General features: G+C 33.5%; 6 protein-coding genes and 10 non-coding genes across 22 annotated transcripts in view; 3 read left to right on the top strand and 13 right to left on the bottom strand.

The window, feature by feature from the left end:
* Positions 1-8054: 8054 nt before the first annotated feature.
* On the bottom strand, positions 8055-46197 carry LOC129224553 (SEC14-like protein 4). The gene is made up of 13 exons (XM_054859029.1): positions 46075-46197; positions 40261-40336; positions 37092-37167; positions 28714-28757; positions 27254-27316; positions 25822-25915; positions 24242-24336; positions 21974-22052; positions 21113-21193; positions 16760-16846; positions 15912-16018; positions 12243-12555; positions 8055-8690 (listed from the first exon to the last, which is right to left on the bottom strand). The coding sequence occupies exons 2-13, from the start codon at positions 40309-40311 to the stop codon at positions 8587-8589; spliced, it is 1194 nt and encodes a 397-aa protein (XP_054715004.1). The 5' UTR covers positions 40312-40336; positions 46075-46197; the 3' UTR covers positions 8055-8586.
* Positions 46198-51930: 5733 nt separating this feature from the next.
* On the bottom strand, positions 51931-116971 carry LOC129224428 (SEC14-like protein 2). 4 transcript variants are annotated; one of them, XM_054858878.1, is made up of 13 exons: positions 116899-116971; positions 97105-97182; positions 93021-93096; positions 90069-90112; positions 88739-88801; positions 86350-86443; positions 85517-85611; positions 83234-83312; positions 78645-78725; positions 73803-73889; positions 67311-67417; positions 54114-54426; positions 51931-52138 (listed from the first exon to the last, which is right to left on the bottom strand). In XM_054858878.1, exons 2-13 carry the CDS (start codon positions 97153-97155, stop codon positions 52032-52034), a joined length of 1197 nt encoding a protein of 398 aa, XP_054714853.1. In that variant the 5' UTR covers positions 97156-97182; positions 116899-116971; the 3' UTR covers positions 51931-52031. The 4 variants fall into 4 exon arrangements, with proteins under 4 accessions (XP_054714853.1, XP_054714852.1, XP_054714856.1 ...); XM_054858877.1 differs by lacking the exon at positions 116899-116971 and adding an exon at positions 106987-107086; XM_054858881.1 differs by lacking the exon at positions 116899-116971 and adding an exon at positions 106987-107086 and having other exon boundaries at positions 54144-54426.
* A 7760-nt stretch (positions 116972-124731) lies between these two features.
* LOC129224698 (SEC14-like protein 3) lies at positions 124732-171245 on the bottom strand. Of its 2 annotated transcripts, none has more exons than XM_054859244.1 (13): positions 171034-171245; positions 163738-163805; positions 161695-161770; positions 154045-154088; positions 153880-153942; positions 150071-150164; positions 147809-147903; positions 136650-136728; positions 131526-131606; positions 131175-131261; positions 130962-131068; positions 126868-127180; positions 124732-124868 (listed from the first exon to the last, which is right to left on the bottom strand). In XM_054859244.1, exons 2-13 carry the CDS (start codon positions 163786-163788, stop codon positions 124762-124764), a joined length of 1197 nt encoding a protein of 398 aa, XP_054715219.1. In that variant the 5' UTR covers positions 163789-163805; positions 171034-171245; the 3' UTR covers positions 124732-124761. The 2 variants fall into 2 exon arrangements, with proteins under 2 accessions (XP_054715219.1, XP_054715220.1); XM_054859245.1 differs by lacking the exon at positions 171034-171245 and adding an exon at positions 166594-166680.
* Positions 171246-172131: 886 nt separating this feature from the next.
* On the bottom strand, positions 172132-297849 carry LOC129225191 (SEC14-like protein 2). The gene is made up of 13 exons (XM_054859759.1): positions 297840-297849; positions 215837-215903; positions 210154-210229; positions 205477-205520; positions 203506-203565; positions 200406-200499; positions 194017-194111; positions 190782-190860; positions 189739-189819; positions 189570-189656; positions 186261-186367; positions 177345-177654; positions 172132-175704 (listed from the first exon to the last, which is right to left on the bottom strand). Exons 2-13 carry the CDS (start codon positions 215885-215887, stop codon positions 175604-175606), a joined length of 1185 nt encoding a protein of 394 aa, XP_054715734.1. The 5' UTR covers positions 215888-215903; positions 297840-297849; the 3' UTR covers positions 172132-175603.
* LOC129225190 (SEC14-like protein 2) lies at positions 286797-373739 on the top strand. 3 transcript variants are annotated; one of them, XM_054859758.1, is made up of 13 exons: positions 286797-287005; positions 331645-331722; positions 352469-352544; positions 355579-355622; positions 358312-358374; positions 360619-360712; positions 362160-362254; positions 362928-363006; positions 367328-367408; positions 367634-367720; positions 369215-369321; positions 372185-372491; positions 373331-373739. In XM_054859758.1, the coding sequence occupies exons 2-13, from the start codon at positions 331660-331662 to the stop codon at positions 373420-373422; spliced, it is 1188 nt and encodes a 395-aa protein (XP_054715733.1). In that variant the 5' UTR covers positions 286797-287005; positions 331645-331659; the 3' UTR covers positions 373423-373739. The 3 variants fall into 3 exon arrangements, with proteins under 3 accessions (XP_054715733.1, XP_054715732.1, XP_054715731.1); XM_054859757.1 differs by having other exon boundaries at positions 286798-287001; XM_054859756.1 differs by lacking the exon at positions 286797-287005 and having other exon boundaries at positions 331555-331722.
* A 47307-nt stretch (positions 373740-421046) lies between these two features.
* LOC129225102 (murinoglobulin-1-like) overlaps positions 421047-508569 on the top strand; it is a 146313-nt gene continuing 58790 nt past the window's right edge. The window contains exons 1-11 of the mRNA XM_054859661.1: positions 421047-421169; positions 456437-456541; positions 462873-463045; positions 463129-463320; positions 465012-465064; positions 469484-469556; positions 498788-498901; positions 500087-500171; positions 502034-502139; positions 505510-505618; positions 506163-506275. Coding sequence (XP_054715636.1) covers positions 456468-456541; positions 462873-463045; positions 463129-463320; positions 465012-465064; positions 469484-469556; positions 498788-498901; positions 500087-500171; positions 502034-502139; positions 505510-505618; positions 506163-506275 — 1092 coding nt within the window. The 5' untranslated portion in view covers positions 421047-421169; positions 456437-456467. The remainder of the gene's footprint in view (positions 421170-456436; positions 456542-462872; positions 463046-463128; positions 463321-465011; positions 465065-469483; positions 469557-498787; positions 498902-500086; positions 500172-502033; positions 502140-505509; positions 505619-506162; positions 506276-508569) is intronic.
* Trnaq-uug (transfer RNA glutamine (anticodon UUG)) lies at positions 472555-472626 on the bottom strand. The gene has a single exon. It is a non-coding gene; the product is annotated as a tRNA-Gln (tRNA).
* On the bottom strand, positions 473040-473111 carry Trnaq-uug (transfer RNA glutamine (anticodon UUG)). Its single transcript has one exon. It is a non-coding gene; the product is annotated as a tRNA-Gln (tRNA).
* Positions 480902-480973, bottom strand: Trnaq-uug (transfer RNA glutamine (anticodon UUG)). Its single transcript has one exon. It is a non-coding gene; the product is annotated as a tRNA-Gln (tRNA).
* On the bottom strand, positions 482151-482222 carry Trnaq-uug (transfer RNA glutamine (anticodon UUG)). Its single transcript has one exon. It is a non-coding gene; the product is annotated as a tRNA-Gln (tRNA).
* Positions 488560-488631, bottom strand: Trnaq-uug (transfer RNA glutamine (anticodon UUG)). Its single transcript has one exon. It is a non-coding gene; the product is annotated as a tRNA-Gln (tRNA).
* Positions 491100-491171, bottom strand: Trnaq-uug (transfer RNA glutamine (anticodon UUG)). Its single transcript has one exon. It is a non-coding gene; the product is annotated as a tRNA-Gln (tRNA).
* Trnaq-uug (transfer RNA glutamine (anticodon UUG)) lies at positions 491947-492018 on the bottom strand. Its single transcript has one exon. It is a non-coding gene; the product is annotated as a tRNA-Gln (tRNA).
* Positions 492530-492601, bottom strand: Trnaq-uug (transfer RNA glutamine (anticodon UUG)). Its single transcript has one exon. It is a non-coding gene; the product is annotated as a tRNA-Gln (tRNA).
* Positions 495635-495706, bottom strand: Trnaq-uug (transfer RNA glutamine (anticodon UUG)). The gene has a single exon. It is a non-coding gene; the product is annotated as a tRNA-Gln (tRNA).
* Positions 498190-498261, top strand: Trnaq-uug (transfer RNA glutamine (anticodon UUG)). The gene has a single exon. It is a non-coding gene; the product is annotated as a tRNA-Gln (tRNA).

Below are 508569 nucleotides of genomic sequence, written 5' to 3'. Positions count from 1 at the left end.
ACAAAGCTTTTTTTTTTCTTTGTAAAAGTTTATGTTGTGTCAAAATACTGAAAATAAAGAACATGTCTATAGCTATAGCATTTATTGTTTTACACATCTTTGATCAATTCCTATTTAGATATTTCTTCTTGTTTTTTCTTTCATAAATTTAGCAAAGAAATTTTGTTTGACAACCTCCTGTAGTAAACAGTTAGAATTAAAAAAATTCTAGTTTACCGAAATTATAACATACTAGCGGTTTCCGTACGGTCTTCCTGTGGTAGAAAATTAAGAAGTCATTTGGTTCGCTCGTATATTTACATGTAACTTCTGTTATGCGTTCAGTAATAGTTTTTCCTGATCTCTATATGCAGGGTGTTCGAAAAGTCCTTGACACATTTGAAAAATTCATAAAAAACCAACAAATCGTCGTATGAATTTGCGGTTTGCACCATAATACTTCACAGGTTCAAGAGTTTTTATGGCATCAAAAAAGAAAAGAAAAAAAATGGTGGGGGGGGGGAGGGAAGAAGAAGAAAAACAGCATTTCGCAGTCAGGGTGTCAGTAACTTTTAAATCGTTTTTGTTGACATGGGAAAACGCAAAAAGGAATGAAAATTACTAAACGAAGAATTACAAGCATAGCATATACTGAAACCCAGGCTGCGAAATGCCTTTTTTCTTCCTCTTTTTTTCCCCTTTTCATTTTTTTTTTTCGATGACATAAAAATTTTTGAACCTGTGAAGTATTATGGTACAAACCGCAAATTCATACGACAATTTATTGGTTTTCTATGAATTTTTTTAATGTGTCAAAGATTTTTCAGACACCCTGTATATTCAGCAGAATTGAAAATTTGTCACTTACGACTATTAGTTTCTGAGTCTCTATTTCTTAAACGACTAAGTCTTTGCGAGAAAAATTCAAAAGAAAAACAATCAGGATTACACTCATGTAGGATAGACCAGGGCACGTTACGCATTGGGTACGTTTACGCAGTGCTTTTTTTTTTTTTTTTTTTCAAAACGAGTTATAAATGAAGAGCCAACAATCATACCAAATTGATGCTACTCCCTAGCAAATATTCTCACAAGTTTTTGAGCATCAGTCGAGCTTCGGTTTAACATGTGGATAGAAAAATCTGTTTTCTACCGAACAGAGTAAATTTTGTGTTGAACGTTTTGAAGCTTATTGTGAATAAATAATACTTTGTTAAAAACTAATAAATATATAAAAAATAGCAGAATTTTATCATTTTTTTTCTGAGAATTGTACTTATATGGACAGAAAAGTTATTAAATTTTGTTGCATCTTAAAAATAAATCCAAACTTGCTGACGGGGCACGTTTACGCATTTTCATTGGGGCACATTTACGCACGTTCTTACTGTGTGTCTTACTACTCTGTCTTACTTCTAAACGGGCCCCGGACGCTTTTTTCGCTTTGTTAATGTCTCAAACCTTTAGTATTTTCAGGTTATTTAGTTTTGAAAATCATCATTCATTTTTAATTAAATAACAGATTCGTATCTTATAGTTTACAATCATATAATGCTTGTTCAGCTTTAACTTTATACGCTATTCAACCTGTAATAGATTTTCTTTATTTTCAAGATGGTAAGAACTTTCGTTCAAAACACTAACAGAACCACGTTAGATGCCAAAATAATGAAAAGGCTTATCGACAATCCAAGTATTTCTCCCACTAGGCCTTCTACATCGTCACATATGGACTACCCCAACTGAGACCATTTAAAAAAGTAATACCAGAGCTTAGAAACTAGGAATGGTTTGTTTGCATCCTTTTTTTTCCTAACTGATACTCCGATTAAAGAAGCCCTCAGACAAGAACAGTTAGAAGCTAAAAAAAAAAAAAAAAAAAAAAAAAAAAATATGGGTAGAGCCAAAAAAAAAAAAAGGGAGAAATTGCTTCAAAATTTAGAAATTTCTATTGAAACAGAAATAGAAGACATTAAAGAAAAATGTATGGAACCAAAACCTGCGACAGGGAATAAGTTAGTACACTCTGTACTAACTTATTCCCTGTACTTTTCTTTTTACTCTGTAAAAAGAAAATTTATGAACAATTCTGTTTCCGAAGTAAAAAGTTGTGCTTGAATCTATTGTTTGAAAGTGCACAACCAATCGAAAAAAAGGAAAAGACAGGGTTCAATGTCTTAAATGTCAAAACGCAGTCGCATGAAAAGTATGCGAAAAGAAATAATTCTTGTTAGTAAAATCTATCAGTGATGAAGAAGATGACTAAATAGTTTCTGTTTTTAATCAGCAATAAGCCCTATGATTTTAGTGTTTCCTATAGAACGTTCTTCAATTAATTATTTGTGATTTTCTAATTTTAAAAGTATTTTAAGAAAAATAAAACATTTAAGGGATCTAAGGACCCTTAACCTTCAAAGTTTTGAATTTTCTGGAAAAAATATATGTTATGCATAATTTGATTCTGAACAATTTGATACCTTATTTATTACCAAACGTAAAAACTTTTCAAGTTATCGTGAAGATGCGTAAACTTTCCCCACAGATATTTTTGTTTACAGCAGCTGTTTAAGCCTCTTTTTCTCAACAGTTTCTCGTTTTGAGCTCATGATATCTTAGAAAGTTTCATATGTATTTCTGTAAAACTTTTCATGCATGTTTGTCTGGTTTATTTTTATGATCTGAACTTAAATTTTAACTAAAAATAAAAGTTAATACTAAAAAAAATACTATCCGGTCAACCCTACGCTTATTACTGAGTTTGTCGCATTATTTTTTCGACTGCATATGTTTCGAGGTATCTCTAAATTGGAGTCACATGCTCACCATTCACGCCGTCACCTCTTCGATTTTACTACCAATGAAAGTTGAGAGATTACTTTTTCGGGACAAAATTTGTATGATTTTTAGATTTGTAAAACTCAAAAAATATTGTGATGTGTTTTAAATTTTTATTTATTAGAACAGCTCGGTTATAGGAAAATATACTGTTTGATATTAATCGGACTTCCTCAGACATTGGCATTTAGATGTTTTTCAAGCCCGATTGACAGATGTTTTTTCCATGTTAGCATCGGACGCCGATGCTGACGACTAAATTTTTGAACCATCGACGCCGATGCATTAGTCGAGTCACACTAACTACATCATGATTGTTGAGACTCGTAAACTTGTTTCGTAATATTAATTAATTTTAGTACTGAAAACAGAGAAATGAATCACTATCATATATCGATGCTGCCATTATTCACGTAAAATTTCGTTTCATTCCAACAAGTCTTTCATAGTTCGTACTTTTTTTTTGTCAAGGAACGTATTCTCACGAAAATGTTTCCAAAATCACTACAAGCTTCCTGACTGCAAACATCCCATATTGTTAAAAACAGCGTTGCTGTTGAACCACGGCCCCGTTGGCCAGCAGTGCTAGACCAGGTCCATAATATCGTGCCCCTTCAAATAATCCAACACCGTTAAAGGATTTGAATCCCACAATATAAAAATACAATAATTTTTTAATAGGTGTTTCACCTTCAGCTTAGATATGGGCTCAATTCGATTGAATGTTCCCTAAACAAGAGCAAATTGCAGATTCTGGATAATGTAGCTTTGCTAGACCAAAGAAGGGCAAATTGCAGATTCTGGGCATTGTAGCTTTACAAGAACTGTACATAAGCCGCTCGGTGTTAGTTATATATGCTGCCTTAGCTTCGGCTGTATTTTGCTTCAGAAAGTTTCCTGGTATTCCCAATAATAAATAGGAAGTTGTAAAGCTATTGCTATAAACATATCTCAGTTTTCACTTTCTCCTCAAGTTTTCTCCGAATGTAAGCTTTCTGCTTATTTATTTTAGAAACATGCATTTGTAGGGACGGTTTTTGAATTTCTCAGAAAGATTCAAGGTTAATATCAGGAAGGTTACTGGTTTTTTGCAGCAAACTTATGTGTTTTTGTGAGATATACTGCTGGCAGAAATTAAACACATTAACTCCCCATTATTTTCCAGGAATATTTCAGATTTTCTTTCTTTCTTTCTTTCTTTCTTTTTTTTTTTTTTTTTTTTTTTTGCAGTGTAGGGAGATAACACAATAAATTACCGAACCAACAGCACGCGCGGTTGAACTACAACCATAAACGTAACTGCATCAAGATTGGCTACTGGTAATTCCAAGTAAGTCCCATGGTGCTTTTTAACTTTATCTCTCTGAAGAAAAACAAGTATATTAATCTTTTTAAAGTATAAAAGAACTTAAACCAAACATCCATAATTAGCATCTGTTATTCATGTCAAGTAAGGTACGGAGAAGAGTTTGAGAAAAAAAATTAAAATTATCATAATTTGTAAAAATTGCAAACTTATCACTTTGTATCAAGATTATTCTGTAAAAGATTAAAAACAATTGCCAAATTAGGTAGTTTTTCTCGTAAAATTTCCTCATTGAAAGAAAAGAGTCAAATCATTTTTAAACGGCATTTCAAATGTGATTACAACACTTAAAGATTATTTATACAATTAGAATGCTTTTGTAAATTTTGAAAAGGTCAAACTCATGATTTTTTTTGACATTTAGAGCGTGTTAGTTTCTTTTTTTTACCATTAAAATTCGCAAGTCTTTTTTGTCTTTTTTTTACTATTGAATTAGTAGAAAAGTCCTCTAAGGGTCCTGTCTCTAATAAAAAATAACAAGATGTTTCACAAATTTAATACATGTAAAATTTTATTTTACACGAAAAAATTTAACCATTCACGATTTTTTTTCAAATTTTAAACTTATTAATATATTTATTTACAAATCAAAGAAAGATATTAGTTTCAATGCTTCATTGATTCCTGGTTTAAAAAAAGCATAATGGGTACCGACTTAAGTATTCATCACTATCTTGGTGAATTTTCCTCTCATTTCAAAATAATTTCTTTCGACTGTTTCTGAAAAAATGCTTAAAAAGCATCTGAAGGCTTTTCCCTGAGTTCTCTTCAGAGGTTGCAGCTCATTTCTCTTTTTTTTTTTCACCAATTTTTGCAAAATGGTAACTGCAAGGAAATGAATGAAAACGGGGGGGGGGGGGGGAATTGATTTCAGAGTAGGAGAGATTATTGAGTTATTGAACTCTATATATTATTTTTATTTTTATCAACAATTTTCCGTAAAAAAACATTATTGTTTTCAGTTGACCTAGAGGGTAGAGATTGACAATGCCGAGCAACAGTCAAAAAGAATTATCGACATAACCTTGATTCTTGACTGATTTTGATATCAGATTTTATGACGTATTCTAAGTCCTTCCATTTGATTGTGGGAATGTTGCTGAATCAGAAGCATAAATTCAAGTTTTTTTTAGTGGTAGTTATGAGTGAGTTTTAAGGTGAAATTACCGAGAATAGCCATATGGCAGGTCGTTTGAGTTTATTTTGCGATAAGCTAAAATACGGATCATTTTGAGAATAAATGTGCGGAAAATGTATCAAACTGCTGGACAGGAGTCAAAAGAAATTCATAAAACTGTTCAGAAAAATGTGTTTCATTGTTAAAGAAACCTCACATCACAAAGTTCTAATTTTATGACCATTAGGCCATAATCTCACTTCACTAGGTCCAGTGTGCAAATTACTTCACTGCGGGTGAATCAGCGCTTTAGTTCACTGGGAATGAACTAAGGCGCTTTGAAGAGATTTAGATCGAATGAACACATTCGTCACACATTGTTTCATTTACATTATGTAGTGTAGCAAATTGCAAACATAGAGTTAAGATTAGCAGCACAATAACTGTTTCTTACTCTTTGGTTCAGAACATTTGTGTTGAAAGGTCGCCAATCTGAAAACAGCAAGTACATGCATTTATTTTACTTATTATTTTTCCCCAATCATCTCCTTATTTCGTAGTTTGAATCTTTCTCTAATAGTTTTTTTTTTAGCATGATTTGCTACTTGTCGGTTAAAGTGCTTGCTTTGCAAAGCTCGCCAAGAGACATTTACGTCACCAAATCAAATGAAAACAAAGCAATTTTGTTAAATTTCAAGAGAAATTGCTTTTTTTTGCACTAAAAACTCAGGTTAGTGACTTGATTCAGTATAATTTCAGTTCTCAGTCTTTAGTTCTCAGTTTCAATTCAGATGTATTCAGTACAATTACTACACAAAAAATTCATGTTGGTGACAACTTTTCAATACAGTTTTGATTGAACTAAATAAATTCTTGAAATAATTTCCTTTGGAATCTTTTAGAAACAATTACTCCGAGTGAACTAATTGTCACACTTAGTTCGAACAAATATCTCCTTGGGTAGTTTTTTACGGGACTTCTAATGGTATAAAAACAAAATAATACAAAATTTCCTTCTTGTAGAACAGATTAGATGTAGAAAGATTCTTATTTATGCAATTTTAAGCCTTTAAAATAACATTTCAAGAATTTTGGAATGTTTTAAAATCATTTTTTTTAAATTGTCAACCGATTCTAAACCATATTCAAAATTTCATATCTTTTGCTCAGATCTGGGCACCTTTTTACCGCTAAAGGATACAGTTAAATTGCGCAGTATAATGGAGGCCTCATCTTCTATACATACATATAATAAAATAAGATGTTTGTTTGTGTGTGTGTGTGTGTGTGTTTGTGGCGCGCATCCCGGGAAAACGGTAAGGCCTAGAAAGATGAAATTTAGTATACAGATGCAGTTTTTGCCGAAGATGTGCACCTCGGACTTCGATTTTTGATATTTTAATTAGAAAAAAAGTTATTTAATGTTTTATGTGTTTTTTTGCATTTTTTAGTACTTTTCACCTCACAGACCCTGAACCAATCGCACCACACAAATATTTTTTGTACTATAGTGTAGGAAATTTAATTTTAAATATGATGAATGAAAAAATTTTGAAGATAGAGCAATTTTTCTATTTTTTATAAATTTTTGAAAAAACCTTTAATTTGCATTTTTTTCTTGGTTTAGTTTTTTTCGAAACCCATCCTGCAGAAAGTATTGAACCCTCAATTCTAAATTTTTAGTTGGTAATAGTTAAAACATTTCACCCCACTCAGAAGAAAAAAGTTTTTAAAAATACGCAATAGTTTTTTTTTAACAATTTTTTTAATGCAGAACGCAACGCGAGCTCTTCGCTTGCCGACTGAGTTCCGAACTTACCGCATCACGTGATCCAACTGAAATCGTTTGCCTTCTCTTCACCTTTTTTTTTTATAGTTTTTTTATCTTTTTGCAAGCGCTACTTTTTGCATACTATGGGGGAACATAGAGCTTTTTTTTTTTTGCGGGCAATATTAATTAAATAAGCCCGCGGTTTTTGGCACGATCTCTGTTTCCGTTACGGATTGACGGTTAGGTTAGGTAGATGCAGAGATAGATAGAGATTGAGAGGACAAAAAATGTTTTTTTCGAATTAATACTTATATAAATAAAAAAAGATTGTTAATTACTGGTCAGAGGTAGATATGCATAGATCGTATAGATAGATAGACAAATATAGAGATCGATATAGTAGATGGACAGCAAGAAGGAGACATGCCCGTCATTTAAGGAACTTCAACGGGGTGTCAATGCCCCCCCCCCACACACACCATGACTTTGAAAAAACAATGCTTTCACATAAAAGTGGAAGTGCTTTTTGTTATTTTTCGACAAATTTTGCATGAAGAATACACCGTTTGTGTCTCCCCTCCCCCTCCTTTAAAAATATTCCAAACGACGGAACTGGAGATAGATCTAGAAGATATTTTATTCAAATTACTAATGATATAGATAGATAGAGATTGATTGATACCACGACGATATTTATTTAAGCAGCCGCCGAAGGCGGCAACATTGGTGTAAAAGGGCGAATGATAATATTAATATATAGAGAAAAACATTAATAATACCGTCGCTAAATTGTCTAAGCAGCCGCCGAAGGCGGCAATCCTGGCGCAAAAAGGCGGACCAGCTGGTCGCCGTAGGCGGCTAGTTTGTTAATAAACAAACTCTAATTTTGTAATTACTATAGTTTATACAGTTGCATCACTCTATTGCGCCGTATAAAAAATAATTTAAACTAATAAGTAAATTATTTATTATTTCAAATAAGAAAATACTATGAAATACATTTTTGTATGTAGACGAGTTAAACAACTTTTTATATTTTATTTAAGAAAGAACTACGTGCTTAAATACCATTTGAAATGAAAATAATTGAGTAAAAATACTTTTAAATATTTCTAAGCATTTGCATTTTCTTAGAAAGTTATTAATTAGAAAAATAAGGATGTTAAATTAGAAAAAAAACCAGTAATATAAAGCAATAATACGTAAAGTAATTTTAAAGTCCAATAAAAAATTAGTGTGATCGTTTTTTTGACTTTTGTTTGAAATTAATTGAACATTCTCACTTTATGCCGACAACTGACTACAGTTTGACACGGAAAAAAATTCGAACTATTTTACATATAATAATTTTGAACTTGATTTTCAAACTAATGCTATCTGAGTAGTTGAACCTTTGTATAAAATAGTAAAATACAAGTGCTAGCTTTTATTAAGACCGCATTTTCTCCACCTCTGCAATAGCTGATCGGGAAGTTAGTAAAATCTAGGTAAAATTGATGCTGTATTTCAAAATTCAAATTAAAACTGAATCTTCTGTCCAACTTCAGGATTCTTTACAGAGAGCTTAAAATATATTTCTTTGGATCTAAGCCAGCTGTAGGTATTGTCAAACAATATGATATCTGAAAAAGAAAAACATTCGAAAATTTCAGTTTCAATCATAATTGTCTCGTATTTCAAAATATTGCTATTTTGAAAAAAAAAAAAAAAGGCCTATATTATAAACAAGATGAAGTTTATTATCCAACGGTTTTTTGTTACCTTTTACATAGATAGATTAACATTTTCACTCAAATTTTAGCCTGAATTGTGATTTTACTCATCTCCTAATGAATGTTAAGTATTTTTTTTCTGCCTGTCCTCACGGATGTGTGGACGGCTGAATATAGAATGTATGGAAAATAAATCTTGAGGATTAACAAGTTAATTAACACAACTTTCTTGTAACGTATGATGTACGTATGCATCTCACATAAGTAAAAAAGGTACACCGTAGAAGGTTGAAATTTCGCATGTAGAGTCTGCATGGGGTCTTGTTGTGTACCTCCCTCAAACGGCAGAATTTTTTTTTTTTTTTGCATATCATTCACTCTATGGAGTATTTTGATCTCAAATTTTGGATAACAGTTAAAATTCTCTTCGAAATTGTATCTTATTAGAATATCATATGGTTCCAGATCATATTTTTCATCGAATATTAAGTTCATAACTCATTTAAAAAATTTCATTTTTTATATAGTAAATAACATTTTTATTGTTTGGTTGGTTCATTCTTTGATATAAAAAAAAAACAATCGTTACCGTACCCAAGATGGTTTTGCTATTTGTACAAAAGTATCAAGAATCTTTTTAATATTACCAACAAACAAAACAAATTTTACTATTCAAAATTACATGGTGGTGCTTCACAAATATGTGATAAAAAGGGGGGATTTCTCATAGAATTTTTTTTAAGTTGATTCATATTTTAATATAAAGACGACCCCTTAACAACAATTAAATACTTAATTTTTTAAAATGCATTATTTCTGAAAAACAGAAAAAATAAATAAATAAATAAATAAAAGGAAAAAACATCTTATACTTGTCTCGAGTGTCAATAATCTTCGAATACGAACGACTATTTTGTTTTTATTTTATTCTTTCTTCTCTACGACTGTACTGCAATTCCTGCAAATGCAACATGATTCACAGACTGTATTTCGTCCTCGTCTGAGGATCAATCATCTCTAGGGACCGCAACTGAAAGGAAGGTGACAAACCGAATTACGAAGCTAAATATATTTCCATACTGGCTGCTATTTTTTTTTTCACAAAAGTCAGAACTTTTGTTGGGATTCAGGAAACTTATACGCAAATATAGTTGTTTTCACAGGAAACTGGTGTGAACCTCGTGAAATCTCGAAACATTGCCCGGTAATAATGAGGCGTTTCAGAATGTTCTCACAATGTGGCTACATGTATTCCTTGTTTGCTTGCCAATGAATTTCATTGGAAATGCTGGGAAATGGTTTTAGATTGTCCGTGGATAAATATCAAGAAAACTTGATCAAGTGATTTCTGTCATAGAATTGAAATAAAGTCAAGAAAGTTTTTTAGTTGACTTCTGTGTTGGAAATGTCCCTCTAGCCACTTTAAATTGCAATATATTGTTAGTATTTACTCCCGTATAAGAAGAACCTTGAACTGAATTTGATAGCGTTATTATCCTCCGATTAATTAAAATCCGCCATAAAACTTTGACTATGAATAGACAAGCTGGAAAACTACAGTGCCCATTTTATTTCAGCTGATCCTATCTTACTATTACGTGGCACAAGCATAAAAAAGTTACTTCGTAAAATAAAACGAGCTGATTTGTGTATCACATGGCTTCCTTTTACTCCAATTTAATATCATTTCCCGATTACTGGCAATTTTAATGTGATTCAATTGTTAATATCACCAACAGTGGCCAAATTAAAACAGATTTAAAAAAAATCGCCAAATTTGTCGCAAAGTTGGCGTCAAAACTTGGCGGCCAAAAGCTGGCGAAATATCGCCAAGTGTCCGCCAAATTATAACACCACCTGAATTTACATCGAAATTAACAATGATTCCCCCCCCCAAAAAAAGGAGTAAAAGACCCCTTTAGAAACACTCGAATGCAACCAAAAAGGGAGATGTACAACTAGACCCCACTAGGAGTCTGCGTACCAAATTTCAACTTTCTAGGACATAGCATTCTTGAGTTATGCGACATACATACGCACATACGCACATACATACATACGTACATACAGACGTCACGAGAAAATTCGTTGTAATTAACACGGGAATCGTCATTATGGATATTTCGCGTGTCTATACGTTCTTAGGCACTCATCTACGTGTGATCGAGTCGAGAAAAAAACTCAATATTCATTTGTGTGTGAGTAAAATGGAAATTAAGGTCGATTCTTAAGTGAAAATTTTTTCGCGAATACAATACTTCCTTTTTTGTAAAAGGAAGTAACAATTTGGGCTTTTCAGTACATTTTATCCTCTATAGGCAAGCTTTGGTTTTTATTGATGTAGGAAAAAGTCTCCTAGTTTTCCTGGATTATACTAATTAATTCTCTTAGTTTTTAACAAGTAATGATCATTTAGCACATCAGAGCACAGGACTAGGTGATTATCTCTATTTACGAGAAAATACAGGATTGTAGAAGAGTATTTTGCAACAAGACTACACGTAGCTCAATAAAGGTTACCTCAAGAGATGCGTAAAGGTTTTTACTTCTGTTTCAGATAGCTCAAAAAATGTTGTTTTAAATTTTGCGAAAAACCTTTTTTTTTTTTTTTCATTTTAGCACTACACTAAAAAAATTCCGGAACGTTACTGAGTATTTTCGTGTTTCGTTTCAGGATTTTAATGGTTTTATCTACTTCCTGGAAAAATCAAGTATCATTACCAAAACGTTTCCTGAATTGCTACAAGTTGCAAGAATGCAGATGTTGTGAAAAATATTTTTAGCTCCCAGTTAAAAGATTAACTGAGCGTATTTATGAAGTTTATCGGGTTCAGCTCGATTGAGGCCTGCCCAGACTGATAAAGTTCTGAAAGGGAGCGAATAATTCCATGGACTATGTAACTTTGCCAGAATTGCAGGCGAGTAACATTCTTGATACTTGCTTGCAATTTTGTCTTAGCTTTGGTCATGCTTGCAATACTACTGTTGGAACTTTCTTGATAAATTAGGAAAGTTGCAAGCTATTACATTTTTTTCTTCTTTAGTTTACACTAAAGTTCCAGAGACACGACTGGCTTAGCGGGAAGATTTCTAAATTTTTCAGGAAGATTTACTAAATTTTAGTGGAAAATATTTCTGGTTTTTGCAAGATATGTTACAGGCAGAAATTGTGCACATCAGCTGCCCATTTTTTTCCAGGAACGTTTCTGAATCGTTTTTACTGTGCATATGGGACTACTCGTCGGCTGATGTTCAGTGGCGGATTTGCCATAATGGCAAATATTGCAACTGCGAGGGTCCCCATAACCCCGCTGGGGTAACAAAAATACACATGGTAAATGTTTTAAATAGTTCCGTCACTGACAAAGGGACTAATTCCAGATATGTAGAAGACGAGAATAGGATGAAAAACACATTTTGTGAAAAAATGTTTGAATACAGTAGTGTTATTCAAATACGTACATTTGCCAGCCTTTTCACATTTATACATTCCAGTCTCAGCATATTCATCAGTGTCTATCCTTTGAATGGGGACTAGTTCTGTCATCTTTTCTCCTTCGGAATCCATTTCCTGCAAGAAGAGGCCAAAACCGACATCACGGGCTTTTGTTTCGAATTCCCATTCTAGGAAGGATTCAGGTTCTTCGACTATGATTGTTTCTTCGTGGTAAGAAGCTCTTGGCAACACAATTCTTTTCGCTTCTTCTGCATCGGCCAGCGATCGTATACTCTTGTGTATATAATATTTCTCTGGTACTTTGCCACCATGATTTATCTGGAAAAAAATGTATAGTTCAATATTAGAAGGGTAATTCCCAAAGTAGGAGACTCTTTCAAGAAATAAATAAATAAAAGATCATAAAATAATATTGCTATTGTTGCTTTATGGTAGCCTTGTGCAAATAGACAGTTTTCTACTCTTTGTATACGTATACAAAGGAAAAGCATTTCACGGGCAGGTATTGGTGCAAAAAGTTTAAACAGATGAAAATTTTCAACATCCTAATGGTGTCGTTTCCAAAATTTTAAAAGTATTTTTTCTGAAAGATCATGTTTAAAAACATAGAATCTGACCACTTTTTAAATAATTTGTTTAAAATTAATATTTTAAAAAAAATACTTAAATCGGAGCGCTTTCATTGCTTATGGCTTCTGTCGATGACATCACAAATGATGCAATGCCATTCTGTGTTGCCATTCACAGTGCAAAATATGTAATTCACATCATTACTCACGTGTAATGGCAAAGATATTGTTGATAGCAAGCGTAGAGCGCAACATTTAATACGCTTCTTGATTATCATAACGTGGAAACGTGGTAGAAAGATGCGACAAAGTGCATCATTTGTGACGTCATCAAGACCACGCCTTGTTTGAAAAATCGGACATTTTAAAAAATTATTTAAAAAAAAAACTGTTGGGAAAATGAAAGTACTTTCTGACTCCATGTTATTTTTTTGCTTATTCTATCCATTTCAATGACTAAAAGTTGTACTTTTGACTGAAGAAGACCACCCCATTATCGAAGCAAGCCTGTCGAAAACTCGCCAAGCTTCTGACACCGTAAAATATTTGTTTATTCTGTTATAAGAAACTTTTTTTTTTTGAAGAAAAGGCACTAGAAAGCAGATGTTCGGTAAAAAATGCAAATTTTATCCGAAAACAACAAAAACTACGCCCACTTATATGCAAAAACAATGTGCAAATTTTTCAAAGCCGGGGGGGGGGGGGGGAATAGAGCACTCTGACTTTCCTAAATGACGGGTTTATATTCTATCCAGGGAAAAAAACACAAGGAGTATCTAAAATAAATTTGTGTCTGTTAAGTTTTATAGTAGTTCTTTTTTCAGGAGATCGAACTATTTCCAAGAGATTCTATTACTCTCAGGGAGTCTGAAATCAACTTTAGCACATTTATATTTATTGCAGGCGATATAGTTTTATAAAGTGGCCGATTTTAATGTTATGCCGCGAATTTCACAAAGACGGACCTAATGCAACAGGTATTTTATTTTGTGTAAGTAGTATTTTATGTAAAACAGCCACTTACATAAGAATATTCTTCCTAAGCTTCGGCTCACGAACATGAGAGATAGCATCATAAATGACTTCGAAAACAATAACACAATGAAGCGCGTGTTCTTTAACATATTCAGCACTCAATTGAAACGAGAGTTAAGGTGGCACTAAAAACTAAGTGGACATGACATACGCAGCAGTTATAACAGAGCCTGGCAAATATAATATCGGGTCCTTGGCAGTGTGAGAGTTAAAAATGTTTATACCTATTTTTAAGCCCCCGGTCTAAAAAAGAAGCGAATTATACGTTTGATGTGTCGGTGTATCTGTGTGTCTGTCTGAGACATCGTAGCTCCTAAACAAATGAACCGATTTTGGCAATTACTTTTTTGTTTGAAAGGAGGCTCGTTCGAGAGTTACCTTTGCTAGTTCTAGTCTTATAGGAGTTTAATTCATAAATATATTAATAAAATTAGCAATTTTTGTCTTTTAGGTACTAAAAACGTGCCTAATGGTTGTACGTGCGAGTAGGGTTAGGTACCTAAACGCGTACCTAACCCCACTCGCACGTTTGTTTAAAATATGATATTAGTAAGCTATCAAAAAACGAAACTTTTTGAGTCTGATGGAATTTGCTTGAGAATTTCAACTAGATAAAACTTGAAACACAACCTTTTAAAGCAGGCTCTAAATTTAATTCCATGCCTAATTCATACGAATGGTATGAATTAGGCAACTGAACTTTTAACTGAATGGTGAAATCAGTTTAAGAAAAAAAATTATATTTGCTATTTACTACTTGCTAAAAAATAAAATGCCTATACTAAGAAAGGTTTTTAAACGGATTTTCAACTTTCTCTCTTGATTATGTCTTTGCGACTATCAAATTTTAGTAGTTGTTACGATTATTTTTCTCTTTCAGTGTTTCCCATGTCATCTAGAAAAAAATTAAATGTATTTAAATTTTGTATATGTTCTGACCTATGAGATTCATTGGAATATAGGGTCGGCAACTTAGACTTGGGGTTTCTTTTTTTTTAATTTTAATTCAGTATTAGTTCTTGTTAAAGAGCAAATGGTTTTATGTTGTGTAAAATAAGAATAAAATAATAGTTTAAAAAACTAAAAAAAAAACACGCTTTCGTAGCAAATGAACCAAAAAGTGAAAAACAATCTTTGGATGATAGTAGTTGACCAATCACTTAATTTTAATGTAATACAAAAAAGCGTGGGGTGCTGTCTATTTACATTTTTGCTTGGACAACAAATGAAGAAATTCAAGAGAACTGATAAGAAGCACCCCACGCTTTTTTGTATTACATTAAAATTAAGCGATTGGTCAACTACTATCATCCAAAGATTATTTTTCACTTTTTAGTTCATTTGCTACGAAAGCGTGCTTTTTTAGTTTTTTAAACTATTATTTTATTTTTCTGTTTTTTAGTCTTATGTTGGAGAATTATCAGGCGATGAAATTATTTATAAAACGAGTGCGAGGTAATTTCTTAAAGTTAAGACAAGGGCATCTCGATGGGAAGCTACTGTGAGTCACCGATGTATGTTTGCGGAAATCATATTTATATTACTTTGAAAATATTAGATGCATTTGAATAAAAGTTTTGTTCAACAATGAATTTCCAATTGAAGGCTCACCAAAATTTTGGCATGAGTTTCGTTAAAAACAATTATATTTCATGTTCTAATTACCTTGGAACATGGGAACAAATTTTGTCTGATGCAGAAAAATTAAAGGTTTTTGTAGATATTTTTAAATACTTTTTGCGATCATTTTTTAATGTATTTTTTTAAATTTTTCCTTTTTCACATTGTTGGATTTATGCCAAAAAATTGAGTAAAATTGGAGGAAACTAACAATTAAAAGAGTTAATTAATTAATTTGATTATAGAATATTGCATTGTCATCGGGTCTGAGGTCGCGTGCCAAATTTCAAAAGAATCCGATCGCAGGAAGTGGGCGAAATTTGAGCTGCAAGATTCCGTTACAAGATACATACATACATATATACATACATACATACATACATACATACAGGTGAAGCTAATAAAAGCATGTTAAAAATAGTTTCACGCAGGTGTACCAATTCTACTTACAAATGTTTTGCACAGGGGGTTGCCATCAGGATCTGTCTTCTTCCCTCCCAGAAAAGCAGGAAGCACTTCACCATCGATACATTTCAATAACTCTTCTTTCCATCCATCTAATCAGAGTTAGAAAACTCCTGTTAGTTGTGGTTTTGTTAAACGATCTACAATTTGTTTCTCAAATAGAAAATTTTGACTTTTTGGGCTAAATAAGTTCGCGTGAAGCAATGAAATTAGAGCAATATTCCCTTCGCCTTTGCCTATGTACATTGTGCAAAGTCATGCACCGATAAAGAAAATTCCTTTGAAAAAAATACTCAAGATTGAATCATTTTTCCTTCCTTACATTTTGATACTTATTTGAACGAGTTTTAGTCATCAACGTTGATGCATTTCTAGTGCTCACTTTTCGCAGTTTTCAGAAGTTTTAGACGATTTCCAACTTCGCGTCTGGTACTAGCGTAACAAAAATTTACTTTTTGGGGTGGGGTGAGGGTTCGGTCATTACAGAGCTTGTATGGTTATAAATTGCCATATTAGGATTGGAAAAAATATTTTTAAACTGAAGGCTTGGGTATTGACATTCAAAACTCCCTTTCTTGTGCCTCTAGGAGTTTTTTCCCTCACAGACGCCATTTTCAGTTTTCGGTGCTAGAGCCACCTAAATGCCTTTTGGTGTCTGTACCTTGTTGTTCCAAGACGAGAAAAGCTTAGAGATAATGATCAAAACAAAAATCTATATGGCGAAAATGTTTCGGTGTGATACACTGGTCTACATCTTTAATGAGATTGTACTGCATGTTTTTATGCATCAGAACACAATTTTTATTTCAACTCTTTATTATAAAAGAGCTTACCTTGCCCGAAAATATGCACTTTCTTCAGAATAGAGGAAGCTATACAAGATTTTACGATGGCGAATCCAACGGAAAAAAACATGGATGCTGTAAATAGAGGGAAAAAAATCAATGATAACAAAAAAATTAAAAAATTGAGAATTCCAAAAAATGCAATTTTTCATCATGACCCTGTTATACAAGAGAGAGTTATAGAATTCTCAATTGCTAAATTAAACACATTATAAGGATTGAACATATTTCCTTTTTATCAGATTTCTCATGATAAACATGATTTAGCAGCTCATTATCAACTCAAAAATGTAATGGTTTAGGCAGAAACATAACTTCCCAAAGTAGTGCTTGCAAAGCAATGAAAACCACAGATTTTGGATAATTTCATGCTTTTATCTAATGTGAAAGAGACCTAAGTACGTTGCGAACTCCCAGCACACATAAAGTACAGGTTTGGAACAATTTTATTCGGAAAAAGTGTTCCAGATGCCTGAATGTGTATCAAAATGTACTCCGAATTTGTTCCACTTTCAAGAAAGAGTACTGATATGTATTCCGAATCCATTCTGTTTTAAAGAACTTGTTCCGGAAAGTGTACGGAATGGTGTTCTGCTCAGGTTATTTGTTATAATTTTAAAACTTGGGAAAACGATTGAAAGTAGATTGAGAGAACATCTGGGCACAGTTGGGAAATCATCATTTTCTTTGTTCTTACAACTGGAAGGGGAGTATACCGTAACAGGGGAAAAAAACATTTACTACTTTTATTTTTTATTAATTATTCTTGTAAAAAAAGAATGATAACTCCTTCTGTGGAATGCATAACGTTTTTTAAGCAGCTTTTTTTTATTAAACTATCAGTAAAAAAAAAAAAATCTTTTAATATAATGATGATAGAAATCGTGTAACAATTCATCGTTACTACTTGACTTCACGAATGCCTGTGTAAAGGGTGAAATTTGATGATTAGCTCTAAGTTTGTAAGGACCTTTTTGTTATAAAGCAGTTATTTCGAGGGAACAAGATAATGTATCCATTTATTAAATCTTTGGTCAAGTTTATGCTTATAAAAATGGCAATTTGATTTAATTTAATTTTGCTGCTCTGATGTTCAAACCCTGTAACCAAATCGTTACACTGTGTGTAACATTACCCCTCCCCCCAGCGAATAAATTACAAAAAAAAAGAACTTTTACTACAACATACAAGACCAATAAGTAAGGTCTCTAACCGTGTGGTGTCGCTCTTAGTAGATAAAGAGACTTGATTGTGCATGCGTTCGGTAGTAGTGTAATATCCCTGCGTAGTTTCAGTTCAGTGTTGAAAAACTGTAAATTGAGGAATCCCAATTCATAGGCGCATGGGGGGTAAGCAGTTTACAGTTCCATCAGCAAAAAACTTGCTATCTTTTGGAATGCATGTGGTGTGCTCTACGTGGAATTTCTGACTCAAGAATTGAAGGTGATTTGCCCAACATTAAGGCAGAGTGTTGTACTTTGTGACACTTTTCATATTTTAATTTTTAACGTCAATTATTTGAATCAAATTCAAAATCTAAAAACCACAATAAAATACCCCAACATACTTCTATGCAATATATTTTTTTAAATTTAGACAGTTTGAAAATAAAATGTTGCCAGATATTTAAAATAAAAGTTCCAAGCTTTCCCACGGTACAACATCCTATTGCACCTTGGGACACATTCGATCGTACTATGGGAAAGCTCATGATTCACGACAAGCCATATACTTAAACCTATTTTGCACCAGAAAATTAAAAAAAAAAAACAATTTTTTTTCACGACAGTGAATTAAAGCATGAATAAATAATAATGAAATATGAAATATTATCTAACATCAAATGTGTTTAAAAGACAACATAAGATTAGAACATTGTTCCATGTTCCTAAACATATCTTACTTATTAAGAACCATGCATATGTTGTACCTGGAACGTGTTCTAAGGTACAAAATGTTTGGCTGTTCCAAGGTACATTCAACACGTAGTTTAAGAAAAACCAAAATAATGGTCAATCTAGATGCACTACCATTATTTTCTCATAAGCAAAATATTTAAAGTACTTCTCTTTTGTAGCAAAATAAAATTCAGTTGATTAGTTTTACAAATGCAAAGACAGAAAATGAAATGAAAATGAAGAAAATATTTACTTTAGCCTCATGAAATTTTCTTTCTCTCATAAAATCGTCAATTTTACTCTTTTGTTGCTGATTTTTACTATGGCACCATTGAATGGTGAAGGTTACTATTAGACATTGCTGTTAAACTAGATTCTTAGAAAGTCCCAAGGTACAAACGTCGCAAGGAACAACACTCTCCCCTACGATCACTCAAGCAACGCATCCACCGAATCAGACCGGAAAGACGTCTTTCTTTTGCATCACGATAATGCAAGACCGCATTTTCGTGCACAAACACAAGACGTCATGGAAAGAATGAAATTCACAGTAGTTTCACAACCACCTTTTATCCCAGATTTTGCACCTTTTGTCTTTTGGTTGCTCTCAAAATTGAAGGAGACAATGAAAGACGGACGCCAAAATTCAGGCAGCCGTGCGCAAATGGATTATGGATGCATACCCAACCGGACTCTTTCTTCACGGACGGAATGAGGATGTGGACAGAACGATTGAACAAATGTGTTGCTGTTAATGGTGACCATGTTGAAAAATAATTTTAATATAGGCAAGAGAGAAATAAATTTCCTTCATCTTAATGTCTTTGTTGTTATTTTATCTTGTCGGAGACTTATTTTGTGCTGTTGGAGACCTTACTTATCAATCATCCTACGTATATACTTACTTTTTTTTTTTTTTTGTCAAAAAAATGATATTTTATCAGGTTTACCGAAAAAAAAACTCGTGCTTTCAGGGGTTCAAATGGTAACCAACTGAAATTGGGATTTAAACCGTAACATGTTTACGAAACATATTTATAACCTTGCTAGCAAATTTAGATTAGCAACTTTGTAAAATCTACGACAAATGTCACATATTTAATGCTCTAAATGCTTTATGAAAAACTATTCATTAAATAATATAATTAGTTTTGCATTATCATACGCAAAAAGGGGAGGTGTGACATCGATGAAAAAAATATCGATGTTGTAAAACGTCAATGTTTCGAAACATCGAACCTTTTTATGTATATTTCTACACGCTATTCTCAAGTAAATGATTTAATGCTATAATTAAACTCACAACTTGTATTTATTAATTTTCCAGCTAAGACGTTTGAGCTCAATAAAAACTTAACGATAATAATGAAAAAGTGTCATTAGCATTTCAAAATAAGCACATTAGGTAACATAAAGTTATAGTTGTTTTATTATTCATGCGAATCAATTTGATAAGCTTTTAATATTTTTCAAACTAGATACAGAAACACGCACAAATGAAATAAAGCAATAAATGGTTGAGCTAGCATGCTTATCCAACGAAATTACATGGAAGAATTGTACAAATTATACATTTTTAGTGCAAAATGTATTATGTCGATTTTAAATGTGTACCAATAACAAAATAGTTAGTATTTAAATCGATGGTTAAAACGTTGAGATAACAGATCTTAAAGTCTGCTGAAATTTTAAGAAAAGCTCTAAATTAAAGACTTGACGAGAATTTAGAGATGCAAATATCTTAGCGACAATTTCACCGTATGCATGTGGTAAGGATCGTTGTCTCCCATTACTCAACGAAATTCGCTAAGTTGGCGACTTTTCTTAAAACTTTTGCAGAATTTAAGACCTTATAGTTCTATAACGGAGACACAAGGGCATACAATTTATGTACGCAGAAACACTTGAAATGCTACTATTTTTTTGAGCAATCACGATTGCTTATTGTTCTTATTTGACTGTTTTGGCGTCCTATCATTTTATTTTCCCACCAGCACCCTCTGCCAGCACCACCGTCGCGTCGACCGGCCTCACGATGCTGCTCCTCTTGAGAAAACCGTCTCCAGGTTGCGTCCTTATCCTACACTTACACGCATACACACACACGCCTATACACACATACACACACTCATGCCTGCGCACAGACACAAACACACACTCCTACACACACACACACGAACGCCTAGACACACACGCGCGTACACACACAGCACTGCATACACAACACGCACACACATGCATACATACACACACACACACGCACCCATACACATGCGCCTACACAAACACACACGCGCATTCATACACACACACGCACGCGATTGCGAAAAACATAATTTGAATTCAAGATGCCAAAAATTCAAATTAATTTTTTTTTTAAATTCTTACACTGTCTTATGGTTTCCTTGTAAGGAGTATTTTTAAATGAAAACTTTTTTGTTACCATTTATAGCAAACGCTGCTTTCAGGCGCTCTGGGTAGTTATCCTGATAAATTTTAAATGCTGCCATTGCATTTTCAATGCCTGAAAAAAAAGTGATTATCATTAATGATGTTTAATTTTAAAAACGATTTTTATAGTAAAGACAAATGCAAAATGATCTTTCAACAACACAATAGCAAAGTTTTCAAAATAAAGCAGATATTTTTTCTAAGAACTTGAATTCCATGTTTTAGAGATAGGACACAGATATTTATTTTAATATTTTAATCGTTAGAGTTTTAATCGTTTTGTTAATACTTTTCTCTTACGTAAAATGTAAAAATAAACATGTAATTATTAAGCACATTTATCATTGAATCAGCATACCTGATGATGGATAAAAGTATTATAGCATTTTATTTTCAGCATCTAATGATTTAAATTGATGAAAATAAAATTTTCACTTTAACCAACACTTTAATTCCTAGTTCATGAAAATCCAGTTCATTTTCAATAGGCCCGATATACAATGGGTGCCAGTATTGTAATATTACAATTTTTTTTAACGTTTTATTTAAATTCTAAACGCAACAAGTTACACATAAAATCAAACAAATATGAAATTAAAAACAGTGGAAACCCGACTTTACGTCATCCGAATCTACTTTTCTCCCGTATTTCATGCTTTTTCCATTTTTTTCGCATACGAATTATGTTAATTTTTCCCGGATTGTAAGTTTGTTATGTATGTATTTCCTGCAGTTAGCTTTCTCCCGGGAAGTGAACAGCTCTCAAAATATCACGAATTGTTTGAGAAAATACGAGTATCAATGTAAAAGTTTTATCGGAATAAATGAATAATAAAATAAAATATGTACTTACATTTTCTGTCGGTTGATTGAGCAAAAGACAAATTTTCGAAATCGTATATGTAGACACACTTGCTTACGTTTCTACCTAACTTAAAAAAAGATGAACTTTAGGAAAAAATAATGCATATAATGTAATTAATATTTGTTTTATTTTATAAGGACAGTTGCATCTAACGAGATATCTTCTTCAGCTTGTACAATGAGTGCGCCACAAAAATTAGCCAATTTTCTGCAGTACGATTATGTATTTATATATGCTCATTATTGCCACCCCTCCAATTAAATAGAGAGAGAAAAAAGGTCATGCACAAACGCAGGATAATAAAACGTTAAATTTCTGTGAGTTCAAATTTCTGTCAAACAACTAAATTCAGTTCTCCAAATCCCAAGCTTTAAAATTATGTTTTTATGCTAACGTTTGATTTCATTCTGAAATTTTAAAACACTTATTTTTCCTTGTGTTTACAGTTTCAAGACGAATTTGAAACAGAGCAATATTGCTTCCCAACCCCATCCGAACTGGTATTAATAGAATTTTTCATGCTCACGTCTTTAAAATGCTGAATCCTTCCATTTATTCATTGTTTATTTCTTGTTTTCTGCTATTTTGCTGCATTTTAAAAGTTTCTTTCTTTCCTTCTTCCTTTTTTTCAAAAAATTTAGTCTTTTGATGTTTTAGTCAATGCAGCACATATATTTAATGCTTTTCAATTTGTATTTACTGTTAAAATACTATTTGTTGGAATAAAAGAAATATGCTACATGACAAATTCAGCGATTTGTTTATGTTAACACCAGGGGTTCGCAACATGGGTGACAAGCCTCTGTAGGGGCCACAGAAGAGTTTCAAGGAAAGCGTGAATCTTTTCTAAGAAATAATTTAAAAAGTCAAACTAAATATAATTTACTCAATTTGGAAGTTTATGAGCAGTTTTCGAGATTATCACCGTGTGATGCCCATATCTCTGTGAATCTGTAGGTGCAGCATTAGCAGACATAAATTCAAAATATTAAATAAGGAAGGGCATTAAAAGCGAGCTGACTCACGTTCTTTCAAATTACGAGCTAATATTAAACGAGCTGATGTGTGAATCACATGACTTCCTTTCACTCCAATCTAATGTCATTTCCCCATTACTGGCAATTTAATGTGATTCAATACTCTCTAAATATCACCAACAGTGGCCAAATTAAAACAGATTTTAAAAAAAGTCGCCAAATTTGTCGCCAAGTTGGCGACAAAACTTGGCGACCAAGAGACTGGCGATTGATCGACAACCGCCAAATAAAAACACCATTTGAGTTTATATCGAAATTAACAATGATTTCCCCCCAAAAAGGGGCAAAAGACCCCTTTAGAAACACCCGAATGCAACCAGAAGGGAAGTGCACAACTAGACCACGCTAGGAGTCTACGTACCAAATTTCAACTTTCTAGGTCTTACCGTTCTTGAGTTATGCGACATACATACGCACATCCTCATATACTCACATACATACATACCTACATACAGACGTCACGAGAAAATTCGTTGTAATTAACTCGGGAATCGTCACTATGGATATTTTGCGCATCTATACGTTCTTAGGCACTTATCCACGTGTGGTCGAGTCGAAAAAAAAAACTCAATATTCATTCGGGGGTGAGTAAAATGGGAATTAAGGTCGATTTTTGAGTGAAAATTTTTTTCGCGAATACAATACTTTCTTTTTTGTAAAAGGAAGTAAAGATTTGTTGAAAGCAAACAGTGATAATCCTCCGATTGATGCTGTGAAAGTGTGTGGTAAAACATGTCAAATTCACCCAGATCTTACATTACGTCAAATGTATTTGCATTTGGTTCTTCGATTTCATGTGTTTCATAACAATGTGTTCAATTAAAGTTATGTCTAGAAATATTGTTTACTTGCGAAATTATGGATACTTTAAATTAATAAATAGTTTTAGCAATCCCAACTAGCTTTAGTTTCAAATTTTGATTGTACTCTTGTATTTACCAAATATGGAGGTATATTTAGGGGGGGGGGGGGTAAGCTTGCATCAGTGTTCAAAGACAAAGCCTGAAAGATGGGAAAACCCCTGATATACACTAACACTAAAAGTTCCTCATTACTGTTCTTAGCATTCGTTTTAGTTCATAATACGGATTTTAACCTGCAAGTAGAATCACAAGAAATAACAATTTGCGAATACCTGTGGTACTTTTGGTGTTTGATGAGCAAAAATTAAGCTATTTTATTTCTGAATAAAGTACTTGTAATAAATTTAAATACTTACAATTTTGCTTTGATTTTCAAGAGAGGCCAAGTCATTTTCCATCAAATAGATGATGTATCGTTCGAAATCTACGTATTTCATAGACATACATACACCTTAAAGAAAATTTTAAAAAAAGTCAAATATTCGGGAAACATTTGACTTGGGAGACATTTTACAGTTCCTTTCGAAAATGTTAGTTAAAAGACACTCATTATTTCAGAAATAAAATACGAATATGTATCTAGAAAAAATCAGTAACTTCCAAGAAAACTTAAAAATGTTCACAGCAATAGCTAAGTATCTTCTTGACTTACTAAGGAGGCTCCTGGGGCAAATATTTCAGTGTTTCAAACAAATGACCAAATACCATATGAGGCAGTGAGAAGCAAAGGGATGCAAGTGTCAAAATGAAAAATTTGGAGAAAACCAGTACAAATGGTAGGTGAACCTCTCCTCTGTCTTGGGGCAAGAGATGGTACTAGTGGCCCTGGTAGGTGCTGTTATACAACATGATTTAGAAAACTGTTTCAATGAAAGCCTACCTAGGAACACAATTTTAAACGCGTTTTACTCGAAACGTGAAAATGTCCACTTACATCCCTTCGCTTCTCACTACCTTATACATGCCTACACTTCTTACAAAGTTGCAACATAATGAGACTGCATTTTGTCATTTTATGAGCTCAATTCTGTCTGGAAGAGCCCATAACTGAGTTAAATGCGAAAGCCCTAATAATGAAGCCGATAATACCTGCCTACTGGTAGCTAAAAGCGCTCTTAACTGCAGTGAAAAGTCTGCATTCGTGAAACTTGTAACGATTCAGTACTCCTTTGGAAAATATACTTGGTTTTCACAGAAAGCCTGCGGAAACCCGCGAAACTTCGGAACATTGCCCAGAAATTACCTGCGACGGTTCGGATTTTTTTTACGGTGCATAAATTAATAGGTTTTCAATAGGTCAATTAATAGGTCAGAGCTTTAATTTTACCAACAGTATTTTAATCCAAATGAATACTCAGGCAATCCTTACAGGCCGCATACTCATACTACATGGACTTTTGAGTATTTCCTATACTATATGGATCAGGCTCATTGGTATAGGCGTTGCAAGAATGTCAATGCCTAACCACTACGCCGCACTGCTGGTTAACTGAAAATAAATAATAAGCGATGTAAAAATTCAGCGTGTAGCAGCAAAAGTAGACTTTTTTTTTCGCAAATGCGTTTTATCCCCTTTTTTTTATATTACAATACTTAGATAAGCCAATGATTCGAGACAGAGTTTCTATAGTCCCCTAAATGGTTTAAACAAAGCAGGAAAAGTTATTGTAACTTATATCTTTTTATAGAGAGAGATATGTGAGATTATCCTAATTATTTTGGGTGAGATACCAACTTTTGCAGCCATAGGATTCAAATAAATGTTTCATGTAATTTATGTTTTGTGAAGTTTGGGGAATGTTTTGCTTGTTTGTTTATAACTGAAGTTTAATCTTCCCTTAAGAGTTGCACCTTTTTTTTACTTTTTGTTTTTTTGTTATTGGCTTTGAAAAAATAATAATATTGTAGAATCCATAAACTATTCTTTGTTTCTTACCTTTCATGTCTATTTTTCCGTAAGGTATGTATCGTACAATGCAGCCTTCTTTATCAAATCCTACAAAACTAGCGCTGAGATATTTATGAAAAACCTGGTGGAGGAAATATTAAATTAAAAAAGTGAAGAAAAATAAATAAATAAGCAAGTGCGATTGAAAATTTTACATAAAATCAAAAGTTAGATTGTTTAATACTATTTAAGTGAGCGTTTCTACATTTTATTCTTAACGTTTTCATAGTTGTTGATGAATACATGTTATATACAGTTAATAAGTTTCCCCTAGCCGTCCGCCTTGTCTAGTGATCAGAGAAGTCTTGATGCAATGGGGAGGTCCTGGGTTCGAATCCCAGCACTGTACTTTCTCTCTCCTTTCTTTGTATAAATGTGTTGTGTTGTGAATTGTTACCTGCTCTATGTACGGGTCCTTATGGCATTTGTGCACTGCGGCAGTCGGATTTCACACCAAATTACGCTACAGTTGGTAAATAGAAGCAGCGCACCCCAAATTGCCAGCCCTAGCTGGCATAAGACACCAGCAACAAGTTTTCCCTGCCGACTATGGACAGAGGTGTGTATGAAAGTCGATTAGTTATAAGAAGACATGAAAGATACGACACATCTTTATTTGCCAACATGAGTACCAAGCACGTTGAAACATTTGTCATACCGCTTGATAAGCTTTAAAAATAAATAAATAAATAAAAAACAACAGGAAACCATCAGGGCTTTGCATACGGACGAAGCGTTGACAGACGACACAGTAGGTGTCACAGCGGCCTGGCCTTCTCAGATCTGACGGTCTGATGCTGTATGACAATGAGTGACGGCACTTGCCCACACAAAACCATAGTAAAACCTTTGGTTGGAGGGATCTACACTATTCTCCATTCAGTACTGATCTCGCACCAAGTGATTTCCATCTGTTTCCGGCTTTGAAGAAAAATTTCGCCGGAATTCGCTTTGCTGTAGTCAAACAAGTCGTTAAACGCTTCTTCCGTATTCAAAGCCCTGAGGTTTTCTGGAGGGTTTTGAAGCTTATTGAGTGGTATGACAAATGTCTCAATGTTCTTAGTTCTTATGTGGAAAAATAAATTTGTCTTATCTTCAATATCATTCAATTTTTTACTTTCATAAACAACTCTAACCACAGGCAGCCGGGAAAACTAATTTTTCAACTCTCCGTCGTATAGACGTAGTGTTCCATTATCTTTTGGTAAAATGGACTATCGTCCACAGCTCGTTCATTATTTTTTTTCAAGACCCTCTATGACATAATCTACATAAATATGTATTGTCTTTAACAACTAATTATAATAATTTCTAGCTATTTCTTAGCTAGAAAAGAAGGAAAATGAAAGCTCCAATTTTACAAAGAGAGGAAATATTATTCCAAAAGCAACAGTTCTAAAAATAAAACTATTTTGCTCACCTCATTCGGCTTGTAGTACCTAAGAAGTGTATCAACTTTTTTTTCTTCTCGCCATTCCAAGTGCTGTTGTTTTTAATGCAAAATCATTAAATACATTCATTAGAATCATACATATTTTTCAAAAAAAATATTTAAAAGAAATATTCGTTCTTCAGAAATTATATAGAACCTTTGCAACAGAAACATAAGAAAATAATAGGTATATGTTTCACTTTCTAGATCAGTGGTTCCCAACTTTTTGAATGCTGAGAGCCATTTTGCCAGTCAAGCAAATCGCGACACTTCCATGTATTGCTTATATATCTATCTATCTATCTATCTATCTGTCTATCTATCTATCTATCTATCTATCTATCTATCTATCTATCTATCTATCTATCTATCTATCTATCTATCTATCTATCTATCTATATATATATATATATATATATATATATATATATATATATATAAGGGTGACGGTGTTTCTTTGTTTGCTTCTTTCTTTGCGCCCAATGACCAGGAATCTTATAGCACAAACCCTGAAACTTGAAACTTGGTACAAAATTCGAACTTACATTGGGGTCTGCACCCCGAAGTCGGAATTTTTAATTTCGAATTAGTTTTATTTTAATAATTTTTTAAGCTAACATTTCACATACTTTGCCCCCTCCCCTCCCCAATATCATATGTCGTTGGAATAGGGTTTTTTTTTCTGAACAAGATGATGTTTGTTCCATTTCTCTCAATCAATTAGAACAGGAGATAAAAGCGATTCTAATTAGCCAATTTTCAAGGCTCATCTCTATCCGAAACTACATTGCATCTCTGTTAACATGTGTAGAATAACCTTATTTTCTGAACTCAATTAAAGAGCATTGAACTATCGAAGGAAATAAATACGTCGAGTTACTGTGATGGTCGAGTTATCGAGATCCTACCTCGATGCAGAACATTACCATTTGCAAAACATTACCATTATTCAAGATTATGAACCAATAATTACTCCAGTTGTGAATGTAATGTGATTTTTCTGTTTTTCACAAATAATATAATTTTAGCTATTTTGAAGGTAATTACTACTAGCCCCTCTTTTTTAATACGCTTTTATTAGCTTCACCTGTATGTATGTATTTATATATATATATGTAACGGAATCTTGCAACTCAATTTTCACCCACTTCCTGCGATGGAAGGACAACAGTTTTCTCGTCTTTTACCGCACTAAGAAAATTTTCGCTAGTTCATTGTTGTACTAAGATTGTGTTCACCTAATTTTATTGTGTACCAAAGTACTTTTGAGTGAAATGTTAAGAAAGATATAAGTGTAACAATGCTTTGATATCGGACAATGTTTGAAGTATAGGACATATTTTGTAGAATGTGAATTTTTTAAGTTTTCTGTTTGTCTGGTAAAATTTATTTAATTGACTCATTTTTATAAATATGTTCACTTTTTTATGTTTTTAGCTCTGATTTACCTTTTTAAGCATCTCTTCTGCCCTGTCAACGTTAAAATCCCGAGCTGAAATAAAGAGAGAGAAAGAGATTAAAACTTCATTACTGTAATTTTTAAAGGAACATTTTACGTGATCTAGTTTTATTACACATGCGTAAATAGGATAACATCTCCTACAAGAAAGCCCTTTGACTGGTTACGTCACGTGATAGCAAGAGGCTGACGGAGAGAAAAGTTCGCGATGAAGATCGCTTTAATTAATGTCTGTTAAAAAGCTAGAGCAATTATTTTGAGACCAGTAGTTCACCAAACATATTAGCGCATATCAAGGGAGAAATCAAAAGCTTCTTTTCAAGTTAGGGATCTTTCATTCTCTTTTTATTCCCTCGAAAGATACACACACGTTTCAGCGAAAAATTATGCTGTCAAATAACTTACACAGATTTCAAGAATGAAAAATAAAGTGTGTTAAAAAAACTAACAAATATTGCATTCTTTTTTTTTAAAAAATTTCTAAAGAACTGAGACACTGATATACAGTGGCTCCCAAAAGTGTTCGTACACCTACGACTTTCAATGAAATAGGCCATTATCCATTGGTTAGAATTAATATTTCGGAATAGGTATTTTATTATAAGATCTATGATCTATTTTTAACAAAACTACATGAAAATTTTTAATAAAACATTAAAACAGAATTTTTAAAAAATCAAAAACCAAAAATTGCCGGAAATTTTATCTCACAAAAGTCTTCGTACACTTTGAAAAAATGTCAAAAAATTAGTAAATAATCTAACTTTTTACAAAGTTATTATTTAGCAGAATATCATGCAGTATCAACAACAGCTTTTAAACGTATGGGAATAGATTTCATTGTTTTTTTCTTTCTTTTTTTGTGTGATTTCTGAGTAAGTGTTCAGACGCACTTCGAGTCTTACTGTTTCTAGTTTGCTTTTCGTTTAATGGTGTATTTTCGTAATTCAGCTACCAGATATCTCCAAATATGTTCCATTAAGTTTAAATCTGGCGATTGAGGAGATATTTCTAAGCTTAAGGACAATTTTTGGGGCACCAAACGCAAACGCGTGCTTCTTGTCGTTATCTTGATAAAAAAAACGAAGTGTTTCCGATTACCAAATTTTGGGCTAATAGTTTAAAATTGTTTTTTAAAATATTTAAATAAACAGAATGACTCATTATTTCATCAAAAAATTCCAAATTTCCAAGTCCTGATGCTGTAATGCACCCTTACACTATAACACCTTCACTGTCCTGATTAACTGATCAAACTAAGTTCCTAAGATTAAATTCCTCATTTTTTCTTCTATTTACAATTATAAAACAATTTAACCCAAAGTGTTGAATTTATTTTCATCTATAAGTAAGACGTTGTTCCAAAACGTTTTCAGCTTATTTATCATTGATATTACGACGGAAAGCGTAAGCTTACTGTTTTTCGCACGAACAAGAAAATTTCTGCGGGATGAGGTCCCATTTAATCCAGCTAATCAGAGAACTTGGCGAACAATTTTAGGTGAAAATTAAACGTAAAATGTTTCATTCAATTCTGCAGAAACTTTTTCAGCACTCAAATGTGTATTTTTCATAATTGTTTTAACTGTAAACCTCCGATCACGCATTGTTAACTTTGCCAGTTGACCTTTTCTTACCTTGTTTTCGACCCGATTCCTTTCTTTGAAGCATTTTATCAAGCACTTTACTATAGAATGGAATAAATTAACTAATTTAGACAAATTTTAAACCAATTAACCGCTACTGTGGGGAAAAAATTCAACTTTCGAATGGTGTTTGTGGTTCTTTTCGAATACCAGCCATTTTAAAGTAATAAGCAAAATATTAAGGAATAAATACACAAAAAGTTAAATCCAAATGACATTTAAGAGTCAACACAATGCAAAAATAATAAAAAAACGACATGTGATAACTTTAATAATGAATTTATTCGAAAATATTTCAGTGTACGATGACTTTTGTGGCGTATCTTTTCTCTTTCTCTTCGTTTTTTGACAAATTTCAAAAATAAAATCTGCAAATATTTTGAAAAAAACTACTGGGTTTTATTCAGAATGGCATAGGAATGGTGTGAAAAAAAATTGGACTTCATATTCCAATTCAGTTTTGCGTTATTTTGGTTTTACTACAAAATTTCAAGGTGTACGAACACTTTTGGGAGCCACTGTATGGGGAAAACAATTTGTCGTTTCTGAAATGATACATTATAGATTACATTTCTTAAAATTTTTTTCGTTAATTTATAATTATTTGAACTTATTTTTAGAAGAACAATTATCGTAACTTAGGTCCAAACAACATGGTAAAAATTTTACCATATTCTAAGAGTACGTTATACTTTAGATAATGTAATTATCTAAAACATATAATACTCTAAGAATATTCTATTTTAGTTCAGTATATGTATAAGTTGAGCAACTAAGAAAAAACGTGCAGAATGACAAGATTAAAGTAAATCAAATTTTTAATGCATTGTATCATATCCGATTGATTTAAAAAGACTCTTAGTCGAGTCAAAAAAAAAAAAAAAAAAAAAAAAAGCATGTCTTACAGTAAAAACACACAAAAATTAAAAATATGTTTTACATTACAAACATAATCAAATAAATATCTGCTATTTGCACTCAACTATATACGAGTTTATGCGATAAAACTGGTATGCTAGAATTATATAAATTTTAAAACGAAGTAAATATCCAATCCACTATAATATTAAAATCTGTTCGCGTCCGTCTGTCTGTCTGTCTGTCTGAAGATCGATCTTCTCGAGAATCGCTGCTAATAAAAAGTCAAACGAGATACCAATCAATTCGAAATTTTCCAAAGAAAACAATAGGACCAATCCCGTAATTGTGAGACTTCAATTAGCGGAGATATTAATTAAAACGTTAATTAACATAACATTATTCATGAATTTTTATTTCTTTCCTGTTGCCATTTTGCATATGGGTGAGCAAGTAAAGTTCTAATAATTGTTTTAAAAGAGATTTTTTTGGCTGCTGTCCAAATCTTAAAACAACGTTTCCATCTAGAATTTCATTTTAAATTAGTTTAAAATTGGTTGCTCTATTCGGACAGAACCTTTATTTTATCGTCTGTCCTTTTTTTATTTTTTACATTCAATGTTCTTAACTCTTTTCAGCATATGAAAATTGTTTCTTTAGCTATGTTTATTGATTGTAGTGTAAGTTTATCATTCACGGGCCTCATATTTGGTACATTTAGGATGTGCGACTAATTATGTTTATTTTGTTGGACATTTTCCCGTCCCATGGGTGAGTTTACGATTATAATTACTCTCTTTTTCCTTCCTATTTCTATTTTTGAAATACAGTTTGTATCGTTAAAAGAACATGTTAAATTAAGATTGTTTGGATTTATTTAAGTGAAAGTGAGTTGAACAAAAAATATTGTTTTTAAGGATTTTAACTAAAGCTAAATTCGAATCTGATGACTTGGTATTAAATTAATGCTTATTGGTAATTATTAAGTCTTGGTGCTTTAGTTTCACGTAATCAACCAAAAAGTGTGTGTCATTTTATGTAAAAAGTTATTGTAATTGTACATAAATATTTCAGATATAGTCTATCAGATGTAACTCATTTTAACGTGAGCACAGATTATAGTTGATAATGCAAATATTTTCATCTTTTGTGCTAATTGAAAATACTCATAACTTTTATCATTGATAACTATGATTAACGTTAAAGGGATTTTTGCCAAAAATATGCTCTACTGGTGTTTTGCAAACCTTGCACTAGAAGTATTTATTTACTCCTTAGCGCTTTAGAAACTGATGTCAGAGTAATACAAAAACATCAATTTCACATCTCTTTCATTTTTTAAGTAGCCCGTGCAACGCCGGGAATGCAGCTTGTATAATATTAAAATCTGTTCGCGTCCGTCTGTCAGTCTGAAGATCGATCTTCTCGCGAACTGCTGCGAATCGAGAGTCAAAAGAGATACCGATCAATTCGAAATTTTCCAAAGAAATCAATAGGACCAATCTCGTAATTGTGCGACTTTAATTCGCAACTCCAGCGCTCGAATACGCTACCTTGCGGTGATTTACAAAACTGCCGAAAAAACTAAAACATTGCCACATTGCGTTCCACTTGTGTCTGTTGACGTAAACACAGGCAGTTTGTTCTGAGTATTTATTAACGCAATCGATGTGTCTTAAATTGTTTTCAGCTACAGAAATTGTTTCGTCCCTTAGTAGTATTCTCGAGCTTCTCAAAATAATGTTAGTTTTCTTATTTCCTTCTGAAACATGAGTTGATTGAGAAATGGTGAAAGCGTTAACACAAGAAAACTCTAGATTAACAAACTTGGATAACGTTATACCAGGTAAAATTTTTTATTGTTTTGTGTGAATTTGTAAGAATATGAGTTCTTTTTTAATCTTAAATTAATCTAACTAACCATATTTAACAGCAGCATTTAGTTGGAATGGACAGTATGCAAAATATTTTCTTGAATATATTATCGTAGAACAAAATGAAAAACGTTTAACCGAGAAAGAATTTACTTTATTGCTTTTATTCTCAGCTGAAAGGTTTCGGCAAATTTGTTTAGGGTTATAGTTTTAGTATTGTGCGAGCAGAGTACCCTTGGCGAGATTCCGCATGTTAGTTAAACCATTTTTAATTTTTATCATGAGTAGAATAAAATGGTAGAAAGATTACAGAATTCGATAAGTAAAAAGAAATCATGGTAGATCAAACTAAAAAGAAAACTACCACCATATATCCGCGAGAATTTCGTTGATGATTTCAACAGCATGACAAAAAAATAAATCATAACTCAGAAATTGGAAATATCGAAACAGAAAAATTTTAAATTAAACGATTCGGGAATTCGAGAGAAGTAACTTAACTAGAAATGCAAAACAATAAGCGCTTGCCAAGCAAGGCAAAGAAGTGTCATCTTCTTTTGATAATAATTCGTAATGTCATATTAAATTTTCTAGCATTAGTTGTTATTCTTTTCAGGCTACAATTATTATTCAGTTTTATCAAGAATTGATAAATATTGAATTCAACATCGTGGAAATGGCTGCTTAGAGCTACGAACTACGCAGTTTGCTTTAATATTTGACGTTTAGTAATGCTTCTTGAATTCTCATTTCTTTCTACATGGGCCAGAATATCAACAAGACTTAGAAAACTAATTTAAAAAGAATGAAGCGAAAAAATCATGCATACGAACAAAATTTACTAGGCCTATTAGCATTTTCTCCGTTACCACGTGCGTTTGTTTTACCTTTTTCGTCCGCCATTAGAAAGTGGCTACAGTGCCCCCTATAGTTTGTTGGAGTTGCGAATTAGCGGAGATATTAATTAAAACGTTAATTAACATAACGTTATTGAGGAATTTTTATTTCTCTCCTATTGCCATTTTGCATATGGGTGAGCAAATAAAGTTCTAATAATTGTTTTAAAAGAGATTTTTTTGGCTGCTGTCCAAATCTTAAAACAACGTTTCCATCTAGAATTTCATTTTAAATTACTTTAAAATTGGTTGCTTTATTCGGACAAAACCTTTATTTTATCGTCTGTCCTTTTTTTATTTTTTACATTCAACGTTCTTAACTCTTTTCAGCATATGAAAGTTGTTTCTTTAGCTATGTTTATTGGTTGTAGTGTAAGCTTATCATTCACCGGCCGCATATTTTGGTACATTTAGGATGTACGACTAATAATGTTTATTTTGTTGGACTTTTTCCCGTCACATGGGTGAGTTTTCGAATTGAATTTACTCTATTTTTCCTTCCTGTTTCTTTTTTGAAATACAGTTTATATCGTTAAAAGAACATGTTAAATTAAGATTGTTTGGATTTCTTTAAGTGAAACAGAGTTGAACAAAAAAGATTGTTTTTAAGGATTTTAACTAAAACCAAATTGGAATCTGATGACTTGGTATTAAATTAATGCTTATTGATATTTATTAAGTGTTGGTGCTTTAGTTTCACGTAATCAACCAAAAAGTGTGTGTCATTTTATGTAAAAAGCTGATTGTAATTCTACATAAATATTTCATATATAGTCTATCAAATGTAATTCATTTTAACGTGAAGACAGATTATAGTTGATAATGCATATATTTTCATCTTTTGTGCTAATTGAAAATGCTCATAACTTTTATCATTGATAACTATGATTAACGTTAAAGAGATTTTTGCCAAAAATGTGCTTTACTGGTGTTTTGCGAACCTTGCATTACGCGTATTTATTTACTCCTTAGCGCTTTAGAAACTCATGTCAGAGAAATACAAAAACATCAATTAGACATCTCTTTCATTTTTTAAGTAGCCCGTTGCAACGCCGGGATCGCAGCTAGTAAATGATAAAATTAGATTTTATCTATTTAGGGATCGATATTTGAACATAAAAACCTACGATAATACTTTCGTTAAATATTCCCATCTACTATCGTTGAATAATTTACGCACTTTGTAATGCAGTTTCTACTCCAAAAAAAGCGTTCTAAAATATTCATAATTGAATATGAAATGTTTTCAGCATAAAAATGAAAATGTACATGGGAAGTATGTAAATAATACATCACTATCTGCAACAATTAGTTATCAAAAGAATTATTACGACAAAAAATGCAATATTTAAAATTTTTAAGTGGAACATTTTTTTTTGTTGCTTTTAGTCTTTCGGCGACATTCATTAACAACTTTATGCAATGTAGAAATTCTGTAAATATATCTTTCAATGTACAATTGCAATTTGCGAGAAAGAACGAATTATTGACAGCTTGAAAAAAAAATCGTTCTCACTTGCAATTATTTTTAATATATCGTAATCGCAACTCCAATAAACTATAGGGGACGCTGCAGCCACTGTCTGATGGCGGATGAAAAAGGTAAAACAAACGCATACCGTAACTTATAACTTGCTTTGACGCTTAGTGAATGACAGTAATTTTTCATCGTGTTTGTGGGAAGGTTTCTTTTCTATTCTTTTGAAATTACATTACATCATAAACTCTCCGAAGCCTGTAATTTACCCCAAAGAAAACACATGGAATGGAATGTTTTACCTTTTTTCTCAGTGTTGTTAATCACCACAAGGTAGCGTATTCGAGCTCCGGAATTGCGAATTTATCTGTATCTTTAATAAATTTTTATATTCATCATACAAAAATTGCAACAAATACTTTTATTTTAGAAACATCTCTTAATAATTAACGAAAATAATCTATATAATCTTATTATAATCTATATTTGCTGGAATAAAGTTATTTAATCGATTGTGGTTTATTAAAATTCTTCAAAGATTTTTTTTTCTATTTTTCTTCATAGAGTTACTAAGAGACCTAGTTTAACTGTAAAGTGAGACTGAATTCGCGAATTGAACTCCGATGCAAACTGACATAAGTGGGAAGAAATGGCTCAGATTTGAAACTTGGTGCGAGATTGGCTGACCGACGGCAAATTTTTACTGAAAAGATGGCGAGAATTGTCGTTATCGCGGGCAAGACAAACGCAACACCAGGAATCTTAAAGAGAGAGCACTAGTTTTTTTTTTTTTTTTTTTTGCCTTTGTGACTTGTGCAACGACAAGTGTGGTCAGTATTTCGAGCTCTTGCTGTGAGAAATTCACAAACAATAAATCTGACTATGCACTTTGGTATTGATCAATCGCTTTCCAAATACTGTTGTAGGTTCAAATTTAAAAATTAAAATATTTATCTTTTCTTCCTCTCAGAGTGAAATAACGACCCGATATAGACATTGGTCATATGGATGGGTCCTATCACCCCTCTTAAAAACAACACCCCTCTTGTAAAAACAATTTAGAATCACCCTGCATGGTAAAAACAATAACCTAGAATTCATCTGTGACATCCTTAGAGTAGGAACTCGTAAATGGAGGGAGCTGGTAAAATAATTGGCTTAGAAAAGGCTTGGCAAAGATCTCAAGTCACATGACTTAACAAAGATGAATGGGTGACACGTTTTATGTGAAACTGGGGGAAGAAACCTGTTTTCTTCCAATGATTCGCTTTGAAATCTATCATGTGACTTGGTGTTTTTGCTTCACGAATGAAAGTTTTCACTCCGTCCATTTTATCCCTTTTCGAGGTGAAATGTAGCAAATTTAATACTGAGCCACTGTAGTTGACCCCTGATTTAGTATGTTATACGTTCGTCCTGTCGGAACAGTGACCAAAAACAAAAAACAAAAAAAAAAAAAAAAGAAAGAAAGGAAGAAAGAAAGGAATTTTGAACTATTGATAAATGAACGGATAACATTTCTTAATAAAACTTTTTGAAGCTTCTCTTTGTTGGTTTTAATTAATTCATTTCAATTTTACAAATCAATATTCATTTACTTAAATGTGAGATCTTACCTTTTAAAAACCTATAAAACATCATTTTATCTTCATACTTATCAGTTCCAATATTTTCTTTGAAGCGCCTTCTCAGCTTCATAGAATATAATGTAAAAAAGAGAAAAACACATTAAAATGTGAAAGTAAAAATATCACCTAATAAAATTTAGCCTTGTTTGAAATAAAGAGCCTTAACAACTTATAACCCATTATAAGAAAATTTACCTTTCTTCTATATCATACAATTCGCAATGTTTATTTCTGTTTAATGAAATTGATGCAGCCCTGTAAAAAAATTCCGAAACTTTTCGATATTTCACAGGTTGCTACCAACTTTCTGTGAAATTTAAGTATCTTTGTCAAAAAAGTTTCCAGAATTATTACAAGTTGCACGAATGAAGACTTCTCCTTGTTGTGAAAAGCTAGTTTTGTAGCTAGTTTGTAACTACCAGTTTAAAGATTAAATGAGGGTATTCATTAAGTGTTTCGGCTTCAGATCATCTATGGCCTGCTCAGACTGACTAAGCTCCCAAAGAGGGAGAATAAGTCTCTGGAATACGCAGTTTTGTAACAATTGCAGGCAAGTGAGATGCCTGGTACTTACTTGCATTTCTGTTTTCGAGTTGGCTCTGGTTGCAATAATATCTTAGAGCTTCCTTGGTAAATCAGAAAGGTGCCACGCTATTGTTTAAAATCTACTTAAAGTTTCTGCTAAGGTTCTGGAAACTTTACCGGCTTTAACCAGTTAGGTTTATGTATTTTAGAAAGATTCAAGGATAATTTGAGGAAGGGTTCGGACTATTAGCGGAAAAGTTCTCGTTTTTTGCGAGATATGTTACTGGAAAAAATTGGGTTCATTAGCTGCCCATTATTTTGCAGGAACGTTTTGGAATTGTTTTTACTGTGAGTTAGTTAGAAAGTTAAACTAAGTTGTTTATTAGCTTCAGAACAAAAAAAAGGCTGCATTAAAATAAGATGAAATAATTTGCCCGACGGTATTTATTTAGATTTAACCTTTATTTAGATTCTGCTAATTGCTCTTGCAGGGGAATTAGGTCTCCGGAACATTACATTTTCTTCGGTCCACTAACATCGCATTTGCATATCAGACGTAATCATAGCTTTTCACTCAATAAAAACATATTAGTCGCCTTTTCACAACATCATACCCACATTAGACTTAACTCGATTTTCAGTCTCTTGACTAATGAAGGCTTCACGTTTCAAGGCGTTGACTAATACACATATGTTTTCTATTTTCAATAGTTAATATCGTTTAAATTTAGTTTTTTGTCTGCACTTTAACACGTCATCTTTTGTAAAGCATTAACTCTCTAGTGTCGTTTATGTTTTATTGTATCAGTGTAAAGCTTTTATGCATTGGTTTTGTCTACTTTATTACATATATTGATGTTATATTACCAAAATTTTTGTCAAGAGCAAATCAAAATTGTAACTGATAATAATGTATTTTTTTATGTATTTAAATAAAGTTCCTCAGAGACCCACTTGCTCAGATTTATCTGAGCATTTAAAACCGATAAAAAGAGCAATTGGTAGAGGCGGGTAGTCTATGAGGGTGTCAAGTGTCAAGGTATTTCTTGAGATGTAGTTTTTATCAAATTTCTAATTTAGAAGGATAATTTGCCAGAAGATATTCCTTTAGATGTAGTTTTTATTAAATTTCTAATTTATATAAGGATTAAAAGAAATATTTCTTTCATTTAAATGAGTTATTACTTTTAAATACTTTTTCTCTGAATGTCGTTACTGATGATTTCATGATTTTGTTTGAGCATTTTTTCATTTGAGATGTTCGGACGCTGTGCTTTCAATGAACAACATTTACTTACAAAGCATTCCCTCCTGAAATCAGTTCCATATCAGTCTGAAAAAAAAAATCCAGGGTCACATTCTTAAGCGATGCCCCACTTTGTAAGGAATCTACTACCAGTATACCAGCAAACACCGTTTGCATTCTACTGTATTCTTGATTTATGAGATTGGTGGCATACTTTTATGCTATTGCTGGTGGAAGAGTCCTTACAAAATGAGATGTTGCTTAAGAGTGTGTGAACCCTGGGTTTTTAAAACTAATTTGACTCTGATTTAAGGAGGAAATGTTTGATAAGTAAATGTTGATGAAAGCAAAGCACCTTGTAATCTCTGGAACTGTTACATAAAATCATAAACGCAACAGTTTCGGAATTCAGTACAAAGATATGAAGCTGCTTCATAATAATTCAAGAATATGCAAAATCAGAATGAATATTTGGTCGTAAATGATTCAAGCAAAAATAATAAGAGCTTCATTCAAAACTTGCACATTTTATCGTAACTTACCTAATTATATATCGTTTTACTTTCAGATTACAAATTAAAAAATTATTTTTTAAAACATACTAGTGGCTCCGCCCTGTGCTCGTTCACGTTCACCAACCCCCGAAGATTGCTTTGCAATCTTATTTGGTTAGTGAAGATTTCATTAGTCTCTTATAGAATCCAATTAAAATAAACGTTGCAATTAGAACAAAATGAGAATCCTGCTCCTCCTCCTTCTAAAAAGTAGCAGCAGCTTTCAAGTTGAATAAACCATAAGCTTTAACTGCACAGGTAGAAGTTGTTTTTCTCCGTGATTCGATATATGAAAGGCTAATCATATGAAACTGTAAACAATGACTGTTTGTTACACATATGCATGTATATATATGTTACCGTTAAAGTATATAATGCAGTTATTTTATAGAATACCTAGTTATTCCATGAAATAACTTATCGTGTCCGTTAAAGTGTGATTTATGTTATTAGTTTGACACTTTAACTACTTATTCTATGAAATAACAAGGTATTCTATAAATTAACTAATTTGAGACAGTGAAAATGAAAAAGAAGCAATTTATCTAATTTATGCAGCGTATAAATGGTATTTATGGAAACGTTTAGACAGTATAGAACGTATGGATATAGATTATTTTACACTTTAACGGGCTGCAGATCGTTATCTATAAAACAAGTAGTTAAACCATGAACTACAAGAGAGTTTTACACTTTAACGAGCACCATCAGTTATTCTTTGAAATAACTAGGTATTCTGTAAAATAACGGATTTCATACTTTAACGGTAACATATATAAAGTATATTGGTGTAAATATGTTTTGTATTAAGACATATTTTTGAAATGCTTACTTCTTCTATAACTTCACTCTCTTTAACGGAAAACTCAAGTTCAGGTACCATTTCTAGGCTTTATAACTAATTGATGCTGAAACAAAAGAAATGAGTGATGAATCTGTAAAAAAATACAATTGAAGGGCTTGGGGCAAGAATGTGATATGCCACATGATGTAACTTTTTCAGTACGCCAAATTCCAATTTATAAAAAAAATTTCAGAATTTTTCAAAGGCATTATGTTCCGTTTTAACGTGCAAGACCTTTATTTTCGCAATCGTTACTCCTATATGTATACTTCCAATTTCAAAAATATTCAAAATCAGACGCAGAGTTAAAATATTAAAAGTTTGAAGCAAAATAAAAAGTCAAAAAATACAAACTTTAACTTTTTATACGGGCCCTAGGTCCCCTAACTAATATTTAGAGAAATAATCTCCATTAAAAACTATTACTGACACAAAATACTTGACATTTGTGCGATCGAAACTCAAGGAGATATTCCAGTTAAAAGTTTTAAGGGACCATATAGAAGATGTGATAGGAACTTATCGCCCTTTCAGAAGAGTGAAAGGTTGTTGAAGTAAAAAAACAAAGTATTTATATTTTTTATTGCCATTCAAAACTTCATGCAAATGTTATGTCATGATACGCAAAAACACACTACAAAACCTCGAACAATTTGAAAAACTACACTGTATGCACACATATAATTTTAAACAATTGTTAACCGCAATATTTTCCCCCAAAAGGTGCATTTGACGGCGAGTGAAAAGTGGTGTAAGTCACAAAACTCTGCGTTTCATATCTCGGTGAACATTGGTCCTACTAATTTCAAACTTTTTGTGTTGGAATTGTTTTTCAATGGATATTATTTCCATAAGCATAAGCTAGGGGACCTGGGGCCCGTATAAAAAGTTAAATTTTGTATTTTTTTACTCATTTTTATTTTTACTTCAAACTTTCAATATCCTAACTCTGCATCTGATTTTGAACATTTTTGCAATTGGAAGTATACATCTAGAACTAACGGTTGCGAAAATAGAGGTTTTGCAGGATAAAACGGAACATCCTGTATATTCTGCAGTACTAAATCCAGATATGTTTTTCTCCAAATGACATAATCCGTTGTTATGTTTATTTCTATTTTAGTTTTGAGAAACAAAAGTTTTGGTCGAAAAGTCCCTCCTTGGGGGGGTGGCTTGTCACTATTCTGCCCCAAATTCAATTACACTATTGTTTATTTTTATGGATAGGAAAATAAGAGACTATAGGAAACAGATGAATATTTTTAGCTATAATCATGAAAGAGAATTTGAATTAGAGAAAAAAAACTAAGGATTTAGTTATTCTATTTTATTGTTGGAAACTAATTTGAAATCTAGGTATCTAATTCATTCATAAATATAACTATGTTTTGCTATTATACGTAACCTCCTTACCATGCTTTTCAATGTAGCTGTCGTATTCAATTTTGTTGAAAAAGAAGATAAAATCCAGGTATCTAGCTCATTTGTTAATATCACAATGTTTTGAACTTGTGTATAACCTCTTTAACATGTTTTTCAATGTACTGATAGTATTCAATTTTGTTGAAAACGAGTGCGAAATCCATGGTTCAACTCAATTCTTACTATTTTCTAGTTTTAAAATATATAGAGTAAGTCGCGCAATCTCGCCCTATCTAAGCAAAAACTTTTCTAAAAAAAAGTTATGTAAACGGAAAAGTAAAAATAATGCCTCCGGCCTCTCTTAAAGTAAGTGCAAATGATGTGATAATTTATCAACACAAAAATTTACGAATTAAATTTTTATTACAAAAAAAAAAAAACGAAATCGCAGTTTTGGGGTATATTACCTAGACAATCAGACATCTTGCCCCACTACATCAGTTTAATTCCCCCACTTGAGGTGACATCATCAAACTTGTTACAATAAGCAAAAAAAAAAAAATCAATAGTTAACTAAGATAATGCAATTCAATACACGCAACGCAATAATAATACGAATAAATATAATACGTGCAACGCAATAATTGACATGCATAAATAAAATGCATTTTAATGCATTTTATTTATGCGTAATAATGTTTGTAACACATAACAGTTTCAGAAACCGGGAAAAGATAGCTGCTGTGATTTTTAACATATATTTCGACACTTTTAAAAATATCTTTCTCAATTACTGATTTTTTTCAATTTACTAAGCATTTGTGGTAAACGCGAAACATACAAAATCAAATTTCATTAAGTTACAAAAAGTAACATAATGCAATCAGCTGTTGGTAAACTAGAAACTTATTGACAACTTTTTAGAAACAAATTTAAATAAGACCCTTTCAGAAATAAAATCAACCGTAAATACCATCGCCACAAAGGAAAATGGAAATAATGTATTTTTGATTCTTCTGTAAAAGTTTTAAAACTGTGTAATGGGTGATTTTTAAATACATCAACACATTAGGTTTGATACAATTGGAAATTTTTTGTTGTTATAGACATTAAAACTTTCAATTATTTACAATTTGCAGCTTTCTAACCAGGTGATTATTTGTGAGCTCATTTCCTTAGAATTTAAACATTCCAAAAAACTTCTTGGCATTTCACCGTTTTTCCCATGAGTGTTACCTTTATAAACCATTCTGTAATTTCTTTTCTAAAAAAAAATAATCTAACTAATCTTAATTAAACTAGCTTGAATACTCAGTTTTAAGTCAAAATGGTACAAATATTTATTTATTTAAGAAATTTTAAGTATTTGTAAAAATGTTTTTCGCATGAGTGTTACTTTGTTTCTTAAAGGAAAGGTAAAAGTTTATTAAAAAAACATATTAAATTAAACATTAAATGCTTTCAGGGCAATTATCATGAATAGCTAAAAAATTTCAATATTAAAACCAATTTTTAAAGATTCAAGAAAAATTTTATTAAAACAAATGCTAAATTTTAGCTCACTCATGAGACGCGGTAACACTCATTAGAGATGGACTCTTTATGGTATTTATTGTAGAGTTTTGGCAGTAATTCTTCAAAAAATGTGTAGTTATTTGAATATCATATTTTGAGAATTAGAATCTGTCCTAAACAACGCACACTAATTTCATTTTTGCAAACATTAGTTTTGTGTTGATGTTCATTCTTCAATTTTCAATGAAAGTATATTTATATATATGTGTGAAAAAAATACATCTATTTGATAAAGGTATGAATTAGAGGCAATAAAATATCTATAACTATGGATCTACTCATTATTTAGGTTTCTTTTATGATGAGTGTTACTCCCTTCTCATGGATGTTACCTGTTAAAAGTAACACTCATGAGAATTATAAAAGAATTCTTCGCTGGAATAAATTATATTGGTGTTTTTGAAAACATAATTAGATCTCTTGTTCCCTTTACAAAAAATACATTTCTGCCTAATTCTATATTTCTAGACTTAAAAAAAAAAATGTTACAAAATAAATGGCTAACACTCAGGAGGTTTGATTCACATACTCTACACATTGAATTGTACATTTCAATATACAACATATAAGGAAAAAATCTATCCATTTTTAGGCTTACACATTCTAAGAAGAAACAAATAGGGCTTCCTTCTTACTGCTGCTAACAACCATAAAGAATTTTTTTGCACATAAAAAGTATTTAGTTCCCTGGGGTAACTCTCATGAGTTGCACTTAAGGACACAAGCTGCACTGAAATTTTGAAATTTTAAACTGTTGGATGAGCAGTTCAGTAATATCTATTTCAGCTGTATGTAACTAACAAATATTACTTCGTCCTTCAATGCACAAAAAGTGCGAAAACTGCTTGAAAGCGTACAAAAAAGATTTAGGAAATGTGATATTTTTTAGTCAGAACAGGGAAATCCATTGCTAGCTAACTAAAGTAATAGTAGATAAAGCTCATTAATCTACGATCATGAAAAAAAGCACTGAATGCAATGAATCAAGCATAAAACAATGCCTTACTACATGCTTTTGCAATGGCAAAAAATAACTTTATCAATATAAAATAAAGGTAATTCTCGTATTTATTTCAACACAAGTAAATAATATTAAATGTGGGGCACATTACCTTGTCGAGTCATCAGTAAAATCTATAATCAGGTGGGGCGTATAACTATTTTGGCAATATTAATCTCCCCACCTCCTCCTGTTCAACCAGCAAGCCAATATGGCTGCAATCAACGATAAGATCCTTCTTTATAGTATTGTCTTACTGTAAAAACATATAATTTAACAGAATATTAGAACGATAGTTACTTAATAAAAGTTTTTAAAAGTACCTACTTAGATCAAGAGTTAAATAGTGATTCTCTTAGCTTTCACTTTTTTATAACGCTGTAATTACCCCAAAAGTTTACTGATAATGGCTGTAGTGCATGCAAGAAACTTCTTTATACACACGCACTCTGTTTCTGAAATCGTGAAATACAGTTAATGGGGCTTTTTGTCTGACGGGGCATAATACGCTGATTTACTCTATGACCTCTTCAACATGTTGTTCAATATAATTCAATAAACATTTGTATCCGAAAAAGTAATTTCATAATTTAAGGTTGTCCTCTCGGCAAATTTCTGTAATATAGTACTTCATTAGTTCGTTGTAACTCGACGTGTTAAAATTTGTAATAGAATCGCTTTCTTCTTATGTTTTAAACTCATTTCATGTTTTCTTCAATGATGATTTAGTTTGAAATATAACGTGGTGAATATTTAGAATAAATAAGAAAATAGTGCTTATTTTAAAAAGAGAGTCCCACTTTTTTTTAACCGCTGGAAACGGAAATATAGCACATAAAAAGAAGAAAAATGTATGAGATAGAAAATAACAAGACGGAATTTTACTTTCAGTATTCTGAACAAAAAAATCGAAAGTGTGTGTAAACACTTTGAAATTTTGACTCTAATAGTTTAATTTTTGGAAAAAATACTTTCACTTTCACTCGTAAAAAATTTAAACAAAATTAAAAAAGAGGATCATTTTCATGAGTGAAAACGTAAGAAAACATTGCGCGGACGTATGTAAATGATTTAATCTGTAAGTATGCATACAGTATTATGTACAGTATTACATGTGTTTGCAAAACAAGTACTTTCATGCTGACAGCAATTAAGAATAATAATAATAACTTTGCTTCTATTGGATACTAGGAAAAGTACTCTGTTGCGCTAACTTTTCTCAATATAATTTTATTTTTGAAGTAGTTTTCCGTTTTTAAGCAAATCAAATCTTCATATTCTGTAGATCTAAACATAGCCCGGACGAGATATTTATGTTAATTTATTTATTTTCTGTTTATTACTTAGTTATTTATTTAAGTTAATTAATTTATTTATTAATATTTTTGGAAGTTAAGTTATTATGTAATTTTTAAACCATCAGTTAGAACTGAGAGATTTAATTTTAAAAAAAATCCTCAAAAAATACTTTTAATATTCAGAAACACACAAATGCTCTCATTTTTTTTATCTTAATTACAACTGAAAATCATTTAAAATACCAATTGAACTTTCTCTCTTACTTAAAGTTGAAACCAAACGTTGAAAGCATGAATTTTAAAAGTTAGAACATATTTATAAACTTTTCAACCATATACTAATCAAATTTTCTCTCTTACTTAAGATTGAAACCAAACATTAAAAACGTGAATTTTAAAAGTTAGAACATATAAATACTCTTTGCAATTTAATACTCTAATCAGGTTTTCTCTCTTACTTAAAATAAAAATTGGAGCATTAAAAGCATGAATTTTAAAATTCAGAACATATAACAGCCCTTGAACTTTTCTTAAACTATAATTTTAAAAAGTAACTTAAAAACTTACCTCCTTAATTTAAATCGAATGCATACGGTTATTGTAAAATGTATTTTATATAAAACATCGGTAAGTAAAGTGGAAGAATCTACCTTTTCGTAGTGCAGATGAAATATAAGGCATAAATAAATGTATAAAATTAATGCTAGAAGAATGAAACAAAAAGTGGAAAGCGTATTTTTTCAAGGAAACTGATGCATTATCTGGTACTTAATTCGTATGAATGACATAATTGTCATAATTATCGAGGAGATTTTAATCTGTGTTTTGTTTCCCTCGTCCTGAACATTGCAGTTAAAGACTAGAAATCTGAACTAGTAAAATCAGGAAATATATCATTACAATTATCTTCTCTAATAAAGCATGCCAGAGAAAACAATCAAATTGTTTACGAGCATATTGTCTTATGTCATCAGTTGTGTGTGTGTGTGTGTGTGTGTATGTGTGTTTTTTATTTTTATTATTATTTTTTATATTTTTTTTAAGGATTCCGTGAGTAATTTCCTATACATTGAACATTACGAGGAATTTGCGTTGCTCTTGAATTTCGTAAGTGACCTTTACATTTGTAATTATCATTAATGAGAGAAATTTCAATTAGTAGAGGAAAGTGATGGCTAAAAGCTTGAAATGATTATCGTTCATTAGTCTTATTAGGATTGTGTAATGTAAAATGATAAATTTATTTTAATAGTTCAAGGTTTGAGCGTCAATTAACTAACAAGAGTCCCCAAAACTCATTATTATTGTGTTTTTAATATGAAGTGTTATCGTACAGCAGTAATCATGGTTTAAAATTTACCACATTGATTGAAAAAGACTGCACCACAGCAAAAGCGTTTACGATTAAATAGAAATGCATAAGTACAGAGTTAATTTGTATAAATAATTTTAACATAAAATCTGTACCTCAAAGCCAGACTAATGAAAGTCACATTATCACTACACTGCAGGAGAGTATAAACATGTGTGTCTGGTGTATATAAAGGTTGGCGCTTAGGCTCTCATAAGACTGATAAATAATGATAAGGGAAAAAAAAAAGAAATAAAATTACGTTTTATGGCTCAATGTGAAGTAAGATCATATATACAAAGCAGTTACGATGTGGAAATCCCCCTTTTTTTTAACAGAAATACTGCAGGGTCTGGCATATTAACCTCCCGTGTTTAGAGACAGCGTTTATCATCGAGCAAATTTCGTCACATGCTGATCGTCCCAACGCCATTTTTGGTTTTTCATTACGCTGATTAATTTCCACAAGACAAAAACGGGTAGATTCTTTTGAAAGTTTTAACGTTTGCTCACTTTAACTTTAACCTTGATCACTATGTTGTTTTAAATTATCATAATATCAAGAGTATGCCTTCAAATTACTACATCTAAAATTTCAGCTTAATTGTTTTAGCGGATAAGCCGCAGCGCTACGTATGTAGGAAAACTACTTATTGAGCACCTTGTATAATTACTAAATATTATATTTATAATTCGTGTTTAATGATTATGTTTTAATATTTAGGCTTATTCTAACACCTACGGTGACTAGAATCTGGTCCTGCGGTGGCTCACATAGTGATTACGTCATATCTGTTTGGAGTCTGTGGAGCTTGGCAAAAAAACGCTTAGATATTGTTAACTTGGCATCACTTTTTGTAAATTATTTTAGCGTCAAGTTTGGCGAGAAATTGTTAAATTTCGCCGTTTGGTGACATTTGGCTACTTTTTGAACTTTATTTGTCCGGATCCACGGGAAGAGGCGATTGGGGCGATCGCCCCCCCCCCCAAAAAAAAAGTTTTGTAAATTGGAAAATTTTCCGGGAAAAGGTCAAAAATCAACTACAACTGTATGTTTACGACTTTAATTCCAAACTTTCCAGGGGAGAGTTCTTCAACACCTTCTCTCCAATGTCATCGAAGATCGGCTAAATTTTGAGTTTTTAAAGCTTTAATTTCGAAAATATCGGCGGAATCAGAAACTTTTTCGAAAATGTCGTTAATGAGGGACTTCAATTACGTCTTTAGAACTTCAATTCTGAAAAAACTCCGGGGGAGAACCCCCGATCCCGAGCCCTTCTCCTAACATCAATGATGATCCACTAACATAACGTTTTTGAAGCTTCAATATTGAAAATTTGAGGGATAGTTTCTGACCCCATCTTTTTTAACAACAATACTAAAGATGGCCTTTGGCCAACCATCGCATTGCAAGGCTCCAATTTCGATTAATTTCCGATGGAAAGCTCCAAACCCCGTTCCTTCCCCTACATCATAAAAGATGGCTTACGACTGCGCTTTCAGGACTTCAATTTAAAAAAATTTCTGGAGAGCAGCCCCCATGTCCTTTTTTCCTCATCTTTCAGCATCATTCAAAAATCGTCTAAAATTGCGTTTTTGAATCTCCTACAGCGAAAAGTTTCGAAGGAAAAGTTCTGAAGCCCATGTCTTCTGCTACATTATCAAAGGTGGCCTACAATAGCGTTTTTAGGATTTAAATTCCGAAATTTTTTGCGGGGAAAGCCCCAGAACCCCCCAGTTTTCAGCATCATTAAAGATATCTAAAACTGCGTTTTTGAAGCTCTAATATCAAATAACGACTGTGGGAGAGTTCCTGAATCTTATCCTTTTTCTTCAAGAAACCAAAGATAGCAAGCTATTGTTTTTTCGAAAATATACCCTTAATTTTCAAAACTTTTCCGGAGGGAAAACTCTAAGCCTCCCTTTTTCTCACCAAATGGTCTAAATCTTCTTCGAATGAAAAATGAGATATGGGATTTTGGGTGGTTCCTTTATCTTGTTGTCCAGTAGTTAGAGAGATAGTATTAAATTAATATCTTGATCTTGATGCTGCAACATTTCTTTAATAAGGGTAAATGTGCAATTGTGAACCTAAATGGCTACTGAAAGTAGTTCACGAGTCCTTAAACGAATCAAAAGTTGAAGGATTTAATTTGGATAATGGATCCAGAATACAGTAGGCGCCGCTTAATGTGATCACTTTGGGACAAATACAATTTGATAACAATAACCGACTGATAACAATAACCTAAAAGAATCCAGGAGACACAAAATAATGATTTTTTTCCAATTAAGGTGCATTTATTTTGGCAACTTCAAATTAAAATCACAATGACTCAACTGAACACAGTTTTAAATTATAAATTATTAAATTAACAGAATGGAAATATCTGAATTATAAAAAGTTAAAGCTAAATTATGCAATTTTTAATCACATAGTAATAGGTGAAGTAAAATATGACCGTTTTCCCTGATATTCGTAAACCAGTTTCAAAACACATTCAGCTTTTCTATGTTTTCCATCATGGTTTTGCTTGTTGTTTAAATTTTAATTTAACTTCGCTTTGTTTTGAATCTCGACACAATTCTTTAATAGTTTACAAAGTAATGGCAATAATGGAAGTCCTAGATCAGTGCCTGCAACATGTCCAGTGACTGATTTTTTTTAGGTGCAAAAGAAAGTTTTCTTAGGGGGAGTCTATGGTCACTAGGGGCGAACGTTCTGTAGCTTCATTTCTAGAAAAAATTTGAACTGCTATTGAAAACTACAAAATGCTACACAGAACGTTAGTCTCGTCAGGGTTTGCCTATGTATTTCTGTTAATTGAGGAACAAAAACGGGGAAAAATTGAAAGTTTATGAAAAAGTGATAACAATAAACGAAGACGCTGATTTCAATATCTGACTTTTTTAACGTGTGTTAACATACAAGTGTTCCGGGACTTCGTGATTCTGATAACATTAAGTGAATGATAACATTAACCGTGATCACATTAAGCGGCGCTTACTGTATTTTTTTCTTTCATTTTTTTATTCTTAGTACTCGAAACATTTAACTCTCATTCAAACTCTTTGAACAATTTTCATTATTCGAAAAAAAAAAAAACATCATGCTTCACTTTTAAACTTTTAAAAAAATTTATTTTCATCATTCAACCCCCCCCCCCCATAATGTATTACTCAATTGCCCCTCCCAACAGGAGCGTCTGGATCCGCGACTGCATACAGTCGGATTTTAATAATATAGATTTCAGTTTTTACTGTGTTTAAAATGTGGTCAATCACTGGCTGACACTGGTCAATTACTGGAGATAAGTGGTCAATTATTGGCAAAATCTCCTTTTTTGACTATTATTGGAAATAATTTGAAAAATAGTTACTAAAACAGAAAAATGATTAGCAATCGTTAATCCTGATAAATTTATTGAATCGTAGAAAGATTTAATTTTTTTCCCTGCTTCTTTTTCTGTGAAATTAAGTAGAACTTGTAGGAACTCCCATCAAATGGTCAATTACTGGCGAATCAGCCTATGTGGTTTTAAGTGGACTTTTTTTTTTTTTTTGTCTGTTCAAACTATTTTAAACTGTGGAAAACCAAAAGCTACACTGCGCCCTATTTTGGGGCTTGAGCATACTGAGCTGAAGACGTAACGCTTAATTAAAACAAAGAGTATATTTTGACACTGTTAGCTAAAAATATTTCTTTTACTATAGTGATCTGCACTCATGTAACTTGTAGCAGTTAGAATACTTGTTTTTCATAGGAAACTAGCAGAAACTCGTGAAAGCTCGGAAAGTTGACAGAAAATTAAATGCGACCTTTCTGAATTTTCATACAGTGAATAATTTTCACATAGTTTTCAGTGAATAATGTCACTAATTTATGAACGAAACTACCCTCTTCAACATTATTTTACTATACTGTACAGTGCTGGCCAAATTATTAGACTAAAGAGTTTTTTTTGTACATTATTTGTACTAAAATACTATTTATTTTACTGTTAAAGTACAGTACAAACTTTACATTGATTATTACGTTATTTTAGCATAATTTAATGCTTGCGGGTGGCAGCACTGTCTGCTTTGTTTATGTTCTTTGTTTATCTACCTACCAAGAACATAACCTCAATCAGCTTAAACAGTTCACTAGTTCTTTTTATTAGTGTGTTCTGTTACATTTAAAGTTAGTTTTAGGTAATTAGTGAGTATGTGTATTTGTGAGTATATATAATAGTGCGTATAAACAACTTTTTACCTCCTTTTTAAAAAAGTTAAGAAATGGTGTAAACCTTGTGAAAAGTATGCCAAAAAGACTCAAATGCTCATCAAGAACAAGGGAATGCATACTAAATATTCAGTAAGTTACCGCCCATTAGCCAGGGCTATAGCAGAAATACGTGAAATACTCCGCCAGCTCAGTCATTTCCAGCCGAGGACTGCAGTTTCGTGCTTATTAGCACTCATCAGCCCGGCATAGGAAAGTGACTGAGCTGGAGATGGAAAACCTCTTAACGAAGCCAAGGGTGCGAAACAAACTGGTAGCTAATATAGAAATGACTGAGCTGGCGGTGTATTTCACGTGTTTCTGCTTTAGCCCTGGCTAATGGGCGGTAATTTACTGAATATACCTTGCCTCGCGTTCAATCTTCGAGTTGAACCGAACCATTGCTTCGGTCACTCGTCTGGTCTGCTTATTCCATATTAGCTTCCAGTTTGTTTGGCACTCTTGGCTTCCTTAAGAGGTTTTCCATCTCCAGCTCAGTCACGTTCCTATGCCGGGCTGATGAGTGCTAATAAGCACGAAACTGCAGTCCTTGGCTGGAAATGACTGAGCTGGCGGTGTATTTCACGTAAATATTAGATAATTATTTCACTGTTCGTTAATGTGCCCATAGTTATGTAATCAATAAAGAATTTGTTTTTAAAACAGTCTTAGTCTATTAATTTGGCTAGCACTGTACTTAAATAATTCAACTGTAGCTAAATTTTCATCCGATAAGTATCCAAACAGCGTAGTTCTGGTGTTAAACTAATAACATACAATTTGTAACACTTTGACATATAACTTAGCACTCACGAATTTTATTGAAACTTAAATAGTCTGATTAAATATATGAATGACACTCAAAAATATAATGCTACTTTTCAATAAAAGTATAAATTTGTGGTGCATTCAAACGTTCTCAGTCTTCTTTTCATCATTTGGACGTATTACGTTGATCTTGAAAAATATTTCTTTCGATCTCATCCAACTGTAGGTGTTGTCGAAGACCATGACATCTGAAAAAATATATAGTAGGTATTCAATAAATAAAACTATACAAATTCCATTAATCTAAAAATATATAACTTACATAATTTTTTGAATTATTTTTTTTTATTCTTAGAAGCAAGCACAGTCATTGCGTTAATAGTCACACAAAAGAACTATTTTTCAAGATAAGTTTCGAAATTGGCTTTATGAAGCGTGCGATGTGAAATTGTAACGTTGGTGAATTTTTTGTCAAGTCAACTATTTAAACAATGCTTCGTAGTTATTAAGTAAGTAAGACATTTTTTTTCTTCATAAGAAAAAACTTCATTTTGGTAAAACTGCTTATTTTTATTATTATTTATTTTCAAATCGTAACCTGCATTAATATACATACAATAAGAGTTTCATTACTCTTTTAGTATATCTTTGACGCTTTTTAAATACTTATGATAAAATGTAGCACAACAGATACACTAGGATTGAATATCTGCTAGGATTTATGTACCTTAAAAACCCTTATAGCACAACGTGTCACTGCAAAATTACAAAGACGTCATTGAGAGTCTCAAACGTCACAGTCACGCATTGACGGAATTGTGTTGTTTCGTAGGAGTCAAATTTATAGCATGTTACATTGGGTTTCAATGTGACGTAGCAGCAACAATTGTTTTGTGACCTTGAAGTTGTCAGTGCTATCTTTGTGACGCCACCGCAAACTACCACTCGTAAGTCATTGTGAACTACTCAGCAAAATGGATTGTTGATATGAAAGTTTTACAAAGAGGTAGGATTAGTGTTACTTTAAATTGAAAAATTTTACTATTTTTTACTCCAAGTGATCTCAAGTAGACCTCAAGTAGATCTCAAGTGACAAGAAGCATCATATATTCACATGTGCTCACATTTGCTCTGCTTTCCATAACGTAGATTAAAACAGTAGGTTATAGCACTTTGAAGATTTACATCAGTGATCTTACTTTGATATAAAGACCGCTCCAAAGAGATATATCAACTGGCAAGCGATAGTGAAGAACTGTGTAGAAAACCTTTTTTTTTCCTTTATAATGGGACTGCGTTAGGCGCCTTACCCTTTTTCATTTTTAGTGTGATTCCTTGATATGGCACCCAGTCTTTTGCGTGCCACCATACAGGCCCAGATGTCAATGGTACACTGAATTTCGATACTCAGTTTCCCCCAGACGAAGGCACATGAACTGACTCTCTTCGATTCGAAAAACTGAATGGGAGCTAACGTTTTCTTCTTCTCGAAATTCTACGAACTTACCACCGCATTTCAGAACCTGAGACCAAGGCGCAGAAGGCCAAAGCCTTCTGCGCCTTAGTATATACTTAAGTTTTACTTAAGTATTACTAACTTAAGTACTTACTTAAGTTTTATTATACTTAGTATATACTTAACAAGTATATACTTACCACCACGCCACTCAGTCGCCTATGTGTGAGAAAAACATCCGAGTAAATAATATTTGATTACAACACTGCTTAAACTACCGAGTAGCTTACGGCATTTTTTAGAGTGAAACTTCGTAGCGCCTCAAGAGTGCCATTTTGCTTCCTATGGCAGCCCTATGGCACTCTTATAGGTACTATTTGCTTCCATATGGCAACTTGTGGCACCCTTGGAGATACCACAGAGTTCCGTACGGCACTCTTAAGCCATAGGGAGTTAAATGACACCCTTAAGGCGGTGCCTGTGATGCTACTACGTTTGACATTAAAATTTGCAGATGCAGATGCACCCGCAGATTTAACAGCGAATGACATCGGTTTTTACTGCTGATGAGTGTTTTCTTTCTTAGAGTATAAATCAATTCGAGTATAAATCAATTTATAGGTTATTGGTTTCTTTTTACCTTAAAGTTTTAAGTAGCAATATATATATTTCTTCTCGTACTATTTAAGTAACCACATTAAGAATAAACTAACGAGATAGGTTTTACATTTGCCTCGTATGTCATAAAACTCAAGTCACTTGCTTACATTTTCCAGATTCTTGACACTTGTACATACCAGCTTCTGCATACTCCTCCGTGTCAATTCGCTGAAGAGGGACGATTTCTTTTACTTTTTCTTCACCAGAAACATAGTCGTGCAAAAACAGTCCGAAACCTATGTCTCGAATTTTAGTTTCGAACTCCCATTCGATAAGGGACCCGGGTTCTTGAACTAGAATATTTTCTTCGTGGAAAGCGGCTCTAGATAATACAACTTTCTTTGTACCAGGCGCATTAGCCAAAGATCGTTTGCTCTTGTGGATGTAGTAGCTCTCTGGAATAATTCCACCTTGGTGAATCTGCAAAAAACCAACAGAATATTTGAGGCAAGAAGGTTTTATTGAACTGAGACGATATATATAGATACAAGCAGGGGCGGATACAGACAACCATTTTAGATGGAAGGAATAATGCTAGATATTGCAACCCCAGCCTCTCTCTCATGAACAAACCTACGCACAGTGGGGAGCCTAATGTTAATTTTGGACATTGGGCGGAAAATTAAACCATTTAGTTATGCATTTTTACTGTTGTATTGATAAACTAAGAACATATTCCCACTAATCTTACTAGTTTTTAACATTATTATCCGAAGATAATACCTTGAATTCGAAGAATTAACTAGCTACTTCGCTAAAAGACAATTTAGTAAACAGTAGATAACTTGTTTAAGAACTGTTCAAATTTAATAGTGTGATGTGCTGGGCTTTATGCACTCCTAATAAATAAGAAAAACACCCAAAAACGTTTCTTAGAAAATACGAAAATTTTGGAGATAATTTTCAAAGTATTTTGAATGTATTTTTTAATTACGAAAATCGCTAACAAACGCTAACAAAACTATTACATCCCAAGCATTGTAGAGAGTTTCAGCTTTCATAATCCTGTTTCAGTTTTTGCCTAAACCTGCCTATTCAAAAGATATTGAAAATTAAAGATAAGTATATATTTTACTACGAGGACGACGAAACGAATACGAAATGAACGTTGCACGAAATGTATTATTTACGTTGGTTTTTTTCACTTTAATCAAGTAAACATGTTTACAGTTTTCAGTTTGTTTACTTTTTATTGCAAATTATTTCAATTAAATACTTCGAGGAATCAGTTTCATTGTGTCATTTGTCGACTGTGGGACAAAATCATATGAGATGCTTAGAAGCATGGTTTCGTTTGCTTATTTCGGGGACTACAAAAATTGGTACTATTTTGAGTTATAAGTGACAGCAGACGAAAAAGACACAATAATCTTCCAAAAATACTTCTCATAAATTGTATGTACACAATAACAAACACATCACAAAATGAGTAAAAAATGAAAACAAGGAGCAGGCATATTTTGAAAAGATCAAAATATTATACATGTACATCAAGAAAAGTGTTTTTCTTCAAAAAGCAAACGTTTGTCCTTAATAAACATCTAATTTCCTTTATGACATTCTATATTAGGAGAATTTACAGCAAGCTGTTTACTTTTTAGAGCATTAAAAGCTATTTACTTTTGATTTTAGTCCAGCAAGTTGTCTAACAAACAATAGTAAACACTTTTTAATTTAAATATCCATTTAATACTTCACCAGATTTATCCAAAATAAATTCTGAAGGAATTATCATGCCTAAAAATTTCATCTTTTATTCTGAAGTATCATCGTCAGAATCCCCGAGTTCAGCTGTCCAATATCCGAAAGTAATCAGTGACGCTTTGGATTTTTTTTCGTGTATGCCAAGTTGTAAAAAGTCATTAAAAAAATAATTTAAACTATCGTCTGTTATTAAACAGCCATAAACGAAAAAAATAGAACATTGTGATTAAAAATGATTTTAACTTTAATTTTTAATCTATCATCTGCTCATGCTTCATTTAATGATATTTTCTAAATAGGTCTTGGCATTAGTTAGAGTTGTTGTTTATGTTCTAAAGGTTTCGCTTATCAATTATTGCTATTCGGTGATCTATAAATAAGTTTTTTTGTGCAGTCTAAAGTTTTGTACTTAACAATGTAATTCTACGATGGCTCTAGTGTATACGAATTCTAGTGTACGCTCGCTTTGGTAAGCAAACTTGAATGATATCGGTGCGTGACCCCATAGACTTGCTGGTGAAAGATGAGTTTCAAAACCAACCGTGACCTTTTTATTTTTTTAAAGACAAATTCTATTCCTTTTACCGATTACGACCTGGCTCTGGAAAAATGGATTGACACTCTTGGTTCTGAGATTACAAATACGACAAAGACGAAATTAAGAGATAAATTGAGAAAATGGTGCAACTATTTATCAACGAACTTCGTCAAATAGAACTTTGGAACCGTATCTCAGGAACAATGAACAGTTGCTGAATATGGATTTGTCTTTTTTGGAAGAATTCATTTATGAACTTGTGCCTTGTTCATCAACAGGTATTTCTCCTCCATTACGCTTGAAATCGTTTGAACATTTGACCGATCGACAAAAACGCAGAAAAACTGAACATTTAAGAAACTGTTCTGACGAAATGTTTAATTTTGTCTTAAACAAAAAGCTCAGGTCTGACGACGAGGCAGTATATATTTTTAATTTTATCCAAAACCATCCCGAGCATATTAAAATAAAAGAATTTTGTGAAAATCTCTCTAAACCTAATAATATTCCTGGTTACAATAAAAAAATATTAGCCATGTATGCAACTGCTAAACTTACGAGGTTTCAATATGATGCTCTCAGAAAAAATGCAAAAGATTTGGGCAGGAACATTTATCCGAGTTATAAAAAAATTCAAATTACTAAAAAAGAGTGCTATCCTGATAATGTAAAAGTTACAGATTCCGGAGTTAACGTAGGTTTACAAAATTTATTAGATCATACTTCTTCCCGATTCATAAAATTGTTATCTGATAAAATTGAAAAAAGCTCCCCTCAGAACCTCACTATGATAGTAAAATGGGGATGTGACGGTGCTTCCAACCAGTCGCCGTACAAACAATCTTCTAGCACTGAAATAGATGACTCAAACGATATTTATTATTAGTGTAGCCCCCTTAAAATTATTAAGAAAGATGAAGATATAGTGGTTTGGATCAATGAAAAGCCTTCTTCTACTAGATTTTGTCGACCAATAAGCTTCGAATTTGCAAAGGAAACGAAAGAAACGGCGACAAATTTCGTAGAAAAAGTGCAATCGCAAGTAGATACCCTTCAGCCATACATACTCGTATATCAAGATCATGTTATTACCATAAATTATGAATTGCATTTAACTATGGTGGATGGCAAAATTTGCAACTACTTAACGGAAACTACTTCCTCGATGCGTTGTTATATTTGCGACGCGTTACCTAAAGAAATGAATAATTTAAGTGTGGTGAACAAAAAAGTAACTAAAGAAAACCATTTTCGTTTTGGTTTATCACCCCTGCATTGTTGGATACGTTGTTTTGAATGCCTCATACACATTGCTTATAGGCTTGACTTCAAGGAGTGGAGGGCGAAGTCACCTGTCCACAAAGAATTGTTACAGCAAAGAAAGGCAAGAATACAAAACGACTTTAAATCTAAGCTGGGGTTGATGGTAGATTATGTAAAACAAGGCCATGGAACATCCAACGACGGAAATACGTCACGAAAGTTCTTTGCGAATGCAGAATTATCAGCTTCCATAACCGGAATAAATCTTGACATGATAAAACGATTTTGCAAGTTATTTCATCTGGATTCACGATTAAATTTAAAAAATTTGAAATATATACGAAAGAGGCAGCTTTGATGTATGTGAATTTATATGGTTGGTATTTTTTGCCCGTTGCAGTGCATAAATTACTTATACACGGACCCGAAATAGCTAAGTATGCTATAGTACCAATCGGTCATCTCTCCGAAGACGCTCAAGAGACAAACCATAAGTATTTTCGATCGTATAGGGAATTGCATTCAAGGAAAACGTCCAGAATAGATAACAATAGATATGTTTTTAATAATTTATTAATCAATTCTGATCCTCTTATCTCAAATTTGCGTCCAAAGATTTGCAGTTTGCACCACGAAATGTCACAACAAGTGAAGAATTTGCTTGAAGATGATGGAATGGAAATTGGCTAAAATACTGTTACATATTTCTTTAAAAATTGTTTTTAAATGTTAATTAAATATTTTATTTTGCACTAATGACTTAGTATTTGATTATCTTTACATTTTAAATAACAAAATATTATCACATTTTTAAGTAGAAATTGGTTTTACTGAAATGTCCAAGCTCTCCATACATTTGCCCCACTGTGCTACGGCTCTGGTTCGAGCAATGTCTGAAAAAACTTCCATGTCAGTAAAAAGTAGAGAATTGACCAGGAATAAGCCCCTTTTTGGGCATATACGTTACAAAATATAGTTTCATAAACAACACTTTAAAAACGATTCAGAAACGTTCCCGGAAAATAACAGGCAGCTGATGTGCCCAATTTCTGTCAGTAACATATCTCGCAAAAACCAGGAACGTTTGCGCTAAAATTGAGTAAACTTCCTGAAAAATCCAAATATCTTCCCGTTTAAAGCCAGTCGTGTCTCTGGAACTTCAGAGTAATCTTAGTTAGGGATACTATAACAGCTTGGCACCTTCCCGATTTATCAATACAGTTCTAAAGGAAAGTATGGCAAACATAGCCAAAGTTAAGCCAGAATTGCAAATTAGTATCAAGCATCTCACTTGATTGCAATTCTTGCAAAGCTACATAGCCCATAGTTATTTGCTTCCTTTGGGAGTCAAATCAACATGGACGAGCCGTAATCGAACTGAAGCCGATACATTTTATAAGTACTGCCAGTTAATCTTTATACTGGGATCTAAAAATATTTTTTCTTGAATAGAGATAAGTCCGCATTCGGACAACTTGTAGCAATTCAGGAAACTTTTTGACTACGATTTTTGATATTTCCAGGGATTGGATAAAAACCATTGAATTCCCAAAACGTTGCACGGAAAACTCAGTAACGTTTCGGAATTTTTTTACAGTGAAAGAAACGAAGTAGTACTTCAAACATTTACTTTCAAAAATACTTTATGAATTGAAAATACTACTAAAATTGCTTAAAATTGCTTGCATTTTATTCATCAAGTGTTTGAACACAATGTCGACGGATACTATTTTCGATGGTTTAAGGGGATCATGACCCCATGATTATCCCATTGTATCCCTCACTGGATACAGGGAGATTCAGAACAGCTTTTACAAATTAAAAGGGTTGACAGTAGACGTTTGAGGTTGAGGGGAGGTGTATGGGATTGACATCAAGGCGACCAATTGTTATTTAGGGACATTGGGCTGCATTCCACTTTAAAAGGCAGAACAAAGGTATATTGGAATTCCGACCCAAACTTACAACAGTGTTGGTGAAGAAAATGAATGATATCAAAAGTTTCAAAATCATGTTTTTTGATTAGTGCAAAACTTACAGCAAGTGGTCAAAATGCCACCCACGCGTGTGGTTTCACTAGTGACACAAGAGATATAATTGTTTTTGTAAAGCACAGCGTTTGCCCTGATTGTCTTTCTTTGATACCAACCGCACTTTTAAAACAAATCAGGACCGTTCCTGGAAAATAATGGGCAGCACAGCTAATGCGACCAATTTGCGCCTGTAAAATATCTTGCAAAAAAAAAAAAAAAAAAAAACTGGAACGTTTTCACAAAAACTCACTAACCTCCCTGAAATTATTCTGGAATCATTCTGAAGAATTCAGAAATCTCCCCAGTTAAATCAAACATGTCTTGGGAACCTTCAGGGAAACTTAAGTAGATTTAAATTAACCACTTGACGCCTTACTGATTTACCAATAAAGTTCCAAAAGCATTATTGCAACCATGGCCAAAGCTAAGAGAGAATTTCAAGGAAGAACCAAGCATCTTATTTGCTTGAAATTCGAGCAAAGCTTTGTAATCCAGAAACTAATTGAGGCAGTAAGAAGCAAAAGGATGTGAGTGGACATTTTCAAGTTTTATGTAGGGGAGACAGGGGACACTTGATCCCTGGGGATGCATGATCCCACAGCCAAAAATGTACCAAAATCATTCAGTAGAGTTTTGAAACCTGACAATTATGTTAAAGTTATACTTGTACATAAAAACTGGAAAAATTTTGTTTTTTTCAGCTATTTTGTTTTAGCTCAAGAAATGGTTGTCTAAATGTGTCAAGGGGAACTTTTTGTTAGAAAAGCATTCTGAAGTTTACATTAAACGTTAGATACAACTTTTTAAAAAATCGAAGTGTAATGTTGAAATATAGACAGTCTTTAATGATTGAGACCCATTTTTAGTAATTTGCCACTGATTGTTAATAATTGAACAAGTATGTTTGTAAAAATCGCATATTAGAGATACTTGATCCCTTCGTTTAGAGGGATACATGATCCCAGGGATCAAGTATCCATATGACAATATAAACACAATGAAAACAATATAACTGCTGTTTACTTAGTTGACATTAACTTTAAACATTAAAAACTTCCACTATAATATTAAAATCTGTTCGCGTCCGTCTGTCTGTCTGTCTGTCTGTCTGAAGATCGATCTTCTCGAGAACCACTGCGAATCGGGAGTCAAACGAGATACCGTTCAATTCGAAATTTTCCAAAGAAAACAATAGGACCAATCTCATAATTGTACTACTTTAACTAGCGGAGATATTAATTAAAACGTTAATTAACATAACGCTATTCAGGAATTTTTATTTCTTTCCTGTTGCCATTTTGCATATGGGTGAGCAAATAAAATTCTAATAACTGTGTCAAAAGAGATTTTTTTGGCTGCTGTCCAAATCTTAAAACAACGTTTCCATCTAGAATTTCATTTTTAATTAGTTTAAAATTGGTTGCTCTATTCGGATATTTATCGTCTGTCCTTTCTTATTTTTAGCCTACTTTCCCAGTCAAAGTCAGAAAAAGAAGAAAAAAGCATTGAAAGAAGGCTTAATGCATCTTAAAAATATCCCGAAAAACAAAAAAAAAAGTTAAAAATAAATAAAATAATTAAATAAATATCGAAAAATTAAAAATTGGAAAGTAGGGTATTGAGATGGGGAAAAATGTCTGTCGGTCTGTCTGTCGGTCTGTCTGTCGGTCTGTCTGTCTGTCGGTCTGTCTGTCTGTCCCCCCCCTAATAACTTTTGAATGAATAGTCCGATTCGAACAAACTTTTTTTTTGTTCGAAAGATCTCGGCAAGGACACCTCATTCCCATATTTCGCTTTTTGGTTTGAACTATTTTCTGTTCAATTTTGAACAGTTCAAATCCCTTAACATTAGCGCCTACGGGGAAACTGAAAGTCAATGTAGATTCCGTACTTGAAGGCGGATTTACTTCAAACAAATTTTGTTGGAAATAGCTCTTGACGCCGAACTCCAGACTCCGACTCCGAGAATTTAGGGGCACCTGAATCCGAATCCGACTCCTGTGCCCGACAATTAATCGGACTCCGACTCCGACTTCGACTATGACTTCCTAGCTTTGGCAAAAATTTATACACGGACAAATGACTGACTCCGATTCTTGGATATTCGACTCCGACTCCTTCATCCCAAAATTAGATTGACTCCGACTCCGGCGCTATGGTTTTCACTGTGAAATAATTATTGTTGATGCGATTTGTTTTTATTTTAACGCTAAAGTTTTTATTTCGGTATTCAGTTTTCGGTGAATAAACTCGAAGTCATTTATGTTTCTACATAAAGATACGCGCAGACGATTTTTTTTTTTTTTTTGACAATGAAAAGTATTTCTTTACGTTGACATTTTATTGTTTTTATTTATCTTGATAAGTGCATTAATTCATTTAAAAAATTATTTTTGGCAACAGGGGAAAAAGAAACGATTTTTTTTTTTTTTTTTTTTTGATAGGATGTATTTATTTTAATGAGCTTATTAACTTTTATTATTTTTTTTTCGTTTTGAAAGCTGTTGAAGATTTTTTTTAAATGGAAAAAAGTGTATTAGCTGCTTTGTTTAAAAGTTGCTGCTATTTTATTTGTTCGTTTTGTTTTTTTTTTTTCTTTTTTTTACGCATCTAATTTTTTTTGATGAGTGAGGAATATTTTATTCCTAGAAAGTAGCTTAAAATATTAGAAAAATATGTTTGAAAGAATTTGCGATTTTAGCTATTTTGAGAACATTGATCAGGTACTAGAAAGTAGTATGGGTATACGGGAAAGTAGGCTCGTCTAGTTCTAGACAGAACTTCTTGTTTCACATTCAACATTCTTAACTCTTTTCAGCGTATGAAAAATGTTTCTTTAGTAATGTTTATTGATTGAAGTGTAAGTTTATCATTCACCGGCCTCATATTTGGGTACATTTAGGATGTGCGACTAATTATGTTTATTTTGTTGGACTTTTTTCCGTCACATGGGTGAGTTTTCGAATTGTAATAAATCTCTCTTTCCTTCCTGTTTCGATTTTTGAAATACAGTTTGTATCGTTAAAAGAACACGTTAAATTAAGATTGTTTGGATTTCTTTAAGTGAAACAGAGTTGAACAAAAAAAATTGTTTTTAAGGATTTTAACTAAAGCTTAATTGGAATCTGATGGCTTGATATTAAATTAATGCTTATTGGTATTTAATAAGTCTTGGTGCTTTAGTTTCACGTAATCAACAAAAAAGTGTGTGTCATTTTATGTAAAAAGCTGATTGTAATTGTACTTAAATATTTCAGATATATTCTATCAGATTTAATTCAGTTTAAAGTGACCAGAGATTATAGTTGATAATGCATATATTTTCATCTTTTGTGCTAATTGAAAATACTCATAACTTGTATCATTGATAACTATGATTAACGTTAAAGAGAATTTTGACAAAAATATGCTCTACTGGTGTTTTACAAACCTTGCATTACGCGTATTTATTTACTTCTTAGCGCTTTAGAAACTGATGTCAGAGTAATACAAAAACATCAATTGGACATCTCTTTCATTTTTTTAAGTAGCCCGTGCAACGCCGGGCACGCAGGCTAGTCCACTATAATATTAAAATCTGTTCACGTCCGTCTGTCTGTCTGTCTGAAGATCGATCTTCTCGAGAACCGCTGCGTATCGAGAGTCAAACGAGATACTGATCAATTCGAAATTTTCCAAAGAAAACAATAGGACCAATCTCGTAATTGTGCGACTTTAAATAGCGGAGATATTAATTAAAACGTTAATTAACATAACGTTATTCAGGAATTTTTATTTCCTTCCTGTTGCCATGTTGCATATGCGTGAGCAAGTAAAATTCTAATAATTGTTTTAAAAGAGATTTTTTTGGCTGCTGTCTAAATCTTAAAACTACGTTTCCATCTAGAATTTCATTTTAAATTATTTTCAAATTGGTTGCCTATTCGGACATATCCTTTATTTTATCGTCTGTATTTTTTTTTTTTTTTTTACATTCAACGTTCTTAACTCTTTTCAGCATATGAAAGTTGTTTCTTTAGCTATGTTTATTGATTGTAGTGTAAGTTTATCATTCACCGGCCTCATATTTTGGTACACTTAAGATGTGCGAATAATTAGGTTTATTTTGTTGGACTTTTTCCCGTCACATGGGTGAGTTTTCGAATTGTAATAACTCTCTTTTTCCTTCCTGTTTCTATTTTTGAAACACAGTTTTTATCGTTAAAAGAACATGTTAAATTAAGATTGTTTGGATTTCTTTGTGAAACAGAGTTGAACAAAAAAAAAAAAAATGTTTTTAAGGATTTTAACTAAAGCTAAATTGGAATCTGATGACTTGGTATTAAATTAATGCTTATTGGTAGTTATTTAGTCTTGGTGCTTCAGTTTCACGTAATCAACCAAAAAGTATGTGTCATTCTATGTAAAAAGCTGATTGTAATTGTACATAAATAATTCAGATATAGTCTATCAGATGTAATTCATTTTAACGTGAGCACTGATTATAGTTGATAATGCATATATTTTCATCTTTTGTGCTAATTGAAAATACTCATAACTTGTATCATTGATAACTATGATTAACGTTAAAGAGAATTTTGACAAAAATATGCTCTACTGGTGTTTTACAAACCTTGCATTACGCGTATTTATTTACTTCTTAGCGCTTTAGAAACTGATGTCAGAGTAATACAAAAACATCAATTGGACATCTCTTTCATTTTTTTAAGTAGCCCGTGCAACGCCGGGCACGCAGGCTAGTCCACTATAATATTAAAATCTGTTCACGTCCGTCTGTCTGTCTGTCTGAAGATCGATCTTCTCGAGAACCGCTGCGTATCGAGAGTCAAACGAGATACTGATCAATTCGAAATTTTCCAAAGAAAACAATAGGACCAATCTCGTAATTGTGCGACTTTAAATAGCGGAGATATTAATTAAAACGTTAATTAACATAACGTTATTCAGGAATTTTTATTTCCTTCCTGTTGCCATGTTGCATATGCGTGAGCAAGTAAAATTCTAATAATTGTTTTAAAAGAGATTTTTTTGGCTGCTGTCTAAATCTTAAAACTACGTTTCCATCTAGAATTTCATTTTAAATTATTTTCAAATTGGTTGCCTATTCGGACATATCCTTTATTTTATCGTCTGTATTTTTTTTTTTTTTTTACATTCAACGTTCTTAACTCTTTTCAGCATATGAAAGTTGTTTCTTTAGCTATGTTTATTGATTGTAGTGTAAGTTTATCATTCACCGGCCTCATATTTTGGTACACTTAAGATGTGCGAATAATTAGGTTTATTTTGTTGGACTTTTTCCCGTCACATGGGTGAGTTTTCGAATTGTAATAACTCTCTTTTTCCTTCCTGTTTCTATTTTTGAAACACAGTTTTTATCGTTAAAAGAACATGTTAAATTAAGATTGTTTGGATTTCTTTGTGAAACAGAGTTGAACAAAAAAAAAAAAAAATGTTTTTAAGGATTTTAACTAAAGCTAAATTGGAATCTGATGACTTGGTATTAAATTAATGCTTATTGGTAGTTATTTAGTCTTGGTGCTTCAGTTTCACGTAATCAACCAAAAAGTATGTGTCATTCTATGTAAAAAGCTGATTGTAATTGTACATAAATAATTCAGATATAGTCTATCAGATGTAATTCATTTTAACGTGAGCACGGATTATAGTTGATAATGCATATATTTTCATCTTTTGTGCTAATTGAAAGTACTCATAACTTGTATCATTGATAACTATGATTAACGTCAAAGAGATTTTTGACAAAAATCTGCTCTACTGGTGTTTTGCAAACCTTGCATTACGCGTATTTATTTACTCCTTAGCGCTTTAGAAACTGAGGTCAGAGTAATACAAAAACATCAATTGGACATCTCTTTCGCTTTTTAAGTAGCCCGTGCAACGCCGGACACGCAGCTAATGTTAATATAATAAAATTTATCATATAAGTTCTAGATTTGAACAATAACTGCAGTAAATAAGCTAAACAATTAAAATATCAGTTCGCACTTGTAAACCACATAACACCTCAAACATATAAACATAAACTCACTCTACTAATGACTTGTGTTCTGATCAGCCAAACGAGCTTGAACAAGTTGAAATAGATGTCAAATTTCTTTTGAATGAAAAAAATGATTTTGCTATACGTGAAATACACAGCCAGCTCAGTCATTTCCAGCCGAGGACTGCAGTTTCGTGCTTATTAGCACTCATCAGCCCGGCATAGTAAAGTGACTGAGCTGGAGATGGAAAACCTCTTAAGGAAGCCAAGAGTGCGAAACAAACTGGTAGCTAATATAGAATTAGCAGATGGCAATTTACTGAATATAGATTTTGCTATAGTTGGATTTTCAAAAAAAGGGGGGGGGGGTTGTCCATTATGTAGACCCATTAGCGGATAGATTGCGAAGTTGTGTTTCTAGAGTTTGAAATGAGTTTTCTAAAGCGAAAAGGTAATATGCTTAGTTAATCTATTTTTCCTGAAAGAATGACAAAATGTGTTAAGCTGCACACATCCAGTTGGGTTGAGCGAAACTTTGCGAACTACAAAAAAAAAACAAAAAAAAAAACGAATTGTTTGCATTTGACTTTTTAGGTTTTGAAAACATACTCTAGGCTTTCTTTTCTTTTCCATGAGTACAGCGATACTTACATTTTTCTTCCTTCTTTTTAAAAATTAATTCAATTAATAGAACTCTTAATTTTATTATTGCAAAGAGAAGACGCAAAGAATTTGATTTTTGTGCTTGTCATCCTTTTGTTGTTGTTGTAATTTTAGCTTCATTACGCTACTTTAAAAGAATTGTTACTTTATTTATAAAATATATTGTTCACAACTGTATTCGAGAATAAGTAACTGATCAAAAGCATAAGTTCATTGAAGGTGTGTACATTTTTTTTTTTACAAATGAGGTAGTGAGAAGCAAAGGGATGCAAGTGGCAAAATCAAAAATTTGGAGATAACCAGTACAAATGGCAGGTGAACTCTTCCTCTGTCTTGGGGCAAAAGATAGTACTAGTAGCCCTGGTAGGTGCTGCTATATAGCATGATTTAGAAAAAAAATCAATGAAAACCTACCTAGGACGTAATCTCTAAATGCGTTTTACTCAAAACTTGAAAATGTCCACTTACATCCCTTTGCTTCTCACTGCTTCAAATGTCCTAGTGGAGTTTAAAACAATGTTATTTTGTACATTATTTTAATCTAATAAAGAAAATTAGAAATAGTGTTATTTTTCAGAAATATGATGCAGAAAACTAAAATCCATAAATAAATTGCTGGTCTAATGAAAATTCTATGTATTTTCTCAGTGGGATCAAGTATCCCTCATGGCTGGATCATGTTTCCCTTGATGTGAGCATACATGATCCCTTTATGAAATTATTGAAAAAAAATATTTTACCACTAATTATCTGTTTAATTTCAACTAAAAAAAAATACTGTCAGCTAGAGGAAAAAATTATCTTTGTTCACGTACTTAAAAAAAATAAATAAAACTGATTATTTGCAGCAAAGAAAAAAATTGAAAACTAAAGTGGTGTCCCCAGTCTCCCCTAAAATGTTAAGGCCTTAGGTAGGCTTTCATTGAATTTGTGTTTCTGAATCAGGCTGTTTTGCAGTACCTACAAGTAAAATCTTTTTAGAGGTTCCAGCTTTGGAGGAAGTTTACTCTGTATGTAAGGATGCTAAAAGCTTTCTACATATTCTCCTGGTATAGTAAGGTAAAAAAATATATATACAATATATATGTATAAATCTTACAAATGTTTTGCAATTGGGGTTGCCGTCTGGATCAGTCCTTTTGCCTCCTAGAAAGGCAGGTAGCTGTTCTGCGTCGATGCGGTTTAAAAGTTCTTCCTTCCACCCATCTACAAAAAATAAATATTTTAATAAACTTATGAAGAAATGTGAAACCCTCTAACAGTAAAAAATTGTTATCCCAAGAACTAAACAAACTTTAGCAATTTGTTTAGTAAAAATTCTAAAGCAAAGTTGCTCTATGTGCAAATTAAGCATACGGTACGGTTTTGCATTCTGTAACTCATAGTTAGATGAAAAATAATCGTTATATTTTCAACTTCAAAACTTTCCATTGGCTTATTATTCTAGTATTTTTTTAAATCCTGTTTAGATAAATCAACATTCTTTTAAAATAAACAGTAAGTTTCAAGTACGTCGATAGTTGACATTAATTGAAATCGCTTGGGTATCGGCACCAGTTAACTCAACTTTCGTAGCCGTTTAATGTATTTAGACTTTTTAAAATATTTTTCTCTCATGCAACTACATCTCATCTAACGTTTGGTAGCTTCTGGATCTTCTGCATTAGTTAATTCTATTTTTATTTGCTCAATTTTTGAAAAAAGATCCGACTCCCAGTAACAGACATTAAAAATTCTCTTGAAACCCAGTAACAAATAGGATGAGGAAAGGATGAATAATAGACAGAAATCCTCTTTTCTCTTCAAAAGTTCTTTATTTTTAGATCTAAAATATTATTAAATTCAAATGCAGATGAAACACCGGCAGACCTCGTGGTGGCTGCTCATAACCTTCCACCACTGCCTTGTGAATACCAGCTGGCTCATAAAATTCACTCTGATAACAGTAGATGGTTGCACCGTATTCATGGGTCGCAGCAGCATCAGTTTTGCCCGCCTAAAATTCTTATTATTTAAATCCAAACTTAAGACTGTGTTATTGGACCCTTGTCAAGGGCCCCCATAGGGGGGGGGCAAGAGGAGGCTCAAGCCCCCCTTAAAGATTGGAACTTTTTAGCTTTTAGTACTTTTTTCTTTGCAAAAATGTTAAAATATTTCCTCTCCAGCCATTAATGGATATTATATTAAAAATGACAAACTTTAATAACTCTAATCTGTACTGAAATCGGTTTCTATGGGGAAAATATCCTGCTAAACTATGGGGAAAATATCTGAGCCCCCGTTAAAATTTTGCATATGGACGCCCTTGACCCTTGTCTGTTACTGGTGCTATTACCCTACACACTGTTGACTGTAACAACGATTCAAAAACGTTCCTGGAAAATAATGGGCAGCTGATATGCCCAATTTCTTACAGTATATATCATACAAAAACCAAGAACGTTTTCCGCTAAAATTCAATAAACTTCCTAAATATATAAAAATCTTTCCGTTTAAAGACAGTCATGTCTCTGGTGAATTTTAGAGTAATCTTAAGCAGGTAGAAGAAAATAGCTTGGCACCTTCCTGAATTTTCAAGGAAGTTCCATTTGCAGTATCGCAAACATGGCCAAGGCTAAGACAGAATTTCACTCGCTGCAACTCTTGCAAAGCTATGTAGTCCGTTGGCTGTTTTGCGCCCTTTGGATGCATAATTCGTCTGGGCGGCCCGCAATCAAACTAGAGCCGATACACTTTATAAATTCGCTCAGTCAATTTTTAAACTGGGAGCTAAAGATATTTTTCACAGCAGTGAGAAGTCTGCCTTCTTGAGACTTGTAGCAATTCAGGAAACTTTTTGACGTTGATACTTGGTTTTTCCATAAAGTGGATAAAAACTATTAATATCCCGAAACGTTACACAGATAAACTCAGTAGCGTTTCGAATTTTTTTTTACAGTGTAAGAAAAATCCTCCACTGAATATTTTCGGGCAATATTACGGAATATCACTGATTTTCACACGTTTCTTGAGAAAAAGAAACTTGTATGCTAGTGAAATAGGTTCCTGAGTCGCGACAAGTTTCATTAATGCAGAATTCTCTCCCCCCTCCCTTCTGTCGTAAAATTATTCATAGTTAGGACCATGGAATTTCCCTGGGTTAAAAGGCATTTTATTCCCTGTTATAATCAACATAGCAAGTCTGTGTGTATCGCTATAAAATGAAATATTTTTCAGGAATCAGAATAATAATGAAGATACAAACGAAGGATTCAAGAGACGTTACCATGGCAACAAAACAAAACGTTAGTAACTTGAATGGAAGAGACATTTTGACAACTCGAAATAAAACACTTGTTTACTTTTTTTTCCAATTTAGATAGAAGCTTGGATCTCCGACCGTTGGTCAGGTTAGATGTGGGGTTTAACAAATTGCTCTTTAGAGTGCTTTCAAACAAAACTGGAACAATTTGTTTTTGTTCTTTTGTTTTATTGAATGTTTTAATGGAGAAATTAGAGTCTGGAATTGAAAGAAACCTTGAAATAATCGAGTTAAAGAAGCAAATAACTTCAACCGTCATTACGCTTGCGATGTTTTTCTGCATTTAAATCAGGGAAGGGGGCCATTGTAGACAGCGCCACATTTTTAGAAGGTGCCAAGGGCTCCTACAGGAGGCGTGTGAGTCTCTGAAGTCGCACAATTCATCTCCATTAATTGGTGTCGGTAGCAAACTTTTTCTTCCTCAAATTACGAAAAAAATCGAAATACAGAAAAAAAAAAAAAAAAATTCAACGCACTACAAAAATAATATGTAAGTTGTATTGCATTTCTTTGAAATGTGTTTTATTTTTTAATTTTTGAGCGTTACACCTTATTTTGGATTCCCATCTAAATATTACGTTCAGACAAAAATAGCATCGAATAAATAACATTTTCTCATTCTGCACACTCCTTGTGTTTGCATTAGTCCTGCAGTTTGTCATAGTGTTATTATTGAGCAATCACGAATAGCTTAATATCCTCACTTTAACAAAACTGATGCTGCTCTGATTTTTCATATTACTATGAAGACAATCGTTTTTTATTTTTATATAGAGAGCAAAATTTTTTTCGTCATAGTTACAAATCCTCTGCGGTTTGATTTTATTCATATTTATTTCAGGCCTTAACTCAAGCAAACTTTATATTTTAAAAAAAGTTTTTTTTTTTTGTAAAATTATGTTTTTTTTTTAAGTTAAAAAACGCCTATATAGGTTAACTTAAACAGAAAAACGTCATCCAATCGTCTTTAATATTTCCAGATTCCTAAAACCCATCATTTAAGTTTGATAAGAAATTAAAATACATAACGTTACACGCTGTAAATAATCTTTATGCTTAGTGTACTGGTGGATATCGGTCATAAAATCTTAATTTTTATTACCACATCCTAATTACCATTTCTCTTTTTTGGGATATGCATATGCCTCGTGCTACATATTATAAAAAGTCAACAGTACCACCACGGGTGCAAATTTCTGGACCATTTCCGTTTCATTTGAATAAACAAGAAACGAAACCCAACGAGTAAGGTCCTATCGCAATTCGTGATTGCGAACTATATAATTTTTTCGCAATCACGAATTTCCACGAATTTGTCCGCTGTGTCACGGAAACTCACAACTTTTAGGCAGGGTTTTGGATCACTACAAAATAAAATGCTTTTTAGAAATTGAAATAAAAAAGAAAGAAAGAAACGAAGGATTTGAAAATTGTTACCTACCCAAATAGTGCCTGAAGTGCAGCGAAGCCTTGAAAAATTCAGGTTTTTAACGCAAATAATTCCCACCATAATTAAGTTAGAGAATTGAAAAAAAAAATGCATAGGGAGAAGAAAAATCTACCCTTTCCAATGATATACTATAATGTTAATATGAGCGGGTAATTTTTCACCGCCATATTCGGGAATTTATGTGAGACGCCTTTTGGAGACTTCATTTCATAGTATGTAGAGGTGATTTTTTTTTTTTTTTGATTAATTATCTTTTATTAATGCCTTAACATTTTTATTAGCTAATTAATTTGAAGCTAATCATCATGCTTTAATAATTGTAGTTTTAACTGACATAGTACTAATTAATATAATTAACAGCTAAAGCTTCTGATTTAGTACTCCCCCATTTTTAAAGTTCATTCCGCCTTGGACCCCCCCCCCCCCCCCCCCAACAAAGTTCTTGCTACTTGCTTGCGGCCCTGATCATCTATTTTAAAAATAGTAACAAAACTTGCTTTATGCTGTGAGTGCTATGTAATTCTTCTTCATTCCCTTTTTAATATGGGACCCTACAAACCACTCCTCTTGTTAATATTACCAAAGATTGTCGACAAACTGCGTTTTAAAAAAGAACTTGTAAAAGTTTCCAGAGGGGAGGATCCTCCACCTCTCCTTTTCGCAAACATCGTTCAAGATCAGCATAAATTTTGTTTTAAGCGTTTAAGTTCCAATATGTTTCCGGTTGAGGAACTCCTCCCTCCCTAACATCATTGAAGGTCTTCAAAAACTACGTTTTTGGAGCTCAATTTCGAAAAATTGATGGTCTTCTGAAATCTACTCATGAATCATGGATTGCCTATATTTGCGATTCGATAAAATGTTGGGAGTAGACCTCACAATCTCTTTAACCCCTAACCTTATACCAAAGATAGTCTAGAATGCGTTTTTAAGTCTATAAATTAGAAAATTTTCTGGGATGGGCCTTGTAATCTCTCCTCCCCTTAACATCACCAAAAATCGTCTAAAACAGAATTTCTAGAGCTACAATTTCAAACAATTTCCTGGGGAGCGCTCCAAACCTCTTCTCCCCAACATTATAAAAGATAATTAGAATGCATCTTTAAGACTGCAAATTAGAAAAATTTCTTGGTGCGGGCCTTCAAATCTCTCCTCCACGAAACATCACGAAAAGATCGTATTAAACTGCGTTTTTAGCACTACAATTGCAAAAAAAAAAAAGAAAAAAGAAAATCCGCGGAGAACTCCTGAATTTCCTTCTTCTGGACATTATTAGACATAATGTTTGCGTTTTTAAGGTTTCAATTTTGGAAAATGGCCGAGGGGAGGGGGTCGCTCCCGAGCGCTTAATATTATGAAAGACAGCATGCATTTCAAAGATTACAAATCAGAAGAACTTCCTGGGATGGGCCCTCAAATCTCTCCTCCCTCTTACATCATCAAAAAGATCGTCTAAAACTGCATTCTTAAAGCTACAATTTCGAAAAATAGACAAGTGAGCGCCACCAAACCTCTTCTCCCCTAACATTACCAAAGATCGCCTGAAACGCGTTTACGGTTAGGTTCATATCGGCTTCTTCTTAAATCAGAAGTCCTATAGAGTCACCCCAGAATAAACAGTAGTTACAGAAATACAACCTTGAGGCAACGATATACACATATTTGTTGAAAAAAGGGGGAATTTATTCGGAATGATATAGCCTTCATGATAAACTTGAGTCGCCTAGTAAAAATTTCTTAAAAAATGCTCTGATTCCCATACCTACCAAATAGACCACATAAAATGGACCGATTCTCCGAGAAATCGGTCGAGCCATTTCGGAGGAGTTCAAGCACTAACACCTTGACAGGAGATTTTTATGTATTAGATGTAGAGATTTAATCAATATTTTATCTAATCTTTTGATACAGGGTGTTCTGAAAAAGACTGACTATTTTCATACATTTGTAACAGGAGAACGGTTAATGATAAAAAACAAATTCTTGCAGAAAATTCATGTGGTGGGTGCTAAATTTTTCCCCTCAGAGTTCTAAATTTTAGTTCAAAAATGTTTCAATAGATGGCGCTGCACATAGCAAGCCGGTAAGTCAAAAAAGAAGAATTGAAATTCACCGTTTTTCCTCCGATTGCTACATGGGATTACAGTCAACGATTGTTTGAAAATATTGTTTTGCTCTTTTGTTCATTATTTTCGAAAAATTATGATGTAGTTTCTTATAATTTTTTCTGGATTTATGGGCTTACTATCTGCAGCGCTATCTATTGGAAAATTTTTCAACTAAAATTTGGAACTCAGGGGGAAAAAAATTACAATTTTTCTGCAAGAATTATTTTTTTTTATCATTAACCGTTTTCCTGTTATAAATTTTTAAAAACGGTCAGTATTTTTCAGGACACCATGTATACGTCCGTTACTGAGGCACACCAACAAAAAGGATCAAGCATATTTGGAGTATAGTGCAGCTCTGGTTAGTTGAGCTGTGACCTTGACTATGCTTACCTGTTTTAGGGGAGTTTAGTGAAAAATAGACGTGTTATTGGCTCGGATTCTAATTAGAATATTTTTGAAAAGCTACAAAGAAAGTTTCTCAACTCAACTTAGCGCCAATTACCCCTCCCTATTTTCCGAAACAGAGGTAAACATTGTCTGAGTCGGAGCTCAACTTCTCAGAGCCTCACAATATTCGGAGCTTCTTTCAGACAGCAACTGATAAGTCTGTAAAAATAGAATCATCCAATAGCAATTTACCCAGAGTTCTAGAATAGCATGGATTTTAGAATGTTTTTAGAAATATTTACACATATGCGTATGTGGTTATAAATTAAGACTATTCCTTACCAGTTCCAAAGACATGAACTTTTTCTACAACTGTTCCAGCTAGGCACGGTTTTATAATTGAGAACGCAAACTGAAAGTACATGGATGCTGCAAAACAGATTGCATTCGAAGTAAAAACATGATCAATATTACAAAATAAAGCACATTTTTAAATTAATTAAACTGTTTCATATTAAAAGAAATCAACATTTTAACAACCATAAATGCTTACAGAGCAATAAATGAGGTATATTTCACTTTTCAAGGAGTTAATCCTTTAACCATACTAACTCTGCCAGTTTTGAAAAATCCTGATACTTTTGATTTTAAAAGATTGAGACTTTATTTCAGTTTATAAGAAACTCTATCTCGAAAATTACGCGTTAAGCAAGTAGTTTCCAATGAAATATCGAAAAAATAAATAAATAAATAAATAAGAGGATTTCCGATTTTTTTTTTACAAAGTGTTACACACTTAGTAAAAAAAAAACACCTTGTTGCAACATCGCTGTTTTATTGACCGTGGATATTTGGGTCAGTGAAGTTCGGAATGGGAGTTGCTAAACTGCGAGCCAAAGCTCTAATGTGACAAGTGTGGATTTTTTTTACAATGAAGACAAAATAATGTCAAAGATTTATTTTAATGCTGCTTGGGTAAATGTGTAATATAGAAGTTCAGTGTTTTATAGCAGGTTATTACATTAAATACGATATATGAGGCAGCGAGAAGCAAAGGGATGTAAGTGATTGATTTAAAATTTTGAGAAAAAAGCGCTTAAAGTTCCGATCCCAGGTAGAATTTCATTGCTTTTTTTTTCTTCTAAATCATGCTGCATAGCAGCACCTACCAGGGCTACTAGCAAGCTATCTCTTGCTCCACTACAGAAGAGAGGTTCCCGTACCGTCTGTATCGGTTATCTCCAAAATTTTAAATTTGGCAATTACATCCTCTTGCATCTCACTGCTTCATATGATCACAGTTCTATAAAAAAATGAAAGTTCAATCATCATATATATATATATATATATATATATATATATATATATATATATATATATATATATATATATATATATATATATATATATATATATATATATATATATATATATAATAGCCGATGATCGAGTTACGCGCGAGTTTCAACAATGAAACTCGCGCCACGGCTTGATAATTTGATAATATGTTATGGTAATTTTTAACAGGCAGGGAAAGGTTTTATTGTGACTAGGCTGAACTCGATCCTGTAACTAAACTGTTTTACTGGTAAGACTGCTTCATTTCAGGGGAATGAAGAAATGAAAAAATTGTGAACAATGAATAACTGTCTACTGGAGTTTAGGGTTAATCCACTGGAGTTAGGGTTAAAATTTCACCTATCAAAATATCACCAAACATGCAATTGCTTCGTTTAAATGTAGAAGAGTAGAAGCAATTTTCCCCCGTCATATCTCGACGGGCAATTTCCTTGCAGAATAATAATAGTGAAAATGTGAAAGACAAGTGTCTACCAGTTGTTTAACTTCACACTTATTATTTAAAACACAGAACCTACCAACTTAGAATTCGCTTATAGATGCACCAAGCGGAAATAAATTAAAGTTTTTAGCATAAAAAGCTGAAAACTGATGTACAGTCATAGAAAAAAAAAAACGAAACGCTCATTTGTATTCGAAGACTACTGACACTAGAGACACGTGTAAGGTGTTATTTTTTCAGAAATAATGTGTTCTACATAATTATGTTAATAAACTGTTGTTAATTTAAATCGTTCTCGCAAGCCAAAGATCAGATTTCAAAATTTATTCTTCTTTTTTAATTGACATTGAAAAATATGGAAAAAAAAAGAGAAAGTTTCCTAAAAATTGTTATCAACTACTGGATGCTTATTTTATTAAAGTGTTTCAGAAACCATTTTCTGAATATTCGGCTCCAACTTTGTGCCATTGAAACTAATTGCGTTTTCTGATTTTTTACTTTCAGCAGTCAACGGGTCACACGGTTCAGCTTCGCGGGCTGAATAAATCGCGGCCCGCGTAATCACTGCATTACACGCAAGGTTCAGCTATCCTATCCGACGACTGCTCTGATACATCACACCAGTGAGCATAATAGCCCTGAAGTTAGGTCGATCAAGCAATGAAGCAGATCTCATGTCATTGAAGCTGAGAATGCCAACAAACTGGTGGGTAAAGGAAATTTATCTTGCCAGAGAAAGACCGGAAACATACAGCAGAGAAATATACTTTACCTACCAGTTTGTTCTTGCTCTCCGCTTCAATGAGAAGATTTCTGCTCCCAGCACGATTAATTTCGAATATAGAGTGCAAAGTTCATAGCAAGGATGAAATTGAAGCCTCTGGAAAGACTAACTTGGTTGTAGGTCAGTTGCGTGTAGAGTTACCGTAGGTGTGACAGTCTAGTATTTGATTAAAAAAAAAAAAAAAGAAGTTGTTCACTTGCAAGTATATGGCGCAAAACAAGACCATATAATGCTAAGTTTTCTTTGCATGTGCAAAGTTACAACATCCGAGAAATGTCAAGAAGTCGGGATTCGTTTCAGCTTGGTTTAAGCTAAAATAACTTTTGTCTTTTTAAATTACGGGTTGGATCCATCTCGAATCTCGTTGTTAGAAATAGCATTGGGAAATTACTTACCTAAATTGCTTTTAAAATTTGCATAAAGATTAAACATAATCATTTGAAACATATTTTCAGATACTTACATAGTTGTAATTGAAAAGAATTGAAAAGAACGCGAAAACGAATAAGAAAAACTAACAGTATTAAATTTAGTCAAGTTTATCGTAAATTTTAAAACAAAGGGCTAGTAATAAAAATCCAACACTAACCTCTGCTGCTCAAGAATGATGTTAATACTGGAAAAGTACCGTCGCTCGGAAAAAAATTGCAACTAGCTATAAATCTAAAAAAATAACAAAAAAAAAACAAAAAAAACACACAAACACAAATGTTTTTTTTTTTTTTTTTTTCCAAAAATAACACGCAAGGGACCGAATTATTTGAAGATGAAGGACTTCTAGACAATTAAGGGAGGTGTATTGCGCATTGTTAACAGTACCACTGACCCGCGTAAATTCACAAATAGTATTCTAAATTATTGGAAAGTTGACCACTAAATGAGTTTTAGGTTTAGAGAGAATTCAATAGATGCATTATGGTTTTTACTATTACTGACTTTTTATTATGACAATTGTTCCCTCATTTTACATTAGTGCACAGTGCGTTTTCACAAATAATACAATTTTTCTACAAAATTATGAAATGTGGCAACGAAACAATATGTTTTCAAGCATTTTTAGAGAAATTTTAAATATCGGTATTAATACCGGTATTCTGGTATCAAGTTTTCAAAGTACCAAATACCGGTATTGAATTTTTGGTCCGGTATTGCAATCCTTAGGTATAGCACATATATTACACCTGTCATTATATACAGGAGTGAAGCTCTGATTATAGCCGCAAAAGACAATATCGATTCTTGAGAAGTTTCCCAAAACAAGGCACTACGAATAATTTCCGGTGCTGTCAAAACGACACCTACTCTAGCCATGCGAAACTGTACCGGTAACGCCCCCATTGCCACAGAAATGAAGGAACAAGCAATATGTTCGTATATTAAACTAATCTCTTCAAATAGAGTGCACTGGACAAACTATACTTTCCATGTATCACAAAAAACTCAGACGTCTCCAATTGATGCCTACAGCGGGCTTTTGCGAGACATGTATCCAGATTACCTTATAAAGAGCGGTGACTTGGTTAACCTCCTCTACTTCACAGACATCGAGAGCCATTTACAGATTAACAATCAAGATAAAAGGGACATCCCGGACACCATTCTAAGAGCAAACGCACTGTGTACGCTCTATGAGCAAGGAATGGCTGAAAGTTTTCACTGACGGCTCACTTTGGCAAAACAAAGCTGGCGCTGTTTTTAATAGTAATCTTTTCTCTGTCTGAGAACCCGTTGGTTCTCACAAAGCAAACTATGTTGCAGAGATTTACGCCATTTCCTCGAGCTTCATAATCTTCAATCTAGATTAAACGACTTTTCCAAAGTTGGTAATCCTGGTTGTTCCCAGAGCAGCTATCCAGGCTGTTACAAAGATCCAAATCACCGAATCAAATATCATCTCAGAAGTGGAAAAGAATGCGATTCTTCTAAGAGCTGCAAATAAGACCATTATCTCCCAGTGGGTTCCTTCACACGTAGACATCCATGGAAACGAAAAGGCAGATTCCCTGGTCAAGCTAGGTTCTCTAGATTGCCAAGTGAACGGTCCTATTCTTAGTGAGTCACTTACTCGTTTCTGAAAAATCCAAATTCAAGATCAACTTACGGCCGTAAACAATGCCAACTCGAACCTTGGGCCGAAATTCAAGAGATCTGGCGGACTTACAGTTATAAACCTCGAGCGGAAGCTGTGGCCCTTTTTAGGCTCTCTACAGGCCATGATTGCCTGGCTGAGCACCTCCACAAGAAAGGTATTTTAGCCTCAAAAAAAATGAAATACCAGCGTTTATTCAAACATGAGAAATGAAGATTTTTATAACCATTAATAGCATTTACGTCTTTCATGCGTTCTAGGGCAGATTTTTTCAGTAAATAAGAATACCTCATTATACAAAATGAATTTTGATACTATACGAAATACCAGTGTTCATTCAAACATGAGAAATTAAGATTTTTATTACTATTAATAGCAATTTTGTCTTTCAAGTGCTCTAGAAGGTAGTTATTCTGATACAATAAGAAGTAACTCATGCAAAATGAATTGCGATACGATACGAAATATTTTAGTAAGCATTCAAAAATGAGAAATGAAGATATTTATTACCATTAATAGCAAACACGGCTTTCAAGCGCTCCGGATAGTTGTTCTGATACGAAATGAAGTACCTTATCAGATCCTGTATGGCTGAAAAAAATATTTTGAGATTTATTTTGAGTATACGTATATACAAGAACGTTGTTATTAAAGTAAGATTTTCTTTTAAATTAAATTACTTTCTTAGTACACAATTAAACCACATATTTCCATTTAAATAACAACAAGATTTTAGACAAAAGAGGTACCTTTGTTGGTTGTAAAACACTGTCTTATAAAATAAATTTTATAAGAGCTAACTGAAGCAATAAAAGATAATTATGTGTGTGTAAAATTTATAACAAAAAGGGTATATCTTATTATCTGTGATTGGTTGCTAAAAACGTGGTCAGGTTTAAGTTGACGTAAGATTTTTTGGGAGGAAATTAACTGGAAATAAATTAAAAATTTTAGAATTGCTGCATTGAAACCATGATATCAAGGAGATTGTCATGAAGTTGAATAACTATATCTATGTGCTTGAAAATTAAAAATAAGAAATTACAACATATAAATTGCACAAACTTGTAGATTACTGCTGTGTGTTTCGGGGTTTCAAGGAAGCAAGGAACCTCTTTTTCCTGAAAAGAAGTGAGCTTTTGGACAAAAAGACATACGACAAAAGTAAAATGCTTTTTGTCTTTGTAAACACACGACTATCTTTAATCATTTTCATTTGATTGACGCTAAGTTTTGGTAATGTTTTAATGAAAATATTTTCAATGTTGCTATGGTTACAAAAGTGTAAGACAGTTGGACAAGAGAGGAAAGCATTTAAAGAAAAAAATGATTATTTATTTTAAATCCGCAATGCGATTCCCAACTCAAGAGCTTGAATACGTTACCTTGCGGTGCTTAACAATACTACCGAAAAAGGTAACAGTCCATTCGACATGTTTTCTTTGGGGTAAATTACAGGCTTCACACAGTTTATGGAGTAATATAATTTCAGAAGAATAGAAAGAAAGCTTCCCACAGACACGATAAAAAATTACTGTCATTCATAAAGCTTCAAAGCAAGTTATAAGTTATGGCATTTGTTTATTTTACCTTTTTCATCGCCATTAGACAGTGGCTGCAGTGCCTCCTATACTTTATTGGGTTGCGAATACCCCGTGGTCTACTTTGACACTTAGTGAGTGCATACTTTTTAAAAATTTATAATACATTAAAAATATTCTAGCAAAAAAAGTAGGATGTGAGAAAAAAATCCCAAAGAATGTTTAGTTTTTTTCCCCCCAAATGATTTTTTTTTTCTCCCCTTCTTTTCTACCATTTTCACAGAAAACACTTTAAAGGCATAAAATCGTATCCAATATGCTCCCGTCTCATCTACTCTAAGTAAATATTTAAAGCTATTAAACAACATTGAAAGTTTTATTAAAATAAAAAAGTAAAGCATGAGGAACAAACGTGGAATAAATACTGTAACGTTATTCTAAACATTATTTCTTAAAAATGGTACACAGTTAAAATATCTATACATATAAAAAAAAATAAGATGTTTGTGTGTGTGTGTGTGTGGCGCGCTTCCCGGGAAAACGGTAAGGCCTAGAAAGATGAAATTTGGTACACAGGTATTGTGTTTGCCGAAGATGTGCACCTCGGGCTTCGATTTTTGATATTTTAATTAGAAAAAAAGTTATTTAATGTTTTTTGCGTTTTTTTGCACTTTTTAGTACTTTTTACCTCACAGACCCCGAACCAATTGCACCACACAAATATTTTTTGTACTATAGTGTAGGAAATTTAATTTTAAATATGATGAATGAAAAAAATTTGAAGACAGGGCAATTTTTGTATTTTTTACGAATTTTTGAAAAAACATTTAATTTGCAGTTTTTCCTGGGGTTTATTTTTTTCTAATATCATCCTGCGAGAAGTATCAAAGCCTCATTTCTAAAATTTAAGTTGGTAATAGTAACACCATTTCGCCCACCTCAGAAGAAAAAAGTTTTTAAAAATAAGCAATAGTTTTTTTTTTTTTTACAATTTTTTTAATGCTGAACACATCATGTCTTTCCACGCATCGGTCGAAAAAAGGTTCTTCATTCCTTTATGCCTCTGACGTCACTACTTGGATTTCGATTCGATATTTACGACAACGGAATCTTAATCGCAAAAAATGTTATTATTTTTTTTTTTTACGATGACCACGTTTTTTCCGGCAGCGCTTGCTTTATTTCTTTCCTTTTTTTTTTGTTTTATTTAGGGACTAGCCGCTTGCGGCGACCAGCTGGTTCGCCTTCTTACGCCATTCACCTTTCTATGCAAGCAGCCACCTACGGCGGCTGTTTGGCTAACTTGTCATTTACCTTTTTACTTCAAGTTTGTCGCCCTCGGCGGCTGTTTAAACAAATTTGGCTGCAGTATTAATCAATCCATCTCTATCTTTTTTTTGTGCCATTCACATTTTTACGCCAAGATTGCTGCCTTCGGCGGCTATCTACCTTTACGATCAATCTCTAAATTTTCTTTTACATCTGTATTTAGTTTAACCTCCCCGCTCATTTCCTAATAAAAACAAAGATCACTCAAAAAACCGCTTTTTTTATTTAAGTAGAACAAAAAAAAAAAAAAAAAATGGTTATCTCCAAAACTTCCCGTAGTGTGCAAAAAGTAACAAAGTACTGTAAGTGACAAAGAAAAAAAAATCTCGCTGTTTTTATTGAATTAAATGCGCACAACTATGAAATGTAACGCAATATCGAAACAGCAAAACGTCCAGCTTGGGGGGGGGGGAGGGGAGATGGAAAATGAAATAAATGCATTCCCTAAATTAAACAAAAAAAAAAAAAAAAAAAGAAAGAAAGAAAGCAAGCGCTGCCGGAAAAACACGTGGTCATCACGTCATAAAATGTAGAAGTAAGCTATATAGTAAAAAAAAAAGATTAACATTGTTTGCGATTAAGATTCCGTCGTAAATATCGAATCGAAATTCAAGTAGTGACGTCAGAAGCATAGAAGATTGAAGAATGCTTTTTTCGACCGATGCGTAGAAAGATATGATGTGTTCAGCATTAAAAAAATTATAAAAAAAAAAACTATTGCGTATTTTTAAGAAATTTTTTCTTTTGAAGAGGGCGAAATGTTTTTACTATTACCAACTTAAATTTTAGAAATGAGGCTTTGATACTTCTCGCAGGATGATATTAGAAAAATTTAAAACCCAGGAAAAAATGCAAATTGAAGGTTTTTTCAAAAATTCATAAAAAATACAAAAATTGCTCTATCTTCAAAATTTTTTCATTCATCATATTTAAAATTAAATTTCCAACACTATAATACAAAAACATTTGTGTGGTGCGATTGGTTCGGGGTCTGTGAGGTAAAAAGTACTAAAAAGTGCAAAAAAAAAAAACACATAAAATATTAAATAACTTTTTTTCTAATTAAAATATCAAAAATCGAAGCACGAGGTGCACTTCTTCGGCAGAAGCTGTACCTGTATACCAAATTTCATCTTTCTAGGCCTTACCGCTTTCCCGGAAAGCACGCCACACACACGCACACACACACAAACATCTTATTATATGTATAGATAGATTAAATTTCTGCCACTATAGTACAAAAACATTTGTGTGGTGCGATTGGTTTGGGGTCTGTGAGATAAAAAATACTAAAAGGTGCAAAAAAACACGTAAAATATTAAATAACTTTTTTTCTAATCAAAATATCAAAAATCGAAGCCCGAGGTGCACTTCTTCGGCAGAAACTGTACCTGTATACCAAATTTCATCTTTCTAGGTCTTACCGTTTTCCCGGAAAGCGCGCCACACACACACACACAAACATCTTATTTTATTATATGTATAGATTGCATTTTTTTTCCATCCCCCACCCCCAAGCTGGACGTTTTGCTGTATCTATATTACGTTACAATTTATAGTTGTGCGCATTTAATTCAATAAAAGCAGCGAGATTCTTTTTTCTTTGTCAAACGCTACTTTTTGCACACTGCGGGGAGTTTTGGAGAAAACTTTGTTTTGCTCTACTTAAATAAAAAAGCGGTTTTTTGAGTGATCTTTGTTTTTACAAGGAAACGGGCGGGGAGGTTAAAGTAAATAGAGATGGATAAGGAAATTTAGAGATAGATCGTAATGGTAGATAGCCGCCGAAAGCGGCAATCTTGGCGTAAAAATGTGAAAGGCACTAAAAAAGATAGAAATGGATTAATTAATACTGCTGCAAAATTTATTGCGGCAAACTTAAAGTAAAAAGGTAAAGGACAGGTTAGCCAAACAGCCGCCGTAGGTGACTGCTTAGAAAGGCGAATGGCGTTAGAAGGCGAACCAGCTGGTCGCCGCAGGCGGCTAGTTTGATATAAAGTCATTGAATCGAAAAAAGTATGATGCAAAAAAAAAATATTAAAAATATTAGTAACTGACTCAAAAAGAAAAAAAAGAAACGAAGAAGAATAAAATACAGGATATGGTATTCCAGAATTTTTCTCCCAGAGATTATTGAACCTGAAAATGACGCAGTGTTTTCATATCTCCATTTTTAAAAAGAAAAATCTTAAGTCCTGAAAATATAAATACAAAAAATGCGGTTTTTACCTCTTCTATTAGAAACTTGACCAAATGTTATCCCTTCATAATCGTGTATGTAAATACATTTGTCCACTCTTCTGCCAAGCTGTAAATGGAGTATATAATTATTGATAAATAAATATAAATTGTTTAAAGAATTTTTGTACATCTAATTATTTATTTTTTTTTTCATTTTTAAAACACTTTTAATGAAGTTGATTTATAAATCATAGTTCGTTTATTTTTTAAAGATTTCAATAAAATCATGTTTAACTAAAAGTAATAAGGTAAAAAATAAACGTAACTTTATTTGTTTATCGAAACATTTAGTAAACTTTTTGGCTAATTTGACAATATATATATTATGGTCAGTCAATAAATAACGACGAGACAGTGGCTATAAACCAGATTTTATTCGACATTCTTCAAAAACTCTGACCGAAATTTTTTGAACACATATCCCTCTGGGAAATCAGTCGCGTAATTCCGTGCTCATAAAAGTCTCTTGGCTGCTGCTGGAACCAATGACGCACGCACTCCTTTACTTCATCGTCCAAATGAAATCGTTGTCCCCGAAGTGCCTTCTTGAGTGTCCCAATGTGTGGGATCACATGGGGACAGATCTGGACCAGAAGGGGGTGGTTCAAGATTTCCCACTTAAATTTTCGTAAAAGTTCTTTTTTTTTTTTTTTTGCATTATCTGTCTGTGTTCTAGTGTTGTTGTGCAACAGGGTGACAGCACGTGAAAGTTTACCGGGACCACACAAAAGTGCGGCTCAAATTATGAAAAGAATTTCTTATGATTATCTAGCTTTCAATCGTAACTTTTGAGCGTTGAAACATGCATATTTTTCTTATTGGGAAAGTTTGGTTTGAAATGAGTAGAACTGCACTTTTCTTCGTTTGTGGTGTCATTTACTTGGAATTTTTGAAAACTACTGAAATACTTAAATTGTCCTTTCTGACCCAGAAAAGTGCTTTTGTTCTTTAGAGTGATTTATGAAAATTGCTTAGTATTTAAAAAAAAAAAGGTATATTATTATTTTCAATGTAAATGTACGAGGGCAAATCAAAAAGTATTTGCGCCTATTTTTTATTCACCAAAAACAGGCACATACAGGTATTACAAATATACGCCATGTACTACGTTCCTTATATTCTTTCTCCACATAGTCACTACACCGGTTCAGACATTTGTCCCATCGCAGCACTAAATTAGAGATCCTCCTGTGTTAAATTTTTCCGGCTGCCTGTGGAGCCACCGTCAGACCGCGTTCTTGGCTTCTTTGTCACATGTGAATCTCTGTCCTGCCAGAAACTTCTTCAAATGAATGAAAATGTGAAAATCACTAAGGCAAGGTCCGGACTGTAGATGCCCCTGTGAATTGCTGTGGGCTTTTGCCTGTTGCTCCATACAAAACGAATAACACTTCAAGGTACGGTTCAAGGAACTGTCACTGTTGGGAATGTATATGTTTGCTTTGTATTCACAGCCTTATTTTGGCTAAAAAAAAATAGGTGCAAAGATTTTTTGATTTGTCCTCGTATTTTAGTGGTAGAATAATGATACTATCACGAAACTTCACCTTATTTTTTCATATAAATGCTCCATACTAAAAGGAAAAGAATCTATATACGTGTCTAAAACTTTAAGCAGTCGGCACTAAAATATTATCCTTGTTCCTCTCTAGGTTTTTTTTTTGTTCACTCCATTTAATTAAAGACATTAAAATATTAAAGTTTTCCCAAACTAATTATGTTTCAAACACACTCGTGATAAAGATTTTCATATGTTTATTTACTTAGTCCCGTTATCTATTAAGCATAGATGAGAGCAATGACAGTGAATACAATTCATGCTTGCTTCAGAGGCCTTGATTAAAAAATTTCATTACTGTTGCAAATCAACAAAATTTGAAACAATAGGTTTTATATTTAGGTATTTAATGGGGAAATGACATGAAATTTGCTGTTTTCTATCCTAACCGGAACAAGTATTTTTCATTAGAATTTTAATTTTTTAGCGTTAAGTTGAACCTTAAGATTATGCAAATCATTTAGTGAAATCCCGAAGTCTCTAAGTAGTCTAGTTGCTGAGATATAAGCAAAAGCAGGCCTCAGATTTTTCCGTGACAATCAGGCCACGTATAATAAAAGTGCTTAAAAAGGAGATTATTTTTAGTTTCAGATGCTATGAATAAGTCACAACACAGGTCACAGTTCTACGACAACCAAATCGCTGTCATCCTGTGCGATCAAATAATTAGGGTGGGGGGTGAGCTAAAAATATTCAATTTTTATTATACTTACAGCTTTACTTTGTTTCTCTAGCAAGGCCATATCGGTTTCCATAAGATGATTAAAATCTCGTGCAAAATCAGCGTATTTCATTGAAAGACAAAGTCCTTTATAAAAGAAAAAATAATAAATAACAAAAAAAAAAAGAAAGAAAGAAATTTGAATTCTGACATTTTGAATTCAAATTATGTGTTTCGCAATCACGAGTTGCGACCACTCTGAGGTTGCGACAGGGCCCTAAAATGTTTCTAGAAACGGCTTCTGTCCCCCCAAGCCTGCCCTTCCTCCTGGGCAGTTACGTGCGTATAGCTCTGTCTGCAGGCATGTATGTGTTGGGGCGTGCGTGCGTGTGTAGGCTTGTGTGTGCACATAGACGTGTGTGTATGTGTGTAAAGGCACGTGTGGGTGTGTAAGCATGTATATGTGTATGTGTATGAGTATGCGTGGGTGTAGGACATGGACGCCCCCGCCCAGGAGAAGCAGATTCAGGGAGCATCAGAGGAGTCGCTCCTGCAGAGCCCACTGGTCCAAGCTGAAAAAGGAACCTAATATCAAGGACGGTCAAATAAAAACAATTAGCAGTCGTAATTGCTAAAAAAGTTACATTTTGGCTGTTATTTGAAAAATTCAGCTTAAAATGTCCCATTTTTGAATTCCTGCTCTCGAGCACAAATACTTCTCACAGGTCAGCTAGTTCATTGATAACACTAACGCTATACCACCACCAATTTTAATACTGCTACTAACAATAACAACAATGATAATGATAATGATATAATGATAATGATAAAAATTATTGTTATAGTACATAATTAAGAAAAAACAATATGTAACGCAAAAATCACCTTTAACGTCTGCTTTTCCGACAGACAAATATCTTACAATACATCCTTCTTTGTCGTATCCTATGAAACTGATTGGAAGAAATTTTTGAAAAACCTAAAAATATCAATACAAGTGATAAGACACACAGAAATATTGCAGAACATCAAACTAGATTCATTTTGAAAAAAGGTTTTCAGTACTGGTGAATATAAAAGCGGTACAGTTATCGAAGAAGAAAACAAAGAAAAAAGAAACACTATTTATTTTGGCTACTATACGTGCTAGGAATTAAAGAAAGGTGTCGCGCGACATGGATTAAATATTGTTTAAAACTGGGTGCATAATAATAAAATTTAAATAGGAAAATAAGAATCATGTGAGTCACAAAAATTTATCTCAAGTAATATGTTACATCAATACGTTTTTACATTTTTCATCCAAAATGTAACAAGAAGATGAATTTGACAAATTTTGGCAACTCCCCCCTCCTGCATCCTCCTAATTGTTAGACCTTTTAAAAGTCAAGAATTGTAACGACTCTTTTCCAAATTTTCAAGGTTTTCAAGCACTTGAAAATGAAATTAATTTTATCAAGTAGTTTTCATTTTTTAGGAACAAATCATGCAATTTTTTCGGAAGTTGGGAACCCCAAACAAAGTTGACCCTAAGCTATAGCTTGTTTGGCTTAAAAGTAAATCCAATCCTGGTTCTATGCGAAGTTCTGACAGCTGAGGTCCCTTGAATTCACACCTTGCGATTTTTTCTTGTGGGGCTATGTGGATGATGAAAAATAAAAAGACATTCGTCATCAAATGCTGAGTGAGTTGGACCATCATCTAAGTGTAATACATGCAACATGAGGGGGGCATATTAGACATCTGTAAACTTCCATGTATGCATATATTATAATATATACATGCATGGAATATATGTATATATTATAATATATACATTAGGATGGTTCAAAAAAACTTTTTTTTTCATTTAGAGTGCAGGACACTCTCTAATTTTTTTTCGACTTACTAATAGTATTATGCTGTAAAAGTTTTAGCTTCTTACTCAAATTTTAAGATGGCGCTCAATGACCCTCAATTTAACATTAGCCGTAGCATAGAAAATGTGACAAATTTAAAAACATTTAATTTCCCCCAACTGTTTTTTTTTATAAATAATAATTTTAATGCAATGTATATGCATATTACTCGTGTATATTATTATATGTAAAATTGTTTTTTTCAATTCAATGTATTTTTTAACCCTCCCCTCTCCATACTGATGAAAATTTTGGGAGGGGGTGTTGAGCACCCTCTTTCAGTTGAATTAGGAAGCTATAATCCTTCCAGTATATTGCTATCCTATAGCCTAAAAATATTGAGGGGTGTCCTGGTATCTAGGAGAAACTTTTTTTTACATGTATTTTTTAACCACCCTCATATACTTACATTGAATTTATATAGCTACATGTAATTTAGAGGATTTAAGAGCTTGAATAATGCAGGAAATGTAACGATCTGAAATGTGTATAAACGTGAACCGTTTTCTGATTCAATCATCGCTTTGTTCCAAGATCAACTTATGACTAAAGACCCCGAGAGATGTACTTAGCACAATGCTAGTGCACTGTAAAAAAGATTCAGAAGTGTTCCTTGAAAATCACGGGCAGCTGACGTGCCCAATTTCTACCAGTAACATATCTTGCAAAAACTAAGAACGTTTACCGCTAAAATTCAGTAACCTTCCTGATATTATCATGGAAGCCTCCTGAAAAATTCAGAAATCCTCCCGTTTAAAGCCATTCGTGTCTCTAGAAAATTAAAGTAAGATAAGGAAGGTATAATATAATAGCTTGGCACCTTCCTGATTTATAAAGGAAGTTCCAAAAGCAGCATCGCGAACATGGTCAAAGCTATGACAGAATTGCTAGTAAGTATCAAGAATTTTACTCACCCTGCAATTCTTCCAAAACTCCATAGTCCATGGACACATTCACCCCATTTGGAACCTTAAGCAGTATAGACGGACGGTAATAAAATTGAATCTGATACACTTTATAAATAAGCTCAATTAATCTTTAAACTGGGAGCTAAAAATATTTTTCACAACTGTGTAACAATTCAGGAAATTTTTTGAAAATGATACTTGATATTTTTTTGGGAGTGGATAAAACCATTAAAATCTCGTAACGTAACATGGAAATACTCAGTAACGTTTCGGAATTTTCTTACAGTGCAGGTTAAAAAATTTAAGAGCAAAATTCCTGTCAGCAAAAACTTTTTAACCCCCAGACATTTTTTCAAACATCGACATGATTCAAGTCACACTACTAATACGCTGAAGCCTCAGGACTATCATGGCTAATATCAGACGTCCTGCATACATTTTGCCATCCAATTACTTCATTATACATACCTCACTTGGTTTGTGGTCTTTGAGAATTGTGTCAATTCCATTTTCCGTTCGCCAATTCAAGTGCTAAAAAGAAAAATGAAAACTTTTGAAAGAAAACTATACATATTTCTGAAATTTTATAACATGAGAAATTAAAGAGATTTGAAGAATTGCTCTTAAAATTCGACAATGCTCTCTCAAAAAAAAAAAAAAATAAATAAATAAATAAATAAATAAAATAAAATTCCACAATCCCCGTAGTATGATTTTAAGGGGAAATATTTCAAGGTAGTTAAGGTAGATGTAGGTGGGGGACTCGGACCTCTATGTTTACTTTTCACTCGTCAAGTTTATATTTACTAGTTTTACTTAGTTTCGTTACTTAGTATCCATTACAAAACTTTGATAGTTGAATTGTATATAAGTATGATTTTCTGGAGAAACTGATCTATTTCATGATCCAAAGTTTGAATTTTATCTATTTTGCATGAAATTTTTTTAGTATGTAAGTTTAAATGTGCCCTTTTTAAAATTATTGCATTTAAGTAAACAAACAATTTACATATTCAGTAAATTACCGCCCATTAGCCAGGGCTGAAGCAGAAATACATGAATGCCTTGCCTTCAATCTTCGAGTTGAACCGAACCATTGTTTCGGTCACTCGTCTGGTCTGTGCTATTTTATAATAGCTACCAGTTTGTTTGGCACTCTTGGCTTCCTTAAGAGGTTTTTCCATCTCCAGCCCAATCACTTACCTACGCCGGGCAGATGAGTGCTAATAAGCAAAAAAATGCAGTCCTCGGCTGGAAATGACTGAGCTGGCGGTGTATTTCATGTAAACAATTTCCATGCTTGCATGAACTTATGTTACTTCGTGGTAGCTCTAATTGGGGGGGAAAATCTCTAGTCCAATCTTTGAGAGGTTCTACTGTGTTAGTATTTAACAAACTTTCCTTTTTATAAACAAGAAAATCGCCCGTCAAGGTATGACGGATGAAAATTGCTTGTCTTCTACATTTTAAAGAAGCAATTGCCTGTGTTGGTAATATTTTGATAGCTGAAATTTTGACCCTAACTCCAGTGGATTAATCCTAAACTACAGTAGATAGCGTTCTTAGTTGACCGCTTTTTCGTTTCTTCATTCCCCTGAAATGACAGTCTTATCAGTAAAACAGTTAAGTTAAGGGATCGAGTTCAGCCTTGTCACAATAAAGCCTTTCTCTGCATGTTAAACATTAGATACACATATTATCAAACTATCATGCCATAGCCCGAGTTTCATTGTTGAAACACACACGTTACTCGATCATCGGCTATTATATACATGAGGATAATTAAAAAAATACTTGCGTTTCTAAGCATGATCTCTGCATTATCAATATTGAAGTCTCGGGCTGAAATATATAAAAAAAAGGATGATTTATTGATGATACCTCAAAATTAAAAGACATAAATATTAAAAGAGTATTATTTTTGTCAAACCTTCTTGTTACGGCGACGACGAACACCTAGAACCACGGTTTTGGTACATTGTGATAAAAATCCGAAAAGTTCCTGAAAAATAATGGGCAGCAAGTTTTCTGCTTTTTTTTTCTCTCTTTTCCAGATCTGACAAAAGTTTCACGTTAAAATCAGTAACTTTTCTAAAATGTACATTGAGAATCTTCCTAGAGTTCTAAAACCTTCCTGATAAAGGCCAGTCTAATTTCTAGAAATAATTGGATGTTTTTAAGAAAACTTGCTCATAATACAAATTTGGCATCTTCCTGATTTACCAGGAAGACTTCTTGAAAATTCAAGCAAATATGACCGAATGTAGAACAAATTTGCAAGAAAATGCCGAATCGCTTCTTTGTCTGTAATTCTTGAAAAGCTACAATACCCAGTGACGACATTTCACCCTCATTTAGGCCTCTGTCTCTAGAAGGGCTATCAAGGCGAAACACACAATAAGGAAGATAAGTAAATCTTTGCAATAGTATATGAAAATATTCTAAATATTCTTCGGCAGGGAGCATTCCTGCAACTTGTAGCAATTCAGAAAACGTTTCGCCAAAATACTTGTTTTTCACAGGAAACTGGCGGAAATCTGTGAAATTCCGGAACGTTACTTGAAAATAATCTGTGACCTTTTAGAATTTTCTTACAGCCTAAGAACCATTACAGGCTATGATTGTCTCCAACAGCCAATTCAAATTTTTTTTCAGACACCTAGACCGCTGAGTGAAGGCGTTATGGTTGAAGAAGGCCTCGATTAGGGGTTTGGGTATATCAAACAGAGATTTAGAAGGTGGGCAAACGTGACCGTCAGATACGGCTTAACCTCTGTTAAAGTAGGGATGCCCATTTCAAACCCCCTCTCCAATACCACACTATAAAAACGATTCAGAAACGTTCCTGGGAAAAATGGGCAGCTGATATGCCCAATTTCTTCCAGTAACAAATCTTGCAAAAACCAGGAACGTTTTCCGCTAAAATTTAGTACATTTTCCTGAAATTATCCTGGTAGCTTCCTGAAAAATTTAGAAATCTTCCCGTTAAGCCATTCGTGTCTCTGGAACTTTAGAGTAAACTTAGGCATATTGTAATAGCTTGCCGCCTTCCTGAATTAACTAAGAGAGTTCCAAAAGCAGTATTGCAAGCATGTCCAAAGCTAAGACTTAATTTCCAGCAAGTATCAAGAATGTTACTCGCATGCAATTCTTGCAAAGCTGCGCAGTCCATAGACCTGTTTGCTCCCTTTAGAAGGTTATCAATCTGGATGGACCGCAATCGTACCAAAACCGATACACTTTATAAATACACTCAGTTAACCTTTGAACTAGAAGCTAAAAATATTTTTCACAACAATGAGAGGTTTGTATTCGTGCGACTTGTAGCAATTCAGAAAACGTTTTGGCGATAGTACTTGATTTTTCCTGGAAGTGTTTTTTTAAACCATTAAAATCTCGAAACGTTACACGGAAATACTCAGTAACATTTCGGAATATTTTTACAGTGCACGATAACTCCCTCAAGAACGAGAGCCTCCACCCCAAAAAAAGTAAATAATGCCACTGAAAGCATCCCCCCTAAAACTTTAAATGGCTATGCCCCCCCCCTTTGATGGGCACTCCTGGTTAAAGACACTGCCATTGGTTGCACAAAAAAAAAAAAAAACAACTTCATTGGGTACAACACGTCCCTCAACTTTTCGGTAATCTCCACATAATATAAAATGAAGTCACCAAAAAGCGTCTGTTTGTGCAAACGCGCAAAGCTCGAGAACTATCCTGCCGATTTCGCTGAAATTTTCACAGTATCTATCTTTTGGCACCGGAAAGGTTTGCAAAGTTTGTTAAAAAATCGACGAGTAATTCTTTTTCTATTCCAATTTAGGCCCAATTTTACATTAATTCTCGAATATGGGTGTGAAAAATTACTTGCACATATTCATATTACATATCGTTTGAAAGGGTAGAATTTTCCGCGTTCTACGCAATATGTTTCAAAGCTCTAACTTAAGTGCGGCGGGAGTTATTTGCGTTTTTCGCTCGCTTTCTTTTAGGCTTAGCTGAAATTTAGGTACTACTTTCTTCATTAAATCTATCATTAAAAAGTGAAGGAATTGTCTCACAGTTTTCTTTTTGACACCATTGGAAAAAGTGATATTTTTTACTCCTGATCCATCTTGACCTATGGTCGAAAAACTAAGCTTTCATTTCAAAGGGAAAAAAGTTACAAGTCTTTTTAAATAAAGTTCAAAACATCTCATTTTCATTCAAATTGTTAATCATTTTCTTTCGCATTTTAATTTTTTAAACTTAATTTATTTTGTGTTTTCATGGTTACGCTTTTTAAAGCCATCTTTCTCGATTTAATTTCTTAAAACTATTTTAATGTCTGTCGTCATTGTTTGGGAGCGAAATTTTGCTGGATTTTTTTCCCTTTATTTAAGCCTGATTGCTGAATATACGTCGTTTGACACAATTTTTATTTTTAAGGTAGACCGGGCAAAGTCGGGCGACGCAGCTAGTTACCAATAAGTCGAGGAACAGCGCTAGCAAGAAGCGGTCTTATTCATAAAATTCCTGAGGTAAATTGTTGAGGGTATTCTGAATTATTGTAATTAGTTAATGAAATTTTGTTTTCTGTGATTTCGAAAGAGTAGATTAAATTTAAAAGGTTGCTTCATCATTCAAAGACCTTATCATTTTAGAGTATTGTTTAGAATTTACTAGAATAAATGAATAATTTAACGTTCTTTCAATTTCTTTACGAGAGTGAAATAGTTAAAAATCTAAGTAAAAGAGGGAACATTACCTTTTAGGAACCTATAAAACATCATTTTGTCATCATACATTTCAGTTCTTACATCGTCTTTCAGTCGTCTTCTCAGCTATGTTAAACAAGAAAAACTTTTAAGAAAAAAAAGTGTTGTAAAAATATTATCAATGAACAAAAATTTGTAATAATATTAGAAATCTCAACATTCTGAGTAAAAACATTGCTAGAAAGATTTCAGAGATTATCTTGATGAGAGGTTTGAATAGTAATTTAGCTCATACAAGCCATTGGTTAACAGCTAAAAAAGTGTCAAGAGGCCTTTAGAGCATGACATCCAATAGAGATGGCATAGGGTTACTTTCCCCCTGCCAACATGAAACAGGTTATTGATTTCTGTCAGATGCCATGCCAACCGCTCCACTGAATTTCAATGGAGTTAGAATAGTATTAATAGTAGTTAGTTTTGGCTATTGCGAAGACCTGCCACGTGATAAAGAAAGTGAGTTCGTCGCCAAAAGGTTCGTTGTCTAAACCCCTTACCCCTTACATGTATGGTTACATGTAATGTCCTTACATGTATGATTGCTCAAGTTTCAGATTATTTTTACTTTCTTATTAACTGGAAATAGTCTTAAACTCGAGTTCGCGAATCAACACGCAGACGATCAGGTAATCCCAATGTTTTGCATATTATAACTGTGCATTTGTATAGGGAACATACATGTTTACACACACACACACACACACACACACACACACACATGTTTTCAGCTTTATTTATATGGATTAAAATTTCGGAGTTCTTCCTTTCGCAACATTGTTAAATTGGACCACTAACAGTTCTCTCTGTTAATGAACGACCCAAAAACCATTGCTTTAGTTTTTAAAAAAATAGTAATAAATATTTTTTTTTTTTGGGGGGGGGGGTGATGATGCACTTTTTTAAAGCGTATATTTCGTGACTGACAAATTCATTATTAGAGTCTTATAAGACCGAAACAGATCCATTTAGATTGCTTAATATCAAGTTTATTAAAAACGAGCTGATGTGTGTGCAATGTACATTCATGGCCGCACTTGATTCGCTTACGCTGACGGTACATCATATGACTTCCTTCAACGCGAATTTAATAATAATAATGCCTTGAAGTAAGCAAGAAAACACTTTAAATATTTTCACTCCTAGTTTGTCGCTAACCTTCCCAATAACGGCAATTGTAACGTCATTTAATAGTTCACTCTCAAAAAAAAAAAAAAAAAAAAAAAAAAACAATAGGCCAAATTGAAACCAGATTCTGAACATACTTTCTCACCAACTTGACGATGTATCGCCAAGTTGGCTACCAAGCTTGGCAACCAAAAACTTGGTGATATATTGCCAAGTGTTTGCCAAATCATAACATCACCTGAGTTCGCATTGAAATTAACTCTGATTTCCCTCCTAAAAGGCGTAAAATACCCTTTTTCAACATCAAAATGCAATCAAAAGGAAAGGTGCACAACTGGAACCTACTAGGAGTCTACATAACGAATTTCAACTTTCTACAGCACACTGTTTTTGAGTTATGCGAGATACATACGCACATACATATACACATACACACAGACGTCACGAGAACATTCTTGGTAATTAATTCTGAGATGGTTAAAATGGATGTTTTGGGCGTCCATACGCTTTCAGGTACATATGCACGTGCTGCCGGGCCGAAAAAACAACTCAACTCTCAATCGGGGGTGAGCAAACTGGAAATTTAGGCTGATATTTGAGTGAAATTTTTGTCGTGAATACAATACTTCCTTCACTATGTAAAAAGAAGTAAAAAGAAGTAATTTTTTTTTCAAGTGGGTTTGAAACCATCACATTAAACTTGCATAAATTTTGCCATAACAACTTAAATATTTTTCACAACAGCGTTTCTCTCGTTCTCCCTCCCCCTCTACCGTCAACTACAGCACTGCTTGCAAAATAGCACAGTAACATCAAATTTTCAGAATTTCTCTCCAAACATACGCATTGTCTAAAGCCTGAATTCTGCTAATTTGAAGCCCGGACAAAATCAATCTCAATTAATGAAACAGCCATAGTTTGAGTCTTTTGAAAGAGGAGGTTTTGTAAGGCGTATATATAAAGTTCATTTCCATCAAGTAAACAATTTTATACACTGCTCGACATTGAAAGTGCAACACCAAGAAGGAGTGGTCAGAAAGTGATGAAATTTGGAAAAAAGACAGACAGCAAGGAATTATAAATGATCTTAATTTCAAAATGATAGGCAGAATACAGAGCGAGAACGGCGTCGGCTCAGTAGGATGTAGGACCTTCGCGGACAGCGATACACGAAGAAACACGTCTAGGCATAGAGTCAGTAAAGGTGCGGATGACGTCCAGAGGGATGGCTCTCCATTCCTTTTCAACCATTTGCCACAGTTCGTCTTTTGAACGAGGCAGGGACAAAGTCTGCAAACGGCGTCCAATCACATCCCACACATGTTCGATTGGTGAAAGGTCAGAAGAGTATGGTGGCCAGAGAAGCATCTGTGTGCCTTGGAGAACATGTTGGCAGATGCGAGCACTGTGTGGTCGAGCGTTATCCTGCTGAAAAATTGCATTAGGTAGCCCTTGAAGGAAAGGGAATGCCACCGGCCGCAGCACATTATCCAAGTATCGTTGGGCCGTCATAGTGCCCTGAATACGAACTAGAGGTGATATGGAATTGTACACAATTGCACCCCAAACCATTATGCCACGTTGTCGTGCGGTGGGACGTTCCACAGTTATTGCCGGATTAGATCTGTCACCACGTCGACGCCACACACGTATGCGGCGACTATCACTGGATAAACAGAAGCGGGATTCATCTGAGAGCACGACATTTCGCCATTCTGTTATCCACGTCGCTCTAGTCCGGCACCATACTAAACGTTGCTGTCTGTGTTGGGGGGTCAATGGCAGTCTTCTTAGCGGACGCTGTGATTGCGACCAAACGACGGGAAATGGTTCTAGTTGACACGGGAACATTCAGGGCATCTTGCACCTTCTGCAGAATCGAGGAACAAGTGACTTGTGGGTCTGCTACAGCTTGTCGGTGGATGCGTAGATCCACACGTTCTGCCGTCACTCCTGCTGCCTCTGCACTCCTCAATCTTGCCACATTTCGTTGTTCCTACCATCTTCGGCACAGCCGATGCACCGTGCTCGCATCCATGTGAGTATCAGCTGCGATTTGACGTTCGGACTAACCTCCCCTTCTCAGTCCGATCACCATACCCCTCGTAAAATCGTCTATCTGCTGGAAGTGCCTTCGTTGATGGCGGCCTGGCATTCTACCGTGTTACACGTATCCTCCAAGACAAAAACTTTCTTCGATAATTCTCCAGTCAGAAATAACAACACGAATATTGCCCATTCTGCAAGTTCTTTCCCTTATATCTTACTTCACGTGCGTCAGAGAGCTGCGCATTTCACATCATTTACATAACTCAGTAATGTACATCTACTCTAAAATTTGCATAAATTTCTGAACACTACTTCTTGGTGTTGCATTTTCAATGTCGATCAGTGTATATCCTATACAGTTTTAAGCACCATTTACTTAGATGGGCCGTAAAAAGCTATATGGGCACATACATGTTAACATTATTTTATTAATCGAAACATTTTATGCGTACACAATTTTTCACTGTATATTATTAAAGATACTCTAAATTTTAGAGCAACTGTTAGAATTAATTTGTCTCAATGGGAATGTGTGAAGAGAATCTTCGCAGTCACAACATAAATAGGGTAAGTGCACTTACCCCATTTATATCATTCTACAGAAGTTGGCCACAATGACATTAAAAGTAAATAGCTAACTTAAAATCAAGTATGACGTCTACTGGATTGTAGGCTAGTATCAAAAACAGCTCGATTTTAGGATTAAAATGTTATTTCGGAAAGAGTTAATTCGAATACAGTTAGGAAAGTACAGAAGATTGAAGAATTGTTAATTTTTACTCGTTGACGGTGTTGTACACTTTTTTTTTTTAATTTTATTAAGCTTATGATACTGGTAGATAGGAAATACTAGAGATAAAAAAAAACAAATTAATAATTACAAAATGAATTATAAGTACTTACTTCTTCAACACTTTCGTTTTCCTCATTTGTAAATTCCGGATTCGCAGGCATAATTATTAGTTCTCACAAATAATGGAACTGAAATGTAAGAAAACGAATACAGACTACTCGTGTAGCAAAAATATAAAGGTCAAAAGTCTAAAGAATACCAGTTTTACCCATAGACTAATAAGAATAGACCGAGCTATGGCTACCCTTTTACTGCTCATAAATCAAACCATGTGACTGGTGGATATCCTAGCAACAGCGGGCGTTGATCGTAGCAAACGATCAACGCCCGCGAGAAATAAAATAAATAGAATTAATGGAACACGGAAGAATGATCTTTTATGGAGTCCGATTTGTAAATTTGTTATTTTAAGTTGTAAATATTTTGTTAATATAGTGAGATTTTCGTTTAGATAGTACTGTGCTTTTTTTTAGTCAATTTCAATAACTCTCTAAGCAATTAAAGATGCAAGCGCCCAAAACGAATTGGCAACCGGTAAGATTTTTACCTACAATTTCAATTTAGGATACCGATTAGCACATTTTTGCTTTAACGCAAAACGTTTACGCCAATGCTGACGTAGCAGTTCCGAATGAAATAAAAGTTACTGAAAACTGTGATCAAAAACTAAATACTAATGTCAAAATAATGCATAACTAAAAGAAAAACAGTTCAATCTCTGCACCTGGAAAAAAATTATAATGCAAACACATTACGTCTTAAAATATATGTCGAGTGCCAAACTATAGATAATGTTGCCATCTAGCAATCATGCTGCCAAAGTTTTCGCCAAGCCTCCCACCAGTCACATGATGTATCCATAAACCAATTTTTTCATCAGCAAGTCTGGGAAAGCTCGGTCTACTTTTATTATTCGTCTATGGTTTTACTCAAAATGTAATACTAATTTTGGAAAGTAAAATTTCGCCAGCACTTACAACACAAGAAAAAAAAGGCTTCGCGCGTACATGTTCAGCAATTTAGCTCTGGTGCCGCGTGCCGCCCCACCCACTCGTGACCAAGTGTTTTTGAAGGGCTGAATGGATCAAAAGTATTCAGAACTACAGTTGTAAGTGTCTAGTTTACTAGCACTTCTGTTGCGATAAGTTATTATTGTTATTATTGAGTAGCTACGGATTGCTTATTGTTCTCACTTGACGGAAGTTGATTGTCCTATTATTTTCTTTCTTTTTCTTATTGATATTAAGTTTCTTCTTCTCTCGCTTTGATTCAAAGAAATTTTTTGACAAATGGAGCACAAAAGTATGCTCACACGGTGAAAAGTTCCTAATGAATGCTGGATGGGAAACTTACGTACAATTTTGTTTATTCCAAGTAATGATAATTTCTCCAACATTTGCTATAAAATGTAAAAAATTTTCCAAAAAGTAAATTGAGTCGTCAAGAAGAAATCCATTTTATTCAACTTCTACAGAAAATATTTGTTAATAATCATTTTTGCCTCCATTAATCTTTCTTAGAATAGAATGAACTAATAAATTTTGCCAACAAACGATAACAAACAAAATCAAGGATTGCCATTAAAGAAATTACAGGATAAAAATTCGGAACTCCAGAGCTCGAATACGTTACCTTGCGGTGGTCAACAATACTACCAAAAAGGTAAAACATTCAGTTCTACATGATTTCGTTGGGGTAAATTACAGGCTTCAGACAGTTTGTGGTGTAATGTACTTTCAGAGTAATAGAAAAGAAAGCTTACCACAAACACGATTAAAGATTACTGTCACTAATTTAGCTTCAAAGCAAGTTACGGCATTTGTTTGTTTTACTTTTTTCATCCGCCATTAGACAGCCGCTGCAGCGCTCCCTATAGTTAATTGGGGTTGCGAATATAAATAAATTTTGAACAATCAAAGCTGCAAACGATAAACGTTAGTTGGTTCCATCGAAGTGTTCGGGTATGTTCGAGTAAAGTAACCGGTTAACCGCGGTTAACTGGTGGTTCCCCAGGCGCATTCTAATACAGCTACCAGTTGATGAAAACTAATGAAAATGTGACGTCAGCAATCACTGAAGTTAGAGCCGCTATATACAGGGTGTTCCATTTTAACCTGCAAGATCTTTATTTTTGAAACCGTTAGTCCTAGATATATATTTCCAGTAGCAAAAATGTTTAAAATCAGATGCATTGTTAAGACATCAAAAATTTGAAGTGAAAATAAAAATGCGTCAAAAAATACAAAATTTAACTTTTTATCCGAACCCCAGGTCCCCTAACTTATGTTCAGGGAAATAATCTCCATTCAAAAATAATTCCAGCACAAAAAGTTTGAAATTAGTACGACCAATATTCACCGAGATATGAAACGCAGCGTTTTGTGACTTACACCACTTTTCACTCGCCGTCAATAATACCTTTTGGGGGAAAATATAGCGGTTAACAAGTGTTTAAAATTATGTGTGCATAGAGTGTGGGTTTTCAAATTGTTCGAGGCTTTGTAGAGTGTTTTCGCGTATCACGGCATAACATTTGCATGTATCATGTAAATACCCAAGCATCTCGATGATTGGGTTTATCACTAGATCTATTTCAAACAAATCTAAAGAAGTTCTTCTGCCCTTATATAGAAGTTTAGTAAGACCACATTTGGAGTATGCTGTTCAGTTTTCGTTCTCCTTATTTTAAGAAAGGTATTAATGTATTGGAAAGGGTTCAAAGGCGGGCTACAAGGCTAATGAATGGACTTTCTCAGTTAGACTATGATTCCAGGCTTAGAAGGTTAAAAATGTACAGTCTTGAGCAAAGAAGAGACCGAGGGGACATGATTCAGTTGTTTAAATTTATTAAAATGAAAGATGTTACGGGGCTGAAGTTTAGCACTGAAAACAGGACAAGGGGTCATTGTTTTAAGCTATTTAAATCCCAGGCTGTTCTTACCTCTAGGTAAGATTATCTTTTTTCTATTAGCTGGTTTCTTGCGGTTGGCTCTAGTCTGCAACGCAACACAACCATTTAACTACAACAAAAGTGGACTGTATAACTTTTATTATGATTAATTTCATACACTTGAGAGCAGCATTCTTTCAGCCTCTCTGACCTTAAACTCCCTGAATTGGTTGCAGCCAGAGGTTTTTAACTAAACATAGGTGGCGCTTTAACATACCGGGCCACGTTGAAACATATATGGTTTCAAAAATTATATGATAAACTACAGAAAAAAAACAATTGAGAACTAACTACTATCAAGTATACATTACTGGCAACAAATATGAAATACACATTATTAAAGTTTGTAGAATAATAAAACAGATGTAAAGAAGTCTTTTTACAAAACATAATTATTTACCAATCCGTTAGTAACAGTCACCTAAAGTTCATCAGTCCATATTAGGAAAAACTGCTAATTTATGAATTGGTCGGCGAAAAAATCCAGTATCGGTCTTTATGTTAACAACTCGCACATTCTGATCCGAACCACGGAAAACTTCCATCACTCTACCTAACCTCCACCTTAAAGGAGGAACGTTGTCCTCTTTAATTAAAACTAAATCATTTACTTTAATATTTGGTTGTTCTCGTACCCATTTGGATCGCTGTTGCAACGCGGAAACATATTCATTTAACCATCGTTTCCAGAAACTCTGAAAAATCTGTTGAGTTAATTTCCAGCGATAAGAAGGGGGAATTTTTTCGTTGAGAAGATTTTCTTCTGGTATTGAAGAAAGCGATGTACCAACCAAGAAATGCCCAGGAGTAAGAGCAGACATTTCGGATGGATCCTCTGACAAAGGGCTCAACGGTCGGGAATTTAAACAAGGTTCAACTTGTGTCGTTAGCGTTGAAAATTCTTCCAAAGTCAATTTTTGGTCTCCTATTGTACGTTTTAGGAGAGATTTAGCGGATTTGACAGCTGCCTCCCAAATTCCTCCAAAATGAGGGGCGGAAGGTGGATTAAAGTTCCATTTAATTCCCTCGTTGGCGAAATAATTATGAACGGGTTCTTCCTTCTGGAGAAGTGCAATAACTCTATTCAATTCTTTATTTGCAGCTACAAAATTTGACCCACAATCCGAAAATACCTCACTTGGTTTTCCTCGTCTCGCCACAAATCGTTTTAGTGCAGCTATAAAACAGTCTGCAGATAAGTTGCCAACAATTTCAATGTGCACAGCCTTTACGGCTAAACACACAAAAATACAAATGTAAACTTTTAAGGTTCTAACCCAGCGGCCAGATCGCGGTTTTACTAGAAAGGGTCCTGCAAAGTCTAGACCGGTTTTTGAAAACACTCGTGATGGCATTACTCTAGCACGCGGCAAATCAGCCATCACCTGGTGTGCTGTTTTTCCCTTGAGTTTGAAACACTTAATGCATTTCCAAATTTCCTTTTTAATGGCCGACTTAGCGTTAATTATCCAAAACTCCTTACGTATAACAGATAACAAAAGAATAGTACCCGCATGTAAATATGTTTCATGATAGGAGCGAATGATAATGGTAGTTAAGTGGTGATTCTTTGGCAGGAGAATGGAATGTTTTCTTTCATTTGAAAAAGGAGCATTTTCCAGTCTACCACCAACACGTATTACACCATCTTCATTTATAAATGGCTTTAAGGAAAGTAATTTACTATTGGCAGGAAGTGGTTTTTTATTCTCCAAATGAAGATACTCAGTGGAAAACTCTTGCTTTTGAACTATCTTCACCAAAATATTTCTAGCGGCTTTCATTTCATCACTAGTCAGATAGCCAATGTTTCGATTTTTGGGATATCGAGCATTTTTAATGAAACGTAGGCACCATGCTATCATGCGGCGTAATTTAACATATGATGAAACTTTAACAATTATTGGAAAATCAACAGACGATGTTCCATATAAACACGAAGCCTTTTTTCGCTCTTCTTTTAGAGCGTCCGTTGACAATGGTACTTCTACATGTGGAATTTCCTCGTGTCTAAGCCAAGGAGGACCAGACCACCATAATTCAAACTTAAGCAGTTCAGAGGGTAAAAGTCCTCTACTTGCACAGTCTGCTGGATTTTGGTCTGAAGGAATCCAGCGGCAGTGTTGAATAGGAAGGATCCCTTGTATTTCAGAAACCCGGTTAGCAACAAATATTTGCCAACGTGACGGCTCAGATCTTAACCATGCTAAAACGATTGTGGAATCTGTGAAGGCGTGTATTGCATCAATTTGAATATGTAATGACGAAAGAACGATTTGTAGTAAATGCACTAACAACACAGCTGAGCAAAGTTCAAGGCGCGGAATCGATATTGTTTTCAATGGTGAAACACGAGTCTTCGATGTCAACAGGCTAACTTGATGACTGGACGTATCGGAAGATTTTAAGTAAATTACTGCAGCGTATGCCTTCTCAGAGGCATCACAAAAACAATACAGTTCAATATTAGACGCTTCGTGCAAAAGAACTCTTCGAGGCACAGTTACAGGTTCAAGTTGAGAAATATCGTTGCTATAGTTAATCCATCGCTCCTTAAGCTCCGGAGGCACAGGATCATCCCACGATAACTGACATTTCCACAAATCTTGAATCAAAATTTTTGCAGTTATAATAAATGGCGACAACCACCCAAGGGGGTCGAAGATGCTTGACACACTAGACAAAACAGATCTTTTTGTAGGGAAGGCTCTGTGCTTATCCGAAAAATCAATGTTATACGTAAAGTCGTCGAGCGTTGGGTTCCATCTCAATCCCAATACTTTAATAAATTTAGAATCGGCGGTACTAGAAGAACATGCGGACAAGCCCTCTGATTTGCGTAGTCTTTCCAACACAAACGAATTGTTAGTACACCACTTGTGCAATTTAAATTGTCCTCTTCTAAGGAGATCATTCAGTTCATGGATAAGATCAATCGCCTCCTCTTGCGTTTTAGCGCCAAACAGGCAGTCATCAACGTAAAAATTATGCATGATTAGATCAACTGCCTTTGGAAATCTCGCTGCCTCATCAATTGCCAGCTGTTTAAGTACTCGCGTAGCCAAATAGCTAGCAGATGCGGTACCATACGTGACAGTACACAACCTATAAGTCGAAATTGGTTTAGTGGGGTCATCCCTCCACAGAATTTTTTGAAAATCTCTATCTGCATCATGAATCTCTATCTGGCGATACATTTTTTGGAAATCACTTGTAATTGCAATGTTATGACATCTAAACCTCAATAAAATAGCGAAAAGATCGTCCTGCACCTTTGGACCATTCATAAGCGTATCATTTAATGATACACCAGATGCAGTTTTTGCACTAGCATTAAAAACAACTCTTAATTTTGTGGTGGAACTAGACTCATTAATTACATGATGGTGCGGAATACAATAATGAGCATTTTCTTTACATACCGTATTGTCGATTTCCATATGCCCAAGATCGAGATACTCTGTCATGAACTTTTTGTATTGCAAATAAATGTCAGGCATTTTTAGAAGTCTTTTTTCTAGACTATGAAACATTTTAAATGCGGTGGCCTTGGAGTTACCTAACAGTTTTCTATTAGGTTTAAACGGAAGTCTAACAGAATACCTTCCTTCTTTATTGCGCGTATAATTTTCTAAGAAATGCGTTTCACAAAGCCTTTCTTCCCTTGTAAGCGATTGTGTTGACGGAATTTGTTCTAATTCCCAAAACGACTTAACTAGCTCATCTGTACTAACACTTAAACTATTAACAGAACTAGATTCTAAGTCACAACAGCTGAGCGTTGTAGCTCCTGCGATTATCCACCCTAATCTAGAACATACTGCGAACGGAAGATTTTCACCCCGTTTTATTACCTCTCCGTTTACAAGCGAAAAAAATACATTTACCCCAAATAGAATGTCTATGCTTTCTTTCTTAAAATAAGAGGGATCTGCTAACAATAAATCCTTATACTCATTGAAACATTTCACAGGCGTAGTTGAATTGGGCAATTCCCCACAAATTTTATCAATGACGTAAGCGGAGGTTACTATCTTAAATTCAGTGTCAAAATGCGAGGAAAATACTAACTCGACTGCTCCATTGCTTAGCGTATTATAACTTCCTAAACAGGAAACTGAAATTTGAGCAGGGTTAATTTTCAATCCCAATTGCTTGGCACATTCTTTCCTAATGAAATTTTTTTCTGATCCCGTATCCAGCAAACATTTACAACTTATCCACTCATTTTTAGAACTTCTAATCTTAATTACAGCAGTGCATAAAAGAACAGATGAATTGCTATTATTCATACTAGTTCCCAATTGATTACCATATGAATTATTTGCACGTACTATAGACGTAACTTCATTTTTGCGATTTAAATCTAAACTCGTTTCTACTGAACAAGGAATAAATTCTTTAGCACTTACAGAAGGAAACCTAGGTATCGACCTATTTTCATTGTCTTGATGTAACATACTGTGGTGCCTCTTCCCACATTTGAAACAAGTATTACCGCTTTTACATTTTCTAATTAGATGCACATTAGAGAGGCAATTAAAACACAGTTTATTTTGTTTTACGAAATCAAATCTTTGCGGTACGGATAGACTGCGAAATTTTACACTTTGATAAGTAATGATTATCTTTACAATATGAACATACAGAAACCGCAACCAAAGCGTTAACTTTAGAGTTTGTGGGCTTTTGAACTTTACCGACTGAACCCTTACTGTTTTGAATTGTTCTAGCGTAACTTTTTAGAAACTCTATTAAATCCCTAAGTTTCGGAATTTCAGAATTCTTTGACTGGCGTTCCCACCATAATTTAGTGGAAGTATCTAATTTTTGTAATATTAAATACAACATTAAGGTATCCCCAAATTTATCAACCGATTGACCCAGCGTTTCTAATGAACGAATTATTTCATTGACATTATCTACTAAAGTCAACAAAGCAGAAGCGGATTCATTTTGAATGCTTTGAAGATCCAAAAAGCGTTTAATGTGAGCAAAAGTTTGCTCTCTTGTATTTGAGTATCGTTCATCTAACAAATTATACGCAATTTTAAAATTACTATCAGATATTGGAATAGAATTTACAATTTTCGCAGCATCACCTCTTAACGAGGTTTTTAAATATTGAAGCTTTTGAGCATCAGATAGAGATTCATTTTTCGTTACTGTTGCATTAAAAAGATCTTTAAACGTTAGCCAGTCGATAATATTGCCACTGAAATTGGGCAAGGAAAGTTTCGGCAGCTTTATTGTTTCACTTCCGTAATTTGTTTTATCTGCGCTACTTAAACTGGAGACGTTTAACTCTGGTTTCTTCTGCTTGTTCAGTTTTTTCTCAGCACGAAATTTAATTAGTATTGCTTTTTCGTTATACGCAAAAACACTTTCTAACTCGCTATCTAATTCTTCAAGATTTTCAATTAGCGCTTCAACCTTACAGTCAATATCTTTCAATTCAGCCTCTTTTTGCTTTAACAGTTCTAAATTTTCAGATATTTCCTCAAAGTTAACGTCTTGTTCTTTTAGATTGCCTTCAATTTTCTTTACGTAATTTGTCACTGCTCTTCTTACGATAGAACGTTTTGCTTTAACGCGTGTCAACTCAATTTCATTTTCCTTCGCGTCTTTAGACATTTTCTGGTTATTTAGCAGTCACTAATTTCAAACTTGAAATTGCTACTCACCTCCTTTCATGTAAAGGCTTCGAATCGTAATGCGTAAGTTATTTCACTTCATGCGTCTTCAACTTGCGTTACATTTCTTCACGAGCCATTCTTTTTAATCTCCGGCTCGACGGACCATGTTCTTACCTCTAGGTAAGATTATCTTTTTTCTATTAGCTGGTTTCTTGCGGTTGGCTCTAGTCTGCAACGCAACACAACCATTTAACTACAACAAAAGTGGACTGTATAACTTTTATTATGATTAATTTCATACACTTGAGAGCAGCATTCTTTCAGCCGCTCTGACCTTAAACTCCCTGAATTGGTTGCAGCCAGAGGTTTTTAACTAAACATAGGTGGCGCTTTAACACAGGCTAACATGGATATTAGGAAAAATTATTATTATAGCAGGGTAGTGGAACCTTGGAACAGCTTATCGGAAGAGGTGGTAATGAGCAAGGGAGTAGATAGTTTTAAGAGGGCCATTGATCTTCATTGAGGACTAATTAATTGACTAGGACCAGTCTAGCTGGGCCCAGAGCCTGTTGCTGGACGTCACTTTTGTATTTGTATTTGTGTTTTTGAATAGCAATAAAAAATATGAATACCTTGTTTTTCTTACTTTGACGACCTGTCATTCTTCTGAAAGGGCGATAAGTTCCAATTTCATCTTTTGTATGGACCCTTAAAACTTGAAACTTGAATATCTCTTTGAGTTTTGGTCGCACAAATGTCAAGTTTTTTGTATCAGTAATAGTTTTCAATGGAAATTATTTCTCTAAATATTAGTTATGGGACCTGAGCCCGTATACAAAGTTAAATTTTGTATTTTTTGACTCATTTTTATTTTTGCTTCAAACTTTCAATATCTTAACTCTGCATATGGTTTTGAACATTTTTGCAATTGGAAGTATACATCTAGGACTAACGGTTGCGAAAATAAAGGTCTTTCAAGTTAAAACGGAACACCCTGTTTTCAGGCCGATGCATCAGCTTAAGTTTAGGCATTTTGGATCGGAGTTTTCATCGCTGCGCTACTAGTGCAATCACAGCAAAGTTTTGGGTATTGCCAAAAATAATATTTTATTTAATAAACAATTTACGTGTGCGGCTAATAATCGATCGCAGTGAACAATCACCAAACACGATCACTTGCCAGAAAAGGCAACCACTCAAACACGCGCCCGCCCGATCCAAAATGGTTGATATAAAACTGCAACCTACCAGTGCAACCAGTTACTCTATTGGAACATACCCGTGAACTGGAAAAAAAATACATATATGGTTACATAAACACTAAAAAAAATCGGTGTACTTACTTTTATATTTGCTAAAACCAGATTATTCATTCTTTCGGATAATTAGCACTCTCTACAATTCAACACAAACTGGAATATCCATTGCTGTTAAACGCAAGTAAGGATTTGAGGAAGTAAAAGTATTTCGCAGATAAGATTATTTGAATATTCTTCGGAATCCGCAACAGATCAGGCGACTGTTTTATTTACACAGTTGGACACAATTGGCTTTTCTGCATAATACAGCTTCTATCATGACTGTTTGCCTGGTGTGTCTTCTTCCAAGAAAATAAGTGGGATGGATATATTTGGTTTTTGATTTCATTTGAATTGATAATAAGCCTAACCAGTACTTTTACGAATGAGAGACTGCGTCAAAAGTACACCTTACATCTGTGTTTACACACATTGTTTCAGATGTATAGTTCAGCTTTGGTTAATTGAGTTATGACCTTGACAATTTTTACCTCTTTTTCGGGTAAAAAGAAAGGGTATTTGTTGCTGAGTTGGGTTAATTTCGCAGTATTTATGCTAAACTATCCAAACTCAAATGAGCTCCAATAACATATTTAGTTTCTAATCAACTCCCCAAGAAAAGAGGTAAACATTGTCAAGGTCATAGCTCAACTAAGCAGAGCTACACTATATTGCATATATTGTTTTAGAAAAATGAATAAACTATTATTCGTTTTAAAGGCATTTAGACAAGTCAATAACTTTAGTACAGAACAGTGATTCTCAAGCGCTGCGCTGGTGCTGCGAACCCGGAACCAGACCACGGAAAAATTTCACCGGTCTTTAAAGACATGTCGCTGTTTTGCCAAAATAACAAATAAATCTAACAAAATAATAAACAATTAAGTTAAAAATTAAACAATAAAAAAAATGAAATAAAAGTAAAGCATATTTTATACGAGATTTGTTTTATTGATTTTATGATTACTTATTATAATCCTATGTGATTTTTTCCGAAGGTTTATTGACACACATATTAATCAATGAAAAATATGAGATAGCATTTAATAAACCAACCCCTAACTTACGGCATCGACGTGAAAAATATCGTACGAAAGGTGAAAACTTTTATTTCGGTTGACTTGCTAGCGAAAATTCGCACCGAGATTACAGCAGCATTAAAAAAAAAAAAAAAAAAAAAAAAAAAAAAAAAAAAAAAAAAAAAAAAAAAAAAAAGTGGGGGGAAAAGGAGCAAAAGTGGGGGAAATGTGCCAAAAAATTCAGCCTTGTTCTAGAAATGCTACTGTTCTGACTGGTAATATTAAGATTTTATTTGGCTGTTTTTACTTACAGTTGAATGTGACCACCCTGTAAGAAAAGAAAGGGTAAAAGAGATGATTGTATAGGTGTCCGAAAAGTGCTTGATACATTTAAGAATTCATAAAGAAACAACTACTTGTTGTATGAATATGCGGTTTGTGCCATAATTATTTTACACGGTAAAGATTTTTTTGTGGTATTGTTAAAAAAAAAAGAAAAAATAAAAATAAAAGAAACAATAACAATAAAAAAAAAAGTGTCGTATTCGCAACTCCAGACCTCGAATACACTACCTTGCGGTGATTAATAACACTAAAGAAAAAGGTAAAACATTTCATTCCACGTGTTTTCTTTGGGGTAAATTACAGGCTTCAGAGTGCTTATGGTGTAATGTAACTTCAAAAGAATAGAAAAGACACAAACACGAAGAAAAATTTCTGTCATTCACTAATCGTCAAAGCAAGTTTTAAGTTACGGGATTTGTTTGTTTTACCTTTTTCATCCGCCATTAGACAGTGGCTGCAGCGTCCCTATAGTTTATTGGAGTTGCGAATTGTCCCAGTAAGAAAAAATGCCACGTGAGGTGTTTGATCATTTGATTAAACAGAAATTGATATTTTTTATTACCAGAGTTTGCAGTTGAATGTGTCGTTTGTGGACATGGAATGAAGTTGAGTACCGTTTACATGCACTGTAAAAACAATTAGAAACGTTTATGGAAAATAATGGGCAGCTAATATGCCCAATTTGTGGCAGTAACATTTCTTTGATAAAAACAGCATGTTTTCTGCTAAAATTCAGTAAACTTTCTGAAATTATCCTGGAATGTTGTTGAAGATTTCCGAAATCTTCCCGGTCAAAGCCAGTCATGTCTCTGGAACCTTCAGAGACTTAGAACTTTTTAGGTAGGTTTATAATAGTGGCCTTGGCACGAGACCCACGTGATAACAGGCCAGACAACTCCTTTCCCCCCCGCTTTGTTACGCCACCAGACGTCGATCTATGAACTTGGCGCGAAACTTTGAAAGCAGTGCGTTTTACCAGTAAACAGTAGTGCTCTGGCTGAAATAGATGAAATAGGAAATATGTAACTTTGGATGCATATTTTTGAATACAATATTGTTGGATTTATCTCATCCTTTCCACGTATCGGAATGTAGAAGCAATTTAAAAATATATATATATATATATATATATATATATATATATATATATATATATATATATATATATATATATATATATATATTATATATATATATATATATATTATATATATATATATTTATATATATATATATATATATATATTTATATATATATATATATATATATATATATATATATATATATATATATATATATAATATAAGTATCTGCTGAGTGAAAGTGAGTCAGCGATTTCCGCTTCCGAACAATCTGCATGCGAAGAAAAAAGTTGGGCTCCTCATGGAATAAATTTTAAAGTTCGGAGGTAAGTACTTTTCTCAGATAAACAAATTTACATTTTATGCTTTTCAGTTCATGCAGTTAAGGTTACTTAATTTTTCCTCTATTACACAAACAATTGTCAGTTTCCTTTCTGATATCTTTGTCTGTAATTTGTAATTTCAGCGTACTGCTTTAATATTTGAAATGGTTAACTTGCAACTTTTTTTTTCTTTATTTTTTCAACCTTGTGCACGCATTTATTCGAAATGAATTTTCCAAGATGACAATATACATATGTCAAAATTTTCTGCGAATATACTTGTTGCTATCAGAAGCAACGTAACTTGGTGTTGATATTCAGTTAATATGTATGTAAACAAGTTTATTGAAACAGGCTTTTAACTGAACTAATCTTATATTTTCGGTTTCGATTAAATTGTTTCATAAGCTAGCATGTGTTATTTTGATCAAAAAACATTCCTTGATGGGCTTCCGTAGTTCTGAGGTAGAAGATTAGCTTTGAACGCCGGAGGTCGTGGGTTCGATACTCAAACATTTCCCCCCAACTACGCCCCTGCAATGTAATTCAAACAAGCTGGTTCTGTGCGTAAATTTAAAAAAATATATGTTTTTTTTCCACTGTTGTCTTTAAGTTTTATGATATTTATGCGCAAACTGTGGTTGAGTTAAAGTTATTCATAATTTCAGAGCTTACGAAAGATTACTTTTGAGCAGTGGATACGCAACGTGTTTTTGCCAAATGCTCTATGCTTGTTTGTTTATGCTTAAAAAGGGCAAAATGTCTTGAACTAAATATTTTTTGAACTCCTTGGGTTTTCTGTTAATAAGCTTTCAGGAACTCTGAAACTGTAACATAAATTGAATTAAGGGGCTGTCCATAAAGTATGTTGCAAAATTTTGAACAAATGCCCCCCCCCCTCCTGTTACACGTAACGCTGTTCAACATGAGCATATTGTTATAAACAACGCGTGATGTCATACTTCTTGTTATCCCCTCCCTTCCCCCTGTCACAAAACTGTCACACTGTATTCCTAAAAGAGCATACTCAGCAAAATGTTGATCTAAATTTAATATATATGAGGTTTTAAGTATTGAAGAATGTTGCTAAAATTGTCATTCTATGAAAAGTTTTTTGAAAAAGGTTACTTTGTCATCAATTAATGCTTTTTAAAATAATTTTTCAAAAGCCTAAAATGATGAACGATTGAAGCCCCTTCCCCCCCACACACAAGAATCATTAGCAGCAGAAAAAGCTTAAAATGAAAAAGTAGCGAAATTCCAAAAAAAAAAAAAAAAAAAAAGTCTGCTTAGATATTGAATACATGTTTTTGATGTACAACATACAGTATTCATGATGTTGTATAATTCCTTCTTTAATTAACGTTTTTCAAGTTGAATTCCTGTGTAATTTTTCGAGAGTGCACACCGATGGGGGGGGGGGGGGCGGAATCATAGTCTCATAGTAATGGTAGCTTTTCAACGACTATAGTTAAATAACTGTGCCCTTGAAATTTTAAGGGAGATGGGGGAGATGTTTTTGGGGTATTTTTCTTGAAGTTTTCATAATTGAAGGGGGTAGAGCCAAGGGCGCCCATATAGGGGGGCAAGGGGGGGGGGCTTGAGAACCCCCTTTGAAATTAGAACTTCCTTGCTTTTAGTATAATTTTTTTTTTTTTTGCAAAATGTAAAAGCATTTCTTCTCCAGCCATTAATGAATAAGTTATTAAAAATGTCACATTTTAATGACTTTAATGTGTCCTGAAATCAGTTTCCACGGGGAAAATATCCACCTAAATCACGGGGGAAATATTTGAGCCCCCCTTTGCAACTTTGCAAATGGGCGCCCATGGGTAGGGCAGTGTTTACTTCGGGGGATGGCACCCAAGCATTCATGTCTTTTTAAAAGCATAAATTTGCTCAGCTAACATTAATAATCTGATATTATGTACTTTAATTTGATGTTATGTCTTTGAAACATATTGCAGTCATGTTTCCCATTTACTTAAGTAAAAATGTTTATTTATTTTTTAAAATTTCATTTACGTCTTATTCAAATACAATGGTAAAATTATTTTTTGTGTTGATGTAATTGTAAAATGAAAGTTCATTTATTTATTTGAATACTTCTTAAGAGTTAATGTTTCAATACAATATACAAGTAGTTAAAATGCGATTAGTTTAAAAAAAAATTCAAATGAAAAATAAAACTGTGTTTATTTATCACTTCGTTTTAACATGATTGTAAAATAAAATCGTGTTTAGTTATTTGAATATTTTGTAAGACTTATGTTTTTATGTAAAATACTATGAATTAAGCTCAGTGTATTTTTTAGTGTATGATTATCGGTTCCTTTTTATGTTTTCAAATGAAAAAGTAGATTTTTTAATGCTACTAAAATAATAGAAGACAATAATAAATAAACCAAATAGTTTAATTAAACCAAAATACTAATCGAAGTGCTCACTTCCCAATATCATTGCGGATCGACGAACGATGACGTCATTTGCTAGTTGAATGGCCTTCCTAAGGCTCCTATATAAGGGGAGCTGACTTATCCGACATTTTGGTTCCAAAATTATCGGGCGAAAAAAATAAACATTTGTACAAAAGCCTCATTGCAGAAAACTGGTGTCCAAACTTTAGGTGTGTTGCCCGATTGATGTTTGATTATTTTATTCTGTGGATGAATACAATTTAATTAATACAAATTAAAAACAAATAAGGTATGAAAATGAGGTTTATTACCGTAAACATTTCCCGATACATTTTAGCTGAATTTGTAAACGAAGTTATCTTTCAAAATTTACCTAAAGTGACATTTTACTCAACTTATCATCAATTATTTTACGACTTAGCAACCAGCGAATATTATGACGTATTTATAAATACTAGAAACGAGGTTGGATCCAATTCTGTCTTGGAACCAAAATGTCGGATAAGTCAGCCTGTCTTTTTCAAGGGGCTCTAGGCCTTCCTATCTCGAAGGCCTCGCTTGGCACCTTTCTGATTTACCAATAAAGTTAAAAGAAGCATCATTGCTCCCGTGGCCCTAGCTAAGTCAGAATTGTAAGTAATGACCTAGCAGCTCAATTGCCTGCAAATCTTCACAAAAAGCTACGGAATCCAGAGACTCATTCGCTCGCATTGGATGTTAGTCAACCTGCACGGGGCGTAATCGAACAAAACCCGACGCACTTAATAAATGCGCTAAGTTAATCTTTAAACTGGAAGCTAAAAATATTTTCCGCAATAGTGAGAATTCTGCATCAGTGCAACTTGTAGCGACTCAGGAAACGTTTTGACAATTAAAAATACTTAATTTTCACAGGAAATTGATGAAAATCTATGAACTCCCGAAGCGTTCCATGGAAGCAGTTGGTGTCGTTTTGGATTTTTTTTTTTTTTACAAATGTGCGAATGATAAATCTTTTCTCATATTTATTTCTTCTTCTTCTTCTTGTTTTTTTGTAAATGTTATTTACGGACGTTTTGTTGAAATTTATTATCGATCAAATAGCCTTTTTTTTCTACTCATTAATTATTCTATCAACGACTTCTTTTAAGTAAATTAATTACATTTTTTTTGGCTGTATGTTTGACTCAATATTACGGTGAACATTTCCAACTGAACAAATAATTTACTTTCCGAGAATTGTTTTATACAGTGTGGTAGCGGTTCCCAACTTTTTTTTGCCTTGCGAGCCCCTTGCAAATCTGTACGAGTTTGGCAAACCCCTTGTGCATTAAGTAATAAGTGACACTCCCCCCCCCCCCTTCCACCACACAGACGCAGTAAACTTTTGGAAGATTTTTTTCAGTGTGAGAAAAAAAAAACTAACAATTGCAAAATATAGAAGTAAAGACATTGCTACAAGCTAAAATTATAGCTAAAAAAAATATTGCAAAACAAATTCAACGGAATAAATCCTGTGATAATTCTTTGAGTTTCAACCCACTAATGGGATGATTGAGGAGCAAAGAATTTCAAAGTTTAGCTCAAATGTCTTGTCTGACAGTTTAAGTCTTGCATTAGGTTCAGCATTTAATATCCTTCTGCATTCATCTTTATGTGTTGAAATTCACTTTTCTCCTTGCGCAGAAGGGGTAATACAACTTAAAGTGTCTGTTTCTGATACAACAGTACATTTATTTAGAGCAGTAAATCAATCCATTAAAAAATAATCTTTAAAAATATATTTTAGAGAAAATGTCGCAGATTAGCTAAATGCTTACAGTAAAATCAGAAAGTTTTCTAAACTTAAATCTTCTTTTAAAGGGTTGCGAATCTACTTGTTTGATAAGGATACGTACTGTGTACATTAATCGTTTGAGTGCAGAAGAATTTTCTTGTCCTTATGCAAAATGAAACGAAATAAAATGCATTTTTTTTTTAAATCTCATTTTATTTTTGAAAAATAATGAAAACGTCCACAATACCAACAAAAATATTTTTATGCTTACTTATTACAAGAGCTTTTCGCAAATTTCATAAGTCCTTTTTTTTATACAGCACAAATTAAGTTCATTTTTTTTACTTCCTTAAAATATTAAACGACGCACCTCACAAAGTCGCAAGCTGCACCCTGGAACTTTTGCTAACATTTTTTTTTTCTTTTTCACACTCTTTCATAAATAAAGTTCTAAGTACATTGTAGTCTTAGGTAACGAGAAAATTATAGCAACAAACAGCTACGTCATTGCACTTATTGTGTCACTCTCATTTTAGGCAAAGCACAATCGCGATAACTCTTCGTCGAATGGTAAAGAAACTAAACATAGATAATTAACTAAATATGTTTCAAAAACTCACATATGCTCCATATAATGTTTCCATCAAGTTTGATAGAATTTTCCAATAAAACGGAGAGAACAGAAGTATTTAAATGCTACCACTTAAACACATTGCGTTCAAAAGTTGAACTTTTTTAACACGGGCTTAATTCTATCATGTTCAACGAAAACAGTAAAAACTATGCCTTGTAAAGACAGACTTAATTCTTTAAATTTACAAAATAGAATGTCAGCAAGTGTGCAAACATTTGCAGTATCCAGGGAGTATCAAATGTGCAAGAGACAAAGGACGAATTAATGAATGATGAACTAAAAACACTTGAACAGACTTAACTTGACTTTATCTCAAACAAACATGTTAAATTTTCGCCATTACAATATTATTTTCGCGAACTCGCTTTGCACATCTTGCGAACCCTCAGGGTTTCGCGAACCACCGGTTGGTAAACGATGCAGTATGGTATAAATTTCATGCGTTCCTAATTTGTAGAGTTGTTTTCGTATGATATTTAATATGAATCAAAAATAAAACTTATGCAAAACTTTAGCTTTTATGAACATGGAGTAAACAACCATAGGACACAGGAATTCGGAACAAAAGAAAAAATAGGAAAAAGAACTTCTAAACTCATTGCAGAATTTTGATTTATAGTTGAATTGTTGTTTAAATTACGGAAAAAAAGACATTAGTTTAAGTATGGTAAATCTTAAAAAATATTTACGAGAATAGATGCATACATTTCAATTTTTTTTCTCTTTATTATGCATTACTTTAGAGTAAAGTCTGTTGCCCCTATATTTCACCCCTCATTTCAAAAGTATTGGCCCCCTTCAGGCTCAGGCCCGGGCCAAAAGGTGTCTCTTCTCCCCCCCCTCCCCTGTGCACGCCCCTGAGTAGAGCATTCCGAGGTGGATGCCCATTAGCTCAGTTGGTAAAAGCGTCCTGCTGAAAACGTAAAGGCGATGGGATCGTTCCTTCCTTAAGTCAGATCATGTAGTTTTCGGAGGATTAATTTTCCTCAGTTAAATTCTGATCGAAATTTCCATAATTGTAATTTATTTGTGGCAGGTTTTTAAATCAGTTTTATTGCATTGAAATCTGGAAAAAAAAACATTTCTTTTAACACTAGCTGCATCTCTCAGCCTTTGCACGGTCTACTTCTAAAATAAAGGTTATGTCAAGTGAGCATGTTCAATAAACCGGTTTAAATGAAAGGAAAAAAAAATTTCCTCGGAGTATTTCTAACAGTCCTCAAAAATGCTCAGTAGAATCTCGACATTTGTCTCTAAAAATCCTTACTTGAGTGAGCACAACAGTCTATAAAATCCTTATTAGAGTATGAACAACAGTCCCTAAAAGTTCGCATTAGAACAAGGACAATAGTTCCACAAACTCTCAATAAGAGCAAGAAACACGCTCCCTCAATTTCAATATTAGGAAAAGGACATACGTATCTAAAGTCCCAGTTAGAGTAAGGGTTACAGTTTTGCATAAGGAAAAGAGTTCCCCCACCCTCACCCCTTCCCTCGGAATCAGATAAAATTTCAACAAAACATCCATATTCTTTTTTCAGAACCCCTACAGAATTGGAACAACTGCTTCAAAACATTCCTTTTGAATAAGTTCTCCAAAAGTCCTCATTCGAATATTGACGTAAGTCCCTCAAAATGCACTTTAGCATCAACCATTTTGAACGAAATTAATGGCAAAACTAAAAGCCCCGAATTCTTTTAACTGAAACAATAAAAGTCTCCTTTATTAATACGGTTAAAATTCTTAATTATCGTCTGCCGGCAGAGGCAAAAAAATAAATAAGTAAATAAAAATAAAAGCAAAAAAAAACATTTAAATGGGGAAAAAAATTTCAATTTCTCCATTACAGGAAAAGTCTCAAAGCAAAAGCAATAATTTCATTTGTTCAGCCTCAAGCAAAAAATAGCCAACAGATATTTCTTCTCAATGATATCTTCAGGTTAATTAAAATTGAGAACACGCATACGATAAGTTTCCAATTTAAAATAGATTTTGACTGACATAAAAATACTTATAACTATTTTCCTGGTTAATTTAGGTGTTTGCAGTTTCCTAATCTATAGGAAGAAAATCTTCTAAAGGGGCACTTTTACGAAATTTCCATTGGAACTTAAATCGAGACGATATAACATTTTTTTTTGGGGGGGGGGGGGGGACGAAAGAGTCGTTTTAAAACCATTTTTGGGACCTAAACTTAAATTCCGGTAGGCATTTTCACATTTATTACATTAGTAAAAATAAGGATTGCCCAATATCAATAAAATTGGCGAAATAATGGAAGAATTAAATTGTTAGCCAAAGGGGAGCTATTGGTAAATGAACAAATAAAATATCTGTTAGAGGTATTTTATCGTCCTTATTTCAACGAATATTACTTACGTAACTTGATGTCCAGAAGTTATAAAAATGCACACCAGAGTGATGAGAGGAAAATGAATGTACGCGAACTTTGCAAAAACAAATCAGAGAAAAAATACAGTCAGGAAATCGTTTGAAAAGTTTTTAAACCGATGAGACCATTACAATTATTGATGGCATTGTTTTAATTGCGATAAGAGAAGGTCTTTTATTTTTTCACTTTTTATTAGCGAATTCTTTCCTGATTCCTCTTGTTGCAATTGGGGATCCAGAAATTTAAGAAAAGAATATTATTTTTAATATGTTTGTGGAAGCTTTTCTTTATAGTACTTTTATTCTCCCGCATATAATTCAAGAACAATAGAAAACCGTTTACCAAGAAATTAGAGATTAACTGATGGAGATAACCGTACCGAAACACAAAGGATTCCGAATCGCTGCTTGTTCATTTGTTCCATGTAATAACTACTTTATCGACGCAACCTCCTTATAGGCCAGTGCCAATAATGTTTGCGACCAAAAAAATTTAGAACAGGATAAAACGAGATCGGAAGGTAAGAAAATCTAATAACATTAATAGGAAAAATAAATTACGGACGAGCTGAGTTCGGGAAGGGGGGTGTAGAGGGGGTTGAAGGGGGGGGGAAACAGTTTATCACGATTTCCGGAAAAACTAAGAAAAAACTAAATTCCAAAGTTGTTGGTAATACAAAGATCTACAACTTTTGTGTTTGCACTTTTTTTTACATAACCTCAAAATTTATGCGAAAAATTTAAAAAACCGACTTTTTGGTTTTTTAGTTTTATCTCCCACAAAAAAAAAATTTTCTCACTAAATTTAATGAAAAGTTACCTTATTATGTCCCAAATACAATAATTTTCTGGATTTAAAAGATTTTTTTTTTTCTCCTTTTTTTGATTCAGTAGTAAAAAAGCATCAGAATTTTCAATCAAAAAATCTCACGTCAAAATATCTGATTTTTTTAAAAAATCGGAGCAAGATTTTTTTATTGGAATCTCTACTTTTTAATGGCATAAAAAACAATATAGAAACTATTCCCAAAAAATGAAGAAAATAAAAAAAAAACTCGAATTTGAAAAAAAAAAACATCACTATGTAAAATTTTAAGCTATTTATTAAAATTTCACTTTAATTACACAAAAAGGTATATAACATTTATTTCGTTTAAAAAATACTTCATTCATTTTAACAAAATGCTTTATTATCTTGTTATTTATCAATATTTAATCGTTAATTATAATCACATCCTTTACTTATCCATTAGTTTTCGTTTCTTTGATGGCTTTTCTTCATCGTTATGCTCAACTATTTTTCTTGATTCCAGTAGATCTTCGAAATTTTCTAGACCATCATCATCTTCGTCTCCAATATTTTTTCAAGTCTGCATTAGTTCTTCATCCCCAATTTCATCTAAATCATTAACTTTCTCGTTGGTTTTTACTTCCACATTGGCTCATTTTTCAGAACCGTGACAATTTGAACATAGACTGCAGTCACCGTTTAATGGTGGATGAGAAGGATAAAACAAACGCATGCTGTAGCTTGATTTTTAATTATTGTAGTATATTTTTATTTTCAGTTTGTGTCAATGTAACATGGGAAATTTCATTTTTTGTGTAATTAAAGTGCAAATTTTAATAAATAGCTTAAAATTTTACATAGTGATGATTTTTGTTTTCAAATTCCAGTTTTTTTGATTTTCTTCATTTTTTGCGAAAAGTTTCCATAGTATATTGTTTTTTATACCATTAAAAAGTAGAGATTCCAACAAAAAAAACTTGCTCCGTTTTTTTAAAAAATCAGATATTTTGACGTGAGATTTTTTGATTGAAAATTCTGATGCTTTTTTACTACTGAATCAAAATAAGGAGAAAAAATAAATATTTTAAATCCAAAAAATTACAGTGTATTTGGGACATACTAAAGTAACTTTTCATTAAATTTAGAGAATTTTTTTTTTGTGGGATATAAAAATAAAAAACCAAAAAGCCGGTTTTTTGAATTTTTCGCATAAATTTTGAGGTTATGTAAAAAAAGTGCAAATGCAAAAGTTGTAGATCTTTTTATTACCAACAACTTTGTAATTTAGTTTTTTTTCGATAGGACTCTTAGTTTTTCCGGAAATCGTGATAAACCGTTTCCCCTCCCCTTAAACCCCCTTACATCCCCCTTCCCGAACCCCGAACTCAGTTCGCCCGTAATTTATTTTTCCTATTAATTTTATTAGATTTTCTTACCTTTCGAACTGGTTTTATCCTGTTCTAAATTTTTTCGACTTTTTACCATTTTCAAAGCTGTTGGCACTGGCCTAATAAGACAAAGCATAAATTCAAAGCAGAATAGAAGGATCAACCATCGAGGCCCATTCCTTTTTGATCTGTCAAGGAACCCCGTAAAATTTGAATGGGCCTCGACTGCTGATTTTTCTATTCTGCTTTTGAATTTATGATTTGTCTTATGGTGTGTATCGATTATAAAACTATTTTAATGGTGTAGTTATTCAGTAGTACTTAATGACATTCTAAACTACTGGGCTTACATTTTTTTTTTCTTTTTAGCTTTTTTTTTGGTTTTTACACAGTCGAGTTTTTTGTTTTTATTTAATAATTGTTTTTTTATTTTACTATTTTTAGTTAGTTTTCTTTGACTTAGTTATTAGGATTATAAGACGGTAAATTTTTTAATCTCGTCATTTCATTGAAAGAGTTCATATCGTGAGAATTGTTAAGTAACTTGCGGTGGTCTAAACTACTAATTGTTTAGTCACACTGGAGATCAAACTCGGCTTAAAGCTACGTATGCTTGACCTTTAGCAAAAATGCGGAAACTTAAGACAATCACAGCAGTAAAAACAGCTTGTCACGATGGCGCGAGCTCGAAAACGTCGTCAGTCAAATCTTTCTCCCAAAACTAAAAAAGCCCGTCATGAAAGTACACGTCGCGAAACTGAGTCCCCTGAATCACAACAAAAACAAATGCAACATATTATAGAGGAAAATAGAATTAATAGACTTAGTGAACAAATCTTCAGGCAGCAAAAACTCTACCTGGATCATGAAAATTGGTCAAGGCGTTTAGCCTCTATATTGCTACATAGGAACAAACACACATACATACATAGGCTTGAAAACGCATTACCCTCCGTTTGTCGCGCACGCGCAGTCGGGTTAAAATAGCTTCTGAAGCATCACTGCACCATAAAGAGGAGATAAAATGGAGGGAGTGAAGACAAGTGAAGCCAAAAAGTGATTCGTGAAGCCAAGACTCAAAGACACGTTTCTTTCGCTTGTTTCACGCAAAACGTGCCAACCATTCGTCGTTGTTGAGTCACGTGACTTAGGGTCAGCTTCTGCTATAAGCCAATGAGTGAACTTGCTCCCTCCATTTATATTTTCTGCTCTTTGCTCATGGCAGAGTTGCAATCAAGAACAAAGCAACTCCCTTGCATGTAATACTTGTCTAAGCGAAGGAGCAGCTAACCAGTGACTTATTCGATTCCGTTGGGAGCTTAGACACTCTGGAACGGACCGTAATTGAACTAAAGAGGACATGCTTAAAAAATACACTTAGTTAATCTTTTAAACTGGTAGCTAAAAATATTTTTTACTTCAGTGAGGAGTCTGCATTCGTGTAACTTGAAACAATACAGGAAACTTTTTCGCAGATACTTGATTTTACGAGGAAATATATGAAAACCCGTAAAATCCCACAAATTCCACGGAAATAATCAGTAACATTTCGGATTGTTTTTAACAACGTACTGCATCCTAGTTACTATTTCTTTTTTTATGGATATGCCTCGTATTACCTAATCTAAAAAATCCTCAGTCATATTTTGACGGGTGCGATTTTTCATCCCATTCCATCTATAAAACACAAGAAACGCATTGATTAGGATCCTATCGCAGTTTGGGATCGCGAAAAAAACAATTTGAATTCAATGCATCAAAATTTAAATGAATGCCTGGGGCTAGATTTTTTTTAAAAATTTTTTTTAAATAGTGTTTTTTATTTCAGTTCGTATGGAAAGAGTGTTTGTTAGCTTTTTATTAGAGCTTCTACATCTAGTGAAACTGTTGAAATTAAAAAAAGTCAGGTATGTCAAATGTTGCCCCTTGGACAATTTATTCTACACTGGGGTAATTGCTGATTCTATTCCTGTGTTATTGAAAATGTGAGCGGAAAAAGAAAACGAACACGTAATTTCAGTTATTTAAGGTGACAGTGAATATGTATCGAACTCTATACAAATATTAAGAATCCTGGGAAGTGTGGGGGAAAAAAACAGTCATAAATCGGATTCAAAAATATTTGGAAATTTTAAATAGCTGAGTTTTTTTCTTCTTGCCATTGAAATCAACTATAGTTGAGGCAAACTTAACCTAGCAGCTTCGTGATGTTCTGAATAGGATCTGCGCTGCCTTCAGAATGCTGCTAGATTAAGTTTTCTCCAATTATAGTCTGCAGCCTAACTAAGACTTGTTAGTTTTTTTCATATAACTTATTCGTTATAAATTACTGTTGCATAGCTATTTTAAAAATGCATTATCTCAAAAAAAGTACCAGGTAATCATTAATTTCTTCAGAAATGATAAAGAAAAGCTCCAATCCTAGGGTAATTTCTTAGTATTGAAAATTTTGTATGATTTTTACTGTTTTAATTTTTAAGGAAAGAAGGTTGAACATGACATGTCTCATGAGTAATTAAACGTTCACCAAAACTAAAACTTCTGCATTGAACAGTTTTTCACAGAATAGATGATTGCAATTTTTGATCAGAAGTTGTTACGGGCATCCTGCTTTTTATAGTTGCATTCTAACGTTTGAGGGGTACGAAGGGGGGAAACCCCGTCTGTCAAAAAAAGCTTAGTTAGAGAAAAAAATCATTTGTATGTTTGACTGACAGGATTTTCCCCTACGCTGTAAAAACAATTCAGAAACGTTCCTGGAAAATAATGGGCAGCTGACGTGCCCGATTTCTGTCCGTAACATATCTTTCAAAAAACAGGAACCTTTTCCGCTAAATGTCAGTAACTTTTCTGAATGGGGTTGTTTCCTTTAGACAAAAGTACTACTTTTATTCACTGAAATTGATGGAATAAGCGAAAAAAAAAAAAAAATAACAAGGATACAGAAAATACTTTTATTTTCCCAACAATTATTTTTTAATTAATTTTTAACATGTCCGATTTTTCAAACAAGGCGTGGTCTTGATGACGTCACAAGTGATGCACTTTAGAAGATCTTTCTACCGCGTTTCCACGTTATGATAATCAAGGAGCGAATTAAATATTGCGCGCTACTCTTGCTATCAACCATATCGTTGCCAATTCCCGTGAGTAAAAATGCGAACTAAATATTTTGCTCTGTGAATGGCAACATTGAATGGTATTTCATCGTTTGTGATGTCATCGGCAGAAGCGTAAACAATGAAAGCGCACCGATTAAAGTATTTTTTTTTTAATATTGAACTTAAGCAAATTATTTAAAAAAATGGTCAGATTCTATGTTTTTAAGCATGCTCTTTCAGAAAAAAAAAACTTTTAAAATTTTGGAAACGACTCCATTGCCCTTAAAACTTTCTGAAGAATTATGAAATCTACCCAGTTAAAGTCAGTCATTTCATGTCTCGGAAACCTTCAAGAAAAATTAGATAGGTTTAGTGTAACGGATAAGAACCTTCGTGATTTACCAAGAAAGTTCCAGAAGCATTATTGCAACCATGGCCTCGGCTAAGACAGAACTGCAAGTAAGTTCCAAGCATCTCCCTTGCCTTGTAAAGTGTCCGCTATCCACTGAATTATTCACTCTTAATGGGAGAGAAAGCTCCAGAAGCATTTTTGCAACCATGGCCTCAGCTAAGACAGAATTGCAAGTAAACTCCAAGCATCTCCCTTGCTTGCAAAGCTGCCGCTATCCTGTGCCTTATTCACTCTTATTTGGAGCTTAGTTAATCGGGACGGGTCGTAATCAAATCAAAGCCGATACACCTAATAAACACGCTCAGTCAATCTTTCACTGTCAAAAAATTCCGAAACGTTACTATTTATTTCCGTGGAACGTTTCCGCATTTCACAGGTTTTCACCTATATCCCCGTAAAATCAAGTATCCTCGCAAAAAAATTTCCTGAATTACTACAAGTTGCACGAATGCGGATTTTTCACTGTTGTGAAAAATATTTTTAGCTGCCCGTTTAAAGATTGAATGAGCGTGTTTATTAAGTGTATCGGCTTACGTCCGATTAGAGGTTCTCCAGATTGACTAAGCTCTCAGTGAGAGCGAACAAGACACTGGTTAGCTGAGATTTACTTGGTTCTTACTTGCAATTCTCGTATAGCTTTGGCCGTTTTTGCTCTCATGCTTCTGGAGCTTTTTTGGTATTTTAGGAAGCTGCTAATTAGTTACAATAAACCTATCGATTTTTGCAAGAAGGTTCCCTAGACATGGCTGTCTTTAACATGGGAGATTTCTCGATTCTTCAGAAAATTTCAAGGTTAATTTCAGAAAGGTTACTGACTTTTAGCGGAAAACGTTTCTGATTTTTCCAAGATATGTTACTGGTAGAAATTGGGCAGATCAGCTGCCTGTTATTTTCCAGGAACGTTTCTGAATCGGTTTTACAGTGTTAAATTGGTAGCTAAATATTTTTCACATGAGTTAAAGTCTGCATTCGTGCAACTTGTAGAAATTCAGGAAACATTTTTTGCAAAGAAACTTAATTTTACAAGGATATCGATGAAAATCTATGAAATCCCGAAACATTCCACGGAAATAATCAGTGACGTTTCGGAATATTTTTACTGTGCAGTATCCCCAGTTTCAAACAAGTATTTCAGTTGAATTTTTGGGCTTTGCGCAAAAGATGCTAGACTATTCGAAAGGTATATTTAGCAACCACTAAATTACATCATTATTCCGTTTCCTTGAAAAAAACTGACTTACAGGATTTTTTCCTGGAGTCTCCATTTAATTATCACAAACATCACCGCTTGCAACACCAAATTTTCCTTAGTTCACTGTAAAAACGATTCAGAAACGTTCCTGGAAAATAACTGGCAGCTGATGTGTTCCATTTCTACCAGTAACATATCTCGCAAAAACCAGGAACGTTTTCGCTAAAATTCAATAATCTTTCTGAAAAATCTAAATTTCTTCCCGTTTAAAGCCAGTCGTGTCTCTGGAACTTAAGAGTAATTTTAATTAGGGATAATATAACAATTTGACACCGTCCTGATTTATCAATACAGTTCTAAAAGCAGTATTGCAAACATGGCCAAAGCTAAGATAGAATTGCGAATAAGTTTCAAGCATCTCACTTGGTTGAAATTCCTGGTTGAAATTCCTGCAAAGCTACATAGCCCATACTTATTTGCTCTCTTTGGATGTTAAATGAGCATGGATGTGCCGTAATCGAACTGAAGCCGATACACCTTATAAATACTCTCAGTTAATCTTTATACTGGGAGCTAAAAATAGTTTTTTTCGATAGAGAGAAGTCCGCATTCGGACAGCTTGCAACAATTCAGGAAACTGTTTGACAATGATACTTGATATTTCCAGGAAGTGGAAAAAAACCATTGAATTCCCGAAACGTTGCACGGAAATACTCAGTAACGTTTCGGAATTTTTTCAGTGTTGTGATTTTTGCTACTAATTAGTTTTTCTCTTGAAATCGAAACCTTGTATTCTGCCATGCACGTACTTAAAATTTTGTTATCTTTTATCCAGTAAAGTGGTCTTTGCAGGATTTCTGATTCCGCACTTTATTTTATACACAATATATATATTTTTTACTGACGAATATTATAACACATTTCCATATTCAAACAAAAGTCAATGATTCTTTTCAAAAATCGATGATTCAAATGTTCGCAACATTCCTTTCATCATTTGGACGTATTACGGTGATCCGGAAAAACAGTTCTTTTGATCTCATCCAACTGTAAGTATTATCAAAAACTATGACATCTGGAAAAAAAATGTTTAGTTAAAAAGTCAGCAGTATCACATAAAACATTCTGAACACAAAGTATATGATATAAAAATACATTTTTTCCCAACAAGCTCAGTCATTTTTTCAGAGGTTTCTTATTTATTTTGAAGAATGGCTTGTTTCTTTTTGTCAAAATTTTTAATTCTGATTGAATTGGCTTTCTAACCAGAATCGTCAAAACATAGTTTTTTACATAGCATATATGTATACATAATATTTATACACCGGGTGATCCAAAAGTCAGGACCAATTTTAAAAATCAATAATTCGAAAACGAATAAAGATAAAACGATGTGGTTTGACTTAAAGGGATGGGAAAGAAGTCGGGTTTTGTTTGGCAACGAACCAAAAACAGTTCTGTCGGCATCCTACAAATAACGCTGTCGGATATCAGATGTAGTATCATGCAAAGCAACAAACGATATAAAAATAAGCAACGGCAGCAGGAAATGGTAGTGGAAGCTGATATGCATCGAAATACTGTCCATAGTTAGAAAGTACGTTTAGTTAAACTGTGTTATAAGAACTATGGACAAATAAAAAGCTAACATGCCATCTGTTGGTCAAAAACAGAACCATTATTGTTTCGTTACCACACAAAACCCGGCTTTTTTTTAATTCGTTCTGTGCAAACCGCATCTCTTTATCATCATTCGTTTTCAAATTATTGATTTTTAAAGTTGGTCCTGACTTTTGGATCACCCTGTATGTATATATGTATGTATAAATAAATAAACAAATATATATATATATATATATATATATATATATATATATATATATATATATATATATATATATATATATATATATATATATATATATATATATATATATATATATATACATTTTCTCCGCACGTGACAACTCTTATATTTCATTAAAAAATAATAATTTTAAAGACAGTGGAGAAAATTTTGTTCCTGAAGGAATCAAACGTACGTGTTTGACGTCTTAAGCAAAAAATTTTGTTAATTTTCTGCTAGAATTATTATTTTTTATGAAGTATAGGAGCTGTCTCGTGGGGGACAAAATAGCGACTTTTTCTTGGAATGTCTCCTTGTACTTCCTTTTACGAAGTAAAGGAAGTATTGTATTCACGAAAAAAATTCTACCCGAAAATATGCCTTTATTTCCATTTTGCTCGATCCCGAATGAATATTAAGTTTCTTTTTCAATTTGACCACACGTGGATGTGTGCTTAAGAACGTATAAACATCCATTTTGACTATCCCCGAATTAATTACAACGCGTTTTCTCGTGACGTCTGTTTGTTGGTATGTATGTGTGTATGTGTGTACGTATTTCGCATAACTCAAAAACGGTATGTCCTAGATTGTTGAAATTCGGTACGTAGACTCCTAGTGGGGTCTAGTTGTGCACCTACTTTTTTGGTTGCAATAGGATGTTCCAAAGGGGGTGTTTTAGTCTTTTTCCTGGGGAAATCATTATTAATTTCAATGCAAACTCAAATAAAGTCATAATTTGTCAAACACTTGGCAATATAGCGCCAAGATTTTGATCGCCAAATTTTATCACCATTTTGTCGACAAACTTGACGGTTTTTTTTAAAATATGGTTTAACTTTGGCCACTATTGGCAATATTTAGAGAGTTAACCATTGAATCACATTAAAATGTAAAATATTGGGTAAATTAATCTGTATTAAACGTTTTTTTGCTTCGGTTCGCAACAAACTTAGGGTAAAAATATTTAAAGTATTTCTTTGCTTACTCTAAGGCATTATTATCATTAAATTTGCGTAAAAGGAAGTCATGTGATTCACACATCAGCTCGTTTATGTTTGTTTTTGCCTGCTAAGCGCGAATACATAAACTAAATTCTTGTAACACGTATCATTTTAAAGTTATGCTGAATTTAATTTCCATTATTGAATAGAGAGTCCCTGATGGAGAATTTCAATTAGAAATTTTTTCAGCTTCGAAAATTATACCATTTGTATCTTTTGCTTACATTTTCCAGACTCTTCACACCTGTAAAGTCCTGTTTCCGCGAACTCTTTCGTGTTGATTCTGTGAATGGGAACGATTTCAACCATTTTGTTTTCCCCAGAAATGTTTTCTTGCCGGAAGATTCCGAAACCAATATCATGAATTTTCGTTTCAAATTCCCATTCAATAAAGGATCCGGGTTCTTCGACTAGGATTGTTTCTTCGTGTGAAGACTTTCTAGATAGCACTGTTTTCTTAGCACTAGTAATAAATGCCAAAGATCTTCTCCTCTTGTTGATGTAGTAGCGCTCTGGAACTATTCCACCATGATTTATCTACATGAAACAAAAAGATTACTTACAGAAAATAAATTGTCATTTTAAGTCATATGGCTCACCATTAAGATCACACTATATTGGGGAGCTGACTCATTCATTCGCCATTTTGGCTCCAAATCTGTACTCGTGAAACCGCTAATGAAATACATAGATTATGTATTAGAGCAAGAGCTCGTAAACACAAGACCAACGTCATAGTATAAAGACCCAAAATTTTTCTCTTTACGCAAATCACATCAGGTAAGAAAAGTTCGCGATTATTTAGGCTTTTTTTTTTTGCTGTTTTTGGCATGTAAAGCGACGTCGCATCATATATTTAACTTTTCTATTAAGCTCATAAAAAATTTTAAAACTAAGATTTGGTAAGGGATAAAAAAAACTGGGCTCAACTTTGGTTTTTAGAACACGCAGCTAGTTCTCGAAGTAGAAAAAATTTTGTATTTTTTTCTTTTCTTTTTTTCGAACTGTGTTTTTAAAATATGTATATTATGTTAATAAAGTTGTACTGTGTAATTCTTGGTCAGAAACTTGACTTGTAGGGCTTTTTAGCTAAGGTAAGTCGATATATAAATAGATTGTATGTATAGTATAGGTCAGAGCATTATTTATTTATTTATTTATTTATTTTTATTTTTTGTTTATTTTTTTATTCTTATTTTTTTTTTTTTTTTTTGCCAGTCGCTATAGCGTGGAAAAGTTGCGATTGGTAAAGAATGAAAGAAAAAGTAATAGTAAAAATTGAATAATAGCTTCCGATCGCGCAGCAAGCCTGAATATTCCAAAAAATGCCGAATTTCACCGTTTCTTTGTGATTTTTTACTTTTCAAAAACGCTTCTTTTTACGCTTCAAAATTATCTTTAATGCTGTTGGACAAAAAAGTTCAACGGGCACTACAATATAAGAAAAATAATTGATTTTTAACACGCTTTAAATAACTTCACCTGTATGTATGTATGTATGAATCTTGTTACGGAATCTTGCAACTCAAATTTCACCCACTTCTTGCAATCGGATTATTTTGAAATTTGGCACGCTACCTCAGACCCAACGACAATGCAATATTCTATAACCAAATTAATTAATCAACTATTAAATATTAGTTTCTTCCAATTTAAATCAATATTTTGGCATAAATCAAACAAAGAAAAAAAGAAAAATTAAAGAAGAAAAGAAGAAAAGTTAAAAAGAATATTAAAAAATGCTCGCAGAAATTATTTTAAAATATCTATAAAAACCTTTGGATTTTCTACATCAGACAAAATTTGTTCCAATGTTCCAAGGTAATTAGAAGGTGAGTCATAATTGTTTTTCACTAATTTCATGCCAAAATTTAGGTGAGGCATCAATTGGCAGTTCATTGGTGATCAGGTCATTGCTGAACATTACTTTTATTAAAATGTATCTCAAATTTTCAAAGTAATATAAATAGGATTTCCGCACTACACATGCATACATCGATGACCGAGATGGATATGCTGGATTAGACAATTATTCGACAGGCTATTTATCGGCGCAGTTGAATGTTTGGGAGTTCGAGAGACCGCGTTTCGAATGCTGCCCGAGACCTTTAGTTGCTTTTTTGGGGGGAAATTTCATGACTAAAATATTTTGAATTATGATGAAATGAATATTTTTTGTATAACATGTTAAACCAAACAGAAATAAAAGAAGAAAAACAAAAATTAGTTTAAAAAAACTAAAAAAAAAAAAAAAAAAACACGCTTTTGTGGCAAATGAAGAAAAAAGTAAAAAATAATCTTTGGATGATAAGTATATAAAGTAATTGACCAAACACTTAATTTTAATGCAATACAAAACAGCGTGAAAAATACAAAAAAGTGTAGGTAATACAAAAAAAGCGTGGGTATCATTTGTGTTGAATTTCTTTCATTTGTTGTCCTTGCAAAAATGTATATAGACAGCACCCCACGGTTTTTTTATTACACTAAAATTAAGTGCTTGGTCAATTACTTTATATACTTATCATCCAAAGATTATTTTTTACTTTTTAGTTCATTTTGCTACAAAAGAGCAAAATGAACTTTTTTTTTTTTTTTTTTTTTTTTAACTATTATTTTTTTCGCTTACAGATCACCTTTGTATTCTCAAAATCGATTTAACGAAAGTTGCAATTTTTTCGCATTTCTCATAAATTTAAAACCCTTGGACCTGAGCTTGCTGGTCCGTGTTTATCACGCCCTGACAGAACTACTGTTATAGAACCATAGTTGCAAATCCTAAGAAAATAACAAATGTTTAAAAAATTAAGCAAAATGTAAAAAATTGCATTTTAGTTAAATGCATTGGGAAATCTAAAGATAATCTTTAAATAGAGAAACTAATTATTTCAATGGTATAGTAATATCCACAGCAACTTTCTTGTTCTATAGCAGTGGTGTCCAATCTACGGCCAGTGAGTCACATGTGGCCTGCAAAGCTGTTCTGTGTGAACCATTGGTTTGGTGCGTTATAAATCGAAAGTCTCGATTTTTCAGTGTCGCAAATTTGGAGCCAAATATTCATACATGCGTCACTGAAAAACAGATGTAAACTTCGCATTAATTGAATAAGCATCAAATAATGATACAAATAACGCTTTGTTAGTAGTTTTTTATCTTTTTCCATATTTTCCCATGTTATTTAGGAAAAAATTAAATATTTTAAAAACGTATATGCATTCTGGATGGTCCATTAGGATCTTTTAAATATGAAGTTCATCCCGCACATAAAAAAAAGTTGAGCACCATTGTTCAATAGCATCACTGTAAAAACGATTCAGAAACGTTCCTGGAAAAAAACAGGCAGCTGATGTGCCCAATTTCTGCCAGGAACATATCTCGCAAAAACCAGGAACGTTTTCCGCTAAAATTCAGTAATCTTCCTGAAAAGTCCAGATATCTTCCCGTTTAAAGCCAGTCGTGTCTCTGGAACTTCAGAGTAATCTTAGTTAGGGATAATATAGCAGCTTGGTACTTTCCTGATTTATCAGTACAGTTCTAAAAGCAGTATTGCAAACATGGCCAAAGCTAAGCCAGAACTGCAAATCAGTATCAAGCATCTCACTTGATTGCAATTCTTAGCAAAACTACGTAGCCCATACTTATTCGCTCCCTGTGGGTGTTAAATCAGCATGAATGAACCGTAATCGAACTGAAGTCGATACGCCCTATAAATACTCTCAGTCAATCTTTATACTGGGATATAAAAATAATTTTTTTTCAAGAGAGAAGTCCGCATTCGGACAACTTGCAGCAATTCAGGAAACTTTTTAACAATGAAACTTGGTATTTCCGGGAAGTGGATAAAAACCATTGAATTCCCGAAACGTTGCACGGAAATACTCAGTAACGTTTCGGATTTTTTTTTTTTTTTACAGTGATTAAAAAACCATTGAAGTAATTATTTTAAAAAATCAAAGAAATTAATAAATCTTTCATTTTTTCGAAATTTTAGGCAGATTGCAGGATTGGAAGATAGTATCCGATTTCAACATGTGTTTTTATTTTTTGCTCCTTCATCAATCGTAACTTTTCCGTCTTATAGCATTAAAAATTAATAACAATAATAATAAAAAAATACATCGAAGAAAAGTTTTTAAAAAATCAAAAAAACGGTGAAAATTTCCATTTTTTCTAATCTTCAGGCTCGTTGTTTGATCTGGACCTATTTTTCGATTTTATTTATTTACTTTTTTTAATTCTTCATCAATCGCAAGTTTTCCGTGCTATAGCGACTCAAATACTTTTTTCCCCCACTCAACCCTAATGTTTTGCTTACAAATGTTTTGCAGTCTGGATTGCCGTCTGGATCTGTCTTCTTGCCGCCCAGAAAAGCAGGTAACTGTTCTGCATCGATGCATTTTAAAAGTTCTTCCTGCCAGCCGTCTAAAAGGAAATAATAATGTTTTAAACACATTTTACTACTCTAGATGTTTTTGAAAAAAAGTTCTTAAATACCCAAATATGGTTGTGATTGAAAAAGTTTTCTTACCTGCCCCAAAGACCTTCACTTTTTCAATAACTGTACCAGCTAAACAAGTTTTTACAATCGAGAAACCCCATTGAAAATATTTCGATGCTGAAAAAAAAAAAGAAAAAAAATGCAATTAGAGGAATAAAGCAAGCCATAAAAATAAAATACGTGCCTTCTTTTTTTTTTTTTTTTTGCTTCAAGTGAAATGTATTCTATATTTTGAAGCAAACCACGTAAGCATTCGTCTGTAAACTTTGTCGATAAGACACTATGAATAAATGCAGGGAATTTCATGGAAAAGTTGAGGATAGAAATAGCGGTGGGATCTTGTACTATAATACAAAGTAATGATATAATTTGATTTATTACCATTAATACCAATTACCGCTTTCAAGCGTTCCGGGTAGTTATCCTGGTACGTTCTGCAAAATGACATCACATCTTCTATGACTGAAAAAAAAAAAGAGAAGAAAAAAATAATAATTTGAATTTTGACATTTTGAATTCAAAGTATGTCTTTCGCAATCACGAGTGTGTGTGTGTGTGTGTGTATGTAGGAGTGTATGCTTGTGTCTGTGTGCAGGCATGAGTGGATGTGGATGTGTGTATGTATGTGGAGGTGTGTGTATGCATGCGTGTGTGTGAGGGATATAGACGCAACCTGGAGACGGTTTTCGCTAGAGGAGCAGCATCGGGAGGCCAGTCGACGGTGGTGCTGCAGAGGGAGGCCGGGGGGGGGGGGTAAAAATAAAAAAATCATAGGAACGCCATCCAAAGGCCAAATGAGAACAATAAGCAATGTAATTTTGCTCAAAATTCAAAAAATTAATAAAAAATTCAAAATTTTAAAATCTTTAACCTTTTTTGGTTGTTGAAATTTTTTTAAAGCAATTTTTTTTGCTACACGATCAAAATTATCATCTCTAAAAATCTGTGCATTCATTTGCTTACATACAGGGTGATTGTAATTAAAGTTCCACTTTCAAAACGCTGTAAAAATAAAACCACTGATCAGAATGACCTCAAATTTCAACGGAATATTATCGAAGAAGTGGGAAAACGTATGGCAAAAGATAAATAAATAGTTGGAATTTTTAGCAATAGATGACGCTGCAAGTGTCAGAATACGTAAATCAAAACACCTGTCATGCGCCCGGCTCATTGAAGTTGTTATAAAAATGCCAAACACACGTTCTTTTCTTCATTTCGCATCTGAGAAGTTCACTATGACTGTCTCAATGAAAGACCTGGCCGTCCCAATCACCTGATCTTAACCCGTGTGACTTCTGGATATGGGGCTATCTGAAAGCTGTTATGTTCAGTGCTCCGATTGCTGAGCTGAAGGTATGCATTGCGCAACACATTCTAAACGTGACCCCGGAAACACTTCAATCAGTCGTGGAACATGCTGTTTCTCGATTTTAACTTGTTACAGAAAACGGGGTACATTATATTGAACATCTTTTGCGCCAGTCTCACGAAAATTAAAGACCGATTTGATTTTTACTGATGCTTTTTATGCGGTGTTCGCTGTTCGGCCTCAGGACAATTAAAAACCGATTTTTCGCATCCGATGTAATATGACCTTTCCGTGTTGAATGGGCTTACTTAACTAACAGTATCACACCAATACCCTCGTGCACGCTGAGTAGTACAGTGTTTTAACGTATGACACATGTAATGTAACGTAACATGTAATAAGATGTATAATTTACACCTTAGGTAATATTTTATGATTTATTTGTCATTTGTAGTCAACCACTATTAAATTATGATGCTTACAGCGCCATCTATTGCTAAAAATTTCAACTATTTAATTTTCTTCTGCCATCAAACTCCCACCTTCTTTGATAATATTCCATTGAAGTTTGACATCATTCTGACCAGTGGTTTTATTTTTACAGCGTTTTGAAAGTGGAACTTTAATTATAATCACCCTGTATTTATTTAAAAACTTTCTGTGATTAATTATGTAAAAAATCGTAATTTTTCTTTGAATTCATTCTATAGGTATAACATGCTCTAAACATTTAAGTTTTTTATAAAATGCTCATCCAATGCACAGTTTTGTCAAATAAATTAAACTGACTGCAAAAAGTATTACTTTAAAGTTTTATCTTTAATTAAAAAAATCCTTAGGGATTCTAATGACATAAAATCGCAAAGAAAAAAAAATCATCGAGAAAAGGCAATTAAAAGTTTTTCTTTTGCATAGGAACACATAGCGAACATTACCTAAAAACACTTATAACTTTTTAAATATTTAAACTAAAGCATTGAAACCTTTTCCCTGTGTTTGAAATAATTTTTAGTTTTGAAATAAGCAATAATTTTTTTTGATCGTTTGATCATTTTTGAGGTACTGTAAACATTTAAATTTTGATAAGGGACTATATACAAAGTAAAATGAATACTAACTGAATTTTCAAGTACGAAAATTCATTTTTTTACTTCATAAATGAGTTTCTGAGACTAAAAGCAGCAAGAGTACAAACTTTCATTGCATTCCGACGAGTAGAGTAAAAGATACTAGCGAAAACAATTCAAGGACCGCCACCGCATGCAGAATGGTCCTTTCACGATCAAAAATTACCGATTCATGGAATCAAAGTTCACTAACATCCAATTATCTTTTTCAGAGGAAATAGCAGAAGCTATTCACTTTCATACTCAAATTAATTACAATTTTTGGGTTTTGTGAAAGATATCTATTTTCTCCCGACTTTGGAAAACCTAATATTACAGTTGCAAATTTAAAAAAAGAGCAAAAACTTCAATATTCTAGCATTTTGCTTAAAACTTATCACGAAATATAATTACCTACACAAACTAGCGCAGTCAGAATTCTTCTGTGTCGAGGAGGTGGGGGGGGGGGGGAGATAACGAAGTCCTTACATGTATATAAACTTCTGTATTTGGATCGGTAATAATGCTAGAACCATGATATTTGGAGGAGGTTTTGTCCCTCCAATGTGTGACACTGTTATACGGCCTGTGACTTTTTGTAACTTTCTCAGCATGAAATCAAGAGTGCATTTACTGCGTATCTGGATCACTTGTTTAGTTTTTTTCGAGAAACATAAGCTGCGATCCTAAAGGATATCTGCATTAGGAATTGCTAGGAGCTGTGTGTGTGTGCGAGTTAACTTTTTTTATAATACTAATAATATTTTACATACGATATAAGTTTGATGAGTTAATTAGTCTAAGAATTGCATGCATTCCATTTTCTCTTTGACCTAGTCACTAAACTTCTTTCGACCAGGAATGTTTAATTTTTAAAAGAACTCTTTCACAAAAGTGCAATGTTAAAAGTGATTGCATTCTGCTTTTTACTAATTTTCATTTTTCTTTACATTGAAATCAAGTTCACTGTTTCAGTTTGAAAATATTATACGGACCCTCAAACGGAAGAAAAAAATGATATTTTGGCATATCATGAAAACTACTGAATATTTTGAGCTCAAATTTTGAATACCCGTATAAAATTTCTTCTAGATTGTTTTCCCATTTAAATATAATATGGTTCCAGATCATTTTTTTTTTTGAATATTTATTTCAAAATTCATAAAAAATCAAAATTTCCCCTTTGATATAGTAAAAGACGTTCTTATTGTTGGGTTGGTTCATACTTTGATATAAAAACACAATGTATGCTGTACCCAAAACGGTTTATGTATTATACGCAAAAGTACAAAAAATCTTTTTAACATTACAACATGGTTTTTTTTCTCAATTTAATTGCATAGCAACGGCTGGAGCAAACTAAACAAAATTCAGTATACAAAGTTAATGATGATGCTGATCGCCAATATGTGACAAAAAAGGGGAGTTCTCATAGAAAATGTTAAAGTTGATGCACGTTTTTTGGAACATGAAGAGGACTCTTTAACAATAATTAAGTAGCTTAACCATGTAGAGTGCACAATTTCTGGAAAAATAAAACCTTTCGCGTATATTTAGTGTCAATAGTCTTCGAATACGAATGAGTGTTTCGTTTTTTCGCTCGATGACTGTGCATACATAAACGGACAATAACGTTATACATACAATGTAATCACAAAAAGATTTTCACAAACAAAAGTTCAACATGAGTTAGTCTTTAATCTTTAGCACTAAAGAGCTAAAAAGACATTATACGCAGTATTATTAAATCAATATAATTTGGAGTTTAAATACCTATATGTATTAAACAATATTATGTAATTAAAAATAAAATAACAAAAGCACAATATACACACGAGTAGTAAATGTATCACAGGAAAACAAAAATTTGATTATATGTGGTGACCTTCACAGGAATTAGTTCCTGAAGAGAGGAAGTGCAACCTTTGGCTTTGGAGAAGCTCAGAATAAGACTCCTAATCACATGGTTCAACTACGAACTAAAAAAAAAAAAAAAAAAAAAAAAAACTTCAAAACCTAAATGCCAAGAAAATTCACTTTTGATATCTGAGGGTCATTAACGGCATAAATCACAACGTAGATAGAAATATACGTTCAGAAAACAGGTATTCTTTAAGGAATCTACGTTCAGCATCCACTGATGCTGTTTCTAGAATATTGATTAAAAATTCGGTATCTTTACTAATAATTAAGCTTAAAATTCGTGTCTCTGGATGTCAGGATCTCTGTTACACGCATAGCGCCATAATCGTTCGGCCATTTTTCATGAAGTTTAGCACAACATTAGTTCGCAGCATAGGGGTGAGCACCTCGAAGCGACTTTTCGAAAATACGATTTTGTTCTTTTTCTATTCCAATTTTCAGTCCATTTTATCGAGCGAATCACCATAACATGGACGAGTAAATTACCATAACATGGACGAGTAAATTACCATAACATGGACGAGTAAATTACCATAACATGGATACGTAAATTACCATAACATAGACGAGAAAATTACCATAATGTGGACGAGCAAATTAACATAGCATATTGATGAAATTCATCACCTATTATTTGTAAATATACAGTCGAACCAAATGATTTTTAAATATTTCTACTACAGGCAAAGCCGTGCGGGTTCCGCTAGTTGGTAATAAAAGACAAATCTACCTATAACTGATCAACTGATCATAACAAGTCATTTCATTACCATTTTTGAGAGAATTTCCCGCATCTTAAAATTAACATAAGCAAGTCCTATTGCAGTCTGATTTCGGTTAGAGTGTATCGCAAGGTTTACTATGAGCCTAAATATCCGTTGTCTTAAAAAATAAATATTTATAAATTATTATTAAGTTTTTAAAATTTAAATCAGTGAAGACTAGCTGAGTTATAGATAAGATTAACCAAAGAATGATTAGATTATAAGAAAGAGAGAAAAATGGAATGCATAGAACTCAAAGAAGCAGTACTGATATTTTGTTAAAAATCTGGTGATTATAAAAATCAGTGACGAAACACTTAATTAATTTGCATCCCCATATTCGAAACCTCGGTTTACTAAAATCAATAAATAGAAAAGTAAAAAAAGATATATTTCTTACTCTTTCTGTTGGAAACTTGAGCGAAAGTCAGTCCTTCATAATTATGTATGTAAACACATTTATCCACTCTTCTTCCAAGCTGAAAGAAGAAGGGAGGAAAAACACATTATTTACTTATAAAATATGTGACTAGAATGAAAATGATATGGGAGACATTTTGGGCAGGCTATTAAGATGACCTCAAATTCTGGCGAACAGTTGGCAAATTAGTTACATCTATGAAACCAGCAGATTGACATAGTTAATTTTAGAGATTTACAGAGATTTGGTATATTTATCTGCAAGGGTGGTCTTACAGTTTGCAGTCTAAGTTTAATTAACCTTTTCCCCCCTTCAATTTAAGGGGGTCCGAAACACAAAAATCGATATATTTTGCAATTTTTTAAAAAATATTTTAAAACATTTTCCGTCTTTTTCTGCTTAAAAGGACGTTTGAATCTTGTTTTTATCTTAATTAGAACAAAAGATACAATAACTTTTGTTGCATGCATTTAACTTATATTATATTTAACTTTAAAACTTTAAACAAGTTTCATGACACGTCCATGATGCAGTTTTTCCCGATGTTTTGCATTCAAAATGTTTTAAGTCAAGGACGATAAAGATAAAGTAATAAAATTTGCAGCATATCTTTTTCCAACAGTTTAGTTTAATTTTTATTCGGCGAATTTGAAAAAAAAAAAAAACATTACTGTAAAAAATATGATTGAAAAAAAAAAGTATCTTCGAAATTTTCGGAAAAAAAAAAAACTTAAATACTTTTTAATTTTTATTAGATAAATATTTTTTTTAATCGCCGAATAAAAACTAAAGCTTAGACATTTGTACTTAATTTCCCGAAAACAATTTAAAAATTGACAAAGGATATTTTGAATTTAGGCGATTTTAAGCAATCCAATTATTAAAAAATTAAATCAAATTTAAAAAAAAAAATAAATATTTATATTAACACCCCCTTAATAATATTATGTTTTGTTCTGAATATGTAATAAGTTGTTTATCCACGTAAACGCAATTCGGGTGGTTACACTGTAAAAAAAAATTGCAACGTTCCTCGAAAATAATCGTCAACTAATGAGCCTAACCGATGCCTGTAACGTAACTAATAAAAAACAGTAAACATTCATTTTAACAGTCAGTAACCTTACTGAAATTAACCTGGAATTTTCTTCTTTAGAATCCTTCCCCATAATATCCAGTAACGTTTTTCAAATACATCAGGAACATTCAGAGAAAACTTAGGCACCATCGGACTAGCTTGGCACCATCCTGATTTACCAGGAAAGCTCTTTAAGCAAATAGATAACACCTTATTTGCGAACTATTGCATCCAAAGACACCAGTTCGCCCTTATTTTGAGCTCAGTCAATCTTGGCGGGACATAATGGCGCTGAATGTGAAACCCACTCAATTAAGGCACTGATTATATTTTGACAATGGTAGCTCAAAATATTTTGCACAACAGTGAGAGATCAGCAATCATGCAACTTGTAGTTATTTACTCTGATTTTTGGTTTTCGATTTATATAAATTCGTGCAAACCGCTTTTTAAAGAATATTTTTTTAATTTACTTTCTCTATCATAATGTATTCGTTTTACTTCAGGTTGCCAAAAACAGTGAAGAATAATACAACTATAAAGTAAAAATACTTCCACATTTTATTTAAAGCAAAAAGTGAGTAAATAAAATGTTTATAAATTAAAAAAAATAATTTCAATGCTGAACTTAAGCAAGCATATATCTGTGGTCGTTAAAATTTTTTTTTCGATACACTTGTTAAAAATAGCTTTTAAAGTCGAGCATGCATACCAGCAATATTTTAAAAAGAACAATGTTAAATATAAGCTATTATGTTCTAAATTTTAAAAAATTAAACTTAAAAAAAATTTAAAAGCGGAAAAACTTTAATACATTTTTTTTTAACTTCTAAAGACTATTTACACAAACTTGATGCACTTAAAAGTATTAAAAAAAATAGGTTCTTCACTACAACACCCAAACATTACAATTAATCTTAATATAGTTATATTTAGGTTAATTCTAAAGCAGCCAATAAAACTTAAAGTAAAAATTTGTTGAAAGAAAAAGAAATATAGGCGGTGCAGTAAAAACGATTCGTGCAAAATTTTATACGACCTATTTCTCCTCACAAATTTCTAATCTCTATTTATTGGCTGCTTCAGAATTAACCAAAATGTAACGACCTTAAGTTTAACTGCAATTTTTGAGTGTTGTACAAGAATCCATATATTTATCATATTTTTAAGTGCGATCCAAGTAAAAAGAAATATGTAGTCTTAGGAATATTAAAAAAAAAAAAAAACATTTTTTATATTATATTTTTAATTTTTTTGACGCTTTGAAATTTATTTAAGGTGATTTATTTTGAAATTTAAAACTCATTTACCTGTTGCCTATCCGTATTTTAAAGGAAAAAAATGGTATTCACTTTCGTTTAATATAAATGTATTGCGCATAAAGTGAGAGTAGCTCACATTTACCATTAATCTTATCTAAATACTAGAAAATCATCCGTCAAAGTATGACAGGTGAAAATTGCTTCAACACTTGAACGAAGCAGTTGCCCGTTTAATGATATTTTTAAAGTTGAAATTTTAACCCATACTCCAGTGGATGAACCCTAAACTCTAGTAGATAGCGTTCATTGTTGACCACTTTTTCATTTCTTCATTCGCCTAAAGCGATAGTTTTACCAGTAAAACAGTTAAGATACCGGATCCATTGCAGCCTCGTCAAAATAAAGTGTTTCCAAAAAATATTATCAAATTATCATGTCGTGGAGCGAGTTTCATTGTTGATGACGTCATGAACGTTACTCGATCATTCGCTATTACAGGGGAAGGTTGCCGTCAATCAGTGTTGGGCATTAATCAATTATTTTTTCAATTGCCTTGTTAATGGATTAAAAAATAATTGCAATTAAATTAATTGCAATTAATTTTTTAAATTGTTTTATGAAACAATTAAAACTAATAATTAACTTAATGTATCAATAGGTACAGCACAGGGTACAGAGTCTAAAGAATTATTCAATTTTCGTATTTCATTATTCGTATTTCGTCTAGGCAAGCTTTTCCACACGTAGTTTGTGTTTTAATTAAGTGTTTTAAGTTTGTGTAAATCATTGTTTTAGTTTAACCCATTAACAGGGGAGGTGAGAAAGAAGGACATAACAGGGGACGTGAGGTCTCAGAGACCGCTCTGTTTTAATTTTTTTTTTTTTTTAAATCATGTACTAATTAAGATACATTTCTGAAAATTCTCTCAGATGTTATTTAAACATTTATTAGTAAAAAAATTGGAAAAAAAATGTTTTTGAATTTTTAATTTAAATATACCTTTTCTGAGGAAATTTCCATAAGATTTTTTGAGAAAATTCATATGCTGCAGTAAATAATTTATTGCTCGTAATAAAGTTACTGTTGAGCATAGATCTTTTATTAATTACTAACATGTGTATTTAAAGAGATAATATGGTAACTGTCCAGCGTTCACATTCCAGGTAGACCTGAAGCCTGTACAGTAAATTGTACAAAACTAGTATTTTTTTAAGAGTTAGTTTCAATTAAAATTCACAAAACCTTTGACAATTATTAATTGTAGCAAACTACAATTGACAATTAATTAATTGTTAACTGTAGTAAACTACAATTAACAATTAATTAATCGTTAATTGTAATTTCCCACAACTACAATTGATCAATTGTTAGTTGTTGTGGTTACGATTACCAATTAATCAATTGTTAATCTTTAATTGCTCATGCAATTAAATTTGCCCAACTCTGCCGTCAACGAACCACATAACAGTTTTCGATTTTTTTAGAAAGGAAATCCAACTAAAATTTTAGTTTAATTATAGGAACAATTTCTCAGTATATATCTCCTTTAATAATAACATTCATTTTCATGATAAATCTACTTAATAAAAAATGAAAATTAAAAATAAATGTTTTAGCATGTGGTCCATTCATGGCAACCGGTTGTTATGGATGGATCATCGAGTTTCCATCGATGGACCACATTCTCAAATTAAAAAACCAGTGTGCGTAACTTACAAATATTTATAACGGGCAATCAATAAACACTACAAATAACAATAAGTTATAGAAAAAGAGAGTTATTTTCTAAAATGGTTTATTTTCGGATAAGATAAACATAAAAAATCCTCAGCACTCACATAGCACACAGCTGTTGTCATCACACCTCGATCACCACTTGACATTTTCCCAAACTGTGCAGTTTTATTAAATCCATTTTGAAAATTTCGTTCGACGCAAGATTGCACTCGCTCTCTAAAATGTCAAAGAATTTATTGAGCATTTTATTACTGAAACCAGAAGCTTAAGTCTCAAACTATCAGAGAATATAGTACTAACAGACTTTTTGTCTTAATTAAATCTGTGGGACATGATTCTTTAAAGGCCAATTCTTCCAATTTTTCCGAAATAATTCCAAACACGTCTTCTCCAGTTTTAAAATATGATTCACTAATTATATTCCTACTTCGGAGGGCTTATCTCCTAATTTCTAATAAGTGAATAATATAACAGCAAAACGGTTTTTATCTTCTATGCGAGAGTTTAAAGTTGCTTTCAGGGCTTTATATTGTCGGCAGGCTTCTTAAAGAGCCATACCACCATTTCTATAAGCTACCGTAGCATGTTACATGCTCTCACAGTTCCACTGGCCATATTTTACTGATTTTTGCATTTTCCTGGAGTAACAGAAGTATTTGAAACTGTACTATTATGCTTTAAATTTTTAATCAGTTTTATAAAAAAATTATCATTATACTTATTTTAAAACAATTGAGCAATTTTTAAAGGTAATTGAGCTGAAGACACAACAATATTTGCGATTTTCCGTGAATGAACCACTTTGTCAGGTGGTCCATTCGTGAAAACATCTAGCGGTCCGATGATAGCAACTCCGTCATTTTGAATATTCTTATAGATGTTACCGCTGTGACGAATCATGACGAAACATGAAATATGGGGAATTGTACTTGGAAAAGCACTCTTTTGAGTCAATGTTCACGTTTAATTGATCAGTGATATTGAAAGCATGTTATAACAAAATGAAAATCTCAATAATTAGTACGATAATGCTAGAAATCTTATCTGCCCGATTAACAATACGATAAAGTAATTTTAGCTACTTGACGAATCAGCAGTAGAATTTTTTCAAACAAGGAAAGGTTCTAAAATTGATTACGTGTCTGCACAAACTGTGGTACGGGAAATATCTTCGTGGTCTAGTCATGGAACCGGTACATTGACGGCAACCATCCCCTATATATGAGGATTGCTACTTTGTATGCTCGAATTAAAAAGCAATTTTGAACAAGTTTGTGGGAAAAAAAACTTTTAAAAATACCCACAGATACATGCTTGCTTAAGTTTTAGCCTTGAAATTAATTTGTGAAATTTATTACAAATTCATTTTAACCATTGTTTTTGGCAGCAATTGAAAATCGGAAGTAAAACTCGAAAACGCAGGCATTCTGTCAGAGAAAGTAACTTAAGAAATAGGCTTTTATAAAGATGGAAAGATCTTTTGACAGTGTTTAGTTTTCGCGCTAATTTTAGGCATGAAAATGTTTTGAATAAGCATTCAGCATAGAATGATAAAAAATCAGGCCTCTTACAATGTGAGGTTTTGGCAGCTGATTCGATACATTAAAGTTTGTATTCATGAATTCGGTGCGCTGTTTCATTCAAAGTTAAATATTTTCGTTCTTCTCGTACCTCTATAGGGTCATTCCATGTCAAGTGATCCAAAGTTTTTTCCCTCACCTTTTTGTATTTCTTTGAAATTTGGCTCATCGATTGTACCCTTCAAGGTAATCAAAAGTCCAAATTTTTAGATTTTTATCTCTATTATTTTTTTATTTATGACACTTTGATTTTTCGAGAAACCCTCTTTTTTTCATGGATGCTTGAACATAAAATGGACGATAACTCAGCACCAAATATAGATAAAAAGATTTGGTAAAAAGCATTTTAAAGTACATTAGTTGCTGTTTAATGGGATATGCAACATGACTAATTTCAAAAAAATTTTAATTTAAAAAAAAATGAAATTTAAATTTTAATTTTAAATTTTTCAGAAAAGGTATAATGAATTTTTTTAAAAAAAATCTCAAAAATTTGTGTGTATTTTATCTTTATTTGTGCAAAGTTTCAAGTTGGGACCTCAATGGGATCATATTTTTATGTATTTTTAAATAAAATTTGACTTATGAAATAATGACATTTTTCAGATTCTAACTAGTTAAATATGGCGTTCTCTTACTGGGGATGATTTAGTAAGTGGTGATTGATCATGACTATGCTTGAAGTGAGCTGACATGAATTTGTAGATTAGTACCCCCCCCCCCCCTCTAAGCCACACAACCACGTTTCATCTTTTTTTTTTTTTTTTCAAAACTGTATTCAAAAAAAAAAAAAAAAAAGCTGGCATGTAAGAGTTATAATCATAATAAACTGGGACGCACGCTGCTAAACATCAGTAGTGACTAAGGCTTATAAATGGGGGGGGGGGTCATAAAAACTAAAAGTCTGAAAAACTTTAACAGACAAATAGAAAAACTCATTTGCAGCTTTTTTTTTCTTTCGGAAAGTGGGACGGTAGAGGGGAGGGGACAATCTGGAATGAAGTTTAACAACATGGAAGGTTATGCTCAAACTAGCAAAATTTGTTTGATCTATAACTGCTTGAAATATATGTATAAATAGATCTCGCTGCATTGCTCTCCTTTACAACTGAAATTAAAAAGAAAACCTTAAAGAAAAGAAAAAAAAAACCAGCTGCACTCCAAATGTTGTAGAAAGACAGTTTTATGCGGACAGACATATGATCTGATACTTAGATTTTTAGTTCAGTGTCAGAAGAATGGAACAACACGGGGGAAACACTCCTATTTTGCTATGATCTTGGGACAAACTATTTCTTTCGTGCCTCCAAAATTGAAAATTGGTGCAGGGGTAGGGGATGAAATGAATCATAACTCCTTATCAGATAGTGAATTAATCAAGTACACTTTGTGAAGTAAGGATTGAAAAAGAAACACTTGGTCTGAAAAAAAAAAGCATCAGGTGAGGCATGACTAATATAGTGTTAATCGTTGGTGTGGGAGTGGGGGGTGGGGGTATTGTACTTTGTTTTGATTTAAAGAAGAAAATGTACCAGCTTTTAATATGTTTTCTATTCATTTTGTTTTATTTTATTCATTTATTTATTTTTAACATTTTGAAAATAGTTTTGAAAAAAAAAAGTAAATAATAATAAAAGTGGTGGTTCGGGGGGGGGGGGGGGGGTCTTGCTTTAAAGAAGAACATTTACCAACTTTTAATAAGTTTACTATTCATTTTGGTTATTTATTTATTTATTTATTTTTACATTTTGAAAAGTTTTGAAAAAAAAAAAAAAAAGATAAAAAGTGGTTGTGTGGCTTAGGGGGGGGGGATACTAATTTACAAATTCATGTCAGCTCACTTCAAGCATAGTCATGATCAATCACCACTTACTAGATCATCCCCAGTAAGAGAACGCCATATTTAACTAGTTAGAATCTGAAAAATGTCATTATTTCATAAGTCAAATTTTATTTAAAAATTCATAAAAATATGATCCCATTGAGATCCCAACTTGAAACTTTGCACAAATGAAGATAAAATACACACAAATTTTCGAGAATTTTTTTAAAAAAAATTCATTATACCTTTTCTGAGAAATTTAAATTTAAAATTTAAATTTCATTTTTTGAAAATTAAAATTTTTTTGAAATTAGTCATGTTGCATATCCCATTAGACAGCAACTAATGTACTTTAAAATGCTTTTTACCAAATCTTTTTATCTATATTTGGTGCTGAGTTATCGTCCATTTTATGTTCAAGCATCCATGAAAAAAAGAGGGTTTTTCGAAAAATCAAAGTGTCATAAATAAAAAAAAATAGAGATAAAAATCTAAAAATTTGGACTTTTGATTACCTCGAAGGGTACAATCGATGAGCCAAATTTCAAAGAAATACAAAATGGTGAGGGAAAAAAATTCCCAAATTTTGGATCACTTGACATGGAATGACCCTATAGTTCTTTCACCACCATAAGAAAAAAAAAAGGTTAGAAAAATAAAACGTATTTTGTTTCAGCCAACCGCTTCTAAGTAAGAAAACAAGCATTATTGAACTACTAACCAATGGACAAACTGCTGAAAGGTGAAAGTTCGGAAGCTCATTTTTTAAGCTGGGTGCACGAGGGTGTTTCAAAAAGTAAGGTAAGAAGCTCATGTATACATAAATATCTTGTACATAAATTATATTACGTGATCTATTACAAGTTTATAAACTTTTAATAGTTAAAAATGTTAAGTGGTGTGCTATGCACATCTTCATTTGATACAGAAACCCCTCGTTACATAGCGTAATTTGGGCGACAATAAAAAAACGCACACACCCCAAAACGCGATACAGTGAAACTGTGTATAGCGATACTGTCTATAACGATACTGTCTATAACGATAACCTGCCTATTACGATATTCTTTTTAGGTCTCAACAGTATCGTTGTAGACAGGTTTTACTGTATAACCAAGATCATGAAAATCAACGATTCATTTAACGTGCAGATAAGTTACAAATGAGGTAGTGTGAAGCAAATTGATGTAAATGGACATTTTAATGTTTTTAGTAATAGTTTACGTCTTAAGTAGGCTTTCATCGAAACCTTTTTCTAAATTATGCTATATTTAAGCACCTACCAGGGTTACCAGTACTATCTTTGAACCCAAAACAAAGGGGAGATTCGTCTACCATTTGCACTGGTTATCTCCGAATTTTTAATTTTGGCACTTACACCCCTTTGCTTCTCAGTGCCTTAATGGGGTCGTTTCCAAAATTTTAAAAGCATTTTTTTTCGGAAAGAACATGTTTAAAAACATAGAATCTGACCATTTTTAAATGATTTCTTTAAGTTTAATATTTTTAAAAAATTACTTAAATCGGTGCTCTTTCATCGTTTAACGCTTCTGCCGATGACATCAAAAATGACGAAATGCCATTGTGTGTTGCCATTCAAGATCCAAAATATTTAATTCGCATCTTTACTCACTGTATTGGTAGCGAGCGCAGAGCGCAATTTTAATTTTCTGCTTGGGGCCTCAGTCTCCGAGCGGTCTGAGTGACTGCTTAACATTGGCACACTTGAGGCGGTAGGTTCGACTCCCACCCTCACTCCGGTTGTATTTTCCCTTCTTTGTGATGTAAATTCTTTCATGTGTTGTTTATATGTGTAATAAAAGTATATCATGCGCAAGGGAGGCAAAACACTCAGATTGTAGTCCTCATCAAAATAAACCTGTGCAATTAAGCACTTAAAGAAAGAAAGAAGATGAATTCGCTGCTTGATTATCATAGGTTGCATTCGACGAGCTCGACCGAGAGCGACCGGTTAGTTAATCACGTGACAGCTAATGATCACGTGCTCCAATCAACCAATCAACTGCTTAGAATGGCAACCGCCGTGGTAACCGGTTGATCATAGAACGCTTCGGTTAGTAACCAGTTACTTACCGGTCGACCGGTGAGTTTCGTCGAACGCAACCATAATGTGGAAACGTAGTAAAACGATGCGGCAAAGTTCATCATTTGTGACGTCATAAAGACCACGCCTTGTTTGAAAAATCGGACATTTAAAAAATTAATTTAAACAAAAACTGTTGGGAAAATGAAAGTATTTTCTGGGTCCATGCTTTTTTTTGCTCATTTTATCCATTTCAAGGACTAAAAGTAGTACTTTTGACTGAAGGAAACCACCCCATTATACATACAAAAGTATTCGTTTGTTATCACAGTAAGATCAGCATTTTTATTGACACAACAGAAGAAAATTAGTCCACCAATTGCTTTTGTTAAGATTTCAAAAAATGAATTATAATGTTTTAATTCTTTTGCTGAGATAAAACTTAAGTTGCTGCAAAATTTAGATAAATTGAAAACATACTAGTTCTTTTCTTCATTACTTCAAAAAAGATGACATTTATTTTAATAAGAAATACAATATTTTTACTTCATTGTTCCAAAACGTATAGCAGGGTTTTATTTACTTTTACTTTTTTGGGAGACAGAGAAAATGCGCGATATATCCGAACGAGCGATATAACGAGGCGCGATATAACGAGGGATTTGCTGCATTGCTTCGTACATTTAAGCTTGGAGGAACTCTGCTCTGTATTTTACACTTGTTAAAAATATACAAAAGCTGCATCTGAGTCTTGTTTAGGAAGTAAGTATCTTTCATTTTGAAGTGTTTGTGCAGTGGTACCCAAATCACTGCCTGCCGGACATATGCGGCCCGCGAAGTTTTTTTGGGTTGTCCTTTGTATTTCTCAATGTTAGAAAACGAAAGCCACCCACAATGCCGCAAATTTGGAGCAAAATAGCCAGGAATCGGTGTTTGGAGAAAATATAGAATTAATGAAACATGAGTCAAGTAATGATGACAACAGTTCTTGGTTTGCAATTCTCTTTCTTTTCTCACTTTTTTCCGAGTTATTGAGATTTTTTTGAGCAATCACATTGTTTATTGTTCTCACTTGACGGTTTTGATATCCTTTGATTTTATTTTCCAACCGCCTCCCTCTGCAGCACCACCTCCGACCTGCCTCACGATGCTGCTCCTCTAACGAAAACCGTCTTCAGGTTGCGTCCATATCCTACACTTACACACATACATACACGCACCCACACACACACATACTTACACACACATGCCTGCACACGGACACAAACACGCACGTGATTGCGAAAAACATATTTTGAATTCCAGATATCAAAATTCAAATTAATTTTTAATTTTTTTAAAAAATTTATATGCACCCAGGCCCTTGAGAATCATTTCAACATGATGTGTGTACCTCGGGGAAAAATTGCCGGGGGAAAAATGAAGCCAAAGCTAAGGCAAAACTACAAGGATATACCGACATCCTGGTTATGAAGTCCAGAGACAGCAGTTTCATCCTTGTTATGGACTCATCAGTTCAGAATAGTCGATAACCGAGCTGGAGGCAGATGTCCTCTAATTGAAGCTGAGAAACCCTATGAGATATTGTATTGCTTGTACATACAATTAACTTACCTTTCTAGTTTGGTCTTTGAGTAATGCGATATCGCACTCTATATCATGAAGAAGCCTTCTTTCAAGATCAGTATACTTCGCTGAGAGGTATAATCCTACATAAAAATATAAAGTGCTTTTATTTGGAGATAATTATGTACCACGATGAATTAGTATAATACTGGTATTTATAAACACAGTTGAAATCCTTTTGCCAGCTTCTAAGAACTATTATTATTATTATTATTGTTTTTGTTATCATTATTATTATTATTATTATTATTATTATTATTATTATTATTAATGTTATTATTTCATAATTAATATGGTTATCATCATCATCATCATTCATGTCATTGTCATCATCATCATTATTATTAATATCGCCATCCTCATCATCATTATCATAATAATAATAATTATTATTATTATTATTAATTATTATTCTTATTATTTTCATTATTATCATTATTATTATTATAATTATTGCTTTTATAATTTTCATCATTACCATTACTATTATTATAATTATTACCATTGTCATTGTCATTATTTTTTTGTTATTATTGTCATCATTATAATTATTATTAGCCTTATCATTGTCATTACTATTATTATTATTATTATTATTATTATTATTATTATTATTATTATTATTATTGTCATCATTATAATTATTATTACCATAGCTAGCAGATCCGTACGAAGCATTCGCATGGTATATTGACCGAGATACAGATCTCAAAAGCTCACGAACTAATTGAAATAATGACTGAAAAATGCGCAATCTTCACATTTATGTGTGCTTAGTAGTTGCACGAAGTTTTAACAAGTTATCTGTATTCCACAAAAAGTTAATCAAATATTCCATTTTCGTTAATCAAGCGGGAAGTAAAAACATTCCTTCGCAACAATAAAATTATGAAACGTTAAAGATTATTGATAGGTAACGTTTCGGGATTTCACTTGTTGTTTGTGGAAAACAAGTTAATTTAGGGGAAAAGTTCCAGAGTTGCTACAAGTTTCATGGGTACAGACTTCTCACTGTTGCTAAAAACATTTTTATCTACCAATGTGAAGATATACGCAGCTTCTGTAATAGGTGTTTCACAAGTTCTACCTCTAGCGCGATGCACGATCCCGATCTGTATCAGCAAGCGACCTGCTCTCGCATCCCCCCCCCCTCAAGCTACGAAAAGTAACTGAGGCGTCATCTATTCACCAAAATAAATTTCCCACCAGTACTCAAGTTAAAATGCTCTGGATGTCCACCTCAAAATTAATCATATATCGGTTCATTTACGGCCCTTTCCAGAATGACTGAGCACCAATAGAGGGCGAAATAAATTATCTGGATATTCGCGTTGAGCAAGATTGCGGACAAAAAGAATGCCCAATACTTGCTGGCTTTGGCTTCCGCCATATTTGCTTTTACAATTTTGATGATAAATCAGGACCTGCCAAGCTATTAATATAAGTTATAAACATATCTGAGTTTCTTGGGAGGTTCCGGATGTATTCCAGAAATGTAACTGGATTTTATTGGGAATGTTTCTGAATTTGACAGAAAGATTTCAGATTAATTTCAAGAAGGGTAGTGACTTTTTGAAGAAAACTTCCCCGTTTTTTTTGCTAGGTATGCTAAGCTATATTTCCATCAACTCCAGATGATCCTAATTCAAATTGTAAACTATCATCAGATATTGTTTCCTTGATTCGGATTCTACTTTTCCTGGAACATAAGTTGTCTGTGAAGATTAAGCGACAACATGAATAAAAAAATTCTATTAGAGAATTCCATCTGTTTCAAAAAAATAAAGTTAATTTTTCAAACTCAGTCATGAATATACTCCAGATGAATTCTGCCGAAGGTAAATGAAAGGCACTAACTGCAAGTTTTTCATTTTTCTTCTTTACTTTTTCACTTTTGTCATCTTCTGTACGTTAGCTTTATTGTACAAGCTTGCTTATTTGGTATCCGCTGAAAAAAAGGGAGAAAGAACATCTATATTTCCAACATTTCCCTATCGTTAATATTGAATCCAAAACTAGTTTCATAAAATATCTCGAAAACTCATTACTGGAAATACTGTCCATTGCTGAATTGTGAGAGTATTGCTATGTAACAGTCTTTACTGTTTTATCGTAATGGAAAAATTGTGTTTCCCGAAAAACTATCACAACTAGTTGATTAACCATGGATCAATACAAAGGATAAATTGAACAATAATGTAATAACTACAGTTACTGTTATTAATAACTACGCATCTTTTATCAACCTACCTTTAACGTCGACCGTTCCTACTTCCAGATATCTTACAACACATCCTTCTTTGTCATATCCTACAAAACTTAAAGGGAAATATTTTTCCATAACCTAAAAGCAACAGATAGCGGTTAAGACATGTTAAAATATTTCACTACAGAAAAAATTACGAGGCATTTCAAAAAGAAAATAATAATAATAATAATAATAAATAATAATAATAATAATAATTTGAATTTTGAAATTAGGAATTCAAATTATGTTTTTCGAAATCAGGAGCTGCCACAGGAACCTACACATTGGAATTATTGTTCCTAGAAACGGCTTTGTTCCCCCAAGCCTGTTCCTCCTCTTGGGCGGTTACGCGTGAATAGTTGTGTATGGTGTACGCTTGTGTGAATGCACGTTGGCGTGTATGTGTGTAAAGGCATGTGTGTGAGTGTGTATGTGTGTTAGCGTGTATGTGAATGAGCGTGCGTGTGTTAGGACATGGATGCCACCAACCAGGAGAAGCGGATTGCTCAAAACTGCAGGAGCCGCGCCTGTAGAGGACGGTGGTGTTGAAAAACTAACTACAACGCCAAGGACGGTAAAATGAAAACAATTAGCAATCGTGATTGCTCGAAAAAAAAGAGAGTAATCTTTCGATTTGATAAATAAAGTGGAGTACGGCGGAAGAGAGGAACTAAGCAATGTCATGTGATACAGGAAAAAAAATACATATGGCGAAACTTTTCAGAAACTATTTAACATGGTAGCAGAAGCAGAGCGACGATATGACGCCCATGCAGGGGAGTATTTAAGTCAAGTTACTTTGTAAAGTAAAAGTGTATATTATTTAGTTAACTCTCAGTTTTAGCTTGTTGGCATTATCAAATGGAATTTTTATTTATATTTTTTAAAATTGAAGTTAATCAATAAAATTGTTATTTTAACTGAAAGTAAATCTATGCTGCATATTTTTTACATTATTACACGTATTCGTCGGTATTGTATTCGGCTGAATTTCCATATTCATTTCGAACATCCAAAATTGGAAGACAAGGGGTGCAGGATATGTGACGTTTGACAAAATTACTATCTGTTGACACCCTACTGTCTGCAGGCGCGAATTCAGAGGGGGTCATGGATGTCATGACCACCTATAATATTTGCCCCAGCCCCCCTTTATGCCCAAAACGACACCTGCGATCCTCTTTCTGAAAATGACCTCCTCAAAAACGAGAAGCTTGGTCCGCGTCTTTGACTGTCTTCTGGTACTTTATTTGATTTGCCAGTAGTTGTTAGAAACATTAATAGAACAACGAATTGCTCATGTTACTCTTCGTATATGCACCTGTTAGTTGTTGCCTGTATAACAAATTTAAAAAAAAAATGAAATCAAGTTCATCTAAAAAGGAAGTATGTACATGACTGGACACCTGCACAGTGAACAGCTGGTTTACTTTTAAACTTAGATGGCTTTAAAACTAAGAAGTCACCGTCGACTGCCATTAACATAAATTACACACTGATACGAAAAACCATCGGAAAAATCCATGTAGGGGGGACTGGGGACAATTGATCCCTAGGGATACATGATCCCATAGCCAAAAATGTACAAAAATCACCAAAAGTAGAGATTTGAAACCTGACGATTATATTAAAGTTGTACTTGCACATAAATACTGGCAACATTTTTTTTCAGCCATTTTGTTTTAGCTCAAGAAATGATCGTCTGAATGTGTCAAGGGAAACTTTTTTTAGAAAAGCATTCCGAAGTTTACATTATCCGTTAAATACAACTTTTAAAAAATTCCGAAGTATAATGTTAAAATATAAACAGTCTTAAATAATGGAGACATATTTTTAGTAAATTGCCACTGATTGTCAATAATAGAACAAGTATGTTTCTAAAAATCGCATATTAGGGATACTTGATCCTTTCGTTTAGAGGGATACATGATCCCAGGGATCAAGTCTCCATATGACAATATAAACACAATGAAAACAATATAAATGTTGTTTACTTAGTTGACATTAACTTTTTAATATTCAAAACCATGTTAACATAATAAAATGTATCATAGTATGAGTGATGGATTTAATCAATCACTGCAGCAAATATGCTAAATAGTTAAATAATTAGTTCGCACTTTTAACATGCAGAACACCTCAAATATCTAAACATAAATTAACTCTATTGATAAATTATGTTCTGATCAGCAAAATGAGCTTGAACAAACTGAAATAGATGTCAAATCTTTGTTTAAAAAAAAAAAAATTATTTTACTATAGTTAGATTTACAACAAAAAAGTGAGCTGCCCATTATGTAGACCCATTAGCGGATAGAATGCTAAGTTGGATTTCTAGGGTTTGAAATAAGTTTTCTTAAGCGAAAAGATAACATGCTTAATCAATCTATTTTTCCTGAAAAATTGACAAAAGTGTAATAAATGAGAATGAATGTGCTAAGTTGCATGCATCCAGATCGGTTGAGCTGAACTTAAAGAACTACAACAAACGAATTGGTTGCATTTGACTTTTCAGGTTTTGAAAACATATAAGATAGGCTTTTCTTTTATAAGTACACTGATAGTTACATTTTTCTTCCCTCTTTTTTTAAAAATAAATTCAATTGAAAAAACTTTTGATTTTTTATTATTGCAAGACAAGATCTTTGCAAATAAGATGATTTTCGAGCTTGTCATCCTATTTTTTTTATTTGTTGTAATTTTAGCTTTTTTACGCTACTTTAAAAAAATTGTTAATTTTATTTATAAAATATACTATTTTTTGTTCACAGCTGTATTGGATAATAAGTAACTGATCAAAAGCATCATAAGTTCATGAAAGTTGTGTACATTTTTTTTACGAATGTATAGTGAAATTTGAAACTATGTTATTTTGTGTTCACATTATCATAATTTAATAAAGGAAAATAGAATTGGTGTTATTTTTTTGAGAAACATTATGTAGAAAACCAAAATCCATAGATAAATAGCCGATCTAATGAAAAGTCTATCTATTTTCTAAGCTTGATCAAGTTTCCCACATGAAGGGAACATGTGTCCCTTGATTTGGGGATACATGATCCCTTTATGAAATTTTTGAAAAAAATTATTTTACCAAAACTATCTGTTTAGTTTCAACTAAAAAAAATATTGTCAGATAGAGGAAAAAATTTCCTTTGTTCACGAATTTTTTTTTAAACTCATAATTTTCAGCAGAGAAAAAAAATCGAAAACTTAAGTGGGGATCAAGAGTCCTCAGTCTCCCGTATATTTTTGTACGTGTATCCGTTTACATTTACGTATTATGAAATAACAAACCAACCACGTTCCAAAGCTTTTACCAAATTATTTACTGATCTAATTATGTTGTTATTTTCACTCATTGTATCTCTTGCTAGCTCATGTATTACTTTTCTTACAGGGGCATCCCGAACTCAAATTTTTTAGGAGAGCGGAAATATTTAATTTCATAATGAAACTCAAAATTTTGTCCAATGATGAAATACCTTATACACAGATGAAATACAATATGAACACGCAAGTGCATCCAATGAAAAGGGATACCGGGAAGCTAAAAATTGCAATTTTGCAATTAACTAAAAACTTACCTAATCGGCAGATAAAATATCCGAGTTAGGAAAATTTTGGTGGGTCACAGGGACTTCCGGTGACCTCCCATCGGGGTGCCCCTGTTTACTTATACTTTTTTTAAATATTTACAGTAGCAAAATGTACAAACGTAGCTTCAGTGCATTAACTACAATTTCTATTTATAGCACAGGAAAAGTAAATTAAAAAAAAAAAAAAAAAAAGAATAAATGCGAACACCTACTTCATTTGCTTTGTAATCCTTGAGAAATGTGTCCATCTGATTTTCTTTTCGCCATTTTAAATTCTGAAAAATTATTTGAAAGCTTACAAATCTAGCTTAGAAATTTAAAACATTGAAAATTGTATAAAATCTGTGTTTATAGTAAATTGTACATCTGACATTTACCTTTCTAAGCATGGCCTCTGCATGATTAATGTTGAAATTCCGGGCTAAAGTAGAAAAAATCTATAATTAAATACTGGATGGAAAAGTACGAATACATTTGGGATGCTGTCAGAGTTTATAACATAGGGTTTTCTTTGTCTTTAATCGATTTGTTCGTAAGAAATAAGCACTTTTGTTAATGAGTCTAAAAATCAGACTATTAAACATACTTTTTGATGCACATCAAATAAATTACTAGTGTTCGCCCAGTGGTCAAAATTCGACCATATTCATAAATGAATATTTGAGAAAACTTGTATGAATTTAACTATTTCCAACATTTGTATTTCTACTCTTACTCATCATTACTGCATAACTGGAAACATACAATTTTTATACGTACATACAATACCAAACAGTAATAATTTATTCCAATTTTGCTTTTTATCTGTTGATCTCAAAATAAATGGATGAAAGAGGATATTTCGGTAATGGTGTCGTTTCCGAAATTTTAAAAGCATTTTTTTTTTGAAAAAGCATGCTTAAAAACAAAAGTTTTAATCATTTTTTAAATAATTTGAAAAAAATTTAATATTTTTTAACAACTACTTTAATTAGTGCGCAGATTGAAATTCATTTTTTACGCTTCTGTACATAGCATAAAAAGCAATGAATTGACACTCACTGATGCCATTAGTGCACAGTGCAAATTATCATAACTCGAAAATGCGGTTGACAGCAAAGCGTTAGTATTTAGCGCGGCAATGGAGTCGCACGCCAAAGTAAAGCACTTGTAACATCATAAAGTCCACGCATTATTTCCAAAAACGGACATTCAAAAAGGTTTTAAAAAAATAACAGTTGAGAAAATAAATTTTTTTCTGTCTCAACATTATTATTATTATTTTGTTTATTCTATCTATTTCAGTGACTAAAAGTAGTACTTTTGACTGAAGGAAACAACTTCATTGAGAAATTGGTGTGGTCGTCAAATTGTAGGAGTTGAATAATTTTATTTTGGACAAACATTTTATTTTATTATATGTAAAATACCATGGTGCTTTGTACTAACCCTATCCAAATTAATATTTCCCTACTCTTTGTTTACGTATGCAAAGGAAAATCATTTTTCGCTTTGGCATTGGAAACAAAAAAATTGACGATAATAGATAAAAATCGGCAATTGTCTAATTTTCGAAATCTTCCTGTATGAAATGAAGCATCAAAACTCAGTTTATAAGTAAAACTTAAAACTTCTGTGCGAACAATATTACTTATAAAACCTCTACTATTATTGAGTAAGTTGCTTCTTCGTCATTAGAAATCTAAATTTCCAAGTATCAAGTGAACGAACTCTACTTGTGGCAACATATAACTGTCCATTCAAAAGCACTGAGCGTCGTAATAATAGTAATTTTTTTTAAAAAGGTCGACTTTGTGATTTGTTTATGGTTAAGGGCAGTGCATAACTGATGTAACACTTTTCAACATTTTCGACACACTCCCCCCTTTGTCACAAAGAGTCGCACTTCACCATAACTCCTCTTCCCTTTGTCACATGTCACGCTGTTTTTCATAAACGTTCCTATAGGAAAAGGCTTGTTATGCCCTATTCTCCCCATTGTATGCTCCTCTTGTCATGTATTTCCTCTCCCTTGTAACAAACCCCTGCTATTTTGTGAACCCCATCTTCATTCGTGGACTGCCCCTGTTTTGTGGTAATCGAATACATATTTCCCTACTCTTTGTTTATGTATGCAAATAAAAAACATTTCTCGCGCTGCAATTGGTGCCAAAAATTTTATGCCAGTAGATAAAGAGCGCCAACTATCGAAATCATCCCTAATGAAATGATCCTGAAAAACTCCGATTTTATGTGAAATTCTGCATGAATACTACTTCTTTTAATAAGTTTAATATTATTGAGTAAGTTGCCTTGACCTCTGACTTAAGAATTATAACATTTTAAACAGTCAAATGAACGAATCCTACTTGCTACATTAAAAATTGTCCATTCAAAAACACTAAACGTCGCAATAACAGTGCAATTTTATAATAAAAAATCGTCTTAGTGATTTGTTTACGGTTCGGTTACGGTTTACGAAAACTGACAAATGCACTTTTCAAAATTTTTCATCCCTCACCCCTTTGTCGCAGAGTTTCACACTTCACCATACCCCTTCTTCCCTCTGTCACATGTCACACTTTTTTTTCATAAACGTTCTTATCAAAACAAATCTTGATGTCCCATCCTCCCCATTGTATATATGTCCCTCTTGTCATTCATTTCCTCCCCCCTTGTCACGAACGGTTACAATTTAATGAAACCTACCTTTAAGAGGGACTTCATTCGTAGTCAGTTCCTTGCAAATAGACATTCTCTACTCATTTTTTACGAATGCAAAAGAAAAATATTTCTCGCCCCGGCATTGGTAGCAAAATGACATAAAGTTCGCATGGGCACCTATATGCAAAATTTTAAGGGGGTGCTCAAATATTTTCCCGATGGTTTAGCAGGATATTCTTCCCATAGAAACCAACTTCAGTACATATTAGAGTTATTAAAATTTGACATATGTAATAACTTATTCATTAATGGCTGGAGAAGAAATGGTTTTACATTTTTGCAAAGAAAAAAGTCCTAAAAGCAAGGAAATTCTAATCTCTAAGGGATGGGGGCTTGAGCCTCCGCCTTGCCCCCTATATGGGCGCCGTTGAAAGTTCACCAATTTCACAATAATGGAAGTCTTTTTGAATGAAATGATGCAGTAAAAATCCCATAATATATAAAATTTCTGTACAAACAATATTCTTTGTAAAAGTAGGCACGATCTTTGCCGTTAAATATAAAATTTTCAACAGAGTCAAATGAACGAACTCTACTCACGGCAACATATAATTGTCCATGCGAAAGAGCTGGACGTCGTAATAATGCGCCAATTTTATCCAAAGTTTCACCTTGAGATGTGTTTGTGGTGATAGCAAATGTAGGTATTATTGACAGCTGGAACTGAAAGTCGTCCCTCACTCCGGAAAACAATTTATTTAAATATTAAAATCGCGAAAACATAATCAAAATGAAAATATTTTAAATGCCCGTAGTTACCCAAAAAGCCTCAATAATAAAAAGAAATGCAAGAGTTTTATTTCTTTATGCTCAAGCGAGGAATGGCAACACCACAATATTATCCAGCAATTTCTTCACGCTGACAATGTCGCGTGAAGAAATTGCTGGACATTTTCGCGTGAAAAAGAAAATAAAAATGGGTTTTCAATAATTTTTAATTGCTTCTAGCTCATTTTCTAGTCATCGTAGCAGGTTTCTGTTTTTAGCCGTAAAACGGAGGGTAAACGTGTTTTGAAGTATTTTTCACGAGCTTTCCAACCATACCAAGCTCGAAGCATTAAAATGCATTTTTCGTGTAGAAAAAGCGGTTTAAAAAAATGAATTAAAACTTAATGTTTCGCGTGTCCAACAATGAATTTCAACAATGGAAGAGAGATAAAATTAAAATTTTTGAGTTTCGCTTACTAAAAAACGCTTATAACTTTTTTCTAGAGGATTTAGGTTATTGGACCTTGGGCGCCCTGACAATTTTTTCGTTAGGAGTGTTTTTTATAGACTTTTCCAACCATATCAAATTCGAAAAAATTGGACCATCCGTTCGCGTAGAAAGAGCAATTTAGTAAGAAAATGCGTTTTTTATTAATATCTTCGTTAATTAGCATTCGATTTCAAAAAAATTTATTGATGACACTAAACTCGGCAATAGCTACCGAACAAAAAAAGAATAAAGGAAATTGGTTCACAAACAGAGGAGAAATTGGTACCGAAAGAAAACGGCTTGCCTATTAATACTCGTATATAAAGGTAACTTGTGAGGTGTTTTATCTCAGGAACAAACTTAAAATCGTTTTCTTACAGCAATATAATATCAATTAACTAATACTTTCAATCCTAAACCTTTGATCTTCTTGAAACCTTTTGAAAGTGCTCTTAACATTTACTTGTTAATAAAATCCCAAAGGACTGAAAAAAATATTAAATACGTTACTGTCTAATACCCCAAAACAGGGCTTCGTCGAACTCCTTGGGGGTTCTGGCGAAATTTAGTGGGTAGGGGGGGGGGGCGGGTTCGCGTTAAACTTCTTTAAAAAAATAAAACTGCAGTGTTGTTTCTCACATCGGGTGCTCAAAACAACTGAGCCGGACACAATGAGGTCATTTCCAAAATTTTAAAAGTATTTTTTTCTGAAAGAACATGTTTAAAAACATAGAATCTGAGCATTTTTTAAATAATTTGTTTAAGTTTAATATTTTGAAAAAATTACTTAAATAGGTGCGCTTTCATTGTTTACATTTCTTGCCGATAACATCACAAATGATGAAATGCCATTCTGTGTTGCCATTCACGGAGCAAAATATTTAATCCGCATCTTTACTCACGTGTATTGGCAACGATATGGTTGATAGCAAGCGTAGAGCGCAATTTTAATTCGCTTCTTGATTATAATAACGTGGAAACGCGGTACAAAATGCGCCAAAGAGCATCATTTGTGACGTCATAAAGGCCAAGCCTTGTTTGCAAAATCGGACATTTTTAAAAATCAATTAAAAAATAACTGTTGGGAAAATGAAAGAATTTTCTATGTCCATGTTTTTTTTTTTTTTGCTTATTCTAATCAATTTCAGTGACTAAAAGTACTACTTTTGACTGAAGGGAACAACCCCATTCTCAGTAATATTACAAATACTACTTAAACTATCTTTAACATGAGAGCGTGGGTATTGCAGCAGAAAGAAGAAGAAAATTATGTTTCTGACAGATTAAAGTTTTCTCAAGCTGATTTTGTAGACAGGTTTTTAATAAGCGTTTTTTCTTCATTGATACTTTCCTTTTTTAGTTTCGATTTTTATGCTAAATAAAAATAATCAATCCGTGGTTCTTAAAGCGATAATTTTGCATAAAGTTTCAGATAATTCTTTTAAAATATTTATTCATATTAAAAATTAACACAAATATAATGCGGATAAATCGTTACATTTATAAAAAATTTTGAAAAAAAAAAAAAAAAAAAAAAAAACGTAGAACCGACTTCAAAATTGCTCTAAAAAGTGAAAAATAATTTTATTCTTTAAACACCATCGATAATGCTCTTAAACATAATTTTTGAAGTTGGGCGCAAAAACAAAACGTAAAATCCAGTGTAACCATGCTTCGTTCATAATTTTTTTTCAGAAAAGCATCCAAAGCTACGAACGAAACATTTATATCGCTATTCAAATATGCTGTCATCAATGCATAATGTATGTGATAGTGAAGAAACTGGTCCTGGTTAAATTTATAGATGTATTTCAGTTATGGCTGTGAATGATTTTATCTATCGTTTTTGCGCCAACTTCAAAAATTATGTTTAAAAGCATTATCGATGGTGTTTAAAGAATAAAATTATTTTTCACTTTTTAGAGCAATTTTGAAGTCGGTTCTATTTTTTTTTTTTCAAAATTTTTTATTTCATTCTTTTTAGTGTAAATGTAGGTATTTCAGAAATAATAAGAAGTTACCATCACGAAACTTCACATTTTTTTCTTAAAAATGCTCCATACTAAGAAAAACGATTGACGCGCGTTAAACTTTAAGCGATTGGCACTAAAAACTTATCTTTGTTCCTCTCTGGAAATCATGCGTAGTTAGTTTAATTATAACCATTTAAGTATTACGTTTTTCCTAACTAATTTACATTCCACAGCATCTAAGTTGCTCATGATGCAATCCTGTATTTTCTTACTTAGCCCCGATCATCTGTTATCGGCATAGATGATAACGATAAAAATACTACAGAGTAGTTGAGTCAAACCTAATGGTAGCATTGTGAAGGCTAAGCAGATCCTAATCACTGCATCACCTCGCTTCCAGGTTAGGTTTACCCCTACTATGGAGCAATAGCACTGAAGAAAGGAAGATTTTGATAATTCACATAGGGTTACTATAAATCAGCAGGGTTACTAAAATAAAATTATTTACGCCAAAAATGAGACGACAGCGCCAGATTCCCCATTATCGAAATATCCCTTGAAGAAATTTGATGCTTGCTTCAGAGAAGCCTTCATTCAAAATTATCATTACAATTACTATTAATGTTACTGTTATAGGGCACCAAAGTTTTATAACAATAAGTTTCCTATTGTCGCGTTGATGAAGATAGCGAAGACAATGTGAATGCCAAATGAAGCGAATACTCGTTAGTCTCAAGTCGAGATCTTTATTCAGAACCACGAATGAACGTTACATCTCCTTATATACAACTTGAGAAAGTGCTGGAACTTTCCAGACTTGGAAAGATACAGAAATTAATAGAAGATTCGAGAAAATACGGGAAACACTAGAAACGAAATTTTAGTAAAATTCACTTTGTCCTAATCGGGATTTGAACCCGGGTCGCTCGTGTGGGAGGCGAGAATTCTACCACTGAGCCACCGTTATCCACGGATGAAAAGTGCGAACTTCGCTACAAAATCATTTAATAGGGAAATTGCATAAAATTTACTGTTTTTTGCCCATAACATTTTTTCTAAAGAACAAATATGGTCAAACAAAGTAATGGGACCTAAGTTGAGCCATCCCGTATCCATTAAAAAAAGAATCATCAAAATCGGTTCACTAGGTAAGACGCTATGAGTGGACAAACAAACAAAAAAAAACATACAAACGGTATGAATTGATAACCGCCTCCTTTTTGAAGTCGGTTAAAAAGGATATACCTACCATAGTTCATGATGCATTTATACAAGAAAGAAATCACTTATTCAGTAAGAAATACGCAAATGTAATATTCTATAAAAGATTATGTTAATAATGATCATTAAAAGAGAATGTTTGAAACAGACGTGAGTAGAAAGAGAAAATTATCATAAATGAATTCATCTGCATGTCGTGGGTATAAAAAATTCTTACTTAAGATATTGTTTTAAAAATAATCATTCATAATAACCGAATATCAGTGTTTAAAGTAAAAAAACATACTGAAACCTACCTGGCTGCATAAATACAAATAAACATAATGAAGTTATAAACAAAAGCAATAAATAAATAAATATATCCAAAAGAAATTACCAGAAAAGAAAGAAAACAATAGAAAAACAATTTGCCGGATAATTCTTCGAGCAAGTCCATGGATCACGTGAATCGCTATCTATCAATTAAGATAAATGAAAGGAGCAAAAAAGCCGGCTTTAGTGTAATGAAACAATGATTCAGTAAGATTTCTCAAACTAATGTTTTGGTATTAATGGGGGAAAAAAAATAATAAACGTTAATCATATTTACGGTAAATCGAGTTTTTCTAAAGCTTGACCGCGGAGAGAAGGCGGATGAGCTTGTAGTGAAACCTCATTTTGTATCATTTGTAATACGTAGAATCAACCAGAAAGCACTTAAAAGTTTGAGTCGTTCTCAGTGATCCTATCTATTACAAAATAATAACAATCAACCGATTACAAACGATACAAATGATGATTTTGCTTGAAGGTCATCCGCCTTCTCTTCGTAGTCAAGCTTTAACAGTTTTCTACAGTCGTAGAGATTTTGACTTGAATAAATTTAGAGCTTTATTTATTGTTTTCATAAAAGTATATTAGTTAAAATGCTAATTGAGGGAAGAGCATATTACCTTTCAAGAACCTATGGAACATCGTTTTGTCTTCATAGATTTCGCTGCTAACTTCATTTTTAAGTCGTCTTCTAAGCTGTATCAACAACGATAAATTTTTATTATCATGCAAATAAGAATAATTTTCGTCTACACATACAAAATGGCAGTATTTTATGTTGAACAATGAAAGGTCGGGGTGGCTTGATCGATAAGGAAGTCAGAGTGGTAACTGGAGGGTCCTAGGCGTGATGACAGCCGATCTAAAATCCTATGTTTCTCTATTGGTGACTGGGGCACGTTAAATGTGTCGTGATCACAAAGTCCTCCAAATTCACCATTCTATATCAAAACCTTCAGGAGTGCTGGACCGGGGGTTACTCGGTTTCTGGGTTCGATCAAAAAACAGAGCTAACTCAGAGCTCCATCCAACCAGTAAAACCAAATATAGTGTGTTAAATAAATACCTTTGTATATAAAAAGTAAATTACCAAATGATAATGCCAAAAGCAACAAATTGCGGATCCCTGCAGATGCGTGTTTCGGCGTGACAAGCAACGGCCTTTTAAAAGCAAAAGAAATGAGCTTATGGATGAAAAGACATTCGACAAAAGATTTGTCGGAGAAAATATTCAAAAAGAAAAATTGAAATATTCAAAACTAAAATTAATTGCATAGAAGTAGAGATCATGTTCTTCCAAAAATTCATGCAATAAAACATGAATCTAGCATAAGCAGTACATTGCTGTCCTGAATTTGGGACTAAAGAGGGACTACATGCAATACATCGACAGCCCGGTTATGTCATCAAGAGATTGAAGTTTTGTCCTTGTTATGGCATCAGTCTGCAGTAGACCATAATAAAGCCCCTATAGTGGAGGAACCTACGCATCCGCCATTTTGGAGCAAACTTGATCCAGTGCTTCGCAGTGATAGCATTGCTGATGATGTTTACATTTCTTTAGCATGTGTTAAAGTGAGTCAAATGGGTGGTTGTTCGGCTGTTGATTGTGCAAACAGCTTCAAAAAAGGATTTCAGCTCTTCAGATTTCCAGCAGATGCAGAAAGAAAAAAGAAATGGATAATTAATAGCCGACGAAGTGACTGGCGGCCTGGAGACGGAGCTCGCTTGTGTGAGGTTCATATCGAGTTATTTCTCATGATTTTACTATCATTACGTTATAAATGCTCTGAAATCTCTGCCAACATGTTGCAGTGTTCTACGGAATGTCTTTTATTCTGTATTTCCCTGTTGTGCGATAAGTACGCTTGCTCCAGCTTGCTCCAACATGGCGGATGCGTCAACCTCTCCAGTTATAGGTGTTCTAGTCCAAAACCGAGGTGGATGTAGATGCTTTCTCATTGAATTAGAGATTAATTGAATTAGAGCTTGACCACGAAGAGATTGCGAGTAAACTAGAAGCGGAATCAGACCACTTCATGTTGTAATAGATAGTATCTTTACAAAATGAAGTGATCCGTTTCTGCTTCCAGTTCACCTGCCATCTCTCCGTAGTTAAGTTATACCAAAAAAAAAAAAGTGAAAACTAATTTAGTGCGCTAGCGTGAATCTGATAGCGATGGTGCATTATACCTCAAAAAGTGAAGATAGGTTTCAATGACAGAGCATCTGCCTCCTACTAGGTTATTGACTCTTCAAAACTGATAAGTCCATAAAAGGGACAAAACCGCCGTCTCTGCAAGCCATAAACGGGCAATTCGGATATTTCTTGAAGAATCTAACATATTTGGAATCTTTGTAATGTGCTGTGTATAACAACTGATGCCTTTTCCCCTTGTATTGCCAAAAAGTGTTCTTAAATTGAAGCCAATTGGCATCTTATTTATTTTCTTAAAGAATAATTGTCGAGTAACCACTAGTGCGTCGCCACCCCCCCCCAGTACAGTACGTAATTTTACTTCGTTTCTGCTGCTACTTAATCTAATAAAACTTATTACATTTCAAATTTTGAGTTATGGAAGCGGCATAACTTAATTTTAAATAATATTAATATCAACTACATGGTAATTATAAAACCATAAATAAATTTTTTAAATGCTTACCTCTTCTATCTTTTTACTTTCTTCATCTGAAAACACAAGTTCGGGATACATACTTGGTACTTTTTAAACTGCAATATAAAAAGTTATTTTTTAAACATTCATCTAACACAATTTTGACAATTATTCTTTTCTTTGTCGTTTTAAACCAACTCTTCGCCTAGAATTGGAAAAGTAACAGTACCTTTTTTGTCAATTATTGACAAAATTCTGTAAAACATACATAAAAATCAGCTCCCAGAAAAAAAATAAAGTTTTATTTTATTTTATTTTATTTATACTTTATTTTGTGTACATTGTTGTACATCCACCACTTTCAACATCTGGTAGTCATAGAAAAAAAAAACCACTCTTAATTATTCAGCTATTATATGTGCTGACGGGGGGGGGGTGTCATCTGACGTGGATTAAAGTCTTCTTTAAAAGTATGTAAATTAAGTTTTGATAAGAGATCATATACAAAGTTAGTGAAACACAAACTCTGAATTTTCAAACAGTAACCTCTCATTTTTTTTATAAATATAAATGAGATTTTGAGACTAAAAGCAGCTAAGGTACAAAATTTCATTGCATTCCGACGAGTAGAACAAAAGATATTAGTGAAAAACCATTCAGGGTCCTCCACCACAATGAAAAACGCTTTTTTAAGGCCAAAACTTACCGATCAATGCAAACGCATGTACTAAATATTAATTTAGTTTTTCAAAAGAAATAACTGAAGCTACTCGCTACAGTACATTAACTTTTGAGAATTCCTTGACAATATTCGGATTTTATTAAAATTACTAGCTGCGTCACCCGGCTTTGCACGGTCCACCTCGAAAATAAAATTTATGTCAAGACGCGAGTTCAACACTCAGGCTTGAACCAAAAAAAAAAAAGTCAGTGAAATTTTGCGGCAGATTGCAGAAAACCCCCCAAAAAGTACACATTTCAAATCCCCTGTGTGTGTGTGTGTGTGTGTGTGTGTGTGATTACAGGAAAAGCCTCAAAACAAAAACAAAAATTTTACCTGTTCATATTCGAGAAAAAAAAAATGGCACCATATCTTTCATCTCAATGATTTTCTTCACCCGCTATACATTTTAATAAACGCATTGCTGCGGAATGTTGAGATGAAGCACTGAATAATAATTTGAATGACGGAAAGCTTTTGGAAAATGGGGATTTTATGTAGAAATCTAAGTGCCATAATTAATAGTTTTTAAACGATATCTTCGCTAATTATTATCTCTGGATTATGTTAAATAGCCAAACATGAAGTCGGGAAAATTACGAATCCATCGATACCTGGTTCGATGGTCAGTTCACTGTTGTTCGGGAAAAGAAGCTTAGACATACATAGATACATAGGTACATACGCTCAGTTTTTAATTATATAAGATTTATTTTAACTCAATTTAGTCGAAAAGAATGTTATGATTACTGATTTAAAGTTTTAAAAAAATCTTGAATGTTCTAACAATTTGCTTAAAACTTTGTTGGTAATATAAGTACCTCTACGCATTAGCGCAGCCTAAATATACCTCCTGGAGGGTGTATAAAAAGTATTTACATGTACATAAACTAATGTACTAGGATCAGCAATAATGTTATAACTTTCAGAGGAGATTTTTACCCTCAAATAAGTGCCACTATTTCTTATTATTCACTTCTAGTGCTTCTTTCATACTTGCCAACACATTTTATCTACCATTTAAGATGGAAGCGTTCCTGGGAAGTAAACGGCAATCATCCCATTTTCTCTGAAATCAGGCAACGCCCCGCCCCCTCCCCCTATCAAGAGTATGGGACATAAAAACAACTCTTGTGCAGTTGTGAAACAAAAAAATAATTACATTCTATTGAACAATCTTCTTCTTTTCTCACATAGAAAGCAAAATCTACTGTTTCAGTTTGATAACATTATACGGACTCCCAAACGGAAGAAAAAGAGATTTTTAGCATATAATTCAAACTATGCAGAATATTTTGGACTCGAATTTTAGATGACTGTATAAAATCATTTCTAAATGTTTTTCCATCAATGTATAACATATTTCCAAATCTTTTTTTTTTTCAAAATTCATAAAAATTCAAAATTTTATTTTTGATGTGGCAAATGTCGCTGCTTTTGTTGTTGGGTTGATTTATACTATTAAAAAAAAATGAAAATAATATATATATATATATATATATATATATATATATATATATATATATATATATATATATATATATATATATATATATATATATATATATATAACTTCCCACTTCCAACTTGGTTTAGATATTATATGCAAAAGTATCGAAAATATATTTACATTACGAGATGTGTTTTTCTCAATCAAATTATGAAGCATTGACTGCAGAAAATTAAACAAAATTTTGTGTACAAAGTTAAATGATGACACTAATCACAAATATGTTATAAAACAGTGAAGTTCTCATAGAAAATTTTAATGTTTATGCTTATTTCAGTATGAAGACGATCCTTTAACAACATCTAAATAACGGAATTATGTAGCGTACATTATTTCAGAAAAAATAACATCTTACACGTGTACCGTGCTAAGCACAAAAGTAGAATCTGCATTTTTTTATCAAAATTGAATTACGGTCACCAAATGATTCGTTGTCTTTTTTACCTTAAATACATGTTTTATGGTCATTTGTGAATGGGAAATATTTTAAAATATATTCTGAAAAAATTGCATATGTATCAAATACATGGAAGCACTCAACTTTAAACGGAAATTTCTCATTTTGAACTCAGATGCAGATTCGACTTTGCGCATTTGAATACGAACGTTTTCTCAGAAAATAAGTACGGTTTGGAGACCTCTACAAGATTTAAATCCAATATACTGTACTTACCTCTAAAGTTCAGCTTTACATACTTCTCAGAGTTTTCTGAAACCAAAGATGTTTCGATCATTCAACTTCAATCTCACTCACACCCGCACTTTATCACGTGTTCTTAATGTAAATAAAATTATCTTTAAAACTTGGAGTAGAATCTCACATCAAGTATTCGCAACTGCAACGGCTCCTAATCTTGTAGTACTCGCGACTCAGTTTTCAATCTTGATTTTCATATCACTCCATCTCCTTCCCCTCCTCATAAAGTAGCAGGTAGAATCCATGTCAATTCAACAAGGGCTGCAACATGATGGTCGCGGATTTTTTTTGAATGTTAAAATTCATAAAAAATTAAGATGTACGTTTTTTGAGCAATCACGACTGCTTATTGTTCTCATTTGACTGTTTTTGGCGTGCTATGATTTTATTTTTCCTTTGGTGGAAAGAACAAATTAGGCAATATATGAAGTTTTAAAAGTTTTCGTTTAAAAGATCGGACCGCTAATCGGTCGGAGTTGACTTCGTTCATTGATCGGCTGGATTACAGTAACGTGGTAGCTTGGCGACTTTGTCTATAAACAATAGAGTTGTGTGATCATTTGTTTGCATTTTAAAGCTGCTGTTAATGTAATTTATTGTATTTTTTGTTTATTTTTGCGAAATATTTCAAATTGCAAAGAATTGTTTTTCGTTTTTAAAGAGTGTTTAGTCATTTTAGTTGAAAAATGTTTATTTTACATCGGGTGGGGGGGGGGGGGGATGAGTGATATTCGCTTATTCAGAGAAATCTTTTTACCTTAATCATTTTTTTTAACGATATCCTTTCGATTGTTTTATTCTTTTTCATATGGGGGATGTTGCAGCGGGATTTCCCGTTTGTTCTTGATGGGTAGTTAGTTTTTTGCACTTAATATTTGAGGACGCTTTTTATCCTTTGAGTATGGCTGAAGGAACAAGCTTTCAAGTACGGGAAAAAAAAGTAGTTAATAAAACAACTGCTCAGTGGGCATTAGATAAATCAAGTTGTAATAAATATACGCATTCTGACACCAAAAGCAGCTTTAAACATTTTCTTTTTACTTATTTTTTTCAACAAAACGGTTCAAACACTTGATAGTTTATTGAATTTTTTTAACTTTCCAATTTACAAAGTTTGAACAGAACAACGTCTGTCGGGTCCTCTAGTCTTAATATATAAAATTCTTTTGTGCGGACGTTTGTCACCATAAGGCTTTTAAACGGCTGGACCGATTTTAATCAAATTTTGTGTGTGTAATTAAGTTGTGGCAAGCATGGTTTTGAAGCGCGATGGATCGAATCCGAAGCGTTTTTGTTAATTAATTAATTAATTAAAACATTGAGTGGTTACATCTCCCAAGTGATTAATATTTATTTTAATCTATTTCTGAGGGAGAACTGAAATAAATATTTAATATGTTGCCAAAGGACAATAAGAAAGCCAGCCCTGCTTTTTGTAATAAAATTTCCTACTGTGATATGTCAATTGAGAATAGATAAAACGTAGAGAGAGAGTAAAGCCTTCATTTCTTGAAAGCAACGATTTTAGGTCCCGAGATATATTTTAAAGTAAAGTACTGAAAGGTTCACACAAAACGTGTGTTCTGTCGTCGTAGTTGAACCATTTGACCCATAGACTAATAATAAGAGTAGACCGAGCTGTCCCAGACTTGCTGATGAAAAAATTGGTTCATGGATACATCATGTGACTGGTGGAAGACTTAGCGAAAACTTTGGCGGCATGGTTGCTAGATGGCAACATTATCTATAGTTTGGCACTCGACATATATTTTAAGACGTAATGTGTTTTCATTATAATTTTTTTCCAGGTGCAGAGATTGAACTGTTGTTCTTTTAGTTATGCATTATTTTGGCATTAGTTTTTGATCACAGTTTTCAGTAACTTTTATTTCATTTGGAACTGCTACGTCAGCGTTGGCGTGAACGTAATGGCGTAAACGTTTAGCGTTAACGCAAAAATGTACTAATCTGTATCTTAAATTGAAATTTTAGGTAAAAATCTTACCGTTCGCTTATTCTTTTTGGGCGCTTGCATCTTTAACTGCTACTAGAGTTATTGAAATTGACTAAAGAAAATGCACTATACGATCTAAAAGAAAAACTCACTATATTAATAAAATATGTACAACTTAGAATAACAAATTTACAAATAGGACTCCATAAAAGATCATTCTTCCGTGTTCCATCAATTTTATTTATTTTATTTCTCGCGTCTGCTACGCGCTATTTTGATCTTCTGCTACGATCACCGCCTGCTGTTGCTAGACTATCCACCAGTCACATGGTTTGGTTTATGAGCAGCAAAAGAGTTGCCATAGCTCGATCTATTATTGTTTATGATTTGACCGGATCGGTGTTTTAGGTTTTCCTAACTAAATGATCAGAAAGTACTCTACCAAGCAACATTTGTATCTCGGCTCAAATCCATCTGAGTTTTGGCACCAGTGTCAAGAATACTTTAAGGATTATCAAACTAATTAGTACATTATTAAAGGAAAAGATGATGGAATTTAAAGACGAAACAAATTATATTTTCGTCCAGATAAATTACAACAGGGTAGTTCTGTGCACAAAAGATCAGGGCAGTGGAGGATCTTTATCTTTGGTGGAAAGAACAAATTAGGCAATATATGAAGTTTTAAAAGTTTTCGTTTAAAAGATCGGACCGCTAATCGGTCGGAGTTGACTTCGCTCATTGATCGGCTGGATTACAGTAACGTGGTGGCTTGGCAACTTTGTCTATAAACAATGGAGTTACGTGATCATTTGTTTACATTTTAAAGCTGCTGTTAATGTAATTTTTTTTTTTTTTTTGTTTATTTTCGCGAAATATTTTAAACTGCAAAGAATTGCTTTTCGTTTTTAAAGAGTGTTTAGTCATTTTAGTTGAAAATTTTTTATTTTACATCGCGGGGGGGGGAGGGGGGGGATGAGTGATATTCGCTTATTCAGAGAAATCTTTTTACCTTAATCATTTTTTTTTCAAACGATATCCTTTCGATTGTTTTATTCTTTTTCATATGGGGGATGTTGCAGCGGGATTTCCCGTTTGTTCTAGATGGGTAGTTAGTTTTTTACACTTAATATCAGAAGACTCTTTTTATCCTTTGAGTATGGCTGAAGGAACAAGCCATCAAGTACGGGAGAAAAAATAGTTCATAAAACAATTGCTCAGTGGGCGTTAGATAAATCAAGTTGTAATAAATATTCGCATTCTAACACCAAGCAGCTTAAAACATTTTCTTTTTACTTATTTTTTTCAACAAAACGGTTCAAACACTTGATAGTTTATTGAAATTTTTTAACTTCTCATTTACGAAGTTTGAACAGAACAACGTCTGTCGGGTCCTCTAGTAATCTCATAAATTTTCAGCCAAATGTTCAGAAATTGCTTTTGGAAATGCTCAGAAAGTGTTTTTCTCTTGATTTGAACGTAGCTAAGTTTAAAGCCAAAGATCATATTTTAAAGTGTTTTTAAAAATCATGCATTCAGGGGTTAAGTGGAGAGTACTGCATCATAAGCAATGCAGTGAGTGATGTTTTAATAATTTCACATTTTTAAATTGCAGTTGTATTTAAATAATCTTTCTGCTTTTTAAGCAGTCACGATTGCTTATTGTTCTCATTTGACCGTTTTTGGTGTCCGTGCCTTTTTCAACGTTTACCAGAAGCCTATGCAGCACCACCGCCCACCCTCCTCTGCTGGCGGCGCGGCGCGGCTGCTCCGGTTTTGAGCTACCCGCTTCTCCTGATAGGAGGCGTCCATGTCCTACACACACGCACGTTCACACACATACACACACACACGACTTCACACACATACCTTCACACACACCTACATGCATACACACAGGTCTACGCACACACACAACTATGCACACGTAACCGCCCAGGAGGAGAGGCAGGCTTGGGGGGGGGGGGGGACAGGAGCCGTTTCTAGAAACAATAACTCCAATGAGTAGGGTCCTGTCTCAGTTCGTGATTGCGAAATCATAATTTGAATTCAAACTTTCAGAATTCAAATTAATTTTCTTTTTTTTTTTTTACAACAAGTTTTATTTTTTACAACCTACCGATTCCAATATGAATCTGAAGAAAAAAAAAGCTTTTTTTTCTTCGCTAAATGGTATAAATATTATGTTATTTTATCAGTAACATGGAAAATGAAAGAAAAAATGAAAGAGTGTTTACATGATTTTGCTTTGGAGAATTCTTTTAAAGAATAGGTAACATTAAAAGAAGCACAGAAACAAATGTTACTCAAATGTATTATTGCATCACACAAAAAAACTTAAAAAGTTTCTTTTTGCGCACATGTTAAATGGTATTTCATTTAACAATTTTCAATATTTTTTAGGAATAAATCAAGCTTTAGCATTAGTTGGATAGCACGATAACACTAATATCCACTATTACCTTAATTGTTTACCTTTCTCGTTTTACTTCTTGAGTCCTAGGTTATCCAGCCACTCAAATCACTTGCAGTTATAAATAAGTGTATTAAGATAAGAAAGAAATACATCGATCGTATCCGAGTGTTTTATGGAGAATAAAAGGAAAAGCATGATCAAAGCATTGTTCTTTCATTTGACGTAATTCGTACATCAACAAGGAAATAAGATTAGATTTTCAATGAGGATCCATTCTAAGCCACTTGCATGCAATTGCTTGATATTGCTGAAAAATTGAAGTACTTATGATGTCAAAATTTGTTTTATAAATAGTATTGTTTTTATTATTCATGCACTTTCCTCAATTAGTTTGAATGCCCTGGAATTAGTTCTAATAGCGTTTAACATTTTTCAAACTTAAGATGCTTTGTTAAAGTTTTTGTTATGGTGAAAAATATTTTAATTTAAGTTATTTTACTTATTGTTAAGTAAAATCCGGCCCTTCATTTTGACAATTTCAGGGGGAGAGGAGTCAATGGATGCATACTTAATGCTTATTGTACCGATAACTTTATTTATTTATTTATTTATAATGGCAGTTAGCTAGCTAATTTTTTAATCATTTATTAAATCATATTTTACTGAAAAATGTACCAAATCACAAATAATTAAACTTACCCGCTTTAGGCCCCTTGGTAGGACAAAGCGGATTTTTTGAGTGCTTGTAGTATTTGATAATAAATAAATATTGGGTTTGAAATAATGCAAGAATCACTTTTTATTTTGAATTTCGAAATCTCTTCCAGAAAATAAAACCAAAATTGTTACAATAAAAAGTCAAAATCTGCCATTTTCGATCATTTTTCGTTAGCCTACCCACTTTACGCCACCCTCTTCTACGTTACATTTACTCAAAGTTGAATGTCTGTTTGTGTAATGACATTTCAATCAAAGAATGCTAGTTCAAAAGAGTTTTATTAAATAACAATAACACTAATTCTGACATTACAAATACTGATTCCATACTGACAAATTACAATAATTTAGGATGGAAATACATGTATCACGCGTCAGAAGCTTCTTCTTCACATACGGTATTTTGTAGTTTTCACAGCACAAAAAATTGTTTTTTTTTTTTTTTTTTACATTTCTACGTAGCAATATAAAACAGTTTTCCCAGAATAAGAAAATCATGCACTTAAAATGGATTAGAACTTGAAGCAGACAGTAATTTGCACAATAATAAATAAAGTGAGCTTAATTTATAAAAGACTTAACGTACAAAAAAAGTACGTCATACATAATGAAATTAATGCTGTTATTAACACCTTAGTCTTAAACTTTGTATGACATTACAAAGAATTGTGTGAGCCGAAAAAATTTCAACTCTTTTATAATTTGAAAATGTAAAAATGTTTTACTCTATTTTTTCTTCCTCCCCCCCCCCCCACCGGTGAGAATAATTTTTATTTAGAACACTGTATTAAAGGGAGAAGGTGCAAATGTGTAATGCTTAATATTTTGAGAGATAATTTGTCTAACAAAGGAGAACTTAGCAACACCTAAACAAAAATAAGCTATAGTTTTACACACGCGCTCATTTGTGAAACCTAAGCGAAATTTTCAATAGTTATTTTTTCAGACAGTCAAAACATTTTCTTGCAAAATATTTTTATTGATTTTCATCAAAATTAAATCATTTTAAAAAGTGTTTTTACAATTTTCATTTCAAGTTTGTTTGCGACGGAAAGACTTCACTTTAGACCAAATTTCTTTACATTTACTATAAATCTTCTATTCAAATTAAGAAGTTCAGAGTTCCTTCCTGTTGTTTATACGTCATTAAAACGTTGCATTTCATGTATCAACAGCACTTTATCAGCCTTTTGCAGTTAAAATCTACCTCCTACTCCGAAATAGCGTATTCCTAACTCAAACTTCTGAAGAAATTAAAAGATTTTTTTAAGTCTTATATGTTCCTTATCTTTTCTAAAGTATCCATTTTTGTTATCAGCTGAATTTAAACAAAAGAAAAAAAAATCTGTTCAAAATAAAAAGGTGTCCACGAAAAGAACTCAATCGTTCCTCATTTCCTCAAAACGTTTTGAGCTAGGATCAAGGTAGTGTTGCAGAGCAATTGAGAGGTACTTAAAAACGCATTCATTAAATGCGTCTTTCCGTAGATATTTTTTAAATTGCCATTATAGCACGTGTAATACGAACAGCAAAATGTAGGGCATCCAAAAGATGCAGTTTCATCTATTCCTGTATGTATAATACGAACTGCTAAGTGCAGGACACCCGGAAGGCCCTCTTTTGTATACACATATCACACGGATTAACAAACAATAGCACTCCTCCAGGATTTATTTTTGTCTCTTCTAATACAATCTGCAAGCTGCAGAGAGTCTGGAATTCTCAATTTTGAATGCTGAAGCATGTAAAGCACAAGCTTCAAACTGTAGAACACCTGAAAGATCCCGTTTCGTTATTCCCACCATATGTCATACAAAATGCAGAGCACCTGAACGACCCATTATCGCATGATCCAGAACCTATACATGAATAACAAACTTTAGAACACCTGGAAGACCCACGAACAGTAAAGTACAGGGCACCCGGAAGACCCTCTTTTGTGTACACATGTTACACGAATGGCAAACAATAGGACTCCTCCAAGATTTATTTTCGTCTATTCTTGTATGTATAAGACTTCGTTGAATGTTGAAGCATGTAAAGCACAAGCTTCAAACTGTGAAACACCTGGAAGATCCCGTTTCGTCATTCCCAGCATATGTAATACAAACTTCAGAGCACCTGAACGACCTATTATTGCATGATCCAGAACGTATACACGAACAGCAAACTTTAGAGGGAAAAAAATATTTTTATATATTATTGGAAGAATATATATTATTATAAAAATATATTATAGGAAGCCCCATATAAACGGAGTCCCCTCTGTCATAGTTTTCGTCATCTTTTATAATGTGACAGCAAAGATCACAGTTTGGCAAATAAAACATGGTTTAGTCAATCGGCTACGCTAAACAGCACATCATCCAAGATTGAAAACATTTATAATACAAGTGGATGAAACATTCAACCATAAGAATTTTAGTTATGGAATACCAGTTTATTCAACAATCTATCGAGTTTAAACAAATGTAAAGATCTTTTTAAATTATGCGAACTACAAAAAAGCATGGTAGCAGAAAAAAAAAAACACTTAACAGCTAGAGACAGTGGCGCACACAGGAATGTTTCAAAGGGAGTCTCCAGGATCGAAGGTCCACCATTCTCATATCATAGTCCAACACGCATCCAAGCATGTTGGTTTGATTTTTTTGATTTTCGGGAAAAATAACATTTAAAAAAAAGGGTGAATAATTACTTAGAGTTAGTTAATAAAATTAATTTATTAATAACAAATACCCATATAAAATATCAGAAAGGGCAAGAATGAATGTATTTACTTTTCTCAAAATTAAAAATAAAAACAGCGAAGCATAATCAGCTTTATGGAAAATTGTATGTTCCCATACAGTTCGATTTTGCAGGCGAAGAAAGAGATAAAATAAATTTTTATTTCTTAATTTATTAAATCTGAAATTATTGTAGCCTTTGCTTGGAATTATTTTACATACTATATAAATAGGATTATAATTAATCGAAAAAAACTCAAGGGCGATGGGAGGGGTCTGGATCCCTGGCCCCTCCCCTTGTGTGCGCCACCAGGTGAAGATGTTCAAAAAGTGGGAGTTTGAACTTAATTTGCATTCATGAGCTTTCTCTTTTACTTCAACTTGCAGAAAAGGAAAATGAATGTTAAAGGCGTGTGCTACTGCATGAATTTTTACTACTTGAATTACTTAAATTTTCAGGACGCATGCCTCAGCGAACGTGTTTTAATTAGCTGTTTGTCATGAGGAAGAAGGAAAGGGGGAAAAATAAAGCTCAATAATGAAGAGATTAGTTAAGAGTAAGTGCGGAATTTTACTACCTAGAAAAAAAACTTGTAGCACAGATATGGTTTTCGTCAAAAGAATTTGTAGATGATTTAAATCTACACTTAGTTTGATTCTACATAGCAGCATTGATTCGACAAAAGCAAACTATAACCTGTTGTATTTTATATTTTGTGGATATTTTTTAGGTACGAGTTCAACATTTTATTTATTTTATTTTGAAGTCACACAACGCTTTGATATTCAAAAGTTTCAATTTTAAAGCTAACTAATAGCACTTTCTGTGAAAATAATTGTTCTTTTTTTTCTGTGAACACAGCCTGACTTTCATTACATACACTTCCTTCGTAAGACATGTCTTTTACTTCATTGCGTAAAAAATCCATCTCAGTTTTGATTACAAAACATTTCGCTAAAAATGCCTTTTAGCTGAAAATAATGTTATAACATAAAATCGTGAAGGTGATTTAGACAAAATGAAGCATTTGACACTTTAGAATACACTTATGATGTACAAGCACTTGTCATGTTATCATCCAGATTTAAAAGTGATTGGTCCGCTTGTAAACTTAAAACATCGTAGAAATGCGTTCACAAGTATGTCTTTATGAAAGGAAATTCCATGGCTTATAAGTTGTTGTTTTCAAAGGAGGGCTTCACTACATTTGCTATGCAATAAACTTCCTTAGAATGCAACCAGCTGTAAGAATTATCAAACACGAGTATGTCTGAAAAAAAAAAAACATATTTTACTTAATACCAGTTCTATCTTAAAGATTCTCAAATATAAATAACTACTGAGAAGGTAAACAGGAATTCTTTATCGCCTAAACTTCACTTCTTTGCAATGTTTCTTGGAATGACGTCACGACGAGTGGAAGAAAAACGGGAAAATTAGAAGCGATCGCCAACTGTTTGAACTCTTAGTGGCTAGTTCATTCGGTTCAAGTAGATGTACTACTCCGTGCAGAGTAGCTAATAAAATTGAAAATAATTGACAATTTTCTGAAATTATAACCAAGAAAGGCTACATACAAGGTCTATTCCGAAAGTAATGCAACTGAATTTCCCGGCCACTTTTATTGGTCGGAGTGGACTCGAACTACTTGGGTTAGGTCGGGGGGGGGGGGACCTTAAGGTTTTCGGGAAAACCGATCTCAGTGTTCTCCGAGCTGTGGAAGTGTCAGAACGTCAGTTAATGTTAACCTCTGCGCGCCGACCGTGTCACGGAGGAAATGCAACGCGATTGAGTTTTGTTGCTAAACCAACAAAATATCTTGAGGCGACAAACAAAACGATTCGTGAGGCTTACAGAAACTCTTCTTTGTCCTACACAGACAAGTTTCGAGGTGGTTAAAGACCTGTAAAGAGGGCCGGGAAGAGGTTCAAGATGAACAACGCTCTAGGCGGCCGTCAACCAGCAAAACCGACATCAATGTGGCTCGTGTTCGTCAATTGTTGAACTTTGACCGTTGATTGACCACCATGATGGTTGCCAATGAACTGAACATGTCGTCTACTGCTGTGTTTCGCATTGTTACTCAAGATTTAGCAATGAGGAAAGTTCGTGCCGAAACGCCTTGCCACAACGCGCTGCGAGTCCGCGAGTTCCTGGCTAAACACCAGATGAAACGCTGTCCTCACCCCCCCCCCCCTATAACCCTGACGTTGCTCCGGAAGACTTCTTTTTGTTCCCTCGGATTATGGCAAACCTGAAGGAACCCGTATTTCATCCACAGAAGACATCCAATCAGCCGCGACGAAGATCTTGGGAGAGGTCCCCAAAAACGCTTTTCAGTCGTAGCAGAGATGCTGGAAAAAATGTGTAGAGGCTCAAGGACATTACTTTGAAGAATTTTAAGTGTTTGCACAAATCTGTTTAATAAATTACTTTTAAAAAAATAATTGCATTACTTTTGGAATGGGCCTTGTATATGTGGGTGTAAACAAATTGAAAATGATTTCCCTAAGCAGAATGATAAATGTCACTCAAAATGTTGACACCCTGCTGGGACTACTTCCTTCGCTTGGTCTCACCTTATTCATCCAGTGTCAAGAACATAGGAAAGGCAAAGAAAGGTTGAGTTGATGGAATAAATGTAATCTAACCAGCAGACTATTTGCACAACTTGGAATTTTCCTACTTAAATTAGTTATTGTATGTATATCTAATGATGTTCTAGAAAAGCGGCTACAAGATTTTTGTTCTTGGTGCAACTCTTTGTCAATCTAACATTCAAGCATTAAGAGATTTTTTTAACGTATTAAATCCAGTCAGTGAACTATTTGCAACGCAGAAATACCTTAGTTAAATTAGTTAGAACCAACTATTTTCCGGAAAAGCATCGACTACTATGAAATTACTTACACGTTCCAATATTTTCGCATTTGTACATTCCTGTTTCTGTACCCAGGGTAGTATCTATCCTTTGACTTGGCACAAGTGTTTCAAGAGTTCTTTTGTTGTCCGTTGGGTCTTTGTAGAAGAGACCAATTCCAATGTCATGACTTTGGGTCTCGAATTCCCACTGAATGAAGTAGCCAGGTTCTTGGACTTCTAACTCTAATTCGGCTTTTGAAAGACGATTAACCACTAGTTTCTGCGCTTCAGGGTTTTGGCTTAACGACTTGGTTTTGGTCCTGTAGTACGATTTTGGAATTAAACCACCATGCATAATCTGTGAAAAGAAATGTAACTTAGCGAAAGTAGTTTTGAATGATGCATAACTTAATATTGAAAAAAATAAATATTTATTTACTAGAAAATCGCTCGTCAAGGTATGACGGTTGAAAATTGCTTCTACATTTGTACGAAACAATTGCATGTTTGGCGATATTTTGATAGTTGAAACTTAATCCATGCTCCAACGGATGAGCCCTAAACTCCAGTAGATAGCGTTCATTGTTGACCATTCTTTCGTTTCTTCGTTCTCCTAAAATATCAGTCTTACCAGTAAAACAGTTAAGATGCCGGATCTAGTTCAACCTTGTCAAAATAAGGTATTTCCCTGCATGTCAAACACTACCAAAAAATATTACCAAATTATCATGATGTGGCACGCGTTTCATTGTTGAGGACGTCAGCGTTACTCGATCAGGGAATACGCTATGATATAGATGAAGATAACCATGAATAAAGAACTGTTTTTGAAATTAAGATCGTTCAAAACTAATGCTTCTTACATGGTCTTCTTCTATGGAATTACAGAATCTTACAGGCTTGAGCGTCCACCAGAGTATATCCCAATCCCTTTCCCTCCCCCCTTTCAAAATCAGTCTTTTCCAATTTAAGATCTAAATTTGACTTAAATCTTGTAAGAAATTATATGCTCCACGCGGTCACATTGCGTAAAACTTGACAGAGATCCCAAGATTAATAACTCGGGATCTCCATAATTGCGCAATGGGGCTTTACGCGATTGACTTCTGCGCAGATGCATGAGAGCGCCTGAGTTCATATGGCTATAGGCAGCTATGAAGGCATGACTGCCAAAAAAAAATCTCCTGACCGAATAGCGGGATAAATTTATGGATATCTCTTGACCGCTATTCGGGATAAAGGGCGAATTGGCTGCCCATCATGTATACTGTTTCCGTATATAGAAAATAAATTAGTTTGTGTGTGTTGTGAATGAACGTAGTCTCTTCAGTTCTCTCCCTCTCCAAAGTTGATACATGGGAAATGTGACAAAGAAGAAGGGGCGAAAATCCTCTACATATTTTTTGGTGCCCAGAAACTTGGGAAGGAGCCTTGGGATAGAAGGAGAGACTTCGGATTAAATTTCTACTCATGGAAACAAAGGTAAAGATTTGAACCCTTTTTTGCATGAATTTATTCAATCGATTTCGGAATCAAAATGGATGCTACGGAAAAAGCTAAAGTTAAAAGAACCTCGTTGAGAGGAAGTATTACAAAGTTAATTAAAAAATCTGAATCCATATTAGAATCTAAAGTTGAAGATACTAACTCTGACGAGCTAACTGAACTACTAGAACAAATAAATAAAAAAGAGTCAGAACTAAACATCCTGAATTCCGAAATCGAAGATGCCATAACCGATCCAAAACTCTTTGAAAATGAAATAAATGTAAGCGAAGAATATTCTGATAAAATAACAAGCATTAAAGTGAAATTAAAACGTCGGTTTGAAAAAATTAATAATGATGAATGCGCATCTACTATTTCCGGCAATTCTCAACATAATGTAAATCAAGAAATCAAACCTATACCAACGTTCAGTTTGAAACTGCCCAAACTGTCAATTAAACCTTTTTATGGTGATTCTAGTCTCTTTTATGAGTTTTTTAACAGTTTCAATAGCGCAATTCACGGAAATGAAGCTTTGTCAAAAATTGAGAAATTTGTGTATTTAAAATCATTGTTGTCAGGGAAAGCATATAATATTGTATCCGGTTTTTCTTTATCTGAGAAGAATTATGATGAATGTTTGAATTTATTAAAGGATCGTTATGGCAAAGAAGGAACTGTAATTGCATGTCATATGAATAAACTGTTAAATATTGAAGCTGTAAAATATTCTACAAATGTGAAAGCTCTAAGAAAATTGTATGATTCTTGTGAAATTAGTATAAGAAATTTAAATTCATTAGGAGTAACTTCGGGTTCTTATGGTCACCTTTTAATTCCGATCTTGCTTAAACTATTACCGTCAGATTTAGTTCTTGAATTTCACAGAAAGAAAGATCCTTCTAAAAGTGATGTATCTGAGTTAATAGCATTCATAAAGAGAGAAGTTGAGTGCAGAGAAAGCGCATTGAATGTGTTCGGAAGAGGCCCGAGCGAGGTGTCCGTTGACAGGAACCAGAGCAGCTCAAACGATAAATTCAATCCTAAGAGGTATAACACTCCGTCCGCTGCTGCTTTAAACATAAGTTCCGCGTCAAATAAATTCTGTATATTCTGCCGCAGTAATCAACATTACGGATCGCAATGTAAGAATTTATCGGATGATAATAAACGCGCTAAGTTGAAGAAAGAAGGCAGATGCTATAAATGTTTCAGGCGTCATTTATCAAAAGACTGTAAGATTAAACTTAAATGCGATATTTGTAATAGTCAGTCACATATCCAATTATTTTGCAAGAAAGAAAAAGAAACCGAATTAAGGGCGGATCCACCTGAAATCGAAACTGTTGTAAGTACGTCTCACTCAGAACATACATCAGTTTTATTACAAACTTGTAGCGCTCAAGCTTTGTCTGAAGATAAAATAGTAGACATAAATATTCTTTTTGACACAGCATCACAAAGAAGTTTTTTGCTACGAGAAGTAGCTGAAGCACTTGATTTGAAGCCATTAAGAAGAGAAAAATTACTAATTTATTCATTTGGAAAAAGAATTCCCGAACCTTCAGAGTTTGATCTCGTTAAATTGAATGTTAAAAGCTTACGAAACCCAGATATGACCTTCCAGATAGAAGCTTTAGTTACTAATCATATTTCAGGAGCAAGTTTAGGAAATCAAAATATTCCATCCCTCAAAATAAAAGAAATCGTGAAATTACATAACCTTGACCTCGCGAAATGCTCACGAGGGAAAATCCAGCTACTAATAGGAATGGATTACATTTTCGACATTATAAAGGGAGCCCCCATAAAATTATCTAAACATCTATTCGCTCAGAAGAGTGTATTTGGGGATATTATTTCGGGTAAGATACCAACAACCTTCAATAACTCATCGGCTTGCTTTAGCGTTTCCGTTGAAGATGATTTGAATCAGCAATTAAAAGCATTATGGGAAATAGAAGCGATCGGATGTGATACAGAAAAAGAATCCGTACATGATTTAGAGTTTCTTAAAGAATTTGAAAATAACTTAACGTTTGATAACGGCAGATATGAAACAAAATTATTGTGGAAGTTACCGAAAACTCAACTGAATAATAATTATGAAGTCGCTAAGAAAAGTTTCAATCGTCTGTCAAAACAATTAATGAACGATAAATTTTTACTTGAAAGTTATAATCAAATTTTGCGGGAACAATTGCGTGATAAGGTTATAGAAGAGTGCCAAGATCAGTCCATTTTAGAAAATTCATATTACATACCCCACAGACCTGTAATAAAAGAGGACAATGTAAAGACTAAAGTTCGGATTGTTTACAATGCTTCTTCGAAGGGAAAAAACTGTCTTTCGCTCAATGAGTGCTTATGTCAAGGACCGTCACTATTACCTTCCATCACAGATTTAATCCTTAAGTTTCGTAGACATAAAATTGCGTTCTCCGCGGACTGTGAAAAAGCATTTTTACAGATAAAAATTCACGAATGTGACAGAGATTATCTGAGGTTCTTGTATTATAAAGATTGTGATTTTGAAAAGAATGTGATTTCCTACCAAATAAATCGTCTGGCCTTCGGTCTAACATGTTCACCATTTATTTTAAATTTTGTAATAAAGCATCATGTAGCCAAATATAGCGAGACAAATCCCTCGACATTTGAGATGTTGAATACGTCATTCTATGTTGATGACTTATTTTATGGATCTGACTCTGTCTCTGAAGCATATGAACTAACAGCAGAAGCTGTAACAATTATGAAAGAAGGCGGGTTAAATTTAAGGAAATTTGAAACGAATTCCCTCGAACTTAAAGAAAATTGGGAAACCAATAAAGACATTTTCGGGGAGAATGCATACCCCGCTGCAGCCTTAAAGGTTCTTGGACTAAAATGGTTCAATGTTGAGGACAATTTCGGAATTGAATTAAAATCATTACTTTCCTACATAGACGGGAATCTCCCTTGTACTAAACGATCAGTTCTTAAGACAGCAGCTCAAGTTTTTGATCCCATTGGATTTATTTCACCCTTTGTTATACGCATTAAGTGCCTTTTGCAACAACTATGGATTAAAGGGGTTGGATGGGATGAAGAACTACCAAATGAAGTGCAGCAAAAATGGTTGCAGTGGTGCAAAGAAATTCCAATATTATCTGATTTTAAGATCCCTAGGCATTACTTTTCAAACAAGGAACTAGATTTTGAATGTGTTCAACTTCATGTGTTTGGAGATGCAAATCAGGCTTGCTATGGAGCTGTAGCCTATTTTAGGTTCCAGAGTAACGCACAAGAACCAAACACCTCATTTATTATGTCCAAATCTAGAGTCGCACCTTTGAAACCATTGACTCTCCCTCGGTTAGAACTAATGGCAGCTCTTATTGCATCAAGACTAGCGAATTACATTAAACAACTTTTCCCGAAGATCAAAACAGTTTTCCTTTGGTCTGACTCCACCATTGTTTTGCATTGGATTAAAGGATCAGCTCGAAACTGGAAGCCTTTTGTAGCGAATCGAGTAACAGAAATTCAGAGCCATACTGATCCGCTGGACTGGAAACATTGTGAGAGCAAATTAAATCCTTCAGATATAATTACAAAAGGAAGCCATGCTGAAGATCTACTGCATTCAGAAAAATGGGTTCATGGTCCTGCGTTCCTTAAGTTACCTGAAGAAAATTGGCCAGTAGGGAAAATGCCATCTTCGAAGTTTGAAGAAATTAAAAATAAAAGAAGAACGAAAATTGAATTTTCCTTACATTGTGCAACCAAAAGGGATGAGAGTCAAAAGGAACCTTTGTTAAAACTTGAAAATTTTAACTCCTGGAAGAAATTAAAACGATTAACGGCATGGATCCAGAGATTTTGCAGAAATATCAGAAAAAGGAAGGAAGATCGCGATTTAGGAGAACTGAAAGCAGAAGAGATGGAAGAAGCAGAAATTTATTGGATTAAGTACGTTCAAGAAGAATGTTATCCGGAAGAAATATACGCTCTCAGAGCAAATAACAAGCTTTCTACTCAGTCAAAATTACTGAAGTTGAATCCGTTTCTTTAGGAAAGTGGACTGCTTCTACTAGGTGGAAGACTGCAAAACGCAAATTTCTCTTCAACTCTCAAGCATCCAATTGTGTTACCATCCAATCATAGCCTTGTGCAGATGATCATTTATGATGCTCATGAAAACGTGTTCCATTCGGGAGTGTCGGACACTCTAGTGCAAGTACGAGAAAAGTTTTGGATAATCAAGGGTCGCCAGGCCATCAAGTCCGCTTTGAGCAGGTGTATTGTCTGCAAAAGATTTAATGCTCTACCTGGAAAACAGGTAGTCGCGCCACTTCCATTATCGAGGATTGAACAGTCATGTCCTTTTCATGTTATAGGCATTGATTACGCTGGCCCTCTTTACGTCAAGGATAAGGAGGACAAACATTACATTTTGCTTATAACCTGTGCCACCACACGGGCAGTGCACTTGGAACTTGTGAATGATTTAACTGCAGAGACCTTTTTGTTGGCATTTAGAAAGTTTGTGTCTCGAAGAGGAATACCTTCTGTAATTTATTCAGACAATGCCAAAACTTTCAAACGATCAAATTTGGACTTGAAGACAATTTTTTCACTAATAAAACACCCAGAAGTTGAACGTTACTTTGCTGGGAAGAACATTAAATGGGTATTTAATGTGGAAAAGGCCCCTTGGTGGGGAGGTTTTTATGAGAGACTAGTGAGAAACGTAAAAACTTCTCTACGGAAAATTTTAGGTAAATCCTCCCTCACTACGGATCAACTTGAAACGACAATTGTAGAAATGGAAAGTGTTATCAACTCCAGACCGTTGACTTATTTGTACAACGAACAGAATGAACCATACCCGTTAACACCAGCTCATTTATTAGTAGGGAAGAGACTTTTAAGTTTACCATCAGTAAAATTACTTTGCAAGTCCCAATTCTCTACTAGGAGGTTGCTAATTAAACAATTTAACTATCGAGAGAAGCTTATGGAATCATTTTGGAAAAGATGGTTAAGGGAATATTTGCTAGATTTAAATTCAGCACATTTTTCTCTAAACAAGGGAAAAGTAAAGGAATTTAAGGTAGATGATATAGTTTTGATTCGAGATGATTTTTTACCAAGAAATTTTTGGAAGCTAGGAAGAATTATTGCAACCTTCCCTGGTAGGGACGGGAAAATAAGAAGTTGTGAAGTAAAAACAGGCACGACAATTCTTAAAAGACCAGTGCAATTACTGTATAATATGGAACTGCAAGATTATTACTAGATATTTTTCAACGTATTTTTAAAAAGTATTTGTTGTACAGTTAAAATTTATTATATTTGCGTAAAAGTGTTCTAAATTATTGGTTTAAATATTAACTGTTTTTTATTTTGGTTCAAATTTCAATCATGTATATATTGTAAATAAGAAGTATTTGTTAAAGTTATGTTTTCGTTATTGTATTTGTAAATATTGTATATTTATCTTATTCTTCAAACTGTTAGATTTTTGTATAGATCATTGATACATATTTTTTCTTTTCTAGTTCAAATTTAATGTTAATTAAAATTTGCTCAATTTATGAATAAGGAAAATGAATAACTTATGAATGTGAAAAATCTATGATTATGAAAATTTATGAATATGGTAAGTAATTAGTTACATAAAATATGGTTTAAGTAAATTCATGGCTCATCCGGTGTCAGTGTGTAAGAAATTATATGCTCCACGCGGTTACATTGCGTAAAACTTGACAGGGATCCCAAGATTAATAACTCGGGATCTCCATAATTGCGCAATGGGGCTTTACGCGATTGACTTCTGCGCAGATGCATGAGAGCGCCTGTGTTCATATGGCTATAGGCAGCTATGAAGGCATGACTGCCAAAAAAAATCTCCTGACCGAATAGCGGGATAAATTTATGGATATCTCTTGACCGCTATTCGGGATAAAGGGCAAATTGGCTGCCCATCATGTATACTGTTTCCGTATATAGAAAATAAATTAGTTTGTGTGTGTTGTGAATGAACGTAGTCTCTTCAGTTCTCTCCCTCTCCAAAGTTGATACATGGGAAATGTGACAAAGAAGAAGGGGCGAAAATCCTCTTCAAATCTCTTTCAACATTATCAGTCCATCTTTCCTTGGGTCTTCTTTTCTTTTTGGGGTTAAAAATTTTGCATGTTGAAATAGGATCTCTCATTTCTTCCTCGGAGTATAATGTACTTACAATTTTTCATGATTTAATTTAAATCTTGTTTCAGACACATTGAATACATTTTTCAACAAATTTTTACTATATACATTTACGCGAATAGTTTATCTACACATCGTTCACCAACGCCAATAGTTTTACAGCTCATAAATTAGAAAACGAGCTGATGTAAGCACTGCATGACTTTCTTTTACGCCAGTTTAATGATAATAGTGCTTTGTAGTAAGCAAGAAAACACTTTAAATACTTTCACCCCTAGTTTGTCGCGAACCGATTCAAACAAAGCGTTTGAAGGAGAATAATTTTTCTACTATGAGCAATTTTAACGTGATTTAATGGATAACTCTCTAAATAGCGCCAATAGAGCCAAATTGAAACTAGATTTAAAAATTTTCATTTTCGCCAAATTTGTCTCAACTTCGCGACCAAAAGCTCGGCCAAAGTGTTCGTCACAGGGGCGCCGATTCCGGTGGTCTGCAATCCTCGACCCCCATCCAAAAAAGTACTTGTGGGGAGTGCCTTGCTTCCCCCACAAATCAAATCAGAGGTGCGCAAGAAAAGAGGGGATACAATAAGAAGAAAATTATACTTCCTAAATAAGGATGACCCGAGGTTGTTGAGGATACTAGAGATCTGAGGCGACATAAGACTGATGCCCTTTTTTCCTGAGCTTTTTTACCCCGCTGTAATTCCACTGAAGGCAAAAATTCTCATCTTTCATGAAATTTACTCTCACTTATTCATTCATCAGGTAAGCATTTTTCTCATTTATATTTCACATTTGCTTTTTATGAATTTTTTTCTGCACCATGTGAAAACGTTCGGAGATCACTTCATTTTACAAAATCCAAATCTCATTCAAAAACCCGACTTTTTAAAACAATCCTGGAATTTTCAAGAAAATTTTATTGTAACACACTATATTAATTCTTCGTTTGTGTTTTTCTAAGTTGCTTAACCGGCGTAATTCATTTATCGATCGCAATCAAGGTATTTTTAAGCGAGACAGAACGGCAAGATACCAATCGAAACCTTCAAAAAAAGTTTATCACATTTTTTTTAAAAATATCTATATTTTTTTAACCTTTTCATCTACACTTCAATTCTAACAATATGCTTATGAAAAGCAGAGTGACATGTGACAAGGGAAGGGAATGGGTAAGGTGAAGATTTTTCGGGACAAGGGGCAAAGAGGGATCGAATTAGTTGAAAAAAGTGTGACATCATTTATATATATATGGACTGGGTCTAAGATTACTTACTAAAGTTTTGCAGAGAGGATTGCCATCCGGGTCTGTTTTTTTACCACCCAAAAATGCAGGTAGTTCTTCTTCATCTATGTCTTTCAGTAAAGCTTCTCTCCATCCATCTGCAAAAGAAAACATTTAAAAATTGAAAAATTGTACTGGAAACCTGCAAAAAAATTCAAAAATAGCACGCTAATACTATTGCTTAAAAAAAAATCAAATTTGAACGTACATCCAAACCTGTTTTTATACGGTGGATAGACATCGAGTGTTTTGAATGAACAGCAGAAAAAATATTAAAACGAATTTCTTGTTATTCACTCAATTATTTTCAATGTATGACCTGCGTTTAGGTTATTACAAAAATAAAACACTTTTATACAAATGGCATTTAATTATTTTAAAAAAAGTGTTACTTTTGATAACAACAAGTATTTATTGGGATATTTTTCATTTTTATGACTTGTATGTCATTTCTGATTGTTGCATTTAAACTATACCATTGAAGATTAACCAAGGGTTAAATGGAAAAAGTAGCGATTAAAAAGGGTTCCACTTGTCAAAGAAATTAAGATTCGCTGTACTAAAGCATATCCAGCATCGGTTGCCAATTAGTGAATTTGAAAAAATATATAAACACTCGGAAGATCATCGAACATATTGAGGGGATATCGGACCCCACTGTTCAAAATGCATTAATAAATTATCTAATACAAAGAATTTATAAATAAGATTATTTTACCCAACATTGAAGTATCAGAATCTTAATACAAGAAAAAAAGGGAAGAAAAAAAATGTTTGAAAATATATTTTCTTTTATTTTAAAAGCGTCACAAGTGAAATTCAGGGAGAGTACAAAAGATGGACCTGATTTTAAAACTTTTGAAATTACTGCACGCATTACAATAAGTGATACATGTATGGAAAGAGAGGTTTTTTGTAGTAAATATCAATAATACAAATGTGCAATGTGTTTGCATATTAAATGTTCAATTACACTGGCGGACAAAATAACTGCATCACTAGCAAAAATTCATATTTTGAAAATTTTCTCGATAAATTATTTAACAATTTATTGTTCTATAACTTTTGTCGCTAGAAAGGTATACTTCAGTTGACATGTGTCTATAAAAATTAAATCCTTCATGCATTTAGGGGATCAGCAACAAATATATGAAATCAAAAAAGTTTACTGATCATCGTTCATTGTAAATAGCTGAGAATATTCTGTAAGTTTCATCAATCATAGTACTTACTATGTATAAAAGTTTTATAGATTTCCGCTAAAGTATTAAAAAAGAATAATTTTTGTTCGCATGTTAAATTAGAATGTTATTTTGCATAATTAATAATTTTATTATACACACTTATAACACACAGAATTTTCCATCGTAATTTACCAAACATTCAGAAAAATTGGCAGCATACAAGATAACTAAAATGTGAAATAAAAGTCTTGAAATTTTGAAGAAATATGAACATTTAAAGCAATTAATTTCTTACTGCGCATGCGCGAAAGATAGCAATTTATATCCTTCGAAATTTCTTGGTCAATGGATTTGCTACTTAGAAAATAATTTCAGAGTAATATCATAAAAACTTAAAAATGCATAATGGGCCGCTTATCATGCAACGAATTCTGAGGGATCGTTCACAAATAACATGTTTTTATCGCGAATCACATTGTACGATTGCAGGCAAGTGTTGCAAATTTGTGACCTATCCCTTACGATTCGTCGCCTGTTCGAGAATATATTGAATTGCGGCTCATTAGGTTCAAAAACTATTTTCATTATGAAAAATTTATTTTGCATTCTTTGTCTAACATGGCTCTAAATGAACCCAAATTACAGGATGATTTCAAACCAGGCTAATAATTTCTTGCTACTGTATAACATCTTAGAAACGCTTCTTCTATTTTATAGCTGCAAATACAATAAAACTACCAAACTATGACTTGGAAAGTTTAAAATGGAGAAGTAGTTCTTCAAAGTTACCAAAACCTCCATTTTCGGAATTATGAAATCGTTAAACATTTTTGTTTAACTTGGTAGACGGAGTACTAAGGCAAGTAGCATCTTACATACAAAATTCCAAGATTGTAGGTGAAAAATTAGAAGAGTTATGATAGGTCCAATATACTAAGCATAGGTTTAGAAATGAATATTTCAGCTAGAAAAAACTTGAAACATCAAACACACTTCATTGTAAAATAATCTCCAAACAATAGTAAGAAATAATATAAACCTTTAAAAGGTTTATATTATGTCCTATTGTATGTAAACAAAAGCTTGTAATGTAAATAGAAGATTACGGTTTTTTTTATCGGAAAAAAAAACTTGTCTTTTCGACATGAATCCATAGTTGCAAAGCGTGCCAAACCAAATCTCCCAATCTCTATTTAGAAGAGTGTTGCTAATCCCAAACAAGAAAGTGTTGTATAGATAATAATTAGCAGAATGTAAAGAGTTAACCAAACAAATCAAGTAATAAATCAATTGAAGCAGTGAGAAGCAAAAGGATGTAAGAGGGCATTTTCAAGTTTTGAGTAAAACGTGTTTAAAGATAATATCCTAGGTAGACTTTCATTGAATTTTTTTTCTAAATCATGCTGTATAGCAGCACCTATTAACCCTAGAGAAGTCGCGCTTCGGTCGATTCCCCGCCCGTTGTCAGATATTTCGCTCGATCCCACCCCCCCCCCCCCTTATTCTAATAATGCTGTGTAGCTGAAGGTCAGACTCTCCCCAGTCCACACACTTAGTTCTGAGAATTTTCTTCGGTATTTCAAGTTTACATAGCTTTTGGAAATGTATGTTAGTCATTTAGACTTATAGCGCGCCATCCTAGTCAGGTGTCATTTTCTCCCCCGCACTTCCTTTCTTCTGCTTTCGTCTCACGGATCACTACGGCGGGGAAAAGACCGAAGCGCGAGCACTAGCGTAACAAAAGGAAACGTGACTTTCTAAGATTAAGGCTAGTACTAACTCTTTCCCCACGACAGAGAAGAGGTTCACCTACCAATTGTATTGGTCATTTGCAAATTTTTAATGTTTGCCACTTACATTGCTTTGCTTCTCACTGCCTCAATTGTTAAACGATAGGCAGCTGTTCCAAGTTCCTGTCTGAGAACCGGATGCTAGGCCTGAACGAGATTTGCAGCAGTTGTGGAGAAATTTTTATAAGATCCGATTTCGTTTTCATTACTTGTAATTTTCTTTTTTTTTTTCTTTTTTAACAGCTGCTTAATAAGTTAATCTCTAAACACAAGATTATGTTCGAAACAAATATTTATAATATATAGAAAAACCACACCTTACATACCTGTACCAAAAACACGTATCTTTTTAATGAGTGCTCCAGCCAAAACTGTCTTTATTACGGAGAACAAAATTGTGAAGTAAACAGAAGCTGAAATGTGAGGGCAAAATCATATAAATATTTTCACGAAATGCTAATTTTCCAATTAATGAATATTCTAAAAATATCTTACCATTTATAACGTAAATTGCTTTTACACGTTCTGGGTAGTTGTCTTGAAATATATTTAGCCCCATCAGTGATGTCTCTAAAACTTAAAAACAGAAAAAGAAAGTTACTTGAAAGCAATTTGAGGGTTGGATTTGCTTTTGAATCAAAATGCATAAACTTCGTAATTTGTTTCAACCAGTTCGATGTTTAATGAATTGTATGATATTGGAATTTTATAACGGTACATAGAAATTAAATATAAAAAATAGTTTTTGAATTGTAAAGGATAGGTATGAAATAATAAGTATTTGATTTCTTGATTATAACACTAAAACATTGCAGTTAATCTTAATATCTTTATATTTAGGTTAATTCTAAAGTAGCCAAGAAAACTTAAATTAAAAATTTAAGAGAAGAAATACACATATTTGTACGGATAGCTTTTACTATGCAAATTATATTTTTTATTATTTATTATTATTTTTTTAATTTTAATGGCTGCTTTAGATTTAACAAATCTATAACAATATTAAGATTAACTGCTATTTTTGAGTTTTTTAATAAAAAAATAATGTATAGTTATTTTATTTCATCAGAATTGAATATATATGTATACTGTATGATTTATGTGAGGGTATACAGTATTGCAGCTATGAAATTCCTCTTTTTTTTTAATTTTTAAAAATGTTTTCTTAATGATGACTAAGGTTCTTTCTCATTAGATGCAATACAGGTATAATCATTGAGAAGGAATACTTCTCAATGGGTATAATACATGAGCATGCTCTAATTTTAACATTGGGAAAACTGGGACTTTATTTGGCAAGTTGAGAATTTTCTCCTCCCAAAATCTTTTAGTTCGGGGCAGCGGAAGTTTTGTGTCCCATAAAAATTTAAATTAAATGTAAAAAAAAATCCTGACTTCGATCGTTCATAATCCCAAAGACTGATTTTAATATCTGTCACCGATAATTTGTCATTCCATTTTGAAATCCGTCAGTCTTTTTAACACTGAGCATTAATAAAAACGATTTCAGCTCACACTGAAAAACAAAAGATACTCACAGTCCTTATCAGTGGCTTTTGAAAACGTAAGATGCTCCAGATCATATATGTATGCGCACTGAGTAGCTGATTTTCCAAGCTGCAATAGATAAATACTCGTTTTTAAAGATTCAAGTAGAAATAAAATTTACAATGCACCACAAATAAATTTTTGAAATTAAAGATAGGTAAATACATTAAAATCTCTACAGAATTGATGATTGTAGGAGTTTTTGAGAGGGCAACTATTTATTTACATCTAATGTAAGTGAAATGCATGCGAACAATGTTCAGTCTCTCAACACAGTCAAAAAAAATTGTGTACAACCCGTTTCTCACAGTGTAGAAGTCGTAGGACACCTGTAGCAGCGCCTCTTCTATTGACTGTTCAAATAGTGTGGTCTACTGTGGCAGGAATCTTTGGACTATTTCTGAAGCGTTTTCCTTGAAGTGCCTCCTTCGGGTTTGGAATTAACCCTTAAATGTGTAATTAAAAAAAAAAACATTTTAAAATATGTTCTTTGGTTTTAAACTGTTAAAATCATGTGATTAAAAAAACTTTTTTAATCACATGAAAGTTTAATTTAAGAATGGTGTATGGTTAACAACCACTTGGTAACATCGGGCTATAAAAGGAAATACAACGCATAATTTACCATCAAATGTCTCAAAACAGGGATCAAAACTGTAAAATTGTCTAACTATTTTATTGACAGTAAAAAAATTTCATCATAGAATTAAAAAGTGTACATTTTCAAGTGCACTAAAACAACAAAAAGAAATCCTACATTTGCGAAAATCGAAAGTAAAGCTATTTTTGTTTTCCATCAAATTGGTGCATTTACTAGTTTAAAATTGTTTTAATAGCATCTTCCGTGAGTATTTTCTTGGTTATTGGCATTTACAGAGTTTCAATTTGTTCTTGCATTATTTTAAAGGACTAAATTTGGTATGTTGCCAAATGAGGCAGTGAGAAGCATAGGGATGTAAGTGGCAAAAGTAAAAACTTGGAGACAATCAGTACAAATGGTAGCTGAACCTCCCTTCTGTCTTGGGGCAAGAGATAGTATTAGCATCCCTGGTAGGTGCTGCTGTATAGCATGATTTAGAAAAAAAAATCAATGAAAGCCTACCTAGGAAATTATCTTTAAACGCGTTTTACTCAAAACTTGAAAATGTCCACTTACATCCCTTTACTTTTCACTGCCTCAAATGGCAACACAATGTGTTTAAGGATTAAATCAAAATTACTACGGCTTATGCCTTTGTGACTATGACTTAATTTCAATGATGAAAGAATCATTTCGCTTATGAACTGTTCCAGAAATTAATGCGGCAGTAGATCGCTCCTTTCAAAATATCGACAGAATAGGCTTCTACTACAAATGTCCCACGACTTTCACAACATTGGAACCGAGTAACACAATGCTGGTGATTATATCAAAGGCCTGTAAACCTGGGTTTCACGTGTCAGTTTTGCACAAGGTGTAAGGAAATGGTTGCACTTTTAAAGTTCCAGAGGACAGGTCGGCTTATACCACTTTTTAGTTCTCTGAGAGCTGATGGTTTCATGCCCATGAAAGGGGTAGAACCACTTTAGAGGACAGGCTCAAAGCGACATTTTAGCTCTCAGAGAGCTGGTGGTTTTATGTCTAGGAATGGGACAGGAATCATAACCAGGAGACAGGTCAGGAGATAGCCGATATATCTGACATTTCAGTTCCCAGAGAGCGGACGGTTTCATCCAATGAATGGGACACGAGTCAGAACCACTTTAATGGACAGGCTGACCAATTCGACTTGCTAGTTTTTAGAGAGTTGACAGAGTCGTGCCTATGTATGGGACAGGAGTGATAACCACTTCAAAAGGACAGGTCGACCTATTCGAAATTTTTGCCCCCAGAGAGCTATGGGACCAACCATGTTTCAAGTATTTAAAAATGCGTAATTATAGTCGCTGGTTGCTACATCGTAGAGAAAACTGACGTGAAGTTAAGTGAAACTCACGTTGCGCATGATAACAGATTTCTAAAAATTACTTGCAGTTTATTTGAATGTGTTTCTTGTACTTGATTGTTTTTTAATATTTTTGTTTTTCTTTGTAATCTGATACAATGAATTCTCCTTTTATAGACTAAAATAGGTTAGCAATCAAACAAAGAGTTTGAAGCAGAGCTACAAGTTTTTTCAACTCAGTTTTGGTACTCATAGAATTGTTACCACGCATTCTCATTAGAGACAAAAATGTCAGATGTGTCAACTGACTCTTAATACAGGGATCTCAACAAGAGTAGAACTCCATTTGCCTAATAGGCGTGAACTATGAGAGATTAGTGTGAAGCAAAAAAAAAAAAAAAAAGTTTTATACAGATTATTTTTTTCAATATTGGACATTCTAATGTGATTCAATGGTTAACTCTCTAAATATCGCTAATAGTTGTCAAAATTAAACAAGATTTAAAAAAAAAAAAAAAACACCAAATTTGTCTCCAAGTTGGCGACCAAAAACTTGGCGATAGATATACAAGTGTTTGCCAAATTATAACACCATTTGAGTTTGCAATGAAATTAACAATGATTTCCCCCGAAAAAGATGTAAAAGACCCTTTTTGGGACTTTCGAATGCAACCAAAAGGAGAGGTTGAATTTTCATATTACGCGCAAACTTAATGTACACTGAAAATCAAACCGACTATAATGCATTCCCGTGAAAGATAGACTAGAAGTAAACATTTAGATTTCAGAAGGTTTGTTATCGTGCCACGTTTTGGAGATTTTTCTGGAATTAAAAAACGGAAACCAATAATCTTCGCATTTTCCGCCTGCAGGGCCTGAAATTCTTCTTGTCCAAGCCAAACACGTGTTTGATGTCACCAAATAACGCATTTCTTTATTTACACCTAGTCTATCTTTCCCGCGAGTGCAGTACAATTGAATGAAAAGGGTGTAACTATTATTAGAGGAATACGAAAAATACTGATTTCGTGTATAAGAATGACCTACTCTCTCCAAGAGCAATAACTCAGGTTGATGCATCAAAATATAGCGATGTCATGGACTTAATAAAGTCAATATTTAAATTATAGCTAGAAAAATGAGGTTAAATTGTCTCGTTAGCTGTATTACTGAATTCAGACTAAAATAATGCAGTAATTTTTTAAAGAATCTAAATCAGTTTAATGATTTCGAAAAATAACGAAATGTGCTATATGTTGCCGTTACTTTGTATGTATTTATTGAAGTAAGAAATAATTACTTTTGCATTTCGTTCTTTCATTAGTTTTAGGTCTAATTCACAAGCGTAAATAACTAATCGAACTGCTTCGCTGACTTTGATTGTCTTAGCTATGCCTGAAATAGAAAAAGGAAAGTTAGTGTCTAAAATTGTACTATAAAAATTAAAATATTGTTTAAATTGTATGTATTTCTAAATATATACTTTAAACGTTTAAACTTTTTTAAAACGCATGATATTTAAAATAAGTCTCCCAATACGTTTTCCTAATAAGTCACAGTCATAAATGGAGTCCTCTAAGTCTATTTTCACGGGTGTGGTGACATTTTTGCTTATATAATTGCATTTTACTTTTTACTGATACATTATAATCCCGTTTATCCAAAATAGGATCAAATGAAACCCGGATAAGCGAAAATCCAGATAATTTGGGTAATATGGGTAATAAGCAAAACACATTCTTAAATACGCAGACTTATCTTTTATTACAGCAAGAAACAATGTTTTGTAACACAATTATATAGTATCGTTTCTAGCAACTACTAAATCAATTATAGTTTAACTGCAGTGATGTCGGACTGGCGTTCGAAGAAAGCTATGTTGTTTGTTAGATTAGGACTATATTTTATTGTACGTTCTATGCAGGAGTTGTACGTTTAATCTTTAACCGAATAGTTGGCGTATTTATGGTTCCGTTCTTAATATCATACTTTAAAATTATTATTGAAGTAAATATAACTTTTTCAATTCTACAAATTAGATCCGGATAAGCGGCGGCCGGATAAAAGAGGTTCTGCTGTACTTTACATTATAACACATAATGGGTCCTTATACGAAATAGATAAAAACTAAAAGTCAAAATTTGAAATTACGTGGGGAAAAAACAGTAGGGGAGAAGTGGGTACAGTGAGACAGGGAAAACAGTGAGGCAACAGCAATAGTTTTTCTGCTTGGATATTTCCCGCCTGGTTAAACTTTTGAAAAGTGAAGTCGACATACTGTGAACAATATTATAGAACAACAGAATTTTTTCAAAAAATACTAAGCACTTTTCATGATGCACTCAAAAAAGTGCATTATGAAAAGTGCTTTAGTATTTTTTAAAAAATACTGGTTTTTTATTCTTTTTAGTGTAAATGTATTTCAGGAATAGAATGTTACCGTCACGCAATTTTACCACTTTTCTTTTCACATAAATGCTTCATACTAAAAGGAAAAAAAAACTGTATATGTGTCTATATATGTGCATTTGGTACTAAAACTTAATCCTTGTTCCCCTCTAAGATTTGTTTGTGTTGTAGTTTAATTAGACTCATTTAAATATTAAAGGTATCCCAAATTAATTTATGTTTCACCACACACAGGTTACTTGTGATAAAGATCCGAATATGTCTCTTTACTTAGCGCCTGTTTTCGATTATTGGCATAGATGAGGATCAAAATCCTAAGAAAGCAATGATAGTGGATAAATTTAATGCTTATTCCAGGGAACCCTCGATTCAAAATTGTTATTATAATTACTATTAATATTGATGCTGTTGTAAGGCAAAAAAATTTGTAACAATGGGTTTTATATCTGAATATTTGGGGAAATTACAGGAAATTTGATTTTTTTCATCCTAATCGAAATAATAATTTTATTTTAGAATTGATTTTTTTAGCGTTAAGTGTACCTTAAGATAAAGTAAATCTTTTATTGAAATCTCGAATCCTCTTAGTTCTCTAGTTACTGAAAAATAAGCAAAACCAGGTCTCAGATTTTTCTGTGACAATAAGGCGAAGTATATATATAGTAAAAGTGCTTAATAAAATAAAAAAAATTTTCAAATACTAAGCATTTTGAATAATACACTCAAGAGGACAAAATTATTTTTCTGGGGCAGAATGGGCAGTTTAAGTATTCCTGTAGTTTTCAATAATTTCAAGAAAATTTCACCCCAAATGGTGGCTACAGTCTGGTAGAGAATTTCTTATCGTTGTATTATCTTATCATAAATTTGATAGTTGAAACATGCATATTTTCGGAGAAAGTTTGGTTTCAAATGACTTCAGCAGCACTTTTCTTTGTTTGTGGTGTCATTTTCTTGGAATAATTGAAAAATACAGGAATACTTAATCCTCGAGCTATCTCTTTTAGAGACAACCAAGCCACTAATTCTTTTAAGGTGAGATTTTCATCAAGGTCATCGTTCCCCCATAGGCGTTCTTATTTGTGGGCCGATTTATTCTTTTTACTGTAAATGTATTTCAGAAGGTGTATGATGGCATCACGATGAAGGCATCACGAAACTTCACCTTGTGTTTTCAAAAATTGGTCTATACTAAAAGAAAAAATAACCTATATACGTGTCTAAAACTTTAAGCAATTGGCACTAAACATGAATCCTTGATCCTTTTTAGTATTTATTTGTGTGCTAATTTAGTTCAAACCATGTAAATAATAGAGGTTTTTCAAACTAATTTATGCTTCAAAACATACAAGTTACTCGTGATAAAGATCCTAATATGTCCCTTTACTTATCCCCGTCATCTACACTGGTATAGATGAGGACAAATATCCTACGAGTACTATGATATTAAATAAGTTTCATGCTTGCTCCAGAGAAGACTTGATGTAAAATTTTCATTGTGCTTACTATTAGCATTACTGTTGCAAGGTATCAAAATTTGTAACAATGGATTTAATATTTAAACATTTAATGAGGAAATTACATGAAATTTACTGTTTTCCATCCCACCGAAATATAATTTTTCTTTAGAATTTTTACTTTTCAGTGAGAAATTGTACCTTAAAATTATGCAACCCATTTGGTGAAATCCCGAAGTGTCTAAGTAGTCTAGTTAATGAGATATAAGCAAAAGCAGGCCTCAGATTTTTCCGTGACAATCAGTCCAAACAATCAGGTCAAGTATAATAAAAGTGCTTAAAAAGGAAGTCAGATCAAGTATTTTTTAGATTTTCTGAAACAGATAGGAAAGAAGTTGTTGAACTAGTAACACTTTAAGGCTAAAGTGAAAGCATTCCATTGTATCAAATGCTATATCTCAATATGAAACTTTAAGCCGATTTACTAATCCAGAACCATCTAAATCATTTTGTCTCAGTCTCAAACTACTACGCAGTGGATGCTCTTACTGCAAAAAAAAAAAAAAAAACCCTGAATCCTTACTGAGTATTTCCGTGCAATGTTTCTGGAATTCAATGGTTTATCCACTTCCTGGAAAAATCAAGTATCATTCTCAAACAGTTTCCTGAATTGTTACAAGTTGTCTGAATGCGGACTTCTCTCTATCGAAAAAAAATATCTTTAGCTCCCAGTATAAAGATTAACTGAGAGTATTTATAAGGCTTCAGTAAGATTACGGCTCGTCCAAGCTGATTTATCTCCCAAAGGGAGAGAATCAGTATGGGCTACGTAGCTTTGCAAGAATTGCAGTCAAGTGAGATGCTTGATACAGTCACCCCTCGTTATATCGCGCTTTTCGGGGGACAAAGAAAAAGAGCGATACATCCGAAAGCGCGATATAACGGAGGGCATTAAAAACAGTTATGTCTAATACACAAGTAAATTGGCATTCGTTCTTTTTGACATTAGTTTCTAATAGTTTTGATGTGGGTACTATCACACCTATCGAAATTTAAACAAGATTGAAATTTAAGTAAATTTTCCCCGTCAGAAAGTTAAAATCATCAAATGGCGAATGAAGACGATCTTTCTGAGCTACCGCGAGATAAGAATGAGCATTCCAACACCCTCTTATTCCGAGTAGGTTTTCTAATCCGTTTTACTTGCTGTAGAAAGGATGTGAAAAGTAAAAGAAACCATATTGTTTCCAGGAAACTAGTTCGCCCGTCCAGATCATTATTCCCTTCTTTGATGTAAATCCTGGTTTGTGCAACCAAGTACGAATCTTTTCTGTACTAAAAGAAGGGCGTATGTTCTCTTCTACATGGGCTACTATGACACTTGCTTGATGTCTCTCACTCCTTGTAAAGGCAATGTATCAATACGAAAGAAGATGTCAAGTAGTTTAGAGCCCATCTTAAACTGAAATATACTGTGCGGGTATGTTCATTTGGATGACAAGAATTGCTGCTGCTATTCCAGCGAATTCAAAAGAATTGCTTCCTTTTGTTCATTGACAAAATAGAGAAGAAAGAGACCTTCTCTGTGCAATACCATATGTTTTCAGAAATGGTTTCAAACTTAAAGCAAAGTTTTTTTCTTATTTTAGGCTTTAATATTTCGGGAGACAGAAGAAAAGAGCGATATATCCGAATGAGCGATATAACGAGGGGCTACTGTACTTATTTGCAATTCTGGCTTAGCTTTGGCCATGTTTGCAATACTGCTTTTAGAACTGTATTGATAAATCAGGAAGGTGCCAAGCTGTTATATTATCCCTAACTAAGATTACTCTGAAGTTCCAGAGACACGACTGGCTTTAAACGGGAAGATATCTGGATTTTTCAGGAAGATTACTGAGTTTTAGCGAAAACGTTCCTGGTTTTTACGAGATATATTCCTGGCAGAAATTGGGCACATCAGCTGTCTGTTATTTTCCAAGAACGTTTCTGAATCGTTTTAATAGTGTGTGGGTCGTCAAGACGACACGAAATTTACCTTTTAAAAGATAATAGCTCATACCCAGAAACAAACTACAACAATCATTCATATTTTTCCATTTAAGTTTAGATTTTTTTCAAAGTTCGATAATTCAAAAAATATGTCTTCCCACTGTTCCACTTACTGGGAGAACAGTGAAACAAAATTGCATTTCGTTTTTTTTTTCCGACTCGTTTGTGTGAATTCGTAGATTTTTCTATATCGACTTTTACAGTACCAATTCCAGTGACAAATATTTTACCATTTGAAAGAAATTGATTTATGCGTTTTTTAATTACAAAAAAAATGCAATTAAATTTTTGTGTCTCGCTGTACCCGCTCTTCCTCCATACACAAAAAAGAAACTACGCACGCAAAAATGTCCCACCCGTGCAAATGCATTGACAAAATAATAGCAATGTACAACACAATTTTTTGTATCAGTGGATTTCTACAACTATTAACACTAGAACGACTGACATTTTCTGTATACCTAGAAAGACTGAAGGGGCCAGTGTGACCCCTACCCATTTTTGGAGTGAATTCTTTTAAAAATTCTTCCTGGGGAAGTCCAAATGCCTGATACACATTCTTTCATGATAAATAAAAACTTAGTACTTAATTATTTTTAGTTTTCCTCTCTATACTGGGCAAAAGGTTGAATTAGTTTTCCTTTCTAAGAGCAATGGCCACCGTTAGGATGGTAAGCAGTCGGTACTGTTTATAGCATTTGGATATCCAATCGGTTGCATAAAGAGGAAGTTACAGGTTAAACTAGAGTGAATGGCATTTTTTTTATGCTACAACAATTAGGAGAAAGGGAAAAAATAAATTTTTTAATTTTCAAAATGCTTAGGGGGCACTGTGGCCTTTCCCGTCTTTCTAGGTATAAGGATCAATGTTAATAGTACTATGAGGCGAATGATTAAATGATTAAACAAGCATTCAAATAGTGTCATATAATGAAAAGTCAGAAAATTCCATTAAGTTCCGTTAGATATTATCCGAGTTATTAAACAGCAAACTACGCGAGGGGACACACAGACCCCTCCGTCTTTCTAGTGTTAACTGAACTGACTACATTAATCGAAATTAAAAATAAATTCAATTTCTAAAGTCTCTGATCATTGACACAAGCTGAAAATTACTGTGCAAATTGCTAACTCTTACAAGGATGTAATTACACAAATTTAGAATAAATTAAATTTTTCATCAGAATTTATAAACTGAAAACTTTTGTAACGCGAAGATCCTTCCGGAACTAAGCGAGCCTACTTTCCCGTGTACCAATATCGACCTTCTAGTATCTGATCAATATTCTAAAATCGCAAGTTACTTCAAACGTAACCTTTTAACATTTTTACCTGATTTCTAGAAATATAATATGCCTCGTTTCATGTGAAGAAACAGATGTGTAAAAAATAAATAAACCAACAAATAAAGTAGTAGCATCTTTTAAACAAAGCAGCTAAGATATTTTTTTTCCACTAAAAAAAATCTTTAATCGCTTTCAAAAAGAAAAATAATGAAAAATAAAAAGCTCATTCAAATAAATACATTGTCAAAAAAAGAAAAAAAAAGAAAGAAAGAAAGAAAATCGTTTGTTTCTCCCCTGTTGCTAAAAATAATTCAAAAAAAGAATAAATGTACTTTCAAAATAAGTAAAAAACAACAAAATGTCAACTGTAAGGGAAGGAGCGGAGTTCGAAAAATTGCGAGTTTTTGACTAGGAGGAGGGAAGGAAAAACAAGAAGTGCGACATCATGCATAACACAACTACTACGAAGTTAATAGAAATGTTACCTTTTAGGTCAAGATTACCCACTGGCCAGTATCTGACAGGGGAACCTTCTTTGTCAAAACCTATGGGACTTGATGTTATGTAATTCGTAATAACCTAAGAGGGAAAAACATACTTCGTTCAAAATCATGGCATTATAACTATAGAACTATCATAATATGCATTAAGGAATAGTTTAATAAAATCAACAATACTTTCCAGATTTTACTGCTAACTAAAGCAAAATACGTCAACAGAGACTATACATACCAATTCTGAATGAATTTTAAATGCACTGTTACAATTTAGAAAACATATGTTTAATGAAGTAATTACACTAGTCTACAAAATAAATAAATAAATAAATAAAAAAAATCCACATGGCGAAAAGTAACTGATATTTGTATGAACTTATTTGCTGAATGCAAACATGTAGATAGTTTTTTCTCCGTCATCTACAGATTTTTTCTGGCATGGAGTTGAAGTTTGAAAAAATGTGTATATTCACATACATGATTAATATAAAAAGGATTGTTGGCGATAGGTTCATTTCTTTCTGTATTTGGCATCAAAGACCTTCTTCTTAAATGTCCAGCACAAACATTTATTTCCTTGGAGAGTGCGAGGCCTTGAAAAGATGCCTTATTTAAAGTGAATATACGTAGAAATTCCTAATTTTAAATATTGAAATCCAGCACCAGTGTTATCAATAGTCTTCACAAAGTTTTGAAAATCCTTATTTATCATGAAGTACCAGTGGAATAATGGGATCTTTTTCTCATTCTTCTTGCCATTGATGTCCCATTCGAACAGAAAATGACAAAATTATGTAAAGCCCAAGCAGTTAATCCTTTAATGTATTTAAATTTAGGCTCGACTTCATTTTTTTGTCAGAAATAATTGTCCCAACGAATGTGTTGTACTAAATTTTATCAGATAAGACTTTCAAATCTGCATATGTTTTCTTTATTTCAACTGTATATGCTGGTGGCAAAGACGCAACATACTTCTCTTATGCAATAGTATAACTTTTACACTAGTTTTGGAAAAGTTAATACCAAGTCGTACCTAATCTGTTTCATGTTCAAGCACAAGCGTATCCGTTACCGACTCAATACTATTGCAGTATAATTACTCATTTTTATTTAAAAACCTATTAATTTTTTATATCTGCAATTAAATATAAAAGCACAACAAAATCGAGTAAAGGTCAAGCAGTTAATCCTTTAATGTATTTCAGTTTAGTCTCAACTTCATGTTATGTCAAAATATATACCTCCCTGAATGTGTTGTACTAAATTTTATCAGACAAAACTTTCAAATCCGCATATATTTATTTCATTTTAAATGAATATATTAGTGGTACAGAAGGCAACGTGCTTCTCTTATGTAATATTATGGTTTTGAAACCAATTTTGAAAGAGTTGTTACCAAGTCTCACCTTAACTTTTTGATGTTCAAGCACAAACATATCCATCACAGAGGAAATATTATTACAGACCAATATCTCAATTTTTTTTTTTAGAGTTAAAACATACCAATTATTTTTATGTCTGCATTAAAATATAAAAGTGATGAAAAGTTTCGATTCAGGTTGCATATATCTCGGACATTAGTGCCAAAGAGACTAGCCACCAAAGACCATCTTTGATATCACCACTACAGCAACAGAAAACTTGACTACCTAACACCACATTTTTTGTCTTCCAGACAGGACTTTAACTGTTAATTATGTGTTTTTAAGTGATATAGAAACACAAGTAAACAAGTGATATAAAAAAATTAGTCTATTCCTACTTCAGTCAACAATAATTAATTAAATTTAACTAATTAATTGAGGAAATGAGAAGAAAATGAATGTAAGGGCCAAAATTAAAACTTTGGAAATAACCAGTACAAAAGATAGGGAATCCTCTCCTCCGTTTGAGGAAAAGCAATAGTACTAGTAGCCCTCGTAGGTGCTGAAATACAACAAAATTAGAAAATAAATGCAATGAAAGCATTACTAGGATTTAAACTTTAAACGCGTTTTACTCAAAACTTTGAAACATCCACTTACATCCCTTTACTTCTCACTGCTTCAATTAATGCTTGAAAAAACTATATTAACGTCAAGTGTCATTCACTAGATTAAAATAAAAAATATTTAGAGTGTGTGGATGAATAAAAAGTATTTTATTAATGATTGAAAATTTGAACAAGATATATAAATATGTACTGTAAGGGCATTAAGTAACAGACAAGGGTCCAGTAACAGATAAGCATAAGTTTGGATTTAAATAATAAGAATTTCAGGCGGATTAAACTGATGTTGCTGTGGTCCATGAATACGGTGCAGCCATCTAGTGTTATCAGAGTGAATTTTATGAGCCAGTTGGTATTTACGAGGCAGTGGTGGAAGGTTATGAACAGATACCGCGAGGTCAGCTGGTGTTTCATGTTCATTTGAATTAAATAAGGCTTTAGCTCTAAAAATAAAGAGATTTTGCACATTTTGAAGAGGAAAAGAGAATTTTGTCCATCACTCATCCTTTCCTCGTCGAATCTGTTACTGGGTATCATCAGAATTGTCGGTGTCTGTTACTGGGGGTCGACCATTTTTCTAAATTGAGCAAATAAAAATAGAATAAACTAATTCAGATGATCCAGAAGCAGCCAAAGGTTAGATGAGATGTGCATGAGGAAAAAATAGTTTTAAAACTCTAAATATACATTAAAAGGCTCAGAAAATTGAGTTAACCTGAAAGCGATGTTTTAAGCATGCCTGTGAATGGTGTCGTTACCCTATAGAGAGAGAGAGTGTGTGAACTAATAGTCTGAACTGAAGAAAAAACTTCAGTCATTTAATCACAATGACTGTGTGTGATTGAAAATTTTTGATTAGATATTTGAAATAAAATCTTTGTTTTCCACTGTTATCACTAGTCGGTGCTTCAAAAAAATATGTTTAATTTCAAGTTTTATGATTTATGTTGATTTACTGTGATCCTGTTAGTTCATTTACCTTTTTCAACCTTTATTCTCTCTGAAATTCTCAGATTCACATAGCTAATGCCTTTCGTGTTGAAATTTTTAAAGTGACGCAACATCATGAGAAGTAAGAAATAATGAAAGCTGACTTACATCCTGGTATTTCCAGTTCAAAATGTTTTCTATTTGACTTGCTTTTCTCCATGTGATGTGCTATAACATATAAAATTAATGATTATAATTCAGATCAATTTTGAAAATGCTTTTAAGATTCTATTATGTAATGATTTTGAAACAAATGCCCAAGATTTTAATTCACGTATCCTTCAGTGTAACAAATTTTAATTCAATAAGAATACATGATGCTATTTACTTGAAATAGCTCTTAGAAAAAACATCTTAAATAGCACTTTCTGGTTCACCATTATAAACAATAAATAAGTCTTTACTACTATGGCACATCTCAAAAATAATAATACATCATGACATGTTGACATGTGTATCATATGAGTAGCTATCTATTTTCACCCATGCAGAAAAAACTAGAAATATAATTAAAATTTCTCGTGTATTGTGTAACACTAACATATAGATGCTGCAAAGGAATCCTCGTTTTCTTATGAAGGCAAGTTTTTAAGGATTTTATAAACAAGAAATGTACACTGTAAAAGAGGCGACATGTAATGCACACTTAATGGGGAGATGTGCTATTTCATGCAGTGTGTATTTCTTAGCTGATACATGTCTATTTATGTTAGTAATGGAACAGAAAATAGAGAATTTAAATTATAGCATATTCTCAATGTTTTGTGTTCTTGTTGAATTATTAATGTTGTTTATTCATTAATGTTTATGCAAATTAACCTTTTTCTATTTTTCTAATACCTTTACTCTTTTGTGGCAACAGTGTGTTTTCCAATATATAAAACTGCCGGTGTTGTGGTTGTCAGGGTTCATTTTTCTTCACACGCGCGTGTAAACCTTAACCTCAGATAAATTTTGTTGAAGTAAGAATTCTGGACATGGGTTAAATGTCCCCGTACCTGCAACTCTTAAGTTAAAGATGTTTAAACTGTTAGGTTGAGAGGTTAACTATTCTGAAACGGGTGAAAGGGTTGTGCGGAAAATACTACGTATTTCATATAACCTGGCAGCCAATATATATATATGGTCATTCCACGGGAAACGGTCATTTTGTCTCGCATGTGACGCCTCATATATGTCATTAAAAATAATTCTTTAAAATATTAATGAACAATTTTTTTCTGCTCAACAAATTTAAAACTTATGTGTGATATCTTAAGTAAATATTTTAGCCATTATACTTTAAAATCATTACTTTTTAATGAAATATACGGACCGTAACGTGCGGGACAAGGGGTTGACCTTTCCGTGAAATGTCTCTATATCCAAACAAAAAATAACCATACTCCGAGATTTTGGACTTCAATTTTAAAGATGACTTAAAATGTGACAATGATTCTTTTCTTTGTGCCTGCTTCAAATGAGACAGTACTTTTTACCAAAGTTATAAAATATCTAAAAAGCTTATTTAATCTTAATGCACTTTCTTTGGCAGACTGTAACATTTCCTTCTCATTTTCTATCCTTATTCCCTATTACCTGTCTATTTTAAGGTACCCTCCTAATTACTCTTCCTTTCAAGAAACCCGGAATTCGGACCTAGAAGCTAGGGTATTTCCCAGTGAAATGGAGATGTTGATAGGTGCATAAATATTTTCTTAACTGCAAAAGGAATATAAATGTTAAAAATATTGCAAGTTGTACATCATATATATGAAATTAAGGTCCAAGTCTTTTGTTTTTTTTTCTTTTTTTTTGAGCTGCAAAGAATGTCGCTTAATGTAACAAGTCAGTTTCGCAATGAACTCAATTTGATTGATTTCGATTTCGAGCTGGTGACCTTTCTGAATCACAAAATATTCCTCCAACCTATTGATCGAGTTGTTAATGAGGCAGTCTCAGTTTTTTGCTTCAATAAGTTTTTGTGGAAAGAACACGTATAGAAACTTAAAAATCATTACATTCATTCAAATATTTTACGAGATGTTTAAAGAAGTTTTTTCTTTTCACCTTAGAGAAATCTCAAATAAAATAATTTACCTTTCTTAGCATAGCTTCTGCTTGGTCAACATTGAAATCTCGGGCTAAAAGTAAGAAATAAAATATTTTCAAAAATTGCAAAAGTGATAACCTTTTTTTTTTTTTTTAAATTCTTTCAAACTTCTTTCAAAAAATTATAGCTTTCTGCAATATTTTTTGTTTAATTTGTTTATTATTCATTTTTTTGCTATAAACTAAGACTTTAAAGCGATTAGTTCAAATAGACAGCCACTAAAACGGACAGTGATTTTGCAAATAAATTCTTCTGACGGTCCTCCCATAAGTGTTTCTGAAGAAAAAAATAAAATCAAAGAAGTTTAATGAATGAATTGCAGAAATACTTTTTGTAGCTGTAAATAATCTTGTAATAACTAAATAATGACGATTCGTATATTCCTTAGCTCCAAAGTTTTCCAAAAATCCCGTGTGACTCATAATTATTTTATTCCGGCAAAGCATACCGCTCTTGGATACTCATATAACGGAAAATTTGTTAAACTAGAGGCAGATGCTTCTTTAACTTAAAAGCCTTTTAAGAAATCAGGAAATAAAGAAACGTTTCATCTAAATTAATGGAGGCAACATAGGGCGTGGTCTCTCGTCAATCGATCTCATGACCTTAAGTCATCGAAATGAAAACCGGAATATTCATATTCTCCAAATCAGTCCTTGCATTGCGAATGTCAGTTTGGTTTCCTGCGAGAATATTCTGTTCCAAACATCATCGCTTGTTGTTGTTGAAAGCTACTGGATTGCGCATTTTACTGCAAGAAAGACGCCATTTTTTTCTAACTTGAAATACATTGAACATTAAAATTAGCAATCAGGGGTTCCCAAACTAGGGGTTCCGTTTTGGCACCCTTTTCAGAATTGGATTTTTTTTCACGGCACTCTATATCCTTACAACATAAACATACTAAAACCATGGTAACTTCATGGCTCCCGTCGTCACACCTCTCTGTGTCACCCTCTTTGGGAACCCTTGAGCTAGAGCATTAGTTCCCAACCGACGCGGCGGTTTCTGAACAGTAAATGCAAAAACTTTGCATACAGAACACCCAAACCTCTTTTTGTGCGGTGGATAGGGACCGCATAAAAAAGGTTCGTTCGTTTTATAATTCGTCCGTTTTATAAATACTATCGTCAAGTGAGTCCTAATCTGACTGAAATTTTCATACACCACACAAAAAAAGTTCGCACAAAAAAAAAAATCACACACACACAAAAAAAAAAAAATGCATAAAAAAGACCGTACAAAAAGAGGTTTGTATAGAAAGTGTATGTAGAAACAGAAAGGGGAAAAAACATATTAAATGCTATTGATAATATAGACTATTATTTTAACTATTGGGTCTTAATGTATCAGAATTTCAGTACAGGCGTCCCTCGTACAACACGGTACTCCTACAACACGGTTTCGATATTACACGGTTCAAAACTTTAACTTAAAACTACATGGCTTTGATGTAACACGAATTTTAAAAGAAAGAATAAAATTTTTGTTCATTACAGTATTGAAAAATGTATAATAATAACTGTAATAAGTTTTTGCTTTGTTTTTATGAAATTTTAAAGAAAAATTGTCTTTCTTTGGCTCATAAGTTTAGTTTTCCGGTATAACGCTAATTTTTAACTCTTAAATACACTTTATTTTTCTCATCAGTGTTCTAAAAGCAAAGAGATAAATATTATTATGTGTCCAATGCATTGTAAGAAAAAATAACATTAGGATTAAACTTAAACAAAATTTGGCAAACGATAAATAAAAAATGCTGTTGAAACAAAATGTAAAATAAAATAGAATATATATTTTTTTCTTTTTTTGCTCCGACTAATTTTATTGCTATAGAAAAGCTCAGATTTTTTTCTTTATGGATTTGCGTTTTGTTCTAAGTAAAGAAAGTTGATAAAAAAATTTCTTGTGCATACACTGTGAAAACGATTCAGAAACGTTCCTGGCAAATAATAGGCAGCTGATGTGCCCAATTTCTGCCAGTAATATATCTCGCAAAAACCAGGAACATTTTCTGCTAAAATTCAGTAACCTTCCTGAAAAATCCAGAAATCTTCCCGGTTAAAGTCAGTCGTGTATATAAAACTTCAGAGTAGTCTTAGGTAGGGATAGTATAATAGCCTGGCACCTTCCTGATTTATCAAGACAATTCCAAAAGCAGTGTTGCAAACATGGCCAAAGCTAAGTAAGTTTAAAGCATGTCACTTGATTGCAATTCTCGCAAAGCTACGTAGTCCATGCTTATCCGCTCCCTTTCGAAGTATAATCAGCATGGATGAGCCGTAGTCGAACTGAAGCCGATACACCTTATTAATGCTCACAGTTAAACTTTAAACTGGGAGCTAAAAATATTTTTTATAACAGAAAGAAGTCTGTCTTCATGCAACTTGTAGCAATTCAGGAAACTTTGTGACAGTGATACTTGATATTTCAAGGAAGTGGATAAAAACCATTGAAATCCCGAAACGTTACACGTAAATACTCAGTAACGTTTCGGAATTTTTTTACAGTGTAGCAGTTTTAATTTGAGGTATGTAAAATAATTAAGTTTTATCGTTTATAACAACTCTTTTCTATATATCAGTGGGTCTTTGTATGTTTTGGTAGCCAGTTTTCGTTTGTATGTTCTATTGAGCCGAAATTTCAGCTATCAAAAAATTTGCACCTTATGTTTCGATATAACACGGTACGCATTCGAGTAAGTTATAACAACTATTTTCTTTATATCAGTGGGTCTTTGTATGTTTTGGTAGCCAGTTTTCGATTGTATGTTCTATTGAGCCGAAATTTCAGCTATTAAAAAAGTTGCACCTTATGTTTCGATATAACACTTTACGCATTCCTTGATTTGCATTATTTCAAGGTGCCGTATAACACGGTTTCGATATAATACGCAGCATGGTTTTGATACAACACGTACACATTGACATGATTTATGATATGTACATGATTGATTAGGCTCAAAAATAAGTAAAAAAACTATTTATAAAAAAGTATCGTATAACACGGTTTCGATACTACATGGAACGAATTAACCGTGTTATACGAGACACCTGTAAATGAAATTATTAGAAAAACAATTCATCGCACATTCATATCATGGCGGTAAGGTGCATTAACAAAATCATAAAACACCTTCTAAGCAACAAAAAAAAAAAAAAAAACACTCAATTTGGTGGATATCAACTTCTTAAGCATTAAAAAGGGTTCAAATGAGTCCATTTCCAGAGTTTGAAAAATTAGTTTTTTGAGCAATCTCAAGCTAGAAATCGTAATTTTTGAAAATTTTCAAAATTTACAGACATTTGTTACTTGGATGTATGCATCTAAAGATAACAATAAAATATGCAATGCATCTGTCCACAAAAGCTTAAGTTTGCCATCTCTGTTTTTACTAAAAAATGTTTTTTTTTTTCATTCAGGAATAAAAAGGTCAATGTTGCTTCGTCCACACAATTTTGTTTTCTATATAAATAAAATCAACTAACTTTTTAAAAATGATGTCCAACCAATAAATAGGTCCTTAGTTATTTTTATAAAAATGAATCGGATAGATAAATACTTTTGTAGTTGAAACCATTTAAAATCGAGTGTTTTGCTGATTTTTTTCAAAATGGCCGATTTTGTACATATATTTAAGAGGTTGTCATTGAAGAAAGAAATTCTTCCGGAGTCTTTTTGAGATATATTTTACTAGGTGGTTACGTTTTGTAATTTAAAAAAAAAAAAAAAATCTGTGATAGTCATGAGACACTTTTCAGAGCTGTCTGCCTGATATGAAATGGAATGACTCAGTTGCTATTTCTTTCGTTAGACCATTACGTTTATTTGGTGTTCACTTCTTCATTTTGTTCTTCCTAACTTCTGAAAACGAGTCCGCACTCCGTCAAAAGTGATTTTGGCACACTCTTTAAAATTACACCTTTTTAGCTAGAGTTAGAGACATAACTGGTCATATCATATATTTGAAAACGAATTGTTCAATATTTTTAAAAAAATCTGAAATTTTATGGTAGAATGAACAATAGTAAAAAAAATCTCTAAAACGTGGGCACCGGATTCGATCTCAGGACCTTCGTATTGGCAGGTGGCCTCACCAACCTCCATACGAGCTGGGACACATCGAGGTAGGAGGAACACGGTTATGTGTGCTTCGCACTGAAAGTCACGTGGTGTATCAATTAGCGCTGCAATTTTTTTTTTTTAATCAGTACAATGCTCTGTATTTTTTTTAATTTTTTTTTTGTACTGAAACACTCCATTTCACAGTAATATTTACCATAAAAGTTTCCTGAATTTTTAAGTGTTGTTTTCCTCCATAATTTTGTACGGCGTCATATTCTATTCAACAACTTATTAAACTTTCATTGCTTTTAAATAAATTTCCTTTATTTTATAGCCCCTTTTCTGCTTGTTGAATTTATTTATTTATTTATTGAGATAGATTGTAGAAACGTGACGAAAAGAATATTGCTGCGCTAGGTAATGTCCGGATTTCGCATCTGCTCTAGTTCTGTTTGCTAGTAGGCTAGATTCACTTTTGGCAAATCTCAAATCTTACTTAAGAATACAGCTAATACCTTGCAGTACAATTTCTTTCTACGGGAGAGTGACAAGTAAATGAAAAAAAGAAGAGAAATATGAGAAGTACATAATAAACATACCTTTGAGAAATCTATAATAAAGAGTCTTATCTGTTTTTAATTCATGAGACAAGTCATTTTCAATTCGAGAGCGTAGCTAATAGAAAAAAATAATAAACAGACATTAGTACACATCTTAGAATTAATATTTTTCTAAATTTCAGAAGTAAAAAATTAAAAATTTTAAAAAATTCCGACTGCGTCAACAATGTCGAATCAAGAGGGAAAATTAAATATGTTTTTCAGCCTTATACTATTAAAAATCAATAACAAGTATTTTATTTGTCAACAAATAGAAACTGGAAAAAGGTAAAAAATTTAAATCATTGCGCATAACTTTCTTGTCGATCAACAATAAATTCGATTACCAATTGCGTGAATAAAGGCTTAGCCGTATTTAAAATCTGCATTAAAAAACGTAATAATTCGAATCCTACATAACATGGAATATCCACACGCATTCTATCAGACGCAGAAGAAAATTCTCTTTATTTTGCTACTAAATTTTTAAACTTTTAAATACGTTTTCACTGCAAAAATCGCGAAAAACCTTGTAGTGGTATTTAAATAATATCTACGTTATTTAATGTCATCCGAAGACGCAACCTAGCTAAGAACACTCTTGATCCAACTCTCCTTTCGAACACATTTTTTTTTTTTCTTTTTTTCGAAATCGGTTCATCTAGACTGTCACATACAGATACACAGACTCGTCAAACTTATAACCCTCTTCCTTTGTTTGTCGGTGGTTAAAAATAATTTTTATGCCTAACAGAGGAGGAAAATATCTACTTAAAAATTTTACGTTTTTTTTTTATTTTTCAATTTGTCGCTAAAATATAGTGTATAGATACATGACAGATTATCTGAGAACTATTAGCACTTCGTTCTATTAATATTTGTTTGTCGTAAAGTTTTTAGATTTTCTTCTTCTTTATGCGTCTTTTATGTTTCAGCTATTTTCATAACTGTATAAGGGTCAAATACTGTTTAAGGCTTTCACGGCCGGCATCAATATGGGGTTTTAAGAGCCATTATTTTGAAATTCAGACAAAAAACGGAAATTTTGGCAGTGACCATTTTTGATTTTCCTAATTTTTTATATGCCAAAGTAGGTCATAAGAAGTGAACATTCTGAAATTTTCAACCTTCCAAAAATTTTCTTTCGCTCGTTAAAAATTCCCAAAGTTTGAGGTTTTGCAGCGTTTTTTTAGAAAAATTCTATAAGTCGCATTTCAGTGCGCTATAGCTCTTTACAGAAACATCACCTTACGGTTATGTTTATATTTATTGGTTGTACTGTATCTAGTGATGATGACTTCATAGTTATTTTGGTTGGGGATTGTTGCTTTCTTCAGATAAGGGGTCGCAAAATATGGATTTTATCCGTTTTTCGCGCAAGTTTAACCTGCATTATTTCCCCATATTAAAAATGAGACATATACTGAATGTTTATACTATGAAGAGAGTAAATAGCACAAAATTTGTTTGAGGTTTATTTTTTTTTAGGAGAAAAATGCCCTAATATTTTTCAAATTTTAAAAAATTGTGCTTTTTTGATCGCAATTAACTAAAAACAGCATCACTAGAAAAAAAAAACCTTTAATATATTATGGTACCTGGCTACGTGTTAAACATCATGGAAAAGAAAACAGCATGGGATCTCTTCTTGTTTTCTAGAAAATAATTTTTTTTTGTAGCTCATTTTATGCGTTTTCTCGTGCGTAAAACGTGTGTCCAGTATGCAGATTAGATGTGCTAAAACTTAAAGGATGTAGTAAGAATGTATATATGTATGTATAAAGAAAGAGAAAAAGACTAGCACTACTTTATTTTTCTGGTTTTTACAAATTGATGGTATTTTAATTGCAGGTAAATCAGAAAACGATAAATCGATATCATATGTGTGAGTGTATATATATGTATATATATATATATATATATATATATATATATATATATATATATATATATATATATATATATAATATATATATATATATATATATATATATATATATATATATATATATATATATATATATATATATATATATATATATATATATATATATATATATATTCATCGTTTTATCGTATCAATCCCAAAATAATTCTTTCTTATTTATTTATTTATGTTCATAGCAATGGAAGAAATTTCATGAAAAATATCTGCTTCACTTTCCTCTAAATATCTATTTTTTATGTTATCTTCAAATACCTCTAAAAAGGCTGTCGGTTCTTGATAAATCAGTATTATTTGCTTTTTTTTTTTTTTGCTTTGTATATCGGCTAAAAGCAGCTTGAATTTGACTTTTTGTCAGATATTGTTCGATTTGAATATTTTTATGTCTTCAATCATCTCTGTTGTCATTGCATGTTCTACTTGGTCAGGCGTCTGATTTCTCCTGGTTTTCTTACCATAAAGGACCTTTTCTAAAAGAAACACTCTTTGTTTCATTGAAAATCATGTACTTTTACGAGGTGAGAGAGCCCACCCCTCACATGAGATTGACAAAATGTTTTCTTCTTTGTTTTCTTCTTGTTGACTGGTAGATGCCTGACCAAGACCATAAGAAACAGAACTCTGAACAGGTATTTGAAGATGGCATAGAAAATAGACATTTAGAGGAAAGTGAAGCAGATATTATTCATGAAATTTCTTCCACTGCTATGGACATAAATAAAAAAGAATTATTTTGGGATTGATACGATATATATATATATATGAAATCGATTTATCGTTTTCTGATTTACCTGCAATTAAAATACCATCAATTTGTAAAAATCAGAAAAATAAAGTATTGCTAGTCTTTTTCTCTTTCTCTATTCACACATATATATATTCCTACTACATACTTTAAGTTTTAGCAGATCTAATCTGCATACTAGACACACGTTTTACGCACGAGAAAACGCATGAAATGAGCTGCAAAAAAAATTATTTTCTAGAAAACAAGAAGAGATCCCATGCTGTTTTTTTATTCATGATGTTTTACACATAGCCAGGGTACCATAATATATAAAAGGCTTTTTTTCCTTGTGATGCTGTTTTGAGTTAATTGGGATCAAAAAAAGCACAATTTTTGAAAATTTGAAAAATATCAGGGCATTTTTCTCCTAAAAAAATTAAACCTCAAACAAATTTTGGGCTATTTACTCTCTTCACAGTATAAACTTTCAGTATATGTTAATTTTTTTTCGGGAGATGGCTTTTGGGGGGAAATAACGCAGGTTAAACTTACGCGAAAACGGATAAAATCCATAATTTGCGACTAATTATCTGAAGAAAGCAACAACCCTCAACCAAAATAACTATGAAGTCATCATCACTAGATACAGTACAACCAATAAATATAAACATAACCGTGGGGTGTTGTTTCTGCAAAGACCTAAAGCGCACCGAAATGCGACTTTTAGAATTTTTCTAAAAAAGCGCTGCAAAACCTCAAACTTTGGAAATTTTTAACGAACGAAAAAAATTTTTTGGAAGGCTAAAAATTTCAGAATGTTCACTTCTCATGACTTACTTTGACATATAAAAAAATTAGGAAAATCAAAAATGGTCACTGCCACACCTTGTCTGAACTTCAAAATAATGGCTCTTAACATTTCCGGGCTTATTGGCCGTGGTCTAATTGGAGTAGAAATTCCAGACGTTTCGGCTTGCTTTGCTGCAGCCATCATCAGGGGTTTGAGTTTGGTGAGATTGATTCCAAGCTTCGGTGGCTCCGATATTCAAGCAAACTGCTGCTGGGCTGCTGGTCCTGATTGGGGGGCGTTCTCAAGCCGCTGGTGGAATAAGGTTCCGGATTGGATGAGATTCAAGCCGTTGGGCTTGTGAATCCCATCCAATCAGGTACCAGGATCACCCAGTGACTTGAATCTCATCCAATCAGGAACCTTATTCCACCAGCGGCTTGAGAACGCCTCCCAATCAGGATTAGCAGCCCAGCAGCAGTTTGCTTAAATACCGGAGCCATCGAAGCTTGGAATCAATCTCACCAAACTCAAACCACTGATGATGGCTGCAGCAAAGCAAGCCGAAACGTCTGGAATTTCTACTCCAATTAGACCACGGCCAATAAGCCCGGAAATGTTATCTCCCCATATGTATAAGGGTCGTTCTCAAAAAATGTTATCAAATGTTTGTCAAATTCCAAGTTTACAATTTTACTTTATTTAATGTCGAATACTAAGCAGTTAATTACAAAATTAATTTGCAATTTTTTGTGGTATAAGATGTGATAATAGTGAAGTAAATCTCAAAAGAGAATAAACATGATGAGTAAACAAAAGGAAAGATAATTTTTTCACTCTGTTACCTTTCCATTCTTTTGCCTTAGTTTATTAAAGTTATTGGCACATTTTGACAAATAGTTTTAATAATTTTATTCATTTAAACATTATATGACATTAAGTAACAATTATCAACAGTTACGAATGAAAATATTTTCAATAAATAAAGAAATAATAACAGCAGGGAAAGAAGCTTGATTACGTGAAGAATCATTAATAAAATTCTTTGAACGCGTTCATTTTCAAATTTTACTAAAAATATTAGTTTACTATGCGACATTTTTTTCACTAATATTGATTACGTTTCGAAGCCTTCTGTGATCAGTGATGAAGATCAATAGTCTACAGTTTTCTATTAATTTAAAAACTGGTCCGAAAGTGGGCGAACCTAAGCTTTATTTTCAGTATTGTTTGTTGTAGTTGAATATTTTTCCTATAGTCACTATGAAGTCTAAAAAGTCATGACCATCGGCATGAACACCATCCATGTCCTAACGCAGCTGAATTTTGTATTATCTTCTTGAAGATGTTTTTGGAGTATCTCGAAATCAGAGATAATTATCCGCAAAATATCTTCGTATGCAACACAGAATTCTCCTGTGTCCATCATGAATTTTATTTTTCCAATGTTTAGAACTCTTAAGACTTTAAAGTATAAAAAACATCCAGGCGTGACTAAAAAAAAGAAAATAACTACTCTAGTGCCCCTAAAATAACAATTGATCTTTCTTTTTTTAATTGAAGTAAATATGGAAATTTTGAAGATGTTTTTGAGTTCATAAAATGTGATTTAATGTGTTTTCATGTTGATAATAAAGAATTTATTTGTATTTATATTTTTTAGTTTCATATTACTTTTTTGACTTTTTGGGGACCCGTGTTCCTAATATATTTTTACACTGATGTATTTTTCCACTGATTCTTAGATCTGTTGTGTGATGAATATGAAAAGTTTGGAGTCAATTGAGTCATAAATGTGCGATATAATAGGCCATGAACTTCAGGCTAGCCTTATTTGGCGCACTTACCTTACACCTCAAATCGTTGTAAACTCAAATAATATTCTTAAATTAGGTTATATCGTATACCGCATACGAGTCTTAAAATGATAAAAGATTTTAATAGTTAACTGTTTAAGTTGTGCAATGTTTAAAAAGCAAGCGATCAAAATGAAGTAGTGTAACAAATACTTAGAGGGGGTAGAGCAAGGCAATTAAAACACTTTTATGTACGAAATTTCTTTTTTTTTTTTTTTTTTTTTTTGATATCAAACCCTACATAGCCAAATTGCTTCAGAATTCGGCCGTTAGACTAAAAACGTAAGTTTAGAGGTCATTGTGGAAAACAAATGAATCAACGAATATAAAAACAAGTTTTCAGTTCTAAAAATTGTTTTAGACCATACCTCTTCGATAGCTTGTCTCTCTTCAGGTGATGGATTTTCAAACGTCGACATTTTTGTTCGTGTATGTCTGTAAATTAAATGCAAAAGATCTTAGTAAAAGCATAACTTAACTATTCATTTTCCAGTAATAATATAAATCAGAAATAAATATTCTAAACCAAACAAAATATAATGCAAATAATAGTTTATCAATGAAAAATAGTTAATCAATGAAAAATAATAGTTTAGAATCAAAATAAATGGTCAGCTTGATGAACTGTTATTATTTGTAGCGGTAAAACTATTTTCGTACAGTGGTGGTAAAAAAAAAATTGCATCACCCTCGCCGCAAAGGAGAGGAATATCAACCCGACTGCATTAACACACAGTCAAGCATCCCGCATCCCAGATGATTTGGGGATGTATTTCTGATCAAGGAGTTGGTGGGCTTCACTTTATGCAAGGAACAGTAAATGCTCAGGTGTATATTGGCATTTTGGAGGAGAAATTGCTTCCTACTATCCGGGATCACTTTACTTCAGTTCCAAACGTAATTTTCCAGGATGATTCTGCTGCGTGCCATAGGGAAAAACTGGTAAGTAACAATTTAAAAACCTGTATACTGCCATTAGACTTAAATTGACATGGGGTTAAGTAATTTTTTTTCTCTAAACTCACAAGCAGGTTCAGAAATGGAAAAATGAGCATGGGGTCAGCAGTTTGCCTTGGCCCGGAAACAGCCTCGATCTATGTAAACAATTATCGGATTCCTGCTGTTAAATGTTTATTTCATAAATTTTGTAGAATTTCACATACATTCATCATTAATCGGTCGACCAAAATTTCTCACATAATCCCATTGTTGTGAAAATGCGAGGGTGATGCAATTTTTTTACCAGCACTGTACGTTAACTGAAATCTTGCATTTAATTAAGCATTTAAATGCCCTTTTAAAAAACAATTATTAGTGAGGTCTCCTATACGCGAGGCAATTAGGGGAATGAACATTTCGAAAAGTTGGGAGCTCCGAAACTGCAAAATATTTTTTAAGGGTGAATGTTGCGGAGGTTAATCCGTCAACAAACTGCTCGGTAACCACTTTTCCTTGTTCAGTATTGTTGTAATAAAACTCTTTGCAAGTGGATACTTTTAAAGGAATCCTTTTTTTTTTCCTTTCGAATTCCCCTCCCAGAAGATTCATCGTTATGAAAACGAAACAAGAAGAATACGAAATTTACTGCAGAAAGCCGCCATTTGATTTCACTTGACGGGTTTCTGTAATAACCAGAGATTTCAATATAAAATAAAACCCATTGAAAGGCTTGATATTTGACATGTTTTTACACCAGGTGGTGTGCCTAAAGTTGGCCATTCATAATATATAATAATGTCATTTTTGGAAAAAAAAAAGTCAGTTGACGGGTTTCTGAAATAAACGATTCAATTACAAGGGGAAGTGGGTCCCCCTAAGCTGTCGACAATATTATCCATCCACATTGAGTTCAAACACTTTATGAATAAAATGTAAATGATTTCAGCATTCTTTTCAATTCATTAAGTATATTTGAAATACTACTTTTTTTTTTTCAAATTTATTTGTAACATTTATGCTCAATTAAGTGCCTTACTCCTGGCTGATTTGGTGCTTTTTATTAACACATAAGCAGTTCCAGAAAATTTTTGCAACCAAATGCTCAGTCATATGGGGGGGGGGGGGGGAGTATTCTTCAAAATGATCCCTAAAAGTGTAATCAGTATCTTCCAATGATTTAGATCACCTTAATTCTATGAACTATCTTTCAAGCAATGCTAACCTGGATAGATTTCTTTGGGAAGAAGAGGAATGAAAATGCTCGAGATAAAACAAGACTTAAGTTTATTATTACGCCTGCACAACATCTGACCAATTACTTTTTGCTTCAACTCTTTTGCTTCGCATTTTCTTCATACTTTTTTTACAAAATAAAATGAAGAAAACTTAAATTTGCATTCTCGTTTTTTTAGCCATTTCTTCTCTTCTCGTAAAATATAACACGTAAACAACTCCAGAGTTTTAAAGGATAACAGCTTTTTATGAACCCTATAAAAGAAATCTTTTGCATCACCTTGGTGGAACAAATTTACAATGGTTCAGACATTCGCTACTACCACATTAACAACAGGTCTTTATGGCCGCTCAGAACTTTTTAATTACCAACGACTTGCAAGACGGTTTATATCAGTTGTTAAATAACAATTAAACGCGAAACCGCTGTTATTACCTGACCTCTAAAAGAAGGATTACGAGGATCCTTTCACTGACAATAGTGTTTCTAGAAACCATGAACCTGCAGAAAAAAATGAGTTAGTTCTGTGAAACACAGGGGCAATCGACAAGACCTTGAGTGCGTCAATTGTTTCATCAGGTAACTCGAGGGTTCGTTTTTCATTGTCAACAATCTCATTTATCATGGAGTTACGTCAATGCTAACCCTGGAAATAGACCTTCCTAGTTTTAAGAATTTTATTTTTGATTTTAAGTTGACGTCCAGACATCATTTTTCAGAATGTCATGATTTGTTACCTAAAGTCTAAACCATTATTCATAACATAATCAGTTGCTGACTGAAAGCTTTTTTTTTTTTCTTTCTTACAATTTGGCTTGTAAAACATTTCGGGAATACAATTGTTCTTTATATCCTGTTTTATAGCCAAAAAAAAAAAAATTGTTAAATGATTTTTCCCGAAGAACTAGACTAGAACTTGCCATATTTTGTAGCAGTTTTGTTACAAAATGATTTTATCTTTAATTTTGAACGCTGTCTTAATATGACTCACAGAAATAGGTCTGAAGCGACAAGGCCTATTTCTGTGGCCTTGCGAACTAATAGTGTGTGGCCAATAAGCATTGTGAACAATTCTGAAAGAAATAATCATTAGAAAAAATCGTAATGTAGTTGGAGTGGAGGGGAGGGGAGGGGGATCCTTACCCAGGAGACCTTTTTTTTAGCACTATTGCCAATCCCAATACGGTAGTTTATGCACAGGTAAGAACTGTTCAGAACAACCTCCTTACCCCAGTGAGTAAGTTATGGGTGCACTAGGATATAATTATTTTCTGGAAGGAATTGAAATAAATTAAATGTGCGTTTGATAGTGTGTGCAGAAGTCTCATCTGTGCTTTAATTAACTCGGATTTTTTTTTTTTTTTACAAAGATCATACATCTGAGGTAAAAGTAACATTTTTTTTTTTTTTTTTTGAGTTTGAAGAGCACAAGAAAAATATCACCTTGAAAAAGCTGTATTTTATTTTGCTTTGGAGATACAGGGATACTCCTTAAACTGAAAAACTATGTTTGACGTAGTTAATGTATTTGTCAAAATCCAGATCTGTAATAGAACTAACATTGGTGCTCATGTTCTTTAGAGGGATTTTTTTAAAATAAAATTTCTTGTTATAATTCTTTGCGATTTTAAGCGTGATTAAATATTTGAAAAGTCTTTGCAAAGTTTTACTAAGTGTCTCCCGTGATTTTTCAGCACAAAGTATTTAGTAGCAGTTCCTTATACATTCCCTTACCTCTTTTCAAAGGCATTACTATGTGTCTCTATGCAGCTAAATTGGCAGAGATTTAATATCTAATTGTTGAATTAAATTTTCCAAGCTTCTACTGGAAGTCGAAATTATAGTTTCAATTCGTCTTTCTTTAAATTCTTCTAAGTTTTAATTTAATACATCATGAGATGTCTCTATATAGTAACAGAATCGACTGTCGGTTTCAGTAAGTGTCTCAAAGGAATTCTTTCTGCAGCGAAATGTGTAGTGATTTCAACCGTAGTTTTTTTATTTTGATTTTGAAATAATTTACTAAAAATCTAGATTGAAGTTTTCTCTGATCCTTCGTTCAGTTCGTTACAAAATCCGCAATGAAACATCTCAATAACAATTAAACTTGGATCCGAGGCGGGAGTGATATAAAGCACGACCTCTTTTTAATGCATCCAAAGAAAACCTAAAAGTTAAAACTGAATTTTTAGGACTTCAATATCAGAAAATTACCGGAGGATTGTCCCATACTCATTTTATGTGTCCAAATGTTGATTTACAATCCCCCTCCTTTTATTTTTTTGTGCTCACATTTTAAATTAACTCCCTTCAAAACCAGAAGATGAATTTTGCTCTAATAAAAACCAACAAAAATGTGTGAATTTTGCCATATATTTCTATGCAGCATAATTATTTTCATCGTTCAATTTTTACATGGGTTTGATTGCATGTAAACATTTCAATGTCATCCTGTATTTACAACATAAAGTGAAAAAAATAAATCACAGTTAGAGCCTTTTAACAACTTCCTGCTTTTGATTTATACACCACGCGTCAAAAATATAGGCCTTGAATTTTAAGATTGCGGTTTTGTGAAAGTTCTGCCTGGTTTCCAAATCTGTAGCAAAACCTTCTTCTTTTAAATATCGCCCGTGAACTTCTAAGCATTACAAGTTCAACCCGAAACCAGGTCAAACTCGTCTGATACATTACACCGTTCTGTATGAGCGAAGTTGAAATCTGATGATTCCTTGGCCTAATTTAAGCACGTTGCTGAAAAAAGATGAAAGTAAAAACTGTCAAGGATAAACATCTTGTTTTGTGATCATTGAAACAACTGCGCGTATGTAAAGTTACTAAAAAAAACTTTTCTTTTCGATCCATTCAAAGCCTTTTTTCTTCGGGATGTGCAATGTACAGTAGAATGAGATGGTCAACAAATTAAAGGAAACTGACTAGGGTGATACCTTGAAAGAGACTTTCTTCACATGTTTGAGTTTCTTGTTAATTAAATGTTCTTTCATTCATACTCTTTCTTTCGGCAGAGTCACATTTCGTACCCAAATGAAAACAAAAGGACATAGAAATTGCTTCTTCAGAAAGCAAAAATAATATTTCAAACTTTGTCAGTAGGCGAGAGGAAGAATGGGACAGTGCTACATTTATACCGAAACATTCCATTGCTTGTCTATGAAACTAGAAATAGCCTTAAGTTTCTATGGTTACTCAGCAAGCTAGAAATAATTTTTCACATTTTATTTCGATAACTGCAACGCTATCCCATTCCTCCCAAGTCTTTTCGATATCACTGTAACTCATTGAAAATCACATGACTTTTTGATTACAAAAACAGATTTCCAATCTTTCATGAAACTCGGTAACTTTATTCAAACCATTGCTTTACCTGAAATTTTCACAAAAACCAAATGCTAAAAATATTGTTGGACAGTACAAAAATAACACGAAACAAATCTTGAAGAGCGGAGTACGGAATAAAATTGGGCAACTAAAGAAAACTAAACGCTTAGTTTTTCACAAAATGTCTCTTCTTGAAAATTTTTTTTACAGGTAATAAGAATAGCGTGATTTAAAATTTGAAAGGAATAAAATATTTTTGTTTGAACGATGCATATTTTTTTAATTCAACTTGTACAAAGTCAATAAGTGCAAGTATATGGAATTAAAACCGAACGGTTTTAAGGGCAATCGTCTCCTTCGTCACTGCTTTGCAAAGAAAAAAAAAAAGACTATTGCAATTAAGTTGAAATAGACGTCTCCAAAACCAAAAATGCTTATACATTTGCTAAGAACGACAAAGAAAAAAATGATGTCGATAGACCTGTTTTTCTTTGCTATGTACTTCACGAGGAAGCGATTGTCCTTGAAATCGATCTTGAAGTGACGTTGTAATAGTTTAACGTATTTTTTACGAATAGTAAAATTTGAAAAATCATTTCATCTGTTTCGCAAAACTTTTCTTACTTAATATTTTTTCACGTTACATTTAAAGGACCGCTACTCTTCAGCAGTTCTTTGAAATTGATTTCAGTGGTTCGTCTAAATGAAGTTGACTTTGAGGTTTTCCTCAAAAAATCGATTCGCAACTCCAGAGCTCGAATACGCTACCTTGCGGTGATTAACAACACTACCGAAAAAGGTAAAACATTCCATTCCACGTGTTTTTTTTGGGGGGGGGGGGTAAATTACAGGTTTCAGACAATTTGTGGTGTAATGTAGTTTCAGAAGAATAGCAAAGAAAGCTTTCCACAAGTACGAAGAAAAATTACTGCCATTCACTAAGCGTCAAAGCAAGTTATAAGTTACGGCATTTGTTTGTTTTACCTTTTTCATCCGCCATTAGAGAGTGACTGCAGCGCACCCTTTAGTTTATTGGAGTTGCGATTTAATTAATCATATTTTGTAAAAATAATCATAAAAAAAATGGTAAAAATAATAATGATGAGATGATAGTAATAATAATAATAAAAAGAAGAATCCTTATAATAATAGTAATAATATTGATAATAATTAACAAAAATTTATTTTCGGATTTCACTTCACCGTATTTGCTCGTAAAGTGCAACCACTACATTCGAACAAAGAGACCTTTACATGCTGAAACAGCAAATGAAGTTGTAAAAAACATTTCTTCATGAAAGTGAATCAGTTCAACAAAATATGAGGATTTAGATTATATGCAAAGTATCAATGAAAAAAATCAACATTGTGTATGTACAAATTGCAGAAGTTAGAAAAGACAAGTGTTTTGGTGTTTCAAGAAATCCCTTCATCAATGCAAAACGTTTAGAACTTCGAAATGTGAGACATCCGAGTAATTCCGAATTTTCGTCTTTACTTTAGTCGTAGTTGAAACCTTGAATAAAAGAACTCTGACAAAAACAGGAATCCTTAAAATTGTATGACATGAATTTGAATACTAAGGTATATGAATTTTTCATAAAAGCAATTCGTCGCTCAAAATTGTAACAGAGAAATTTATGACAAAAACAGACCAAAAAGACGGGGGAGGGGACGTGTTTAAATAACAGGTTTAAAACATATGCATGCTAATTAAGACTCATGTTAAAAATGTTCAAAAACCATAAAAGAAATGCAACAGAAACAAATTCTCATATGAAATCCAACTGTCGAACTTTGTTACCCTACAAATGCGTTTTCCACAATTTTACTTTATTTCAACTTGTTTTAGTCCTCAGCTGGTGTGTCATAATCCCACGAGTATTAAAGTTATCCATTCAAACATTTAATTTGTATGACTTTTTACGCAGATGCATATCACTTACGGTACTGTTTCAGTTGCATTTATATAAACAAACAGTAAAAAGTTCAAGAGGAATTTTCGTGCTTTAGTTTGCTGAATTCTGTAGACTACACAAAAAGGATTGTTGGTGTTACATGTAGCCCACCTCATCAAATATGGTACAAAAATATCTCTTCACTAGTTAAAAGTTGGGAGAAAGTTTGAATCAATTTAATAAAAAAATACTATACATACTTTCTACAAAAAAACTTTCCATTTTTCCGCTCAGGTATATTGAGTATAACTACTAATCAGTTGGCAGAATATCCTGATTTTACTCTGATACTAAAAAATCCGATTGTAAACTGCGACCATGAATTTTGCTGATAATTCCGTAGATTCCAAGATAGAGCTATCTGTCAAAGTCAAAAAGGAATTACTCATCCTCTACACTTAACGCATTACGAATGTCAGATAAGGAGGCGTCTTTTTTCTCAGCTGGACCAAGACATCACTTTCATCATTTATCTTTGAAAGAACACCTGTTATAATCTTAAAGTTAATAAAGTACATTCATTTAAAGTACATTTGAGCCAAGTCTGTTGACTATGCGTAATTTTAAATATTTTAGTATTTTTGATTAAAAATCGAAGGCCCTGAGTTGTACCCACCTGGCAAGGTTATGAAATGTTTTACTCATTATTTTACCGAAAAGGTTGGAAGTACTGTACGCAGCTACCTGCATCATTCGAAAATTCTATTAGAAATGTTTCTTGGACGCTTGTTTTGGAAATTGTTGAAAGTGGTCTTTCTAAATTGTAATATTCTACCAGGGGCGGATACAAAGAGAGGGTTATGGGGTCATGGCCCTCCTAAACCGCCAAAATTATTATCCAGTCATCATTATTGTATGTAATCATCCTCATATACATAATAGCCAATGATCGAGTAACCTGCGAGTTTCACCAATGAAACTCGCGCTACGGCATGATAATTTGGTAATATGTTTTGGTAATGTTTAACATGCAGGGAAAGGCTTTATTGTGACAAGGCTGAACTCGATCCGGTAACGTAACTGTTTTTCTGGTAAGACTCATTTCAGGGGAATGAATAAACGAAAGAATGGTCAACAATGAACGCTATCTACTGGAGTTTAGGGTTAATCCATTGGAGTTAGGGTTACAGTTTCAAGTATCAAAATACCATCAGACAGGCAATGACTTCGTTCAAGTGTAGAAGCAATTTTCACCCGTCATAACTTGACGGGCCATTTTCTAGTAATCTAATAATTACATACAAGATAGATGGATTTAAAATATCACTCAATTATTACTAAAAGTTGTGTTTCGATACTTTTTGAATGAAATGAAAGTGGTTGGCATATTTATTATATGTTTAAATAAATATTAGAAATAATATTTCCTTTTATTGCCTCTGAAATTAACCCTTAAAGTTAATGCACTATTAGGTGCCTTATTCCTAGTCGATTTAGCGCTTTTTATTATCACCCAAACAGTTAAAAAAAATTTCTTAACCGCAATTTAAGATTTTTCCGCGTGAGCCCCTTAAAATGCTGGTCTGTAGCCGTTCCTGTATTCTATGCAGTAGGGTAGAAGGAGGCTAGTGTGCACAAGGGGTTAGGGTGGACATCTGGAATAATTCTATCATTTGTTTTTTCAAAACTTCTCTGTTACTTTATGCATAATGACAACACCAGCATGCACTTCCATGTGTAGTTTCATGACAACACACTTGATAGTTCAGTAGCAAATTACAAAAGAAGGTTTTCATAGTGGAGAAGTAAATTTTGTATTTTCTTTTAATTATTAGATTATACTATTATAGATATTATTTCAAGTAAAAAGAGATAATATATCATAAATAAATATATTCAATATATATTTTGACATTCAGTTCTGCTATGAATAGTTTTAATTAATAATTAAAATGCTAAAAAGAAAAAATACTCATTGGGGTTAGAGTGGACACCATTTAATGGGGCTACTATTGACACTTGATAATGAGGCTTCTGTGGACTCATGCCGTACTAAATCCCTTGCAGCTTTAAGTGAGAAAAAAATAAGGAGTTAAATATAATATAGTTTATGTTATTTGCCTGATTAGATGAATTTTGATAAGTATGCATTCAATTACAAAGAATTTTATGTCCCGTTTTTTCACATTTTATAGGTTTCCTTTACAAAACAAGATTGATTCTTGTAAAGTGAAGAGTTCTTTTACAGATGATTTTATTTATTAAATTTTGGGATTTTATTCCTTACCAACTGCACCATAAAATGATTTATTGAAAATGATAAAATGGTGACATTTAGAAAAGATTCTGTGTGTTTTTGCACGTTTTTAAGCTTTTTTTTTTTTACTAAATGAGTTAGCTTATTGAAAGGTGATAAGCCAATTTACCAAGGAATTATGTCATTTTCACACATTTATTATTATTATTTTTTACAATTCAAATTACCAATGACATTAGCCTTAATGATTTTGTGTTGGTCAAGTTTATGAAATAAAAATAGCATTTTGCACTATGTTGGACGAGTGGAGGCCGCATTAAAATCAACTAATTACATTGTGCATTTCTTCTGGGAAAATGGTGAACAAAATAGTTCTTTAAGGCACAGAAAATTATTCAAAAGCTATGTCCCAAATATCATGAAATGAAATTGTAGGGAAACTACTATCGCCAGATGTTAATAGCACACTGTAATAAAAAATAAATAAATAAAAGAAAAAAAAAACGTTATTAATTATCTCCCTGATTATTCGAATGATTATGCAGAATTTCACGGGTTTTCACCTATTTCCCCCTGAAGTAAAGAATATTCGGAAAAACGTGTTCTGAAATGCTTTAAGTTGCACTAATGTAGGTTTCTCAATGGTGTGAAAAATATTTTTAAGTGCATCGTTTCGAGCCTAACCCTCAACGAGAGCTTATCTCTCAATGAGAGATCTCCATATTCTTCAGAAAATATAATTTAACGAAGGATACTGAGTTTTAGCGGGAAACGCTCCTGGTTTTTGCGAGTGATGTTATTGGCAGAAATTGGACACATGAGCTGCCCATCAATTTCCAGGAACGTTTTCTGAATCGTTTTTACAGTGCATGTTCTACTCTGCATCTCACGTAATATTTAATGTTGATATCTTTAATAATAGTGTAAAGTAGAAAAACATTTCTCTTTTGCCTTAAAATAAGCTTGTTTTTCATAAGTGAATAGCTTTCAAACAATTTAATTTGTCTTTTAAATAGTTTCTTTATTTTTAGACAATTCATAGCTACGAATTAATATCTAATTTTTTTATTATGAGTTAAAATATGCTTTGTTAAGGTTAGCACTGGCTAAGGAATCTGCTATTTAGGTTAAAACTTATTTATTTATGTTTTTAAATCCACTGTTTACATTTCTTAATTAGTATTCTAGTTGTTCACACTAGCCCCATGGCATGGGGCTAGTGTGGACAAAAACAATTTTCTTTAGAATTTTTTTTAATTAAATAACTGTTTATCCAAATGTTTTAATATATCCATTAACATAAGTGCACAAGTTCAAATTATTGTAAAAAAAATATCACGTGTATCAAAAACAGTATTTATTATTATTTTTTCGAAAAATGCAAAATTTGTCCACACTAGCACCCTTCTCCCCTATTCTAGCCCACTTCTAGCCCACTAGCCCCCTTCTCCCCTATTATAAAAAATAGAAAACTTGTGACGCGGTGAAATACAAAGGCAAAGTTTTTAACCACTGCGAAATGTTATTTTTCTGCTATAAAGTAACTCTATTTTTATTAAAATAATTTTTTTAACTCCGTTTCTGGCGTGTCTCAATGTGACCATAAATGGCAGAATAGCTTTGAACTAATTATTCATTGGTAATGAATATAATAATTACAGTTTTTTTAGTTTTGGATAACTATGCATTTTTTTTTTTTTTTTTTGGAGTTTTTGATCCGTTATATAAAGTGCGTGAAATAGTAGAATAACTTTATTTGAATGATTACCTGAATTAATAAGATTTTGAACTTTTACTTGAAATACAGTAAATGGAATATTACAAAATAAAAATCACAAAATATTTAACAAATCATTTCATTCCCTTACCGTGACATTATGGGAGAATTTCAAGTTCAGATCCAATAGGTGAAGAAAAACATCCCCGAGTGTTATAGACAACTTTGAAGAACGAAGTTCAGCACTTAATTCATCCGGAAATCACAGGGCTTCTATTGTCCATGTGCACAAAGTAGGAAAACTCGAGCACAATTGTAATATAACTTCTTGGACAGCTTTATCGTAAGTTAGAAGTTAAACAACGACCATCACTAATTGTTGTCACAGAAAACTTCGCGAAATTTTCGAGGAAGTTAAAGAGAAATATCTGAGTTGAAGGTTTATTTTGTAAAAGAGAAGGCTAAAATATATTATTAAGGAAACTGAAAGCTCACACAAAGCGCATTGGGCAATTTTAACTCGAATTTTACGGTTTGACAATGATTTCATAATCAACGTTTAGAATGTCAAAAATAGCAGTATTATAGTTGCATTTTTTTCCTTTCTTCGTTCTTGCTTTTGCGTGTATTTACGAAAGACACTAATTGTTTAAAATATTTTGATTGTCTGCCAATCTTTTTTTCCCTGTTGACTATGACAGATATTGAATTTGTACTAATAAAGCACTTACTAGCTGTGGTCTTTTGAGCAAGGTAAACTCTCCTTCGTTTGTATTGTATGTGTTTATCTTTATTATAAAAAGCTGATGAGGGTGAGGCAGCAGCAAAATAAATTATTGAAATTCTGTGACATAGACAAATGGAGATGAATTTCATTATCAACGTTTTTAAAATTCGATTAAAGTCTTATATAGATCTAATGCTACATTTTGCAATAAATAAAATCGGACTGTAGTTGCACTGTTGTACCAGTCATCTGAAACTAGAGTAGGCGCCAAATGATGGCCATATTTTGATGATTGATATTTTGTTACAAATTAGTAAATTTTGAGCAATCACCTCTTTATTCTGGCAACATCAATAAGACCGAAAAAAAAAGCATTGCATATAAAATATTGTCGTTATAAGGATATTATTGAAGAGGTATCTGCTAGACCAGGGTTTCTCAGCCTAGGCGAGAGGGTGCCCCATGCCTTGAAGAGTTTCAGTTGAGGCGCAAGTGGTAAAAATTAATTAAGCTGAAAAAATAAGTATGATTAACTCAATTTTGTGGTCACATTCCTCTATCTTTTATTAAAGGCTTCCAGTGCAGTTTTTGTCCAGATGTCTCTGAATATGGATTTTCAGGGTTAGTATAAATAAAATAAAATTACCGAACAAGGTATTGAAAGTTACCTGAGGTGTGTTTTGACATGATTACAATCTAATAATCAAAAACTTGTCAATAATAAACAATGACATTCCTTCGATGTTGTAAATGCAACTAACATTACTTTCCAACTTCGCTTATATTATGTTTTCCTAACTGCTTAAAAGCTACTATTTTTATCTAGGTATTTAAGTGAATCTTGAGTCGCTTTTCTTCTGATCACCCCAATCTTCGTTCACGAATGCGATTGTGCAAATATAGCCACCCACATCATTTTACTTTGTAGTTTTCTATATTAATCAGCTTATATACCCTATACGCATACACTCAGAGCAATCTGTCCGCCATTTTGGATCAAAAGAGAGCTTGGCAGATTACGGCAGTAGGCGTGTTTTCGCTTCTTTTCAGGTTCATTTTATGTTAGTGTAATCAAGGGTGTGAGCAGAAATTTTGAGGCCAGACACAAATGACTTTTCCGGGCCCCCCTCCATATTGTTTACCCCTACATTTCACGCCTAGTTTCAAAAATATTGGGCCCCCTTCAGGCTCAGGTTCGGGCCAACATGTGTCCCTTCTCTCCCCCCCCCCCCCCCACCGCTGCCCAAGCCCTTGAGCATATTGCATTAGTTTTCCCCCAAATAGAGAACAGTACTTGAAACATATTAATCTAGGCTCTGCGAGATATGTGATTACTAGTTATAAAGACCTTAGCTTAACAACGGGGGAGAACTGCCGTCCTGGAACATTTACTAGGTATGATGGCTAAATTTTATGTGCTGTTTATTAGAAAAAAAATGATAATTAATTTGAATTCTGAAATTTTGAATTCAAATTATGTTTCTCGCAATCACAACACTGTAAAAACGATTACGAAATGTTCCTGGAAAATAATAGGCAGCTGATGTGCCCAATTTCTGCCAGTAACATATCTTGCAAAAACCAGGAACGTTTTCTGCTAAAATTCAGTAGCCTTCCTGAAAAATCTGGAAATCTTCCCGGTTAAAGCCAGTCGTGTATATAAAACTTCAGAGTGATCTTAGGTAGGGATAGTATAACAGCTTGGCACCTTCCTGATTTATCAAGACAATTCCAAAAGCAGTATCGTAAACATGGCAAAAGCTAAGCCAGAATTGCAAGTAAGTTTAAACCATGTCACGTGATTGCAATTCTCGCATCAGCATGGACGAGCCGTAGTCGAACTGAAGCCGATGCACCTCATTAATGCTCACAGTTAAACTTTAAACTGGGAGCTAAAAATATTTTTTATAACAGAGAGAAGTCTGTATTCATGCAACTTGTAGCCATTCAGGAAACTTTTTGACAGTGATACTTGATATTTCAAGGAAGTGGATAAAAACCATTGAAATCCCGAAATGTTACACGTAAATACTCAGTAACGTTTCGGATTTTTTTTACAGTGAAGTTGCAACAGGACCCTACTCATTGGGGGCTATTGTTTCTAGAAACAGCTCCTGTCCCCCCAAGCCTACCCCCCTCCTGGGCGGTTACGTGTGTATAGCTGTGTGTGTGTGTGTGTGCAGGCGCGTGTGTATGTGTAGGCGCGCGTGCGTGCATGTGTAGGCTTGTGTGTGTGCGTAGACCTGTGTGTATGCACGTAGGCGTGTATGTGTGTAAAGGCTTGTGTGTGTGTATATGTGCGCGTGTGTGTAGGACATGGACGCCCCCGACAAGGAGAAACGGATTCGAGGAGGCAGTGCTCGGAGCCGCGCCTGCAGAGGCCGGTGGTGTTGGTGTCCTTGGTCCAAGCTGAAAAAGGAACCACAACATCAAGGACGGTCAAATAAAAGCAATAAACAATCGTAATTTCTCAAAAAAAAAAAAAAAAAAACAGGGAAACTTATGTTAATTCATATTTTTCACTAAATAACCTTTTCGCTATTCTGATGACATATCTTTCCCTAATCTCCAACTTCTGAGGGGTTCATTTTTTTGCAAGTTGTTCTACAGTCCCTAACAATACTGGTAAAGAAACTTCGTTTTCTCTGAATTAATGTTTAGTTTAAAATATATTAATATGAATTTTTAAAAGCTCTTATATTTTTTCCACCCCATAATGAATGCACGCAGTATTACTGCTTATTTAAAAAGGCGTTCCGTGCGTCACTGCCTAGTGCATTAAAAAATATTTTTTTTAATCTGATTTGCAGCTTTAAAAAATATTTTTCTAACGTATATTACATGATGATCAGGACATCAAAGAGTGAGTTCCTGGCCAAAACAGAACCATCCTACAGTGTTAGACAAACTTTTAAGGTAACTCTTCAATTCTTCTATGGAAGTTATCGATATTTTGGAGATATGTCATGCTTGAAGGAATAGTAGGACAATACCCTTTCTTTATCATTGAGTGCAAGAACCAAAATCCGTGCAGAATCACCTAAGTGACATGAGAGTAATTGATAAAGTTGCACTAACACAAAATGAAACGAACAAACGAAAGATAAAAGTCATTGAAGAATGTATGTGTAGTGTAGTCAAATTATAGGATAGCGCGTGTGTACGCAGAGCGTTCAGATACGCACTAAAGCTACTGTTCACACGGAAGTATAATTGATACGAAAAATCTGTTTTTTTTTCGAACAATCACGATTTTTAGTTGTTTTCATTTGACCGTTTGTGGCGTTGTGGTTCCTTTTTCGCTTGGACCAGAGGCCTCCGCAGGTGCGGCTCTTCTGGTGTTTTCGGAATCAGCTTCTATTGGATGGGGGCGTCCATGTCCTACACACACATCATCACGCGCCTTTACACACATACACACACACAGAACTAAGCACACACACGCAAGCCTGTACACGTACACACGTCTACACACATTCCTACAGACACAAGCTATACACACATAACTGCCCAGGAGGAAGGGCATTCTTGGGGGGAAAGGAGCAATTTCTAGAAACATTTTAGGGTCCTGTCGCAACTCGTGATTGCGAAACACATAATTTGAATTCAAAATGTCCGAACTGAAATGATTTATTTATTTATTTATTTATTTTTAATATTGCTTTAATCTTTCTAAAAACTTTTTAATAAATTTTAATCTCTGGTTTGTTGTATGAATGTAAGGTAAGCACTCCTTCCCCACACTGTGGAAACAGTTCAGAAACGTTCCAGGAAAATAATGGGCAGCTAATGGTTCCAATTTCTGCCAGTAACGTATCTTACAAAAAAACAAAAACATTTTACGCTTAAACTCAGCAACCTTCCAGAAATTATCCTTGAATCTTTTTAAATCATTTTGAAACCTCTCCGGTTGATGCCAGTCATGTTTTTGGAACATTCAGCGAAAACTTAGGCTTTAAATAACATCTTGGCGTCTTTCTGATTTACCACGAACACTCCAAAATCACTGTTGCAACCATGGCCAAAGCTAAGACGGAGTTGAATTGCAAGTAAGTACCAAGTAGTGATTGCAATACTAGTATACCGTTATACCAAATACCGGTATCTCGAGCAATTTTTCAATTTTGAAATACCGGTATTTGCTGAGGTAAAATACCGGTATTTTCGGTATTAGCTGAAAATAATAAATAGTTTTATCTAAAGAATTTCCGATTTAACTTATTAAACATCTACTTATATTTTAAATGTACATTTTTTTTCCATGATACAGAACCAAAATCAATCCATTAATGTAAAAATTTGGCTTCAAAATCACGAACTAATAGAGTACCATGAAACAAAAGTGGCGGAAAGATTGCAAAATGATACATTATGATGATTTAATGATGATAAATGATTTATTATTACTAGATGGTGAGATGAATCGCGTTTTTGTGCATCATGTTTTTATTTTCTCTATTTTCCTGATCACTCACTTTCCCTTTTGTGAAAGTTAATTGCGAGTGTGATTTCGAATTTATTTTTTCTACGAATAATTTATTTCAACATCAATTGCAGTAATACTTTATGATACTTTCTTTAAATATGTGTCTCAATTGTACTGAATTTTGGCAAAAAACTTTTTCTTATTAGTAAAACAAATGGTAATTTGCTGTCACCGATATTGGTTTGTTGTCATGTCTCGCTCTATACTTGGCAAGATATAATATTTAGAAGCAAGATAATATTTAGTGCCTGGAAAATTTGCATAGAGGTTAAGCATAATCATTTAAAACATATTTTGAGATATATACATAATTGTAAAGAATTTTGAAAAGAACTCGAAAACGAATATGAGAAACTAACAAGATTAAATTAATCAAGTTTATCGTAAATTTCAAACCAGGGTAATAATAAAAATAAACACAAACCTCTCCTGCTCAAGATAAAATTAGGTTAATATTGGAAAAGTGTAGTCACTCGAAAAGAAATTACAGCTAGCTATAAATTAAATAATAGTACATGCAATACAAAAGAAACACACACACGAAAGGATTTATGCAAAAATAACACGCAAGAGCCCGAATTATTTGAAGATGAATGACTTCTAGACAATTAGAGGAGGTGCATCGTGCATTAAAAACAGTACCACCGACTTGCGTGAATTCCGAAAGAATACTTTTTAACTGTTGGAAAGTAGAGTGCTAACTAAGTTCTAGACTCAGAAAGAATTCAGTAGATTCATAATGTTTTTTACTATTACTGTTTTTTTTATTACATTTGTTCCTTAATTTTACATTTGTTCACAATACGCTTTCATAAATGATACAATTTTTGTACAAAATTATGAAATGTGGCAACGAAACAATATGCTTCTGAAAATTGCTTTGAGAAATTTCAAATACCGTTATCAATACCGGTATCCCGGTATCACGTTTTAAAAACACCGATTACCGGTATTGAATTTTTGGTCCGGTATTGCAATCCCTAGTACCCCCAAGCATCTATCTCGCGTGCCATTCTTGTAAATCTGCGGAATCCAGAAACTTATACGCATACATTGGAAACACGGTCAATCTAGACGGATCGATATCGAGATGAAGCCGATACACTAAACCAGTTTATCTTTAACCTGGTAGCTAAAAATATTTTCCCAACAGTGAGAAGTATGCATTCGTGCAGTTTGAAGTAATTCAGGAATCTTTTTTTAAAGATACTTAATTTTCGAATGAAATTGGTGGAAACCAGTGAAATCCCGAAAGCTCCACGGAAATAATCAGTGACGTAACTAGTTGCTACATTTGAATACTTTTGTACTGATTACTAGTGCAGATGATTGTATGTTTTTTTTTTTTGTTTCAGTAGATTTTAGAGTGATGTGCAATCAATCAATGACATTTACCTACAAACCGCTCCCTGCGCCACTTCCTAAATCAGTACAGAATGAATTTCAACAATCTAAAGCTTACACGCTTGTAAGCCACGCCCTGTTTTAAAAGAACTCGAGCACTAGTATACTACACACGAGAGTGTCCCAAAAATAATGAAATACGATGTTTAAAGTCGTAAACACCGCTTATATCTTTCCTTTTACGTCAAAACAAGTGTAAGGAATTTTCATATAATTTAAATAATGTCAACCCGTGCCGATTTGCACTTGAAAGTGTGTGTACTACACCAAATCGCAAAAAAAAAAAAAGAAAAAAAAATTAATTTGAATTTTGACATCTTGAATTCAAATTATGTTTTTCGCAATCACGAGTGTGTGTATGTAGGCGTGTGCATTTGTGTGTGGGGGTATGTGTGTTTGTGTGTAGGGCGTATGTGTATGTGTGTGTAGGCATGTGTGTTTGTGTCTGTGTGCTGGCATAAGTGTGTGGGTAGTTGTGTATATGAATGTGTGTGTGGGGGGGGCTATGTATATGTGTGGGTACTCATATGTGTTTGTGTCTGTGTGCAGGCATGAATGTGTGGGTAGTTGTGTGTATGTGTTTGTGTATGTGTATGTGTGTTTGTGTATATGTGTTTGTGTGTGTGTGTTTGTGTGCAGTTGTGTATGTATGCGCGTGTGTGTAGGACATGGATGCTACCTGGAGACGGCTTTCGCTATAGGAGCAGCAGCGTGAGGACCCGGTCGACGGTGATGTTGAAGGACATCAAAACAGTCAAATGAAAACGATAAGCAATCGTGATTGCTCAAAAAAAAAAAATCGGAAGCTTGGAATTTCATGTTGATAAAACGTTGCCCCTGTAGACCCACGTGTTCCAAAAAAGTATTTATCCAAATTAAAAAATATTTAGGTGTCCAGCAAGAGGCCTAAAATTTGTAATTTTTTTTCAAATAATTGATTTTTTTCCATACGTTTATATAAAAATGTGAGACATATTTTAAGAAGAAATATATAAGCAGCAAACTCGGTTATTAGCGCTAAACAGAAATTTTTGCTATCTTGCAATATTTAAGTCTCCCATATAGTACTCAAAATATGTTTTCTTTTCTTCTTTTTTCAAGTTTTAGGAGAGGTTTAAGATTGAGGAGAGAAGGCGGAATTGTTTGGTAATTTAATGTTAGTAAGTGATTACGTTAGCACCCTGAAATCTCTGAGAAATTGTTTATTAAAATCATAAATTGTCAGTTTCGATATTTAGTGGATACGTATTCAAATGTAGAAACTAATTTGAGACAAAATTGTCGATCTAAATGCAGGGATTACTTTGGAACGGAGGGAAAATAAGCAATAGTTTATTATATTTCCCGAGCACAGCGTATTTTTCCTTAGCTCTGTATTTTTTCTTAAAACCATTGTATTGTTAATCATGTGACTCTATTATCCTCTACTTTCGGAGCGGAAACTTATCATATACATTAAAAATTTATTACAGTGATCTTTGATTCAGTTATTTCCTTCTTTAAGAAGTAACATTTTGACTTCTTTTTGAAACAGAAACCAACAACTAACTTCTAGTTAATTTTCCCGAAAGGGTTTTTTTAGAATAAGAAGAGGAAGGAAAAGCACGAGAAAAATATCCTCTAGAAACAACAAATTAAATAAGTAACCGGGCCCATTGTTATCACCTCTAATACAGTGAAAGCAATGAACCCGGCGCTTCCCCAGATGCATAAATGTACATCGATACCATGTCATAAGCATATTTCATTTCATTTCCAATGTCAATTTTTTTGTGAATGCAACTTGAATAAACATAAATAACACGGGAAGACGGAATAAATAGCTTGGTGCAGGAAAAGTAAAAAAAAAAAATCATTATAACGAATAATTGCCCAAAAATTGCAGATTACTGCATACATTGAAAAGGGGGGGGGAGGGGTCCTTGTAACCCCGAAACACGTGTCGGCAGTAATCTGCATTTTGTTATGCAATTATACGTTGTATTTATTACTTTTTACAGGAAGATTCTTTACTGGAAATCTGCGATGCGACTCGTATGCAATGTGCAATGCTTCCAAGAATTTTTCAAAAAAAAAAAAAAAATTACATCATATTTTTTTTGGACATAGGGGAGTGAGGTAAGTGAGGTCGATACTCTGGTTACACGCTTAAAAAAAGTGGGACCATAGTAAAAAAAAAAAAATTTTAACTTAACTAAAAAAATAATCGTTTTTTAAAAATACTTTTTTCAAATACTTTTAAAAATACATTTTTTTAAATATATTTTTTTTAATACTTTAGGAAGAAATACCACCATAATATTCCCTCCTTGCTACAGTCCATCAGAAGAATGCTGACAGTTAATGTACTGCTTCTTTCCCTTCGTGATAAATATATTGTCTACTAGAGGACCCGACAGACGTTGTTCTGTTCAAACTTTGTAAATTGATAAGTTAAAAAATTTCAATAAACTATCAAGTGTTTGAATCGTTTTGTTGAAAAATATAAGTAAAAAGAAAATGTTTTAAGCTGCTTGGTGTCAGAATGCGTATTTTTATTACAACTTGATTTATCTAATGCCCACTGAGGAGTTGTTTTACTAACTATTTTTTCTCCCGTGCTTGATGGTTTGTTCCTTCAGCCATACTCAAAGGATAAAAAGCGTCCTCAGATATTAAGTGGAAAAACTAAGTGTGGTAAATAAAAAAAAAGGTTAAATCCTGCTGCAATTTCCCCCATATGAAAAAGAAGAAAGCAGTCGAATGGATATCGTTAAAAAAAAATAATAAATGTAAAAACAGTTCCCTGAATAAGCAAAAATTACTCCCCCCCCCCCTCCACCCGATGTAAAATAAACACGTTCTTCAACTAAAATGACTAAACACTCTTTAAAAACCAAAAAACAATTCTTCGAAATTTAAAATATTTCACCAAATGAACAAAAAAATACAATAAATTACATTAACATCAATAAACAAATAATCACGCAACTGTGTTGCTATAGTCAATGTCACCAAGCCACCACGTTCCTGTAATCCAGCCGATAATAAACACTCTGGTAGTGGAATTTACATCTAATCGCAAAACCTTGACTTGAGGATTCAGAGGAGAAACCCTGATTACTGCTCTGTGTTCCGTAGTGAACTAATAGACATTGATGAAATCCTAGACTCTCTGGAGCTTTTCCACCACGGAACCGAAATTTGAATTCTATCCGATAGCAGAAGTGCAATACAGCACCTGAGCAGATGGCAAAGTGTGAGAGATAGTGTAGGAGTTTCAATACTCAACAAACTAAAACAACTTTCCTTCTCTCTTCAAATTCACTTGCAGTGGATCCCTTCCCATGTGGAAATTGAGGGTAATGAGATCGCGGATACCTTGGCGAAAGCTGGTGCTGCTGAGGTCTCAGAGCCAACGGCATCACTCACCTTTCACGAGATCCACTCAAAGATTAAACACAGGGATAATATCACTTGGATTGTCCAGTCAGAACACCATTGGTACAGATGTTTACGACCTGGTGGCTCCCTGACCCCTGGGTTTGACAGACAGGAACAGACAACTCTTGCCCGTTTTCGTAGTGACATCTTAAAACTTTAAAATTTTCGGAGGGGTCGAAGACCTTTCATACTTGTTCCAAGTGTTCCGTTGAGCAGGCCTCGCCTGACCATATACTGTCGTACCTGGGGCTCTCCAGGAGGAATCTGACTGGAGACCCACTGACGGTGCTGGATTTTTTGAGGGTAAACAAACTCATGGACCTGGTCTAGCTCTGCTGACCATGGGGGCATGAAACAACAACAACAATCCAGCCGATTACTGACTCAATGAGCGAAGCGAACTCCGACCGATTAGTGGTCCCATCTTTTGAACGAAAACTTCGTATATCTGCCTAATTTGTTCTTTCCAACAAAGATAAAAATCTTCAACTGCACTGATCTTGTGTGTACAGAACTACCCTGTTGTAATTTATCTGGACAAAAATAAAATTTGTCTCGTCTTCAAATTCTACCATCTTTTTCTTTAACAATGTATTGATTAGTTTGATAATCCTTAAAGTATTCTTGCCATTGATGCCAATACTCAGATGGATATGAACCGAGAAACAAATGTTGTTACTTACGGTACTTTTCCGATCATTGGTTAGGAAAACCTAAAGCACCGATCCGGTAACATGGTTTAACTACTACAAAAAATACGCGTTTTGCGTGAACCTAGTGAAAGAAAGCCGATGTCTTCCAGTATTTTACTTTAAAATATATCACTGTGCCTAAAATCGTTGCTTTCAAGAAATGAAGGCTTCACTCTATCTTTACGTTTTATCTGTTCTCAATTGACATTATCACAAAGAGAAATTTCATTACAAAAAGCAGAGCAGGCTTTCTTATTGTCCTTTGGCAACGGGTTAAATATTTATTTCACTTCTCGCTCAATAATAGTTTTAAATGAATATTAATCATTTGGGAGATTTTACCATCTAATGTTTAAATTAATTAATTCATTAGCAGAAACGTTTCCGATTCGATCCATCGCGCTTCAGAACCATGCTTTCCACGACTTAATTACACACAAAAAATTTGATCAAAATCGGTCCAGCCGTTTGAAAGCCTTATGGTGACAAACGTCCGCACAGAAGATTTTTATATATTACTAGCTGTACCCGACGCGCGTTGCTACGCCAACAAAAAAATACATCATTATACTGATTTTCATGACAATCGGTTGAACGGGGCAGTAGTTGCTACTCTGCAGTGCCACCTGGTGGCGAGTGGCTTCAATGAGCATATTATGCACCTTCTCCTTGGAAAAATACATATATATAGCAATTTTCATAATAATCGGTCCAGGTATCAAGTGAAGCCGTGACTATACTCAAATTTTGTACTCACGCAGTTTGCAAGATCAATCAATCGCTAAAAATATCAAATAGAAAAAGTTTTAAATCCCCCCGTTGCATGAAAAGCCATAAAACAATAAAGAATTTATTTGTTCAAGCTCAAGAAAAATGGCAAAAGCTAACTTCTTATCAATGAGATCTTTCACGCGAATTAATTTCTGCAGCCGATAATTTTATTCGTATTTATCCAATGGATTGTGACTTAAATTGGAATAAAAAAGGAACTATCGATCGGATTTTTTTCGAACTGGTCTATAAACATTCCCAGTACCAAAAATAACAAACGGTGAAAGTTTCAGCCAAATCTGCCGGGTAGTTTTTGAGTTCATGGATGACATACAGACAAACATTCATTTTTATATATAGAAGATTAAACTGTCAAAAACAAAACAAAAAAGCAAAAAAAAAGGGGGGGGGAGGTGCTATCACCAAAAACGGGTAGGTGAGGAGGAAAACGGTGGTTATATTTGGATTCAGAGGCCAATATTTTAAATAGGTTCAGTGGACATCTCTCTTTACCTTTAAGAATAAATTAAAATAAAGTTTGAACACATTTTTTTAAAAAAATATATATGTAAACTAAAGTTCAAAAAATTATATAGTATATGAGGATGCGAGTCTAATTAACAATTTATTGCAGTCTCCCCCCTCCCCACGCAAGAAAAAATATCAGTTATCTTACTATTTGTATTTATAGATAGAAAAGAGAAGCTCTTGTCCTTACTTCCTTCTGCTCCAGCTTTTAAAGCTAATCAGTTTACCGACGACAAGAAATGCATCTCCACTTCTTTCCCTTACTACACGGATCTTTAAAAAGAATTACAAACTTAACTCATCACAAATGCTTTCGATATCTGTAGACACAAGAAATACTTCTTCTTTTGAACAAGAGAAGGAATTGGTTTGTTGTTGGTTGCCATGGTAGACCTTTCACGGCAAGTTTTTATCTTTATCTGAAACTAAGACACTAAATCTTAGTGGCTGCGATAACATCTGAGCAAATCACTCCATACTTATTTTCCTTTCATGACCAAGCATGACTGCTAAGAAATGCATATTTCTGTTTTGAAACAAATTGAAGAAATAAACATAGAATTCTGCAACACAGAGTAACCCCAAACATTATGTACAAGCTCGTCATTCATGATTTTTAAACAGCTAACTGCGAAATATTTTGTTAAAAATCGCTCAGTTCAGTTCTAAAATGAAATAATTCATCTTACCAGACGACCTTTTTTCATGGACTTTTTCTTCAAGAAATTAGCATGTCTGCTGCGTAATGCCCATATTATCGGAAAACAAACCACAATTTTTTCTGCTACTGATTAAACTATGTCCAAACCGAAATTTTAATTCCATAGGAAATGTTTATGAATCATAAAGTAAATCCAGGAAACTATGCTTACGTTCGACGAGCTCAACCGGTAGCGACCGGTTAATCGTCATGTGACAACTGGTGACGTCAGCTAATGCTAAAGCATTGGAGGTGACGTCATTATTTGACGTCATTATTTTAACCGGTGAGCTACCAGTCGCTCATCGAACACAACCTATATGTCGCTTACCACGAAATTATTCAAGGCTGTAACCAATTTGGCTGCGCCACATACTAATACAAAGTGCATCAAAACATTTTAAAACATTCACATGCATTTTATATTACTTAAAAATTGGCCTTTACAGTTGTCTACTTTCATCATTTAAATGATTTCTCCTCTCCCGCCCCCATTTTTTTTTAAAATTCATTTACTAGCTGCAACGCCCAACTTTACACGGTCAACCTCGAAAATATAACTTATTTCAAGTGACGCGTGTTCAACACAACCGGACTTGAACAAAAAAGAATCTGAAAATTTTCATTAAATTGCTGAAAAATAACCAAAATTCAAAGAAATTAAATCCCCAGGTTACAGAAAAAGCCTCAAAACGAAAGCCCAAATTTTATTTGTTCATATTCGAGAAAAAAATTGCAACAGATCTTTATTTTCAACTATTAGCTTCACACTGCAAATCCTAATAAAAGCATTGTTCAAAAATGGCCGTGATCAGCAATGAATTTCTAATTCAAGGTTTACCTACATTTTGGCATGAAATGAGTTAAAAATTGCTATAATTAGTGTTTTAAATACGTTGGCACATGTTTTAAGATGCAGAGAAGTCAGAGGTTCCTACGGATACTGTATTTTAATTTTTGTTAGCAATTTTTTCATCCTCACATTTAAAAAATGCCATTTTCGGATCCTAAAATAAAAATTCGAACGGATCGGTATTTTTTTTTTTTTTTTTTTGGCATTTGACCCCCCCCCCCCCCCCCGCAACCCACGTTCCCCCTCGGGTGCTCAAGTACTTCCCTGCCCAACTTGGTCGAGATCCGACGTAAACATTGGATTTGGAACACAACTACACACAGGAGTGCCCACCTGGGGGGGGGGGGAGGGTGGATCATGGCGCAGTCTGCACCAGTGAGATTTTTACGAGGCATAAATTCAGAAAATCTCCCTAATTTCTTTATTTTTCAACCAATTAAGCTGAATTTGGTATCAATTTCTAGCTAATATTCTTCTCTTTCAGTGTGAACGACAGAAAGTATTCTATGAACAGTTGGGTGTTGCCACTTTTTATCTAAAGTCAGTTTTTTTGGGAGATTAAATAAGATGTATCTCCGGAGTACCTACAACGATCTGCATCAGTTTTTTTTTTTTTTTTTTTTTGTAGTATATTTAAATCATTCTCTTGCTATGTAGAAAAAAATAGAAGGATGTTTTTTGTTCTTTTGAAATAAAAAAAAAAAGTTTGTTTTGCAGAAAGTACAAGTTTTCCATTACTTTAAATCCCTTTTAAGCTTAAAAAAGTTCAAAAATGTTTCAGAACAATTAATACTGGACTCTCAAAGGATTTGTATCAATAGTTAATCGCTAAAAAGTTGTTTACTTTTGAAACGAACTGTGCAAAAACCTCCGTTTCAGACTTCGCAAAAATAAGTAAATAAATAAATAAATAAAAACACTTTTAATTGAAAGTGTACTAAGTATTAAGAACAATAATTTGAAGAATTGTGTAAAAAATATTTCTAACGGCATTATTTAGCTTTTTTTTTGGCAATAAAACATGGGGGAAAAAAGAATAATTACTATTTAATAGTTTTCATAGCCTAAATTTGATTGGATTACGTAACACCTGACAATGATCTTTCGCTCTTATAACACTCATACAATACGAATCATTCTTCCTTCGCTTTGAAAATTAATCGACACACAGCTTTCGTCGATTATAAAATGTGAAATGAAAGGCATGCTTATGCGGACGGCATTTTGTTTTTAAAATACTATTTCCTCTTTGTATCAGAAGATGAAAAAGTCAGAATTTCTATCAATAAGTTTCAAAGTGGTTTTAAACTATACTTCAATCAACAAAAATAATCTTCTTCAGAGAAATTGAAAGTTGTGGAGTACTTACTTTAAGTGTGGAAGTTCATTGTCAGGTGTAACGTAATCCAAACAAGATTATGCTAAGAAAAGTTTTCAACAGTAATTTTTTTTTTCCATCCTTTCATGTCAAAAAAAAAGTAAAATAATTCCATTAAAAATATTTTTATACTATTCTTCAAATTATTATTCTTAATATTTAGTACACTTTCAAACAAAGTGTTTTTTATTTATTTATTTATTTATTTTTGTGAAGTCCGAAACGGAGGTTTTTGCACGATTTTTTTCAAAAGTAAACAACTTTTTAGCGATTAACTACTGATACAAATCCTTTGATAGTCCAGTATTAATTGTTCTGAAAAGTTTTTGACCTTTTTTAAGCTTAAACGGGATTTAAAGTAGAAAACTTGTATTTTCTGCAAAACTTTATTTTTTTATTTCAAAACAACAAAAAATACCCTCCTATTTTTTTTTACATAGCAAGAGAATGATTTAATCATGCTACAAAAAAAATTGATCCAGGTTGTAGTAGGTACTCCGGAGATATAACTTATTTAATCTCCCAATTGAAAAAACATAAAAACTGACTTTAGATAAAGAGTGGCAACACCCAACTGTTCATAGAATACTTTCTGTCGTTCACACTGAAAGAAAAAAATATTAGCTTGAAATTGATACCAGTTTAATTGGTTGACCAATAACCAGTTTAATTTGTTGAAAAATAAAGAAATTAGAGAGATTTTCTGCATTCATGCCAAAACGATGACTCCGAAAAATGATCAAAAATCGAATTTTTGAAAAAACTCTCTAAAGCGTAATTTTTATTCAAAAAATCTAAAAAAAAAAATAATTTGGGCTTTTTTCATAGATATCTATTCGTAAAAAAATAATGGAAAAAATCGGAGACATGACGGCACGGCCGACTATTTAATTTATTCGATTTGACGTGGAAAGATCCATATCTTCTGTTACAAATTAATTGAAAAAATTGAAACAAATTTTTCTTGTGCATAAAAAAAAGCTTGATGGAATGATAAGGAATATTAAGGGAGTGGAAATTCTTTAATCCTCTTCATAGACAATTTATGTCAAATTTTAGTTTAAAAATTTAATTATAAAAAAACTAATTCAAAATTATAAAAAGCGCTCCGAGAATCTTTCGAACCCCCAGGAGGTGCAACTCCCATGGTTCGCAATTATAAATAATTGCAGTTAATCGTGTCAGTTAGTAAATTGTTTTTTCTATTATTAGTTGGCAGATTGTTTAACTTTTTAATTGCTTAACTCAATTATTTGGCTGATATATATATATTTTTTCATTTTTGCACAACTCTTAGGTCTTGTTATATCTTGTTTTACTTTAAAATATAAACATTAAAATTTAAATTTCGGTAGTTATGGGCTTCGACAGCGTTTTACAAACCAATAAGTACTTTTTTTTAATTTGTAGTTTGACCAAAAAAGAAAATATGCCAAGTCAACCACAATTTGATATTAACCTTATTTTTTTTAACTGTGCCTTACAATTTCATTGCTTTTTATTCATTCATTTCATCCAATCAATGCCTTTTTGATTTTGATATCAATGAAATAAGTTAATATTTTGTATAAAAAAATTTAAGAAGTCGTAATCTGACATAGGTCATTTCACCTCAAATCGCCTAATCATGTGCCGTCATGTCTCAGATTTTTAATCCGTTATTTTGTTTACGAATAGATATCTATGAGATAAGCTCAAATTAATTTTCTTAGATTTCATGAACGAAAACAACGTTTAGGGTTTTTTTTTTTTTTTTTTTTTCCTTTCAAAAATTTCGGTTTCGATCACTTTTCAAGTCACCTTTCCGGTATGAAAATACAGAACTCTCCCCAGTTTTCTTTATTTTTCAACCAAGTAAGCTGAATTAGATATCAATTTCAAGCTAATACTTTCCTCTTTCAGTGTAAACAACAGAAAATATTCTGTGAGTTGTGGGGTGTTTCCACTCCTTATCTAAAGTCAGTTTTTATGTTTTTTATAAGGATATTTAATAAGTCATATCTCCGGAGTGCTAATTAATATCTGCATCTTTTTTTTTTTGTTATTATTATTATATTTAAATCATTTTCTTACTATGTAAAAAAATAGAAGGGTGTTTTTTGCTGTTAAAACTTTCCAGAAAAATTAATATTGGAATGTCAAAGAGTAAAAATTTATTTGTATCTATCGTAAATCGCTCAAACGTTGTTCACTTTGGAAAAAAGTTGTGCTCCCGTCAAAAAAAAAAAAAAAAACTAATGTTTGAAAATATATTTAATATTAAGAATAATAAGAATAGTTTTTAAAACATTTCTTATGGCCCTATTTTTCATTTATTTCGTCATTTAATGCCAAAATGTATTGAATTTCTAATGAAAAGTTTTCATAACGTGAACTTGTTTGGATTGCGCAACACCTGACGATGATCCTCTACTTTTGCATTACTCATGCAGCTCAACTCAAGATTTTTCACGGGAAGAAAAATATTTTTTGCTGATTAAAGCATATTTTGAAATCTTTTTGAAACTTATTTTAAAATTAACAGAAGTTCTGTTTTTTTTTTTCCTTCTTTTGAGAAAAAGAAACTATGTTCCATCCGCCATCTTTTCAAAAAATACCCCTTAATCAGACCAAACAGAAGGAATTGAAGGAAACTTTCATGTTGTTTTGTAATTAAGAAAAAAATGTAAGATAACTTTTTTTATTAAGATATAGAGTAAATTTTAAAAATAAATGCAGTCGGCATAAGCATGCTCTCCATTTAATCTTAATATATAAAAATCAATGTCCTGAGATAACATATATATATATATATATATATATATTAGGGTGGTCCTTATTTTTGAAGTTGTAGATATTTTACACGACGCCCCCTTAATTTGTTCTATTATACAAATAAATGATCCATGCAAAATTTTAAGTCAATTCATGAATATTAACACGTGCCCCTAGGGCCCCCTTTTTTGAGTTTTGAAGAAAAAATTGCGGTTTTTCTCATTTTTATGGAAACATATTCCTAGGTTTCATATTTAAAGTAATTTTGAACCTCAATAGATGTTGCTACTTCCCGAACAACCATTCTCTCACTTTCATTCTGTAAAATTTTACATATTACATAGAGTAAATGTACACCAATGGCCTTGGGACAGGCATACCGCTATTCGCGCTCGTTTCAAACCAAGCGGCAGGGGAACATTTCTTTCCACCAAGATGGACACAAGGGATTCTAAAGGCCATTAATGAATGATTTTTGACAACAACAAATTGCTTCCCCCAGGCTTTGGGGGTGTTGATTTAGAAAATTTTCTGTGTATGTAATAGTTGTGGCAAAAGGGTCACTGGGTTTCCATGCTATAAATATAAGTAATGACAATTGTATTTTAATTCGCTGTTCTTTAGTTATATACTTAAATGTTTATGCATTCTTATAATTTAAATTTTGAAAATTCTTCGATTACCCTACCATAAAAATAAACTCTATTTTCCATATCTATTAAAATAATAATCATATAAATTTAAAAAAATTCCAGATCGGAATAATGTAAAAATCTATACTTTAAACTGTCTTCTATTTCAGTATATAGTCCTTTAGTATCATCAAATTCCTCTTGCAATTCACAAGATTTAGAAACCGAAATGGGTATCTATCCTAACCTGTTGAACCTTTTTTCTACATCTGGTCTACCACAACGCAAAAACTTGACAACTATTGACATATGCTCGCATTTCATCAATGTTAGACAAATGCCATATTAGGGACAAAGATGCTGCTCATTTATTAACAGCCTATGTAGATGCAGTAAATTTAAATCCAAATAACCTTATGATCAATCGTACATCCCTTAAGAGAGCAAGAGAAAATCTTCGAGAGGTAAAATCAGATTTCATGAATTTAAATTTAGATTTTTTAGTTATTCCCTGGGATACAAAGCTACATCCAAACGGGAAAAAAAACGCCGATAGGCTTACCATGATAGCATCAGGTTCCAATGTTGAACAGCTACTCAGAATTTCTGAGATATTTCTTCAGTTGTATTTGATATCTTAGATGATTGCTCTTTATTGCTAACTGTTCAAGCTGTAGTGTTTTATACAGCGGCTTACAATACCGGCCGTATAAATTGTACATTTAATTTTTTAGAGCAAAAGCTAAACGGTGATATATTGCATTTGTATTGCTATCATCATGCACTTGAAATCGTAGTGCAGAGTGTCTTTAAAGAAGTTCTTGCCTTTCTTAGTTCTAGATTCGATATTCCATTATTTAAGCGCTTCAAAATTCAAAAATTACACATACCACTTAAATTCTAAAAGAAGAATTTGATGACATATTATTGTTCATAGAAAGTGGAATTAAGAAATACTGCAGAGAATTCTCATAACGTGTAATAATATTTCTTTGTGAAGTCCTCCCTCCTACAGGGATATGTTTTTGGCAACCTGGAGCTTATCTGTGAACCAGATGGGTGGCAAAAGGAATTTATTGTTTGAATATTTATATATTTAGGAGACAATTTAAATTGACCTTACATGAAGAAATTGCCCGTAAATGCTGTTTTATAGTTAAAAGTTGTATGAAGATATAGTTTTTCGCAGCAACCCATTCTAGGCCTTTTAAAGTAATATAAAGTCTAGTGTCTAAAAAACCTGCAGCGTATAAAATGATGTCAAACATGCAGCAGAAGCAGTGACTGAGAAGTTCATAAATCACTTGTTGTACTTAGGGTACTCTTTAAAAAGATGGCAGAAAGAACACATTTCCTTTGTATCAAAAGATGAGAAAATCAGAATTTTTAAAAATTTTAAAATAAGTTTCAAAGATAATTTAAAATATACTTCAATCAGCAAAAAAAATCTTCTTCTGAGACAAAATCTATTTTTTTTTTATTTCAAAAAAAAAAAAAAAAAAAAAAAAAAAAAAAACGCCCTTCTAATTTCTTCGACACAGTAAGAAAGTTATTCAAGTATGTTACAAAAAAAATGATGCGGATATCAATTGGTATTTCGGACATATAGCTCGTTAAATCTCCCAATTGAAAAATGCGTAAAATCTGACATAAGATAAAGAGTGGAAACATCCCAGTATTCGCAGAACACTTTCTGCTGTTTACTGAAAGAAGAAAGTATTAGCTTGAAATTGATACCGAATGCAGCTTAATTGATTGAAAAATAAAGAAATTGGGGAGAGTTTTTTAAATTCATACCAGAAAGGTGGCTAAAGGGGCACAAATGAACAATTGAAGATATTTTTTAAAAATTCCATAAAGTAAAGAAATAGTTTTTTTTTAATCTGAAAAAATCTATGGCACAAGAAAAAAAGTCTATTCAGTTAGGGGGGCATCTTTACTCTGAAAAATTGATAATATGATTCAAAAAGAAAAAAAAAATTGTCCACATGAGCCCCCGTTTCTCTTACCTATAGCGGAAAAGTACCACCCTTATCAGGACTTTTGTAAGCTTTTCTGCTTAATAAAAGGGTACAAATTCCTTTCCACTGAAATTTATTCGATCAGATTAATACCATAATATTAGCAAAATCGCAACTTTCGAAGGATTTATGTGCAAAGATACATACAGAAATTAGGTTTTTATTATTTTTATTTATTTTTTTAAATATCTTATCGTTAAAATTGAAAAAGAAAAAAATAATTACTTCTAAACTTAAAAAGTAGAAGACATTTCAGTCCATCTATTGTTTTTTACTTTTACTACTTACTTTTGCTACAAATAAAAATTTTTGTCTGCACTATACGATCTATTTCATGTTTTTAAAAATTATTTCTTTTTAAATTTGACATACATAAGCAGATCTAAAATTTGTAAAAAAAAAATCAAATCCTTTCGTCACATAATTTACAAACGGAAGACAAAAATGAAAATTGGATTGGTTTTTCCAGAAGATAAAATGTTTCAAATTAGAGAAACTTTAAATCCAAAAGGGCATATCATCTTACCTTTAAATCTTTAGCGTCAGCGATAACCATCACATTTCTATTCCATCTGTTTCCTTTTATGATTACAGGCACTTAGAGCTTTTGGAACTGAAACCGACCTTGATTAATATTCTACGGGAGTTGTTGGACCGCTTTCCGTGTTCTTGAAAAAAGTCGCACTTTGACCTACCTAATCGCAGGCCTTGTTTAAGTTTTATCATTTACGCAAGCAGAGACAGTTCTAGAAGAATTTCAAGAAATTTATCAAATAGTAAAAAAGTATATGAAGTAAATAAATAAAACTTTTGAGAAAAACTTTCACCTGGAAGTTTACTTGTTGTGTATGTGGTAGGTTAATCAGATTTTTAAGACATTCCTTTCAATGGAACATGGTATTGTCAATGCCAGTAGCTTTTTCTATGAAAATCAAAAGACAACTGGGGTACAATAGAGAAGACTGACCCCACTTAAGTGTAATTTCATTTTCAAAAATTTATAACCTCGTTCAAAACTAACATTTGACATATGATGGTAAAAATATTTTAATTGAAATAAGCAATTATTTTCAAATATTGGGAGGACTTTTAGGGTTTTGTGTCAGATTTCTGGCGTGATTGAAGCGGAAAAAAGTGTATCAAACCAGCGAATGAACACCCCCACAACCAGTAGACAGATCTTCATTTATTAAATCGTAATTTTAGAGAGCTTAAAAAAAAGAAAGAGTTCATGAAAGTATTTGTTGTTATATTAGGGCGCGTTTACAAAGAAAACGCAATGAACCATCCTATTACCAAGAGATGGCATTCGCTCACATTACAACCTGCAGTTCACTAATATCTTATTTGAGTTATCTTATCTCACTTTGTACCCGGTAAGAGGCAAGTACAAAAATTTTCTTGCAATGATCCGTTTATTTAAACTGTGCAGGGAAATTTCTTACGGGCGGTTTTAAACAACCTGCAAAGAGGAAGCTTTTTAGTCAATGTGATCGGGCATTCTGCATTAAAATCCAGCTTATTAAATAATTTTGCTGCTTCCATTTTCTTCCAAAGAAAGAACGCTTTGTCAAAGAGCTGTTACAGAACAATAACTAATATACTTTTATGAAATATCACTCAAACTTTAACTTAATTATTGTACTATATGATTCTGATGACTGGTTCTTGATACGATGGACCTGGACAATGTTTACATCGTTTTGAGGACTTCACTGAAAAAACAGAAGTGTTAGAGTAGATGTGAAATCCGAACGTAACAGCGTTAGTCTGTCTCTCTAGTTTATCAGAAATTAATAAAAGAGGGAATAAGGTAGCTATTTCTAAGCATCTTAACTAATTCATTTGGTTTTTCAAAAACACCAACAGAGACAATAGATAATTTTTTTCTTTCTTCGTTTTCAAAATTTTATCACTTCATTAAGAATTCTCTCTTATTACACTAAATATGAAATTTCACCCACGATTACTCTTTAAAAATGAGCTTGAAATATTAACTGTGCTTATTGATGGCACACTGTTTTGTGAAAGAATCTTCAAAACACGAACGAAAAGGAACCAACTGATAAGTAACGTTGCTTTTTAAATAAGTGTACATTTAACAGGTTTTATTGTTAATTAGCGATATATTTTCCCTCATAATCAACAAGCTTTTGCCATTTAGTTCACAAAGTTTCCATCCCGGATCAGTAAAAATTAATGGGTTTTGGGAGTAAAATTTCTGGATAGGACAGTTTGAATATTAATAAAATTTTCAATTTTTTGTTAAGTAGAAAGTGCTGTTGCGATCGAAATAAAATAAAAACAGATAGCGCAATGTAGGAAGAGATCATCCATCGCCAACAGAAAAGGTTTAACTCTTAAACATGATTATGCAAGATATTTTGCTTAAAACGAATTAAAAAAAAAAAAAAGAATTGGGATGGGCTGCCTCACCTACCACACGCTCCCGACATTGCAGCATTTGATTTCTCTTTATTCCGATCAATATGTGACACAAAAAACTTAAATTATTTGGCTGGTTTCAAAAATGCTATCTCCAGATATTTAACTCCAAAACTAATTGATTTTTATCGACCCAGGATAGAAAGCTGGCCAGGATTGAAAGCCAGCTTATTAGATTAGCTGGCAAAAAGGTTGCTGATGACTAGGGCAATTATGCCATTGAGTAAGAAATAAATCTTGTTAAAAAGTTATTTGTTTGTAAAAAACCTTACTTAAATAAAATCTGAAAGAACATTTTCAACAATATTTTGATCTTATTTCACAGCAACAGAATTATATTTTGCTCTTGAATTTAATAAGCCATGGGATGAAATATTGTCCTATTATAGGAACTAATATTGATTAATATCGAATACTTTAACAATGGTTCTCCTAAAATATCATTTCAAAGAAATTAATGTAACATTACCAGCAATGTGTATTTAATGTAACATTACCAGTAATGGAGTTTTAAAAGAAAGAGTTTGGAAACCCCTCTTGGGATATGAGGGGACTCATCAAAAGAAGAGGGGAGAGGGGGTTAAAACCAATTTACATTGCATTTGCATTATTTTTGCAATAAAAAACCAAGTACAGTCAAATCTCGATAACTCGAAGCATTTTTTAACTATTTCTTTACCTTGAAGTTTTTATTTAATCCCAAACTCTTGAGACTGTTGTGGAAACTACCCATAACACGAACTGCCAATAGCTTGAACGTTTTAGCCGGTCACTTTGGACTTCGAGTTATTGAGAGCTGGCTGTATTTCGAGCAGTGACGCACACAAGGGAAGAGTTCAGGGGGTCTTGACCCCTCCCATCGCCTTGAGCTCTTTTGAATGACTATAATGCTATTTATGCAGAACATAAAATAATTGCAAGGAAAGGTAACAATAATTTAATACAGGAAAATTAAATTTATTTTCTCTCTTTCCTCCCATGCCAAATCGAACTGTATGGGAACTTGTGAACATTAATTGCTTTATCATGATGATTTCACTTCGCTGTTTTTATTTTTAATTATGAGAAAAGTAAATACATTCATTCTTGTGCTTTCTGGTATTTTAATAACAGGGTTTGTTATTAATAAATTTATTTCATTAACATAAGTTTAGTAATTATTCAATGATTTTTTTTCCATGTTTTCTTGTTCGCAACAATCAACAAATTAAAAGAATATGTGTGGATGTGTGTTGGAGTATGACGTGAGCGTGGTTGATTGAAATATTCCTGTGTGCTCCACTGATTTTGATGGATGCCCCCAGTTTAACATTCCCCGCCAACTACAGAACTGATTACGAGTAGGAGGTTATAATTCCTCTATAAGAGCCAGAAGTTACAGCAAATTAAAAACAATTTTATTCTTCCTCTTCCTAATCTCCCGTATGAGCGAAATTGTACAATGTCCAAGTTTTTATAGATTCTAAAACAGCTCGGTAAAAGGATTCGCATATCCAGAACCCATCTACTGTTTAGTCCTGAATGTGTTGTGGGTATTCCTAATTGTGGAAATTAGAACTATTAGAGAAATTTTTGGCTTCACTACTAAAGGTAATATAGATCAAAATTACACACTTAGAAATTGTGCTAGTGCTGTTTTATTTTGATTTTTATTGTAGAACTAGTGATACCCGCACGGCTTTGCCCGTAGCAGAAAATTAAAAGGTCTTTTGGTTCGCTTGTATATTTACAAATAATGTATGGTGAATTTTCTCACCAATTGGCTTGTGCTCATGTTACGGTTCCACGTTATGATAATTTCGTAATTTACTCGTTCATCTTATGATAATTTTGCTCGGGAAAATGTTCTTAAAGTTGGAATAGAAAAAAAACCACATCGAATTTTTGAAAAATCACTTCGAGGTGCACACCCCATGCTACAAACTAACTTTGTGCCAAATTTAATGAAAATCGGCCGAACGGTCTAGGCGCTATGCGCGTCACAGAGCTCCTGGCAGACAGAGAGAGAGATCCGGACAGACTTTCAGCTTTATTATTAGTAAAGATAGATAGATGTGCCAATGAGATTCGGTGCATCTATCAAAGAGAAATCTTGATCTATCTAAATGCGTTTATCACTAACACAGCCAGGATTTACTTTCTGGAGAGTCAAAAAAGTTCGTATATGCATAGATATTGTCTGTTTTCCTCGAGAAGGTCGTTTGCCCCACCTTCTCGATTACAGAGTTCAATTTTACGCGGAGGTGATCGGTAAACATATCACCTTGCTTGTAAATAAGACAACCAGACAACCTTAACTTTGTCGTGCATTTTAATGAGCAAAAAAAGTCTTAGTGTCCTTTACGTCAATTGCTTTACTTGTCTCTTGCTACTTTCGTTATTCTTATATTTTAAAAAACTGCTGCCTTTACGACAAAATGCTGTGATCCGAATTTGCCTTCTGCCAGAAACAGCGAAATAGAATCATCGGATACCATGTGACGGAAAGCGGAGTCGAGTGCCTTCTCGTGGAAAACAGACAATACTTCGGTATAAGGATTGGAAATAATGTTAAAACCAAGGCCTCTAAAAGAATGACCCCCCCCCCTCCTCTCCCTCTCGATGTGCCACTGGCCTTTATCAAAAACAATTTTTTACCTCTTGAACATTATTTATTGATTATTTGTGAGATTTTCGTCATAATCTGCTAGACTGTGCACGGGTTATATGGAATTGGTAAATGTCCAACTAAGAGGAGTCTATCTGAATGGGGGGGGGAGGGAAATAAAAAAAAATGATGTGCCTGTTATGCTCACTTGAATGTGACTCCGCTTAATTTAGGGGTTAACATACATCCGCAAAAGCAGGTATCCCTGAAAACTAATAGATGTGTCTACTTCCGCCTATAAACTAAATGTTTGCCATTCCATCTAATCGGTAGTCAGATTGTGACATTTAACAGTGTTAAGTTTATAATGATAAAAAATCGATTGAATGTTTCTATATCAATTTAAAGTCACCAATTTAAACGATGCAGAATGGTTAATACTAGTTGATTATTATCTTAAATTGATGCTTGAACACATGGCAAGCGTATATTGCATCGTCAAGTAGCTCTGCATTCCCTAACACATATAATCACAGAACTGCATAACATTTATGTTTTCAGCGATAAAATTTGCTCCCCTATATGAGGTAGTGAGAAACAAAGGGATGTAAGTGGCAAAATTAAAAATTTGGAGGTAACCAGTACAAATAGTAGGGGAAACTCTCCTCTGTCTCGGGGTAAGGGATAGAACTAGTAGCCCAGGTAGGTGCTGCTGTATAGCATGATTTAGAAAAAAAAATTCAATGAAAGCCTACCTCTAATCTTTTAACGCGTTTTACTCTAAACTTGAAAATGTCCACTTACATCCCTTTGCTTCTCACTGTTTCATTTATTATTATCATATTTATTTTATTTATTTATTTCTTCAATTATTTTTTGGCATCAGGAGAAAAACAAACAATTTTATTAAATTTTTTTGACAATGTACTTATTTTAATGAGTTTATTATTACTATTTTTGTTTTGTTTAAAAAGCGATTAAAGATTTTTTAAGGGAAAAAATTTATATTAGTTGCCTTTGTTAAATGCATGCGTTATAGCAAGTTTGCTAACACTGTATTTTCAAAACTATACCAGCATGTAGTATGCAGCAATGTAGAAATAATTTGTTACATTTACTACACAACTCCTACTTGAACACTGCAGAACAAGCGTTACCATGAATTGAAGAATTCTGGGCAGACTAGGAAAGTTCCTGAATTAATAACCGTCGATATAACAATGAAAGAAGTTTCAGGAAGCTGTGATAAGCCATCTCTGCACTCAAGCGCTTTCTCTTTAACTTTCGTCTTTAATATGACGAAAGGATGATAAAAACGCGTGCGTTTGGAGAGTGGAATGCGTTATTAACGTTTATTTTGTTCATCTTGTAAAAACGAATGCAGCAGCGAATGCCTTCCGTTTATCACCCTTTTCGTCAAGTTGAAGACGAATGGGAAAGCGAATGAGGGAACAGACACTTTTTAACTAAAAGCACTTATTTTCGAGAGCTGTAAATGTTCGCGAAAATGAAAATATTATTGATTTATCTTGCTAAAAACTTCGAGAATTTCACATAAGCAGAAAAGAAACTGATTTAAAACGAGCTGATGTGTGCATCACATGACTTCCTTTTACTCCAATTTAATGTCATTTTCCTATCATTGGCAATTTTAATGTGATTTAATAGTTTACTCTCTAAATATCACTAACAATGGCAAATCGAAACCAGATTAAAAAAAAAAAAAATTGCCAAATTTGTCACCAAGTTGGCGACAAAACTTGGAGGCCGAAAGACTGGCGGTATATCGCCAAGTGTCCGCCAAATTATAACATCACTTGAGTTTACATCGAAATTAACAATGATTTCCCTCCAAAAAGAAGCAAAAGACCCCCTTAGGAACATTCGAATGCTACCAAAAGGGAAGGTGCACAACTAGACCCCACTAGGAGTCCACGGAACAAATTTGAACTTTCTAGGACATCCCGTTTTTGAGTTATGCGAGATACATACACACATACGCACATACAATACGTACATACAGACGTCACGAGAAAACTCGTTGTAATGAACTTGGGGATCGTCAGAATGGATATTTCAGGTGTCTGTACGTTCCTAGACATATATCCACGTGTGGTCGAGTCGAAAAAAAAAAACTCAACATTCATTCGGGGTTGAGTAAAATAGAAATTAAGGCCGATTTTTGAGTGAAAATGTTTTTGCGAATACAATACTTCCTTTTTTGTAAAAGGAAGTAAAAAATCGTGAGGTTTAAATTCGCGCGTTAGCGATGGGCTGGTGAAAATCGTGAAAGGTAAAGCCTCGCGAAAATATGTTTTTACAGTATACAGCAGCGGTTTCGAACCTTTTTAAAGTTATTACCTATAAAAATAGGTATATCAGTACACCTTATATATTAGTAAATATCCCCCAAATTAAAAAAAAAATAGTCTAAAAAACTTTAAATTTTTCTCGTTTCTTTATATTGTCAAAAAAAAAAAAAAACTTTTTAAAACTAATTTTAATCATTTGGATTAATATTACTTTGAAAAAAAAAATGAACAAATTTGTTAAAAAGTAATTAAGTAGGTAATGAAACGGTTGATGTTGCTTACTTCTTATACATTTTTCAAATGTTTGGTGCAGTTTAATCCAATGCCCATCGTGTAAGTACTACTCAAAGTTAACTACTTAAAGCTTCCTTAGGCACTTTATTAACACATCACTGACCACCAATGTAATTATTGCAAAACCAGTACATTTTGCTAAAAATATTATGCAATAAGAGGAGAGCATAGAAGTTGTTAAAGAGTGAGAAACATTTGCATTACATTGAAAAAGGAAGTTTATTAACTTGTTGCAAGCAACTTAAATGAATATTTTTTACATTGCTGCAATAGCGTCTTTTAAAATCGAATATCTGCATTTTAGCCGACTTTTCTGTAAAAGTATTTTTTTTTTCAATTATATATATGCAAATTCAAATTGAATGCATGAAAAGCATAATAGTCCTCTAGTCCTCTACACATTTGTGAAAAAATGCATTTTTACTGATCCTCCAATTTAGTATAGGGCAAATTTACGCAAATGTTACGTACTGTTACGAAAAAATATTTTTTTACTAATTTTATTGAAATGATTTTATGAACTATATTTCACTTACTATACATTTTTCAGAAACGTTATATGAGCGCTGCGTATTATATTTTCTTTATTTCATTAAAAATATTGTCACTTTTGTTACAACAATGGAAATTCAAAATTCTTGCCATTACATCACAACCATCCCATCACAACGCATAGGCTTTAATTATTTAAGTCCAATGCATAATAAATTATTCAAGTTAACAGTTTCTTATTGTTACTTCTCTATCTTAAAGTATCCGTAAGTTAAAAAAATAAATTAATTTGTAATGCACAGAAATTTCCTTTTGTACTAACTAGCTTTTGAGCTAAAACTTATGTTACAAAAACGTCATTTCACCGCGAAGCAAAAAATAGCATTAGAGAAAAAAAAATTTGTTTTGTTTTTCTTATTTTTATTGTTAACGATAAATGCGGAGAAAAAAACTCAATTTAAATGAAAATAATTTCACTGTAATCACTTTAACTTTTTTTTAAATTAAAAATCATTCACTCTGTCACTCCTGGAACTGCCCTGAACTAGAAGGCATTAATTTCCCTGTTAGAATCAATATAGAAGAATTGTGAATCACTTTAAAATAAAATACATTGAAATAAGAAAGAAGAAACAATCGAAGACGTAACCATGGCAAAATAAATAAATAAATAAATAAAATACTTTGAATGATGAAGGGATTTTTGAACTCGAGTTAAAATGCTAATAACTTTTTTTTTTTTTTTTTGTAATTGAGATAGAAGCTTTCATCCTTGATCGTAGGTCTGGTTTGAACTTGGGTAAAAAAATCGCCCTTTCAAATGGTGTATAAAAGAAAACATGAGCACATTTGGTCACTTTTTATTGACGATTTTTCATGAAGAAATAAGTGACTGTAATAGAGCAAAGCTTTTAAAAAATCGAGTTAAAAACGCGAATAACTTCGGTTGTAATTGTGTTAAAAAAATGAAAAGTTCCATTTGAGACAAGTTATTTGCTCTTTTGAGTGACATTAAGGGTGATCAGCGAATAAACCCTGATTTCAAAATTAAATATATCTATAAAAAAGATCGATATAATTATTCGGCAAACTGTACGTTTATTGGCGAAACTGTGAAAATCGTGCACAAAAGTTTAGAAAATTTAGTTACAAAAATCGTCTACAGATGGCGCTGTAATCACAATGACCTGTCAATAGCTTTTATAATGTGATTCGAAGCATAAAGTGATCAGTACGACTGTTGGATAGTGAAAAGATGCTAGAAAAGGAAGTGAAATAATGTGCACCGTCCTATGGCAACACGTCACAGCTTTCAAAACCGATTCAACGTTCTACTGATCATTTTGTTAAATTTTGAAACAAATTGTCAGCAATCACCTAGCGTTGGAGGATTGACTAGTTATCGACTGGTTTTACTGACACAGGAACAGATTGGCTTTCATGTTCTCCCGATCTGACTCCTTGTTACTTCTTTCTGTGGGATGCTTTGAAAGACAGTGAATGTGGAAGCAATCCCGCTACTCTAGATGAACTTGAATTGTTAATTGGTGTTGCATATTATTCCTTTTCCGTTGAGTCATTGCAAGACGTCATGTCAAATTTCATTGTTCGTTTACGCCACGTTATTGCTTCGTACGGTGAACACTTTGAAAAAATTGTATTCTGATTTCCAACACTGCTTCACTTTATTAGGGTTTTTTTCCCGACTCCTTTCAGAGAAATAATTTTCAGCGCAGAGCGCCATCTGTTGACGAATTTCGTAACTAAATTTTCTAAACTATTGTGCACCGTTTTTAGTTTTGCTAATAAACATGCAGTTTACCTTATAATTCTATCGATCTTTGTTGTTGAGATATTTAATTTTGAAATCAGGGCTTATTCGCTGATCACCCTCATTCCCCTCACCATATCATTTATGTGTGCAAGTAATACCCCCCCCCTCCATATTAGGATTTTTATAATAAAATTGTCTAAAATTATAATTTAAAAATTATGCAAAGATTTTTTTTTTTTTTTTGGAACTGGTTTCTAAACTTTTCTCGTGTTTAGAGAAACAATATTTAAAATTTCCAGTGAGTTGGAGCCGTGGTAGCCCGATCGGTAGAGTGTCGGATTCGGGGCCGGAGGGTCCTGAGTTCGAACCTCGATGGTCGAAGATCCACCGTCGTCATTAAAGGGGACTGGGCGACGTTAAATATGCTCGTGGTCTCAATGTCCTCCAAGTGAAACGATACCTCTGGGGGTGCTAGCACCAGGTAGCTATTAGCTCCTGGTCTAGTTCTAAATTCTCATTACCGGTCCGATCCGGTGATGGTGCTGCCATCTATCGGTAAAAAAAAATAATGGAGGCAAGGCACTTAGTATGCAGTCCTCGACATAAGTACGATTGTAGTCAGTTGTGACTCGGAATCCAGTGAGTTCGGCCGTGTAGTTGAATTTTACGCGTTCACTCAAACAGACGCTTTTTGAGACTTCATTTTGTACTATGTAGAGGTTAATGCCGTTATTGGAGTTATGGTGCTTTTTAAAGCATGAGTATTCTCAATTGTTACTAAATATGAAGTTGTCCCTTTTACATTTGTAACTACGATGGATTTTTTTTTCCTCTCAACCTCCAGTCTCACACTATAAAGGCCAGGCATGCGTTTTTAAATTGTTGGATGAAAAAATGCAATTTTATTTTTTTATTTTTTTTTTATTTTTTCGAAAATAAAATAATAATGATTGAAAAGACTTCCGAATTTTGGAACTTTCTGAATTTCGGATGTCCGAATTTAAGTTTTTCTACTGCAGAATAAACTATTATTCAAATCTTTAACAAGCTTATAATCCAAGTTCATAAAGGATTTGAGTGTTATTTTTGATAAAATAAACCTTTTATGAGTTTTAAACATTAATTTAATTTAATCTTAATGTTATTAAGCTAGTGCTACCATCTATAGTGACAAAACACTACTAATCAGGAGTATATTCCAAACAATCGTTGTTCTTACTATAATATCATGGTATTTAAATAATGTAAGTAGGAGAGGAACATGGAACATGAAGCAAAGCGAAATAGCGGTACAAATGAAATGGTGAAATATTTACTCTGCTTTTAGCTCCACCTTTCTGGTATTATTTTAACTATATAATTCCATATGTAGTCCATTCCAGTCAGGAAAAAAAATACCGCCGAAGATTAAATAAGTTATTAAATAAACTAACTAATATAGCTAATTTTTTTAAAAAATGATACTCATATTATCGTATTTTGTTATCAAAAATTATTTTAGTTACTATAAAAGGATAAAGTTCTTGTAATTAACATTTTAAATATTAATTTAAACCTCCTAATATTCAATGCAGTATTAGTTTAGTTAATATTAACCTTATTCGTATTTTAAATAAGTTGTACAATTAGTGAAGTACATACGGGGCAAAGTGAAATAGTTTGTTTCATTTACTCTTTCAATTATTTAATATAAACCACTTACGTTTTCATTTATTAATTAATTCATTTACATTCCTGCATTCTTTCTATCGTTCATTTATTTTTCTTCATATACTAATTGATTTACTCATTTAATTATTCGTTTATATAATGTTTCATTTTTTTTTCATTTATTCATTCAACCTTTTATTTACTGATTCTTTTTATCAGAAATATGTTTTTTAATCGATAGAAAAAATTTCATCAGGAAAAAAATTATTTTTCACTTGCCCCATAAAAATAGTGAACATTTACTTTTTTTTTTCTTTTTTTGACGACTTTAATTTACTGACAAAAATTAAGAATACTGACTGTTTCAACACAAGTTTTATAAAAGAAATACAATGTACTGTATGTCTTTATGTACTGTAATTTTGAAAACAAATTTCCGATTTGTTCATTTTGAAAGAAACTCACTCATCTTAACCATTTTACTTTGTCCCACATTCCCCTACTTTTTATTAAGCTTAACGTTGAAAATGAACGTTCTAAAACTCAAAGTTAGACAGAAAACTAATAGACATAGAATACTAATCAAAAAACAAAAAAAAAAGAACTTTTTTTCTGTAGCTGATTATCCTGATCACATTACAGCGAAAACAAAATGAAATAACTTATTCAAAAGCCAAGTGTTGTTTTGGATGATAGCGAACTTACATATACATATTACACGCTCTTTATTGAAAAAGGTGCTGTTTCTTATTTCAAAAATAGTTCTGTTTTTGCTGTCGGTGTGAACTATCCAAGGAACTGAACCAGAGACAGATTTACTGGTTTGAGAGCACGTCGCAATGCATATTTGGTTTCCCCTCAGAGATGAACCGAATTATCCTCATATAATAGCCAAAATCACTGATCGAGTAACGCATTGACGTTACCAACAATGAAATTTGCGATAAAATAGATGTACTTATGTCCGTACCTTAGTACGAAACCGTAGGTTCATATTACTGGCGTGAGCGCATTATCTCATTGTTGGAGCACCTACATTTTAGTATCTTGCAAGTTACCGCCCTAAGCAAGGGCTAAGGCAGAAATACATAAAATACACCGCCAGCTCAGTCATTCCATCCGAGGACTGCGGTTTCGTGCTTTTTAGCACTCATCAGCCCAGAGTAGGAAACAACTGAGCAAGAGGCGAAAAACCTCTGAGAAGCTCCAAGAGAGCCAAACAAACTGGTAACTAATATAGAATGAGCTGGCGTTGTATTTTATGTACAGTTTAATAATTTCATTTTAAAAAGATGGTATCCCTGAAAGCTAATAGGTGCGTCTATTTCCTTCTGTAAACCGGATGTAAGCCTTTCCATCTCATTGGTGGTCAGACTGTATGAATAGATTCCTATTCCGCACTAAGCCATAACTACGTAGTTTAGTTTAAAAAAAAAACTTTATATTCATCTACCAGTGTTATAAGAACGCGATTCCCAACAAATTGTATGCAGTAAACAAACGTTTTTTACTCTCTCCCGGGAAGTAATGAAAATGTGAATTTGGAACACATCATATTTGAATCTCTCAAGGCAATTTGCTCCCGCTATACTGTGACGGTTTATTTTCTAGTTCAAAATATTTTTTATGAGTTTTTTCGGATTCCACTTTGGAGCCCTTGTTTAGTCGGGCCCCGCCCTTTCTGTGGCGACATGGCAAATCCGCCACTAAGCTAAGCTACAAATGTGTCCTGTATGTGCTCCTTAAGATTTTCAGTTTGAGTGTAACGAATATGCACATTCCGCGCGAAATTCAATTTTCGTAACATGTCAGTTACTGGAATTTTGTTGAAATTGAAATAATGGATTGTTTGCACATCATTTATCTTCAAATATTTATAACTCGTATAGACACAGACAGAAGTGCCCCCCCCCCCCCCCGCTAATATTTTCAGGGGAGATCATTGCAACTGCAACCTCAAAGGCCACGAAACGTACGAGACCACCCGAAAAAAACTAAAGCCTCTCAAAACTCAGGATGGGGGGGGGGACTTTCTAAAAATTGTAAGGCTGCTGTCTACACCTTCTCCTCTCCTCCTCCATATCCCTAGAGGGGGCTACCTAATCTGGGAAGAGTGATTTTTACCTTGAAATACAGAGCAAAGTGCAAAAAGTTGAACTCGAAATTTGAAAAATTTCTGAAAAACTCTCCTACTTTGGAGTTGAGATGCTTCCGTACTTTTTTTTTCATTAAATACGTACCTCTATGAATCACCGCACTCATTTTTATGCCCCCCCCCTCCCGAAGAATTTTTCTCTCTCTTTCTTTTTTAATGCATGGTCGGAAATTCAATACTGATAGTTTATTACCGTGGCAAAATACTTTTAGTATAGTAAGAAAAACAACGTTAAAAAAAGCACAAATTACAGCAGATTGCCAATTATAGCAGACACGTGTTTCGGCGTTACAGGGAACGCATTTTTCAATGCAAAAAGTAATGAGCTTATGGATGAAAAGATATCCGACAAAAGCCAAGAGCAGATAAGCAGGCAGCTTAAAAGGTAAAAATAGCGGATTAGCCAAACACCAATGAGAAAATTATTAACCGATCAGGAACCAATAGGAATGCAAGCAAAGGCCAAGAGCTTTCTCTTAGGTACGGAAACGCAGAAAGAAAGAATTCAATTGGACAAAGATTAAGCAGAAGCTTCAACAAAAAGAAAATTTTGGTAACCGTGAACCGCAAGAAAGGAAAAGCTGAATGGAAGGAAAAACACCACGAAATAAAATAAACAGAAACAAAAATAATCGAAAAAAGGGAAAATAAAGATAAATAGAAGAAAAAAAGGGGGGGGGATGTCAATCAAGACAAAAAAGGTAAAAATAAACAAAGGAAGATGGATAAAAATGAATGGGCAAATAAAGGGGGGATGGGGAAAGGACAGTATTAAAGATATGGGAGCCAAATGTTGGAAAAAATATGGAACTGCTTTAAGATCATTAACTAAGTTAGAACTGTTCCTCAAAATGTGAAAGGATTCCCAAATGTCAAGAAGTGATGAATTGGGGCATTTTTGGATAATCTGATAAGAGTTAAAATCAAAAGAGTGATTCGAATCCCAACAATGTTGAGCAATACTAGACTTATAGTAAAGTCAGACCAAACAACGTAAGTAGAAGCACAAATTTGTAAATTACAGCAGACACGTGTTTCGGCGTTACAGGGAACGCCTTTTGTCGGATGTCTTTTCATCCATAAGCTCATTATTTTTTGCAATGAAAAAGGCGTTCCCTGTAACGCCGAAACACGTGTCTGCTGTAATTTACAAATTTGTGCTTCTACTTACGTTGTTTGGTCTGACTTTACTATTCAGCACAAAGGTATTTATTTATCTTAATACTAGACTTGTTTAATTGTTGTTTTTTCACATAATTTTGATGCTCTTTCAAGCGAATTTTTAAAGCACGCCGAGTCTGTCCAATATAGTTTACAACTACAACTAATTCTATAAATTCCACAACAATTAAGAGGGTGAATAAGATCTTTAAGAGAAGAGAAGGAAAGTTTATTAATAAGAGAGAACACTACAGAGAAACGTTTTAGAATTTTAGCAACCTGATAGCTCACAGATGGAAATAATGGCAAAATAACCAAATTCTTTCTGATGAAGGTTCGGTTAAGAACATTAGTTTGGGATTTATTTGAAAGTTTTTTATAAATGGAATCAATCAAAGTTGCCGGATAGTCTCTATCAATAGCCACAGCTTTAAGATAATTAAGTTCCACTTTAAGAAGTTCCGATGAAGAACAAATATTTATTTCACGATAAACAAAATAATTGAAAGCAGAATATTTTTGATTCGGAGGATGGGACTATAGTCTATGAGGAGGTAAAGAAACAGCAAAAGGTTTGTGATAAACAGTAGTTTCAAAACAAATTTCAGTACGAGAAACATGTGCATCAAGAAATGAAATGCAATTATTCCGTTCTTTCTCACAAGAAAACTGAATATGAGAATCAATGGAGTTTAAAATAGATAAAACCCCATTACTCTCAAACTGATTCTGGTTCATCAGATTAAAACAATCATCAACATACTGAACATAAATTTGAAACTGCAGTTTTTGGAACAGCTTAACATCAAAATAATGCATGTAAATACCACTAAGAATGGGGCTAAGTGGGTTTCCCATAGCCAGACCATCTAACATAATATAAAATTTTCCATTAAAAACAAAAGAACATTGCTTAAGACAAGTACGGGTAAGGAAAATTAAATCCTCAATTTCCGTAATGGTGAAATGAAATTCAGAAAGTCTTCTACGAAGGCATAACAATGAACCCTCGACGGGAACGTTCGTAAATAAAGAGTTAACATCAAAAGAAGCCATAAAAGAATTGTTTGGAACGAAACTATGAATTTTTTTAACAAACGCAACAGAATTTTTAATAGTAAATAAATTGTGACTCCTAAGAGGAGAAAACACAGAGACTAAATATTTTGCAAGTTTGTACGAAGCCGTACCAATATTGGAAACAATCGGCCTGAAAGGAATACCAGCTTTATACACCTTAGGTAAAGCATAAAATCTAGCACAATTAGCAATAGGTGGAACAACAGAGCGTTTAACATTTGAAGGAATAGACTTAACAGACTTGACAGCAGATGAAATAGTTTTTAACTCTTTATTACTAGGATCTTTAGAAATTTCGACATATGGCCCAGAAGAAATCAAATCATTAGTTTTATCAACATAAGATGATTTGCAAGAACAACAATTTGGCTACCCTTGTCAGCTTTGGTAACAACCAGATCAGAATTCGAAACTAAGTCTTTAACAGAACGGCTAACAGTATTAGCAAATACAGGTTTAGAAATTTTCGAGTTAAAGTCAATATTAGAAGCTATAAGATGCCGAATCGAATCTATTTGAGAGGAAGTCAAGGAAGAAAGTCCATATAGTTTTTGCTGGTGCCATCTATTGTCGAATTGAAACATTAAGAGCGATTGTTGTTTTCTGTTTCATGAACACCATTGTTGAAAGTTAATATGATGCGTATACAGAGATGCAATCCGATTTCTTTTTTTATTATTTGGAGCGTAAAATTGATTCTGGTCCTTTGCAATCGATTTACTTTAAAAAATATAACTGCACTGCGTCACATGATCGCCCCATGGTCAGTCAAATCACAGTACTTAAGAAGGGAGATAAGAAAAAGAATAAGGAAATTTGTTTTCGACCAAATTTTTGCAATCAAAAATTGCAGTCATGTTTTGAAACAATTTTTGTTTTCTTAATATCTTTGAAAAGGTGAAACATTTCAATTATAGCTTAGAAAAAAGTATGAATCAGGTCACGGCGCAGATTGCGGCATTGAAATTTTTACGAAGGTTTTCACAGAGGTTTACTTTTTACGGGTTCTCGTAACGCAGGACCCATAAAAATGGTTTGGGGGGGGGTCACCCCTGTACAACTTGTCAGTTTGTGACGGAATTACACATTATGAGCTAGGGATTGCAACACCGAAACAAAAATGCAATACCAGTATTCGGTTTTTTTAAAACGTGATACCGAAATACCGGTAATAGAAATTTCACAAAAACCTATTGAAAACTTATTGTTTCTTTGCCATATTTCATATTTTGGTGGGAAAAGTGCATAATCTATGAAATTGTGAACAAAACGAATATTAATGAAGGAAGAAATGTCATAATAAAAAAAATCAGCAATAGTAAGAAACATAATATATCTATTGAGTTGTTATTAATAAGCCTGGAACTCATTTTAGCGAACAAATTTCCTACAGTTAAAGATACTCTACCTGAATTCACGCAGGTGGGTGTTAACATTAATAATGCCCGATACACCTCCTCTAATTGCGTCAAAATCCTTCATCTTCAAAGAATTTGGCATGCTGGCAAAATATATGTTTGTGTGTGTGTGTGTGTGTGTGTGTGTGTGTGTGTGTGTGTGTGTGTGTGTGTGTGTGTGTGTGTGTGCGTGTTTGTGTTTATTTTCCATTGTGTGTAGCTTTTTTTTTTAATAAAAAGATAGTTGTAATTTCTCTTCGGGAGACAATTCAATATCAACATCATCTTCAATGGTTTCCACTTGATCAGGATATATTTGTGTTTGCTTTTTATTGACTCTGTGGTTTGAAATTTACGATGAACCTAAGTTTGATCTTCTGTTATTTTATTTTGTTCGCTTTCGTTTCAAAAATCTTTTCAACTATGTTAGTATCTGAAAATTCGTTCCAGTTGATTACGTCTTTCCTCTATGCAAATTTTCAAAACACTATATATAGCTAAACAGCGAGAAAGGACAGCACACTAATACCGCGGTGACAAGATACCATTTATTATACTAACAAGAAAAGGGTAATCTCAAAATTCCGTACAGTTGAGATCTAAAAACAAATATCATAAAAGGTTTCTGGGCGTTTCTCGAAACAATTTCGAATGCGTAACGCTAAGTTTTTTATTTTATTCAAATAACTATTAATTATACATGGGATTAAATGTTATGCTTTGATAGTATATTAAAGCATGTATTATTCCCTAACAGCACTATTTTTTGAACGCTTTGGTTAGCTGGAAAAAATAAAAAACTTAGCGTTACGCACGGGATATATTTTTCGAGAGTCGCCTACCTGCAGATGACGGTTGTAATTCATTATTCATAGCACATATACATTCGTAATTAAACTTAAAATCATCTTTAAACGAGCTGATTTGTGCATCACATGACTACCTTTTACTCCAATTTAATGTCATTTTCCCATGATTGGTAATTTTAATGTGATTTAATAGTTTACTCTCTAAATATCACCAACAGTGGCCAAATTGAAACCAGATTTTAAAACAAAATCGCCAAATTTGTTGCCAAGTTGGCGACAAAACTTGGCGACTAAAAGACTGGCGATATATCGCCAAGTGTCCATAAATTATAACACCACTTGAGTTTGTATCGAAATTAACAATGATTTTCACCCCCAACCCCCCCAAAAAGTGCAAAAGACCCTTTTAGAAACACCCGAATGCAACCAAAAAAGGAGGTTCACAACTAGACCTCAGTAGGAGTCTACGTACCAAATTTCAACTTTCTACGACATACCGTTCTTGAGTTATTCGACATATATCCGCACATACGCATATCCGCACATACATACATACGTACATACAGACGTCACGAGAAAACTTGTTGTAATTAACTCGGGAATCGTCAAAATGGATATTTCGCGTGCCTATACGTTCTTTGGCACTTATCCACGTGTGGTCGAGTCAAAAAAAAAACCTCAACATTCATTCGGGGTTGAGCAAAATAGAAATTAAGGTCGATTTTTGAGTGAAAATTTTTTCGCGAATACAATACTTCCTTTTTTGTAAAAGGAAGTAAAAAAAGGCAAGTGAGTGATCAAGGAAATGGAAGAATTTAAAACATGGTGCACATGAACGCACGAAACTGCGATTCATCACATCATCTAGTGATGAAAATATCATTTTGTAATCTTTCCTCTACTTTTATTTATTGATATTCTATTAATTCGTAATTTTCAAGCCAAATTTTTTACATTAATAGATTGGTTTTGGTACTATCTCGTCGAAAAAGAAATCTACATTTAATGTAGCAGTAGTTTTCTAATAAGTTAAGTTAAAAACTCGGTAATTAAAAGCTATTTATTATTTTCAGCTGATACTGAATATACCGGTATTTTATCTTAGCAAATACCGGTATTACGAAACTTGAAAGTAGCTCGAAATATTGGTATTCGGTATCCCGGTACTGCAATCACTATATGTTGTACTAAAAACATTTTGTCTGTTTTAGGAAAATGCTCGTCGCTGTGTGCATGTGTGTGATACAGTAAGGACCGTGGAGTCAGAGTCGGAGTCAGACTGATTTTGTGGTAAAGGATTCGGAGTCGGAGTTGTTAGAAAACATGCCGACTCCGGACTTCTTTTTTTTTTCTTTCCTTTTCACTGACTCTCCTTCATTTTTTTAATAACTGACTACCAACTGGTTCGATTACCTGTATAAAAAGATACTAATGAAAGAATAACTGCCATTATGGCGATCAGCTAGCTTGAGTGCTTACCAAACTTTCTGTAACCGTCCCCTAGTTTGCTTGCTTTTTATCTTAACTAATAGCAACTGTCAACAAACGGTTTTGTTGCCAAACATTTTCAAGTAATTACTTTCAAACAAAAATAGAAATATAGTGTTTTGTTCAATCTCAGTTATAAAATTGTAAAAGAAACGTAACAAATTAGTAAGTCGAGGCCCGTAGCTAAGATTGAAACGTTTAAGGGTGATCGGCAAGTTCAAAGAAGTTCTGGCGCGAAAGCACGAATCCAAAAGATTCGATGAAATAATCTAATGTTTTTTTCTTTATTAAGACTATTTCTATAAACTTGGTTCTCACTAAAAAGTATGGAACAAAGTAAGTGTAAATGATTTCTTGAGTACAACACTCAATAAGTGCAGTTAATCTTAAAATCTTCATATTAAGGTTAATTCTAAAGCAGCCAGCAAAATTTAAATTAAAAATTTAGGGAAGAAGAAATATAGGTGTAGTAAAAGCTATTCGTACAAATTTGTATACCGCCGCATTTTGTGTAAAATTAGCTCCTGACATATATGTGCCCTATTTTCGTTGAAATTTTATTGATGAAATATAATTTAAAATATATTCGTGAAAATTTTCAGAATTAAAATATTTATATTTTTTATGAACTCTGAAATTAACTTCGGGTGTCATCTATGAGACGGGTGTCACCCGGGGCAAACCAGCCCCTCTCAAGAACTTGTATTTAGAAAAAAAGCTTTTTTTCCCTCAAGTTACAGCTTTCAAAAATTGAAAGCACACGATTTGATCAATATCTACACTGGTGTGCAAAAATTAAGGACGAAGTCGAAAAATTAGCATATCAGCTGAACGAAGAGGCAGAGCGGACAGAAAGACCAATCAGGAGATTAAGTAAGGTGATGTACGGTAGCACATGCGCAGATATGCAGGCAGACGTAATGGGGGAGTGTCTGAGTAGTATAAAGCATGTTGTCGGTGTAAGATCAGTATTTCTGGCAAAGAGATTGCACGCCGTATAGCAGTTAAAATCACACCGAGTTGCTGCCTCAGCGAGAAATGGCGAATAATCAATCTGTTAGACGACATCTGGATGCTTTTACCCGAGGTCGAATCATTGGGAAGTTGGAGGAAGGCCGCAGTGTGACAAGTGCGGCTGCAGAGTTCAGAATTGCTCACAGCATCGTTTCACGTCTTTGGAGACAATTTCAAACTACAGGAACAGCTATCCGGGGGTTCAGTAGTGGTCGTCCACGAGGAACCACACCCGCAGATGACCGGTATATTATCTTACAGGCCGGAAGAAACTGGCGGCAGACAGCAGGAGAAATCGCTAGACACACGACACAGGCGACTGGACGACCGATATCGCGTTTTAACGTGGCCAGAAGACTGCACGGTGATGGTCTGTTTGCAAACGCCTGCCCATAGGAGAAGGCGTTTTCTGTGGTGCCGGGAACACCGGAATTGGTGAGACAATGAATGGGGACGAGTACTCTTTACAGATGAGAGCAGATTCAGTCTGAGTAGCGATTCTCATCGCATTCTCATCTGGAGAGAGCGCAATCATCCCTCGAACATCATTGAAAGGGACAGGTATGGAGGTCGCGGTGTTCTCGTTTGGGGAGGCATCATGCTTGGTAGTCGTACAGACCTTCACATCTTCGACGCAGGTTCAGTCAACGGGACCCGTTATTGTAACGAGATTCTTCTTCTATATGGGCGTCTTTTTAGAGGCGTTGTGGGTCCGCAGTTCCTTTTCATGGACGACAATGCACCATGTCATTGCACAGTAGCTGTCGAACAGCTCTTAGAGAGTGAGGATATTAAACGTATGGATTGGCCGGCACGATCTCCGGATCTCAATCCCATCGAGCATGTATGGGATTTTCTAAGCAGACGCTTGGCAGCTCGTACCTTACCACCAGTAACGATGCGGGAGCTTCGATTGGCGCTGCAAGACGAATGGGCAGCAATGCCTCAACAACTCATTGACCCCCTCATTCTCAGCATGGGAAGACGCTGTGAAACCTGCCTAGCAGTCGGGGGAGATCACATCCCCTACTAAAGACCGGATGTTTCTTGCTGGACACCCATCACAGGGATGTTTCGGCCTTCAGTCGCATTGCGCTCCATGCTACTTTTTCAATAAAGCTTCTTTTTATCCCTCTGATTTCTCTTTTAGTAAGTGTTGCTTACATTACACATGTCCTTACGTATTGCGGATCTTACGGTATTAAATGTGTTGATTTGGAAAGCTTTTGTACAAAGTTATATTGAAAAGACCGTCTCGTCCTTAATTTTTGCACACCAGTGGATTTGTTAAACATTAAAGGGGAGGAGGGCAAATTACAGATAATCCTTTTCAAATTTTTTAAAAAGGATTTTTAAGTAATCTCACTTTTTAACTCTTAACTATTGGAATATTTGATTTTTAAATTGAATTTCTAACGTTGTATGCGTCCTGGGTTTACAATAAAAAACAAAATGCGAAATTTTCGCAAAAAGGAATTTATAATTCAATCTCTGTTTTGAGGTTTTTCCCCTTCCCCTGAAGGGAGAGAGGGAGTTAAAAAAATACAATTAAAAATTTTTTTCTAAAAATCTGGAGTCGGGGTCGGAGTCGGCCATTTTCCTTCCGACTCCGCAGCCCTGGATAGAATACACCCTGTGAAAAATGATACTGAGAAGTTTCAGACATTAATCACTGTTACGAGTGTGGAGTGTGGAGCAGTCAAAAAATTTTCTCTGTAAGTGTTGACCGTTATATCATTAAAATTAAACAAAAAAATTTCTCGTAAATCAGCATACAATGAATATTGATGAAATTTTGTGATGATAAGGTTTGCGCGTTCATCACATCAATTATGCTAGCAGCGTCGAACTATTTTCGGCAAGCTTGACTGCTACGTAACAAAGAGTAGTTCTAGCATTCAAACGAAAAGTGGTATACAGATACATCCTGTGAAAACTAGTAAAGATTATTTTAATTTGTAAAAAAAAAAAAAAATCCCAGAAACAGTCGCCTCAAAATTTCTAATAATTTTGCGTCTTTATTTAGGTTACATGAAACAGTAGCTGTCATGTTTAGGTGTGGTGGTGTGAATACGGGACGCTTTCTTGAGGTAAATATGGGTACTCATTTTTACTGCCCAATCAGGGCCTAATTTGTAGGAGAGCTCACGGAGCTCAGCTTTTGCACTTCTTTTTAGGTTTATGTAAGTTCATACACTATAGATGGAATTCAGGCTTTTTATGCATAAAAATAAATTTGGAAGACCTTAGGGCTCCTGTATTTATTTTTTTAGAAAGTATACCCTGTACCTAACGTATACTAATTTTCAGCTTGATAAGTCCTTTGAGGAAAGAAAACTCAATTTCAAAACTAAAATTTTAGAACCCAAATCAGCAAGGTCCAAACACATCATTGGATACAATTACTCATTGGACACAAGGCTCAGGGAGTGGGCAGTAGCGGATTTTAGAGGGGACAGCCTCCCCCCCCCTAAAGGATAAATTAATTTAAATATTTGATTTAACTTGTTTTACAGTCATTTAAAGAGAACACAAAGCACACACAGCATATTTTGAATAAAAGTATTTTTGTTTACTAAAGAAGTAATACTGGAGTCAGAGGACAGAGCTGCAAAATTCATTTAACTCACTGGTTTTGAATTCAAGGGAATGTAATATCGCGATTCGTTCATCATTTCTTCTTTGAAGGAATCAATAATTAATATTAAAAAAGGTGTACAGAAAAGAGTTATTTAGATCCAGCTATTTGCGAAACAATAGATTTCTTTTTCAGTTTTAAAAAGTAGTTTTTTGGCAAAACCACAATATGGAAACGAAATGTAGTTTCAAAATGTTATGTAAACCGTATCATGGCTCTAAAAACAAAAAACAGTAACTGCTTTGAAATTCGCATGGAAACAATTTCTGAATTCTTCAATAAAACTTTTGTGTTATAAAGCTATGATTGTCTTGTTTCCATACTATTTTATAATTAAAATATAAATTCATTTATGAAAACTTAAATGAGGTATGGGTTTATTTAATGACCTTGCCTTCTTGTTATAATCATCATGACAACGTTCATAATTAGAACCGTTCGTTTTGTAGCATCTCGGTAACTTTATATTGGGTTTAAGATACACATTCAAAGCATATTATTTAATGCATAATATTGAGGTACCGAAAAAGTAGTTTGCTTGGCCTTAACGGATCCTAAAAAAACATTTAAAAGAAAGTAATGAAAACTTTAGTATAAAACATTGTATGAGGAGGTGGGAGGGGGGGGGTGCGCTATTCAATTTCCGGGGCCCTTCAAAAAGTAATGTCAGTATCCGCCCCTAGATGGGGTTAACTTTTCGGATAATAAGTTTTTTTTTTTGGTTTTTATAATCGTTTAGACTGGAGGGTTAAGTACCTGGTCAGTTCGATAAAACGGCAAACATACGAAAAGGCGGGATCATTGAATTCAATTGTGAAGAAGACGGAATCTAGCAAATAAAAAAATAAATTAGAACGTCGGAGAAAATACCGAAAAAGTTATTAATTTCAGAGGTTGATGAGCGAAGCAAGCAGGAGACGAAACTCGCGATGCATCCGCCAAAGGTGACGATGCATCCGCTGAGAGAAGGGTCAGAAACCCCCTTCCTCCCAGAAAGTACAAGTTTTATGAATCAATAAACATAGCTTTTGTCTTCTTTACTAATAATAAAGCCGAAAGTCTTTCTGTCTGAATACCTGTCAGGATCTCTGTGACGTGCAGAGCGCCTAGACCGTTCGGCCGATTTTTATGAAATTTGGCACAAAATTAGTTTGTATCATGGGGGTGTGCACCTCGAAGCGATTTTTCGAAAATTCGATTTTGTTCTTTTTCTATTAAAATTTTAAGAGCATTTTCCCGAGCAAAATTATCATAAGATGGACGAGTAAATTACCAAGTTAATATAACGTGGGCATTGGCGAGAAATTCAATATACATTATCTGTAAATATACAGGCGAACCAAAAGACCTTTTAATTTTCTACCACGGGCAAAGCCATGCGAGTACCACTAGTTCATAATAAAAGAAATGAACTAGATTTCACTTGTACATTTTCTTCGAAATTTATCTATTTCTTTATTTATTGCGAATGATTACAAAAGAAATGATATCTTTCAAAAAACTAGATAGCGTGGAGAATTAATCGTATCGTAAGAAGAGGGGGAAAAGATTAGTATACTTCTGAAAATATGTTCTCCAATATTTTTTTTCAGTTGTATCTAACTTCAGTTATTTATGAACCTCTATTTAAGATTTTTCAAGGTCATCACAATCACAATGAAAATTGGGAAGATAAGTATTTGCATTGTTTCTTTTTAATCTTCAGAGCTTATCAGGTAGTCACTTTTTGGCGCCTTAATCTTAATCAGATTTTCATTAATATAGAGCATTTCAATATGTAACATTTTATTGCGTTATTTTTAACAGAAGAAACACTGAACTGATTACATCTCTTCTCTACATAGTATATATAAAATGAAGTCTCCAAAAAGCGTCTGTTTGTTTGAACGCGCAAAACTCGAGAACTACCCGGTCGACTTTGCTGAAGTTTTCACAGTATCAGTTTTTTATTCCAATTTAGGCCCAATTTTACATAAATTCCCGAATATGGGGGTGAAAAATCACTTGCATACATTCATATTATATATTGTTGGAAAGGGTATTTTCCACGTTCTACGTAATTTGTTTCAACGCTCTTACGTAATTACGGCGGGAGTTATTTGCGTTTTTAGATCGAATTTTTTTAGGCTTAGTTGAAATTTAGGCACTAATATCTTCATTAAATCCATCAATGAAAAGTGAAGGAACTGTGATACAGTTTTCTTTTTGACACTATTAGAAGAGCTCCTTTTTTTACTCCACATCTAACTCGACCTAAAGTCGAAACTTTAACCCTCTATCTCAATTAGAAAAAAAGTTACAAGCGAATTAAATAAAGTTCAGAAATCTGTTCTCTATTCAAGTTTTTAACCATTTTATTTTGCGTTTCCACGGTAATGCTTTTTGAATCCATTGTTTATTTCCATCTTTCTCATTTTCAATTCTTAAACTTATTTTAATTTGTGTTTCCATGATTACGCTTTTTGAATCCATCTTTCTCATTTATTTCAATTTCTTAAAAGTATTTTAATATCTGTCGTCATTGTTTGGAGGGGACATTTTGCATGATGTTATTTTTTTCTTTATTTAAGCCTGGTTATTGAATATACGTCACTTGACACAAAGATTATTTTCAAGGTAGACCGTGCAAAGCCGGGCAACGCATCTAGTATTATTATAAGTTATGGTTGTTTTAGGGAAACATAACTTACGTAAATGATGTTCTTACAAGAACAAAATACTACTACTACTACTACTACTACTACTACTACTACTACTACTACTACTACTACTACTACTACTACTACTACTACTACTACTACTACTACTACTACTACTACTGCTGCTGCTGCTGCTGCTGCTGCTGCTGTTGCTGCTGCTTCCATTACGGTTATTATTATTATTACTACTAATAATAATAATAATACTATAGAGTAAAGAAATATACATAGAGAGGCCCCGTCTATAGTAAAAAAGAGATGAAATTGAGCCAATCTCGCAAAGGGACCGTATGAAATAGTTGGTGGATTGGTTTGCATTTTAATTCATGTTTTAATGCAATTTCAGAAACGTGCTTCATAAACTTGCAACGATATCTAAGTTTAAATTAATAACCAATTGATATTCAGTATTGGAGTGTTTTGAATCAAGAAGCTAAGGATCTTGGGATACAGCGGTGTAACTTCCGGCTTCAATTTCTTAGTATAGCGGGGCCTCTCTATATAATTTCATTACTCTATGAATAATACCGTATTACCCCGCATTATCCGGCATGCCGGGAAATTCAAATTTTCCGGCATGTCGGATGATTCGAGGTTTCTTTTGCAACAAAACAAAAGTAAATGTACCCATTCAGTCCCAATCAGAAAGCAAACCACTGCAAGGGAAAAAAATAATAAATCCCGAAAGTAACCTTTCAAAAAAAAAAGTTTATTTCGTATAATATGTTCTTGTTATTTATGGTAGGTAATTATTGATGGATTTAATTATATGCCGATCAAGTAATCAATTCAGAAGCAATCAGAATTTTTTTAAATAAATTATTTTAGGTTTCTTTTAGAGAGGTAAGTTTAATTTTTATGTATTGAATAGCCCTCTTGCAGAGGCTATGCTTGCTCTTTTTAGGGGAAGGGTTCGGGTTCATGAGCTCTCCTCGAATATTGAAGTTTTAAAAACACTATGTTGGCCTTCAAGTTGAGAAGTGAGGGGAGCGCGTTCTCTCTCGGAGATGTTTCGGTATTGAAGAACAAAAAAATGGACTTCTAGGCTGTTCTTGATTACGTTAGGGGAAAACAGACGTCTGCTGCCAGAGCTCTGACCGGAATTTTTTCGACAATGAAACTCTAAAAACGCGATTTTAAGGGAAGGGGTGGGAGATTTAGGAGCTCTTCCGCCTAAAAAACTTTTTCAAAGCTATCTTTGATGACGTAAGAGAGGGAGGGTTCCGATTAGAACTTGTTTGAAACTGAAATCTCAAAAAAAAAAAAAAAGCGGCATTTTAGGCTATTTTTGTACGGCCAAGTTAAAGAAGACACGGTGGCTCTCCTCCTCCCAGAAAATTGTAAAAAATAAAGTCTTTGAAATGCTCTAATTGATGACATTATAGAAAGGGGGTGGAGATCGTGTGTTCAGCCTAGTTGAGATTAGTGTTAGAATAGAAGCAGTGTATCTAAAAGATACGCGAGGCAGATTAATAGTTTTTATTAGAGTACGCTGGAGCACCGTTTAAACGTAATTCTAAGTACAGCTTCAAAAAAAGACAAGAGATTGTGCACAAGAAACAGTCCACAAGAAAAAAAAGTCTTGTAGGAGAGTGAATTTAATATCATAAAACCCCCGAATACTTCGAAGACTTTTCTTTTGCCTCCAATAACAGATCAAGTAGCATAATTTCCTCATTGGAAAAATATGCTTTTTTTTTTTACATGAACGCTAACAAAGTGCCGCCCCGTGAAACATGCCACCCGGGGCGGACCGCCCCTTCCGCCCCAACCTAGGTACGCCACTGCAGTACATCGCAGCGTCGCGCTGTTTCTGATACCGGTAACGTTTTATTTTTAAAATGTAAACATGAAGTAAAAAAGACTTTTAGAAACGACTCCTTTTATACTTTCTTCTATATGTGCACTCCTGTTTGCGAAAATTGCAACACCATGAAGGAAAAATCATAGTTGAATGAAATTTAATACACAGTTGAGTGGTAATAGTACAAATAAATGATTACATTTTCAAACCAAAGAAACAATAAAAAGAGATAGAAAATAGTATTTTGTGTGGCCACCACGTGCCGCAATAAGAGCTGCTACACGACTCGGCTTGGAGTGAAACAAAGTTTGAATATCTGCCTGCGAAAGAGTGTTCCATATTGTTTGTATGAGCAACCAAAATTCATCTGTCGAAACAACAGGACGAGGATCACGAGCGAGACACCGCCCAACGAAATCCCACACATGTTCAATCGGTGCCATATCCGGGGAATATGCAGGCCAAGGAAGAAGCTGTACCTGCTGCGAATCAAGGTAGGGTACGACAGTCCTGGCGACATGTGGACGGGCATTATCTTGCTGGAACACAGCCCCTGGCAATCCTTGCAGGAAAAGAATAGCTTGGGGCTGTAAAACTTCGTTTATGTATCGGGTACTGTTCAAATTGCCCACAATTCGTAGCAATTGTGATCGTCTACGATATGCTGTGGCACCCTAGACCATAACTCCGGGTGTTCCTCCACTGCCGCGTTCGATAATGCACTCCGGAATGTGCCGTTCACCGGTATAGCGCCTGACACGAATTCGGTCATCATGATGCCACTAATTGAAACGGGATTCTTCAGAAAAGACGACCTGCTGCCAATCAGCACGCCAGCTTCTATGCACATTGGCCCATTGTAGCCGCAGGCGGCGATGGTTTTGCGTGAGAGGAATCCTGTAAAAAGGAATCCTGGCGCGCAGCCCATGCTGCTGCAGACGTCTCCGAATTGATGAAGCACACAATGAAACACCTGTAGCTGTTGACCACTGTGCTGCCAATTGTCTAGAAGAAGCTGTGCGGTCCATCAGCGCCATACGCACCAGGTGTCTGTCATCGCGAGCTGACGTCACATTTCGGGGTCCACTCCCGGATTTCTGAGCTGTCCGACCCTCGCCCGTCCACTGCTTCCAAACACGCATGATTTTGCTGCTGTTACGCTGCACACGAGTTAACGTTTACTCTAGCATATAACCACCGATAACCACACACGCCTCGCTACAGCCATTTACTTATATTCGGTTCAATCCGTCATTCAGATGGCGCTGCTCAGCCTACGCATGCGCTACCGGTCTGCAATTCTAATCATTTGCGTATCATGCCTTACTTTACATTTCCTGCAATTTTCAGCTCACTCGCGTAAGTCATTCATGGTGTTGCGATTCTCACTAACAGGAGTGTTCTATATAGGAGACACTATTGGAATCGTGCAAATTTTTGAATTTCGAATTTTGACGAATTCGAAAGTTTTGAGGTGTGCTGAGTCCATTTCGACCATTTTTGGAAAATATCTGTGTGTGTGTGTCAAGTATGTGTGTAACCAGTTTTTTGTGGCCGCTCTACAACAGAAACTAAAGCATGAAATTGAATGAAATTTGGTACACATATGTGCCCCTATGTGAACTTGTTCCCATTGGCTTTTGGCGCGAATTCCTTCAATGGGGGATCAATGAGACGTTTCTCGAGTTGTGCGTGCCTGCTATTCCACGGGAAGTAACTGGCGGAATCAAACAAAATTTGGTCCATATGTTGCCCTTAACAGGTACAGGTGCAGATTCATTTTTGGTGTCAATAGCTCAATCGGGGGTTAAGCTAGAAATCGTCTTTTGTCGTAAGTTGTGACTGCTGTATCTCAAGAAATAATGAACGGAATCAAACAAAAATCTATCGAAAAGTAGCCCTTAGAGGGTATAAGAGCTGATTCTATTTTGGTGTCAACAGCTAAAAAGGGGGCGGCGCAGTGGAACGTTCTTTTTTTTCTATTCTGAGTGTCATATCTGAGGAAGTAATCTTACGTTCTGGATGAAATTTGGAATAAGTGTGAATCCATATGTAAACAGGCGTTGGTTAAATTTTGGGACCAATCGCTCCATGGGGTCTGATTTTTTTTTTCTTATTTTTTTTTTTTTTTTTTTTTTTGAGCAATCACGATTGCTTATTGCTTTTATTTGACTGTTTTGAAGTTCTGTCATTTTATTTTTCCCCCGCCACCCTCTGCAGCATCACCGTCGACCGGCTCCTCACGATGCCGCTCCTCTAGCGAAAACCATCTCCAGGTTTCGTCAATATACTACACTTACACGCATACATACACGCACCTACACAGACACACAAACACATATACATATATACACCTACACACACACAAACATGCACCTACACACACACATACATGCACCTACACACACATACATACGACAACACACATACACAAACACACACACACACCTACACACTCACATACACACAACTACCCACACACTCATGCCTGCACACAGACACAAACAAATATGCCTACACACACACACATACCCCCCCCCCCACACACATATACAGACATACACACAACAACCCACACACTCATGCCTGCACACATGCCCCCTACACATAAACACGCATACCTCCCCCCCACACACACACAAACACACACGCCTACATACACACACACTCGTGATTGCGAAAAACATAATTTGAATTCAAGATGACTAAATTCAAATTAATATATTTTTTTCTTTATCTTTTTTACTAATAATAAAGCTGAACGTCTCTCTGTCTGGATGTCCGGAGGATGTCTGGATCTCTGTGACGCGCATAGCGCTTAGACCGTTCAGCCGATTTTCATGAAATTTGGCACAAAGTTAGTTTGTAGCATGGGGGTGTGCACCTCGGAGCGATTTTTCGAAAATTCTATGTGGTTCTTTTTCTATTCCAATTTTAAGAATAAAACTCTCATAAGATGGACGAGTAAATAACGAAATTATCATAACGTGGAACCGCAACATGGGCACAAGCCAATTGGCGATATACGAAATTATCATAACGTGGAGCTGTAACATGGGTACAAGCCAATTGGCGAGAAAATTCACCATACATTATTTGTAACAATGTAATGTGTATACAGGCGAACCAAAAGACATTTTTATTTTTCTATTACGGGCAAAGCCGTGCGGGTACCACTAGTTGTGAATAAAAATTGCTTTATAACTGCAACAATAAGAAAGATAAATTGTAATAGACTGTCGTCTGCGTATTTCGCGTGATGATTTTAATTGTTGGAAAATGACCAGAAAATTGTGATGATTTAAACTTTTAAACTGTTGCCATCTTGTGTTTGTTAACAAATAAATGTTGGCAATTATTTTAAGCTAGGCTTTTAAAATAATTTTCAAATTTCATTCTTTTCTTTGCTTTTGAGATAAATCGGGAATTCGCAACTCCAATAAATTATAGGGGACGCTGCAGCCACTGTCTAATGGTGGATGAATCAGTTAAAACAAACAAATGCCGTAACTTATAACTTGCATCTTCGCTTTGTGAATGGCAGTAATTTTTCATCGTGTTTGTGAGAAGCTTTCTTTTCTATTTTTCTGAAATTACATTACACCATAAACTGTCTGAAGCCTGTAATTTACCCCAAAGAAAACACGCGGAATGAAATGTTTTACCTTTTTCTTTAGTATTGTTAACCACCGCAAGGTAGCGTATTCAAGCTCTGGAGTTGCGAATTGGGATGGTCGTCAAGTTTTTGCGTGTGTAATTTTGTTTTTGTTGGGAATATTGCTTCCTCGTTAAGTATGCAAGTTATTTTTGTGGTGTGACGAAAGTTCAAATTAAAATACAAATTTTAATTAAAAATGTATTTTATTGAAAAGTAACCGTACCCGTACGGTTTGCCCGTAGTGGAAAATTAAAAGGTCATTTGGCTCGCCTGTATATTTGCAAATAACGAATGATGAGTCCCTCCGAAATTTCTCGCCCATGTTATGGTAATTTGTTCGTCCACGTTATGATAATTTATTTGGTAAAATGTTCTTAAAGATTGGAGTAGAAAAAGAGCAAAATCGAATGTTCGAAAAATCGCTTCTAGGTGCTCACCCCATGCTGGGAACTAATTTTATGCCAAATTTCATGAGGCAGAACGGTTTAGGCACTATGTACGTAACAGATATCCAGACATACAGACTTTCAGCTTTATTGTTAGTAAAGAAGACGAGCGGTAACCGCACGGCTTTGCCCGTAGTAGAAAATTAAAAGCTCATTTTGTTCGCCTGTATGTTTACAAATAATGAATGATGAATTTCTCGCCAATATGCTATGCTAATTTGCACGTCCATGTTATGGTAATTTACTCAGAATTAAGGTACTTATATATCTTATGAGCTCTTAAATCCACTTTGGTTGTCACCCTTCACATGGGTGTCACTCGGACTGGACCACCCTTTCGTCTCCCCCCCCCTTCCCCTGTAGTTACATGGCTTCTGCTCAAAAATTATATAAATTACAAACTATACATATTTTTGTCTACAGAAGTCTCAAAATAACTCAACAATGTTAAGTGCTTTCGCATACTCATGCGTAAGACAGACTTAGCTTTGAACAGAGTGTTTTTAATCACAACAAATAGCTGAAATAACACTATTTATAAAAATATTTTTATTAAAATACCTTATCGCAGCAGTGAATCCCTTATCTGCGAAGATTTTCAAATCAATCAAGGACACTTTTCTAAAGAACGACTTCTTACAACAACTAATCCTATTGTAAAATGTGTGATTTTTTATGACTTTCTTGATAAATTTGCAGTTATCGTTTGGGTAAACGAGTTTTATGAATAAAGATCACTAACCTCCTATCTTTTGTTCCTGAACTCGGAGACATTCGATATCGGTCAATAGTTTCATAGACAATTACAGAAGTTTTGAAAAGGTACAGTCCCATACTTTCCGACAGGAATTTGCATTTAACAATTGCTAAAGATTGCCTTCTCTGACTGAGTAAGACTTTTGTTTTTCTATTTCATAATAATAATAATTACTAGTATTTATTAAATTTTTTGTATTCTATTTTGCCTATTTGTTTATTTATATTTATTTTATTTATTTATTTATTTACTAGCTGCGTTGCTCTGCTTTGCACGGTAAACCTCGAAAATAAAATTTTTGTCAAATAAGGCGTGTTTAACAATCAGGCTTGAAAAAAAAAAAAAAAAAAAAACTCCCTAAAATTTCCCGACAGATCGCGAAAAAAATAACTAAAAGGGGAAAAAATTTAATCTCTCGATACCAGTAAAACCTTTAAAGCAAAAGCAAGAATTTTATTTGTTCACACTCGAGAAAAAAATGGCAACAGATTTTTCTTCTCAATGATTTTATTACGCTAATTAAAACTGAGTTAGCAGCTGACGATATATATCCGATTTAAAATTGATTTTCCTAAACTTAAAAATGCTTGTAACTTTTCTGTCAGTTGGTGATTTGTTGGTGATTTTAGGGTCTTGGTGGTTTCAATTCCAGAGGCAAAAAAATCTTCCAAGGGTGTTATTTCGCGGGCTTTCGAATGACACTAGAATCAAAATGATCGGATAATTATTTCGGGTAGAATGAAGTATTTAATGCCATTTTCGGGTCTAAAATTAAAATTTGAATGGTTCGATACTTTTTTGGCGTTTCAAAACTCCTCTACGTTCTTTCTCCGTTGCCACTTCTCTGCCAAATTTGGTCGAGATCCGACGCAAACTGTAGATTTGTATAAAGAACATATAAAAATAAATACATACATATATATTATCTGTTTTATTAATATAGAGTATTTATTTATTTTATTTATGTTTGCGTATTTCTTAATTTAGTTATTTTTTGACAATATAATTTGTATCAGTCTAGCTTGTGGTCGAAATTCGCCCAAGTGGTTTTAGAGTCTCTTTGTCTCTTTATAGTTAAGATGACCCAATATCATTCTTCTTAGAGGTACAACATAAATATATTTTCTGTTGACGTACAAAAAAAAAATAGCGTTTTACTTTTAAAATTTATTTTAAATTGTATTTCGTTGATGAAAAAAATTAACGCGAGAAAGGATTTTTTCCTCCCAAAATAGGAAAATTCTGCAAAAATTTCGCTTAAAAATAAAATAAAAAACAAAGTGGATTTGTTAAAAACCGTAGTGAGAGACACCATAGAACGCCTCATTTTCTCATTTTTTTCCCAGAACGAAATGTAATACCTGCCAAAAGTGGCCAACCCTTATGGACATTGTAGGTATGAAATATTTTTCAAATCAAATAATATTTTCTGTGAGAAGTATGGCCTTAAATTATCAAAAATTTCAGCAAAAACACTAAAATATTTTCCAATTTTTCACTACTGTAAAAATGTTATATTTTTGCCTTGAAAGTCGTCAAGTGTGCAGAAAATTGATGTTCAAGCCTCAAAAGTTTAGTTTAGAATTCTTGGAAAGAGCAAAAGTGCCTCCTTTGGTGCTTGAAACGATGCGTAAATTCAGTACAATAAGCAGTTTTGGGCACACAAATTTTCATTGATTATAAGTACTATCGGATCACATTTCTTGTGATCCCCCTATTCCCCAATATCTATACTGAAGCAGTACACTGTACAAGTGTATTGTCCGTTTTTCACAAGAAGGCACTTGACTCCTCCCTCGTCACGTGGTATCCGATGATTATATTTCGCTGTTTTTGGCAGAAGGTATATTCGGATCATATCATTTTATTGTAAAAGTAGCGGTTTTTTTAAAATGTAAGAATAACTAAAATGACAACAGACAAGTGAAGCAAGTTATGTAAAGGACACTAAGACGCGCATTAAAATGCACGCATTAAAATGCACGCCCAAGTTAAGGCTGTCTGATTGTCTCCTTGTGGCGAAGTGCTTTCGCCTGAAACACGGACAATAAAATACCTGTCTTCCGTCTCATCTCTGCTGGCCTCCCCGGGGGGGGGGGGTGGCGAGGTTTTGCAGTGTGCTGCTCCAGTACCGATTTTAGGGAAGAGTGGTATCAAGCTGCAATGAATGTGATCCGACTACGCTTAGAATCAAAGCATGAAAGTAATGAAAATTTTTACATCGAAAATCTAAAAAATCTGCTTAGTGTACTGAATTAACGCCCCACTTCAAACACCAAATCAGGCATTTTTGCTCTCTTCAAGATCACTTTACTGACCTTTTCAGATTCTAACATCACATTTCTTCGCAGTTTAGGATAATTTTCTCGCTTAAAAAATATCATAATTGGTCTTTAAGAAATCTTTTAAAGAATTAAAATAAATTACACAGACATAATGCAGACTTATCAACAAAACAGTTTCAAGAAAATATTTTATCACATCAACATTGATAGCACATGAATCGATGTATTCTTAAATTTATTCTAATCTTTTAGAAAATAAGTGAACAACCGTACGAAAAACGTGAGTCCTTTGAATTCCAGTTGAAAAACTACCGTCTTGACAACACAATCGTGTGAATCGCTTTGGTAAAGAATTAAAATGTTATCGAAATCCTGATAAAGTCACAATAATAAAGATGTGTAGCATACGAACTAAGTATGTAAGATAAATATAATAAAACATGCTTGTTTTAAGTTTGTATTCTATATTTGAAAACTGAGAAAAATTTATCAAGCATTCCAGAAAAAGTTTTAAGGTAAGTACATTTTATTTTTTTATTTATTTACTTGTTTATTTATTTACTTGTTTATTTATTTATTTATTTGTTTGTTCATTTATTTGCATTAAATAGAATGAAGGATAAAGTCTTACCTTCTCACAATCACAAGTAAGACTTTAACGTTCTAACAATGACAACAAAAGAAAACGGTATATTAGATGTGTAAAAAAAATTTATGCCTCTTCAAAATTTATTTGTAATCTTGAGGCACATGTTGATAATCTACTAAAAATAAAAGAGCGACACAAAGAATAAGCTAACTAAAAAATCCTGTCAAAACCCAAATTCTTGAAGTTGGGGAACGCGGAGCAAAGTGAAATGGGGAACTATTTACTATGCTTTTAGCGCTACCAATCTGGTAGTATTTTAACAATGTAGTAATACATGTAAAATATTCGAGCCAAGAAAAGGTTACCTTCTTTTCTTTATTGTTATAAAAGAAAATTGGTTCCATATTGCAATTCGCGGTACACGTTTTCAAAATCTATAAAGTTGTAATTCTGACAAAATGTGCGTCAAGTGACTTTAACTTCAATTTTAATCCATTAAAATTAATATAAAAGACCTCAATAGTAAATTTACTTTGGCGACAGTGCTGCTGAAAGGGAAATAGATGTCCAATGAGATCGTGATGAACGTTTTTGAATTTCCTTGTCATAATTTTGAAGGACACGTGTTTGCAGTAATGATGTTCAAATGAACATTTCCTCAACTGTCTTGTATTTTTAAAACGTGATTTCGAATATTGTAATGATTCATTTTGCATATGCAAATAAACGTAAAACTCATTAAAAGGTCATTTGATTTATTTTTACCTAATTTGAGCCATATTACGTAAGCGGAGCGAAGTCATTTAACATATCGTCTCCTCAGAGCAATAGTGAGATATCTTTGTGTTATTTCTGGCATTAAATATCTTACTGTTGCTCTGAGGCGACGATATGGTAAATATCGTCGCCTCGGAGCAACAGTACTCAGAGCAACTCATTCAATTTCGTGTTCATTAACGATTTCCTGTCAAAACTTACGCTACTCAACAGTTACTTTGTTTTTAAACATTTTTCAAATCTCTCTGTTTAGAAGCTAATAAAAGAAACTCACTGTAAAACAATGTATCCGATGAAGTATAGCTTAAAACATAAAAATGAAGAACAGAAAAAAATTATTTCTTGGGGAGCGGAAGGTTATTAAAGTCAATGAATCGGATACATACTTAAAGAAAGATAGTGATTAAAATTTCTGGCTTACAGAATCATTATTTTAAACATTTTATTTTCTGAATATTTAATAATTCATCCTAAAACTGCGAATTATTAAGAAAGTTTTATCAGCATAAAAAAATTGAAATGAATGAATAACAAGAATTAAACTGTTTTTCGTAGTTTCTTGAATAATTTTTTACAAAACTCATTTTCAAAACTAATAACAAGATTTTAAATTTTTTTTTTTTTTGAGTTCTTTAAAGTCTTAAAATTAAGAGTGTTGAAATATCAATTTGTTTTTTATGGAACACATTTGCAGATCGAACGATCTCTACATGTCGTTAACATCAAAAATGGGGAAATGTAAGTTGTTGACTCTAAAAATCAAATTTCTCTATTCTTCGCATGACTAGTTATGACGAAAAACGTTTGGGTTTCAAGCCATCAGCCTTCTTATTGAAACAAAAGAAAAAAGGAAATTCGCCGGAATAGCTATAAATTTTACTTTATCCTGTTTACATACTCAACATTGCATGCTATCACAAGCTGAGAAAACCCTTTCGTACACGTTTCTTACTATGACAAATATCTTTAAGGATATTTTTTGAAACCATGTAACAAAATAGTTGCGTGATATTTACCAGTTTTTGAGAGTTGTTTCGTATACGATTCAAATTTTTGTTCCGTGTACTATACTGCGCTCACGTAAAGATGGACTGGTTGAAAATAACGAAATCTACCATTTGGTGGCGTCAACCTAATGTTTGGCGTGGATATTAAAAAAACATTTATACTATGTATTTTTTGTTCCATATAATTAATTATTTTTAAGGTTGTTTCTTTAATTCTATTGGTTTGAGCTCAAATCTCATGTATTTGCGATAGATAAAAGCCTTTGGTGTAGAATCAAAAGCTTCGATAATTGAAAAAATAAATAAATAAAACTCCAAGTTCAGTGCCAAGGAAAAGATGATTTATTGTTAAACTTTTTTTATTCCTGCAGGTAGAGAGCGCGAGAGAAGGAGAGAGAAATATATATGTAATAGGATAGAAGGCTAGAGAGAGCAAGAGAGGAAGAGAAAGAGGGAGAAAGGGAGAAAGAGAGAGAGGTAATGAGATAGAGATAGTGAAAGAAAGAGAGAGAGGCAGAGAAGGAGAGAAAGAGAGAGAGAGAGAGCGAGAAAGGGGGGGAGAGAGCAAGAGAAGGGGAGAGAGAAAGAGGGAGAGATTGCGAGAAAGGCAGAGAGAGAGCAAGAGAAAGGGAGCGAGAAAGAGAGAAAGGGAGAGCTAGAAAAAGAATATAGAGATAAGGAGCAAGAGAAAGAGAGAGCTAGCTAAAGAATAGAGAGATAAGGAGCGAGAGAAAGAGAGAGCTAGAGAAAGAATAGAGAGGTAAGGAGCGAGAGAACGAGCGAGCGAGAAAAATAATAGAGAGAGAAGGAGAGGTATATAGAAGAGGAGATAGATACATAGAGAAGAAGAGATATATATAAAAAGAGAGACAGAGAGAGACGTATAGAGATGGATACAGATTTATTTAATAGCAATATAAAATTGAGCAAGTAAGAACGAAAATTTGAAAAAATCCCAAAATACTATGGGGCCTCATCGGGGGATTACTCTCTAAGGGTAGGGAAAAAACCGTGAAATATTTCGTGAGTGCTGCTGGCGAAATTTCCTAAAAAAGCATCACTAGTACCCCGACATCCCACAAATCAAGCAATAGGGGTTACCGAAAGTCCAAAGTATAAGCATGACAAGAAGTAATTAAATTGAACATTTACAAACCAAAAATACAAGCTCTACAGAAAATTAATTAGAACAATTTCATGTATAGAATATATAGAATATATACAATTAGAACACTTTCATATATGGGGCATTCCAAGGTATTTTTGACATTTATATAGAGTCCGTAACGTGACCTTTTTTGCCATAACTTTTTAATTTACTGTTTGATTAGCATATTATTTTATTTTGATCTTTTCCTACCAACACACAAGCTCAAATTAAAATAATTTGCAAATCAAACGGTAAATTAAAAAGTTATGGCAAAAAAGGTCACGTTACAGTCTCTACATAAATGTCAAAAATACCTTGGAATGCCCCATATATATTAGGATAGAGATATATAGAGAAGGAGAGAAATATATAAAGAGAGGAAGAGAGAGAGAGATGTATAGGAGAAGGAGAGATAGAGATAGAGAAGAAGAGAGATAGAGAGAAGAAGAGAGATATATGGAGAAGGGAGAGAGAAGGAGAAGGCTAGAGAGAATATGGATTAAAAGGAATGCACCAGAGGAATTTCATATTGTATTACTTATGGGCAAATCCACAGTAGCAGATTATTTATATATACGTAACCTTTTAATTCCTTCAAAATGAAACTGCATTTTTAAAAACAGGTTTAATTTTTCTAACCAAAAAGCAAATGACGATGGATTGTAAAATGTATCACTCAACCACCCATTTTATCTCCCTTTTAATATTTTGCAAACGATAGCATACTCTTTCAACCTTCTTGATCTGAAGAAAAGAAGGAAAACCTAAAATACACATAAAATCACATTCAATTTCCTAATAAAAATGTTTTTATTCCTAATCTTTTCCTCATCAATAATAACAGCTGTTCATTCATTCCCAAACAATTGACAGCAATTCAATTGGAACAAAGCATCTATTATCGAATCTTTTTCCTCAGAAGAAAGCGAATTAAATCGTTTTTGATCTGATCGTGTTTGTGAACGAAGACAACGATTTGACTCGACCTTTTACTATTATAGTGTCAATAAGATGTTAAGTGACACACTTGAAGGTAAAAAACTCTACGCATGTTAATTTGAAAAGTGATTCTTTTTCTTCCATTTCACTCAAAAGCCCTTTGACATTAACGAAATTATAATAAATGTAACGTCGTCTGACCTTGCTAGTGGTCGAATCGGTTTAGTGGTTTCTCTTTGATACCAGTTCAGGAAATTTTCAAAGTTCTGAAAACTCAGCTGAGCAAAAACTGGGAGGACGGCAGCTTAACGGTCTTGCGTCAGTGGATGACAGTGTCTTTTGTGCAATACAATAAACTTATCAAGTTTTTTTGGTAAGTAAGTAAATTCATTTCTTTCTAATTTTTGATGAGATTTTCTGTACTTGTAGGATGATTGTCTTCCTTTTCGTGGTTTATCTTTTTCACGGGAAACTTAAGTTTTTCAGATAATATAAAAAAAGATGCAAGTGCGACATCTTTCCCATTCAGTTTCAATCTTTTGAAAAATATACTTTAAATAATATGATTTTTTTTTAAAGATTTGTATAAAAATGTTTAATAAAAGTGCTTCAACCAAATACTAATTAGTAATAAAATAGTAATCCATTGAAGTAGGAAGGTGTTCATTTTGTAAAAAATTTTCAATTAAACAATTTTCAGTTAGACAAATTTCTTCAAATACAAAAGTGAACATTCCTTTGATAGCAAAATTAAACTTCATATTATTGATGTTGTTGTTTAGTACCAGCTGGGCTATCAATTTGGAGTGCGCTGCTTCACTTTTTCAACTTTTCTGTAATTTGATGTGAAGTCTGATTTCCATTGTAAACACATTCCATAAGGATTCATTTATAGGTCAGGCAACCATTCACAGCATAACAACACATTTACACAAAGAAAGGACAAGGACAGGAGAGAAAAAATACATCCATGCCCGAGCCAAGATTCGAACCCAGGGCAACCTTATCGGTAGTCAGACTTCTCAAACTACTAGACACGACGGTCGACTCATATTACTGATAAAAATTTGAAAAAGAAAGACAGAAACTATTTTTAAAATCCAGACTTTTAATATTTATCTGCAAGTGTCATAGATACTAATGCACATTAAAGTGCGTTTAACTTAGAGAAATAAAAATTCAAATCCAGTCAGTAGTCTTTTTCAAATGACAGGTATAAAGGCAGTAAGATAGGTACCCCTTTCTTTTACTTTTTTAGTTAAATATTTTTGAAATTTATTCCGAAACTCTCTTTAAATTTTAAGATATCAATGCATCCTTGCAATGAAAGCATTATTTTATTGTGAATCACCGTGTGTGTCTGTTTGATTCATTTCATATGTATACAAAATGCATATTTTTTTTTTTTTTTTAATTTTACTGAATAAGGATATTAAATAGTAGGGGAATACGGAGCAAAGTGAAATGGCGGACAAAATGAAATGGTGAAATATTTACTCTGCTTTTAGCACCATCCATCTAGTAACATTTTAAATATGTAGTAACAGGTGTAATCTATTCCAGTCTACAAAACAAATACCTCTGAAAATCAAAGAATATGATTCTACAAGCAATTTCTAAAAATTAATACTCATATTGTAATATTTTGCGGAGATCAAAAATTATTTTGTTATTATTAAATGATAAAGTTCTTGTTTTTAATATTTAAAATATTAATTGTAGCCAACTGATATTCAGTGCAGTATTTATTTGTTTAATGCTATGCTTATTCGTAAAATTGTAATTGTAGTTGTAAATGCTTCATAAAATTAGGCAAGTTCATGCGGGGCAAAGTGGATGGGACGAAATGAAAGTTTTATTTAATTTACTTACTCAGTCTTTTATCAAGTCACTTACGTATTTATTTATTAATTAGTTCATTTACATTCTTACATTTAATAATTCCCTTAGTTTTCATTCATTCACTTATTTTCTTATTCATTCCCTATTTTATTCACTCATTTATTCATTTTTTTTCGTTTATTCTTTCATTTCCTTTTTATTTATTCATGCATTCTTTTATCTACTCATCTATTTGATCAAATTATCTCTAATAATCGAATAGAAAATATTTTATTTTTCGCTTTGCACCATAAAAAAAGTAAATAATTTCACTTTTTTTTCGGAGGAACAAACTTATTGCCAAAAATAAAAAATATTGTTTCAATGCATGTTTTATTGTAAATTATATTGTTCTTTCTATATGTGTACCATAATTTTCAGGAAAAAAATTTTAAATTTTATTCATTTTGAAAAAAATTAAGTTATCTTAATTATTTTACTTTACCCCACATTCCCTTACCAAATTTTTCAATAAGTATAAACACCAATGCATTATTCTCCTTCTTTCCTTTATTCCCTTAACATTATGAGCACACATAACAAGGATTATGCATTCCTATCGTTTTCAGTACAGAGCTGCCAATACTCCCCCCCCCCTCCCCCATTCTTAGGTTTTCAATAAAAATCTTGGGTTCTTAGAATTTTGTTTGAAATTTTTGGACTTGATGTTTTTGCCATGAAAATGATCCATGTGTTAAATATTTAACAATATAGCATAAAACTGTCACCAAAATATAATACAGTAGATCCTTGCTTTACGCGAGTTTATTTTACGCGGTTTCGATTGTACGGGGTTTAAGATTTGACACCTTTATTTTATTTTACGCGGATGAGTTTCGGTTTTACGCGGATGCGGCAATGCAAACAGATAAAATTTTCCCATCTTTCAAAAATCCAAACTCCTAAAGATTGCAGATTACGCGTAATCAACTGCATTTTGGAGTGCTAATAATCGAGCTTGGGCCACTGGAGACATTTTTGCCATTGGTTCCAGCGCTCTTTCCAGAAGTAAAGTTATTAAACTCACACAGTTCAGAACTCGCTGGAAGAAGAGCTTTTAGAAGTGACAAAGGTGGCCAAAACCAGCGCGGATACCGACGTTGGTGACGCACAACCAAAAACGTTGACATTGAAAATTTTGAGCCTTATTTCTAGACAATAGAAATGATCTTTCCGATTTGTTAGTGAAGGAAGATTCTATCATGGAAATGACGCAAATGATCATGAATGCGTTAATGCTCTACAAAGAATTACAAAGAAAAATTCTTAGTGACTGCCAAAAGACTATCATAGCCAGTTCCTCTTTATAAACAGAACACGAAATTAATTTATGTTTCCTTCATGCATAATGGGCATAAAAATCGATATAAGTACACATTGAACTTATTATACAATTAGACATCACTAGAATGAAGTATTTTGTTATCTATAGAAACAAACCCCTATTTTAACACTAGTATTAGGTCTCAATTTACGCGGTTTCGATTTACGCGGCATTTCCGTGGAACGTAACCATCGCGTAAAACGAGGGTTTACTGTATTTTGGCAAAGCAATCCAGAGTAGGTTTATATCCTGCACTTGCTGAGACTTGTATTATAAAAGGACTGCTTTGGACATGAACCAAAAAAAAAACCCTCGCTCTAGTCCTGGATGTAATTTCTACCTCTATGTCGTAAATGTTTCCTACCTATCTGTCTTATACTGTCGGTGTAATCGTATCGAAGTGTTGATAAAACTTTTTTGCTTTTGCAACAGACGGTTTTTACACCATTTTTGGCCTACCTTTCCGTAAAAGTAAAAGAGAAAAGAAAAAAGCGTGAAGGAAGGCTTAATGCATTTTTAAAATATGGTTAAAAACAAAAAATAGATCAAAATTAAATAAAACAATTAAATAAATATCAAAAAATTAAAAATTGGAATGTCGAATTTCGAGATGCGGAAAATGTGTGTCTGTCGGTCTATCAGTCTGTCGGTCTGTCTAACTATTGTCCTGTCTGTCTGTTTCCCTTAAATACTTCTGATTGAATAGTCCGATTTGAACAATCGGACTATTCGCTATTCACCGATTTGATCGCGGTCGAGCCGAGTGCCGAAGGCTGCTAGTACTATGTACAAATTGGCAGCATTGTTTTCAAAGTGCCACTACTTTATTTGTTCGTTTATTTGCTTTTTCCGTATCTATTTCATCAAGTGAAAGAGGCTTTTCTATTATTATTATTATTATTATTATTATTATTATATTTTTTTTTTTTTTTTTTTTTTTTTTTTTTTTAGAAATGAGCTTAAAATGTTAAAAATGTCTATTTGACATAATTTGAAATTTATCTAGTTTAAGAAGGTATTTATCGGATGGAGGAGATAGAAAGTCGATGTTGGTATACAAGAAAGTCGGGTAGACCGGGGCACGTTTACGCAGTGCCCTTTTTTCAAAACGAATTACAACTGGAGAGCCAACAGTCATAACAGATTGATGCTGCTCCCTAGAAAATATCCTCATAAGTTTTTGAGCATCAGTCCAGCTTCGGTCTAGCATGTAGAAAGAATACTAATCTGTTTTTTACCAAGTCGAGTAAATTTTGAGTTGAACGTTTTGAAGCTTATTTGAATAAGTAATACTTAGTTAGGAAAGATCAAACATATAAAAATAAGCAGAATTTTATCCTTTTTTGAGAATTGTATTTATATGAACTGAAATGTTATTAAATGTTTTTGCACGTTAAAAATAAATCCAAACTTGGCGACGGGGCAAGTTTACGCGTTGACGTCTGAGCACCTTTACGCACGTTCTTACTGTGTCTTACTTCTAAACGTGCCCTGACGCTTTTTTCGCTCCGAACTGTCTCAACATTTTTAGTATATTCAGGCTATTTAGTTTTGAAAATCAACATTTAATTTTTAATTGAATAATAAGTTTGTATTTTATAGTTTACAATCATGTAGTGCTGTCTTCATGCCCGTTCAGCTTTTACTTTACACACTATTCACTCTGTAATAAATATGCTTTATTTTAACTATGGTAAGACGTTGGATGTCAAAATAAATATTCGTAAACGTACCCCATGTTGGGGGCAAGTTTACGCAACCAACTTGGACTCAAAAATAATTTTTTTGACGTATAAAAACACAAAGTGAGTAACAACTGAATATACCAATTTTGACTCCTTTAACTGCTTTATAAAACCGCAATGTCTAAAATTTCCTAAGTTAAAACCTAAAAATTAGAAAATTCATTGAAAAAAATCCGCGTAAATGTGCCCCTACGCTCATTTAGTTCTAGACGGAACTTCTTGTCAAGCTATTGTTCAAAAGAAATAATAATTGAGGGATTGTTTGAGGTATTAAAAAGCAAATGGATGATGATTGATGAGGCATTTTTAAAGTTTTGAATTAACGCATATAAAGATCAAATCGTGGGTAGACTTTCACTGAAAGGTTTTTCTGAATCATTTTGTATAATAACATCTACCATGGCTACTAGTATAATCTCATCATCCGAAACACATGAGTTTCTCCTACCATTTGTACTAGTTGTCCCCAAATTTTTAATTTTTGCTTGATGCTTCGTTTTTAGTGTTCATTATCACATTTTTAGATTTTATCATTTTTAAAACTAATAATCGACGAGTTAAAATAGTAACAGAAAAGGAAACATATTAGTATATTTTAAGAATTATTAAGTACATAATCTAGGGTTTTCTTCCCTAGGTCTGAAGGCTTTTATGAACCCAATTTTGGTTTTTGTAAATACTCATACTGGAAGCTCTGGTACAGTGTCGTCTGTGTTTTTGGGCACTGAAATTGTGAAAACCTAAAAAAAATGTTTTTGAAAAGCAAAAAGTACTTGCAGGAAAATAAAGTATAAGTTGAAATCAGTGAACAATTAAATTTCATTTTCGTAATTAATTAGGCCTGCGTCTACTTTTCCTTTGTTAACATGCATGAGCAGAAAAAGGAAAAAAATCCTTATTTCGTTCTGCATATTGATTTAAAAACCTGAATCATTTGACCCTAACCGTAGAGCTTATGACCAAACGGCACGACCTTGAGGGTCGAGTATTTGGACAAAATTCTACATATAGATTCATTCTCACTAGATATGAGCTCAAGGGGAGCGGTTTGACTGCATAGGCCCTAGTTTGGTTGAAGCGAGGGTCCAAAATTGCTAGTTTGGCCCCAGAAATGCAATGGCGTTTCCATTGGAATTTCAGACTTTGACACTGTGTTGGATGTCCCTACACATTTGTCATCTTTTGTTAGTACAACGAGTGGAAGGCACAACACCTATTTATTTATGGGCATTGTTTAAGTAACTTGAAAAATCGAAACAATTTTGTATTTATGCTTTTGTGTCATGTGCAATAAATTAGTTTTTTCTTATCATTGTGGAATATCTTTGATAGCAGATGAGAAATATCGAGTTAAAGTAAATGTTTTCATTAGCAAACGATAAATACTTTTTAGTAGCAGAGAATTAATATAAAACGAAAATAATTAGTTTCATTTGCAAACGCTAAATATCCTATAACTATGTTGTTTTGGCATGTTGTTTTGGCATCCAAGTTATTGAAATTAAAAGTAGTGTCCAATTTTAATTTGAGAACCACTTATTAAAATTGGTATTCACCGTAATTAATTCAAAGGTAAGTGCATGCAAATGGTTCATACTGAAGTACAGTAGAAGAAAAATGGGGGTGGGAATGGGATTTCTAAAGGGACTCCATTGCATTCCTGGGTCCGAGTTATGAACTTTGGACCTCCGTTGCAGCTTAACTAGGGCCTATGCAGTCAAATCGCTTTACCTGGGTTGGAATTGACCTATATCTAGAATTTTGTCTAAATCTGTGACCCTCAAGGTCGTGCCGTTTGGTAGTTAGATAATGTTTTAGACTTTTTTTTTTTTAAAAAATAACAACTTTCCTATGTTTATCCCTTCAAGGTTCAAACATATTTCATTCTTTTATATGAGTTTACTTTCTGTTCAAATATTAAATTTTGTCATCGCACAATAAAATGAAACTGCGCGGCAAAAAAAAAAAGAAAGAAAGAAAAAGAAATAAAAACTCTCAGAGTCCTTCTGATAACATTTTTGTAAATTTATTAAGTAAAACAACCGCCATAATCCAAATACGACCACCGCTTTCCCCCATCACACATCACTTTTTGAACATAGTGCCTACCAGTTACTTTTTAGTTTTCGACAGTTTAATAGTCATTATTTTTATTTTTTTTATTTAGAGGTGAAGGAGGCACTACATTAACCAGTGACTTTCTTTCGAGCATCTCCAGAGGTGAAAAGTACAAAAGCAGGATCATTTGTAGCAGAAACTCACCCGTGAAGCACGTAAAGGATTATCAAATTTTTTTTTTCGCCTTTTTTTCACAATTTTTCAATTATTTTTCGGTGTAAAACCAGAGTATCGGCCTCACTCCTTGTCCTCACATCAGAAAAAGATTATAGCTAGATAAAAGTTAAAAAAAAAAAAAAAAGCACGTGCATACGCGTAACACCATAGATCTACACTAAAGAACCTTTCCGTATTTTTAATGTCTGTTCAAGTTACACTCACAGATATTATTAAGATAAAATATGAAATTAAGTATGCTTATGATACAGTATTGACGTACATAGTTTTAAATGTGTGTGTTTTTTAATATACACAGTTGATATAGTTTAAGAAATGCTAAAATTAATAAATCATAGTGCGATATTTTTACATTAATGTTATTGTTCTAGGACCTAAAATTAATAATTTTGTCTTTGAAGGGAGGCAACATTGAAGTGTCATTGTATCTTATTTTATGGACTATATTTTTTTTACTGGACTGGATTTTGTAAATAGTGTTTTACAAGCTTCTGGGATTACTTATCTTTTGATGCCATTTTAAGTAAAATATAGTAAAAATGTTAAAATCAACTCACGACGCAGCTCTTTAATACCATGTAACGTATTTTGTAACATTTAAAAAAATGGGTCGTTTCCCATTTTTCAAAAATATTTTTCTTTGTAAAAAAGCATGGTCAAGAACATGGGTTAAGTTGCTTTTTTTTTCTTAATTTTGACTTATTTTCTATCTTAAATAATAATTTTAAACAATATTCAACCGCTGTTTTTTTTTTTGCTGTGACGTCACAAAGTAGCTTAAATTAAAATATTTTTTTTTTATATCTGAAAAGAAATTTTCACACTATAAATCAGAATCAGTAGTGATAAACCGGTACCGAACAATTAAAGAACTTTTGGTGTTAGGTATAATTTAACAATATTTCATTAAAAATGTAAAAGTAAGACAATAGAAAAAACAAATTTTGTTGCTTGTACAAAACCGGCAGAAGACTTGTAAAAGTTTTCAAAAAGGAAAGAAATTTTCCTAACTTAAAGAGCAAAATACTATATTTTCCTGATATTTAGCGTTTAAAAAAAACCTTACAAAAGCGCTTGTTAGGCATGCTATAATCTAATAATTTACTGAAAATAATTTTAACATTAAAATTGAGAAAATAAAAGCAAGCGACTTTTAATTAATATTGAAAATATTCCAATTTAGGGTTGTTTGGGGTAAGTGAATTACCCGTACCAAAACTGAAATACATATATGGCTTTTACACTTTTTTATACATTGATCTTGTCACATTTCACCATAGTGTTTGCATACATTTGCGCTTCATGTAACTTTTCTCCAGGTCATGGAACTTATGTCAATTATCTGAAGATTATTCCTGTTACTTATTGTTTCACACAGGGACAGGTATTACAATCAATCGAGAATTTTTAAAGATTTTTTACTTCAAGTTATCTTAGTAAAACATGCCATGTTCACATAAACCCCCTTTCCCGTAAACAGGTTTGACAAAATGTGTCAGGTTTTTGTTTCAATGATTTAAGAAACCAAGAACCTACGAGACATTACGAAATAAACTTACAGAGGAAAACATTTCAATAGGACTGCTAAGAATTTGAAAAAAAAAAATCAAACACGAATTTCCTTAATCCTTTAAGAGCAACGTGTCTCATAATTTCAAAATTTATTTTATGTACTTCGGGGCTCCGCCCCCCGTATGCTGACGCTCACTAGCCCTCTCAGATCATTTTGCAATCTTATTTGGTTAGCGAGGATTTAAAGCGTTAGGAAGAATCAGATTTAAATACGTTTAACTATTAGAAAAACTGACCCCGCTCCCCTTCCGTAGAAAACAAAATTTATGTTAAATTATATTAATATTAAAAACCCGCTCCCACCTAAAGGAGGAAAAAAAACTTGATGAAAATACGCTTTTATCAAAATTATTTTTCAAAACCACTTCGAAGAGCACACTTCCCTCGGGGTCCAACTTATACGTTAAAAAAGAACATGTCCTGTTCTAACTGATTGAGAAAATTAGAACAGGCTTCATGTTGAACAAAAAACTAAACTATTTCAAATGATATAAAATGTTTTGAAGTGTGGAAATTCTTTTTTTCCCCCAATAACCAACTTATGTACATTTTTAATTAAAAAAAATTAGTGGCATGACAAGTAGCTTTTTAAAAAACGTTCCGAAGGGGCCAACCGTCAGGATTCTAATTAGTTTTGCACCAAATATGAAGGACTTAGGTGCCTTGGAGTCTTCTGGACGTGGGACAGCCGCAGACAATTTTACAATATCATTGACGCTACTTTTTTTTTAACATAAAAATTGTCCATTACAAATAATTTATAAATTATGCTTTTATAATTTATGTTTCTGAGATATCAAAGTCTTAATGTTAGCAAAACAAAATATTATTATTATCCTGAAAAAAAAAAAAAAACACTGCAATTTTAATTTGAAAACACACAAATGCTTTCAAATCATCTTCACGTCTGCATTCATACTGTCTGTGGCTCCTTCTTTTATTCAAGGTTACTTCTTTAATTTAAAAAAGTGCAGGTAGTGTGATTAATTATTCAAATACCCTTGACTTGAATATTAAACGAAACAAATTTTGGAAACAATTTCACAATACTTTTAACGCTACTTTTTTTCTCTCTATGTATAGAAACTATCGAGTACAAATAATTTATAAATTATGCTTTTTCTATGTTTTTGAAACATCAAAATCTTAATAAAATCAAAAAAAAAAAAAAAAAAAAAATATTTTTACTAATAATAATAAAATTACACTGCAATTTTAATTTGAAAACATCACAAATGTTTTCAACTAATCTTCTCATCTGCATTCATACTGTCACGCTCCTTCCTTCTTTTGTTAAAGGTTATGTTTTTAATTGAAAAAAAAATGCAGGTAATGTCATTAATTATCCAAATATTTTTGACTTCAATATTAATCGTAATAAATATTGGAAACAATTTCACAATACCTTTGACGCATCTTTTTTTCCTCTATATATAGAAACTATCGAGTACAAATATTTTATAAATTATGCTTTTTCTATGTTTTTGAATCATCAAAATCTTAATAAAAGCGAAAAAAAAATTATTATTACTAATAATAATAAAAATACACTGCAATTTTAATTTGAAAACATCAACTAATCTTTTCATTTGCATTCATACTGTTACGCTCCTTCTTTTGTTAAAGGTTATGTTTTTAATTGAAAAAAAATGCAGGTAATGTCATTAATTATCCAAATATTTTTGACTTGAATATTAATCGAAACAAATTTTGGAAACAATTTCACAATACCTTTGACTCATCTTTTTCTTTTTATTAATAGAAACTATCAAGTACAAATAATTTATAAATAATGCTTTTTCTATGTTTTTGAAGCATCAAACTCTTAAAAATAGCTGAATTTTCTTCTTATTATTATTAATAATAAAAATACACTGTAATTTAAATTTGAAAATATCACAAATGCTTTCAACTCATCTTCACATCCGCATTCATAATGGCACGTTCCTTTTTTGTTGAAGGTTACGTTTTTAATTTAAAAAATAAATGTAGGTAGTGTCATAAATTACCCAAATATTTTTGACTTGAATAATAAACGAATCAAATTTTGGAAAATATTAGTAACTTTGCTTTTGTAATGGATCGTCTGGACACATTTCTCCCGTCAGTTCGTACAAAATCTACTGTGAATCAATTTTCACAAATCTCGGCACGCATCTTATTCACGTTGCCATTCACAATAGGTTTATGTATAAAAAAAGTTTCCATACTCAACTTTTTACTTATAGTCGTTTGTAAGTAAAAAATATTGAAACCTATTATTGTCAGTGCATTGATTATCACACAACAGTTGCTTTCAAAAACTTAATAATTTAAACACGAGGTGTTCTTTTATCTTTTGAAAAGTATCTTTTTAAGAAGAATAATAAAACCATAATAGTTATACGACAATACCTGAATTTCATAAAAGACTTCCAGCTGTTGTCAATCTTCAGGTGTTAAATCTTTCATTTCCGTGTAAAAAAACAATAAAATCAAAATTTCTTCAATTGTCTGGAACGTAAACAACTTATTAAAACCGAATATTTCCAAATTTCACGCAACTACTGGATTCCTTCTCGAAGTTAAAGTAGATGTTCACAGACGATAAATATGAAATACCTTTAATGAAACACTCGCATTTTATGGAATAACAATTATAATTATACATTAAAACGGTTTAATAACAGTTTTATTTTCAAGTTTTCCGTTTTCTTTTGTATTAGATAAATCTTAATTTCCTTGAAAGCACCTTTCAATATCCAATTTATGTTTTCGTCATTGTGAGAGTGTCAAAAAACCTTAAGAGTATTCTAGCATTCTGCCATTAAAATATGTTTACGTCAAATCTTTTTGTTTCCAGTTTCATTAAATCATGAGTTTATCCTTATTTTTTACGAAAGGGAAGCTGTTTTCTTAAAGCATTCGAAACATGAGGAAAATAAGTTATTTAACTCATATTATATCTAAAACTAGTTTATGGGAGGCGCTATTGTACATTGTAAGTAAATTAATTGAATTCACAGCTTGTTCTCAGTTATTTATGATGAAAGATGTTCAAATCACGTTTTCAGTTTCATAAATTTGTTGTTGGTTTCCTAAATGCAGGGGTGATTTAATTTCACTGAAACATGTCATCTGAAGCATATCTTTTCTGTGAAAAAAGTAACAGAGCAACTGTTCTCTTATTTCTCGAGAAGTTCTTTAAAATGTGAATTTTTGCAGTTGTTGTAGTGTTCTTGTTCTCCAGCGTATATTTTTTATGTTGATACTAATGATTTTTTTTTATTAAAATGTATTGTTCTCGAATTCGTAGAATTATTGCAATTCTAGTTATAAAGAAAAATGAAATAAGTTCAAGACACAAAAGACGTATTCGTTCGTTTCTTGAGCCCATGACTTTTTTTTATAAAAGAAAGGAGGAAGCTTTAGTCTTTAAAATTCCTTTTCATTCACAAATTATCAGAATTCCTGCTAGTTTGTAAACAATTATATAAATTGCGAAGAAGTGAGAAAGATGAGCTTTCGTGATCTTCCTTGCGAGTTAAATTTTGCTTGGACCAAAACAATCATTTATAAAGATAGTTTAACTTGATAGAGTTGAGTTATAAGGTAATATTTCATTTAAATACTCACTGATGTTTCCCTGTTATTTATATTGAATTCTAAAATGTTTGTTTCAAGTGAAGATGATTAAAAAAAAAACTTTACTCAATAGAAAAAAAAAATAGAGGAAATAAATAATATCAATTACTTCCTGCATTTTATTGAGTTGTTTTAATAAAATTAAACGTCAATTTTGAATCCTCGTTAACCAAGAGAATTAAAATTGCAAGCGTTTTATTCTTGTAACTTTTTCTTTGCTTGATTTTTCCTCTCTCTTCCTAGGGTTAAATCTGTAAGTGATATAGTTAAATGAAACCAAATATTACATTTCCTTTTCTTAATAACGAAATTTTAACTCTTCTCGACGAGTTTAAACTACGTCTTACATAACATTTGTGCTGTAGTAGTTTTGTGCCAGATAAGCTGGAAATTTGGGGTGCGCTGCTTCACTTTTCTAACTGTACCGTAATTTGGTGAGAAGTCCGACTTCCACAGTGCACACATGGCATAAGGTCCCATTTATAGGGTAGGCAACCATTCACAGCACAACTATACATTCACACAAAGAAGGGAGAGAGAGAACATCCATGGTCGAGCCGCGACTCGAACCCAGGACCTGTCAGACTCCTCTGACTACGAGACAGGGCGGTCGGCAACATTCGTGCTGTAAATGAATCCTCTAAATAAAGTGTATGTGATAGTATTTTCTCTCATTTTCATAGCAATAATGTTATTAAGAATGCTACTATGAGTGTTTCACTTCTCTTACAAACTTAACTCTTACTTCTCCCCCGACAAGGAAAATTAAAATCAGATCCCTAAAAAAAGTTAAAATCATATCCCTACTATGAGTGTTACACTCCTCTTACAAACTTAACTCTTACCTCTTGACAAGGGAAGTTAAAATTATATATATCCCTTCTTGTTCATTGGTGTTTTTTTTTTTTTTTTTTTTTTTTTTTTTTTTGAGCCAACTACAGAATGTTGAATACCTAGGACATCCAAACTACGAGTATGCTTTGTCATTTATTTTCTTCGATGTAATTTTTCTCGCCTTGATCTCTAATGAATTTTTGCTGTGTCTCTCTCATACCAAATAAATTAGAGATGAATACATACATTTGTGCTTAAACTGATTTCGGTCACGTGTTTTGTGACTCGAAGGAACTCCCTTTTCAATGTAAAAAAGTTGCGATACGTCGTTCATGAACGAACGAATCTAAATGACCCACCCCTTAAAATGACCAGTGAAACATGATCTCCTAACAAATGAACGGCCGTTCTTTTGAACTTTTTTTTTTTTTTTTTTTACAATTCTGTCTGTCACATTTAATTTCTTAATCTTTTTCATTTATTTTGATATTTCTTTCATTTCACACATTCAAAACTATTTCTTGCTTCGTTTTCCCCTTTAAAATATTTTACATGACGGTATTTAATGTCTTTTTTTATTTTTTTTACTTTTTTAAGATCAATTTTGCGAATTTTTTGACATTACGTCAGTTTCATTATTTTTTGTTTAATAAAATTCAACTATTAAGTTTTGTACCGTGCAGGAATCGAAAATGAGGTTTTTGAAATAATTTGTCTTATTATTCGGTTACAGAGAAAAACTTCAAATTGAACTATATCTGCTTTATACATCTAAAGCTAAATTGTTTCTAGATTAAACTTTTGTTGGCTTATATTTTCTTAATGCTAAGTAGTTTTAGTGGATTTTCCATTAATGAATAAAACGAAGTCAAAGAAACATTTTCAATGTACGCTAGCTTCTCTAACAGAGAGAACTTTTTTTAATTAACGAGTTCAATGTACGACTCTCTAATGAACGAATCATTAATAAAAAGTAATTAATTAATAAAAACAAATAATCCGACTGCGTAAAAACCAAAAAGAAACTAAAAAGAAAAATAAAAGCCGGGTAGTTTAGCATTTTTTTTAAGTACTACTGAATAACTACACCATTGAAATTGTTTTATAATCGATACACACGTAAGACAAATCATAAATTCAAAAGCAGAATAGAAGGATCAACAGTCGGGGCTCATTTCTTTTTGACCGATCAAGGAACCCCGTAAAATTTTAATGGGTCCTGACTAAAACTATTTCAATGGTGTAGTTATTCAGTAGTACTTAATAAAATTCTAAACTTTTGAGTTTATATTTTTTTCTTTTTAGTCTTTTTGGTTTTTACTCATTCGGGTTATATGTTTTTTTTTCAATGATTGCTTTTTTAAAAACTTTTTAGTTGATTTTCATTGACTTAGTTATTATGATTATAAGACTATTTTATTGAGAGAGTTTATATCGTGAGGATTATTAAGTATGCGGTGGTCTAAACTACTGATCATTAATCCCTCTGGAACCTACATCGGCTTAAAGCGACATATGTTTGACCTTTAGCAAAAATACGCGAACTTAAGTCAACCACTACTATATTAACTGAGCGGAAAAGTCGTTCTCCCAAAACTGAAAAAGCCTAAGAGAGTACACGTCGCGAAACTCAGTCCCCTGAATCTTGACAAAAACAAATGCAACATGTTACAGATGAAAATCGAATTAGTAAACAAAAAATTCAGGCAGTGAAAACGCTACCTTCATCTATGGCACGCAGGTGGCGTGAGACGCGATCCCGAACCCAAAATTGGGCAAGGCGTTTAGCCTCTATAACGCCACATAGGAACAAACATAAAGACTCATAAACACCAGGGCTGTGGAGTCGGAGTTGGAGTCGGAGTCGAAGAGTCGGAGTCGGACTGATTTTGGAATAAAGGAGTCGGAGTCGGAGTCGTTGGAAAACATGCCGACTCCGACTCCGGGCTTCTTTTTTTCTTTCCTTTTCACTGACTCTCCTTGCATTTTTTAAAAATTGATTACCAATTGGTTCGATTACATGTATAAAAAGATACTAATGAGAAAATAACTGCCATTATGGCAATCAGCTAGCTTGAATGCTTACCGAACTTTCTGTAGCCGTCCCCTAGGTTGCTTGCTTTTTAACTTAACTAATAGCAACTGTCAGCAAACGGTTTTGTTGAATAACATTTTCAAGTAATCACTTTCAAATAAAAATAGAAATATAGTGTTTTGTTCTATCTCAGTTAAAAATAGTAAAAGAAACGTAACAAATTAGTAAGTCGACGCCTGTAGCTAAGGTTGAAACGTTTAAGTGTGATCGGCAAATTCAAAGAAGTTCTGGCTCGAAAGCACGAATCCAAAAGATTCGATGAAATAATCTAATGTTTTTTTCTTTATTAAGCCTATTTCTGTAAGCTTGGTTCTCACTAAAAAGTATGTAACAAAATAAGTGTAAAAAATTTCTTGATTACAACACTCAAGAATTGCAGTTAATCTTAAAATCTTCATATTTAGGTTAATTTTAAAGCAGCCAATAAAATTTAAATTAAAAATTTAGCGAAGAAGAAATATAGGTATAGTAAAAGCTATTCGTACAAATTTGTATACCGCCGCGTTTTGTGTAAAATTAGCTCCTGACGCATATGTGCCATATTTTCGTTGAAATTTTATTGATGAAAAATAATTTAAAATATATTCGTGAAAATTTTCAGAATTAAAGTATTTATATTTTTTATAAACTCTGAAATTAACTTTGGGTGTCATCTACTAGATGGATGTCTCCAGGGGCAAACCACTCCCTCGCAAGAACTTGGATTTAGAAAAAAAGTTTTTTTTCTCTCAAGTTACAGCTTTCAAAAATTGAAAGCACACGATTTGATCAATATATATTTGTTAAACATTAAAGGGGGGCAAATTACAGATAATCATTTTCAAAATTTTTAAAAGGGATTTTTAAGTCATCTCACTTTTTAACTCGTAACTATTGGAAAGTTTGATTTTTAAATTGAATTTCTAACGTTGTATGACGTCTTTGGTTTACAATAAAAAACAAAATGCTAAATTTTCATAAAAAGGAATTAATATTTCAATCTCTGTTAAGAGGTTTTCCCCCTTCCCTTGAATGGAGAGAGGGAGTTTAAAAAATACAATTAAAAAAATTAAAAAAAAAATCCGGAGTCGGAGTCGGAGTTGGAGTCGGAGTCGGGCGTTTCAAAATCCAGGAGTCGGAGTCGGGGTCGGAGTCGGCCATTTTTCTTCCGACTCCGCAGCCCTGATAAACACATTACCCTCCTTTGCGTCGCCCATGCGCGCAATCGGGTAAAAAGTACGACATTGCCGATCTCTACCGAAAAGTCTAAACTTTTGGATGTAAAATCACCCTACAAGTCCAATGAGATGAATCAATATACAGTTCAAATTTAAAAACTAACCCATAATAAAAACAAACATGACTTTTAAAAATTAAATCATAATTTCCTTAAAATAAAACTACTCAAAATATAATCGGAATTTTCTGGAATATAATCGTTTGCGTTTTGATAAGAACGCCTCTACTAGTTTACATGCGCTCGATAAATTCTAAAGGGCAGCAAATCTTCATTTTAATCTTCTTTAAAAGGCAAGAAAACAAAAATAGGCCATGTTTGATAAAGTGAATTGAACAAGTTCCTGGTTTAAGACTCCTTTATTCTCAAGAGATGTGTTCTGTTTGAATCCTGAAGTTTTTTGCAGACATTTAATGCAATCAATTTATTTTACGTATTTGTACTGCTATTGTGCTTTTTGCTTCAAAGATTGAAATAAACTGAAAGGTAATTGTTTTAATATTCTCTTGCATTTCAAGGAGTTTTACTGCTTTACTGACTTTCCCGTTAATTTTAAGGCATTAAAATATCTGAAGACATAATTTTTGTTGGCGGGTCATTCCGTATAAAATCACCTAGTTTTCAGAAAATTTCGTGTCGCACTATCTTTGATTTTGAGAATGTTTGGAAATTAATATGTATTAATATGCTGTATTTGCTGTATTTCCAAACTGTTATGTGTTTTTCTTTTTATTATAGGAAAATGTTATTCCTGAGACATAGCTTTTCTTTATTTTTTCCCCTTTCTTTTTTTTTTTTTTTTTTTTGAGCAATCACGATTGCTTATTGTTCTCACTTGACTGTTTTGATGTCCTATCATTTTATTTTCCCACCGCCACCCTCTGCAGCATCACCGTCGACCGGCTCCTCACGATGCTGCTCCTATAGCGAAAGTCGTCTCCAGGTTGCATCCATATCCTACACACACGCGCATACATACACATTTACACAGACATGCACGCTCACACACACACATACACAAACACACACAAACACATACATACACCTACACACACAAACACATACACACACAAATACATGCCGACACCTACACATGCACACACACACAAACACGTACGCGCACTCATACAAACAACTACAAACAAACACATCAAACACATATGCCTACACACACATACACATACCCCCCCATACACATACCCCCCCCACATACCCCCCCCCCACATACACACACATTCATACACACAACTACTCACACACTTATGCCTGCACACAGACACAAACACACATGCCTACACACACATACACATACCCCCTACACACAACACACATACCCCCACACACAAACACACACGCCTACATACACACACTCGTGGTTGCGAAAAACATATAATTTGAATTCAAAATGTCAAAATTCAAATTATTTTTTTTTTTTTTTTTTTCTTTTTGCTCCTTGGATGAGCAAAATTTGGCGTTTTTGATCCTTATTCTAAAAGTTCTAATAACTAGCAACGAAATAAGTTTTTAAGAATTGTTTTAAAGAAGAATCTCAGAAAATGTTTGAAGTTTTTATCCGAGTTAAGTTACAAACGTTAACCTAATTTACAGTAAACGAAAACATAAGTTGAGCTATCTACTCCAAAATGAGCTCTTTCAAATAAATTTCCTTTCTTTGAGGTCTTTTTTAGTCATTTCTCTAATCAATCCTGAAAAGGGGAAAAAGCACTTAAAACTTGAAAATCATATTATTGCATGGTACTAACTTGACCCAAGCGCGACCAACTTGACTCGGACAACGCCGCGCCGTTATGTTAACTCAAAAACGGTATAAACAAAAACAACCTTGAAAATAAGCAAATGATATTAGGAAAAATGATGCCTCCTAATTAAGGAACACGGTAGTATCGTGCTTAATATGATAAAATCACGCAACACGATCCTAAAAGGCAACTGAAAGAAACTATAGAAGTTTACTTTTGCGCACATTTTTTTTATTTACTTCCTTTTACAAAAAAGGAAGTATTGTATTCGGGGCATTCCACGGTATTTTTGACATTTATGTAGAGTCCGTAATGTGACCTTTTTTGCCATAACATTTTAATTTACTGTTTGATTATCATATTATTTTATTTTGATCTTTTCCTACCAACACACCAGCTCAAATTAAAATAATTTTTGCAAATCAAACGGTAAATTAAAAAGTTATGGCAAAAAAAAGGTCACGTTACAGACTCTACATAATGTCAAAAATACCGTGGAATGCCCAATTCGCAAAAACATTTTCACTCAAAAATCACCCTTAATTTCCATTTTGCTCACCCCCGAATGAATGTTGAGTTTTTTTTTCGATTCGACCACACGTGGATCTATACCTAGGAACGTACAGACACCCGAAATACCCATTTTGACGATCCCCGAGTTAATTACAACGAGTTTTCTCGTGACGTCCGTATGTACGTATGTATGTGCGTATGTGTGTATGTACACATTTATCTCGCATAACTCAAAAACGGTATGTCCTAGAAAGTTGATATTTGGTACGTCAATTTCCAGTGGGGTCTAGTTGTGCACCTTCCCTTTTGGTTTCATTCGGATGTTCCTGAGGGGGTCTTTTACACCTTTTCGGGGGGGAATTATTATTAATTTCAGTGCTAACTCAAGTGGTGTTATAATTTGTCAAACACTTGGCGATATATCGCCAAGCTTTTGGCCGCCAAGTTTTGTAGCCAACTTGGCGAAACATTTGGCATTTTTTTTTTTTTTAATTTTTAAATCTGGTTTTAATTCGGCCAATGTTGGTGATATTTAAAGAATTAACCACTGAATCACATTAAAATTGCCAATAATGGGGAAATAAGTCTGTATAAAACGTTTTTTCTTTCGGTTCGCAAGAAATATTTAATGATTTCTTACTTACTCTAAGGCGCTATTATCATTAAATTCGCGTAAAAGGAAGTCATGTGATGCACACATCAACTCGTTTTAAGAATAACTGTCAAACCAAAAAATGCTCTCCAGCGAACGTAGGTCAAATCAGCACACGTCTGATGTTTCTTCATAGGACACTCAGTTGTTCATCCATACAGGGGAGCTCACCATGGAGGGGAGGGGGGTCTGATGCAGAATGCGGCATTGAAATTTTTAGGGAAAGGTGTTTTAAGGGGGTTTTGGGGGGGGGGGGTTCCGATTTAGAAGTCTTCGTGGTGGCTTTGCCCTTGGGGGCAATGGGCATCCCTGGATGCACACGCATTAAAAAATCAAAGTCCTTCTGCCAACCGAACTCTGTAGTAATTGAACCTGATCTCCCCTAACAATTAAAATGTGTTTACCGTTATTTCCCAAATGCAACAGTTTTTAACGATGCTTTTTTTTTTTTTTGAAAATGAAATGCCGCTTGAGTGCATATTACCTGGTCGGTCTATCGTACTCATAATTGCCTGCAAAAAGGATTAAAGTCGAAAATAATTTTCATCCTACACGAAAGTTTTATATCACGAAAGATAAAAAAAAAACGTCTTTCCTTCCCGTGTAAACGGCCAAAAGATGTGTGTGTGTGTGTTTTTTTTTTTTTCATTAGGTTAGAATTATCAAAACATGTTATTCAAATGGTCTTACTTTCCTTTAACAATAATCAAACACAATAGTCAACAGTAAAAGTCTTTTATGTTACATAAAACCTTTATGGAATAATGGAGGAAAAGTACTTTTTTTCTGCTATTGTTTTCGTGCGAACTGTGCAACAAATGCTTTTTTTTCTACTGAAATAATTAGAAGATGTCTGATTCTTATAATGATGCAGCATTTTTCATTTAAGCTGCAAGAACTCGATTTTTTTCTCACAACCGTTGACACTAGAAAGCAAACTGTCAATTGCAAAAATGGTCAGAATGAGATGCAGAAGTTAAGATATTAGTTTGTGGAAAAATATAATAGTAAAAAGATATGAAATCATTCTTTTTTTATCCCTTCTCCCTCCAGTCCCCTCTATATTGCATTTAGAAAAATAATTACTAATGAAAAATAATACGAACAAAAAATTTTGGACCATTTGCGACCCAAATTCAAGGAGAAAGGAGATATTCGAGTTTAAAATTAGTTGAGACCGTGCAGAAGATGAGATTGGAACTTATCGCTTTTTCAGAAGAATGACGTGTTGTCGAAGTAAAAAAGCAAAATATTTACATTTTTCAGTTTTTTGCAAAAATAAACGCAAATATTATGCTATGATATGTAAAAACACAGTATAATATAAAGTACAATTTGTAAAATCACAATCTATATATACACATAATTTTAAATCCTTGTTACTCGCTATATTCCCCACTCCCCTCCCTCAAAGTGTAATCAATAGCAAGTGTAACAGGGTATAAGTCAATCTTGGTGACCATTGGTCGTACTAACGTCAAACTTTTTTTTTCTTGCTAATGATTCGCATTTCGAGACCTATCAAAAGTTAGATTTCGAAAATTTTCCCTCCCCCCCCCCCCTTCAAACTTTTCATATCTTAACACTGCATCTTATTTTGATCATTTTTACGATTGAAGGTATGCAGCTAGGACTAGGGGTTGCAAAACTAACCGAGCACTTAGAAAATATGCAAATAAAAATTTAATCAAGAAACATTTTATTTAGGTTTCTTTAGCTGTGAGTAACTCATTTCGTAAGCTATTTCTCGGTTACTGAGTGGTAACCTGTTACTTTCAAAAGTCCTCGGTTACTGAGTGGTAGCCTGTTTCTCCAAAAGACACATGTACGATTTATGTAAGACACAAATTTAAGCAGTTAAATTTTATTCAATAAAAAAATTAATAAAAATAAATTTTTAAAATGCCAAATAAAATATTTTGAAGGAAAAAAAATGAAGCAAAAAAATTGATTTTGAGTGAAAAATAAAATTAAAATGAAATGATTAATAAAAAAAATAATTAATTAAGATATGACACAGAGAGAGCTGTATGAAATGAATATCATCGTTCACAAAAGCGACCGTTCATTTTTTAGGAGGTCGTATTGTACTGTTCATTTTAAATATCGATCTTTTAGAACCGTTCGTCCATGAACGACTCATCTCTAGTTTCTTAGATAAAATGTAACTAGAGAGGGTAGTATGGGAAAACGCGTAGTTTTCGCATAAACGTTTACGTCAGTGGCGTACATGCCACCCTCGCAAACCCTGCGGCGCGGAGGGGGACGCTAGAGGTATAGACCGAGATCTGAAGGGGGTTGAGCATGCATGGAAAGGCTGTCGCAATATTATTTCTGATTATTGTTACAGGCACGATGGTGATTATTAAACCACATGTCGTCGCCCCCCTGGGTGGTCGACAACCCCGGGGGAGGGGGGAAAGCAGTGGGGGAGCCGTTTTCTAAAACACTCATAACTCGCGAACTATTTGAGATAAAACATTGAAAAAAGTGGCAATTGACGCAACAAAACAAGGGCTTCATAAAACATAAATATGGTTATGGACCTATCTTTGGTTTCTGAGTAAAATTCCATTTTTTACAAACAAGCAAAATTTTTGAATAAAATGCGCAAAACAAACTTTTTTTGACCAAAATAAATTCCAAATCAAAATTGTTTGATTTTTTTTTTCAAATAAAGTCCAAAATATCATTATTCAGTTTGTTAAAATCATTTAAGTACTGTTAACGCGTTGAAAAACAAAATGACAGTAGCAAGCTCGAACACGATTTGCATTATAGTTCAGGATCTGAAGGGGTATTTTGAGCATGCATGAAGACCTGACGCAAAATTATTTCTGATTAATGTCACAGGCACTATAGTGATTATGAAACCACATGTCTTCGCCCCCCTGGATGGTCGACAACCCCGGGGGAGGGGGGAAAGCAGTGGGGGGAGCCGTTTGCTAAAACACTCATAACTCGCGAACTATTTGAAATAAAACACTGAAAAAAGTGGCAATCGACGCAACAAAACAAGGGCTCCATAAAAGCTAAATATGACTATGATCATATCTTTGTTAATTTCTGAGTAAAATTCTATTTTTCGCAAACAAGCAAAAAATTTGAATAAAATACGCATTTTTTTTCAAATTATCAAAATTATTTAACTGTTTAAGGAACCAATAAAATCTGAAATATCATTATCCAGTTAGTTTAAAATTACTTAAATATTATCAAAGCGTTGAAAAGTGAAATAAAAGCAAGCTCAAAAAGTATTTGAGGTAATTCACAAAAAAAAAAAAAAAAAAGTTTGCGGAATGTACCTTGAAGACTCGACGTAAACCAAAGTAAATTTTGTGGCTCTCCTGTTTTGGCGGTTTTATTTCGTAATATTATCAAAACAATGTCCCAGTTAAGTAATTACTTAACCTTTAACGCATTGTAGCTGCTTAGTATGGGTCACAATGGCACTTTTTTAAAAATTAAAACATTCAAGTTTGCAAGTACGAAGTAATTACGGAAAGGATAAATGATCAGGATAACCCTTTTGCAGATTTTACACCTGAGTTATGAAACATAGTGAGCGAGGCTGTTGCCACATGAGCCGCATCAAAATTTCAGTGGAACGTTAAAGAAAATGTGAATAGTCTCTTATCCAGAGAAGTCCTGCAATGGCAATGTCTTCAATAGCAACTGCAAAAGAGCAAAAGAAAACCAAGAAAACCTGAGAAACGTTAGCTCAAAAGTGATGTTAGTACATCTAAAAATCATTCCCATACAATAAGCCCAATGCTAGGTTAGGTTCATCAGAATGGTTCACTGAAGCAAAGCGCGAGGTCCGATTTCGTGAATATAATTGAAAATGATACTTCTTGCAGCAAAACTCTGGAAGAAGCACCCTATTTTAAGAACAAAGTTGAAGTTATCGATGGAATGACTCTGGTCTATAATGTCCCAAACACTACTTTCAAATGTAGCAAAGATTTTGCAGGTCTCCAAATAAAAAATAATAAAATTTTCTCTCCAATAGTCAAACTACAAGAGTTGACCTTAAACACGATCGGTACATCTCACTGTCGTTTTCATAACTTGAAAACCAGAAGTTCCGGAAAGTACATTACACACACACACAATAATTTCTTGTCATTTCCATCAGAAATAAATATAATATCAACTCTTTACCATGCTCCTGCAATTCTTCCCAACATGTGCTAAGAAGTATTGCTCAACTCTACTATTGAATCAATTCCCCTGTACTTTAGCAGTGCCTTTAGATGTAACCAAGTTTGGGTTTCACTTGAATGAAAATAAAACAATAAAGCCCCACACCTTATGATGCAGCCAATGTTACCAGAGAGTTTAATTCCACCCTGCGCAGGCAAGAATAGTAAATAATCTTGTAAGTTTTTTATTAATAATTCACCTTGCTGTAAATACTGTGCTTTTAAGACTAAAGCAAAAACCCATAAACTACAAAATACTCGGAAGAGAACGATTCAATAGAACAATTACAAGTCAACAAAAAAAGAGTATGATCCAGCTTTCAAAATTTCTGATATATTAATGCTTTATGTATGCATATTGATGTTCTACAATTATTTTATAATACGCATTATTTTACTAATTTTATTTAATTAGTTTTTTAGAACTCTAGTGTATAATTTTATATTTATATTCGTTTTCATAAAAGCTCAAGCTTCTCATTTTTTATATTTATTTAGTACATATTATTTCTTGTATCATTGTTCTTTGTTGAGTAAATTATAAAAAGCAATATCCGCAAAACAACACCCGCAATAATCTTTTGTGCAAATTGAAAACATAAATTAATAGAAATAAATTAAAATTATATTTGGATTGAAACTACTCTGGGCCTGGTTCCATAGTTCCTCTCAAATTTAAAGCAGTATTTAACAAAATTAAAGCCATAATTGAATACTTTGCAATTAGAATAAGTTTGTAAACTGAAGAATGAATAGTTCGTCATAAGGATAATAAGGCTATTTTTTTCTCCTTAACATACTGCCGTTTTATTCAATGCGCTAACATAGGCAAGTGCTTGCATTTTCTATTTCGCTTTTTAACTCTCACGTTGGTAATAATTAAGTAGTTTTAAACAAACTGAATAAGGAAGTTTCAGGTTTTATTGATTCCCTAAACAGTTAAATAATTTAAAAAAAGAACTTATCTTTCAAAAAAAAAAAAAAAGCTTTTCGTATTTTATTCAAAATTTTTGCATGGCTGCTAAAAAAGGAATTTTAATTAAAAACCAACAAAGATAGGAATATAAACATGGTTAGGTTTTTCAAGCCCTTGTTCTGTTGCATCTTTTGCCACTTTTTTCAGTGTTTTATTTCAAATAGTTCGCGAGTTATGAGTGTTTTAGCAAACGGCTCCCACCACTGCTTTCCCCCCTACCCCGGGGTTGTCGACCATCCAGGGGGGCGAAGACATGTGGTTTCATAATCACTATAGTGCCTGTGACATTAATTAAAAATAATTTTGCATCAGGTCTTCCATGCATTCTCAAAATACCCCTTCAAATCCTGAACTATAATGCAAATCGTGTTCGAGCTTGCTACTGTCATTTTGTTTTTCAACGCGTTAACAGTACTTAAATGATTTTAACAAACTGAATAATGATATTTTGGACTTTATTTGAAAAAAAAATCAAACAGTTTTGATTTGGAATGTATTTTGGTCAAAAAAAGTTTGTTTTGCGCATTTTATTCAAAAATTTTGCTTGTTAACGAAAAATGGAATTTTACTCAGAAACCAACAAAAATAGGTCCATAATCATATTTAGCTTTTATGAAGCCCTTGTTTTGTTGTTGCCACTTTTTTCAATGTTTTATCTCAAATAGTTCGCGAGTTATGAGTGTTTTAGAAAACGGCTCCCCCCCTGCTTTCCCCCCTCCCCCGGGGTTGTCGACCACCCAGGGGGGCGACGACATGTGGTTTCATAATCACCATCGTGCCTGTAACAATAATCAGAAATAATATTGCGTCAGCCTTTCCATGCATGCTCAACCCCCTTCAGATCCTGGACTAGTATGAGATCGCACGCTCTGGAAAAAAAACACTGTAAAAATTTTTTAAAAAGTCTAATGGGGAGGAGCGCACTCTTAGAAGCGGTGATACACAGAAGTCTATAACCCCCACCCCTCTCCCGGGTAAACTCTGGTTTACGTTAACATTTTTCAAAATTTTCAGAAAATGCTATTCAATTAGTTAAATTATTTTTTTTTATGTGTTCTTCATAATAAGTTTTCTTCAACAAAGTTTGTTTGAAGCAAATTCGTCTGTAAATTTGGGATGTATATTTACCTTAAATTTCCACTCAGACACTAGTTTAACTTTTTTTGAACTCTTCAAAATTGAATGGAAAATTGCTCAAATCAAAAAGTGAAATTTGGGAAGGAGGTGCAATCGCTGGGATCTTTCAAACACAAAACAAGTTTGCTCGAACTGGACTATTCACTCAAAAGTTATTGGGGGCGTGGGAAGGGGGAGACAGACACACATTTTCAGCATCTCAAAAACCCTACTTTTCAAATTTTTAAATAAAATTTTAATTTGTTTTTGACTTTTCTTATAGTTTTAGCGATATTTTAGAGTTGCATTAAGACTCTATCATGCCTTTTTTCGTCTTCCTTTTATTCTTAAGGGAAAATAGGCTGAAAAAAGAAGATAACACACTGGTTTTTTTAATGTAAATTATTATGACAAGTTCTATAGAAAGTCATACATTATTTTTTTAAAAAGTAGCTAGCGTGAAAAAACATGTTTTGAAAAAAAGGTTTTTATTGTTACTATTACTATCATTATTATTATTACAGTTGGCTCTCTGTTTAACAACGCTCTATTTAACGACGGCTTTTCACGGTCCCAGATGGTCCGCTGTAGTGTTAAAAGCATTCTATTGAAGGACACTTTCTGCTTAAGGACGATTTTTTGAGGTCCCCTGAAAGTTGTTTATTTATTCCTTAATATTGTGCTTATTACTATAAAATGGCAGGTATTCGTAAAAAACTAAAAACATCATTCGAAATTCGAATTTTTTCCGCACAGTAGCGGTAAATTGGTTTGAAATGTCTCTAAATCAGTTAATTTATTCCATTCCATAGTAAAATGCTTGATAACATGCTTTAAAGAAAAGAATCGGACCGAAAACAAGGCAAGAAAAGGTCAACAGGCAAAGTTGACAAAGCGTGATCGGAGACTTACAGTTAAAACAATTATGAAAAATACACATTTGAGTGCTGTAAAAGTTTCTGCAGATTTAAATGAAAATTTTTACATTTAATTTTCACCTAAAATTGTTCGCTAAGTTCTCTGATTAGCTGGATTAAATGGGACCTCTTTCCGCAGAAATTTTCTTGGTCGTACGAAAAACAGAAAGCTTACGCTTTTCGTAGCAAAATCAATAATAAATAAGCTCAAAACGTTTTGGAATTACGTCTTACTTACAGATAAAAATTCAACATTTTTGGTTATTGTAAAATTGTAAATAGAAGAAAAAATTAGGAACTTAATTTTAAGAACTTAGTTAATCAGGACGGTGAAGGTGTTTTTGAGTGCGGGTGCATATCAGCATCAGGATTTAGTTGTTTGGAATTTTTTGATGAAATAATGAATCATGCTGTTCATTTAAATATTTTATAAACCAATTTTCAACTCTTAGCCAAAAATTTGGTTATCGGAAATAAATTAGTTTTTCATCAAAATAACGATAAGAAGCACACGGTTTTCCATGTTTGCGTCTAGTGCCTCGAAAATTGTCCTAAAGTTTAGAAAATACTCCTTCAATCTCGGGATTTGAACTTAATGTAACATATTTAGAGACATCTGGAGGCTAGATTACGAAAATACTGCTTTGAAATGAAAATAGAGCTAAAACAGTTAGACTCGACGTGTAGTTGAACACTTATTCAGAAATTGAGCAAAAAAAAAAGGAAAAGAAAAAAGAATGAAATTTATTCCTAGACGTCTAAAAGGTGTTGTTGATACTGCATGATATTCTACTAAATAATAACTTAATAAAAAGTTAGATTATTCCATAACATATAGACATTTTTTGAAATTGTACGAAGACATTTGTGAGATAAAATTTTCGGCACTTTTTGGTTTTTGGCTTTTACAATTAAGTTTTAATATTTAAAAAAAAAATCATGTAGTTTTGTTGAAAATTGATCATAGATCTTATAATTAAATACCTATTCCGAAATATTAATTCTAATCAATGGATTGGGTCCTATTTCATTGAAAGTCGTAGGTGTACGAACACTTTTGGGAGCCTCTGTAGCCTGAGTTCAAAAACTTCCGAGATATTGAAGGTAGTTCTCCGGCCAGGACTGACAAGGACTATGATTTTTTTAAAGTACATATTTCATTTTTCTTTTTTTCAAAAAATTATTTTCTGATAATATGTAATTAAAGATCTAGAAATTTCTTCCTTCTGCTAGAAATGGGTTTACGGCAATTATTTAAACGACTTCCTTTAAGGCATTTTTAAGACAGAGAAATACTCATCAATTTATTTTACCTTTCTTTGTTCTAAACAATTACACTCTGCCATTTTTAAAACAAAGACTGCCGACATTATTTTTGAGATATTTTAAGCTACTAATTTGAGTTTTGCAATCATTCTGCACCATTGAGTCTTCGTGAACACTAAATTATCTTTACTAATAACAAAGCTGAAAGTCTGGATCTATGTCTGGATGTCTGGATGTCCGGATGTCTGTAACGCGCATAGCGTCTAGAACGTTCGACCGATTTGCATGAAATTTGGTACAGAATTATTTTCTACTCTGGAGGTGTGCACCTCGAAGCGATTTTTCGAAAATTTGATTTTGTTCTTTTTCCATTCCAATTTTAAGATCATTTAACAGAGCAAATTATCATAACAAGGACGAGTAAATTACCAAATCATCATAACATGGAACCGTAACATGAGCAAGCAAATGAAGATAGCAAATTGGCGAGAAATTCATCATCCATTATTTGTAAATATACAGGCGAACCAAATGACCTGTTGATTTTCTACTAGAGGCAAAGCCGTGCGGGTACCGCCAGTTTACTACAAAGTTGAATATGTAATTTAAAGGTAATTTTTCTACGATAAGTGACACGTAAAATTTAGTTAATTGCTAGTTTTGGTGTTGAATATGAAATCACTAATTAACAGCGACCAACGACACCGTGAAGATTTATTTATTTTTTTTATTTACCCCTTTTCGTGCTAAATGCACATTGAAATAATAAGAAAACATTTGGGAGAAATAAACAGTGTGTAAATGTAAACTAAGAAATAACAACGTCAAAAAGCACAAATTGCAGATTACTGCAGACACGTGTTTCGGCGTTATAATTAATGCCTGTTTCAAAGCAAAAAAAAAAAAAAAAAGAGCTTATGGATAAAAAGACATCTGACAAAAGCCAAGAGCCAGATAAGCAAACAGCTTAAAAGATGAAAAATGGCGGATCAACCAAACACCATTAAGAAAATTGTAAACCAATAAAGAACCAATAGAAATGAAGAGCTCTCTCACAGGTACAGTAAAACAGAAAGAAAGAATTCAATTGAATAAAGATTATGCCACGATGCTAAAACAAAAAGATCAATAACCGTGAACAGTAAGACAAGAAAAAGTTGAATGGAAGAAAAAACATCAGGAAATGAAAACAAACCAAAACAGCAATATTCGGAAAAGGAAAAAATAAAGATAAATTTAAGAAAATGGGGAAATTAAAAAAGTTAAAAAAAAGCCAAGCATGATAGATAAAAATGAATGGAAAAATAAAAATAACAAATAAAAAAGTATGCAAAATAGAAAAAATGTATGGGGAAAGGACAATGTTAAAGATATTGTAACGGATTCGGTGCGACTTCCACTTTCTTGAAATGAAGACACAGTTCTTGATAAAAACACAGGAAATTTATTTACACTATGTACAGGAAAGATCTTCAACAACTGCTAAATTATTCATCAGCAATTAAGCAATTATCACACAACACCGTAAACTCAACGTTTACACACGTATTTACTTCCAAATACGAAAACAACACAGCGAAATGCCTCGCTATAAACAGAGCAAAAATGCACTCAGTTCGAAAATCTCAATCGAAACTAACTGTTTATCCATCGCTAACGGCTTAAATACACCGAAAAGAAATTTCTCAAATATTCCACACGCTTCTGTAAAGTAGTAGACCGTTATCAATGAAAAGAAAGAAAATAGGGGTCGTATAATTTAGCCGAATGAAAAAGGGGTTGTATATTCATTACGGGAAACTATTTACAGGTTACGTTCCTACAATAATTACTATTTACAGAATTTGTAACATTGCCCCCTTCCTAAGGACTGCACGTCCCGGGCAGTACAATCCCCAGAAAGGGTGCCAAACTTCTATCACAAGTTTACAAATACACACATTAAATAATAACCAATAATGCATAGGAAACACAATAATAACAAGAAATATTACTAAACATTAAAAGCAAAAAATTATCTACAACTTTTATGTTATCAACCATGGTTGTTTACGTAATACTCATGAACTATGGCCATAGTATGGGGCTAACCGATCATAATGTACAACCCTAGGTTTTGCATTAGGTGATTTTTGGATCCTCACTACGACGTCATTCAGTCGGTTAAGGACTTTGTACGGTCCATCCCAATGCGACTGCAATTTGGGTGACAGACCTTTCCGTCGGATGGGATTCCGTAACCAAACCTTGTCGCCTTCGTTGAATTCATGTCCAGTAGACCTTGTGTCGTATCGGGTCTTCATCTTCTCCGCCGCGATGTTGATTCGCTCTCGTGCGAAGTTATGAACGTCTTCCAACCGGGCCTGGAGATCCTGGATGTACTCCTCAGGCGATGCAGGCGCATCCGGAGGACGACCGAAGACGAGATCACAAGGTAGCCTTAGCTCTCGTCCGAAGAGCATCTGAGATGGGGCATATCCGGTAATCTCGTGGACAGCACTGCGGTAGGCCAGCAGGAACAAAGGTAGCTTCTTGTCCCAATCCTGTTGATTTCTGGATACCATAAGTGAGAGATTATTCAGGATTGTGCGGTTAAATCTCTCCACCATGCCGTCCGATTGTGGGTGTAGTGGTGTTGTCCTAGTTTTCTCAATTCCAAGAATTTGACATAGGCCCTTAAACACAGCAGAGATGAAATTCCTCCCTTGATCGGAATGAATCTGCAAAGGTGTTCCATATCTCGAGATCCAATGTTGGACTAGAGTCTCTGCTACGGTGGTAGCCTCTTGATCAGGAATGGGATATGCTTCCGGCCATTTGGTGAAGTAGTCGATGGAAACAAGAATGTATTTGTTCCCATCAGCAGTTCTTGGTAGAGGACCCAGGATGTCGATCCCAATTCGTTCGAAAGGAGCTCCAAGTACAGATGTAGCTTCCCTCTGCTTCTCTTCTTCGGTCCTTTACGAGCAGCACAGGCGTCACAAGAATGGCACCACTTCTCCACGTCATCCTTCGCCTTGCTCCAGAAGAAGCGTTCCCGAACTTTATTGAGGGTTTTCAAGACACCAAAATGTCCTCCAGTCGCACTACTATGTATTTCTTTCAGAACATCTGAAATCCTTGATCGGGGAAGTAGTAACTGCCACCTAGATGTTTTGCCGTCGTCAGATTCCCATTTTCGGTGTAGCACGCCGTTCCGTAAATGGAGCGAGTTCCATAAAGCCCAGTATCTTTTTGTTGCAGGACTGAAGATGGAAACGTCCTGCCAGCTAGGTCGCCGACTGTCACTTTCCATGAACTCCAAAATTGGTTTTATGTCGGGGTCTTCAAGCTGATCTTTTCGAACTTGGTCGTCACTCCATGGATCAGGTTCTGATGATATTGGAGTCACTGTCACCTGATAGGCGGTAGGGCTAGTCGTTCCATACTGTTTCTCGATTCGGGAACAATAGTGGCAGTTCTCAGGACAGGGTCTCCTTGATAAAGCGTCAGCATTACCGTGAGATAACCCTTTTCGATGCTTGATCTCCATGTCATATTCCTGGAGCCGCTGTATCCATCTGGCTATCTGGCCTTCCGGATTCCTGAAGTTCAAAAGCCAAGTTAACGAGGCATGATCTGTCCGAAGCAGAAATTTTCGGCCGTAGAGGTAATGATGGAAGTGTTCTACAGCTTTCACTATGGCCAGAAACTCCTTTCTGGTGACGCAGTAATTTCGCTCCGACTTTGATAAGCATTGGCTCCAGTAAGCGATGACATGTTCATTTCCGTCAATTTCTTGGGATAAAACAGCTCCGATGCCCTCGTTGCTCGCATCAGTGTCCAGGATAAAGGATTTTTCAGGCTGAGGATAGGCGAGGATAGGCGTTGATGTTAAAGCCTCCTTCAGTCGTAGAAATGCAGCTTCGCATTCTTTGGACCATTCAAACTTCTGCTTGCTCTCCGTCAGCTTATGCAAAGGTCGTGCGATGTTGGAAAAACCCTTTACAAACTTCCTGTAGTACGTGCAGAGCCCCAGGAAACTTCGCAGCTGATGGATGTTTTCGGGACGACTCCAACTCCTGACCGCAGATACCTTTTCTGGATCGGTTTGTACACCTTCAGAAGAGATGATGTGACCAAGGTAGTTCACTTCCCGGCGGAACAAATTACATTTGGACGGGCTTAACTTCAGATTGGCTTCCTCAAGCTTTTGCAGCACCTTCCTAAGATTTGCCAGATGTTCTTCGAAGCTGCGTCCCACGATGATGATATCGTCTAAGTAGACCAGACAGGATTCGTAAGAGAGTCCTCTTAACACTGTCTCCATAAGACGCTCGAACGTAGCTGGTGCATTGCAGAGGCCGAAGGGCATCACTTTAAACTGCCATAAGCCTTGTCCAGTTGTAAACGCTGTCTTCTCTCGGTCATCAGGGTGTATCTCAACCTGCCAGTAGCCGCTCTTCAAGTCCAGGGTCGAAAACCACTTGTGTCCGGAAAGAGTGTCTAAGGTGTCGTCTATCCGTGGAAGAGGGTAACTGTCTTTCTTGGTGATTTCATTCAGTCGTCGGTAATCGACACAAAATCTGGTGGAGCCATCTTTCTTTCGGAACAAGACGATGGGAGAGGCCCAAGGACTGGATGAGGGTTCGATTACATCATTCTCCTTTATCTCTTTCAGGAGGGTCTCAACCTCTTCCTTCTTGGCGAACGGTAGTCGTCTTGAATGCTGTTTAATAGGGGGGTGTTCTCCAGTATAGATCCTATGCTGCGTTAAATTCGTCCGACCCACATCCTCCGATGTAGATGAAAACAGATGCTTGAAGTCGTCCACCAATTGTTCCGCAGCAGTTCTTTGATCCTTCGATAAGGGTGCACTCCCAATTAACTTCGATGTCAAGGACTCAGAAGACACAGTCTCGGGGGAATTGATTCTTCTAATGATGCAGTTTACGGGAGTACAAGTTGCTAACACTTCGCCTTTCCGGATATTCCTTGGCCTTTCACTCACGTTGGCGACTCTCACAGGAATTACATCCTTAGAAAGGTCCACAAGCGTAGATGCTACCAGCACTCCTTTTGGGTTATTGCTTAAGTTGGGGTATTCAATGAGTCCAAATCTAAAACTATTGCTTTCTTCAATGGAGCCAGGTATTAATGATTCTGACCTTGAGGGAATCGATAAATCTGTTTGAGCTATTATTTGATGAGCGGATTTTACATCACTTTCTGCAGGGAAAACGGCTATGTCTTCTCTCATCGAGTGCAGCTCATTAGTCTTGAAGTCGAGAGTGAAGTCATATTTCTTCAAAAAATCGAATCCGAGAATGAAGGGGTCCGTGATATTAGCGACGAATGCCGTATGATGGTAGGTGGCATTCCCAAACACTATTTCCAAGTCCACTTTACCGTCAATCTCAATTTTGTCACCTGTCACAGTCTGGAGACTTACGCGTGGCGATGTCCACAGCAGTTTCAATCCAAATTCACGAGCCACATCTGTCCTAATGATTGTCACATTGGCTCCAGTGTCAACAATCAGTCTGCAGGGGTTCCCATTTACATGTGCGTAAATGAAAAGTCCATCACTGCCACTACTAGAAGAGGAAATCTGCAGAGCTTTAGTGGTGGTGATTTCCTTCCCTCGCGTAGCTTGGCGAGCCGGACAACTCCTTCGCAGGTGTCCTTCACTACCGCATTTCCAGCACTTCTGCTCTTGTTTCTTTTGGGCTGTTATGCTGCTCAAATGTCTTGTCAAGTCACCGAGTTGTCTCTCAAGTTCAGCGAGGTGGGACGACCTGGAATCAGACTCATCAGCTTCCTGAGTCCGGATTAGATGGCGATCCACACGGGTTGCTTCTTGGGCGGCCTCGTATCTCATCGCATACACAACGGCAGAATTCAAGTCTTTGACATCCGCCATCCGTAGAGCTTTCTGGATTTCCGGATCTCGAACCCCGTCGATGTAGTAGTCGAGTGCCAGGTTGTCTCGAACATCCGCAGGGCAGTCGTAAAAAGAGAGATGAGACAATCTCTCGACGTCCGCCGCTAGCTCTTGCAGGGTTTCCCCGGTTTTCTGGAAACGGGACTTCAACTGGAGTCGGCTGAAATCTTTCTGGCACTTCTCACCGAAGCGAAGCTCCAACGCAGATGTGAGGGCGGCGAAATCCAGGCGCTGGCTGTCCGGAAGGGTCTGAAGAATGTCCGCTGCGTCACCTCTCAGGGATGCTGCAAGATGGCAGGCCTTGGTAGCAGAGTCCCATCCGTTCGCTTCCGCCACTATCATGAATTGGGTCTTGTATACCTGCCACGAACTTTTCCCATCAAATGTGGCCAGTTTAATGGACGGTCGAGCAACAGATGTGGGAGCGCCAAACTGTACAGAGCTGCTTTCCGCGGTCGCCAATCTCCGTTCCATGTCTTTAATTATTTCTTCCTTAAATGAAGTAAATTTCTTGTCTTCTTCTTCCAACTTATTTTCCACACTGGCGATACGCTCTTCCACAGTATCAAATTTTTCTTCCAGAGCATCAACTTTATCTCCCATGGCGGTTAGTTGATTCTCCATCATGGTTTTCATCGACGTTAGGTCACTTTTTATTTCATTTTGACTTGTAGTAATTTTAGCAGTTAAATCACTATTTAACTGTTCCTGGTTAGTCGCCAATTCATTTTTTAATTGCTCTTGATTAGCTGCCATATCATTTTTTAATTGTTCTTGATTAGCTGCCATATCATTTTTTAATTGTTCTTGATTAGCTGTAAAACTTGCAGTCAAGTCACTTTTTAATTGTTCTTGATTAGCCGCCATATCACTCTTCACAGAGTTGATTGCATCAAGCAGTTGTTTTAATTGTTCATCCATTGCGCGAGTAATCACCATAAAAATAAAGTCCAAATTTAAAAAGTCTTTATGAAAAAATGTCCAAAGTCACACTTACTGCAAGAAAGTCCTGAAGTAGCCCCACGTTGGGCGCCAAATTGTAACGGATTCGGTGCGACTTCCACTTTCTTGAAATGAAGACACAGTTCTTGATAAAAACACAGGAAATTTATTTACACTATGTACAGGAAAGATCTTCAACAACTGCTAAATTATTCATCAGCAATTAAGCAATTATCACACAACACCGTAAACTCAACGTTTACACACGTATTTACTTCCAAATACGAAAACAACACAGCGAAATGCCTCGCTATAAACAGAGCAAAAATGCACTCAGTTCGAAAATCTCAATCGAAACTAACTGTTTATCCATCGCTAACGGCTTAAATACACCGAAAAGAAATTTCTCAAATATTCCACACGCTTCTGTAAAGTAGTAGACCGTTATCAATGAAAAGAAAGAAAATAGGGGTCGTATAATTTAGCCGAATGAAAAAGGGGTTGTATATTCATTACGGGAAACTATTTACAGGTTACGTTCCTACAATAATTACTATTTACAGAATTTGTAACAATATGGAAGTACATTGGAAAAAAACAGCACTACTGTAAGATCATTAACTGAGTTAGAACTGTTCCTCAAAATGTGGAAAGATTCCCAAAAAGTCAAGATCTGATGAATTGCGGCATTTTTGAATAATTTAATAAGAGTTAAAATCAAAAGAGTGATTTGAATCCCAACAATGTTGGGCAATATTAGACTTATTTAGTTGTTGTTTTTTCACATAATTTTGATGTTCTTTCAAGCAAAATTTTAAAGCACGCCGAGTCGGTTCAATATAGGCAAGTTTGTAAATACAATTAATTTTATAAATTCTACAACAATTAAAAGGCTGAATAGCATCTTTAAGAGAAGAGAATGAAAGTTTATTAATAGGAGAGAACACCACCTGGAATAGGAAACGTTTTAGAATCTGAGCAACCTGATAGCTCACAGATGGAAAGAATGGCAAAACAACCAAATTCTTTCTGATGAAGGTTCGGTTAAGAACATTTGTTTGGGATTCATTTGAAAGTTTTTTATAAATGGAATCAAGTAAAGTTGCCGAATAGTCTCAACCAATTTCCACAGCTTTAAGATAATTAAGTTCCACATTAAGAAGTTCCGGTGAAGAACAAATATTAATAGCGCGATAAACAAAAGAATTGAAACAGAATATTTTTGATATGGAGGATGAGACAATAGTCTATGAGGAGGTAAAGAAACAGCAAAAGGTTTGCGATAAACAGTAGTTTCAAAACCAATTTCAGTACGAGAAACAAGTTCATCAAGAAATGAAATGCAATTATCCCGTTCTTTCTCTCACAAAAAAACTGAATATGAGGATCAATGGAGTTTAAAACAGATAAAACCTCATCCTTCTCAAACTGATTCTGGTTCATTAGAACAAAACAATCATCAACATACCGAACATAGAATTGAAACTGCAGTTTTTGGAACAACTTAACCGCAAAATAATGCATGTAAATATCACTAAGAAGGGGACTAAGTGGGTTTCCCATAGCCAGAAGATCCAACATAATATAAAATTTCCCATTAAAAACAAAAGAACATTGCTTAAGACAGGTACGCGTAAGGAAAATTAAATCCTCAATTTCAGTAAAGCTGAAATGAAATTCAGAAAGTCTTCTACGAAGTCATAACAATGAACGTTCGTGAACGAAGAGTTAACATCAAAAGAAGCCATAAAAGAATTATTTGGATCTAAACCATGAATTTGTTTAGCAAAATCAACAGAATTTTTAATAGTAAATAAATTATGACTCCTAAGAGGAGAAAACACTGAGACTAAATGTTTTGCAAGTTTATACAAAGCCATACCAATATCAGAAACAATCGGCTTGATAGAAATACCAGTTTTATGCGCCTTGGGTAAAGCATAAAATCTAGCACAATTAGCAATAAATGGAATAACAGAGCGTTTAACATTGGAAGGGATAGATTGAACAGACTTGACCGCAGATGTGATAGTTTTTAACTCTTTTTCACCAGGATCTTTAGAAATTTCGACATATGGACCAGAAGAAATCAAATCATTAGTTTTATCAACATATGAAGATTTGTCAAGAACAACAATTTGGCTACCCTTGTAAGTTTGGTAACAACCAGATCAGAATTAGAAACTAAATCATTAACAGAACGGCTAACAGTATTAGCAAAAACAGGTACAGAAATTTTCGAATTGAAGTCAATATTAGGAGCTATAAGAAGCCGAACCGAATCTTTTTGAGAGGAAGTTAAGGCACTAAATTTAAAAGCTTTCTCACCAGTAGCAATAAGTTTTGAAAAAGAATGTCTAACACTCACAGCAAAATTATCATTACATTATTGAGCCTCAATTTAAATATGCTCTTGGTGTCCTTCCTCAATTTATACCATAGCATGGAAACCCATAACCTTCAACTGCACTGTTAAAAAAAAAATTCTGAAATTCTTTCTGGCATCCTAGTTGCCAGTAACTTTTACCGTAAAATCTTATTTTGCTGTAAATTTTGTGGTAGAACAAACAAGAATTAAAAAACGCAAAATGCGAGACTTGACCTTTGGACTGGAAGACGGCTTTGCTGCCCACCATGCGACTGGGACACATCTAGCGAGAAGAAATATGGTATTACCTGCTTCGCAATGTAAGTCACGTGGTGTATCAATTGGCGACAATTTACTGTTCTTTTTCCTGTCCTATAAACACCCCACTTTGCAGTAATATTTACCATAAAAGTTTCCTGAATTTTTAACAGTGTACGAGGTGATTTGTGTGCTTCCTTTAGGAAGGTCAAGGAAATCATACTCTGATCATACGGACTAAAGTAAAACTGTTTTCAAGTCTTTTAAGTTTTTTATTTGACTTCTATTCTGTACATTTTCAAGAGTTCGAATGCGTATAAGTTTTTTATTATTGCATCCTCGTATGTTTGATGGATAGTCAGAATTTCATGCATTGAGTTCCATTCATATGTCTGCTATTCATATGTGAGCTATCATATGAAATAACACATACTATCACAAATTATTAAAACATATTCATACAGGGTGACAAGAAATAACTTGGACACACCATAACTTAAATGCTAATGAAAATATTACGTCCAAACTTCAAAATAAACGTGAATACATTCTTTCGTCTAATATATTTACAAATTTTCAAAGTGACCACCTTTAGAATTAATACAGAGCTTTAAACGTGTCACAAAATTTTCGGCTCTAGGCCGCTAATCACTTACAGATATTTTATCACATCCCTTCCATAAGGATTTCTTTAGGGGTGCCAAAGTTTTAGGAAGTTTTGCACACAACCTTGTCTTCAGGAACTTCTTGCACTGCTGAACTTCGTCAACGATCCCTAATCTAATGGTTTGGGATGGGATATGTGCTAGTAGAGAAATATCACTTGTTTTTGTTAATCAGGGGATAAAACTAGTCAAGAAACGCATCGCAAAAGCATTTTGGAAGATGTTGTCTTGCATTGGTCGCAAAAATTCTTCGGAAACAAAAAGTGGACCTTCCAACAGGATTCCATACCTGCACACAGAGCTAAAGGCACTCAAGACTGGGGCAAGACACATTTTCCGGCCTACATTGAAGCTCAAGAATAGCCACCGTATTCCCCAGATTTTAACCTAATGGATTATTCTGTTTGATCCATCGTGGAGATAAGGATGTGTGCTAAACTTCATAAAACTTTGGCATTCCTAAAGAAATCCTTGTGCAAGGGATGGGATAAAATATTAGTAAGTGAGTTACGGCTCAGAGCCGAAAATTTTGTGACACATTTAAAGCTCTGTATTAGTCCTAAAAGGTTTTTACTTTGAAAGTTTGTAAATACATTAGACGAAATAATGTATTTATATTTATTTTAAAGTTTGGTCGTAATATTTTCAGTATCATTAAAGTAATTGCGTATTATGTGTGGTCCAAGTTATTTCTTGTCATCTTGTATAATTATTTTTTAATTTATTTAATTTAGTAAATCAAGGCTGTGGAGTCGAGAGAAAAAAATGACTGACCCCGACTCCGGAAATTTTAAAGCATTTGACTCCGACATCTTTACCCCAAAATCAGTTCGACTTCAACTTCGTAAGCACTGGCAGAGTTTCAGACTTTGAAGGAAAATGACAGACTCCGACTCCGACTCTTGAAATTTTAAACCTTCAACTCCCGACTCCGACTCCTTTACCCCAAAATGAGTCCATTCCGGTTCCGCAGCTCTGCAATAAATGACTGAACTCATTAAGCATCTAAAATATTCTTATTCGCTAATGTTTGTGTAACTAGGGTTACCCACGAGAGGGTTGTGACACAGACATCGTTTTCGAAAGGGAGCGTTTTATGGGTGTTTTATTCATTCTTTGGGGGGGTGGGGTTCGTTATTGGAGGGCTTGGTAGTGTTTGGGGGGATGCTGATGCCATTGCTCTTAGGGGTGTGAAAAATGTTACTAATAAAAATAATTAGCAAGAGATACGGGGTGTCCTGAAATAGACTTACTGTTTTCAAAATTTTATATCAAGAAAACGATTAATGATAATCAAATAATAGGGAACATGCATGATTTTCAAACTCACTTGTAAACGAAAGATCATGAAAAACTGTGTCGAAATATACCAATAACACCTCCATTAAACAAATTTATGTGTGATTAAAACGAGTTTTAAAAGCGATCGGGCCACGCCCCCGCAAAAACGAAACTATCGGGGGGAGGGGAAGAGCTTGTGGCGTCAATAAACACTTTTCCCCCTGCGTACATTCTGCTAGCGCTTTACATTGCAATGGCGTAGCCCGAGAACATGTAATCAACACTTTCCAAACACAAGTTTTAAGGCATAGGTTGAACGCGTTCATAAATTATGAAGGCTTCACAAGTCATTAGGCTTTACGTATTGTTTCTTTTCCCTCTTTGATAAGGATTTTTATAGTTATGAAAGAATGCTTATTTTAAAAGCATTTAGTTGATAAATATTGGGCTTTTATACTTTGAGGAAAAATTTAAGCTTTTTTTTTTCGAGTGGGGGAAAAATGTAGAATAGAAGATGACATTTTTGTAAATGAATCATATTCAACGACAAATATTGATATTGAACCTAGTTTTTTGTGATATAAGAATTTGGTTTTTGAATAGTTTTGGTTTTTTAATGTTTAAGAATATCATGTTGTAGTTTCAAAATGCAACGCATTCTTGAGGGTTGTAACTAAAGTTTAATAAGATGACTTCGATAGAATTCTATTTATACTTTGTTTTATATAATAAGCGTTATAATATTGTTAAATATACTAAATACTAAAATTAAAATTTAAAAAAAAATCCCAACTCAACTGCAAATGTGTAATTACGAGGGAAATATGAACGTCCTTTTAAAAACCTTTTCTATAAAAAATCAGTTACAATTATTTTATTTGTTAACAAACATAAACTGGCAACAGGTAAACATTTTAAATTATTGCATTTTCTTTCCTTGTTGGCCAACAATGAATTCGGTTACCGATCGCGTGATTAAAGGCTTAACCGTATTTAAAATGGGCCTTAAAATACGTTATAATTCGAATTCTATATAATATGGAAGTTCCAACCATATTCTACCAGACGCAGAAAAAATTACTTTTTATTTTGGTACTAAATTTTTAAATATGTTTTCACAGCAAAAATCTCGAAAAACATTTTAGAGGTTTTTAATTAATGTCTTCGTTGATTAATGTCATCCGAAGACGTAACATAGCTATGAACACTCTCGATCAACTCACCTTTCGAAAAAAATTTTTTTTTTCCAAATCGGTCCATCCGTTTAGGTGCTAGGGTGCCGTACACAGATACACACTGCCGTGTGCAAGTAAAGGGCAGTGACGGCAAATTTTTCATTTTTCATTTTTTTGCATTTTTGTCATCTATTGTACGTTACCTTTATTGTACAAGCTCGCTTATTTGGGTTCCGCTGAAAAAAAGGCGCGAAAAAGTCTTAATTCCGACATTTTCCTACCGTTAGTATTGAATCCGACACACATTTCTTCAAATATCTCGAAAACTCATTTCTGCAGATGTTGCTGTTAACCTGCACATGGCAGCACAGACTCGTCAAATTTATAACCCCCTTCTTTTTGTGTGTCGGGATCGGGGGTTAAAAATAGCATAGATAGTTGAAAATCAATAAATTTTTCAGCTATAAAAATAGAATTTCATTTACCTTTCAATCAATTTTTCTTTACACATTATAATGATGTTAAAACTAATAAAATTTGGTTTTTAAATTACTATTTTTTGGTTTTTAAATTACTTATCAGACGAAAACTAGTTCTTTTTACGAAACGTATAAGCTTTTGACTCAATTTATTGCTTTAACTCCTTTCATTTCCTCCGACATAAAATTAGGGCGCCTTTGTAAAAAGGAAACAGACTTCATCCATCTTCGGCAAATCATCGGATTGGCCCTTCTTCCGTCATTTTACATAAACAGTAGTTTATCCGTTTAAAAAAGGAAACTTTAAAAACAGAACATAAATATTTGATTATAACCAAGGTTCGGAAGATGTTGACGTAATAAACCCTAAAAATGCTCTAAAATAAAATCCAACTAAACTAAAATAAAAAATGACCGTAAAAAAACAGTTAAATTTGAAAAAATGCTGTTATAGTTTTTAGAATTGCACTTTAGGAATGAAATCAGAATTCCATTTTAAATAGTTTAAATATTTTAATAACTTGCACACGGGTTTGCTTTACTAAGAACCAGGGCACAGACATCCAAAGCTGCCCTTTTGCGAAAAATATTAATGCTTTTGCTTTTCAGTATTGAGAAGGACACAGTCTTCAGAAATCTACTTCTAAGAAAATGATTGCACCCGTATCTGAAATGTAATCAGAGTACATAAACCTGTTCTTTTTGTTTGTTTCCCTCATTTTCCTTTTCAGAGTGAACAATGAGGACCATCAACCCCCACTGATAAGAAGACATCCCCTTCGAGATAGTACTTGGCTCAAAAATCGGAGATGAAAATTTTTGACTCACAGATAGATCAAAATGCCCTGATAATTTTAAGAAAAAGTAAAAAGTGCTGCAACATCTTGAAAAATTCATTAAAACGGAAAAAATGCCAAAAAAAAAAAGGTTATAGCCACTTTCGGATCCTGATTATAACGATAGCAAAAGCAATGTGTTGGCAAACGAACATTGACTGCTGCATAAGCGCGAGCGGAGCTGAAGAAGAATCGTATTTTATGACATGGCCCAATGGCTGTGTGTTTTCAGTCACGTGGCATTGTTTACAAAAATTGCCTTTTTTAATTGCTCTTCACGCTAAAGTGAATGATTGTTTCAAATTTTAATGTTGATTTTTGACATCACCATTATCAAATCTATGAAATATCACCAACTTTATCATATTTTACGACACTGCACGCTCCCTATTCTTGCAGAAAATTCATGTGGTGGGCCGTAAAATTTGTCCCCAAAGTTTCAAATTTTAGTTCAAAAATTTTCCAATAGATATCGCTGCAGATAGTAAGCCTTTAAGTCAAAAAGATAGAATTGAGATTCACCGATTTTTCTTCCGATTGCGACATGTGATTGCAGACGACGGTAGACATTTTGAAAATATTGTTGCGTATTTTTTTTTTTTTTTCATTAAAAACATGTTTCCAAAAACAATGATGTAATTTTCTATCTTTGTTTGATTAACGGGCTTACTACCTGCCGCGCCATCTGTTAGAAAGTTTTTGAACTAAAATTTGGAACTTGGGGGGACAAAATTTACGGCCCACCACATGAAATTTCTGCAAGAACTATTTGTTTACCATTAACCGTTTTCCTATTATAAATTTTTGAAAACAGGACCCGCGTGTAAGAGTAACAGAGTAACAATTTTCTCTTGTCATTTGATCTCGTTAAGGAAGTGTGTAATAACCTTTTGGCTCATATTTCTTTTTTGCGTGTCTATTTTATGTGTTTAAGAACTGATATTTTCCTTTAAATCAATGCTTAAATTTAAAAGTGAAGCGGAGGAAAAAGTTGACAGCTTATCCATTGCGTCAGTGACACTTTTGTTCGTAAGAAAACAGTTGTAAACAATCGCAACTTACTACAACTATACATTTACTTACAGCTTGAAAGAAGAAAAACTTAACTGGAGGTTAAAAGCCATCTCCCGACTAAAATCGTATTTAACCTTTTAGTTTGTTTGCTTGTTGTTGCATCCGACAGCCAAGGGAACGAGAAGTTCTATTACCTCTCAAGGACTTCTGATAAGACAGCACGCAGTACAATTTTTTATTTGCATATGGGACAACACAAGAAAAATTTGCATGACAAGAGAGAGAAATAACACCCGAGCAACCACTGGGAATTGAGCTCACGACCTCAGGCGTACGAAGCAATTTTTCTCACCACTCAGTCCATTTGACCTTTCAGGTGTTTACCTATAACACGAAAAGAAAAACTGAGATGTTTAATAATCAACGTTCAACGCTAACTAATTAGAGAATGGATAATATTTTTCAAAATTAATAACAAGAAGAAAAATGAATAATAAAGACAAATAAGTATTCTTGTACTAGAAAGTCGACCGTCAAGGCGTCAAGGTATGACAGGTAAAAATTGCTTCTACATTTGAACGAAGCAAATGCTTGTTTGGTGATATTTCAATTGTTGAAATTTTAACCCCAACTCCATTGGATTAACCTTAAACTCCAGCAGATAGCGTTCATTGTTGACCACATTTTCATTTTTTCATTCGCCTTAAATTAGTTTTACTAGTAAAACAATGAAATTACCGCAGATCCAGTTCAGCCGAGCCAAAATAAAGTATTTTCCTGCATGTCAAACATTACAAAAAATTATTATCAAATTATCATGCCGTGGTGCGAGTTTCATTGTTGATGACGTCAGGAGCGTTACTTGATCATTCGCTATTATGTAATATGAGGACTAGAAAATCGCCCGTCAGGTTATGACGGGTGAAAATTGCATCTACATTTGAACGAAGTCATTGCCTGTTTGATGATATTTTGATAGTTGAAATTTTAATCCTAATTCCAGTGGATTAATCCTAAAACTCTAGTAGATAGCGTTAATTGTTGACCCCTTTTTGGTTTTTTCTTTCTCCTAAAATGACAGTCTTACCAGTACAACGGTAAAATTATCGGATCCAGTTCAGCCTTGTCAAATTAAAGCATTTCCCTGCATTTTAAACATTATCAAAACGTATTATAAAATTATCATGTCGTGGCACGAGTTTCACTGTAGATGACGTCAGGAGCGTTACTCTATCATTCGCAATTTTGTATATGAGGATATTTGATTCCAAACAAACTGTATTAAAAACACAAAATATTTTCAAAAATTATAAAGTGTTTTTAGCGATTTGATATCCACACACACACACACACAAACAAACGACTTCACATTTTTTTCAACATATTTGATCCCAGGGTTCGCGTTTAGTCGCGGAAATACATGATTCCCGCAACTTGTTCTTAAATTTCCCTCAATAAAAAAAATGTCTTTGCGCGCTGTTCCAATCAGGGATGCGGAGTCGGAGTCAAAAAGCCGGAGTCGGACCGATGGGAGGGGGTAAAAGAGTCGGAGTCAGAGTCGGGAGTCGAAGATTTAAAGTTGCAAGAGTCGGAGTAAACGCAAATTTCCACATTTTGAAAATGCTATATTTTTTATCATCGACATCTTCTGGAAACACATAATTTCATCCATTGTAAAACGCAAACGAGTTTATAATTTTACGAATTACGCAATAGTTCGTAGTAGAAATATTCAAAACGCACGGTGATAAGGGCACTTAAATGACCTGAACTAGAATAAATGCGACAGAGTAATTCAAAGTGATTCAAACTTATCAAATGGAAATGGCTACTGCACAAGGAAAACTCCGAGATATCAATCGACCTTGAAAACTCTGAAAGAAGATTTCAGGCATCAATATTTTATTGTTTACGAATTGACGCAAAGAAGAAAAATCTTTGTAGGAAACTATTTAATGTTTTATCTTTTTCACAATTCTTTTAAATGGCGTTTGAGAAAACTGCGGGAATGTTTTGTTTTGCTGTTGTATGGATATGAATTGAAGTTTTTATGGGTTAATATTAACGTAAATATTTTTTTGTAGATTAGAGAAAACAAAATGAAGTCATACGATATCAATTTGGATGAACTGCCTCACGAAGAACGGGACGCTGTTGTGGAGGTAAGTCAGTGAAAGTAATGTTTTTGGTACAATGATAGAAATATTTATTTAACTCACGCGTACTGATTTTATATGAAGGTCAACATTTTTTGCACAGTTCAAAAAAGTGAAAAAGAAACACAATAATTAAAGGCATAAAATCTCATGTTTTTGGTGTTTCGTGTCACAAAATTCGCAGAAATTTAGATTGCATAATTGGTGGTGGATGCAAAAAACGAAATATCAAAAACGATAATTCATAAACATTTTACTATTTGGAAGAAAATGTTTCAAACTTGAACTATACGCGAAATTGGAGACCATTCATTAATTGCGTAAGAATCTCAACGGGGAGGTGGCTGGAAAAATCGCTACATACCCTTTCATTGGGGAGGGGGGGGGGATAAAACCCATTCTTTTTCCATGTCGATATTTTATATAGAAATCGCACGGTCAAGTAAGTAGTTTGGCAGGGATTATATTTCATTTGCGTCTGTGGAAAGTGAAAAACGTTTTAGGATGAGCTGTTTTTAACTTGTTTTACAAAGAATGAATACTGTGAAATATAATACAAGAATCGCACTGTGTATGGTTGTATAGCATGTTTTATTTTTAATATGTATCACATCATACACAAAAAATGTCAAAGAAATATTCAGTTTAGATGATCTAAAGTGATTCGTTTTAACTGTTTTAATTTATATTCTTTGAAATTAATTAAAAACGGGTCGATCATTATTTTAAAAGTGTTATTATTTTGTAGATTGTTTAGCTGATTTATGTTTAAGATTATTTGAAAACTTGATTTTAACTACTAATAAATGGTATTCCAAAGACTAAATATTTATCTCATAATATAATGGTAATATGTAGTAAACTCCAATAAAATAATGATATAACTAATCTGTTGGAAAATAAAAATCTACGATTTACGTCAAACTGGGAGGAGTTTAAGTGTAACTAATCCTTTTCTAACGACATTTTATTATTTTGAAAAACTAACTGGAATCTTACGTAAGAATAGAGGGGAGGGGTTTGAAAAATCTTACGTACCCTTACATAGGGGTAGGGGGGTCAAAAATTGCCGAAATCACCCTTAAGTAATAAATGAATGGCCCCTTAAGATTACCGAAGCTAACCAGTAAATATAGCATTCTAAATGTTTTGCGTGTGTTGACGAATTTGTAGTCAAATGTATTGTTGTGTAAAACCTTGATTTTCTACAATGCTGTATGCATGTGTGTGTGTTTTCTTTTCTTTTGAGATTTGTCAATATTATCACTGGTGAGTGATATTTAAAAGGAAAATGTATATTTTATTAATTATTTTTTTCATTTGTGTTAAAGTTTCCCATTTTCAAATTATTCCGAATTTAATTTTAAGTTTATTTTATGCAACGTTTATCATGCCAAATCTTTTACACTTACGTATTTCCAACTCCCAATAGTCGATTGCAAAAATGAAGAAAATGGTGAAGCTAGAAAATTTCATCAAATGGCGCAACTGAAGGTCACTTTAACTAAGTACTTGAATGATGTCCAGGGTTGCTAAATGGTACTTCCAATTAGCATAACTAATTTATTGACTTTATTTCGTTTTGACTCTTCTTTACCCTCCTTTTTCACGCACACACACACATCTCTCTCTCTCTTTATTTATTTTAATTTATTTATTTATAATTTTTATTTATTTATTTATTTTCCCCCTTTGTGGGATTATATCTGAGTTAATCCTGTAAATATGTGTGTACATAGGTTTTCATTAATTTCTTTTGTTCTCAATGGTTTGTTAGTGACAATTGTGTCATACGATCAAGGTGGACTCATTAATGAGCTGATCCAAGAGATGGGTCATAGGGAGCATGAGCAATACGGTGGGTCGAAAAACATTTTTTTTTCCTAATCAATTTCTAATAGCGCGGAAAACTTGCGCATTGGCATCCTAATAACAAGTAAAATAATTTTCAAAAAAAACATAAAAATTTGAAATCACGCAAGAGCCATTAAATTGAGAAAAAATAGAAAAAATCGGCAATTTTTAAAGACGTATATTTTTTCAAAAAATAATTTACTTTGTTTCTAATAGTATAAAAATGCACTTTGTAGTTACCGAAATGTATAGAAAAAACATAGGGGCACATTGTCAATCATTAGAATTCGCGCAGAAAGCCTTAAAATACCATTTTTAAAGTAAAAGTCATATTATTTCAAAAATTCTTAAGTTAACATAAAGCTATAAAAATGTACTATTAAACATCCGTTTTACTGTTCTAAATACATTTAACTTATGATTAAATGACTGAAGCCTCACCACGTGCACGTCCGTCACTTCAAATTTTTCCAGAGGGGGTGTCAAAGGGTGGAAATTCAATGGAAGTTTCAACAGAAAATAGCAAAATTCATGCCCACCTAAATGTAAATACATTTATTTCTCAAGGACCTGCTGTGCGGGGGACGGGGGGGGGGCAATGAATCACTCCCTGACCCCCTAAATGACGGGCCCAACCACGTGGCGGTAGCAGCAAGTCGAGTGTAGTTCATCACTACAAACAATCAACCAACCAATTTGGATGTCATTCATTATGCTGAAGTTCTTTAAATTCTGAATTCGTATCAAATATTCTTGATCAGATTGTTATTTACTATGAAAACCTTCTCGGTCTTCACGCTTACGACATTTTCCTTCATACTCTGTCACAAGTTTTGCTCAGCTCTCTACCGATTGAGTGTGGTATCAGATATTCAAGTTATGGTAAGGCTTTGGCTTTCAATAAATATTGAATATCCGTTTTAATGCTTTACTTATTTATCCATTATGTAAAAATGACGCAGGACTCACCACGTGAATTTAGTAGCAAGTCGAGGTCCCCCCCCCCCCCAACACACAAACACCCTACCCAACCAACCAACCAACCAATTTGTGTGTGCTTTTTCCGTTTAAGTTAAGAAAAATTTGACTTACTATCAAATCTTTCATCAAAGATCTTCATCTGAGTTTTGTCTACTTAATAAGACCATCTGGGTTTCCATGCCCGCAAACTGTTCCACCAATCTCTGTCACAAGTTTTTTACATCTCTCTACTGACTGTTTATGGCACGGAAATTTCACATTTTCGTTGAAATTTCCATACCCCGAACACAGAAATTTCAGCAAGTGATTCAGAATTGGCTGTTACGAATCCCTGACTCCTCAGTTAGTCCCAATGGCTAACTGTGCTAAATGGGTGTTAGGACTTTAATGTTTCCCAAATTAGTAGAACAAGCGTAATGCAGATACTGGAAAAATTATAGTGAAGTTAATTATAGTATAACTGTTTGGTTTGATATTAGCATGCATTACACCGTGAACGACGGTCCGAAGTATGTACTAAAGGTCATTCAAACAACAAAACATTTACCGAATAACATTAAAACAAATCCTTGATCTCGTCATTCCTAGAAACTCGTTCTTTTGTCATCTAGAGAATATGACTACCAAAGAATATGATGATATTGGATTACACACATCACATTCGAACATTAGGCTACAGAAGAATACTGAAAGCCTGAAATGAGCCGCCAGAATTCTTCAAGCTCTCATTAAATTAATTTCCAAGCTGCAAATTGTCATGAACTTAGTGATCGCTCAAGTGTAAGCTGATACCACTACCAATGTTGCCAAATATGGCGATAAAAGACTTTGAACTTCATTAAAAGTCAAAGATTTGCTATAGCTTGAATATTTGATACCAAACTCAAACGGTAGAGAGATGTTCAAAACTTGTGACAGAGGCTGCAAAAACTATTGCAAGCAAAAAAACCCAGAAGGTTTTCATAGTAAATAGCAATCAGATCAAGAACATTTGATACGAAACCAGAATTTAAAGAACTTCAGTATAATGAATCACACGCAAATTGGTTTGGTTGATTGGGTAGGGTGGTGAGATGGAGTCGACTTGCTGCAACCGCCACCTGATTAGGCTCGTCATTTAGGGTTTCAGGGGGTGGTTCGTTGCTGCCCCCCCCCACACCATAGTTTTGAGAAATAAATAAATTTACATTTAGGTGGGCGTGAGTTTTACTGTTTTCCGTTGAAACTTCATTGAATTTGCACTCTTTGACCCTCCCCCCTCCCCTGGTAAAATTTGAAATGGCGAGCCTGCACCCGTGGTGAGTTCTAAGTCATTTCAGCCTAAAAGAAATGTATGTAAAACATCAAAACGGATGTTTAATAGTATATTTTTATACCTTTATGTCAGCTTAAGAATTTTTAAAATACACTCTATAACAAAAAAAATCGACGGACCAAGAAGTAATCATCCGATTGTTTTAAAATCTTGTATACATGACTGTTTTGATCAGATATACAAATGATTAAAATTTGGTGTCCAATGAATGAATAGCTTGATCTCCAGCGCATCGAAACTGCACATCCAGCAGATGCATATAAAGAGCAGTTCTTCAACAGTTGTTACAACTTTCGATTTGATTGCGGTTCAGATTACCTTTCAACAACTTAACAAGAAGTTCTGTCTAGAACTAGACGAGCCTACTTTCCCGTATACCCATATTACTTTCTAGTACCTGATCAATAATCTCAAAAATAGCTAAAATCGCACATTTTTTTCAAACATATTTTTAAAATACTTTAAGCTGATTTCTAGGAATAAAATATTCCTCACTCATCTAAAAAAATTAGATGCGTAAAAAAAAAGAACAAATAAAATAGCAGCAACTTTTAAACAAAGCAGCTAATACACTTTTTCCCATTAAAAAAATCTTTAACAGCTTTCAAAACGAAAGAATAATAATTAAAATTAATAATCTCATTAAAATGAATACATGATATCAAAAAAAAAATCGTTTCTTTTTCCCCTGTTGCCAAAAACATTATTTTAAATGAATTAATGCACTTACCAAAGCAAAAACAAAAAAAAAAAAAAAACAATAAAATGTAAACTTAAAGAAATAATTTTCTTTGTCAAAAAAAAAAAAAAAAAACGTCTGCGCATATCTTAATGTAGAAACATAAATGACTTCGAGTTTATTCGCCAAAAACTGAGTACCTAAATTGTAACTTTAGCGTAAAAATAAAAACAAGTCATATCAACAATAATTATTTCGCAGTTAAAACCATAGCTGCGGAGTCGGAGTCAATCTCATTTTGAGATAAAGGAGTCGGAGTCGAATATTTAAGAATCGGAGTCAGTCATTTGTCCTCCGTGTATAAATTTTTGCCAAAACTACGAAGTCAGAGTCGAAGTCGGGGAGTCGGAGTCCGATTAATTGTCGGGCACAGGAGTCGGAGTCGGAGTCAAGTGCCCTTAAATTCTCGGAGTCGAAGTCTGGAGTTTGGCGTCAGGAGTTATTTAGAACAAAATTTGTTTGAAGTAAATCCGCCTTCAAGTGCGGAGTCTACATTGACTTTCAGTTTCCCCGTAGGCGCTATTGTTAAGGGATTTGAACTGTTCAAAATTGAACGGAAAATTGTTCAAATCAAAAAGATATTTTATATACAAGTTTTTCATCAAAATCTTTTTTCTACAAAGCTTGTTTGAAGCAAATTCGCCTCACAGTTCGGAATTGCCTTGAATTTCCCCGTAGGCGCTAATGTTAAGTTTTTTTGAACTGTTCAAAATTGAACAAAAAATAGTTCAAATCAAAAAGTGAAATATGGGAATGAGGTGTCCTCGCCGAGATCTTTCGAACAAAAAAAAGTTTGTTCGAATCGGACTATTCATTCAAAAGTTATTAGGGGGGGACAGACAGACAGACCGACAGACCGACAGACAGACCGACAGACATTTTTCCACATCTCAATACCCTACTTTCCAATTTTTAATTTTTCAATATTTATCTAATTATTTTATTTATTTTTGACTTTTTTTTTGTTTTTCGGGATATTTTTAAGATGCATTAAGCCTTCTTTCATGCTTTTTTCTTCTTTCTCTGACTTTTACTGGGAAAGTAGGCTAAAAATGCCTCGCCGCGTGGTTCGTGCTCATTACGAGCAACTGTCAGAGTTTAAAAGAGGTCGTATCATTGGATTGAAAGTGATCGGTTGGTCAAATCGGAGAATCGCTCGTCATTTGAGTCGAAGCGATGTGGTGATTCGAAGATACTGGCAAGGATGGGTGGAAAATGGCAGAGTTCAGCGTCAGGATGGTAGCGGTCGACCTAGGATCACAACAGATCGTGATGACAGAGTGATTATCCTATCAGCTGTCACAGCGCTTTCTTCATCTCTATGAACCATTAGACATTCAACCCAAACACCAGTGTCCATCATGACCATTTACAGACGGTTGGGACAACGAAATCTACGCTCGCGCCGACCGTTACGCCACCTCCCACTGACGCCTACACACTACCGAGCCAGATTACAGTGGTGCATGGCTCGATAAGGTTGGGATGGTGCCGACTGGAACGTATAGTCTTCAGCGAAGAATCCCGCTTCCAACTGTGTAATGATGATCATTGAAGACGTGTTTGGAGACACCCAGGACAGAGGGGGGGGGGGATCCTGGTTTCATTTTTGCACACAACACTGGCCCTAAACAAGGCATTATGGTCTGAGGTGCCATTTCCTTTGATAATTGGACCCCTTTGGTCGTAATTAGAGGTACACTTACTGCACAGTGGTACGTCGGCGACATCCTAAGACCTGTTTTGGTGCTGTTCCTTTTGCAGTAGGACAACGCTAGATAACATACGGCAAAATTGACCACACACTTATTTTTATCATGCACTTTCAATATGCGTTCCCGCGATATGTTTCCCCGAAATTTGAGGAACACAATGACGTTTTGTGCTGCCAGCCATAAATCATGTTACTTTGAAGCTAAATAGTCATAAAATTTCAACATCTGTCTCAGTGAGTACCTTGTCATAGGTACACGATCGCAATTGTTACACAAATATGTCTTATATGCAGACGCGGACCCAGAAGGTCTTGCGGGTCATGACCCACTCCCCCCTTAAATGAACAAAGATAGCCTGCAATTGGTTTTAATAAAACTAAATAATTGTGGACATATAGAAAAAAATACGTATTAACTTCATCACCTTCTGCAATAGATTTTTCTTTTTAATGCTCGGTTTTTGCTCAAAAACTGCAAATTTCGAACAAAAACGATGTCTGTTGGATATGTGTTTTGCTGTATCCAATTTCACTTGCATTGATAATAACATTGTTGCTCCCTTAACGCTGGCCATTGTATCAGTGAACTTGATTCATTGCAATAAGGGGTGAATATTGCTTGATTTCACCAAGTCGCAGTCTCAGTAAAAGAGTTTGGATAATTCGCTAATTTTGCCTATCACTTTTAAGAGGAATTCAAAAACATGAGTAGAGCGAGCTTGACTTACTGCTCTGCCATGCGAGTCTTTCATACAAGTTTCTGTCGCCCCTTTTAAAGTTGTGCCAAATATATAAATAATGTGAGATTTTTCATTGCTTGCTTCTTTGGGGTGCACTTTTTGTAACTTAAAAGTTTTGAGTACATTACTAAAGCTTACATCAGAAGCGCTCCAGCATTGCATTTAGGCTACTCCAGCGGGTTTCGAATATGTAATACACTTTCTCTATTTTTTCAAAAGAGTAATTTACTGAACTTTGAATTTTAGTGATAGTTTTCGAAAATGCTTATAAGTTTTACGCATTTTCTAAATTGCTGAACGTATGATAACTGGAACCCATCGGAAGAGAATACCACTTCATTCTCAGAAAAATATACTCTATTTTTATTGTGTTCTTAAATGGGAAATCCATTGTTCGTAAAACAGACACACAGTCTTTCTTGCTCTTACTTGCAAATCTACGAGGAAGAACTTAGACTTCAGATGGTGCTTGTGAAAATAGTCGTTTTATGAGCGGCAAAAGCTGGAAAAAATTTGAACAGGAAAAAATGCGGGATTGGGAATCCTGCAGGATTGAGAGCAAATTCCCGCTAAATATCCTGTGGGATCTCGCGAGATTCGGGATCGGGATTTCGGGATTGGAAACACTAGTTCTGATTTACTAAGTAATTTAAATATTTTTGATGACTTTTCTATAATGAAGTTGTGCGAAATTTTAAAATGATATTAATATTTTTGCGTGAAATAGTAAGATTAACATTTTTCTGTGGTATAATAATGTTATTGTTTTTTGTGTGAAATAATAATATTAATATTTTTTGACATCATTAACACAATTTGTGATTATAAAAAAGTTGTGTTTGACGTAACTGTAAATTTCACTTTTCTGATATTCTAAAGGGATTTTGACTGTAGGTCGTCATTAAAAACTAAGGTAATTCCGGTACAGATGCCCCCCTTAAGGAAAAAGGAGCTCTAATATAAATTGGGTATTAAAAATGACAAGAAAGTTTATGGTAAATACAAAATAGTTATTGTTTATTAATACTAAGTAGTTTTTTTGTACAATATTGTACATTTTTTAAGTGAAAAAATAAAATTGTGACAGTACTACATTTGGCCATCTCTCCCGAAGTTCCGGGTGAGATGCCTCACTCACATGGGAGAGATGCCCTACCCGTAAAAATCAGTTATTTTTTAAACATAAAAAGTTTAAACAATGGTCAATAGTTTATAAAAAAAAATCAATCGTTTGTAACACATGAAATGAAAGCTATTTCGAAAAAAAAGAAAAATACAACCTTAGCATTAATTTATAAAATATGAAACTCTCATACACAACATATAAAATTTATAATCAAACTCAAACTATTGCAAAATATTTCATTTTTTTCCCTATATATGAAAATTTCAAATTTACATTTTAGAAAGTATAATGTAAAAATATTACGAAATAAGTGGAATTTTATTCAGACAATATTTTTCTTTTTATTTTCTCTAATTTTTGTTTTTCCGCAAACATTGCAAAGATTACCATACATTGTGCATGATTCATGTAACCATTTTTGGCACTTTACGCACTTTATCCAGTCTACTGTTTCTTTTGTCAAATAATAGTTCTCCTCACATTCGAGGCAGTTGTTTGTATGATCACTTCCGCCGGTTTCAATGGGTGTGTCCATCACCAGCTGTTTTGACGCTTTGCTTAATTTGGCAGCGGATTTTAGCTTTTTTTCTTTGATGTGTTCTTGGGATGTAATAACCATAGCCGACTGTTTCTTTCTTTTTCGGCATCTTTCCTCTAACTAAGGTACAGGTGAAATCTGGTGCAATAACTTTGTCGGGGTGGATGTCAGGTCAGATGATTTAGAACTTTCGGACTGTTCGCAGGTCGGTTTCATTTCTTCACTGATGGAAAAGAAGTGGTTTGGAATCTCTGCTTGGTTCAGAGGGAAAATTCCCGTCTTTCGAAAACCATTAATAGCAGTGTGAACAGAAGCTGCCCTTTTCCAGGCTCTACCAATCAGTTCTGCAGCTTGTATTCTCCCAATGGTCCTTCCTGGATGATTAACAATCCAATTCCTTGCTTTCTTTTTAAAGTAGTGTTTTAGTGGCTTAAAAAAAGACCGGTCAAGAGGCTGAAGAGCTTGTGTGGTATGGCTGGTCAGGCAGACAACTATAATATCATTGTTGTCTGCAAATTCCAGCAAGTCATAACAGTTTAAGTGCGATGCGTGACCGTCAAGAATTAGTAAAGTCTTTCCTTGGGGTTTTCTCGGAACAAAGACATCTTTAAGCCATCTGAAAAAAATATCTATGCTGATGTATGAGGATTTTTCGTTCATGAACACCATAGATCCAGGTGGAAGACCATCAGAAAACTCTTTTTTTTCCCGAACGCCTTTAAAAATAACTGAAGGGGGGAGATATTGTCCTTCTGCATTGCAACAAGCAATAACTGTAATATTTTCTCCTCTTTCTGCAGACGTCAAAACATGAACATCTTTTGCCCCCTTAGTAGCTACGACCTTTCCTGGAACGTTATTTAACTGACAGCCGGTTTCATCCATATTATAAATACTTCCCGGTCTTGTAAAGAATTCATGTTCCTCAAACACTTCCGAGAGAATTTTAAAAAAATGATCAACACTTTCTTTGTTAATACCTTCCCCCCTTGCTAAAGAGAGGCCCTGGGCTTGTCTAATACTTAGTTCTGGGTTTCTTCTAAGAAATGATGAAAGCCAGTCATACCCAGCCATTCTTGATTCTAAATTAAATCGATGATTGAGACCTAGCTTTTCAGCAAACTGAAAAGCAAGTGTTCTAATTGTCTCTTTGTCAGGTGCAAATCCACATTTTTCTAAACGTTGGATGTGCTTGACGAGACGTTTTTCGTTTTCAACTCCAAACACTCCTTGTGGTCCTAAAGAGCTTGTTTTGATATTGTTGCCTGGGGGGTTTTTCTTCGACGACGAAGTGTCCGAGAAGGAATTCCATAGTATCTAGCAGCTTCATTGACACCAATTTCTCCTGCTTCTAGCCTCCTTAGAACCTCTTTTAAATTGTCTTCTGTCCAGGTCCCACGAGCTGCTCCAGTTTTTTTCCTTTTGTACACTGTAGGCATCTTGCCTAAAACAAATAAGAAGCATTGTACCAATAAATTTCAAATTTAATTAATTTCAAATCAAAAGTTAAAATTTCCTAGTAGTTAACTTGCGATAAATACTTTGTAAGACATATGTCCATTTGTTTAGTTAAATTTAATTTCACCTATTTAACTATTAACCACAGAAAAAATAAATTTGAAAAAGTTCAACAATACATTAGCAAAAAAAAAGACATACAAAAACTATTATAATTAATTACCCGTTTCACGCCCAGCAAGCCGTCTGAATAATTATCTGTCTTAGTTTCCAAACGGAAACTTGTGTGCATTTCAAAGTTTAATTTAATTTTTAGAATAAACACTATCAGTTTGAATAATTTAAAAAATAAAACAACTTAGTTTCATTAAAAAGAGTAATATATTTTATTTTAATTTTCTTCATAAACTTAACACTTCGGTTACTTATCTTGCCCCTTAGATAAAGGAAAGTGAATAGTATAAAAAGTGTGAATATTAAATAAATGTATTACTTCGTTAATCAAGCTTAAAACTATATTTTGAATTTTATTGATAAATGTTAATCTAAATTTATAGTTCCAAAAAATATTTTTTCAGTTAAAAAATATACCGATTTACGCACATTACACAATTTGTAAAAACTATATGATTTTAAAAATACTATTTAAAAATTTAAACACTTAAAAGAGTTTTGTCGCTGAAACTGTATGTGGGGCATCTCACCCGAATAGAAGCTGGGGCGTCTGTCTTTTTGTACGGGAGAGATGCTATGTCAGCAGTCCAAAGTACAAGACGGCAAAAATGGCGTTACATTGCCTGAAGTCGACTAATCAACTTCGCACTACAGATTTTTAGCTTAGATGAATAAAAATTCATTCTTATTAACAAGTGCCAGCCTTAAAATGCAACATCACTCTTATAACACAGTAGAAAAAACATGGTACTTACTTAAAATGTTACTGTAACAGCAGAAAACGAAGAAATAAGTTCACGTAATTTTCACAGCACAGCTTTCAACATCCAACTGAAATAGTGATCGGACTTGGAGATCCATCTAGTGTTGGGTTTCGAAATTACAGCAACTGGGGCATCTCTACCGGTGGGGCAACTCACCCGGAATTACCTTATGTATCATTTTCAGAGATGGGCAGATTCGTATTCGTAAATCCGAATCCGAATTTGATTCACAGTATCTTAACGTGTCAATCCGAATACGATATATTCGTATTCACAAGTGTGAATCGGAATACGAAATTCAGATTCATACCTATGAATCAGAATCCGAATCTATTCAGATTCAGACCTATGAATCCAAATCATTTCTGATTTACATCTGTGAATATGAATCCATTTGGATTCACACTTGGATTCACTGAAAAATTCAATTCAAAAGCCCAATATAAATAAATAAATGTCTGTCTGTACCTCGCTACTGGCATGAAGAAAAGTGACGATGTTGTTATGGGTCCAAAAATTTTAAAAGTGGAATTCTACCAAAGTCATGTAAATTGAAACTTGATTCTTTTATATAATTTTACCACAGATAATTTTATCTCAATTTCACAACTTTAAAATATAATGAACATACAGTGATTGATGTTACAAAGGACCAAATTTGATTGTAAAAATTTGTTGATGTTACAGATACTTGTACCGTTGAAAATGCAAATTCTGTTGGAAACGTTTCGTTTAAAAAAAAGAACAAATATATTTTGATGGAAGAAAACGGTTTTTTATTCAATAATAGAAACATACATTTCAACACTCCATCTCCGGAAGGAAGCATCGATCACAAAGATAATTATTTACTAATAGTTCTACGAACCAAATTTCTCTCGAAAAAACAGAAAATGCGTAAAAGAAAGCTAGGTTGTATTTTGTATTTCGCATTTATTTTCAACTATCGCAACTGTTGACTATTGCGAAAACGTTCTTGTTTGTACCAAAGAGTTCTATAAAGAGGAACGACTCTTATACTGCTTCCATCGGCCGCCATGACCAAGCACGGAGACCGGTTTGAGAGAGATTAGAGTGACAAGAACGGTAGTTTCGTTATGAAACATAATGAAAATTCAAGCGGCGATAAATGTTTTCACTGCGTCAAATTACTGATATTTTTCCTCAAATGCAATTTCAAATGGAAATAACGATGGAATCTTCTGGGAATTTTTCTCAAATAATTTTAGGTTAAACTGTATAAAAAGTTTTAATGAATGATGTATAAAAACATAATGCACTGACAGAATACAGTAATTTTCAACAGATAAATCGGGAAATTTTTAATCAGTACTCAAGAACAACAAAAAACTATGCATATTTTATTAAACAGATTATAAAATAGTGTTTAAATTGTTGGATCTTACTTCATAAAAGGGTTGAAAAAAATCAGGATTTTTAAAAGTATGTACATAAAAACTCGTTTTTTTTTTTAATTTAATTCGGATTTTTTTAATTTAAATCGGATTTTTTTATTTAAATAGAATTTTTGAAATTTAAATTTATTTAAATACAGTATTTGGTATTAACAAGTTAAAATGCCCAAGTTAGATGTTAAATTAGATAATTCTTTCCTATAATAATTAAAAATTCATAAAATATGTGTTTGAGTTATTCAGAAATCAGTAAAAAATAATTACATCTGAGCTTGATAAAATCTTGCTACAATATAAAGTCACATATCCATATGGGTGTTTTTCCCAGAAATTTTTTAACAATCAAGGTAAATAACACCTTTTTTTTTCTAAGGAAAAAAAAGGAAATAATATGGAAGTACATAAACTGAGAAAGAATAAAAATAGCGTAGAACATCGAATTATTTTCCTTTTTTTTTTTTTTTTTTTGGAAAAATAACACCTGAAATAAAATGCACGAAGAAAAAAAGGAAACCATATGCTTCTTGTATTTTAAATATTTTAATAAAACTTATCAAGGACTGAAAAGAAGACTGTTTTTTAGAATTCTTATCTTATAAAACGCATGCATATTTTTTTTTCTCACTGTTTTGACTTACTGTAAGTTGAGGAGGATTGTATGTTTATTTTTTAGTGAATAAGTAAATAGCTTAACTAGGGTGGTTCAAAAATACATGTAAAAAAAAGTTTCTGATAGATAACAGGACACCCCTCAATATTTTTAGACTTGTGGATAGTAATATACCGGAAGAATTTTGACTTCTTATTTCAACTGAAAGGGAGTGCTCAACTCCCTCCCCCAAGCATCGTAAGTATGGGGAGGGCGTTAAAAATTACATTGAACTGAAATAACAATGCTACATATTATAATGTACAGAAGTAATATGCATATACATTGCAAAAAAATTATTTACAAAAACACAGCTGTGGAAATTAAATGTTTCCAAATTTGTGACATTTTCCATGCTACGACTAATGTTAAATCGAGCACCCTCTTAAAATTTGAGTAAGAAATTGAACCTTTTACAGCATAATACTATTAGTAAGTCTGAAAAAAAATGTCCTGGACTCTAGTTAAAAAAAGTTTTTTTGAACCACTCTAAGCTTAACTCTTAATAGGTACGTATCCAATTTAATTTATTATTTTTAATTTCATTGAAAGGCAATTTCGTTTCATATATATATATACTTTGCAAGTTTTTTCTTTTTTAATGTTAATTGCCACTATGATTTTATTATATTTTTCTTCGGTTTCAATTACATTTATTTAATAACAATCTGATTTTTTTTTGTTTCTTTTAGTAAGATTACTTATTATTCCGAGGACAATTCTTTGAATTCGGAATGCGAACCTTTTCAGAAATTGCGATTCTCGCTTAGATCAGCACTAAGTGGTGGTTTTTTCAAGCCGGTGAGTGATAACGCCGATGCTATTTCCCTAGAGAAAGCCTCTCATAAATCTGTTCGAGCTTTATGTTTAAAATGAGATGCGAATGTTCCCTCAAAAACTAAAGAAGTTCAGGCAAACATTTTGAATACTTCGAATTTAATACGCCATTTACAGCGATACCACTCCACTGATACTGTGGAAGAATTCAAAGCTAGTCTTATATCTGCTAGAGAAGAATTCGTTATCACGAACCCCCTAGGAAAGTCCCTAACTTGGGAGAATGAACATTTTTTTTGTTTTATTTTTAAAGGAACAAATCTACACACTTCTACCTTGTCTTGAAGGGACGTAGTAAGGCACATCCTGAAAATAGAATACTTCGTACGAATGGAAAACGTACGATTAATATGCTACTAGAGGTAAAAGTTCAAAACTGTCCCAAGTATGGGCACTTGACTGTACAAAAAATTAGCGAAAATTTTTAGTGTTCATGACCATAAAATCATGATTTTTAACTTTTTATGGACTTCAAAAACCTGGGTCCAGTAGTATTCGATTTAGGGCTCCAAATAGTAGGAAGTTCATTTTCGGGTCAATTACTTAGTTTAACAGCAATAAATATACATCCAAAAACTCGCTAACACCCAAAACTCAAACTGTAGCGAGGTACAAAGAAACATTCATTTATTTATATTTGTCTTTTAAATTGATATTTTCAGTGAATCCAGGTGTGAATCCAAATGGATTCGTATTCATAGATGTGAATCAGAAATGATTTGGATTCATATGTCTGAATCCGAATCTGAATCCGAATAGATTCGGATTCGGATTCATAGGTATGAATCCGAATTTCGTATTCGGATTCACACTAGCAAACATGAATCTATTCGAATTCACACTTGTGAATACGAATGCATTCGTATTCGGATTGACACGTTAAGGTGCTGTGAATCAAATTCGGATTCGGATTTACGAATACGAATCTGCCCATCTCTTATCATTTTATGGATGCATTTTTTTTTCCAAACTGAAAGATGACTTTGTACAGTTACAAAACTTAAATTTTTGGTAATACGACGTGTATTTGAAGAGAAAGTACGTACGTATTTTTTATGTCGCTGTACAGAGTCGTTTGCTGATTACTAGAGTTGATGGTTAAAACTACATTTTTTGATAAAAATTAACCCCCTCGGTAGCTTGTAGAATGTAAAAATGGCGTTTCAATTTTTGCCAAGCTTAGTGTCACAACTCAAATATTGGGGTTCATCAAAGTTTTGATTGTGGTTTGGCGACCCTTCGTGTCACTTATTAAAAAATGTAGAGGAGTAATATCAGGTGACTGACAGTTCAAATGTTAACAGCACCTGGCAAGAATCAATTTTCCGTCTTGACTTTTTTAGATTACCAAAAGTAGTTTTCAAATTTCAAGAATAGTTTAAAAATTTAAAAACTCCAAGGTTAGTTCAAAAACTAAAATTTACTGACGCAAATAATTTTACTAAAAATTATACAAATAGCTTTGTAATGTATGGAAGCACACATATATCGAAACAAATGAGGTTTTTTTTAGTTAATATTTTTATAAGAAGAACCTTTATGACCATTCTGTACGTGATCGTACTGTCTGACCACGGATTGTATGGAAAGACAAACATCCGTTTTACAGCCGGAAATGGACGAATCTATTATTTTTTACCGATGTCAGTTTTTGCAGAAGCAGAGTTTCATTCAAATGAGTGGAATACGGGCATCAAATTTTTACTTTTCCCCCTTATTCAGATAGACTTGTCTTACCTGGACGTTTGAAAATTCCATGCAATCCGTGGTTGGACAGTATATGTTTTTGATAAAATCAGTTAACAGTAAAATCAGAAGGTACAAAGTTATACATGTTCGAAAATGACTTCAGGGATGGGATTCTATATAAAATAAAGATAAAAAAATATTAATAATACTAGAAAACATTGTACTAAATAACTAGAAAACATGAATCTAAAGCGTAACTTCATTTTATTTTGTTTTTATCAATTTTATTTATGTATTTATTTCTTTATTTTTACAAAAATGAAATATTTTACTACTTTTTCATTTTCCCAGACAAAATATTTTCTACGCACTGCGTTGCAGGATAAACAATCTGACTTTTGTATATTGAACAATAAAATTTTAAAACTTGATTGTTTGCGTGCATTTAACAAAAGCACGCCAGTGGTAGAGTTCTTGATCGAGCTTCGACTTAAATGTATTACGCTAGAAAGACTTATCTAATGTCTCCATTGTTTACGCAAATTGATTGCAAAATGTGCTCGATGGTTCTAGAAGCAATTATGAGTTGCAGATCTACTCTGTTGGGAAATATTTGAAATTTGAGTTGCAATAATTCCTCCAAATTTCCCAGATTTTTCCTTCTAATATTTTTTTCTTAATTGGGTGCGAATTCTTTGTAAATGTTTTGATCGCAAGTGTTACCTCCTTCAGAATTCGCATAAGCAGTTGTTCAAATTTAACTGTTCATATCTGCTTTTAAATCTTGTTTACACCTTTGTCGTGTAGTTCAATACGTGATTTGGCGAGAAAGAATCTCTTTTGAAAATTTATAGTTGCAATAATTTTCCCAAATTCCCCGTGTTTTTTTTTTTTTTAATCCCCCCCCCCCCCTTTTTTTTTCTTTTTGTTCACAATTGGGTGCGAATTCTATGCAAATAATTTGATTTCAAGTGTTACCGCCTTCAGAATTCGCGTATAGCAGTTGTTCAAATTCAAATGTTCATATCTGCTTTTCCATCTTGTTTACACCATTTTCGTACAGTTCACTACGTGATTTGGTAAGAAATATATCGTATTCCCCCGCATTATCTGGCATGCCGCAAAATTAGGAGGTCACCAGATTTTCATAACACTTGCCTTGTCGTTTTCGGCATGCCGAAAAAAAATGCTATAAAAATATATGTTTAGCTAAAAAATGAATATAAGTTCTATGCACATCTTATTAGTAATAATAAAGAGTTTAATTTTGTAAAAATGTTTACAAACAGTGTCATTTGTTATTTTAACAAAAAAAATTGTTTAATAACGAATAATTAAAAAAATTAAATTAAAACTAAGTAAGCAAACATTTAAGCAGTGAGTTACCGCCCCTAAACCAATACTAAAGAATTTAACATAGCTATTCAATAAATAAAAATTAAACATACCTGTCTACAAGGAACCTAAAATAATTTATTTAAAAAAACTATAAATAAATCGCAGTAACGATAATTGTTTCTGAATTGATTACTTTATTGGCATATAATTAAATCCATTAATAATGACCTACCATAAATAACAAGCACACATCATATTCAGTATACATTCTTTTTTTTTTTTTTTTTGAAAGATGGTTACTTTCGGAAGTTATTTTTTTTTTCTTACAGTATTTTGCTTTTTGATTGGAGCTGAATAGGGGAAATTTACTTTTGTTTTGTTGCAAAATAAACTTCGAATTCCCCGGTATGCCGGAAAATTCGAATTTCACGGCATGCTGGTAAACCTCGCTTTTTCCGGCATGCGAGATAATGAGGGGTAATATGGTAATCTTTTGAGATTTTATTTTTAGTAAGAATAATGATGTTGCTATTTATGTTCGAAATTCATTATGATATCATAAATTGCAATTTGTTGCATCGTTATAACTTGACCGCTGTAAAGTTTTATCTAAGAAAAGACAATACCTAACAAACAGTATCAAGAAAAGAAACCATAAAACATCGAACAATTTAATTTCAAGCGTTAATAGTAGTATCATATATAAAAATAGCAGTTTAAATATAAGTTACAAACAGTAGGTCAAATATAAGATTACTACTTAAAAAATATTTTTACCTTAAGGTTAAAAAAAAGAAACTAAAAACTTATAAACTGAAAAATATCACGAGGGGAAAAGTTAAAAACAACAATCGGCTTGTAGGTAATTTATATCTTTTAAATACCTTTCTGTTGAAATTTTTAAACGATAAGTTTCTAAGTAAACTTGTCAACCTGTTTGTTATTATTACGTGAAAAACTGTTTTTTTTTTTTTTAACATTTTAAATAAAAACATGTTTACATTAAGAGACATTTTCTGTAAAAAAAATATATATGAATTGTTTGCATGTTATTTATCTTCAGAAATATGGTGAGGCACGAGTATAACTAGAGTACAATACAACCTTTCCTAGTTAAAATTTGCCCAAGTTTTATTTTTAAGCAGCAATTTTATTTCACATCCATCCAATTTATTTATTTTATTTTCGTATTTTTATTATTTTTAATCATTTTGAAATTACAATCGTTTTGATGATTAGCTACTTTATTAACTACTTTCATGTTACCCCCACCCCCCTCCCTACCAATATTTCAAAAAAATGTTTTCAGAAAGAGGAGCTTATGCATCAATAAATAGGGGATTCAAAGTAAAATTTATTAAGATGACTGAGCTTTTCCAAAATGAAGAAATTGAAAATTTGTCTTAAAATTTTGTAATGAAATATTTTCTACTCGATTATAAAAAATATTTTTGATCAAACAAATCTGTAAATAAAAGGTTGAATGAATAAATGAAAATATACGGAAAAAAATAAACGAATAATATTAATTAATTAATGTATGAGGCCAAATAAGTGATTGAATATAAAAGTGAATGAATTAATAAATAAGTGAATTACTAAATTAAGGCATGTTAATGAAGTAGTTAATAAAGAATACGTAAGAGATTTAATACATGACTGAATAATTAAAAGAAATTAACTATTTCACTTTGCCCTCATGACTTGTCTAATTGTACAAAATATTTACTCTGCAAATAATATTAACTCAATAAATACTGCACTGAATATTAGAAGGTCTCAATTAATGTTTCAAAAGTTAATTACAAGATTTTTATCATTTAATACAACCAAAACTAATTTTCGACTTACAACAAAATATTACAATATGAGCATCAATTTTCGAAAATTGCTTGTATTATCATATTCTATGATTTTCAGAGGTAATTTTTCTTAACAGGAATAGACTACATAGCTGAAATATTAATAGAAAGGTGGCGCTGAAAGCATTCACCATTTCACTTTGCCCCACATTCCCCTTCTAAGGTTTCGTTACCATAACGCCGTCAAAAATTTGGAAAAAAGCTGTTTTTTTCCAACATTAAACTCTGTGGAAGCAAAAAAAAAATTATAATATTTACTCTATAAGCTATGTTTAAAATATTTCGTTTCAAGGGTTTCAATTTCGAAAAACTTCCAGGGAAGAACGTCCAAAAATTTATCCCCTGACATCATTGGAGGTCTACTAAGATTGCTGCTTTGGAGCTTCGGTCTAGAAAAATAGTCTGTTCCCAAACCTTCCCGATTATGATCAACAATCGCGTTTTTAAGAGGGGATCCCCGATCTCTTATCAGTTTAACATCACCAATGATCGTCTAAAACTGCGTTTTTAAGACTACAGTTTTAATTTTTTTTTTGGGGGGGGGAGGGGAGTCCAAAACCTCTTTATTTCTGAGTGAATACTCTTCACATTGCTTTGATCTAATAATGACTCCTTCTTAAAATAGAATTCTCTCTCTCTCTCTCTTTGTATGTATTTATACATATATACGTATATTTGAAAAAAATAAGATGCTACTGAACTCGTGAACTTCCTCCCCCACCCTTTCCTCTGGTTTTTTGACCTGGCGACGACATTGAAAGTTTTAATATTATCATTACTTCAGCTGGGATTTATTCATTAATTGCAAATTCAACCGAGACAGTAAATTGTATGAATTTGATAACACTCGGAGTTTGAAATTCCAAGAAAATGTCAAAACAGCAAGTTCAAGCAAGTATACATAAATCCCAAATTTATTGATGGATTTCATTAATTTCTACCCCGTTATAAAATGTAAAATGAGTACTTTTCATGGATTCAATCAGAAATGCAAGCTTCCTAAGAAGATTTTTGTTTATATTAAATAAATGTTTCGTATTAATCATTTGATTTTTACATTCAACTTATTCTTTCAATGTCTATGACTGAAGTTATAATAGAATAACTTTTGTTGGTGTGCACAAATCTTTAAAAAAAAACTTGTCAGTTTTTTAGTACATGGTGCTTTTTTTTTCTTTTGTAAAATACCATTACTTGTGTTCATGTAAATATAAGCTATTCATCTTCATATTTGTTACTTTATTTATCTCAAGCACAGTTATTTCTCGTTTTATTATTATTATTATTATTATTATTATTGTTATTATTATGATTTTTTTTATTCATTCATAATGCAGCTCTAAAAAGTGTTATGCTCAACCCATTTCGAAAACAAGAAAGTTGAGAAATTTTGCGGGATGGTTAATATGTACTATTGAGATTGGGGGGGGGGGGGAGCACTCCAGCATTGGACTGTCAAAAGAATCAATTTATTCGATTTTCTAGGCTTTTTGAAAAGAAATATTTTGTAAGAATTTTTCTCATTACATTGATAAAGTCTTTATTGTGTCTTATTTCAGTTAAGACAGCGAATGAAAGGACAGATGGAGCCAGAATTATATGACGAGATATCCATGTTTCATCGTTTTCTAAAAGGTAAAAATAAACTTTACTGTACTTTTTGGCAGAGCAAGCATGGGCGCACATAGGAGGAAAGGAAGGGAAGCTACTACCTTCCCCTCCAAAATAGAATATGTTCAAAATAAAATCAAAAAATGAAATTTCAAAAAACTGACTTATTGACGGTTGCATCAATTTCTAAACTTGTCGATGAGTTCAGCTCCAGTAACAATGCGTCTGATTTTGAAAGTGCATGTTTCTTCTTTGGGAGCTTGTTGAAAAGAGAAACTATATTGATGTTCGATAGTGTAATGGTCACATAACCGCTATGAATGTAACTTAAGGTAACACCAAAAATACTTCTCTTTCACACCAACTCTCCGCAAAAAAGTGTATTATTGCACACAACCTTTCCTCATATACAGTGAAAAAGTTTAAAATTTGAAAATTGCCTCCCCCGGCCCGTCATTGCAGAATTTTCCGGAAGTGGAGACAAAAAATATGGCTGTTATATTGGTTGTGCCATAGTTAATAATAATTATGAAGATTTGGTGTGCGATTGCCTCAAGAGGTTAAACTTCTTTAATAACATATAAGACAACAAGAAAAAGATTTACAGCAGAAAGGTTTTTCTCTTTTTTTTTTCTTTTCTTTTTTTTTTTTTTTTTCGTTCTACTCACGACACTTTTTTTTAAGTAGCTTGCGACACTACAAACTGGATGGGAAAATGTTACAGTATCTTCGCTACTTGTAACGTGTTACCGCTGGTGTTACTTCCGACCATTGGGCTACCTTTCATTACTTTACTTTTCAAAAGGAATGGCATTAAATAATTCAGCACGTACAAGTCTCTGAATAAAAATATCTAATAATGAGCAGTGTACAATACAATGAGCCTTTCTACCTGCGCATGATAATAATAGTAAAGCTTCTAGCTTGAAGTTAGGATATCTTAAAGAAAATTGGATGGATGGAAGATTATGCAGTGTCTTTTGTCGTTAACGGGTGCTTATCTTTTTCCTGTAATGCAAAGGCATTCATTCTACTTATTTTATCTTATAGCTGCTATTTTGACTGAATTAGTGACTTCCTCATTTGTAGCACATTTCGAAAGGAACGATGCTCAACTAGCGATTGTCTTGTGCTGTATTGCAGTGACGCTGCTTCCATACTTAATTTTGAGTCATTATTTGTGTCCTTCAAAGATAGAAGACTTTAACTGCGGCATTGGCAGTTTAATTTCTTTCCTCATTAGCTGAACAATTTGCACTACTCGGTGCAGCAGAAGCAAGTGCAGTCGAACTCGCTTATAACGATCGCGAAGGGCCCGCGATATTTTTATCGTTATAACCGAGTGTTAATAAAAAAGGGATTCGTGAAAAAAATCAGAAAAAATGAAACGAAATTGCATATTTTTTTTTTTTTTTTTTTGTATTTCTGTACAGCACCAAAGAATTTGGTTAATTATCTTTGCACTGGTCTTATTGTTTAACGTTACTGTTTATCTAGACACATTCGTTTCCCGGAAAAACTCTCTACAACAATGACTGCGAAAACAGTTTGATGTTTTACTGCATTTAAAAAGTCATTAATCAAGTTCAAGGTGGTTCGACTGGAAATTCTTCATATTTGTCGTTATTGCAGTTGCTTTCGTTATTATTATTATTTTTTTTTCATTCGCTATAGCTTGAATTAGAGCTACAATGTCTTCGGAAGTAAGTATCTTGGAAGTGATGGTGTTAGTGTCAACTAAAATTTTACAAATACTTCTCTACTCCATACACTAAACAAAAAGTTCCGTCCAGAGCTAAACAAGCCTACATTGTAAGCTCTCACAAGAAACAAATGGGGAGAAAGAGAAAAAAAAAAGATTGGCTCAAGAAAAATTTGAGGTTTAAAATAATACTTTGTGATCTTTTCAGTAAGTAATGTTACAGGAAATCACAAAGCATTTCGTTAAAAACTTAAAATATTGGAGCAATTGGTGATTTTCTTTAAGAGGTAGCATCTCTTTTCTACGCTTACAAGAGAAACTACATTCACTAGAACTTCGTTTATCCAGCCCTCGTTTATCCTGATCTCCGGATAATCCGGACCGTAGATTATTTTAAGTTATGATAGGAAGAACATATCAATAAGTACGCCGAGCATTCGCTTTTTATTTTGATTAAAAGCACTGCTGCTGCATAAATCGTACAGTAAATTATGGTAATCTAATAAATACCATTACAGCTGAGTTATAATAATAAAGCTTTAGATTGACTGTGGTTTATTCAAACAACACACGTGCTTGAATCAGAAGAAAGTAGAATAATTCTTTGTTAAGAAATTATGTGAATAAATGTTTGATATTTTTTTATTGTCTTATAAATATTTCTATGTAATTTTACTGTTTTTTATTGTCATAATGAAAAAATAATCTACACGTTTACAAATTTGCTTTGCTTACTACCCTTGTTACCTGGATTAACTGGATATTTGATTGTCATTGGTCCCAGTAAGTCCAAGTCCGGATAAACAGGCAAGACGAAAGCTCATGTCAGCCTAGTCGGAAACGAAAGGCCCAGACCTTGCGGGGGGGGGGCGACACTGATGCAAAAAAATGCAAGAAAGAAAGGGAGGGACTCTGAATAAGAGAAAATGCAAAGATTAATTTAAAATTTACTCTTTTGGTGTTTACTGTTGAGACACTTCAATAGAGTTAATTGTTTTCTAGTACGCAATTTTGATATTTACCCCCTTTTTTTCTTCTTCTTTCCCTTTTCTTTTCTTTTTCCTCCTTTTTTTTCTCCCCCTCCCTTTTTCTTTTCTTTTTCTTCTTTTTTTTTCTTTTTTTGGGGAGCTGTGGGATTGGGTCAGGCGACATAACTGACAAGAGGCCTTCCTTAGCTCTCTGCTGCCCTACGGATAAACGAGGTTTTACTGTACAAACCATTTTCTCTTCTAAGTTGTGCTTAAGAAATTACCTGCAAGAAAAAAAAATGAGTTCCGTAATTGGTGTAACTAATAAGTTCATATAAATATTATTTTCACATAGTTTTAAACTTATACATTTTTTTTTCAATTGCAGCTAGAAATTTCAACTTAAATGCCTCTGAAGAAATGATGAGAAAAGTAAGACACTTATTTCCAATTATTTGCTAATTGTTTTAGGTATGATAAAGGTCATTTGCGTCACAGATACATGGCTACAATAACAAATAGTATGTTGTGGCCATCACGAAACTTTCTTCTATGCCTTTCGTATGAATTGTGGTCCCTCTCCGTGCTTGACGAGGAAGCAGTATTCCCAACAAAAACAAAATTACACATGCAAATCTCTGAACTACCATCCCAATGTCTGAATTATCGCAAAATCAAAGCAAAGAGCGAAAATTGAAAGTTATTTTAAAAGACTTGCTTGAATTAATTACAAATATTTTATTCATTAACAAACACAAGATGGTAACAATTAAAATGTTTAAATCATTAAGATTTTTCGGTCATTTCTCAAACAATCAAAATCACTCGAAATAAGCAGACGACAGTCTATTACGATTTATATTTCTTATTGTTGCATTTAATAAAACTATTTTATTCGCACAAAAAAAAATCAGCCCCCCCCCCCCCCCACCTGGAGCGATTAACGCCAAAATTGAATCGACGCCTGTTTACATCCAAGTTCACATTTATTTCAAATTTCATTTAGAACCTAACATTACTTCTTGAGTTATGGTACTCGCAATGAAAGCGGAAGAACGTTCGATTGCACCTGAGGTAGTGAGAAGCAAAGGGATGTTAAGTAACAAAATTGAAAATTTGAAGATAACCAGTACAAATGGTAGGTGAACAGGTGCTGCTATACAGCATAACTTGGAAAAACCTTTCAATGAAAGCCTACCTATGATGATATCTTTAAACGCATTTTACTCAGAACTTGAAAATGTCCACTTATATCACTTTGCTTCTCACTGCATCACGTAAGCCAGTAATCGCCTGTTTAAAGTTTAGTTCTAAGGAAAGGGGGGAAAAAAAGCAAAAATAGAGAAACAATGGGAATTTAATAAAAATTTGCCCAATCCTATTTTTTTTCTCCTAAATCCCCCCACCCCTCCCTTGGAAAAAAAGTTTTTTTTTTTTTCATTTCAGAGAACTTTCTATTAATTTTGGGCACAGTGAGTTCATAGACAAAGTAACGGAGCTAGGGAGATATATCGAAACTCCCTCATGCCAGTCATTTTGAGATGTATTTTTCTTTTTAAATAACATTACTATAAATTTTAACATGCTCCCAAGACTTTTGTACTAAATCCACCCACAAGAAACTAATTTTTATTTGACAACATGGTCATTATTTAAGCGGGCTCATGGTACTCAGCGAATCGTAAATGGCTGTACTTCTACCAGAAAGAAAGGAGTCGTTATCTCCTAAATAAGATGTAAATGGAGCACAAGTTATTATGTAAGTTACAAACTATTTGTGTAAGTGTTGAGAAACACCGATCATAAACGTGTCTAGGTAATGCTACATCCCGCAAGCAACCAAAGACATATACGTAGACCTTAGTTTTATGCGGGTTTATTTTACGCGGTTTCGATTATACGCGGTTTAAGATTTGACACCTTTATTTTATTTTACGAGGATGAGTTTCGGTTTTACGCGGATGCGGCAATGCACAGATAAAATTTTCCCCTCTTTCAAAATCCAAACTCCTAAAATTTGCAGATTACGCGTAATCAACAGCATTTTGACGAGCTAATAATCGAGCTTGGGCCACTGGAGACATTTTATGCGATTGGTTCCGGAGCTCTTTTGCAGAAGTAAAGTTATTAAACTCAAGGACAACCAAAAACGTTTACATTGAAAATTTCGAGTCATTCCTAGACAATAGAAATGATCTTTCTGATTTGTTAGTGAAGGAAGATTCTATCATGGAAATGACGCAAGTGATCATGGATACGTTAATGCTCTGCAAAGAATTACAGAGAAAAATTCTTAATGACTGCCAAAAGACTATCATAGCCAGCTCCTCTTTATAAACAGAACGTGAAATTAATTTATGTTTTCTTTATGAATGTCGTGCATAAACGTCGATATAAGTACACATTAAACTTATCATACAATTAGTCATCACTAGAATGAAGTATTTTGTTATCTACGGAACCAAACCCCTATTTTAACACTAGTATTAGGTCTCAATTTACGCGGTTTCGATTTACGCGGCATTTCCGTGGAACATAACCCCCGCGTAAAACGAGGGTCCACTGTATTAAAGTTTGAGATTTGAAAAAATGCTTTAAAAATTGCAGTAAAAAATGTTGATCACAAGTGCCAAGCTATCAATAATTAAGTCATTCACCTTTTGATCTCTCATTGCTTTTGAACAAAAGAGTTAAAATTATCCAGTGCAGAACAAGCGTTAGCATTAAGAAAGTCTGTACAAGTAGACAAGTAACGGACCTGATTCATACTGACTTGGTTTTTGCATTAGATTCTTTCAATTGTATTGTACAGAAGTACTTTAGTGGCAAGAAAATTTAGTCAGGCATTTGTAATGATTAAAGTTAGTTTTACTTGAAGTTTGAATTTTTCTACTATTTTCAACCACTTTGCCCTGATTTAATACGCCGTTACTCAGTCCAAAATACTGTGTGTAGGGGTGGGGAGGCGGAGTATTACATGAAATCCTATTTTTCAGCCATTAAAGTCAAATGATAAATATATTAATCGTAAAAAAATATTAAAAAACTTTTTATTTATATTGATATTTTCCTACTTATAGTATTGCATTAAACACATGGATAACATTTATTTTTTTTTCAGCATCTTATATGGAGAAAACTGAATCAAGTTGATACCATATTAACGGATTTCACACCTTCAGAGGTATGGTAATAACACAATGATTGAAACTTAACATTTGATTTAATGTTGAACGTTAACATTTGATTCAAATCTTGTTATGCTAAAGACACATAATTAACTATTCTTTGCAACGTGTTAACAGTTAAAGCTTAGTTGAATTGTGATTTTGATTAAGTATTAAGGAATTTTCAATGTAAATAAAGAGCAATTGCAATCTTAGAATAGTTTAAATAATATTATATTTCATGATTGCAGAATCTCAAATACGGGACAATATGTCAACTAAGCACTACAATGCACATTTAAATAAATCATGAACTTTTTTTGTATCTTTTCTATATTACTTCGATACTTTTTTATTTCATTATCGAGTCGCTAATAATATTTTTTGCATATTTAAATTCATATTAAGAGCTTAATTATTACAATAAGATAAACGGTCCCCAAAAATGTAAGCAATTTATTAAAGCATAAAAATGGTCGCATAATCTTGAAACTTGCAGCATTTTATCTCTTATTGTATAAACATTAAATACAATTTTCTGAGGAGTCAATTAGGGTGAATGAAAAAAAATTTCGATGCTTTAACTTTAGATCCTTTGTCTCATTTTGACTGATTGTGAGATAAAATTTTGTGCTTTTTGATCCAAGACTACACTTCCTGAGAGTAATTGGTTTTGAAAATTTTGAGTTTATGACTATTTATAAACAAATGAGATCTAGTTTTTATTTACTTCAGCGTGTATTCCGCTTACCGCAATGGCTAGGGAGACCCCCCCCCCCAGAAAAATGATGTCTACAGATAACCATGATATACACTATAAGTTTTGACTTTTAATGTAAGTGCTGCAGAAGTATCCGCTCCCCATTCGTTGCTGACGACCCGCTGAATTCTCCCGGAAATCATTTTAAAAAGAAAAACCATACAAAAACTTAAATTAAAAGCTGAATTTACGTAAAATACACAGAGAAAAAAATATTCATTTTAAAATATAATCTTCCAAAAAGACAGGAAATATGATTAACTTATTTGTTTCTACTTAACCCAGAATACAGAATATTTGAGGTGATGGAAACAACTAAATTTCGCATCAAAAATTGCCGGGAAGAGGAAAGTAACTGCTTGTAGTCACTTTCCATATGACAAAAAATTTAGTTGAAACTAATTAATTCGAATTTATAGATCTGATGAAAGGGAAATTTTAAGATAATCAAACTTTGGTAAATAATATGCGTCACATTTTCAGTGTTATCTCGAAATAATTATGACGTCTACAAATTTGTTTGGAAACACGGCGTAACTCTCACTAGGAAACCCCACGAATAGTGTAATAATGAAAAGGTTTAAATAGGTAGCAATCGAAAAAGCATTTTGAGTTTGAGACATATTTTAACGCAAAAACTATTTGCCCTCGTTCACCTGTTATTGAAATATAGTAAGTCTTAAAAGTCCGCTGAAATTTTAAGAAAAGCTCCAAGTTGAAAGACTTGGTGAGAGATAGATCACGCAATTTCACCGTCTGTGACCATTGACAAATCGTGTGAAAGATGTGTTCCATTACTCATCGAAACTCGCTAAATTTGGTGACTTTTCTAAAATTTTTGGCAGATTTTAATGTATCATTTTTCGATAACGAGGACACGATGGCAAATAATTTATGCGTTCAAAACATGTTCTCCAATGCTTTTTTTTTTATTGCTTCTTATTTATTTATCTGTTTCAGTGCACTCAAACCTAGTCTGCTTTGTGTGGTGTTTCTTTTTTTTCTTTTTCTTCTTTTTTTGTGTGTGTGCAATTTTTTTTTATTGTACGATTTTTTATTTATTCATTTATTTATTTTTATTATTTTTTTTTCTTGCGATGTATGAAAACTTTTATTAAATTGGGATTTAATTGACTAACTGATCTTTGAAACAAGTGCATAAAGGGTAATTTTGAGTGAATTTTTTCATGCGGGACCCTGTTCACTGCATAAAAAAAATTTTGAAAAAAAAAAAAAAAACAGGTTTGAGTGTATTACGTTCTCGTGTGGTTTCCTGGTCCAAAGTATTCCGTATGTTGTCCGATTTTCCCTCATCAAAAACATTGTTAAAAAAATCTCCACGTGTGTGTTAATGCTTTTCATTTTTAATTACCTTTTGATTGTATTTACCCCAACTCACTCTGTATGCATTTTTTTTTTTACTTGCTTATTTTAATGACTCTTATTTAGGCATAAAATTTACTGATTGATATTTAATGCGAGGATGTTTTATTTTTCATAGGTCGTAGAAAAGTACCTACCCCTAAGCAGGATGGGTTTTGACAAAGAAGGCTCACCTATTCTATATTCGCAATTTGGAAACCTTGATTCACGAGGTAGTAGCTTTGAAAAATAATGCATTGTATTTTCCTGATAAATAGTTACGAATGTGTGAAATAAAACATGAAATTATTGACACAAAAATCCTATAATTAAAAACTGAGCATATGTACCTATCTATGTCCGAGTTAATTCTCCCGAACGCCAGTAAACTGACCATCGAACCAGGTATCGATGGATTCGTAATTTTCCCGTCTTTATGTTTGGCTATTTAACATAATCTTCCGATAATAATTAGCGGACACATCAGTTAAAAACTATTAATTATGACACATTTCGACGTAAAATCCCTATTTTTCGAAGACTTTCCTCCATTTAAATTATTATTCATGGCTCTCCTCCATTCAAATTATTATTCAGGGCTTCAACTCAACTTTCCGTAACAATGCTTTTATTAAAATTTGTAGCTTGAAGAAAATCGTTGAAAAGATATCTATTGCCATTTTTTTCTCGAATATGAAAAAATAAAATTTGGCTTTTGTTTTGAGGCTTTTCCTGTAATTGGAGGATTTAAAATGTTTCTTTTCTGGTTATTTTCCCGCAATCTGCCTCAAAATTTTAATGATTTTTCAAATATTTTTTTTTGTTGTTGTTGTTGTTCATGTCTGATTGTTGAACATGCGTCACTTGACATAACTTTTATTTTCGAGCCAGACCGTGCAAAGCCGGACGACGCAGCTAGTAATTTCTTAATTCTTGACATTAATTCATACGACGTATCACTGTCTAAATTACTGTAAAAGCACTTATTTTCGCGAGCTGCAATTTTCGCGAAAATAAAGATATCGTGAGTTAAAAATTTTCCGAATATTATGTGAACATGACAGAAAGTCGGCACAAAATAGTATTTCGCGAGGCTTAAATTTTTGTGTTTAAGTCGGGCTCTTCAAAAGGAAAGCCTCTCGAAAATATGCTTTTGCAGTGCCAAAAATTACACATGATAATCAATTTTAAGCTCCCCAAAAAATGTTATTTTAAAACTGTCTTCTAAGAAACAAAAATTATTTGCCGAATTTTAAAAGAACGTCACATTTTATTGACAAGCACTTATAGCGTGGCTCTGATCAGTTGAGCTTTTACCTTGACAATGTTTGACTCTTTTGGGGAAGTGGAGTGAAAAGGGAAAGGGGTTATTGACGCAGATTTGAGTTGGCATACTTTTGCAGAACTACAACGAAAGTAACCCAACTCAATTCATCGCCAATTAACCTTCCCTATTACCCCAAAAAGATGATCACTGAATTTGTTTTAATAAGTATATTTATCAGTATAAATGGACATTTTAGCACGAGCATATTTTAATGATGAATAATTGTCAAAAAACAAAGGCAGGCGTAAATTGTATGTCTATTTATGTCGCATGCTAAGTTTATTCTCTTAAACAAAAAAAAACTTCTGAGATTTAATCAAAAACATTTTATAATGATATTTTTTTTCTTGGAGGTTTGATAAAATCCGTGAGGCGAGTAGACGTAATGAAAGTAATAGTGAAAAGTCTCGAAATTGATGTTCAAGAAATGAAACAAGAAAGTATGAAGGTAAATAGAAGAGATTTTAAGCACTATAAGTAACTTGTTTTTGCCAAAATTATGTCATGTTTTGTAAACTTGTGCAAACAATTGTTATATTAACTTGCAATTTATTTCTTGTGATTATGTACTGTATTAAATTAATATTTTAAATTCATATCGTAGCCTCAGGGCTACAGTAAGTTATCTAATCCCAGAAATAACACTAAGATATATTACTGTTGCTCCGAGGCGACGATATTCCTATTTATGTTATTTATAACATTGTGCCTACTCCTTGCATCTCCAAATGTCGCTTCTCAATGAGAAAAACGGTACATCTCAAAAGTTAAATAATAATAATAATAATTACTTGACCAAAATCCGAATTTAGCGCTTTTTTACGCCACAAAACTAGTACACATTTTAGTTTTCACAAGTATGGCGAATGAATGGTTTAGCTACCAATGAACGAGTTCAGTGCTAGCATATATCTTAACTTTCCAGAGATAAAAAAAAACAGGATACTTTTTTTCTATGCAAACGAAATAAGATTTTCTAATTGTTTCTTTTTTTTTTAATAAAGTGAGTTTAATTAATATATTGCAGTTTTATTTTATTATTTAGCAGTCTTTACTTTTCTCTCTATTTCATTTTTGCTTTAATGAATGCATATATGCATGTACATTCATTCCTGTTTCAGAGAGGAAAAAGAATTGACAAATGGATCTATATATTCAATTTCGAAAACTTCAGCCTCGCCACAGCTACTCATAAAGCAAGTAAGTTGCACAAAAAATACTGTTCATTTTTACTTTGCCAAAAGAAGTGATAAAATCGTACAATCACAGATTTGTCAATGGTTGACTGTACAAGTTTGAAGCTCACAATTACTTCCGCAAACATTCGTAAAAAATGGAACACCGCTGATAAGAATTTATAATTCGAACAAAAAAAAATGATTCTTTCAAAATTTAGTCTTCAAGCTCATTTGCACAGTAGCGCAACTATGGGGTCTAGCGCCCCTGGCAAACTAAAGAAATTGCGCCCCCCCCCCCCTCCCAGGGTCACCCACATGGGAAGCCACCGGTGGCCATTGTGGCCCCACCAAATAGAAAAAATTTTTTTTTTCTTTTTGGAACATTTTGATTTATTGATTCGAAAAATAGGAGGCAACATTGTAATTTTTTTTCTTATTTTCATTTTTAGAATTGTTTTTAATGATGGCCAATGTTCCTTCTCAGTAGGTGTTATGTATGTATATATATATATATATATATATATATATATATATATATATATATATATATATATATATATATATATATATATTATTTAAAGTCTCACTCGTAGGTAGCACAATGGCAAGTGTACTAACAACAACAAGAAACTCAAAAGAATATTAACAATGTAAATTGAAAGCCATGTAAATATGAAAAGTTGAACAATATGAAAAATATTATGGGAACTAACTGCTACGTTATCAAAGAGCTGGAGCAGTTGGCATGTTATTGCATATTTGCGGGTTTCTATAGAGGTCGGTAACACACAAGTCAGCCTCTATAGAAACCTGCAAATATGTATGCAAATGTATATTACATATATTATTAAATAATGTTTGTAATATACATTTAATACTATAGCTGCATTTGCGCTATCTAAATGTAGAATATTTTACTTCAAGATTTAATAATTATATATATATATATATATATATATATATATATATATATATATATATATACATACATACCTCCTCTAACTCTTTTTCTTGCGAGTTTTTTTTTTTTAATTTTTTTAAACATTTTTCAAATTCTATAATAAAAAAAAAACTCTTAATTTTCTTTTTATAAATCGGTCAAAATGCCGCTGCCTCCCCCTGGCTGCTGCGCCCCTGGCGAGAGCCACTCCTACCAACCACTAGTTACGCTACTGCATTTGCATTTAGCGCGCCCATAACATATTGCGTAGACGCATTAGTACTTGAAGTGAAGGTCATAAAGTTACTTTAAACCAGAACTATAGGCGTTGCTTTTGTCCCGTTTTGGCAACAATTGTTGCTAATCAGATAAAGCTTTGGAATTTGAATACCGACCACGTCGTTCAAAAACAATATTCCAGAAATCTGTGGAGCCATTTCTGTGTATCTGTGAAACGGTAAACGAGTTCAAGTGGAAGAGACTGATAAGACCCAGCGCACTACAAAAGCAAATGAACTAAGAAGTGGTTTTCAAAAATGACAGCATTTAGCTAAATAAAGGTTTTTTTCCCAAGAAATACTCAGATAAGAGTGTGTAAAAAATAATAGATCATCGGAAGTTAAAGATAGATACAGCTTAGTGATATATCACTGCTGCAAAATATTTGCTACAAACGTTTTATAGTAGTTGTGTAAGAGCTTGTAAAAAATAATGGACCATCGGAAGTTAATGATAGATACAGCTTAGTGATATATCACTGCTGCAAAATATTTGCTACAGACGTTTTATAGTAGTTGTGTAAGAGTGTGTGGGCCGTGGTGGCCTGATCTGTAAGGCATCGGACTTGTGACCGGAGGGTCTCGGGTTCGATCCTCGCTGGTCGAATATCCACCGTCGTCATTAATGGTGACTGGGCGTCGTTAAATATGTTCGTGGTCACAATGTCCTCCAAGTGAAACGATACCTCTGGGGGATGCTAGACCAGAAAGTTATTCGACTTCTAAGCTGGTTATAAATTATCGAACTGTCCGTGATGGTGCTGCCATCTATCGTGTTGTCTGAGCCAAATCGGACTTCCACCTAGAAATAGCCGCTCGATTAAAATGGAAGCCGTAACCCCTCTGCCATAAAATCGAGTAGCATCGCTGCTCGGGTTCCCGAGTGGCATAAGTAACAACAAGAGTGTGTAAAAAATAATGGATTATAGGAAGTTAAAGATAGATACAGCTTAGTGATGTATCACTGCTGCAAAATAGACCTGTTGTACCTTTCTGCTACAGACCGTTTCTAGTAGTACAAACCTGTAATTTTGAAACATTAGAGCGGTTAAATTAATAGATATTTCGATAGATGGGTAACACTGAGGACAGCGGTTTCGATGAATTAGATCTGTGACTTGTTTTTCACTAACTTTCGGCACAGGAGTCCAAAAGAAATGTCAGCTTTAGTCTATTACGTTCGTTTTTCAAAGTTACATAGAACTCAACAATTCGCAAAATATTTAAGGATTTTTTTTTTTTTAACACATAGGACAATAAAAAATAGTTTTTTTTTTTTTTGGTAAGCAATCTTATATAATTAAAAACTGAGCATCTGTATCTATGTATGTCCAAGTTACTTCTCCCGAACGACAGTGAACTGACCATCGAACCAGGTATCGACGGATTCGTAATCTTCCCGTCTTTATGTTTGTTTATTTGACATGCTGTTTGACCACGGATTATATGGAATTAGCAAACATCCAGCTAAGGCGACTCCATCTGAATGAGGGGAAAAATAAAAATTTTATGCCCGTATTCCGCTTGTTTGAATGAGACTCTGCTTAATTTAGAGGCTAACATACATCTGCAAAATCTGAAAACTAATAGATGCTTCCATTTCCGCGTGCAAACCGGATGTTTGCCTTTCCATACAATCCGTGGTTAGACAGTAATACTCCGATAATAACTGGTGGAGACATCATTTAAAAACTATTAATTATGACACTTTCGACATAAAATTTCGACATAAAATCCCTATTTTTCGAAGACTTTCCTCCATTCAAATTATTATTCAGTGCTTCATCTCAACTTTCCGTAACAATGCTATTATTAAAATTTGTAGCGTGAAGAAAATCATTGAGAAAAAACATCTGTTGCCATTTTTTCTCGAATATGTACAAATAAAATTTTGACTTTTATTTCGAGGCTTTTCCTGAAGTCGGAGAATTTGAAATGTTTCCTTTTTGGCTATTTTTCCGCAATCTACCGCAAAATTTTACTGATTTTTTTTTTTTTTTTTTTTTCAAGCCTGATTGTTTAACACGCGTCACTTGACATAACTTTTATTTTCCAGGTAGACCGTGAAAAGCCGGGCGGCGCAGCTAGTAATTACGTAAAATGCGCAAAAAAAAAAAAATCATCGTTTTCGTGTTCCTGATAAACATGGAATTATTTCAAATTCTTTACTGAACATTTAACTTTTTCCGTGACAATGAAGTGAATTAAAACTTGTCGCAAATTTAATACTATTTTGTTAAAGAAACATTATTTCAATTTAAAAAGGTTTATATTAGCCAATAGGAGAGCAGTAGGACTTCGTATGGATCGCGCTATCCTGTGGAAATCGGTCATGTGGGTCGGATTCTGACATTTAGATAAAGTGTAGAGAAAAAACCTAAGCAGCAGAAGAAAACTAACTTCAGTTCAACAAATAGGTCTGTATTTTACTCTAAAACAACAGTTTATCTAAAAATAATGTTAGTTTTTGATTAGTGCTTCTACATATATTGTGAACATTAAAATTAATTACATTGAGGTTATATCAAATGTTGTCCCTTATAGATAAGACAATTATTGAGTTCTGGGATAATTTCTTATCGTTTTTATTTTTTGTTGTAAATGAAACGATAGAGAATACATAAGATTTGTGGGATTATTTATTTCATACAATGTATTACTTGGAAAATACTGTTGTATAACCGTTTGAAAAATGTATTATACCCCAGAAATAAAACTAGGTCATCTATAGTGGCACCAGGAGTCTGAAAATTTGAAACACTTTATAGCATGTTCAAATTTTCAAGAAAAAGAAGGTTGCCTAGGACTTGTCTCATATTCTGCCTTGAGCAGTGCTTGACACAAACGATGTTCTAAAACGATGTTCTAAAACGATGTTTTTTTTTTTTTTTTTTTTTTTTTTTTTTTTTTTTTTTTTAAATCAGGAAATACCTCCTGTCACCCAAATGACAGAAGGTTTGCATTTTTTTTCCTCGGGTCAAATTGCAATTAACTCTTATTTGTTATTTCTTAAGGTAAATTATACCTTTTCCTCTCATTCATATTTATTTATTTAATTTTCAATAACACTGATGGTTCAGTTTACATATGTGTATAATATTTATTTATTTGCTTTACTTTTTCAGCTCTCGAAATTTTAGGAAGTTTAGTAACGATGTATGAAGCAAATTATCCCGAAAGGCTAAAAGTTGGAATATTCATCAACGGTAAAGTATATAATAGCTTACTTTTATTAAAATTAACTATCATTATTATTTAAATTAACTGTCTTGCAGAGACCGCTCTTCTGTCTAAAATAATATTTGATTTTTTTCGCGAAAACACGTCAAAATGTAAACACTTATGCTATCTTGCACACTTAAGTCTCAAACTGATGAATACGCATACATTTTTTCTCAATTTAATATATATTTATTTTCTTTATTTCACAGCTTCCTTGTATTTTACACTTGCGTGGAGTGTCATAAAGCCATTTTTATCAGGACCCACAGTGAAAAAAGTTAAAATTTTTGGAAAAGGTACGGTATCCTCATCGGTACTTTCCTTTCTAATATTTTGATTTCTGTACGTTGACAAATTTATGCGCATTTTATTTTTCTTGGGTAAATTATGTCATTTTTGTGTGAAAAAAAGAACCCTTATTCACAAATGCGCAACTTGTTATTTGAATCGTATTTCCAAAAACATTCTAAAGCTCTTTATTCTTTTCATGTAGTTATGTATTTATTTTTCATTCCTTGCTTTCTAAAGCTATAAGAAAAAAAAAACAATTTAAACCACAATAAAATGTTGCGTGCATACTAGAGATCTAGGAGAAACTTTTCTTTACATGTATTTTTAACCACCTTAATGTACATGTGTTTCTGGACTATACAGAACATCTCTTTCAGTGCAAAAACGTTTCCAGTTTGCTGCCGTCAAACAGCAGTCAGAGTTAATCGTCAACGTCATTATTCTCTTTAATGTGTGCAATCTGTCAGAAAAATTTTGTTGCAACAAAACTTTAAAAAATAATAATAAAGGCTGAGTTAATGAAAAAGACAAAAAGCTGTTTAGTTTAAGTTAAATACAAAGAAAAAAGCTGCTATTTTTAGTGATGATCTGCTTCTCATTGCGTTTTCTAAATCACTATTATTACAAATGTCCTACTTGGAGTTTCTCAAAGAAACATTTTTCTATATTGAAGGATCTTTTTCCCCAAACCGTCATTGGCTAAAGTTAGTAAAACCTGCAATGTTTAAGTGATAGTCTGCTAATAGTGCTGTTTTTTATGTTCAAAATAATAACATACTTTTATTGTTCTAAGTTCGAAAAAGTAACTGACTTTTTTTAATTGAATAAACGCATTCGTTTGAAAGCTCTGATAGACACTCAGTAAATTTTTGAGATGATATTTCATATTGTATTCTATTGAAAGTTTTTCTCGTAAAAACTTAAAAAAGTAATTAATACATCTATCTATTATTTTAATGCGTTATGCAGCAGCATAAAACTACTGATTAATGATGCATACAGTTTTATTATACAGCCCCATTTTCCATAGTTTAAATTAGTGCTTAACTGAAGAATCAACAATTTTCGTTTTTTTTTTTCCTTTTAATATTGAATATCAGATTTTTTTTCTTCTAATTTAGTCCGAGTGAAGTTTATTTAACCATTTCAAATTTCTTCCCTCCATAGAACATTTTGATATTTGTTTTACATTTTGGCTGGTCGTGATTATGAAATAATGTAATAATAATAATAATGTTTTATCTTCTTTTTTGCTACTTTTTTGAATTTAATAATAATATGCATAAAATTAATTTCATTATCTACAAAATAAATTAATATCGTACATTTTACTGTGCAATTAGTTATTCATTAAATGTAAAAAGGAAAATCCGTAAGTATTGCTTGTTATTAAATTTAATACTATTGTTTAAGGTGTCCCACAATGTGCTTACTTTTTTTTTACTTTTATTAAAACGGCCATTTTTTTTCGTAATGAAATTTAAAACTTTAATTTTCAGAGGGCTGGCAAGAGGAATTGTTGAAAATCATTGATGCAGACACATTACCTAAGTTCTTAGGCGGTAATCGAACAGATCCAGATGGCAATCCTTTATGCAAAACTGTTGTAAGTTTTTGACTGATTTATTTATTAAAATTTTCCTTCCGAAGAAAAAAAAACAAGGCGAAACTTTGTATTTTTACAACTCAATAAACAACTCAGACTACATCTTTCGCTTATACGCATTCAAAAGCACCAGACAGTAGGGGTGCAACAAAAAAGAATATTATTGTTTTTAAACTTAGTACGATATTGTTTTACAACGTCGATGTTTTAGTAAAACACGTTAAAGGAATATTAATCAGAAACAGGTCCATTTGAGTTTTGTTCTGTCATGTCCGTTAATCTTCCTCGCTACAAACTTCTTTTACGGTGTACTCAATGGGGTGAATTCCTTCAGTCAAAAGTACTACTTTTAGTCATTGAAATGGTTAGAATGAGCAAAAAAAATAACATGGACCCAGAAAATACTTTCATTTTCCCAACAGTTTTTTTTTAATTAATTTTTTTTATATGTCCGATTTTTCAAACAAGGCGTGGTCTTGATGACGTCACAAATAATGCACTTTGCCGCATCTTTCTACAACTTTTCCACGTTATGATAATCAAGCAGCGAATTAAAATTGCGCTCTACGCTTGCTATCAACCATATCGTTGCCAATACACGTGAGTAAAGATGCGAATTAAATATTTTGCACTGTGAATGGCATTTCATCATTTGTGATGTCATCGGCAGAAGCCGTAAACAATGAAAGCGACTTCATTGTTTATGACTATGTAAACTATGTGAAAGTAATTTTTTTTAAATATTAAACGTTAACAAATTTATCAAAAAATGGTCAGATCCTATGTTTTGAAGCATGCTCTTTCAAAAAAAATACTTTTAAAATTTTCGAAACGACCCCATTCACATAATCATTCTGTCAAAAAATAAAAAGAAGTAAAATGCATTAAATCCTCATTATTATGGACGCATTAATTTAGTCTACTCTAAACAGATTTTTCTTATTAGTAACAACAAACTAATAAATCACACTTAAAATCAGTAATATGAACTTTTGAAAAATCATTGGACACAATCCTAAAGTTTTAAGTGAAAGTCCCATGGGGGCAAAAAATGGCAGTCAATTGATCCTTATCGATCTAGTTTCCATTAATCCAAGAATTTATAGCTCTTAAATTCTCTACTTTTACTAAATAAGTAAAATATCCATAAACAATCGGAGCAAAATTTGGGTACCGTGATTGTAGACGCATTTCCCATGTATATTACCACAAGTGAACGGATTCATATGGTATTTCACTATGTGAAATGCTTGTAAGTTTTACGTTAGGTAATAATATATTTCCGTACAACACTAAAACAATTGTGTAACCTTATTCCTTAAATACGGTGGCAGCATTTTGCATTTTGTGTAACCTTATCCCGGCGGCTAGCTTCCTCCATAGCAATAGAGTAACTTAACTGATATAACAGGTGGTATGAGCGATGCGTAACAATACACCAGTTTTAAGTGCTAAGGTACTCCATTGCTATGGAGAGAGCAAAAGCCACCACTTTACACAAATAAAAGTTACACAAATTTTTTACAGTGAATCCTTTTCAAAATGACAAGTGAAAGTACAGATTACTCGCATCACAATATAGAAATCATCTATTTACTACAGAAATATAGTCAAATCAGAACCTAAGCACTCAACTATCACTGGTTTGGGAAACCGATCAATCGATTATGAAATCATTCGAAGGAATTGCTCCATAAACGATAGTTCCCTTATTTAAAAATATTGAAATGATCATGCCGTCAAATAGTTTTTAATGATCTCATCGTTCGATTACGCCAAATACTATCCTACCGTCATCTTCAAACTGATTGCTTTTCAAAAATAAAATGCTATGTTCAATTTTTCGAATGATCCTGAATAATTTCATGATTCGATTGTGCCTATCATTGTCCCACAGTCAACTTAAAATTGTTTATTACTCTAAATTAAAATGTCATTATCAGTGTGTCAAGTGATCAAGATTAATTTTCATAATTCTATTATGACTATCACTGTCCCACAATCGCCTCAAAAGTGATTAATGCTCAAAATCAAAACGCTATAATCGGTTTGCCAAATGATCCGGAATAAACTCATGATTCAATTGTCCCAGTGGTGTCCACTACGGCTCCTGGGTCATATAAGGTCCGCGAATCTGACCAAAGTGGCCGGTTATTATGTTCAATTTTATGAACTGAAAACTGTCTTCAGCAAACAACAACAACCGAACCTCTTCATTCGATAATTGCAGTTCTGAAGCCTAAAAGTCAGAAATTAGTCTCTTGAAAGCAGGCGGCAACTTCGTATTAATAAAAGAAGCTTGCAATAATGATATTAATAACTCTGGTTTGATATGTTCTATCCTTTTTCTCGTTTTCCCATGTTATCTAGAAAAAAAGTAGTAAATGTAACTTTTACATGTGTTCTGGTCCACGCGATTCATCTAAATACGAAATGCGGCCTTCCGGGAAAAAAACGGTTGCGCACTACTAGTTTATGTTTGTCACTGTCCCATAGTCACCTTTAATCTGATTACTACTCAGAATAAAAATATTATGATCGAACTATCAAACGATCCTGGAATGATCTTATGATTCCATTAGGCCTATCACTATCCCACAAGCACCTTAAAACTCATTATTACGCAAAATCAAAATGTTATTTTTTAGTATAAAATAATTCTAAATAATCGTATGATTCGATTAGACCTGTCATTGTCACACAGTCAACTTGAAACTGATTATTACTGAAAATCAAAATGCTGTGATCGAGTATCAAATAATCCTGAACTATCTCATGATTCAATTCTACCAATCACTGTCCCACAAGCACCTTAAAACTTTGATATTAAATTATCTTCCACTAACTTTTTGATTACTTCTAGATCAATCACGGTGGCCAAGTTCCAGAATCATATTACATTTACAAAGACTCCAAAAGCTTATCTCAACTCCCTGGTGTACGAAAGTTGAGTATTTCTCGGATGTCCAAAACAGATCTGCCTCTCCACGTAATTGAGCCCGGTTCCACAATTGAGTGGGAGTTCGAGACAAAGAGTAAAGATATAGGTTTCGCCCTTCTCTATCAAGAATACAAAGGAGCCAACATAAAGGAACTCATCCCTAACCAACGAATAGATACGATGGTATCTGCTGAAACAGGAACATATTTATGCGACAAAGCTGGAATTTGTGAGTATGGCATTTTTAATCACATTTAAAAAAAAATCAGAATATGTCATTTTAATTAGTAAGTTTGTTTACTGCCAATCAAGGAGAGACATATTGTACTGCAGTTAACTGAAAGAAGATAGCATGATCCTCTGCAGGGGTTATAGGTTGCTGTTTTTGCTGTTGTCTTGTGCCAGATAGGCTAGCAATTTGGAGTGTGCTGCTACACTTTTCTAACTGTACCGTAATTTGGTGCGAAATCCGACTTCCATAGTGGACACATGCCATTAGGACACCATAGGGTCATAGGTGTTCTACTTCATTCCGTGCCACACCGTGTTTTTGCTTGTACAGCTGCCAGTAGATATTATACTACTAAACGTTTATAACCTTTGTCGTGTCATAACTTCTTAATGAAACGATCTTTTATTCACAATTTGTAATCATTTGCTTATATACACGCAAACCACATGCATGTTAGGTTTCGTGAAGATAGCTCGTTTTTTTTCTGGGGGCATATATTTTTTTCTGATAGAGTTACAGCAATAATACATGCAAAGGCACTGCCATAGACTAAATAAGATATACATTAAAATAAAGTAAGGGAAAATGGAAACCAGGAACTTCCGGTTCAACTTAATCAGCTGCGTTCAAACCAAAAGTTCAAACACGAAAAGTTGCAGCAATGCTGAAATTTTTCTCCACTTACTCTTAAAACCAAAGACCTTTAATTGACATTAAAAACAGATTTTTCTTCCTGGTTTCTAAGCAATATAAATTAATGTTCATTTTCCTTGTAATAGAAAGATCATAATTATTTATCGTCTCAGAATCATTCAACTTTTGTTTTTCATCCACAGATACCATACAGTTCGATAATTCTTACAGCTGGATGCATCATAAGGAAGTTTACTGCAAAGCTGTTGTGATACCTAGGGTAAAAAAGTCATAACCAATCTGTAATGGCTCTGCATCATTTTGAACATTTGTGTAAAAATATTTTATTGTATACGACATTTTTTTTTTCCTTCACTCATTTAAACATGACATTTTTTTCTTGTTATTTAGTACACATAAAAACGTTTTCCAGTATTTTATTGCTTTGTTTGTAATGCTGTATGACTTCTGTAATTTTTTATGTATGTCTTTGTATTTTTATGTATGGCTTATGTATGATATTATGTATGTGACTTTTGAATGCTTCAAACTTAGCGTTATGTACTTTTTATGAAATAAATCATTGTAATATACAAACGAAGAAATTTGTTCAATGAAATTTTACTTTTCCTTTTATGTTATTACAGTTAAGCCAAACACACATACATATTTTTGTATATTTTTATAATTACTATTTACCAACGATTCAAAGTTATGTAATGAGACAAACAAACAATTGATTAGATATTTCTTTTATTAAAAAAAAATTAGATAAGATATTAAGATTCTAAACTAATCTTCAGTACGCTAAGTGAAATACGCTGGGCTAAAAGCTTGTTCTGACTTCTTGTTTTAATCACCGTTTTCAGAGTCTGCCACAACCTCTTCTGCTTTTTGGTTTCTAGTAAGAGGCAGCTCTATAGCTGGGTAAAACCTAACTAGTAGCAGTTTAATGGTGCGATTAGGATCTGAGTTGTCTTCACGATGCTGCCTAGCCAGCTTTGCCCCAACAATATAGTTAGTCTTAATCGTGTCATACTTGAATATGATGTTTCCAGCAAATGCAATATTCATTAATGTTTCACTTTTAACTATCTTCTGATATTCTTATTTTTTCCATAAGTATTAGATATACAAAAGAGTGGGAACAGCTGTAACCTTGTAAAATCTTCAGTTGTGCAGCCACAACTGATAAAACCATTTTATTTAGTGACCAAAAAATGATTCTAAATACATCGTATGGATGAATTGTATCTAATTTTAGAAAGATACTATAACAAGAGAAAATATGAAAAGTAAAGCGATGAAAACAAATTGTTGTTTTTTTTTACAAAAAAAAAAAAAAAAAAAACTTTCCTTCCCAAGACAACAATGAAATGTATGTACAGTAGAACTTCGTTCATCCGTCCATCGTGTATCCGGATCAAATATGCAGCTTGTTTTTAAATTATTATTATTATATTTACATTACATAATTGAGGAGTTTACTTTCAAAACGGATTATGTAAGGTTTTACTTTTTTTTTTTTTTTTTTTTGGCAAAATAAAAAAAGAAGTTTTACGCACAAACAATAACTGTTTGAATTTCGAATTTCTCACAATGTTTTGGTAGAATAACAAGTGATTATTGGCTATTCCTCAATTATAGCAGACCTAAATTGCCAATTTTATTTTGGATCTATAATTTTTTTTTCGGTGTAAAAAGTGAATATCATCTCTTTTGCAAAAAAACATGCATTTTCTTCAGAAAGAAACTTTGTTAGATTGAAACAAAATATTCAACATTTTTAATATAATTTTATTATAACTCTACTTTATTCCTTCGTACTTACTTTATTCGTTTCAATGAACATTTCAAAAAAAAAAAAGAAAGAAAGACCTTCGTTCCAATTAAGTATTAACAATAAAACCACCCAAACCGATTCAAATAACAACGTTGTAGGTATCACAATTTTTATTACAATTATATAATAACAATTTTTCTCACAACTAATCACATTTGAATCATTAATTAATCACAATTTAATAGTAATTATTAATTTTTAATAATAATTTATTAATCACAATTTGAGGTCGCGTATGCAGACTTGCACATGTCGCAAGGTGCCGCGATCTCCTAATACGGACAGGTATCACTCTTGATTGGAAATGCTCAGCCATTGCTTCTCGCTTCGCTATTTATTTATTTATTGTGAACTTTTGAACTATAAGTGGCAAATTCAAATTTGGATATGTGCCCTTTTGATATGAAAGTGAATGAGTGGGTACTGGCAAATAAGGGATAGGTTCCACTTTGTTGTAAAAGAACTGGCGAGAAATAAGGGGATGGATATACTACACCGTTTAGGTGGTAAAACCAATGTTTACGCATTTTTTAACAGTAGATATAAACCACTTCGAGAAGAAAGAAATTCATGGGTCAATAGGGTTAGAGATTCTGAAAACGAAAAAAAAAAAAATTCCAAAAGTAGATTTAATTCGTTTTGAAAGTAAACTCCTCAATTATAAAGTGTGATATAGCAAGAACAAATTATAAATACTGTAAATGATATTTTTACTTTAATGTATGTCCAACAAATTTCACCTACTGTCCTACATATCGTATAATGAAATCACATGGTACATTTATATTGAACAAATTGTATTTCAGAAACAAATGCTATTGTTCTTTTGACAATGCAGAGTAACTATCATAAATCTGAAACATCTTTTTTTTTTAATGGTTTTCATGAAGAATAGAGCAATAAATTGAACTAAAATAAGTTCTTTCAGTTCGTAATTTGCAGTTTCTTAATTTTTTGTCGTTAAGTAAAATTGCCAGCATTTCTTCAAATTAAGAATGTTGGGTACGTAGGTCAATTTTAGAAAACTCACAAACATGAAAAGTGATAGACACGATAGACAAAAGAATAGTAATAGACAAATAGAAAGCAACACAGTGAGGTTGCATTCCAGTCAATGAGTGCTCAAAAGAGAGGTGTAGCGTGCATGGAATATGAGATAATTTTTGCCTTTAGAATAGTGTTAGGAGTAGTTAGTAAGTAAACATTCTAAAAGTCCCCGCCCCTGGGGGTTAGCTAAAGGTGGGAGGGAGAGGGGGAGCAATTTTGAATTTTCTAGTACATGTCAGAAACGGTGGCAAAAATGCGTTCAAAATAAAAATTCAAGCTAAATAAAGTTCTTATAAAACTATTTCTACACATATTTTTCAAATTTCCAATAATTTTCCAAGTATATGTTATGAAAAATCGATAATTTTTGAAAAAATTCTCTATTTTTGTCAAACATTTGCTTCCAGTACCTCCCAGGATCAGTGCTCATAAAAAATGTCACAAAGTTGTAGAACTTTAAATTTCCTTCAATTCGATATGCTACTTTGTTACATTTTATTTAACCAATACAAAGTTATAGAATTTCAAACAGCACCTTCACGCAAAACTCGCCATTTACAACATCAAACTGACTCGCTAGGATCACGCACTTCCTTTTTCCCCAATGAATTCGACGATCCTGATCCTGATAAACAATGAAGTATTTGTGGATTGCTACAGCACAAAATGATGTCACGCTTCCAGAGGGAGGGGGGTTCGTGAAATTGTAACTTTGTGACGAGGGGCAAGAGTAAAACGATGTGTTAAGTAGGGCTCGACCGATGGCATTTTTTGGCCGATGGACCGATGCCGATTGTTGGTCGATTGTTCAAAGATGGCCTATGGCCGATGGCCGATTGTTTTCCTCCAAATGGCCGATTGCCGATGGCCGATGCCATTGGGCGATGACAAAAAAAAAAGTTAAAAAAAAATAATAATTTGAATTCTGATATTTTTAATTCAAATTATGTGTTTCGCAAGCACGAGTTGCGACAGGATCATACTAATTGGAGTTGTTGTTTCTAGAAACTGCTCCTATCCCCAAAACCTGCCCCTTCTCCTGGGCGGTTACGTGTGTGTGTGTGTAGGCGCGCATGCATGTGTAGGCTTGTGTGTGCGTAGAGCTGAGCATACACGTAGGCGTGTGTGTAGGTGCTTGTGCATGTGTAGAATTGTGTGTGCATAGACTTGTGTATGCACTGCACATAGGCGTGTGTAGGACATGGACGCCACCGACCAGGAGAAGCGGATTTCGGGGCAAATTGCTCAGAACCGGAGGAACCGCGCCTGCAGAGGACGGTGGGCGGGAGTGCTGCAGAGAAAGGTGGGGGGGGGGAATAAAATCAGCTTAACGTCAAGGAGAGTCAAATGAGAACAATAAGCAATCGTGATTGCTCAAAAAAATCTAACAGAAATAAATTGATAAGACTGTCAGTGATTTAAAGGATCATTGAATCAATTCACTTTACTTCCTTTCTACGAATAAGGAATTATAATCGCAAAAAAAAAAAGAAAAAAAATCAGATTTCGACCTAAATTTCTGTTTTACGATCACCCAATTTAAATTTCACAAGTTTTTTCGGCACATCTGTACATGCATATGTACCTAAGAACATATAGATGAACGAAATATCCATTTTGAACGCCTCTTTAGTTAATTAACGCAAATTCTCTTGTGTCTTCATGCGCGTAAACTTGCATCACTGAAAAACGTCATGGAATAGTAGGTTGAAAACTCATACGTACGTAGTATGATCTAAAAGTTCGATGACAAGTTGTATAAAACCTTACCCTGGATAGTTCACATTACCGAAGTACACCTATCTACAAAATAGTCACCTTTAACGATTATGCACTTCTGTCAACGTTCGTATAGCTTTTAGAAGGACTCCTGGAAGACATTTATTGCAACCTCCTGTAAGGCCTCTTGCGCTGCTGCTTTAATTTCATCGTGGGGAAGAAGGCGACTTTCATGTTGAGGATGCACGGTTCGATTGGTCAATACTCTGATATTTCAAACAAATAACATAACGTTTCGTCAGACTTAGCTTCGTGTGTCTTTTACCTGTTCCCAGCAAAAAAACATTTACATGGACGCAGCTTTCTTCCGTTAGGAGAAGATAAAGCTGCATCACAGAAGGTAGCAAAAAAAATGGCTTCCAGGAGTGTTTCCAAAAATTATATGAACACTGGCAGAAGTAGTACATAGTCCCTCAAGGTGACCTTTTGAAGGTGGATGTGCTTCGGTAATGTGAACTATTCTGGATAAGGTTTTATACAGCTTGTCCCCCGAACGTTTGGATCGTACTATGTACAATCTGTATAAGGTGTAGTTATTCTTCTCTTTTTTTGACTGCTGTATGATGAAAGACAAAGAACAAGAGTCAAAAAGAAAAAAAGAAAAAAAGAAGAAAAACAAACAGGCTATTTGATAACCAATTGATTTGTTTTTTTTTTAAATTGAACATATAACTAAGATTTCAGTAATATTGTAATAATGTATGGATTTAGGTACACTAAACATAGTTAAAAAACATTAAAATTTTGTTGTTTAATCATTCAAAAAAATTAAGAATAAAACTATGAAACCGTCAACAAATTACGCAATTAAAGTGGAAAGATTGCACGTAGACATTTTTTAGTCATAAAATTAAACAAAAAAGGTACCAGATAAGTTACAATATTAAATCATAATAGGAATATTTTTATACTTATTTAAAATTTATGAATAGAAAAGTTTGCATTTTTCATAAAAGCTATAACAGTGACATAAATTTTGCGGAAAAAAGAAATTTCCATGAAAATAGCGAGGTTCTTAAAATGCAGCTACAATAAACAAACTCAATATTTGCACCAAGTTAATAACGGAATACATATACTACTTGATCTGATGTTTGCACACATAATATTGAACAATTCGATTGTTTAATCTTTTATGAAGCACTACAAACAAGTTCAAATTAAATTTTTCAATTTAACAATAATTTTCTGAAATTTAAAAAATTACATAATAGAAAATCCTTGTAACTTTTCTATAACATATTATTAAAAATATGGTGAAAACGAAAATGACTTATTCATTAATATTATGTAAATACATAAAAATAGTTACTTACAACAGAAAAAAATCGATCGCTATTAATGATGCAAAAAAAAAGATGGCGCATTACGAAATATAGGTGAAACAAGTATAAGAAATACGCAAAATGACATTTCTTGACCAAAATAAATAATAGCTAAATATGCTTGAAACGATGAGGGTGGGTTAATAGGGTTAACCTCTGATTTTGGAGTAACTCACAACATTAAATTTCGGCCCCAACTTCGGCCTCATTTTTTTAGTACAGAACCGCTACCACCAACGCCTCGGAAGAGTTTCTGAATCTACTTCAGCACTTCCGAAGAAACAATTCAAAAGTCCCTTCGATTTCCGAATTATGTCACCATTCAAAACGTCTTTAATCAATTTCTTACATTAATGCTCTAAATTCTTCCTAAACAATAAATAAAGCTTGAAAAAAACGCTCTAATTTTATTAATGGTGTTAGTTTTAAACAACTAAGAAGTACAACTAGAGTTTAATTTCACAAATTGAGGGAGTGGGAGGAGGGGCGCGCAAGTGTTATCGGAAATACAAACAATAGTCGTAAAAAATAGAGTTCAAAATAATCATAAACATTGAGCAGGAAAACCTTTTTAAAACTTGCACCCGAGTTTGTTTTGACGTGCAGTGGCGGATTTAAAATATAACAAATTTTGCAATTGCGCGAGAGGCCCCATAACCATAAGGGCACCGTAGGAGTTCCAAAAATGCTTATGATAAATGTTTTACAACTTCTGTGATAGAGAAATAGGGCCCCAAAACGTATTTCGACTGGCCCCAAACTTGTGGCTCCGCCGAAGCGATACAGAAAAGACTGCATTACTGTTTACTTAAATTCATACTGAAATTTAAGTAAACAATTTCATATGAAAACAATAACTCCCTTTACTTTGTATTAAAAAGTAAAGCAACAAAGGTCCTTTTTTGTTTTGTTTTTTTCAAAAACATCGGCCAATTCCATCGGCTTTTCGATGTTTTTTAAGGCCGATGGACCGATGTTTCCTGCAAGTTAGCATCGGCCGCCGGTGCCGATGGCTAAATTGTTGAACCATCGGCGCCGATGCATCGGTCGAGTCCTAGTGTTAAGTCAAGCATTTTTAATACGAATATATTTATGAAAAGTAGCTTATGAAAAGTACTTTGAGGCAAAGGGGGAGGGGGTCAAAAATGTTGCAAAAAAGTGTAACATCATTTATGGACAGCCCCTTATTAAGAAATCGGACGAAGATTTGCAGAATTACGCATATGCGTATGAATTAGCTCCATACCCATGGAATTATTTAACGAAAGTGGACTGAGGAAGTGAAGAAATTTAGCACTTCCTCAGTAAGAAATATGCTAAAAGCAATTAATAGGTAAACATACTGAAAGTCTCCGACCCTCTGAGGGGAGGGGTAGTTAAAGGTGGGAAGGGGGGAGTCAATTTTCGTGGTTTTCGATTACATCTCGGAATCAGCAGAATAAATGTGTTCCGAATAAAAGTGAAAGTTATCTAAATTTATAGTGAAATTGTTTTCATACATATATATCACATTTCCAATCGTTTTTTAGGTATACGTTCTTGAAAACCAATAAGTTTGGAGAAGAAAAAAAAAATCTCTTTCTTTTTGTCTTAGTGTCTGTGCCAAACAGGTACTCAAGGGATCTGTAATGGGCTGCAATCATGTGACATGGACTCTCACGGTTTTCTGTGTTTCGAAACTCTACCGGCTGAACACTTGAACTACGGATTCAAACCTGATACCGAAGAAATACGAAGTCAATGCCCAATCACCGCGACACCGAGCTGACAAGCAATCAAAAGCTATGAATTTCTAGAATGTTCACTCATTTTCATTATTCTTAATGAAATGAATGTGTGACGCTATAGCACGATATTGATTGATAATAGAAATAAGGTAAATGTAGTTGACACGCAGCACCATTTTGTAATTATAGTTTTTATTACATTATTACTAATTATATTTTTAAAGTGTTTATATGAAATATGGACTGACAAAAATTAGAAAATAAAAATATCATCTTTTAAGGTGACATCTTGGCATTATTCTGAGGCGGAAGGGTCGAAATTCATTCATGTCCACCAGTAGCGGAAAAGTTGTTCTAAGAGATTGGTAATGTATTGATGTTATCGTCGTTCCCTTCGTCCTGGATAAATATTTAGATTCCGTTGTTGCAACTGCCCTTGCAATTCAAGCATGCGGCAGAGTAGTTTAACGATAATTTTCTAAAAGTGGAGCTACACAGGACCCTCTATGAGCCTCAATCTCAGTGGATTCAGAGAGGATATGTTATTTGTTCACATCTGCTCCAGGTGTTGTAACGCATCAATTACCTCAGGAATATCTTGCAAAAATGAAGAATTCTTCATCCAATAAAAATATTTTAGGATTGGGAAGTTTTGACTTGAATATTTATACAATGGTTTGTGTGGCGGAACAAAATGCCGAGCAATTCGCGAACCAAAAGGATTGTGGACTGAAGTGAACTGAGTAACTTGTAGCCAGAAGTCAAGGTGAAAAGAACAAACGAACAAACGCGTCAGAGATTCGCGTTTCTGAGCTATGATATGTGAACATTTTTTACCCCCTTTTTTTTTTTTTTTTTTTTCAAGTTTTTACCTTTTTATTCTCTTTTAAAGCTTTATTGTTCCTTAAAATAAATGTTTAAATGTGGATTGTTTCCTGTGAAAAATTGTAGAATTTTTGCAGCAGCGCTATCACTACAGCGCGGCATAGGAACTCCCGATAGTTTGCAATAATTAATTTTAGCTTATTGGTTAGTTTAAAACGTGTTTTCAAGCGAAGAAGACAGTGTTGAAATTATGTACTACACCTGCTAACACAAAGAAGTTGTCACGACAGAAACACAGAATGGCTCATTGTTGTAAAATTTCTGCGATTTTTTAGGGCTAGAACTGAAATCACTTGAGATTTTTTTTCTTCGAGTTATGTAAAACATACCATGTTCGCATGTGTCCCCCTCTCCCCAATTATCGTATAGGATAAAATTTTAAATTGAATTTCTGAAATTATTACCAGTATAACTTTTTTGGTCTAAATTAAAACTATAATTTCTTTGAGCATGCCATTTTGTGACCTGATTAAGAAAATAATAATTTGTGAATGTTTCCCTATTTAAAAGTTTTCGGTACTCTGAGTCAATTTCGACTATTTCGTATAAACCAAATGGTCAAAACTCATGAGAATTACACCTTCAGTGCCATTTTTCTACTACTATCACTAAATCTGAGAGTTTAGTATTTATTTCAAAAACCACAAATGTACGTTAATTAGCAGTTTCTACAAATTAACGTCTAAAATTAAATTTCTTTAACTTCCTCATAACTATTGTTGACTCTCTATGAATGTCGCGCGGAAAGTTATTCCTTAACTCTAACTAACTAATAAAAATTACAATAACAATGATACAGAATGTTGAAGGACCAATAGTGAACGTCGAATCAGTAATGAAAGCCATTTGGCATTTTTTAAAATCAAGAAATCAAATTTTAAATGTTCTTTTTCAGTGCTGAACTTCTTGATCATATTTCTTTGGGGTTACAGTTAAGGGTATAATTTTTTAAAAACCTTGGTAACAGTAACGTAGTCAGAAATTACCTCGTAGTAGGGAAGGGTTTCTGGTCATAATCTCTCATATAATACAAAGATAAAAAACCGATGTAGGGTTGGCAATGTAGCTTGAAAACTTAGGTTTATGGGGTCGTTTGAAACCAAAACGTTTCCAACTCCATGGTTGTGTCACTGCATGGTAGTAATATTTATATTAACTTCCCAAGAAAATATTTTTTTACAACTCTGCTGCACGGGTGCCCACCTCTCTAAGGGCGAGGGCGCACTCCCTCAATATTGTGGACCCCCCCCCCCCCCCCCAATAAAAAAAATGAGAAGAAAACCCTTCGAAACAACCCCTTTCCTAAAAATTTCAATGGCGCAGACTGTGCCATGACCCCCCTAGGTGGGCAGCCATGCTGCTGATCAATCTGCATAAAATATGCTATTTTTGGGGGGTGCCCCCCAAAAGACCAAGGGCGCACCCTCTAAATATCTCAAAGACCCCCACCCCAAAAGGGGAAACTACCTCTCAAAACAACCCGTTTTAAAAATTTCAATAGCGCAATCTGTGCCGTTTGTGCAGTGTCTGCCCCCCCCCCCTAGGTGGGCACCCCTCAGTTTTTCGTTTCAACTTACGAGATTCGAGTGTGCTTCATGAGAGCAAAATAAAAAATAATTATTTTTCTCATTCTAACACAATGCAACAGATGGCAGCACCAAAACATAAATTATTTGAGCTTTTTAGCCTACTTTCCCAGTAAAAGTCAAAAAAAGAAGAAAAAAGCATGAAAGAAGGTTTAATGAATCTTAAAAATATCGCGAAAAACAAAAAAAAAGTCAAAAATAAATAACATAATTAAATAAGTATCGAAAAATTAAAAATTGGAAAGTTGGGTATTGAGATGGGAAAAAATGTCTGTCGGTCTATCTGTCTGTCCCCCTCCCCCCCCCCCCCCCCAATAACTTTTGAATGAATAGTCCGATTCGAACAACTTTTTTGTGTTCGAAAGATCTCGGCAAGGACAGGAGCGCAACCAGAGAGGGGGCCCACAGGGCCCGTGCCCCCCCCCCCCCCCCCCGAACGCTGATCTGAACAATTTTCAAAAATACTCTTTCTTTTTTATTATTGGAACGAATTTGAATGCACTTTGAGGAAACAAAGTGGTTCCAAAGTAAGCGGGGACGACGAGAGGTCATTTAAAACTTCTCCTTCTCTCCTTTTCGACATTTATTTTTTTTCTGTAGTTAGGAACTAATCGTTCATTACGCTGCCTATTTCTTCTGCTACCGCGGAGCGATCATTTTCAACATTGCGCCGTCTCAAGTCCTATTTAAGAAGCAAATGATGCAAGAACGCTTATATATATATAAAAGTGGATTAGCACAGCTTTGTATCAACAAAGATGTAGTTGTAGACCCAGATGAAGTTATTGAAGAACTAACCAAGAAACAACGACGGTAAACTGTATTATAGACAATAAGACAATTTTATAAGTGTACATATTCAATGTGGATATTTAGGACTCATCACTTAAAATTACAACAAAATAATCAATAAAATATGTTACACTTGATTTCATGCCATTTTAACGTGTTTCTTTTTTTTTTTTCTTCTTTCCTTGAACAATCTTAAAAATATGAATAGTTTAGAGCTTTTGGTGATAAAAATTAGTGTGCATTTTGATTTATTTCATTAATATAGTAAACAAAGTAATAACAAGTATTGATTTCCATTTATTAATTTGAACATCTTACCGCCATACTGTTGTTTCAAGTACCTTAAAGTTTATTCTTAACGTGATTTCAATTCTGGCATAAGAACAAGTAATGTTTTTGCAACAGTTTTTGAATAAATTGCAAAACTTATACAATTTTAAGGAATTTTACTAAATAATATTAATAATAATAAAAAATATATATTGATGTAAATAGAGAGAGAGAACGCTGATAGAGTGTTGTGAAAAAAAAATTGTGCTCCCCCTAAAAATATTTTCTGGTTGCGCCCCTGGGCAAGGACACCTCATTCCCATATTTCACTTTTTGATTTGAACTATTTTTTGTTCAATTTTAAACAGTTCAAAAAAACTTAACATAAGCGCCTACGGGGAAATTCAAGGCAATTCCGAACTGTGAGGCGAATTTGCTTCAAACAAACTTAGGAAAAAACTTTTGATGAAAAATTTGTATATAAAATATCTTTTTGATATTTACAATTTTCCGTTCAATTTTGAACAGTTCAAATCCCTTAACATTAGCGCCTACGGGGAAACTGAAAGTCAATGTAGATTCCGTACTTAAAGGCGGATTTTTTTCAAACAAATTTTGTTGGAAATAGCTCTTGACACCAAACTCCAGACTCCGACTCCGAGAATTTAGGGGCACCTGACTCCGAATCCGACTCCTGTGCCCGACAATTAATCGGACTCCGACTCCCCGACTTCGACTCTTACTTCGTAGCTTTGGAAAAAAATTTATATACGGAGGACAAATGACTGACTCTGATTCTTGGATATTCGTCTCCGACTCCTTTATCTCAAAATGAGATTGACTCCGACTCCGACTCCGAAAGCTATGGTTTTAACTGTGAAATAATTATTGTTGATAGGACTTGTTTTTATTTTCACGCTAAAGCTTTAATTTTGGTATTCAGTTTTCGGCGGATAAACTCGAAGTCATTTATGTTTCTACATAAAGATATGTGCAGCCGATTTTTTTTTTTTTTTTGACAATGAAAAGTATTTCTTTAAGTTGACATTTTATTGTTTTTATTATTGTGGTAAGTGCATTAATTCATCTAAAAAATTATTTTTGGCAACAGGGAAAAAAGAAACGATTTTTTTTTTTGATATGATGTATTTATTTTAATGAGCTCATTAATTTTAATTATTATTTTACGTTTTGAAAGCTGTTAACGAATCTTTTTTAAATGGAAAAAAGTGTATTAGCTGCTTTGTTTAAAAGGTGCGGTTATTTTATTTGTTCGATTTTTTTTTTTTTTTTTTTTTTTTTTTAGATGTGTGAGGAATATTTTATTCCTAGAAATTAGCTTAAAATATTTAAAAAATGTGTTTGAAACAATTTGCGATTTTAGCTATTTTTGAGAATATTGATCAGGTACTAGAAAGTAGTATGGGTATACGGAAAAGTAGGCTCGTATAGTTCTTGACGGAACTTCTTGTTCTCCTTAAAATTTTATATGTAAACAATGCATACATTTCAGAATGTTCGCTTGTTTCATTGCTAGTTCTTAAGGAACTGTAAAAATAACCAGATTCATTTTGATGAAAAATTCATTTCGTTTTTATAAGTACAAGCATTGGCGTCTCGTACGCGGAGGGGGGGGGGGGGGGCAACTACCACCTCACCTTTAAAAGTAAAGGTCTTTTGCCCCTCCACTTTTCTAAGTTCAAAATTAACGATCAGTCAAAAGCAGATAAAACTGATCGATCTTTTGAGGTCATTTTATAAATTATAATGTTAAACTTCAATTCATAAAAGGTTAAAGAGGGTTAAAATGTCAAAGACTGGAAAGTGCAAATAAAATGCTTCAAATAATTTTGATTGATCTAGATAGTCCTTACTTGAATTTAAAAAAAAAAAAAAACCTTTACACTCAAACTTTGTTGCAAAATTTTTTCATGCAAAGTTTCCCTATTTTTACGCATAAGTCTCCCAAATTTTCATCTCTCAGTGTTGGCAGCTATCGTTTCTGTATCATCGAAAAAGACACGCATAGCGAAAAATGGCCTGTTTTACCCGGGGCATCCCAAATGGAACTCGCGAGAGGTCATTTTGATCTCCGAAAATTCCCTAATTCTTTAAATTTTGTCTGACGATTCGGCAAAATTTGGAGCTCTGTTCGGCAAAATGTGAAGTTCTTTTCGGCAAATTGAGCGTGTCCGCCCTCCCAAAATCTTAAGTTCGAGGCACCCCCAGCGTTTTATCTCCAAAGGTGTTATGGACTACAAAAGGGGGTCCCATACCTGGAATTGGGCCCATTTGAGTCTAAATCAGGCCCTGACAGTAGTTTCGAATTCGTTGGTTGCACCTCAGTAAGGAAGTATAGAATTATTGTGTGCGAGTGTATGTCTTAGACCATTGATTAATGATATAAGGTGTGTGTGTGGGTGGGGGGGGGGGGTGCTCGCCGCTGTTACTAAAATTTTTGAGGGGGGATGAAGGAGAAGGAACCATGGAACACTAAATAAAACCGTCTTTGTCGTCGTGCTGTATTCATTGATTGATATGTTGAGTGAAGTGGGATATTCAATAGGGTGGTTCGAAAAAATCGATTTCTTTCTTTCGGATTCGCGTTACTTCTCAAAAGTTTTAGTTTAGTATCCTCAATTGGAGGAAAATAATAAAAAAATTCTAAGTCGACATCTTCAGTTCGCGCATGAGGCTGAATGTTTGTAAAAAATATGTCAAAAACTGAAACTTTCAGAAAATAATAAAATTAGTTTTTTCGTATTTTTTTACAATGCAACAGCCATAAATTGTCAGTATGTAGCGTAGTTTGAACCTAAAAAAATATTTTATAGCTTTTTTATAAGATCTTTAGTTTGCGCATATGCCTTAGATATGTAGAAGCTATAAAAAAAATATGTTCAAACTACGCTATATATACTGAAAATTTATGACTGTTGCGTTACAAAAATATAAAAAAACTAATTTCATTATTTTTTTCAAATTGCTAGCCTCATGCGCGAACTGAAGATGTCAACTTAGAATTTTTTTATTATTTTCCCCCAATTCAGGATAGCAAATTACAACTTTTGAGAGGTAACGTGATTGAAAAAAAAAATCGATTTTTTCGAACCACCCTAATATTTACCGCAAAGAAGAGGGATTTCTATATAATACAATTTTATAAAACCACTAGACATCTAGACTTTTACATTACTTTAAAACTGATGCAGTAAAAAATTATGAAAGGAAAAAAAAAGTCTAGAAAGAAGATGAACTATAATCTCAAAGTCAGAATGTAAATGTTGAGAGCACAGAATTGAGTTGACTGTAATAGATAAAACTTTAACAACACTTTGTTTATGCCAGAAGGCTGCAACGGCCAAGGAGTCGGCTGACAAATACATTAGAGAAACAAAAGGGATGTAAGTGGACATTTTCAAGTTTTGAGTAAAACGCGTATAAGGATTACGTCCTAGGTAGGCTTTCATTGATTTTGTTTTTTCTAAATCATGCTATACAGCAGCACCTACCAGGGTTACTAGTACTATCCCTTGCCCCAAGACATAGGAGGGGTTCACCTACCATTTGTACTTGTTATCTCCAAATTTTTAATTTTGCCACTTGCATCCCTTTGCTCTTCACTATCTCTTGAGAATTGCTAACTCACTCATTCAATATCCATTTAATACTACTAGGTTACTCTTTTTCGCCAAAGGCTGCGTTGCAGTAATGCGCGACAAGACTCAACGAACAATAAGTACATATGCAGGAAAGTTGGGTAATGAGACGCTCAGTGTGTGTGTTTCCGCTCCCATAAATATCCCTAAATTGAATAGAATCAAAAACTCACAACTGATTCCTCCACATAGTTAACATCAGTGTTAATTTATAATAAGGATGCAATCATTGTCGGACGAAAGGTGTTCTTATTAGCTTTCGTATTCAATCTGCAGTTGTTATAAAATTCTACCACATCTTACTTGCTGGTGAGGTAAGTGTACACTCTTATTTCCAAACGTTAATTTACTCAATGCGGCTATTAAATATATGGACAATTCTCCAAAACCTGACATTTTCCAATCACACTTTCGTTTAAATGAAAATGCTTTAAAAAAATCCAAGAAAATTATACTTACTTATTATTAAGGAAAAGATAGAGGGAACTCACTTTGACTGCACTACACCCCCTCAAAACAGGGGGTCAAAGTTTCACACAAACATATGACAAAATGAGTTTCATCAAAGGTTATAAAAAAAAGGTGACAAAACAAGATCTATACAATACCTCCCTTAACGGACACTCCCAAATAACGATCTTCGAACCCTAGGTTTTTCCATATTATTCAATCTGAATGTCTTACACTCCGAGTAACGGACAGTTATTTCAACAAAAAAAAAGTTATTTTTCAATAGCTATACTAAAATTCTAAACCAATAAATTAATAACAATTTTCACATTGAGTTGTTATCGCTCGTTAAGGTATGACGGGTGAAAACTGCTTCTACATTTGAACGAATCAGTTGCCTTTATAAAAAGTTTTGTGCTCTAGTTTATCGAAGTCAAAATGAAAATGAAATTTAAAGCAATTTCATTTAAATATTCGAGCATTATTATTTTCCACATGAGTCCGTGAAAGCCAAATATGTTTCCCTATTGCCATGGCATTGAAAAAGGATTCAGAAAAGCTTTTCCAAAGACAGTTTTTTTATTAACTATTCCTGAAGACCTTTTTCCGGATTTCATTTCTTCTAGAATATCCAACAATTTACTATTTTCAGTTAATTTAAAGTAAATCCATACATCAACTTCTTCAAAGTTCATTACGCAATTTATGTCGTAAGAAACAGCTGAAATCGTACATTATCTTTCATCACACAGTATGCTCTAAGTTAAGTAATACCATCGAGTTTCTGCACTAATTAGAAAAAAAAGGTGCATCATTTGCTATGTAAACACTGTAACAAGTCATCGAATTTGCTTAGCTGCTTTGAAAATTTCGCTAAAAGATAGGAACTTGAAACGAAATGAGTAATGTTTATTTTTTGTGTAGTGTTCCCTGTTTGAATAGCAGTATTATAAATTGACATAATTTTGAACAGCTGCCATCTAAGAAAATTTTCACTGTGCTAAGCTTGATACAGTTGAATACGTTACACAATGCAGTTACTTCATGGCATAATTAGCTTCATAATATGAGCTAAATGTAAATAAATGCGAAATAGTTACTCTTGAAATTTGCACATAAGTTTCAAATGCGGTGGGCTCGCCTTTATTTCTAGATTTCATGAAAGAATGCTGAAAAACTATAGTTGCGGTAAACCTAAACTGGCAGCATTGTGAAGGCTAAGCAGATCTTAATTACAGCAATACGATGCTGCTAGGGAAGGTTTGCCCCAACTGTAGTGCCCATGCACGTAAAGAAAAAGAAAGAAAAAGAAAAAAAAACCCTACACTGCGCTTAGAAATCCTGAAAATATACGATAAAAAGTGCTTGCATACATGTTACCGGTTAGTTTTACTGTAAAATCCTATTTCATTTTCTATCAACTATCAACGGGACCTCTGACCCTCAAACAAGGAAGGACTACGTGTCAGGCGCCTTGTCTTCGGAAGACAACACAATAGATGGTGGTGCCATCTATGGACAGTTCGAGAATTTAGAACCAGGTTAATAGCCGAATAACTTTCTGGTCTGGCACCCCCAGAGGTATCGTTTCACTTGAAGGACATTGTAACCATGAGCATATTTAATGTCGCCCAGTCACCATTAATGCTATTTCATTTTATAATGTTACGGTAATAAGAACACTGAAAAGTGTAGCCATTATACGTTGCATCGCATCGTTTAAATCTACGGCATAACTTACGGTGAAATTTTCTTTACTTATAAGCCCTACATTTTACAGCAATAATTACTTTAAACTAGCCTGAATTTTTAAAAGTGTATTTGTAATAAAATAACCCGAATTTTCTAATTGTTCTGTTGAGCCATGAGAAATCAATTTCTATATTATTGTGCATGCATCTACATGTTTCAGGTGGAGATAAAATATAATTGATTACTGAAACATTTACTGTTAAATGACAACTAATTAATAAAAAAAGACATTTAATTTTAGGACCATTTCACAGTATTTTGAACAAATCGCAGTCCCCTGCAAGGAAAGTGACGCAACTCATAATTTGGGAAAAACGTACTAGTTACATTCAAAATTTAAATTTTATGCTCCTTCTTGCCTGAAAACTCGCACAAAGTTAACTTACCTAACTGGTGCGTGGTGGCGCAAAAACGATATCCTCATATAAATAATAGCCAATGATAGAGTAACCCGCGAGTTTCAACAATGAAACTCGCGCCACGCATGATAGTTTAATAATATGCTTGGTAATGTTTAAGAAGCAAGGAAAGGCTTTATCGTGACAAAGTTGAACTCGATCCGGTGAACTTAGCTGTTTTACTGGTAAGAATGTGTCATTTCAGGGGAATGAAGAAAAGAAAAAATAGTCAACAATGAACGCTACCTACTGGAATTTAGTGTCAATTAACTGGAGTTAGGGTTGCAATTTCAACTATCAAAAAATATCACCTAACAAGCAATTGCTTCGTTCAAATGTAGAAGAGTAGAAGCAATTTTCACCCGTCATACCTTGACGGGCGACTTTCTAGCAATCAATAATGACACATCATTAAAATTTCATAATTTAGAATGAAAATATTGAAACTTGAAGTATGCATCATTAATTTAGACAACAAAAACTAACCAGTAAACATCACATTGTTTTTTTTTTTTCTGCGCATATTACTAAATGTGGGACTAAACCACTTAAAATTGCACAAAACCTTGATTTTCTGCAAAGCTGTTATTTTGAGTTGTGCCATTTTTCTTGCCGGGATGCGAAATGTTGAGTCCGTAATGCGACACTTTTTTTGCCATTTCTATTTAATTTACTGTTTGATTACTACATTATTTTAATTTGAATTTGTGTGTTGGTAAAACAAACTCAAAATAAAAAAAAGGGGAAAAAAAGTCATGTTACGGACTCTAAATTGTCCTAAATACAGTGAAATGACCCTTTACTCACAAATAATGCGTACATTTAAAGCGAATGTTCCGAATCTTTTGTCAACAAACTACTGTTTCCACTAAAATATTATAACAACAAATGATAATTTGACCTTATATGGTTATGAGGGTGATTTAAAAATACATGTAAAAAAAACGTTTCTCCTAGATAACAGGACACCCCTCAATATTTGCAGACTTGTGGATAGTAATATGCTGGAAGAATTTTAGCTTCTTATTTCAACTGAAAGAGGGTGCTCAACCCTCTCCCCAAAACTTCATAAGTACTGGGGGGGGGGAGAAATACATTGAACTGAAAAAATAATGCTACATATTATGGCATACACTAGTAATATGTAGATATATTGCAACAAAATAATTATTTACAAAAAACAGCTGGGGAAATTAAATGTTTCTAAATTTGTGACATTTTTTATGCTACGGCTAATGTTAAATTAAGGGGTCATTTAGCACCCTCTTAAAATTTGAATAAGAAGCTAAAACTTTTACAGAATAATACAATTAGTAAGTCTAAAAAAATAGGGGGTATCCGAGACTCTAGCTGAAAAAAAGTTTTTTTGAACCTCCCTAGTGGCGATGCTTGATAGTTGTATATCCATGAACTAGATTTATGCGTTCATGAGTAGTCTCACCTGTCTTTGTCCGTTGTCTTTTTTAACACGCTTTTATTAGCTTCACCTGTATGTATGTATGTATGTATGTATGTATGTATCTTGTAATGGAATCTTGCAGCACAAATTTCGCCCATTTCCTGAGATCGGATTCTTTTGAACTTTTGGCACGCGACTTCAGACCCGATGACAATGCAATATTCTATAATCAAATTAACTAATTAACTCTTTTAATTGTTTGTTTCCTCCAATTTTAATCAATATTTTGGCATAAATCCAACAATGTGAAAAAGGAAAATTTTTAAAAAATACATTAAAAAATATTCGAAAAAATTATTTAAAAATACCTACAAAAACCTTTAATTTTTCTGCATCAGACAAAATTTGTTCCATTGTTCCAAGGTAATTAGAACATGAAACATAATTGTTTTTAATAAATTTCATGCCAAAATTTAGGTGAGCCTTCAATTGGAAATTCATTGCTGATCAGACCATTGTTGAAAAAATCTTTTATTCAAATGCATCTCAAATTTTCAAAGTAATGTAGATATAATTTCCGCACACATACATCGATATTTTTTCGTTCAACAAGTTAAACTAAAAAGAAGAAAATAAAATAATAGTTTTAAAAACTAAAAAAATACGCTTTCGTAGCGAAATGAACTAAAAAGTGAAAAAAAATCTTTGAATGATAGTAGTTGACCAATCACTTAATTTTAATGTAATACAAAAAAGCGTGGGGGGCTTCTTATCAGTTGTCTTGAATTTCTTCCATTTGTTATCCAAGCAAAAATGTAAATAGACAGCACCCCACGGTTTTTTGTACTACACTAAAATTAAGTGATTGGTCAACTACTATCATTCAAAGATTCTTTTTCACTTTTTAGTTCATTTTAATACGAAAGCGTGCTTTTTTAGTTTTTTAAACTATTATTTCATTTTTTTTTTTTTTTTTTTTATTTTTTCCAGTAACGACCTAAGCAAAAGATTGTAAATAAATCCCGCCCCGCCCCCTCCCTTCAAAAAAAAATCTGTCTTAGTTTTGGTGGAGGTATTCGTGCATAAATTCTATTTATCGATAAATAAAAATGTTACTGCCAATATGGATCCAGTGGCGACATTCGGCATGGAGCCTTGCATCCGAGCGAATAGAAGGACCGCGGGGAGCCAAGGCGGCCCCTTGTCAGTTGAGTCACCGGACCCCTCTTCCCTCATAAAACTTGTCAAATTTATTCGGTTCGGATTCCGGCTCCCTCAAGAGACGGGTCCTTAGTTTCCGATTAGCCTGACATGGCCTCTCGTCGGCCCAGGCGAATGGTGTCATACGTTGCGCTGATCGCCCAATGCTGAAACTTGAGTTTGTTCCTTTGGGAGGTTTTTGGTCAGATTTTGAGGCACCAAAATTCATTACCGGGATTAAAATCAATGATTCGGGAAAAGGATTCAGCCCTAAAAATCTTGCCCTAGTTATACCTGCCCTGATATGGCGTCTGCTATACAAAATGTTTAAAATTTAACTAAATATACTTGCGTTTTTTTTTTTTTTTTTTTTTTTTTTTTTGTTTCCACGTGTTCTCTTATCTGTAGGAATCAATTTTACCATTCGCCAGGTCAAAACGTTTATTTCTGAATAATTTAAAATTTAAAAAAAAGATATTAATACATTTATATATGTGCGTATATATATCTAATTTGAATTCTGACACTTTGAGTTCGAATTATGTTTTTCGCAATCACGAGTTGCGACAGGACCCTACTCATTGGAGGCTATTGTTTCTAGAAACGGCTCACACATGTCCTCCCAAGCCTGACCCTCCTCCTGGGCGGTTACGTGTGTGTATGTGTGTAAGGACGTGTTTGTGTGTAGACGTGTGTGTATGTAGAAGTGTGTGTGTATGAAGGACGTGGACGCCACCACCGCCTAGGAGGAGGGGATTCCGGTGGACAGAGCTGCTAGTGGAGGCTAGGACCAGAGGAACAGCTCCGTCCTCCGGTGGACGGCGGTGCTGCAGAGGCCCATGGTCCATTCTGAAAAAGGAACCAGGCATCAAGGACGGTCAAATAAAAGCAGTAAGCTGTCGTGATTGCTCAAAAAAAAAATCGATTTGGGTCACGGCGCAGACACAGAATAAACGTCTTTACAGAAGATTCTGAAACTCATTTTAGGATTATGAATCCTCTTTTTGATGACTTCAGTTACCAGCTTTTGTTGAGGTTCAAAAACTATAAATTTTGTCACATGTTTTTTCATCCATAAGCTCATTTCTTTTGCATTGAAAAAGACGTTCCTTGTAACGCCGAAACACATGTCTGCAGTAATCTGCAATGTGCTTTTTGACGTTGTTATTTCTTAGTTTACTTCTTATGGACAAAAGTATTTATTTAGCTTATAAATGTGTTATCACACCTCTTCAAGCAAAAATGATTGCAATTTCAAAGAACAGTTTTTTCAAGAAGTTTTTAGAAATACATTTCAAAAAGTGAAATTCTACTTTGGAAAATGAAGTAACGTAACCGGCTTGATTAGAGAATAGCCAACTTGTGTCACAGAAGCTCTTGAAAACTGCAGCCAGATTGTTTTTCCAATATTCATAAACTTTTAAAAGCTTTCAGTGACATTATCATGCAGAACATGTAGTAATATCGAGTTTAACCATTGAGAAGAAATAAATTGGAGGGAGTGAAGACTTTCATTCAAGAAATCAAGACCCCCAAATCTCGTCATATATTTTAAAGCAAAAGCATTGTGGAAGAAATCAGGTTTTCTTTCGCTTGTTTCACGCAAAACAATCCAACCATTCGTCATTGTTGAGTCACGTGACTTGGGGTCTTGGGGGTCAGCTTTTACTAAGCCAATTATTGGACTTGCTCAATCGATTTTAATTCCTGCTCTAAGAGTTTAACAATTGCGAATTCAAAGGACTTCTTCAGAAAGTTAGCAGAAATGGCCAATGGTGCCCTGATCAGAGGACGCTTGAGGTCACCATGACTTTCAAAAAACTTCCTCATTCAGCAAATGTTGTCTTACGATTTGGCACAATCAACTTCATTCGGCAAAATGTGTAGTTCTATTCGGCAAAATGATCATCATTTGGCGAAATTTGGAATTCCATTCAGCAAAATTATCATTATTCGGTGAAATTTGCAGTACCATTCGGTAAAAATTAGACTTCGATTTGGCAAAATTATCATCATTTGGCCAAATTTGGAATTCCATTCAACAAATTTATCATTATTCGATGAAATTTGCAGTTCCATTCGGGAAAAATTAGACTTCTATTCGGCAAAACTATTATCATTTGGCGAAATTTGGAATTCCATTCAATAAAATTATCATTATTTGGTGAAATTTGGAGTTTCATTCGGAAAATTGAGAATTTGAGTGCGGGGTGCCCTTGGAAATGGCAATCACCATTTGGCCATTCCTTTATTGGCGCGACGCACCTGAAAAGTCGACAAACATTGCAGCTGCTGATATGAAGATCGTAATTTACAGCATGGAGCGTTCGAAAAATGGCTCTTTCCTGTGTTTTATTCGAGCACAGTAACAATAAGTGTTCGGAAGAAGCAAGAGTAAAATGAATATATTCCGAAAGAACACGCAACGAAGACAATAAAGAAGAGAAAACGCCATGGGTAGTTTCCCCAAGGTTAAAGCAATTCGTGCAATGCTTCCGTAACGTAAGTCAAATGTTTGATGTAATTTACCAGGAAAATTCGCTGCGCGTGGGATGCGGGGTTATCGCAGTCAAGATCAACTTATGCAATCGTGGATCCAACGTGCAATTTGGACAACAGTGTCTTCTTTTTTATTCCAAATGGAACACAATGGAATGACACAGTAATTATTACTCAGAAACATTAACTTTTTAACTTTGTTTCTGTTTTCGGACTTCGCTTCGATATGGGATTGCATATCAGGGTTGGCTGACTTGTCAATCATTCAAGAAAGATTTTGTGCTAGTAATTTGAAGAGATCTACATCTGATTTTTTAAATTTATTTGTCGGTAAAAAGTAATTGACTTTACTGCATACTAATTTAGTTACTTGAAAAAAAACAGGCCAAAAAGACTTGAAAACAATTGTTTAATAAATGACTGTTTAGTAAGATAACCATTTGAAAACTTCTGCAGTTTGAAAAGAAATCTCACCTCTCTCAAACGGTCAAATACGGAATGATTTCTAGGAGATTGGTTGCTACCTCAGCAATACATAATGGTGCATTGGAAAAAGGAAAACAAAATCAAAAGACGGAAAAGGTATAAAGTATTTTTCATATTTGAGCCACGGCCGTCATTTTTTTTTTTTTTCACGGGGAGGGCGGACAATTGCCGGCCCCGCCCCTTTTGGTTTTGAGAAATTATTGTATCATTATGTAAATGGTTGCGTTATTTTTCGAAAGCTGCATTAAGGGCTGTGCAGTCGTTTTGCAAGGCTGTGGAGTCGGAGTAGAATTAAATTTGGAGTGTCGGAGTCGGAGTCGAGTGTCAAAGATATGAAATTTTTTTAAGAGTCGAAGTCGGTAATTTGCCCTCTTAGTCCACAAATCTGCCAGTGCTTGCGGAGTTAAAGTCGGACTGATTTTATGGTAATCTAGTCGGCGTCGGGGTCGACTGCTTCGAAATTCCCGGAGTTGAAGCCGGAACCGGAGTCGGTAATTTTCCCTCTGACTCCGCAACCATGATTGAATTTTAATTTTTCATACAAAGAACGAAAAGCAGAGAGTGCTACAAACCAGGCCCCTTATTTCGAATTTTTTCAGAGAATGGGGCTAAGATGTACTTAATACACATACCATATTGAAAAATACACAAACCTTGCCCATTTATTTGTAAATACATCAATTTCTCTAATTCAGGAAGGTAATTGCCCCTTTCTAATTCCGTAAATGACGACGTTGCTAAAGTAGATATTTTTTGACTTTTTCCATTAATATAGAGCATTTTTCGAAAGAATGAGTTGTAATATTGCGTTGTATGCAGGGGTGCTTGCGTAGGGGATGGGAGGGGGTCATGGAGCAGACTGCGTCATTAAAATTTTTAAAGGAAGTTGTTTTCAAGGGTATTTTTCTCACTTTTTGCGGGAAGGTTTTTTTTGGGGGGGGGGGATTTCGGCGTGGGGGGCATTGCTGATGTAGGGGGGCACCCCTGTTTTTACTGTCACACTAAACGTAACTGCAACTAACTATGAATCAATCAAAGCAAAACTTGGATTTGATGTTGTGGATACGGATGAGGAGCGTTCTTTTCCCCGGAGATTTATGTGCAAATTATCATAACTATGGAAAAGCGATGCGACAATAGATGTATGATGCGATCTTGCATTTTATGATGCATATTGAGAATACGTAGTTAAGCTTGTGACCTCTATGCTGGGACGTAGGTGATTTAGTTTGTGACCTTTGTGAAATGCAAGTTCCAGTTGACCTTGTAACTGAGCTGAAACCGTTTCCGTTGCGAAGAAATTAAAAAATAAACGCGTTGAATTCTTGGGTTGTAGTCAGATAGACAACACAACAACAAAAGTGACACATCTTTAAAAAAAATTGAAAAATCTATGAATAATTGGTTTGCTATCTTAATTTAATGTCCTTTTTTGCCAAAAAAAAAAAAACTCGTATAAAGGTAATTTGCATGGCTGGTGCGTGGAGACATGCAAGCAATGTAATCAATTGTGACAAATCATTAAAGTTTATAATTTAGAAGAGAAATTTTCTACACCATCATACACACTTGCCTACACTATCAATTTAGACTCCAAAAACCAACAGGTAAATGTAGCCTCATAAATGATCTGCGCGTATCTTTGTTCGTCCAAAGAACGCGCAACAGTTTTCAAATAGTTTTCACGGGTGTTTCTACTGAAAAATTGGTTGACTTCTTTGTCAGATTAGCTTAGTAGAAAGTTTCTTAACCTTTCTTAGTTCAAGAACCACGGTTTAATTTGTATGAGACCTCCTTCAGAAAAGCAAAGCATGTTCTTCCATTGCCACAGTTACCGACGTACCATTACAGTACGAATCCCGATTTTCACCCTATACAACCACCAATTTCAATACCAAAGCTGTCTACATGCTAATCCTGATATTCCACTCCAATTTTCAAAAATTAAACACAATATATTAAAATTGTGCCAGGTAAAACAACCTAACTCTTCCATTTATTTTGATGTTCAAATTTGAATGTTAATTGTTTCGTTACTTATTGATTTCTGTCAGTTTAATTCGATTTTGTACTCCAGAATTTGTAAATAAAATTACGCTTTGTAAACTACCTACCCTTTTTTTAAATAGTGATGTTCCCCTCTAATTAGTAACGGTTAATTTTATTAAGTTCCATTAACTGATTACTATAAGTATAGGTCCGACGAGAAGTTATATTAGCTTAGTCGGATGTTAGGGTCCCGGATCAAAATCGGAGCAGTTTTAATTGTAAAAGTTTTATGCCGAAAGGGCCCTGTCGTTTGGCCAGGTGACCAAAATGACAAGGGGCCTGCTTTGGCTCTCGGCAGCCCTGTGCAAGTGTCTATACATTAGGGTGGTTTGAAAAAAATGATTTTTTTTTTATTTCGGAATCGTGTTACCTCTCAAAAGTTGTAGTTTGATATCCTCAATTGGGGGGAAAAAAATCTGAGTTGACATCTTCAATTCGCGCATGAAGCTGAAAGCTTGAAAAAATGTTAAAAAATGAATTCTTCAAAAAATTTGAAATTATTTTTTTTTTCTAAATTCTATAGAGCAACAACCATAAATTATCCGTATATAGCATAGTTTAAACCTAAAAAAAAAATGTTTTAGAGCTTTTACATAAGATATTTAGTTCGCGCATACGCCTTGAAATGGGATAAAATTGCCTAAAATTTGAAATTCACGTCTGCGCGACTAAAGATCTTATGTAAAAGTTATTAAAAAGTTATTATATATCTTTTTAGGTTCAAACTACTCTACATACTGATAGTTAATGATTGTTGTGCTATAAAAAATTTAAAAAATAATAACTATTTTAAATTTTTTGAAAAATTAAATTTCTTACATATTTTTTCAAAATTTCAGTCTTATGCGTAAATTCAAGCTGTTAACTCAGATTTTTTTTTTTTAACTTTTCCCCAATTGAGGATATCAAACTACAATTTTTAAGAGGTAACGTGATTCCGAAATAAAAAAAAAGTCGATATTTCTCGAACCACCCTACTATACATTCTAATAAAAGGGGTCTGCACTGAACATTGGTCCAGTAAAGGATCACAGCTATGAAATTTGAGAAGTCCTGCTTTAGAGTAAAGGAAATATAGTTCCTTAACTAGTTTTTTCATATAATTTGTTAATTCAAGAACACGACTGATGTATGCTTTTTAATACAATCTGTCAATCTTTCCATTCTTGATGAGTCTTTGCGTGACCAAATCTAAAAAAGCTACTTTCATCACCAACAATTGCGTGACAAGAAAAATCAGCACATTTACAACGGGGAAGCGGAGAATCTCTCTCTATTTAATTTATTTTATTTCTTTTATTACTCTTATTTTTTGAGCATAATCTGAAAAAAGACTTTATTGCGAAACATTGGAGTTACTATTTTTCGTAAGAGATATGATTTCGCAAAAATCTTCATGATTGTTGTCAAACACATCAGCTGCCAGTTTCAGAAAGACAGAATGATGCGTTCGAATCATTATTAGAAGAAAAGATGATGTATTGTCTGCATACATTGAATTTCACAAAAATTGCTTCTTTTTCTTAGTAATATGTGCTCTCCAATTGTTGGTATCTAACCGTAGAGTCAACTAAAGATTTCATTTTTCACGCACACCTCTTTGCTCTAGAATTTGAATATCCTTTTTAAAAAAATATAAACCTGTATTGATACTGGTATTGACGCATTCATTAGCACTCTTTTTTTTAAACAAGACAATAAAATTGTTATCAAAATGAATACACCAAACAAAAAGAAATAAATTCAGCATGATAGGAACTAAGGTGTTTAACTGTGATAGCAGCAGTGGTACATGGCGTAGCCAGAAGGGAGACAGACCGGGCAGTGCCCGTACAGGAGAAACATAAGCCAATGCTGATATAATCCTTACAGTCAAGTGCCCATACTTGGGACAGTTTTGAACTTTCACCTTAGTAGCAAATTAATCATATGTTTTCCATTCGAACGAAATATTCTATTTTTAGGATGTGCCTCAGTACTTCACCTCAAGATCAAGACCGTATCCAGAAATTATTTTCGGGAGGGGCCCGATTTCGCACATTACCCAATCAGGCACACACACACACACACATATATATATATATAGACACATATACACGCATAAAAATATTTAACATAGATGTTTTTTGTCTCGATTTTTAATGTTTCCACTGTTGGTCTGTTGTTATTTTTATTTTAACTTCTTATTATATTTTTATTCACCTTGTAGTGATTAGAATAACAGGTGAGTGTCCCTTTAAGTCGGATGTAGAACATTCATAATTTTAGGGGTCCAGGAGTTTCTCCCCCGGGAAATTTTTTGAAAAATAGATATAAAAGTCTGTATTTTGAGGCATTATATGGGGTAATTGAGACTACAAAAATGTGAAGAAAAAAAGGCAAACAAAGTCTTTTGAAAGTTATGCATTCTTTTGCAAATTAAGATCAATCAAAATAAAAATTGCTTGCTCGACAAATCGTTGACATTAATCGACAGAGAAGAAAACCGAGGGAGGAGAAACGAGAAGCACATTGTCATTTGCTCATATCGGCTTTTAGTGTAGTTTGTTTTTGATTACTTCCCCAACATCCCCCCCCCCCGCTCTTTTTTAATCAAATGCACTACAATATAAAAATTGTATTAAATGATTTACAAGAGAGGGTGTAGAGATTCAGAAAATAAGAACGAAAGAGTAATATTCTGGCCATTAGAACAATTCATACTTTATTTTCCTGATAAGAGACACAATTGAAGAACTTTTCAAGGAATTTCAAAAACAAAAATAATTTTCAAAGACTCTAGAACAGTTGAAATTATTTAAAGCAGTTCATTTGCGCTTTTCAGAAGTTGATTGCACAGTCTTACAAAATGATTATAACTTTGTAAGACACACTCGTTTTAAGTTAAAAATAAATGTAACGAAATATTTCTCAAAGCAAACAGTTTTTTTTTCAATCGCAAGTAATGCAGAAAATGAAATAGAGTAGAGTAAGTGTTATTTTTTTTATCTTACTTAAGATATTAACAGTAGAAGTAAGATAAAAACAAGAAATAACAAAAGAACATCCAAAATACTGAACTCGGGATAAATAAATGGCAAGACATACAACGTACCAATCACAAAAATTTATCTTGAAAAATATGCAACAAAACACGAGAATCATGATTTTTGCATTTTTTACTCAGGATGTATCAAGGAGCTGAATTTGGCACATCTTGGTAAACGGATACTTGTCTAATCGGAAACTAGGGGCCCGGCCATGGGGTAGTCCCCGGCTCGAAATCGATGTAGTGTAAGTTTTATAAAAGTTTTAGGGGGAGGAGGGCAGGGGCGAGCACTGGGGGGAGAAGAAACACCTACTTGCCCGGGCCTTAGCCTGAAGGGGCCCAATATTTTTAAAACTAGGGGTGAAAATGGGGAAAACTATATAAAGGGAGGCCCGAAAAAGTCATTTGTAACGGGCTAAAAAATTTCTGTTCACGCCCCTGTAGTAGGACAAGTCTACCAAGCTGACAAGGGGCCTGCCTTTTTTCCCTGAACGACCCTGAATTGAGTTGGGAAAGAGAGCAGGAAGTCCTAATTGAGGGTCTAAATTTCAAGTATGCTTTTTAGCTAATGAGAACTAGAATTGCTTTTTCTGTATTTCGTCAAATTTTCACTTAATAGTTACAAAACTAAGAAAAAAAAACTTTGTTATATTTTTTTTCTGAGAAAAGAAATTAAAAAAAAAATCTTCTGTTTTATGGTACAAAACTGTTTTATGGTTCGGGAGGGGGGCAAGGTCAGGCCCCCCTCTGGATACGGCCCTGCTCAAGACAAGGTATGGATGTGTAGATATGTCCCATTAAAAGTAAAACAAAAAAAGTTTATTGTTCCATGTTAGCTCCCCCCCCCCCCATAACTTGGGACACTTAGTATTTTGATCTTTCTTTCATGTATTCAGCAACAGATAATCCTTTTGGGGCATCAACTGCAATTTAAAGAAGTGTATACTTTAAATGGGGTTTCAGAATGTACACTTGCTCCTCAAAACATTGAATGTATCCTCAGCCTTCTTAATTCATTTGAATGTAATATTTCTGCTTTCCCCTCTGTATTTGGAAGCATAAAAGCAATTGGTGAACCCAAGTAACTATTAGCACAGTTTATTTTTAACTTCCGTGTTCCTTGTTTCACATTTTTTCACATTCATTTTCATTCCTTCATTATACGTGAAATTCACTATAAATAAAGTAGCCTCATCTATACTTTGAGACTCATTTTCATTAGTAGACGTATTATATGTAATATTTTTGCAAAACGTCTTTTGCTCATCAATAGATTATAACTTTTTTAACAATGACAACTGTTCTGTCTTATTATGGTATGACACATTTATTGTCATCAGAATAGGCCTCAATTTAAAAAAAAAAATTCTATTAATACATTTTTGTTAATACAATTAAACACTTTATTTCCTCAACATTCCTTATGGACAGGTTTTATGCCTTAGTATCCTAACTTAGAACAGTGTCCCAAGTTTGGAGCGTATTTGCAATTTCTCAAATTCATGAATAAATAAGTTCATCTGAATTAGTTGGGTGGAAATGAATTGATCCAAATAAGGCAGAGGAATATAACCGAGATGAATTGCGGAAAAAACTTCAAACTAATGCTGCTCCGTTAGCGTAGGTAACCAAAATTATTTACATACTTGAAAATCGCATGTTTTTTCAAAATCTTAAAAATAACCCATAAAGCTGATACATCAAAGTTCAACTCACATAGTATCAGAAGATATCTATTCATCTATTCTGTAACACCAATTATTTCTTATTGATGAAATACCATCAGGTTACGAGCCTTCAAAACTAAATTCGGCAAAATGTCCCAAGTGTGGGAACAGTCTCAAGTATGGGGCACTTGATTGTATTTAGTTGATACCAAGGGTGCCCACAGAAGGGGATTATGGCGCAAGTTGCGCCATTAAAATGGGGGGGGGATTGTTTAATTTATTCATTTAAATTAATGTTTTGTGTATTTATTTATTTTAATTTATTTATTGATTTATTTTTAGTTTGAATTATTTGTTTTATTTTATTCTGTTTATATATTATTTTATTTATTTATTTAGTTTAGCGCAGGATTTTTCAAAAATAATAATAATAATAATAATAATAATAAATAAAAATAAAAAATAAATAATAATAATAGTTATAAATAAATAAATAAATAAATTTAAAAAAGTAAGTAAAATAAAAAAGTGAACTAAAATAAAAATATATATTCAAAAAAAGTAAATAAATAAAAAAAGAGAGCTAAAAAATAAAATAAATAAAAAAGATAAAGTTGAGGAAAATTTTGGAGGAGATTTGCACCATTGAACTTGGGGGGGGGGACCCCTGGTTGATACGAGTGCATTGAAACACATCTTCCGATTATGAATAATAATGCCAACAAGAAACTGGGAAAACTGTTGCATTATAGATTACCACTTTCCTAATGCAGGTGACTTACAAAGGCAAATCAGTTTTGCAAGTAGAACACCTTTACAATTGTAAACCATTCTTTTTTCTAAATCTTAATCGTTTCAAACAAGAGTCGATTGTAGTAGTTATAACAATCAAACTATCTCAGGTTAAGGAAGTTGAAAAAATTTCGTTAAAATGTAAAGTTTTCCAAATTTCGGAGAATTTCAAAGCACATGTGTGGCAAGAAGATGGTGACGAGTTATAAAATAGTTCTTATAACTCTAATACACAAGAGCTTCAGCTGTTTTTTCATTCGAAAAGGGAACAAATTAAAAATGATACAAATTGTCACCAAAATGAATTATTCTAAATATGGAGTCAAGTGAACATTTCTAATTTCTTTGAATATCTAATACAAAAACAATTAAGCAGCTTTGATTGTTATAATAAAATTCATCCGAAATTTTGCGGCACTTTTTGACATAAAAGATTAAAAATCTCTCAAGGACTTCAAGGACTTCGAAAAATTTACCATCTTTTATTATTATTTATTTTTTTCTTCATAAAGAAAATGAAAGGTTATTTTCTCATAGAAAAATTATAAAATGAAACATAGACAATCTCAGAAATAATTTATCAAGAGTGGCCTCTAAGTTTACAACTTTTAGAGGCCCAGGATAATCACCTGACTGCAACCTTTGAATGTGAAAATATTAATTAGTTCACATTAATTATTTAAAATTTACCTTTATTTTAATTAGTATAGTTAAACACGACCTGATTATCAAATTGGCCGACTAGGCCATGAACTAGAGCCCACACAGTTTAGAAACCCCCAAATGGCAAAAATTATTTTATTCAATGGCTAAAATTGCTTTATCCACTGGGTAAAATTGTAAAATTTAAATACAGGGAACCCAAAGAAACTATTTGGCCTTGAACCCCGTGATATCTTAATAGGCCCCTGTAGTAAAAGCATCAAGATAAATTTCTTGTCTGAACAAAAAATTTCAATGTTTTGACTAGTAGCAGAATAACGGCAGCTACAGATGATTTCATATAAATGCAGGAAACGGAAACAGGATGTATAAGCGTGGACGACTGGTCATTGTTCTTTTTATAGAGCCGCTTAATGCGGGATGGAGCAGAACAAAGCGAAATATATTGTTTTGGATGCTAATTAAAAGTTGTGTTCTAACGAGTTAAAAGGAGTTGACCTGTCTTCACATTTCATTAACGTTACAAGTGAATGACGCTGATTGAGGTATCATAGGAGTTCATTATTTTTAGCATGGTAACGGACTAAATTTTTTTGCTTGGATAAAAAATGATTTTGAGGTCTGAATGAATGTTGTTTTTATTATGACTAGTCATTTAATATTAGAATTAAATTTAAATTATTTTGGTTTAGTGAATGAGTTATATTACTCGATTCGGAGTTTACTATTTTGAACAGTTCTCAAATTTAGTCATTTTTTCAAAAGACATTTCTTCTTATTTTAGGAAGTTGTTGCAGCGTTTTATTGCCAAGCCTATTGTTTAAATATGTACGAAGTCCTCTATCTGGCTTCGCATCAAGTTCTATTTAAGATTTTGGAAGCTGATTATCGACTTTTATTGATTGATTTCTTTTTTTATTTTCTTTTTCTCTCTCTTTTTCACATTTGTTTGCATTGTTGTTTTGTTTTCGAAATCCAATCTTTTAATAAGTTGTAAATAATAAATAATCAGTTGCTATTCTATTCAACCGACTTTGTCGAAACACAGATTGCGTTTAAAAATTTTGACCATTGAATTACATTCAGGGTAATTTTGATCCATAATTTCTTTACTTTAACTGCCCAAATACTAAACAGTACTAATAGTGTAACAGTACCACATTAAGCGCCGAAGTAAAAATACTAAACGGTATCATTGCATATATTAGCATAATATTAAAGAAAACCTGGTCCTCGAGTACAATAACATTTCGGAACATAGGAACAAGCCCTACCCTGCATTAACAGTACCGTAGTGCCAGCTTGAGACGGCCCGCTTTAGGGCCAAAGTGACGATCTAGCAACTCTCAATACTTCACTCTTGTGACCATATTGCCAATGAATATCGGAATAATTATCCTATTCGATGATATGGCACTTCACACCGTGATATTTTGTGGATACAGCGGTGAGACGTGAAACGACACTGATTTGAGGCTTCTCCGTTCTTTATGGCACCAGTTTTGTTCGTGTAGGCAGTTTCGGAACCAGATATATAACACTATACTTCACACTTCACACTCCACATCCCCCGTATCTACCACTTTTTTGTGGGTTAACCGGTTGGATGAGATCTTGAAGACAGCTCTGATTTTTTGATCCAGACCAGAAGCCGAGTAATCCCTCTTCCAGCATCCCCAGAGGTATTGATTCACTTGGAGAACTTCGTAATTACGATATATATATTTAATGAACTCCAGTCACCTTTAATGAACACGAAAGACCTTCGACCGACTAGCATGAAACCCGGAACCCTTCGATCAGGGGCGGATTGGGTCCCGTAAGAGGGCGCCAACCTTGACTCCCAAAGGGCGCAAAAAAAAAGAAAGAAAAAAAAAACCTGCAAAGAAAGGGGGGGAAAATGGCACATAGGTTTTAGGGCGCAAAAAAATAAAAAATAATAAAAACAATAAAAAAAAACGGAAGCGCATGCGTTCAAAGACGCAAATAAAGTTTAAAATGAAATAGAATTTTAAAATAAGGTTCGAGAGTAAAAAAAAAACCAAGGAGCACACGCTCGCGCTCAGGGGTTGAGAGCAAAAAAGAAAAAAAAAACGAAATCGTACTAGCGTGAGGGCGCAAGAAGAAAAAAAATAAGCGCTCAGGATCAAGGGCCCAAAAAAAACCGAGGGCTTATTGCTTTGAGGGATTAAAAAAAAAAGTCGCTCAGGTTCGAGGGCGTGAAAAAATAAAGGCGCACAGGTTCAAGGGCGCAAAAAAAAAAAAAAAAAAAAGATGTTTGACATCTTGAATTCAAATTATTTTTTTCGCAATCACAAGTGTGTGTGCGTGTGTGTATGTGTGTATAGGCGTGTGTGTGCGGGTATGTGTGTGCCTGTGTGTTTATGTGTGTAGGCGTGTGTGTTTGTGTCTGTGTGCAGGCATGAGTGTGTGGATATGTGTGTATGTGTGTACGTATGTGTGTAAGTGTGTGTATGTATGCGTGTGTGTAGGATTGGACGCAACCTGGAGACGGTTTTCGCTAGAGGAGCAGCATCGAGAGGGGCCGGTCGACGGTGGTGCTGCAGAGGGAGGCGGGGGAAAAGTAAAATCATAAGACATCAAAACCGTCAAATGAGAACAGTAAACAATGTGATTGCTCAAAAACAGAAAAGAGAAAAACCGAAGTCGCACAGGTTTGAGAACGCCAAAAAAGTGCACAAAAAAGGAAAAAACAAGGAAAGCACACAGAGGGTGTTTGAGGGTGCACAGACGGGAGGTCGCATCAGCCGATGGGTCGGTGGGCCAGTCCGCCCATGCCTTCGCCGGTTACGAGTCCGACGCCTTATCGACCAGGTCAACACGGCCTCTATAACACCATACTGGGGAACGGTACACATCTCGGACATCTTGTATGTTATATCCATGGCCACAGAGAGCCAAGGCAGGTTCCTAGTCTTTTCAGTTGCCCTCCTCCCCCCCCCCCACCTCACCCCCCCCCCCCCCCAAAAAAAAGGAAGAAAAGAAAAAGAAAAATAATTTTAAAAAATGGAAAAAAAATCAAAACTATATTTACTAGAACATAGTTGAATCTATAAAAGTAGCACAACAGTAAACACCATCAGAGTAAATTTTACTTTATCTTTACGTTTCCGCTTAGTCGGAGTTCCCCTCCCTCTTTTTCTTTCTCCTTCTTTCTTTCTTTCTTTCTTTCTTTTCCTTTCTTTCTTTGTTTTCCTTTTTGCGTTTGTGTCGGCGGGCTTACCGAAGGCCCGAGTCCCTAGTTTCCGACTAGGCTGACATGGCCTCTCGTCAGGTTTGGTTTATCTTGTATGTATAATGTCATTCATATCTTTATCCAATTAAGTAAGTTTCATGTTCTTACATACTTTCTCCCGCAGCGCTCACTTACTTTCTACCATGTTTTTCTAGGCCACCCTGCACCAAAAGCTTAGACAGCAGTGTCGTCAAATGGTTTTCTCTTTCGTTGTATGATGAAAAGTTTTAGATACATTTTATCATTCCTTACTGTTTTTCTCAGTACTACACTGTAAAATAATATTTGTAAAACGTCTCTTTATATGTTTCATAGTTCTAAGTTTTTATTTGACAAATGTCGTCGAATTTGATAAAACAGTCGTAGACGTGACCATTTTTATTTGACATTCCACCAATACTTTTATGCATTGTGTTTGAAACATAAGTTAAAGTACGGGAAAATTTCGCAATATATTATACTCTGGAGAAAGTTGATTTCCTTAATGTCACGCAAAACTCGTTAGGCAAAAGATTTGGAGTGTTGTAAAATGTGAACTGGCCACAACGTCATAAAACTCCAGCCGCGAACGAAAGATCTGCATATATATTCAGAAGAAATACGACGCTTTTCATCAAACTATCACATTGTCTCTTTCTGTACAGTTGAACATTAAATGCGCATTTAAAACCAACGGCTTGTTTTTTGTCAAAGCTTTGAAAACTGATGTATTAGTAGGCAAGAATGTTAATATTGGTAATTTTTTTCCCTGGGAGCAGATTTCCAAGTAATTATGTAATATTACATGGTAAATGTCAAAATGTTTTTAAAATACGGATTGCATGAACAATGTCTACGAAAATGTTCGTTGACAAAAGAAAATATGCTTCTCTTCATATTCTGTTTTCTTGCTTTTAATCAGAAGCTCCCAAACTTTTTTTGTTCATTGAACCCCTTAACGATCTTTTTTTTTTTTTTCGTTTGTTTTTCATGAATCCTCTACAAAGAAGACCAAAATTAATTCGGCAATGTAACATTTACATTTGAGTGTTCCAAAACACTTTGAATTATATGGTAAAGTTTCTTCCAAGGCGTTCAAAAATCATCAGATAAAGTAAAATCTATTCGCAACTCCAATAAACTATAGGGGGCGCTCCAGCCACTGTATAATGGCGGACACAAAAGGTAAAACAAACAAATGCCGTAACTTATCACTTGCTTTGACGCTTTGTGAATGACAGTATTTTTTCATCGTGTTCGTGGGAAGCTTTCTTTTCTATTCTTCTAAAATTTCATTACACCACCAACTGTGTGAAGTCTGTAATTTACTCCAAAGAAAACACGTGGAATGGAATGTTTTACCTTTTTCGGTAGTACTGTTAATCACCGTAAGGTAGCGCATTCGAGCTCTGGAGTTGCGAATAGAAATGTCACGGGCAAATTAAAAATTCTCCCAAGCGTAAATTTAGAACTCTTTTGTTAATATTGAATTTTCAAACAAGCAATAATTTTAAACACATTTTTGATAGCTAAAAGAGGTTGGGGTAAACGAACTGTTTTTATTTACTTTCATTAATAATAATTTTTAAAAAGGGTACGTTTTTCACAAAACCTTTTTTGGGTACAAAAGGTTAACAAAAAAAGTTTTTTTTTTTTTTTTTTTTTGCTTTCACTAATTAAAGAGACACATAATGCAAATCTGATAATATAATCTACATCAAATACGTACGCAAAATAGAAAGGAAAGTTTTTGATGACAAGGGTGATTTTGGCGCCTTGACAGTAGTGAAACGTGGGGCAAAGTGAAATGGAGAAATAGTTACCCTGTTTTTAGCGCCACCTGACTAGTACTATTTTAACTATGTCGTGACGCATGTAGTCTATTCCAATCAGGACTAAGTTACCTCTGAAGATCAAAGCATATGAGAATACGAGCAATTAAAAAAAAAATGATACTCATATTGTAATGTGAGTAATTAAAAAAATGTGAGTAAGTCAAAGTGGAGAGGGCTAAGTATAAAATAGTTCATGTCGATTAACTATTCAATTATTATTTTCTAAATCATTATTGAATCATTTACTAATCAATTCATTTACATTCCTTCATTTAAAAATACACTAATTAATTCTTTCAGTCACCTATTTCCTTATTCAGCCACAATTGTATTCACTCATTAATCAATTTTAAAAAAATTTACGTATTTATTCGTTCAGTTTTACTATCTATTTATTTAGTAAATCATTTATTATTTCGTTGCAAAGTGATAGATGTCGCAATCACAAGCTAACAATGAAGCTTTTATCATAACTGTAAACATATTTTACATCATTTGTAAAACATCGACATTGGAAAGAAAACATCTAGCGTAAAACATCGGCAAAGCATCAACCCTAAAACATCAGTAACAAGTTGATGTGTGCATCACATGATTTCTTTTTAATCCAATTTAATGTCATTTCCCCATTACTGGCAGTTTTAATGTGATTCAATCGTTTTCTTTCTAAATATCACCAACAGTGGCCGAATTGAAACCAGATTTTTTAAAAAAAGGGGCCAAATTTGTCGCCAAGTTGGCGACAAAACTTGGCGACCAAAAAATTGCCGATATATCGCCAAGTGTCCGCCAAATTATAACACCACTTGAGTTTACATCGAAATTAACAATGATTTCCCCCAAAAAAGGGACAAAAGACCCCTTTAGAAACACGCGAATGCAACCAAAAGGGGAGGTACACAACTAGACTGCAATAGGAGTCTACGTACCAAATTTCAAATTTCTAGGACTTAGGTTCTTGAATTATGCGACATACATACGTATATACGCACATCCGCGTCGTTATGGATATTTCGCGTGTCTATACGTTCTTAGGCACTTATCTAAGTGTTGTAGAGTCGAAAAAAAAAACTCAGTATTCATTCGGGGGTGAGTAAAATGGAAATTAAGGTCGATTTCTGAGTGAAAATATTTTCGCGAATACAATACTTCCTTTTTTGTAAAAGGAAGTAATAAAAACGTCGGATGAGTAAAAACATCGACATTGATGTGTAACTGTACTTGGTTTTCCCGCATTACACACGACGCTACACTCCGACGTTTTTAGCGCCACCTCAGGATCCATACGCTGTCTTATCCTTATTAGTTACGTTGAAAATGAAAATGGTATGTTATTAAACTTGTAGTAGTTGATTCCATTCCGAAATTATTTGTCTCCAAAGATCAAGGAAAATGATAACTACGAGTATTTTCAAAATTTGATATTAATATTGTGACTGCTTGTGGTATTTAAAAAACTATTTTTGATATAAAAATGATAAAGTTCGTATCGATAACATTTAAAACGTTAATTAAGACAAATTAACGTTAATTAATCAGTGCAGAATTTATCAATCAATTGATCTTAAATTCTTGAAATATTTGGAAAGTGTTTGCGGCACAAAATGAATGATGCAAAGTTTATTTATTCATTTACATTCAGTCATTTCATTACATTATTATTCAGTCATTCACTTTTTTTGACTCATTCATTAATTTAATCACGCATGTATTTGTCATTAATTGTTTCAACTAATGTTTCCATTTTTTTTAATTTATTGTTTCATTTGTTTTTTCATGTGTTCATATACTAATTTATATATTTTAAGAAAAATATTCTAAATTACCAAATAGAAAATATTTTACAAGAAATATATTTTAATTGTCCCTCTGCCTTTGTCTTTGTAAGGGGAAAAGTAAAACTTTTGCGCTTTTATTTGAAGGTACAAGTTTAACTGCTAAAAATGAAAAATAACATTTTCTCTAATTTTCAAAATAAATTTCTAATTTGATAATTTTGGATGGAAAATATAAATTCATTTTGCCCCAACACTTCACTGTTTCAATCACTCCTAAAAATAATTATTCAATGGTGGTAATGATTTGGAAGAACACTTCTAGGTACAGATAACAAACAGAAAAATTACCTTCCTTAACTTCAAGCTTATCTTGTTTAACACTTTCAGGGGCGGTGGTTGAGCTGTGAAACCACTAATTTATGAATTTTTTTCTCTCTTTTTTCCGAACTTTTTGAATCAAAATTGCTTGAATCCTCTTCTTTTAAGTTCAATGAACAACATTAAATGGCAGAATAACAAAAAAAAAAAAAAAAAAATTCGTGGACTCAATTTCTTGTTCAAATCATCAAATTTTCAATTTTTCGTTTACTCCAAAAATTGGAATTTTTTTCAGATTTTGAAATTTTTAATTAGCACTGAAAGAGTGAATCATTTTTCTTCTTTTTTTCGTGAGGTAGTCAATCATATTGTTCAAAAAGATTTAAATTCATTTTTACATGCATAAACATGTTTTTGTCCTTCCCCAGGTGGGGGGTGTGAATAAATGGGGACACCACCCCCAGTGAAAAAAATTCTGAAATAAATTTTTTTTAACTGAAAAATCTATGTCTAGATGATCAAATAAACCCATTTGTGGTTTTTTTTCTTAAAATTTCTCAAGAATTAATGACGCGCCCCTGAAAGGGTTAAAGAATCATTACAGTGGTAGATGAAAAGAGCATCAAATATTTCTCTGCAGTTTGACGTGGTATGAAATTCGGGTTTTCCCATTCACCGAGTTCCAAACATTTGCCAAGCAGGGGCGGACTGGGTCCCGCAAGAGTGCGTCAACCTGGACCTCCAAAGGGCGCAAACAAAAAAGGTCGAGAAAAAAGTGCAAAAAAAATAATTTAAGAAAAAGAAGAAAAAAAAGAAAGAAAGAAAGAAAGAATAAGAAGAAAAAAAAAGAAAAAGAAAGGAAAAGAAAAAGAAAAAAAAACGATGTTTGAAGAAACAAAAATACATTGAAGAGAAGTCGCACAAGTTTGAGCGCAAAAAAAAAAAAAAAAAAAGACAAGTGAAATTGCACCAAAATATTTAATAAATAAATAAATTAAAAAAAATTTTTTTTTGAATAAAAAAAAAGGTACTCAGGCTTGAGGGCGCAAGTGCGCATAGGCGGGAGGACGAATTGGCTCGCGGGCCAATCCGCTCAGTGTGGCCAAGGACAATAGAGAAGATTTAGTTTTAAAAACCTATACCCTTCATTTGAAGTTTGTAATGATTCAGTAGCAGCTGAGTACTTCAAAAATTCAGTCATTTAAAATAATCCGAACCGTTTTTTAAACTGCAATCAAAATTAAATGTTTGAATGGATATCTATTTCTTAATTCTAACCATTATTAGTAGACTTTGAAGCCTAAATGCTATGACCAGGAAGTTGCCAGTGTCTTAAATTTCCGTGCACTTACTTTGTTCTTATGTCTCAAAAAAATATTTAGCGCAGCAAAGTGCTCAATGTAGAAGCTTTCGCATGGAAAATTTTAATAAAAAAATGAAACTATGCAATTATTAAATTATAATCACGTGCATAATGATGGATGGATAATACTGTCAACGGTTTAGGAGAGCCATGACGCCCATGACCCCTGTATTTGTCCCTGTGCATACCCTCCATGTCACTAAAGCAAAAGTTTCATCAGTTAAGCGTTAATGCAGCGACACATAAAGCACAGAAAAGAAATCTTGCTATCCTTCCATAACTATCTGCTCACACCGAAGGCGTGAAAAGTTACGTCTAACTACTTACGAATATATTCGATTTTATCCTTATGCTATGTGATGTAACGATTTAGTTAAATGACATGTGTATTCAAAACATGTTTTCCTTGATGCGCGATTCGCTTCGTTAAGCGGAAACAGAAAAATATTGGTACATAAAATGCCACAGCACGTTATCTTGTTAATATCAAAGTCAAGAATTTAAATCCTTAAAGAATACAATACGAGCATGTATTACACTAAGATGCTTCACTAAGAATGTCTTTAGTTTGTCTTCGCTTTTCGGATGCGTTTTGCTTTAAAATGGATAAAGAAATGGTAAATAGTCTTAACCGATTGTGAGAAAATTCAACAAAATCTGAATATTACCTTCAGGTAAACATTGAACTTATTTCTTAATACATTTGACATAGATCAATTATTTTTTCATGCATTTCTCTTGAGAACCACTTAAAAACTGGTTCCCAATACACAAATCTGTGCAGAGCCAGAAAGTGAATTACTGCGGACCACTCATACATTATTACACACATCTTATCAGTTGAAACCAAATTCAAAGTTAGTTAATCCCTTCAGTCGGAATTATGAAATATTTGACCAAAAAAATTGATATTTGGTACACAGTGTACTATGGTAAAGGGTATCTTATAGATAAAATTTTGAGTTTGTAGGTGAAAAATTAAAAGTGTTCTGGCACGTCCAATATTCCAAACTTATATTTTTGAAATCAATATTTCATATACAAAAACGATAAAATACCAAACAAACTTCATTAGAAAATATTCTACAAACAATTATAAAACATAATATAAGCTTTGTAACGATTAATTAAAGATTATATATTTTTAAAAAAATCAGGAAAAAAAACCTCGCTTTTCAGATGAAAATCCATGGTTGGAAAAATGAGCCACTCTCTATCTCTCAATCCTTATATGTCAGTGTTGGCAATCCCAAAACGAAAAATTATTTCACAGATTATGATAAGCAGATTGTAAAGAATCAACTACAAAAAAAAAATCAACTAATTAAATCAATCATTAAATGATCAGCAGCTGTTTAAAGTGGTTGTCCGGTATACCAGACACCAGGTCAGAAGGGGTTAAATAGAGCATTTTTTCAAAACAATAAAAATAACAGCACAATTACGTGATCTCAATTTCACAATTTCTTCAACGTTACCTTTTTTTTTTTTGGATATACTTCTAGTCCAGTCAATAGATACATTTTACCTTGCAAAAAATGGGGTCAAAGATTTTATTTTTTTAATTTGTACATATTGGTGCCGACATGGAAAAACCAAGTTATCCAACACGAAAGACCCCGGGAGAACTTTTGGGGGCCGAAAAACCACAAAAATTTATGACTTTTTTTGTTTTTTCCAAAATATCTCCGAAATGGTTCAACTTAGAAAAAAGTTTTAAATGTAAAGTTTAAAGAACATAAAATTTCCTACAACTTTTGTATTTACAACTTTTTTGTAGCACAAATAACAAGCTTGCTATAGCTCTTTGAAAATAGGCAGTTTTCCTCCACTCCGAAAAAAAAAGCTTTCACACCGAAAGCAAGGCGTCATAATTATTAGAACTTGAATAGAAACTTTAGTTTCAGAGAGTTTATCGACAGTTAGAGTAGTTTGAGTTTCTTGCTCACCCCCCCCCCCCCCCGCTGGACACAGTAGCAATTCTGGCTGACAGATTAGTCCCCACTAGACTCCAAAAACAAACGATGTATTATGAAACTGAAATACATATATACGCATTCATTTAAAGCACATACGACGATGCAATAATAATAATAAAAAAAAAACCTTCCCCACTGCTCACGAACTAACTTTTCTGATCTGACAGAGGTAGTCTTCATCAGACTCCAATAATAGATGATATATTGTTATTTGTAACTGGATTACACAATATATACATTCATTTGAGGGATATAATTCGTACATTCTAGTCTAATTATTGCAAACAAAGATGCGATTTTTAAATATTCATGTGAAGAAATGAATATTAGGCAGATAATAAGCAAACAGTCAACACAGTCATGCATCCTATCCTCTGATACAATAATAATAATAAACCCTCCCCCACCACTCACGAACTAATATTTCTAGTCTGACTAGTCTTCAGTCAGACTCCAATCACATATGATTTATATTGCAGTTTGTAATTAAATTATATAATCTTCTCATTAATTTAAAGCACATAATTCGTACCATCTATTCTATTACAAGCGAAAATGCAAATATAAATATTTGCATTTCGAATATAAATGTGAATGAATAAATATTAGGGTGATAATAAGCAAACAATAGACATAATAATGAATAAATAAAGGTACAATAGTAATAGGTAATGAACACTTTGAAAAAATTCTGCAGAAACTGACTTTTCGAGGCATGGAAAACCCAAAAGAATTACCTTACAAAATGAAAATCCAACTGTAGAAGATTAATACATATATCTAAATTAACAGAGAGATTCATTCGACCTTAAAGCAAATAGAGAAATGACAACAAAATACGCTGTTTATCTTCTTCGAAGCCGTTTTAAAGGTCCAGGTTCTCCCGGTTCAGAATCTGTAGGGGGTAGAAAGAAGCTGTGGTCCTTTAATTGTTCATCTCCTTGTTGCGGTGATTCTTAAAGCTCCTGGAACAAATCATCTTTTTCAGCAGTCTCATCCAAAGATGAAATTTCTGCAACATTTTCACAATTTGTGCCACTGCAGTGTTTGCACGTGCTGGAGCATTTTAAACCTACCTTGCGACAAGAACAGGCTCCAGTACAATTTTTCTTGCAGGTACAAGGTACAATTTTCAAAAGAGTCTGAGGAACTGAATCCCTTTTCGTGTCAACAGGCATTAGACCTTGCGTTCTGCGTTCCCAACCCCATTTCTCTGGATCAATTATGTTGCTCAACCAACTTTGAATTTGGTGGTAGCACCGATATGAGTGATAATTTCCAGCATCCCCCCCCCCTCGAAAGTTGGAGGTAGCCCTGCAAGATTTATTTTGGCCCTGTATACTAGTTTTAAAAAGATTAAATCGCAAAGTATCCAAAGATAGGTTCAAATACTTTAAGTCATCTGTGTATAATATTTTCAAAATGCTTTCTCCAGCTGCAGCTACGACATCATGATGACTGATTGGGTTCATAAATACTTCAATAGCTTCCTTAATTTCTGGAGTTTTTTTGACTATGTTGTACAACTTAATTTTCCCTTGGCCAAAGATTGCCGAAATCGTATCACACCGACTAAATGCATGGATGAAAAGAATATTGCTGGGGTCAAACTTAAAGGATTTAGTGGGGAAAAAAAACAAATCACAAGCATTCTCTCTTCCAGGTTTTAAAAAGAACAAGTTGCTGAAAAGCTGTCCTAAAGCTGTCATCAGCACCAACAGATTTATATCCTCTCGCCTACTATTAACAACCTTTTCAATTTCCTTCGCCTTTGAAAGAATAGTAAGTAAGTCGGCATCGTCTTGAGTCTGCCTGACTTCAATGCCACACTCTTCGAAATACATATGTTTTAAGAAGTTGAATAAGACGATTCTTGATATAATTTGCCAGAAATCTTTCTTGAGGAATTTAGTTAACATGTTAGGTTCAACCATTACTTCAAGGGAAGAGATTGATTGCTCATTCATATAGCATTTGTGACAGGCAGTGTGAATTGTCACTTCTTTTAAGTCCTACAAAAAACGCTGATGTTCTTCATTTTGACGTTTTGCGCTGCATCTTTGAAGATTTTCTATTCCCTTCTCCTTGACAATCTTTATTTCGCGTTCATTCAAACTGATTTCGCAAATTTAAAAAAAAAAAAAAAAAAAAAAAAAAACCTTGGTCAGGCGTAATCATTTCTGGAAAAAAATTGTAATACAGAACACACAGATTGATAAAACATACTCTTGCTCGAACTCTGAAGTGATCAACATGAGTAGCTATTGAGTCGATACATCGCATTTGGGGAAAAAAAAGGGGGGGGGGATAGAATGAAGGTGTTTTGTTTAAGTTAAAGGGAACAGAGGCATTGACCCTCAGCTGCGAAAGACAAATGATTTCCAAGGTCAGATTGCCGGCGTTTCTCCTTTTTTCCTCCGTTATCCGATGCGCTTTCACGCACTTCGCTAAGGGGTTCAGAAAAAGTGTGACTTTCAAGAAGCTGTAACTCGCTTGCTTTTCATGCTACAAAAATGTTGTAATGACAAAAGTTGAAGGAAATTTACTCCTCTTTAACATTTGTATTGGAAGTTTTTTTGTAATTTTAACCATTTTTGAGATATTTTGAAAATAACACAAAAAGTCACAAATTTTGGGGGGGTTCGGCCCCCAAAACTTCTCCTGAGGTCTTTCGTGTTGGATAACTTGGTTTTTTCATATTGGCATTAGTATATACAAATTAAAAAAAAAAAATCTTTGACCCCATTTTTTGTAAGGCAAGCCCGTTTTTTTCTACCTATTAACTGGACTATTCGGTAAGTTAGCACATTTGTGGCGTGAATTACTTTAAATTTGGTTCCACTGTTGCCTTATGGAAACAGTGTGCAAATTCATTTTCCCTTACTGTTTGCTTATGCATGAAAAGAAAAAACATACTTCGAGCAGGTATTCGTGCCAAAATTTCACGCCAAAAGAACGAGATCGCCAATTTCTCAATTATCGAAATCTTCCCCTCTTTTATCGTACTGTCCCGTTTATATTTAGCAAAAAAGATAAAGCATGGAAGAGGGCTTTATACGTCTTAAAAATATCGCTAAAACCAGGAAAAAAGTAGGGTTTTGAGATTAGGAAAATGTTTGTGTGTCGGTCTGTCTGTCTGTCAGTCGGTCGGTCTGTCTGTCGGTCTATCGCCCCCTAAATAACTGTTGGTTAAATTGTCCAATTCGAATGAGTTTTTCTTTTTTCGAAAGATTTCGGCGAGGAGACTTCATTTTCTTATTTTATTTTTTGATTTGAAAAATATTTTGTTTAAATTTGAACAGTTAAAAAAACTTAACATTAGCTCCGACAGGAATATTTAAAGCAGATACAAACCCTGAACGTAAAGTCGAATTTGCTTCAAGCACACTTTGTTGAGGAAAGCTCCTGAAGAAGAACATGTATACAAAATAAATTTTTGATTTGAACAATTTCACGTTCAATTTTAAAGAACTTAAAAAAACCCTTAACATTACCACCTATGGGAACATATAAAGCAAGTATAAGTTCTAAAAGACAGATTTGTCAAACAAACCATGTCGGAAAAAGCTCCTGATGAAGAACATGATTGGAAATGACCTTTTTGATTTGAAAAATTTTTCGTTCAGTTCTGAACAGTTCAAAGAATCTTATCGCGTAAAGGGAAACAAAAGTCAGTACAGATCTCGCACTTAAAGGATGATTTACCTCAAACAAAATTTGTTGGAAATAGCTCTTGATGAAGAACATGTATAGAGCAAGTTTTTTTACTTCCTTTTACTCCCCTTAAATGAAAAAATTTTACCCAAACATCTCGCGCGCGACCTTAATTTCCATTTTGCTCAACCCTGAATGAATATTGATTTTTTTTTCAACCCGATCACACATGGATGTATGCCTAAGAACGTATAAACACCCGAAAAACCCATTTTGACGATCCCCGAATTAATTACAACGAGACGCCTGTATGTACGTATGAATGCGCGTATATACGTAAGTACGTATATGTGCGTATGTGTGTACGTACGTATGTATCTCGCATAACTCAAAAACTCTATGTCCTAGAAAGTTGAAATTTGGTACATAGACTCCTGATGGGGTCTAGTGTGCACCACCTCTTTCGGTTGCATTCGGATGTTCCTAAGGGGTCTTTTACACCTTTTTTGGGGGAAATCATTGTTGATTTCAATGCAAACTCAAGTGGTGTTTTAATTTGGCAAACTCTTGACGATATATCGCCAAGCTTTTGGTCGCCAAGTTTTTTTCGCCAACTTGGCAAGAATTTTTTTTTTTTTCTTTTTAAATCTGATTTCATTTTGGCCACTATTGGCGATATTTAGAGAGTTTACCATTGAATCACATTAAAATGTCCAATATTGGGAAAATCTGTATAAAACTTTTTTTGCTTCAGTTCACAACAAACTTTGGGTAAAAATATTTAAAGTTTCTTTGCTGCTTATGCCAAGGCTCTATTATTATTAAATTGGCGTAAAAGGAAGACATGTGATGCATACATCATCTCGTTTTTTTTTTTTTTTTTTTTTTTTTTTTCCTAGTTTTTTAATTTTTCTGACTTAGCTATTTTAAGCGTATTTTTTGAACAATTCAAAATCTTATTATAGAAACGACAATACGAAAAATTATTTTTTGCACCAAAAAAGTGAAAATATTGTGTAGATTCTGAACAGATTTCTTAATTTTTTTTTCAAGAAATGGAAAAAAACTACCATTTAAATCACAATACTATATTTCACAGATTTAACATAAACGCGATCGAGAGGAAAATATGTCTGAATCAAAATAAAATCAATTCAAAGCGCAAATGTTTTTACCAGGAATGTGAAGCCAGTGGGAAGTTAATGACCATCTCCCGTCTCCGATTCCTAGAATTTTAGGACCGTCGACTCCGACTACAACTCCTGTACCTCAAAATTAGTGAGACTCCGACTCTGTTACTTTGGCAGAAATTCAGATGACAAACTCCGACTCTTGGAATTTTAAAATTTTCAACTCTCGATACCCGATTGCTTAACTTCAAAATCAGATCGTCTCCGACTCGGAAGCGCTGTTTTTTACGCTGAAATAATTATTGTTGATATGATTTTTTCAATCTAAAGTTTAAATTTGTGCTTTTTTCTTGGCAACGGCAAATAAAGCGAAATTCGGAGTTCTTTATGTTTTTACATTAGGAGTTGCTCAAAATATTTTTCTTTTCTTTTTGATGACAAAAGTGATGATTTAAGTGGACATTTTTTTTTTTTTACTTTTTTTTTTTAATTTATTATTATTATTTTTATTTGGCAAGGGGGGAAAATAAAACCCAAGGAGTTTTATTTTTCCCCGGAAGAAAGAGCTTTACAAACGATTTTTTAAATTATTTTTTTGATGTAATGTATTTGTTTTAATGAGCTTATGAGCTCTCTTCTGGGGAAAAAAATTTCTTTGTATCTTAGATCAACATTTTTGTGTAGGTCTTGGTCTACAAAGTGAACATTACATCTGTGATAAAATCTTTTCCATCAAAAATCGAAATCCAAGAACTTTTTTTTTTTTAATTTCAAATACGATACTTGCATTAGTTATTGTATTTATGACATAAAGTTTCAAAAAACTAAAACATATATAGTTTTGCACTTGAAGTTAAAGAAAATAAACTAATAAATAAAATGTCGCCTCTATTTCAAGAACTGGCATGGTAACTGATGAAATTATCTCTAGCATTAAATAAATTCTCCGATTTTGCGCTTCGCCCCGGAAATAATTTAAGAAAACCATTAACTGAGTTGAAATTTTTTCCACAATCCCCCCCCCCTCTCTCTTTCTCCCATCTCAGAAAAACACCCATGATGATCATGAACTATTTTTGGTTGCGTTCGAAAAAGAAAGCCGCCAGTAAAAGCAACCCCAACAATTTTTATCTTATCTTCGTAACGTAACGTTCCTTCAAAATCGAAACAAACCTTACGCAATCACTTTGGGAATCATCCCCTTTTCTTCCGAAAGGAAACGAGTTCTTGATTTCCAGCCGACAGGAATGACGTCATATCTGTGGAGCTGCTGCTGCCAAACACACGTGGTTGAAAAGAGCGTTTATATTCCACGCTCTGCCAGAGCGTCTGTCATTATCTGGAAGGATTCAGCCTCGCGGCTGATCAGGACAACCGGCTAGGCGAGTCTATTTTACGATTGGTGCTCTGCGGTTTGTTGTGTGTATATCAGAGTGTGACGGATAGGAAAAGGGGTAAGTACTGAATTCCTTCTTTCCGACATTTTCTTGTTCACCTGTCTGACTGTTACATAACATAAATTTTTTTTCGTAAACTTGTATGCTGTTGCATTTACCCCGTCCCCCCCTCAATCTCGTTTTTCTCATGGATATGAAACGAGGTTTAATTTTTCAAAGCATGCAGTTGGTGTCAAATGTGTATTATGTTCCTCAAATATCTTTCTGACAGACCTGATGTGCACCAAAGGTTAAAATCGCTGCATTTCACCCGAATGACCCTAGTTCGATTCTGGGAGTGGGAGGACACAAGCTCTCAATTTGCCGAATGGAACCCGAAATTTCGCCGAATGATGATAATATTTACGAATGGAGCACCGAATTTCACCGAATCGTCAGTCAAAATTTGCCGAATAAGAAAATTTTTGGGGAAGTCACAGTGATCTCCCGTGACCTCTCATCGGAGCGCACCTGAATAGATAGTGATCCTGCGGCTTCATGGTAAAACGATAGTTGCTGGAGAAAAATACGCTCAAAATATCAAAGATGAGTCCTTGTTTGGAACTTTAGATTTACAAATCGCAAAAATGGTTAGGAAAGACAAGTTAAGGCGTTAAAATAGATGAAATACTTACGGCAATACTAAAAGTTGTCATGTCACTATTTAAATCCAGTGAGTACACCCAATCATTGAACGAAACTTGTGTGGACACTGTTGACATAAAACAAAGAAAATAGCATGGTATTTTCAGTAAATTACCGCCCTATAGCCAGGGCTAAGGCAGAAATACATGAAATACACTGTCAGCTCAGTTATTCCATCCGAGGAATGCTTATTAGCATTCATCAGCCCGGCATAGGAAATGACTGAGCTGCTGGTAGCTACATGAAAAACGCCGCCAGCTCAGCCATTTCCAGCCGAGGACTGCAGTTTCGTGCTTTCCATCTCCAGCTCAGTCACTTTCCTATGCCGGGCTGATGAGTGCTAATAAGCACGAAACTGCTGTCCTCGGCTGGAAATGACTGAGCTGGTGGTGTATTTCATGTATTTCTGCTTCAGCCCTGGCTAATGGGCGGTAATTTACTGAATAAACTGGTAGCTAATACAGAATTAGCACAGACCAGTTATATTAGCTGCCAGTTTGTTTGGCACTCTTGGTTTCCTTAAGAGGTTTTCCACCTCCAGCTCAGTCATTTCCTATGCCGGGCTGATGAGTGCTAATAAGCACGAAACTGCAGTCCTCGGCTGGAATGACTGAGCTGGCGGTGTATTTCATGTAAAGACAATAGTATTTGACACTTAAGCAGTAAAAGCTTCAAATGAACCGCATTTGTACTACCTTAAGAATTGTATTTAAAAATTTCGGCAAAAAAATATATAGCGGAGAAAGGAAGTCAATTTTGTCCAAGTTAACTCCACAAGCGAGTAGTCATCAGTGCGGGTATATGGGAGGAAATGCCTGCCCTAACTGGCTTTTGTACAGTTCTTTGTACACCTGGAAAGCACCCACAATGTATGCCTGGTTGTTTTCATTCTATGAGTTTTTACTGAGCCTTTCCACTGGAAAGGAAATAAGTTCATCTTCAGGCATACGCTACCAGAAAAGTCAAATAAGGACTTGTTAAGACTAGTGCATAAAAGCTCGAATATAAATTCGCTTACAGCAATCTCAAAACTTGATTTTTAACTCTAATAATTGAATTTTTGCTTTTGAATGCATAGAAAGTGGGAAATATATAAAGATTATCCTACCCTTAACATCAATATTACGAATTAAATGAAATAATCTCTGAACTCTTCACGTATGTTTGTAAACAATTTTGACTGCTGCATGTAAATAAAATTGGTAAACTATAAATAAAATTTGAGAAATTGTAAATAAAATTTGGTCATTGTGGTTTGCCGAGCGCCAACATACGCGAGGAAGACTATATCAACTAGCGTGCCACTTTCACAAACTTTCTTCACAAGATGAATTCAGAAGCCGTGATAGGTGTTTTAATTCTACCGAAATAGCTTTTAAAACAAAGTTGCTTTGTTTCGGCAACAACATTCACTTTAGAAATATTTTCAGTATTTTTCATCGTTGTTCAAATCGATTCATTTCATTCTTGTTTTGCACTTCGAACTCAAACGATAAATACTGGAAATGGGGCTGTTCATAAATAATGTTACACTTTTCATCAACATTAAGACTCGTCTCCCCCCCCCCCCATTTTTCACAAAATACCCTACTTCACCTTACCCTCGTTGCCACATGTCATACTGTTTTTCATAAACATATCCTCCTAACTGTTACAATTTCAAGACTCCCCCCTCCCTCCCCAGTCCTTCTCAAAATGTGACATCATTTGTAGACAGCCTCAATCAATACTTTTAAAACCTGTGCGCGTCTGTCTATATGTCTGTAACGCTATCTCCTCCGGTCTGTCAATGTTTACCAGGTCAATACTGGCAGGGCCGCCGAGGGCAGAATCGAGCCCCTTGTCAGTTTGGTCACCGGGAACCCCCTATCGTAAAACTTATAAAATATCAATCCCGAGCCAAGTGCTCCCCGAGTCAGTCCCCCCCCCCCCCCCCGAGGGCCGGCTCCGTAGTTTATGACTAGGCTGACCTTGCCTCTTTTCGGCCCTGAATCCTGGTACCGTTGGATACAGGACGTACAAAGGAAGCCATTCCGCCCTGTCTGACCCCATATAAACTGATAAAAGTCTACAATACATCCAGAATGTCTACAGGACAACAGGGGAATGAGCATTAAAATCATAGATTGTCAGCCGCCGCAAGGGGCATTGAGCCATCACAGCTGATGAACGAGGGTTCGTGAGTAGAACGAGCAGGGGACGGATCCCTTTAGTGTTCAAATAATATGTGATTTAAAAAAATAAAACCTGTTAATGGCCCACTTTTTACAATGATTGTTAAATAAAATGCCGTCACCAATAATACTGAAGCCAAGTTACAAAAAAGATTAGGTACCGTTGTTTTGCGTGTTTTCTGATTTTGAACATAACATACAAATTTTCCTATAGAAAACAATTCTTTTCCCTTAAAACCAAATATTATTACAAATAATTAATGAATTGAATTAATATTAAAAAACACTTTAAAAAGTTTTCAATGTGATAATGAAAGATTTCTTTTGAACTTATAAAGATAAAATCTTATCACTGATGCAAAAAAACTAAAAAAAAAAAAAAACTAAAAAAGAATATTTCAGAAGTAATTTATCCCCAATAAGGTTACTGATCTCTTGTAATCCTAACCGACGATTGGGAAATATTATTATCCATTAACTAACAATTGGGTTTAAAACCAGGGTCTACCAAAAAACATTTTTCATAAATAACTTAGTAGCTTAACTATGAGTGTTTCGCATCAACTCGCATAGCTTAATTCTTATTTTTAATTTTAAGCACATCAGTTACGTACATTTCAAACACATTCAATTTGCTTAACTCAAACTATGATCAAAATACCGCTTTTCTTAGATAGTTTCAGCATTATTAAGTACCCCCACTCGCCAATTTGCTATGTTAAATGGATCGCCCACGTTACAGTTCCACGTTATGATAATTTCGTAATTTACTATTCCACGTTGTGATAATTTGCTCGTTAAAATTTTCTTAAAATTGGAATAGAAAAAGAACAAAATCGAATTTTTGAAAAATCACTTCGAGGTGCACACCCCCATGCTGCAAACTAACTTTGTGCCAAGTTTCATGAAAATCGGCCGAATGGTCTATGCACTATGTGCGTCACAGACATCCAAACAGACTTTCAGCATTATTATTAGTAAAAATGACAGAGATCTTGTGATGTTGTGAAAAGACAAAGAGGGGGGGGGGAGTCGTTTTTAAACATTAAGAAGATTGAATTTTCTGTTATAAATTTGCACCACTTTTATTAAAATTAGGGATGCACCGATAAGTAAATTGGTCGATTACCGATCAATCAGTTGTTGATAATCGTCCGATTAACGATCAAAACTTTTTTTAAGACTAATATTTCTCCATAAGTTTTTTTCCCCTTTTTTATTTCGACGAGAAATAGTTGATAGTTTATTTCTGAGAGACAATTTCAATATTTCTTCCGATATCTTTGAGTCAGTTTTCTTATTATTATTGATGTATTTACCTAGTGATAACTAGACATGAAAATGTTAAAATACATTGGGGGAAGTGTGGTCAGCATGCTAATTTAGGGGCACTTTAATATGAATTTATTTTTTATTTATTAGTATCCTTTTTATGCAAGACTTATTCTTTCTAAAAATTATAAGATTATTTAAAAGCAATATTCTAAAGGGGGAAAAGTAGCGACGCATGAGAAATGTTGCAACAATGTATGTAAGTGTATAATAATTCAAAATAGAAAAGTTAAATTTAAGAAACAACTTCGTTTCAACTATCAGTTTGTAATAATAATAAAAAAAAGTATGAACATATTTTTTTAATCGAAAAATATTGAATAATAATAATTTTCTTGTTGAATCAAAAATTAATAGTTACAAGAGTAAATTCTTAAGCGTATAATGTAATCCTATGTATAGTTCTATGAAACAGAATGACTGGAGAGAAAAAAAGGTTGAGTTATCAAAAGCTGTTGTGAGGGTATCGTAATCTAAATTTAGAAAATGATCCTGATTTTCTTTGAGAAGCAAAACAAAAGCATTATTAAGTTTTTATTTTTCATTGGGGAGAGTTAAGGAGAGGTTGCAGTGGGATCATATACACATTTGTTTATGCCGATTTGTACTGCCGATTAATCGGTGCACCCCTAATTAAAATAATTTATTTCGCATCCTAATTCTAACGTCCCAAAGTGCCCGTAAACGCTGAGAAAAACTTTGAACCAGGTTAATAATACACTTTAAATGATTTAATAATTATTTTTTCTTAATTTTGGGTAACTATAAGACAGTTAGAAGTGTTTCTTCAGTTTTATGCCAAAAATAGATCGATGTTCATCTCTTTTCGGCAACTCTGAAACAGCTCTCTACTGGCGAACTCGAGACTTCTGATGCAATGAGTGCGGTCACTTTCCACCTTTTGTTCTTTTTGTTCTAGTTATTTGAATGTACTTATAACCTTTTTGTTCTTCTGTATATGCCTTGACATTGAAAATAAAAATACCAAAAATAGAATACAGGTAATAAAATAAGGTCTGTAGAGTCGGACTGGTTTTGAGGTAAAGAAGTCGGAGTCGAGGAGTCGAAGGTTTAAAATTTTAAGAGTCGAGTAGGTCACTTTCCCTCCGAGTAAAATTTCTGCCAAAGCTGCGGAATCTGGGAGTTGGAGCCCGACTAATATTGGGGTTAAGGAGTTGCAGCAAAGACCATCCTGAAATTCTAGAAGTCGGAGTCGGTCATTATTTTCCCACCGACTCCACAGCCTGTCAAAAAAATTTTCCACTTTGAATTCATTTTGTTTGTATTTAGTCATATTTTGTCTACTCGCGTCAACGTTAAGTCTACGGAATATTATATTTTGATTTTTACTGGTAGCTTTTTTTCCACTTCTTGAAACCCTAAATTGAGAATATACCCGGAGTCGGTCATTTTTCTTCCGACTCCGCAGCCCTGATTAAAATATGAATGGGGCAGTTTAAAATAGAGAAAGAGTGACTTAGAGTCCCTCGGGATGACTACTAATTAAATTTAGTGTAATGCCGTAAATAACGACACAAATTTTTTTTTTCTTTTTCTTTTTAATTTGTACAAGGGTAGATAAATGTTTCTTTCAGACAGAGTAGGGTTTCTTAAATTATGTTTCGCGGTACCCCGGAGTTCCATGAAAATCAGACAAAAGTTACGCAAAAATTGTATTCTTCCTTTTAACTCAAATTAATTGCTTAAAAAAAAATAACAAAAATGACGTTTTAGTAAGTATTTTGTAAAATGAAAATAGAGAAAAGATCAAAATTAATTGCGAATTAAGCATACACTGTCAATGTACGATCTTCAACTACTATGTCAGTATAACAATGCGAAACTTCTGTGGAAACTAGACATGATTCATGTAATTTTTCAATTAATGCCGTTATTGGAATTCAAGTTAAGTGAATATAAGGCCGTTAAGTGAATGTTCTCAGTTGTCATGGAAGGCAGTATTTGGGCTTATGCCTTTTGCAACTAAAAATATTTTAAGACATTTTGTGTTCATTTTTGATGTTATTATACTTCAGCATAGTACATATTGATTGAGAAAAAAAAAGTCTTCTTTTCAAGTAAACCATTCCCAGAGTACTGCATTCAAGTTACTGAAGAAAAACCAGGCCAGGACAAATACAAATGAAGGGTGATGGGGGCGATCGCCCCTCCCTTAAAGGACCCTGAATCTGCAATTTTTTCAAATTAAAAGTACTAAAACGCAGATGTAGGCCGATTTTGACGACGTCAAGGAAAGGAATGGGGTTCGAATCTCCCTACGGGAAACTTTCCAGAGCTGAAATTTCAAAAAGGCAATTTCAGACGATCTTTGGTGATGTTAGAAAGTGAAGTTTGGAAGTGTCCCCTCGGGCATTTTGCAAAATGTGAGTGTCATTAGGGGAAGGAATGGGTTCAGTAACTTTCCTTCAGTAATTTTTCGAAACTGAAGTTTCAAAAAAGCGCAATTTTAGACAATCTTCGATCATATTAGGGGAAGAGAGCCTCGGAACATTCCCCGGAATTACTGAGAAATTGAAGTTTTAAAACACAATTTTAGAAAACCTCTTTTTTAGGAAAAGGGAAGGAATGGGTTCGGGGACCTTCTTAAAATCTGATCAAAATCACAGCTATCTATTTTATCTATCACAGCTATCTCTATTTTATCTATCACAGCTATCTCTATTTTAGCTGTGTTAGATAAAAATTATGTGGCAGCCTCCCCCTCCCCTCAAGTATGTGTAAATCAGATACCTAGAAAGAGGTAAGTTGAAAAATCAGCCGCTCCCTCCTTGAACAATTTCTGAATCCGCCCTTGAAACCAGAGCATCGAAAAAAGTGAACATTGAAAAGGGTTAGAGCTTACCAAAATTTCAGAATTGCAGTATTTGATCTTTTATCATTTGCAATAAATTTTAAAGTTACTTTTTCAACAAAATACACATTATTTGAAAAAAAAATATGTTTTCATTTGCAAGTAAGCTATTCCCAGAATATTTCATTCAAGCAACGGAAGAAAAATTCGTGAAGGGGACTCACACGAAAAAAAAAGTTATCATTAAAAAAAGTTAACTGCTTTAAGAAACCAAACCTTGAAGCTTCAAATCAGGGCGACGATGATTTTTTAAACATCTACTTGCCATCAGATATCTAGTAACATACCTGGTGCACTCTATTGCTGCGTGACATAACTCTCAAAATAATTCAGCCTCGTGCACGCTGACGAATTCCAAATAAAGCCGCAGGGAAACTTGTCATTGAGGAAGAAAGGTATTAAAATTAATCAGCGGCAAGACAGGTTTGTGACATGAAAGAGACATGTTATGTTTCAAATCACTTTCTGACGTGTGACTTAAGCCACGATAATTATTAAGTTTCTTCAAAATGGCAACTGTTTGGCCCTTTTCAAAATAATAGCGATGCAAAATTTGTAGACATGTTACAGGTAAGAGATTTCTAACACTCTTACCAGCGTATTTCAGGCATTGAAAATGCGTCTCAAAACTTTAGTCGAGTGTACTTTTACGATTGGTAAATAAATATTTATAATTATAGGGGGGAGGATTAATTGATAGTTATGAAATATTGCATTTGATTTTTTAAATTTGTTAATTCAAAATGTGAAACATTAAAAAAAATTTTAACAATCAAATTAGTACGCACTGTTTCTTGCCCTGCCGTATTTGATTTCATTCTTAAATGTTTTTTTTTTTAATGGAATAGCAATATAGGTCACTATTACATCTTTACTATTTTCTTATATTTCATACTTTAAAATACGACCGTAGCTTCGGGTATCATTAGAGGGCAGCAGTATCCGACTTTATGGTGACGAATACCATTTTTTTTTTTAAATTACACTTTAAAGGAAGGTAGCTTTCCAGGGAAAGTGTTTCCAATATCACCTTCCATCTAAAATCATAAAAGACCGTCTGAAAATGCGTTTTAGAAACTTCAATTTCAAATATATCCGGAGGGGAGTACCGAACTCCATTTCCCCCCCTAGCTTTATCAAAGGTGACCTGTAATCACATTTTCAGGATTCCAATTTTGAAAAAGTTCTGTAGAGAATTCCGAACCCTATCACCCCTAAGGTCATCAAAAATAACCAAATTAACATTATAAAACTAATAATAACTAATGATTGGCAATCAATCATTATGGGGAGAAGGAAGTGAAGACCAGTCACGTGAAAATGGTGAAAGTGACAAGCCTAAGTAAAACAGGTTCTAATGAGGGTACCATTACTATACAAGAAGTTAAACAGCTTCACATACTACATTAAAGGACTGCAAACGAGGCTCCTTCCCTCTGAACAGCAAAGATCAACATCACAAAGAGAAGGAAATAACACTCAAAGCACCCGTTAGAATCACGACCTTATTTACTGTGATCAGGCAGATGTCGGAACAAGCGCTTTCCGCCTCTCGACCGTGGAGCCCCTCACTGTGCATAAAAACAATATTCCGTGCAAACTGGAGACTGTAAAATCAAATTGTGCTGAATATTTTTTCCTGTAACAGAATTGAACATATTAGTTTTTTTTTTTTTTTTTTTTTGAGTTTGCTGATAGTTTTTCAATTATATTTGCTTTTTTAATCTTTCCTTTTTAAAGACTTTTATAAATCTAAAATAATTGTTCAAGTCATGGAACAGCGGAAGCATTTGTTGCCTTTTTCCTCATCAAAGCGTAACCATTCACGGAAAAGAAAAAAAATATATAAAAACACTCTTGAAGTATATTAAATGTAAGATAAAACGAAATAAATGTATCTGTTAATTTTTATACGTTAGTGGAAAATTTTTTTGCTTAAATCCGGAATTTCTAGAACAAAAACATCCAAGATTGTATCATAGGAGGGGGAGGGGGAGCGGATTTTTTTTTCTGGTTACCATCACTGCGTCCGCCTGCGTTCCAGAGTACTACTCAATAATTCGTTTAGTTATAAAATTATTGAAAAAGAAATATCACGGAAACCTTTCGTCGGATGTCTCTGCATCCTAAAGATCATATCTTTGCATTGAAAAAATTTTGAACTTGTAGCCCCGAAACGTGTGTCTACAATATTTGTTGCTTTCTGTGCATTTTAAATCTTTTCACCGCGTCAAATATTTTTTTTCTTTTTTAATTTTTTTTTTCATTTATTATTATTTGTGAAAAAATACGGCTTTATTCCTCTTTATCTACTTCTTTCTTTAAAAAAAATCTTTGCAGAGGAAAAAAGAACAATCTAGTTTTTACTATAAAATAAGACAGCACAGAGCCCTATTATCATTTGCTATATCTATCCCGATAAAGAATGATATAATATTGATCTATCATTCCAAACAAGAACGGGACGTCATTCGCATCCTTTGCATGTTCTTGATTTGATCGATCGCGGGATCAAGGTCAGCAGATATGTAGTATGAGAGGTAACCCCATTTCCCTTGTAGTAATTACTTATTTAGTGGTAATCGAATGGAGAGTAACAATGTAGGGAGCATCTAAGGTAGCAAGGAGTTTGTCTGATAAGTTTGAAGTGTTAAATCAGAAAATATGTAAGAGTGGTTCTTCAAAATCTTAACAATAACGTGTTCGGGAGGAATAACGTAAGAATTGCTTGACCTCTACCGGTTTGTTTCTTTTTTTTTAGGAATATTTTCCCCAATGTATTTCCATTTATGTAAAAACAATAACCCCTTTATTTTTCCTAAGAAAACTTTTGAATAGATATTTGACATTTGACACCCTCAGAGACCATCCGCACCTACCAATTGCTCGGTTTATCGGTTCTTTGAATAGATAGAAAGTAATTCTTCGAGTATGTCCATTTTTTTTTTAATGTTTTTTTTTTTTTTTTTTTTTGAAATATTTGATATCATTGTTCCACAAACTAAATTTGAAGCATTACATTATGCTACTTAGGGTTCGAAAATATCTGATATTTTGATTTATGTCCGATATTTTCAATTAGCACAAACTAAAGTCTTCAAAATAGTAAATGCATCCTCAAATCACTCTTAATTTTCTTATACATTATAATTACAATATGTAGACTTAAAAAGATTTCTTTCGTTTTTTTCATTTTATATTTCTATCAATTTTAATGGAGTTAATTTAGCATTAGCTGTTTTGGTCATTTTTCTTTCTTTTTTTTTTTTTTTTTTTTTGTTATCTGCTTTTACAGTTGTGATTCAGAAATGCATAGTCATAAGACATTTTCTTTTTCTGAGCAATGTTTAATATTTAATTAGGCACTTTTAATATGAATTGAAATTGTTACATTACTAATTATTTTATGAATATAAAGTACAAGTAAAAAATGAATATTATATTACTTCGTTATATTAATGATGTATTAATACATCATAAGAATATAGTACATAACTTTTTAGTTATTTTTAATAATAAATGAGCAATATTAATAGATTAATATACTTTTTACATCGAAAATACGGTAGTTGAAAAAATAAATATCGAAAATGTCAAAATATTACGATATTTTCACAATAAATATCGGATATATATCGTGATATATATCATGATATATATCGAATTAAATATATCGGCGAACCCTGATGCTAATTAAAGGTGTTAAATAATACAGGGTTAGCATAAAAGAATATCACGGTTTTAAAAATTTATATTTCATAAACTATTACTTAGCACTATAAATGATACATAAAAATAAAGATAAACTATCCAAGTTATTTTTCACTCGCAAATGTTCGATGTGTGCGCATTTTGTACGCGACAGACATCTAACATACATTTTGAAGTGTTTCACTGTCAATTTTTCGTAATGCTACTAGCGTTCGAAAATATCATATTTTCGAAAATATCCAAAATATTCGATATTTTGACGTATATAGGATATTTTGATATCTCTCCGGTATTTTTTTCAACCAGCACAAACTAAAGTCTTCAAAACAGTAAATGCATTCTCAAATCACTCCTTATTTTCTAAAATTATTATTACAATATGTAGACTTAAAATAAGGTTTCTTTCATAATTTATATCTAATATTTACATTTTTATCAATTTTAATGGAGTTAATTTAGCAATTTAGCTGTTTTATATTTTTATTCTGTTAACTACTTTTACACAGTTATATGATTCAGAAATAAAAAATATGCACTAGTCTGTGATAGTCATTAGACATTTTCTTTTTTTGTGACCCACATTTATTATTTAATTAGGCACTTTTAATATGAATTAAAATTGTTACATTATTAATAATTTTATGAATATAAAATAAAAAGAAATATTATATTACTTTGTTTACTAATGATGTATTAATAAATCATAAAAATATAGTACATATCTTTTTGGTTATTTTTTAAAAAAATGAATAGTATTAATAGATTAATATAAATTTTTTATTGAAAATACCGTAGTAGAAAAAATAAATATCGAAAATATCAAAATATCATAATATTTTGAAAATAAATATCGGATATACATCGTGATATATATCACGATCTATATCGACTGGTATACATCGGCGAACCCTGAATGCTACACATACGCGATCTTTCAGTTCTTGTAATGTTGTAGGCAATGGTGATGCATAAACACTATCATTGACGAAACCCCATAAAAAAATCACATGGGGTTATGTTTGGGAATCTGAATAGCCAATACATAAAGGGTGAAGAATGCTGTTGAATAAATTTCTGCTGCCGGGTATCCAGTTAGGTTAAAAAACTGCTAAATATCTAATTATATTTGGGCTTTGATTTATATGCTTGATAGTTTAAAATATCATTTGATATGTAATAGTGAGGAAAAGAAGACTAGCTCTGTTTTGCAAGAAAATCAAAACAAAACTAAGTAAAACAAAATGTAAATTCGTTGAAGGAAGCTTCATATATCATACCTTGAACTTTAAACTTTACGTACAATCAACATCCGGATATTAAGTTAAGCAAAAAATGAAAAAAGGTCTTTTCGTTCTCGTTGTGTGCAGAGACCATCTCAAGGTTTTCTTAAATAATAAAAAAATAAAATCTGAAACCCATTAGCAATAATAATATTTCTTACTTTCAAGAACTTATTTTGTTGCTTTGTACGCAAATATTTGGTCAGTGGGCATCACTGAAAGGATTATTGTACTCCGTCAATCTTTAGTTAGTCACAATATTTAGGTTGAAAATTTGTCCCGCATTAGCTGCTATTTTTGAATACTTTAATACTAAGCATTGAAACTGATATATTTATGCTTTTGTTTGAATATTGAGATTTTATGGTGACATGCTTTGCTATGAATCAACAGCAAACACTTATCAAGCATTCCCTGTTTCCCTCCTCGAATCAGAATCAATCTATTCAAAGATCCGGGGTTTCACACATTTTACGCCACGCCCCTTTTTAAAGCACTCCATCACAGATATTCGCATTACAATTTACATTACATTCTTTACAATTACATTACAATTGCATTACATTCTTTACAATCTCAATGACATGAAAACTTGGTATGACTTGCACATCAGAAAAGACGTCAGGATGCTTTTGAAAGGGCAACTTGGGGGGGGGAGGCTCTACCAATTTTATTTATTTATTTTATTTTTATTTTTTTTTGTGTGTGTGAACATTCGCAATAACAATATTTATAACTTTCAAATACTTATTTTTGTTTCTTGATATACAGATATTTCGACATTGAAAATCATTTGAGGCAGTGAGAAACAAAGGGATGTAAGTGGACATTATTAAGTTTTGAATAAAGCATGTTTCGTTCAGATTCTGGGCAGACTTTCATTTAAGTTTTTTTTTTTTTTTTTTTTTTTTTTTAAACATCATATGCTGTACAGTGCTGCTGAGAACCAAGGCGGGCACCTAGTCAGTTTGGTCGCCGGGTACCCCTCCCCTCACGAAACTTGGTAAATATTTACTACTTATGTTCCTAACCGGACCCCCTAAGGCCCAAGCCCCTAGTTTCCGACTAAGCAGACATGGCCTCCTTTCGGGCCTGATGCTGTAGCAGCACCTACCAGGGCATCCAATACTATATTTTGCCCCGAAACAGAAGAGAGGTTCTCACACCATTTGTATTGGTTTTCTCCAAATTTTAATTTTTTGGCACTTGCATCCTTTCAATTCTCAACGCCTCATTTAAGGAACTTTTGTTTAACTGTTGAGATTCATAACTTCCATAGTTATAATTACTAACATGATAACATGGTATGGCAGTTTCTTTAAAAAGACGTCGGGGTACACCTAGAAAGGCAACAGGTGAAAAAGGCCCTGCCGAAAATAAAAAAAACCGCTTGACTAATCACCACATGAATTCGTGGAATCATTTCATATATATCCTAAGACATCAAATATGCATTAGTACATATTTTCTCCGATATTTTTACCGAATTCAAAATGTTCGTTTTGCCTTTTTCTTTGTTTCTGATGACAGCGTGAGATAATTGCGGTTAAGAAGTAGTCAAGCGGGAATAAATCGAAGAATTTTATTTTGAAGTATTTGTTCGATGCGACTATATTTACACAGTAGTTAAGGTTTTCAATGTCATTCAAGGTCAAGGTGACATTTAGGCGTGACCTTGGTGCAGTCCAGCAATAAAATGTTTTACTGTCTTTCGCAAACTGAACTGCAATAATGATTAAAAGACAATACTTGTGCTTTTTTTACATTATTTTATTTCTTTGCGTAGAGGTTTTGCCAATGTTTTACTCGGAAGCATAAACTATATTTATCTGATATTCATTAAAAAAAATAATAAAAACAGTGCAAAAATACTAAGTATGTGATAAATGACATTAGGAACAAAAGAAGCATTTCTATACTTGATCACTCGTGCTCAGAGCCCAAAACGTTTATATTACTTGAAAACATAGGTTGTCTTTAATTTGACTCATTTATAAAGACACAAAATTGCTATTGCTGAAGTACCTCTCTTTTTTATGTTTTTGTCAAATAGATTGCGTTTAAAAATAAAACATTTTTGAAAATCCGTCTTGAGAAGCAGAACTTCTTACGCAGCATATTTTTGTGTTTTTTGAGCAATTATTTTACCATTTATTTTACTACCTCTAAATACAAAACTACATAATATTCACAATTTTAGACGAAATAGTGGTAGTCTAAGATCCTGTTTAGGTTGATCTTACCCTCATCGAGTTTCCTAATCAGTTGTGTATAAATATGTAGATAAATTGATAAATACGGTGGAAAAGGACAGTGGTTCCCAACCTGGGAGCGCTCGCCCAAAAAGGGGAAATTTGGATCTTCAAGGGGGCGATAAATTCACGATGACACGTTAACACACATTTTTCTTTCTTTCTTTTCTTTTTTTTTTCTTTTAATAGTTTTTAAATTTCCCCAAATTACAATTTGGAAAAAAATAACGATTTCATAAAAAAAATTTACTTCTGCCTTCGAAAAGTACGTCAATGATTTTGCTTAAGTATTTCCAAGTTATTTTAAGTATTTTTATTCTTGGAAGTCCTCAAAAAAAAGTGGAACATTTTCACTTTATTTTTTCATGGGGCAAAGTGGAAAATAAAATATCGTTCTGATGAAATATTTTTCTATTCGATTATAAAACATATTTTTAATCAAAAGAATCGGTAAATAAAAGGTTGAATGAATAAATGAAAAGATAAGGAAACAATAAACGAATAATTAAATAAATAGATCAATTTATATATGAGAAAAAAATGAGCGAGTAAAATAATGAATGAATAAGAAAATAAGTGCATAAATGAATAAGTGAATTACTAATGAAAGTATGTAAATGAATTAATTAATAAATGAAAATGTAAGTGATTAATATTAAATGATAGTGAGTAAATCAAACAAACAATTTTGCCCCACCCACTTTGCTCCGTATGTACTTGACTAATTGTACAATTTAATCAAAATAAAAATAAGCTTAGTATTAACTAAATTAATACTGCGTTGAATATTAGGAGGTCTCAATTAATATTTAAAATGTTAATAACTATAATTTTATCATTTTATAGTAACAAAAATAATTTTTGACTAACAACAAAATATTACAATATAAATATTTTTTTAAAAATTGCCTGTATTACCAAATGCTTTAACCTTCGCCTGTATTTTTTCCAGATTAGAATAGACTACGTATGGTACTACATAGCTAAAGTAATACCAGATACGTGGAGCTAAAAGCAGAGGAAATATTTCACAATTTCACTTTGCCCCGCTATTTCACTTTGCCTCATGTTCCCTTACTTTTATCCCCCCAAATTTCAATTAAAAAAATAATAATAATTGCATAAAAATGTACTTCTGTTTTTGAAAAGTGCGAACACCTATTGGTTCGTTTTGGAAAATAAAATAAAAGAAGGGGAAAAAAACGCAAAAAAGATACTTTTAATCCCCTAAATTATATTTGAAAAATAGTAGTTTCATAAAAAATGTACTTCTGTTTTTGAAAAGTAAATCGATTATATTGATTATCCTTTTAAATACCTATCGGTTTATGTTGGAAAAGAAAGAGAAAAAAAAAGGTTAAAAATGTACTTATATTTTTTTTTTAGTTTAAGAGTGATTGAATAAAATTGTTTTGTGCTAATTTTTTAAGTACATTTCAATTCAGATTAAAATAAATTATTTATTGTTTCAATAATATCGATGGTCACCAGCGCTAACTTAAGTTTTTTCAAAGAAGGGAGGGGGGGGCGATAAGTGTCAATCAGCTTCTAGATGGGAGCGATTTACCCAAAAACGTTGGTAACCACTGATATAAGGTTTTCTAAGGAAAAGTTTTCAAATCATAGGGTGGGTCGCAATATAAAATTTAAACAATTGTGCAGTTTACAGATTTTCTGTAGGTATCTTCAAATTACGAAATTTTGCTATTTAAAATCTTTGCAGAATTTTGTAAAGGCATTACATAATTTTTTTTCCCTGCGAAAATGAGTTTTGAGCCGGATAAGCGTCATTTACGAGAAATTTTGAGCTTCTTAAATGTTTTAAAAATTTGCAGAAAATTTGCCGACTTCTGATGCATTTGAAGACGCCTGCAGAAAATCTGCAGAATTGCTCAGATATTGAAACTTTAAATCGCAACAAACCTATGATTTGTCCACTTTTGTTCACATAACTCTATGCCATCATTTTTGGAATATTTTTTTTTCTGCATTTTTGTTCTTAAGATATGAGGAAACTTAATAAGGAAGGTCAATGTAAGTCGGATCTTAGACTTTGGTATTAATTTTCATTGAACGGATTTTGGTACTAAAGTATGTTCAAAAAGATAAATATTGATAGAAAGGTTCATAAAATTCCATTTGAGTCTTCTTAAGGCATTTTGATTATAAAACTATCTAAGTCCTTCTTTATTTGTGAAAGATATCAATTGGTTAACATTTTAGGAGGTTTTCATGCTTAACTACAAGAAATCACAAATCTAAAAACTTAAATGGTCCATTTTAGCGTTATTTATCTTTTAAGCAATAAACAAAATGCAGTTATCTTATTCTAACAGCCGTCAAAATACAGCTATCTTATTTTAACAAGCCTGTTTTTGGGTAAAAATAGTTTTTTTTCCCTTTTTGTTTTGAGTAACTATTCCCTCAATATTTCGGTTCTTCTACTTTGGAGGCTCTACATTAGTGTTATTCTATTGCAAATGAAATGCAGAAATATTTCTGTTATTAAAAAGGAAAATATCAGTTAGGTTAACCGCCAACTTATTAAAAGTGTTTTGTTTTGAAGGAATCATACAAGACACGCTACGTAATGATTCCTTGAAAACAAGACGCCACCATGATTGGATTACAAACAAAATATAAGCCAAAAGTGTTCAAATTTTAATGACTAATCTAGTAATACATCAATAATACAAAGCGACATGGAAAGAACTGATCGGGAGAAATAATGATCGATAAGTTTCGTGTTGGACAGACACTTCAGAGAGTGATATTACGGATTGCGGCCAAAGTTTTGTGGGTGACCTAATAATGATCGTCAAGTACTTGACAAGTCGTATTGCAAACTTACCGCTAAACATCCTAAAATAACCCTTGTTTTTATTTTCAAATGCAATCACAGTTTGTTTTCTCCTGGAAGTATATGTTTGTTTATAATTTTTGTAAAAGATTGCATTCTTAAAGATAGTTTGCTTGCCAAAAAGTATAAATATCTTACAGACAAAATATAATTTTAAGTTTCGTAAAATTTACGTTCTTTACATACATTATTTGAGACGCATTAGGTCATATTGTACATCCACTTCAATACCGTTATAAGTGCAAATATTTAATTTTTGATTTCATGGCATTATTGCAGTGCTGACACGTTGAACTTTGAAATGAAGTGCAATTATACTTAATAAATACATATTACACTTAATCAGCTGTAGCTACATTTCATTTCCAAGTCCAGCAGGTTAGCACAGCAATACCGCCATAAAGTCAAAAATTTTAAATTTGCACTAACGGCAAGGGGCGTAGCTAAGGGGGGGGGACAAACCCCCCCCCCCCTTCCGAAACGTTAGTCTCAAAAAAGGGGGGGGGAGAGAAAGAAAAAAAATGAAGAAAAAAATCAAAACGACTTTTTTCTGAGTAACAAAGGTCGAAAATTCACTTCGCGCCCCCCCCCCCCCAATGCCATTGAAAATATTCTCCATGTGTGACCCTCAAGCATAAAGACGCCTCCCTCTGTTGTGACAATTTTATGATAATTGAGTGTAATTTGACACTTCGCTTTAGAAATGAGATTGATTTGTTAAATCCACGTATATGCAGCCTTTTTTTGTCATAGATTCTGCAAATTGTTAAATATGTTTAATTTTATGAGCCGCGCAGTGGGGAATATTGCATACAGTCGAATCTGTATCTTTCGAATTTCACATTAAAGAAAAAAAATCGAGATAAACAGGTTTTGAAATACGGGAACTTTAAGAAACTTTTTATAGAAATATGATAGTGAAAATTTGAAATCAATACTAAAGACAATATGGCCAATAAATACAAACCAATAAAGAGGATTAAAATTCCTCTTTATTGGTTTTGTTAGGTATTTATTCTATTATTACATTATTAAGTGCTTTATTGCGAGTTTAAGGAATCATTTTCACAGTAAAAGGAACTTTAAGCATATCTTTTTCAAAAAAAGTCTTTTATTGCTTTTTGGTCCCAGATTTTTTTTTTTTTTCGATTCATTATTTATTCTCTTGAGGTTATCAATTGCAGCAAGTTTAATTTTGCCAGTATTCTACGATTTTCCTTTTTTCATCACTTGAAAAAAACTTATACTTTCTTTTCACTCCTACCATTTCGGTTTTCTAAGGAATCACAATTTTAAGGAAGAGAGCAACCAAAGAACAGTACTAATCCAGATAACAGAGCGAAATGGCTTTTAACTTGAATGACCTTTAACCATGAACTTAAAATGTTCATCATTAACATGTCAAACCTGTGAATTTCACCCCTTTACTCTTCTTAAAAGAAAGTGCGCGAAACGACTGTCCTTTGGTTAATCTTCCTGGAAAGCCTATTCGTGGAACGCATTTCGCCCTTTTTTCCACTGCCTACTCGGCTCTTGAAGACAATTCCTCTGTTTCTGAGTTGGAGAAAATGTTTTTGTTTGCTGCTTTAAAGATCATTGAGTTTGGAATCCGAAAATTATAGCATAACCGGAATTCGAGACGATAGAGGTTTTTGTTGGTCTGGTCTCGTGTGTGCCATAGGTCATAATCAAAACGACCTTTGCTAACCAGAGTATCCATTTCAATCACATTGATTTTTCAGCCAGTATATACTGCGTATTCTTTTGGAAACATGCAGTCTGTTTAAAATAGTACATTCTAAATGAAAATTGTAGCATAATGAAGCGAGCAAGACCGATAACAAGCTTTTTTCAACCCAAAGAAAAAAATTAAAATGATGAAAAGGATTGCTCTAAAAAGAGAAAGTTAACGTCGTCTGAAGAAAACGAAGTACAGTCTGCACAGCAGCATTAGTCAGATCGGACCCTTCTGAAGATAATTTTATTTTAATTCAAAAGAAAAACTGCATAGCATTACATGAATAAAATGCTTAAAAACGAGATGAATCTAGATTATTTCTATTAGCTTGGTTCGAATTAAAAAGTAGAAAATAAAAAAAGACTTCTGTTTATAATACCCGAAAATTGCTGTTGCTCTCTCAAATAGATATTTATGCAAATTCTAAAGCAGCTAATAAAATTAAAAATAAAGACTTGAAAGGAGAACACATGGTATGCATTTGAGCGAATAACTTTCTACCCCCTATACTTCTTCCCAAACTTTTTTATTCAAATCTTATCAATTGCTTTAGAATTAGCATAAATGTAAATACATAAAAAGCAACATATAAATATAACGATATGAAAAGCAATTTCAAGAAGCCTTTTTTTATTTTATTTCATACTTTTAGTGCAAACCAAGTTAGTAAAAATAGTCTTTATAGTCTGACCACCGATGAGATTGAAAGTCAAGCATCCAGTTTACAGATGGAAATGGAAGTATCTATTAGCTTTCAGGGATGCCAGCTTTTGTAGATGTGTGTTAGCCTCTAAATTAAGCAGTCACACTGAAATGAACGGAACACGCTCATCAGATATTTGATTTCCCCCTGATTTGGATAGACTGGTTTTGACAAGACGTTGTTAGAAAATTTCACTTTAAATTAAATGGAGGGAAAAGAAAAAAAAGTTGAATTTTCCATAATATTAAAAAAATAAATTCTTTGCTTTTGTTTTGTTTGACACAAGTATCGGAATTGGGGCACCCCATTCCAAAGTATGTAAGATTCATCTCCCTGTTATTTTTTATAATACTAAAAAAATTTACATATATATATATATATATAAAAGAACCCCCCCCCCCCCCCCGAAAGTCAGGTCTAGCTACGCCTCTGCTGACGGCGGTATTGAACTGGATGTACGACACATTAAAATCCGTTCCGGGGGGGGGGGCTCAGGTGACGAAAACTAATCTTAAAGTTTGTTGTGATAAAATTAATAGGGAATTATTTATGACGAAGTTGTTAAATAGATATTTCTCAAGAAATTAAGTAAAACAACTAACTCGGTTTAACATGAGATCTCACAACTTTTTATGCAGGATGCGAGATTTCGTACATTTTACGCTTTTGATAGGTTATTTGTTTAAACAGTTTGTACATCAATAGCTATATAAAGAAGGTTTTATGACTATGTTAAAAGAAAATTATTAACTGATAAATTTTTTAAACAAGTGAAGTTTAATTTCATATTTTTCTAGTACGTAATAATTATATATTAAGCTTAATCACCTCTAGCTGCATTTCATTTCCTAGCCTATTACGTTAGCACTGCAATACCGCCATAAGATTAAAAATTTGCACTAATGGTGGTATTAAATAGGATGTATGACAAATTAATCTCCGTTCTGGGGGGGGGGGGGAGGCTCAACACTTAAAGTTTGTTCTGATAAAATAAAGATGCAATAATAATTTTATAAATTTGAGCAGAATAAAGCTTGTATATTCTTTTTTTTTTTTTTTTTTCTGATTTATGTTCAGTAAAAGGTTAAGCTCCAAGTTATCGCCTCGCAATGTAGAAGGTGAGGATAATCACGTTTTAGATGAATTTAGCAACATTTTTAAGAAATGCACATTAATTTTTGTTAACTTTTTTGTTGCTGCTCGCGTAAAATAGCTGTTAGATGTATGCAAACAGATGGAAGAAAAGTTGTAGTTTCTCTAGTGGGCAATTCCACAGAAAAGGGGGAAAAGATGCAAAATTTTAAATTAATCGTTACCTCTCAAATTTGGTATCAATAGTAAGATAATTATCTGAAGTGTATGGAAATAACAAATATATGCAGCAAAAAGCAAAATTACCCAGTTTTGATACTTACACTGTCGCATTTTTCAATTATTCTTTCTTAAATATGCTTCTTAAAACTCTTTTAGAAGAGTAATATACAAAAAAAATTACACTTGAACTGCATAACTTTATTTTTAAGGATTTTTTTTATATAAGGCATTTCTGTAATTCTACGTCCGACACCAAATTGGCTAAAAGTTTATATAATACAGAACTGAATGGAGATTTTTATAAAATATTTTGTCTAAAAATTTTTGATTTTATATGTAATTAAATAAAATCATTTAAAATAAATTTCAAAAAACTAGTTATGCTTTAATAAATATTCAGAAAAATTCTACGTCCGACAACAATATTTTCATAACTATAACTAGGTTTATAAGTCTACGAAAATTCCTGGTAATGTAAATAATTAACGCATGTTATTCATGTCTAATTATGTATTTATATATATATATATATATTTTTCATAACAAATTTGAATAACATATGCACAATATTTTGACTGGCGAAGGTATCTGAAGATGAGAAATGTCTCTTGTATACTTATCAAAAGTGATTAAAGTAGTTATGTATAAAACTATGAATATTTAAGAAGGCATTAGGGTTCTTAGTTCAAAAATAAAACTCCTTCCTCTCCCAGTTTTCGCTTGAAAAACTCTGGTATTTTTGGTAAACTCGCAATAACCCTTGCTAGTGCCTCAAAATACTCAGTTTTGTTTCCAGCAGTTTGTAATCAACATCAAAATTTCTTACTATTTGTTTGTAAATTATATTTTCCTTCATTAATATTTTATAAATCAACATTTGCTTCTTTTTTTCCCTAAAGATTAAGTTTTTTGGTGTTCACATACTGAAATCTTGCAAAAAAAGAAAAAAAACAAAACGCGTCAAATTTCTCTCGTTATAGTGTTTTCCTTATTTTATGAGTGAAGACTTAAAATGCAAATCTTCTTGAATGGTATATAGATATTGATGCATTAGGGATGTCCATCTCCCCTAAAGCAATGGCATCCGCCCCCTCCCCTCCCTCCCAAAAAATCCCCAATGAAAACTCATATGAATAATATTTTGTCAGAAAAAGAAAGAAATATTCCGAAAATCATCTCCCGTAACAAGTTTCATGGCATGATTTGCGCCATGACTCTTCCCCCAATATTCTTTTCGCATAAAATGTAGAGTTTCAAATTATTTCAATCTTCACAAAATTATTTTATTTTTCACAAAAAATGAACAGCTGAAAAATCCTGCACAGGCTCCTGTTATGCATATTTTCCCCCTTTTTATGCTTTAAAAAATTCATAATATATAATTCTATAGACAAATTAAGAATCAAACAACTTTTTAAGATCTTTATTTCCTGTCAGACGTTACCTGCTTTGCACATTCTACGTCCGACACCACAATATATTTTTTTTTTTGCTATTTATTCCATAGTTAATTTAGTTAAAAAGAGAAAATTATCCATATTTCAGCTTTTCTTTTAAACATCCAAGCAGTCAAAAATTTTGAAAAGAGTTCATTGAGCTGAATCTTGGGGGTTTTTTTTCAATGTAAGTAAATTTTCAGTTCCCCTTTCATATACGTCCGACACCATGAGGTTTTTTATTTTTAATATTTACATTTTGAACTTTTTTTCAAAAATTACATAGGTTTTCATATTGTTCGTACATGTATAAGTATTGAGAAAACAAATTGGCTCAGTTCATCCATTTTAACTCTGATAAATATGAACGTTTATTGGCTAATTTCGTGCAGACTCTACGTCCGACACCGTGGAATTGTCCTATTTCGTGGGATATATGAAAAATCTCTGCTATAGAGGTATAAACGTCGGGTCAATCTGTGTCATTCATCTCTCCAAAACTAAACTTTTGAAAGGGGGAGTTCTCAATTTATGGACTAGAACTCGGAGTTTTACTGAATGATAAAAATAAATAAATGAATAAAATGTGTGCATGCGTGAGACTAAACTCAACATTTATAAAAAAAATAAAAATAGTTGTAATTATGTAATGCTGTTTCCAAACTTTCCAAATCATGCATCCAAATTTATAAAAGAAGAAACATTTTGGGAAGTCACTGTTCTCCCGTGGCCTCACATAAGAATGCCTCTGTGTCTCAACAACGAGAGTTTTTCGATGGATCATTAAAACCATTTTAGCTCTCCTAGCGGCATTACAACGTGATCCGAATATTACTGGTTCTGAAGGAGAGGCATTAAAAACAAGGGGAAATTTTTTTTTGTTAAAAATATGACTTGTAGGCTCAAGCGAAGTCATTGTTTGTTGAACTTGACTGAAATGATCAAGAGCGTGTTTTTTCAGTTCTGAGACAAAAAGTAGGATTTCTTTTTTTATTGTCCATTAAGCTGTTTCCGTTCATTCTTACGTTGTGTCACATTCTTAGAACCTTCTTTAACGATAAGTAGTAAAAAGGTGAATCAACAAAAAAGGTAATTAAAGAAACAAGAGCAGTAGGGTAATCCGTCTCGGATGTTGACTATCTTAAGGAAACCTGATTGGGGTGGTTTGTTGTGATCTTGTTGCGTGCTCAGTGCAAACAAAATGAAAATGGTAAAATCATTCCTTTGAAACTGAATGTTTTCTTCTCACTTCGCTTCAAGTTATATACTCATTGCAAACAGGGGATAATTTGCGTGGGAGCTAAAAGGAACTCATATTCTTTTCAAATTTCGGCGAAGTTTACGCATTTGACGGGAATTCAGACTATTTAAGTATAAAATGATATTTGATAACTATAGACTTCCTGCACTTCTTTTGTAAGACATTAAATCCGAATTGTAAAGTTAAGTTAGTTAAAAATTGAATGATACTAATTCACATCGAAGAAGGGAATTTTTTAAGAATATTTTAAAGAAAATATAGAAAACGTCACTATGTTTTGTTTTAAACGAAAACAGCAAAAAAAAAATAAATAAAATAAAACTGAAATTTTAAAGAAGAGATTTCATAGAACAAAGAAAAAAGAAAAAGAGTGAAAGTTGGAAAAGAAAACACGCAAATGTTCATTAAAATCTTAATTACTTAATTTCTTTAATTTTACTTGTATTAGTATTTAATTATTTTTTTACATTTACTGCATTTTTTTTACCTTTGTTCATACCAGCATTTTTTTACAAAAAAAATCATAACATCATCAAAACGTAGAATTTGCAAATAATTTGCAGACACGTGTTTCGGTTTCTTGGATTTTTTTTTTTTTTTTTTTTTTTTTTTTTTTTTTTTAGTGCAACATAAAAGAAATGAACTTGTGAATGATAATGTATCCGACAAAAGGCATTTTGTGGGCTTTTCTTTCATTTATAAGCACACTCCTTTTCGATTGATCCGTGATCTCTGTTTTTTTTTTGGGGGGGGGGGTGAAATTAGTGTTCATGATCTCTCCAAATGTCATTTCTTTTCATTTGTTGACTATTTGGCAATAAAAAGTTTGTTCCTTTTTTATGAACGTATTAATGTCATACTTATTTTCAAAAGATTTTTCACTTAATGCTTTTATCCCCATGATTGTGCACTAAGGATGTATTAACAAGATGTACTTCGTTGGGTATATTTCATGTGGGGCACTTTATTTCGCTTGCGCTATACTTACAACTTTTTTTGTGCACACAAAGTAGTTCGTTTTAGAAATTAGAAAGCTTCTGTGGGTTTTTTAAGAATTCATATCTTTTAAGAAGATGCTGAATTCATTAATAGTTTTATATTTTCACTAACTTATTAGTTGTAATTTGGAATGAAGTACGAAAATTCTAACAAACTTTCCCAATTATCTTTCTTTTAAACTCTATAATTATTACCGTTACGAAATGGAAGAATGCGTTAAGCAAGGGGGAGAAAAAAACTTTTAAAATCAACGTATCTTTTGTGCTCAATTTCTATGCTTTAGCGCAGCGTTTCTTGAACTGCCTTCCATGAAACCAAAGCTTGACGTCTATCACAAAAATTTGTTGTCATCGCGTATAGTAGGTTGCGACCACATGATCTATTGCTTCTTGACTAGTGAAATTCGTTCTCTGGAGGATTACTTTATCGTTTGCCCCCCCCCCCTTTTAACATGTATAAATGCAACGAAAAAAGTTTATTGATTTTGTTTTTCGTTTTATTTAAGATTTCTGCTTTTATTTTCCATTTAATTATTTATTTGTTTACAGTGTTCAAACACTTTGTCCCTGTCAAACTTCCACGAAGAATGCACTGAGCTTATTTTTTTTTCCCAATTATTGATCCCAGTGAGGGTTTTTTTTTTATTATTATTTTTTTTATTGATCTCAAGAAGCTTTTTTTTCCATTGCCTGATCACAGGAAGGCTTTTTTTTTTTCATTGATTGATCTCAAGAAGCTTTTTTTTTCATTGATTGATCTGGAGAAACTTTTTTCATTGATTGATCTGGAGAAACTTTTTTCATTGATTGATCTGGAGAAACTTTTTTCATTGATTGATCTGGAGAAACTTTTTTTTTTCATTGATTGATCTCAAGAAACTTTTTTTTTCATTGATTGATCTCGAGAAACTTTTTTTTCATTGATCTCGAGAAACTTTTTTTTCATTGATCTCGAGAAGTTTTTTTTTCGTTGATTGATCTCGAGAAGCTTTTTATTTCATTGATTGATCTCAAGAAGCTTCTTTTTTTCATTGATTGATCCCAGAGTTCCATGGAGATCAGTCAAGGATTCCACGAAGTATGCATCTTTTTTTTTCAATTCAATCTCCTTATACATTTTTTAAGACCTTAAATATTATGTGAAATAATTTCATGGGTTAAACTTTTCAAAGGTTACACGAAGTATGCATCTTTTTTTTTTTTTCAATTCAATCACTTATACATTTTTAAGACCTTAAATATTATATAAAATGATTTCCTTTTTTATGGCAAGCAAACAGTTTTCAGAATTTTCAACATCTAGAAATTCAAACTACTCAAACTTAAAGATACATTATATTTTTCATGGAAACAGGGATTCCATTACAAAAATGAACACTAAAAAGAGTTCCACTTATCCTCGAAATCAAGAAACGCTGCTATGTCAAAAAAAAAAGTATAAAAGTATTCATAGCGCTAACCTCCCATTGGTTTCATTTTCAAAACACCACTTCCAAACAAGATAACTTCTGCATCATTAGGTTTGATTTTTTTTTTCTTCTTTTTCGTCTTGAAGTTGCTGCAAAATATTCATATTTTATTTGTTGGGTTTTCCACAATCGGCTTTCAGGTGTGCCGGTGCTCCTAATTTGTGTGCACGGCACATGATACAACTGCTCAAATAGAAGCTTATCAATGAATGGGTTTTTACGCTCGAATTGTAATATTAGTATTCAGACGAGTCCGGCATCTGAACTGTCATCGTGATGTAATGGAGATTTGCATTTGTGTGCAGTCTTTCTTTATTTTATCCTCAAAAAAAAAAAATAATAATAATCTTGGAATGGAGGGTAAATTAATTTCATTTCTTCAATTATTCTTTCATTTACAAGTTTTACACAGCGAAGAGAACAGAGCTTGGTAATGTCATAGATTTAAAAAATTGTTTTTTTAATTAAATTTATTTATTTATTTATTTTCAATCTAACATACTAGAGGTGAAAATTGCTTCTACATTTGAAAAAAGCTATTGCCTGTTTGGTGATATTTTGATAACTGAAATTTTAACCCCAACTCCAGTGGATGAACCCTAAAATCCAGTAGATAGCGATCACTGTTGACCACTTTTTCGTTTCTTCATTCCCCTGAAATGACAGTCTTACCAGTAAAACTATTAAGTTTCCGGATCGAGTTCAGCCTTGTCAAAATGAAGCCTTTCCCTGCATGTTAAACAGTACCAAAACAGATTATCAAATTATAATGCGGTGGCGCGAGTTTCATTACTGATGACGCCAGGAGCGTTACTCGATCGTTGGCTATTATTTTATGAGGATTTATTTATTATTTTAATTGAATATTTGTAGTACTTCATTTAATTATTTATATATTTAGTGAGCTAACGCTTTGTAACAAACTTCCACATGTAAAGAAAGCACCAAGAAAAACACTTTACGCACTCTGGTCACATAAGCAATTATTTTCCAAAAACCCTTTGCCTTTGTCAGCAAGTGCGTTGCAGGAACCTAATTTAAGAGACGTTTTGCGTGTTGTGCGTAATAAAATCGTTTGACAAGACGAGTAAAGCTGTAAATTTTTTTGTGACAGAATATTTCTTTTAAGTTACAAACTGAAAATAAATTTTGAGACATTTGAATTCACCGTGGAGAACATTACCTTTTCATAAACTCATATTAAATGCGTAATTGTAAAATTTATACTGCAACAACTGCTTTTTAACGACAATGAATTTTAAACACATTACTTTCTTCACATCTTCAAAAAATTGAAACAAGTGAAACAGCCTGTTTAAAATTTTATATTCGCTAAACATTTAAGGAATTCGCCATTATTTGATACTTTACTTCTAATTTTGCTTGGTCCATGCTCAATTTTTCTTGTAAATAAAGGAAAAGCATATAATGTGTTCTTTGGATTAGGAGATGAACATAAATGATGTCTTTTTTTTTTTTTCATCAAATTGGACCCCTCCCCCTTTTTCAAAGTGCTGCACTTCACCGTAAGCTCCCCTTGTCACATCACACGCTATTTTTCATTTTTACAAAAAACGTATGATGTCACACTCGTCCCCCCCCCCCCTCTTTGTCTTTCCCTTTTCACAGACTCACAATTTCAGGAACCCTTCTCCTCGCTCTAAGCGTGACATCATTTAGGGACGACCCCTTAGAATTCATTTAACTTTTAAAATGCGTACATTGAAAAAAAAAGGCGTTCAGTTTTTATTTAAATTTCTTTTTAAAAACATACTTATTTAATACCTTTGTCTAAAAAACCGTAGTAAATATAGAAAATAGAGATTTCCAACTTATTTTTTGTTCGTACCTGATGTTAGGAATTGAAATAACAATGGCTAAATAGAACTTTTACAGATCACAGTAAATTTACTGTGTAAAGTTAAGTGCCTTCGAGTAAAGAGAACATTTAAAATACTTATATAGCACCTAGTTACTTGCGAATTGTTGCAAGAAAGGCAGTTTTACAGAAATTCATTTCAGAAATTTCCACTCATTGGCTCAATTGGAATATTGATGACATCATCAAGCTAAAACTAGATTTGGCATTTTAGTTTTGTCGCCAACTTGGTGACTCAAAGCCAGTTATTATGTTAACTTCAGTTTACGTTTCATTACAGTTTCTTCCGTTTTATCTGGAAATTTTACTTTCATCCCGTAAGCTCACGTCTTGTTTTTCATCGAGAAAAGGGTATGTTTTTAACATTGTGTTAAATTTATATCTTAGACATTTTTGCAACTGATTATTATTGGATTGAAAAACGTCGGGTACATATATCTCTCTATTTAATATTATATTTGAAAATCGTATGTGTATAAGCCTACATCAGTTATATTGTCTGAAGTTTCTTTCCAAAGGATCTAGCAAAAAATCCCATGCATTTCTTTTTTTACTTACCTCTTACTCAAAGAATCGTGATATTTTGAATACTTTGTGAGTCGTACTAACTCGTGAAAATTGCTGAAGTTCTGCCAAAGAAAAAAGACAAAACGTTTCAACATAAGAGAGTTAATCTTCCATGTGAGAAAAAAAAAATATATTAAATTATCATAATGGGGTCCTTTCCAAAATTTTAAGTCTTTTTTTTCTGAAAGAACATGCTTAAAAACTTAATATCTGACCATTTTTTAAATAATTTGCTTAAGTTTAATATTTTTAAAAACATTACTTAAATCGGTGCGCTTTCATTGTTTACGCTTCTGTCGTGTGACATCACAAATGAAGAAATGCCATTCAATGTTACCATTCACAGAGCAAAATATTTAATTCACATCTTTACTCACGTGTATTGGCAACGATATGGTTGATAGCAAGCATAGAGCGCAATATTTAATTCGCTTCTTGATTATCATAACGTGGAAACGTGGTAAAAAGATGCGCCAAATTGCATCATTTGTGACGTCATAAAGACCACGTCTTGTCGGACATTTTAAAAAATTAATTAAAAAATAACTGTTGGGAAAATGAAAGTATTTTTTGCGTCCATGTTATCTTTTTGATTCATTCTATCAATTTCAGTGACTAAAAGTAGTATTCTTGACTGAAGGAAACAACCCCATTATACCAAATATCTAATAAGTATTTACAAAGTAAAAATGCTTCACGTATATAAAATACAGTGAAACCCCGATTTTATGTTTCTCAAGGGACTGGGTTTGGAAAACGTAAAGTGCGTACGAAAAAACAGGGATGCCCCCCTAGGGGAAGGTGATGGCGCAGACCACGCTGTTGAAATTTTTAGGGGGGGGGGGTGTTTTAATGGTTGTATTTCACTTTTTTGGGGAAGGGCTCTTGCTTTTGGAAGGGGGTCTTGGCGATATTTAGGGGGTGCGCCCTTGCTCTTGACGGGGAGGGAACACCTGGGGAAATACGTAGCAAGCAAAAATCAAATAGAAAAATCTAAAGGTACTACAGATGATTCTTTTAAAAGGTATACTAATATCTACATATTTTGCGAAAAGAACATTTTTATATACATATCACTTTAGATTATTTTAAAACATTTAGTTGCGAATCCGGGCATTTAAGTTGAAAATAGTCCATAACAGCGGATTTTTTTTTGGTCATTGAGTTCAAAGTAAGTCAAGCATTTTCCAGGATTAAAATACTTTGCAATTTTTTTTCCTTGGTCTTTATCAGAAAGGAGATAGTTTTTTACTCTTTGTAAGCTCTTTATGCAATATTGATTGAAAGGATGGCTGTGTTTCCGGTTCTTTTATTCATCTTCGTTGGCAGTTAACATCGTGGATTAGCTTTAAAAAGCTCAAAGCGAAAGATGTTGCTCATTTTAAAGCATTTCTTCTTTTTTTTTACTTCCCTGGAAAAACGTAAAATGTGGGATATTCGTAAATAAGAAACTTTCCATTCGGGTTAAATTAGTATATGGAAAAACTTTAACTTGAGACGGAAAACATGAGATGCGGGAAAAACGTTGATTCGGGCGACGTAAAATTGGAGTTTCACTGAAGAAGCAACTTTAAAAATTTTACATGTTTAGCAGCATGAATGCTTGAATGGAAGGACGGGTAGAAAGTTGATTCAGCGTAGCTAAAATAGTTCTTGAATTAGTTTTGATGACATAAATAACTATTCCTATTCCGAGTCACAACTGACTACAACTGTATTTATGTCGAGGACTGCATACTAAGTGCCTTGCCTCCATTATTTTATGTACCGATAGATGGCAGCACCATCACCGGATCGAACAGTTAATGTGAATTTAGAACTAGTCCAGGAGCTAATAGCTGCCTTGTTTCTAGCACCCCCAGAGGTATCGTTTCACTTGGAGGACATTGAGACCACGAGCATATTTAACGTCGCCCAGTCCCCTTTAATGACGATGGTGGGTCTTCGACCATCGAGGTTCGAACTCAGGACCCTCCGGCCCCGAATCCGACACTCTACCGATCGGGCTACCACGGCCCACATAAATAACTGAGACAATATCAAGTGAGTGATCGAGCGTACGTTTGGAAGCTACATCTATTTCCCGTAACTTTGGTGAGAGTTCTGCTCTAGGTTCTGCACTGCTGCTCCACGCCACTGTCGATGTCATTTTATGATTAATCCACCGACGTTTTCTTACAAAAGGCATCGTTGAATTTTTCTGCTCAACACTGAGTCATTTTGTGATGGACAAAATTGTGAGGAAATTTACGGTCATATATATCTTTATAGTTTCCAGGCTCATCTTTTGGGTAAGGGGATAAGACTCGTCGTTTTCTATAGTGGGAGGCTAAAGGCATGTATGCGCTCAATGCCCTTTGCCCCCACCCCCTCTTTGTTCTCCAAAAAAAAAAACTGAATGCATACACACATGTATATGTTTCTTAGAAGTCAGAAAAACAATGACCTCCTTTCGATCTTGCGCCTTGAGCATGCTTCCCCCATAGATGTAGTATTAACTGGAAAAACAACGAGAAACGGATTTCATAAGAAACCCACAGATGTAGTATAACTAAAAGCTCAACTCCGTAGCGACAGCCACTTGCGCGAAACTTGTATGGTAGACGCGCCACCGTAAGGTAAATTGAATTTTCATACAGCATTGTGTTAGAATTATTGTAAATTATAATAAACATGGCATACTACAGTTTATAACCTATCTTGTAGTGATTTTTTTAAATTCAAACCTTTATTAGAAACTAAATAGAATAGGTTTCTCTAAAAGATTACAAAAAGCGGAATTCTCGCGGTACCTGGGGTTTTTCTGCCACACCACACCATGAAAACATAACAAATCATCTATGAATAATGGAAAAGGATGTAATAAAGCTCAACATATAGCACTAAATTACATTTAATTAAATGAAGAAATTAAGAAGTTTAACAAAAATCAAACATCAAGTAAATGGCAATTACTTAGCCCTTGCCGTAGTCTTACTATTCTTTACAAAGTTACACGTGTAGTAAATGATTATTAGTTTGTTTATGCTATACTATTCTATACAAAAAACATGTGTAGGCGTAGTAAATGGCTACTAAGCTTAATTAGTCTCTGTCGTTCTACACTCCTGCTTGTGAAAATTGCAACACCATGAAGGAAGCATCATAGTTTAATGAAATTTAATACACAGTTCAGTGATAATGTTACACATAAATGATTACATTTTCAAACCAAACAAACAATAAAAAGATATAGAAATTAGTATTTTGTGTGACCTCCACGCGCCGCAATAAGAGCTGCTACACGACTCAGCATGGAGTGAAACAAAGTTTGAATATCTGCCTGCGGAAGAGTATTCCACATTGTTTGTATGCGCAACCAAAGTTCGCCTGTTGAAGCAACAGGACGAGGATCAAGAGCGAGACGCTGTCCAACGAAATCCCACACATGTTCAATCGGTGACATATCCGGGGAATATGCAGGCCAAGGAAGAAGTTGTACCTGTTGCGAATCAAGGTAGGATTCGATAGTCCTGGCGTCATGTGGACGGTCATTATCCTGCTGGAATACAGCCCCTGGCAATCCTTGCAGGAAAGGAATAGCTTGGGGCTGTAAAACCTCGTTTATGTATCGGGTACTTTTCAAATTGTCCACAATTCGTAGCAATTGTGATCGTCCATGATATGCTATGGCACCCCAGACCATAACTCCGGGTGTTCGTCCACTGTGGCGTTCGATAATGCACTCCAGGATGTGCCGTTCACCGGCATAGTGCCTGACACGAATTCGGCCATCATGGTGCCGCAAATTGAAGCGGGATTCATCAGATAAGACGATCTGCTGCCAATCAGCACGCCAGCTCCTATGCACATTGCCACATTGTAGCCGCAATGGTTTTGCGTGAGAGGAATCCTGTATAAAGGAATCCTTTCGCGCAGCCCACGCTGCAGCAGACGTCTCTAAATTGATGAAGCACACAAGGAAACACCACTGTGCTGCCAATTGTCTAGAAGAAGGTGTGCAATCCGTCAGCGCCATACGCACCATGTGTCTGTCATCGCGAGCTAACGTCACATTTCGGGGTCCACTCCCGGATTTCCGAGCTGTCCGACCCTTGTCCGTTCACTGCTTCCAAACACGCATGATTGTGCTGCTGTTACGCTGCACACGAGCGGCTACTGCACGATAAAACAATCCAGCTTCACGAATGCCGATGATTCTGCCCCGTTCAAACTCCGAAATTTTCTGAAATTTCGCTTTCTTTCGTCGAAGATGCGTAGTAAAGATTCAGTTAACGTTTACTCTAGCATATAACCACCGATAATCATACACGCCTTCCTCGCTACAGCCGTCTATTTATATTCGTTTTGATCCGTCGTTCAGAGGGCGCTACTCAGCAAATGCATACGCTACAATCTGCAATTCTAATCATTTGATATCATGCCGTACTTTACATTTCCTGCAATTTTCAGCTCACTCACGTAAGTCCTTCGTGGTGTTTCAATTTTCACAAACAGGAGTGTAATTTGAGCAAAAATCACGTGTAGTTTTCTGGGGAATCGTAACCACTGCACTCTGAGTGTGCCCATTTCCCACACATTACACACTGATTCCACATTTCAGATGTAGAACCATACTCCCTACACACTAAACAATATTTTGTCATCACCATAAAAATCAAAAGTATTGTCGTCTTCACTGTCGTCACAAATTTTGTTTAATAGCACATCTTCCTTTGAAGAAAAGTTGGTCTACTCAGGTTTGTGTTAGTTTTCCTCCCAGGTTGTTGTTGTTTTTTTTTTTCTTTTCTTTCTTTCTTAGTTCGTGGTTTCTTTTTAAGTTCAAGGCCTATGTCTAACTTTCTTGTAGAAATTTTCAATAGTTTTGCTGCATTCCTTTTGGCAGCATTTGATTTTTTCAAATCTTTGTTTCCTTTTTTCTAAAGCTTCTTCAAGAGTTGTTTTCATTGGAGTTGGTGTCAGTATTGATGATGGCCCTTTCCGCCTGGCATTGCCCCAAAACTGGGAGTGGGGAAAACTTATTTATAAATGATGTAATCTTTCCTCTGCTGTTAGAGGCTGAGGACAGCAATATTCTTTAACATTCCCGATGGACCTGGCAGGTCTAAGTAACCAACTTGATTATTGATGGCAACTGTTTGTTCTTCAGTGACTTGATTATGTTCTATAGTAGGTTCGTTGTTCACAGGTGTTTGAGATAGGTTGTTGTTAGTCTTGGTTGGATATTCTTCTTAAAGATTTTTCTTGCCATCTGTGTCCTCAATGACAGGTGCCCTTAAACGGTTTCGAACACGAAATCTTCATTAAACTTGTCTCGGATATTGTTTCCATTAAACCTGTTTACTGGTCAATGCCTGATATGACTTTTTCTATGGTTGTCACATTCTTAGAAGCTTAGTTGAAAATGGGAGTAATGTCGTAGGTTAAAAAATAAGTCTACTTCCGATTCGTTGAACCCTATTACTCGGCTAAGACTTGTAGCAGGTGGTTTCCGCAAACTGATTTGAGGATTACTTTTCCGAAATCCTGCAATACAATCCTCACTAGCCAATTGGGATTCCTTATAAACGTTGTGGCTGATTTTAAGCTCTTCTGCCACAGAAAACGCCAACCGCCGTAAGTCTGTTGTGGTAATTCCGTAGAACATGCTAGCTACATCGATTACTCTGCCTATTACTCCTTTTCACTCTCTTTTTTTAAATTCAGGCTTTCTTTCCTTACAAGCCTCGCGCGTTTTTTTTTTTTTTTTTTAGCAATCACGATTGATTATTATTCTCATTTGACAGTCCTTGATGCTGTGGTTCTTTTTTCAGCTTTGACCAGCAGCACCACCGGCGGCGGCACGGCTGCTCTGGTCCTGAGCACTGTCCCCCGGAATCCCACTTCTGCTGGGTGGTGGCGTCCATGTCCTACACAAGCATGCTCATACACCCTTGCCTATGCGCGCGCGCCTTTACACACATACACAGGCCTATGTGCACACACGTAAACCTGCACACACACAACTATATACACATAACCACCCAGGAGGAGGGACATGCTTGGGGGGGGGAGCCATTTCTAGAAACAATAACTCTAATGAGTAGGGTCTTGTTGCAAATCATGATTGCGAAAAACATAATTTGAATTCAAAGTTTCAGAATTCAAATTAGAGTTGATTGGAGGAAGAGGGTCACAGGTCTTTTTTTTTCTGATTTTAGTCTGTACTGTTTAAACTGTACAGCTACTTTTTACTGATTTTCTCTCTGAAACTAGACGGACAGATTGCTGTAACATTTCTTCGGTCAATTTGACCATTTCAGTTATTCTTTTCCGGATACGTAGCTTCTGGAAAGAAAACAAATAGGTTGTAGGGTTAATATATTGTTAGGCTCTGAGAAGTTCAGCTCCTACTCTAACAATGTTTACCACTGTTTCTGAAAATAGGGAGGGGTAATTGGCGCTGAGTTGAATTGAGAAACATTCTTAGTAGTTCTTCAAAAATATTCCAACTAAACTCCGATCCAATAACACGTCTATTTTTCACTGAACTCCCCTAAAACAGATAAACATAGTCAAGGTCACAACTCAACTAACCAGAGCTGCACTATAGGAAATCTCGATTTTACGGGGTTATGCCGCCACTCACACAAATATTTTATTGTGCATGTAATCTACCTTCAGCCTGGAGGGCTTTAAGAAGAAATATTTACAATTCCAGTGTCTCAAACATTCGCTATCGATGCATATATATTAATTGTTTTTCACTTTTTTACGTTTTTATGATTTTGATCAAGTTTTCTTTTTCTTTCTAGACAATCAGTAAATAAGTAAATACTCTTGAAGATGGAAAAATGCTTTCTGCCAATATTACTCCTGTGGGCTATAATCTGTACTGTTAATGCTGAAGAATCTGAAAAGTAAGTTCCGCTCATCAATTTAAACATTTTACAATTTGAAATTTCATTCTTCTTGCACATACTTATTTAAATTCAATGCACAAAATAAAGGCAAAATTTGGTCAATTACATATTTCATCAATTTAAAGTATTAGTAAATATTGTATATTACTCATATGCTCATTTTGATGAAAAAAAAATGTTTTATCAAACAACTCTTGTCTCAGTATCTTCCTGAGAAACATCTAGAATCTAAAATATTATAGACGTATCTTCAAATTCAATAGGAGCTCCATTTTGACCTTGGCATATTAATTAGAGAACGTAACCTATCGCTTCTGGGCCTGCAGGGGTCGTAGTGGTTCGGCGTTGTAAAGCGAGGCCTTCGAGATAGGAAGACCATCAACCTAGCAAATGACGTCATCGTTAGTCGATCCACAATGATATTGGGAAGTGAGCGCTTCGATTAGTATTTTGGTTTAATTAAACTATTTGGTTTATTTATTATTGTCTTCTATTATTTTAGTAGCATTAAAACTTCTACTTTTTCATTAGAAAACATAAAAAGGAACCAATAATTATACATTAAAAAATACACTGAGCTTAATTCATAGTATTTCACATAAAAACATTTATAAGTCTTACAAAGTATTCAAATAACTAAACACGATTTTATTTTACAATCTTGTAAAAACGAAGTGATAAATAAACAGTTTTATTTTTCATTTGAAATTTTTTTTAACACTAATCGCATTTTCACTACTCGTATATTGTATTGAAACATTAAGTCTTGAGAAGTATTCAAATAAATAGATGAACTTTCATTACATCAAAACAAAAAATAATTTTACCATTGTATTTGAATAAGAATAAAATGAAATTTTAAAATATAAATAAACATTTTTACTAAAGTAAACGGGAAATATAACTGCAATACGTTTCAAAGACATAACATCAAATTAAAATACATAATACCAGATTATTAATGTTAACTTAGCTTAGCAAATTTATACTTTTAAAAAGACATGAATGTTTGGGTGCCATCCCCCAAAGTAAACGGTGCCCTACCTCCTTCAATTATGAAAACTTCAAGAAAAATACCCCAAAAACATCTCCCCCATCACCCTTAAAATTTCAAGGGCACAGTTATTTAACTATAGCTGTTGAAAAGCTATCATTATCATGAGACTATGATTCCTACCCCTCCCCCCCTTCGGTGAGCACTCTCGAAAAGTTACACAGGAATTCAACTTTAAAAACGTTAAGTAAAGAATGAATTATACAAGATCATAAATGCTGTATGTTGTACATCAAAAAAATGTATTCAATATCAAAGCAGCCTTTTTTTGGAATTTGGCTACTTTTCCATTTTTAGCTTTTTCTGATGCTAATGATTCTTGTGTGTGTGGGGGGGGGGCTTTAATAGTTCATCATTTTAGGCTTTTGAAAAATTATTTTAAAGAGCATTAATTGATGACAAAGTAACCTTTTTCAAAAAAACTTCTCATAGAATGACCATTTTAACAACTTTCTTCAATACTTAAAACTTCATATATGTTAAATTTAGATCAACATTTTTCTGAGTAGGCTCTTTTAGGAATTCAGTGTGACATTTTTGTTACAGGGGAAAGGGAAAGGATAACAAGGAGTGTGACATCACGCGTTGTTTATAACAATATGCTCATGTTGAACATCGTTACATGTAACAAGGGGGGAGGGGGGGGATTTGTTTAAAATTTTGCAACATCCTTTATGGACAGCCCCTTAATTCAATTTATATTACAGTTTCAGAGTTCCTGAAAGCTTATTAACAGAAAACCCAAGGAGTTCAAAATTATATAGTTCAAGACATTTTGCCTTTTTTAAGCATAACAAACAATCATAGAGCATTTGGCAAAAACACGTTGTGTATCCACTGCTCAAAAGTAATCTTTCTCAAGCCCAGAAATCATGAATACCGTTAACTCAACCACAATTTGTACATAAATATCTTAAAACTTAAAGACAACAGTGCAAAAAAAACATATTTTTTTTTAATTTGCGCACAGAACCAGCTTGTTTGAATAACATTGCAGGGGCGTAGTTGGGGGAAAATGTTTGAGTATCGAACCCACGACCTCCGGCGTTCAAAGCTAATCTTCTTACCTCAGAACTACGGAAGCCCATCAAGGAATGTTTTTTGATCAAAATAACACATGCTAGCGTATGAAACAATTTAATCGAAACCGAAAATATAAGATTAGTTCAGTTAAAAGCCTGTTTCAATAAACTTGTTTACATATTAACTGAATATCAACACCAAGTTACGTTGCTTCTGATAGCAACAAGTATATTCGCAGAAAATTTTGACATATGTATATTGTCAGCTTGGAAAATCCATTTCGAATGAATGCGTGTACAAGGTTGAAAAAATAAAGAAATAAAAAGTTGCAAGTTAACCGTTTCAAATATTAAAGCATATGCTGAAATTACAAATTAGAGACAAAGATATCAGAAAGGAAACTGACAATTGTTTGTGTAATGGAGGAAAAGTTAAGTAACCTTAACTGCATGAATTCTAATGGATAAAATGTTAATTTATTTATCTGAGAAAAGTACTTACCTCCGAACTTTAAAATTTATTCCATGAGGCGTCCGATTTTTTTCTTCGCATGCAGGTTGTTCGGTAGCGCAAATCGCTGACTCACTCAGCAGACACTCAGACACTTACAAGACTTATTATATATATATATTTTTAATTGCCTCTACATTCCGGTACGTTTAAAGGATGAGATAAATCCAACAGTATTGTGTTCACAAGAATGTGCATCCGAAGTTACATATTTCCTATTTCATCTATTTCAGCCAGAGCAAGCAGCACTATGTAACTGCATTGTAAACTGCACTGCTTTCAAAGTTTCGCGCCAAGTTCATAGATCGACGCCTGGTGGCGTAACGAAGCGGGGGGGAGAGGAGTTGTCTGGCCTGTTATCACGTGGGTCTCGTGTAAAGGCTGCTGGTTCGAATTTGACTACAGTCGGTGGCTTTCCAAGATGCAGAAAATTACCGAAGTACAACCAGCATGATTATGTGGCGTTTTCAAGATCCCTTGAGTGTATGTTTGTCTTAGGCACACTCGGCTGAATTAGTAAATTCTTAGCGCATTTCCCATTGTAACAGCCCAGATGTTTCCTATCTTAGGTCTCAAAATTCACAAATAGTTTTGCCAATCTGCCGATTGTGAAACCATATGAAAGAATATTGATATCAGCTACTGATAAATATACTAGGTCTATAGCTGGCGAGGAGCCAATACGTCCGGCACGAATAATGAGGTTCATGACCAGGGTTGCCAGATTTAAGAACCGTAAATACGGGACAGGCTTCGAGGAGGTAAAGGGAGGGGGATATTTTTGAGGTTGAGTGCAATTACTGGTTATGCATTTTTAAAGGATGATAAACAACTATATTTTAATAACTTTCGGAAGATTTCTCTTAGTAACTTATATTTATGGGTGAGCACATTTTTGGAGGAACTCTAACTCAAATAATAAAGTAAGCAAGAGAACGAAGTTCAGTAAACAGATCGACGTTGATAGGAACGGGTGCTAATTAGTTTTTTACTTGCGTTTGCTATAAGTTAAACGGTGCAATTGGTCTTAAAACAAAAAAGGGGATTTTTATCTGTGAAATCAAACCACTTTCTCAGGCAAATTTACAGCTGTTTCAAAAAATGTCTGGTGTCCCTCAGTTAGACATTGTATTTTTCTATCGTCTAGATGTTTTAAGGTTTTAGTGACGAACGATTCATAAAACTTACCTTCAAATCTGCTCTCTAGCTGTTTTACCAAATGTGTCATAATATCATAAAATTACCAGCTGCAGTTGTAGATTCATTTTGAAGTTTTTTACGGACAACTTCAAAAACGGGGGACGCATTAGGGTAACGGCAGCAGTAACACACAAGGGTCCAGTAACAGACAATTATAAGTTTGGATTTAAATAAGAATTTTAGACAAAACTGATATTGCTGCGGCCCATGAATACAGTGCAACCATCTAGTGTTTATCATAGTGAATTTTATGAGCCAATTGGTATTTACAAGGCAGTGGTGGAAGGTTATGAACAGTCACCACGAGGTCAGCTGGTGTTTCATGTTCATTTGAATTTAATAATGTTTTAGATAAACAAAAAAGAACTTTTGCACATTTTGGAGAGGAAAAAGGAATGTTGACTATTCCTCATCTTTTCCTCAACCCATCTGTTACTGGGTATCATCAGATTTTTTCGAGTCTGCTACTGGGGTTCGGACCTTTTTTCGAAATTGAGCAAATAAAAATAGAATGAACTAATTCAGAGGAATTAGTTAATTCCCAACTAATTTCCGGAAGCAGCCATACGTTAGATGAGATGTTGTTGCATGAGAGAAAAACAGTTTAAAAGGTCTAAATGAATAAAAGGCTCAAACTTTTGTTAACCCGAGAGAGATGTCTTAAGCATATCTGTTACTGGTGCCGTTATCCTACAGAGAATATGGAAAACTAATGCAACCTCATTGGTTTCACATCATGTTTCAGCTGAACTTTTTTTACTTAAAAGCAATAACTTTCTGCAGCAGAGGCTTAGGGGTGGTTTATAAAATAATTCATAAGAGCAGGCCAAAATTTAATCATTCGATCTACAGCAAGAATTAAACTTAGCCATCGTGCCAGGATAAACTTTAGTTGCTCTTTAAACGTTAGGTTAAAAGGTTAGCAAACTCAAAAAACTCCTTCAGCTCATTCCGCTTAACTGCAGATCTAGAAAAATGTGGATAAATTTTTAAAACAGTAGTTTTGACATCAATTTCTAAAGCATCAACAGCATGGTGAAATGCAGTGTTAACTATATGAGCTAAACACCCTGACTTTAGTAAATTTTTGTTTTGCTCTCTAGCTGACAGCTTTGTTTGAAAATTAGCGTTGGTATTGTCGGTTGAAAGTGTTGAAACTGACAGTAAATCCAAGTCTGACTCAATCAACTCGGAACTTTTTGCTCTCTGATTTTCTTATTGTTCTTCATTTAACATTTTTTGTTTTACTTTTTTTCCCCTTAAAATAATGTCTCGTTCTGTAAAATATTTTTATCGGCGGGAAGAATTGTTAGAATACGGGACTTTAGCCGTCCCGTATGGAAGTTCCCCGGGACGCGGGACAATTTTTCAAAATACGGGACTGTCCCTAGAAATCCGGGACGTCTGGCAACCCTGTTCATGCCCCTCACCCCAATAGTGACGATAGCTTAAAACTACGTTTTCGAGTCTTATACTTTAAAATCTGGCCTTAGAGCAGATATTTGATCCTAGTAATGGCACTTCTGACCTCCTCCAAAACCAGAAACTGGATCCGCCCTTGTAGTGCGTAGTCCCTTTCGAGACAAACAAACAAACAAAACTATTGCACTGAGAAAAATGAAATTTTCAAAAATGAGTATATTCATGTTTTCAAATTTTCTTGAAACCTTTTGTTTCAAAAATGAGTACCTGTGTTTTCAAATAGTGTGCTGAATTATTTCATGCTCAAAAACGAGTACATAATGCTCAGTTTTGAAATTATTACATATTTAAAAATGAGCACAAATACCTCAAAAATGATCACACATGTTGATTTGAGTATTTGATGAGTATTTCAATGTTTCAAATTTAAATACCATGTAGTCGGAGCCATTTTGACTCGCGATATGTTCAAATTTGAGTACTCTTTCGTCATTTTTGAAATTGTTGTTTTTAGAGTGTGCCTTTAAGATGTATCGTTCCGCTACAACATCATAAATCAAACATACCACTCTGGTATTTTTGCCAGTAAGTTACCACCCCTAAGCCAGGGATTAGGCAGAACTATATGCAATATACCAGACAGTTATCACATCCTGTGGTCTATTGCATGTAGTTCTGCTTTAGCCCTGTCTTAGGGGTGGCAACTTACTGCTAAAAATGAGCTATGCCTTCAATTCATGAGTTGAAAAGCACCATGCTGCGGACATTCATTCGCTGGTGAGATAAATTCACTTTATCTATCAGTTTGTTGGCACTCTCAACTTCATTGAGATGACATCTGCCTCCGGCTCGGTTATTCACTATTCCGAACTGAGGAGTTCTAATAAGAACGAATCTGCAGTCTAAGGATGTGATAACTGGGCTGTCTGGTATGTTGCATGTAGTTATACCACTCTGGTGTTTCTGATCATGTAATTAAGGCCACTCATGTTCATAAGATTCTCACAGCATTTTACTGTTGATAGTTATTGTTTGGTATTTTAATTCTTGTTTCAATATTTTTCGGTTAGATTCCAGGAGCTTATAAATGAGTTAATACTTTCTTGTTTGTTTGATTAGCGGATATGTTTTTACATCACCGAGAACCTGGAACAGCGATGCGAAGAACAACTTACAGCTAAGACTCTATGGCAAACATGATGCTGGAACGTTGAAAGTCCAAGTTTACTACTCGGATTCCTATCAAGGGAATGAAACGTTAGCAACGGAGAAAGAATATTCCGTAGATCAAGGTACTTATCTGCTATGATCTCTGTTGTATAGCAGGTTCTATTTTGGGGTTATCGAGGTAACTTTCTTTTTTTTTTCTTTGTAGATGCGGAGGATTCCTTCTTTGGCATGTACTTACCAACATTTGACAACTACGTTTATGCCGGAAAAGTTCAAATCGAAGGCTCTTTTGGCGATTATTCTTTTTCGGGCAATGATACTATTTACTTCGGAACAGCTAAAGAAAAGATTGGTATTATTCAAACTGATAAGCCAATTTACAAGGAAGGACAAACTGGTAAGTAATTTGAATGAAATTTTATTTATTTAATTGTTAATTGCAACCTTAACGTTTTTATTTGCAACTGTATTCTAAGTTTAATGTACATATCGCACCCCGGCAAAGAACGAGGCACAACTCAAAAAGACAGAAATGGAGAAAATCAAAGATTTACGCAATAGTAGTTTCAAGCAATTTGGTCTTCAAATACATATTACATAAAATATGCGCAAAAAAGGTAAATTAGTGATGTTTACTGCAGAGTTTTCGTTGTTTAAATTAATAATGCTAATAATGCTGCATACTTAAAATTTGAAACATGTTCTTCTAAATTATGAAATTTTATTCGAGTCATTATTGACTACATTGTTTTTCGCCACCACGCAGTAGTTATGGTAAGCTAACTTTGTACGAGTTTTATGGTAAGAAAGAGCATTAAATTAAAATTTTAAACGAAAAGCTACTGAGTTTTTTTTATTTTTAATTTTTAATTTTGAAATGAGTTACTTTCCTGGCCGGGGTGCGATAGGTATATGCATGCATATGGTACATACATTCATTTAAATACACATATATATGTGGAAGACATATATAGAGAGAATGTATGGTAACTAAGAAAAAAGTTGTGGGTCACTTCAGATCCGTTTTTCTTCAATCGAAAAATATCCGCAGATAAAATGGGATATGCTATCTAAAAATATCTAAGCGTTATACACCCTATGAATTGGTCTAAATTTCAGCGACTAAATGAAAAAAAAAAAGTCTTATGGGGGTGTAAGAAGAATTTCGAAATCGTCGGAATCGGGCTGATTTTGGGGCAAAGGATTCGTAGTCGGCATTCGAAAATTTAAAAGTTCTAGAGTCGGAGTAGGTCGTTTTCCCTCTAAGTCCGCAACTCTGCTAGTACTGTCCGAGTCGGATTTATTTTGGGGTAAAAGGGTCGGAGTCGAAGGCTTTAAAATTTCCTGAGTCGGAGTCTGTCATTTTCACTCAAACTCCGCAGTCCTCAATAATGCTCCATTCCTTTTGAAAAAACGTATTTGTATACTAGAGCTAACCTTTTACTTCATGAAAAGTTCAAGACTTTTATTTCATCTTCTTGCAATTAAATGTCTTTAATGCTATCGCACCTCGAGAATGAAACTGTCACAGCTCAAAAAAACATCTAATTAGAAAAACAAGGTTTTGCGCAGTACCACTTTTAACCAGGTCTCCCACCAACTCTTGGGCACCCATATTTCTTTTGTCAGAAATTAAGCCTTGACTTAACTGTTTTATTCTCAATCAAATACTATATTACGCGCCAAACCATATATAATGTTAAGTTTACTGATTCTTGTTTTTTTTTTTTTTTTTTTTTTTTTTTTGGCAATCTGAATTAATAATGAGCAGCTTAAAAATGTTTCTACTAGATTATGAAACTTGTGTCACTCGTGATGATATACGCCACCACGCTCCAGTTATGTAAATCTAGTGCGAGTTTTGTGACAAGAAAGAGCATTAAATTTTGACGTTAAATCAATAATAGGCTTATTTTTTCAAATTTGAAAAGTGTCGCCTCTGGGGAGCAATATGAATTTTTTGTCTACATAACAATCGCTTCTTTTTCTATTATTTTTGCTACCGCAATACTTCCGAAACTTTAAAAGAATATTTATATAATTTGCATAATAAAATAATATTTATATAATATTTTTATTGTGTTTCAGTGAAATTCAGGGTGGTATTTATGGATAAAAAATTGAAACCAGTTGAAGGAACGGTAAGTCTGTTTTTACATTAAATTTAGCTTTCGTAAACGATTTCCATATAAGTGAAAAATTAGTCTTATAGAAGTAAATGTATATATCGTTTCACAAAATAAAAACGTGTTTTTTTATGTATACATATATATATATATTTTTTTTAATTTTTTTTTCCTCCCTCTTTTATGAAGGGCTTAAAAATATTTTGTTTGGAACAAGGATATAATTAAAAGTCCAGCTTCAAATCATTAGGATTTAAAATGCAATTAAAGTTGTGCTGCAAACCAACAACATAACATATCAGCTAAATTATATCTTTTAAACAAAAATAATTATAGAAATACAACTCGAAAAAAAAAATCCCTAGATTTTTTTTTGTAATTTAATTTAAGACCCGAAAATTTCAATAGTTTATATTGTTTACTGTATTACAACCATTTTGAAAATAAAATCAACAATTATACTGAATCTATTAATATTTTAAAGCAATCTAAGTAGTGCTTAACTTCTGTGCATAGTTGGCTACTTTGAATTCTACAGTTAACAAACAAAGTGAGTCTTATTCGGGTTTTTTTTCCCCCTGATCGTTAATTTGAATTGTTGAATGTCCACTATAATAACATTGGTGTAAATAATTTTAAAAAGGTTTTTTTTTTCAGTTGAAATTGCAAATTTAACAGCAGTTTTGGAATCATATTTTTTTTCTTTTATGCTTTTTCTGTAATTTTAATTTATCTTTCTGATTAGAACGACTTTTTTTAAAGGTTTATTTGTTCGCTTTTACAATGTGGACAAAATATTTAAAAACCATTCATAAATTAAAAATTTATAAATTATCGATTATTTATTATGCACAAATAAATTCAGAACATATTTTTAAAACATATTAATTGGAGAAAATTATTAAAATTGACGAAATTCAAAACAGTCGGACACGATTTGCACTATTTTTGTGAGAGTGACTCAAGTACATTCATACTCGTACTTGCAATTTAAAGATTCAAAAATGCCGTGAATCACAAATGAAAAGAAAACCTGAATATCACACTTCTATTCAATGTCTTTGTATGTCTGTCAATTGAAACTATGCTTATCAAATGTTTGGTATTTATTTCCGCCTAAAATATGTTTACCGTTCGCTATAATAAAGCGAGGCAGTGCCTGACGTATTGCTGCATGTATAATATCGCTTTATGGATCAAATTTCCCATTCCGTTGGCACATATTTTTAACTAACAAAAAACATCTAAATATTCAGTCAACCATGACACACGTCGTGCGTTTTGTGGCTATGTAAATATTACACACGCGAACGATTTGTTGGTATTGAAAATTCTACCTGGCTTATAAAATACGAGAAACATGATAGTCGGTGAAATAAGATTTACGTTTTTTGAAATCGGTACCTTTTTGTATTAAACATTTTTCAGCAGGTTGTTTTATTTCCACCAAATATTTTTTTTTAAATTATGACTTATGTTGGCCTTTCTCTTTTTTGACTGATCTTAAATTGAACCATTGTTTAATGTTTAATTTCGTGTTCTGAAACCCTCCCAAACGCATAAAAGTGTTAAGCAATGTTTATTACTGCATGAATGTATGTGATTAGCTAATACAGTAAAATCTGTCTGCAACGATACTGTTGGGACCTAAATAAAATATTGTAATAGACAGGTTATCGTTATAGACAGTTTGATTATTTATGATGACATTTTGCTGGGCGAAAAAAAAATATTGTATAGACAGGTTATCGTTATAGACAGTATCGTTATACACAGGTTTCACTGTACTAATATTTACGGATTTAACACGTTATAATGGAATTTAATTTATCTCTTATGAATTATATCATATCACTGCAAGGTTTTTGATCTAGGTTTTAATACTTTTTCATTTATTAATATTCTTTTTTAAATATGTTTCATTTATTATCGCTATGTTCGTAAGTATTTTTCTTCTCTTTCTTTTTTCAACAGTTTTTAAACGATGCCGATTTTTCAATTTTACCACTTAATGCTTATTGATTTATTTTTAATTATCGTCTTTGTTAGCCAATTCTCTTCAGAGAGTTTGAATGCTCTGAGTTGTTTACATTAGTTAGTACATTTATAGGTATGTTTTTCTTATTTTCGCTTACAATTTCTTGGAGTAGTGATAAGAAAAACTATTCTGATGTACGAATTGGCTTCTTTTATCCTCCAAATAACGGAAATCTTAACCTATAATAGCAAACGTACCTTAAGAGCCGATTTTCGTTAATTCGAGAAACAAAGAGTGCGGATACTTTGACATAGATCTCGACTAATGATTTTACCATATAAATATTTATTTCTGCCCTTGTTAGTACAGTAACTCCTCGTTATATCGCTCTTTCTTGTGAGACAACAAAAAGCACGATCTATCTGAAAATGCAATACAACCGAGGCCATAGAAGTAATGATTCAATTAACTTACAAACCTGTGCATTAGGGTGGTTCGAAATAAGCGATTTTTTTTTTGTTTCGGAATCGCGTTACCTCTCAAAAGTTATAGTTTGGCATCCTCAATTGGAAGAAAATAAAAATTCTGAGTTGACATCTCCAGTTTGCGCATAAGGCTGAAAGTTTGAAAAAAATGTGTTAAAAATTAAATTTTTCAAAAATTTTAAAATTATTTATTTTTTTTAATTTTTATAGCACAACAACCAAAAATTGTCTGTATATAGCGTAGTTTGAACCTTAAAAAAATGCTTTAGAGCTTTTACATAAGATATTCAGTTTTCGCATAGGCCTTGAAATGGGGTGGAATTTCCTAAAATTTGAAATTTACGTAAACGCGGCTAAAGATCTTATGTAAAAGCTATCAACTATCTTTTCAGGTTTGAACTACACTACATACTGATAATTTATGGTTGTTGAGCTATAAAAAATTAAAAAAAAAATAATTTTAAAATTTTTGAAAAATTTAATTTTTTACATATTTTTCAAAATTTTCATCCTTATGCGCGAATTAAAGATGTTAACTCAGATTTTTATTTTTCCCTAATTGAGGATATCAAACTACAACTTTTTAGAGGTAATGTGATTTCGAAATAAAAAAAATTGATTGTTTTCGAACCACTCTACTGTGCACCTACAAAAAGATTAGTTTATTATCATGTTACTACAATATTGTCAATTAAGACAAAAGAAAAATTGTTTAAAAAATTTTCATTTAAAACTGAAATAATTAATTTAAAGTATTTATTTCTACTGTTTTGGTGGCATACGAATCGAAAGTTGCAGCTTAAATTGCAACGAATTCAGACGTATGGATAACATATCAGTTTCGCTGATTGATTTTTAAAAAAAAAAGAAAATACTTTTCCTGAGAAATAGAACTTTTTTCCACAATGTCAAGCATAAAGCAACATTTTTTATAAAATAATTTTCGAGAGACGAAGGAAAAGTCCCCATATATCGGTATGAGCGATATAACGAGACGCGATGTAACGAGGGATTACTGTATTTTTATTCCTCTATTGTTGAAAAAAAAGGTATTTCATTTATGCACTTACAATGTCCACATGCATAGTTTGCACATAACATAATTTTTATTCGTTTGCTTATCTAACTTTTTATCTACATATTTAGTTTTCCATCTCATCGCAGTACAATATGAAAAGTGCATAATACGATTTTGATATTTTCGAAAATAATTTAAGTAAACTTAGTTTACTCTGCCAAAATACTACCAAGGGAGGATGACGACTACTGTTTCAGGTTCATAGTAAGGAACGACCCTCCCCCCCCCCCCCCCTTCCCTACCAACGGACCTTCGGTTTTGGGTGCGAAAAATTTCTGAAACTGATCTCAATTAAAAGCACCATATCGTCCAAGAATAATGCATCCAATATAGGGAAACAACATTACAAATTGATTTCATAAGCAATGAAAAAGAAGTAGCATTTCAAATGTTTAAGTAAAATTTCTTTAATGAAATAAAAAGGTTACTGCAATCGTTTTCATTTTGTTCACAAGTTGATTGAACACAATGTGGATGTATGATAGTGTCGATGGTTTAGGAAGGAAGGTATGACCCTTATATCTGCCCCTGTATATTACGTGTATTGAAACAATGGCAAGTATAAGATAGTAAAATGTAAAACTGACAATTTAAAAAAGTAACAAATTCTGTTCTTAATTTTGAAAAAAAAATCGCATGTTTTCGCTGGAGTACTTTGAACTAACAAAACTTTTTTAAATTAGCAATAGCTTTCTTAGGCTGAATATACAGAACTGCAAAACTGTTATTTTTAAAATTATTAATATTTTTAAACTATTAATAAAAATTATTACTTTTTGAAGATTAGTTTTTTTTTTTTTTTAAGGAAAGTAATAATAATGAAGTTTTAATTTTTTCTTGAAGGTTACTTAAATTTGTCTGAAATTTAATGAAATATTTCTTACTTTGAATAGTCAGCAAACATTTGGGTAGAGGATCCCAAAGGAACAAGACTATTTCAATGGAAAGATGTACCAGTTGGTAGGGGTAAGCATTTTTCGCATGAAGATATTTGTGAGATTTGTTAATTTTTTTAAATTTACCAAAACCTGGAGAAAGTAGACATTTTTTTCTTGCAATTGACATTTCTTAAAATTGTATCATGATGCATTAGTTGTTTTAAAATAAAGTAGAGATGTATATTTAGTTCTTCCTGTGCCATACGGCACATGAAGCCGTGATAATTCATTCTCTGTTTTCCTTGTATGAATCCTACTGGACAGGTAACCAAAATTCAAACAAAGACGAATAAGGTTCGGCAAACATTGGTTTATTCAAATAAAATTAGATATTTGGAATTTGATATTTTGCCTGCATTTTTTCCGTATAAATGAAGTACATACGATCAAACGCGCATATGTATGACAATCAGTTCGATAAATCTTTTTATATGTAACTCATCTTTTTGACAGCCATCACTTTTTATCATTTTGCCCTAATCTATAAATTGCTTTAAAATGCCTGAAAACTCTTTGAAATGTGCTTCCAAAACATTTTTTTACATTGGAAAAGGCGACTTTAAAATGCTTCGAATATGTTTAGTGTGTTACCGCAAGCTTTTTTTCAATGTTAAAAGTGGTTATGCGGGTTACTGTTAACTTTTTTCTATATATTTATTTATTTATTTTGTATTATTTTTTCGTTTAGTTCTTCAAGTTATTTCTACGTAGTTAAATCAATTTATATAAAGTTGCAATTAGTTTTTCGTGCAATCTGAAAAGCTTGGAGCAGGGAAAAGACCGTTTGCTTAATGAATTTAGCAACATTTAATTTAAAAGAAAGAAAAAAAAAAGTATATCCTTTTTTTAACCCAGCGGTTATCAGTTCATACCGTATGTATGTTTTTTTTTTTTTTTTTTTGGTTTTTGTTCACTTACAGCGTCTTACCTAGTGAACCGATTTTGATTACTCTTTTTTAATGGATGGGGGATGGCTCAACTTAGGTCCCATTACTTTGTTTGACCATATTTGTTCTTTAGAAAAAAAGTTATGAGCAAAAAACAGTAAATTTCATGAAATTTCCCTATTTAATGATTATGACCCATTGTGTTGAGTTGCAATGAATAAAACCCATTGTTACAAAGGTTTGGTGCCATACAACAGTAATATTAATAGTAATTGAAATGATAATTTTGAATGAAGGCTTCTCTGAAGCAAGCATCAAGTTTTTTTAAGTGTCATTGCCCTATAGTGGGGGTAAACCCATCCTGGAAGCGAGGTAGTGCAGCAATTAGGATCTGCTTAGCCTTCAGAATGCTACCAGGTTAGGTTTGCCTCAACTATAGTAGTATTTTCATCGTTATCATCTATGTCAACAACAGATGATCGGGGCTAAGTAAGGAGATACAGGATTGCATCACAAGCAAATTGTATGCTGTGAAAAGTAAATTAGTTTGGGAAAACGTAATATTTGAATAGTTATACTTAAATTAACACACAAAGAAATTCCAGAGAGGAACAAAGATAAATTTTTAGTGCCAATCGCTTCAAATTTAAAGCGTGTTTCTAGTTTGTTTTTTTTTTCTTGTATGGAGCATTTTTGTGAAAAAAATAAGGTGAAGTTTCGTGATGTGGTAACTTCTTACTATTTCTGAAATACATTTACACTAAAAAGAATAAAATAAAAAAAATTTTGAAAAAAAAAATAGAACAGACTTCAAAATTGCTCTAAAAAGTGAAAAGTAATTTCATTCTTTAAAGACCATCAATAACACTTTTATACATAATTTTTGAAGTTGGCGCAAAAAAACGATAGATAAAATCATTCACATCCATAACTCAACTACAACTATAAATCTAACCAGACTCAGTTTTTTCACTACCACATACGTTATGCATTGATGACAGCATATTTGAGTAACGATATAAATGTTTCGTTCCTTACTTAGGATGATTTTCTGAAAAAATTGTGAACGAAGCATGGTGGCACATGATTTTACTTTTTGTTTTTGCGCCAACTTCAAAAATTATGTTTAAAAGTATTGTCGATGATGTTCAAAGAATGAAATTATTTTTCACTTTTTAGAGCAAGTTTCAAGTGGTTCTATTTTTTTTTTTTTTTTCATTTACGTTTAGATTTTGGCCTAGGTTATGTGTATGTAGCCTGAGTGAAATAAAAGTCGAATATCTTTTGTTTACACCCTCAAAGTGCTGCAGCTATGGACACCAAGCTTATGCACTGATTGTGCAATTATAACAATACAGCACTTTCTTTAGTTGCACAATTGGTGCTCCCTACTTTTTGCGGACGCGAAATTTCCTGCCCCCCCCCCCCCCGGTTTTTCAGTTTCGACCTTGACTTTTGATATATTTAAGGGGGACGGAAATTTTAAATTTCGGCGAAAAGTACGGTAAACCGCACAATTAAAGGGGTCGCTTTTATTGTCTAAAAATTTCTAAATCGGGCCTTGATAATTTGAGGTATTTAAGTGCTGTGTAGGTAAAGCTTTTCAAGAGAAGCCAAAAAAACAAAACATAAGTTTAATAAAATAAGGTTCTACCGAGATTTGAACTCGGATCGCAGGATTCAAAGTCCAGAATGCTAACCATTACACCATGGAACCAGCGGCCCATACTGGGAATCGAACTCAAGCCAAATACATTGCAAGCATCTCTGTCTAACCACTAGACAACATGGGCACGTGTTGGGAGGTAATCCAGAAGGAAATATAACAAGTTTTCCAAGCATCACGCAATCTGAAACGAAATGGCAAGTCACGTTTGATGAAGAGCAGGATAACTTGGAGTGAATGTATAATAAAGGTTTCACAAATTAAAATCAAATATTGATTAAAGATATTATTGCAAAAAGTATTCCTTCAAGAAATACCTAATCATAGATCGTAATTTTTTCCCCGAAAGCGTTTTTAAAAAATTGTTTCTTAAGCCATTTGGTAAAAACGAACATTTTGTTATCTGTTTCTTAAATATTTTACGATGTAAAATAAGTTAAATAGAAAATAAATGAAAAGTAAAATAAAAATCAAGGTTCCACCGAGATTTGAACTCGGATCGCTGGATTCAAAGTCCAGAGTGCTAACCATTACACCATGGAACCTCCATCCCATGCCGGGATACGAACCCGGAATATCTGCATGAAAGCAAGAACGTCTAACCACTAGACGACATGGAACACATTTAGTTTCGGAATCAAAAGGAAAAGCTGCGCATTTTCAACCATCACGCAAAATAACATGCTGCTAATCAATTCAGAAATATTCATTTCTTCTTTCGCAGCAATATTCAGCGAAAAGCAACGATACGAAGACAGCTTCTGCATAATACGGAATGCAAATATACGAAGAAACACAACAATTAGACAACATCTTTAAAAAATACTTCGACATAATTGAGTGAATCAAATTGAATAATTCCTTGTTAAAAGCAAACAGGTTCGTTATTTCTTTCTTTTGTACTTCATGAATTAAAATTATTTAAATGCAAAATAAATGAAAAGTAAAAAAAAATTCAAGGTTCCACCGAGACTTGAACTCGGATCGCTGGATTCAAAGTCCAGAGTGCTAACCGTTACACCATGGAACATACGGCCCATACTGGGAATCGAATCTAAGCCAAATACATTGCAAGCATCTGTGTCTAACCACTAGACAACATGTGCACGTGTTCCCTAGTGAAAATGACCAGCTTTTACCGCCTTAAAGGCGGTTTTTGGACAGGCGGCAAAAGACGGTCAATGCCGGCTTTGACCGTCTTTATCTCAGATGGTAACGACCGGCTTTAACCGTCTTAAGACCAAGACGGTTGAGACCGGCTTCAGCCGGCTAAGGCAATGAAAGCCGGCATTGACCAACTGTTACCGCCTGCCCAAAAACCGCCAGCTTACTATACTAATGACAAGGATAAAGCTTATGCAAATAACACAAAAGGTTACAGTTTTAATGCATCTCACAAAACAATTCCTATTTTACCCTGCCTAAGTATATGATTTTTACTATTGTATTTTAAGATTTGAAGAAGATGGATTCAAATGCAAAGCGGTTATATAATCCCAAATATAATAAAAAACAAGGTGGTGCTTAGGGTAATCTCATACAATACTGAGATTACATACAACATTGTGACATTTAGCAACAATAGATTAAAAAGCAACAACTAAATGCAAACAGGACACTTAGTTCCCCCAATTGGGGGAAAATATACTTTAATTTTAAAAAGAATGTAAAAAAAAAATTATATTAAGTTTAAAGAATACAATAAATACAATTTCAAAGCAATCAGATTAATATTACTTTTATACCAATAATGAAAACACTAAAGAGTTTAGCTTGCTGTTGTAAGCCAACAGGAATGTGCAACAGTTATTTCAGGAACTTCTAACAACGGTCGGAAAAATATTAACAAGACAGATTTAGACACTGCTGGTCGGTTGGTCAGTCTTTGAATTTGCCTACAGAGCCGAGCTCTTTTACCCCAAAACTGAAGGAAGTAAATCTTTGTATAACGCACAACGCCGAAGCTACATTGCGTCCCCGTGAACGGGGCAGTAAGTTAGTGAGCATTTCTCACCGGAGGAGGGAGTCAAGCGCCCGAAGGGAGCAGCCAAGCTGCATCAGTACCAAGTCATTCTTAGGGATAGGGGAGCTTTTCTCCCCAGGGTTGCGTACGAAGTCAGGCAGGAGCGCATCTTCATCTGGGGGCACCAAGGGCAGTCGAGAGTTCTGGCGGGATGAGCCAATCCGCAGTTGGTGCAGAAGGGACCTTTTTCTTTATTGGGGCAGTCTTGCAGTCGGTGAGGGCCGGCGCAGAAGACGCACCTTTCCGTGATGTAGGTGTAGGAGCAGTGCCCCTACCTTTGGCAACGGAAACATTGGAGTGGGCCACGACGGGTATGCAACTTCTCCAGATGGGCGATGAAATCCCCGACTTTCATTCTTTTCGTAAAAAATGTCCTCTTCTCTGCTTTCGAGTTTCCTGAGATGTACGCAGAAGATGGGGAGAGGGCCTTTCCGGTTGATGAATTGGAGTACGTGAATCACGTCTTGCTGAAGTTGCCAGAATGCAGATTTGATATCCTCCTGGCCAATGTCAGATGGGAGTCCTTTAACTACGACACGGGTTGGAGGGATATAGGCGATGGTTGGGGTGTGGAAGTCGATAGCATGATCTTTAGCGTAGTTCTCCACTTCAACTTGGCCATTTTCGGAAGAGGGGGTAATGATCCTCCTCCCTGATGAAAATCCTCTTCAGGGTTCTTTTTCTTGATTTCCTCGATAACGGTCTTAGGATTGGCAGCGTTGATAAGCACGACCGGTTTTCTTTTCTTTTGGCTAGAGGCGCCGCTCAGCTTTTGGTGAAGGATCTTGTTTTCCTCTTCCAAATGGGCGACCTTCTTGAGCAGGATCTCTGCCTCCTGGTGCTGCTGTAGTAATATTTTCTGGGTTATGCATGTGTCTGAACATGACTCTCTTCAGTAGTACCGCATCTCCTTTGGCGATTTCGTCGTAAGAAACTTTTTATCCTATTTCCTGCAGTTACGAGTTTTTGTTTTAAGTCCTTCAAAAATTGCATATCATGACTTGTTAACAGTCTCACCTATTCCTGACCATGCGATGCCTAAATCCTTGTATGTGGCTTCGAGTGTTGGGTAGTCTTCCATCTCATCGTCGGAGTATGCTGATGTAAACGAGCAATGGCATTGCGAGTCATCATTCTTCGTCATGTCTTGGCTGGAATTACTGCCGGCGTGAAGGGGAAGGGACGCCGCGGTCACGGGGGAACTCCCGTTGGCCCCAAGCAGGGCCTTTTGGTTGTTCTGCCCCTTCGAGATTTTTCGTTTCACCATCTCAGTAGAGCATGTCTTCCTCAGATCAAGTTATGCGACGCAATGAATTTACATGGCGTCCTCTAGGCAGTTATTTGGTTTTTAATTTCAGTTTGTATTCCTTCCGCGAGCATGCGTCGAGAATTTGCACTTCGTACTTAAAAATAAGTGACATAGCTTCAAATTCAATCTCATGACGATACATAAGCAAGAAAATATAAGACTTTAAAATTATCTTCAGTGAATTCATGCGAGGAACAAAACTTCTACTAATCCCCTTGATGAGTGTTACTTCGCATACATGAGTCAGCACTTGTTTTCATTGCGTGCTTTCGAAAGTTTCAGTTTAGATTTGCTGCTGGACTATAAAATTGCCGTGTAATCTGCGCATGCGTCGACTCTTACTTTCTTGCTAAACGGGAAACGTTTCTGATTATAGCAGAAAACTGCGGAGGGCGTACGAATCTGTGTATTACGGAAAACTTTTTTGTATATTCAGAGAGTTTTCCGAGATTTTTTACAGTGTAGAACACAAAAACAAATCGAAGAAAAAAATCTTCAAAAAGACTGCGGCATGATTGAATGAACCAGATTGGTCTATTTTGTTGAAGACGAACAGGTTCGTTATATTTACAGCACCAAAATGGTACACCTTGAAGAGATTGCCTCAGTTTTATGAGTATGCGTTAGTAACTAGATGCCTTGTTATGTATGCTGTGTCTAACGCGTATTTGGCTAGTTTAATATGTTTCCTACGTAAAAACAATGCTATTGCATTCAATTCCTTTAAGCCCCAGTAAGTTTTTGAAAAGTTGATCTTTAACAAAAGGGCTTCAAAAATTCGTGATGAAAGGGCCATCAAGTTTTGAGTTTAAAAAAAACTTCACCCGAAGTTTTGATATCTATTTAAACCTTGAAGTAATCTTCTGCACAAGGGAAGGTAAAGAACAGTTGCTGCGGAAATGATTTTGTGAGATACTTGAAAAAGCGCGCATTTGGTTTTCATATTAACAATAGGGAAATGCTTTGACTTGATGGGGTTTTTTTTTTTCAGCGGAAACCAAATAAGCAAGCGTGTACAATAATGCTAAAGTACAAGAGATGACAAAAATGCAAAACAAAATAATAATAATAATAATTAAAAATTAAATATTTCCAGACGCTGCCCTTTACCGAGGAAGTATTTTTATTAAAGTACTGAAGAGACTACTACCCAATGCTTCATGTTGTTTGCCAACCCTAAATTATTATTATTAGTAGTAAATACGCCATCCCTTTGTACATACTCAATACTGATAAATTTAGACTATTACGGGATGACGTATGTGAAAATTTACAAACAACCCACATGGGAAAACATTCAATTTTGGTACACACAGAAGAAAATAGATTTGTTCAATAAGAAAAAGAAAAAAAAATATATGCATATATATATATATACATAAATGTGGTGATAAAACTAAATAAATAAAATAAAAAATAGGAATAAAATAATACAAGAATAAAAAAGGGAAAAAAATTCTCCATTGATGTTTCTTTTTACTGCTCGTAAAATGCTTAGCGCTAAAAAAAAGGTGTTTTGAAATTTTAAAAAATGTATTCAAAAAGTAAATGTTCGTGGTCAATTAAAAAAGAAATTTGTTTAGTAATTTTCTTTTTTGCTGAAGGAAACGAATAATAGTTTTTTTTTTTTTTTTAAAGTCTTGAGTCCAATTACCTGAAGAACGAAGATGGAATGAGGAAGTGTGAATACACTGGTGTATGTAATTCGGAGGATTTTCGGTAGTTTTGCATCTGCAGAGATCAGTATTTCTAACATGGCATATTTTTAAGTAAGAAGGGAAAGGGCCATGGCCAGTAAAGAAAAATACCTTATATCTATTTAAATTCAAAGGAACAAATTTAACTTTAGAACGGATTTTGTAGATTTCTCTTCCTGTTAAGTCTTGATCCCAACGTTCTTGCCAAGCAGTCAGTAGAGCTTGTAATAATTTCTGCTTTTCAAAACTTCTTGGAAATTGGAAAGAATGTTGTTTTGTTGGGATTAATAATCTATTTGCTGTTATTTGTTCAAAAATCTGCTCTATTGCTTCCAGCAGAGTTGGAATGATTTTTAATCCAAGAAATTTTTATAGAAAACCCTATGTTTTGTAAGCAGTTCTGCTACAACAATCGGTTACTTGCAAGAAGTAACACTCAGATCAGATCCTTAGAGCAAGAATTAAAATGGAGGGAGCAACTCCAAACATTGGCTTAGCAAAAGCTGACCCAAAGACCCCAAGTCACGTGACTCAACAACGACGGATGGTTGGTACGTTTTGCGTGTAACAAGCGAAAGAAACTTGATTTCTTCCAATGCTTTGTTCTAAAATATGTCACGTGACTTGGGTCTTGGTTCCATGAATGAAAGTCTTCACTTCCTCCATCTCGGATCGTTTCGCGTGCCGAGCTCGTTGCGCTTTCACCACCTTTAACAATACGTTCTGGGCAGTAGTTTTCCTCGGATTTTCTAATGTGTCTACAATAAAGCGAAAACTGCCCAAAACTTGGTGATTGTGCCTAAATTTCAATTATCAAATACGCTCCCGCCCCCCATCAGGTTCTCACTCTAATTTATAATGTATTTTCTGAAGTTCGACGTCGTAATGTTTCAAGAACTTCACTGGTTGCTGCAACACGATTTTTTAATTAATATAATTCGATAGCGGAATTTATTTTGAACTAAAAGAAATCAGAGCAAGGTTGAAAGTGTCTCGAATTTTTTCTTGAAGAATAGCAAAGGCAGAAAGTCAATTAATATATAGTATAGATAAACGTATTTCGTATTTAATGGAACTTAAGGATAACATCTAATAAGGTGAGATACATGGAACTGTCAAAACTTTTATGCTTACAGAAATGTTACTCTTGCTAGACATATATGATTTCGATAGTTAAAAGATTTTTTGAATTCAATTGTGCCATTTCAGCTTGGAGCTTTTTATCGGCTTATTGATGCAAAGCCCTCTTTCATGTAATTTTGTAATTATTTGATGAGAAGTGTTTCTGAGTTTCTAATGCTTCATACTAAAGTATTATAGCCGAAGCGAATGCAAAAGGTTTAGACACGAGCATGAATCATAATCAATTTTTAAAAAAAATTCGCTAAATAAATGAACAGAAAAGTTACAAAATGGATCGGAAGTAATATCATTTTCAAACTGCGTGAAAAATAAATTGTGTTACTTGAAAAAATTGACTCCGTTGACGTTTAATGAGCGTAATGATTTTTGAGAATTAATTGCATATTTCGGACAGACTGAATGATTAACGTGTAAGAATTGTAGTTCATGTTAAACATTTGAGAAGGGACTAATCAAAACCGCACATGTCCATTCTTGGAAATTCACGGATAACGTGTTTCAAAATAACCTTTCGTGGAAAAATTTATTTATATAGATAGATTTAGTCCCGATTAATATTCTTAAGAGAAAGCTTTCAAATGTAAGAACACCAATAAACCTGTACTTAACTTTTTAAGTTAGGACATGTCTTCATTTTATTGGTTCTGGTTTTTCTTTGATTAAAATCGTAATGGACATGTTTGTTGTTGAACGAATTAAGAACCTAAAAACATTCACAAACGTCCACCATGACCTTACCAGCAAGTAGCACAAAGCTTGACAGTGTAGATCAGTTAAATTTCAAGTGACCAAAATGGGGGCTTCTATTGGCTGAATGGACATGTTTTTTGATTTAAACAAGTTCATGGACATGTTTTTATTTGATTAAACATTCTAAATTTTAAAACATAATTTAAGTATGAAATTATTTTCTTTGTTTGAAACTAACCATAATGTTGTAGAAGTCATCCTGTAATATTTGAATCAGCTGCTTACTCAACTGAACATGTGTGGTTTTGATTGGTACCTCTTCTATTCAAGTTCTGTTAGGATACCCTTTGGCCAACTAGATTTTGCTGTTCCTCAAAGTAGAATACGTATCTTGAATGGGTTACTCGAAAATATTTTTCTTTGTTTTAACTATAACTTCATTTTAATGCCTCTTGAACAATCTGCACATTCTCCTGAGGTTTTTCTGGCTCTTAGTATCAAAGCTGAGAGTTAACTTCTAATCTAAATCTTGTTAGGTTTTGAAAAAAATATTTTCTTTTCCTTTTCTTTTTTGTGAAGTAATATATATATATATATATATATATATATATATATATATATATATATATATATATATATATATATATATATATATATATATAAATTTAAATGAAAAGTAAAAAAAAAAATCAAGGTTCCACCGAAATTTGAACTCGGATCGCTGGATTCCAAGTCCAGAGTGCTAACCATTACAGCATGGGACCTCCATCCCATGCCGGGATTCGATACCATAGTATCTGCATGAGAGCAAGAACGTCTAACCACTAGACGACATGGAACACATTTGTTTCTAAATCAAAAAGAGCAGTTGTGTCTTTTCAATCATTACGCAAACTTATACAATACTAATCTATTCAGAAATAATCATCTCGACTTTCGCAAAACACTCAAAGAAAAGCAAATAAACATGAAGAGAGCTTATGAATGAGTGGAAAAAAGCAAATATAGGATAGAACACAACAAAAAGACAACATTTTTAAAAGGACAGGTTTCTTTTCATTTTCGACGGAAAAGTGGAACATCTCAAGTATTATTTCCATTAATGTATAACAAAATTTGTTTTAAGCTAAAATAAATAAGAGTGAAAGTGCCTTAAATTGTTTCCTGAATAATAGCAAATAAGCGTATAAAACTAAACTTCTGGGTACCATCTAATGAAGGCGAGCTACCTATGGGTGATTTTACGCTATTTGAATTCCAATGGCGCATACACGAGTTTTAGGTAAAACTAACTGTATTATTGTTACAGTATGCTTAATTCATAAAGAATATTGACATTTATTTGTCCCACACAGTTAATTCTCAGTAACTGTTTCATTTTAGCATTAATAGTTGAAAATAGTTATTAATGTATACTCACCTGATTTGACTCTTTTTTTTTTTTTTTTTTCATTAAACACGTTCAACGTTCCTTTTTAAATAACCTTGCGCAATGTTTTTTACCATAATCATACACCGAAATAAACCTCAAAACACGTTATGAGAATACGAATTTGTATACAAAAAAAATATTTATTTTCACATCACACAACTTCTACAATTTTTTTTTTTTTTTTTCAATTTCCTAAGAAAATATTTTTTTTTCTCTTTTAAGAAGGATAAAACGTTAAATGAAATTGAAATGTGAAACACAGAAAAAGTATAGGTTCCACCGCGATTCAAAGTCCAAAGTGTTTACCATTACACCATGGAACCTCCATCGCATGCCGTGAAAAAATTGGGTCCTATAGCAATCATAATTGCGAAAAACATAATTTAAACTCAAGACGTCCAAATTCAAATAATGATAGCTCACTGAATATTTTCACAATTTGCTGTCCACCGCTACTTGTATTCGATTCGCCCCTTAATAATCATAATTTTTTTAAACAGAAGTTCAAAAAAAAAAAAAAAAGTCAAGATTCCACCGAGATTTGAACTCGGATCGCTGGATTCAAAGTCCAGAGTGCTAACCATTACACCATGGAACCTCCATCCCATGCCGGGATTCGAACCCGGAATATCTGCTTGAAAGCAAGAGCGTCTAACCACTAGACGACATGGAACACATTTGTTTCTAAATCAAAAAGAGCAGTTGCGACTTTTCAATCATCACGTAAAATTACACAATGCTAATCTATTCAGAAAGAATCATCTCGACTTTCGCAAAAACGCTCAACGAAAAGCAAATAAAATGAAGAGAGCTTATGAATGAGTAGAAAAGCAAATATAGGATAGAACACAGCAAAAAGACAACCTTTTTAAAAGGACAGGTTTCTTTTCATTTTCGACGGAAAAGTGGAACATCTCAAGTATTTCTATTAATGTATAACAAAATTTGTTTTAAGCTAAAATAAATAAGAGTGAAAGTGCCTTAAATTGTTTCCTGAATAATAACAAATAAGCGCATAAAAACTAAACTTTTGGATACCATCTAATGAAGGCGAGCTACCTATGGGTGATTATACGCTATTTGAATTCCAATGGCGCATACACAGGTTTTAGGTAAAACTAATTGTATTATTGTTACAGTATGCTTAATTCATAGAGAATATTGCCATTTATTTGTCGCACACAGTTAATTCTCAGTAACTGTTTCATTTTAGTATTAATAGTTGAAAATAGTTATTATTGTACACTCACCTGACTTGCCTTTTTTTTTTCATTAAACACGTTCAACGTTCCTTTTTAAATAACCTGGCACAATGTTTTTTACCATAATCATACGCCGAAATAAACCTCAAAACACATTATGGGAATATGAATTTATATACAAAAAAAATATATTTATTTTCACATCACACAATTTCCACAATTTTTTTCGATTTCCCAAGAAAATATTTTTTTTCTCTTTTAAGAAGTACAATACGTTAAATGAAATTGAAATGTGAAACACAGAAAAAAAGTATAGGTTCCACCGAGATTCAAAGTCCAGAGTGCTTACCATTACACCATAAAACCTCCATCGCATCGCATGCCGTGAAAAAATGCGCCCCGTAGCAATCATAATTGCGAAAAACATAATTTAAACTCAAGACGCCCAAGTTCAAATAATGATAGCTCACTGAATATTTTCACAATATGCTGTCCACCGCTATTTGTATTCGATTCGCCCCTTCATAATCATAATTTTTTTAAACAGAAGTTCAAAAAAAAAAAAAATAGTCAAGGTTCCACCGAGATTTGAACTCGGATCGCTGGATTCAAAGTCCAGAGTGCTAACCATTACACCATGGAACCTCCATTCCATGCCAGGATTCGAACCCAGAATATCTGCTCGAAAGCAAGAATGCCTAACCACTAGACAGCTTGGGATTACATTCGAAGTGAATGCAGATGGCAAAATCACGCATGTTTGCTGCATCACGAAAATTACACAAACACTAATTTTTCCAGAAGCAATCATCTCGATTCTTTCACAGCAGCACTCACAATAAAACAAATAATCCGAAGACAGTTTCTATGGCAGGAGACGTACGGTTTAACTGAACCAATATTCAACATAATTAACAAGTGAATCTGTATGCTTGAACAATTTAGATATTTAACCATACCATCTATATTTTAATTTGACGAACAAGTTCCCCTAGTGAAAATGACCAGCTTTTACCGCCTTAAAGGCGGTTTTTGGACAGGCGGCAAAAGACGGTCAATGCCGGCTTTGACCGTCTTTATCTCAGATGGTAACGACCGGCTTTAATCGTCTTAAGACCAAGACGGTAGAGACCGGCTTCAGCCGGCTAGGGCAATGAAAGCCGGCATTGACCAACTGTTACCGCCTGCCCAAAAACCGCCAGCTTACTATACTAATGACAAGGATAAAGCTTATGCAAATAACACAAAAGGTTACAGTTTTAATGCATCTCACAAAACAATTCCTATTTTACCCTGCCTAAGTATATGATTTTTACTATTGTATTTTAAGATTTGAAGAAGATGGATTCAAATGCAAAGCAGTTATATAATCCCAAATATAATAAAAAACAAGGTGGTGCTTAGGGTAATCTCATACAATACTGAGATTACATACAACATTGTGACATTTAGCAACAATAGATTAAAAAGCAACAACTAAATGCAAACAGGACACTTAGTTCCCCCAATTGGGGGAAAATATACTTTAATTTTAAAAAGAATGTAAAAAAAAAATTATATTAAGTTTAAAGAATACAATAAATACAATTTCAAAGCAATCAGATTAATATTACTTTTATACCAATAATGAAAACACTAAAGAGTTTAGCTTGCTGTTGTAAGCCAACAGGAATGTGCAACAGTTATTTCAGGACCTTCTAACAACGGTCGGAAAAATATTAACAAGACAGATTTAGACACTGCTGGTCGGTTGGTCGGTCTTTGAATTTGCCTACAGAGCCGAGCTCTTTTACCCCAAAACTGAAGGAAGTAAATCTTTGTATAACGCAAAACGCCGAAGCTACATTGCGTCCCCGCGAACGGGGCAGTAAGTTAGTGAGCATTTCTCACCGGAGGAGGGAGTCAAGCGCCCGAAGGGAGCAGCCAAGCTGCATCAGTACCAAGTCATTCTTAGGGATAGGGGAGCTTTTCTCCCCAGGGTTGCGTACGGAAGTCAGGCAGGAGCGCATCTTCATCTGGGGGCACCAAGGGCAGTCGAGAGTTCTGGCGGGATGAGCCAATCCGCAGTTGGTGCAGAAAGGACCTTTTTCTTTATTGGGGCAGTCTTGCAGTCGGTGAGGGCCGGCGTAGAAGACGCACCTTTCCGTGATGTAGGTGTAGGAGCAGTGCCCCTACCTTTGGCAACGGAAACATTGGAGTGGGCCACGACGGGTATGCAGCTTCTCCAGATGGGCGATGAAATCCCCGACTTTCATTCTTTTCGTAAAAAAATGTCCTCTTCTCTGCTTTCGAGTTTCCTGAGATGTACGCAGAAGATGGGGAGAGGGCCTTTCCGGTTGATGAATTGGAGTACGTGAATCACGTCTTGCTGAAGTTGCCAGAATGCAGATTTGATATCCTCCTGGCCAATGTCAGATGGGAGTCCTTTAACTACGACACAGGTTGGAGGGATATAGGCGATGGTTGGGGTGTGGAAGTCGATAGCATGATCTTTAGCGTAGTTCTCCACTTCAACTTGGCCATTTTCGGAAGAGGGGGTAATGATCCTCCTCCCTGATGAAAATCCTCTTCAGGGTTCTTTTTCTTGATTTCCTCGATAAGGGTCTTAGGATTGGCAGCGTTGATAAGCACGACCGGTTTTCTTTTCTTTTGGCTAGAGGCGCCGCTCAGCTTTTGGTGAAGGATCTTGTTTTCCTCTTCCAAATGGGCGACCTTCTTGAGCAGGATCTCTGCCTCCTGGTGCTGCTGTAGTAATATTTTCTGGGTTAATCATGTGTCTGAACATGACTCTCTTCAGTAGTACCGCATCTCCTTTGGCGATTTCGTCGTAAGAAACTTTTTATCCTATTTCCTGCGGTTACGAGTTTTTGTTTTAAGTCCTTCAAAAATTGCATATCATGACTTGTTAATAGTCTCACCTATTCCTGACCATGCGATGCCTAAATAATTATTGTATGTGGCTTCGAGTGTTGGGTAGTCTTCCATCTCATCGTCGGAGTATGCTGATGTAAACGAGCAATGGCTTTGCGAGTCATCATTCTTCGTCATGTCTTGGCTGGAATTATTGCCGGCGTGAAGGGGAAGGGACGCCGCGGTCACGGGGGAACTCCCGTTGGCCCCAAGCAGGGCCTTTTGGTTGTTCTGCCCCTTCGAGATTTTTCGTTTCGCCATCTCAGTAGAGCATGTCTTCCTCAGATCAATCCTGTCCTGAGTGTGTGTGTCGACTTCAAATGAATGGTGAGTAGACACTGCTGAGCACAGACCTTCTTTATGTACAATACAGCTTGAAAATCCAAGGTAATTGGGGCTCATTCCACCTCGGGTTACCCGGAAAATTCCTTCAAATTAATTTTTTACCCTTTTCTGATAACATAAGGAGTAGCCACTTTTACTTCCTTATAGAAAGAAAAGCAGTATTTTTGTCGTGAAAAATTATCACTGAAATTTCAACATAAATTTTGTTTTTAATTACCTCTAATTGAATTTGGGTTTTTTTTCCACAAAGTCTGTATGTATGTATTTACCCGAGCATATTGGTAGGCAACCAAACATATATTTTGACCGAATCCATTTCAATGAGTGTTGTCATAACGCTTGTATCTGTGTGCTTGTGAGCATATATATTTATAGACCGCAAACGTAACTGCACAGCATCAAATGTATCTGCGAACGGCGTGCGTCTATATTACTTAGCTATCATGCCTGTTCCCCATTGTAGAGATATGGGTGTGTAGAGATTGAATAAACTCTAAAAAAAATAACTTTACAATGTTCGATAACGATACAGTGAAAACAAGCCGTTCTGTGACTCACACAAGTTGGAAAGTCAAATCTCCATGCCGGCATGCCGTAGACACAACATTCTATTTTTGCGGAAGAAGTAGGAGTAGGTAATTACCTGAAGGAGTACGAATACTCGGGAGAGTGTGGATACATCACCGCAAATCTATAAATTTTAAATTTGTAAGGCTCTTCAACAAAATTGTTTCAAAGAAATGCTAATGATTTTCATGGAAAATAATTAAAATTTAAGTAAGAATAGGTTTAAGTTTGAGCATAAAATAAAATGTTGCAAAAGTTTTTATTTCTTTCGCCATCTTTTAACTCAAGAAAAACTTAAATGGCATCAGTTTATTTATTAACGAATTTGTTTGTTTACGTTTGCTCTTCATGGTTGCTCGGCTCGTTTGTAGACAACAAGCAGCCCTGTAAAGAGAGCTGTGAAAATCATACTGCACTAATAACATTTAAAAATTAAAACTAAATGTTTTTTTGATTTACCTTTGTCCTACAATAATTTACATTGTTTTAAAATATAAATAAAAGTGTTCAAATGCTAACAAGCCTCCGTTTGGTCTTGTAGCCCTTCACTGCACTATCATATTTGATGCATAATTTGTTTTCTCAGTATTTTGTCTTTTTCTAAATGCTGTGTTAAATTAGGAACATGAATGCATGCCTAAAAATCATTATTTGAACCACATTAAGTGTAGTTGACATCGATAGTCAGTTAATTCTTCCTGTTGCACATGTTGACACATTTACAAATTTTTTAGCATTTAGAGTCTTACCTCTTTAATGGTTTCATAAACTGCTTATATGATTACATATCATAAACCTCTTCGATGAAATATATTACTTACTTTATAAATGCAGTGAGTGATTTCAATTTCAGGTATCGAAAATGTGATAACATCCCTTCTTTAGAAAATGCTTTAAAAAAAAAATCCTACCCAAAAGAAACTAGACAATCACAATCTGACACTTTTTTGTTTATTTTGGGGAAAAAAAGTAATTTTATTTTTTATCCATTACTTATAATTGGCATCTTATTAGTTTAAATAATGTTTTGTTATTATGTTTGCAGAATAGTGAAAAAACAAAGAAGTTATACGAACAAAAATTTTAATCTTATCGCTATCAATATTCTGCACGTATAATATCATAAAAAGTATGCAAGTATGCAATCAAAGTTTAGTTGCCGTGTGCCTTTTGACAAGAATTTCAATATTTTGTCTGATTTGATGGTACCGAATGGAATTTTTTTTTTTTTTTGTATCATTAACCAAATTAGTATTGCTTGCTTGATCTTTCAAATTGTCATCGGTACTTAACTGTAGATTTTCCTCTTTGGTACAATGTGGCATTGAGCAATGACAGCCTTCACCAATTGGGGTGAAAGTTGATACCGGCTTTGATCAAGACAGTCAAAGGCTGTAAAGGTGATAGAACCATCTTGCCTGAAGCTAGTACTGCCTTTGACAGTCTTCAAGTTAGGTGGTCAAAGACGGTACCAGCTTCAAGCTGAAGGCAGTACCGGCTAGCAGCAAGACTGCTGAAGGCGGTACCGGCTAGCAGCAAGACGGCTGAAGGCGGTACCGGCTAGCAGCAAGACGGCTGAAGGCGGTACCGGCTAGCAGCAAGACGGCTGAAGGCGGTACCGGCTTGCAGCAAGACGGCTGAAGGCGGTACCGGCTTGCAGCAAGACGGCTGAAGGCGGTACCGGCTTTTTTCTAAGGTGGCAGAAGCCGGTCATTTTTACTAGGGTCATTTGTTCACTTCGTCGAAATCGTACGTTTAAAGGAAATCGCTTTAATTTTATGTTCATGTATTGAGTAACTTGAGTAACTGAAAGGCAGAGACTATGATTTGTGGAAGCACTTTTAAGAGGCTGAATTTAATAACAGTTCCAACCAGTAGTTATGCATTAAATCCTTATAAGTCCATGTGGTTAATTGAAACTTGAATTTTCTTCTTTGATAATGATATGTCAGACATTTTGAATGAAAGTAGCTGCAAGTTTTCTGTAAAACTAGCAATTCCTGAAATTTTGACAGCCATTTTTGTAATCTCAAAGTAGCACGTTTACTAAGATTTCTTTTTAAAAAGTTTTTTTTTTTTGTGCTAAAGTAAATCAGAGCAAGAATTTCAAGTGCCGCAAAAGATAACGTATAAAAACAAAAATAGGCTAGGAATTACATGCAATGCAGCGAGAGTCCGGTTTCGAAAACCAGGGACTGCTGGACTTCTGGAATAGTCAAGTAAACTGCCGTGGAGAGGTAAACGGTAGTAACTGCATAAATGAGTTTTTGCGATACTTGAAGAAATGTGTGTTGGATTTAATGCTAACAATAGAGAAATGTTGCAATTATACGTTTTTTCGCGCCTTTCTTTCAGCGGAAACCAAATAAGCAAGCTTGTACAGTAAAGCTAACGTAAACAGATGACAAAAATGCTGAAAAACTTGCAGTTACTGCCCTTTACCAGCCCTTGGCAGTAAACTGAAGACAGATGTTCTCTCATTGAAGCTGAAATTACCAACGAGCTGGTAGCTAACATAAATTCAGCATACCAGCTAGCCGTCATAATAACCAGGCTGTCGGTACATTCCATGCAGTTCTGTCTTACCCTGGTTTAAGCGCGGTAACTAGCTGCTGGAGGTATACGTATAGAATTTTTGAAAAATATTTAAATTTATATCTTGAAAATTAGATATGTAACCATTAAAATGTACACAACTTTTGAAAATGTTTACAACGAAAAAAATGCAAAAATAAAATTAATTTTTAGTATTTAATTAACATTTAATTAATATATTAGCATACTTTTGAACAATGATTACAAAAACCTAATTCGCCCGCAGAGTCAATATTGGCGTTAAATAATGCATATTACTCCGCTCCGTTTTAAACCTAATAAAGTAACTGCACAGGCCATTGTTTTTATGGTAACTTTTTCCATGTAAGTGCTCTTCAAAGTCCAGAGTTCTAACCATTACACCATGGAACCTCCATCCCATGTCAGGAAAAAATGAGTTCTATCGCTGTCATAATTGCGAAAAACATAATTTAAACTCAAGACGTCAAAGTACAAATGATGTCTCACTGAATGTTTATACAATATGTTGTCCATCGCTATGTGTATTTAATTTTTGTTCATAGTCGTTAGTTTTTTGAAACAGAAGTTTAAAAAAAAAAAATCAAGGTTCCACCGAGATTTGAACTCGGATCGCTGGATTCAAAGTCCACAGTGCTAACCATTACACCATGGAACCTCCTTCCCATGCCGGGATTCGAACCCGTAATATCTGCATGAAAGCAGGAGCGTCTAACCACTAGACGACATGGAACACATTTCGTTTCTGAATCGGAGGGAAGAGCTGCGCATTTTCAATTTATCACGCAAAATAACATGCTGCTAATCTATTCAGAAAAATTCATCTCTTTCACAGCAATACTCAACGAAACACGAAGACAGCTTCTGCATAAGTCGGAATGCAAATACGCGAAGAAACACAACAAATAGGCAACATCTTTAAAAAAGATACTCCGACATAATTGAGTGACTCAAATTGAATCCTTCTTCCAGGGCCGATCCTAGCAGGTGTGCAGAGTGTGCGCCGCACAAGGGCGGCCAAAGCAAGGGGCGGCCGCAGGCCGCATCATATAGTTCCCATGATCAAGCAAAATTCCTCAGGAATTTCTCACAAGTTAACTTATTATAAGTAGAATAAATATGTTGATTTTTAAATGTTCAATTGTCAAAGTATATGTCGATTTCCCGACATAGCATAGTTTAAGAAAAATAGAATGTTAGGGAATATTGTGTTGGTTTATTGTCGTGTTAAGAGTAATATCTACTCTTAACACACATGCTTCATTTGGTTGCAAAGTTTGTGACAGAACCGGTAATCAGGCATTGATACAGGGGAGGGGAAAGGCCCCCTTCTGAAGCATGAAATGGTGCCGTCTAAAAGGAGCACCGAGGGCTTCCACTAATGTTTACCCCCCCCCCCCCCCCCCAGCTTTTACAGACCTAAACAATGAAGACATATTTTATTTATTAAAAAAAAAGCTATACTGATTAGATACTTTCGCAAGGGCCTTTGCCTCGGGAAGCAAATTTGAATGTAGCTCCGAAACGAAGATCCAAAAGGATGCCACGACCTCCTTGACGAAACTAAAGAAGGCTTAAAATTGCGTTTCTAGGACTTTACTTTCGGAAGATTTTGCTGGTTGAACCATCGATCTTAAGGACCCAATTAAGTCTCTGATTCACCTCTTCCAACTTAACTTAATCAGAATAGCCTAAAAATTTCGTTTTTAGACGGTTCCGTGGAGTTACAGCTTTCTGCCTAAACTAGCCTGAAATTGACTTCAGTTTCAAAAACACAGTTCGTGAGGGCACACTGAACCCCCGCCCGCTGTTAATCCAATCGTTATCAAACAATGCTTAAAATACGATTTTGGGACTTATATTTCTAAAGAATTTCGGAGGAGAACTGCCAGGCTTATGTAAATTTTTACGGCGCTATAGGGCATATCCATCAATCGTCGAGAGGTGAGGTGGACAAAAGTCTATAGTTATATTTTTCAGATATTAATGTTGAAATACATCCGAAAGATCCGTAGAAGCTTCCCAGTTTTGTTAACGTCACCAAAGATATTATAAAATTGCGATTTTAGAAACATACGCTTAAGAGCTGCAAAATCCTTCCTTCCCAAAAATAGCCTATAATGGCTTTCAGTTCCGAAAAATATTCTGGTTCGGATATTTTCTCGTCTCATATATTGTTTTCAAATCTAGCCAAAAACGGGTTTTAGAAAAAATAGTGCCGAGAAATTACAGGAGGATAGCCGCCAGATCCCCTACGGTCAACAAAGACGGCCTAAATTTGCGTTTTAAACTTATATTTCGAAATCTTTCGATGGGAGACGACTGAATCTCCCTCCCCTTTGCAACGTCAACAAAGGTAACCCAAAATTGCGGGTTTAAAATTTCAGTTTTGGAGATTTTTCTGGAAGAACGTCGATTCTTCCTAAGCTACGGTCTTAAAAAACATCTTGAAATTGAATTCAATTTTGAAAGAATTTTAGGAAAGAACTGCAACATTACTTTCACCTAAAGTCTCGAAAAAGTTCCTAAAATTGCGATATTTGACGTCAATTACGAAAATTTCTCCATGCACTTTGAATATACTTGACTCTCTTGTCCTTGTAACCAAACACAACTAAAGTTTAACTAAAAATATTTTTCATACGCTAATTTCGATAATTTTCTTGGAGCAATCCTCCTCCCCTGAACCCCTGACGCATCCCCCCACGCTTCCCCTTCTTCCGTCCCTTCTCTGATGTCATCGAAGAAAGACTAAAATGCGTTTTTACTAGTAAACCTTGGTATCTATTACTTTCTTCAAAGATATAAATTGTACCTAAGGAGCTTTTTATAAAAAAAATTCTTCCTTTAAAAGATCATTCTCCTCCCCCCCCCCTTTTTTTAAATTCGCACTAGGCATAGAAATTTAAAGAAAAATTTACATAGACGTTCAAGATTAGTCAAAATATGCAAATTACTCTTGAGGGGCGGCACATTAGGTCTTTGCACATGGGCGGCCGACACCCTAGGATCGGCCTTGCCTTCTTCGTTGAAAGCAAACAGGTTCGTTATCTGTTTCTTTTGTACTTCATGAAATAAAACAATTTAAATACAAAATAAATGAAAAGTAGAAAAATAAATAAATAAAGGTTCCACCGAGACTTGAACTCGGATCGCTGGATTCAAAGTCCAGAGTGCTAACCATTACACCATGGAACCTCCTTCCCATGCCGGGATTCGAACCTGGAATATCTGCATCAAAGCAAGAACGTCTAACCACTAGACGACATGAGATCACGAGTAAGAGAGACGAGTTTTGAAAAGAGAAAACATTATTTCTGTTTGTTGCACGCAAACGAACACGAAATAAACAAGTTGAAGAGATGATACACATCTTCTCAATCGGTTTGGCAAGTTTTGAATGCCATCGTGGGAGAAAGAAGAGGGACGAGCGCGAAGTCCTCACAACCTCTTAAACACTTGTATCATGCTCAAACCGCTGTCCTCTTTGGTCTTGTTTGAGTGGTACAAACAAATGGAAGTTGCAGGGCAAAACATCTGGACTGTACGAAAAGTGTTTTATAACTGTCCACTGAAGTCACTAAAATAACTTTACATATCGGTTGCCGACGTCGCATGTTGCGATACGCAGCTTTTGCTTCATCTGAAAGACGACAGTAGTAGCCTGCAATAAGGGGGTCCGGGACACAAAAACTTTTACCCTATCTAAGAGCTTTCTCTAACTCATATTACATCAAATTAGAACTCTAGTACTTCAAATATTTTAAAACATTTTGAATGTTATTACAGTTTTATTTTCGGTTACATGATGATTCGATTCAAAATGTTCTCGACTCCACAGAAGAATTAAATTGTTTTTAATGTAGTTGCACAATCAAATACTTTTTTTTTATTTAAATATCACTATTAATCGAAAAAAAAAACAGAAGAACCAAATTGATCGTGAATCTTTGAGGGAAAGAAAAAACGATTTAGGTTCCACCGAGATTTGAACTCGGATCGCTGGATTCAAAGTCCAGAGTGCTAACCATTACACCATGGAACCTTACGTCGCAAACTAATATATAAGTTCTTAATATTTAAGCTCAAGTACAATATTTTAACTGCACGATAACGTAGAAAGCACCCTGTTCGAATAAAAACAGACGAAACATTATTTTTACTTTGTTTCACAAGTTTAACTGATGTGTTAAGACATTTTACAAGAAACGTAAAAGCAGTCCAAGTTACAGAAAACCTCATATAAATGGCCGTTTAACAAAAACGATTAAACCTGTCTACGTAAAAAACCAGCGTCTTTTGAAATTTAACTATCTGCTTGCATGTACAAAATCTCCATTTCATTCTTTTTTTTTTTTTTTTTTCTTTTGCAATTCAATGTAGAAAATAGTTTGAACTTCAAATTTACTTTCATTCATTTTTTCTTTGAACTTCAAAAATCAGATGAAATTTCTACTACCTGAATCGTGTTTGGTTCCTTAATAAAATAATTATTTTTCTTTTTTACAGAGAAAAATACGAAAAAGAAATGTAAAAAATAAAATAAAGAAAAAACAAGGTTCCACCGAGATTTGAACTCGGATCGCTGGATTCAAAGTCCAGAGTGCTAACCATTACACCATGGAACCTACGTCCAATACTGACGTTTAAGTTCTTAATACATTCTGCTTACGTGCAAGCACTGCATTCTAATCACGTGATGATACGAAACACGCTGTGTTCGAATTATACAAGGTAAATCACAACCTCTACTTCATCACGCAAAATAAACGAAGAAGTTAAGTTTAAGAATAAAACGTTACAGCTCACGTTACAAAAACCTCATATTAATGACCTTTTTCGTATTTACTAAAGCTATCAATCTCATCTATCTCAAAACTTTGCCTCTCTAAAATTATCTGTATTTGTTTGCATCTTAAAAATTTTTTGTGGTATGGCGCATACTTAGAAATCTCATTTCAAACTAGAAAATAAGAGTACAAATTAAATGCCAGAAATGAAAATTTGTTGCACTGGCAGCCCACCGTTATAATCAGTTGCAATTTACCTCAATCGATTAATTGATCTCGAGAAGTAACTCAAGGGTTCAAACAAAAAAGGTGTACAGATAGACCTTCACGAAAACAGGTTGTTTGCCATGAAACATACATACCGAGTATTGATAACAAAAATATTGGAGAAAGTTTCGTATCGGCCATAAAATGCTAGTAGGGGAATGTGGGGCAAAGTGAAATAGCGAGGCTAAGTGAAATGGTGAAATATTTTCTCTGCTTTTAGCGCCGCCTATCTAGTAATATTTTAATTATGTAGTAACATATGTAGTATACTCCAGTTATGAAAAAAATTCATTTAAAAATCAAAGAATATGGTAATTTTCAAAAAATGAAACTGATATTGTAATATTTTTATGCAAGTCCATAATTGTTTTTGTTATTATTAAATGATAACATTATTGTAGAAACATTTTAAATATTGGGACCTACTAATACTCGGTGCAGTTTTTATATGTTAAATATCAAGTCTCTTTGTATTTTAAATTACTCGTACAGTTAGTTAAGTGCATGCATGGCAAAGTGGATGGGGCAAAGTGAAAAAGTTAATTTCATCCTACTTATTCAATAACTCAACAAATCAGTTACGCATTCATTTATTAGTTATTTCATTTACATTCCTTCATTTATCTATTCATTTACTTATTTTCTTAATCATTCACTATTTTATTCACTCTTTTTTTTTCACACATTAAGTATTTATTTATTTATTTATTTTGTTCATTTGCCTTTTTATTTTTTCATTCATTCTTTTGTTTACTCATTTACTTGATCAAAAATATCTTTAATTATCGAATTGGAAATGTTTTATTGGAAAAATCTCGTACTTTTCACTTTGCCCCATGGAAAAAAGAAGTGAAAAAGTTCCATTTTTTTAGAGGAACAAATTTACTGCCAAAAATATAAAATAATGTTTCAATGCAAGTTTTATTACAAAATATATTGTTCTTTCTTTAAATACTGTAGTTTTCAGAACAAACTTTCAATTAGTTCCTTTCGAAAAAAGTAAGTTATCTTAACTATTTCACTTTGGCACACATTCTCCTACTAGTTTCATTTCTCTTAAATAATTTCTTATCATACATTATCTCCAAACTTCAGATTTCCTTTTACGATTTCCAATTGTTTAATGCCCTATAGAATAGATTACCTTCCATCTCCAAATGTTTTTGATTATAATGTTTTTGAAACGTTTAAATGCACTATTTATTAGATCTTTACAAATATAACTGATGTTCTCACTTGGAAAAAGGTTTTTATGAGACATGGTATGGAAATTCCCCAGCAAATGGGAACCTGTGGTGTGAATTCTACATGTTTCCTTGAGTTTTTTAGGCGACCGTGCAAATCTTTTGCACTTTCCATTGAGTAATATCTTATGAGTTCACGGTACTGTCTGAAAGTTTCACAGTATCTATTCTTTTAACTACTTTTCGCTCATATTTCGGTTGACAAATGTAAAATATGACAGTTCAACTATTGTTCTAGTTTTGGCATAAGCCAGTACTAAAAGTTCGTGTAATTTGCGTTTTTCTTCATTAGGGTGCATAAATATTCAATTATTATAACTTTAGCTGCGATACATTTGTGTTATTATTATATCTTTTGGATACAAAGCAACCGGGGTGGCTCTCGTAACCATCAAATTTCTTTCGACATTGTTTTCGACCAATGCGTTAACAAAATTGCATCAGACCCACCAATCAGATGTCAAATTCGTAACTTGACCGCCTCAAAAAAACGGTAGCGAGAATTGGACTGAATATTTGCAGTAGGTCTGTAGTTTTTCGAATGACTTGTGGAAAATGGTGTAGTAAATATAGAATAAGGATCCTTGAGAGTTTGAGACTGATCGCGCCTTTGCTAAATGTTTCGAGTTCATGCGGCGTTTCTTCGCAAAAAGAATCCTCATCCCTAGTATTAGTTAGCTCTCTGAATACAGCAAGCCGAGTTCAAATCTTGGTGGATCCTCAGTTTCTTGTGCTATGTTTTCAGCTCTTTTTTTTTTTTTTTCATAAAAATTCAAAAGCGATCGTCGATTTCAAACAATTTCCGTTTCAAAATGAATTTTAGATTAATTCGATATTACATTTAAATTTTTAGCAATACTTTTACTTAAGTTGTTTAATTTTTAATTGAAATGTTTTTTTTTAAATAAATATTACGTGTCTAAGTACTTGATACTATTATTAGTATACTTAGCTGTTGTTCTACTACTTATACAATTACTTATATTTGCTTTGAAATATTTATAAATAAACTGGGCAAGTATTTCTAATAGTTATTCTTTTTTGAATTATTTTCGTTTAATTAAAAAAAAAAAAACATTTTTTTGTTTAAATAAATTTTTGAAAATCATGTTTCCTTCAATTATAATTAAAGTTGCATGTTTTTGTTCATTAGTTCAGCTAGTTGTAATAAACTTTAGAAAAAAATATTTTATAAAACTTTGAGATTTGGGAAAAAAGATGCATATCGATACTTATAAATGTTTCCTTCGCATTTCTCTGAATCTCAAAAGAGAAACTAAGTATTCTAATGAAAGTGTTCTTTTCTAAAGCAAAGAAAAAAAAATTAGAAAATCGGTTTGGAAAGGAAAATGAAGTAATAAGGTTCCACCGAGATTTGAACTCGGATCGCTGGATTCAAAGTCCAGAGTGCTAACCATTACACCATGGAACCACTATTCAACGAAGAAAATGAACTTGAATTACCTGTTTGTGTGAGCATGGTTTTTTTTTTTTTTTTTTTTTTTTTTTTTTTTTTTTTTTTTTTTTTATTGTCTAACCGCCAGACTATATGACACATACTAGATTGGAATCAAGAAAGGAAATCACGATTTGTGTATGCATCACGCTAAATTAAACAAACGGAATCGAAGATACGTAGTTCATTTTTCCTTTTTAAAGTAAATATGAGGTTAATTGTAAGTATGAGTAAGACCGGTGTTTCGTCAGAGATGACTTAGTGTGTTGAAATTCAAATGTTAATTTAAAAGATAGTTGGTGGAAACTATTTGACGTTTAAAGAGATATTCGTTTCACTTCGGGGAAATGGGATGTTTTAAAGAACTTAAAACAAAGGGTATTTTATCATAACCATTTTCTGTTCGGGTGCTGTTCATTTATGTATCTTTTTTTCTTTATTTCTATCATTTTTTTAGGAGGGGGGGGCAAAGTGAGAGAGAAAGAACTTTGTTTCCTGCTCTTGAACCCTTTATGAGTATGAGTAATCTAGCAAAACATGTATTATTTTTGTTGTTATGTTTATTTTCCTTCCCCTAAAAAACATTTTTTAATCCCAAAATTTACTGCTATCCATACGTCACGTGGCCATACATGTTGTTGCGCAACCGATTTTTACAGAGATAGTTTTTAATTTTTAACTCTAAACTAGTGAGGGGATTTTTTTTGCAATATAAGTAGTGAGGTAGGGTGCATGTGTTACACCATCATTATATTTTTTGCGAACTCCACGAAATTTAGCAAATTAAACTAAGAAGAATTTTAATGATTTTTGTATTATTTATTTATGTTAATACAAATGTAACAGTACCGTATGCATACACCTATAAAACCATCTTATGTAAACAATAAAAAAACGTTTGTTTTCAAATGTCCAATTCTTCTGGGATGAAAGAAACTTCGCTACACCAGTTATGGGTTAAATTAGCAAAGGAATTATACAGTAGAACCTTGTTCATTCGAACCCCATTGATCCGAACCTTCGGTTTATCCGATACAAATTTGTAGAGTTTAGAAATTATATTCACTTAATTTTAACTTACGATAGCGTGAACAGAATTATAAATACACCAAATATTCGCTTTTCATTTCGATTAAATGTTGAGCTCCTGCACAGGTAGTGCAATAAATTACATTAATGCAACAACACAGTGCAAAGTATGACCGCGAAGAGTTGAGCCTCCGCACCTCCTCGTTTCAGGATTGTCCATTTTCGTGGAGGGGCGATACGGAAAGGACAGTTGAAGATCGGAATTTGAAAGTGCGTTATTGGTTCTAGAGCTGAATACGTCAGTTTGGAATTTAAGAAATCAACCAAAGAGGTAAAACATTTTAATTTTGTGCGGCCAAGACAGATGTTTCATTGGACAGGTCACATCCTACACAATAGTGTGGGTCATGGTTTTACTTTTTTCAGCTGCCATTGGTCAGAGATAACAACGCCTCCTATAATTAATTTCAATTAAAAATTGCCGAGAGCAGGGTTGCCGTAAAGATTGCAAAGCTTGTCATTTCCACTTTCTCGCCAACTCAATGCAGTTCTTGCTGCAATTTAAACATTTCAGGTCTAAATAATCACATAACGAAAATATACCAGGCATACATTTTTTTTTCATAGCGCCTAACTGTTGCTGAACTCAAAAATATGGCACGCGTCCTTTCTTCCTTCTCTACCTCTTTTAAAGAATGGACTCGTTTTCTTAAATGATTGACAAGGGTCATTTGTTCACGATCGGACCATATACTTGGAGTGTGAGTTAGACACCTCTTCAGCTGAATTATAAACGATAAAGGGTTTTCGAGAAACGATTCCATGTAATTTGCATATAACGCATTGTTTTTCCTGTAATAAAAGATAAGAATGTGTTTCACTTATTACACATATTATTTAGAGTGTCCGAATTTTCGTTTGTCCGTATAGCCTTTGGTCGTACATAGTCCGGATAAAGAAAGTTGTACTGTTTTTCTAAGTAAAAATTTCTGTGGTTCAGTTTCTAAATGCATGAACTAAAGCGATTTCCTTGAAATGTACCATTTTTACACAAAAAATAAAATGAACTGTTCACTTTCAGCAATAATGAAGAAGATAAATCTGGTTTAATACGCAAGTTGTTCAAGTATGTGGAGTCACTTGATAAAGATGTTGTTGTTTGTTAGCTGGATTTCCGTTGTATATCTGCTTATATATACTCATTATTCAGAACCTTTCTTCAGATGTGTTGGTTTTACTTTGAGTGTTACTGTGAGAGTCAAGGTGATTGTCACTGAATTGATACGCATTCGTTCAACTTTGCGTGATGTAACGAAAATGCGTGATTTTCCATTTGCATTCTCGTCAATCGCAATCCCAAGCCGTCTAGTGGTTAGACAGTCTAGCTTTCAAGCTAGATATTCCGGGTTCGAATCCCGGCATGGGAAGGAGGTTCCATGGTGTAATGGTTAGCACTCTGGACTTTGAATCCAGCGATCCGAGTTCAAATCTCGGTGGAACCTTGATTTTTTTTTTTCCTTTTTGCTTTTTAAAATTCACTTAACTGTGCGGTAAAAAAGAAAATATTTTTGAAAGAATCGACCACGATTTAAACACTTAAAATGAACTCTGAGCATTGAAATTCGAAAAAAAAATGAAATTTTTTTGGGAAAAAGAATGAACGTTGTAATTTGTCTTTTCGATCACGGATAGTAGAATGTCCCGCTTTTTAACATATATATATATATATATATATATATATATATATATATATATATATATATATATATATATATATATATATATATATATAGGCAAATAGTTTCAAATTGCAAATAGACTTTAACAAGTCTTTTGAAAAGGTGTGTACACATTTTAGTTGGAAGAAAAATGATAATTTCACATCAGAAGGGTGCGGGGGGCCTGGATTGTTTTTTTTTTTCAGTGGACTTCCTTTAACTACTTAGCACGGCCATCTCCGTGCGGGTACTGCTAGTTTTACAATAAAAATAGTGCAAAAGCATATTTTATCTTCGTTTTCATTTTCAGGCATCAAGCAGCTGGAATTTCCTTTGGCAGATGAACCAGTTGAAGGGGAGTGGAAGATCAGTTTGACTGTTGGCGACAACGACTATTTTACAACGTTTGAAGTGAAAGAATATGGTAAAAAAAAGTTTTTATTGTAGATTCACAAAAGTATCCGTCTTAACTAGAGCTTGAGTGTGGTCAGCTGAATTATACAAACGATTTCAGATTTGGACAGATGTTCGGGAAAAAAAAGAAAAAAAAATCATTTTATCTGAGGACTAATTTATCAAAAGGGAACATATCCATTTTCCAAAAATTTTCAGGAGGTGAAAAAAAAAACGAATTACGGTAAAAGCAAAATAGTTATGTCATTTCTTCTGGACACAGAATTAAGTACAAAAGCACAGTAAATTATGTCCCAAAGTAAGAAATGTTTGCATTAAAAAAAAAAAAAAAAAAAAAAAAAAAAAACAAGGAGATATCGTTTTTTTAATTTTGGATATGTGCCCTTTTGAACGAAAACTTGAATGCTGAGAATTTAAACTTCACCGAAATCCTAACGTTTCACCTTCTAAAATTCTCTTATTGAAGTACTTAAATCTAAAACTAGTCGATTAAAATTTAAAGGTTTTGGACATGTGTTCTTTTGAATTAAAAATTTTTCGCTCTGCAGATTCATTCAGGATATATCCCCTTTTGTTAGAAATAAAAAGTGTAAGGTACGGATTTGTTGTCTTTGATCAAAAAGCCAAACTTTACCCTTAAATAAACTAGGGTTTGTCCAGTTTGGACTTCTTGAGAGTAAGTGATTCGATAACGGTCATCTGAAAGATTTAGAAAATGTCATAAAATAAGTTTTTCCAAAAAGTGGAAAAGTTACCTTTTGATAAACTGCTCCTTATATGAAAATGAACTTATGTTTCATCTTGACATCTGAATCGTTATCTAATATGGTGAATAATTTGTAATTTTACGTAAAACTATGATGAATCTACAGTTGTTTACCTTAATGTGTATAATGTATAAGTGTGATGATGAAAAGCATCCATTATTAAACTTCTTATCACATCAGAAGTATTTTTAAAACATTCCTAAAATTCACTTTACTATCCACATATTATACTAACCAAAGCGAGATTAATTTTTTTAATGTTTTTGTGTATAGTTATTTTCGAGTTTGTTGTCATCGTTTTTATTTGGCAAATTTTTAACATACATGGCAATTTTTCTTGTTTAAAAATTTAAGTATATTTAGAAAAAAAAAGACTTTAAAAGGAATTTAGCGCACTTTTACCAACAAGTATTCTTTTATTTTTTTAGTGCTACCAAAATATGAAATTGACATTACCGTGCCACCTTTTGTTTTGGCAAACGCTGAAGAAATTCCAATAACCGTCTGTGCTAAGTAAGTTTGATTCCTTGAGATTTTCTCAAAAGCTTTCTTCATCATTTTCTATTTTTTAACTCAATTTTTATCATGTCACTGTATAACATTTGTATTTTTAACGCTTCAGAACCACAGAAAGAAAATTTTTAAAAGTAAATGATTATATTAGTACGACAGCAAATTTTTAAGGTCAAAAACAGTTTATAATAAATGCAGCAGCTCTATAACACTTATGAAACACATGTCGACTCATTTCCACAATTTATATTATAAATCAAGAGATGGATTCTCTTTATTTTTATTTATTTATTTATGTTTTATATATATATTTTGAAATACAATAGAATGTCAAAATTCGTTACAAAAAAACTTCCGAACTAATTGGTATTTTGGATTTTTAATTTGTTAAAAGTGACCAAGAAAATACCATTTAGCAAAATAGTATGACATTTAATCAAATGAAGTGCTTGTATAATTTGCATGTACATATTATACAACACAGTACAGAACACTGTAATATGTAATTACATTTTTAACAAAGTTCAAGAAAAATTAACTTTTATTGTTTACTGAACATTAAAGAACAAGGGAAACTATTTACAGTACTGTATGCACTCTGTGAGGAACTATTATGCAGTAATTAAGTTAATACAATTGAATGAACTTTAAAAACTACACAGACTTCATACAAAGAAAGCTGAAATAATTCCTGTGAGGACAAACTGATTTAAACTCAATATTAAAAACCACTGGTTTCCGGCTGAGAGTGCTTTGAAATTATTTTGAGTTTATTAAAACTTCATGGCTGTGCGTTCGGATTTTCGGCGTTTCATATTCTTTACGTTCGGATATCTGACGCTCGGATTTTTGACGTTTTACTGTTATAAAATCAGTCTTTGTTTTCAAAAATCAGCTGCATTGTACCAAACCATGAAACACAAAGAAAATAAGCAGTCAGAGATTAGTAGTAAGTAGTACTAAAGGGTGTCCCAAAATTAACGCAAGATTTGAATTTGCCGCCATTTTTGCAATAAATGGTTGGCAACCCTGAAAAAAGAACAATTTGACAGCTGAGAGTTTAGGGTAATCAAAAATGGAGCGTTATACGATACAATAACGCGCTTTCATTATTGAACAATTGTTTCAAAAATAATGAAAGTTGAGGCTGGTCAAGCAGTTACTGTTATTGGCGCTCGGTATCGCAACACGGTAATGCACGGGTGGTTGTGGGCTTGTTGACATAGACCTTTGAATTCAAATAACCCTATAAGAAGAAATTTAAAAATGTTAAATCACACGATCTAGGGTGCCAATTCTGATCACCGAAATGAGAGAGTACGCGACTAGGAAATGCCTTATGCAGTAATTTAAATGTTTCACTCTCTCTAGCTGTATGGTACAATAACACCCCATTTTTACTAACCCTAAACTCTCAACTGTCAAATTGTTCTTTTTTCATGGCTGCCAACAATTTATGGGAAAAATGGCGGCAAATTCAAATTTTGCGTTAATTTTGGGACACCCTTTAGTAGTACTAGTATTACTTGTATTAGTACTAGTAAGTATTGCTAGTATTAGTAGTAATAGACAGTCGACTTTTTATAAAACAAAATGAGATATAGTTATGTTTTAAATCTGGAGTACAGAGTATAATCCAAATTTTAGTAGTGTATTAAACTTTATTATATTATCCATTTTATAATGCTAAAACACATTGTATTCTTCCACGTTTGGAGTTCGATACTAACGACGTTCAAAGCAGAAAGAGTAAGTGTCTGCTTTCAAATTTTAAAGTAATTTATTATGACCAGGACAAGAGTCGTGTATTTATCGCTCAAAATAATTGCCTTTTTTCACTAATTATGTATATTTCGTTTCAGGTACACTTACGGAAAACCAGTAAAAGGATTACTTGCGTTGAATGTATCTCTTGAAAAGTATGTCTGGTCAAATGAAAAAGTTCCCGAGGTTGAATATAATGGAGAGGTACAGATTTTAAATCCTAACTAAACCTAAATATTTAATTAGGTTTTCTAACTAAATATCCAAACTAATCTTCGCAAATGATTGTTCTATATTGTATATAGATACACTCAGAAGCCTGATATACATAGCTTTGAATGAAAATTTGTTATGGTGCGTCATGTCCTGAGAATTCGAGGGGTTTCTTTATAATCTTCAATCTTTCACGATAGAAAATCTCAAATCAAGGTATGACGGGTGAAAACTGTTTCCACATTTGAACGAAGCAATTGTCTGTTTGATATTTTGATAGTTGAAATTTTAACCCTAACTTCAGTAGATAGCGTTCATTGTTGACCACTTTTTCGTTTCTTAATTCTCCTAAAATGAGTCGTACCATTAAAACAGTTAAGTTACCGGATCCAATTCAGCCTTGTCACAATAAAACCTTTCCCTGCATGTCAAACATTGCCAAAAAATATTATCTAATTATAAATAACTTACTAAATTTTTGGTGCTTCAACAATGCAATAACGCCGGTGCGAGTTTCGTTCCTGGTGACGTCAGAGCATTAGTTGATCAGTGATTTCGGCTATTATATATCCCAACAAAACATAAATGTGAAAAAGAATCCAAGTTCGGTCGAAATGAGGTTCGAGGTAGACGGTCTCCCCGACAAAAAAAAGTTCAGATCTAAACTGTTACCAAGTTCCATAGCAGTTCCACATAGATGTTGGATTTTCCCATGTCCTTCAATTCATTTAGAAAACAATTTTTTACTTCCTTTGATAATGGATTTTAAGCTTGCGGCAAGTTCTAGTCATCGCTAATTTTTTTCAAACTTGCCAAGTTTTAAATCCATTATCAAAGAAGATGAAAAATTGTTTTCTAAATGAATTGAAGAATATGGGAAAATCCAACATCTATGTGGAACTGCTATGAAACTTGGTAACAGTTTAGATCTGAACTTTTTTTTGTCGCGGACACCGTCTACCTCGAACCTCATTTCGACCGAACTTGGCTTCTTTTTCACATTTATGTTTTGTTGGGATATCATTACTTTTTGAAAAGCTAAATCAAAGGTTATGTTCTAATTCAGACGATTATAAATGCAAAAGCGTATAGAACTATATGATTTCCTTTTTTCCCCTGCTTTTACGGTTCACTGGTTTGCGGTTTCTCTTTATTGGAAGTTTTGAAGATATTTCGATAGCTGGGGACTTGGTGCGATCGCCAATTTTAGGCAGTAATCGTCTGTTTTTCCCATTTATCAGCAAGGCCAAAGTACATTAGTTCTTGGTCTTTGACGTCCTCAGATTTGTCGACAATTAGGAAAATTGCTGACTCATCTCAAAATCTGTCTGGAATTTATTGTTCAGGGGGATAATCATAACGTAGATCGTAAAATATGCAGAATTGGCCAAAATATTTCTCAATTGTTGAAATTATTGCTGCAATTTTTGCTCCTCCTATAAAATTTTGCATTTAATTGAGATCTAAAGATTTTATAAATTTTAAAGCTGGTTATTATTGATTTTAACGGCTTAGCTCTAGATTTGCAATTTTAATTATTTGATGGATCATTTTTCATTTTAGCGGAATTTAAAGTATCGTTTAAAGCCCCATTTTGGTTAGAAATTTAATTGTTAATTTAAAACATCAACAACCTTGTTTTGGCAACGTTTGACGAACCCTTTTGTTTTGATTTATTTGGCGAAATATTTTGCAATCACGCGGTAAAGTGATTACGCCGTGATGCTCATAAAAAAATAGCGTAATTTTTTGCTACTTTAATGTAGTTTTTTTGACTTTTTAGATTTTTCCCTTTACATATGCATGAAAATCTATCTTTATGCGTAAATTTCAAGTATGTGAGACACTTGGAAGTTCGTAAACATTTTGATGAGTGAGTGAGTCAGTGTTAAAAATGACACTTTTCAGATCTTAATAATCCCATAACTATAAGAGATACACTCATGAAATTTAGGATTATAGGTCTACTATGCAGCTCTATTAGACATACAAAATTTCAAGCACGTAGATTTAATAGTTTTTGAGAAATGAAGGGGTCAAAAGTAGCTTGAAATGGTTCGTGTAATATACACACTGGCAGATGTGTCGCCTGATTTCCGAACTTGGCTGACACACTGCCGTGTGTCTAAATATGAGGATTACTGATTGTTCAAATTTTAAAAAGTTTGACCTTGACTATTTTTGAAAATTATAAAAGAATATTTTCCCCTTTTTTACGTTCAATAAATTGTACCCGATGCACGACAGCCATAACTGAAAAAGAGCGTGAAAAGGGCAGTAAGTACAGAGTGTTTGTTTTGCTGATTACTTCATTGTGCACTATTCTCATGGACTGTCTTTTTAATTTGTATTGCGCGTTTATGCCTGTGCAGCATTGGCTTTCTTTAATGCTCAGTAGATAAACGCCCTTTTTTTTAGTACCGGGTCTTAGTATTTAGTACCATTTTTATTGTACCTAGGGAAGAGATGCACGCCCCTCTAGGTGGCGTAGGAGAGTTTCAAGGGAGGCGTGAGTGTATAAAAGGTAAAATAAGAGGTAAAGCAAACAATATTTTACTCAATTTTGGGGCATACTGATGAATGCAGTGGTCGCCGGTTGTTTGAATCACGTTTGTTCGCAGTTTTGATTCCATGAAGCGGGTGATTCAATAAAGCGGCTAGTTTGAAAAAGCTGGATTTTGATCTGTTTTTGACAATTTGACCCATTAAAGCGGTTGATTCAATTAAACGGCGTCCACTATATTGAATAGCAGTGTCAGCCCTCTTTTTTGTGTAATGAAGGTGACTGATAGGGGAGGGGGGTGCACGTTAACCTTTCCTAGATCCTGGATTACCTAAGTTGTACTTGCGTCATTGCTTCTGGATTTCGTATGCTCCTAGAGTAATATATTAAAAATAAAAGTTCTTTTTTTTTTTTTTTTTTTTTGTAGTTTTGTTTTTGTATTTGAAATCATCTATATTTTTATTAAATAACTAGCTTTAGTAATCGTAAACATTTTCATTTTCCTATTGTAGTACTTGTATTAACCAAATAAAGAAGCGCGCAAACTGCGGCTCAGTGTTCAAAAGGAGGCTTATAGAACCTGCTTTAGTTCATGAATGACTAATTTGTTCTTCGTAAAAAAATGGCAGTTGTTTCCATTAATTTGATACTCCTTTAGTTCCAGAAATTCTGATTTCTATTCAACAGTATTACTTTATCTTTACGACCGGTATTAGTTTCTTTTTGATGCACAAGACGTTCTTAATATCAAATATTTCCTATTACTTTTACCCTAAAATTTTATCAACCAAATACTAAATAGCAAATCACTGAAATCGGTATCAACTGTGATAAAACATCAGTTTTTCTTGTTTTTAGTTTGATGGATGCTACGACTACAAAATAAATGTTTCACTGGTGGAACCAGGAGATTACTACCGCTACAGAAGAATACAAATTGTGGCTAGAGTCACAGAACAAGGCACAGGTATCTTAACTTATCTTAAATTACGTTTCGAATTCTAAACAAAAAAAAAAGCGAGGTGTGCTTTTTTTTTCCACTTATTCTACTCTACATTAACGAAAAACAAGCGATAAAAAATTTAAGATTTTTTTTTCTCATTAAAGTATTCGTTTGGTGAATTATTTCATTCCTATTAATATTATAACCTTATTAAAAAAAAGTAAGTTTTACTTAGTTGTGGTACATCCTCTAGCTGCTGAATATACTTTACATTAAAAAATTATTTTTTTTTACTTTTTAGTACTTTTTCACAAAAAAGGTTGATGTACAAGTTTTTTTAACTATTCTTTTTTTTTTTCGAATACTGGTTTTCTTTTTTTAATTGTTAGAATAACTGTATTTCTAGATACCCCTAATATATATAACTTTCAAACTTACCTCCTCCCCTCACCCCCTTTAAAAAAAAAATTCTATAGCTACGTTTGTTTGAAACTAAAGAGTAAAATATATAGCAAACTTGTATAGTATGAAACTAAATGATTTTATTTATTAAACTTGTGTGTTTCAGGAGTAGAAAGAAATGGAACTAAATTCATTCAAAGACAGTACTCACCTTTGAATCTCAATTTCAATCAGGAGCAAAAACAATATTTTAAACCAGGACTACCGTACAACGGAGAGGTAAGAACTTGACTGTGGCATGAGTTATGTAGGGGAATGTGGGGCAAAGTGAAACAATTAAGACAACTCGCTTTTTCAAAATGAACAAATTGAAAGTTTGTTCTGAAACTTACGGTATATGAAGAAAAAATAAACAATATATTTTACGATGAAACGTGCATTGAAACTTTTTAAAATTTTTGGCAGTAAATTTGTACTTTCAAAAAAAAATGGAAATTTTTCACTTTTTTTTTTTTTTCATGGGCACTGCGAAAAAGAAAAAAAAATTAATGAAATATTTTCTATTCGATTGTTAAAGATATATTTGATCAAATAAATGAGTAAACGAAAGAAAGAATGAATAAATGAAAAGGAAATGAATTAATAAACGACTAAATGAATAAATAATTAAGTTAATATTTGAAGAAGAAAAAATAAATGAATGAGTAAAATAGTGAGTTAATAAGAAAATAAGCTAATTAATGAACAAATAAGGGAATTATTAAATAAAGGTACGTAAATAAAAGAATTAATGAGTGAATACATAAGTCATTTGATAAAGGATTGAATAAGTAAATGAAATGAACTATTTCACTGTGACCCACAAGCTTTGCCCCGCTCGCACTTGACTAACTGTACAAAACATTTATAATACAAATAAGCTTAATATTAAACAAATAATTACCGCACCGAATATTAGTAGGTCTCAATCGATATTTAAAATGTTAATAACAAGAACTTAATCATTTAAAAATGAAAAAAAAATTTTTGACTTACAACAAAATATTATGGGAATCAGTTTTTGAAAACTGCTTGTATTATCTTATTTTATAATTTTCAAGGTATGTTTTCTTGAATGGAATGGACTACACATGTTACTGCATAGTTAAAATATTACTAGTTAGACAATGCTAAAAGCAGAATAAATATTTCACAATTTCACTTTGCCCCACATTCCCCTACATTATTTTTAATTGCCGTAATGTTCGTAAGCAGAGCCGGACTAATACTCCGTCCGTCCGTGCCCCGGCACGGAGTAAAAAATTTGAGGGGCGCAAAATTGCCAAATCAAAATAAGAAAAAAATTTGCTACCGAGCGACTGGAAAAAAAACTAAGTTCTTTGAAAATAATTCTGGTGCCATCCACATTTAAAGAGGGCGCTCGCGATATCCCTTGATCTATTCTATAATCGTAGTCTGCACACAAGTTTGAAGTAAAAAGTGTTTGTCTAAGTTTAACTAATTACAGAAACTTTAAAATCATTTTAAACAAAGGAGAATCATCATGGATCATCATCAGTAGGGGCGCCCCGACCCCGAACTTAAATTTTTGGGAGGGAAGACATTCTCAAATTGCCGAAAGGAGCTCCAGATTTTTCAGAATGATAAAATGCGGATATGCACACATTCGTACTTATACCTAATAAATATTTACATTCAGGCATTTAAATATTTTAATTAGTTCTCCAAATCGGCAGAATCGTCAAGCAAAATTTGCCGAATTACGAATTTTTTGGGAGATCACAATAATTTCCCATCGGAGTGCCCCCACGTCACCAGGAGTTGAGCGGGGTAAACATTTGATTTCAATAATTTAACTAAAGGAAATCCTTCGCAACTTTAAAGATTTAAAAGAAAAAAAATTGACGAAAAGAATTATGTCTAAAATTTGAGAAGAAACTGCAAATTAAAAAAAGTTTTTTTCGTAATATATCAGTACATCTGTACTGGCAAGAATTAAAATAGTTAATTATGAAAACTTAAAATGTGATCGTTTCTGTTTAGTTGTATTATTCATTTGTAAATTATTTACTTAGTAAAACTAAGAGTCACTGAGATGAGCGTTTCAAGCATTTTTAAAATGAAAAAAAAAAAAAAAAACATTTCGCTAATTTTATATAAACAGAACAAACAGAAAATTGAAAATCCGATGTAAAAAGATTTTGGGCGATGTTTAATATTTTCGATTACGGCTTGGTAGCGATAATCGCGAAAATAAGTGCTTTTACACTATTCAACGCAAAATAGAAACTCATGGCAAGCTTTAGACTAAAAAATGTATAAATTTATGAATAAGCAAGATAGCGTCTGGGGAACTGATGTTTTTCTCCTTCTGCTTTTTTTTTTTACTTTCATTTTTTGTCTTACCATGAAAATCTCAAAGCAAAATGGGAAAAAAAAATGTATGCGTCGCCGAAATATGGTTTAGGCAGATGAAAGGTCAAAGTAAAGAGAGAGAGTGAGATTTAAACGACTATAATGAAAAGTCACACCAGAAGTTGTTAAATGGTTGAAGGGAAAAAACGAAGGTTAAA

The sequence above is a fragment of the Uloborus diversus genome, chromosome 6 (genome assembly GCF_026930045.1).
Source record: "Uloborus diversus isolate 005 chromosome 6, Udiv.v.3.1, whole genome shotgun sequence".
Lineage (NCBI taxonomy): Eukaryota > Metazoa > Arthropoda > Arachnida > Araneae > Uloboridae > Uloborus > Uloborus diversus.
Note: the sequence above shows the minus strand (reverse complement) of the source record. Positions and strands in the feature narration are given on the sequence as shown.

What these genes read in the sequence shown, in the direction of transcription:
- LOC129224553 (XM_054859029.1), bottom strand. Translation starts at nt 40,311, where the DNA reads ATGGTACCTGAACTTGAGTTTTCCGTTAAAGAGAGTGAAGTTATAGAA. An exon ending in GGTACTACAAGCCGAATGAG is followed by an intron (nt 25,916 to 27,253) that starts GTGAGCAAAATA and finishes TTCCTCCACCAG; the next exon opens with GTTTTTCATAAATATCTCAG. An exon ending in ACCCCCTGTGCAAAACATTT is followed by an intron (nt 12,556 to 15,911) that starts GTAAGTAGAATT and finishes ATTTTTTTCCAG; the next exon opens with ATAAATCATGGTGGCAAAGT.
- LOC129224698 (XM_054859244.1), bottom strand. Translation starts at nt 163,788, where the DNA reads ATGTATCCCGAACTTGTGTTTTCAGATGAAGAAAGTAAAAAGATAGAA. An exon ending in AGGAACGGTCGACGTTAAAG is followed by an intron (nt 147,904 to 150,070) that starts GTAGGTTGATAA and finishes ATTTTTATGTAG; the next exon opens with GATTATACCTCTCAGCGAAG. An exon ending in AGCGGTAATTGGTATTAATG is followed by an intron (nt 131,262 to 131,525) that starts GTAATAAATCAA and finishes TTTTTTTTTCAG; the next exon opens with CATCGAAATATTTTCAATGG.
- LOC129224428 (XM_054858878.1), bottom strand. Translation starts at nt 97,155, where the DNA reads ATGCCTGCGAATCCGGAATTTACAAATGAGGAAAACGAAAGTGTTGAA. An exon ending in AAAACGAAAGTGTTGAAGAA is followed by an intron (nt 93,097 to 97,104) that starts GTAAGTACTTAT and finishes TGTTTAACATAG; the next exon opens with CTGAGAAGACGACTGAAAGA. An exon ending in CAGAGATCATGCTTAGAAAC is followed by an intron (nt 88,802 to 90,068) that starts GCAAGTATTTTT and finishes TTTTCTTTTTAG; the next exon opens with CACTTGAATTGGCGAACGGA.
- LOC129225190 (XM_054859758.1), top strand. Translation starts at nt 331,660, where the DNA reads ATGAAGTCATACGATATCAATTTGGATGAACTGCCTCACGAAGAACGG. An exon ending in GTTTCATCGTTTTCTAAAAG is followed by an intron (nt 352,545 to 355,578) that starts GTAAAAATAAAC and finishes TTTCAATTGCAG; the next exon opens with CTAGAAATTTCAACTTAAAT. An exon ending in CGGATTTCACACCTTCAGAG is followed by an intron (nt 358,375 to 360,618) that starts GTATGGTAATAA and finishes TATTTTTCATAG; the next exon opens with GTCGTAGAAAAGTACCTACC.
- LOC129225191 (XM_054859759.1), bottom strand. Translation starts at nt 215,887, where the DNA reads ATGTCGACGTTTGAAAATCCATCACCTGAAGAGAGACAAGCTATCGAA. An exon ending in TTATTATAGATTTCTCAAAG is followed by an intron (nt 205,521 to 210,153) that starts GTATGTTTATTA and finishes TCTTACTTTTAG; the next exon opens with CCCGAGATTTCAATGTTGAC. An exon ending in TGAACTGGAAATACCAGGAT is followed by an intron (nt 200,500 to 203,505) that starts GTAAGTCAGCTT and finishes TTTCCCTCTTAG; the next exon opens with GTTATTACGAATTACATAAC.